The sequence below is a fragment of the Pleurodeles waltl genome, chromosome 9, assembly GCF_031143425.1.
Source record: "Pleurodeles waltl isolate 20211129_DDA chromosome 9, aPleWal1.hap1.20221129, whole genome shotgun sequence".
Lineage (NCBI taxonomy): Eukaryota > Metazoa > Chordata > Amphibia > Caudata > Salamandridae > Pleurodeles > Pleurodeles waltl.
In genome coordinates, this window is record NC_090448.1 from 1,171,694,531 (window position 1) to 1,172,250,304 (window position 555,774).

The window sequence follows — 555,774 nt, forward strand, 5'->3', positions numbered from 1 at the left end:
CTGAGTCACTCTAATGTCAGTTAACCGTCGAACGGATTAGGCTGAAATCATGGCCCGCGAATAAGGCATGGTAATACCATGTATGCTATTACCAACATAGGGTGGTATTACCCCACCTTGTAGGAAAGGACTCTTTCTTGGCATGGTTTTTCTGCCTGATGGCAGTGAGTTTGACTGTGTTCACTGGGATCTGCTAACCAAGACCCCAGTGATTATGCTCTCTCTCCCAAAAATCTCTATTTTATCCCACACTTGGCATACGGGTCCCCCATGTAAGTCCCTAGTATATGCACCCAAGTACTCACGGCATTGGGGTTCCAGGGCATCCCTATGGACTAAAGCAGTTATTCTGCCGCCCATAGAGAACCCATGCAAAGGGTTCTGCAGGCCTGCCATTGCAGCCTGCATGAACTGGGTGCATGCACCCGGTTTCACTAACAGGTCACTGCACCAGGTCACTATAAGTCAACTCTATGGAAGGCCCTCTCAGCCCAGAGGGCAGGGTGCAGGCACCTGTGTGTGAGAACACCCCTGCACAATCAGAGGTACCCCCACAAACTCCAGATCAATTTTCCAGGACTTTGTGAGTGTGGAAATACAATTTTACGCATGTACTAGACATAGGTCAATACCTATGTCCAGCTACATAATGGTAGCTCCGAACCTATGCATGTTTGGTATCAAACATGTTGGAATAATACCCCCATACTTTTTCAAGCATTGGTTGTATGATCCCATGCACTCTGGGGGCTCCTCATAGGACCCCCAGCATTGCTCCTATAGCCTTCTGAGTGTTTCCAGGCAGCCCAAGCTGCTGCCACCCCTCAGACAGGTTTCTGCCCTCCAGTTGCTTGAGCAGTGAAGGAGTGACTCCACTGCATCTGCAGGCACCAACAGCAATGACGACCGGTGGTGTGGATCCCCTCTCCTGCTGAGCTGCATGGATCATGGCCGGAAGTGGTCCCGCCGGTCCTCTATACCAGCTGTCCCACTTGGGTGGAGGTAAAGGCCTTGCCTTCCCACGCAGGATAGTACCACAATGCACTGTGTCTTTTGCAGCTGCCAAGGCTTGTTGGCACTTCTTCCAAGGGCTCTTCAGGCATCATGTAGCTCCAGCCCCCAGCACTCTTTCCTGTGACGTGCAGCTCCCTGAGTTGTCTCCTGCAGCGTAGAACTCCTTTCCGTAGTGCTGCGTGGGCTCCATTTGCAACTTCTATGTCCCCTTCCTGTTGGCCTCCTATGAGTGCTGCCTGTGCTTCTGTGGGCTCTCTGCGACGCTGAGGGTCCCCTCTGACTCACCCTCCTGGTTTGAGTCCTCTTTGGCCTAGCTGGTCCTCAGCAGCACCACTTTCTGCCAACCACAAGTTTTGCCTCTGCCAATGCTTGTTGGTGGAATCCAAACACGCAAACCTGACTGCAATCTTCCTTCCGGCATGGGATATCACTTGCGACCTCAAGGGATTCGACTCCGACTCCAGGGCTGCAGTGCTGGCTCTTCTTCCTCACAGTCGACCAACTCCTGCTATCCTCAGCTTGGTGGGTGGCGGCTCCTGCCCCCACTGGACTCTGCTGTGTCTTCTGGACTTGGTCCCCTCTTTCCACAGGTCTTCCTCTCCAGGAATCCACCATGGGTTTCTTGCAGTCCCTCCTGGGGTTTGCTATTCTCTTCTTTTCTTCTAAGAGGGTGTTCTGGGGAAATTCTGGTGATTTACTCCTGCTTTCCTGGTCGCTGGGGGGTGTTGTGGTACTTACCTTTGTGCTTTCCTGGTACCCACAGTGCCCACCTACACACTCCACTTACCTGGGTGGGGGTGACACGCTCTCATTCTATTTTTGTAGTGTATGGTTTGTGCTCCCCCTATGGCCACTATTCTCTATTGTGTTTTTCATTATTTGCACTGTTTTCCAACTATTCTTATGCCTATATCTGACAACTAGTGTATATTCTTGACTATTACTGAACTCCTAAAGGAGTATTGCCTCTATAGTATTTTTGATGCTGTGTTACCCTAATAAAGTACCTTTATTTTTGTACAACTGAGTGTCTTCTTTCTTGTGTGTAAGCACTGTGTGACTGTAGTGGTATTGCATGAGCTTTGCATGTCTCCTAGATGATCCTTGGCTTCTCATCCACAGCTATCTCTAGAGAGCCTGGCTTCTAGACACTGCCCACAACTCACTAAGAGGGGATACCTGCACCTGGTATAAGGTGTTAGTACCTTAGGTGCCCACCACACACCAGGCCAGCTTCCTACAGAGACACTCCTTCAAGATCCACCAGGGGTACGATGAAACACCCCGTTCCCCGCTGAGACTAGCAACTCCAAGATTCACCCGGGGTAAGAAGGAAACACCCCGTTCCCCGCTGAGACACCCTATTCAAGGATTCACCGGGGGTAACAAGGAAACGCTGGTTCCCTGCTGAGAGACACTACTCTAGGATTCACCAGGGATACAGGGAAACACCCTGTTCCCCCCTGAGACTCACTACTTCACGTTTCACCAGGGGTAAGAAGGAAACACCCCATTCCCTGCTGAGAGACACTACTCCAAGATTCACCAGAGGGTAACAAAGAAACATCCCGTTCCCCGATGAGACTCACTATTCAGAGATTCACCAGGGGTAACAGAGAAACCACCCATTCCCTGTCGAGACTCACTATTCAAAGATTCACCAGGGGTAACAAGGAAACACCCCGTTCCCCGCTGAGACTCACTATTTAAAGATTCATGAGGGGTAACAAGGAAACACCAGTTTCCTGCTGAGAGACACTACTTCAAGATTCACCAGGGGTAACAAGGAAACACCCTGTTCCCTGCTGAGACTCTCTACTCCAAGATTCACCAGGGGTAACAAGGAAACACCCTGTTCCCTGCTGAGACTCTCTACTCCAAGATTCATCAGGGGTAACAAAGAAACACCCCGCTCCCCGCTGAGACTCACTATTCAAAGATTCACCCAGGGGTAATAAGGAAGCACCCCATTCCCTGCTGAGAGACACTACTCCAAGATTCACCCAGGGTACAAGGAAGCTAGTTAATGCACGAGTTATCCAAACCTCACACATTTAGATAACATGGATTTGAACTTCAAAACAATGCACCAAAATACAAAACTAAGGGGTATAAATATGCGTCCCCTTTGCCCCATCTAACGACACCATGATTGCTCCATATTTATATGGTGCACCATGGCGGTCGATACCACAAAAGCGTCACAATTTTTGACATTATTGTAGTGCTTTGCCGCACTAGTGTAACAAATGTTGACACTTGTGCGGCAAAGCACAGGGAGGCCCATTGATTAACATGGGTGCGTCATTTTAATGCCTGCTCTGAGCAGGCATTAAAAATGACGGAAGGAATGGCGCTTTGAAATGTTGTAAATTTTCCTGTGCCATTTTTTTAGGCCTCCCTAATTTGGAACCCCCCCCTTGCATACATTCTGCCTGGCGCTGGCATAATGTTGCATAAGGGGTTACAAAGTGGCGCAATGCAAGCAATGTTCCACTTTGTAAATCTGGCGAGGGGGGAAAGGCCAAATTTGCGCCGCCTTAGCGTAAAAAAATGACACTGTGGCGGCAAATATGCCCCTAAATATGCATCAAACTAATACAAAAAATAGGTAATATTTTCTTTAATTTGTGTTAGACCTTTCAGCTCTTGGCATGGTTTCCACTGTCTTTTTGTCTTCCGACCTCCTGTTTTTTTAATCCTGTGCTGAATTACGTTTTTGCTGGCTTTAGGACTCTGGGCACTTTACAACTGCTGACCAGTGCTAAAGTGCAAGTGTTCTCTGTCTAAATTGGATTGATGATTGGTTATTCCATGATTGGCATATTTTATGTATTAGTAAATCCCCAGTAAAGACCACTGTCTGTGCCCAGGACCTGTAAATCAAACGCTACTAGTGGGCCTGCAGCACTGATTGTGCCACCCACGTGAGTCGTCCTGTAAACATGCCTCATGCCTGCCACTGCAGTGTCTGTTTGTGCAGTTGTAAACCGCCAGTTCAACCTGGAAAGTGGACCCACTTGCCAGGCCCAAACCTTCCCTTTTACTATATGTAAGTCACCCCTAAAGTAGGACCAAGGCAACCCCATGGGCAAGGTGCACTGTTTTTAAAAGGTAGGACATGTACTAGTGTGTTTTACATGTTCTGATAGTGAAATACTGCAAAATTCGGTTTTCACTATTACAAGGCCTAGCTATCCTATGGGGTTACATAGGGATTACTTTGAAATATCTAAGTGCAATTTCCTGTAGGGCGCAGATAGAGATTTGGAGTTTGGGGTCTCTGAACTCACAATTTAAAAATACATCTTTAGGTGAAGTTGTTTTTTAGATTGTAAGGGGCATATTTATACCTCAATTACGCCAAACTTGCATAAATCTTTTACGCAAATTTGGCGCAATCCTAACTCCAAATTTATACTTTGGTGCTAGACCCTTCTAGCACCAAACTTTTGGAGTTAAAGTCAATTTCTGCTTGCGGGAAACTACCTTGCGTCAATGAGATGCAAGGTAGGTGTTCCCAGGCAAAAAATGACCATATGGCCTTAGCGTCAAATCTCTTCCCCCATGCTAAAATCAAGCACAGGGGAAGGGTGCCTTCCATAAAGGCGCTAAGCCAAGCTTAGCGCCATTATTTAACGCCTGGGTCAGGTGTTAGGGGACGTGTGGGCCTATTTCAATGGTCAGAGACCATGGAATGGGCCTACAGGTGCCCTTCCTTAGCCCAAGGGACACCCCCACCCACACCAGAGGGACGACAGAGGATGGGGAAATCTCATCCTCTGGCGAGTAAGGTAAGTACAGGTGAGTATATATTTCTTTTTAAGAAGTACCATAGTGGGGCCTAACTTGGGCCCCCCTACATGGCACTGGTCCCAATGGCCCCTGGGCATGGCCATTGGGGTGTTGGGCGTCGCTCCTGTCTTTACCAAGACAGGAGTCATGTCCTTGGCGGTTGTGCGTCAAAGGATGACGCTAGTCTGGTTAGAAGCATTATTTATGCCTCTGCCCATTCTTCATCCTTTGACGCACAACCTCCTGTTCCCCCTACGCCTCCCCAACCCGCCTAGCGTCCTTTTTTATGACACCACGCGGGCCTTACCGTCGGCTACTGTCATGCCATAAATATGATGCCCGGCCAGCGTCTTGGGATGGCGCTAGCCGACTGTATACTTTTTCACGCAAAACTGCGTTACAGCAGTTTTGAATGAAAAAGTATAAATCAGGGCCTGTTTTGCTTTACTGCTGACTGAGCCAAAATACACACACTGAAAAGAGTCAAAAAGAATCTCTGGAATGCGCTTCTTAGTCTAAAGAAGACACTTATTAACTCACTCTGCAAGGCTCGCGAAGGAAGGTCAGTACAACTGAAAGTGCACCTTTAAAATGTGCGCAACAATAAAGTGAGAACATATACAAAGAATCTTCAATCCATAAACAGCAAATATATACATGCAAAGATACAAATACCTATACATAAATATATACATATATATATATTCATACACAATGAAAAGCAAATAACTAGTACAAATTAATCACCATGGGGCCTATCTGCTGCTTCATCTTTCTCTCAGTAACTTCAAGCCATAGATTCCAAAGATCGGCTGGAAGAGAGAGAGACAGATCTCTACCCTCATGGGGTGTCAGGCATTCAACGTAAAAATCCTGACCGAAGCCTCTGAATCTCCCACTGTCAATTCTGGGTCTCTTATATACCTTAAACAAGACAGAGGAGAGAGTTCCAGAAAACCTCCCCCGCTCCCGGTTATTCAAAGCTACTTCAGGTCAGCTTGGAAAGAAACACGTTGGAATGGCCAAGTTCCCAAGATGTCCCTCCCAAAACTGAACCGTTCCCTGCCGTACCATAAGCATCATCCTAGCACATCCTTATCTTGCTGACTGACTCCTCCACGTATGTCCTAGCCCTTAGTGAGAAAGAACACGCAGACACGTAGAATAAAGACATGAACGAGAAAACACGTTGTATAGCATGCTTGGGCGGAAAAATACTTTCACCTTTAACGTGGCGGTGAAGCTAAGGCTGAGCTGAATAGAAAATGAAGTCTGTAACTTGTGACCGCTAATGTGACAGTGGACAGCTAAGCCAAGTGCAAAGTGGTGCGACACAGAGTCAGTTGTCGAAACATAAATATCACTACACTCCACCCTTTGACCAATGGCTCGCAAACCCTATAGGTTTAAAATCAACTTTTTTTGGTCTAAACATTGCAAACAAATTAGGAATACATTGTACAGAGCAACAAAATAATATAACAAAAACTTTGCGCAATTGTCCAAAATCAGGTAACCACTGAAACAACCAGTCCCACCATCCCTGATCCACATCCTGTTTTACCCCTTTTACTAATGTATGTAGTGTATCAATGTGGGCCTGGATAGATTTAGAGTGGTCTGAAAGGTTAAAACAACACACGCCTTCAAAGTCCCTACGCCCCTGATTGTGTTTTAACAACAGATAGTCTATGGCAGCCCTATTTTGTAATGTAGCTTTTCTAGTACCATAAACATCTAATACAAATTCAGATAAAGCAATAGAAGTATGGTCAATGTTTTTAACCATTAGACATGCTAACTTATTGATCAGCCTGGTATTATATTCAGCTAAGCCAGGCACGCCTACAATAGAAAGACTTATGCTAATATATTCGGATTTGGATAATAATTGAATATTTGAACCACAGTTTTCACTTAATTGCATAGTGTCTCTAGGATAATGAGTATGTATAAAGTAAGATGGAAACATCATGAGTCCAAGGCGTATAAAAGTACACGGTCCGCCTGTTATGTTAGCTGGAATATAGGTAAAAGTGAGGTTCCCCTATGAGAACAGCCGGCCAACTGGCAACTTGACATGTTTTATGTGACTGGCAGCAGTCACTAGATGATGACAAGCCATGTGATTTGACATATTCTTGCAAAGTTGATCCGTTCGCTAAAAGCACAAAACTTTGGTGGTCATTATGAACCTGGCGGGAAAGACCACCCCGCCGGCAGTTGCTGTAACTACCGCGAACAGGCTGGCGGTCCAGACCCCCATATAATGAAGCACATGAGAAACAGCCAGCGGCCCATCCACTCTCGGTAGCGCCGCCGATGACGGCAGAGGCCATCTTCAGCCCGGCGGAAAGGCCCTACCCGCCCACCATATAATGAAACACCACACCGCCATTAGTTGCAGGAACGACCCATATAAAGGGAAACACTCACTAGAGGCACACAAAACACACCGACGCTGACATGGAGTGAGGGTTGGAAATAATGCGAGTGCTTCTCCTTGCCATATTTCTCCAGGACCGTGACCGCCGACGAAGACGACGACGTTAAGTACCGAAGCCTAGCACACATTGGAGGAAAGGGCACAATTACACACCTACCCATCCCGCAACGTACACCCAACCCCTCCCACCACCCCAAGCCATATATACCCTAACAAGATGTACTTACCAGACACAAGCCAAGAAATACCTGCACCAATGCACATACCTGTGCACACCACACCCCCACAGTGAAACGCTGCACAACGGGTCAATATAGCCCCAACAGGTCTGCTGGGCACTACATTTTTTTAAAAAGAAGTAATAATAAATGTCCAAACAAGGCCATAGGCCAGTCCATCTTCAAGTCCCGGAAGCGCAAATATAGCCCACACTTGACTCCCACAATGAAAACAATCCTCCACTGAGAAGGGGCATCAATGGGACAGGCAGGCACCTCAGGGATCAGGGGCAGGGGTGGCGGGAGTGGGGACTCATGTTTGGAACGGGGGGTCATGCGTGTAGGTTCTGGAGGTGGAGAGGGTTTGGGCTTGCCCTTGGAAGAAGGAGGAGTGGGCCTGGACCGGGGGTGGCAGAGTGACCAGGGGCAACACGGGCCTTCTCCCAACCTGGGGAAGGGGCACGGGAATGGGGAGGGCAGACTGGGGAGGACTTTGAAGAGGAAGGAGTGGGATTATGGAGGCCAAGGGAACGTTTAGGGACAAGACGGGGTGGGCCAGTGGGTTTAAACAGGTCAACGCAGGAGAGGAAAAGCTTTCTAGGTGCAGCTGGAGGGATATTGGAGACAGGTTTGGGAGTGGAGGTTGAGTAAGTGGTGGTACAAGGTGTATGTGTAGGTGTGCTGGACTTGGATGCAGGTGCCTGTTTAGTATGCACATGTTTTGTGGATGTGTGCGGAGTGGATGAGTGTGAGCATTTCTGTGTTTTGGGAGGAGGGGGGCTGGACACAGTGGGTGAGGTGGATGTTGGTGTGTCTGCTTTGGTATGTTAGGTGTGTGCCTCCATGTGGTGGAACGTGTGGTGCTTGTGTATCTCTGTATCTCTGTGTACTTCTTGTGTGTTGATTTGGGTGCTTGGCTGTCTGTATGTGTGCTTGGGATGGGTGAAGGGAGTGGGGTGGTGGAAGGGTTAGAGGTGGTGGGAGGGAGTACAGAAATACCAGGGAAACTGGCTGCCATCAAAGAAGAGGCCAGAGCCTGAAAAGATCTCTGTAGGCCAGACATGGCACAGTGAATGCCTTCCAGGAACGCATTGCATTGCTGCATCTCAGATGCCAGCCCCTGGATGGTATTCACAATGGTTATCTGACCTACAAAAATGTTTCTCAAGAGGTCAGTAGCCTCCTCAGTGAGGGCAGCAGGGCTGACTGGGGCAGGAGATGAGGTGCCTGGGGCGAAGGAGACACCCACCCTCCTGGGTGAGCGGGCATGGGCATCTCAATGGGGACCTACTGGGAGGACGGTGATGGTATAGGAGGTGGCGGAAGATGGCAAAGAATGGGTGGGCCCACTAGGGTCTGCCATCACCAGGGAGCGGCCATCGGAGGAGGTGCCTGAGTCACTACCTCCAGTGGTAGTTGCCTCCCCGTCGTACTGCCCTTGCCCTTCAACCCACTGGTCCCCTTGGCATCGGTGGACTCTGCCTCCTGGGTCCCGTGGGCTGCAGCATCCCCACTCGCCGGTGCCTCACCTCCCTTGCCGGATGATGCTAAAGTACACAAGGACACAAGAGCACATGGGGGGGACAAAACAAGAAAGAAGTATGCCAATTCCAGGAAAAATATACATGTTGGGACACATACACTCCCACCCATCTCAGGCACTAACCCTCAGCAGACACAATATATGAAATGAATGTGCCCCTGACTGGTAGGCATGATCCCACAGTAGACTACATTACCATCCTGGCCCTCGACTCTGCAACACTTTGCAATGGGAAACAATGAGAGACGATGCCAAAACAATAAATCTACAAATCCATGAGGCCACATTAAACCAATAGCCCAAACAGGGGACCCCTCACAGGCCTTCATTCCCAGCCATATCTACCTAATGACACTATCCCACAGACATAGAGGGGGGCAGGACTGCAGGAACACACATGTCTATGGGCCTGGCACTACAATGCATGCCCCCCCATAGCACCTAACTACATTCATCATAGTAGCATCACAATAGTGTTGGTACTCACCCCCTTGTGCTGCTGTGCTGCCTTCAAGCGCCCATCCAAATCCGGATAGGCCACCGCCAGAATGCAGGCCATTAGGAGGTCAGGGTCCAACGGGCCCCCCTCCCTCGTTGGGAGGTGTTCCCCAGCTGGGCCTCTCCGGTCTTCCGGGCCCTGCACTTCAGGTCCTCCCACCACTTCCTGCAGTGGGTGCTCTGCCGGTTGTAGACCCCCCAGGGTCCGCACTTCCCTGGCGATAGCTTGCCACAACCCTTTCTTCTGATGGGCGCTGACCTTCTTGGGACACACAGAGTAAAGAAACAGATGTCAGTGTGGGTGCCCCATACACAAATGCCATGCCAGTTCAACCTGACATAGCCCATGGAGACATACATATAGACAATAGCCAAGCCAAAAACTGCCAGACACACTACGGGTGAACATTCACACAGCCAACAAAAACGCCTACAAGCAACTGCCACATTCATACACATTTAAGGAGGACAAATAGCAACTCACCTGGGCCTCTGGTCGCCCATACAGTTATGCATACAGGGGTAGGCCCCCATCCACCAGCTTCTCCAGCTCCTCCGTGATGAAGGCCGGGGCCCGTTCCCCTGTAGCACGTGCCATCTCAAGGACCAGAGTCAGGACACCACAGCACACGCAGTGGAGTTCTTCACTACTCGAGGTGCAGGAGTCAAGTGGCAAGGGCATGGCAAAATGGCGGTATATACCACAGCTGTGTGCACCATCACCGCCGGCGGTGATCATGATTGAACCTGCTTCCCCATTGACAACAATGTTATCCAATCATCAGGTGCATGGCGGTGAACACCGCCTACTGCCATGTTGACTAACGCCAGCGGAATGAGGTCACTTCCTGCACTACACTACCTGTAGGGCAGGGGGCTGCCATTTTGCATCCACCACGCCTTCATAGTCTGGCTGAGGTCCTAGTCTATGGCTCCATTGCCTCTCCCCTTCGTCGAGTACTGCCATGATTACTGGTCCTCCTCATAGAATCATGGTGGGAAGTGTGCCTACAATGTGATGCAATAAAACATACAAACTTCACCACACATTACCCTGACAGGATTACCACATTCTTTGTGTCTGTGCGAGGGACAATTGTGTCACAAGTACAACATGAATAGTCGAACCCTGTTATGGAAGTGTATGTCCCAACGCAATGTGTCTCTCTTCCTCCCCCATAGGTACAGACCCATGTGGCGAGGGAGGGCCCCATCTGTTTACAGACTCTTTGTAGATCTGGCCACCATGGAGGAACGTCATATCATTATCCATTACAGCCTGAATCAAGCCACAAGCCTGGAACTCTGTGCAGAAATGGAGCCTGTGCTAATGCCAGCTAATAGGAATCCCCATGCCATACCTACAACTGTGCCGGTACTATCTGTGCTACATTTCTTCGCCGCAGGCTCATTCCAAGTGACAGTGGGCATAGCAGCCGGTGTATCTCAGCCAGTGTTCAGCCACATCCTGCCTAATTTTTTTAATTCATTTGTGGAACACCTGCAAAGTTATGTCCAGTTTCCCCAAAGGGCTGATCTCACCACCATCAAATCAGGATTCTATGCTTTTGCAAATATCCCCTATGTGATAGGTGCCATTGATGGTACCCACATAGCCCTCCCAAGAATAAATGAAAACGTGTTCAGAAATCGTAAAAATGTTCACTCCATTAATGTCCAATTGATGTGTCCTGCTGATCAGCACATTTCTCATGTCAATGCAAGGATCGTCCATGATTCCTTTGTACTGAGAAACAGCAGTGTGCCACACATGATGGGACAACTACAGGGGGACAGAGCTTAGCTCTAGGTGAGTGTGTTTGACACTCTATTAGTTACATACCTGACAGGCAGGCTGTAGGCAACTATAAAGTGTGTGTTTTAACCCACTTTCACCCACTTTTCCAGGGGATTCTGGCTACCCAAACATGCAATGGCTCATGTCACCTGTGGGAATTCCCAGGACAGATGCAGAAATCCATTATAATGAGGCACATGGTCGCACTAGGAGGGTGATTGAGCGGACCATAGGTCTGAAGGCAAGATTTAGTTGCCTGCACCTCTCTGGATGATCCCTGTGCTATGTACCTGACAAGGTGTGTCAGATAGTGGTGGCCTGCTGCAGGCTGCACAACTTGGCTGTGAGGAAAGCTATCCCACTTCTGGAAGAGAAGGATGCTGTCCAACCACCCCTGCCACCTCAGAGGATAGATGAGAGTGATGGAGAAGAAGAGGGGGAAGACATCAACTCCAGAACCCAGCTAATCCGGCTACACTTCCAGTGACTCTCTGGTTCTATTATGCAAATGAGTTTACTGTGTTGTTTCAGTGTGACTTATGTACTAAGTGTTGTGGTGTCCCTTACCAGTGATGTGGCAACTTTATGAATGAAGAAACAGATGTGTGTTACAGCAATGGAATGTACAGTGTGACATACTTCAAACACTACACTCTGTTAGACCCCCTCCTGCAATAAAAGTGGCATTATGATGGAAACAGGCTAATACATACACATTAACATTTGATTGCTGATATATTAAATAAGGACAGATATTGTGTGTGTTCAAGTGTATTTATTTGAAGATAAAACATACATCAGTGAAGGGACAGTGGAAGGGAGTGGGCACCTGGTGAACAATATACTCAGGTACATTTCCACAGCTGTTGTTTGCACAGGGGCAAAGTCCATGGGGCCATTAGAAAATGGTGAAATGCGTGGCATGTCAACAAGGTAGCTCAGTGGCACACAAGGGTGACAGATCAGGGCAGAGTCACTTCCTGGCGGTGGGCTTGGTCTTGGCTGGTGTTTCACTGGGATGTCTGGGTCTGAGGCCATGTTTGCGAGGGGGAACCTAGGCTGCAGTGGAAGGGGTGCTGGTGTTCTGTGAGTCCTCTAGCAGTGCCACAATCCACTAGCAGCTGCAGATGTGGGTGGCAGGGCATTGTCCTGGATAGTGGAAGGGGCATGCAGGTGGGTGGAGAACTCAGGATGTTGGTCTGGTGCTGCAGCACCCCTGCAATGGAGGCCATGGTGGCATTGAGCTGTTTCCATTGCTCCATGGCTTCCTGGTGGTGTTCTACCTGCAGCCTCTGATTCTGCTCCACCGTGGCCAGGATCTGGCCCATCCTGAAGTGGGAATGGTGGTATGCTCCCAGGACCTCAGCAATGACCTCCTGGGCAACAGCATCCCTCCTTGGGCCACCCCCCTGGGCCACTGATACCCTCCCACTGGCCCTAGCCCCCTGTGCCTGTGTCCCCTGTACAGGTCTGGCAGTCCCACTTGCACTGGGCCCTTCATCATCCTGCCTGGTTGTGGTTGGAGACTCAGGCCTCTGTACATGTGGACAGCCAGTCCGTGGGCTGGAGACACTGGTGTGGGGTCATTGGGCCAGAGCTGTTGGTGATGGCTGAGTGGTAGGGGTGTCAGTGGTGTCCTGGGTGGGGCTTCTGGACGGTGACTGTGGGATGGGCCAGGGATTTCCTCTGTGTCCAGACATCCCTGTGCACTCTCCTGAGTGGGGCCTTCGTCTTCAGGTGGAGGACTGGAACTCCTTGACATCTCCGTCTGGGGGGCATGGGTGGTGGTACCTGTGTGTGGGAGAATGGAGATGTGGGTGTACTGCACTTTCTTGTCCCTTGCAGCACTGCTCAGCAGTGATTGGTGGTTACATTCCCATGTAGTAGCATGCAGGTTCCCTTTGTGTTCTTTTTGAAGCATTTAGTGAGGGGATGGTGGTGCATTCTGGGTGTTGTAGTGCTCCTGACATTACATGCATGGGTTGGTGACTGTGCACAGGGGGCTGGACAGTGATTTGTTTGGGGGGTTGTGGGCATACTGGAAACATGGATAGAAGTGTCTGGGTGTTGTGGTCTGGGTAGGGGATGGGGGCATGGTGGTAGTGGGAGGGATGGGGTAATACAGGTGTGGTGACTGTCAGGGTATTGTCGTTGACTCATCCGAGTCCAGTCCTCCAGAAAGTCCAATGAGGCCCTTCGGGTGCAGGATAGCCAAGACCTTCTCCTCCCAGTCAGTGTATTTGGGGGGAGGAGGTGGGGGACCACCACCAGTCTTCTGTACTGCGATGTCGTGTCATGATGCCATGGAACGCACCTTCCCCCGCAGGTCGTTCCATCTCTTCCTGATGCCCTCCCTTGTGCGTGGATGGGTTCCCACTGCGTTGACCTTGTTGACGATCCTCTGCCATAGCTCCATCTCCCTGGCCAAGGGTGTCTGCTGCATCTGTGCCCCGAATAGCTATGGCTCAACCCTGAGTATCTCGTCCACCATGGTGCTTAGTTCCCTGTCGGTGAAACGGGGATGTTTGGAGGGTGCCATGGTGTGTGTTGTAGGTGAGTTGGTGACAGTGCTGTTGTGTGGTTGGGAGTGTGGTTTGTGATGGTGGGTGTGCAGTGTTTGTGTTTTAGTGGTGATTTTGTGTGTGTGACTTGTGTGATGGTTTGTTCAGTGTATGCATGTTGGGATGTCAATATGTGTTGTGCTATTGACGTTGAAGAGGATTGTGGGGTGTGTATGTGCGTGTTTTATAGTGATGTGGATGTGTATCAGGTCTGTGCTTTTCAAATTGGCCAATGTGTGCATTTGTTGTTAGCAGTTCCCATTGCTGACCGCGGCGGTCAGTACCGCCATTGGTCGTTCTACTTTCATTGTCCGCCAAGCAGATTTGTGCCTCATTCTTTGGTGGGGGGGTTGTATGCGTGGCGGTGGCAGGGTGAGGTGTCCTGTGTTTCTGCCGTCGTTGGCCCTGGCGGTGGGTGGCGGTTGTCAATTTTTTTGCGGTATGTCTTTTTGGCATCATTGTACGGCGGTGTACAATCCACTGCCACTGGCGGTCTTTTGTTGCCCCTCAGCATGGCAGTCGGCGGTGTTTGCCGCCAAGTTCATAATGAGGGCCCTTGAGTTCCCACGGTATGTTTTGAGAAGTTGATGTTTTCTTCTCTAAATGCAATTGAATGCATTTTCCAACATCACACAAATTGAAAGACATGTAGTAACACACGTCACCGGTAGTAATGTTGTATGCAATTATCTGAGTGAGATTGTCCCACTTCTCATTGGTTGCCTCCTGACAGTACCTACAATACTCATAGGAACTGAAGTAGGTTTCCACGTCATGTTCTTGCACATCTTTATCCTGGTTGGCGGCATTGAAAATTTCTAGCAAAATGATTGTTGGTGTTGGTATGACAATTAAACAGGTTGACAAAACATCCACAGTGCTTCTCGTGGCGCCCATGCAGAAGTCAGATCTGTCTGCGCCAAATGAATCCATATATTAATCTTTCAGATGTACTAGAGGTGTTCCGCAACGTGATTGATCAATCAGGTTGAAGTTGGGGGTATTGGGTCCCTCCCGACCCCACACGTAAACGCCCAAAAGGAGACCACACAGCACACTCATGGCAAAGGCAAGCTGTAGTATGATCTGTAAAAGAAACAAGTTTGATCTTTTTCGCAAATAACATTTGTCAGCTGGGATATGTTCCCATTTTTCTTTTCCTGGTTTCATGATCAGCAGGACATTATTGGGGCCCTTTGCTATAATTTCTGCAGGTTCTGGAGTGCCATTTGGGGATTACACCCATACTTTAGCTCCTGGGTTTTTGTCAGTTGAACCAAACCTCCCTCCCCACGGACAGTAAGAAGGGCTGGGGCAGTCCCCTTCCTCACCAATCCTCCATACACTGGAATTATGACAAGTTGGGCAATTCTGTCTCTGATCTTTATGAATAAATCAGCTTCTCCACTATTCAACAGAATAGCTTTGATTTCTCCTTGGTAATCTGCATCAATCACTCCCCCTTAAACTTGATCTGGGAGTAATCAATCCGAAATGCTCCGGGGGAATCTGTATTCCAACACCTGTCTCACACAGTGCAATGTTCCGTGCTTTTGGTCTGTAACCTTGTAAAGAATGTAAATCAAGGCTTGCAGATTCAGGTATGGCTCTGTAAGGAGTTAAAGCTCCAGGTTTTATTTTCCAGTATGTGATGGTATTGGTGACCACATGTGGTTGTGTCTGCAAAGCTGGAGTTAACATTCTCATTAGAGGGGTTTCAGCATTTGTTAACGGTCTGTTATTCAGAATCTGGAGGGCTTCAATTAAATGCTCTCTCCAGTTTTTCAAAGTTCCATCAGATCATTTTCGCAACCGGGCTTTCAGTAAGCCATTAATTCTCTCAATCAGCCCTGAGGCTTGTGGATAAAAAGGGATATAATAAATCCACTCCATATTGTGCTGAGAACAGTAGTCCTGCACCAATTTTCCTCTGAAGTGTGACCCATTGTCACTCTGGACCTGGAGTGGTGCTCCATAGTCCATTAACATTGGACATTAACAAGTCCAAAGTTCTGATTGTGTTGTACTGAGTGGCACGTTTGCAAGGGACAGCAATCAGGTACCCAGAGTAAGGTCCTCATTACAACCCTGGCGGTCGGTGTTAAAGGGACGGTAACACCGCCAACAGGCCAGCGGTAAAAAAATTAGATCACGACCACGGCGGAAACCGCCAACATAGACAGCCACTTTAAGACTCCGACCGCCACGGCAGTAGCAACAAACACCGCGGCGGTCACCGCCAACAGACAGGCGGAAGACAATGCACAGCCCACACTATATTGAGAGGCCAATCCGCCAGCTTTTCCGGGGCGGTACCAGCGACATCAAAAGCACGGCGGAAACAGTACATCGAAGGGGAATCACTCACCTTTCGACGCTCCACAAAGAACCAGGACACCATGGAGCCTGAATTGCAGATCCTCCCCATTTTGGTGTATCTTCTCATACACCAGAAAGTAGAAAGAAGGCGGCGGCGGCGGTGACGACGACGATGAGTACTGCACCTAGCACACAGGGGAGGGCAGGAGGGAAAAGAGAGTGACACACACACGCGGCACGCAACACCTCCCCCCCCACCCTCACCCACAACAACATACACACAAACACATCACCCGTCACCCCCTGGAAGAACACAAGGACAAAAGGAAATTAGTCTAATCAGTGTTATATTGGAACATTCAGATATAGCAAGAGAAAATCAAATAATCAGTATATACAAAAGTTCACATTATATACACAAGGCCGTACACTGTCCCTTGTAAATGTCCGTGGACCAGTGGTCCCAAAAAGCATGGGCGAAGCCCACACATGACACCTGCCTCAAAACAGAGAGAACACTGCAGGGGCATCAGGTCGAAAAAAACACAGGCATCTCAGGGGGAAGAAAAGGGGGGCACCTCAGCCGGAAGATGGTACGACGCCACTGCCCCTCAAGGGGCCTCCATGCCCACTGCTTGCTCCTGGGGAGTGCAAAGCCACAGTCTCTCAAGTGGGTGGTTTGTACACTGCTTGCTCCTAGGGAGTGCAAAGCCACAGTCTCTCAAGTCGGTGACATGTTCCACTGGTCAAGCACTCTGGACATTGTGCCCAGAGTGCTTGATCCTGCCAAGGATAGGGGGAGTGGATGCATCTCTCCACTGGTTCTGGAGGGGGCATTGTGCCCTGAGTGCTTCATCTTGCCAAGGATAGGGGGAGTGGATGCATCTCTCCACTGGTTCTGGAGGGGACTTTGTGCCCAGAGTGCTTTATCCTGCCAAGGACAGGGGGAGTGGATGCATCTCTTCTCTGGTTCTGGAGGGGGCATTGTGCCCAGTGATGCTGCACCTGGGGTGTGGCAGTTAACATCCTCTCACATGGGTGTCTGAGTCACGAGATGTACATGGAACATGTAGCATGATACTCCATGGAAGCAGAGACACACTCCATCCTGCGGCGACTTAGGCTGCCAACTGCTGGTCGTGCCAGTGCTGGTGGTGGTGCCTCAAGTGGCGTGTCCAGGGTCCAGGACGCCACCTGCAGCCTCCAACGGCTGCCCACTGGTGATGCTGCTGATGTCTGATCTAGTGGTACCGGCTGGGCACGTGGCGGTACAGATGGTGGTGCAGGTGGCGGTGGCGGTGACTGCAGCGGAGATGCTGCCGGTGCTGGCCGTGGTGCAGGTGTCTGTTGTGGTGGAGGGAGACACCATACCGTCTCCGGCAGCCTCGGATGGCTGATCCTTGGGGAGGATGCTGCAGACTGATGTTGTGGCAGCAGCAGTGCAGGTGGCGGTGCAGGTGGCAGTCGTTGCGGCAGTGGTGACTGTGGTACAGGTCGCTGGCATCCCTGAGGAAATGGTGGTCACCAGCCCCTCACCAGGAGGCATCGTGCCCTGAGGTGACTTGCCCTTTGTCTTGTGTCCCTTCCCCACCTTGGCAGTCACTGCTGGGACCTTGGCACTGTCCTCTCTGTGTTTGGGTGAGGCCTTGCTGGGTGGGTGGTGCGACCTTCCCCTGCTGGAAGCCGGCACCTTTCTTGACCTTGGCAGGTGGCAGAATCGGGTGGTCCTTCACATCTGTAGGTGGCACACTGGCAGCTCTGACGCGTGCCCCCTTCGATCCACCCGGACTTGCACGGATCACAGAAGACACAGATGTGGTGGCTGAGGAGCTGGGCTGGGATCTAGACATCCTGGCCCTAGGAGATGTACGGGGGTGGAGGTGTAGGGAAGAGGTTAAAGTTAGCTAGGAAAAGTTTTTTAGACACAATGGGACGGGAAGTTGGAGGGGGTGTGGGAGTGGAGGAAGAGGTAGTGGTTGCAGGAGGTGTACATCTGCTGAGTTTGGGTGAAGGTGCATGGGCTGAAGGCTCTTGTGAGGTGGATGGCTGTTGAGTGGGTGTGGGCCTGCGTTTGTGTACTTTGGGAGGTGGGCTCACAGACACACTGGGAGAGGACACAGGGGACGTGTGAATGGAAGTGGGGGTTGTGATTGCACGTGAGCGGTGTGTTGTGATGGGCATGCTGGTGATGGAGGCAGTGGCTGATGATGTAGTGTATGCAGGTGTGAGTGGAGACGAGATTGGGAGGGAGGTGGAGGACGTGGAGAAGGGGGACACAGTGGAGGAAGTGGATGTTGGAATGTGTGCATGGGTATGGTGCTTGTGTGAGTGCTTGTGTGATGTGTGGTACTTATGTTTTCCTGAGCCACTTTTGTCTGTTGATGTGTGTGCATGCTGGTCTGAAGGTGTGCTTGGGATAGGCTGAGGTAGAGGGGATTGGGTCTGGGTAGCGGAAGTTGGAGGGGGGAGGCTGGACACAGGGACAACGGCTGCCATCAGTGCTGAGGCCAGAGCCTGTAATGCTCTCTGTTGGGCCGCCACGCCAGAATGAATGCCCTCCAGATATGCATTTGTTTGCTGTAAATGCCTCTGACACCCTGGATGGCATTCAGAATGGTTGACTGCCCAACAGTGAGGGATCTCAGGAGGTCAATAGCCTCCTCACTGAGGGCAGCAGGGCTGACTGGGGCAGGGCCTGAGGTACCTGGGGCGAAGGAGATGCCCACCCTCCTACGGGAAACATGCTGAGGGGCTGCTGGGAGGGTGGTGCTGGTAGGTGGTTGCGGCTGTACCTGTAGTTGGGGTGGGCACAGAGGTGTCTGCCACCGCCAGGGAGCTTCCATCAAAGGAGGAGTCGCTGTCGCTGGTATCCCCTCCTGTCCCTGTCGTGGAGCTCCCCTCGCCCTCCGTCCCACTGGTGCCTTCACCCTCCGTGGATTCACCCTCATGGGCCATGTGGAACGCAGCTCCCTCCGTCGCCGGCGCCTCTGCTCCTCCGCCATATGATGCTAATGCACACAAGGACAGGGTGACAAAACAAGAAGGGGGGGTAAGACAGAGGACACACATGGTCAATGCCAACAACACCACTACCGTTGGTGGACATGACACACACACTGAGCTGCCCTATGCACTAGGCCTTGCCCAACCTGTCACTATGGTAGTCACCAGCCCATGAGGTACAATGCCTAATGCCAGCACATGCACACCTGACACCCACAGGACCCTGCACACTAATAGCTGCCCAATTGTACCATTGGGGTAGGGTTGCTTCTGAGGGACATACCCTGGCATGACCGCCCTGGCCTAGGGGCACCCACAGCCCACACCCCCCACCCAGCTAGTTCCTAAACTGTGCAGAGTCAGCTTTATGACATTGTACTCACCCCCTTGTGGCTGCTGTGATACCCTCAAGCACCCATCCAACTCCGGATAGGCTACCGCCAGGATGCGGAACATCAGGGGGGTCATGGTGCGACAGGCAACCCTTCCGCGTTGGGTGGCCAGCCCCAGCTGGGCCTCCGCCGTCTTCTTGCTCCAGCGGTGCAGGTCCTCCCATCTCTTGCGGCAGTGGGTGCTCCGTCTGTGATAGACCCTCAGGGTCCGCACTTCCTTGGCGATGGCACGCCATATACCCTTCTTATGGTGGGCACTGACCTAGAGGGAAAGTACAGGAGGAAAGGAAATTACTCACCCGTCCGGACCGTCATACTCATTGCCCACCAGTTCCCACCCATACCCGACGCACATACACTGACCATCCTCACATGCAGCACTCAGCCCACCCCCCAACATGTGCCTTACATCCACACCACTCCAAACAGGCCTTGCCCATGCATCATGCTCACAGTGTACTCACCTATTTGTCTGGAGGACTGTAGAGTAGCGTGTACTGGGGGAGGACCCCATCCACCAGTTTGTCCAACTCCTCCGCAGTGAAGGCAGGGGCCCATTCCCCAGACACTGTGGCCATTGTCGCTTCCAGACTCAGGTCACAACAGCACTTGCAGTGTAGGTCCTCTCCTGTTGATGGTCAGGTATCAAGTGAGTGAACAGACAGAAAATGGCGGTAACGTCCACGGCGGTGCGTACCGTCACCGCCGGCGTACATCGCCATTGGCTCCTGGAACCCATAGGGCCCAATGATAACCAATGCGGAGTTGCGCGGTGGTCTTTGACTGCCTACCCCGACGCTGCACAACGCCAGCACAGTTACCTCATTTCCCCTTGTCCCTCCTCACATGTCAGGCAGCCGCCATTTCGGGGTGCACATGGCATGGCACCTAACTGTGTCACAGCACATATTGGCATATATACGGACTCACGATTTCACACACGGATTCTCTAACATTACTTCAGACACAGTTGTGCTACCTATGTGGTAACTGACCCTCTGCTCACCGTTCTCCTCCATAGGCTGCAACCACTGGGGCAGATGATGAGATGGCGACATCCTCCGGTGTACAGACCCTTGGTGGACCTGTCGACAATGGAAGACAGACACATCATAATCACATACAGACTTCATCGTGCCACAATCCAAGAACTGTGTGCCCAATTGGAGCCAGACCTGATGTCTGCTATCCGCCAGCCCACAGGTATACCCCCTCTAGTGCAGGTCCTGTCAGTGCTCCATTTCCTGGCAAGTGGCTCCTTCCAAACTACAGTGGCCATGGCATCTGGGATGTCTCAGCCAATGTTTTCTAATGTGTTGAGCAGGGTGTTGCCTGCCCTGCTGAAACACATGCGCAGCTATATCATGTTCCCCCAGGTGGATGATTTGGCCACAGTGAAAGCTGACTTTTATGCCCTGGGACATATCCACAACATCATTGCTGCCATTGATGGTACCCATGTGGCATTTGTCCGCCCCCGTAGAAATGAACAAGTGTACAGAAATATAAAAAGCTACCATTCGATGAATGTGCAAATGGTGTGTTTGGCGGACCAGTACATCTCCCAAGTGAATGCCAAGTATCCTGGCTCTGTGCATGACGCCTATATCTTGAGGAATAGCAGTATCCCTTATGTGATGGACCAACTCCAGAGGCACGGGTGTGGCTAATAGGTGAGCCCAAGGTCCCCACACAGTATGAGTAGGAGTCTGGGTATGGGGTAGTCCCTAAGGGTTAGTGTGTGTCTAACAGGTATCCCTCGAAATTTGCAGGTGACTCTGGTTAACCCAACCTGTCATGGCTACTGACCCTAGTGAGGAATGCCAGGACAAGGGCAGAGGAACACTACAATGAGGCACGTGGGCGAACTCTGCGTATTATTGAGAGGACGTTCGGCCTCTTGAAGGCCAGATTCCGGTGCCTCCATCTAACAGGTGGCTCCCTGTACTACTCACCGAAGAAGGTGTGCCAGATAACCGTGGCATGCTGTATGTTGCACAACCTGGCATTGAGACGCCAGGTGCCTTTTCTGCTAGAGGATGAGGCCGGTGATGGTCTTGTGGCAGCGGTGGAGCCTGTGGACAGTGAGAAAGAGGAGGCAGAGGAAGAAGATATTGACAACAGAACGAACATCATCATGCAGTACTTCCAGTGACACCCAGGTAAGAGACTGTAACTCCTCGTCACATTTCTGAATACTGTAGGACATTGTATAAGTCAGCCTCTTAACCTCTGTCTATGGACACTGACTGTTCCCTTTGGATTTCAGTTTTTCAGATCTGGGTGCCCCATTCTGCATTCTGCAGTGTGTACTGCTGCCCAACAACTGTCACACATTGGTATGAGTAACTGAACATTTACATTGCAATTTGTTGCTAATGTTAAGATAATACATTTGTGAAAGATCAGACTGACTCCAGATTGGTTTTTGATTAAAGGGTGTTCATTTAGGTGCTAATGGGTATAGGGGTATGTGCAAGGGGCTGGGGTGATGGTGGAGGAAGGTCCATGGTAGAGTCCAGTCTCTTGGTATCACAGGCGCATTGTCCAATGGGGCATAGGAAGGGGAGCAATGGCAGTTCAAGGTGGACAGGGTGACATAGTGGGACACAAGGGTGACAATCAGGAGGGTCCTAATTCCTGGCGGGGGTCTTGGCAATGTTCTCTGTCTTCTGCCTGGATCGCAGGGACCGTTTGCGGGGTGGTTCGCCTTCTGCAGGGGGTGGGGTGCTGGTGGCTTGTTGGTCCTGTGGTGGGGCCTCCTGTCCACTAGCACCGAAATAAGGCCGTTCCTCGGTTTGGCTAGTGTCAGGGGCCCTTTGTTGAGCCATTGCCTCCCTCATTGTCTTGCCCATATCAGCCAGCACCCCTGCAATGTTGACCAGGATGGTGTAGATTTTTGTGAGGTCATCCCTGATCCCCATGTACTGTCCCTCCTGCAGCCACTGGGTCTCCTGAAACTTGGCCAGTACCATGCCCATGGTCTCTTGGGAATGGTGGTATGCTCCCATGATGTTGGAGAGTGCCTCGTGGAGGGTAGGGTTCCCTGGGCCTGTCCTCCCCCTGTCGCACAGCAGTCCTCCCAGCTTCCCTGTTGTCCTGTGCCTCTGTCCCCTGAACTGTGTGCCCACTGCCACTGACCCACAGGTCCCTGATCGTCCTGGGTTAGTGGGGTTGCCTGGGGTCCCTGTAGTGGTGGACACACTGCTGATTGACATGTCCTGGGGACAGTGGCATGGGCCCGCTGGGTGGGTGCTGTGCTGGTGTTTCCTGAGGTGGAAGGTTCTGTGGTGGTTTGGGACTGTGGCAGGGGAACCGACTGTCCAGAGGTCCCAGATGGGACAGGCTGGTTATCCTGATCCAGGCGTGCAGAGCTGCTGTCATCACTGTGGGCCTCTTCTGTGAGGGGACTGGATGTATGTGGCACCTCCTGTCCAGTGACGTTGGGTAGGGGTTCTGTTGGGATGCAAATGCATTGTTATTGTATCTGTGTGTGCCATCTTGTGCAATGGGTGTGTTTCCCTGTATAAATGTGCTTGCACTGTCGCCTTGGCATGCTGTGGTGATGGATGTCCATGCAGGTCTGTGATGGGTGTCCATGCATTGGTGTTGCATGCAGGGCTTGGTATTGGGATGGGTGGGTTGTGATAATGGGGTATATGTGGGGTGGTGGAGTGATGGGGGTGAGGGTAGGGGCAGGAGTTTGTGATGGAATGCAGGTAGGGTGAGGGATATAGTAGTAAAGATTTGACTTACCAGAGTCCAGTCCTCCTGCTACTCCTGCGAGGTCCTCAGGATGCATGATCGCCAAGACTTGCTCCTCCCATGTTGTTAGTTGTGGGGGAGGAGGTGGGGGTCCACCGCCAGTCCTCTGTACAGCAATCTGGTGTCTTGAAACCACGGAATGTACCTTCCCCCGTAGGTCATTCCACCTCTTCCTGATGTCATCCCGGGTTCTTGGATGCTGTCCCATGGCGTTGACCCTGTCGACGATTCTCCGCCATAGCTCCATCTTCCTTGCAATGGACGTCTGCTGCACCTGTGATCCGAATAGCTGCGGCTCTACCCGGATGATTTCCTCCACCATGACCCTTAGCTCCTCCTCAGAAAACCTGGGGTGTCTTTGAGGTGCCATGATGTGGTGTGAGTGATGTGTGAGGTGATGTGTGGGGTGCTGTGTTGTGATGTATTATGTGATGTGCGTGGATGGTGTATGTGTGATGGTGTTCTGTGCCTCTGGGTGAAGGTGTGGTCTTTGCTTTTCTCTCTCTGCTTGTTCTAATTTGTTCATTGAAAGGGTTGTGGGTAATGTGGGTGGGTGTTTTATAGTGGTGAGGGTGTGGTGTGTGTATGTGTGTCAGGTGTGTGTAGTTTGAATTATCCAATGTGGTTGTGTCTTGTAAGTGTGTGTGTATTTTGAGCGTGGCGGTGTGTACCGCCAATGGTTTACCGCGGTTGTAAGACCGCCACAGTGATTCGTGGGTCATGATACTGTGGGCATATTCCTGTTGCCGTGACGGTGTGGGTTTTGATATCGCCAGTTTATCACTGACCTTTGGTTTTGCGGACTTGTGTGTGTGTCTGTATAGTGGCGGATTTCTCTGTGTGGGTCATAATACCCGTAGCAGAATACCACCGTGGTCACGGTATGTTGGTGGCCGTCGGCACGGCGGTAAGCGGGATTTACCACCAGGCTTGTAATGAGGACCTAAGTGTCCATTATGGTGCAGGCGTGTTGACACCCGCAACTAATCGGTAGATGTCCAGTGTAATCAATTTGCCATGTCTTTAATGGTAACTTTCCTCTCCTCATTTGACCTTTGACTGTTTGCGGGACAGATCTCTGTTGTGTGTGCTGACAAATGGGACATTGCAAAATCACAGTTTTTATCAAATCTAGGGGAATGTGCATCCCTCTAATCTCTCCCCACCTGTAAGTGTTTTTTTCTCCCAGGTCTCCACAATTTTGGTGCACCCATTTAGCCATCCCCACCAAGTCAGAATCCTGTGTTGCCACTTCTGCCTCTGATATTTTGGCTTTGTCATCTGCAAGGGAATTGAACCATCGTTCTAGTGAGTCAATGGGACAATGATCATCTACGTGATAGACAGTAACTGTGCTGTGTTCTAGCATTTCCCAAATTTCTCGCCACAACTCTTTGCCCCACACCTCTTTTGAGTGGATAAATCAGTTATGTGAATGCCCTGTGGGAAGCCAAGTGGCTAACCCATTAGCAGTGGACCAAGAATCAGTGTAAATATGACAAGTCCCAGGCAGCTCTTTCTTTAGGGCCCGATGCACAGCGTGCAACTCTGCATATTGGCTACTTTTCTCTTCTCCTGTAGAGGTCAACAACTTTTTGGTAACTGGATTGTACGACACTGCTTTCCAATGTCTTTTGGTACCCACGTATTTGGATGAACCATCAGTAAACCATACATGCTTCCTATCCTCAGGAGACAAGGATTCAAATGGCGCACCCCATCACACTGGTGACTCTTTTACCTGTGGTACCTCCTACACCCTTTCCTCATCCTGTACAGGGGCTTGTGACACCTGTTCCTGTAGGGCTGCAATGCCTGCCGGTCCTACCCGAGCCCTGTCTTGTATGTACCATTTCAAGCGTATGAGACTAGCCTCTTGTGCATGTCCTATACGGTGAGATTTAGGTGAACTCATCACCCGCTACACGATTGGTATTTCAGGTCTCAGTATTACATTATGACCTAGTGTTATTTGCTTAGTATCCACTAGAGCCCAATAACGGACCAAGGGCTGTTTTTCAAAAGGAGTATGGTGCTCCCCAGGGTCAGATAGTTTCCTAGTCCAAAACCCCAGGGGCATCCTCGTCCTTCCTTGTTTTTGCCACATACTCCAATTTGCATATTGTCCCTGAACAATTACATGTAACTCAATGTCTCCCTACTGCTCTGGCCACAAGTCTAAAGCCTGTTGAATTGCTTCTTTTGCCAAATCAAAAGCACACTGCTGCTCTTCAGCCCATTTAAACTCATGTTTCTTCCTTGTCACTTTGTACAGAGGGGCCAAAATCTGACTCAAATGAGGGATGTGCTGTCTCCAAAAACCAAACATTTCAATAAAACTCTGTATCTCCTGCTTAGTGCGGGGAGTGGCAAACTCGAGAATCATTTGCTTTGCTTGCAGTAACACCTCTCGTGTCCCTGATTGCACTGAATGCCTGGAAACTTAACATTTTGAGATGGTCCTTGTGTCTTATCTGTGTTAATCATCCACCCCTTACTCTGCAGGAGTTCCACCACTCTCTCCAACTGAATCTGCACCTGTTCTTCTGTCTCTCTCTGAATCATCACATCATCAATGTAATGGGTCAATTGCACACCTGGAATGATAGATACTTAATCCAGGTGCTCTGCCACCATCCGGTGACAGATAGTGGGACTGTGTATGTACCCCATTGGCAAAGATAGCATGCGGAACTGTCTACCACTGTGCGAAAATGAGAATCGTTTTTGACATTCTGGCACCAAGGGTATAGAGATGAACGCATTGGCAATGTCAATGGTGGCATATCATGTCCCTGTATGTTTTTGTATACGTTCAATCAAAGTGATGGTGTCTGGTACCGCGGCTGTCAAAGGTGGTGTATGTTTATTCAGTTCGCGGTAATCAACTGTCATTCTGTACCGCCCGTCAGGTTTATGCATGGGCCATAGGGGATTGCTCCATTCAGTTGTAGTTGGAGCTATTATGCCAGCCTCAACCATGTCTTTTATGGTTTCACCTATTTCACCATACCCTCCAGGAATGAGGTACTATTTCAAACGAATTACTTTGGTGGCTGGGGGCACCTTCACTGGGGGAATTTTTAAACGATCCACTCTCATGGCTGCCACTGAAATGTATCTTGTTGTTCCAAATTGATAACTACCATCAACCAGATACAAAGTCATTCCTTTCAAAATGTCAATTCCTAGTATATACTCTAAAAGAGGCACAATCAACACAGTATATTCTTTTTTTGGTGTTCTCCCTATTTTCATTTGTACTGTAGTTTGCACAGCAGGGGTCTGCCTTCCCCCAACCCTGTGATGGTGTAATGCGGTCCGTTAAACTTCTTAGGGCTTTCATAAATCAAAGAGGCCTCTGTCTACTAATGCTCAAACCTTTTGCTCATTTTTGTGTTCCCAATGTATTTCTAAATCAACATGAGGTCTGTTATCTTGACGAGCCCAACTTTGTACCAGAGCTTGGCCAGTTTCCTAGTCTGATTTAAACCTGTCCACTTTTGCCCAAGTGAGGTCTGGATATATACTTTCATATTTGCGAGCAGGTTCGCCTCCATCCCTGTTCTCAAAAGTTAACCACTCACTGTCCAGATTTTCCTCCCTCTCTCGTGAGGAAACATTTCTCTCCCTTTATTTTCCTTCCTCTGGTAACAGTGGCTGGCTCTGTGTTCCACGTTTATTATCTTGCTTGATTACCTTTCTGCTATCTTCCTTATGACCCAAACCCCTTTTATGGTACAGCTCCCACAAGCTTTTGGTATCTATCCCATCAATCTGCTCTTTGTTGACATCATCTTTTAGTAATGCCATAAACATGTCTCTCCTGGACACTCTGTTGTTATCAGTGCGACCCTCAGATCTTGAAGATCTCTCGGGTTTATCCCATTGTCCTAAATCCCCTAACTGTATGACAGCCTCTAGCACATCTTTCAAAACCTGCCCCGTCTGATTAATTAGGAGAGTCATGATTACTTGGTGGTAGGCTGGCGGAGCAAGGTGAATAATTCTGTTGTGCACTGAGACAGCGAGTGGTGCATCTAGCAGATGGTGTTCATTGTTCAGGAAAATGGCAGGTTTCATACTTTCCTCTTTAAGTCTCTGCATTTCATCTCTTAAGGTGTATCAGGGCTTATCATTAGGCAGCCAATCTAATTCTGTAGGGTACTTATGATTGCACCCCTCGGAGGCTAACTGCAGCAGAGTAATTAGGTGTGGACCCTGAAAACTTCTAAACTGTTCCTGTATGAGGGGGTCTGTGCTTAGAGTGCAGAATTTAGACGAGTCCCCTATATCAAGCATCACGCCCGCAGCACCACAATCGAACAATTGCACCATCCAGGTAAGTACTGACTCTCCCACCCTTTGCCTAAATCTATCTATGATATCATTGACTTTGTGCTGAGTGATCTTCCAAGGAATTAATTTCAATCCCTGCCGGATTTTGTGGTGAGTGCTGCAATTTTCATCTAAATATTGGCTTTGCACGCACTACATTCTGCTTCTCTAGGTTCTCGTGGCCCCCGCCTCTTTTACTCTTCTCAGAGTTTAAAAGGTCACTGCCAGTCCAAATGTCAGTATCCCAAGACGAATCTGGGCACCAGTCCAAGCCAGCATTAGCAATGACTAAATGAACCTTTTTCTGATTTATCCTTCCTCTACGTTTACAATATTTATTTTGAGCCACTTTGACTGCGCATGGTCTGCAATGGTTTGATACGTGTCTGCCTTATCTTGCAATCATTTATTCTAACAAGACAACATTGTTGTAGTATTTTTTGAGTCAATAAGTTGCTTTTCTAACTGTTGGTGTTCTCTCTCTAACTGTTAACATTTTTCATGCATTTTCCCGTAGGCAGACAAAAGCATCCACCCCCATCTGCCAAGAACTGAAAGATCATTACCTTCTACAGGTACTTTTCTTAAATAAGACAATATCTGATGGTTTTGCTTCATTTAACCATTCATCCCAATTCTCCGAAAAACCAGCCAAATGTGAAAATCCATTAGCTAATACATCAAAGGGTCCCCGGCACCATCCAGGAATTTGAGAAACACTCTGTTTACCCACATTTTTTGAAGCAGACGCTTTAGGTTTCTTTCCAAACATATTTTCACTTTTAAACGTACACTTTCAACTTATAATTCCTTCCATCCTGCCGACTACGCCAACATGTTTTGCTTTACTGCTGACCGAGCTAAAATACACACACTGAAAAGAGTCAAAAACAATCACTGGAATGCACTTCTTAGTCTAAAGAAGACATTTATTAAATCACTCTGCACAGCTCATGAAGGAAGGTCAGTACAGCTGAAACTGCACCTTTAAAATGTGTGCAACAATAAAGTGAGAACATGTACAAAGAATCTTGAATCCATAAACAGCAAAATATACATGCAAAGATACAAATACCTATATTGAAATATATTTATTCATACACAATGCAAAGCAAATAATTAGTGAACATTCATCATCATGGGGCCTATCTGGTGCTTCATCTTTCTCTCAGTAACTTCAAGCCGTAGACTTCAAAGATCGGCTGAGAGAGAGAGACAGATCTCTACCCTCATGGGGTGTCAGGCATTCAATGTCAAAATCCTGAGCGAAGTCTCTGAATCTCCCACTGTCAATCCTGGGTCTCTCATATACCTTAAACAAGCCAGAGGAGAGAGTTCTAGAAAACCTCCCCGCTCCCTGTTATTCAAAATCTACTTCAGGTCAGCTTTGAAAGAAACATGTTGGAAATGGCAAAGTTCCCAAGGTGTCCGTCCCAAAACTAAACCGTTCCCTGCCGTACCATAAGCATCATCCTAGCACATCCTTATCTTGCTGACTGATTCCTCCACGTATGTCCTAGCCCTTGGTGAGAAAGAACACGCACACATGCAGAATAAAGACATGAACGAGAAAACACGTTGCATAACATATTTTGCACAGAACAATACTTGCACCTTTAACGTGGGAGTGAAGCAAAGGCTAAGCTGAATAGAAAATGGAGTCTGTAACTTGTGACCGCTAATGTGACAGTGGACAACTAAGCCAAGTGCAAAGTGGTGCGACACAGAGTCAGTGGTCAAAACACAAATATAACTAAGGGGCCTAAGTTTGAAAATGCCACTTTTAGAAAGTGGGCATTTTCTTGCCTAACCAATCTGAACTGAAATACCTCTGGGTCAGACTGACAGTTTGTCTGTTTGTGAATTCACTCTTGACAGTCACACAAAGGGAACTGAGGTGCGTCCTGCATATCCTGATGGGTCGTCCTGGGTTAGAGTGGAGGGAGGAGCTGATACTTGCACCTGAATAGGGCTGTGCCTGTCTTACACAAATCAGTCTCCAACCCCTAGAGTGTGTCTGGCGCCAAGACAGGGAGAGGCAGGGTCTTGTGCACTACAAAGACTTTCCTTTGAAGTTTGCCTACTTCAAAGGCACAAATGAGTATAAGTATTGGACTGGTGACCCCCCACAACTTCAGAACACTTCTGGACTGAGAACTTTCTGCCAGGAAGAAGAGCTGGATGCTGTAGGAAGAACTGCCACTCTGCTGGTTGCTTTGCTGTGCTGGCCTGCTGATTGTTGCATCTGTCCTGGGAGTGAAAGGACTGGACTTTGGTTTCCACATCCTGCTTTCCAAGGTTCTCCAAGGGTTTGAACTGAGCTTGCCTCCTGTTTGAAGTCTCAGGGACATCAGAAACTTCATCTGCCAGTGCCTGGGCTCTTCTGCTGAGAGTCCTGACTTGCTAAGTGGAGCCAAATCTAGTACCTGGGCCCTTCGTTGTGGAAGCTGGTAACCTGAGTGAAACTCCACACACCAAGGCCGTTGCAACAGAAAAATTGATGCAGCGCCTGTACCCCAGCTGAAAAATCATTGTAGCGCCTGTCTTGCGGCTGCGAAGTCGACACATCGCCTGTTTCAACGCGGATTTTGTTAGTTTTGGTCTTGTTTTACTCAGATACATATTGGCTATTTCTCTAAATTGTTGTTGAGTACTTTTGTGGTGTTTTCACTGTGTTACTGTGTGTGTGTGTGTGTGTGTGTGTGTGTGTGTGTATAAATTCTTTACACATTGCCTGTGAGATAAGCCTGACTGCTTGTGCCAAGCTACCAACAGGGTGAGCAGGGGTTATCTTAGGTGTGTGACTCCCTTACCCTGACTAGAGTGAGGGTCCCTAAAAGGACAGGGTGTAAACTGACTGCCAATTAGAGACCCAGGCCCATATTTATACTTTTTTGCGCACATATGCATACGTTTTTGACGCAAAAGTGGCGCAAACTTACAAATTATAATTGTATTTTTTACGTTTGCGACGCTTTTGCGTAAAAAAATGATGCAAATGCAGCACAAAAAAGTATAAATATGGGCCCCAATTTCCAACAATTTGCTAACAAAAATATTTGTAAACCAAAATTTTAATTTTAATGGAAAGGTTGGAGCTTTCAAAAATGCATTTTTATTTCTAAAAGACTATGGCCCTCATTTCGACCTCGGCGGTCTTTTTTAAAGACCGCCGAGGTACCACTGTGCTGAAGACCGCCAGTGCAGGCGGTTTTCCACGCAGCGTATTATGACTGCTGGCAGCCCTCTGTCCTTTTTCGGACGGAGAGCTGCCAGCAGCCATACTGGCAGTCGGCGGGGAAGTGGAGACTGCTCCACCTCCCCGTCATCAGAACACCGCCCACCAAATCACGTCCCATGATTTGGTGTGGCAGTGTTCTGGTGACGGGGAGCTGGCGGCAGAGCAGCCCCCATGGATCCCGTCCCCTCCTAGAGGATCAACGGACAAGGTAAGTTGATCGTCCGTTACAGGAGTGGGGTGGGGGGGTGTTGTGTGCATGCATGGGGGTGTGCGTGTGAGTATGTAGCGGAGGTGTGTCAGTGTGTGTATGCATGCGGGGGGTGTTGTGTGTATGGGAAATGTGTGCGGGTCGGTCTGTGTGCTTGTCTGTTTGTGTGTGTGCGGGTATGTGTTGTTGTAGTGTATGTGTGCGTGTAGGGGTGTGTGTATGTGCATGTTGGGGGTGGGGAGGGGGTGTGTGTATGTGCATGTTGGGGGTGGGGAGGGGGTGTGTGCATGTGCATTTTGGGGATTATGGTGGGGAGGAGGGTCCTGCTACCTTTGGGCGTGGCAGGGTGGTGGGGGGGGGTGGGGAGAGGACTCGGGGTGGGGGAGAGGGGTGGGGCAGACCCCTATCAGTGCCAGGGAAGGAATTCCCTGACACTGATAGTGCCTACCCACCATGGATTTCATGGCGGTTCCAAACCACCCGAAATCCATGGTGGTCTGCAGGGTCCTGATACCGCCAGCGGTCTGGTGACGGCCACCGGGCTGGAGACCGAAGTCTCCAGCCCAGCGGTTGTCACCGCTCTGGCGGTCGGAGTGGAGAAGTGGCGGATGACCATGGCGGTAACTATCGCTGTCTTACTTTCTCCTAATACAGGTTTTCCTTTTTGACCGAACACATCAGTGCTGCTTTAATGGAGGCCACAATCGGCCAGACTAGATTCTGTTTGCTTTACCACCGTTGCTATCACAAATCAAGGTACGGATACCAAAATATTTTAAAGCTCCCAATTTCAGATTCCTACACATTTATTGAGTATTTTAAAACTTTCAATTTTTCTTTTTATGTATATGTCCTTTATTAATCTACTATACTAATATTAGTTCATGCAACCCCTGCGTAGGTGTTGTGGATCCCCATGTGTCAATAGACCACAGGTTAAGAACTAGACAACGCAACAGTACTCAAATGCAGGTCTCAATGCAGCCACCGCAGCCCAAGAAAATGCCCAATGCTTATGTCTTTCACCACCATCACCACATACCTTGATGCTGCCTTGTTCACCACCGATGAGGATCCGCGACAGCAGTCAAAGCCAAAATAATTGTCTGAGGCACGAAATGACCAATACTAGGATTCCTCACCAAAGACCATAAGAAAGGTTCTCATCTCCCTGCTTCTCTTTTTGTTGTTAGTACTGAGTTTCTTACTAAATAATTATTTATTTGTGCAGTTTTTCATAGTACGAACATCACCCTATAGCAGTGTTTCTCAACCTTTTGACTCTTGTGGACTTCCACTTAATCTTTACTAGAACCCAGGAATCACTATTGGAATCTGGGGACCCCCAACTGAGTCATTAGTTACCGCAGGAGGCCCCAGGCTGAGCATTTTTGATGACTAAACTGCAAAACAGTGCACACAAAATACAGAAACAAGCATTTATCAAACAAATACACAAAATGTTTAGTCAATTATTTAATTCACAAACAAATATTAAACAATAAAAATCCAAATTTTAATGGAAAGGTCAGACCTAGTCATCCATACTGTTGCATTGCTCCCACAAATCAAAATGAGGACACCAACTTGATTTTTAGCCTCCAGTTTTAAATCCCTTCGCATTTACAGATCTTTTTAAAATGTTCACATTTACATTTTTTAATTTGTATACCCTTTATTAACCTGTTAATATTATTTAATTTTCTAAACAGTTGACAACCCGCTAAATAGGCTTCGCGGACCGCCAGGTATCCCTGGACCACAGGCTGGGAACTACAAGACACAACAGTGACAATTAAAAGAAAATACAAGGTGATCAATTCAATATTGATAGCAATCAATAGGATCATTGCACATTTCAGAAAAGACATGTATCACTTTGGTCAATGAAAGTGGGATAATGTGGTTTAAATAGCAAAAGAAGTAAGAAGACTGAGGAAAGATAATAAGTGAGAGTTGAGAAGGTGAAAGCATAATCATTGAGTAGAAAAAGAAGGGCAAAGTGGTAATGGGGGAAGAAGCATGAGAGGTTTCATCTCAGGAACACATGTGGAGAAGGGTGGTGAGGGGACTAAAGACCAGGGAAGAATTGGCAGTGAAATTGAGAAACAAGATCTAAGAGGCATCAAACATCTGAGTAAAGAATCTAGCCACAGCAAGATAGGAAGGGTCTTCGAAAGAGAATCTTCAACTTCTTCTTGAAGGCAGCCAATGAGGTGATGGACACAAGGCTGCCTGGAGACTGTGGGGAAAGGGATATTCCAACATAAGCTCCTTTTTGAAAGCCAGAGATGCTAGGATACATTTTCCTGGACCACTTAGAGATATCTAATCACCTGGCACGTTTGGCTTTCTAGGTCAGTCCTGAGCGGTAGAGGTGCGTAAAACCTTGTAATACGTACCTTCTAGTAGGGTGCCCTGACTTCCCGGGGGAGCTGTTGCAGCGTTAGTAGAAGTATGATCACATTTTTTAAAATCCTGTAACAAAGGACTCTGCTGCAGGTAACACGGCCATGTAGGGAGCAAGATGCACTTTAGGAGGCTGAGAAAAAGTGATTTACCTTAGTCAATTCTTGACACCACCATGAAGCATACAAGGGTCCTGAGGGCTTGTTTCATTATAATATTCGGAGTAGAACATTTGACATGGATTGGTTCAAGGACATTACCTGTAAGGAACATTGCGACAGATTTGTGCAGTCATTAGAATCTCCCCAAAGGAGGATGCAATTCCCTAAGCAGATGTTGTCTTCAGAAAGAACAAGTTTGTTAGTAACAGGTTCCTTGCAATGCTCTGCTACTGATCACCACAAGGATGATACATGGCATTTAGCTTAGTTGGAGAAGTGTTTACCCTTTTCATCTCCATGATCAGGCATTGGAAGGAGGGGTAGGAGTCATTGACTATCTTCAGATATTGAACTGAGCTCTTGTAAATTTCTGCACCATCTTAGCAAGGCCTGCCATCTCACTCACATCACAAGCTAGAGTAACCGGTGGGATGGCGGAGATTGTGGTGAGATGCAGCACTGAGCCCTGTTGTGGCAATTACGAGTAAGTCAAGGCTGTGCATTGGAACAATTGAGTCAATTTCCAGCCTGTGCTTCACTGCTGATCCACAACTTTGTGAAAGATAAGTGAATGTGGAGTTAACAGTTTCAGCGAAAGGTGTTGCCATGGGTTCTACCTGGATCTGAACAGGGTTACCATGCACTGCTTTTCTTAGCGAACACGACGCCTGAGGCGGTCTGTGTTCAGAAACAATTGGCATGGCCATATTACATTTCAGATCATCGGTTGGAGATGCTGTGTCAGCATCGGGCAATGGCTGACACTGAGAAAGGTTGAAGGTCATAGCCATTAGGTAGGGTGTCTATATCCTCCTTAGTGAGGCAGGAGAGCAGTCCGTTGCGGCAAGAACCACAGCTGGTCCTCAGGATAGTTTCCGGAGTGTTGCAGTTGAGTATATGTGGGGGTGACAGGAGAAAATAAGCACTACAACAAAAAAGAGAGGAACGGGAGAGGTACTACCCCACACTTGCTCCCGAAAGGACTAAGGACGTCAATATACCACTAAAGGTGTGGGGCAGTAGGTTAGGAGGAACTGGGTTAAAGAACCCTGTTCAAGAAGCGATGGATACGCGCATAATTTCTGGGTGCAGGGCTAAGTGTGGGGTGGATGTGAATATGGCTGTGTCCACAGGAGGGAGTTCCCTTTACGGACTAGGTGGTCTCACACACATTATAGTGTCATGCTTCATCATTTGACCACCTAGCCCCACCCAGGTAAGATGATACTACCTGGGCGGACTCGACCTCGTTGTTAAAGGAACTACAGAGGGAGTGCTGAAATGTCTATCTGACTGGATATTTTGCTGGGATCCAGATGAGGTGTGGATAAAATTACCTTACAAGTCACCTGTCACAGTTAGAAAGATACTTTAATCAAGGTGTATGTAGGTAAGGTTAAAACTTATATTCGGGACTTAGTTGAGCTTGATGACTCATAAAGTCTAAAAAACAGCAAGGACCTACATGTTTCTGCCCTCTCTACGTGCTGGAAGGTCAGGGGCATTCATCAGTGTCATGGATCCCCTAGGGGTAAAAGCATGGCTACATGCTCAACAGATGGTGAAGAAAAGAGTAAGTAGCCTACCTGAACAGTGCGTTCATATTAGGATAGGCCTGGTAAAAGAATGAAAACAAAGGTGAGTAAGGTGTCACTCCACACAGCAGACAACACAGCACACAGGGTGATAAAAATGGGTGTAAAAACGCATGTACAGTGGGGTAGGGAGACTTACCCCGGGGCATAAGTCGAGTTGCCTCTGGTCTGGGAGTTGCCGGAGGGAGGGTTTCCCTTGTAGTTACACTCCGTTAGGAGAGTGAACAGTAGTAGTGAGGAAGCAAAAACTAAAAGGATATCAGGGGAAGGATAAATAGCAGGCAGGTAGGAATTAGCATGTATGAGCATAAAAAAGTATAAACGCACTTTGCATAAATAAGAGATCGCTAGCTCAACTGGTAATACAGGGATAGGATCCACAGGTAAAGAAGATCGAGGTGGGCTCTGATGGAGGAGTGAACTGCCTCCACTGACGGGAAATAGAATTAATAATGAACCAGGACTTACCACATCAAAGGGAATACCAGTAAGTGTACCTATCGTCCCGCTCCCAGCAGCTCGAATGGTGGAAAGGACGAGCGCTGGGAATATAAAGGTTATTGAAGTGCCAACTAGGCGATGCAGGCTAATTTAATCAGATGCAGCTGAAGCCGGTGAAGGACGACGTGGTTAAGCCGTCATGAGGAGCCTCGAACCATGCCGGAGACAAGCGCACGGCCCGGCGATCCCAAGTGGCGCGGCGCGCTAGAGAGTGACGCAATGCTACTGTACAAAACCCAAGGATTGATGGGAAATGAAGTCCTCTCCGGCCCGGCGATCCCAAGTGGCGCGGCGCGCTAGAGAGTGACGCAATGCTACTGTACAAAACCCAAGGATTGATGGGAAATGAAGTCCTCTCCGGCCCGGCGATCCCAAGTGGCGCGGCGCGCTAGAGAGTGACGCAATGCTACTGTACAAAACCCAAGGATTGATGGGAAATGAAGTCCTCTCCGGCCCGGCGATCCCAAGTGGCGCGGCGCGCTAGAGAGTGACGCAATGCTACTGTACAAAACCCAAGGATTGATGGGAAATGAAGTCCTGAGCAGAGAGAGGTCGCTAGACAACGGCCAGCGAACTAATATCGAAGCTATTGGCTTAATGATAGAGCCAGAATGGTGCAAAAAAATAAAGAGAGGCAAGCGGAGTAAAGTCCTACTGCAAGGGGGAAGGTATGGGTGTGGGGGGAGCAGGGTCCCACAACAGTATAAGGTATTCACAATGTTTCAGACCTTGCCCCCTCCCCACTAGACGCCACTTCTGATGACCCAAGCCTTGTGCCATCATTCAGAATAAAGCTAGTACAACTCCTGTCGTCTTAAAGCCTCATTATTGAATTCCATTCATACAAGCACAGGTGGCTTGCCATCATCACTGAAGGTGGTTTGCAGTAAAATTTCATAAAGGCCAGGTACAGTAAGTATAACGCCCACACCTGGGCATAGGGATTCAAGGTGCACCGCGTGGATAAGACCCAACAAGGGCGAAACCAATTGAAAGGGACTTAGCCCGGCCGTGCGAGCTGGACTGTTCCTATTGAATGTGCTCTGTTCTTTCATGTACTGGGACAGCAAAGCCAAGGTTATTTCAATGACGCATAGGAGGGCTCCAATAAAGAGGGCGGTGAGAGAGAGAGAGGGGGGAAGTGATTAGAGAGTGAGAGGGAGAAGAAGGAGAGAGAGGGTGCATGGAAGGAGAGAGGTAAAGCGAGGATTGGAAGGAAGAGGGACTGGCTTGATTCTTTGTGCCAGGGTTGCTTTTGATTACCGAGTCTGGCCTTGGTTCCATCCAGTCACGGCTCACGCGTGGTGAAGGGGCGGGGAGGCGTGCGGCATGGGGATGGAAGGGATGCAACAAAATAAACAAATAAAATAAATAAACTTAACTGACTCCCGAATCCCCGCTGCATTGCCAGTCTTCAGGCTGCACTACAGGCATAGGCTCCCAGCCTGCCATGCGGCAATCCTAACGCTGCTCTCATGCTACTGGCAGCATGAGAGCAGCGTTGGGATTGGGCAGAGAGCCCTGACTTGGTGCTCTCAGGCAGACTGAGAGCCTGTGCCTGCTCTCTCAAACCCGGCAGCACAGTTGCGGGTTGGAGAGAGCTCGGTGCACATGTGTTTGGCCCTCCTGAGACAGCTGGCAAACACACATGCGCACTGAGGAGAGTGCACACCACTCCCCCTCCATGCTCGTTATCCCCATGGCCTACCCCTTTAAAACTATAACGATAAAAAACATTGTTTATTATCGTTTTATTTTCAAAGTATTGCTGCTGCTGCTGGCGGGGTAGGCGCAACGCTCCTCCGCCATGGTGGAGAAGCCGCCGCTGGTTCGATCTATGCCACTTGGTGTTTCTCAGTGAGATGCCCTGAGTATGAAAGTTGGGTGCCTGTTGGGGCAGCAAAAAAAGGTTATTGCATAATGTTAGCCTCCTTTGTCGTCAATGAAATCAAGAGTCCCTTTGCATGTTAATTGAAGTATCGCCTTTCTCTTCTTTAAATGCAGGCAAGCTAAAAACCGTGTAGGATGTTCAGAATATTAGCCAGTGGCTCAGATTATTCAAAAGTTTCACCCGCCCCATTTTTTTTGCTGTGATGAAGAGGTTGGAGTTTGCACTCTCCCTAGTTCTCTGGCGACCCCCACTACGCCCATCGCTGTCAAGGGGCGTCAAGGGGCGCTAATTACAGCTCCTCGCATGGGCCACACGTCTGATGGATCTGCTAGAAATTGTAAATACATCTTTATGGCCAAAGTGTCTGCAGAGATCATTTCAAGAGAGGTGCCAATTGTGTAACCAGATAGCATCTTAATGAGCTGCAGATTAACCTACCGCAGGGGCACGAGAGAAAGAGCGCAGCAGGAAGGAAGTGCAGGGCCGAGTGCAGATACTGAATACAGGGGAGCTCAGCACGAGAGCACAGCATCAAAGAAAAGCACAACACCTGAGAGCACAAGAGAGCACAGGAGCAGCGAGGAAGAGCACGGCCGAGAACAGATACTGAATACAGGAGAGCACAGCGAGAGAGCACAGCATCAAAGAAAAGCAGCAAGGAAGGGCACAGCAACTGAGAGCACAGCAGCAGCAAGGGAGGGCACAGCGACTGAGGGCACAGCAGCAGCAAGGAAGGGCACAGCAACCGAGAGCAGAACAGCAGCAAGGGAGGGTACAGCAACCGAGAGGACAGCAGCAGCAAGGGTGTACACAGCAACTGACAGTGCAGCAGCAGCAAAGAAGGGCACAGCAACTGAAATTACAAGAGCAGCAAGGGAGGGCACAGCAACCGAGAGGACAGCAGCAGCTAGGAAGGGCACAGCAACTGAGAGCATAGCAGCAGCAAGGAAGGGCACAGCAACTGAGAGCACAGCAGAAGCAAGGGAGGGCACAGCAACCGAGAGAACAGGAGCAGCAAGGGAGGGCACAGCAAGCGAGAGCACAGCAGCATCAAGGGAGGGCACAGCATCTGAGAGCACAGCAGCATCAAGGGAGGGCACAGCATCTGAGAGCACAGCAGCAGCAAAGAAGGGCACAGCAACTGAGAGCACAGCAGCAGCAAGGGAGAACACAGCAGCATCAAGGAGCACAGCAGCATGAAGGAAGAGCACAGCATCGGAGAGCACAGCAGCTGCACGTGAGGGCACAGCAACTGAGAGCAAAGTAGCAGCACGGGAGGGCACAGCAACTGAGAGCACAGCAGCATGAAGGAAGAGCACAGCATCGGAGAGCACAGCAGCAGCAAGGAAGGGCACAGCAACCGAGAGCACAGCAGCAGCCAAGGAGGGCACAGCAACCGAGAGCACAGCAGAAGCAAGGGAGGGCACAGCAACCGAGAGCACAGCAGAAGCAAGGAAGGGCACAGCAACCGAGAGCACAGCAGCAGCAAGGGAGGGTATAGCAACCGAGAGGACAGCAGCAGCAAGGGAGTGCACAGCAACTGAGAGCACATCAGCAGCAAAGAAGGGCACAGCAACTGAGAGCACAGCAGCAGCAAGGGAGGGCACAGCAACCGAGAGGACAGCAGCAGCTGGGAAGGGCACAGCAACTGAGAGCATAGCAGCAGCAAGGGAGGGCACAGCAACTGAGAGCACAGCAGCTGCATGGGAGGGCACAGCAACTGAGAGCAAAGAAGCAGCACAGGAGGGCACAGCAACTGAGAGCACAGCAGCAGCCAGGGAGGGCACAGCAACCGAGAGCACAGCAGAAGCAAGGGAGGGCACAGCAACGAGAGCACAGCAGAAGCAAGGGAGGGCACAGCAACGAGAGCACAGCAGCAGCAAGGGAGGGCACAGCAACCGAGAGCAGAACAGCAGCAAGGAAGGGCACAGCAACTGATAGCACAGGACAGCAAGGAAGGGCACAGCAACTGAGAGCACAGCAGCTTCAAGGGAGGGCACAGAATCTGAGAGCACAGCAGCAGCACAGGAGGGCAGAGTAACTGAGAGCACAGCAGCATCAAGGAAGAGCACAGCCGCATCAAGGAGCACAGCAGCATGAAGGAAGAGCACAGCATCGGAGAGCACAGCAGCAGCATCTAAGGGCACAGCAAACGAAAGCACAGCAGCAGCCAGGGAGGGCACAGCAGCAGCAAGGGAGGGCACAGCAACCGAGAGCACAGCAGCAGCAAGGAAAGGCACAGCAACTGAGAGCACAGCAGCAGCAAGGTGGGGCACAGCAACCGAGAGCACAGCAGCAGTAAGGAAGGGCACAGCAACCGAGAGCACAGCAGCAGCAAGGGAGGGTACAGCAACCGAGAGGACAGCAGCAGCAAGGGTGTGCACAGCAACTGAGAGCACAGCAGCAGCAAAGAAGGGCACAGCAACTGAGAGTACAAGAGCAGCAAGGGAGGGCACAGCAACCGAGAGGACAGCAGCAGCTAGGAAGGGCACAGCAACTGAGAGCATAGCAGCAGCAAGGGAGGGCACAGCAACCGAGAGCACAGCAGCAGCAAGGGAGGGTACAGCAGCATCAAAGAAAAGCACAGCAACTGAGAGCACAGGAGCAGCGAGGAAGAGCACGGCCGAGAACAGATACTGAATACAGGAGAGCACAGCGAGAGAACACAGCATCAAAGAAAAGCACAGCAACTGAGAGCACAGGAGCAGCGAGGAAGAGCACGGCCGAGAACAGATACTGAATACAGGAGAGCACAGCGAGAGAGCACAGCATCAAAGAAAAGCACAGCAACTGAGAGCACAGGAGCAGCGAGGAAGAGCAAGGCCGAGAACAGATACTGAATACAGGACAGCACAGCGAGAGAGCACAGCATCAAAGAAAAGCAGCAAGGAAGGGCACAGCAACTGAGAGCGCAGCAAGGGAGGGCACAGCGACTGAGGGCACAGCAGCAGCAAGGAAGGGCACAGCAACCGAGAGCAGAACAGCAGCAAGGGAGGGTATAGCAACCGAGAGGACAGCAGCAGCAAGGGAGTGCACAGCAACTGACAGCGCAGCAGCAGCAAAGAAGGGCACAGCAACTGAAATTACAAGAGCAGCAAGGGAGGGCACAGCAACCGAGAGGACAGCAGCAGCTAGGAAGGGCACAGCAACTGAGAGCATAGCAGCAGCAAGGAAGGGCACAGCAACTGAGAGCACAGCAGAAGCAAGGGAGGGCACAGCAACCGAGAGCACAGGAGCAGCAAGGGAGGGCACAGCAAGCGAGAGCACAGCAGCATCAAGGGAGGGCACAGCATCTGAGAGCACAGCAGCAGCACAGGAAGAACACAGCAGCATCAAGGAGCACAGCAGCATGAAGGAAGAGCACAGCATCGGAGAGCACAGCAGCTGCACGTGAGGGCACAGCAACTGAGAGCAAAGTAGCAGCACGGGAGGGCACAGCAACTGAGAGCACAGCTGCATGAAGGAAGAGCACAGCATCGGAGAGCACAGCAGCAGCAAGGAAGGGCACAGCAACCGAGAGCACAGCAGCAGCCAAGGAGGGCCCAGCAACCGAGAGCACAGCAGAAGCAAGGGAGGGCACAGCAACCGAGAGCACAGCAGAAGCAAGGAAGGGCACAGCAACCGAGAGCACAGCAGCAGCAAGGGAGGGTAGAGCAACCGAGAGGACAGCAGCAGCAAGGGAGTGCACAGCAACTGAGAGCACAGCAGCAGCAAAGAAGGGCACAGCAACTGAGAGCACAGCAGCAGCAAGGGAGGGCACAGTAACCGAGAGGACAGCAGCAGCTAGGAAGGGCACAGCAACTGAGAGCATAGCAGCAGCAAGGGAGGGCACAGCAACTGAGAGCACAGCAGCTGCATGGGAGGGCACAGCAACTGAGAGCAAAGTAGCAGCACGGGAGGGCACAGCAACTGAGAGCACAGCAGCAGCCAGGGAGGGCACAGCAACCGAGAGCACAGCAGAAGCAAGGGAGGGCACAGCAACGAGAGCACAGCAGAAGCAAGGGAGGGCACAGCAACGAGAGCACAGCAGCAGCAAGGGAGGGCACAGCAACCGAGAGCAGAACAGCAGCAAGGAAGGGCACAGCAACTGATAGCACAGGACAGCAAGGAAGGGCACAGCAACTGAGAGCACAGCAGCAGCACAGGAGGGCAGAGTAACTGAGAGCACAGAAGCATCAAGGAAGAGCACAGCAGCATCAAGGAGCACAGCAGCATGAAGGAAGATCACAGCAGCGGAGAGTACAGCAGCAGCATCTAAGGGCACAGCAAACGAGAGCACAGCAGCAGCCAGGGAGGGCACAGCAGCAGCAAGGGAGGGCACAGCAACCGAGAGCACAGCAGCAGCAAGGAAAGGCACAGCAATTGAGAGCACAGCAGCAGCAAGGGGGGGGCACAGCAACCGAGAGCACAGCAGCAGTAAGGAAGGGCACAGCAACCGAGAGCACAGTAGCAGCAAGGGAGGGTACAGCAACCGAGAGGACAGCAGCAGCAAGGGTGTGCACAGCAACTGAGAGCACAGCAGCAGCAAAGAAGGGCACAGCAACTGAGAGCATAGCAGCAGCAAGGGAGGGCACAGCAACCGAGAGCACAGCAGCAGCAAGGGAGGGTACAGCAGCATCAAAGAAAAGCACAGCAACTGAGAGCACAGGAGCAGCGAGGAAGAGCACGGCCGAGAACAGATACTGAATACAGGAGAGCACAGCGAGAGAACACAGCATCAAACAAAAGCACAGCAACTGAGAGCACAGGAGCAGCGAGGAAGAGCACGGCCGAGAACAGATACTGAATACAGGAGAGCACAGCGAGAGAGCACAGCATCAAAGAAAAGCACAGCAACTGAGAGCACAGGAGCAGCGAGGAAGAGCGCGGCCGAGAACAGATACTGAATACAGGAGAGCACAGCGAGAGAGCACAGCATCAAAGAAAAGCAGCAAGGAAGGGCACAGCAACTGAGAGCACAGCAGCAGCAAGGGAGGGCACAGCGACTGAGGGCACAGCAGCAGCAAGGAAGGGCACAGCAACCGAGAGCAGAACAGCAGCAAGGGAGGGTATAGCAACCGAGAGGACAGCAGCAGCAAGGGAGTGCACAGCAACTGACAGCGCAGCAGCAGCAAAGAAGGGCACAGCAACTGAAATTACAAGAGCAGCAAGGGAGGGCACAGCAACCGAGAGGACAGCAGCAGCTAGGAAGGGCACAGCAACTGAGAGCATAGCAGCAGCAAGGAAGGGCACAGCAACTGAGAGCACAGCAGAAGCAAGGGAGGGCACAGCAACCAAGAGCACAGGAGCAGCAAGGGAGGGCACAGCAAGCGAGAGCACAGCAGCATCAAGGGAGGGCACAGCATCTGAGAGCACAGCAGCAGCACAGGAGGGCACCGTAACTGAGAACACAGCAGCATCAAGGAGCACAGCAGCATGAAGGAAGAGCACAGCATCGGAGAGCACAGCAGCTGCACTTGAGGGCACAGCAACTGAGAGCAAAGTAGCAGCACGGGAGGGCACAGCAACTGAGAGCACAGCAGCATGAAGGAAGAGCACAGCATCGGAGAGCACAGCAGCAGCAAGGAAGGGCACAGCAACTGATAGCACAGCAGCAGCCAAGGAGGGCACAGCAACCGAGAGCACAGCAGAAGCAAGGGAGGGCACAGCAACCGAGAGCACAGCAGAAGCAAGGAAGGGCACAGCAACCGAGAGCACAGCAGCAGCAAGGGAGGGTATAGCAACTGAGAGGACAGCAGCAGCAAGGGAGTGCACAGCAACTGAGAGCACAGCAGCAGCAAAGAAGGGCACAGCAACTGAGAGCACAGCAGCAGCAAGGGAGGGCACAGTAACCGATAGGACAGCAGCAGCTAGGAAGGGCACAGCAACTGAGAGCATAGCAGCAGCAAGGGAGGGCACAGCAACTGAGAGCAAAGTGGCAGCACGGGAGGGCACAGCAACTGAGAGCACAGCAGCATGAAGGAAGAGCACAGCATCGGAGAGCACAGCAGCAGCAAGGAAGGGCACAGCAACCGAGAGCACAGCAGCAGCCAAGGAGGGCACAGCAACCGAGAGCACAGCAGAAGCAAGGGAGGGCACAGCAACCAAGAGCACAGCAGAAGCAAGGAAGTGCACAGCAACCGAGAGCACAGCAGCAGCAAGGGAGGGCACAGCAACCGAGAGCACAGCAGCAGCAAGGGAGGGTACAGCAACCGAGAGGACAGCAGCAGCAAGGGTGTGCACAGCAACTGAGAGCACAGCAGCAGCAAAGAAGGGCACAGCAACTGAGAGTACAAGAGCAGCAAGGGAGGGCACAGCAACCGAGAGGACAGCAGCAGCTAAGAAGGGCACAGCAACTGAGAGCATAGCAGCAGCAAGGGAGGGCACAGCAACTGAGAGCACAGCATCTGCACGGGAGGGCACAGCAACTGAGAGCAAAGTAGCAGCACGGGAGGGCACAGCAACTGAGAGCAGAGCAGCAGCCAGGAAGAGCACAGCATCAGAGAGCACAGCAGCAGCAGCAAGGAAGGGCACAGCAACCGAGAGCACAGCAACAGCCAGGGAGGGCACAGCAACCGAGAGCACAGCAGCAGCAAGGGAGGGCACAGCAACTGAGAGCATAGCAGCAGCAAGGAAGGGCACAGCAACCGAGAGCACAGCAGAAGCAAGGGAGGGCACAGCATCTGAGAGCACAGCAGCAGCACAGGAGGGCACCGTAACTGAGAGCACAGCAGCATCAAGGAAGAACACAGCAGCATCAGGGAGCACAGCAGCATGAAGGAAGAGCACAGCATCGGAGAGCACAGCAGCTGCACGTGAGGGCACAGCAACTGAGTGCAAAGTGGCAGCACGGGAGGGCACAGCAACTGAGAGCACAGCAGCATGAAGGAAGAGCACAGCATCGGAGAGCACAGCAGCAGCAAGGAAGGGCACAGCAACCGAGAGCACAGCAGCAGCCAAGGAGGGCACAGCAACCGAGAGCACAGCAGAAGCAAGGGAGGGCACAGCAACCAAGAGCACAGCAGAAGCAAGGAAGGGCACAGCAACCGAGAGCACAGCAGCAGCAAGGGAGGGTACAGCAACCGAGAGGACAGCAGCAGCAAGGGTGTGCACAGCAACTGAGAGCACAGCAGCAGCAAAGAAGGGCACAGCAACTGAGAGTACAAGAGCAGCAAGGGAGGGCACAGCAACCGAGAGGACAGCAGCAGCTAAGAAGGGCACAGCAACTGAGAGCATAGCAGCAGCAAGGGAGGGCACAGCAACTGAGAGCACAGCATCTGCACGGGAGGGCACAGCAACTGAGAGCAGAGCAGCAGCCAGGAAGAGCACCGCATCAGAGAGCACAGCAGCAGCAGCAAGGAAGGGCACAGCAACCGAGAGCACAGCAACAGCCAGGGAGGGCACAGCAACCAAGAGCACAGCAGCAGCAAGGGAGGGCACAGCAACTGAGAGCATAGCAGCAGCAAGGAAGGGCACAGCAACCGAGAGCACAGCAGAAGCAAGGGAGGGCACAGCATCTGAGAGCACAGCAGCAGCACAGGAGGGCACCGTAACTGAGAGCACAGCAGCATCAAGGAAGAACACAGCAGCATCAAGGAGCACAGCAGCATGAAGGAAGAGCACAGCATCGGAGAGCACAGCAGCTGCAAGTGAGGGCACAGCAACTGAGAGCAAAGTGGCAGCACGGGAGGGCACAGCAACTGAGAGCACAGCAGCATGAAGGAAGAGCACAGCATCGGAGAGCACAGCAGCAGCAAGGAAGGGCACAGCAACCGAGAGCACAGCAGCAGCCAAGGAGGGCACAGCAACCGAGAGCACAGCAGAAGCAAGGGAGGGCACAGCAACCAAGAGCACAGCAGAAGCAAGGAAGGGCACAGCAACCGAGAGCACAGCAGCAGCAAGGGAGGGTATAGCAACCGAGAGGACAGCAGCAGCAAGGGAGTGCACAGCAACTGAGAGCACAGCAGCAGCAAAGAAGGGCACAGCAACTGAGAGCACAGCAACAGCAAGGGAGGGCACAGCAACCGAGAGGACAGCAGCAGCTATGAAGGCCACAGCAACTAAGAGCATAGCAGCAGCAAGGAAGGGCACAGCAACTGAGAGCACAGCAGCTGCACGGGAGGGCACAGCAACTGAGAGCAAAGTAGCAGCACGGGAGGGCACAGCAACTGAGAGCACAGCAGCATGAAGGAAGAGCACAGCATCGGAGAGCACGGCAGCAGCAAGGAAGGGCACAGCAACTGAGAGCACAGCAACAGCCAGGGAGGGCACAGCAACCGAGAGCACAGCAGAAGCAAGGGAGGGCACAGCAATGAGAGCACAGCAGCAGCAAGGGAGGGCACAGCAACCGAGAGCAGAACAGCAGCAAGGAAGGGCACAGCAACTGATAGCACAGGACAGCAAGGAAGGGCACAGCAACTGAGAGCACAGCAGCATCAAGGGAGGGCACAGCATCTGAGAGCACAGCAGCAGCACAGGAGGGCAGAGTAACTGAGAGCACAGCAGCATCAAGGAGCACAGCAGCATGAAGGAAGAGCACAGCATCGGAGAGCACAGCAGCAGCATCTAAGGGCACAGCAACCGAGAGCACAGCAGCAGCCAGGGAGGGCACAGCAGCAGCAAGGGAGGGCACAGCAACCGAGAGCACAGCAGCAGCAAGGAAAGGCACAGCAACTGAGAGCACAGCAGCAGCAAGGGGGGGCACAGCAACCGAGAGCACAGCAGCAGTAAGGAAGGGCACAGCAACCGAGAGCACAGCAGCAGCAAGGGAGGGTACAGCAACCGAGAGGACAGCAGCAGCAAGGGTGTGCACAGCAACTGAGAGCACAGCAGCAGCAAAGAAGGGCACAGCAACTGAGAGTACAAGAGCAGCAAGGGAGGGCACAGCAACTGAGAGGACAGCAGCAGCTAGGAAGGGCACAGCAACTGAGAGCATAGCAGCAGCAAGGGAGGGCACAGCAACTGAGAGCACAGCATCTGCACGGGAGGGCACAGCAACTGAGAGCAAAGTAGCAGTACGGGAGGGCACAGCAACTGAGAGCAGAGCAGCAGCCAGGAAGAGCACAGCATCAGAGAGCACAGCAGCAGCAGCAAGGAAGGGCACAGCAACCGAGAGCACAGCAACAGCCAGGGAGGGCACAGCAACCGAGAGCACAGCAGCAGCAAGGGAGGGCACAGCAGCAGCAAAGGTGGGCACAGCAACCGAGAGCAGAACAGCAGCAAGGAAGGGCACAGCAACAGATAGCACAGGAGCAGCAAGGAAGGGCACAGCAACTGAGAGCACAGCAGCATCAAGGGAGGGCACAGCATCTGAGAGCACAGCAGCAGCACAGGAGGGCAGAGTAACTGAGAGCACAGCAGCATCAAGGAAGAGCACAGCAGCATCAAGGAGCACAGCAGCATCAAGGAAGAGCACAGCAGCTGGGTGCATTCTAAGCACCTGAACAGGAAAACCACGAGGGGGACTGGCCCTGGAGGGGCCACTGTAAACAGGACAGCCCCTCTTATTTCAATCAAGGTAGCTGTAGGAGGCTGGACTGGCTTGTAGTGGGTACCAAGGGGTACTTACACCTTGCACCAGGCCCAGGTATCCCTTATTAGTGTAGAGGGGTGTCTAGCAGCTTAGGCTGATAGAAAAGGTAGCTTAGCAGAGCAGCTTAGGCTGAACTAGGAGACGAGTGAAGCTCCTACAGTACCACTAGTGTCACTTGCACAATATCATAAGAAAACACAATACACAGATATACTAAAAATAAAGGTACTTTATTTTCATGACAATATGCCAAAGTATCTCAGTGAGTACCCTCAGTATGAGGATAGCAAATATACACAAGATATATGTACACAATACCAAAATATGCAGTAATAGCAATAGAAAACAGTGCAAACAATGTATAGTCACACTAGAATGCAATGGGAGCACATAGGGATAGGGGCAACACAAACCATATACTCTAGAAGTGGAATGCGAACCACAAATGGACCCCAAACCTATGTGAGCTCGTAGAGGGTCGCTGGGACTGTAAGAAAACAGTGAGGGTTAGAAAAATAGCCCGCCCCAAGACCCTGAAAAGTGGGTGCAAAGTGCACCTAAGTTCCCCAAAGAGCACAGAAGTTGTGATAGGGGAATTCTGCAGGAAAGACCAACACCAGCAATGCAACAACGCTGGATTTCCAGACAAGAGTACCTGTGGAACAAGGGGACCAAGTCCAAAAGTCACGATCAAGTTGGGACTGGGCAGATGCCCAGGAAATGCCAGCTGTGGGTGCAAAGAAGCTGCCACTGGATGGTAGAAGCTGAGGATTCTGCACGAACGACAAGGGCTAGAAACTTCCCCTTTGGAGGATGGATGTCCCACGTTGTGAAGAGTCGTGCAGAAGTGTTTTCCTGCAGAAAGACCACAAACAAGCCTTGCTAGCTGCAAAGCTCGCGGTTAGGGTTTTTGGATGCTGCTGTGGCCCAGGAGGGACCAGGATGTCACCAATTGCGTGAGGGGACAGAGGGGGCGTCCAGCAAGAGAAGGAGCCCACTCAGAAGCAAGCAGCACCCGCAGAAGTGCCGGAACAGGCACTACGAAGTGGAGTGAATTGGTGCTCACCCGAAGTTGCACAAGAGAGTCCCACGCCGCCGGAGGACAACTCAGGAGGTTGTGCAATGCAGGTTAGAGTGCCGTGGACCCAGGCTTGGTTGTGCACAAAGGAAATCTTCGGAAAGTGCACAGGAGCCGGAGTAGCTGCAAAACACGCGGTTCCCAGCAATGCAGTCTGGCGTGGGGAGGCAAGGACTTACCTCCACCAAACTTGGACTGAAGAGTCACTGGACTGTGGGAGTCACTTGGACAGAGTTGCTGACTTCAAGGGACCTCGCTCGTCGTGCTGAGAGGAGACCCAGAGGACTGGTGATGCAGTTCTTTGGTGCCTGCGGTTGCAGGGGGAAGATTCCGTCGACCCACGGGAGATTTCTTCGGAGCTTCTAGTGCAGAGAGGAGGCAGACTACCCCCACAGCATGCACCACCAGGAAAACAGTCGAGAAGGCGGCAGGATCAGCGTTACAATGTCGCAGTAGTCGTCTTTGCTACTTTGTTGCAGTTTTGCAGGCTTCCAGCGCGGTCAGCAGTCGATTCCTTGGCAGAAGGTGAAGAGAGAGATGGTACTTTCCTACAGTAGCTCAGGACCAAACAGTGTTTTTACCAACCTTGGAGCTGTCCCTGGCTCAGGCATCGACAGGTGGGCGAATGGCACATCAGACAATGATTAGAGGACGTCCACTTCTACACAAGGGTCAGAGGACAGCACAGCAAGGCCATAACCCGCCCGCCCTACTCTCCATAACTGCAGCATTTCCAAGATCCATGCGTGACTAGTAAGCCAGGCAGGTTTTTTCTTTGAATTGTTGGACTGGAAGTCCTGGTTTTACAGTGGGTTAAATAAGACCAGGGGCAGCTCCTCCGTAAAAGCGGAGGAGCGCCATCCCCGTGCTCAGTCAGGCACTGACAAATAATTTTAATAGCATTGTCTCACTGCCTGACTGAGCCATCATGCGGGCCATGGCAGGGAGGAGGAGTGGTGGGCACTGTAAAGTACGCACGTCAGTTTGGCTGGTCTTCTTAGGCTGGCCAAACCGACATGCGCACTTAAATTTCTCCAACCCAGCTGTGTTACACAGCCAGGTTGGAGAAACGGCACAAGCTCCCTTTGCCTGAACGAGCGTCAAGCCAGCCTGCTCAGGCCAATCCCGGCGCTGCTCTTGTGCCTGGTAATAGCATGAGAGCAGCATCTGGATTGGGAGCCTGTGCCCCAGTGACTGGTGGGAAGAGAGGAGCGACAGAGGCAGCCGGGATCAGGAGCAGCAGGCAGTTAAGGTTTTTTTAAAAAATTATTTTTAAACCCACCCTCACTGACAAAACCTCACACCCACCCCACCACCCTTGATTGGCGGCAGCCACCACTGAATAAAGCTACAAATCCTAGAATTCTAAGAAAAGAACTGGGACTTGCCAAGCTACTCAGATATGGACATGAATAACTTGGCAGGTAGGACCTTCTCTAGCTCCAAGCCGACAAGCGCTCCTCTGCATCTGTCCTCCACTTATACCTGAATTGTAGGTTGCAGAACACATATGTACCTCTCAAAAGCAGCCTGTAACAGAAGCCCTGAAGTTCATGCATGTGTGCTAACATTTATTCTACTACTCTTCATACACCTGGGTTTGTTGTTTCATCTGTAGCGCAGGTCATCGCAACTGCAGCAGGGCTACACAAAGAGCAGGTGTTGCAATACTGTTAGAAATGGGGTTTTTGGTTGGCAGTCAGGTTGCCCTCTGTTCAAGCAAGAACCCTCACTCTAGTCCGGGTAAGTCACACACAATCCAAAATTATCCTGTGCCCACCCTCTGGTAGCTTGGCACGAGCAGTCTGGCTTTACTTAGAAGGCAATGTGTAAAGTATTTGTGCAATAAATATTATAACATAATATAGCACCACAAATATACACCACACAGTGTTTAGAAAAATATATAATATTTATCTGGGTATTTGCAGGTCAAAACGATCAAAGATGCAATATGAATTTGTAAAGATATCACTAAAAAGTGACATAAAGGGCCTGATTCTGACCTTGGCAGTCTTTTCGCAAGACCGCCGAGTTACCGCCGCGGTAAAGACCGCCGACCGCGGCGGTATGCCGCTGCGCGTATTCCGACCGCTGGGAGCGTTCCGCCGGAATACCACCAGCAGCCACACTGGCGGTCGGCGGGAAAGTGGAGACTGGTCAACCTCCACCGCCACGCCAGCAGAACACCGCCCCCAGAATTACGACCCACATTTCTGTGTGGCGGTCTTCTGTTGGCGGTCTTCTGTTGGCGGTCACGTCCCTATGGCTCCCGTCGCCTCCCGGAGGACCAACGCACAAGGTAAGTTGATCGTCCGTGAGGGGAGGGGGCGGGGGGGTGTTGTGTGTTGTGTGCGTGCATGGGGGTGTGTAGAGGGGGTGTGTGAGTGCGTGCATGCGGGCGGGGGGTGCTGCTGTGCCTTTGGGCAATGTGTGTAGTTCGGCGGGTGCGCATGTCGGCATGTATGTGTGCGGGTATGTGCCCCCGTTGTGTATGTGTGTGTGTAGGGGGTGTGCATATGTGCATGTTGGGGGTGCGTGCATGTCGGGGTGCGTGTATGTGCATGTCGGGGTGGGGGGGGCAGGGGGTTCGTACCACCTCTGGGGGGTGGCAGGGGGGTGGAGGGTGTGGGGGGAGGACTCGTGGGGGGCAGTGGGGGGTGGGGGAGACCCCAATCAGTGCCAGGGAAGGAATTCCCTGGCCCCGATAGTGCCTACCGCCATGGTTCGCATGGCGGTTCCCGACCGCCAAAAACCGCGGCGGTAAGCAGGGTCATGATACGGTTGGCGGTCTTGGGTCGACCGCCGGGCTGGAGTGTGCGAACTCCAGCCCGTCGGTCATGACCGCCGTGGCGGTCGGAGTGGGGAAGTGGCGGTCGATCGCGGCGGTGACCGCCGCAGTCAGAATGCCATTTTTTGGACCGCCGGTCTGTTCGCGGTCCGACCGCCGCCTCTCCGCCGACCGCCAAGGTAAGAATCAGGCCCAAAGTGTCTTGAGTCTTTAAAAAGCAAACAAAGTCTCTTTCAAGCACAAAGTACCTGGTTTGGAGTGGAAAATCTCCGCAAAGGGCCGCAGAAGAAGAGATACATGGAAAAATGGTGTGTGCGTCAATTTCTCCCCTGCACACAAGGACTTGCGTCGTTATTTTTCACGCGGGGAAGTCGTGCGTCGTTTTCCGGCACGCGCACAGTCTCTTTCTGTGGGTCACGGGATTACCAGATGTCCCGGGGTCTGTGCGTGGATTCTTTGGCTTGTTTTCCGGCTGCGTGTCGTTCCGCGAGGCTGTGCGGCGAAGTTTCATTCTCACGGCAGGCGTCACGTCGATTTACCCTCTGGAAGTCGGGCGGCGTTGTCCTTGCGAGGCCGTGCATCGAAGTTCCGGTCGCCCCGAAGGCGTCGCGTCGATCAGCGTCAGTGTGCGGCGATTTTCTTGTCGCGGAGCAAGCTGTGCGTCGAAATTTTCGTCCACGAAGAGTCCAAATGAAAAAGAGAAGTCTTTTTGGTCCTGAGACTTCAGGGAACAGGAGCAAGCTCTATCCAAGCCCTTGGAGAGCACTTTGACAGCCAGACAAGAGTTCAGCAAGGCAGCAGTCCTTTGTAGAAAAGCAGACAGGTGAGTCCTTTGAGCAGCCAGGCAGTTCTTCTTGGCAGGATGTAGTTTCTGGTTCAGGTTTCTTCTCCAGCAAGTGTCTGATGAGGTAGGGCAGAGGCCCTGTTTTATACTAAATTGTGCCTTTGAAGTGGGGGTGACTTCAAAGAGTTGATAAGAAATGCACCAGGTCCCCTTTCAGTTCAATCCTGTCTGCCAGGGTCCCAGTAGGGGTATGGCAGTCCTTTGTGGGAGGGCAGGCCCTCCACCCTCCCAGCCCAGGAAGACCCATTCAAAATGCAGATGTATGCAAGTGAGGCTGAGTACCCTGTGTTTGGGGTGTGTCTGAGTGAATGCACAAGGAGCTGTCAACTAAACCTAGCCAGACGTGGATTGAAAGGCACAGAAAGATTTAAGTGCAAAGAAATGCTCACTTTCTAAAAGTGGCATTTCTAGAATAGTAATATTAAATCCAACTTCACCAGTCAGCAGGATTTTGTATTACCATTCTGGCCATACTAAATATGACTTTCCTGCTCCTTTCAGATCAGCAGCTGCCACTTCAACAATGTATGAGGGCAGCCCCAATGTTAGCCTATGAAGGGAGCAGGCCTCACAGTAGTGTAAAAACGAATTTAGGAGTTTTCCACTACCAACACATATAAACTACACAGGTACATGTCCTGCCTTTTACCCACACAGCCCCCTGCTCTAGGGGTTACCTAGGGCACACATTAGGGGTGACTTATATGTAGAAAAAGGGGAGTTCTAGGCATGGCAAGTACTTTTAAATGCCAAGTCGAAGTGGCAGTGAAACTGCACACACAGGCCTTGCAATGGCAGGCCTGAGACAAGGTTAAGGGGCTACTGAGGTGGGTGGCACAACCAGTGCTGCAGGCCCACTAGTAGCATTTAATCTACAGGCCCTAGGCACATATAGTGCACTCTACTAGGGACTTACAAGTAAATTAAATAGCCAATCATGGATAAACCAATTAATAGTAAAATTTACACAGAGAGCATATGCACTTTAGCACTGGTGAGCAGTGGTAAATTGCCCAGAGTTCAAAAGCCAACAACAACAGGTCACAAAAAATAGGAGGAAGGAGGCAAAAAGTTTGGGGATGACCCCGTCAAAAAGCCAGGTCCAACAAATACCAACCATCTACATCATGGGTACTCACAAACTTTTTCTCGGGGGCCAAAATTGCAGTATGGTTTGCGGCCGAGGGCCGCACTGAAGTGACAGCGGGGGGCGGGGCTTAGAGGGGGCGGGGCTTAGAGGGGGAACAACCACCCCACCCCCTTTTTCAAAACAATGCCCCTACCCCAGTAACACACACAGCGCGCACACATACAGCGCCATCTGCTCTCACCCCTACCCCAGTAACACACACAGCGCCATCTGCATACAGCGCCATCTGCTCTCACCCCTACCCCAGTAACACACACTGCGCCATCTGCACACAGCGCCATCTGCTCTCACCCCTACCCCAGTAACACACACAGCGCGCACACACACAGCGCCATCTGCTCTCACCCCTACCCCAGTAACACACACACACAGCGCACACATACAGCGCCATCTGCTCTCACCCCTTCCCCAGTAACACACACAGCGCCATCTGCTCTCACCCCTACCCCAGTAACACACACTGCGCCATCTGCACACAGCGCCATCTGCTCCCACCCCTACCCCAGTAACACACACAGCGCCATCTGCTCTCACCCCTACCCCAGTAACACACACTGCGCCATCTGCACACACCGCCATCTGCTCTCACCCCACCCCAGTAACACACACACACAGCGCACACACACAGCGCCATCTGCTCTCACCCCTACCCCAGTAACACACACAGCGCGCACACACACAGCGCAATCTGCTCTCACCCCTACCCCAGTAACACACACTACATTAAAAACAAATAAATAAATAACCAAAGAGCCTTACCTGACTGAAAGCACTGTAAAGATGCCACAAATGTGGAACAGCAGGCAGGCAGGCGGGCAGCAGACGTGGAGCCGGTGACAGGAAGCAGATGACCAAAGCCCCATAAAAGTTAGCTGCAAGCGCTGACGTTTATGGGGCTTTGGCTTCCAGGATCGTCAGGGCAACGCCATAAACAATGGCCGCAGTATGTAAACATAGAGGAGGGCCGCGGGAGCATGCTCCCGCGGCCCTCTTCTATGTTTACATACGGCTGCCATTATGATGTGGCGTTTGGTGTGCGTCTCGCGGGCCGCCAAGCTAGGTCCGTGGGGCCGCTGGCGGCCCGCGGGCCGTACTTTGAGTACCGTTGATCTACATAGATAGGTGGCCCCGAAGCTGACAGGCTGACCAACACACTACAGAGAATTGTTCTCCTTTGTGCTTTTGAATCCAAACAGAAATATCAATATTGTTTTTCCTGTGTCTTTTATTGCATTAAAATCTAACTTTGTCATGTGCACTGTTAGATTATTAGAGCCTATTATTTTTATTTTTACCTTTTAAGGCGCTGTGTTGTTGTGCCACCCACCACTTTCCACAACACTGATTTCTGTTCCAAGTGGTGCTACAACACTGGCACTGGCACCACACGGCAGTCGGATGGTACACACTGGTAAGGTCAATCTCTGCTCTTCTGTCTAAGGATCCAACATCTTTATTTCTTACTGACATGATAGCTGTGTGCCTTTTCTCACATTTCTTTGCTGGCACCATGCTCAATACGTCAGCCTATTCTTTTACTGATTATAATTGACATAAAAAGTTGCCTTAAGATTTTGCAATGTACGGCTAGCACTATAAGATACTTGTTTTAACTTGCAGACTATCAATGTTTGTGCCTCTCAAAATGAGAAGTTAAATCATGTGCCTAGCATCATCCTTGATTTACTGTAACTTACTGCCGGGTGACTTACTCTCTACTGTCAGCCTCTGCCATACAACAGCCCTTGGTGTCAACCATGGAACCATCCTCATCCAGGACATCAGGCGACAACCTGGAAGTGGTCTGGGCAGAACTGTTTGTAGGAGGCTGGCCTGGTGTGTGGGGGATATCTATGGTACTTACACCTTATACCAGGTCCAGTGATCCCCTATTAGTGTTGTGTAGGCAGTGTCTAGAAGCCAGGCTCTCTAGAGGTAGCTGTGGATGAGCAGCCAAGGCTTATCTAAGAGACATGCAAAGCTCATGCAATACCACTGTAGTCACACAGCACTTACACACATGAAAGAATACACTCAGTGTTACAAAAATAAAGGTACTTTATTTTGGTGACACAAATACCAAAAATACCATAGAGACTATTCTCCCTTAGGAGTTAAGTAATACACAAATTATAAACACTAGTATGCAGAAATAGAAATAAAAACAGTTTGAAAACAGTGCAATTAGTGAAAATCACAATAGCTAGATATGGGCCTAGGGGGAGCTCAAACTATATACTAAGAAAGTGGAATGCGAAAGTCGGTCCCCCACCTAGGCAAGTGTAGTGTGTAAAGGGGAGCAGGGAGTACCAGGAAAGCCCAAAGGTAAGTACCACAACCCACCACAGTGACCAGGAAATCAGGAGTAAATCACAGTAAGGTTCCCATAACACACACAGAGAAGTAAAGAAGAATATTGCAAAACCCAGAAGAGACTGCAAGACACCAAAAGTGGATTCCTGGACAAGAAGCACGGAAGAGTCCAGGAAGGGCAGGAGCTCCTACCCACCAGGATCAAGGTTCATAAGGTGAACCACCGGTGAAGAAGAGGATGAGTCAGCACTAGACCCAAGAAGAGGAAGTCAGGTTCCTGGAGGATGCAGGTGATGTCCCACGCCGGATGGAGGATTGCAGTCAGGTTTGGGTTATCAGATTCTGCCAACAAGTCTTGGCACACACAAAGCTCGCAATTAGTGCATAATGGCGCTGCCTGGGACCAGGAAGGACCAGATGGACTATACCTAGGAGGATGAGTCAGAGGGGGGCTTCAGCAACACAGAGAGCCCACAGAAGAACAGGCAGCACCCACAGGAGTCCCATGGGATGGGGAAAGGAAAGTTGCAGAAGAGGCTCATGCAGCACTACAAAAAAGGCTCCCAAACCGCCTAAGAATCACCCAGGGAGCTGCGCGTCGCAGGAAGGAGTGCTGGGGGCTGGAGCTCCAAGCTGCATGAAGATCTTTGAGGAAGGATGCCAATAAGCCTTGGTAGCTGCAAAAGATGCAGTGCACGTGGGTACTGTTTTTCGTGGGCAGGCAAGGTCTTACCTCCACCCAAATTGGACAGTTGAAAGAGAGGACTATCAGGATCACTTCAGTCTGCCACCCGTGATGCAGGATCCACGCATCTCAGCAGGAGAGGGGATCCACACAGCCTGTCGTCGCAGTTGGTGCCTGCAGAAACAGGGGAGTGACTCCTTCACCCCAAAGGAGATTCCTTCTTCCTTCTGATGCAGGCTGAAGACGGGCTGTCCTCAGAGGATGCACGACTGGGAAAATGTTGCAGTTGCTAGAAGGAGCTGGAGATACAATATTGCAGGAGGCGTCTTGCTTCTTTGTTGCAGCTTGTATGGACATGAAGAGTCCAGATGCAGTTTCTTTGGTCAGAAGTTGAAGTGGAGGATGCAGAGAATTCCTGCTAGAGTTTTGCAATCTGAATCTGAGGAACCTCCCAAATGAGAGACCCTAAATACCCCTGAAAGGGGGTTGGTCACCTAGCTGGGTGACCGCCTATCAGGAGAGGGCTCTGACGTCACCTGCTGTCACTGGCAACTCAGATGCTCCCAGAGTTTCCTGCCAACCTTGAATCCAAGATGGCAAAACCCAGGGACCCTCTAGAGGAGGAGCTCTGAGCACCACCCCTGGGGGGGGGTGATGGACAGGGGAGTGGTCACTCCCCTTTCCTTTGTCCAGTTTCGCACCAGAGCAGCTACTGGGGGTCCCTGAACCGGTGTAGACTAGTTTTGGGAGAGAGAGCATAATCACTGGGGTCCAGGTTTGCAGGATCCCAGTGAACACAGTCAAACATACTGACATCAGGCAAAAAAAGGGTAACCATGTCACCAGAGAGGGTACTTTCCTACACTGTCCCCAATGCGGAACAGGCTCAAGACTGATTTGCATATGGCTGTGTCCAAACTGGGGTGGCGTGATGAGCAAAATAACAATGCATTAAACCCATATCTGTGCCTGGTGGTGAGTGTTTGAAAAGTTTCAACACTCAGTCCATCATTTCATTTTGTTTTGTGATGTTGCCTTGTGCACCCTAAGTGGCTAGGGTGTGCCAGACGTGGGTCCCTTGCTCGCTGCGCCACTGGATTCAAGCTAGCCTGGCTGATGAAGGGTAATATCCTGAAACCGGTCCTAGGATGTTTGCCTCAATCAGGAAAAGGCCTTTGAACGTGTCTCCCATGAGTTCATGGAGAGGGTACTGCAGGGCTTTGGGCTGGGTGAGTGTTTCTGCAATTATCTTAAAATAATGTATACAGACATCTTCAGTTCAGTCATTGTAAATGGTTGGAAAACAGACCACTTTCCTATCAGGTCTGGGGTAAGACAAGGCCGCCCGCTCATGCCCTCTCTGTTTGTTTTGGTTATAGAGCTACTCGCGGAGTACATCAGGAAGAACCTGAACATCAGAGGGATCCTGACACCAGGAGACGCAAAGAAAAAAGCCTGGTGCGTGCTGTACATGGATGACATCACCCTCTTCTGCATGGATAGGAAATCAGTCCAGTCCCTGCTGGAAGCATGCAAGGACTTTGGCAAAGCATCAGGAGCAAAGATCAACGTGGACAAATCACAGGCAAAGCTCTTCGGTCGCTGGGACCTATGTAACGAGCCTCCCCCTTTCCCCATTGAGACAGGACTGGTAAAGATCCTCGGCATCTGGTTTGGGGGACCAGGAGCGGCAGCAAAAAGCTGGTACGAACGCCTGACCAAAGTCAAGCAGAAACTGGGCTTCTGGAGCTTGAGACACCTGAGCATTGAAGGAAAGGCTCTGGTGCCCAGGAACGACGCACTGCCTGTGCTGCAGTGTGTGACACAGGCCTGGCCACTTCTGGCCAACGTAGCACGGGCTGTGAACAGCATGGTTTTCCACTTTGTTTGGCACTCAAAGATGGACAGGGTGAAAAGGACAGTCATGCACAAGGAGCATCGCAAGGGAGGAAGGCAGTCCCTGACATCACAACAATCCTCAGAGCCTTCTTTGTATGCGGCTGCGTCCGAATAACCCTGACGAACGAGAACAAGGACCACTCAGCCTACGGGTCTTCCGCTTCTTCCTGCTCCCGGTATGGAGAAGACTGGGGTGGGATAAGTGGGAGAATGCAACAATGTTCAAGTGGGACCTCCCCTGGTACTATAAGGAGATTGAGAAGTTTGTGGTGGAATTTGGGCTGAACTGTGTCACACCAAGCCTATGGAAGCCCAGGACAATCCACAGACTAATCAGGTCCAGGGACACCACAGACCCAGTGAGCGACTTGCCACCCACTACAGCAACAAGGGTGTGGGAAAATGTATCCTCCCCATCCCTGACCAACAGACACAAAGACATTGCATGGATGGCCGTGAAAGGGGGACTGCCAGTTCGGTCATTCATGCACAGCAGGGGCCTGTGCCCACACAGACAATGTCCAAGGGGATGCCCTGCAGAGGAAACTATATACCATCTGTTCTGGGCCTGCCCTTTTGCCCAGAGACTGCGGGCAGCCTTAAGACAAGAAATGGAAGCCCACATCCCGTACCCAAACATCACTCACCACTCCGTGCTGTATGGGCTGTTTCCAAAGACACATTCAGTGGAGGCTATCCAAGGATGCTGGAGAATCCTCTGCTGCATTGAGGACATCCTCCTGTATGCCGGGACCCGACTGATGACCAACGGGGAGGTGGTGAGCAGGGAAGCGTGCCGCAGAATGGTACACAACTTGCTGAGAGATTACACAGACAAGGACAACAAGGAGAGTGAGAAGGAGGAACTATAAACCCTAACCCCTCTCTTCCACTGAACTCCTCACACTGCCCCAAGAAACAACCCCCCCTTTACTACTTCTTTCACATGTAAACCAACTGTATTGTTAAATTATGTTTGAAACAAAGTTGCAGTGGACTGCCCTTCCTGAGGGAAGAGGTACCACTCTTTAAAAACCTATGTATTGTCTACTTTAAGCACTTAATAATGGTTTTTGAAACTAAAAAAAAAAAACGGTCCTAGGATGCTTGTTTCATGTCCAAGGAGGATCTGGCCTGGCAGTTCGGGCTGGACTGTTCCCATGGGGAACAGGGTCAAGATTATTTGCATAATGTTGGGTCCAAACTGGGGTGAAGTGGCGAGCAAAATAATGATGGATTAAACCCAGACCTATGACTGGGGGTGAGTGTTTGAAAAGTTTCAAAACTCCGCCCATCATTTCATTTTGTTTTGTGATGTTGCTTTGTGCGCCCTAAGTGGCAGGGGTATGCCCAGATGTGGGTCCCTTGCTCGCTGCACCACTGGATTCAAGCTAGCCTGACTGATGAAGGGTGATACCCTGAAACCGGTCCCAGGATGCTTGTTTCCTGTCCAGGGAGGACCTTGCCTGGTGGTTCAGAATGGACTGTTCCCATGGGGAACAGGTACAAGACTGATCTGCATATTGTGAGTCTAATCTGGGGTGACGTGGCAAGCAAAATAATGATGGATTAAACCCAGATCTGTGACTGAGGGTGAGTGTTTGGAAAGTTTCAACAATGTGTCCATCATTTCATTTTATTTTGTAATGTTGACAACATGGAAGCAGCAATTAGGTCCTCTACCAGTCGTCCTTCAGATAAGTCAGGAAACCTATGATCTTAACTTTCACATCTCATTAATACTCCTTGCGGTATCATTTTCTCTTTTTTTAAAGCATATTAAGGTGGTCATTCCAACCCTGGCGGTCGGCGGTGAAGCGGCGGTAAGACCGCCAACAGGCTGGCGGTCTTTTTCCATGTATTCTGACCATGGCGGTTACCGCCATGGCCAGCCGCCGCTTCACCGTTCCGACCGCCACAGCGGTAACGACCGCCGGGTTGGAGACTTGGGTCTCCAGCCCGGCGGTCGACACATACCGCCGGCGGTATTCCAACCCGCCTGACCGCGGCTTACCGCCATGGATTTCATGCGGTTTGGGACCGCCATGAAATCCATGGCGGTAAGCACTATCAGTGCCAGGGAATCCCTTCCCTGGCACTGATAGGGGTCTTCCCCAACCCCCACCCCAACTCCCTCCCCTACCCCCCCACCACCCCTGCCACCCCCAAAAGGTTGCAGGACCCCCCTCCCCCACCCCGATCCCCAACATATACACACACATACACATTTACACGCACGCATTCATGCACGCACTCATGCACATACACACACTGCACATACACACACCCCCCACATTCATGCACGCACTCACACGCCCCCTCAACATACACACACGCACACCCCCATGCACGCACACAACTCACAACACCTCCCCACCCCTCTTCCCTAGCGGACGATCAGCTTACCTGTTCCGGTGATCCTCCGGGAGGGGACAGGACCCATGGGGGCAGCTCCGCCGACACCGCCACGCCAACAGAACACCGCCACAGCGAATCACAGGTCGTGATTTGCTGGGCGGTGTTCTGTTGGCGTGGCGGTGGAGGTGGAGCTACCTCCACTTCCCCGCCTGCCGCCAGTATGGCTGTTGGCGCCTCTCCGTCCGGAAACGGGCAGAGCGCTGCCAGCAGTCAGAATGGCCTGTGCAGAAGACCGCCAGCACTGGCGGTCTTCCGTACGGCGGCCCCTCAGCGGTCTGTTGAAAAGACCGCCGAGGTTGGAATGACCCCCTAAATGTTTAAATAGTTATTTCATGGTGGTGTATTAGCTCTTGTGTGTCTCTCTCATGTAGTTGCACTTGTGGTCATAATGGCTTATTAAGATTGACAATATCAATTGAACCTACATTTTAGCTCTATAGCTGCTGCATCCGGACATACTTTGGAAACACCATCTACAGGGACCCAGGTTCTGCAGCTGACCTCACAGGGAATCTCTAAAAAGTAATCTCTATATCTGGAGCTGGTGAGATCACATTGTTGAGATATAATGATCTCATCCATGGATCAACCCTTATTAGTATACGTTGACTTGGGCTCTGATATTACTAACTTGCAGCCATATTATTAAATCATTTCGCTTTCACAAATGGTGCGAATCGCTAAATTTGACCGTTGCAAATGCAAAATAGCCTTTCCAAATGTATGTAAAGCATTGGCATCCCCTTTTTAGGGAATCACAATTTTTAGCGATTTCCTAATATTGCAACTCCAAATAGGGAATCGCAATTTGTGATTCCCTGAAAAGAAAATCCCAATTAGGGATTTCCTATATGCGATTCCCTAAGCACATGTGCCAAGCATTTCCTAGTTACGAAATGGGCATTTAGGAAATGCTATTACCATCGACTCTAAGTCGATGCAATTTTTAAAAAAGCATCAAAAACACATTTTTTTAAATGCGAAGTAGCGCACTAGCGCATGTGTGCGCTTTACATGTGCACTATTTATTTAAGGGGTGCATCAAAGGGGGCTTAAGGCCCCTAGGCACCCTTCATTTTGCATTTCCTAATTTGCAATTTCCTAATAGGAAATCACAAATTAGGAAAATGCAAAACCATTCGCCACTATAGGAATGAATGGAATCGCTTTTCCTAATAGCAATTACCTAATAGCGATTGCAGCTCTGTAGGTATCGCTATTAGGAAATCGCTATTCTGTTGCATACTATTTTGCATTTCCTAAATAGCGATTACCTAAAATGCGCTATTTAGTAAATGCAAGATGGAACTTTGATACATATGGCCCTTTATTCTTTATTTGCATAAAAATGTTTATTAAAGTAATATGTTGACGATTTGACAAAAATGCATGTCATGTACTCCCTCCATTGAACTCTTCTTCTTCCAGGCAGTTGGGACACTGAGCTGGACAATGATGCTGAACCATCTGAATGAGGAGGACAGTGGGCAATCCGAGGAGAGAATCCAAGCTACAATATCTGCGGGCATCGATGCTCACCAAGATGGGCAGGAGCTGGAGCTGGCCAAGAAGGAGGATGACCTGGACAAGGAGCAGAGCAATGTTGCCCTCACAGTTAAAATCTTCAAGAAGACCACATCACGGCTGGGCAGCAGTGTTCCTCCTTAATCCCTCCTGAGGGCTGCAGCCATGAGCCAAGCAGCCATGACTGCTGCTTCTGCGTATGCAGCAGTCACTTTCACACGGTCCTTAAATCATGGGTCTGTCTGTAAATCTCCTACGCACTCCTCCAACGAAGAAGCATCTCTGGCCTTCTTTCAGTAATCTGAGGGAGAGAACACCCCTGCATGAGCAGGAGGTAGCCCTCATTCATGAATCTCCCCGACAACCTTGCAGGTGCCTCCCCTTATGTCAGACTGCCAAGCATGGGTGGTGGGGGGTGGCGTAGGCTAATGCCGGCCTCTGGGGGGATCGGTTTAACCAACAACTGAGTCACTTAAGGCAGGATATGTGTGTCTTGGGGGCTGCTCTCTGTGAGATTTCTGACTCTTTTAAGGGCTCCTTCAGATGATTGACAGGCAAACCCATGCCTTCAATAATGCTGCAAAATGTTACCAAGACATGGCAAAGATACACCAAGAACATCTAAAAACGTTTAGGGAAGAGAGTGTAAGACGCCACGCCTTGGCCGTGAAGTTGATAGAGGCAATAGGCAAAAAACGCCAGTGACGGTCCTCCCGACCAACACATGATGAAGAACATACAGACCTCAGCAGCACCAGCACCACCACCCTGAGGACGAGCACGCTTTCAAACATTCTCACCACCAGCACTGCATAGGTGGAGTAGAAGGAGAAAAACCCATAATAACTGAGATCACTCTGGGGGTCATTCCTACCCGGACGGAGGAAGCACCGCCAACAGGCTGGCGGTGCTTCCGGGGGCATTCTGACCGCGCGGTAAAGCCGCGGTCAGAAACGGGAAACCGGCGGTTTCCCGCCGGTTTCCCGCTGCCCCAGGGAATCCTCCACGGCGGCGCTGCTTGCAGCGCCGCCATGGGGATTCCGACCCCCTTACCGCCATCCTGTTCCTGGCGGTTTTCACCGCCAGGAACAGGATGGCGGTAACGGGTGTCGTGGGGCCCCTGGGGGCCCCTGCACTGCCCATGCCACTGGCATGGGCAGTGCAGGGGCCCCCTAACAGGGCCCGATAAAGATTTTCAGTGTCTGCAAAGCAGACACTGAAAATCGCAACGGGTGCCACTGCACCCGTCGCACCCCTTCGACTCCGCCGGCTCCATTCGGAGCCGGCATCTTCGTAGAAGGGGGTTTCCCGCTGGGCCGGCGGGTGGCCTACTGGCGGTCGCCCGCCGGCCCAGTGGGAAAGCCAGAATGGTCGCCGCGGTCTTTTGACCGCGGTGCGGTCATTCGGCGGTTCCCGCTTGGTGGGCAGCGACCGCCGCCCGCCAATGTAGGAATCACCCCCTCTGTGTCTTGAATTCATTCACTCTCTCCATTCTTGCTGAATAAAATATGTGCATTTTTAAAACCCAAACCTCTTTCTACCTTTCATCTGTGTTGAATCTTTGATGTTGCCTTTGACACATAGAATGGTGTTAGGTATGTTATATGCTTCATGTTCAATGTGTAAGGCATCTAAAATCCGCAGCTTGATATAGAAAGCATCTTCTAACTAACCAAACATTTCCTTTGACTGACCTACAATGTGTCATACTTGAAGATTTGTAAATACAAGAAAGAGATTTTTGTTTCGGTAAGAAATCTTTAAATATAAATATCAGAAAATAAATAGTGAGATAGAAAAACATGTATATTGGGGAAATAAAAATCTGCCCTTAGGTAGGGGACAAGAGGGATGCAATTGTAGCCTTGACAAAGGAGAAATGCTAACTTGGTGGGGGTTGGGTAAAAATTTTAAAAAACGCCAAGAAGTGTCAGAGAAATCAGTCTGTATAAAAGGGAAACCAAAAAGTCCATAGTACATAATGTGTCCAAACACAAGAGTCCACTGTCCCAAATTATAAATAAATCAGACCCACAAACCAAAGGGTGTGTCCAACTCAGGTTCCTGGTTTGGGGGAAAAAGTCACTGCCCATCCTCTCCATTTCAGCCACTATATGGACATCCTTCTGCACTGTGGATGTAAATTTGTTGGCTGTTGCAGGACCAGACATCTCACGGGAAGAATGGAATAGAGGGGGTGACATGGAAGCATGGATCACAGACAAACTGGGAGACAAGACTGCTGAAGGTGTGGTAGATTTGGGAGTCAGATGAGAAATAAGAGCTGTTGTTATTGAGGTCATGATGCCATATAAAGTTTGTAGCTGCCCAGAGACCATTTCTCAGAGCATCTGGAGCTTTCAAACTAAGTCACGGATTTCCTGAGAGAGGGCTCCCTGAACCACTGTTACCGGCATCAGGACCTCCTTTGACAGCAGCCACAGGCTCATATTCCAAGGAAAGGTTTTGGGCAGCACACGGAGAGGGTGGGTGTCAGGGGCAGATGTTGCTCTTGACTCGAGTTCTTCTGTGTGGGCACTAGGAGGAGAAGGTAATGCATGGGTAGGGGCTGCAGCTTTAGATAACGATGGGGTGGAGACCTCAGGAGAGTAAGAGGGTGCTGGGGGACAGGCCCATATGGTTTTGGGGCCTGCTTTTGGGACACTACAGGTTGGTCTTGCTCAAGGCCAGGAGGAGACCCAAGAACTTCACCCCTCTGGCTGACAAAGACTCTGGACGTAGGTGTGCATAGGGTGCTGGAGCCCCCCAAAATAACCATGCTGAAGTTCAGAAGGTGAATGAGCAATTAGGATGGCTTTAAATTGTGTTTTTATCTTGTCATACGTGTTGAACGTTCAAAGACAGAGGTCAAATATAAGGCTGTGTCTCTTGACAAATTGCTTTTTCTTTGAACATGGAGTTTGGTATTTACTTTTCTTTTCTTTATCTGACTGCAAGGTGAGGGGATTTTGTAAAGTAAACTATCTGACAATCTTGCTGGGGCACAGGGAATGTGAAAGGAAATCTTGAGGGGGAAAGTTTATTTATCTAATACTGTTCAACATGTAAATACCTATAAATTAACTGTACAACTGTTTAAAAATATACCAGCAGTTGAGAAAGCACAAATGAGGAACATTTGTTGTCATTTTAATTGTAATTCTGAAGTGTGATTCAAACAGACTTTTATAGGATCAAAACAAAGCAGGATACTTTACTGGGTGATGTGCAAATTATCAATATTTGCCGAAACCTGATTTCCAAATAATATTATATGTGCACTACATAGTTTTATTAGTAAAACTTCGTTTCAGTGCAAATGTTGTGGCGATTTCAATGGAAAATGTGAGGTCTATAAATTATCTCTGATGAGTGACTCTGTCAAGTCTCCAAATTCACTTGTCCTCAATATATTCCGTAGTCTGCCACATAATTTTCAATTCTTTCCATCTTCCCTTATTGCGAGCAAACAACATTTATATGTGTGCCAAGGTGTGGCTCTAACATTTTTAGATATATTTTGTATATATCTCTTTATTGACACTGCAACATCCAGTGAAATTTCTAGTAGGGTGTCATAAATGATCCTGTCTTCAATAGCAGGGTTGTGAAAAAGAACAACTTCTTTCTTTGTTGCCAAATATTTTTCCCCACAAATGGCAACCAGACATGGGTAAAAAAATAGTCCCACCTTTTCCGGTGCAGGAATGTTTCTCCTGCATCTGACAGGAATCAGGGAGTTTGGGAGATGCTGACAGTTGCTATTGATATGATTAAAAATGGTAAGTCTGATGAAGAGTGTTTAATCCCGAACAGTAAAAATAAGAAACAGACAGAACAAACTCAAATAATAACTTAAAACACCAAACTAAATAAGAACATTGGAATGTTGAGGGCTCTGTTGAAGACAATGGAGTAGAACATTGGGATGTTGAGGACTCCATTGATAACCATGGAGTAGAACATTGGGATGTTGAGGGCTCCAATGAAGACAATGGAGTAGAACATTGGGATGTTGGGAGCTCCTTTGAAGACAATGGAGTGCTCCGGGCTGCTAATGGCCCGTAGAAGCCTGGAGCTCCAACATTACAATGTTGTTTACAGCTGATGCAGTGAACAAAGGCTTCAAGGAGCTTGAGTGGATTTTAAACCCCTCAAGTTATGTGAGGCCATCATTTTAGTAATTAGAACATTCTGCCTTCTAGTGGCAGAATGTTCTAAAAGCCTTATAGCCTGCCATAGCAGGCGATACCAGCAATTAAAGGCCTGCTCACTTGTTAAAGGCCCTCGCCTTTGGCTCTGGCCTGTAACGCTGAAATGGGCTTTTAATGGCCAGTATAGCCAACTATGGCGGGCTCTAAGGCTATATTAATAATCTAACATAGCAAGCTGAAATAAAAACTCTTAGCTGATCCCTAATCAATTTATTCTAATGAGAAATGAATCAGCTTCTTCATGCTGTCCACAATAATGGCTCGATTACTTACTGGTAATTGCATTATTCCATGTCTATCTCTCACTTTGATTAATCACAATATGAGGCCCCTTTCCTCTCTCCGACACACCGCATAATATTTTTTTTAAAGTAGCTCGTACCTCCACACCTCTTGTTTATTTCAACAAGCCCGCACCAATACAGTTGTACTGGTGTAGCAGGGTGGGAGGGAGGGAGTACATTTTCAAAGTGAGAGATGAACTCGGAGTAATGCAATTACCCGTAAGTCTCCAAGACATTATCCCCATGTCCCTTCCGCTTTGATAAATTACAATATGAGATTATAAAGGTAAGAATCCACTCAGGACTGCACAGGAAAAGGTCACAGCATACTTTATTATCAATGCCAAGAAGCGACCACCAACAGCTCGCTGCGGCATGGCTTAACTGACATATCTAGAAGATCCACATGCGAGTGTCCCAGGTTCTGTCATTAACATAAAGGAAATGCCAGAACACAATCCCACAGAGATCTACCAAAGCGAAAAAAGACCAGGACAACTGCACATTTCTGCTCAAATAAATATATATTTTATTCTGGAATTATACTTCTACTGTTTACTTCACAGTACAGAGGACCTTAGCACCAAAGAGATTCTCCGTCTATGGTCCCTGCTTCACCCTGTAGTGCTCAATGAATGTAGAAGGAACTGTCCATGTGGCTGCTCTGCAAATCTCATTTAATAAAGGCCCCTGAAATTCTGCTAGCGAGGTAGACACCTCTTATTCACCTCCCCTGGACACCCAAGGGAGAGGGGACTCCATATTCCTCCTCAGTGGGGTAATGAAGGCCTCTGCAGCCCGAGCTCCGCGGGCCCCCTCCGCAGAGTACCCTTGCTCGAGAGCTCCTGAGTGAGTATGGGGGACCCTTCATGTACTTTACAGGGTGGGGTACCTCAAGTTTCTTTATGCCACTGCTCCTTGTATGCTATGGACGCTAAAGTCCTGACCCATCTGCTCAACGTCTGAGTAGACAGATTCAAACCCTTCTTGGAAGGACTGAAGTTGCCCAATAAAGAGGTGCATATTTCGAATTCAGTCACCGTCGTGGGATAGACTAATACTGCTCTCAGAGAATGCAGCCCTACTTCCTCAGGAGACTGGGGATCAGGAAAGAAGACAGGGAAGATCACCTCTTGTTGAACATGAAGAGAAGCTTTAACTATTACTCTTCCCCCCTCTAAGTGAGGTGAGCTGCGGAGATATGCGGCAGACCACCTACAATCTTTACCCTTCGTGGGGGTACGTAAGGAGAACATGGAAACTGGAGGGTCTAAGCAGACTATGATACGAACTAGAAGGATTCAGGTCCAAATCATGTGCAAACAGTATGCGGAAGCGTGTGGAGAATTAAAACAAAATCGGTCCAGGGCATTCAGGAAGACAGAAACAGCTGCTTCCCTGAAGAAGGCACCGCAAAAGAAAACTAAAAAAAACAAGAATAAAACCCCACTAGAAAATTATTTACAATCCTGAAATGGAGTGAAGCTTTGAAACAATAAATTAAATTGAGTGAATCTTTGAATCACTGAATGGAAGAAGCTTTGAATCAATTAATTGAATGGAGTAAATCTTTGAATCACTGAATGGAGGAAGCTTTGAACCAAGGAATTGAATTGAGTGAATATTTGAATCACTAAATGGAGGATGCTTTGAATCAATGAACTGCATGGAGTGAATCTGTGAATCACTGGGAAGAATTTCAGGGGAGGGGTCTTAAAGACACTCAAGAGACAATGTGATACCAGATTAGTCACATGGAGGATAGCATCCCAGCTTGCTTCCCCACCACATGCGCCCAGCATTTCTTTTTGTCCAAATTACTGTCAAGGCCTAGGACGACAGTGAGGAGGATCTCCTAGGTACCCTGAGGTCCCCCATTCCAGCCGACAGTCAGGCATACCAGTGGTAGCGCCTGTTACCAGCTCAGCATCAGCCGGCCAGCAGGGTATGAACAGAGGCTGTTAAAACATTTCATCGGTGTGATATAAAAACGAGAGCAGGGATTCATAAGTATCTAATATAACAACTTATCTAGGAGCTATGCAATGACCTAAGAACATATTAAGCATAGAATAACATACACACATATATGTAAATACACACACAGACATACACACATGCACACATACCAATACACATATATACATATATATACATATACACATACACACACATATACACACATATGTGCACATATATATATACACACACACACATCCACATACATATTTAATCGTGAGTAAATATATAATTGTTAAACAGGTTTAAAGAGAATGTGTGTAATTTATTGTATGTGTATTTTATTCATTCTCTCTTCAGCTCCTCTCTGATCGTAGGTCTGAATCCATTCCCACATTTATTTAACCAGGGCACGCACTACTAGCTAAGATGTCCGTCAAAGACCCCATCGAGGGGCCCGTCAGATATTGCAGCGCCAGTCTGACGAGGAGCACGCCCTACGGTGAAGCATGACATCCACTGGATGTGTGAGGGCTCTTGCTTCTATCTTGCGTTGTGCCTGGTGGAGTTCTGTCTACTTCTGTGGAGCAGTGTACCTCTTCGATTTACAAAGCCTGCTATGACCTGCACTTAGGTGACAGAATTCATGCCAAGGAACAGCAGTGAAAGTTGTCACGTTAACACAGGCAGTGAGGCCCATTCCAGATGCTGCTCATCACCGCATCACCGTTCATGCACTGCATTGCAGGTAGACCACGGAGGCTGAGAGAGGAGCACCCAGCGGTGCAGGTACACTACAAAGGCCAATGAAGATGCAGTCCCTCTTGCTCACGGCTGCAACTTAAAACCCTCATAGTGTTGAGTCTCCTGACTACCAGGTCCCTTGTTGGATCTTGACAGTTCTCTTTGCATCAAAGTCAACTGCAAGGAGTCCACTGCCCACTCCAAAAGCAATTGATAATCAACAAAGACTATGCATTCCTGAAAGTTCTAGATAAGTATAAGTGGATCTGAACTTTTCTTCAATGCGTTCCCTTGTGCCTACTGACTCAAAAGCGTGTGTGCTCAAGATCTCAGTCCCTTTCGAATGGAATAACAATGTACTGTCTAACACTTCCATGGGCACTTGATTCCTGAATGCAACACCTCAGACCACCCATGGCACTCTTGATGACCTGACTGTGCCCTTGGGGGTCAGAGATTTTGCACCCAACCGCTCACTTATCCTCGTCCACCCAAGGATTGGTTTGTGAGGAAGGAAACAGCAGCATTTTCGTGGGACACGGTAAATGGATCATGAACATACCTGAAACCGCAGATCCAGTTCTTTTTCCAATCTTCGCCAAAGCTGACATCTCAAGAACTATTTTTCTTTGTGGTGTAATGTTTACTGACAGCCCCTGAAAACCATGCAGAAAAGTACCCGCAAGCAAACATTTTTCAGCGCTAACCCACAAGTATGACATTCCCTTCCTATATCTCAGGCCCGATTGCGAATTTACTCTTAATCAGGGATCCCGGTTTCATGGTATTTATTTTTCTTAACATTTCCACCTGTATTTATTCATATTTATTTTGTGGTCTGTGAATAAGTGGAAACAAAAATGGTATATTTCCACATTTATTTAACTGATAAGCATGCACTCATTCTTTGATGCCTGTCGTGTTTTAGCACATTCTGCAGCCAAATATAAATTAAAAAACACCACACCCACAGGTAAATATTAGCAATTTACTACAAATATATTTGAACATATGCCTGTATTTAAATATGTCTTAACCTGGTTTTTAATTCCGCAAGTTGCCTATCTGCTCATCCCTTGTCTTGGAATTCACAACAAACAGCAAGGAAAGTCACTCATTAAAAGCACAATTTTCAGTTTTTCCGCTTTTAAAAATAAAGACAGACAGGAAACACATTGTTTTCTGTCTGTATTTATCTGTAAAAAGCAGTAAAAACAGAAAACTGGGAGCCTTACTCTCAAGTAGCCACATCGAATGGCCTACTCGTCCATTTTGAAAGATGCATCAGGTCCTTCCTGGCTGCCTAAACCTGTAGAAACTCACATCCTGCATGATGGAACAACTATTTTGTCTTATCTGCTTGGTTTGCATATGCCCTGTTTTAAGGTGAGAAACAGGTTCTTTCTTGCTATCCAAGTGAATGTCCTATATGTGTGTATGAATCAGCACCCTATATGGTGTCAAGCCTATTGTGGTGATGCCAAATTTGTCAATGTAATGTACTCGCCAACCTACTGAACAGCGGCCCAATGGCCATGAGGCCTGGTATGTGCTGCAAAAACTCTGTAAAAAATAGGTGTGTGGTTATTTCAGTACTCCTGATATTCATACTTAGAATGTTAATTGTTCTGTGTGTGAATCAAGAACCTACTTCCCAAAATTTGACACTTTGGGATGGAGAGAAGCATATCTCCACGGCTACACTTGTCAGAGCCTCCAATATCACTGCTACTGACAGAGGATGGGATCAGAACATGAATGAACATATTCATACACTGTTGTTTAATATATTGGTTGATATAACGTGAGTAAAAATGAAGGTTTTATATCTTTTTGTGTGCATCACCCATTGCCCCTGCCTGCACTGCGAACGACTGTCCCTACACGACTACTAGCTATCACAGTCCTCCTGGTGAGCCAGTTCAGGCTATTTTAGGTCCCCAATGCTATAAGAAGGCTTCAGCAGTAGGTATGTTTTAATGTTTATTGTGTTAATAAACAACTGTTCTTCTTCCAACCTCTAAATTACACAAACAGCGCCACCAAGTGGCAAAATGTCATAACTGCTGGTGTTAACAATTAGGTGCGCTACCAAGCACCGGAAACCACCGGCTCAAATAAAGCCCTGCTCACATCACACCCTTGGTTTTGGGCAGGCCAACTGTGCCTGAATTCCTTTCAGGAGTCACAGCATGGGTGACCAGGCCAGAGAAGCCTATTACCTAGACTGAAGAAGGGTCTGATCTGGTCCTAAACTGCAGAGACCAAGCAATACCCATCTGCAGAAGAGCTCATTAGCTAGGCTTAGAGAGGAGCACTGGACTGGAATCTTTTTCTAATGAATTAGTTGCAGTCATAGGTAGGTAACTAAACTTCAGAGTCCACAGGGCCGGCTAGAAAGACGCGACTACAGACATACTGAATACCATGTACCCACCAGAGAGAGAACAGTATTATGAGAGGCCGAATCAGGCTTTTCCGTCTCATTAGCTCAGGTCGCTATGCAGCAAACCTGAATACCAGGAGGAAATTCCTGAGTGCCAAAAAAAGATCAACTAAACCAGAACTGCGAAGGTTAGTAAACAATCAAAGGTACGTTAACAAAACACAGAAAAAGAGAGGTTAGAAGGAGAGAGCCCTAACCAGAAGTGAACCGAAAAGGGTGAATACAACAAAAGTGGGGGTACCTAACAGAGGGTTGCAGCCTGGGTGAAGCAGAGAGCAATAATGTCAGGCGTGCATTCAGGGGAGCCATGGTCAAGCAGGGCGTAGTGGTACTCAACGATGGGGGTCATTTGCCTCTGAGGTCCTGGGCCCAGTCCTACTGTAGCCTGCAAACTGGACCAAGTACAACCTCTTCCGCACTTGACTCTCACTGGTAGTGATGGCGAGCAGACACAGGCTTTTCACTGACATAATGTGTGGGTGCTCAGAGCTCAAGAATCATACAGCAGCTCGATAAACGAATGTCCAACCTAGTGCTTATGTTTCAAGAAAGAAAGTACTTTAATGCAAACTACAGTGCATTACTATGCACTAACACAACCAAGTACAACTTGGTGCCCCTGGGCGCTATCATCCAGTGCTGCGCCTCTATTCAATATCTCCCCAGGTCACCGGTCACCCCTCACTTTGACAGTGAGAGGCGTTAGTTTGATTAGACCTCAGGTGCAGTTATCAGTTCTGGAGCAGTTTGAGCTCAGTCTCTTACAGCCCGGTTAGTTTTCAGTGTCCTACTACACACAGTGAATAAGTTCTCAGCACACCCCGTACCCTCTTCGGAGAGCTCTGCAACAGATGCAGGACCACCCGCCTGGCGGACGCAGAGTTGGCTATTCTGATTCTTAGCTGAAGGCCTAAGAGAGGATGGTTCTTCTGTGGAAGATATGATCGAGCACAAGCCAAACCTTTAGTGACGATGAAGCCACCTATAGGCCAATACTCTATAATAAATATACATGAATTTAACTTGCATAACCTATATGATTACATAAAATAGTGAGGAAATAATGCAGTAAGCTGTGCATGAATACTTTCTTAAACCTTGCATATTTTAAGCAAGCAACTGTTAAAGTTACGATATATGAAAGGTATTATAAAAGACATGCTGCAGCCGTGGACTGGCAGATAGACTTCTGACGATGCAGCCACACACGAGCCGATACCCTGGTGACAATGTGGCCTCAGGCAGGCTGATATTCTGGTGATGACGTGGCCATGCACAGGGCAACGATCTGCTGATGATATGGCCACACACAGGCTGCTACTCAGGTGATGATGCAGCCATGCATGGGCCTCTCCTTCTGACTCCCAATCACAGCTCCGACTGGGCCTCGGCAATCACTGTTTCATTCTCTGCTGTTTGCAGCAGCCAGGTAGGCTTCTAGGTGCTCGAGGACAGGTGTACAGCATTTCCAGCAAGAGGTCAGTCCGGCAAGCACCATTTCTGGTTGCATAGCAGTCCCCTGAGTACTCTGCAGACCCCTCCCTTCCTTGGCCATGGAGGACTTGGTACTGAAATAACAAGTAGGGTAGTGACGTTCCCAATTTACTTACAGCAAAATCAGACAGCAGATGTGTATCCACTGTCTGAATCTTCAGGAATGGTTTGGGGTGTTTTTAGGTGTCCTTTCCAGACTTCTGTCCAGACACAGCCTTTATGTAGAGTGATGCTTCTGATATCAGCATAGGCCCAGTCTGGAGCACCCACAACACAGGCACAAAGGGGCGTGAGCTTTCCGCACCTGGCTCTCAGCAAACTGAACGTGCAATGAAGGAAAGACACAAAGCTGAGCCTCAGCTATAGGTTCCCCTCATCTTACACAATAAAATCTGCAGTCACACCTGTCCCCCTCAAATGGCAGTGTTCAGTTATACTAATCAGCAGTCACTTGCAATCAAAAGCCCTGATCAATATTCTGAAACAAGCTGCCTACACTCCCCCTCACCTCAGTGTGTAGGTCTCTTCCCTCCAGCTTCAGGAAAGCCACCACAACACTTCCATCGTTGGGGAAAACAACCCATCCTTCTAGTGCCAAAGCCAGGCCTAGGGTGTTTAAAATGGATCCCAAAAGCTTCTACCACTATGGCTCACTCAAACACACTATGAACGAACCATGTAAGCTACACACACAACACACACAACAAACACTTGAGATTTTACTGCTAAGAGTTGAGTAAGTGCAGAGAAGCAGAACATTACATGAGTGGACAAGAAGGCCTCCACTCCTGGGACACAGATTAAAGGCTCTGGTGACAACTCTGAGTTTAGAAAAGATGCTACTTTGCCATCAGCACTCTATGTACTTCACCTACAGCAGGGACAGTAATCTACTGTCTGTCAATGAGGGGACACTTGGTGTGCCCATCCAAGTCACTGGACAAGTCCTGGAGCTTACTCATGCCAAGGGACAGGCCTAGGCTTCTGTACACACACTAGACTAATGTGACACTATGGCCACAAACCAAACGTCTGGATACCAGGTACATGCAGTCAGGAACTCTGGGCAAGGGAACAATTTACCACCTTGCAGAAAGCATTCCTCTCCCAACAGATATGCCCCCCGGATCACACTTCCTGGATCCTTACTCCACTGTTGGAAAAGGTTGTGGGATCGGCAAAACTAGTGGAAAAGCCCATCTGCATTCCCATGATTCATTCTTGTTCTGTGCTCCCCCTGAAGTCCAGACCCTGGGGCATAGCTTGGTCAGTAAGGTTGGGGCGGAGCGCTGGGGGGTAAGCTTCAGATTTCCCACACTGGCATATCTTGTTAAACTACATTATGCGAAGCCAGACACAACGGGGGCTCAAGAGGCACTAGAAAGAGAGATGAGAGCAGATTGTTACATAAAACACAATTGTTTTCAAACTAATCAAGTTTTAGGCAGAGACGAGAGAGAACGTTTGTATGTGTGTTTGGTCTGCATGTGTATCTAAAAACCCAGGGTGAAGTTCGACAGACACCTCACCATACCCAAATGAAAGCACCTGCACCCAACTATTCACCCCTGTAGGGGGTGGAACACCCCAAACATCCCCCCTGAAGTTACACACCTGTCTAGACCTTGTAATGAGATGGACCACTTTTGCAATCTAGGATTCTCACCCCTCATTGTCATCAACCCTGTGTGCTTTGTGATCTGTCCCTAATACAGCCTTAGAAGCAAGCAGATAAGTCCAGATCCTGCTTACAGCCCACTGTGTAGCAAAGCAATCCTTCTCAATGGCGGCCCACTTCTGTTACTTGGGCAGTAACCTATGACCAAAAAGGCCACTGGACACTCTCAACCCGTGTCTTTGAGTAGAGCCAGCTCTACTCCAACTTCCTTATCTGAGGCATCTTCCGTCTGTACAACGAAGAGTTGTCTGTAGTGACGGGCCTTCAGTACAGGCGCATTGCATAGTGTTCTCTTCAGATCCTCAAAGGCTTTCTAACACTCCTCAGTCCATAGCACCTTCTTGGGCTACTTCTTGTACATAAAAGCTATCAAGGGGCAACTATTTTATCATAGTTGGCCATAAATTTCTTGTAATAAGCAATGCATCCCAAAAAAGCTCTCACTTGTGTTTTGGTGGTGGGAACCTCCCAATCCGACACAGACTAAATTTTGTCTTTGAACAGGTGTATCTTCCCCATTACCCAGCTGATGCCCGGGTAGACTAAAGTGGCCTGCCCCCTCAGGTATTTGGTTGCATTAATGGTCAGTTTCACCTCCTGGATCCTGAGCAACACCTGTTCTAAGTGTTCAGGTGGTCCTCCTGTGAATTGCTGAACATCACAATGTTGCACAGGCTACACACACAAATGCACTCAACATAAACTTGGGATGTTAACAGTAGGAGTTGGGTAAGCAGGGAAGCTGACCTTAATCTGACTGATTCAATAGGCTTCCACTCCGAGTACACAGACAAAAAGGTCTGGCCACAACTACGAATACACAAAGTACAGTATGCTGCCCTCTATGCACTAAACCCACGACAAAGACAAGAGCACTCTGTCAATGAGGGCACACGTAGTGCGCCCCTCCAGGCCACAGGACAAGTCTATGAACTTACTACTGTCAAGGGACAAGCCTAGGTCTCTGCACACATGCTAGATTAGTGTGATGCTAGTGCTAATATTCAAAAGTGAGGACCTCAGATAAGCGCACTCATGGCAGGGGAGCAAGACTATAAACCATACATGGGACAATCGGGTCCTAATACATAACAAACAAAACATTGCCAGGTGTCACCTCCATGTTGCTTTTCCCTTAAATATTAGCTCTGTCTAATTTCTCCTGGAAGCGCACTCTTAAAGAGGAAGTGAGTCTGTAAAGACAAAATTATTCTGCAGTCTAGTGTGTGTGCCTTCAGCTTCCATAACCCTGTCTTCCAAGCTTTCTAAGCCCTTTAAGGCCAATGCATACCCATGTGCCACTGGTGTGCATAACTCCTGACAGGTTCTCTCTGTTTCTTCTGCTGGTGCACATACATCTTGTATATCTAATACCCGAAGAGATAGAGAGTGTTTCTGTGTCTGCAGGACCAAGGCTGGCCCTATTGCGTGTAGCAGCCCAGGTCCCCTTGGAGAATGAAACTCTCAGGGTTGTGCATTCGTCCACACTTCCATGCCCCACCAGTGCTCAGGTCTTGTTGAGCCCTTCACACTTGCTTTGCTGACTTTGCACCATCTCAGCAGAGGCACCCTCTGTAATGTACGGCTCAGGTGAGACTGTTCTGCTTTCCCTTGCCACGAGGGAGGAGTCAGAAAGGATTCAGGATGGACCCTACACTGAAAACTCCTGGGGACTGGCAATCTCAAATCGAATCAGGTTTATAGAGCAAAACTACTTACCCGTAAGGGTCTCAAGGCGCTGATGGGTTTGTCCTCTGAGCTTCAGTTGAAGAGCCACTTTTTAAGGTCCTTCCTGAATTGTAGCGATGATGACTGCCTGAGGTGCAGGGGCAGGGTGTTCCAGCTCTTTGCCGTGAGGTAGACAAAGAATCTTCGACCAGCTGAGGTTTTCCGTATGTGGGGTACGGTGGCTAGTGCTTGTTGAGCGGAGCATAGAAGTCTGGTGGGGAGTAGAAGGTGATGAGTGGTTGAGGTAGGCCGGTCCTAGGTTGTGGAGGGCCTTGAATGCGTGGATGAGGAGTTTGAACTCAATTCTTTTCTCGATAGGAAGCCAGTGGAGGTCTCTTAGGTGATTGGAGATGTGTTCACGGCGGGGAATGTCCAGGATGAGTCTGGCAGAGGCGTTTTGGATGCGCTGTAGTTTCTTCAGGTTCTTCTGAGTGGCGCTGGCATAGGGGGTGTTGCCATGGTTGAGTCTGCTGGTAACCAGGGCATGGGTTACGGTTCTACAGCAGTCCTTTGGGATCCATTTTGAGATCTTCCGGAGAAGTCAGAGTGCGTGAAAACAGAAGGATGCAACTGAGTTGGCTTGGCGAGTCATGGTGAGCGATGAATCCAGGATGAAGCCGAGGTTGCGTGCGTGGTTTGTTGGGGCTTGGGGGGTGTGCCAAGGGTGGATGGCCACCAGGAGTCAGTCGTTCCAGACTGATATGGAGGGTCCCAGGATGACGATCTTGGTCTTGTCCGAGTAGAGCTTGAGGCAGCTGTCCTTCATCCAGGCAGTGACGGCTTCCATCCCGTTGTGGAGTTTTCGGTCAGTGAGATGATCAGCTGGATGCCGTTGGCGTAGGAGAAGATGTTCAGCCCCTGGTTCCTGATGTATGGATGCGAGCGGGCCATGTAGATGTTGAAGAGTGTTGGCTCAGGGAGGAGCTCTCGGGAACAGTGCAGCTGGTCTACTTGGGTGAAGATCCCCAGAGACTGTCAGACTCTAGCAGGGATTGTCCAATGTGTTCCCAGTCTCTTAAACTTAGGGCCTGATTTAGATATTGGCAGACGAGTTACTCCATCACAATGGTGACGGATATCCTTACAGCCAAAATTAAAATCCTATTATATTCTATGGGATTTAGATTTCGGCAGATGGGATGTCTGTCACTATTGTGACGGAGTAACTTGTCCGTCAATATTTAAATCAGGCCCTCAGACTCCAGAACAGCTGGTGACAATTCCTAGAGTGTCGTGGCTCCAGTACACAGAATCAGAATGTGTACAGCTCTCGGACCCATGTGGAATGGTCCGTCCTTCTCCCTAACATCCTGTTTTCTGGACCCCTCATCAGCTGCTGAGACTGGCACTTGAGCCACCTGGTATTAGTTCTTGCTTGGCCTGATATTGCCACATCTGCAACTCCTCTGGTTCTGCTGCGGTGCCCCCTGGTGGGGCCTTCTGTGCTGGACTAGGGAACAGGCTGGCCCTCTCACCCCTCAAGTTCCTCCTTGGGCTCAGCCACTGCTGGTGGCCTCAAACTTCACAACCTACCTTAGATTCAATCAATACCTGTCAGACACTTGTAGCTTTCTACAAGGGACCAACCTCTGGTCAGACTTTTGGGAAGAAACAAAGTAAATAGGGTCCAGTTTGGGGAGTACATATGTAGTTCGCCCTACTGTTGCACTAACCTTTGCAGCACAGCAGCGGAAGAAAATATATCCTGTTTGTTGCATCATTGTTTCTCCATTTGGACTGTAATATAGCCCTTGATCTGTGGGTTTGCTCCACAGGCGTGTGGGTTGCCACCTTTCCAAGGGAGTTATACCAGCCGTCTTGTTGTTTTAAGAGTCTGCAAAGGCCCCGACGCGATACTAAATAGGACTTTAAAAAATCGGATGTATTCATTTATAACATGACTTTTGTGTCTTTGTTTACTTTAATTATTAGTCAGGGAGCATTAACACATCTCTAGAGCTCATTTAAAAGTGTTTTCTCTTTCTATTTGCAGTTTAAAGGTATGTACAGATAAGGGCTAAAAATACCGGGGCTTAATTACAAGCCCTGTCTGCTGCAGGTACGTCACCTTTAATGACGGTCCGGCGGCGCACACTGCAGGGCCTTAGCTACAAGGCCACGTAAAGCCACTCTGCGTGGCTTTTCATGGCCTTGTAGATATGGAGTGAGGCAACAGAGCGCAAGTCGCTGTGTTGCCTCACACTGCGATAGGGAGGCGTACCACAGGCAGTACAGTGGGTGTTCCCACATAACACCCATGGCATTTGACACATTTCCAGATTTACAACATCCTGCAAACTTAGGAATGCATCAAAAGTCTACGCCTCACCAGGGGAGGCGTAAGGGAGGCTCGAGGAGAAATAAAAAAAATTCTCTGCATTTTTCCTCTATTTGGTGTGCATTCTGCAGCACACATAGTAAGAGGTAATCACCTCCGTTGATTGTTTTTGTGCTGGAAGGCAGCTGTGCACCAGTGCTGTGGAAGAGGACAGGAATGAACCGTATAGATACAGCGCAGTCCTGCCCTTTTGACGCAGGGCAGCGCAGCGCAGCAAGAAGGCTTGCGGTATTGCCGTGCACCAAAAAATTGCAAATAAGCCCCACCGTCTTTAGGTCATTTCGCTTATTTTTGTAGCAGATGGGGCATTAAATTACCAGGGATGCTGGTAGAAAACTAGCCACGCAGCAACCCTAGTGAGAACCCCGTGCCAGTAGCCCGCGGACTCCTCTGGACACACGCTAGCCCATCATTTTACCAAATTATTATCTTTGGCAGCGGAGCGCGCTCATGAAATATCGTACACGGAGGAGGGGAGCTTTGCGCCCACTCTCACGAGGCGCTATCCTCCACCGTTCTCCACCGCTCGGGACCCCGACTCTTCTCCAGCCCAGAGCCACCCCTAGGAGGGCACCCTGACGCATGACAGACCCTCCTGGTCGCCCCGGAGCACAGTGAAGCTTGCAAACACCTGCTGCAGCGTCTTACAGTACCAGGAGGAGCAAAAGAGAGACAAGCAGGAGACACAACAACCTAATGATGGATCCTTTAAAGGGGGGAGGCCAGAGGCCCCTCCACGTGTAACCGGCAGGTAGGCCGCCTGCCTCGGCTGATTACAGGGAAAATAACAGAAAGGCTTCCCAAGGGCAGGCCGGGCCCCTGCCGCCATTTTCCAATTAGCAGCAGAAGAGGCCCATCTCTGCGCAGGCCGCGTGGGCCTAATTACTGAGCCGATTCACCCGGTCTCCTCCGCCACTTCAGCCGACCCCTCCGCGCTTCATCTCGGCGCCCGGGCCGCCCCTCCAGCCAGCACTAATTGACAAGCCGAGTTTAATTATTATTTTTGTCCTGCCTCTGGAGTGGGCTGGTATTACCTGTCCGCGGGGGGGCGCATGACTCTGTCTGCCGGGCCCAGGTGATGGGCAGATATCTCTCATCGCATTTCCTGCCAGAAAAAGAGGGGGCCCGGGGGTTGTTGAGTGCTGCAGGCGTTCAGAGGTGGACTGAGATCTAGGGACGAGGCCGTGCCTGTTTTGTTTCGTTTGTTTTGTTTTTTTAAAGGCTAAAGATCTGGTACAGGGCCAGTCACTTTTGAAACTAGTCTGAAAACTTTTTTTTAGCTTGATATAGCGCTAACGTGTCCCAAGGGCACTAGAGGCATTAAAGCACTTTTCAACAGAACCAAACTACCAGTGGTGTGGCGAAACTTGAAGTACATGGCAAGACCAAAGCTCTCAGGTCTGGCTACTGTGCCGAGGAGGCCTCTGGAACTACCCCGAGCCCCGCACCGCAAGGCTGCGGGGACCTTTGTTACACCCCTGCAAACTACCTTACACTTTTATTTTATGTATGTTTTTAGTACTGGGGGGGCAAGTGACTTGCCCTAATCACCTACCCCAGTCCCATGTGCTACGTCAGTAAGTAGTCAGCTGTATTGCTATGCTTTTTATAAAGGATGTGCCAACCCAGCTCTCGGAGACCCCGGATCCCAAGTATGACGTCAGTGGGGTCCAGCGCAATAGGGGTACCGATGGTGGCCCCCAAAGGATGTCCAACCCCGCTGTTCTTAAGGTAGGTGGTGCGACCCAGGCCACCAGGGAGAAGGCCATTGGTCAATGGGGGCTCGGGGGTGGGGTTTATTGACAGTGTCGCTGTCCCTTGGGGAAAGTCCCCTTTTAGCACATGTGGTCCTGGAGGTAGGCTGCTGAGGCTTCTTGTCCAGGGTTTAGGCCATTGGCCGTGGTAGATGGTTTCATTATGTGACGTAGGCAGTGCTTAATTTGTAAATAAAAACATGCCGGTGCTCAGAACCTTCCTTTTAAACATGCAGCCGCTGCAATTAAATGTGGGAACACGGAATACTGAGGCGGCGTAAACCTGAAGCCATCTCGGGCCTCTTCAATCCATATAAAGCCACTCCCTGCCCCTTCAGCTCACTCTTGCAACTTTCTGTTTTCTCCCTTTGTGACACTTTTTCGTTTTTCTCTTCCTCCGTCTTTCCCATATGTGTCTTTTACTCGCAGCAAATGCTTGAGGCTGAAGAAAAAGCCCCGGCCCTCAAAAATAAGTGCCGGCGCTCAGCACCGGATACAACAAGCACAAATTAAGCACTGGACGTAGGTGTTATGGCAGGTGAAGCCCAAGAAGTTAGTGGAGCATTGAAGGTACTCTGTGAGGTCGGTCGCGAGGACCTTTTACAGCCAGGCGACCTTTCCCAAGCATGGATGGGCTTGACCAGACCGAAGCGGTCCACGGCAAGCCGCGTGGCAGCGGCCATCTTAGCCTTTCCCCCCCCTCCCCGAAAGCTCATTTAAAAGTGTGGGCTATTGAGGCAGCTAGTTTGGGGGTGGAAAGAGGTCAGAGCATTGCCCGAGGTGCAGCGGTGGGCCTGCTTACTGTGAATGAAGAAGGTGCTCCCAGGTTCGGGCGAGGAGCTCATGAGAGAGGCCCGCATGGTACCCAAGAGCACCATGCGCTTGAAGAGGCATTGCTGCCAAGCGTTCAGTTTGCTTATGTGTGACATTCCCACATGTGTAGTGAGTTTATGTGTGACATTTCAACCCTTATGAGTGACACTTTTTTTATCTGTCAATGTCAAGAAATTGTTTTAAGAAATGACGCCCTTTTCTCACGGTCCCTAATGCGTGAATTGGCCCGGGGCGCTTTACATGAGAATCAGATATGCCTTTATTTAGCAGGAGTAAGTGAGGTGGTTTGCTCAGAATCACAGAGTGTTGAGCCGGGGCCGGGATTCAAGACCTCTTTTAGGGTTCCGAAGTAGACAGTTCTGGTCCCGAGGCCACATCTCGTCTGCCTCTTCCTTCATCTCCCTTTGCAGTTCTCCAACCAGGCCCCTTTTTTACTGCAGTGCAGACTGACCCAGTTTTTGGCATATATTTAGAAGCTTTGTTTTGGGGCTGGACATCCACATCTGTTTGATGCCATGGTCTGAGTAAGGGGTGTTTTTTTTACATTAAATAGCCGGGTGTGTGGTTTTGTGTTTCATTCTTCAAATCTCTGTAGTTCGCTTGATGTGGATATGAGTTTCCGTGATAGTAGGATAGTTCAGAGCCGGAATATATCGAGAATCCTACACCTCCCATTGTACATTAGTGCCATCTTGTAGCCTTTGATAGACAGTACTCGGAGCTCGGTTTTTATGTGTCCTGGCAAAGTGAGAAACTAATAGTACACGTTTTTTTCGCACTTCAGGACATGATTCTTTTGCGTGACAATCTCAGGCATTGAAGTAATGCAGGAAAATTACAGAAAATGTGTTATTGTAACGCGAGATGCTTGGCACTTGGCAGGGCTGAAGCGGGAGTAGGCCGCGTCAAGTGGGCTGCACACGAAGCGGCAGCTCTGGCTTTGTACTGTGCGTAACAGGAGGCGTACGGCAGGGGCAGTAGATTGCTCGTGCACATCAGGCAGCATGAGTGCTCGTCAGCAGAGGAGCAGTGAAACCGTAGAAGGACTTCTACAGTCAGAGGAGCAGGCGGTGCCATCAGGTCCTGCACAGCGGCATGACAAATGCATCAGGCAGGCAGGCATATAGGAGTGAGAATGAGCAGTGTGGCACAAAAAAAGGTCATTTTGCCTAATTTATATAAAAAATAAAAAATGTTGGGACACATTATGGTTAGTCAGTCGGATCAGTGGCAGGTTCAGCAAGATAATCAGCCTTTTAATACGGAGGGCAAACGTCCAGGTAGATGGGTGTGGGTGAAGCAGCAGGATGACAGTGACCAGCTAGAGGTTATTATAAAAGGGCCGCAGATCTCTCAAAAAGTGAAGGTACCAACAAGGAGAATGTACAGGAAAATAAGAAGGATGATGTCAAAAGCTCAGGGGAGAAAGCAGATAAAAGGGCGATGGAAGGTTTTAAAAGGTTACCTTACCTGGGGGTTTCCATGTCACTGGGGGCGCATTTGTCTAAATTGTCAAAAGAAAAAAAATTGAAAAGTTGAATTTGTGGATGTCTAAAAGTTGCTACACAGAGAACTGCAGTCAAAGAAAGGATCTAGGGAGGAAGCTTGGGAACTAGCAAGGAGACCTCGGGTACCTATGACAATTAACATGCGGACCTCTGCCTTTTTTATTTACGCAAGCGTCTATTGTGAAAATGTTTCTGAAAGATCAGTGTCCATTTTTAAATATATGGATACTATTCAGAAAGCCCATATGGGATTTGGGTGTTTTGCACGGCTATTTTACAACAAGGAGTTTAAGGTGAGAATAGTTTTAAAGCCAGCTAAACCTTGGGGAGATGTTGGCAATTAATTGTGGGTGCAATCGAGGTATCCCCAGAAGCCCCCTACAACGACCATACAGCCATTGGCTTGGTGGTACAGTATTCAGGGATGGCCAACCCTGAGGAAGGGTAGCTGGAGCAGAGACCAGAACACCAACCAGGGAGCAAGCTGGAGCTCTGTCAGAGGTTTTTGCCCCAGGAACCTTTGTAAGCACAACCACAAATGTGCCAAATGTGGGGGACGACATACTGTGTTGCAATGTTTTGGAAAGCAAGCACAGTTCAGTGGCAGTACACAAGACAGAGGCTGAGGGACGTACATGTCTGGAAACAAGAACTTTTACTCCAGTTAAGCTGGAGGTCTCAAAGGAGTGACTCACATTTTATCCCAATAGAGAAGAAGTGTTGATTTTGAAGCAGAGTTCTGAGACAGGTTTTCGTCTAGGGTACCAAGGTCCCAGAGTTAGAATGTTTGCAGACAATCTCCAATCTGCTAGGCAACATCCCTCAGTGGTCCGAGAAAAACTAGACAAGGAGGTCAGAGAGCGATGGATGGCTGGTCCTTTTGAATATTGGCCATTGCCGGATCTGATGGTATCTTCACTGGGGGTGGTCCCACAGAAGAATGCAGGAGAATTTAGATTGATGCAACATCATTCATGGCCAGAGGGGTCTTCTGTCAATGATTTAATTGCTCAGGAGGACTCAGAAGTTCAGTTTGCTTCCCTGAACGTTGTGATAGCCTTAGTCAGGAAGGTAGGAGTTAGTCCTGAGTTGGCTAAATGTGAAATAAAGTTAGTCTTTCGACTTCTTTTTTTTCACCCCAGCATTTTTTCTCTATTGGGCATTTAATTTTAGAGTAGGTTATATGTGGACATGGTGCTTCCTATGGGCTTTGCCATATCCTGCAGACTGTTTGAGACTTTCAGCTCCTTTTTGCAGTCATGTTTTACATTTCGAACTGGACATGAACTAGTAGCCCACCATTTGGCTGACTGCCTTTTTATTGGTGAAAGGGGCGGTGTGGCGTGCAAAAATGCATTACAAGCTTCTCAGAATTAGACAGGGGAGATGGGCCCCGGAAAAACTGGAAGGGCCAAGAGCTAGCTTGGTCTCTTTAGGTGTTGAATTGGACACATGAAGGATGGAGGCACGGTTGCCATCTACAAAGGCACAGAAATTGGTAAGGTTGCTGGAGCAGGCTGTAGCAGCAGTAGCGACAATTACAGCAATTGTTGTGCCATCTTAATTTTGCATGCAGGGTGGTGCGAGCTGGCAGAGTTTTCTGCCGAAGACTGGGTTTCGCAATGGCTGGTGCTGCATTGCCCCATCACAGGGTGAGGATTTCAGCGGGTCTTGGAGCAGAATTGGATGTATGGTTGATCTTTTTGAAAGGCTTCAGTGGTGTTTCAGTGTGGTCCATGGATAAGATTTTTCACTGGATGGTGCAGATCAACTCCAATGCAGCAGATCCCAAAGGTTTTGGCGTATTTTTATTTAGATGGTGGCCATCACAATGGAAAGAAGGAGGGAGGAGTATAGCATTTCTTGAGTTTTTTCCTCTGCCGGCGGCCCTTGCAGTTTGGGGCAAGGATTTGGAGAGTAAGACAGCCACTTGTAATGTGGATAACAGAACAATTGTGGATCTAGTGAATGGCCAAAAAGTGAAGGATAAACAGCTGTTGCGGCTATTGCAGAGATTCGTGTTGGTCTGTCTGGTGCATAACATTATTTTTAGAGCCAAACATGTGCCAGGTGCAGACAATAACATTGCAGACGCTTTGCCTCATTGGCAGTGGCGGAGATTCCTGGCTTGGCACCCGGAACAGACTCGCAGAAGACCCAGGTACCGCAGGAGGTTTGGGAGTTGGCACAATGAGGATCATGGGTTGGTAGAGAAATCCATTGCTGTGAGCTCCAGAAATGCCTCAGACGTGAATGGCCTGAGTTTTACAAAGGGGGCACGTGTTTCAGGGATTGGGTTCAAGGAAGTAGCCTAGCTAGGCAGGAAGATAAGGTGCAGTTTATTATGAATAACATTGGCAGGAAGGTATCAGCTGCTACTCTCACAAGAAGGTTGGCAGGAATATGTTTTCATGGCAGATTCTTTTGGGGGTATGAACCTTCAGCGGGTGAGTTGGCATGACAGGTACTAGTGGGTTGGGCAAGAGAGTTTAAGGGGAGGCAGTTCATGAAAGAACCGGTTACCAAGGAGAGGGTGCTGGTTAAAGGTTTGGTTAATTGTTGCTTTTCACATTTTGAAGTGGTATTGTTCAAACCATGTATGCTTTGGTTGTTCTTTGGGCGTTTGGGATTTCTGAGCTCTAGGGAAGTAACAAGGAAGCGGGGTTGAGAGTGAAGCATGCGGTAACTTCAGGGAAACCAGTAAGGATTTTCTTAGCGCATTTTAAAACTGATCAGGTGGGGAAAGGGATGAAAATTATTTTCTCAGGGTTGGGGGTACTGTATGCCCGCTGCAGGCATGGCGTGATTTTAGACTTGAGGGTGGGGCTCGAGAAGTTCTTGTTTTTAGACATGGGGACAGATCTAGGTTGGCAGCTGTACATGTTAGCAGTAATGAGGAAAATATTGCAAGCTTCATGGGAAGCACCATCCAAGTTTGGCACATATCCTTGTTGCATTTGCGCAGCATTGGAAGCCGCACAGTTGGGGTGTTCAATGCGGGAGGTCAGGAGACTGGGCAGATGACCCTCAGACTGTTGTCTAAGATACATTAGGGATCTGGATGCATTATAATTAATTTGGGATAATTTTTTTCCTCTCTTTCAGCTTGTGTGGCGGGACCGGCTCTGGTGACCTTATCCATTTGGATTGTGGAGTATTCCTTCATAAAAGGGCGGCCAAGCACATAGAGAAGAGGCCTTGGGAAAAAAACCTGTGATTTCCCTTTGATTTCCCTTTGATGATGATGTTTGTCTAGAATAGTGGGTTTGGGTGGATATTGGGTGGAGTTAGTTACTGCCTTGCTCATCAAATTTTATTACATCATGACCGTGTCCCAATATTTTGATTGTACATTTGGGGAGAACGACTTGGTGAAGGAATCATGACTGGGTATCATGAAGGAAATAATAAGGGGTCTGGATTTGATAGGCAGGACTTGAGCAGGTACACACGTCTTCTGAACAGCATTTGTCCCTAGGAGAAAGCTAGGAGGAAGGTGAATAGGAATACGCAATGTTTTGGTAAGGGTAGGGGGTAGGGTGGATGGAACATACAGATATCACCAAGGAAGAATTTGTTTTTTTATAAGCAGAATGGGGCACATATCTATTTTATGGGGAATGAGTTATATTTACTGGTGATAAAAGAAACTTTGACCAAGATGTTGGCCAGGAAGGGTGGGTACTAAAGGCTGTTATGGCGACAGCCTTATAAATGTGTGTTTTTTTCCAAAGTTACTCTTGTGGGCTGTTGTAGCAACAGCCTATGCACTTTGTATCCCTGCAACATAAGTGAGCGGGGGGTGCCTTGTCAGGATTTCTTCCAGGTGGCAGAAAGGGAGGAGCTCAAGACAGGCCAGAAGGGTTGGGGGCCTTGCAGGGTAGGCATAGCAGGGGGAATACAGGGGAGCAATGGTTGTGTTGAGTTGGAAGGACAGCAAATGAAAGAAGGGGATGGTGAAGAATGAATGTTTGGATCATGGATGGGGACTGTTTATTGTTGGGGCGAGGTTTAAGGTGGGGGGTCAGGAATTTTTATTGTATTAGTGAGGCAGGGCTTTTATAAGTGTTTGTAAATAAAGATTTCAAAGTTTGCATACGTGTCCTAATAAAGCAACCTTTTGATCTCAAATTGTTCTGGTTATTTGACACCTTTCCACTCGAATAAAGAAGCACTAGGGAGGGAGGAAAATTGGTCGAAAATGGTGAAGAACTTAAACAAATGTTCTGCCTTTCAGGCAGCTCATGTAGTGCCTTTTGCGGTTTTGTTTTTTCTCCCCTCTCGCACTTAGGTCTCCTGTGAAAGCTTGTTAAACTGCATATAAAATCTCTGCTCCTAAACACCACCAGTTGAGCCGGGGCTGTGAAACCTCCTTCCCGGGGTTATGTGCACTTGATTTCATGTGCTCCTGAAACCTAAGGATGTTTAGATTTGCTGATGTCCTGTGTGGCACTCCTTGGGATTATGACATACATATGATATTATCTGCTGCTGAGACGGAAGGATGTGTGGTTTAGCTGATGGTCTCTGTGGCGCTCCTTGGGGATTATGACGTACACATGATGTTATCTGCTGCTAAAGCTAAAGGGTGTGTGGATTGCCTGATAGTCTGAAACTGAAGGATGTGTAGATTGGCTGATGGTCTGTACAGCACTCTTTGGGGTTATGATGTACATTTTATGTCATCTACTGCTTAAGGTGATGGGTGTGTGGATTGGCTGATGTTCTGTGTGACACTCCTTGGGGCTATGACATACATATGACATTATCTGCTGCTGAGACTGAAGGATGTGTGGATTGGCTGATGGTCTGTGTGGCGCACCTTGGGGTTATGACATACATGGCAATGTAATCTGCTGCTAAAGCTGAAGGGTGTGTGGATTGGCTGATGGTCTGTGTGACACTCCTTGGGTTTATGACATGCATGTGATGTCATCTACTGCTGAAACTGAAGTATGTGTGGATTGGCTAATGGTCTGTGCCGCACTCCTTGGGGTCATGACATGCAGATGATGTCATCTGCTGCTGTAACTGAAGGATGTGTGGACTGGTTGGTGGTCTGTGTGGCACTTCCTGCAGTTATGTGCATGTGATGTCATTTGCTGCTGGGGTGAAGGTTTTGTGAATCGGATGATGGTCTGGGTGCCACTCCCTGGGGTTATGACGTACACTGAATGCCATCTGCTGTTGTAGCTAAAGGATGTGTGGATTGGCTGATGGTCTGGATAGCGCTTTCCCTTCCCATAATGACCGACATAAATACTGCTCCCTAAGGAAATTTGACGCATGATTGGCTGAAGAAATTTTCAATCCAACCTGTCATTATTTGGTGTATATTTTTGAATGAAAAGGTGTTATTTTGAAGTGGTTGCATTGTAGTTTGGTTAGTCAGCAGCATTAAGCCTTCTGATCTGTGTTTTGTGAAAAGTGGCTTCTATTGCTCTCTTCAGGAGCAGTTTTGCCACTGTGAAGGTTAGTTTGGGTTCTCTTTAGTTTAGTCAGGCTGCAACCCTTATAGGTCCATGCTGTGTATTGTCACTGATAGCCTGAAGCTGAAGTTGCGAAGAAATGTTTGTATCTACTCACTAATCCATTCATTCATTTGACATGAGTGTGTGACATTTATATCAGGGATGTTAGAGCTTGATAGGTAGGCCCTACCGCAAAGTCCACCCCTTGCTATGCTGCATGTCCGAAAGCCGTGAACAGCAGGGGGAGTTGGACACCTGTGGAGAGCCTCTCTGGCCAGGTCCTCCAGCCCACCAACCAGTGTGCATGACCGAAGGTTGTGTCCAGCAGGGGATCGGACGTCGACAGAGGGTTGGGTGCCAGAGCTGGTCAGAGGTCAGGCCCTGGGGCCAACCCCCTGCTGTGCATGGCCAAAGGCTCAGCACAGCTTGGAAATTGACTGAATATCATCAAAAATGAAAAAAACAAAAGTTAAAGTGATGTTATGGTTAGGTGTGATAAGCACATCTGCCCTTGCATTAAACAAACACAGAAATTATCTGCAGAAAATAAAGATTAAAGTGATGTTGTATTTAGGTATGGTAATAAGATCTTAGCTTACGTTAATAAAAACATAAATTCACTGAAAACAACTAAGGTTAAAGTGACATAATAGTGGTGTGTTGAAAAAATTAAAAACTAATGTTTAAAAAACGAAACACTGGAATTCACCAGTTATACTTACTGAGCTAACTATAACTTGTGCCCTCGCCATGCACTGCTTATGACCTCAGATATCACATCATTCATGATATGTTAAATGACATAATTTGTGACATCACAGATGAAAGTTTATATGACATCATTGATGACAAAGAAGTCTATACTTTTGAGTAACTTTACACTCGGATTTTATGAAAAGCCAAACGTATTAAAGGTACTAAACGTGTAAGATTAAATTACTCGTGAAAATTACTCACAAGTGTAAGTTACCTGTATGAATAGCCCTGTGAGTACAGGTAGCACTGCTGATGGTGACAGAGAAATGGCACTAGGCAGACTGAGTGGGAGAGAAGAGATTGGCAGTAATCTGGAAGAGTGTCTGGGAACTGGGAGGACAGTGCCCTATCCCCATCGGGTACCACATATGAAACAATCTACGGCACAATGATGGCCAACATTTATGCTGAAACATCTCTTAGTCACTGCACCTCCTAATCTCACTAGCTATGATATGCCCAGGCAGCAGATGTCCTTTAAAAATGTGATACATCTTGATGGAGGTTTGGTGTGAGTGCCATAGCTAGCCAGGGCACTGCCAGTGGATAAAGTGGTGGGTGTGGATTATTCGAGAATACTTCAAGTCAGTGTTCACTGACTCCCACGTCTGACTCCCACTGCATAACTCATCCGGAAGCAGCAATTCCAAACTCTACTACATCATTTCAGAACAGTGAGGGCACTAGTTGATGGGTTTGCTGGGGCCCAGGATCCCTTGCCATGCCCATTTCAGAGACAAACGTAACATCCAACTGACTCTACCCCAGCCCAGAAGTGAACCTGGAATGAGCTTGACTTGTCTGGCCCTGTGTATTCATACGGTGACCAGCTGAGGCCCAGCCAGCAGTCATTGTGAGCCTGCCAAAGCCCTGACTAGTCTCGGCCACAGTTGGATAAGCCGTTCATGACTGCACTTGTCATGTCTGGCAATGCCCTATCCGGTGGCCTTTTCCATGCTTGTCACATGGTTGACTCTGCCTTAGCCCTGCCAGCAATTCCAAGACTATTGTGGCATATGATCAGCTCTTCCCAGAGCACCACCACCCTTTCAGTGAAAAAATGGCACATGAATGACTCCTGCCTGGCCCTTCCAGTCTTTTGGGGAAAGTAGGCAGGTGATGGGCTCTTCCCCAGCTTTTCCAGTGTCTTCAAGGAAAACTATTGTGTGTCTGGCCGTTTGCCAGCTTTCACTTATCCACAAAAACTATGGTAGTGGAAAAAAGCACTTATCTTACTTGGAAAATGTCACTGTCCCAGGGTAACAAATACAAAGATTTTGGACAGAAAAGCCTCACCCACATATCCGTGGCATGCTTCATCATTGCCTAGTTTGTCTCAGTATGGCACTGTGGTGCTCTCGACCTCAGGGAGAGGGAGATCAGAATAAATGGTACTGGATATATGTGGGATTAGGCTCAGAAAAGCAGAACACAAAACAACAGGACAACAGCACTTCGATGTAGCAAAATTATCAGACAACAAGACCAAGAAGGCATTTTTCTTACAAATCAAAAACAGGTTCCAATTCCTGGCAGACACAGAAGACCCGTCAGAGCCAGCGGCAGACGCAGTCAGCAAGAAATGAGAACAGCAAGTGAAGAGCAGTGAAGAATACCTGCGGACCAAGACACGGAAAGGAAAGAATGGATAAAACCAGACACATTTCAAGCTACTGAAGACTGAAGGGCAGCAAAAAAACAGTCACGGAGGCCAGATCTGAGAGGCTGCAGAAGAAGTACAAGCAACAGTATCTAGAATCAACAAGAGCAGTCAAAAGTATGACACGCGGGTGTACACGGAGAACCTTGCCAGCCAAGCGGAGTAAGCAGCCGGTAGAGGAGAACTGGGGAATGTCTTCAAGATCATAGAGATAATCAGTGGTAAATCTTGTGCAACGTACAGCACCTTACCACGGCCAAGCAAGGCAGACTATTTATAACGGAAAAATAGCAGAAGGGCATGCTGGGCCGTGCCCTTCAAAGAAATCTTGAACAGGCCAGTACCAACAAGCGTAGCAAACATCCAAGAAGCAGAGAGAAACTTAGATATACACTGCCCGCCACAGAAGGAAGAAATCAACACTGTCCTCTGATCTCTCAAGAACGGAAAAGCCACTGGCCAAGACACCTGAATGCAGAAAAGTTCAAGGCAGATCGTAAAACACCAGAGATAGGCCCTCATTATAACATTGGCGGTAAAAACCGCCTACCGCCGCGGCGACGGCTGCCAAAAGACCGTCACCGCGGTTATCAGCCATCTGCCATATTATGACCGGATTTCTACCACAAGAATGGCAGAAATCCAGCTGTGGCCATACCGGCGGATGGCAGTAAGGTGGCGCTGCTACCACCAGAAGCGCCACGCCAGTAGACTGACACCAGCCGTATTATGAAACATAATACAGCCAGGCGGTGTTCTGCTGGCAGGGGCTGCTGGCGGTAGCAGCGCCCCGTCCTTGGCGGGTTGGTTTCAGCCAACCCACCAATGTCATAATGTGGCGGTAAGGACTGGCAGCCTTTTGGCAGGACTTACCGCCACATTATCGCCAACCGCCGGGGTCCTAATGACCCCCATAGTCTTCCAACCACCGTTTACATTGATTTGGGAGGGAGTTAAAACACCAGATGACTGGAACCAAGGTATCATTGTCAAGTTTCCAAAGAAGGGAGCATTAACTAACTATATTACCGATGTGGAATCAGCCTTCTATTGAGTAAAATCCTGGGAAAAATCATTACACAGCACATTTCCGATGCCGTGGACAAGCAGTTGAGTAAAGAAGAGGTTGGGTTCTGCAAGGCAAAGGATGTGTTGATGAGCCTTACTCGATGCAACATCATAGAGCAGGGCATTGAGTGGCAGAGACAACTATACATTAACTTCATAGATTTTGAGAAAGCCTTTGACCGTATCCCCTGTGACAGCCTCTGGCATGTACTGAGAGCCTACGGCATACTACAGCTGAGAGTTCTCCTCATCAAAAGCTTCTATGATAATTTTACCTGCAGGTGGGATAGAGTGAGTATAGCTCCAAAGTCAAGGCTGGTGTGAGACAGGGATGTGTGATGTCAGGGTTGCTCTTCAACCTAGTCATCGACTGGGTGATGCAGCACAATGAAGCCAGAGGAATCAGATGGACATTATTCTTCACAGCGAAGGATCTTGACTATGCAGATGACCTAGCCTTGCTCTCTCACACAACCCAGCGGTGGTTCCTCCTCGAGGCCAGAGAAGCATCGCCCCACCTGCTGGGAGCGTAGCAGCTGCAGCAAACATAATTGAATGAAATGGTCAATGCACATGACCATTTTACTGAAGTGCTCACGGCGTCTCGGCTGGTGGCAGGGTCATTCCTGCTGCTGATTGGCAGCAGGGATGACTTGCCTAGAGCCTCTGGCATTGTTTGGTGAGAGGGCGTAGTGTCACAGAAATAAAACAAGACACTAAATCCAGAGCAAATTTGCAGCCCCACCGGTAAATACTCAATGATCCCACCTGGTAACTGAATGAACAGCTGGCGCTAACTTTTAATTCACCTGCGCTTGTAATTGACAGCCTGTCAGCATCTGGTAATCAGAAAGCTCTCGAGCAACTATTCATTTGAGCCTAGTAAATTATTGTTTTAACAATATCAGTGCTGCCTTTTGTAGAGCCTGGTTACCTACCTACCTTGTATCCATCTAGAACATTCCACATGGTACATATGTGTGTGTGTTTGTGTGTGTGTGTGTGTGTATGTTTGGCTCCTTTATGCTCTGGAAGAGAGATTATTCGCTCGAGTGACCTCTGTAAGTGTCCTAAACACACCTTTCCCTCTGTCTGAGATTTCCTCCTGATCGGGTGAGGGGTGTTTTCCCAGGGTCCACTATGGTGTGCTTGTTTTACTGTCAGGGTCTCCTGGCTGTCGAGTGACACCTGAAACGTGGGATTGAATTAGAGAAACACCAGGCATTAGCACATGGTGGGGCCTGCATTCATAGACGTTAGACGAACCTCAATGACAGACAAGCCATGCTCTTGCACAAACAGTTAACAAGTTGTATACAGGCAGACTTGGCCTTCCCCCTTCTGCTGGCGATAAAACGAGCACGTTTAGTAACAATGAAGATGTGATATAGGGTGGTACGAAACCCCTCTGAATGAATGTGCGCCTTGCAAAAGACCCATCTTTTATGTTAAATGAGCCCCCATACTTATCCTATGTGCAGTCATGTCTGCACAATGGAGACAATGGGGGTCATTACGACCCCAGCGGTCGGCGTTAATGTGGCGGCAAGTAGCGCCAACAGACTGGCGGTACTTACCGCCTATTATGACATTGGCGGGTTGGCTTCAGCCAACCCACCAATGTACCACTCCGACGGCCTGTTATCGCCGGGCTGGAGATATCCATCTCCAAACCGGCGGCCGCCATTGTTCCACCTGTGGGATTTTGACCCCGCCTACCGCCATGGTTTTCGTGGCGTTCGTAATGCCATGAAAAACATGGCGGTAGGCCATATCAGTGACAGGGAACTCCTTCCCTGTCACTGATAGAGATCTCCCCCCCTTCCCCTTCAGTTACACCCACTACCTCTCCAAACTCCCCCCACCCCCCTACATTCACGCCCCCCTTCACACACGTATACACACACCCACTCCCACATGCTTACACGCATGCATACATCCATTCACATACACATCCGCACACACTTGCAAACATTCACGCAGGCACACATTCACATAACACAACATACACGCACTCACACATCCATACATGCACACGCATTCAACACGCATCACACACCTGCATCCACAAACATTCACACCCCACCTACACACACACCCAACACCTCCCTCCCCTGTTGGGAGACCAACGTGCCTGGATCCAGTGGGTCCTCCGGCAGGAGACGGGACGGGATGCTGCTACCGCCAGCAGCGCCCACCAGCAGAACACCACCAGGTCGTATTATTGGTCATATTACAGCTGGTGGCGGTCTACTGGTGTGGCCCTGCTGGTGGCAGCAGCGCCACCTTACTGCCATCCGCCGGCATGGCCACAGCCGGATTTCCGCCAATCTTGTGGTGGAAATCCGGCTGTGGTCATAATATGGCAGATAGCTAGTAGCCACGGCGACGGACTTTTGGCAGTCGTCACCGCGGCGGTAGGCGGGTTTTACCACCAATGTTAAAATGAGGGCCAGACTGCCTTAAGTACAGCAACAAAGGGATGAGTGGCGCTGACGGGTGTGACTGTGTGAGGCTGTGTGTGAGTGAAAGAGTGGGCATCTGGCTACATCTTTGCAAGTGTAGGAGTGCTGTTTTTATGCCAGGAAAGTGCCTACGACAAAAAGAATCTGAAAGCATATTTCCAAAATAACAGTAGAAACAGTACACCAGCCCACTGCACGGTCGCAGGCATTTTCTTCCCCTACTTTGTCAGTGTACACAAACTCGTTTTCTCCTTTCTAGAATTCCTTTTTTACCTTTAGTATCTTTTCCATACATTCTTTATTGAATGTTCAGTAAATTGCACTTCTTTGCCTCCATTTTCTATTTTCTTTGGGGAGTGAGAAAGCTGAATACCCTGGCCCTGTAAGGGATGCTTACTTATGTCACTCGCATCATTAAATTACTTTTCTGCCCTACCATTTCTAAAAGTCACCAGCTTCTGCAGCAAAGGACATCTCGCCCCAACATCTGTGCACAGCCAGGCGGCCTGAAGATCTACACAAAGAAATCAGAAGTCACGACACTCGACATCCCAAATCCCTCACCAATCAAGGTGGATGGAGGCCACTGAGCTGTGACTGAAGAGTGCACCTACCTAGGGAGTACTATCAGACATGATGGAGGGGCAGGCAGTGGCAGCCGGAGCAGACTGAACATGGCCAGGAATCCCTTCAGGATGCTGACCAATGTGTGGAGGTCAGCTCAGTACAGCATCAACATCAAGGGGATGTTTCACCAGAGCTGCGTTCTGTCCAAACTCTTGTATGGTTCAGAATGCCGGCAGATACTGAAAATAATATCACCAAATATCAGCCTTCCACACCGGTAATCTGAGAAGAATTGTGTGCCTTTTTTGGCTGCGAACTATGTCCAACTAGGAACTGCTCATCAATTGCAAGCATGAGAGCGTGAACACCATCATTATGAGGAAAAGATGAAGATAGATAGGACACACCATCAGAAGAAAACAAGACTCCATCACAAGAACAGCTCTCCACTGGACCCTGAAAGGCAAACAAGAGAGGACAAAGAACACCTGGAGGTGAACTGTGGAAACAGAAGGGAAGAGCCTGAACCACAGCTCAGGTAACGTACAGAAACTTGCCCAAGACAGACTGAGGTGGATGTCTTTCATTGCTGGCCTACGTGACAATCAGCACAACAGGAAGTAAGTAAGGCTGGGGTCCCTCACACATAACATGCCACTCGTCCACCAATGCATGCCCTTGCACAAGAGTACACTTTCCACACACCAGAACATGTCCCTCACACATAACATGCCACTCGTCCACCAATGCATGCCCTTGCACAAGAGTACACTTTCCACACACCAGAACATGTCCCTCACACATAACATGCCACTCGTACACCAATGCATGCCCTTGCACAAGAGTACTCCTTTCACACACCAGAACATGTCCCTCACACATAACATGCCACTCGTACACCAATGCATGCCCTTACACAAGAGTACTCCTTTCACACACCAGAACATGTCTCTCACACATAACATGCCACTCGTACGCAAATGCATGCCCTTGCACAAGAGTACTCCTTTCACACACCAGAACATGTCCCTCACACATAACATGCCACTCGTACACCAATGCATGCCCTTACACAAGAGTACTCCTTTCACACACCAGAACATGTCCCTCACACATAACATGCCACTCGTACACCAATGCATGCCCTTACACAAGAGTACTCCTTTCACACACCAGAACATGTCCCTCACACATAACATGCCACTCGTACACCAATGCATGCCCTTACACAAGAGTACTCCTTTCACACACCAGAACATGTCCCTCACACATAACATGCCACTCGTACACCAATGCATGCCCTTACACAAGAGTACACTTTTCACTCACCAGAACATGCCCCTCACACATAACATGCCACTCGTACACCAATGAATGTTCTTAAACAAGAGTACACCTTTCACACACCAGAACATGTCCCTCACACATAACATGGCACTTGCACACCAAGGCACGCTTTTCAAGTATACCCTATTTACACATCAGAACATGTCCCTCACACACCACAATATGTACGTCACACACCAGTGCATGCTGCTCACACACAAGTAATATTCATTCCACAGATCTGCATACGTCCCTCACTCACAATAGCGTGTCCCTCACTCATTTTGCATGCCCCTCTCAGGCTACAGCATGCCCCTCACAAACCCGCACATGATCTTCAAGCCTCTCACACACCAACGCATGCCCTCCGTGCTCCAGAGACCCCCCTCCTCTTCCCGAAGCCTGGGGTCTCTTCTCTGACTGCTGAGGGCGTCACACACCAAGGACAGGTCAAACAGTGGTAGATGAGAAGATGACGTGTACTTATCTCACCGAACACGATGCAACGTGTAACTTAAAGTGAAATATCTAAACAGCCAGGGAGTGGAAGGCATAAAAACAACATAATCTAAAACACATTGTATAATAAAACATACAACATAAAACATTTAACATAACATAGGATGACGTGTAACATAAAAAGCATGATAACATGTAACATAACATGTAGTACATAATAACATTGGGTGATTAAAAAAACATCATCTAAAATACACTGCATAGTAAATCATGCAACATAAAACATTTAACATAACGAAGAATGACGTGTAACAAAAAAATTATGCAACATGTAACATAATTAATATGTAGTACATAATAACAGGGAGATTAAAAAAAACATCATCTAAAATACACTGCATAGTAAATCATATGACAAAACATGGCATAACATTTAACATATTACAATGTGTAACATAAAATAACATGATGTAACGTGTAACATGATATGTAAAACCTAGAAACATAGGCAGAAGAAAGCATAAAATCAATATAAACTAAAACGCACTGCATAATGAAACATACAACATAAAACATTTAACATAACATAGAACAACGTGTAACATAAAAAACATGATGCAACGTGTAAGATAATATGTAGTACATAATAACAAATGGAGATTAAAAAAGCAACATCATCTAAAACACACTGTATAATAAAACATACAACATAAAACATGGCATAACATTTAACGTATTACAACATGTAACATAAACTAGCGGGTTGCAACGTGAAGAGAATTTGAGATACCTCATAACAGAGGGTGCATAAAAAAACAGATAATCTCAAATACACTGCAAAATAAAACATGCAACATAAAACATGGCATAACATTTGACATAACATATTACAATGTGTAACTTATAATAACATGATGTAACGTGTTACATGATATGTAAAACCTAGAAACATAGGCAGAAGAAACCATAAAATCAATATCAACTAAAACACACTGCATAGTAAAACATACAACATATAACAAGACATAACATTTAACATAGCGTATTACAATGTGTAATATGAAATACCATGATGCAACATGTAACACAATGTGTAATAAATAAAAACCTAGGGAGCGGAAAGCATAAAAATAACAGAAATTAAATTACACAGCGCAATAAAAAATCCACAGAACATGACATACCACAGACGAACCTGTAACATAGAATAGCAAAACGTCATACGAAAACTTACACCACAACACGTAACTTTCTAAATTAGACTCAATGACGCCTGTAAAATATAATATCACAGGTCACATCACAAGGCAAAAAGACGTAGAACAAATAACATTCTGGAACATATAACATGCCTAATATAGCTTAACAGGGTAGATATAGCAACACGTATGTAACATATCATCTGCCACAGACGCAGAATAAAAAATAAGACAAAAATACTACAAGATAACATGTCTAAGTACATGACATAAACAGCACTGTGACGGATAATAATATACAGCATAAGCTATATGTTATACGTGTGATGATGTTATAGTAGATTACATGACTTATGACATAAGAAACCATATTGCATAAAATATAATCAAACCGTAATAGAACAAATAACAATGATATATCATAAAACATGCCATATAACAAAACAGAAAAAATGAACCATTAACAAATCAAAATATAGTATTACATGTGACATATGCCTTATTATGACACAAAACAACGTCACATAAAACATATGATAAAACATGCGATCTCACATGATAATGTTTGGAAACAAAGGACATACCACAGCCTACCTTACATTACAAAGATCATAACATATAGCACAGCCTCTTTCCCAATATATAAAATTATGTATGTTATTCCCACGCCTCTCCACACGTGTATAAGTTTCCGAGGTGGAGAAAGGCAGCGCTGCGAAGCTGAGGACCAGCGGTTAAGGCAGTGCGACCAGTTTATGTGATGGCTGACATATGTGATGAGACGGCGCGCCCTCTTGACACCCGGATCCTGGGCAGATTTCAACCCCCCGCCCCACCCCCGTACCCCCACCCCACGGCCGTCATTTGAGCTACTTCCATGTAGCGCACTGAGGCTGCCCGCGAGGCGCTGCCGCCCCAGCCTCTCCCGCTTCGCCGCGCCTGCGTTTTTTTCCCTGCCTGTATTACTCTGTTTTGTTTTGGTTTTTTTCTTGTGTCTAAGAGTTTGCGTGCCGTCTTTCCAATGTTTTCATTGATGTCGAGACCTTGGAACAAAAACAGGAGCAGCGCTGTCCATCCCCTCCCCCGGCCCCCGGGGTCCCTGGCTGGCCCCGCGCGCCACCGCCGCCTGGCATGGCTGCGGGACTGTTTACTCCACGCCTTATTTCCCCTTTATCTTTCATGTCCCTGGATGTCAAAGGCTGTGAATTTAATATTGATTTTATAAAGTAGTTTTACTGTAACATGTCGGCTCGCGTTAGCCGGCAGCGCCCAGACGCGCGGGCACTCAGGCGCACTGGCACGCAATGTGCGCCGCCGCCCGGGCTCCCTCCCCTCATCCATGGCTTATTCATGAGCGAGTCTGGCTGTGAATGGCGAGCCGGGCAGGGGTCGGGTGAGCTCTGCGCGCCCACCTTCTTGGAGGGGCTACAAAACCCCGATATATATATATGTATTTATACCAGTCAACTGGTCCATGAGGAGGGGTCCGGCACGTCCTGCGCGCCCAACTTCTTGGAGGGGCTACAAAACCCCCATATATATATGTATTTATACCAGTCAACTGGTCCATGAGGAGGGGTCCGGCACGTCCTGCGCGCCCACCTTCTTGGAGGGGCTACAAAACCCCCATATATATATGTATTTATACCAGTCAACTGGTCCATGAGGAGGGGTCCGGCACGTCCTGCGCGCCCAGCTTCTTGGAGGGGCTACAAAACCCCCATATGTATGTATTTATACCAGTCAACTGGTCCATGAGGAGGGGTCCGGCACGTCCTGCGCGCCCAGCTTCTTGGAGGGGCTACAAAACCCCCATATATATATGTATTTATACCAGTCAACTGGTCCATGAGGAGGGGTCCGGCACGTCCTGCGCGCCCAGCTTCTTGGAGGGGCTACAAAACCCCCATATATACGTGTGTTTATACTACTGACTGGTCCATGAGGAGGGGTCCTGCGCGTCCTGCTTCTTGGAGGGGTTACAAACCCCTATATATAGATATGTATTTATACCAGCCAACTGCTCCGTGAGGAGGGGTCTGGTGCGCCCTGCGCGCCCAGCTTCTTGGAGGGGCTACAAAACCTATATATATGTCTTTATCCTAGCCAACAGGTCCATGAGGAGGGGTCCGGTGAGCTTTGCATGCCCAGATTCTTGGAGGGGCTACAAAACTTATGTATATATATATCAGGCAACTGGTCCGTGAGGAGGGGTCCTGCGAGCCCTGCGTGCCCAGCTTCCTGGAGGGGCTACTAAACCCCGATATATATATGTATTTATACCAGTCAACTGGTCCATGAGGAGGGGTCCGGCACGCCCTGCGCGCCCAGCTTCTTGGAGGGGCTACTACACCCATATATATATATATATGTGTTTATACTACTGACTGGTCCATGAGGAGGGGTCCGGCACGTCCTGCGCGCCCTGCTTCTTAGAGGGGCTACAAACCCCTATATATATATGTATTTATACCAGCCAACTGGTCCGTGAGGAGGGGTCCGGCGCGCCCTGCGCACCCAGCTTCTTGGAGGGGCTATAAAACCTATATATATGTATTTATACTACTGACTGGTCCATGAGGAGGGGTCCGGCGCGTCCTGCACGCCCTGCTTCTTAGAGGGGCTACAAACCCCTATATATAGATATGTATTTATACCAGCCAACTGGTCCGTGAGGAGGGGTCCGGCGAGCTGTGCGTGCCCAGCTTCTTAGAGGGGCTACAAAACCTATATATATGTCTTTATCCTAGCCAACAGGTCCATGAGGAGGGGTCCGGTGAGCTTTGCATGCCCAGATTCTTGGAGGGGCTACAAAACTTATATATATATATATCAGGCAACTGGTCCGTGAGGAGGGGTCCTGCGAGCCCTGCGTGCCCAGCTTCCTGGAGGGGCTACTAAACCCCGATATATATATGTATTTATACCAGTCAACTGGTCCATGAGGAGGGGTCCGGCACGCCCTGCGCGCCCAGCTTCTTGGAGGGGCTACTAAACCCCTATATATATATATATATGTGTTTATACTACTGACTGGTCCATGAGGAGGGGTCCGGCACGTCCTGCGCGCCCTGCTTCTTGGAGGGGCTACAAAACCTTGACATCCACAGCTATGTGGTCAGATGTATTAAAATGTTAAAAACAGATAAAGCTATATACCCGTGAGGCCTACTGGCCTGTCTAAATGTCTGATGGGCTCCAGGCACATTGGGCAAAGTCACATCCCCCAACTTGACTCCTCACTGCAAATTGGCCGTCACTTGGCAAGGGCATCAATGTGGCAAGCAGGCACCTCAGGGGGGAGGGGTTGGGGGGCGGTGGTGGGGGCTTGTAAGGGGGGTCCTTGGGTTTAGGTCTGGGAGGGTGGATTTAGGTTTCGATTTTGATTGTGGGGGAGGGGGTACACGGCACACAGGGGCGGTCAGGGGTAAAAGGTTTAGGAATGGAGGTAGAGGGAGTGGTTGTAGGAGGTGTAGGTGTGCTGGACGTGGATGCAGGTGTGTGCAATGTGTGCTTGTGTGTGGTGGGTGCATGTTGGGTGGGAGATAGAGGGCGTTTACTTTTTGGGAGGAGGTGGGGAAAAAATGCAGGGAAAAGTAATGCAAGATGTGTGAGTGTATCTTGGAGTGGTGGCTGCAAGTAAGGTGGATGGGCTGCATGTGGTTGTGATGGTTGTCGTAGTGAGTGCGGATGTGGTTTGTGGGGTGGATGTCTGCTCTTGTGGTGTCTGTGGGTATGACAGGACTGGTGGCAGGATCAGGGAGTGTTGGTGTGGTGATGGCAGGTGTGAGTGGTGATGTGACTGTGAAGGAGGAGGTGGAGACAGTGCAGGGTGTGTGTGAATGCTTGTGGTGTGTCCTGTGGAGCCTGTGTTTGTCTTTGCGCACCTTGTTTGTTGTAGTGGGTGAATGCTGGCCTGTATGTGTGCTCTGGATAGGTGGGGGGTGGTGGATTGGGCACAGGTAGGTGGAGGGTGGAAGAGGAGACAATAGCTTGAAATGATCTTTGCAGGCCAGCCAAGGCACCGTGAATGCCTTCCAGGTAGGCATTACTTTGTTGCATCTGGGATGCCAGTCCCTGGATGGCATTCACAATGGTTGACTGCCCCACAGAGATGGACCTCAGGAGGTCACTAGCCTCCTCATTGGGTGAAACAGGTATGGCAGGGGCAGAGGTGCTTGGGGCGAAAGAGATGCCCACCCTCCTCGGTGAGCGGGTCCGGGCATCTGGGTGGGGAGCTACAGGGAGGACTGTGCTGGTAAGGGCGGACAAGGATGTTGCTGGGATGGTCCCAGATGGGTCCGCCACCACCAGCTTTCATCAGAGGAGGAATCCGAAGATGGTGTTGCTGTGCTGGTCTCCGCCATGGTGCTGCCCTCGCCCTCCATTCCACTGGTCTCTTTGGCGTTGGTGGACTCTGCCTCCTGGGTCCCGTGGGCTGCAGCTTCCCCACTCACCGGTGCCCCTTCTCCTTCACCTGATGATGCTGATTCACACAAGGATAGAAGAGACAGGGAGAGAGGGTGGGAGAGAAAGAAAGGCAGGAAGTGGTTAATACCTACCCATCTAGTACACATACCAACAAGTAATCTACTCCTTCTGTACATGATTCTTACATCTTGAGGAACAGCAGAGACCCACAAATGATGTCACAACTACAGAGGTAGAAGGCCTGGCTCATTGGTAGGTGTACCACTGTCTATGTCTAACATCTATACTACTTCACAGTCAGCTCTGTGCCTTTCATGGTTCCCTAATGATTCGTACCTTTGTGCACACAGGTGACTCTGGCTACCCCAAACTGCCCTGGCTCTGACACCAGTGAGGCAGCCTACAACTGATGGGGAGGACAGTTACAATGAGGCTCCCAGCCGAACGAGGTGAGTAATCGAGAGGACATTTGGGCTACTGAAAGCAAGATTTAGATGCCTACATGTGTTTGGCGGTGCCCTACAGTACAGACCACAGAAAGTCTACCAAATCACGCAAGCTACACAATCTTGCCCTGAGAAGACACATTCCACTGTTGGATTAGGACGAGGTGGCAGCTGGACCAGTGGCTCAGCTGATGGCTCTGGAAGTGATGAGGAGACAGATGAGGAGGATGCAGCTGACTCTAGGACTGAGTTGATTCAGCAATTCTTCCAATGAATACCATGTATGTGTGGTCTAAAGTTCATGGGACCTCTAACCCTGTCTGCCTGGTGACATTGTCCTTCCTTGTGTTTTGCATCAGGGGATGTGAGTGTACTACATCCACCCGTCTGTGTTATGCCTTTTGATGGGATGCTGACTTACCATCAGGGAGGTGTAACTGCTAAACTGCCAAAGGCATGTGGTACTTGTTGTTGGCATGGCATGACTTCAGCATAGGGTTCCCAACGTTGCATGGTTTCAATACTGCAGCTAGGATGTGTATGGTCTGCCCCAACCCTATCACAGGACAGTCCAGCTACCCATCCACATCCACACTGTTCCCAAACCTGATGTCAGGTAACTACCTGTTTTCGACATTGCAAGATAGATTTTCTGTTGGTGATGTAAGCCATGAGAAATGGTTCTTTTACTCTGCATGTGTGTGACATACAGTCCTACCTTGCTGATATGTGGTGACTGCATCATGATTCCTGAGGACTGCATTGTGTCCTGTATGTGTATTGGATGGGCAACCTGGGAGACATCATTGAATCTTTACCCTGTCTTGTTCTATCTTCAGGTCAGATGCATGTTTACACTCTGCTTACTGACACGACTGTTGCCACCTGTGGCATAGGATTACAGTATATGAAGGGTGTCATGACACACCTGTTGGACATTCCTGCCACATCTGCCCATTGGTCAGACTTATTCACACCTATATGTGCATTTCAATTTATCTCTTTCACATCAAATGGTGCTGGTGACAATGATGACATATAAGCCATTACTGTGCAGAAATCTGTTTATTGTGATTGTGATGCATTTGCTGAGGAGTGGTGTCATGGGGTTTGAAAGCATCACAGTAGGTTGCCCAGCTGTTGGTTTCACAGGTCCCGTCTCCAAGGGGCAAGGGGTAATGGAGTTTTGGCAGTGGGCAGTCAAATGGGTGTCTCAGTGGCACACAAGGGAGAATGTTCAGGAGAGAGATCACTTCCTGGCGGTGTTTTTGGTCTTGGCCTCAGGTCCTGCAGGATGCCTGGATGGATGACCTCGTCTGCACGGGGGTTCCTCAGCTGCAGGGGTGCTCATAGCCTGTGGGTCCTCTGTCTGTTCCTCCATTGCAGTAGCTGTGGCAGATGTAGATGGCACATGAGTTGCTTGGCTACTGGTTGGGGCCTGCTGGTGGGTGGAGGACGCACGCAGGATGCTGGTGTGTTCAGTGAGCACCCCACAAATGGAGGCCATGGTGGCATTGTGTGTCTGTAACTTCTGCCTGGCCTCCTGGTGGTATTCCCCCTGCAACCTCTGGTTCTCCTGCAAGGTTGTCAATATTTGACCCATCCTGTCCTGGGATTGCTGGTATGCTTCCAGGACTCTGCAGATGGCCTCCAGGCCAGTCGTGTCCTGTTGGTACCTCATCCCTTGACCCACAGTTGCCCTCTCACTGCCCCTTGTCCCCTGTGCCTGTGACCCTGGCAAAGTGTTCTGACTCCCACTGACCTATGACCTTTATCGTCTTGGATGTTAGGGGTCAACTCAGGTCCCTGTACTGTGGGGCACACTATAGATTGATCTGTCCTTGGGGCACAGGTTTGGGGAGGGGGGTTTCCTGTGCTGTGGTAGCCACAGAGGTGGGGGGAACTCAGATGTAGGCAGGGTGTGGCTTGCGGTGGTGGACTGACCAGTCATCTCATATGGGCCAGGTGAGGTGACTCCTTCCAGACATCCAGAGTTGTAGTCCTCAATTGGGCATACTTCTAGAGGCTGACTGTCTGTCTCTGGTATCCTTACATGGGGGGCAGTATTAGGGATACCTGTGGATAGAGAGCAGGTGTGTTACATTGTTGATATGTACTTGTTGTTCACATGGCTGTTTGCAACCATAGCCTTGACTTGCATTCCAGTGATGGCAATGACAGCTGCTTGACCACTGGCAATGTTTAGGGGTAGATGGATTGTGCTGTTGTGTGCTTATAGTATAGAAGGTTGTGGCTATCAATGCTGTCATTGCCATGTACTAGGGAGCAGTCCAAGTATCCTGTAGGTGAAGGGGTTGGTGACATGGTTATACATGAAGGTGTCCTAATGTTGAATGGAATTAGCAGTTATGCAAGGGTGGGGAGAGTTGCCTTTTGGTAGTTGTAGTACTTGCTACCGTCGGACATATCCCTGCACTTGGTGGGCCTGTGTGGGATTAGTGGTAGTGGGGAGGTGTGGCATACAAGGGAGGGTATTGGGTTCAGGGTGGATTGGTTCAGGTAAGGGTGCTGTGAGGGGGTGTAAAGGTGGTGGGGGGACATGCTGTGCAGGGGTACATGGTGCCCGGGGAGTGATGTTGACTTACCAGAGTCCAGTCCTCCTGGTATTCCAGTCAGGCCCTCTGAGTGCAGGATGGCCAAGACCTTCTCCAACTCTGGGGGAGGAGGTGAGGGTCCACCACCAGTCTTGTTGATGGCTATATGGTGTCTTGCTGCCATGGACCGGACCTTCTCCCATAGGTCTTTCAACCTCTTGCTGAGGTCCTCCCTTGTGCGTGGAGGGTTTCCCACTGAGTTCACCCTGATGACGATCCTCTGCCATAACTCAGTTTTCCTGGCTATGGATCTATGCTGGACCTGTGCTCCAAACACTTGTGGCTCCACTCTGACGATTTCGTCTACCATGACCCTCAACTCCTTGTCTGTGAATAGTGGATGTTTCTGTCATGACATGGTGGATATGTTGTGGGTGTTGGGGTGTGCTGTTTGGTGCAGTGGGGTTGTGTGGTTTGGTGTGCTTGTGGTATGTGGTGGTTGTGTGCAGTGGCGACGTGTTTGTTGTGTACAGAGGTGCTGTTGTGTAGTGTGTGCTGCATGTTAGGTGTGGTGGTGCCTATGGTACCAGGGGCAGAGTATTCTATTTGTGTGTTCTTCCTTTTCTCTGTAAAAAATTCAGGATGGAAGGAGTTGTGGGCATGTGTGGGGGGGGGGTGTTGAACAGGTGTCGGTGGTGTGTGTATGTGTGTCAGGTGTGAGGTATTCGTACAGACCAATGTGGTGTTGTGTTCTGGTGGAGTTGATTTTTTGACAGCGGCGGTTCAGACCGCCAAGGGATTACCGCCGTGCAAAGACCGATTTGCTGATTTGTGGATCGTAATTTGGAAGGCAGGATGTTGTCGGATTTTTGGCTACTTTTGGCCAGTCTTCAGTTTGTGACTCGTAATACGACCGCCGACACTGGCGATCTTTTGGCCCACACACAGACTGTGGTCTTTTGGTTAGTCCGCCAAAGTCATAATGAGCAACCTAGTTTCTATAGAAAAAGCTGTTTTTTGTTTTCCTATATCTTTTGAGCCACTTTACAAATCTTCACAAGATTTCCCCAAAAAAAGATTTGACAGTCACGTGAGCTGCTGTCTGGAAAGTTTCGGGGTGATCTGTCAAGTAAGGGCTGAGATAAAGGGAGGGTGAAATTTAGAGCGTTTTCAATGTTGATTCTCTTAGGCAAAATTGAACATCAATCGAGCAAGAGCCACTGGATGGAATTACACCAAATTTGGCAGAAAGGTAGCTCTTGGGCCAGAAAGAGCCCTTTTTGTTATTTGCTAAATCCGTTCAGTAGTTTTTGAGAAATTTAAGTAAATCCAAATTTGTATTTCTAGGTACACAAAGAATTTGCAACCCCTCCCGATCTTGTGCTGAGATCTGATTGGGTCCCAACACTTCAACAAGGAACTGTTGGCAGCCATCTTGGGATTCTCAGTCCCAGAAAAAAAGAATAAAAACTACAAAAGGGGTCGGGGTAAGAACATCCTTAGCTCTGGTGATGGGGTCCCAAAAGGAGTCCCAGAATTGCGATGATGTAGCAAATCCTGGGTAAACAATTTTAAAAAATCCTGTGCTTGTTTTTAAATAAGCCTCCAGGTGGGCCTGGTCATAGGGGCACTCTTTTCTTTTTAATAGGGGGCCTCCTGCCCCCCCCCAGGCCCCTCACCACACAGCCCCGGGGACCTCCTCCTCTCCAGGGCGCATAATGTAATATGAGTGGGAGCTGCATGAAACCATAACGCTCCAGGGACCACCACCCCCCGGGGCAAAAATGCTTTTGTAATGTGGGGAGGCCCGATGGCCTCCCCTGCAGCCCCAGGGACCACCACCTCTCCAGAGCTATATAGGAAATAATGATAGGGGGTCCGTTTCAGAACCCCTTAGCCCCGGAGACCACCAACTCCCTGGGCCATTCCTGGTTGGAAGGGAGCCACACAGTCCCCTCGAGGAGCCACTGATAGCCCTGGGGACTGCCACGCCCCAGGGCCGGCTCCTGCTGTGTCCCTATGTGTCCACCCCCAGGACATAGCTGTTTGCTGTGGCTTGGCTGCAGCGTTGAAGCTGCAGCTAAGTCACAGCAAACACTCCACTTTTTGACAGTGGGATCTGTAAAGCAGGTCCCACTGTCAAAAAGCAGAGTTTTCATCTCTGTTCCCTGCACGCAGATATGCATGCAGGGAGCAGAGATGAAAGGCTTGCTTCAGCAACCACGGAGCTGTTACTTAAAGCAGCTCCTTGGTTGCTGAAGCAATGGGACAGCTGGGGAGACCTTGAGCCCCCCGCGGTCCCAGATAGCCCGTAAAGGACTTGTTATAAAATATAAAAAAATAAAGATTTAAAAAAACATGTAGTGACCACTGTGGAGACCTTGAGAGCTTGCCCGCAGTCCCAGATAGTCCATAAAGGGCTAGAAAAACAAGTTTTAAAAAATGGAATAGCTCAGCGTGAAGGTAACAGACCTTCACATTGAGGGTTCGAGTCCAGCCTGACTCGTTTCCTTCCTTTTATTTTTTAACTACAAACGTTAAAGCCTCATACTGAAAGGTGATCTTACTCTTTATAAATAACAAATTCATTTTTGATTTTCAATTTGTTGAGAAATATCTCATTCTATGAATATCATATTTCAAAGCCTAAAAAACCCTATATCTCTCTCCCTCTAATTCTCTTTCTCTCTCTCTATCACTTTCAATCTTTCTCCCGCTCACACACCCAATCAGGCGCTTAAGGCACCCACTCACAGACCCACTCAGACACTCATGCACCCACTCACAGACAAACTCAGACCATCGTGCACCCACTCACAGTCCAAGTCAGACCCTTATGCAACCGCACACCCTCTCAGACTCTCACAAAACTCCCACTCACAGACCTACTGGCACCGTCATGCACCCACTCACAAACCTGTGCACACACTAATGCACACACTAAAACACTGATGTACCCACTCTCACACCCAGATACACCCTTTCACACCTATTCTCACACCCATAGATGCACCCGCCGTGCACAGCATAGGGATGGGTGGTTAATGGGGTTGGCCACAGGGTCTTGCTGCGGGCCAGGTCTTGCGGGCAATCTCCGCTGTGTATGGGTGAAGGCCGTGCATGGTGCAAGGTTGGGTGCTTATAGGGGTGGCTTCACCCTGTGGCCAACCTCCGCCATGCAAGGCCGAAGGCTGTGCACTGCAGTGGTTGGATTAATATACAGTAATGAAAATTAATTTATGCTAACAAAGACATAGAAGTTCACTGAAAAAAACAAAGGTTAAAGGGACGTTATAGTTAGGAAACAGAATAGAATATAAAAAAATATAGAAATTCAGTTAAAAAAAACAAAGGTTACATCAATGTTATAAGTAGGCTCACAATTTAAACGTAGAAAACCATCGAAATTCACCAGTTAAGAGTTACCACAAGTACCTATAACTTGTGCCCTAAGGTAAGTATAATTTGTGGCCTCGTCATGCACTGCTAATTACCCCATAAATTACAGCACTAATGACATCTTTGATAACATCACTGATAGTATCAATGTAATATTTGCAGTAAGAGTTTTGACGAGAAAACTGTGCATGGCGGGGGCGTGAGTTATAGTTACCTTAGGGCACGAGTTCTGCTTACTTGAGGTAACTCTAACTATGACTGGTGAATTTCTATGGTTTTGTACATTAAAAATGTGAGCCTAACTATAACATCCCTGTAACCTTTTGTTTTTAAGTGAATTTCATTTGTTTTAAATTCTATTTCCTAACTATAACGTCTCTGTTACCTTTGTTTCTTTCAGTGAATATAAATATATATATATATAAAGGGGTCCTGGCACTCTCTGCATGTCAAGCTTCTCTCAGAGGGGTTACCAAAGCTATATATATATATATAGCTTTGGTAACCCCTCTGATATATATTTATTTATTTATACCAGCCAACTGGTCCAGGCGAGCTCTGCCGCATCAAGCTTGCTAGAAGGGCTAGAATTTTTTTTTTTTTTTTTTAAATATATATATATATATATATATATATATATATATATATATATATATATATTATCCAGTCAAGGTAGCCCCACTGGCTACTTATAATTAGGACCAGTTTCCACAGGAAATTGATTTGCTAAGAACTTTAGCACAGTTTGACGAATCTTCGCAACACTGCTTTGCAGTCAGTGCGCATTCCGAGGGTGCTGGACAGTCCCCTCTGTGCTATGAGATAGCACTCGGCTCCTTTAAGGGAGCTGAGTGCTATCTCGTAGCACTGTTCACTCCGGTCAGACTGGGGGAATGCTCTATTTCAAGGTTTCCATTGGTCAGGCAGGTCAGGCCAGCGGAAACCTCGTAGTAGGTCGGGGGATGGCATGGCAGTGGCGTCCTCCCCGCGAGTTTGGCGGTCCTGCGTTGGGACCGCCAAACTCGTGATGAGCCGCTAAGATTCTCACAGAGTTCCGCCCTACCCAGATTTTGCACGGAATCACATCTGCAACTGCTAACCGTGACCATTGTTCTGTGAGCTTTCAGAGAGGCCAATGGTGGAATGGTCACATATTCTGAACACCTGTTTGCCCCTGATGGGCACAGAGAGAAACCCACTGCTTTCAGAGAGAACTCAATCGTGCCCCGTTATAAACACCCGGATGCGATTCAATTCAAGTTATGCATTAGACAAAAAAACTTGTAACACAACGTCTTGGAAAAAACACTCACTCATAGGGAATGCAAGATTAAGCAGTGAAACAAAAGCAGGGATGACAAGTATTGCCTTAACCTTTTTTACACTCATTTTTCTGAAATTGATCAGTGTTTTTGTATGAAATGTTGAGATACGAATACGGGGCCCGAAAGGCACCCGTTTTATCTATTTTAAATTACTACGGGGTCTGAGATCCGGAAGGACCCGGCCCACTTAAAGCCCTGGTTTGCGCCCTACACGGAATGCTGAGACTGGCCCAGCCAATCAGATGCTTAGAATGTGGGCATTGGCCAGCGCTCCTTGCCTGCATTCGAAGCTCCGCGGGGGTGTCAGGCTGGGACAGGGGCAGACGGGGGCAGAGAGCTGGTCCTGCTGCCTCTCTGGGGTGGGAGTAGGGGGTGCTAATCGCATTACTGCCTTCCTTTGGTAGCCGCTGAAACGTGTGGGCCCCAGCAGGACCCCCAACCGCAGAAGGCGACCATGTGATGTCAATTATATTTTCTCTCTCTCTTCCAGTCCCGAGGTCCCCTTCTCAGACCTGCAAAATACGACTTTTCATCCATATAATGAAGGCTCTGTTCTGCTTGGAATAGTGACTGAACGTTTTGCAAGTCCTTAGTATGATTAGGGCTCCTGGTTTCTATGGTATTTTTTTATTTTATACATTTCCGTCCGTACTTATCCACATTTATTTTTTTGTCCATTTTATCTGTATTTATCCAGATGTATTTTTAGCTTTTGTGAACTATGAAGCTGAAATTAGTATATTTCCACATTTATTAACCAATAAAAGCACACTCCTACTTCAGTGCTTGGCAGGTTTCAATGATATGAACACCCATAGATAATAAATCAATACTCTTGTACAAATATATAAACATTTTGGTGTGCACAGCTGCAGCTCTTCAAGCCTCATCCCTAAAATACCCCTGTTTTTTAGATCCTTTACCCATCAATCCAGACAGCTGTTGGCATGGTGGTCATAACTAACAACATTAATAATCCCTCAAACAATGACATAGTTTCCATTTGTATTCACATTTTAAAATTAATACAGGAAAATACATTGTTTTTTTGTCTGTATTTATCTGTAAAAATCAGTAAAAACAGAAAACAGAGAGCCTTAATAATTCTTCGCTCAAAGTTTCAAAGTGGCTAAACAGTTATTTCTGCTGCAAGTTCACCACCGGCTGGTGTCCTGAAGGAGTTTATGTCACTTCCACTCCTGGCTTGCCTCAATAAAACCCCTGCCCCTGGCACTGAGTGTGCCCCCTTCACTGTGACATGAAGGGGCTCATTCACTAAGGTGCTTTCGGCTATAAACGTAAGTTCTGTAAAAAATACCTTTATTTACACTGCTATTAATTCACAGATTCCTGGTGGGTGTAAAATGATATACACCTGCAGATTTCTACGCCAGGAGTGCAAAGAAATCCACACTCATAAATCTCACTTAAGGAGTGGCAAGTGGGTGTTCCAAGGTGTGGTTTGCTGTGGAAGTTTAGGAAAGCCCATGCACTGAGTGTTGTGGGTACTACCTACCCCCCTGGTCTTCCTAGTCCCAGTCCTCATATAATGAGCACCATGCCTCTCCTGCACAGTATTCACCCATGCAAGATAAATTATAAACTTGTGCCCAACTCAATATGGCCGCCACAGGAAGCTCCTACCCAGTGACCCATGTTTTAGGGCAGCTGAGCTGGATATACTTTCTGTTTTATTTTTCTGTTTCCCAGAGAGCATTCACCCATGAAACAAGATGTGTGTTGTCTTCTTCAGATGCATTGGCCTGCTCTCGCGGCTTACATTGTTAGGGTCTTCTCAAAACAAGAAATAATGGTGCATATGTCGTACCTATGAACAAGTCAGTTTGCAAAATGGCGCACTAACGAATACAGACACAACTGTTGCATTGAATATTTTTATTTCTTATTCATTCATTTCTAAATCAAAGTCCAGCGTGAATGTGGAGTGGGAAGTTGTTTTTCCCTTTGTCTTGAAACAATCAAACATTCAATACAGCTGGTCCAGTAATGACAAATTAAAGATGATTCAGCCGACACGTGTTTCATCCAACCTTGGACTTTTTCAAGGCTATATCAAGATAAAGTGTTTGTCGGAAGTTTGATGTTAGGTCATGATGAGCAAATCATTCCAAAGAATGAGCCAAGCATAGTTGAGAAAGATCGACCTGTTGTCAGTGTGGTTTCCCAAAATTATCGAACAATTCATTGACAACAGACTGTACTTTATACATGCTCCAACACAGTGGTTCGTAAATGTAGGAAGGGGCCTCTTTTTGTATGGTGACCACCCATATTTTTGAACTGAAGATTCTGGGTTTTCAGCTCTGAAGTGCACTGGGCCCTGCCGACAAGGCCCCAGTGCATGGGCTCTGACCCTTCAAAGCGTAGGTGCATTTGGCTAATCCCCTATTGGCATACTCAACTTACCAACACGTCCTTAGTATATGGTACATGGTACAAAGTGTACCCAGGGCTGGTAAGTTAAACGTCACCAGTGGACTCCAGCAACTATTGTGCCAGCTCTACTGTGGTGATGTGGAAACACGGCTCTCATCTGAAATTTTAGCTTAGTCGGGCAGCTTTTAAACTGCCAGCCCAACTTGTCAAAATAACTGTTTTTGCCAAGCCCAACCCTTCCCTTTTATTATCTGTAAGCCACCCTTAAGGCAGGCCTTAGTAGCACACAAGACGTAGCAGCTTGTGGGCCGCGTAAGGGGGCGGGCGGGGAGGAGGTGCGGGGGCCGCTAAAATGTAATTTAATTAAATTTTATAAAATTAAAAAACACACTTACCTGTTCCACGTGGTCCAGCGCCGCCCTCCTCTTTCTTGCTGGCCCCCACCCTGCCCTGCGGCCAATCCTGACGCTGCCCAAAGCAGCGTCAGGACTGGGTGGGAGCGCCCAGCGAGTGCGCTCCCAGGGAGACTTGGAGCCTGTGCAGGCTCTCTGAAGCCCTGCAGCACAGTTGCAGGCCTGGAAACAGCCTACAGCGCATGTGTGTTTGGCCGGCCCGAGACGGCCAGCTAGACACACATGCGCTCTGAGGGGGAGTGCTGAGCACTTCCCCCAATACACGTCACCCTGTGGCCCCACCCCCTTTTAAACAAAACAATAACAAACATAGTTTAATATCGTTTTGTTTAAAAGCTTTTGCAGGTGCCATAACTAGCGGGGGCAACGCTCCTCCGCCCATACGGAGGAGCTGCCACTGCACATAAGGCAGGGTGCCAGATAATAAAAGGAAGGACATGTTGAATTGAAAGTTTACATGTCCTGACAGCGAAAACTCGAACTTGTCGTTTTCACTGTAGCAAGGCTGATAGTCGCATTGGCTTACCTGGGGTTCCACTAGGCCACGCACTGATTGCTAACTTCCTTTTGAGATCACTAAATATAGTACTTCAAGGTATAAAATGAATTGTTATATTTAATTTGACTTATTGCTGAAGTTGGACGCCGGGAACCCCGGCCTAAGCAATTTCGAAGATCTGTATCTCAAAACAATACACAACAATACAAAAACAAGATTGCACTAAAGAAATGCTCAAATATTTAAATATTTTGTTCAATTCACATTCAAATAAAGTTTTCACATTTACTATTTTACTTATTTTTTGCATATATATTATTAATATTCGTGTGTTCAAGTTAATATTATTTAATTGAGTAAGCTTTGTGGACCCCGAGGGGACCTTGCACCACAAGTTAAGAACCACCGTTCTTAGGGGCTTTGGATCTGCCACCTCGTGCCACTTGCTGTTTTGGCTCAAGATCCTTTAGCCATTGGCTTGAGATATTGCCAATCACACCTTGGCTCAGCCCACAGGATCCTTTTACTCTCACCTTACTTCACTTTTGGAAGGCATGAGGGACTATTTCACATCAGAAATATACACTCTGTCAGCAGGCTTTTTATTTCTTTATTGCATCCACACACAAAGCAATCCTTTCTCAATTTCGTTGCGCTCCAGCAGACATTTTTAATTGCTTTTGTCAGTAACCAGGTGCCTGCATCAAACCTGTTGGTTTTGCCTGTGCTTGTTGAATTTACGGATTGCCATTGAGAGAAGAAACTGAGGCCAAAGACAACCAGAGGGGAGGGAGAGTCTGTGATTTTGCATCAAAACGACGGGTCTCTTTAAAGAAAAACTCCACAGAGCAACGCAAAAGCATGTGTTACCAAGCTGGTACCTGGTATGTGGAAGGCACAACGTAAACGCAGTTCAATTGCTGGATTATTTTTCTTTATGGAGGGGGTTGGTCAGTGTTCGATTTCCGGCGCATCTTCCTTGCCAGAGGCCGTGGCACATCCTTCATGTCTGATGGAGCTCCAGCCAACTCAGTATAGCGCCAAGAGCCTCTCCTGAGCGGCCACTCTCAGGTCGAGAGATGCGCTACAGTATTTATAGAGCGCCTAGAGGATGCTGCGTCTGGAGGGCACATACGATACAGTGCGCTTGGCCTGGAGGTTAGGAGACCGCAACCTCCACCCCGCGCTCGCCGATTCCAAGGTTCAAGTAGCTCCTTTCGAATAGGAGTGTGATCTTCGCAGCGCTTTAACAAGCAGCCGCTGAACTTCAGCTGCAGGTTCACCATCCTTGAAACTAAAAGGCAGCCTTAACTATGAAAAACATGTTTTATTTCACATATGGAAGATTTGACATTAATAGGGCACATTATAGGACTACACAGAGAAGTACTTATTAACAGTGATAGTTTTACACAACTGGAATTCTGTACTCACATATCTGAAAGTGCTTTCGCGATCATGAAGGGAAACAAGTTTTTGTCCAAGATCACCGAATTTATGCGGGGTAGCCGTGATATATCCAGATTTCCTGGTTCACTCCCTACAACTCATCCAGTAAACGGGTATCTCTTTGTTTTTTCTCATGTTAAGGCTTTGTTTTTACCTCAGTACAGTGGTTCCCAACCTTTTGACTTCTGCGGACCCCCACTTTATCATTACTGGAACCCAGGGACCCCAACATCCCCCTCACCCACATCATTATTGGAATCCGAGGATCCCCCACTGAGTCACTGCTGGAAGCGGGGGACCCCGGCCAAAACATTGTCCATGATTTGAAGTGCAAAACAATACACCACAAATACAGAAACAAGCATTCATCAAACAAACAAATAATACCACATTTTATTTAATTTGCAAACAAATATTAATATAAAAATAAAAAAATAATTTTAACGGGAAGTTTGGAGCTTTTCTAAATTCTTATGAAGACACGCATCGTCCATACTATATTCTGTTTGATGTACCTGCACTGTTCCCAAGTAACAATTTAATTTAAGGACACTTATTTAATTTGTAAGCCTCCGATTTCAAATTCCTTCACATTTCTAGTACGTTTTCTAATGCTTAGCCACTTTATTTATATACACTTAATTAATCTGTCAATGTTAGTTCATTTTCCTAGCAGTCACAGACCACCTGACGAGGCTTCGTGGACCCCTGGGATCTCACCACAGGTTGGGAACTATGGTGTTAGTGCATTCTTGTGCACTTCCTAAGTTGCCCGTGAACTCAACCCGAAGGTATTGGAGAGCTTTACAAACGAGCACCAGCTGCATTGCACAAGGTCACACGCATGGTTTGTGGGCACAGGGAGATTAAGGGATTTGCCCAGAGTCACAGGATGTTGATCCGAAACTGGAACCTGAATCTTGAGTTCCACTGGCAGCACCTCAGGCTCCCGCGCCACATGCCGGGTAGAGGGAGGCAGAAGCCACATGAAAGCTCGGCTCGTTATGGGCTCGAGGTTCCAGCAGGACTTCGAGCGGAGCCAGAGCCGGGCTTCAGGTCCGCGCGTGGCTCAAGGATTCAGTGGCTCGCCACAGGTGGCCTGTCCCAGAATACCCTGCAAAGGTCCAGAGGCAAACGAAGGCCTTTTCATGCCATGGTCTCCAGCTTTACTACCCGCCATCTGTCTTGTGAAGGAGGAGTTAGGGCACTCCAGGTCCAGCCCCTGAGAGTTTCTTCCTGTGAAAGGAGGTTGCCTGGAGCCTGGGCCCAAGATGGCGCTCTTTAATATTTCAGCGCAGCTTGCACTGGGAATACCAATCAGGCTTCCGGCCAGGCTGCAGCACTAAAACTGCCACTCTCCAGGCAGTGGGTACAGACCAAACAACTCACATGGTCCCACTGTGTGACATATTTTATTGGCTTTTATCACACGGTCGCCCAGTGAGGAGCCAATATCACAAGGTGGCAGAGACAATACGTTGTAAACAGTGATTTTCAGCTTGTTTTCAGAGGCTTTTAACTGTTGGTGTCCATTAACAGGTGCGCAACAGCCTCAGCAAGCTTTTTTTGTTGTTGTTTTTTTAGAGGAGGATGTTTGTGTGCGGGCTGAGGCCAGAAGTACCTCTTAGGTGCTCCTCGGCATGAGGCCATGTCCCCTCCAAGGCCCAACCCCCTCCTCACACCGTGAGATTTTTCTTGAAGTTGACAGGTCTGTGGGTAATGCACCTCACATCCTTGACAATGTCAGCTCTTCCTCGTGAGATCCTCTGCGGTGGTGTTTGATGCACGGGGTCACCAGACACTGGTACCCATCACACAATCACACATTGCTACTCATGGAACTGTACTTAGATGCTTCACCCCGTTCTTCCAGGACTGGGCACCACTGGTGAAGATTGAACGCTACAGGGCCCTTCCAGTTCTTACATCTTGAAGAGGTTCTCTAAAGGGCCCATGTAGAAATGTTTATATCGCATGTGACTGCAGAAGAACGAGCACCAATTTCTAAAGATATTTTAAAATCATTTCCACGCAAGACCCATGGATTTTGAGGCCGCCCCAGATGTGCTTATTGACGGAAACCTGGGGCAGCGCCAAGACGTTCCCCTTCCCCAGAGCAGTGTGTCTTCCTCTGTGTGTGCTGTATCTTGCAGCCGCATAGAAAGAATAAACGCCTCTTGGGCTTGTCTTCCTGCACAAAAACAATCCTGCATGCAACAGAGAAACTCTTGCACCGTGCGGCGAGGGTGCCTGTGTTGGCGCTAGGCAGCAAACTGTGCCCTGGCACGGGGGAAAGGACAGGAATGCACCCTATTTCATAAATGCGATGCATTCCTGCCCTTTCACTTTGGCGTAGGGCAGTGCAGGAGACGTGCGGTGCTGCCCTGCGCCGGTTGCACATAAATATGGGCCCATGTGCGGAGTAAATGGTGTGTTTTTGAGGACATGTGGCTTCCAGTTCCAAGCTGTGGCTCCCTCGCCAGGCCGTTGGCCGTTCCCTCTTCTCTTTACTCAGATCCCCCCTTGGGGTGGCTTCTCGGAGAGGCCTTGGTGGGCTGACCCTCGTCTGCTTCCGGTCTGAGCCACTTCCAGGAAAGAGCTTCGCACAAAAGACCAGCATGAACCATTAGGTGGACTAAGTTTACATTACTGAGAGCACCCACACAATGCAACCTTGCAGCATCCAGGCAGAAAGGCAGCAGAACAGGACTTACAACAAACACTGAGCAGCAGCAACTAAAGGGACCCATTGAAATGCAGGAGCATTGGAGATACCACGTTCTGTAAAGAAATACCTACCTGTATTACATGGAAAGGGCACTCCGCACTGGCTCCCTGGGAAGACCTGCTTCCAGATCTGCCTGGGGACAGCTAACCTCCACTCTGGCTGCCTGGGAAGACCTGCTTCCAGATCTGCCTGGGGACACCTAACCTCCACTCTGGCTGCCTGGGAAGACCTGCTTCCAGATGTGCCTGGAGACAGCTAACCTCCACTCTGGCTGCCTGGGAAGACCTGCTTCCAGATCTGCCTGGGAACACCTAACCACCACTCTGGCTGCCTGGGAAGACCTGCTTCCAGATGTGCCTGGAGACAGCTAACCTCCACTCTGGCTGCCTGGGAAGACCTGCTTCCAGATCTGCCTGGGGACACCTAACCTCCACTCTGGCTGCCTGGGAAGACCTGCTTCCAGATCTGCCTGGAGACAGGTAACCTCCACTCTTGGTGCCTAGGAAGACCTGCTTCCAGATCTGCCTGGAGACAGCTAACCTCCACTCTTGGTGCCTGGGAAGACCTGCTTCCAGATCTGCCTGGAGACAGCGAACCTCCACTCTTGGTGCCTGTGATATTGGGGTCCAGTCCCCACAGTATAGGCCACTTGTATTCGTCCAATTTGTGCAGAGCCAAGACCTGTCTGGAAGCAGGCCAATCTGCTGGTGCAGGCGCTCTCTTTCAGTATAAATCTATTTTTTGTCTATTTGGTGCCCGGCCCCCACTTCTACGTAGAATACAGATGCAGACATGCCCCGTACTGAGTCTGCAGGAGTTCTGAATTTTGAAGGTGACACACCTTTTTATTGGCCCTGGCTGCCTGCCAATGTCACTCAGAACTGGACAAGAACTGCCCTCCAGAACCAGTTCCATGGCCTGGTAAGGACCATCTAGGGGCTATTTATTTATTTATTTCATAAAGCGCTCTGCTACTATCCTGGCGCTAGCCACTGAATGGAGAAACAAGAGAACTGAAAACGAATGAAGCCACTAAGCATGGAATTAAAAAATAATATGCCAAACAGACAGTACCAAGAACAAACTCAGATTACTTAGGAAAAAGCCAGGTCTTAAGGGCCTTCCTAACAATTAATTTATGCAGTGCTCGCTACGCAAGACAACAAATAACACATAGAATAAAGGAGCTTAGCTCAGAGAAGGCTTCAGATCAGAACAGCCATGTTACTGTCTCACTCAGGGCTGAGATCAGGCCATGGTGACTGCAGCAACCTTGTTGATGTTCCCAGCCTTGGAAGATGCTCTGCTAGGATGCCAGGTGAGGATAAAAACAACTCCAGAGGATAAAGAGCAAGGCCCAGTTGACCGTAGACCTACATGGAGCCATGAGGAACACAAAGCCAAGCTGAGGACCTGATCCATTCAGGACTCATGAGCAACACACAGTTGAGCTGAGGATGCTATCCACCCAGAGGCCATGAGGAGTCTGCGGCTGAACCGAGGACGTGATCCATCCAGGACCACGAGGAATACACGACCAAGACAAGGACATGATCTTTTAAGGAGCAAAAAAGAATGTGTGGCTGAGCCGAGGGCGTGAGGATGCGACCCAGAAGCCATAAGGAACATGTGGGAGAGCCAAGGACATGATTCACCCAGCAGCCAGGAGGAATGGGCAGATAAGCCAAGCCAAGGACATGATCCATTCAGGAGCCATGAGGAAGGTGCAGCTGAGTTGAGGGTGTGATACCTTCAGGAGCCACAAGGAATGTGCAGCTAAGCCAAGGACATGATCCATCCAGGAGCTGTGAAGAACATGCAGCTGAGCCAAGGACGTGATACGTTCAGGACTCACAAAGAATGCACGGCAATGCAGAAGACATGATCCACCCAGGATCCATTATGAATATGCAGTCAGAATATCCCTGGCAGACTGAAGTTCTGAACATTCAGAGTCCCGAAGAGCTGCAGAGCGCATTGAAGGGCTGAGCTCGCAGTGAGCCTTAGTGGGCATGGCCTTGTAGGAGACTGTCATACTCAATTTCCTGCCCAAGATAAATCACAAGGGTTTTAGTCTCTCACCCTAGATCTTGAGTGGCAATTGGTTGGCTAAAGCCGGTCATCTGTATAAAGGAATCATTTACACCTTCTCAGCACATCATAGTTCCAGAGATCCAAAAAACATGAGATTCTAGTTACTGAGATCCAGGGAAGCAGAGGACATGTGGGTGGTTCTCATCTGCGTCCTCCCAAACCACGATCTAGGACAACAAAAACGGCAGACGGGACTAGTGCATTAAGACAACCAATGGTATCAACCAAAGAAAGCCATATCCAGATTTGGGGAACCCAATGTCTTGTGTGTCTCCCTATATGTAGGGACCAATAGGGTTTACAGAAATGTAAGGTTGGCCACACATACCACCCTGGGTGTCATGCTTCATCACTGGCTCACCACGGTCATCACAGAAGCATCTAGAGGTGAGTGAGATCCCTGTGGTGGCAAGGAGGACTTATAGGTGGTGGATTTTGGGATCCTATTAAAGAGTTAAAAACCTCTGACCCTTCTAAAGATATCCCCTTTATTGTTGGGCGGGTCTAGGAGATGCTTCAAACCAGATAAATTGTAATGGCTAATGGTGTCATTACCTCTGCATCCACTTGGTCGACACGTTTCAGTCTTGCATAGTTTCCTAACTGGGTCCCTGGCATTCTTCAGGACGAGATCCCCAGTATTCCACCTCACTGTGTAATCGCATTCACTCAGGGTCAGCATGCATCCATACAATACCCAATGTGGGAGGTCAGATGGAAATAGTTTGCCTGCTCTGGGGATTTTTTGAATGTCCTGTAGTATACAGACAGATGTTCTTCAAAACAAAAGTACATATAGCAGGCGCGACCTGACACATAAGTCACAGGAGGGGAGTTCCTCTTGTTACATGGATCTTTTTGTGGATGTACCACCGCACCCTTCACACATGAAGGAAAAAACAATGCATACCACTGCAAACAAGTGTGGATGCTGTTCAAAAACATGTTGAATATATGCTGCGTTCATTCACACCTTCATAAATTAAAGTGATTTATGTTTTCATATGTTGTAGAAAAGTGTTTACACTGAATTATTCAGAAATTGTTAGGAAACATTTTTTTATACATTTTTTTGTTATATATGATTGGGCTCAACAAAATATGATGTTGGCCATTTTTTGAGCAGCTATACCAAACTTAATTAGTTGAGTTGGCAGGGTTGTGGACTTCTGCAGCCATTCACGCCATCTCACCCGCTCAGGGGTTCAGTGGGTCCCAAGGATGAGCTCATGGAGGGGAGCCTTATTGTCACACTTTGATAGATAAAAGAGTAAGTTTATAATGGCGACTCATATACCCGTGTTACCTTAAATCCCCATGTACCCTTCTTAGTTACTTCGTCAAAGGTTCTCGCCCTGCCGCTGTACCTATACTCAGGTACCTATCCTCATACTCTGGAGAGGAGGCTTGTGTTTATGAAGTTGCTCATCTATGTGGCACGCGTCCTCAGATGCGTGTCATTAGCTTCATACGGGCCCCATTCCATGCCGGGAAAATGTAGTTCTCGGTCCTGGCGTATTAACAGTAAACTATTTTTAACCGTTGCATTCCCCTGTACGGGTCAAATATTTCTATCTAGTGCATGTGTTTTTATTTTTAAAACTCAGACTGTACATATAAGTAGTTCCATGAGCCCCTTTGCTCTCTGGGGGGTATTTTTATGGGTGGTTGCATTTGAGCGCTATATGGTGTATGTTTTGCTGATTACAGGATCCCAATTATGAACCTACAAGACGTAATCAAAGGGTATGGTGTGAAAGGGTCAATTCTCAGGGTATTGATCAAACACCAGGCAGGAAATGCTCTTTTGAAAAACCTTGCGTGGGGGGGATGAACAGTGATATTTGATGTTCTTATCGGGGTAGCCAGAGAACCCAACACAATGTATGAATGTATGTGTGTACTAGTAGTCTCAGTCTGTCACAGAGTGTACATTTGCATCATAACTGGTTTACCTGTAATCGAGGAGGATCATCATTTAGGCCCATTGAATGGGTTCTTAGTCGATATATCCACCTCTGTTCATTATTAAAGAGTCATTGTAATATATTTGTGTGTGTGTTAGAACATGATTTCTCAAGTACCGCCCACTTAAGACTGTTCTCTGAGTGGTTCATCTCTAGTAATGGGGGTAGGTATTGTGGTCAAACTCTTCTTGCATTGTATTGTGCTCCGGTGCTCATTGATTCCTAAGCGCACCTTTCTAGAGTCTTCCCTATGTAGCTCAGCCTACATGGACAGGTAACCATGTAAATCACGTTTTCACTATTACAGTTCGTGTGACTTGTTATCACCCGTGGGTGCCATGCTCCCTATTTCATTGGTAGCTGTTGTAAATTAGCACACAGAGCATCTGCCACATGGCTAATGCCCTATAAAGGACTAGAGGTAGCTGGTGTAGATAGACTGATTTTCTATGCACCAATCAATTTCTAATACTCCTACCTCATAGAGAAGAGAAGGGGGCACAGCCAAGTAATTGCCTGTTTAGCAGAAAAAGCCAGTCTTGATATGGTTCTTAAGCAGATTTGTGGAGTGCACTATCACCCAAGATGGTATACTGGCACCGAGCAGGTGAGAGTATACCCACTCCTAGGGCCTAGTGGGACTATTCGAAAAGCCAGGTCTTCAGCTTCTTAAGGAATTCAAAAAGTAAGGAGGAGGCACTTATGTGGGGGGGGGGGCAGGTAGTTCCATGCTTTAGGAGAAAGATCTGTATTTCCTTATGTGTGCGATGTGTGCAAATAGAAGTCGAACGAGCGGAGGTGTCTCAAAAGTTTGTGAAAATGGATGCGATTGTTGAAGTATGCTGGGCCATTGCTATGTAGTGCCTTGAAAGTGTGGGTGAGGAGTTTGAATTGTGCTTGTCTGTGTATGGGGAGTCAGTGGTGCTCCTTAAGGTGTGGTGTGATGTGAGTGCTGCTTGGGAGGTTGCGAATGGTCCTGGCTGCAGAATTCTGAAGGTCTGCAGCCTTCCTGTAAGTTTTTTGTTGATCCCGGCATAGAGGGTGTTCAGTAGTCCAGTTTGCTTGTGACCAGGGCGCGTGTAACGATTTTCCAGGTGCTGATTCGGAAACTTTTGAACATCTTCCTTAGCGTCTTCATGGTATAGAAGCATGAAGCGAGGATGGAGTTGACTTGGGCAGTCATACGAGTTTGCTGTTGATAAAGATCCTGAGGTTCTCGCCGTGGATGGTGGGGGTGGGTGTCGCCTCTAGTTCTGTTGCCCACCAGGTGGAGTCCCACAGTGAAGTGCTCTTCCCAAAAATGATTATGTCAATCTTGTCAGTGTTCAGCCTCAGGCAGTTAGTCTTCATGCAGCGGATGACATCAGTCTTGCAGATACTGAACTTGATCCGAGTACTAGGTGTCTTAGGATATAATGAGTTGCATGTTGCGGGCTTAGGAGAGGATACAGTGATGAAACAATAGCCCCCGCAGACCTCTGGTGCAGGGGGAGGCTGAACTCCAAGGCCCCCCCCAGACACTGTGCACAGGCAGGGCCAGCTTTAGGGCAGTGCCACGAGATGCACTGACTTTGGTGCGGGCGCTGTGTCTAAAAATAACTCATGGGTTAAGATGCATGTAAACTTGCTTGTGCATTCAGCAGTTTTCAGGCAACAATAAAAATGTCAATATAACTGGTGATTGACGTTACTGCTGGTGAGAGATCTGAATTTTGTCTAGTGGCAATTTTTACTCATCATAAAGTAGCGCGGAGGGATAATGTGCCTGCTGCAAAGAACGTGTACCATGCAGATCACAAAACTGTGAGTGAACAATGAGTAGTGCTTCAAAAAAGAAAAAAGAAAGGCGCTATGGAGAGGTCAGGGGCACTTTTTGAGAGTGGTAGGGAGGGAATTCATGGAGAAGGAGGGCCGGTCGTGGGGCACCAAAAAGGACTGCTGCACAAGGCACCTCCAGCACTAAAGCTGGCCCTGTGTGGGGGCCCCCTCACGTTTTGTTACGCCACTGCGAGGATGTTGATGTTGTAAGAGTGGATGATGCTGGCTAGAGGGATCATGTATGCGTTGAAGAGGGTCAGGAATAGGGAGTAACCTTGAGGAGCTACGTGATGAGGTCATGGCGTCCAAGGTGTGTGGTGCCAGGCTCACTGGCTGGGTCCTTCTTGTCAGGGAGGAGCCGATCCATCAGAGTGATGGGTAAGCGTTGGATGAGGATAAGGTGAGATACCATGTTGAAGGCCACGGAGAGGTTCAGGAAGGTGAGGGCCGCCATGTCTCCTTTGTCCCGAGTCATGCAGATGTCAACCGTGGCGATGATGAGGGTAGTTTCCATGCTGAGGTTGGGTCTAAAAACAGACTGAGTGGTGTTGAGAAGTTGGTGGTAGTTCAGGTATTCGGTGAGACGTCTTTTGATGATTTTTCTCTAAGATCTTGGCCTGGAATGGTAGCAAGGAGATCGGCCTGTACTTGGTGAACAGTGAAAGGTCCACAGAGGGTTTCTTCAGCAATGGCAGGACAGTTGTGTGTTGCCAAGCATCTGAGAAGGCCGCAGAAGATGTGGAGGCATTCAGAATGGGCGTGAACGTGCACTGAAAGCTCAAGGCAGGCTTGAGCCTGAGGCCTGGCTCTAGCTCAGCTCAAGGTCCGTTTGCAACGCAGAGCTAATAGTAAGCCACACTTTCATGTGGATTCTGCCTGCCGCCCTTTCTCTGCCCAGAATGTGGCATTATGTCCAAAGCTGCTGAATGTGGAACTTGTAAACCAGGTTTTAGTCTCAGCATTGGCTCAACATCCTGTGATTCTAGGCAAAATACTTAATGTGACCTTGCAACCTTGTGTACTGCAACTGGTGTTTATGTCAAATGCTGCAATAGATTCAGGTTGAGTTTGTCCTATATAAAAACTACATAAAAGTACACAAAGGGGTTAAAGCAGAGCATGAACATAACATAAATAGGAGAGACAAATAGATACCCATTTAGTGTCTGAATTGTACAAAGTGAAAACAGAAAACCTTGATAAATCATGGCTTCCTCACATAAATTATGTGATCTCGGTCAAATATTTTATTTTATCACAACTAATAATTCTTCATATTTTGTATGAAAACACTTTCAAATGAGTGACTTCAGAATATCAGCTGTACAACAACCTCTTGTGTTATTAGACTATGATGCTTTGTAATAACCTGGGCCACATACAGGGTTCACATGGAAACTGTCATCCTCTAAGTTTACTAATGGCACTGTCGCCAGTGTGCGCGTGGGGGCAAGAATGGTTCTAAGTTCATGTACTTCTCAGTGCTGTGCTATAATGTCACGTATCAACGTCAAAGCTTCCCCGTGTTAAAAAAATACACTTTAAGTTTTGAAGAGAGTTTATCATATTTTATGTGTTGTTTGTTGCATGGTTTTCCTAGCAAACATTTTCAAGCCTTGGCTCGTGCACAAGCTATACGAGCCAAACCCGACCCTTGGTTCGGCACTGGCTCAGCTCTCCCTCTTAATCTGTTGACTCACCCACCTCTACTGATGGGTTGCAGTCTTCTGAAGTAGGTGTGGTGGGGCTGGGGTCCGATGGGGCCCTTGAAGGATGGTCTTTATGGTGGCAGCGGTTTCTTCTGGGGTGATGACGGGCCACGTACCTAGCACTAGATCTTTGGATAAGTGTTTAGTGAGGTCTGTTGGTTGTTAATTGAAGTTGCTGTAAATGGTGGTGATTTTGTTGCTGAATAATTAAGAGAGATTGTTGCAGAGGTCCTGCGAGGGAGTGAACAAGTTGGAGGCGGCTGTTAGTGATGGGAATTCCTTCTCAATGGCAAAACTTTCTTTGCTTTTATTGGTGCTGGCATCAATGCGGTCTACCAGAGTGGTGCTTTTGATGGTTTGGATAATTTGGTGATTGCCTTTCAGGGTAGATTTGAATATACTCCTGTCTGTATTGTCCTGGCTCATTCTCCATTTACCCTCCAGTTGTTTGCAGTGGTGTTTCATCAGTCTGAGTTCCTCCGTATGCCAACCGGCCTGGGGTCTAGATATTGGTGTATTGGTGTATTTGATGGGGGTGAAAGAGTAGCCACAGCAGGTGATCTAATTGTTGATATTCTAGATGGCTTTAGGGAAGCTGTTGCTCTGTTCATGTTTGTGGGTGTTGAGAGACTTGTTCCAGTCCTTTTCAGTATGCTGTTCCAGTTTCGGCAGGCTGGTCTGGTGGTGGTGCGTGTGCACTGGAATATGACGGACATGTTGAACTTGATGAAGGCTTGGTTTGTCCAGGAGACTGGGGCAGGCTTGTGACTTTGATGTTGTTGAAGGTTGTAAACATGGGGTCTAGGAGGTGTCCACTGACATGGATAGGCCCCTTTACTCGTTGGGTGAGGCCCAGGCTTCTAAGGTCTGCGATGAGTGATTTTGAGTTGGGTTTGGCATATCTTCTAGATGGAGGTTCAAGGCTCTGAGTAGGAAGTAATTGCTAGTGTCAAGGGTGAGTGGTATGACGTAATACATGATGGTATCAGTGGAATTGGTGTGTGAGCCCGGTGGTCTTTAGATGGGAGTGTCGCTTAGGGTAAGGTTGGAGGTGATGTAGAGTTTGAACTACAGGTGTCCAATCTGGAGGATGAGGTGTCCATGGAGGTGGTGCAGGTAATGGTATTCTTGTCGATGATGGTGACTCCGCCTCCAGGCTTGTGACATCTGTCATTCATGGTGATCGTGTAGGCAAGGGGGATGGCTGTGGCGACGTCGATGCAGGGTTTGGCCAGATTACCGTGAGGAAAAGTAGTTCCATGGAGTTGTCATTCAGTAGGTCCTACATCTCTGTGGCATGTTTGGTGAGTGAGTGGGGGTTGAGGAGCATACATGAGAGTGAGGAGTGTTGTGTGGGTGGTTGCAGGACTGTGTGAGTGTTGGGCGCTGTAGGTGCGTGTGCGGTGAGTGTAAGACAGTAGAATAAGTGGTGACAGAGGTTGGCTTGGTTTGTTTGGGTTGGCATTCCTGGAGGGAATCTCTACTGTAATTACGTGCCCACTTCCCAACTTTTCTCATTATTTTTTAGGCATGTAGACGAGATGTATGTTTGTTCATTATCGCACAAGCTTGATCATTAAATGTATGAATGTCTGAGCAGTTTCATGCGTGTCCACAGTCATTGATCGAAAGGGAGGTTTTCCCAAAGTGATCTTGGGTGAAAGCTGTTAAAACAGAGGAGGCTGTTTCTGTTTGTAGGTTTCTAAAATACTTTGATCGTGAAAACCTTGACTGAACTAGACAAACACTCTGTGTGAGGACCGGTGCGTTATGAGAACCCGTCCGCCCCTGTAGTGCGTTTAGGTACTTTCAAGCAAGTGCATCAAAAAACTAAAAGTGCATTTATGTTTGCCTCGGTCTGCTCTATAACCTTCCCTACTATAAAAGCGCACATGGAGTTAAAATAGTAAAGACACACTTCATTATGGTCAATGGCTGGGGTGGTTCGGAGGGGTCTTTTTGTATGTCTGTGTGTGTGAGAGGGAGAGAGAGAAAGAGAGACATTCTAATATCTATATTATTTAATAAACAAGCACTGGACAAGCCAATATGTCTGACTTACATTTCCAGTTATAAACCAGACCTAATGTACTGGCATTGGCATCCTGGCTTCTAAATAATATATGTGTACAGAGGTGGGGAGGGAAAGATGAAGGTGATAGAGCGTTCCCTCCTAATAAATTACCTGTATTTGGACGCTCTTAGGTCGATGAATCTTTTGACCAAGTGGGGCTCTCTTCACCCGAGAGTAATCAATTCAATCAAATCAATAATCAATAACGTACATAGGCAATACCCTGATCAACATAACATTTCACGATTAATCCAGAATACATTTCGGCGAACCATGACCTTTCGGTCATGAATAACCACACCAGTTTATTCAAAGTTAATGAATTTATTTCCCTATATTAACAAAGCTAGCACAATATAAATGTGGCTCAACACCAAATGATATATGTAAATGAACATTAATAGCTGTCCATAACGGCGAAAGAGATGCAATCTATGCAGCATTTGAATAACAATGCATTCGATAATAGCAACGCAAACCACTAAAACTATAATCTGTAATGAGCTAATTGCATACATTGGTCAGCACAACAAGGTCTCAAATTGCATCGTGCAACAAATGAATCCACATCTAACCTCAAATTAGCATCGGCATGTGGGATTTCATGCAAAAACAATTTAGCAACATTAATTTAGAAAACTCCTAACTAGGGCTCTTATAAAAAATCAGCAGTTGGTTACCTAAAAAGAACACAATGCAATTGTACAATTTCCTTTCATATTTACCAAATTCAATCAGCATTCAAGGAAGACTTCGTCTCACAGGTACCGGTTTCGATCAGCATGGGACGGGGCAAAGGGGCAGGGTGGATGGGGCAATTGCCTCTCAGCGGCAAGATAAAGGACAAAACTATTACTTCATGCAAAGGGACGAATCAAAGTTAAAGTCTCTAGGGCGAGAATTTCTTAAAGTCTCTTTCTCTCGATTAGAGAAAGCATCAAAGTCTCTTTCAAAATGGCGTCGCAGCAAGGTGGGCCATAATAGCTGCAATGTCCTGCAAATGGCGGGCAATGGCGGGTAAAGTTCGTAATGGGCTAATAATGGCAGGTAACGGCAATAATGGCTGGTAAAGGCACATGTCCAATAATGGCTGGTAATGGCTGGTAATGGCTGCTTTCTCCTTGTGCACCTGGTTTAAATAGACAACAGTTCAAATCCAGTAGGGTCTTCCATTGGAGGGTTCATAGGTTGGCTTCAAATTGTCCAATCAAAAACTACAGTTCACAAGCTTCTACCTAGGCATACATTATCCTTGGAGTCGGGAACGTAAGTTGCAACATATTTTACCAATTAACTCACTTTCAGAGCGTCCATTGTCTGCACCTGCAGATTGACCTTGGAGCAAAGAAGAAGATGCCAGGCTGGCACGAAACCTTAAAGATAAGCATGTGAACGATCTCACTGGAAAAGTACAGCTTCAAGCAAGAATACACTTTTATTAGCACGTTGGAAAAAAACACGAGCATCTAAATCGTGAGACAGGTAACTAGGCCAAAGCCTCCACTAAAGTTATGCTAATCTAAAACATTTCAAACAAGCAAATCATAGCACACGTTTATGATTATGTCAGATTCGTACAATTCTAATACATCACGTTATATAAAGCACGCTTATAAATGTTGGCAAACTACTCTGAGGGCACATTTGTCCCCGTACAATCTTTATTAGTTCGGTTAAAGTCACACTTGATTATTGCAGTACTACGTTTATGCGCTAATAAATGTAAAACCTTCATTTCTGCGTCATCAAAGGCAAGCAAAGCAAAGGTCTGAGAAGAGAGAGGCGCGGCTAGGAAGAGGTACGGTACATGCTGGCTCCAGAGAGGTACGAGCAAGAAGAGGTGCAGCCCTGGAGAGGTGGGACAGGGAGAGATAGGGGCAGGGAAAAGGGCAGACAGGAAGTGGCCAGTGGAGGAGGAGGAGCACGCAGGGAGAGGTGTGTCCTGGGAGGAGTGCAGGGGGCTGAGGAAGGGGTATGAAAGATGCTGCCTGGGAGAGGGGAGCAGGTACAGATGCAGGCAGTGGTACAGGCAGGAAGTGGCCAGTGGAGGAGGAGGAACATGCAGGGGGAGGTGTGTCCTGGGAGGAGTGCAGGGGGGTGAGGAAGGGGTATGAAAGATGCTGCCTGGGAGAGGGGAGCAGGTACAGATGCAGGCAGTGGTACAGGCAGGAAGTGGCCAGTGGAGGAGGAGGAACATGCAGGGGGAGGTGTGTCCTGGGAGGAGTGCAGGGGGGTGAGGAAGGGGTATGAAAGATGCAGTCTGGGAGGGGGGAGCAGGCACAGATGCAGGCAGTGGGAGCTGCAGCAGGCAGTGGTACAGGCAGGAAGTGGCCAGTGGAGGAGGAGGAGCATGCAGGGGGAGGTGTGACCTGGGAGGAGTGCAGGGGGCTGAGGAATGGGTATGAAAGATGCTGCTGGGCGGGGTGAGCAGGTACAGATGCAGGCAGTGGGAGCTGTAGCAGGCACTGGTACAGGCAGGAAGTGGCCAGTGGAGGAGGAGGAGCATGCAGGGGGAGGTGTGACCTGGGAGGAGTGCAGGGGGCTGAGGAAAGGGTATGAAAGATGCTGCCTGGGAGAGGGGAGCAGGTACAGATGCAGGCAGTGGTACAGGCCAGTGGAGGAGGAGGAACATGCAGGGGGAGGTGTGTCCTGGGAGGAGTGCAGGGGGGTGAGGAAGGGGTATGAAAGATGCAGTCTGGGAGGGGGGAGCAGGCACAGATGCAGGCAGTGGGAGCTGCAGCAGGCAGTGGTACAGGCAGGAAGTGGCCAGTGGAGGAGGAGGAGCATGCAGGGGGAGGTGTGACCTGGGAGGAGTGCAGGGGGCTGAGGAAGGGGTATGAAAGATGCTGTCTGGGAGGGGGGAGCAGGCACAGATGCAGGCAGTGGAAGCTGCAGCAGGCAGTGGGGTGGCTTTGGTGCAGAGTTAGAGGGATGCAGCCCCAAAGGGAGGGGGCAGGAAGAACTAAAGGCCAGGAAAGGAATGAACAAGAAGAGGGGCAGGCTGGGAGAGGTGTGATCAGAGAGAGGTGAAGGCTGAGAGAGGGCCAGGAGGGCTCACAAATAGGGAGAGACTGTCAGGGAAAGATACAGGCAGAGAGAGACAGACAGAGGTGGAAGAGACAGGCAGGGAGAGATACAGGCAGGGAGATATACAGGTGGGAGAGAGACAGGGAGAGAGAGATACAGGCTGGGAGAGACAGGCGGGGAGAGAGACAGGCAGGGAGAGATACAGGCTGGGAGAGACAGGCGGGGAGAGAGACAGGCAGGGAGAGATACAGGCTGGGAGAGACAGGTAGGGAGAGCAAGAGACAGGCTTGGGACAGGGAGAGACAGGGAGGAATAGAGACAGGCAAGGAGAGATACAGGTGGGAGAGATACAGGCAGGGAGAGACAGGCAGGGAGAGTTAGAGACAGGCAGGGGGAGATGCAGGCAGGGAGAGTTGCAGGGAGAGAGACAGGCAGAGAGAGGGACAGGCGGTGAACAAGACTGGCAGGGAGAAACAGGCAGGGAGAGAGATAGGCAGGGGAGTGGCAGGCATGGAGAGATGCAGGCTGGGAGAGATGTAGGGAGAGAGACAGGCAGAGGCAGAGAGAGGGACAGGAAGGGAGAGAGACTGTCACGGAGAGACAGACAGGGAGAGACAGACAGGGAGAGAGACAGAGATGAGAACAAGAAGAGGGGCAGGCTGGGAGAGGTGTGATAAGAGAGAGGTGAGGGCTGAGAGAGGGGCAGGAGAACTTACAAATAGGGAGAGACAGGCATGACAGAGGAACCAAATACAATGAAATCCACCTCCAGTCAGAACTGGTAGTTTTAAAGGAAACCAGGATAACAAAGGACCCCAAAAAGGCATTAATCAGCTTCTGAAGCCGAGATATGTGCCCAGAAAGGTTTCTAGCACTTAGAAGGCCTAACCCTAAGAACTAGAAATTAATCAAAAAAGAATACTACAATGCCCACTGCTTGCTATTAGTTGTGCCACCTGTCATCCAGTATCCTTGGCATTGGGTGACCTAGCTGACTGCACCAGGCGTTTGAGTAAAAACTGTTCATTCAATGAGTTACTCTACTGTGTCTCCTTTCATTTGAAAAAGGAGAATTGTCCAAGATGTTCTGCTATTCTGTGGCAGGTCCGGAGGCGAGGATTATGCTTTCTCCATCTTTACTACACCAAAACAGCAGCCAATTAAAGAACACATAACAGTAAAACACACATAAACAAACCACATTTCCCATGAGGCTTTGAACCACGCCTCCTTCGTAGTCCACCAATAGCATCGAGGCATAGCCTAAAAAACAGTAAAACACCATCTTGACTGCCTCTTTCTTTGCTGCTCCGCAGTTAAGTGCTTCCACGTTTTATACTTTATGCAATACGTTATAATATGATAATTGGTTCCTACATGCCGCCATACTGTTTTTCCTTCCTCTTTTTCACATTTAACCCTTGCTTTCCTCTGAGGACCATAGAATGAGAGTTTTTTTCTCCCTTTTTGTGACCATGTCTGATTACAAGCCCTTTGGCCATGGCCTTGAAGCTTAAGCGCCTAATGAAGATGAAGATTAATATTTTGACGACGGCTTCATAGAAGTCATTCACCAATCAGTCCAACCCTCACAGGACAAAGCCCTTACTTCAGCCCTTCAACCCCTTTTAAAGTGGCTGGATGAACTCTCTGGACGTTCTGCTGTTCCCTTTCCTACCCCTCCTGCAAGCTCCTCCCAAACCCCAGATCTAACCACTGAGTCCCCCTGGCCACATTCAGATGGATTTAACAAGTTACCCCAAGGGGTTTTAAGCAAACACACTTACAGTGCCAAGAAACACTCAAAATCTCCTCTGACATCCCCTGACACCGATACAGATACTGATACCTCTTCTTCCTCTCACCAGTCCAAGACCACTAAACGTTCCAAAAAACGTAAACATACATTCCTGCCCTGTCTCCCTTCCCTCCAACCCCTTCACCTTCGAACCCTCTGACGTTATTTATCCTAGGTCCTCTGAATGGGGCTCAGTCCCAGCAGTTGCGGACTATATGCAACAACACCTCTGCAAACGTTTAGAACAGGAAGTCCGAGCCAGGCTCAGAACAGAGTGCCCCAGATCTGACCTTCCCCATAAGACAGCGCAAACTTCGGACATTGATTCCAACATGCTTACCTTCCTAAAGAAACTCGCCAATGACCCCACAAAGGGGATAGACAGAGCCTCAGCGCTTGTCAGAATAAGGAACTGGACATTTTAGGCCCCTTAGCAAAAATTCTTGAATTGGCCCTCCCTACTCATGATCAATCCTGAAGTAATAGCATGGTGGACCCATTGTGCGATATGTCTGCTGGGCAACACCAATTGTGCCCTAGCTTCTGAAGAGAGAAAATCAGTGCTTCTAAGGATCGACCCCCAACTGGTGGAATTGGCCTGGTCTCTTAGCTGAAGGACAACTTTTTGGAGACCGATTTGTCTCGGCAAATTTGTAAATAACTTCACTTCCCTTGACAAGGCCCAGTCTTCACTGAAGAAGGTATTCAACTCCCTTTTTGGCAGGGCCGTAACAGGGGATCTCCGACCGACCACTTCAACCAACAAGGTCCTCAACGAGGTTTCATTTACAGAAGCATAGGTTACTGGCAAGACCCAGCCCAGGTGGGTTTCTCCTCCAGGTCCAGAGGATTCCGAGGACGACACAACAGAGGTGTCTATGGGGGGTAACCGAGCCTCCAACAATCAATCAACAGGTAATGACTCTTCCTCCCTTGAAACTTCCATTGGAGAGCAGACTACGTCACTTTGCACACAACTGAGCAAACATTTCGACAGGTTGTTGGGTGTTAGACACAGTTCAGGGTTATTGTACAGAATTCTCTCAGGTGTCTGTTCAAATCTCATCTCCCCTCCACTCCTTTTTACACAACTAGACGTGAATTTCAAAGAATCCGAAATTCAAGAACTTTTGAGGAAACAAGCGTCACCTTTGCCAGTGAAGTCCCGGCACTGGGCCACAGACCAGTGAAGTCCTGGCAGTGGATCCAGAGACCACTGACTTCAATAGTCTGAAGGTCCAGTGCCAGGACTTCACTGGTCTGTGGTCCAGTGTCAGGATTTCACTGGTCTGTGGGCACAGTGTTGAATACAGACTGGTCGTGTCGAGTAGTATCCTTTAGACACATAAGCTGCTAAAAACTCTACAGGAGAAATGTGCTCCATTGCAAAAACTTCTTTACATCCTACACTTGACACAATGTGACACCAGCTTCTCGAGAGCTCTGCAATATTCTCCCTGCTTTCTTATTCAACAAAAATCCCAAAAGTTCAAGTACATTTTGAGGATCAATCTTCCATTGAATCCCCTGAAATTTTTGATCTTCAATCTTGGTCAAAATCTGGTTCTTCATTGCCTGGATTGTCCCCATGTCCACTGAAACCACTAGTGCCTCACTGACTTCGTTAAATCAGGTCCACCCCTTGATCTGGGACCACCACATATTCTTGCAGTAGCTTTAGATTCGATTTTCCAGTCATTTTGAAACTTTGCAATCACTTTCTCCTTTTCTGAAGTTCAATCCACCTGGAAACATGCTATGGTGATTCCTCTGTTGAAGACAACAGCGCCCGGCCCAGGCTACTAAGCAGCTATCGGCCAGCCTTGCTCTTCCTTCCCTCCAAAATCTTGGAGAAAGAAATTAATAGTCATCCTTCCCCATCTCTCAAAACCAATAATCTATTGGACATCTTACACTTGGATTCCCTCCTCATTTCAGCAGCAAAACCACTTTGTTCGAATTTCAGAGAATATCAGAATCTTTCCTGACTATGGAGGTTTCATGGCTCTGATCTTTTTGAATCACTCTGTGGCCTTAAATACGGTCTCTCATCCCATTTCTACCAGACGGCTGGTTTCTTTCATCACTGACCTGTATCGATCCATTCTATCGATACCGGTTCTATCCACTGGTCACCATATATATTGCCCGATTAGCAAGTGTAATTTGGACATTAGAGTTCAAAATCGTGTTGTATGCTGATGACACCCAAATTATTATTTCAATTTTGCACAATTTAACAGACACTCAGGAAAGATTCTCAGCTTGTATGGCAGTCATGGCCACCTGCGAGCAAAACAACAAGGGGAGAGGGTGTGGCCTAATGGCAGAGTTCCGACTTTGAAACTGGGGAACTAGGTTTGTGTCTCAACGTTGGCTCAATATCCTGTGATTCTGGGCAAATCACTTAGAATCCCTAAGAAAAAAAAGTAATTTTTTCTTTGTATATCATAACTGGTGTTTATGTAAAGTGCTCCAATACCTTTGGGTCAAGCTCATACTATATAAAACTGCAAAAACATTTTAAGAAACAGCTAAAGTTGAATAGTGATAAAACTGAGGTCTTCCTTTTCGGCTGCCAAGCTTGTGTTTGGTCGTCCTCAAGGTGGCACACTGCCCTGGGCACCTATCTACATCTGCTAATATTGCTAAAAACCTAGGGGCACATTTATGGGGGTTTGGTGAAGGGCAACGCAGCAAGTCACCTTGATGCGCTGCCCTGCGCCAAAGTGAAAGGGCGTCAATGTGCTGTATCTATTGCATACAGTACATTCCTGTCCTCTCCCCTGCTCTGGGGCACAATGGGCTGCCTAGCACCGACGCAGACATCCTTGCACCATGGTGCAAGGGCGTCTGTGTTGCATGCAGGATTGTTTTTGTGCAGGAAGGTGTCCCTTCCCGCACAGACACAATCCTGAGAGGCGTTTTCCTCTTTCTATGAGTGCTGCAGGATGCAGCACACAAAGAAAGAGGAACAAAGAGGAGAAATAAAGAAATTTCTCCTCGTTGTGCCTCCCCTGGGAGGCGTAAGGTTTTGGCACATTCTCAGGTTTACAAGCTCTTGTAAATCTGGGATGCGTCAAAGTCCCTGGGCGTTGTTGGAAACACCCACCGCAACACCCATGGAACGCCTCCCTTGTGCAGAGTAAGGCAACGCAGCAAATTTGCGCTGCTTTGCCTTACTCCATATCTATGAGGCCATTCAAAGCCACACAAAGTACAACTAGAAACCAAAATCACCCCTAGCCAGAGGTGCAGAGCAGCCCCACACTGCAGGAGCAGTGACTAGAACAGGGTCACCAGGGCATGGTTGGGTCATGGCAGCCCACCCTGCTCTGAAAGCAGCACCCTCTCTTGATCCAACCAGCGAATGCCAGAGTTTCAGAATTGTCTGTCCAGCTCTGCTATTGGAATCTGTGGGGTTTGCATTAGCCCCCCGAGCTATCTATTCATGCTTTGCTGTGGACCTTTGACCATCTTTGTTACTGGGAATCACATGCTTATTAACAATACTGGAGCTGGAAATGCAATACAGGGAAACACCATTGCAAAATGCACCGAGTGCCTTAAACCTCACCATCTCGAACAATGTGCACATCGTAGAACTGTCTCTCCCACAGGTATCTATCATCTTCTTCTTGTTACTCAGTGACCATGACTGCGCAAAGGAAATACTTCTGGCCTGGATCAGTCCCCAGGTGTGACTGTGGAGGGGGCTCTGTGCTCCGTTGAGGCTTCCAGAGGTGTCTGCTGTGGGGGACGGAACTTGCCTGAGCCCCTCACACCCCACAAAGGTTTGTGTGAAGGCACTGCTTGGTACAGTAACAGTTACATGGCGCTTCCTACCTATGTGTGGAGTGCTGAAGCACTTGCATACATGGGCAGCAAACTAGGCCATGTAGGGTGTGTGGATGGACTTGTGTTGGCTTTATTTTTTTATTCTAAGTGGGAAGTGTTTCCATGTTGTGCATGATGACCAGTGAAGTACGTTTACCATGTTATGGGACGCAGTGCTTGGCAGAGTGATGGATGAAGACGTGCACGAGACAGGCACGCAGCACATGGCAGCTTTGAGCAGCTCTGCAGTTCCCTTTATGGTATTTATTATGATCAAGGCTCCCAGTTTTCAGTTTTTACTGACTTTTACAGAAAAACACAGACAGAAAACAAAGGGCCTGATTTAGATTTCAGTGTATGGGTTACTGTGAGAAGGTAGCCTCTTTCTAGCCTTGTTACCCCCACTTTTGGCCTGTTTGTGAGTGTATGTCAGGGTGTTTGTCACTGTTTTCACTGTCTCACTGGGATCCTGATAGCCAGGCCTCAGTGCTCATAGTGAAAACACTATGTTTTCAGTATGGTTGTTATGTGTCCCTGGGATCCTGCTGGTCAAGACCCCAGTGCTCATAGGTTTGTGGCCTATATGTATGTGTCACTGGGACCCTGTCACACAGGGCCCCAGTGCTCATAGGTGTGCATGTATATGTTCCCTGTGTGGTGCCTAACTGTCTCACTGAGGCTCTGCTAACCAGAACCTCAGTGGTTATGCTCTCTCATTACTTCCAAATTGTCACTGACAGGCTAGTGACCATTTTTACCAATTTACATTGGCTTACTGGAACACCCTTATAATTCCCTAGTATATGGTACTGAGGTACCCAGGGTATTGGGGTTCCAGGAGATCCCTATGGGCTGCAGCATTTCTTTTGCCACCCATAGGGAGCTCTGACAATTCTTACACAGGCCTGCCACTGCAGCCTGAGTGAAATAACGTCCACGTTATTTCACAGCCATTTTACACTGCACTTAAGTAACTTATAAGTCACCTATATGTCTAACCTTTACCTGGTAAAGGTTAGGTGCAAAGTTACTTAGTGTGAGGGCACCCTGGCACTAGCCAAGGTGCCCCCACATTGTTCAGAGCCAATTCACTGAACTTTGTGAGTGCGGGGACACCATTACACGCGTGCACTACATATAGGTCACTACCTATATGTAGCTTCACCATGGTAACTCCGAATATGGCCATGTAACATGTCTATGATCATGGAATTGCCCCCTCTATGCCATCCTGGCATTGTTGGTACAATTCCATGATCCCAGTGGTCTGTAGCACAGACCCTGGTACTGCCAGACTGCCCTTCCTGGGGTTTCTCTGCAGCTGCTGCTGCTGCCAACCCCTCAGACAGGCAGCTGCCCTCCTGGGGTCCAGCCAGGCCTGGCCCAGGATGGCAGAACAAAGAACTTCCTCTGAGAGAGGGTGTGACACCCTCTCCCTTTGGAAAATGGTGTGAAGGCAGGGGAGGAGTAGCCTCCCCCAGCCTCTGGAAATGCTTTGTTGGGCACAGATGTGCCTAATTCTTCATAAGCCAGTCTACACCGGTTCAGGGACCCCTTAGCCCCTGCTCTGGCGCGAAACTGGACAAAGGAAAGGGGAGTGACCACTCCCCTGACCTGCACCTCCCCTGGGAGGTGTCCAGAGCTCCTCCAGTGTGCTCCAGACCTCTGCCATCTTGGAAACAGAGGTGCTGCTGGCACACTGGACTGCTCTGAGTGGCCAGTGCCACCAGGTGACGTCAGAGACTCCTTGTGATAGGCTCCTTCAGGTGTTAGTAGCCTTTCCTCTCTCCTAGGTAGCCAAACCCTCTTTTCTGGCTATTTAGGGTCTCTGTCTCTGGGGAAACTTTAGATAACGAATGCATGAGCTCAGCCGAGTTCCTCTGCATCTCCCTCTTCACCTTCTGATAAGGAATCGACCGCTGACCGCGCTGGAAGCCTGCAAACCTGCAACATAGTAGCAAAGACGACTACTGCAACTCTGTAACGCTGATCCTGCCGCCTTCTCGACTGTTTTCCTGCTTGTGCATGCTGTGGGGGTAGTCTGCCTCCTCTCTGCACCAGAAGCTCCGAAGAAATCTCCCGTGGGTCGACGGAATCTTCCCCCTGCAACCGCAGGCACCAAAAAGCTGCATTACCGGTCCCTTGGGTCTCCTCTCAGCACGACGAGCGAGGTCCCTCGAATCCAGCGACACCGTCCAAGTGACCCCCACAGTCCAGTGACTCTTCAGCCCAAGTTTGGTGGAGGTAAGTCCTTGCCTCACCTCGCTGGGCTGCATTGCTGGGAACAGCGACTTTGCAAGCTACTCCGGCCCCTGTGCACTTCCGGCGGAAATCCTTCGTGCACAGCCAAGCCTGGGTCCACGGCACTCTAACCTGCATTGCACGACTTTCTAAGTTGGTCTCCGGCGACGTGGGACTCCTTTGTGCAACTTCGGCGAGCACCGTTTCACGCATCCTCGTAGTGCCTGTTTCTGGCACTTCTCCGGGTGCTACCTGCTTCAGTGAGGGCTCTTTGTCTTGCTCGACGTCCCCTCTCTCTGCAGGTCCAATTTGCGACCTTCTGGTCCCTCCTGGGCCCCAGCAGCGTCCAAAAACGCCAAACGCACGATTTGCGTGTAGCAAGGCTTGTTGGCGTCCATCCGGCGGGAAAACACTTCTGCACGACTCTCCAAGGCGTGGGGGATCCATCCTCCAAAGGGGAAGTCTCTAGCCCTTGTCGTTCCTGCAGTATTCACAGTTCTTCAGCCTAGTAAGAGCTTCTTTGCACCAACCGCTGGCAATTCTTGGGCATCTGCCCATCTCCGAGCTGCTTGTGACTTTTGGACTTGGTCCCCTTGTTCCACAGGTACCCTCAGTCAGGAATCCATCGTTGTTGCACTGCTGATTTGTGTTTTCCTTGCATTCTCCCTCTAACACGACTATTTTGTCCTTAGGGGAACTTGAGTGCACTTTGCACTCACTTTTCAGGGTCTTGGGGAGGGTTATTTTGCTAACTCTCACTATTTTCTAATAGTCCCAGCGACCCTCTACAAGGTCACATAGGTTTGGGGTCCATTTGTGGTTCGCATTCCACTTCTAGAGTATATGGTTTGTGTTGCCCCTATCCCTATGTTTCCCCATTGCATCCTATTGTAACTATTCATTGTTTGCACTGTTTTCTAAGACTATACTGCATATTTTTGCTATTGTGTATATATATCTTGTGTATATTTCCTATCCTCTCACTGAGGGTACACTCTAAGATACTTTGGCATATTGTCATAAAAATAAAGTACCTTTATTTTTAGTATAACTGTGTATTGTGTTTTCTTATGATATTGTGCATATGACACTAAGTGGTACTGTAGTAGCTTCACACGTCTCCTAGTTCAGCCTAAGCTGCTCTGCTAAGCTACCATTATCTATCAGCCTAAGCTGCTAGACACCCTATACACTAATAAGGGATAACTGGGCCTGGTGCAAGGTGCAAGTACCCCTTGGTACTCACTACAAGCCAGTCCAGCCTCCTACATTGGTTGTGCAGCGGTGGGATAAGTGCTTTGAGACTACTTACCACTCTTGTCATTGTACTTTTCATAAGAGAAAAATATACAAAACAAGGTCAGTGTATATACACATAGCCAAAACGTTTTGCATTTCCTCTTTTCACTCTTTTCTAAGTGCTGAAAAGTACTTCTAAACTTTCAAAAAGTTCTTAAAAGTTTAAAAAGTTTTTTCTGTCTTTCCAAAAAGTTCTGAAAACTTTTTTCTCTTTGTCTATCACTTTAACTCTCTCTAAAAAATGTCTGGCACAGGCCAAAAAGTTGAACTGTCCAAACTTGCATATGATCACCTTAGCTGGAAAGGAGCAAGGAGTCTCTGCATAGAGAGAGGTTTGAGTGTAGGGAAGAATCCTTCTTTAGAACTGTTAATTAATATGCTTAGAGTACAGGATAAGGCCATAAGTGCCCAATCTGTAGAAAAAGTAGCTAATGGTTCTCAATCTGATCCAGGGACTCCCCCAGGAAAAGGTTCAGGAAAGAAACTTCTCAGCCTGCCCATTACTAGACAGTCTAGCATAGTTGGTACAGAGGTTGAATCACACCATACTGATGGTGTGCTCTCACATTATACTGATAGCCAAGCTGTTAGGGTGCCCTCTGTAAGGGACAGGTCTCCTTCTGTTCATTCCCATCATACCTCTGTATCTAGAAATGTCCCTCCCACCCACCCTGATGACAGATTGTTAGAAAGGGAGCTCAATAGATTGAGAGTGGAGCAAACCAGACTGAAGCTCAAGAAGCAACAGCTGGATTTGGATAGACAGTCTTTAGAATTAGAGAAGGAAAGACAGAAGTTGGGTTTAGATACCCATGGTGGCAGCAGCAGTATTCCCCATAGTCATCCTGCAAAAGAGCATGATTCCAGGAATCTGCAAAAGATAGTTCCCCCTTATAAGGAGGGGGATGACATTAACAAGTGGTTTGCTGCACTTGAGAGGGCCTGTGCTGTACAGGATGTCCCTCAAAGGCAGTGGGCTGCTATCCTATGGCTATCATTTACTGGAAAAGGTAGGGATAGGCTCCTTACTGTAAAAGAAAATGATGCTAACAATTTCCAAGTTCTTAAGAATGCACTCCTGGATGGTTATGGCTTAACCACTGAACAGTACAGGATAAAGTTCAGAGAGACCAAAAAGGAGTCTTCACAAGACTGGGTTGATTTCATTGACCAGGCAGTGAAGGCCTTGGAGGGGTGGTTACATGGCAGTAAAGTTACTGATTATGAAAGCCTGTATAACACAATCCTGAGAGAGCATATACTTAATAATTGTGTGTCTGATTTGTTGCACCAGTACCTGGTAGACTCTGATCTGACCTCTCCCCAAGAATTGGGAAAGAAGGCAGACAAATGGGTCAGAACAAGGGTGAACAGAAAAGTTCATACAGGGGGTGACAAAGATGGCAATAAGAAGAAAGATGGTGAAAAATCTCAAGATAAGCATGGGGATAAGGGTAAAACCAAAGATCCCACTTCAAATCTTAAACACTCTTCAGAGGGTGGGGATAAAACAAATTCTTCCTCTTCTTCCCAACCTGCACACATTAAAAAGCCTTGGTGCTTTGTGTGTAAAAACAGAGGCCATAGGCCAGGGGATAAGTCCTGTCCAGGTAAACCCCCTGAGCCTACCACCACTAATACATCAAGCTCTAGTGCCCCTAGCAGTAGTGGTACTAGTGGTGGGACTGCTGGCAACAGTCAAGCAAAGGGTGTAGTTGGGTTCACTTATGGGTCCATAGTGGAAACTGATGTAATCAGTCCCAAGACAGTTTCTGTCACACCTAGTGGCATTGGCCTTGCCACACTGGCTGCTTGTCCCCTTACAATGGATAAGTACAGGCAGACAGTTTCAATAAATGGTGTTGAGGCCTTGGCCTACAGGGACACAGGTGCCAGTTTCACTTTGGTGACTGAAAACCTAGTGCCTCCTGAACAACACATCATTGGACAACAATATAAGATTATTGATGTCCATAACTCCACTAAGTTTCTTCCCTTAGCTATAATTCAGTTTAGTTGGGGTGGAGTTACTGGCCCTAAGCAGGTGGTGGTATCACCTAGCTTACCTGTAGACTGTCTCTTAGGTAATGACCTAGAGGCCTCAGGTTGGGCTGATGTAGAGTTTTATGCCCATGCAGCCATGCTGGGCATCCCTGAGGAATTGTTCCCTCTCATTTCAAGTGAAATGAAAAAGCAAAGGAGAGAAGGCCTGAAAACTCAGGATCCCTCTCCATCAACAGGTAAAAAGGGTATCACAGTATCCCCTAACCACCCTACCATTCAGGATACTATTCCTGTGGTGGGAGAAACCTCTCCTGGGGTGGCACCTGTTCCAAGGGAATCATCAGCTGGCAAAGCTGGACTCCCTGAGGTGGAAGTACCTCTCTATGGGATAACTAACATTGGTGAGAAAAACAGCACCATTTTAGTTAACATGGAGCATCCCTCCAACCCTCCCAGAGAAACTTTAGTGCAGAAACCCTGCACTACCTCACAACACTTAGGACAGCATCCCTGCCCTAGTGTTGAGCTCATAGGACAGCATCCCTGCCCTGCTCCAACTCAAGAGAAACAGCATCCCTGTTCTCTCTTCCAGCCAGATGGACAAAGTTTTTGCCCAGCAATGGCTTTTCTGAGACAGCATCCCTGTCTGGCATTTCCATCACTACAAATAGGTTCAGTGGACAATTCCCACTGCTCTAAACTAAAACTTACTGATAGAAACTCTGAAAATACATCTTCACATTGTTGCTTAGCTAAAAAACTTCAAACAGGGTGGTTTACATCCCCACAGGGAAGTAACCATATAGTGGATGATAAAGGGAGTAACCAGTCTATTGCAGAGCTACTCTCTACTTATCACCACTTAGACAATAAAGTCTCAACTGGCCAAGGTTAGCCTTATTGTCCTTCGTTTGGGGGGGGGTTGTGTGAGAAGGTAGCCTCTTTCTAGCCTTGTTACCCCCACTTTTGGCCTGTTTGTGAGTGTATGTCAGGGTGTTTGTCACTGTTTTCACTGTCTCACTGGGATCCTGATAGCCAGGCCTCAGTGCTCATAGTGAAAACACTATGTTTTCAGTATGGTTGTTATGTGTCCCTGGGATCCTGCTGGTCAAGACCCCAGTGCTCATAGGTTTGTGGCCTATATGTATGTGTCACTGGGACCCTGTCACACAGGGCCCCAGTGCTCATAGGTGTGCATGTATATGTTCCCTGTGTGGTGCCTAACTGTCTCACTGAGGCTCTGCTAACCAGAACCTCAGTGGTTATGCTCTCTCATTACTTCCAAATTGTCACTGACAGGCTAGTGACCATTTTTACCAATTTACATTGGCTTACTGGAACACCCTTATAATTCCCTAGTATATGGTACTGAGGTACCCAGGGTATTGGGGTTCCAGGAGATCCCTATGGGCTGCAGCATTTCTTTTGCCACCCATAGGGAGCTCTGACAATTCTTACACAGGCCTGCCACTGCAGCCTGAGTGAAATAACGTCCACGTTATTTCACAGCCATTTTACACTGCACTTAAGTAACTTATAAGTCACCTATATGTCTAACCTTTACCTGGTAAAGGTTAGGTGCAAAGTTACTTAGTGTGAGGGCACCCTGGCACTAGCCAAGGTGCCCCCACATTGTTCAGAGCCAATTCACTGAACTTTGTGAGTGCGGGGACACCATTACACGCGTGCACTACATATAGGTCACTACCTATATGTAGCTTCACCATGGTAACTCCGAATATGGCCATGTAACATGTCTATGATCATGGAATTGCCCCCTCTATGCCATCCTGGCATTGTTGGTACAATTCCATGATCCCAGTGGTCTGTAGCACAGACCCTGGTACTGCCAGACTGCCCTTCCTGGGGTTTCTCTGCAGCTGCTGCTGCTGCCAACCCCTCAGACAGGCAGCTGCCCTCCTGGGGTCCAGCCAGGCCTGGCCCAGGATGGCAGAACAAAGAACTTCCTCTGAGAGAGGGTGTGACACCCTCTCCCTTTGGAAAATGGTGTGAAGGCAGGGGAGGAGTAGCCTCCCCCAGCCTCTGGAAATGCTTTGTTGGGCACAGATGTGCCCAATTCTGCATAAGCCAGTCTACACCGGTTCAGGGACCCCTTAGCCCCTGCTCTGGCGCGAAACTGGACAAAGGAAAGGGGAGTGACCACTCCCCTGACCTGCACCTCCCCTGGGAGGTGTCCAGAGCTCCTCCAGTGTGCTCCAGACCTCTGCCATCTTGGAAACAGAGGTGCTGCTGGCACACTGGACTGCTCTGAGTGGCCAGTGCCACCAGGTGACGTCAGAGACTCCTTGTGATAGGCTCCTTCAGGTGTTAGTAGCCTTTCCTCTCTCCTAGGTAGCCAAACCCTCTTTTCTGGCTATTTAGGGTCTCTGTCTCTGGGGAAACTTTAGATAACGAATGCATGAGCTCAGCCGAGTTCCTCTGCATCTCCCTCTTCACCTTCTGATAAGGAATCGACCGCTGACCGCGCTGGAAGCCTGCAAACCTGCAACATAGTAGCAAAGACGACTACTGCAACTCTGTAACGCTGATCCTGCCGCCTTCTCGACTGTTTTCCTGCTTGTGCATGCTGTGGGGGTAGTCTGCCTCCTCTCTGCACCAGAAGCTCCGAAGAAATCTCCCGTGGGTCGACGGAATCTTCCCCCTGCAACCGCAGGCACCAAAAAGCTGCATTACCGGTCCCTTGGGTCTCCTCTCAGCACGACGAGCGAGGTCCCTCGAATCCAGCGACACCGTCCAAGTGACCCCCACAGTCCAGTGACTCTTCAGCCCAAGTTTGGTGGAGGTAAGTCCTTGCCTCACCTCGCTGGGCTGCATTGCTGGGAACAGCGACTTTGCAAGCTACTCCGGCCCCTGTGCACTTCCGGCGGAAATCCTTCGTGCACAGCCAAGCCTGGGTCCACGGCACTCTAACCTGCATTGCACGACTTTCTAAGTTGGTCTCCGGCGACGTGGGACTCCTTTGTGCAACTTCGGCGAGCACCGTTTCACGCATCCTCGTAGTGCCTGTTTCTGGCACTTCTCCGGGTGCTACCTGCTTCAGTGAGGGCTCTTTGTCTTGCTCGACGTCCCCTCTCTCTGCAGGTCCAATTTGCGACCTTCTGGTCCCTCCTGGGCCCCAGCAGCGTCCAAAAACGCCAAATGCACGATTTGCGTGTAGCAAGGCTTGTTGGCGTCCATCCGGCGGGAAAACACTTCTGCACGACTCTCCAAGGCGTGGGGGATCCATCCTCCAAAGGGGAAGTCTCTAGCCCTTGTCGTTCCTGCAGTATTCACAGTTCTTCAGCCTAGTAAGAGCTTCTTTGCACCAACCGCTGGCAATTCTTGGGCATCTGCCCATCTCCGAGCTGCTTGTGACTTTTGGACTTGGTCCCCTTGTTCCACAGGTACCCTCAGTCAGGAATCCATCGTTGTTGCACTGCTGATTTGTGTTTTCCTTGCATTCTCCCTCTAACACGACTATTTTGTCCTTAGGGGAACTTGAGTGCACTTTGCACTCACTTTTCAGGGTCTTGGGGAGGGTTATTTTGCTAACTCTCACTATTTTCTAATAGTCCCAGCGACCCTCTACAAGGTCACATAGGTTTGGGGTCCATTCGTGGTTCGCATTCCACTTCTAGAGTATATGGTTTGTGTTGCCCCTATCCCTATGTTTCCCCATTGCATCCTATTGTAACTATACATTGTTTGCACTGATTTCTAAGACTATACTGCATATTTTTGCTATTGTGTATATATATCTTGTGTATATTTCCTATCCTCTCACTGAGGGTACACTCTAAGATACTTTGGCATATTGTCATAAAAATAAAGTACCTTTATTTTTAGTATAACTGTGTATTGTGTTTTCTTATGATATTGTGCATATGACACTAAGTGGTACTGTAGTAGCTTCACACGTCTCCTAGTTCAGCCTAAGCTGCTCTGCTAAGCTACCATTATCTATCAGCCTAAGCTGCTAGACACCCTATACACTAATAAGGGATAACTGGGCCTGGTGCAAGGTGCAAGTACCCCTTGGTACTCACTACAAGCCAGTCCAGCCTCCTACAGTTACTCTGTCACAACGGTGACGGATATACAGTCAATATAGGAAATAATGGGATTTTTATTTTGGCGGATGGGATATTTATTTTTAGATGTTGAAAATACAGAAAATTGTCCTGCCTTTGTGTGACTCCCCGTACTGCCTTTCACAATTTGCAGGACAACAGCTGAGCAGATAGACGGCATGGGAATTTAAACAACAGGATGAGATTTCCAAAACACAGGCATATGTTAACATTTGTTTGTATTTTAATGCTGATTTTACCTGTGGGTGTAGTATTTTGCTACATTTGGCTGCTGAGTATGCCAAAACGTGAAAGGCAGCAAAGTATGAGTGCATGTTTATCAGTTAAATAAATGTGGAAATATTCCATTTAACAACTCCATTTATTCTCAAAATACAAAAAAAATATGGATCGATACGAACAAGATGGCCAAATAATACATATGGATAAGTACAGATAGAAATGGAAATAAAATAAATACCATAAAACCGTGAGGCCTAATTAGGATTATAGGGCCAGATGTAGCAAGATACGGTTTTGCGAATCGGAAATTGTGAGTCGGTGCGACTCACAATTTCTGATTCACAAAAACGTATGCAGAATGGTGTCTCAGACACCTTCTGCAAATCGCAAGGGGGTCGCAAAGACCCACCTCATTAATATTAATGAGGTGGGTCGCAGTTTGCCACCCCCTTGCAATTCCCTGCACTCACAGGGATGGTGGCCTGCTGGAGACAGCAGGCCTCCATGTCTGTGACTGCTTTTTCAATAAAGCAGTTATTTTTTTTTGTAATGCAGCCCGTTTTCCTTAAAGGAAAACGAGTTGCATTACAAAAGAAAAAATGAAACCATTTGGTTTCGTTTTTTCAGAGCAGGCAGTGGTCCATTGGACCACTGCCTGCTCTGAAAAAACATTTTGTGCGACATTCACAAAGGGGAAGGGGTCCCATGGGGAACCCTTCCCTTTTGCGAATGAGTTAGCACCCACTTCAAGTGGGTGCTAACTGCGAATTGCGGTGCGAATCGCAAATAGGAAGGGTACACCCCTTCCTATATGCGAGTCGCATTCTCATTTTGCGAGTCGGTACCGACTCGCAAAATGGGAATGTGCATCGAGATGGCCGTTTTGCACGGCGCAAACTGCGAATTTTGCAGTTTGCGTCATGCAAACCGGTTCGTACATCTGGCCCATAGTTCTCTTCGCTGGTTACTGCACTGGGATGCCCACTCTCAGATTTTTAGTTTAATGTTTATGGTCCGGAGCTGCCATAGATTGAAGGGAGAAATGAGGAGGAGAGCTGCTAGGATGGACTTTGTTACAATCATCCCTAACATAGCCATCATTATGAGATGTCAAGAAGGGTCATGTTATGCGTAGTATGCGTCTAGTTGAGACCTGCGGAGACTAGATTAGGGTCCTCCACTGGCCAGCGGCATGTGCTACGTCTCTTGAGTTATTCCCTGGCTCTTTAGTTGCTGATGGTTTGTTTTTTGCTGTGGACTGGTACAATACTCAGTGATGGACATGCCCTACAAGAGTTCTGTCTTATGTGAATATAAGACGGTCAAGCTGTGCTGCAGTCAAAGCCTAGCTGAGCTCCCAGGATTTGCTGGAGTAGGGATCTGCTCTGCAGTCCAAGCCCACCTGAGCTCCCGGGATTGGCTGGAACAGGGATCTGCTCTGCAGTCAAAGCCCAGCTGAGCTCCCAGGATTGGCTGGAACAGGGATCTGCTCTGCAGTCAAAGCCCAGCTGAGATCCTGGGATTGGCTGGTTTAGTGGGAGAGCTGTGTCTATGCTGTGACAAGGTTCTGTGCCTCTTTCAGGGCTCAGCTGATGCTCTCCAGGGGTAGCTGTGGCAGGGCTCGATGTCCCTGGTGGAGCCAAAGGTGGCTATGAGAGAGGCTCTGTGTCTCTTTCATGGCTCAGATGATCCCCTCCAGGGGTAGCTGCCTCAGGGCTCTGTATCTCTGTCGGATGCCGGAGTGGCTGTGGTAGAGGCTCTCTGTCTCTCTCCGCGCTCGGATGAGCCCTACCCAGGGTAGCTGTGGGCTGGCTCTGTGTCTCTTTCAGGGCTCGGATGATCTGCTCCAGGGGTAGCTGTGACAGGGCTCTGTGTCTCTTTCAGAGCTCAGATGCACGCACGGGGGTATAAGGCAGATACAGTGGATAGCCGAGGTAGAGTCTAGGTTTCTCTTTTAGAGTTTGAATGATACCCTCCAGGGATAGCTGTGGTAGGGCTCTGTGTCTCTCTGAGAGCCTGGGGTGACTGTGCAGAGACTGTGTCTCCTTCAGGGCTCAGATGATCCCCTAAAAGGATAGCTGTCTCAGGGCTCTGTTAGAACCCCAAGTGGCTTTGGCAGGGCACTACGGGGGTCATTCTGACCCTGACGGTCACCGACCGCCAGTGCCAACGACCGCGGAAGCACCGCCAACAGGTTGGCGGTGCTTCCTGGGCCATTCTGACCGCGGCGGTAAAGCCGCGGTCAGAAAAGGGGAACCGGCGGTTTCCCGCCGGTTTTCCCCTGGCCCAGGGAATCCTCCATGGCGGCGCTGCTTGCAGCACCGCCATGGGGATTCCGACCCCCTTCCCGCCACCCTGTTCCTGGCGGTTGTTACCGCCAGGAACAGGATGGCGGGAACGGGTGTCCTGGGGCCCCTGGGGGGCCCTGCACTGCCCATGCCACTGGCATGGGCAGTGCAGGGGCCCCCTAACAGGGCCCCATAATGATTTTCAGTGTCTGCACTGCCCATGCCACTGGCATGGGCAGTGCAGGGGCCCCCTAACAGGGCCCCATAATGATTTTCAGTGTCTGCTTTGCAGACACTGAAAATCGCAACGGGTGCCACTGCACCCGTCGCACACCAGCAACTCCGCCGGCTCCATTCGGAGCCGGCTTCATCGTTGCTGGGTCTTTCCCGCTGGGCCGGCGGGCGGCCTTTTGGCGGTCGTCCGCCGGCCCAGCGGGAAAGCCAGAATGGCCGCCGCGGTCTTTTGACCGCGGTGCGGTCATTCGGCGGTTCCCACCAGGCGGGCGGCTACCGCCGCCCGCCGCGGTTGGAATGACCGCCTATGTCTTTGTCAGAGGCCGGAGAGGCTCTGTCTCTTTTAGGGCTCGGATTATCCTGTCCAGGGGGTGGCTGTCTCATGGCTCTGTGTCTCTGTCAGACCCCATCTCTGTGTCTCTTTCAGGGCTCAGATGGTTCCGTCAAGCAATAACAGTCTCAGGGCTCTGTGTCTCTGTCAGACCACGGAGTGGCAGTAGCAGGGTTCTGTGTCTCTTTCAGAGCCTAGACTGGCAGAGGCTAGGTGTCTCTTTCAGGGCTTGGAAGATCCCCTCCAAGGGTAGCTGCCTCGGAGCTCTGTGTCTCCTTAAGAGCCTGGAGTGGCTGTGGCAGGGCTCTGTGTCTCTTTCAGGGCTCGGATCATCGCCTCCAGGGGTAGCTGTATCAGAGCTCTGTGTATCTGTCAGACCCTGGGGTAGCTGTGGCAGGGCTCTGTGTCTCTTTCAGGGCTTGGCTCATCGCCTCCAGGTGTAGCTGTCTCAGGGCTCTGTGTCTCTGTCAGGCCCTGGGGTAGCTGTGGCAAGGCTCTGTGTCTCTTTCAGGGCTCGGATGATCGCCTCCAGGGGTAGCTGTCTCAGGGCTCTGTATCTCTGTCAGACCCTGGGGTAGCTGTGGCAGGGCTCTGTGACTCTATGAGAGCCAGGAGTGGCTGTGGCAGGGCTCTGTGTCTTTTTCAGGACTCGGATGATCACCTCCCAGGGTAACTGTCTCAGGGCTCTGTCTCTTTCAGAGCTCAGACGATCCCCTGCAGGGGTAGCTGTCGCCTCGTGGTTCTGTGTCTCTGTCAGAGCCTGGAGTGACTGTCACAGGGCTCTGTGTCTCCTTCAGGGCTCAGATGATCTCCTCCAATGGTAGCTGTCTCAGGGCTCTGTGTCTATGTCAGGCACCCGTGTTGCTGTCTCAGGGCTCTGTGTCTATGTCAAGCACCCGTGTTGCTGTCTCAGGGCTCTGTGTCTCTGCCAGAGCCCAGAGTAGATGACTCAGGGCTCTGGGTCTCTGTCTCTCTCAGACCCCCGGAGTGGCTGTCTCAGGGCTCTGTGTCTCTGTCAGAGCCCAGGGTGGCTGTGCTCTGTGTCTCAGGGCTCAGATGATTCCCTCCTGGGGTAGCTGTCTCAGACCTCTGTGTCTCTGTCAGACCCAGGATGGCTCTGGGTCAGATTTACAAGAAAGTAGCACATCGGTCCCGATGCACCACTTTTCTTCCGTGCCCTGCCACTACCTAACAACGCCATAGTTGTGCGGTATTTACAATATGGTGCACCGTGGCGCACGTTAGGACAATAGCATCAAAATATATGACGCTATTGTGGCGCTTTGCTGCACTAGCATCAAAAATGTTGACTCTAGTGCAGCAAAGTGCAAGGAGGGCCATTGATTATATGGGAGCCTCACATTAAGGCCTGCATTGACAGCCATTAAAAATGACTCCAAAATTTCCGCAGTGAAGTCTTGTAGATTTCACTGCACCAGTTTTGTGGGCCTCGTAATGCCGGAACGCCCCCCTTGCATACCTTATGCCTGACACAGACACAATGTGGCTCAAGGGGTCACAAAGTGGGGCAATGCATGCATTGTGCTACATTAATCTGGTGCAGCGAAAACTGCCTCCTTGAGCCACATTAGCGTAAAAAGAATGACGCTAATGTGGCACAAGGAGGAACTACGGCCTTGTAAACCTGGCCATGTCTCTTTTTCAGGGCTCGGATGATCCCCTCCAGAGGTAGCTGTCTCAGGGCTCTGTGTCTCTTGCAGAACCCTGAGTGGCCACCTCTGGACTCTGGCCCTCATTCCAACCCTGGCGGTCTCTGACCGCCAGGGCGGAGGGCAGCGGAAGCACCGCCAACAGGCTGGCGGTGCTTCCAGGGCTATTCTGACCACGGCGGTAAAGCCGCGGTCAGAAAAGGGGAACCGGCGGTTTCCCGCCGGTTTTCCCCTGGCCCAGGGAATCCTCCATCAGCGCCGCCATGGGGATTCCGACCCCCTTCCCGCCAGCCTGTTTCTGGTGGTTTTCACCGCCAGAACCAGGATGGCGGGAACGGGTGTCGTGGGGCCCCTGGGGGCCCCTGCACTGCCCATGCCACTGGCATGGGCAGTGCAGGGGGCCCCTAACAGGGCCCCATGAAGATTTTCACTGTCTGCTTTGCAGACAGTGAAAAGCGTGACGGGTGCCACTGCACCCGTCGCACCCCTGCAACTCCGCCGGCTCCATTCGGAGCCGGCTTCCTTGTTGCAGGGTCTTTCCCGCTGGGCCGGCGGGCGGCCTTTTGGCGGTCGCCCGCCGGCCCAGCGGGAAAGCCAGAATGGCATCCGCGGTCTCCTGACCACGGAGCGGCTATTTGGCGGTGACTGCATGGCGGGCGGGGTCAGAATGACCGCCTCTGTGTCTCTGTCAGAGCCCGAGGAGGCTGTCTCAGGGCTTTGTGTCTCTGTCAGAGCCCAGAGTGGCTGTTTCAGGGCTCAGTCTCTCTGTCAGAGCCCAGGGAGGCTGTTTCACAGCGTTGTGTCTCTGTCAGAGCTCGGGGTGGCTGTCTGAGGGCTCTGTCTCTGTCACACCTCGAGGTGGCTGTCTCAGGGCACTTTGCTTCTGTGACACATTGGGGTGGCTGTCTCAAGGCTCTGTGTCTCTGTCAGAGCCAGGGGTAGCTGTCTCAGGGCTTCTGTCAGAGTCCGGGGTGGCTGCCTCAGGGCTCTGTCTCTCTGGCACACCTTGGGGTGACTGTCTCAGGGCTCTGTGGCTCTCTCAGACCCCTGGAGTGGCTGTCTCAGGGCTCAGTGTCTCTGTCACACATCAGGGTGGTTGTGGCAGGGCTCTGTCTCTCTCTCAGAGCCCGGAGTGGCTGCCTCAGGGCTTTGTGTCTCTGTCACACCTCAGTGGCTGTCTCAGGGCTCTGTGGCTATTTCATTCCCCTCGAGTGGCTGTCTCAGGGCTCTGTCTCTGTGTCAGACACCGTGGTGGCTGTCTCCGGGCTCTGCCTCTCCTGGGGTGGCTGTCTCGGGCTCTGTGTTAGACACCGGGGTGGTTGTCTCAGGGCTCTGTGTCTCTCTCAGACCCCTGGAGTGGCTGTCTCAGGGCTCTGTCTCTGTGTCAGACACCGGGGTGGCTGTCTCACGGCTCTGTCTCTGTGTCGGACTCCGGGGTGGCTGTCTCAGCGCTCTCTCTCTAGCTTTGCACCTAACCTTCACTAAGTGAGGGTTAGACATATAGGTGACTTATAAGTTACTTAAGTGCAGTGTAAAATGGCTGTGAAATAATGTGGACATTATTTCACTCAGTCTGCAGTGGCAGTCCTGTGTAAGAATTGTCTGAGCTCCCTATGGGTGGCAAAAGAAATGCTGCAGTCCATAGGGATCTCCTGGAACCCCAATACCCTGGGTACCTCAGTACCATATACTAGGGAATTATAAGGGTGTTCCAGTGTGCCAATCAGAATTGGTGAAAATTGTCACTAGCCTGCAGTGACAATTTTAAAAGCAGAGAGAGCATAAGCACTGAGATTCTGGTTAGCAGAGCGTCAGTGAGACAGGCACCACACAGGGAACACATACAGGGCACATACTATGAGCACTGGGGTCCTGGCTATCAGGATCCCAGTAACACAGACACAAAAACAAACTATCACACAAGTAAAACTAGGGGTAACATGCCAGGCAAGATGGTACTTTCCTACAACCCGGGGTGGTTGTCTCAGGACTGTCTCTGTGTCAGACCCTGGGGTGGCTGTCTCAGGGGTCTGTCTACCCCAGGGTGGCTGTCTCAGGGCTCTGTCTCTGTGTCAGACACTGGGGTAGCTGTCTCAGGGCTCTGTCTCTGTATCAGACCCCGGGGTGGCTGTCTCAGGGCTCTGTCTGTGTGTCAGACACCGGGGTGGCTGTCTCAGGACTGTCTCTGTGTCAGACCCCGGGGTGGCTGTGGCACAGACTCCCGGCCCTTCCCAGGCCCCGGCTCAGATGCAGCACATCCATGAGGCATCCTCTCCTGGGCGCAGGCACATGGCAGTCAGTGTGTTGTGCCCACACTGCCAGAGGATGAGAGACTTGTGATGGAAGCCGACGTAGTACTGATGCAGCTCCGAGAGCTCGGAGGCTGGCTCCTGTCTCCTCCTCCTCCTGCAGTCTTCCCTCACACCTCTGTTCCATCCTCCTTTCATTTCTCCTCCCTCCCCCCTCCTCCTATCTTCCCTTCACCCCTCTGTTCCATACTCCTTTCAATTCTCCTCCCTCCTCCTCCAGTCTTCCCTCACCCCTCACTTCCATCCTCCTTTCATTTCTCCTCCCTCCTCCTCCTCCAGTCTTCCATCGCCCCTCTGTTTCATCCTCCTTTCATTTCTCCTGCCTCCCCTCCTCCAGTCTTCCCTTCACCCCTCTCTTCCATCCTCCATTCATTTCTCCTGCCTCCCCTCCTCCAGTCTTCCCTTCACCCCTCTCTTCCATCCTCCTTTCATTCCTCCTGCCTCTCCCCCCTCTTCTCTGTTTTTTATAGTTTTCCCTCTCCCTTAACATTCCTTTTCTCCTTCACATCCCTCCCTTCTTTCCCCCACAAGTATTTACCCTCGTCTGCCCCTTCCTGCCCAGTCTGGTCTCTGCATCACAGCATCAAGCGCCTTGAGGCATCACAAGCGCTCTGCTGAAGCGCCTAGCGCCACAATGGTGACGTCACAATGCTCCTGCCAGCTAAAGGCTCACCCTGAGAACAGGAGCGCGTCATGAAAGAAGTCCCGGCTCCTGTCACGTGACCCTCCTCCGCGGGCAGCCATTGGCTGAAGAAGGGGGCGGTCCTCGAGAGGAGGGCGGGAGGCGGGGCCTGCGCCTTCCCACACATTTCACAATGGAGCGGCCCCTTCGGAAGTGACCTACATTGCACCGCTTCAGATACTCCCTGACACACATTCCGCGTGGCATGTTGGCTTGTTTAATTTCACCACTACAGATTCCGCATTTATTCTGCATAATTGCGCACAGCAGATACCTTGCACCAGAGAGCAGGAGCTTGCATTATACGGGGTAAAATACACACTTCTCTAGCGTTGTCGAGCATCAAGGATCCTTGCGATTAACAAAGAGCCAGGGTGGCTGCATTCACCAAAAAGTCTTTGTTAGGTCACTGGGCTCTGATTGAACTTGTCTGAAAATTATGTTGCATACATGCCAACGTTTTAGAAGAGGAAAGTGGGAGATTTAAAACCTGAATCGGGAGACGTCTATTAAACAGCGGCAACTTCATGCGAGTGACGGTCAAAATGAAGCCATTTTTACTTCAAAAATCATGAATCTCTCGCCTGAATCATTGGCATGTACGATAGTGCTATAGTTATCAAGTTTCCCTGGTCCATGCGTGATACCATGCTCTAGGCCAGAGTTTTCTCCTGTGAATTCTGGGACTTCTAGTCCTCTTTTATAATGAAATAAATGAGACTGCAAGTCCCAGAGTTCAAAGGAGATACCTGGACTGGACCAGCACATCATGCATTGACCTGGAAAGTTTGGCAGGGCAGGGGTTTTACAGAGTCAGCAATAGAGGATACAGCCGGGGCACAAGTCAGGGTACACAGCGTCCACCCACTATTTTCACAGGGTGGACGCTGTCCACTCTGCAAGAAGTGGGCCCCACTGAAGGATGCTGAACATGTCCCAGTGTCATTTTCAGACACTGGGACACATTCATCAAGGCCTGCACCTTGTCTGCTCTCATTTCCAGTAGCAACATTCAGGCGGGGAGGGGGCTTTCATGTTTCAGACTCCTGCTAGGCCCATAACAAAGGCAGAATTTAAGGGGCAATCAGGCCTCCTTTTGTTCCACTGTCCTGACTGAGATCTATCTGATCCTCACACCTAGATGCAAATACCAGGGAGGGGAAACAAAGGCTCACACCTTCTTGTTCTCACTTCTCAAATATTTGCGAGGCACACTTTTTACTTTTTACGGTGTTCAGCCCCCACATGTAAGAGGTTTGCATGCACTCTGAATGTCAGATGCGTTGGTCTGTCCCATTATTCACACAAATTACAATGTAAATCCCACTATTTTGTTTTATTTCTCTTACAGCGCTGCTCACCCCAATGCCACAGTCAGTGCTTTACATCAGACGTACACATTATACATTGACAATATAGTTTATAAATGTGTAAATCAATGTACAAGATGGAGGGTTACAAGGTGTAGGAGTCATATTTCCTTCATAGCCTGCTGTCCTATAGTAGGAGGATTACAATTTACAAACTGCAAGTAACAAAAGGATGTCTGTGTTAAAAGCAGTAGCTCACCTACCTAGTGACCTAAAATAAAAATCTGTCATTTGCAGATGCTTTGCAGGAGACACATTAACCCTCTACGCTACTCTGTTCCAAAACTGGGACTAGAGGGTTGAAAAGTAGTTTCCCTAGCACAGGTCTCTCCAGCAAATGTGTTACCCTCCAAAGTTATCTTAACATTATTACTGTTTCCTGGGATTTACTGGGCACGCAAAGATGTCTGCAGCAGGTGGCCTAACCCCATAAGATATTTTAAAATGCACACTTTGCAACCAATTATGCAGAATAGATTTTCTGCTACATTTCTCCTTGCTGTGATCTTCTTTGTGGGAGAGTTTTAAAGAAATAAATGTATAAATTGAACACCACATATTGTGTAACATTTTGTCATGATTTTGGCACAAATCAGACACAAAATCTAATTTGCTAAATCTCATAATGCGGTCAAATGTACTCGTGACAGACCTGCAAAACATGTGTGAAGAGTTAAGATCTGATGTCACTTTTTGTGATGTCACTTCCATGTGAGGTCATGGGTTGTGATATCACTTCCTGTGATGTCACACATCGTGATGTCACCTGCATACTGCCTAACTTGGTTATTCCCCCTACTTCTTTTTTCAGGACTTGTGCCCTAGATACAGCATTATCGTTCACTCACAGATTTCACCAAAAGAGCATAATTATGATTTTGTCATAACTTTGCCCCCTGTTTGATAAATCTGCATAAAACATTACACAAAAATTTGCCAGCCACTGTTTGATCTTGCTGGGTTGGCAAAAGGTTTAAAAGGATGTAAGTGGCCCAGACGGGGGTAGCCACAAGTTATATTTGCCACACAGGCTTTCCTTCACAGGAATAAAAAAATGTCTAGCTATTGCGTCAAGAATTTTCAATTCTATTAGGAACACGGGGACGAAGATTACGCTTCTTTCTCTTTACTGCATTTAGCACAGCAGCCAATGAAAACAGTTAACATGGAAAACTACTTTTAGAAGCCCTATAGCCAATCACGTACCACATCATGCTGTAAGAGTGAAAGACACCAAGATCCCTCCACTTTCTTTGCCCAGGAAGACAAACAGTGATTGAAAACTTTACTGATAAAGGAAACAGAGTTAATGTCCTTATAGTATGACTATGAACCAACGCGTCCGAACATGCATTCTCTTTCAAGATCATCTAAACAGTCAATGAACCTATCGTTAAAAAAGTTCAATGACTACAGCAACTTCCAGTCAATTCCGGGTACCATCTTCGACAGTCTATTCCGGCACCATATCCACTTGCCGATCTTGGCCTCGATCCTGTCATCGATCTTGACACTTATGCCATGGAAGTCTGATGACCCAAGCGACTTCAATCTCGCTTTTGATCATGCCTTGCATCAAAAGACATCAGTCATATACACTGGCTCTATTTCTGAAAAGTTCTCATCACAGTATCAAAACGGGGAGGTAATGACCATTGTTAAACATATTATTCTTATTAGTAGACAATAACGGCATAAAAAATATAGTAATAATAACAGTAATAACTAAAGTAATAAAAATGGGAGTGATAGTCCTTGACTCCATTCAGTCTGGATGCAAACAAGTCTATCGTGCGTGGACCTCATATCCCGTTCAGGCATAGAAAAACCTTTGGCAACAGCTTCCAACTGCAGTCGCCTCTGAAATACCTGGAATTCCAGTTCACAACTGCATTGGTGTGTCCAATAGAGATGTGATGATGAAGGAAAAATGGCAAAGTTCTTTGGCAGTTTCCATTAGCATCTTAGAATTGATGGCTCCCAGCTTGTTTATGTGCCGAACGGCTGAGAAATTGTCCATCCACTAAAGGATGCCACAACTCGCTGTCCGTGGTGAGAGAGTTTTTATGGCGAATGACCCTGTCAAAAGTTACAGGCAGTTGATATGTAGCTCCAACTTCTATCATGACTATCTGCCCCGTTGAAACCGGGATGTATCTCGCACCCCAGCTACATCTGATGGTGTCCGATTCTATCATAACTTCAGAGAGGGATCTGAAGATGGCCCTCCCGTTCCAAGCCGTCATATGTTCTAGCCACCAGGTTAGTCCCTTACAGGCTTCCTGCAATAGCTTTACTTGATCCGTATATGCAAGGCTCTTGGGTAGATCATGAATCTTGAGCCTACGTAATGCTCTGCAGTGCAGAGACCCCGGAAATATCACTCCGATTGAGAAGACCAGTAGACCTAATATTTTCATTAACAATCTCAACGAAAGAGAGTGTTTGGATAATGCAATCTTCAATTCTTTCAGTGTGCTCTTAACTTTCCGAGACAGCAGACTCCCTTTATACAAAATGCTTCCCTTACTGGCATCATCAACTTGGCGAAACACCAAGGGGCCGATGGAAGGCCTGTAGGAGGGTGGCCTGGCTTATAGTGGGTACCTAGTGGTACTTACACCTTGTGCCAGGTCCAGTTATCCCTTATTAGTAGATTAGTAGTGTTCCAGCAGCTTAGGCTGATAAAGGTAGCTATAGCAGAGCAGCTTAGGCTGAACTAGGAGACATGCAAAGCTCCTACTATACCACTTATATCATATAGCACTATATCAAAAGAATCACAATGCTCAGAGTTACTAAAAATAAAAGTACTTTATTTTAGTGACAATGTGCCAAAAATATCACAGAGGATATACTCTCTTAGGAGGTAAGTAACATACACAAAATATACACACAAACCAAAATCAGGTAAGTAAATAGAAAAGTAGTGCAAACACTGTAGAATACAATGGGATGCAATAGGCCTAGGGGCAACACAAACCATATACTCTGAAAGTGGAATGCGAACCACGAAGAGACCCCAGGCCTAGTGTAGTGTGTAGAGGGTCGCTGGGAGTGTAAGAAAACACTAAGGGTGTCCGAGATACCCCACCCCAAGACCCTGAAAAGTAGGAGTACAGTTGCCCTACTTCCCCAGAAACACACTAAAGTCGCGATAGAGGATTCTGCAAAGACCACAACTGACTGCAAAGCACTGAAGACGGATCCCTGGACCTGAGGACCTGTAAAGGAAGAGGACCAAGTCCAAGAGTCACGAAAGTGTCCAGGGGGGGCAGGAGCCCACTAAACCCCGGATGAAGGTGCAAAATGGCTGCCTCCGGGTGGAAGAAGCCGAAGATTCAGCAACAACGGAAGGTGCCAGGAACTTCTCCTTTGCACAGAAGATGTCCCACGGCGTGCTGGAGGATGCAGAGTTGTTTCCACGCAGAAAGACCGCAATCATGCCTTGCTAGCTGCAAAGGTCGTGGTTCAAAAAAAAGGGTGCTGCCAGGGCCCAGGAAGGACCAGGATGTCGCCACTTGGATGAGGAGACAGAGGGAGCGATCAGCAGCACAGAGAGCCCACGCAGAAGCAGGCAGCACCCGCAACAGCTCGGGAACACGGGTTCAAGAAATCTGAGCATGGCGGTCATCTCAACACTACAAAGGAGGGTCCCACGAAGCCGGAGATCAACTCAGCGAGTTGAGCAATGCAGGGCGGAGTGCTGGGGACCTGGGCTATGCTGTGCACGATGGAATCCTTGCAAGAGTGCACAGAAGCCCTAGCAGCTTTAGTTCACGCAGTACACAGGATTACTGTCTGGCGTGGGGAGGCAAGGACTTACCTCCACCAAATTTAGACAGAAGGGCCACTGGACTGTCGGAGACACTTGGATCCAGCTCCTGTGTTCCAGAGACCACGCTCGCCATGATGAGAGGGGACCCAGAGGACCGGTGAAGCAGACGTTTGGTGCCTGCGTTAGCAGGGAAAGATTCCGTCGACCCACAGGAGATTTCTTATTGGTTTCCAGTGCAGGATGAAGGCAGACAGCCCCAGATAATGCACCACCAGGAAACAGTTGAGAAAGCCGGCAGGATTAGGCGCTACAATGTCGCTGATAGTCTTCTTGCTACTTTGTTGCAGTTTTGCAGGCATCCTGGAGCAGTCAGCGGTCAATCCTTGGCAGAAGTCAAAGAGGGAGATGCAGAGGAACTCTGGTGAGCGCTTGCATTCATTATCTGACGAGAAGCCCACAGGAGAGACCCTAAATAGCCCTAAGAGGAGGATTGGCCACCTAACCAGGTAAGCACCTATCAGGAGGGGTCTCTGACGTCACCTGCTGGCACTGGCTACTCAGAGGCCTCCATTTTGCCCTCACACCTCTGTATTCAAGATGGCAGAGGTCTGGGGCACACTGGAGGAGCTCTGGGCACCACCCCTGAGGTAGTGATGGACAGGGGAGTGGTCACTTCCCTTTCCTTTGTCCACTTTCACGCCAGAGCAGGGGCTGGGGGATCCCTGAACCGGTGTAGACTGGCTTATGCAACGAGGGCACCACCTGTGCCCATGAAAGCATTTCCAGAGGCTGAGGGAGGCTACTCCTCCCCAGCCCTTCACACCTATTTCCAAAGGGAGAGGGTGTAACACCCTCTCTCAGAGGAAATTATTTGTTTTGCCTTCCTGAGACTGGGCTGCCCAAACCCCAGGAGGGCAGAAGCCTGTCTGTGGGTTGGCAGCAGCGGTAGCTGCAGTGAAAACTCCAGAGAGCTGGTTTGGCAGTACCCGGGGTCCATGCTGCAGCCCCGGGGATGCATGGGATTGGCACCCCAATACCAGATTTGGCATGGGGGGACAATTCCATGATCTTAGACATGTTACAAGGCCATATTCAGAGTTACCATTGTGAAGCTACATATAGGTATTGACCTATATATAGTGCACGTGTGTAATGGTGTCCCCGCAATCACAAAGTCCGGGGAAATTGCCCTGAACTATGTGGGGGCACCTTGGCTAGCGCCAGGGTGCCTCACACTTAGTAACATTGCACCTAACCTTCACTAAGCGAAGGTTAGACATATAGGTGACTTATAAGTTACTTAAGTGCAGTGTAAAATGGCTGTGAAATAACGTGGACATTATTTCACTCAGGTTTCAGTGGCAGTCCTGTGTAAGAATTGTCTGAGCTCCCTATGGGTGGCAAAAGAAATGCTGCAGCCCATAGGGATCTCCTGGAACCCCAATACCCTGGGTACCTAGGTACCATATACTAGGGAATTATAAGGGTGTTCCAGTGTGCCAATTAGAATTGGTGAACATGGTCACTAGCCTGCAGTGACAATTTTAAAGGCAGAGAGAGAGCATAAGCAGTGAGTTTCTGATTAGCAGAGCCTCAGTGACACAGTTAGGCACCACAAAGGGAACACACATCCAGGCCACAACTATGAGCACTGGGGTCCTGACTAGCAGGGTCCCAGTGAGACAGTAAAAACACGCTGACATATACTCACAAACAGGCCAAAAGTGGGGGTAACAATGCTAGATGTAGGCTACCGTCCTACAAGGCCGAATTGGAGAACGAAGAATTCGTTCACAGCCGCTTTCCATTGAAACCCGAGGAAACATATGTGAGGTGGGAATATTGGGATTGAAAGGTAGGCCTCATCTTTGTGGTACAGCCTTACCATCTAATCTTGATGCTGAAGTATATCTTGTAACAGATGAATATCCTTCATCTTGAAATACCTGTATATAATCCCCTTGTTAAAATCTCTCAGATCCAAAACCAATTGCTGACCGATACCCTTTTTCTGAGTCAGGAAGATGGCGCTGCAGTAGCCCCGGGATGAGGATTGGTTGGTTACTTCACATGTTTGTCTAGCAAGGCCCGAATATCTGTGTTTATTTAAGTCTGTTTTAGAAGGGAAAAATAGTTTTGGGGTGAGTGTACTGAATCAGGGTAACACAGAACTCTACTTTGAACCCTTGCACTGTGTCCAGCACCGAAGCATCCTGCAACTACAGTTTCCAGTTGAGAAGAAACAAAGGTTTATATCCCTCTAAGATTACATTGTAACAAGGAATTATTGTTACCTGCAAATCCAGATTTGCCTCTGCTAGCAGGTGTACCTCGGTAGCCTCCTCTGGCATCCCGAACTCTACCACCTCGTATTGTGTTGGATAAAAATGTATTAAATTAGGAGGTAGCATATCCTCCGCAACATCTTCTGTTTGTGAAACCTCATTGAGGGCCCTGGCAAAAGGAGTGGGCAGGAGAGCGCCCTCCATATGTCCCAGTCCTCCTATAAAGGGAGGGTTGAAAAACTGTGTTAAGGGAAAATTGTGCCGTGTCTAAGGCAGTGAAGGTTGTGACAAATTTGCCAAGGTCCATGACAAAAGGGTCCTCGAACATTAGACCCTCAACTATTGGCCCCACTTCTGCTTATGCAAGTACCGCCGGTTTAGGGTCTATGCACATGAAGACAGATTTGCACCTCTCGGCCGAAATCGCACAGTTGACATTTCCAAGTTGGTCTGCTCCCTTTGCTTCCAGCTTTACAACATGTCAGGATCAACTGGTGAACCAGATTCCTAGGTTTGTTATGCCATTTCTGGATTTTTTGTTAGTGAGCCAGAAAGGCCCTGGGCTTCTCCTGGCATACCCAACAGGCTTTATTGATGAGTTTTTAGGGGTCTATGACAGATTTCCGTACGAATGTCACCATGTTAGGATCGATGCCTGGTGCTTCCGTCATCTTGCTCTGAAGTGCAATCTGGAACATTCAGCATTTACGCAGTTTCATGCACCTTTGACGAAGCTCTTGCGTAATTTAGATTGTACATAATCACCTGCTTCTGGGGCAGGACCCACTCCTCTGATCGGGGCTGTAGAGTGTTGTCCAGGTTGCATGTCAGTATCCCGGGTGGTTCCTGGGATGCCCTCTAGGAGCCTTTCCTTTGCTCTTCCCTTTCTTGGTAAGGATCTCCTTCTGCGAAGCATCGGAATAGGACGAGTCACCCCCTGTATCCCATGATTTGCTCAGGTTTTGTAGCTCTAAATCATCCCTAGCTGGAACCGTTGAGCTATAACTTTGTTCATGAAAGAATGATTGCTATAGTTTCTGTAGTGCCTCACAGTGGGGCATTAGTCAGTCTTAGGGCCTGATTTAGATTTTGGCGGACAGGTTACTCAGTCATAATGGTGATGGATATCCTAGCCGCCAGGGAAATGGCCTTAACTATGCGGGCTGAGCCACGCGTGCCGTTTCCCCACATACTAAAACACGCTTACCTGAACCACGCATTGGTGTGGTGTCGGCCTTAACCACGCATGTGCCTTAACCACGCATGTGCGTAGTTAAGGTGGAGAGCACGGTCCGGCTGTCTGGAGTCACGAGCAGGAACAGAAAGCATCAGGAGAGTTAAGTGGGGCAGTGGCCAGGTTGGGGTGGGGGGTAGCTTTTAGAGGTGGGGACAGTTTTAGGGCCCAGGGCAAGGGGGGAGATCGGGTTAGTTTTTTTGATGGGGGGTCAGGCTAGGACCAAATTTGGGTGGGGGGTAGATTTTAGGGGTGGGGTGGGGTGGTTTTAGGGGTCAGGGCAGGTGGGAGTAGTCAGGGAAGTTTTTTTTTTACAGGGGAGGCCGGGCTGGGGCCAAGTTTGGGAGGGGTTGTTTTTAGGGGTGGGGCAGTTTTAGAGGTCTGTGCGCATGGTGGGATCGGGTAGTATTTTATTTACAGGGGGCAAGATTTTAGGGCTCAGGGCAGTGAGGGGAAGCGCTTTTATGCAGTAGTTGCACATGTGGCAACGAAAGTGGGGCTGAGGCCGGGTTTGGAGGGGGATTTTAGGGATGGGGCATTTTTAGGGCTCAGGGTGGGTGGGGGGGGTCGCTGTAGGTTTTTTATAGTGGGCAGGGTTTTAGGGCTCAGGGCGGAGAGGTGGGTGCTGTTGTGCAGTAGTTGCACAAATGGCGAGGTAAGTGGGGCTGGAGTCGGGTTTAGGGGGGAGTTTTTTGTGGTGGGCAAGTTTAGGACTCAGAGTGGGTTGGGGGTAAGTGTAGTTTTTATTTTTACAGATGGGAGGGTTTTAGGGCTCAAGGCAGGGGGTAGTATGACACAACCACGCATGCCTTCAACACACATTCCTTTACTAAGCATGCTTTTACAAGGGAATTTGTTTTAAAGACATGCGTGGTAAAGACGCAATGATAGTTTTGACTGCGATGTTAAGGCATGCGTGGTTGTGTCATACAACCCGTCTGTCAAAATATAAATCCCATAGGAAATAATGGGATCCATATTTCGGCGGACAGGATATCCCTCACCGTTGTGACAGAGTAACCCATCCACTGAAATCTAAATCATGCCCTTAGTATTGCCATTAGTTGGCCCTCGCTGTGAGACAACCCCTGATTGTGTCTGTGCCTAACCCTCTCCTGCGCTCTGATTCTGCTCATGTTGATGCACCAAAGAGGGATCCCTATGCCTTCGGCTGTGTTACCATCCCGCGCCCGCTCTGACAGACATGTTACCTATTCTTTAACCCCTTCCCCGCCACGGACGTAATGGTTACGTCCATGGCAGCGCCCGTGTGGCGCCATGGACGTAACCATTACGTCCAGGGACTGGCAGTCGGGGGAAGCGCTAGCGCTTCCCCCGAGGGCCGCCCCCCAACACCCCCAGGCCAGGGCTGAAAGGGGAATCCCTTCCCCTTTCACGCCCACCCCCCCCGCCCCCCCCCATGACGTCAGCGCGCGATCGCGCGCTGATTTCATGGAAACGGGGAATGACGCGCTGGAAGCCATTTGCTTCCAGCGCGTCAAGGGAGAAGGTGAGTATTTCACCTTCGTGCGGGGTGGGGGTGCTCTCAGAGAGGCATCGAGGGAAAGGAAAGGGTTTTCCTTTCCCTCGATGTCTCTTTGAGCATTCCTGCTGCCCGATCGCGATGCGATCGGGCAGCAGGAATGCCCACTAGACACCAGGGATTTCTGTATGTGTGTGTGTGTGAGTGAATATTAGTGTAGGGGAGCGACCCCTTGGGCAAGGGTCGCTCCCCTTTGGGGGCACATGCTTTTTACGTCGTTTCTGCCCCCCCTGGGGGCAGATTGGCCCTATTTTTAGGCCGATCTGCCCCCAAGGGGGGCAGAAAGCCACTAGACACCAGGGATTTTATTGTTGCTGTGTATTTTTTGTGTTGGGGGGCGGCCCCTTGGGCAAGGGTCGCTCCCCTTTGGGGGCACATGTAATTTACGTCGTTTCTGCCCCCCCTGGGGGCAGATTGGCCCTATTTTTAGGCCGATCTGCCCCCAAGGGGGGCAGAAAGCCACTAGACACCAGGGATTTTATTGTTGATTTGTATTTTTTGTGTTGGGGGGCGGCCCCTTTGGCAAGGGTCGCTCCCCTTTGGGGGCAAATGTATTTTACGTCGTTTCTGCCCCCCCTGGGGGCAGATTGGCCCTATTTTTAGGCCGATCTGCCCCCAAGGGGGGCAGAAAGCCACTAGACACCAGGGATTTTATTGTTGATGTGTATTTTTTGTGTTGGGGGGCGGCCCCTTGGGCAAGGGTCGCCCCCAGGGGCCCTCATGTATTTTTGGGCAGTTCTGCCCCCCTTGGGGGCAGAGAGGCCTATTTTTTTTAGGCCTTTCTGCCCCCAAGGGGGGCAGAATCCCAATAGCGCCAGAAATAGTATGTATGTATGTGTGCTTTGTGTTGGGGGGTGGCCCCTTGGGCAAGGGTCGCTCCCCCCAGGGGCGCAATGTATTTATTGTCGTTTCTGCCCCCCTTGGGGGCAGATTAGCCCTATTTTTAGGCCGATCTGCCCCCAAGGGGGGCAGAAAGCCACTAGACACCAGGGATTTTATTGTTGATGTGTATTTTTTGTGTTGGGGGGCGGCCCCTTGGGCAAGGGTCGCCCCCAGGGGCCCTCATGTATTTTTGGGCAGTTCTGCCCCCCTTGGGGGCAGAGAGGCCTATTTTTTTTAGGCCTTTCTGCCCCCAAGGGGGGCAGAATCCCAATAGCGCCAGAAATAGTATGTATGTATGTGTGCTTTGTGTTGGGGGGTGGCCCCTTGGGCAAGGGTCGCTCCCCCCAGGGGCGCAATGTATTTATTGTCGTTTCTGCCCCCCTTGGGGGCAGATTGGCCCTATTTTTAGGCCGATCTGCCCCCAAGGGGGGCAGAAAGCCACTAGACACCAGGGATTTTATTGTTGATGTGTATTTTTTGTGTTGGGGGGCGGCCCCTTGGGCAAGGGTCGCCCCCAGGGGCCCTCATGTATTTTTGGGCAGTTCTGCCCCCCTTGGGGGCAGAGAGGCCTATTTTTTTTAGGCCTTTCTGCCCCCAAGGGGGGCAGAATCCCAATAGCGCCAGAAATAGTATGTATGTATGTGTGCTTTGTGTTGGGGGGTGGCCCCTTGGGCAAGGGTCGCTCCCCCCAGGGGCGCAATGTATTTATTGTCGTTTCTGCCCCCCTTGGGGGCAGATTGGCCCTATTTTTAGGCCGATCTGCCCCCAAGGGGGGCAGAAAGCCACTAGACACCAGGGATTTTATTGTTGATTTTTATTTTTTGTGTTGGGGGGTGGCCCCTTGGGCAAGGGTCGCCCCCAGGGTCCCACATGTATTTTTGGGCAGTTCTGCCCCCCTAGGGGGCAGATATGCCTATTTTTTAGGCCTTTCTGTCCCCAAGGGGGGCAGAATCCCCATAGCGCCAGGGATACTATGTATGTGTGTGTGTGCTTTGTATGGGGGTGTGGCACCTTGGGCAAGGGTCGCCCCCCCCCAAAGGGTGCAATGTAATCTGGGTGATTTCTGCCCCCTCCCCTTGGGGGTAGATTGGCCTATTTTTTTTTTAGGCCCATCTTCCCCCAAGCAGAGAAGACTAGACTCGGGAAAATGAAAAAATGGTTAGTGGCGGAGTGTTTGTCAACTGGCGAAGTATTTACTTTTATGATAATAACAGTTTTTCTCCTTTTTGTTTTAGTTCTAAGCTTTTGCTGACTTTGCTGTGGCTTGTTGCAGTTTTGGCAGTAGTTGTCCTGCGGTTTGCGTAGTTGCATGTTTTAGGTAAGTAAATAAATTTACTCCAAGTGAGTATTGTTGCAATGCATGAATGACATGTTTGTAGGTGGTGTACTGAATGCAGGATTGTGTGTGAAATTGTCCTTAGAGTTATGCACAATGATTATTGTGTTGTCTTATGTCTAATTTGCTTTTTTTTTTCTCTTTTTAGTGGGATATCGTTGGTGATTGCTGTGGCTGTGCAGAGTAGTTGCTGGTGAGTCAAGCTTTTTCAGGCAAGTGAGCAGTATAGTTTTTGAGTTTATAATTCTTAGTGATAAACCTATACTTTGTTACTTATCTTACACAGTGCTGGTTGTTGGTGGTGTATTTGTCCAGTTAATTTTAGTAGGAAGGATCATGGCCAGCCGTAGGATGACCGCTCAGCAGGTTGTTAGTGTGCTTTTTGAGTCATCTTCTGACCATGAATATGAGACTGACTCTGCATCTGAGGCAGAGGAGGAAGTGCAGGATTCTGGAAGTGAATTTTCTGTCAGAGATGAATCATCTGATGATGAAGCCACTCTCAGTGCTGATGAAGGGCCTGTTTTAGAGGAGGACAGTGATGTGCCAATGGTGCAGGAGCCAGCGGCTGAAAGGCTTCCCATTGGAAGACCTGACGCATGGGTTGCACCAAACATGGAGCAGCCACAGTTGCCTGCGTTTACTGGTTTTCCAGGGTGTCGAGTTAATACGGAAAACTTTTTGCCCGTCAACTTTTTTGAGTTGTTTATGGACGATATATTTTTGGAAGAGATTGTTGAGCAGACTAATTTGTATGCAGAGCAGTTTTTGAGGGACAACGCTGCCAGACTTAGGCCACACTCTAGAGCTAGCCGGTGGATTCCCACAAATCTGGAAGAGTTGAAAAAGTTCTTGGGTTTAACTTTTTTGATGGGGCTGATAAGGAAGCCGTCGCTGTCTTCATATTGGTCTACTAGTCCCTTGATGGCAACTGCTATATTTCCTGCCATCATGAGTCGTAACCGGTATGAGCTTCTTCTTCGGATGTTGCATTTTGTAGATAATGCTTTAGCCTTGCCACGAGATCATCCTGATTCTGACCGTCTTTTTAAGATTAGACCTGTCCTTGATCATTTGGTAGATCGGTTTTCAGAGATCTATGTTCCAGGGAAAGAAATATCTGTAGATGAGTCTTTGGTCCTGTTCAAGGGTCGTTTGGTTTTTAGGCAGTACATTCCTAGCAAGAGGGCACGGTATGGAATTAAATTGTATACGCTGTCAGAAAGTAGTACAGGATATGTTTATAATTTCCGGGTCTACACTGGTAGGGATTCCAATATTGACCCCCCTGGTTGTCCTCCCACTTTTGGAGTTAGTGAGAAAATTGTGTGGGAACTTGGTAGACGACTGTTTAACAAAGGTCACCATTTATATGTAGATAACTTCTACACTGGAGTTCGGTTGTTCAAGGAGTTGTTCAGAGTGGACACTGTTGCTTGTGGCACAATCCGCTCTAATCGGAAAGGCTATCCAAAAGAGCTTGTCTGTAAAAAACTTGAGAAGGGACAGTGCAGTGCCTTGCGGAATGATGAGCTGCTAGCTCTGAAATTTGTAGACAAGAGGGATGTATACATGCTAAGCACCATCCATGATGAGAGTACTTCACCTGTGGCTGTTTGGGGTCAGGTTGCCGAAGTGCGCAAACCTGTGTGCATCTTAGACTATAATAAGCACATGGGTGGTGTTGATAGAGTAGATCAGAGGTTAGAACCTTACACTGCTGCTCGTAAGTCTTATGTGTGGTATAAGAAATTAGCGCTTCACTTGTTCCACTTGGCAACTTTTAATGCTTTTGTTGTGTTTAAGGATAGTTCTCCAGAGTCAAGGATGACATTTGTGAAATTTCAGGAGTCTATCATAGCTAGCCTTGTTGTGCTGGAACAGGCAAGAGTTCCTAGAGAAGCAGTGGTGGAGGATGTGGCTAGATTGAAAGATCGTCACTTTGCTGAGCACATTCCTCCCACGGCCAAAAAAAACTTTCCTGCTAAGAGATGTAGAGTCTGTGCTCGAAGAGGTATCAGGAAGGAGACTAGGATGTACTGCCCTGATTGTCCTTCAAAGCCTGGGCTGTGTGTGGGTGGCTGTTTCAGGAGCTACCACACACAGAAGAATTATTGGGAAATTCCGTGAGCGTAAACTGGTGTTTTATATTTTTATATGTTCGGTTTCACGGTTGGCATTAGTCATGTATTCAGTTAGAGCTTTTGTGTTTGTAGTTTTGTACTAATTTATGATTAGTGGTTTCTTTGTTGTTTAAAAACAAAAAAAAGGGGATGGCATGTGTAAAGTGGCGCTTGGCTGGCGGCGTGGGTGTGGTGGCGCTTGGCTGGCGGTGTGTGTGGGGTGGCGCTTGGCTGGCGGTGTGTGTGGGGTGGCGCTTGGCTGGCGGTGTGTGTGGGGTGGCGCTGGGCTGGCGGTGTGTGTGGGGTGGCGCTGGGCTGGCGGTGTGTGTGGGGTGGCGCTTGGCTGGTGGTGTGGGTGGGGTGGCGCTTGGCTGGCAGTGCCGGCCAAACGCCAGTCCACACACTCATCAGCTGGTGTGATTGCTGTATCAGGCATGTGGGCGTATGAAAGTGATGGGCCCTTGACTGGCGCTGTCTGTGGATGCGAGTCTTGTAATGTGCTGGGCCCGTGGCTGGCGGCGTGAATGGTCTAGTGCATGTCATGTATGAAAGGTGTGTGAATGGACTGTAAAGCGGTTGGTGCCTTGTCGTGGCTTTACAGCTCACGAGCTGTGAGTCATTGGTTCAGTTTTTTGGCCTTTCAGTTATTACCAGTGCATTTCACTTTTGTGAAATCTCTTGTTAATAAAATTTGATCTACTGAACCATCACTCACCCTCGTGCCAAATCCAACCAGTATGTGTGGTACAAATGACAAAACCTGCTCCGCTGTAATCAGGCGTCGCAGCACACTTGAGACACGCTAGGTGCCTCAGGTGGGACCCCGATGATGAAGCATGCCACCAACTTGGTTGGTGGGTGAGGGGTCTTCTTCACATAACCTAAGTGTGTTTCTTTTCACAATTTTAGTGTTTGGCACATCACGGACGTATGTGCACACATCAAAGTGATATATTCCAAAAATACCTGTGTTTGGGGGGGAGGGCCCACCTATGTTTTTGGTCCTGGGTGCGGCCGTCATGTAGGGAAACCTACAAAACCCAGAAACTTTTTAAAACTAGGCACCCCAAGGAGTCTAGGGAGGTGTGGCTTGTGTGGCTCCCCCAACATTTTCTTACCCAGACTCCTCTGTAAACCTCACAATTTGCTTAAAAAAGCATATTTTCCTGATTTTTCTTAGTAGGATCACCGCTCCAGCACAAAATTCCTACTCCCCAGTTTTCCCCTCAGTCTCCCAAGTAAAATGACACCTCACTTATGTGGGTCCCCAAAGCAGAGTCCGTCTAAAGATGTATAAAAGAATATGCCCTTATAAACTTGCTGTGCTATCCCTTCTATCCCTTCAGGTTTTGGGCCTTATTATTTTGCAGGCATCTGGGCCACCCACACAAGTGAGGTATCATTTTTATCGGGAGACTTGGGGGAATGCTGGGTGGAAGGAAATTTGTGGCTCCTATCAGATTCCAGAACTTTCTGCCACAGAAATGTGAGGAACATGTGTTTTTTTAGCCAAATTTTGAGGTTTGCAAAGGATTCTGGGTAACAGAACCTGGTCCGAGCCCCGCAAGTCACCCCTCCTTGGATTCCCCTAGGTCTCTAGTTTTCAGAAATGCACTGGTTTGGTAGGTTTCCCTAGGCGCCGGGTGAGCTACAGGCCAAAATCCGCAGGTAGGCACTGTTTTCTCCCAAAATTGTGGATGTGTCCACGTTGCGCTTTGGGGTGTTTCCTGTCGCAGGCGCTAGGCCTACCCACGCAAGTGAGGTATCATTTTTATCGGGAGACTTGGGGGAACGCTGGGTGGAAGGAAATTTGTAGCTCCTCTCAGATTCCAGAACTTTCTGCCACAGAAATGTGAGGGACATGTGTTATTTTAGCCAAATTTTGAGGTTTGCAAAGGATTCTGGGTAACAGAACCTGGTCCGAGCCCCGCAAGTCACCCCTCCTTGGATTCCCCTAGGTCTCTAGTTTTCAGAAATGCACAGGTTTGGTAGGTTTCCCTAGGTGGCGGCTGAGCTAGAGGCCAAAATCTACAGGTAGGCACTTCGCAAAAAACACCTCTGTTTTTTTCCAAAATTTAGGATGTGTCCACGTTGCGCTTTGGGGTGTTTCCTGTCGCCGGCGCTAGGCCTACCCACGCAAGTGAGGTATCATTTTTATCGGGAGACTTGGGGGAACGCTGGGTGGAAGGAAATTTGTAGCTCCTCTCAGATTCCAGAACTTTCTGCCACAGAAATGTGAGGGACATGTGTTTTTTTAGCCAAATTTTGAGGTTTGCAAAGGATTCTGGGTAACAGAACCTGGTCCGAGCCCCGCAAGTCACCCCTCCTTGGATCCCCCTAGGTCTCTAGTTTTCAGAAATGCACAGGTTTGGTAGGTTTCCCTAGGTGGCGGCTGAGCTAGAGGCCAAAATCTACAGGTAGTCACTTTGCTAAAAACAGCTCTGTTTTCTGTGATATGTCCACGTTGTGTTTTGGGGCATATCCTGTCGCGGGCGGTAGGCCTACCCACACAAGTGAGGTATCATTTTTATCGGGAGACGTGGGGGAACGCTGGGTGGAAGGAAATTTGTAGCTCCTCTCAGATTCCAGAACTTTCTGCCACAGAAATGTGAGGAACATGTGTTATTTTAGCCAAATTTTGAGGTTTGCAAAGGATTCTGGGTAACAGAACCTGGTCCGAGCCCCGCAAGTCACCCCTCCTTGGATTCCCCTAGGTCTCTAGTTTTCAGAAATGCACAGGTTTGGTAGGTTTCCCTAGGTGGCGGCTGAGCTAGAGGCCAAAATCTACAGGTAGGCACTTCGCAAAAAACACCTCTGTTTTTTTCCAAAATTTAGGATGTGTCCACGTTGCGCTTTGGGGTGTTTCCTGTCACCGGCGCTAGGCCTACCCATGCAAGTGAGGTATCATTTTTATCGGGAGACTTGGGGGAACGCTGGGTGGAAGGAAATTTGTAGCTCCTCTCAGATTCCAGAACTTTCTGCCACAGAAATGTGAGGGACATGTGTTTTTTTAGCCAAATTTTGAGGTTTGCAAAGGATTCTGGGTAACAGAACCTGGTCCGAGCCCCGCAAGTCACCCCTCCTTGGATCCCCCTAGGTCTCTAGTTTTCAGAAATGCACAGGTTTGGTAGGTTTCCCTAGGTGGCGGCTGAGCTAGAGGCCAAAATCTACAGGTAGTCACTTTGCTAAAAACAGCTCTGTTTTCTGTGATATGTCCACGTTGTGTTTTGGGGCATATCCTGTCGCGGGCGCTAGGCCTACCCACACAAGTGAGGTATCATTTTTATCGGGAGACGTGGGGGAACGCTGGGTGGAAGGAAATTTGTGGCTCCTCTCAGATTCCAGAACTTTCTGCCACAGAAATGTGAGGAACATGTGTTTTTTTAGCCAAATTTTGAGGTTTGCAAAGGATTCTGGGTAACAGAACCTGGTCCGAGCCCCGCAAGTCACCCCTCCTTGGATCCCCCTAGGTCTCTAGTTTTCAGAAATGCACAGGTTTGGTAGGTTTCCCTAGGTGGCGGCTGAGCTAGAGGCCAAAATCTACAGGTAGTCACTTTGCTAAAAACAGCTCTGTTTTCTGTGATATGTCCACGTTGTGTTTTGGGGCATATCCTGTCGCGGGCGCTAGGCCTACCCACACAAGTGAGGTATCATTTTTATCGGGAGACGTGGGGGAACGCTGGGTGGAAGGAAATTTGTGGCTCCTCTCAGATTCCAGAACTTTCTGCCACAGAAATGTGAGGAACATGTGTTTTTTTAGCCAAATTTTGAGGTTTGCAAAGGATTCTGGGTAACAGAACCTGGTCCGAGCCCCGCAAGTCACCCCTCCTTGGATCCCCCTAGGTCTCTAGTTTTCAGAAATGCACAGGTTTGGTAGGTTTCCTTAGGTGGCGGCTGAGCTAGAGGCCAAAATCTACAGGTAGTCACTTTGCTAAAAACAGCTCTGTTTTCTGTGATATGTCCACGTTGTGTTTTGGGGCATATCCTGTCGCGGACGGTAGGCCTACCCACACAAGTGAGGTATCATTTTTATCGGGAGACGTGGGGGAACGCTGGGTGGAAGGAAATTTGTAGCTCCTCTCAGATTCCAGAACTTTCTGCCACAGAAATGTGAGGAACATGTGTTATTTTAGCCAAATTTTGAGGTTTGCAAAGGATTCTGGGTAACAGAACCTGGTTCGAGCCCCGCAAGTCACCCCTCCTTGGATTCCCCTAGGTCTCTAGTTTTCAGAAATGCACAGGTTTGGTAGGTTTCCCTAGGTGGCGGCTGAGCTAGAGGCCAAAATCCGCAGGTAGGCACTTCGCAAAAAACACCTCTGTTTTTTTCCAAAATTTAGGATGTGTCCACGTTGCGCTTTGGGGTGTTTCCTGTCACCGGCGCTAGGCCTACCCATGCAAGTGAGGTATCATTTTTATCGGGAGACTTGGGGGAACACTGGGTGGAAGGAAATTTGTAGCTCCTCTCAGATTCCAGAACTTTCTGCCACAGAAATGTGAGGGACATGTGTTTTTTTAGCCAAATTTTGAGGTTTGCAAAGGATTCTGGGTAACAGAACCTGGTCCGAGCCCCGCAAGTCACCCCTCCTTGGATCCCCCTAGGTCTCTAGTTTTCAGAAATGCACAGGTTTGGTAGGTTTCCCTAGGTGGCGGCTGAGCTAGAGGCCAAAATCTACAGGTAGTCACTTTGCTAAAAACAGCTCTGTTTTCTGTGATATGTCCACGTTGTGTTTTGGGGCATATCCTGTCGCGGGCGCTAGGCCTACCCACACAAGTGAGGTATCATTTTTATCGGGAGACATGGGGGAACGCTGGGTGGAAGGAAATTTGTGGCTCCTCTCAGATTCCAGAACTTTCTGCCACAGAAATGTGAGGAACATGTGTTTTTTTAGCCAAATTTTGAGGTTTGCAAAGGATTCTGGGTAACAGAACCTGGTCCGAGCCCCGCAAGTCACCCCTCCTTGGATCCCCCTTGGTCTCTAGTTTTCAGAAATGCACAGGTTTGGTAGGTTTCCCTAGGTGGCGGCTGAGCTAGAGGCCAAAATCTACAGGTAGTCACTTTGCTAAAAACAGCTCTGTTTTCTATGATATGTCCACGTTGTGTTTTGGGGCATATCCTGTCGCGGGCGCTAGGCCTACTCACACAAGTGAGGTATCATTTTTATCGGGAGACGTGGGGGAACGCTGGGTGGAAGGAAATTTGTAGCTCCTCTCAGATTCCAGAACTTTCTGCCACAGAAATGTGAGGAACATGTGTTTTTTTAGCCAAATTTTGAGGTTTGCAAAGGATTCTGGGTAACAGAACCTGGTCCGAGCCCCGCAAGTCACCCCTCCTTGGATTCCCCTAGGTCTCTAGTTTTCAGAAATGCACAGGTTTGGTAGGTTTCCCTAGGTGCCGGCTGAGCTAGAGGCCAAAATCTACAGGTAGGCACTTCGCAAAAAACACCTTTGTTTTTTTCCAAAATTTAGGATGTGTCCACGTTGCGCTTTGGGGTGTTTCCTGTCGCCGGCGCTAGGCCTACCCACGCAAGTGAGGTATTATTTTTATCGGGAGACTTGGGGGAACACTGGGTGGTATGAAATTTGTAGCTCCCCTCAGATTCCAGAACTTTCTGCCACAGAAATGTGAGGAACATGTGTTTTTTTAGCCAAATTTTGAGGTTTGCAAAGGATTCTGGGTAACAGAACCTCGTCCGAGCCACACAAGTCACCCCTCCTTGGATTCCCCTAGGTCTCTAGTTTTCAGAAATGCATAGGTTTGGTAGGTTTCCCTAGGTGGCGGCTGAGCTAGAGGCCAAAATCTACAGGTAGTCACTTTGCTAAAAACAGCTCTGTTTTCTGTGATATGTCCACGTTGTGTTTTGGGGCATATCCTGTCGCGGGCGCTAGGCCTACCCACACAAGTGAGGTATCATTTTTATCGGGAGACGTGGGGGAACGCTGGGTGGAAGGAAATTTGTGGCTCCTCTCAGATTCCAGAACTTTCTGCCACAGAAATGTGAGGAACATGTGTTTTTTTAGCCAAATTTTGAGGTTTGCAAAGGATTCTGGGTAACAGAACCTGGTCCGAGCCCCGCAAGTCACCCCTCCTTGGATCCCCCTAGGTCTCTAATTTTCAGAAATGCACAGGTTTGGTAGGTTTCCCTAGGTGGCGGCTGAGCTAGAGGCCAAAATCTACAGGTAGGCACTTTGCTAAAAACAGCTCTGTTTTCTGTGATTTGTCCACGTTGTGTTTTGGGGCATATCCTGTCGCGGGCGCTAGGCCTACCCACACAAGTGAGGTATCATTTTTATCGGGATACGTGGGGGAACGCTAGGTGGAAGGAAATTTGTGGCTCCTCTCAGATTCCAGAACTTTCTGCCACAGAAATGTGAGGAACATGTGTTTTTTTAGCCAAATTTTGAGGTTTGCAAAGGATTCTGGGTAACCGAACCTGGTCCGAGCCACACAAGTCACCCCTCCTTGGATTCCCCTAGGTCTCTAGTTTTCAGAAATGCACAGGTTTGGTAGGTTTCCCTAGGTGGCGGCTGAGCTAGAGGCCAAAATCTACAGGTAGTCACTATGCTAAAAACAGCTCTGTTTTCTGTGATGTGTCCAGGTTGTGTTTTGGGGCATATCCTGTCGCGGGCGCTAGGCCTACCCACACAAGTGAGGTATCATTTTTATCGGGAGACGTGGGGGAATGCTGGGTGGAAGGAAATTTGTCGCTCCTCTCAGATTCCAGAACTTTCTGCCACAGAAATGTGAGGAACATGTGTTTTTTTAGCCAAATTTTGAGGTTTGCAAAGGATTCTGGGTAACAGAACCTGGTCCGAGCCACACAAGTCACCCCTCCTTGGATTCCCCTAGGTCTCTAGTTTTCAGAAATGCACAGGTTTGGTAGGTTTCCCTAGGTGCCGGCTGAGCTAGAGGCCAAAATCTACAGGTAGTCACTTTGCTAAAAACAGCTCTGTTTTCTGTGATGTGTCCACGTTGTGTTTTGGGGCATATCCTGTCGCGGGCGCTAGGCCTACCCAAACAAGGGAGGTATCATTTTTATCGGGAGACTTGGGGGAACATAGAATAGCAAAACAAGTGTTATTGCCCCTTGTCTTTCTCTACATTTATTCCTTCCAAATATAGGGGTGTGTGTAAAAAAGACATCTATTTGAGAAATTCCATGTAATTCACGTGCTACTATGGTCACCCCGGAATTCAGAGATGTGCAAATAACCACTGCTCCTCAACACCTTATCTTGTGCCCTTTTTGGAAATGCAAAGGTTTTCTTGATAGCTATTTTTTACTCCTTATATTTCAGCAAATGAATTACTGTATACCCGGTATAGAATGAAAACGCACTGCAGGGTGCAGCTCATTTATTGGCTCTGGGTTCCTCGGGTTCTTGATGAACCTACAAACCCTATATATCCCCGCAACCAGAGGAGTCCAGCAGACGTAACGGTATATTGCTTTTGATAATCTGACATTGCAGGGAAAAGTTACAGAGTAAAAAGTAGAGAAAAATTGATGTTTTTTTCACCTCAATTTCAATATTTTTCTTTTTCAGCTGTTATTTTCTGTAGGAAACCCTTGTAGGATCTACACAAATGACCCCTTGCTGAATTCAGAATTTTGTCTACTTTTCAGAAATGTTTAGGTTTCTGGGATCCAGCATTGGTTTCATGACCATTCCGGTCACTGACTGGAAGGAGGCTGAAAGCACAAAAAATTGCACAAATGGGGTATGCCCCAGTAAAATGCCAAAATTGTGTTGAAAAATTGGGTTTTCGGATTCAAGTCTGCCTGTTCCTGAAAGCTGGGAAGCTGCTGAGTTTAGCACCGCAAACCCTTTGTTGATGCCATTTTCAGGGGAAAAAGCACAAGCCTTCTTCTGCAGCCCCTTTTTCCAATTTTTTTGAAAAAAACGAAATTTTCACTGTATTTTGGCCAATTTCTTGGCCTCCTTCAGGGGAACCCACAAAGTCTGGGTACCTTTAGAATCGCTAGGATGTTGGAAAAAAAGGACGCAAATTTGGCTTGGTTAGCTTATGTGGACAAAAAGTTATGAGGGCCTAAGCGCGAACTGCCCCAAATAGGCAAAAAAAGGCCTGGCACAGGAGGGGGAAAAGGCCTGGCAGCGAAGTGGTTAAATGGTTATTTAGATGTCCTCACACATCTGTGTACCTGCACCTAGCCATATCATGCATAACAGCCTAAACATAATCAAACCACAAACGTTGTAGACAAGAGACATACTTTCTTGTGAGCATATAGTCTGCGCACAAATAACATATTTAATTGTATAGTGGTTTTGGTGTATTTACATAAATATACAACACAAAAGGACAAAAAACTTCACAACCAAACATATGATGCAACAAAGCAAACACATGCCTTGCATATTAACATAGTTCACCTATGACCATCTCAACAATTAAAAACAAAAACAAGTGTCCAATAGAAATTGTATCAGCAGAGGGGGTACGTCAGTGTCCTCCTTCTGTGTCGTCACAAGTACGACAGGGTGCCCGCTGTGGTTGGGGCACAATATTTCATCCTCTGTTGTATGAGGGGGTTGGACACTCTTGGTTACCGTCCTCTGGCTTTTACTGTCCTTTTGTTGGGGGGGGTTGGAGGGGTTGCCCTCAGTTTCTGCTCCTAGCACTGGAGATGTGATGGGAAGGGCTTTAGGGCTACTGCCAGGCTTTATCCAATGACTGTTGGACTGATTGGGCCAGAGCTGCTATAAACTCATTTTCAATTTAATCATCAGCCTGGTCCTCATAACCCTCCAAATACTCCTCATGGTAAAAAAGGGTGTGAATCTGCCATATTGATTATTGTAAAGTATGATTGTCTCCTAATTGGTAAGTGGGGGAGTCAACCCCAATGGAGGCCCATATAGAGCTTATTACAAGTGGACGGAGCAGCCTTCATCTCCTAGGACAGCATCACAAACCTAATTACTGCAACCCTGCAAACCTGTTTCACGGGGCGTCAGATGGGGACACTGAATCTCTGTGCATTACAATAAGCACTGTCCCCTCCTGTGGACACGAGGGGGAGAACCTCCATTCTGTGCTCGTGTTATCCACTGAGAGCTCCAGCAACTCGGAATCTATACTTTGAAGTACGCGGGCACCTCTCGCGCATGCGCGACTCCTGCATAAGCAGCGTTGTAGGACTGCACTCATTAGCGGGAAGCTGCCCAATCACAGTCCAGCCCCTTCTCCCACTCCTGAGAATGGTCGACCCGTGGCTATAAACATGCTACAAGTTTGCAAGTGAGAGGGCTAAAAATTAATTATTATGAAGAATGGCATTACCCATTTTTGTGACATGTTTGCAGCAGCAGACACAGAATTTTGTGCCAAGTGCAGAGCCACGGTCATACCGCCAACACCGCCAGGCTGGCGCCAGTCTGCAGCCTGGCGGTTCCGGCGGTTGTAATCCGCCAGGGCAGCGCTGCAAGCAGCGCCGCCCTGGGGATTACGAGTCCCCATTCGCCAGCCTGTCCATGGCGGTAAACACCGCCATGGAAAGGCTGGCAGTAAGGGTGACTCTGGGGGCCCCTGCAGTGCCCATGCACTTGGCATGGGCCCCCTTGCACAGCCCCATCGCCCAATCCACTGCCCGAATTACGGGCAGTGGAATGCGTGACGGGTGCTGCTGGAACCGCCACACCGCCACATTGCTGCCGGCTTCATTAGGAGCCGGCTGCAATGTTAGTGCCCTGCTACCCACTGGGCCGGCGGGCGGAAACTCTGTTTCTGCCTGCCAGCCCAGCGGGGATGTCATAATAGGGCTGACGGGATTCAGGTCGCATAGGCGGCCTGACGGAAGATTAACATTGACGGGCGGCCTCCGCCACCCACCAATGTTGTAGTGAGGGCCTTAGTCCCCTTGCACCATGAGTAATGCAGCAACAGGATCCACAAATATTCACCCACCCAAATAACTTTTTCTGTGAGTATGACTTACTCCAGATGTAGGGGTTATTTACTCCTGTTTACAATGGAGGCTTTCTGAAGTCACCAAAGAAGTGCAATTTAGTGTCCACCCAGGCGTGGCGGTGAGACCCATTCAATGCGGGCCATGTTACACTACCTAGGGAATGCTAAATTAACTCCACCCAGGAGTGGCAGTGTCGTAGGACTCTTACCGCACAAGTCTCATATGAGCAAAGGTAAACAAAGAGATGCAGGAAGGTTTTCAAAGTATTTATTGAAACCACTGCATTCTACGATTAAAAAAACATGAGCTGCAATTCTTAGGAAGATGAAACATATCACAGTCCTGACTGTAGCCAACAGTGAGAAACAAATAAATAAACTTACCTAAGGATTCCTCCCTACACTTCTTGGCATCTACGTGAGACCATAGCAGTGATAGCCCTTTCTCTGCCCATACTCATTCTCTGGAAGGAACTCCCGGCCCCATACTTGAAAAGAGGGTTCTGCTCGTCGTCTCCTCAGATGGCTTTAGAGACAGGGCTGAGGTCAGCAAAGTTGCAATGAAGTGGCACACACCAAAGGATGGCTCCTCGGCTGGAATGACCTCTCTAATCTCTTTTGGGCTGTGTGGTGTTTATATAATAAAACATTGTGTGTTCTGAGAACAGGCATGATGTGGGTCAGAGGCTGGTTTTGCACTCTTGTGGCATCAGTACTAGATACACTATCAGATGTAGCATTGAGCAGAGGCACAGCATGAAATGTTGTGTAAAGAAACTGAAGCAACACTTTCTCAGAATAGCAGCTGATTAGAAAAACAAAACATCCCTGCTAAAAGCAAATTATGTTGAAATGAATTAAAATGAATAAATGAAATAAAAACGTGCAACTAGGTAAAAGGGCACAGGTCTAAGCTAAAATAAGTGTGCCCAAGCAAGGCGCTAAAATGACCCCATGACAGCAGCAGTCCACCAATCAGAGGTGTTGTTATACCACCAAGGGGGTGTTATGTTGAACCAACCACAAGCATCAGGGAGGCCCACTCACTGGAAGCGCAGGTATACCACCCAGGGAGTGCTTCACTGAGTCCATGCAGTGTGACAGCTGGCCCACTCATTGGAGGCGCAGGTATACCACCCAGGGAGTGCTTCACTGAGTCCTACAGCGTGACAGCTGGCCCACTCACTGGAAGCGCAGGTATACCACCCAGGGAGTGCTTCACTGAGTCCATCCAGTGTGACAGCTGGCCCACTCATTGGAGGCGCAGGTATACCACCCAGGGAGTGCTTCACTGAGTCCTACAGCGTGACAGCTGGCCCACTCACTGGAAGCGCAGGTATACCACCCAGGGAGTGCTTCACTGAGTCCATCCAGCGTGACAGCTGGCCCACTCACTGGAAGCGCAGGTATACCACCCAGGGAGTGCTTCACTGAGTCCATCCAGCGTGACAGCTTGCCCACTCACTGGAGGCGCAGGTATACCACCCAGGGAGTGCTTCACTGAGTCCATCCAGCGTGACAGCTGGCCCACTCACTGGAGGCGCAGGTATACCACCCAGGGAGTGCTTCACTGAGTCCATGCAGCGTGACAGCTGGCCCACTCACTGGAGGCGCAGGTATACCACCCAGGGAGTGCTTCACTGAGTCCATGCAGCGTGACAGCTGGCCCACTCACTGGAGGCGCAGGTATACCACCCAGGGAGTGCTTCACTGAGTCCATGCAGCGTGACAGCTGGCCCACTCACTGGAGGCGCAGGTATACCACCCAGGGAGTGCTTCACTGAGTCCATCCAGCGTGACAGCTGGCCCACTCACTGGAGGCGCAGGTATACCACCCAGGGAGTGCTTCACTGAGTCCATGCAGCGTGACAGCTGGCCCACTCACTGGAGGCGCAGGTATACCACCCAGGGAGTGCTTCACTGAGTCCATCCAGCGTGACAGCTGGCCCACTCACTGGAGGCGCAGGTATACCACCCAGGGAGTGCTTCACTGAGTCCTACAGCGCGACAGCTGGCCCACTCACTGGAAGCGCAGGTATACCACCCAGGGAGTGCTTCACTGAGTCCATGCAGCGCGACAGCTGGCCCACTCACTGGAGGCGCAGGTATACCACCCAGGGAGTGCTTCACTGAGTCCATCCAGCGCGACAGCTGGCCCACTCACTGGAGGCGCTGTTAAACCACCAACTGGGCGCTATAAGGTATTTGTGAGGTAACTGAAGGTGCCCTGGGAAGCTAGTGAGTTGAGGTGATGTGATGTGCTGTGGATAGAGTGCTTGGGTGATGTGCTTTGCAGTGAATAGTTAGTTAGGGTGATGCTATCTGTAGTGGGTAGTGGTTGGGGTGATGTGCTGTGCAGTGGATAGTAAGTTGAGGGGATGCAGGGCCGGGTTTTGGGCAGTGCGACCAGTGCGGTGTCCACACCGGGTGCTGACCTGAATGGGGAGCGCTGACCTCAGGGGGAAGCTGTGTTTAGCAATAAACTTACAAAACTTACGATTTAAAAGCACCTGCTGAAAAGTTCCTTGTGTGTCCAGCCTTCAAGAACCAAGTAAAATGTCACAATAACTCTTGTGATTAATGTTTTTGCTAGAGAGAGAGAGATCGCAGTTTTGTCTAGGGGCAGTTTTGACTCGATATAAAGTAGCGCAGAGGGTTAATACACCTTCTGCAAAGAACAGAACTATATTTTATGTGGATAGCTGAGTGGATTAATAAGGCTAGCCTTTACAAGTGCTTTAAAACAAATGAATGTATGTGCGAGGGGGGCTGTGGAGAGATGAAGGGCACTTTTGCTGGGTAGTAGTGAAGGAATCCAAGGAGGTGGTCATGGGGTGGAGGGGGGCGGCAAAAAAGATTGTTGCACAGGGCGCCACCAGTGCTAAAGCCGGTGCTGAGGTGATGTGATTAGCAGTGGATAGTTAGAGTGATGTGATGCGCTGCGCAGTGGATAGTGAGTTAGGGTGATCTGGTGCGCAGTGGATAGTGAGTTAGGGTGATCTGGTGTGCAGTGGATAGTGAGTTTGGTGATGTTTTGTGCAGTGGCTAGTGAGTTGGGGTGATGTGCTGTGCAGTGGATGGTGAGTTGGGGTGATCTGGTGTGCAGTGGATAGTAAGTTGGGTGATGTGCTGTGCGGTGGATAGTGAGTTGGGGTTATGTACTCTGGAGTGGATAGTGAGATAGGGTGATGTGTGTGTTGTTTGGGATATTGAGTTGGGATGATGTGCTGTGTAGTAGATATTGAGTTTGGGTGATGTGCTGTGCAGTGGATAGTGGGATAGGGTGATGCGTGTGTTGTATGGGATATTGAGTTGGGGTGATATGCTGTGTAGTGGATTTTGAGTTTGGGTGATGTGCTGTGCAGTGGATGGTGAGTTGGGGTGATGCAGTCTGCAGTGGATATTGAGTTGGGGTGATGTGCTGTGTAGTGGATATTGAGTTTGGGTGTGTGTTCTGCAGTGGATAGTGAGTTGGGGTGATGCAGTCTGCAGTGGATAGTGGGATGCAGTGATGTGCTCTGCAGTGTAAAGTGAGTTGGGATGAACTGGTGTGCAGTGGACAGTGAGTTGAGGTGATGTGCTCTGCAGTAGATAGTTAGGGTGATGTGCTCAGTAGTGGAAAGCGTGTTGGAGTGATGTTATTTGCAGCTGTATAATGAATAGGGTGATGTGCTCTCCGGTGGATAGTGAGTTACAGTGATGTGCTGTGCATGGGATAGTGAATTGAAGTGATGTGCTCTGTAGTGGATAGTGAGTTACAGTTATGTGCTGTGCATGGGATAGTGAATTGAAGTGATGTGCTCTGCAGTGGATAGTGAGTTGGGGTGATCTGCTCTGTAGTGTATGGTGAGTTGGGGTGATCTGGTGTGCAGTGGATAGTGAGTTGGAGTGATGTGTTCTGCAGTGGATAATGAGTTAGGATAATGTGCTCTGTAATGGATAGTGAGCTGGGGTGATGTGCTCTATAGTGGGTGGATAGTGAGTTGGGGTGATATGCTGTGCAGTGCATAGTTAGTTGGGATGATGTGTGTGTTGTAGTGGATAGTGAGTTGGAATAATGTGTTGTGCAGTGGATAGTAAGATAGGTGATGAGCTGTGCAGTGGATAGTAAGTTAGGGTGATGTGCTTTTTAGTGGATGGATAGTGATTTGGGCTGATGTGCCATGCAATGGATATTGAGTAGGGGTGATATGGTCTGCACTGGATAGTGAGTTAGGGTGATGTGCTCTGTAGTTGACAGATAGTGATTTTGGTGATGTGCTCTGCAGTGGATAGTGAGTTGGGGTTGATGTGCTCTGCAGTAGATAGTGAGCTGGAGTGATGTGCTCTGCGGTGGATAGTGAGTTGAGGTGATGTGCTCTGCAGTTGATAGATAGTGATATGGGTGATGTGCTCTGCAGAGGCTAGTGAGTTGGGGTTGATGTGCTCTGCGGTGGATAGTGAGTTGGGGGGATGTGCTGTGCAGTGGATAGTGAGTTGAGGTGATGTGCTGTGCAGTTGATATATAGTTATTTTTGTGATGTGCTCTGCGGTGGATAGTGAGTTGAGGTGATGTGCTCTGCAGTTGATAGATAGTGATATGGGTGATGTGCTCTGCATAGGGTAGGGAGTTGGAGTTGATGTGCTTTGCGGTGGATAGTGAGGTGGGGTTATGTGCTCTGCGGTGGATAGAGTGAGTTGGAGTGATGTGCTCTTCTTGCCATATGTTTTTATGGTCTGGTTGGACAGTGCAGCTGTCACCAGACAATTATGTGAACATCACTGAGATGGGCTTTGTCTCCACTCACATGTTGGGGAATCAGGAAGGAGTGCATGTTTTGATTGGGCAGAAGTTGTGTGCTTCCCCATAAAAAGTGCTTCCCCTCCACACTGCTGTGAACATTGTGTTTATTTATCCAGCTGCCTGGGGTTAAACTTTTAGGGGCCCACCGTCTCACCTGAGGTTGTCATATTATTAAATTGTCTTAGATAACTGGATAGTTTATTATGTTTTCTCTGGCAGCTGCACAGGTGGGAGGTGGGCAGCCATTAACCTACAAGGATGTTTAGGTCTGGCTTGACTGTGCAACAGTCACCTGACCTTTTAACCTAGACCAGTATTATTCTACAGTTCTTTGCTTCCACACAAATACATATTAATTGCCCTGATATTTACCATCCCTTTTAAGCCAGACCTATTGGCATTGCCAACGTGCAGGGTTCAAGCTACATCTCAGTAAGACAGCTCAGTGGGTTCACGTGCCTGCTGCAGAGATATGTGTGTGTGCTGATCACAGAAAGCTGACTCGGCCTTTCATGCTTCTGAGGCTCATAACATCTAAGGTGCTTGAAAGGCGCGGGCGACAGTTCGCAATGTCTGATCATCCAGTCGTCAATGATGTCCCCAGGGCTGCAAGGCCTATATTTTTTCTGCAGTTAATAATGTGTTTATTATAAGACAGATTCTCTCAGAGTGTTTGGTACTAACTGCTCTCTCACTTTATAAGCACGTGAAATAAAACAAATACATCACGTCTCCAGGGGAGCGCTTAGAGGCTCGCCCCGGGGCAGACTCAGCATCCGTACTGACCCACAGTCGGCTTTTGGGTATTTGTATTACTATTTATGGGCCTACAAACGTACACGTTCTACAATTCAAAGACATTTGGTATATAGGCGCCTTGCGTCGTCGCTTCTCGGCGCTCCGTGGTTCTCAAAGATTTCCGCGCTGTAGATGTTGACGCTTCATGTGGCTTGATCTTGGGCGACGGGGTGTGGTGCGCCCCGCACCATCCACCTACTGCCCGGCAGTGCACCCTCGCAGGTTCCCGCCCACCAACGCCCCTCTGGAATCCTCCACCCAAACCGTCTCCGCCCCGAGCGGCCAGCGCCTAGAGGCGGCCGACAGAAAACGAATGAAATAAATAACTGAGGCGCTATCTCACAGCGCACCTCCGAGCAGGGAGTGCCCATGGGCTGATACCTGGTATTATCTGAAGGGGGTCTGAAATGTACGGGGTGGGGGCGCCCCCTCAGCTAGGGGGTGGGGGGCGTTCGTCAAGGACACCAAGGTCTGCTCTCCCCACACCGATGGTCGAGTCCATGTCAAAAAGGGCAGATTTCTGAAGATAATGAGAATCCCCTTCTTCACATGCCAAGATCACACAGTGAGGGAGGGAGAAGTGTGGGGGGGGGGGCAGAGGCACAAGAGAGGGGCAGCAGGAGAGGGGAGCTGCAGGCAGTGGGCAGCAGGGAAGAGGTGCCATGAGGGTGTCCACAAAGATGATGGCACCGGGAGAGGGCAGCAGGGAAGAGGCGCCAGCAGAGGGGCAGGACGGAAGAGGGGCAGCAGAGGGGCAGGAGGGAAGAGGTGCCAGCAGAGGGGCAGCAGAGGGGCAGGAGGGAAGAGGTGCCAGCAGAGGGGCAGCAGAGGGGCAGGAGGGAAGAGGTGCCAGCAGAGGGGCAGAAGGTGCCAGCAGAGGGGCCGGAGGGAAGAGGCGCCAGCAGAGGGGCAGTAGGGAAGAGGTGCCAGCAGAGGGGCAGGAGGGAAGAGGGGCAGCAGAGGGGCAGGAGGGAAGAGGTGCCAGCAGAGGGGCAGGAGGGAAGAGGTGCCAGCAGAGGGGCAGAAGGTGCCAGCAGAGGGGCCGGAGGGAAGAGGCGCCAGCAGAGGGGCAGTAGGGAAGAGGTGCCAGCAGAGGGGCAGAAGGGAAGAGGTGCCAGCAGAGGGGCCGGAGGGAAGAGGTGCCAGCAGAGGGGCCGGAGGGAAGAGGTGCCAGCAGAGGGGCAGAAGGTGCCAGCAGAGGGGCAGGAGGGAAGAGGTGCCAGCAGAGGGGTAGAAGGGAAGAGGTGCCAGCAGAGGGGCAGGAGGGAAGAAGGTGCCAGCAGAGGGGCAGGAGGGAAGAGGTGCCAGCAGAGGGGCAGGAGGGAAGAGGTGCCAGCAGAGGGGCCGGAGGGAAGAGGTGCCAGCAGAGGGGCAGAAGGTGCCAGCAGAGGGGCAGGAGGGAAGAGGTGCCAGCAGAGGGGTAGAAGGGAAGAGGTGCCAGCAGAGGGGCAGGAGGGAAGAAGGTGCCAGCAGAGGGGCAGGAGGGAAGAGGCGCCAGCAGAGGGGCAGGAGGGAAGAGGTGCCAGCAGAGGGGCAGAAGGTGCCAGCAGAGGGGCCGGAGGGAAGAGGTGCCAGCAGAGGGGCCGGAGGGAAGAGGTGCCAGCAGAGGGGCAGGAGGGAAGAGGTGCCAGCAGAGGGGCCGGAGGGAAGAGGTGCCAGCAGAGGGGCAGAAGGTGCCAGCAGAGGGGCAGGAGGGAAGAGGTGCCAGCAGAGGGGCAGGAGGGAAGAGGTGCCAGCAGAGGTGCCGGAGGGAAGAGGTGCCAGCAGAGGGGCCGGAGGGAAGAGGTGCCAGCAGAGGGGCAGGAGGTGCCAGCAGAGGGGCCGGAGGGAAGAGGTGCCAGCAGAGGGGCCGGAGGAAAGAGGTGCCAGCAGAGGGGCAGGAGGGAAGAGGTGCCAGCAGAGGGGCAGGAGGGGGGGTGCCAGCAGAGGGGCCGGAGGGAAGAGGTGCCAGCAGAGGGGCCGGAGGGAAGAGGTGCCAGCAGAGGGGCAGAAGGTGCCAGCAGAGGGGCAGGACGGAAGAGGTGCCAGCAGAGGGGCAGGAGGGAAGAAGGTGCCAGCAGAGGGGCAGGAGGGAAGAGGTGCCAGCAGAGGGGTAGAAGGGAAGAGGTGCCAGCAGAGGGGCAGGAGGGAAGAAGGTGCCAGCAGAGGGGCAGGAGGGAAGAGGTGCCAGCAGAGGGGCCGGAGGGAAGAGGTGCCAGCAGAGGGGCAGAAGGTGCCAGCAGAGGGGCAGGAGGGAAGAGGTGCCAGCAGAGGGGCAGGAGGGAAGAGGTGCCAGCAGAGGTGCCGGAGGGAAGAGGTGCCAGCAGAGGGGCCGGAGGGAAGAGGTGCCAGCAGAGGGGCCGGAGGGAAGAGGTGCCAGCAGAGGGGCAGGAGGTGCCAGCAGAGGGGCCGGAGGGAAGAGGTGCCAGCAGAGGGGCCGGAGGGAAGAGGTGCCAGCAGAGGGGCAGGAGGGAAGAGGTGCCAGCAGAGGGGCAGGAGGGGGGGTGCCAGCAGAGGGGCCGGAGGGAAGAGGTGCCAGCAGAGGGGCCGGAGGGAAGAGGTGCCAGCAGAGGGGCAGAAGGTGCCAGCAGAGGGGCAGGACGGAAGAGGTGCCAGCAGAGGGGCAGGAGGGAAGAAGGTGCCAGCAGAGGGGCAGGAGGGAAGAGGTGCCAGCAGAGGGGTAGAAGGGAAGAGGTGCCAGCAGAGGGGCAGGAGGGAAGAAGGTGCCAGCAGAGGGGCAGGAGGGAAGAGGTGCCAGCAGAGGGGCAGGAGGGAAGAAGGTGCCAGCAGAGGGGCAGGAGGGAAGAGGTGCCAGCAGAGGGGTAGAAGGGAAGAGGTGCCAGCAGAGGGGCAGGAGGGAAGAAGGTGCCAGCAGAGGGGCAGGAGGGAAGAGGTGCCAGCAGAGGGGCAGGAGGGAAGAAGGTGCCAGCAGAGGGGCAGGAGGGAAGAGGTGCCAGCAGAGGGGCAGGAGGGAAGAGGTGCCAGCAGAGGGGCAGGAGGGAAGAGGTGCCAGCAGAGGGGCAGAAGGTGCCAGCAGAGGGGCAGGAGGGAAGAGGTGCCAGCAGAGGGGCAGGAGGGAAGAGGCGCCAGCAGAGGGGCAGGAGGGAAGAGGTGCCAGCAGAGGGGCAGGAGGGAAGAGGTGCCCGCAGAGGGGCAGGAGGGAAGAGGTGCCAGCAGAGGGGCAGAAGGTGCCAGCAGAGGGGCAGGAGGGAAGAGGTGCCAGCAGAGGGGCAGGAGGGAAGAGGTGCCAGCAGAGGGGTAGAAGGGAAGAGGTGCCAGCAGAGGGGCAGGAGGGAAGAAGGTGCCAGTAGAGGGGCAGGAGGGAAGAGGTGCCAGCAGAGGGGCAGGAGGGAAGAAGGTGCCAGCAGAGGGGCAGGAGGGAAGAGGTGCCAGCAGAGGGGTAGAAGGGAAGAGGTGCCAGCAGAGGGGCAGGAGGGAAGAAGGTGCCAGCAGAGGGGCAGGAGGGAAGAGGTGCCAGCAGAGGGGCAGGAGGGAAGAAGGTGCCAGCAGAGGGGCAGGAGGGAAGAGGTGCCAGCAGAGGGGCAGGAGGGAAGAGGCGCCAGCAGAGGGGCCAGAGAGAAGAGGTGCCAGCAGAGGGGCAGGAGGGAAGAGGTGCCAGCAGAGGGGCAGGAGGGAAGAGGTGCCAGCAGAGGGGCAGGAGGGAAGAGGTGCCAGCAGAGGGGCAGAAGGAAAGAGGCGCCAGCAGAGGGGCAGGAGGGAAGAGGTGCCAGCAGAGGGGCAGAAGGTGCCAGCAGAGGGGCAGTAGGGAAGAGGTGCCAGCAGAGGGCAGGAGGGAAGAGGTGCCAGCAGAGGGCAGGAGGGAAGAGGTGCCAGCAGAGGGGCAGAAGGGAAGAGGCGCCAGCAGAGGGGCAGGAGGGAAGAGGTGCCAGCAGAGGGGCCGGAGGGAAGAGGTGCCAGCAGAGGGGCAGGAGGGAAGAGGTGCCAGCAGAGGGGCAGGAGGGATGGTTGGCTCACGGGGGAGGGTGCCAGCAGGGGGGGTGGAGAGGGGGTGCCAGCAGAGGGGCAGCAGGGGGGGTGCCAGCAGAGGGGCAGCAGAGGGGGTGCCAGCAGAGGGGTAGCAGAGGGGGTGCCAGTGGAGGGGCAGCAGAGGGGGTGCCAGCAGAGGGGCAGCAGAGGGGGTGCCAGTGGAGGGACAGCAGAGGGGTGCCAGCAGAGGGGGTGCCAGCAGAGGGGGTGCAGAGGGGGTGCCAGCGGAGGGGCAGCAGAGGGGTGCCAGCAGAGGGGCAGCAGAGGGGGTGCCAGCGGAGGGACAGCAGAGGGGTGCCAGCAGAGGGGGTGCCAGCAGAGGAGGTGCAGAGGGGGTGCCAGCGGAGGGGCAGCAGAGGGGTGCCAGCAGAGGGGGTGCCAGCGGAGGGACAGCAGAGGGGTGCCAGCAGTGGGGCAGCAGAGGGGTGCCAGCAGAGGGGGTGCCAGCAGAGGGGCAGCAGAGGGGGTGCCAGCAGAGAGGCAGCAGAGGGGGTGCCAGCGGAGGGGCAGCAGAGGGGTGCCAGCAGAGGGGCAGCAGAGGGGGTGCCAGCGGAGGGACAGCAGAGGGGGTGCCAGCGGAGGGACAGCAGAGGGGTGCCAGCAGTGGGGCAGCAGAGGGGTGCCAGCAGAGGGGGTGCAGAGGGGGTGCCAGCGGAGGGGCAGCAGAGGGGTGCCAGCAGAGGGGCAGCAGAGGGGGTGCCAGCGGAGGGACAGCAGAGGGGTGCCAGCAGTGGGGCAGCAGAGGGGTGCCAGCAGAGGGGGTGCCAGCAGAGAGGCAGCAGAGGGGGTGCCAGCGGAGGGGCAGCAGAGGGGTGCCAGCAGAGGGGCAGCAGAGGGGGTGCCAGCGGAGGGACAGCAGAGGGGGTGCCAGCGGAGGGACAGCAGAGGGGTGCCAGCAGTGGGGCAGCAGAGGGGTGCCAGCAGAGGGGGTGCCAGCAGAGAGGCAGCAGAGGGGGTGCCAGCGGAGGGGCAGCAGAGGGGTGCCAGCAGAGGGGGTGCCAGCAGAGAGGCAGCAGAGGGGTGCCAGCAGTGGGGCAGCAGAGGGGTGCCAGCAGAGGGGGTGCCAGCAGAGAGGCAGCAGCGGTGGTTGCCACACGGAGGAGAGTTCCAGCAAAGAGGGTGCCAGCAGAGGGGTGGTTGCCTCACTGGGGAGGGTGCCCGCAAAGGGGCAGCAGGGGTGGTTGCCTCACGGAGGAGGGTGCCAGCAGAGGGGGGGCAGCAAAGGGGCAGCAGGGGTGGTTGCCTCACGGAGGAGGGTGCCAGCAGAGGGGCAGCAGGGGTGGTTGCCACACGGGGGAGGGTGCCAGCAGAGGGGGGGCAGCAAAGGGGCAGCAGGGGTGGTTGCCACACGGGGAGGGTGCCAGCAGAGGGGGGGCAGCAAAGGGGCAGCAGGGGTGGTTGCCTCACAGGGGAGGGTGCCAGCAGAGGGGGTGCAGAGGGGGTGCAGCAGAGCGGCAGCAGAGGGGGGTGCCAGCAGAGGGGGTGCAGAGGGGCAGCAGAGGGGGTGCAGAGGGGCAGCAGAGGGGGTGCAGCAGAGCGGCAGCAGAGGGGGTGCCAGTAGAGGGGCAGCAGGGGTGGTTGCCTCACGGAGGAGGGTGCCAGCAGGGGGGGTGGAGAGGGTGCCAGCAGAGGGGGTGCCAGCAGTGGCGCAGCAGGGGTGGTTGCCTCACGGGGGAGGTGCCAGCAGAGGGGCAGCAGAGGGGGTGCCAGCAGAGGGGCAGCAAGGGGGGTGCCAGCAGAGGGGCAGCAGATGGGGAGCCAGCAGAGGGGCAGCAGGGGGGGTGCCAGCAGAGGGGCAGCAGGGGGGGTGCCAGCAGAGGGGCAGCAGGGGGGGTGCCAGCAGAGGGGCAGCAGAGGGGGTGCCAGCAGAGGGGCAGAAGAGTGGCAGCAGAGGGGCAGCAGGGATGATTGCCTCACGGAGGAGGGTGCCAGCAGGGGGGGGTGGAGAGGGGGGTGCCAGCAGAGGGGCAGCAGAGGGGGTGCCAGCAGAGGAGCAGCAGAGGGGGTGCCAGCAGAGGGGCAGCAGAGGGGCAGCAGGGATGATTGCTTCACGGAGGAGGGTGCCAGCAGAGGGGCAGCAGGGGGGGTGCCAGCAGAGGGGCAGCAGAGGGGGTGCCAGCAGAGGGCCAGCAGAGGGGCAGAAGAGGGGCAGCAGAGGGGCAGCAGGGATGATTGCCTCACGGAGGAGGGGTGACAGCAGAGGGGCAGCAGAGGGGCAGCGGGGGCAGAAGAGGGGCAGCAGGGGTGATTGCCACACGGAGGAGGGTGCCAGCAGAGGGGCAGCAGAGGGGCAGCGGGGGGGCAGAAGAGGGGCAGCAGGGGTGATTGCCACACGGAGGAGGGTGCCAGCAGAGGGGCAGCAGAGGGGCAGCGGGGGGGCAGAAGAGGGGCAGCAGGGGTGGTTGCCACACGGAGGAGGGTGCCAGCAGAGGGGCAGCGGGGGGGCAGAAGAGGGGCAGCAGGGGTGGTTGCCTCACGGAGGAGGGTGCCAGCAGAGGGGCAGCAGAGGGGCAGAAGAGGGGCAGCAGGGATGATTGCCACACGGAGGAGGGTGCCAGCAGAGGGGCAGCGGGGGGGTGCCAGCAGAGGGGGTGCCAGCAGAGGGGCAGCAGAGGGGCAGAAGAGGGGCAGCAGGGGTGGTTGCTCACTGGGAGGTGCCAGCAGAAGAGGTGCCAGCAGAGGGGCAGCAGGGGCGGTTGCCTCACGGAGGAGGGTGCCAGCAGGGCGGGGCCGGGGGCAGGCTTGGCAGAGGTGCCAGGGCGGCCGCAGCTCCGCCGGGCTCTTTACCGTGGAGTCTGGCGCCATCTCGTGGACACTCACCGCCAGTGCCGCCGAGTGAGTCCGAGGAGAGTCTTATTTACCGAAAAATTCAGGACTAAAAAGTAAAATTTGGTTTTCCAAACGTTTAATTCCAATAAAAATAATGATTTATTAAATGCAGTCCCGAGGGTAGGACCATTGCTTGCGGAGGACAGGCTGGGGCTGGAGACGAGAGTTCGAGGGGGACACTCCACGGGCTGCAAAGTCAGGAACCGGTCGTTTTTAAATAATGCTGCAAATGTCAGCAGCGCCGAACAGCGACCTCACTCCCCACGGGGGGGTCACGGGGAGTGAGCGCCAGTGTCCCCGTGGGGGAGGGCTCAGGCGCTGCCAGTAACCAGTGCGTTCAGGATCCGTGGGAATGGGTTTTTGTTTGGGGGGGGGGGGGGGGGGGGGGGGGGGGGATGAGTATCTCCCCCAAAGCTCCCCCCCCCCCCCCCCGCAGCCCCATGAAATGTGCATTCCTCGACAGACCCCGGTCAGTACCTGGACCTGGGTACTCAGTGCCGGAGCTGTGTCTTTAGAGAATAAAGGTAGCGCTTTACAGATTTACGAGAGGCTTCGTGGCACGCTGTCGCCAAAGAAGCCACTTTCCGTGATGCGTAAACGATCCCCACATGGTGTGACGTGGTTCGGTGCAAGGGATGTGGGGTTGCCGGTCTCTCAGTATAGATTCTTTACTGTGGGGTTAATGGAAACCGTTGCACAATATTTCACCCACGCTTTTAATTGCAAGTGTGAGACATTTAGGGGCATATTTGCAAGTGCCAGTTTGCGCTACCATAGCGTAATATTTGTTTTTATGCTAAGGAGGCTTTTCCCGCGCCGTATTTACAAAGTGGCGCAATACACGCATTGCGCCACTTTTCCACTTTTCAACCCCTTGCGCCACATTATGCCTTCATCGACCATAACGTACGGGGGGGGGGGGGGGGGGGGAACGTTCTGACGCAGAGAGACCCGAAAAACCGCTGCAGTGAAATTTACAAGATTTCACTATACCATTTTTTCCATAATTTTTAACACCTGCTTAAGGCAGGCATTAAAATGACGCACCCATTTTAAGCAATGGGCCTCCCTGTGCTTTGCTGAACTAGCTTCAACGTTTTTGACCCTAGTACAGCAAAGCGCCTCAACCTCCTAACATCCGCAGTGGTGCACCATGTTCTAAATATGGAGCAACCATGGTGTCATTAGGTGGGGGCAGGGGCGTAGCAAGAAAAGAGGCCCATCGAGATCGATGCACCACTTTCTTGTAAATATGCCCATTAGGCTCTGAATCATGGCTCGTCTGTACCGTCTTATTTGTAGAAAGTTTAAATGTTTTCTAAGATACCGTCTGCAGGCATCTGTCACGGTTGGGCGTGCACACCAAATGTGTAAAGCTGTTTCCTCTTCAGAGGTTGGAGTACTGAACAGACATGACTCCATTGAAATGTTAGCTCCTTTGTTGAGAAACAGACCAGTCTCATGAAAGGAGCTTTAATTTGGTGTGAAGTGAATAGCTGGTGTTGGAATATGATTGTGACATTAGTTGCTTGTGTTTATCACAATCTTGCAGGAAGGAAAGGCTTTTTAGGACGAAGCCTATCAGGCAGTCTGGTTTGCTAAAGACTTCTGGGGGATCTTCAGAAAGCTTCATTGGGAATGCATTGAGCCTGTTGCTTACCTTTGGCTTTGTGATTTGTAGATCACATTTTCTGGCATTCTGTTTGCTGGCTTTATTTATTTTAAGCTGTCCAGGTTCAATTTGTCCCTCCCAAGGAGCAAAGTTCTTCACACTATCTCTCCTTGTATTCTTCCTTGAGTGCTTCTTTCTGTAAACAGGCCTGTAAATCTTGTTCTTATCTTGTCACATTTGATGTGCATTCAAAGACAGAGGTCAAACGTCAGGCTCTGTCTTTCAAGGGAGTTTGGTGTTTACTTTCATTCCTCTGACTTCAAAGTGAGAGGATGTACTTGAGAATCTTGCTAGATAGGGGGGGTAGGAAAGTTTTTTTTTTTAATAACACACAACAACATTTCAATGAACTATGGTAGTATTTCAGAATATGGCAGAATTAGCAAAGCACAACCAAAACATATTTTTGTTGATTCTGAAGTGTGTTGGAAAAAAATACTTTAATATGATCAAAACAAATCAATACACTAATTGTTCTAATTTCCATACGTTATCGTCTGTGCATTGTAAAGTTATATCAGTAAAATTGTATGTTAGTGCAAATGTAATGGTCATTTCAATAAAAAAGGTGTTGTCTGTCATAGCAGTGCACTACCATACCATGCATACTCCACTTAGCACCACTCCAATTTACATCACTCTCCACCACTCCACTCTACGCCACTCTCCACCACTCTACACTGCACCACTGCACTCTACTCCACTCTCCACCACTGCACTCTACTCTGCACTGCTCCACTTTACACCACTCTCCACCACTTCACCCTACGTCACTCTCCTCCACTCTACACTGCACCAATGCACTCTACTCCACTCTCCACCACTGCACTCTACTCTGCACTGCTCCACTTTACACCTCTCCACCACTCCACCCTACATCACTCTCCACCACTCTACACTGCACTCTACTCCACTCTCCACCACTGCACTCTACTCTGCACTGCTCCACTTTACACCTCTCCACCACTCCACCCTACATCACTCTCCACCACTCTACACTGCACTCTACTCCACTCTCCACCACTGCACTCTACTCTGCACTGCTCCACTTTACACCACTCTCTACCACTGCACTCTACTCTGCACAACTCCACTTTACACCATTCTCCACCACTCCACTCTTGCTACTGCACTCTACGCCACTCTCCACCACTCTACACTGCACCACTGCACTCTACTCCACTCTCCCCCACTCCACTATGTGCCACTGCACTCTACGTCACTTTACTCTTCTCTGCACCACTCCACACCACCGCACCCTACTCTGCACTACGGCACTTTACACCACGCCACTCTTTTCCACTGCACTCTACACCACTTCAATCTTCACCTCTCTACTCTACTCTGCACCACTCTACTCTATGCCAGTGCACTCTCTGCAACTCTATTCTGCAACACTCCAGTTTGCGCTCCACTGCACTCTATGCCAATCCACTGTACGATACTCTAATCTATTCTGCACCACTGCACTTGATGCCACTACACTGTACACCACTTCAAGCCCTTACTCTACGTCACTCTACTCTACACCACTTCACTCTGTGACACTTCACTCTACTCTGAAACAATCTATGCTACCCCACTGCACTCTACACCACTCCACTCTCTGCCACTCTACTCTAAACCACTGCACTCTGTGCCATGGCATTATACACCACTGAACTCCACTCTGCACCACTGCAGTTTACGCCACTGCTCTCTATGCCAGTCTACTCTATGCCACTGCACTCCATGCCAATGCTCTCTATGCCACTCTACACCACTGCCCACTATGACACTGTACTCTGCAACACTGCGCTGTATGCCACTGAACTCTACGTCACTCTACTAGGCACTAAAGCACTCTACAGCACTGCACTCTACGCCACTATACTCTACTCAGCACCACTGTACACCACTGCACTCTGCACCACTCCACTCTGCACTACTGAACTCTACACCACTGCGCTCTCCAACACTCTATGCCAATGCACTTTACACCAGTCCACTATAATCTACTCCACTCTACAGCACTCTACACAACTCCAGTCTATGCCACTCTAATACACAACACTCTGTGCCACTCTTTGTCACTTCACTTCATGACACTTCACACCACTCTCCTCTACACCACTAACTTTTACCCATTGTGAACTGCAGCCACGCTGGTGTACAACATTCCTAAAACACATTGACAAAGCCAATAGTTCCTGCATAAGTGAGACCTATTGGCTTTGCCAATGCTTGTTTAAATACCACTGGCAAAGCTGGTATGTCCCATGCATCGTTCAACATTAAGAAAGCCAATGATGTTCACAAATGTGATAGCAACAAGTTAGAGGTTTTTTAGTCTCATTACTTTGGCCAATAACTGGCTACATGGTGTGTTTGGTTGCTTCTTTACAAGGCCAAATTCAAGAAGATCTGTGCCTGTGTCCTATTTGTTTGAAGCGTAAACACTGCCTAAAGGTGAAAACTATTAAACTACATTTCTTGAGAATCCAGCTGAAGCATTGTAAAATGCAGGGATGAGGAATTCCTTTCGCCCCATGCCTGGGACATACTGTTTGGGGTCAAGACAACAAATTGTAATGTTTATTTTGTCCTTGGGACAAATAGGCCCAACACCCTCCTACCAGTTTACAGAGAAAGAAACTGTCTGCAGTTGAGCTAATATGCCTAATGTAGGTTAATGCTGTTGGAACTTGTATTCATGCTTTATTAATAAAAATACTTCATTATTAGGGTGAGCTCTGTTAATAAACATTTTAAGGTCACACTGCACTACTGACAGTGGTTCCAGTAAAAACAACATACATACACGTTTGAAAAGTTGAACAATATGAGGCTAAGTATAATGCTCCCAGAATGCTCTCTGATTAGATGCAAATATTTGCTGAAGCTTGTAAGCAAAAGTGATGATTCTTTACCTTAAAAATAAAATGTTCAGAAAAAAATGCAAGTAGGAAAAACAAGTTTTGCTACTACGAAATTTTAGGTGCTATTTCATTGAAGCGACATTTAGTAAAATGTTTTGATGCATGCTAGTATTTCCAAAAAATATTCCTAATGGAAACGAGTGTAATCATTTTCAACAAAATTATGGGAAACATGAAAATAAACAAGCACTGGCAGAGCGAACCGATCCGCCATTTTTTGTGAGTCTTTTGGTTTCAATGTGTGTCTTGTTTTGACGTGGCTTTTGTAACACTTAATTGTTGTGGGAGCTGCCAGGCCCTCACCATTGTAACAAACACTGGTAACAAGGAAAAAAAGTTTTTGATCTCAAAAAGCACACATTGCCATCAGTGGCGTAACAAAGGCCCCACAGCCTCCCTCCAGACAGCCCCCTCACCACAGCACCTGCCCTGAGTGAGTCTGGAGGGGGGTTGGGGCCTCCATGTTCTTTGCAGGGGGGCTCCGTCCAGTTTTTTTATGCCACTAATTGCCACAGTTGTTCCTGGCACTGAACAAAACTACTTCATGTGCCAATATGCACCTTGTTGAAGAGCAGAATGCGATCACTCCCAATAAAGCCAGCCGATGGATAGAGATAGAAATAGAAGTTTAATAAAAACAAAATGTCTTTGTTAATGCCAGACCTAATTAGGGACCCAATTCTTAAAGAAAGTCACAAACGTGCACCCATGGGTATATGTCTTTGAATTAGTGGCTTTCATGAATTCACAAGAACTTACAGAAGTAGACCAGAAAATTGTACTCCTAGAAAATATTTGTGAACTGTATTTTAGCACGAGCAAATATGTATGTGCTCATGTGAAAATCTATTGTGCGTTTACAAGTTCACTTTCCTCCAACTACATTTTTCCCAACCCTGGACGAACGTCTACTTCTGCCATTGTCAGGAGTAAACTTCCAACCTTTCTTATTATTGAAATTGCTAGTATTCCAGCCCTACTATAGTATTAGCCCTGGCATAATCAGAGAGGCCATTATCAGAGCTCCTACATAATGAGATTGCTGCCATAATTTGTCGCCGCACTACATGGCACCAAAGGGACAAGTATATTTTTTACAGGACAAGTAGATTTAGGAAGCAACATGTCCCATGGACAAGTAGATATTTTATTAAATTCCACACCCCTGAAAGTGAAGCTGTGAATGTGGATATTGTGGACTGTGTTGGCAAAGAGTAGAATAGCTTGATGGGGAAAAAGACATGGTTGAGTGAGCCTTAGCAGATGAGCAATTGAAAACATACAGGTACAATGTTCCATAGTAACTTCTCAATACCAAATAGGAGAGGACAAGCACTCACCTGCCAATTAGGAGCAAGTGCCTCTCATTTACAGATTGCTTAGCAGATGCACAACATACGAACAGATCAAGATGAGATGAAAAGTTAACAGAGCATTTAGTGGTATAGATGGAAACGTTGGCCAGACTCACTGACTTACCTAATAACAGACCCCCTTGAAGGGAGTGGACTTTACAGCTGAGGCTTTTAGCCTGAAAGAAATCCTTTTCTTTCTATCTGATTGTACGAAAAAGTTTCACAATGTTTATATACTGATGTACTTATGTAATTGTCTGATCCGTATATGATCTGTGCAGACATGCTGCTACTGCACCTACACATGTTGTAGCAATGTACAACCAATACAAATATTTAGAATGTTTGCTTGTAAAATGTCCAGTCTTTGCCTCACTCCCCCATGGACCTTAGGAAAGTGTGGGAACCAGTTTGCTGTTAGTAACCTTAAGCAGGGAGCTCAAGGATGGGCAGCACAGACTGTTGTGCAAAGATTTAAAGACAAGCAGTAGAGATCTTGCTTTCACTCTGATTGATTGTAGGTGGACATGTAAGTTATTCCTGTTATCAAAAGTTTCTCCTAAATATGGACATGGGTAGTGTGGGCAGCCGCCCAGGCCCCCGCACTTAGCCCCCGACATAGGATCTCATACCAAATGGACACAGCGAGGCCACTGCACACTGGTTCTTGCTTGACCCAAGCCCATCTAATTAGGAAAGAAGTGTCTCATTGTAATTGTGCCCACGGGAGAGGCCTCCCTGCACTGGGCCTCACAGCCATGGTGTAGGCATTGCCAACTAGGGGAAGGACCCAGGGCCAGCTGTGGCACAGGTGGCATCTGGTGCAACAGTCTTTTTTGGTTCCCTTGCCCCAATGACCTCCTTTATGAATTCCATCACTAACACTCTCCAACAGTGCCCCTCATCTTGCCATATTCCATCTGACATACATTTAAATTTTTTTAAAGTGCCAGGTGCAGCTGCACTGGTCGCACCGACCTAAAGCCGGCCCTGGATGACCCCCTCCTATTGCACCAGTTGCAAAGAGACACATTCTGCAGGCTTGCCCTGCAATCAATCCTCCTGCCCTGCTGCCTATATTGAGGCACCAGGTGTAAGGAAATGCCTCCTTGGCATGGTTACCCCCTGACTTTTTGCCTTTGCTGATGCCAAGTTATGATTTTAAAGTGTGCTGGGACCCTGCTAACCAGGCCCCAGCACCAGTGTTCTTTCCCTAAACTGTACCTTTGTCTCCACAATTGGCACTACCGTGGCACCCAGGTAAGTCCCTTGTAGCTGGTACCCCTGGTACCAAGGGCCCTGATGCCAGGGAAGGTCTCTAAGGGCTGCAGCATGCCTTATGCCACCCTGGGGACCCCTCACTCAGCACATGCACACTGCTTGCCAGCTTGTGTGCTGGTGGGGAGACAATGACTAAGTCGACATGGCACTCCCCTCAGGGTGCCATGCCAACCTCACACTGCCTATGGCATAGATAAGTCACCCCTCTAGCAGGCCTTACAGCCTAAGGTAGGGTGCACTATACCACAGGTGAGGGCATAGGTGCATGAGCACTATGCCCCTACAGTGTCTAAGCAAAACCTTAGACATTGTAGGTGCAGGGTAGCCATAAGAGTATATAGTCTGGGAGTCTGTCAAACACGAACTCCACAGCACCATCATGGCTACACTGAAAACTGTGAAGTTTGGTATCAAACTTCTCGGCACAGTAAATGCACACTGATGCCAGTGTACATTTTATTGTGAAATACACCCAGAGGGCATCTTAGAGATGCCCCCTGAAAACATACCTGACTTCCAGTGTGGGCTGACTAGTTTTACCAGCCTGCCACACACCAGACATGTTGCTGGCCACATGGGGAGAGTGCCTTTGTCACTCTGTGGCCAGGAACAAAGCCTGTACTGGGTGGAGGTGCTTCTCACCTCCCCCTGCAGGAACTGTAACACCTGGCGGTGAGCTTCAAAGGCTCACCCCCTGTGTTACAGCGCCACAGGGAATCCCAGCTAGTGGAGATGCCCGCCCCTCCTGCCACTGCCCCCACTTTTGGCGGCAAGGCCGGAGGAGATAATGAGAAAAACAAGGAGGAGCCATGGCCAGTCAGGACAACCCATAAGGCAGAGGTTTTCAAACTGGGGGGTGGGCCCCCCTAGGGGGGGGGGCCCTCAAGTGATCCAAGGGGGGGCGCAAAACTCTGGCCAAAAGAAATATTATTCAGATAACATGCCTTTGTTTTAAGCAGAAGCATGTTATTGCAGTTTTAAAAGGGTAACAGTACTTAACTGTAATGTTTAAATAGGTTTAGACAAATTTAAACATTGGCATCTTTCTAAAATAATTGTGAACATTTCTGAGGGGGGCCCAATGATTTTTATTTTTCAACTGGGGGGGCTCGGCATTAAAAAGTTTGAAGACCACTGCCCTAAGGTGTCCTGAGCTGAGGTGACTCTGACTTTTAGAAATCCTCCATCTTGTAGATGGAGGATTCCCCCAATAGGATTAGGGATGTGACCCCCTCCCCACCGGGAGGAGGCACAAAGAGGGTGTAGCCACCCTCAGGGCTAGTAGCCATTGGCTACTATCCTCCCAGACCTAAACACACCCCTAAATTGAGTATTTAGGGGCTCCCAGAACCTAGGAAACTAGATTCCTGCAACCTGAAGATGAAGAAGGACTGCTGACCTGAAGCCCTGCAGAGAAGACGGAGACACCAACTGCTTTGGCCCCAGCCCTACCGGCCTGTCTCCCCACTTCGAGAAAAACTGCAACAGCGACATGTCCCCCAGGGTCCAGCGACCTCTGAAGCCTCAGAGGACTACCCTGCATCTAAAAGGATCAAGAAGCTCCCGAGGACAACAGCCCTGTTCAGCAAGACTGCAACTTTGCAACAAAGAAGCAACTTTTAAAGACCACACGTTTCTCGCCGGAAGCGTGAGACTTTCCACACTGCACCCGACGCCCCCGGCTCGACCTGCGGAAAACTAACTCTACAGAGAGGACTCCCCGGCGACTGCGAGCCCGTGAGTAGCCAGAGTTGACCCCCCTGAGCCCCCACAGCGACGCCTGCAGAGGGAATCCAGAGGCTCCCTCTGACCGCGACTGCCTGCTTCAAAGAATCCGACGCCTGGGAAACACACTGCACCCGCAGCCCCCAGGACCTGAAGGATCCGAACTCCAATGCAGGAGCGACCCCCAGGCGGCCCTCTTCCTAGCCCAGGTGGTGGTTACCCTGAGGAGCTCCCCCTTGCCTGCCTGCATCGCTGAAGAGACCCCCGGGTCTCCCCATTGAATCCTATTACAAACCCGATGCCTGTTTGCTCTCTGCTCCCGGCCGCCCCTGTGCCGCTGAGGGTGTACTTTCTGTGCCTACTTGTGTGTCCCCCGGTGCCCTACAAAACCCCCCTGGTCTGCCCTCCGAAGTCGCAGGTACTTACCTGCTGGCAGACTGGAACCGGGGCACCCCTATTTGCATTGAAGCCTATGTGTTTTGGGCACCACTTTGACCTCTGCACCTGACCGACCCCGAACTGCTGGTGTGGTAACTTTGGGGTTGCCGTGAACCCCCAACGGTGGGCTACCTTGGACCCAACTTTGAACCCTGTAAGTGCTTTACTTACCTGTGAATCTAACAAATACTTACCTCCCCCCAGGAACTGTTGATTTTTGCAGTGTCCATTTTAAAAATAGCTTATTGCCATTTTTGCAAAAACTGTACATGCTATTGTGATGATTCAAAGTTCCTAAGATACCTGAGTGAAATACCTTTCATTTAAAGTATTGTTTGTAAATCTTGAACCTGTGGTTCTTAAAATAAACTAAGAAAATATATTTTTCTATATAAAAACCTATTGGCCTGGAATTGTCTTTGAGTGTGTGTTCCTCATTTATTGCCTGTGTGTGTACAATAAATGCTTAACACTATCCTCTGATAAGCCTACTGCTCGACCACACTACCACAAAATAGAGCATCAGAATTATCTCTTTATGCCACTATCTTACCTCTAAGGGGAACCCTTGGACTCTGTGCATGCTATTTCTTACTTTGAAATAGTACATACAGAGCCAACTTCCTACACCAGGGGGTGCCCATTGTCCTACAGTTTTAGCCCTCTCAGCCTTAGAGCAAACCTCATAGCTTCAGCCCTTCATGAGCTGTTAGGAGGTGCTTGTAGGTGGCTGAGAGGGAGTGGCTGCAGCCCAGGAGGGTTCTGCATAAAGCAGCTTCACGAGCAGGGTCATCTACTGAGATGCTAACAGCCCTGAATATGTCACATTGTATGCAAATTAGAGGGGCCTTGCAAATATGCTTGGGCCAGGGCTCCCAAAATCCTTAGGATGCCCCTGCATGGTAAGGAGTGGGACGAGAAGAGGATGATGAGGAGTTCTCAGTAGGGAAAGGGAGATGGACTCAGAGGAGTGTGGCAAAGGAGGACAAAGCTTGCATTATGTTGCAGGGCACACAGTGGGGTTGTGATGGACGTTTTGACTGGGTTGATTTTGACTGTGGTAGGATTAGTAACACTGACTCCATGAACAGTTGTGTGGCTCTGGGTTCATGAGGTCCAGACTGGCTCAGACTGTGGAAGTCAAGGGATAACTGGCAGGACAATGAGAGCCTGGAATCCGCAAGTGAGGTCTGTGTGTCTGACAAGCATGTTGTTCGTGACAGGTCGGCTGGAAGGGTTATGGATCCAAACTGGGTTCTTTCTGTGATTTATACCATGTTTACCTTTACTTTGTATTACTGTGCTGTTGTGGAATACTTGCCTGTCACTGGAATGTGGTTTCTCCCTGCTTTGTGATATACTTTTGCTTTATAGCCTGATGTAGCAGGCTTTCCTGGCTATTAAAAGCCTGCTCCAGCGATAAAGGCCTAAGCCAAAGGCAAGGCCATTAAAGGCCCGCTCCAGCGATAAAGGCCCGAGCTGAAGGCAAGGCCATTAAAGGCCCTCTCCAGCAATAGAGGCCCGAGCTGAAGGCAAGGCCATTAAAGTTCCTCTCCAGCGATAGAGGCCTGAGCCAAAGACGAAGGCCTTTAACAAGGGAGCAGAAATGTTATGGCCGGTATAGCCCAGCCATGGCGGGCTATAAGGGTATTAGCACATTCCGCCTCATCAGGGCAGAATGTTCTAATTACCAAAACAAACGCCTCACTGAGCCTCAGATGGCTGAAATCTCCTCGGGCTCTGCGACGGCTTTGTTGACAGCAACAGCTGTAAAAGACAAAGGGCCTGATTTAGCGTTCTGCGAAGGGGGTTACTTCACCACGAAAGTGACGGATATCCCATTCGTTGTATTATGATACCATAATATCCTACGGAGATCGTAATACGGCAGACGGGTTATCCGCCACGTTTATGATGGAGTAACCCATCCGCCAAACTCTAAATCAGGCCCAAACATTGGAATGTTGGCGCTCCGGGCTTTTATAGACCATTAGAGGTCTGGAACACCCCATTGGAGCTCCCAACATTCCAATGTTCTAATGACTGCTCCAAGTCAGCTGGTGTCTGTGTTTGGTGGCGGAGGACCTGCTCCTCCTCATGGGCTCTTTACGCCAATAAATAAGGCGACTTCTCTACATCTTCTGCCTCCAGAGGTCTACTTACCTTTCACAGTTACCAGCAATTAGCTCCTAGTTGACCCTCAACCAGGTTTCCGTTCCAGCTGCACCAATGAATCTGACACCCTAAAAATGTGTATTTTATTATTTATTTATCATATTCCTGTAGCACAAACCAACCCATAAGGCAATCCAGCGCTTTGAAAACAACGGATGCCATCAGCACCATTACATAAGGAGAGGTTGCATAGATAAGAAACATTCATGGGCTCAGCCAGGGGGATGAAGTCTGAAAAGGTATACCTTTAAGTCTTTCTGCAAAGCAATTGTTCAGATTCTGCCCATGTAGCTTGGAAGAAAGTTCCTTAATCTTTGAGCTAGGCATGAAAATACCTGTTTTAATTTTCCTGGTTACAGGAATTTCAAGAACGAGATGATTTCTGCCTCCAGTTGAACATTGTCCTCCCTGTGTATTGGAATTTGTTCTTCAAATAGGCAGGTTTGGCATTGTAAACTACTTTCACCTTAAATGCAAGCAACATTCAACTTGAAAGTTGCTTCAGATGGCAGCCACTTAAGATGTTTTAGGATGGAGGTTACTTGAGCAAATGTCTTTACTCCTGTCACTATGCCAGCAGTGTGGCATGCAGAGATGCAGTAATAGATTTTGGGATATCTGTAAGGATACCATTCCCACCGTCCATATGAATGAGAGCCAGTGCCTGCCTGCAGATTTAAAGTCTGTGCAGGTGATGGTTGATATTAACTTCCTGAGCAGACGCAGTTGGTAGGATGCAGATTTCTTCAGTTTGGCAACAAGGTATTTTAAAGTGATGCTTTGGTCTGTAATGAAACAGAGCAACTTCAATCATAGTGCCATTATTGAGCAGGGCCATTATAATTATGCAATTGTGAGGTTGCGGCGATTTTCACATAATTATAGATTTGCCAAATGCATTTGCCATAAAATCCATCATCTGACACATAGGTGCTCATTATGACATTGGCAGTAAATACCGCCTACCACCACGGTGAAGGTCGCCAAGATACCACCACTGCGGCTACCATCCGTCCGCCATATTATGAGCACTGCCTGACTTGTGCCACAATAAGGGCAGAAATCCGGCAGTGTTCATAGTGGCGGACAGTGGTAAGCTGGCGCTGCTAACACCAGCACCGCCCCGCCAGTAGAACACCACCAGACGTATTTTGACCAGAAATACGGCCTTGCGGTGTTTTGCTGGCGGTGCGCTACTGGCAGTAGCAGCGGCCCTTCCCGTTCCACGCCCGACGACTTCCTCGCCGGACAAGGTAAGTCGGGCTTAAGGAATTCCCTGTCACCGGTAGGGCCTACCACCATGGTTTTTGTGGCGTTGCTAACAAACCAGGTTAAGGAGGCGTTAGGTCACGGGAAATGGAAACACTTCCTAGAGAAGACGAATGTATCTAGCCCAGAACATAAAGTGACTATGCAAGGTATGTGGAAGGTGCGCAATGAGCTGTCCACCGATAATACAGGACTGATCCTGAGGGGAAGAAGGATCGTACTTCCTCAGTGCTTGTGGACTCGAGTGATAGAGCTAGCGCATCAGGGGCATCAAGGTGCTGCAAAAACAAAGGCTAGGCTGCGTGCCAAAGTGTGGTTCCCTGGCATGGATAGTCAAGTTGAGGAAATGGTAGTAAAGTGTCACTCCTGTATCATCATGCTGCGGAACCGCCCAGTTGTCTGATAGTCACAGAACCTGCCACTCTGAAGCCATGGGCGAAGGTGAGCATGGACTTTGGGAGCTTTCCGGATGGGTGGCTGACGGTCGTTCTGATAGACTCCTATACCAAGTTTCCTGTGGTTGAGGTCATATCATCTACGGCATTTGAAAATGTGCGGCCAGCTCTCCAAAAGACATTTGCGTTATTTGGGCTCCCTGATGAGATCAGGACAGACAATGGGCCCTCGTTTCAGGGGCAAGAATTTCGCTCTTACCTTGATGGGTTAGCTATTCGTCATCGCAAAATCATGCCGTATTGGCCTCAGGCGAATGGCAATGTTGAAAGGTTTATGAGAACTCTAAATAGAGCCCTCAGGATAGGGGTGGAGCAAAGAGAAGAAGGTGAGCAGTGTCTACAACAGTTCTTGAGTGCTTACCGCCAGACACCCCATAGCACCACTGGGTTTGCACCAGCAGCTTTGATGTTCAAAGTCTCTCCACGTGACTGTATCCCAGCTGGTCCACGCTGGAAACCACCTGCGTTGGATGTGAAAGCCACGCAGAGGCATCGGGAGGTTACTAATCAAAAGGCCAGCGAAAAACGGCAAACAAAACATAGAGAGTTTCGAGAAGGTGATCGAGTAGTAGTGAAAAATCGGAAGGGAGGAGGGAAGTTCCGAACACCTTTCGAACCTGAAGTCTGGGAAGTCATTGGCATTCAAGGGGCAATGATAACAGTGGCCCGAGGAAGACAAAGGGCTACGAGAAATGTGTCACATTTTCATAAAGCCGGAGTCTTCGTCCCTGTGGAGGAGGAAGGAGAAATGGAGGAAATGACGGGCGTATCGCCGAGCAGACATGAAGAGACTGTGAGTGGCCCTGTGGCATTCCCTGCTGCGCGAGTCCTGCCGTGTGATGATCCTGGACATGGGGGTGTGCTCGCTAGAAGTGCAAGGTATAATTTACACCCCAATTCTGCCCCCAACAGTCAGCAGAAGGATTTTTGACTGTAAAGCAGACTAGTTGTGAACTGTAATTCAGTGTCATCATCTACAGACTGAGCACCGGTGATGTCGTGTATCGGTGATATGAGGACATGTCCTGTGGTCAAGTGAACATTTTGGGTTTATTTGTAGTTTGTCGTCCTGGGTTGTCTTTTGTTTCTTTCTTTTCTTTATCCTCTTTTTCACACTCCACCTTTGGGGTCTGTTGTTTGGCTTTGGTTATGTTATATTTATAAATACGTCTCTTCTGTGTGGAGTAAAACATGGGAGGGATGTAGAGAGCTAGCCGGAGAGCCATCCGGGCTCTTCTATATTTTGTAAGCGTGCTCCGCGCGTCCGTGCGATTGATTCACTTATAGGAAAGGTAACTTATAGAAGGCGTCATGTGCATCTCTACCTAGCAGGTGACTTTAACAATAGGTTAACCCAGCATTCCAAACTACAAAAACGTAAGCGCCCTATAGCGGATGTTCGTCTTAGAGGCATCTCTCTCACCACTTGATCTGAATAATATCGTGGCCGGGGGTGGGGGTTAGCGACCTTGGGCTGCTCGCGCACAGGGGCAGAGGAAGCTCATCAGTAATTGATTACATTTGTATTTCTAGCAGCCTAACCAGTATATTACAACATGGAGCAAGCATCCCCTCAACTTGTAGTGATCACAATCCCATTGAAGCCCCTTCGCCTGTATCACAAGGACTAAACCCAATGTCGATGAGGGGATTAGCAAACGCAGTCTTTCTCTGATAACCTTATATCGGTGTGGGGATTTAAAAACCCGGAGCAACTCCTGGGAACTATAATACGGAATAACCAGGAGCTGGTTATGAGTTGCTTGACCGACATGGTAGCCCAAGAGTCGATAGTTTGCTCTATTGTTGTTCTCTGCTCCAATATTAAAAAAACCCTTGTAAAACTTATTAGATCTACAGATACTGTACCAAGATGGTTTAAGCCAGACTACTCAGCAGCCAATCAACTTTTACGCAGGGCACTCACTGCTAACCCTGCCTCTGTAGCTGCTCTTCAAGCAGAATAAAGCGGTGACTGCAAAGAAACGGAAGGAGGTCATCACACAGCATCAGGACATATTGGTCCAAGCTGCTTCCTAGAAGGACAGTAAGTCCTTGTGGGCTGCTGTAACCGCCATGAGAACTATTAACCATACTGGGACCCCAATTTGCTGCCGCATTTCCAGTGAGGCGTAGGAGGCGCACTTCTCCAACATAAATTCTGCCACAGTAATGATTGCGCAGCCCAGTATGACTGCTAGCAGTCATCACAGCATTCGGGTCACTTTATGTGAAGTTGTTGACTTCATCCAACAGACCGGATGGGGTGAAGGAGCTCTACGGATGCAAATAGCCATTGAGATGGAGGCACACACAACACTCATACTTGCAGAAAATCTAGTTCCAGGAGACTTAGGCCCTCATTCCAAGTTTGGCGGGCGGCGGTTGCCGCACGCCAAGCGGGAACCGCCAATTGGCCGCTCCGCGGTCAAAAGACCGCGGGGGCCATTCTGACTTTCCCGCTGGGCCGGCGGGCGCCCGCCAAGGGAGCACCCGCCGGCCCAGCGGGAAAGGGCCTGCAACACAGAAGCCGGCTCCGAATGGAGCTGGCGGTGTTGTAGGTGTGCGACGGGTGCAGTTGCACCCGTCGCGCTTTTCACTGTCTGCTAAACAGACAGTGAAAAGCGTACTGGGGCCCTGTTAGGGGGCCCCTGCACTGCCCATGCCAGTGGCATGGGCAGTGCAGGGGCCCCCAGGGGCCCCAGGACACCCGTTCCCGCCAGAAACAGGCTGGCGGGAAGGGGGTCGGAATCCCCATGGCGGCGCTGCTTGCATCGCCGCCATGGAGGATTCGCCCAGCTGGGGCTAATCCGGCGGGAAACCGCCGGACCCGGTTTTCCGACCGCGGCTGTCGGAATGGGCGCTGAAGCACCGCCAGCCTGTTGGCGGTGCTTCCGTTGCCCGCGGCCCTGGCGGTCTTTGACCGCCAGGGTCGGAATGAGGGCCTTAATGTTCCAGGAGCAGGAGTTCACACTGGTAATGGGCTGCTATTCAAGTCACATGTCGGTCTCAGGGGTGCTGTTTTGTAACCACATGACAGCTTCACCCTGGTAGGCTGCATCTCTTTAGTGGGCCAATCAAGTCGATCGGTTTCTTCGGTGTAGGACGGGCAGTGCAGCATCAACACCAGTGTCGGTCTAACTTGACCGCGCTAAGTTCCTCGTGGATCGATGGAGTTACTGGATCTCAGGGTTTGGTGATACAAGACAGGTTCTAAGAAGAGGACAGGCTACCTCCTTTCTATTTTCTATGGAAAAAGTCCCACCTAGCTTCTGCAGCAACATCAACAAATTATTTTTTTAAACTATCCAGGAGGCAATTAATAGCATAAAGAAAGTCCCATCCACATGAAGTGTTCACTCCAAAATACATCCTAATTCACAACCATTAGATTCTTTGTCACACTTTCTCATAGGAGCTTCTCAACATCATGACTATGATACAACCGCAGCCAACCCATGTTTCGTGGACAACCTCCTTTCTTAAGTCCAATCAAATATCAAAACCTCATAAGGTTTCTCTGAATTTCTGTTTCCTTAAAATACTTGTGTTTTTTAAAACTCGCCCAGTATATTGAATCGGGAGGCAAGATGAATGTTCATCAATGCACACACATGTACATGGTGTAAATAATTAACCAACACACATTGGGGTAGTGGTGACGATGGAAACTGGTGTCGGGCTGTGATTCTTTTATTACCCTATGTTCACTCCGATCAAACAGATGAGTGTCTTACATTTGAGGACTTACCCTCTTTTAACAATTCTCCTTAAACAAAATATTTTTAATGTGACAACGTTCAATAATTATTCTCATTTAGAACACCAGGCACACAGTACTTTTATGGCAAATAATCATCTCCCATTATACTCCAGCTGTAGAAATGTGGTTCTAGGTTTCAAATTCATCAGTCATGCTACGACTATTCAAGGTGGCACAACCAGTGCTGAAAGCTCTTGGGTACGCCTGTAATTTACATGCGCTGGGTACCTTGGTACCATGTACTTGAGACTTACAGATAAGTTAGCCATTTCCAATTGGGTACAGCCAATCCAACTTTAGAGCCCAGGCACTCAGGCCTGGTTAGCAGGACTCAATTTAACTGACCGCCAGCCCCCCTGGCACCCTGCCGGCCGCATAAAGAACATTCTGCTGGGCCGGCGGGCGAAACATTGTGCGGTTCCACATGGGGCACTGCATAGGGGCCTCTGCACTGCCCATGCCAAGTGCTTGGACAGTGGAGCACCTCTTCCACCAGCCTTTCCCTGGCAGGGGAACCCACCAGGGAAAGGCTGGTGCCAGTAGGGCTGCTGCCCCTCGGATAATGATTCCCTCCACCATCAGGCTGCCTGTCGGAGGCAGCCTGGCGGTGGAGGAGGGCCGCCTATGGCGGCCCTCTATGTGTTCATTATATGGCGGCTCAGCTCACCATGCCGGTGGCGGTCTTTTCACACGCTGCCATCATGGCAGGCTGAACCGTTGGGGTTCATAATGACCCCCTAAGTCCCATTAAGAGAGATTTAAGGTTTAGACCTCATTACTATTCAGTTGATATATAATTCAGACATTAAGCTACTAGAGCAATGGTAGAAATCAACAAACGTATCTTTACAGGAAGCTGCACAGTTTGCACCTACCAATGATCCTACTGGAACCATTGGAAATGTGCAATTATCAATCACATAACAGTAATAACATAACTCCAAATAGGAATCAGCATTAGCAAAAGACACACAAGCCTTTAAGTCAGCGAACACTTGTGTAACAGCATTGATGTCCCACAGACTGGCCTAGGGCCACTGGGAGACAATATGAAGTTACTCATGAAAGTAGGAGGTACTTGCATTCTTTCACTAGGTTGCAGAAATTAGTATTTGGTTTTTGTACCATTAGTTGCCATCCCTCATAGGAGATTCCCTGGTGTTCTCTGGCAATACATTTCCCCAAACGCAGTGAGATGACGTATGTGGCTGGATTTCCGAGGTGAGTGGGACAGCAGTTAGATCATCCGGCAAGTAATACTGATGTGATTATATATACAATTGTAATCCTCACAATGAAGGCAAATTTCAATAATGCTAACTGTGCACCTTCCAGACACAGATGTTTGTTTAGATGTTCTATGTTTGGAAGTATTGTGCAGCGCTGCAGTGGTGTTAGCAAAGTGCTTTGAAGTGAAGAAGTGTGAGGCGATGTTGAAACTGCTAGAACTGTATCTATCTACTGTAGAATGGAGGCTACTAAAGTTTCAACAGGGGGTTCCTTTCTTTGTTTCTGTTCGCACAGAGGAGCTGTGGATTTGGTGTACTTCCCTCCAACATCCACTACAATCAAAGGTGCAACGTCACAGAGAGAACAGTTCTGTTGAGGAGTGAACTGGAGAAACACAAGGCATGATAGCGGGTTGAAGAGAAATGGCCATGTGATGGGATTTATATTTCGGCGGATGAGATATCCATCACGGTTGAGAGGGAGCAACCCATTTGTCCAGATGCAAATCAGGCCCTTACTCTCTAAGGTAGCAATGGACGCATTTCATGTCTTTTCAGTCATATAATGGGCCAATTTTTGGTGCAAAATCTTTAGCCAAGACTGTGCTGTCAGATCGCAACTATGACTATCACACCCCCACCATCCCCAAATAAACAGAATGTTTGAGAGAGCGAACAGGACCCTAATCCTAATGCAAACGTTGACCTTGTGGGTGGCAAGCTTGGGTGTGTCCTTATAAACCTCATTGCAGGGACCCTTCATAAACGTCTGCAGCACACTTTCGAACTGAAGTAGATGTCACGTAAATTGGATGCAAAATCACCTTTAAGGATGGTTGCCTTGCGTAAAGCTGAATTTTTCTGTGTGGAGTGCCTACTCCAACTTCCAATTTCCTCACCCTGATATAGGCTGTCCTTAACCAACATAAAGCTAGAAAAGTGCAGAAATCAACTAGGGTAGCTGGTTACGGCATACAATTATGGAAGTGGTGCTCAAGAAGCAAGTTGCATGCACGTGTGGAAGTAGGTGGAGTCTTCTACTGAAAATAACCCCATCAATGTACTTTTCCTGTACTGCCACTGCTAACCTCCCTTCACTTATGGTGCTTTGTTTCTCTGCCACACAGATCCCAGCTTGGAGAAAGTAGGGTTCCGCTGCTTCTCAGTTTACTTCCACGTTAGAGCTTGCTGTCAACTTCTAATGATGCTGTGAAACCAAACCAAGCTATCAGTAAGCCTTTCTTGACTCGCAGGATCAGTGTGAGGCATGACTCTGGAAAATTCTTCTATATAAAATGGCAACCTAGGATCATCCTTTCAATACAGTCAACAACCAGGGTCAATGAGAAAACAGAAAACAAAACATGAATCAGAGTTGGGATCAGACACCAGAAGGCCGAAAACACATTTATAAAAATAACAATGTTTATAGTTGTCTACAACTTAAGTTTACCATGAGTAAATGTTCATCAGCAGATTCAATACCAGAGGAAACAAAGGTGGGAGAGTGGATTAAAATTAAACATCATCACCTTCTACTCCTTTTTTAGTGGAAACCTCATCAAAAACCTCAGAGGTGAAAGAAGTATAAAACCTATGAAATACGCATGAGAAATAATGAAATAGACAAATTATTAGTATATTTATCTTATGCATCTTAACATCAATTGAAAAACAAAAAAGAGACTATACTGTGTTCCAAAATATAATTTAAATAAAGTTCAGATAGAAGTACAATTGTTTAAATTTGTGACGGAATTAGAAATCCAAGCATTTTTTGGAATAGGAATAAGACAAATTATCAATGCAGTGCAAAATCTACCATCTTTTCACCTAGAAGTACATTTTAAACTCCGGTGAGAAATATTACTATGTTGGTATTTGACAGGGCTAATGCTAAGACGCTTAAACAAGTCACATATAGATTTAAAAAAAAACACATTTCTGAATTCAAAGCTATCACAAACTAAGTCAGATTATGAGTGGGACAGAGACTCCAGCAGACAATGAGGAGAAAGGAGGTAATCATGAATTTGAAGCGGTACAAAGACACAGCTATATAATTGTTGACAGAAAGGGTGATAACAGAAATACTGAATGAATACCAGTTTAATGAATACCCACACATTCAAGTGTTATATTTATTGACTAAAATACATAAGGACATTAGCAGACCATCACTAAGCCTGGTAGTTTGGGGAATTACTTCAATGTTTGAACTAGTGACTATATATAGCAGAATGTTCAGAAATTCAGAATTTGTTAAAAGCCGCAACACATCTTTTAAAATGATTGGAACATCTTACAGTGATTTTGTGCCACATAATAGTCACATGTGATGTACAATACATACGCAAAAATGTTCCAAATAAAGAAGATTTAGAGGTGGTTTACTCTATGTGATTGTCATTGTGGTTTCTGATTAATAAGAATATTTATTGTTGAAACTGGCTCAACTCTTCCTCTATCATAATCATAAAAGCCATAAACAATATCCATGGAATATGGTCACAGTTATGGGAAATAATATGGCGCCAACATGCACATTATATGCATTACATTGTACAGAAGAGCATTTTACAGAACTAACTTTATGACAAATGGCCACTTGATTTTGCTATTTGATGTTAATTGTGCTATATGCATTGGAATTATATATGAAGGAAATGTTTTTTAATATCTTGTAGAGGAAGGCCATTCTATTCACAATAAACTGTAAATGAGCGGAACAGAGGTAAAATCTTTGTAAAGAATCTTAGTTTTTACAATAGGATGGGGTCTACTCCCAGACTCAGAGGAAGTAGTTAACTCTTGTCTTGTTTCGAAGGGTCACAGACTTTGGCAGGTCTCTTACTGTCTAGGACGGTATTCTGTTCTATTGCTTGGGCTAGGATCAGACAAGCTTTTCGGCTGGGTGGCGTTGGACAGGATAGGCTAGCTGCCTTGCGCATTTTAGTCTGGCCGTGGTCTGCTGAGCTGCTTTTCTGTGAGTCGTCTTGGCATTGCTTCTGATCTCCAACCAGACGGCTAATCCTGAACTCTGGGATGTGTTTAAGCAGACACAGGGCCGCATTACGAGTTTGGCGGTCTTTTGGCTGCCAGGCACCAGCTGATGTCCTCAAGACTGGCGGTGGACCTCCACATCCTCCCCTACTTCCACATCATGGGAGGAGAAAGCCTTGGACATTCTGCATCCACAGGGCCTGACAGGAATATCTGGGGCAGTGGAGTCAGGTAAGTCACGACACCAATAATGTCACCAAAACATCTTGTCCTGCATGCTCACTGATCACCTTTCCCCACCACAGTGACCAAACCACACAGCAGCCCTGTGTTAAATGTCTAAATACCCTTCTCTGGCATAATGCATGTCAACTGAACACACCTGGGGTCTCCGGCATGTGAAGTACAGGGACTGACAGCACTACAACTCCCAGCAGACACTGTGCCATCTGTGAGAAAACCAGAACAATGCACTACAAGTTAAATAGCCTTCCATGTGAAACTAACAATCAAAGTTACACATCCTGAAGGCTCCACTACTTAACAGTCTATGGCAATGACAGCAATGCTATGGCCCACTACCAGTGCTATTGCAATCAAATCACAGCTACAGACGTGCCCCATACTAAACTGGCCTTTGAATAAACCTTGGAAACAATGTCACATACTCAATCGGAGGGAAGTATATGGGAAACAGGATGTACTGCAGTACACCCTTACAGAGGCCCAGGTGAAATGGTAACTCCCATACTGTTTGCCATCTATGCCACCCTTGTGCATTGTCCAGCTATTACTTTACTCAATGATGCCGTACATCTTACTAGGAGATAAATGTACATTGTCATTTCTTTACTCAGACACCATATGAGGGCATTAGCCGTCATCTAACCAACAAGAGACTCCAAGAGCGTGGAGCTTGGTGTTTGCAATTGCAAATCTCTGTTTCCCACATTGCTCTAACCCAGATCTGGAAGCAGCTGTCATTGTCATATCAAGGGATCATGTAAAGGCTTTGTATGCATGTCACATAGTAGGTCTAGGGGTCAAACTTAAACATCACTTGTCGCATGACTTACAGCAACTGTGTGTTCCACTTCTCCCACAGGTAACGTTGCCATTCTCACCACAAGAGACTTCCACTACCCCTCTGGATGAAGGCCCCAGTGCGGACAACACCCCTGGATATGTGGACACTGAGGACGAAGCTGGCCCATCAGAGACACCTGGTCAGCCAACAACTGTGAGCCTCACCTTGCCCACATCAACTCCTCCAAGCCCTGTTGCATCCACATCACAGGCAACCATTCGCCCCCCCAAACTTGTGTCCCAAGGACAGTGTCTTCCATCATTTGCCCCCCGTACAGGTACCTGAGTTGCCTGTTGTCACCCCTGACAATGATGGGCCTGACACCAGTGGGAGTGGGCACACTGGGCCAGGGGTACAGGCACGTGGGGGTAGGGTGCATGTGAGGGATGGGATGGGACAGAGGTTGGGGTCTCCAAGGGACACAACTGACCAGGACACTATCTCCCAAGTCTTGGGAGCCTACCAACATTCCCAAGGCATGATGGGCCACGTACTGACCATGATGGGGGAGATCCAACGGCTGCAGAGGGACAACCACCAGGAAGTCATGCATCAGTGGCAGGCCCAAAATGCCATCCTGGCTTCTACTGCTGGTGTGCTGAGGGACATGAGTAACACACTGAGTAGGTCTGGCACCCAACATCAGGCCTCTTCCACTAGTAATGACTCTTCAGGCCCTTTAGCATCTGTGGCGGCTAGTGGAATGGAGGCCCTGCTTGGGAAAGGACATGCCTCAGACACCTCACCCGCTGTAGCTGAAGAACCTCTCCCCCAGCAAACACGGATGTTCACCCAGACATCCTGGAGGAGCAGATGCCAAGACCACACCACTGCCAGGAAGTGAACCTCTCCTGACTGGCTCCCCTTGTGTGCCACAGATACACCCTGTTGACTGTTCTGAAACCTAACTCCATTTTCCTATGGTGCAAGGACACTGGACTTGTGATTCCACATGGTGTAGCAGCTACCCTGATGACTTCATCCACCATGACTGAATCCTTCACTGTTTATTTTTTGTTATTTGTGTTTCAATTCACTCATTTTGCTGTGCACTCCCCAATATATACCACTTCACCACAGATCACGTCTTAGTGTGAATTATCAAGCATATACAACTGTCACGTATAACAAATCTTGCTCTAAAATGTTTCTCTCTAATGTTAAACCTTTGTCGTGATCATCACACATGTACTGTATAACCAGGATACATGTTGCATTGACAATGTATAATATACATGACACAAATCACTTGTATTGTACTTTCCCACACATTTATTTGGAGAATGCCAATGACCACATAGTGAAGTAATTCTGCTAACGTCTGAGTTTCCAAACACAAATGATCGACTGAGTTTCAGCTTAGGTGTCATACACTACAACCCACACACCTCAGACGTTACGGGCATGCCAGTGTTTCAGTATGCAATGAGGCAAACCTATTGGTTCAATGCATCATCAGCGAAAGCCTGATCACATACCCGTACCATAGCTCCCAAATAATCATACCCCATGTAACAGACAGAGGTCAGTACTAAGGTCCTCAGTCATGGAACCTTCCACTTACCATGGTCAGGTCTCTGTAGGCTTGCCATCCACCTATGCCAGTCTTCAGACACATGCACATTGGGCTGCAAAGTGGAAACACACTGACAGCTATGTACAAGTTAGTTCTCATCCAACACAAACCATTATGAGGTTTGAGGGTCTGGATACCACATTATGACATGTGCCAGAGACAAATGAGCACACACATGGCACCATTTGCTCCACCTCCAATACCAAACAGGTCTTTAGTGTGGAAAAGGAGACTATCATCCCACTGTCCTGACAGTCTGGGCATAGAATTCACACACCACAAATCTCATGCCAGACAGTACCTGTTTTAATCCATGTTCACGTCACATGTCAGTCTGCAAATCGCATCTGCCTGTGACACTGTCTGCTATTGCCAAATGAGGATGAGACAAACAGTCAATCTGCAGTCTGTAATTGACAAACATAAAATAAAGGCCACATTGATACATGTACGTGACACAGCCAAATCATATGTACAAATGTAACTCAGTGCATTGTGAAAACATTTCACTATGTACATAACATGTCTGTACATAACTCCAAGTAACAATCTGCATGCATATCCGAGTCATTGGCCTTGGAGCCACTTATGACCTCTCTGAGAGTCATAATAAGAACCTTATCTGGAATTCCTAAGCTCACCAATACCCCACTGAATCACTTGAATTACATCACATCGCATACCTTAAGTCAGGTGAAGTACTGATTGATGAGATCAGCCCTGATGTCTCCAGCTTCATCTTCATCAGGCTCATCCTCACTTGACAAATCTGCATTTCCACCCACAGGATCTGCTGGCTCCCCCTCATCTGGTATGAATGGTACCTCTCAGGATGAGGTTGTGGAGCATGCAGCAGGCAACCATAATTTGACATACTTTGTTTGGTGAGCACAGGAAGGATCCTCCAGATTTATCGATTCTGCGAAATCTTGCCTTCAGGAGCCCAAAAGTCCTCTTCATGGCACTCCTTGTCCTTCCGTGGGCCTCATTGAAGCGGACTTCCCCTGGCATGCTTGGGTACCTCACTGGTGTTAACAACCAAGGATGGTTTGGGTAGCCAGAGTCCTCTTTAAGGAATAGTTACAACAATCCAAACATTAATCTTTGACATCCACATATATGGTAGCAGATAAAAGGTACAGACACACATTACCTATATGACTTACCAACCAGCCAGGCCCTCTCTGTGTACTCTTGTGTTGTCAGCAGAGGGATATTGCTGTTCCGCATGATGAAAGAATCATGGACTGACCTTGGATACTTTGCGTAACCTTGTGGTATGTAGAGGTCTGCCAAACAGACCACTTGGACGTTGATAGAGTGGAAGCTTTTCCTGTTCCTATACACCTGTTCATTGGCATTTGGGGGAACCAAGGCTACATGGGTGCCATCTATGGCTCCAACCACATGTGGAATGTGTCCTAAAGCATAAATATCAGCCTTTACATGGGCCAAATCTTCACATTGTGGAAATCTGACGTAGCTGTCCAGGTGTTTCAACAATGCAGACAGTACAGCCTTCAAGACCAGACTGAACATGGGCTAAGACATCCCTGCAGTTAGGGTCACTGTATTTTGAAAGGACCTAGTGGCCAGGAAGTGTAGCACTGACATGACATGAAAGATGAGAAGTATGCTACTGGGAAGACGAATGGCTGGCATCATATCTGGCTCCAACTAATGACAGAGATCCATGATTGTCTGCCTATCTAGGCGGTATATCTGTATCACATGTTGCTCCTCCATGGTCTGCAGGTCTGCTAGTGGATGGTACACCGGTACACTGGAGGCTGTCTTACTTTTCTCATGCCAGGGTAACTATGCGGGACAACACCAGAATGTACAAGTATCACTCAATCTATGCATCATAAGTATTTTCACGCCACCTTCACATATAAAGCTACATTTTGTCACATTAAACTGTGAAAACATTGTACTAAGCACATACGTAGGCAACATTTGGCTAATAACTGCATTCTGATACCCTAACCCCTAGCATGTATTTTAAATGTAGAAACATGTCACTGACAGTAAATGTGACAGCAACTAACTTAACATGTTGAACATATTTAAAAATGTTATACTATTTTCTGATTAGCATTACTCTGCTGACAATACTATTTCATGTACCTAACTAAGGATACAGCAATTTCACATCCTCTACATAATACATGCACATACATACATGTTTGCATAACACCAGCAGTTTACACAATGCCATAAATACATTTCATAGTCAATGATGCACCTTTCTTAACCTTAACGTACATATATGAGCCTTAAAATGGCATCTGCCAGACCTACTGTACTGGACATCAGGAAGTGATCTATCTCCGCCGGCGGATGCCGTCATGGTGGTAGGCGGTCACAACCACGGTGGACATTGCCATTGGAGCGCATTGCTGCCTTTGGTGGACTTGGGCCAATGGCGACATCTGCCAGTGGTGATGGTCCTGTATGTGGCGGATGTGACAGCCAGCTCATACTTCATGCCTCACTTGAATCCTGACACTGCTGCCAGCAATACCTCCATGGCCTAAGCTGCTGAGTACTGCCTCTGGGAGCAAGCTTGCCACATCCTACAGGTGATAGGGCCCAGCCTTCTCAGCTGACAAGCTGGACAAGCTTGTGGAGGAGGTCCTACCCCTGCATGAACAGCTCTGTGGTGCACCAGAGAAGCAGGTAAGTACAATACAATATGAATGTTTGAATTGTTGAGTGTATGATGTCCAAGTAGGGACTCTCACTCTAGGCAGGATAAGGGAGATAGCCAGCTCAGATAACCCCTGCTTACCCCCTTGGTAGCTTGGCACGAGCAGTCAGGCTTATCTCAGAAGCAATGTGTAAAGTATTTGCACATAACACACAGTAATACAGTGAAAACACCACAAAAAGACACACTAGTTTTAGAAAAATAGCCAATATTTATCTTTGTAAAACAAGACCTAAACAAGAAAAATCCAACATCCAGTAATAAAGATATGAATTTTGTAAGAATTCACCTAAAGATACAGTTCCTTGAAGTCAATAGCTCCATCTGGGGCTATTACAGTGTTGTGAACAACAAATCCAACAGTTCAGGCTGGCCAAAGTGTCACAGGCCAGCTAGGGTGTCGGGAAGACCCGTAAACAGTACTTTGGAAATGTAGGGCATTGTGATCTTCGCGATGAGATCTGGAGTGTGGCTTCGCTGGCATCGCAGGTGTCAGTTTCGGAGGTCAGTGCGGGGGTCGTCGGGCCCTTGAAGTCACACGCATTGCAGATCGAACTCCGGGCTGTTGACAAAGTCATCAGCCCTGAGGCGGGCTGCGGTGCAAAGCAGGGTGATGTGGCGTGCGGTGCCCACAGGTCACGTGCAGGCAGTGGCTCAGTGATGGCATCCTGCGGTGTCGGTGAGACCACGGCTGCGATGTGAAGCAGGGCGGCGTGACGTGCGGTGTCTCCAGGTCACGTTGCCGGCAGCGGCGTAGTTGTTGCTGCAGCGCTGTCGTCGATAGGCCCAAGGCGGCGGTGCGGCATGGGGCTGGCTCCGGGCGGTGTCCATGGGTCACGGTGCAGACAGGGGCGTCTGTTGAGGACATTGGAGTCAATGGCGCTGACGTCGGTGGACCAGGGCTGTGGTGCAGAACGGGACGGTGCTTTGTGTACCTCACGAGTGGTGTCCTCAAGCCATGTTGCAGGCAGCGGCGTCAGTGTCAGTGTGGAGCGTCGTCGTCGGGGATGCCAAGGCGGCGGTGCGAGCAAGGCGATGCGGAGTGTGGGGTCCACAGGTCACGGTGCAAGCAGCGGCTCGTTGGTGGCATCAGGTAGTTTTTCTTCAGTTGCCGCACAAAACACACAGTTCCCTTTGCTGTAGGCAGATGAAGCTGAAGTCTTTGATATCCTTGAGACTTCCAACAGGAGGCCAGCTCTACTCCAACCCGTAGGAGAAACTTCACAAGCAGGATACACAGCAAAGTCCAGTCTTTGCCCTCTTTAAGGAAGAAGCACAACCATAGGCCAACCCAGCAAAGCACACATAACAAAGGGGCAGTACTCCTCCTCCAGCTCTTCAGCTCTTCTCCTTGGCAAAGGTTCCTCTTGATCCAGAAGTGTTCTAAAAGTCTGGGGGTTTGGGTCCACTAATTATATTTTCTGCCTTTGAAGTAGGCAAACTTCAAAGAAAAGTCTCTGTTGTTGGCGAGATCCTGCCTTGGCCATGCCTGGCCCCCAGACACACTCCAGGGGGTCGGAGACTGCATTGTGTGAGGACAAGCACAGCCCTTTCAGGTGTAAGTGTCAACTCCTCCCTCCCTACTCTAGCCCAGGAGACTGATCAGGATATGCAGGCTACACCCCAGCTCCCTTTGTGTCACTGTCTAGAGAGAATTCACAACAGCCCAACTGTCAGTCTGATCCAGACGTGGAATACACAAGCAGGCAGAGGCACAGAATGGTTTAAGCAAGAGAATGCCCACTTTCTAAAAGTGGCATTTTCAAACAGACAATTTATAAAATATTTATAAAAGTTATTTAAAGGCAGCCCCCATGTTAACCTATGAGAGAGATAGGCCTTGCAACAGTGAAAAACGAATTTGGCAGCATTTCACTGTTAGGATATGTAAAACACATAAGTACATGTCCCACCTTTAACATACACTGCACTCTGCCCATGCGGTTACCTTAGGCCTACCTTAGGGGTGCCTTACATGTATAAAAAGGGAAGGTGTAGGCCTGGCAAGTGGGTATACTTGCCAGGTCGAATTGGCAGTTTAAAACTGCACACACAGACACTGCAGTGGCAGGTCGGAGCCATGTTCACTGGGCAACTCATGTGGGTGGAACAACCAGGGCTGCAGGCCCACTATTAGCATTTGATTTACAGGCCCTGGATACCTCAATGTGCACTAAACTAGGGACTTATGAATAAATCACAAATGACAATCATGGATAAACCAATCACCAATACAATTTACATAGGGAGCACATGCACTTTAGCACTGATCAGCAGTAGTAAATTGCGCAGAGACAACAAACCAGCAAAAACAGGTCAGAAAAAATAGGAGGAAGAAGGCAAAAAGTTTTGGGATAACCCTGCAAAACGGGCCATTTCCAACAAAGATGATGTTCAGGAAATGTGGCTGAATGAAGGTTTGGGATAATATGTGTGGGTAGATGGACATGTGCACATGTGCTTAGATAGATTTTGAGCCCCAATAGAATAGTAGGGATTGTGTAATGTATGTACCCTGACCCACCTACAAACTGTATAACTTGAAATTGAAGGTGGTGTTATAAATACTTATACCATGTCTTAAACTATGCTTGTGGTGTGGTCATATGTTTCTAGCCAACACCTGGTGCTTGATATGTATGTTGTATGCCTGACTCTACTTCACTCATGGCCTGACTGCAGATTGCCATTCCACATAGAGGGGGATGTTGGAGGAAGTGTGTGTATGGCTACTTGCACTAACTTTTGTTTCACCCTTCTTGTATTGGTAGGGTCATATGGACATGACTTTCCTCTCTTGTCTGTGTCATCCATGCAGGTCAACGCCCACCAGAAAAAGGGAATTTGGTGTGCCATCGCCAAGAAAGTGTGGACCGTGGGGGTCCACAGCCTGCAGAGCACTCACTGTAGGAAGCAGTGGGAGGACCTGAGACACTGGGCCCGGAAGACCTCGGAGGCCCAGCTGGAGATGTCCTCACAAGGAGAAAGGGGTGCCCTTCGGACCTTGACCCCCCTCACAGCCCCCATATTAACGGTGGCCTACCCTGAGTTGGATAGGCATTTGAGGGCAGCACAGCAGCCACAAGTAGGAAAGTACTGACTTAACACATTTTCACCCCTCTGCCAGGTCAGGGTATGAAGTGATAGAATCTACGCTGTGACAATGTGGTAAGTGCAAAGGGTCAAATGTGTCCAAGGAAAACATATAGATGTACTGGCCTCAACATTGGTACACAGTTGTGAACACTCTATTGTGTAAAGGGACATATTACTCTCCTATGTTATCCTCTCTGTACAAAAGCATATGATGATGCACATGTGACTGTGTCATATGTGTACCACTATACTGCTTTATATACCCTGCTGGTTGTTCCTTGCCACCTACAGATCCATACTCTCAATATCATGATGATAAGTTTTCCAGGTCTTTGCCCTCCGTCCATACCAACGCCCCTTCATTCATGCCTATGTCAATCCTACTTTTCATGTGGTTTGTGGTGAGAGACAGGTTCATGTGAGGCTTTGATGTTCATCTGACATTTCACATGCCATACTTGCAAAACTTACTCTGAGCTGTTAGGAGGTGAATCCCTTTGTTAAGTGAGGGATGTACATCAGCCCCTATAATGTGTCATCTGAGTGGACATCCTACATGTAGGTAACCATGGAGGTATTGCTAAACTCCTATTGGATCACATACATCGATATCAGAGCTCTGAATGTTAGTACCATGCACATGTTCTTTGGGTGGTAAGTGGATATGCAGCTATTTCCTTAGCCACTGTGCTGTGGGCATGCTAAATAGGCCAAGACATATTTTTCACAGTTACATTCTTCACTGATTTTTGCCAACATCCTGTGTACATTGTAAGGTTCTGACATATATGAACATTGTAATGTATCTTAAACATACTTTTTATGACATTTTGGATTTGTTTTTAATGCTTTTTGTATGGAAACCTATTGTTTGCACTGACTACATCGTGGTGCAGGTGTGGTAGTTCACATTCACATGTGGGTGGAACGGTATGTGTAGTCGGTCATTTGGCTTGTAGCTAGGTGCATGTCTCTATCATGGTAGCTTCATATGTGGTTTGTGTCATTGATATTTTCCTACACAGATGTAAGACTACTCATGTCTGATGTGTGGATGGTGACAATGCCACTCAATCATTGGGCTATTGAGGTTGCCACTCATCATGGTACGTTGAACTGTATGTGGCCTTCGTGCACATGACAGGTGTCCATTGTATTTAAAGAGTAGTTATCCTACCTGTGGTTATCTGTGGGTAAATGCTGTGGGCTAAATAAACCCCTATATGTGTACAAGACTTTGTTTATAGGTGGAGGATGACTAAGATGAGTAGATCCACAAAGTATGTATCATCTTTCATACATCACTATTGGTACGTGTGTTGGTGATGTGTTTAGACTCTATCATACTCCTAATTTGGATATGCCAAATAGAGTAGTTACATGTTTGCAAATTTCAATTGTGAAGGTTGTGAACTCTGTGACATGGAATGGTTTTGGCTTGTATGCAACATGCAGTCTTAGCATATGATGAGGTTCCTTTCCTGGTACATGACATGAGATCATATTGTACGTATATGTAGAAATGTTACCACTATTTCCCATAGGTTGGTTGTTGGTTGACTGTGTTGCTGTGTATAGGGACCCTGAATCATGTTGCCAAGTCAGCTTGTCATGGAATGGTAGTGTGATAGCTCTACTGATATCATGGCATTGTGGGTGTGAGATAGGTGGCTTATCTAGTGTGTAACATTGTTGTAATGAAGGGGTGTAGATAGTATCTTGTGACATGATGTTGGCGCTAACCTAGTTCTACCTGGGGGTGTAGTACAACTAGATGTAATGTTAATGATGTGTACAGTATGATGTTAGTGTATGAAAAGAATGTGATGACCCTATCTCTCTTCCTGTTTTCCAGTATCAGCACTGGTAGGCAAAGGAGATGGGCACAGCCGAGTGGGGAAGCTGCTGGCCATGGGACCTCAAGTCATGAGACCACCGACACTGAGGGACCCAGTGGCCCGGAGGGCGAGGGGAGTGCCACAGGGGAGACGAGATCCACCTCAACTTCAGAATCCTCTTCCAGGGGACACTCCCTAGCGATGGTGGATCCATCTGGGACCACCCCAGCACCATCTCTGTCTGCCACCCTTCTTTCTATCACCACCCTCCCTCTAGCTCCCCACACAGTTGGCTGTGCCTGCTCACCCAAGAGGGTAGGTGTCTCCTTTGCCGCAGAAACCTCTGCCCCAACCCCTGTTAGCCCTGCTGCCCTCAGTGAGGAGGCTATTGACCTCCTAAGGTCCATCTCTGTGGGTCAGTCGACCATCATGAATGCCATCCAGGGACTGGCAACTCAGATCCAACAGAGTAATGTGTTCCTGGAGGGCATTCATGGTGCATTGGTTGGCCTACAGAGATCCTTTCAGACTCTGGCCTCCACACTGATGGCAGCCAGTCACCCTTTGTCTACCGTCCCCCCGCCACCTTCCTCTTACCAATCCCAATTCTCCATTCCCCACCCAGCCTAAGCAGACAAACAGACAGGCATGCATCAACCTCAACACCCAAGGGTAGTGCAGATAAACATAACCACCACAAGACACACCACCAGCATACACACAAGCAACATTCAGATGCACACACAGCAACAGTCACAACCTGCCCTGACACCCCGACCACCCCCAGCATGACAGAGAGCACACATGACACAGTTGCAGACACCATGCCAACATTCACAGATCCAGCCACTACACCTATCCTACACACAGACAGCACCACAGCAGACTGTCAGACATCCACCCCAGTCACCACACCTGCAGACACCACAACCACTGACACGTCGACATGTAGCACATCCACCATACCTGCAGCCATCACCCCAACAGGCAGCCACCCACCCACCATTACATCCCCCAGCACCTCCAACTCCCCCAAAACACATAAACGCCCTCACTCACCCACCCAACAGACACCCCCAAGCATACCTTCCACAAGCACGCATCTAAGACGTCCACACCAACATCTCATACAACCACTCTCTCTCCCTCCACACCCTAACCCTTTTGCTATGACCATCCCGTGTGTGTAAAAAATCTTTCCTTTCTGAGTTTGCCCTTTTCACTAGCCCTCTCTCTCCGTGAAACCCCTAACCGTGCTTTTTCCCTCCCCAAATCCATCTCTTCCACCTCTAAGGCCTCCCCACCCCCCTGCCCATGCCTCTCAGCCTGCCAAGAAGTCGACCCCTCCCAAGAAGAGCCAAACCTCTCCCAAGTCTAAAACTAAATACCCCCAAGCCAAATCCCAAAGCCCCCCCTCCCAAGCCTGAGCCCAACCCCCCCCACCTCCACCACCACCCCATCCAGATAATCCATCTGGTCCCTGCCTGCCCCCTCGATGCCCCTCCCTGTGGATGTTACATGGCAGTCAGGAGTCAAGTTCGGGGCACCAATATGTACCTTTGGTGCACATTCATTGAATAATGGACTGGCCTATGGCCTTTGACTTTACTCTTATTTCTTCAGGAAATATATTGAGACCAACTAATTGTTGTTTTCATGGTTACATCTTTGACCTGCATTTAATTTCCTAGGTTAGAGTTGTTCCTGGCTGACATTGGTTGTGTGTCAATATGTGTGTGTGTGTGTGGTGATTGTGCTTCCTGTATTGTTTGGGCAGTGTGTGAGGGTGAGTGCAGTGCTCTCGTTCCCCAGGGATTGGGTGTGTGTTGCGTGATGGGCATGTGTATGTAGCAGACATGCTGTTGTCATGGTATTGTGTGGTGTTTGTGTTGACGTGTTTGTTGCTGGCTGTGCTGGGTGACTTTGAGTGCTTTGACTGTGTGAGTGTATTGTGCATGATATGTTAGATACGACTTGCTGTGTTTGTCGATTGCTAATTTGTATCATTGTGTGATTATGTGTGTTCGTTCCCTGTTGGTTGTACGTTATGTTGAATGCGTGATGTGTCCCTAGGTAGTGTGCTTGCCAATGTGTTAAGGATGGAGTGGTTGTGGTGTTGTTGTGTTGCATGGTAATGTGTGAGACTGGGCCTGTGCTGTGTGTCCGTTAGTAAGGGTGCTTTTTTGACTTGTGGTGTGTGTGTGCACGTGCTGGCTGTAGTGTGTGTGCTGTGTATGTGCGGTTATCTGTGTGGCTGTATGTGAGTGTGCATGTCAGTGTACAGTTACGTGTGAGTGTAGCTCTTGCACCCCCTTCCTGATGGGATGTTGTATGAGTGTACAAAAAGTAACAATATACAACAGTAACATGTGAGTGTGTGTACTTGCGGTTGCTGTTGGCGGCGGTAAAGATTCCTTTGTCTTTCGGTGAGCAGGAGCCGCAGGATCACATCTAGTTCTGGTTCCATGGTGGTTCCGGACGAGTATGGCTTCCTGAAAGTGAGTGTCTCCTTTTATAGAGTTTGTTTCTGCCTGGGTTTCTGTGGTGGTGCGACCGCAGTGGAAATCTTGGCAGTGTGTATCCTCGTAATATGCCCACTGGAAACATGGTCTCCGCCAGCCTGCAGGTGCCTTCCTTCCTCCGTGGCGGTCTGACCACAGTGGCAGAGCAGGCGGTGCTTTGGCTGTATTCCATAGGGAATACCGCCTAAGTCATAATTTAGCGGTCCTCTCCACCAGCCTGTTGGCAGTATGACTGCCACTGCCAACATGGCAATCGTGGGACCAACAAACTCGTAAAGACCCCCATAGTCTCTGTATTGAGCAGACTACACTGTTTAGTTCAGTTTAGTTCAGACTCTGTACGTTGAACATCCAGATATTTACTCTTAAATTAGTTTAGTCATGTTCCAGGCCAAATAGTTCCTTGAGAAGTTTACTTATTTTATAATCTGTTTCTACTGTGATCTTCCCAGTTCATTAAGGCAAGATATTACATCTTGTTACTTCTCTGATTTCTGTTCCAGGTCAGTTCTACCTGAAAGTATAAAAGCGAACCGGTCAGTCGGCTGGTGCAGTGCAACTGCACTCTCAACTCATTGCTTGCTCGAGAAAGCTTCACATTTTCTTCTGGCTTCTGCTACAAAGATTCTAGCTGCTGCTTTTAATCTGCCTATCTTCTTCAAAGGGTTTTGCTATTGTTTTTTTTCTAAGAGCTGATGTTTTCTTCATCATTTCCACTCCTCATCCAGTTACCACTCTGAAACCCAAAAGTGAAGATAGGAGACAACTTTTCTTATCTTTCAACTAAAAGACGTCAAGATGGATGTTCAGGATAAAATTACATGCATTATTCAGCTAAGATTAAACCAAATTAAAAAAGCATTAGGATATTTTGTCTAAGGTTGAAAGAACTCTGAGTTTTTTTAATACATTTGCAAAGGAGTTTTAAAAAATATGTTAGTTAAAGCAGACAGGTTTACTACTAGAGATATTCAGCCCATAAAAGCAGGTCAATAAAAATGGAGCATACCCGTGGTTGGGTTGCAATATTTCTAATAATGTTATCCAAGGATATTATATTCTACATCTCATGAGAGGTCAGACAATTGAGTTAAAAACCTTTGTCACACACAACACTCTGAATGTCTTACCTTAATAAAATGCAAAGCTGGAAAGCTATATGTTGGTCAGATATGGATGAAAGTAAAACTGAGAATGAATGAGCATAAGTCACCTACATATAACCAAACTTAACTAAGCATTTCATTGAATGCAACAATTCAGCATCACACAATTTTCAGATTATTTAAAGTGTACAAAAATTACCAAGAGATGAAAGATGAAAATATGGTTAAAAATTATTTTAAGAATGTTGATGGGTGTTTTTTAACTGTTCCAATTGAGTGACAATTAGGACCACAGCTTGTTTGAACTGAATATTAAGGTATAGCCGGACAACATTCTGCACTCAACATGGAGACTGTACTGCAGACAGGATGAAGTAACTAAGGTTAGAGTTCCAACAACTGTCAGAGACACTTGACTACAATTTAGCCAATGTGCAGCAGGTGAGCATAGAAAAAGGCACTTTTATGAGCAGAAGGTTTAAAGGAGGAAGAACGCTGGCATCTCTTGAAAAGGGACTGAGATTGATCTGAGTAAGAACTAAAGATTTTACATTTTAAGACATTTTATATATACATACATTTGGTATTATGCATTGTGCCTATTTTGCTTTGTAGAAGTAACTCAGATTTAATATCATACATAAAATGCAAAATATTATTCTCTTTTTGAATGGTATATTTTGTGCAACTACAAAACTTATTGAAAAAAGGTGATGTATATCATACAATTTCACCAATCCTCCCTTTCAAAGCTACCAACACCCCCTCCCCCCCGTCGCAAGACCTCTGCGACAAATTGGCCACTTTCTTCCACCGCAAAATTAAAGACATCTATGACAGCTTTCTCCCTCAGAACTCGCCCAGCATCAGAACCTACGACCGATCCTGCCTCCCAGAACCCACCCAAACCGTCCACAGCTGGTCCATTCTCACCACAGAAGAGACTGAAATCATCAAGAACAGCATTCATTCTGGAGCTCCCTGTCCTCACCACATCTACAACAGAGCCAGTGCATCCATCACCCCCGTACTCCACAAGATGCTGAACTGCTCTATCAAAACAGCCACCTTCCCCAAAGATTGAAAACATGCGGAAGTCCACCCCCTCCTGAAGAAACCCACAGCCGACCCATTATAACTCAAGAGTTTCCAGCCCATCTCACTGCTACCTCCCCCATCCAAGGTGCTGGAAAAAGCCATAAACTCACAGCTGCAACAATTCCTCGAGGACAACAACTCTCTGGACACCTCTCAGTCTGGCTTCAGCAGCAACCACAGCACAGAGACAGCTCTTCTTGCAGCCTCCGCACACTCCTCGACCGCAGCCTCACTGCAGCACTCATACTCCTCGACCTCTCAGCAGCCTTCAACACGGTCTCCCACAGCACCTTATGCACCATACTCCACGACGCGGGAATCCACAGAAAAGGCTTGCAATGGATTCACTCCTTCCTCACCACAAGAACACAGAGACTCAGGCTCCCACCCTTCAGATCCAAACCAACAGAAGTCAGCTGCGGAGTCCCTCATGGATCCTCCCTGAGCCCAGCGCTCTTCAACATCTACATAGCCCCACTTGCAGCCATCGTCAGAGACCACGGAATGAACATCGTGTCACCAGTATACACTCGCACACACATCCACATACCTGCACGTATGCACTCACACACTTCTACACACTTCTACACACAAACACACCCCCACTCACCCACGCAAACGCAGCATACACACCCATTCACAATGACATACATACACAAACACTGCTGACACGCACACAGTCACTCCCCTCTCTCCCTTCCCCCTCCAGCACATTCCCGCATTCAGACCACAGTTCCTTCTTCCACATGGCATAGACCCATTCACTCCCCCCTTCCGCACCCCACACACGCACTCACCCAAACCATCTGCATTCACCAACATATACGCACCTACCTCCTCCCGCATTCCTGGCACTCACACAGGCACTCACCCCATCCCTGTTGAATGATCACTTACCTCATCTGTCGAGGAGGTTGTCCGGGAGGGGACGGGTCCTAGCGCTTCCACCCCCAGCAGCACTCTGCCATCCGGACACTGCCACGCCATATTACGGGTCGTAATACGGTGTGCGGTTTCCTTTTGGTGTGGTGGTACCGGCAGTGGAACACTCTTCACTGCTGACTGCCAGTATGACTGGTATCGGATTTCCACCTGATTTCGGGTGAAAACCTGTCGTAATACGGTGGTCTTCAGACCGCCAGCACTGGCGTTCTTTTGACGCCAGCGGCTTTGGCGGTCTTGTCAAAAGACAGCCAAAGTCGTAATGAGGGCCATAGTCTATTAATGAGTGCCTTTATACAGGTGAAGAATTAAACTGTTTTTTGTATTCATGTATTACCTAATAAGTTAAAGAATATTAAGGAACACCCACAGTGACATAGGTTGTCTTTGAAATTAATCATGCAGAGATAACCTCTTAGTTGGTGGTAAATGAAAATATCTGTCTATGGAGACAAGCCACAAGGACCTGTGGAACTGGAGTAATCACTCATCAGTGTGCACTTGCAAATGTCCAGCTGTCAATCTACTGAAATGTCTACTGCCTCTTCTACCCCTCGCTGAGGTAGGGTTTTCATCATTGTCAGAGTGAATTACCAATCATTTGTTTATGTTCAAGATCCTGAAAGGCCAGGGAATATTACTTAAAAAAAGAATTAATGCAAAATTCTGTGCACTCTCTTTTAATATGGCTATCCTGTCTCCTGTACTAATCATTTTGGAATAGTTTAGACAGCTCTAAAATAAGTAATATCTTAATCTATCTAATTTCTTACAATTATATTTCAAAGGTAGAAATGCTATCTTTATATAATCCTGACAATTTATATACTGGTTTTAAAATATAAAAAAATACTGATCAAGGGCCTGATTTAGATATTGGTGGATGGGTTACTCCATCACAACGGTGACAGATATCCTGTTCGCCTAATCTAAATCCCATTATGTCCCCTGGGATTTAGATTTCAGTGTTCTGACGGAGTAACATGTTCGCCAATATCTAAATCAGCCCGCAAGTCAGTTAACTATTGCCCATATGACAAATGTATCCTGACTCCATTTACCACCACAGCTACTAACATTTCCCTCGTGGAAGTACTCTCCAGAACTTCCAATAAACTGGTGTGTGAATCCTATAAAATTCTGAGCAATATTATTGTTTTATTATGCATTAAACCAGTGTATTTGTCACCAATTATACAAAATTTGGCTTTGGGTGAGACCCAAACTCCTTCTGCAATTTGGGCATTAAACCTTTCTATCTCATACCATTGTTAGCTGTCTGTATGTTTTAAAGTTCATTATTTACTACTGGATTTTTTTATAAATGCTCTTCCAGACAGAATATCAAATCCTCCTGCCCCTAAAGTGTTTTTTTCATTCTGTCACCACAAGTATGGCCAATGTGCTTTAAAATGTAATATTTGGCACATCATTTGCTCAACCCTTACTTCTGTTTTCCTCTTCTCTTGGAGCTTTGAGGTAAGCTTAAGGCTCCACGTTGGCTTTGTAACCAACTAACATCACTTGCATTTTTCGAAGTTTTAAGTAACTCATCAAATGTACTTTAAAAATACCATTTGGGTTGGCTGTGCTTGTGTCGTTCATACTCCCTTTTTCAGACTCCTGCCAGAACTACTCTCACTACTTTTCTAAAATATATGTATTGGGCCTGATTCACAAAGATAAACTTACACTTTTGTGTAAGTTTGCGATTGTTTGATACTCACAAAGGTATTTTACGAATAGTATATTTGTGACTGTGAAATCTCCACACATGAAAAGTTTAGGCATTCTTGTCTTTTTATATGCGGAGACTCCTCAGTGCCCTATCGGTGCCAGGGAAGGAATTCCCTGGCTTGAGCCAAACAGCTAATGTCATAATTTGGGGAAAGGTACCGCCAGCCTGTTGGCAGAACCTTTCCCCAAAATACCGCCATCCGTCAGGGTCGTAATGGCCCCCTAAGTGTGCCTACCTCAGATCCCGGCCTATAGTTGTTGCTAACTTGCTTTTCTGAGCTGCTTGCTGTGTGCCTTTATATTTCCCTCGTCTTCATTGCTTGATTTTGCTCGCGAGAAAATGTCTCTCATAGTTGTTGAAATGTCCCTAATAATTACACTAAATTATGAAAATGTCACACGTAAGCAATCTCAAACCTTGGCAGCTATGACACTATCATTCCATGATGCCTCCCAGCCTTTCCTTTACTGAAAGGTACTCAGTGTACACAGTTTTTTAAAGTGCAGCTTTCCAGCACAGACCTCACCAAGTGGTCAGAAGCACCTCAGGCCCTGCTCCCAGACACCTACTTCAAGTAAGTATATCTTTGAAATCTGGCTGCAAAACAAGTTGGGAGGCTGTCCTTCAGAAGGTGCAATGCTTTCTCTCAATATGATTGTTACATGAAAATAAGGCACGAAACAACAGGTAATACGTGTGGCTTCAGGTTGGTATTTAGCTTTCCACTTCCTGCCTTGGCTTGTGGTTGTAGTAGATGCTCCATTAAGCAGAGACTATCCTATCTAGTTATGTTTGGCTTACAACCCAAAAAAGCAATAAAAATACAAATAAATAAAAAAAATCAGGCCCTATGTTGCTTTATATGTGCTATTAAAACTGGCTGCTACATATTTTCAAGCTCAGGATCATCCAAAGTCTCAAAGCCTCAGTTCAAGATAACCATCAGATGAAATCGAAGCATGAAATGTAGGGCAATGCTGTACCTCAATGTCTGTACATACAACATTGGCATACACTGATATTACTTGTGAGAAAATTGGAGTATTCATGAGACAGGATATAAATGAATTAAGAAACTCTTTCACCTATTGTTTAAAATAGTTCTAACGAATATTTCAAAAAGTAATTAAAACCAAGGTGCACAGTGCTCAAATGATCACACAGTGATAAGTTGTGAAGTGAAAAAACGTATAAACACAAGTGAGTAACTGAATACAACATAAAATAAGCAATGAAAAGGTAATTTCTTAATATATAATCGAAGTGCCAGAGGACGTAGAGCCAAGGTTGGTATGCATCCAGTCATCCATTCTACCCGGAGAGTTGGATATCGATCCAATACTCAGCTCTTCAGGTACGTCCACTACAAGTTGGATCCATTAGCACCGGCCCAAGACCCCTGGCTTCTGAATGGTTCATCAGGCAGCTCCTGTTTTTGATACATGCATACCTGATGTTGGCATTCAACTCAAAGCAGCAGTATGTGTTGTAGTAAACATCACCAGCATCGTTCTTATACACCTAACTCAGACCCACACTCAGGAACCAGGGAATAATCATCGACAGCAAACAGGACATGACAGCAGAAGTCAACAGCATCACTGCATCCCGCTGCCACTCCCTGAAGATGCTGACGAAGATCTTCAAATGGCTCCCAAGCAACACTAGAAAAAACAGTCAGTCACTGGCAAGTTGGACTGTGGGAACACCTTCTACACCTGGATCACCAAGCAACTCACTAGGAGACTACAAACCATCCAGAACCTGGCAAACAGACTTGTCCTCAACCTCCCACACACATCTCACATAACACCACCCCTTAGGGAACTACACAGACTTCCTATACACAAATGCACTCAATTTAAACTTCTCAGACATGTATTTAAGGCACTCAACAATTCAGGCCTCACCTACGTTAACAGTCACATCTCATTCCACCAGCCATCTTAACAGCCCCGCTCTACACATATCCCAAGTATACATAAACCCAGATTATAAGGGCAGGTGTTCTCTTACATCGCTCCTAAAGCATGGAACAACCTCCCTCTCCTTGTCAGAGCTTAATACTCTTTTCTTGCAATCCGCAAGAAGCTGAAGACCTGGCTTTTTAATTAACCACCCTACCATAGGTGGGACTTGGCACACTCATCTGCTCAGCACCAGGATACCCTTGAGGTAATAGTGTGCATTACAAATACAGATAACATAACACATTCTATTCCCACTGTCAAAAGAGTCCATCATATTAGACATTAAAACATATTATGTTGCAGCCACTTTTATGTATTCCTTAATAGAGTTGAAGGAGGAAAAGGTTTTGAAAAAGAAAATGTGCACTTGCAATATGGCTTGCAGCACGGTAAAGGACGCTGAGAAACTGAATCTTAACAAAAGACCCCCCTCCCTGATTTGTAAATATCATCTTGCAATACTGCATTAAGGCAGCCATATTGGATCAGAGTGTATTTCAGTGGAGACTGTGAAAGTGAATGTTGCTCCTCAATGCTCGTGAAAAAACATGGATTCCCAGCTGATAAAGATGTTTTCTGCTCAGGGTTTGCTAGTTCGAGCCTCCTGTGAGCACTGTAGATGGAGTTTATCTTTTCAAAACAAGTGTGGGATAGCTAGCAGCCTTTCATCTAACTGTTTGTCTCTCATAAACTTTCTGTTTTTTGGACGAAAACTCTAATCATTTTACACAGATGTACCATATGGAAACTGAAGCTTTTCTAAGAATTTTTTTATGTTGTTTTCTTTGAACTAAAAGTAATATGAACTATTTAGACACCGCCAAAAAAATAACTGGTTATGAATGAATGTAGGAAAGTACCATCTTGCCTGGCATGTTACCCCCATATTTCACTGTATATATGTTGTTTTAGTTGTATGTGTCACTGGGACCCTGCCAGCCAGGGCCCCAGTGCTCATAAGTGTGCCCTGTATGTGTTACCTGTGTTATGACTAACTGTCTCACTGAGGCTCTGCTATCCAGAACCTCAGTGGTTATGCTCTCTCATTTCTTTCCAAATTGTCACTAACAGGCTAGTGACCAATTTCACCAATTTACATTGGCATACTGGAACACCCTTATAATTCCCTAGTATATGGTACTGAGGTACCCAGGGTATTGGGGTTCCAGGAGATCCCTATGGGCTGCAGCATTTCTTTTGCCACCCATAGGGAGCTCTGACAATTCTTACACAGGCCTGCCACTGCAGCATGAGTGAAATAACGTCCACGTTATTTCACAGCCATTTACCACTGTACTTAAGTAACTTATAAGTCACCTATATGTCTAACCTTTACCTGGTAAAGGTTGGGTGCTAAGTTACTTAGTGTGTGGGCACCCTGGCACTAGCCAAGGTACCCCCACATCGTTCAGGGCAAATTCCCCGGACTTTGTGAGTGCGGTGACACCATTACACGCGTGCACTATACAAATACTATACTATGTATAGCGTCACAATGGTAACTCTGAACATGGCCATGTAACATGTCTAAGATCATGGAATTGTCACCCCAATGCCATTCTGGCATTGGGGAGACAATTCCATGATAATGGCATTGGGGAGACAATTCCATGATCCCCCGAGTCTCTAGCACAGACCCGGGTACTGCCAAACTACCTTTCCCGGGGTTTCACTGCAGCTGCTGCTGCTGCCAACCCCTCAGACAGGTTTCTGCCCTCCTGTGGTCCAGCCACGCTTGGCCCAGGAAGGCAGAACAAAGGACTTCCTCAGAGAGAGGGTGTTACACCCTCTCCCTTTGGAAAAAGGTGTCAGGGCTGGGGAGGAGTAGCCTCCCCCAGCCTCTGGAAATGCTTTGATGGGCACAGGTGGTGCCCATCTCTGCATAAGCCAGTCTTCACTGGTTCAGGGATCCCCCAGCCCTGCTCTGGCGCGAAACTGGACAAAGGAAAGGGGAGTGACCACTCCCCTGACCTGCACCTCCCCTGGGAGGTGCCCAGAGCTCCTCCAGTGTGCTCCAGACCTCTGCCATCTTGGAAACAGAGGTGCTGCTGGCACACTGGACTGCTCTGAGTGGCCAGGGCCAGCAGGTGACGTCAGAGACTCCTTCTGATAGGCTCCTCCAGGTGTTGCTAGCCTATCCTCTCTCCTAAGTAGCCAAACCTCCTTTTCTGGCTATTTAGGGTCTCTGCTTTGGGGAATTCTTTAGATAACGAATGCAAGAGCTCATCAGAGTTCCTCTGCATCTCTCTCTTCACCTTCTGCCAAGGAATCGACTGCTGACCGCGCTGGAAGCCTGCAAAACTGCAACAAAGTAGCAAAGACGACTACTGCGACCTTGTAACGCTGATCCTGCCGCCTTCTCGACTGTTTTCCTGGTGGTGCATGCTGTGGGGGTGGTCTGCCTCCTCTCTGCACCAGAAGCTCCGAAGAAATCTCCCGTGGGTCGACAGAATCTTCCTCCTGCAACCGCAGGCACCAAAGAACTGCCTCACCGGTCCTCTGGGTCTCCTCTCAGCACGACGAGCGAGGTCCCTTGAACTCAGCAACTCTGTCCAAGTGACTCCCACAGTCCAGTGACTCTTCAGTCCAAGTTTGGTTAAGGTAAGTCCTTGCCTCCCCACGCTAGACTGCATTGCTAGGAACCGCGTGTTTTGCAGCTACTCCGACTCCTGTGCACTCTTCCAGGATTTCCTATGTGCACAGCCAAGCCTGGGTTCCCGGCACTCTAACCTGCAGTGCACGACCTCCTGAGTTGTCCTCCGGCGTCGTGGGACCCTCTTTCGTGACTTCGGGTGAGCTCCGGTTCACTCCACTTCGTAGTGCCTGTTCTGGCACTTCTGCGGGTGCTGCTTGCTTCTGAGTGGGCTCTTTGTCTTGCTGGATGCCCCCTCTGTCCCCTCACACAATTGGTGACATCCTGGTCCCTCCTGGGCCACAGCAGCATCCAAAAACCCTAACCGCGACCCTTGCAGCTAGCAAGGCTTGTTTGCGGTCTTTCTGCACGACTCTTCACGACGTGGGACATCCATCCTCCAAAGGGGAAGTTTCTAGCCCTTGTCGTTCTGGCAGAATCCACAGCTTCTACCATCCGGTGGCAGCTTCTTTGCACCCACAGCTGGCATTTCCTGAGCATCTGCCCACTCCCGACTTGATCGTGACTCTTGGACTTGGTCCCCTTGTTCCACAGGTACTCTCGTCAGGAAATCCATTGTTGTTGCATTGCTGGTGTTGGTCTTCCTTGCAGAATTCCCCTATCACGACTTCTGTGTTCTTTGGGGAACTTAGGTGCACTTTGCACCCACTTTTCAGGGTCTTGGGGTGGGCTATTTTTCTAACCCTCACTGTTTTCTTACAGTCCCAGCGACCCTCTACAAGGTCACATAGGTTTGGGGTCCATTTGTGGTTCGCATTCCACTTCTAGAGTATATGGTTTGTGTTGCCCCTATCCCTATGTGCCCCCATTGCATTCTATTGTGACTATACATTGTTTGCACTGTTTTCTATTGCTATTACTGCATATTTTGGTATTGTGTACATATATCTTGTGTATATTTGCTATCCTCATACTGAGGTTACTCACTGAGATACTTTGGCATATTGTCATAAAAATAAAGTACCTTTATTTTTAGTATATCTGTGTATTGTGTTTTCTTATGATATTGTTGTGAGAAGGTAGCCTCTTTCTAGCCTTGTTACCCCCACTTTTGGCCTGTTTGTGAGTGTATTTCAGGGTGTTTGTCACTGTTTTCACTGTCTCACTGGGATCCTGATAGCCAGGCCTCAGTGCTCATAGTGAAAACACTATGTTTTCAGTATGTTTGTTATGTGTCACTGGGATCCTGCTCGTCAGGACCCCAGTGCTCATAGGTTTGAGGCCTATATGTATGTGTCACTGGGACCCTGTCACACAGGGCCCCAGTGCTCATAGGTGTGCATGTATATGTTCCCTGTGTGGTGCCTAACTGTCTCACTGAGGCTCTGCTAACCAGAACCTCAGTGGTTATGCTCTCTCATTACTTTCAAATTGTCACTAACAGGCTAGTGACCAATTTTACCAATTTACATTGGCTTACTGGAACACCCTTATAATTCCCTAGTATATGGTACTGAGGTACCCAGGGTATTGGGGTTCCAGGAGATCCCTATGGGCTGCAGCATTTCTTTTGCCACCCATAGGGAACTCTGACAAATCTTACACAGGCCTGCCACTGCAGCCTGAGTGAAATAACGTCCACGTTATTTCACAGCCATTTTACACTGCACTTAAGTAACCTATAAGTCACCATATGTCTAACCTTTACCTGGTAAAGGTTAGGTGCAAAGTTACTTAGTGTGAGGGCACCCTGGCACTAGCCAAGGTGCCCCCACATTGTTCAGAGCCAATTCCCTGAACTTTGTGAGTGCGGGGACACCATTACACGCGTGCACTACATATAGGTCACTACCTATATGTAGCTTCACAATGGTAACTCCGAATATGGCCATGTAACATGTCTATGATCATGGAATTGCCCCCTCTATGCCATCCTGGCATAGTTGGCACAATCCCATGATCCCAGTGGTCTGTAGCACAGACCCTGGTACTGCCAAACTGCCCTTCCTGGGGTTTCACTGCAGCTGCTGCTGCTGCCAACCCCTCAGACAGGCAGCTGCCCTCCTGGGGTCCAGCCAGGCCTGGCCCAGGATGGCAGAACAAAGAACTTCCTCTGAGAGAGGGTGTGACACCCTCTCCCTTTGGAAAATGGTGTGAAGGCAGGGGAGGAGTAGCCTCCCCCAGCCTCTGGAAATGCTTTGTTGGGCACAGATGTGCCCAATTCTGCATAAGCCAGTCTACACCGGTTCAGGGACCCCTTAGCCCCTGCTCTGGCGCGAAACTGGACAAAGGAAAGGGGAGTGACCACTCCCCTGACCTGCACCTCCCCTGGGAGGTGTCCAGAGCTCCTCCAGTGTGCTCCAGACCTCTGCCATCTTGGAAACAGAGGTGCTGCTGGCACACTGGACTGCTCTGAGTGGCCAGTGCCACCAGGTGACGTCAGAGACTCCTGCTGATAGGCTCCTTCAGGTGTTAGTAGCCTATCCTCTCTCCTAGGTAGCCAAACCCTCTTTTCTGGCTATTTAGGGTCTCTGTCTCTGGGGAAACTTTAGATAACGAATGCATGAGCTCAGCCGAGTTCCTCTGCATCTCTCTCTTCACCTTCTGATAAGGAAACGACCGCTGACCGCGCTGGAAGCCTGCAAACCTGCAACATAGTAGCAAAGACGACTACTGCAACTCTGTAACGCTGATCCTGCCGCCTTCTCGACTGTTTTCCTGCTTGTGCATGCTGTGGGGGTAGCCTGCCTCCTCTCTGCACCAGAAGCTCCGAAGAAATCTCCCGTGGGTCGACGGAATCTTCCCCCTGCAACCGCAGGCACCAAAAAGCTGCATTACCGGTCCCTTGGGTCTCCTCTCAGCACGACGAGCGAGGTCCCTCGAATCCAGCGACTCTGTCCAAGTGACCCCCACAGTCCAGTGACTCTTCAGCCCAAGTTTGGTGGAGGTAAGTCCTTGCCTCACCTCGCTGGGCTGCATTGCTGGGAACCGCGACTTTGCAGCTACTCCGGCCCCTGTGCACTTCCGGCGGAAATCCTTTGTGCACAGCCAAGCCTGGGTCCACGGCACTCTAACCTGCATTGCACGACTTTCTAAGTTGGTCTCCGGCGACGTGGGACTCCTTTGTGCAACTTCGGCAAGCACCGTTTCACGCATCATTGTAGTGCCTGTTTCTGGCACTTCTCCGGGTGCTACCTGCTTCAATGAGGGCTCTTTGTCTTGCTCGACATCCCCTCTCTCTTCAGGTCCAATTTGCGACCTCCTGGTCCCTTCTGGGCCCCAGCAGCGTCCAAAAACGCCAAACGCACGATTTGCGCCTAGCAAGGCTTGTTGGCGTCCTTTTGGCGGGAAAACACTTCTGCACGACTCTCCAAGGCGAGAGGGATCCGTCCACCAAAGGGGAAGTCTCTAGCCCTTTTCGTTCCTGCAGAAACCTCAGCTTCTTCTGTCCAGTCGAAGCTTCTTTGCACCCGCAGCTGGCATTTCCTGGGCATCTGCCCATCTCCGACTTGCTTGTGACTTTTGGACTTGGTCCCCTTGTTCCACAGGTACCCTAGATTGGAAATCCACAGTTGTTGCATTGCTGGTTTGTGTCTTTCCTGCATTATTCCTCTAACACGACTATTTTGTCCTTAGGGGAACTTTAGTGCACTTTGCACTCACTTTTCAGGGTCTTGGGGAGGGTTATTTTTCTAACTCTCACTATTTTCTAATAGTCCCAGCGACCCTCTACAAGGTCACATAGGTTTGGGGTCCATTCGTGGTTCGCATTCCACTTTTGGAGTATATGGTTTGTGTTGCCCCTATCCCTATGTTTCCCCATTGCATCCTATTGTAACTATACATTGTTTGCACTGTTTTCTAAGACTATACTGCATATTTTTGCTATTGTGTATATATATCTTGTGTATATTTCCTATCCTCTCACTGAGGGTACACTCTAAGATACTTTGGCATATTGTCATAAAAATAAAGTACCTTTATTTTTAGTATAACTGTGTATTGTGTTTTCTTATGATATTGTGCATATGACACTAAGTGGTACTGTGGTAGCTTCACACGTCTCCTAGTTCAGCCTAAGCTGCTCTGCTAAGCTACCATTATCTATCAGCCTAAGCTGCTAGACACCCTATACACTAATAAGGGATAACTGGGCCTGGTGCAAGGTGCAAGTACCCCTTGGTACTCACTACAAGCCAGTCCAGCCTCCTACAATTGTGCATATGACACTAGTGGTACCGTAGGAGCTTCACTCGTCTCCTAGTTCAGCCTAAGCTGCTCTGCTAAGCTACCATTATCTATCAGCCTAAGCTCCTAGACACCCCTCTACACTAATAAGGGATACCTGGGCCTGGTGCAAGGTGTAAGTACCCCTTGGTACTCACTGCAAGCCAGTCCAGCCTCCTACAATGAAGTAATTCCTAAGTATAACTATGAGTGTAATAAGGATAAAATTGATGTATAAAGTATGTGGTGAATAAAGAATGGTTCTATTTCTTTTGATATACAGGATCAATCTAACATTTCTTAGAGGAAAGACAGATGAGAATAGTCACTTTCAGCAAGAGTTTATCTTTGATTTTAGATTATTTTGTAGGAAAATAGCACTGTATTAGTCAGAGCAACTAACAAGATTTTTTTTTAATTCAGAGAATATAGAAAATCCTAAAGCGAAAAAGGCCAATAGACAATGAAAAAAAGGAGAAACTTTGTACCCGTTGTTTTTCTCTCAGGTAAGAAAGCTGGGAAAGACTGCAAGAGCAGAAATTGTGACATTTCTGCAGAAGGAGGTTAGGGGGTAAACAGCATCTTGACACCCACCCTTTCTACTGAACAGCAGCCTCTGGGCAGGGAGAACCTGACAACCAGCAGTAAAACCAGATATACAAGAAGTGCAAAGAACTAGTCTCCCTCAAAGTAGTTCCATGTTCAATTCCCAAACTTAGAACTCCTTATCCTTATGTTAACTCCAGACCCGCTTTGAGTCACCAAAGACACATTCAGTATGTGATAAAGTATCACCGAGTCCAGCTGCAGATGCAGTAAATATTCAGTATCATCAGGAATGTGCCTTTGCACTGGGGAAGTTGTGACTAAAGCAGTTGTACTGCTGCATTGATGAAACTGTACTGAAGGAGGATTGGGCTACACCAGTGACTGTGCCCGAGGCGTAGAGTACTTCCAGCTGATGCGTTGCCTCCTGGAAGATGCAGCGAGGAAAACGTGTGCTGTAGGCTTCCACCAGCTGCCCACAAAGGAATTGCTGCTGTGTCAAGAACTGTGATAATCCAAAGACTGCTAAAATAACTGAGCGCTACACACTAATCAAACAGGGCAACCTGCACCTGAGCTTTGACACCAGTGAAGGAAAGCTTGAACCCAAAAGGAGGGTGGAGGGGGCCTGGCTAGATTTACTGAAAGGAGTAACAACCTAGAGAGGGAGGAGGTTGAGCCAGGAACCAAGATGCAGCACCTCAAGTGTCAATGTAGCAATTGTCCCTGAAATATGTTCTGTTCTGTGGAGCATTACATTTTGAGTGTGTATTACAGTACTATACCTTTAGATAAAGCACCAAGTAGGACAATCTGTCATTACTCTGCTGGGTGATTGTTGAGTTCTGGGCATGTGCACTTCCCGTACTACCTCCCTGAGAAGCATCTGACTGCCCACCATCGCTACCACTGAGAGTCACTTGCTGAAGGGTTGTACTTGAACCCGAGGAAAAAAAACCTGCACGCTCCATTTCGGAGGACCAATGGCCACTGTTTGTCCCATGCTTCCTTAACAGGGTGTGGCGCACATGCAAAGTGCATTAGTCATAGCTCTCAACCGAGAGACTCCCTAGAGTATCTTACAAGAGGTCACCTGCTAGTCTCCGTTCTTCACCTCACTGTGGTTCTCAGCTGAGACATGCCCTGGAGAGGTATCACAAGAGGTCCTCTGCAAGCCCCCTTCTTCATCTCCCTGGAGCTCTCAACTGAGACACACCCTAGAGGGGTCTCACAAGAGGTCACCCACCAGCCCCCCTTCTTCACCTTCCTGTGGTTCTCAACTGAGAGATGCCCTTGAGGGATCTCACAAGAGGTCCCCCACCAGCTTCCCTTCTTCACCTCCCCGGGGCTCTCAACTATGAGATGCCCTGGAGAAGTATCACGAAGAGGTCACCCTCCAGCCTCCCTGGGGCTCTCAACTGTGAGATGCCCTGGAGGGGTCTCACAACAGGTCACATGATAGCCCCCCTTCTTCATCTCCCTGGGGCTCTCAACTAAGAGATGCCCGGGAGAGGTCTCACAAGACCTCACCTGCCAGACTCCCTTCTTCACCTCCCTGGGGGCATGAAATGCCACAGATTACCTTTGTACAGTAGGATTTTGATGTTGGTCACCACCTCTGACAAACACTAGGGGGAGAAGATTTGCACAATAATAATTCTTACTAGAACCTCTTCTTACCTCGCTGACGTGCTCCTGTAATTAATACATACACCCATGTGTATAAACATATTTACATATAGATACACAGAACCCTTTTAGTTAATTTTGTTTTGTCATTGGTCTATCTTCGTGATTTTTACACTTTGCTTCTATCCATGACAGCATACTGAATGGGGTAATGATTCAGTCCACATCAGTCATTGGCCCTCTTGCTCTAGGAATGACAACATTTTCTGATCACATGTGAACATGTACCTGAAAATGACTGTTCTTCAACTCCCCGGCTGGTTGGCCAGTCCTTTAGTTTTCTCTCTTTATAGTCAGTCCCCTTTTCATTTCTTTAATAATTTGCTATTTATTTTAAGGTTTCTTAAGGTAATACTACAACTCTCCAGGCAGAGCTAACAAGTCATTTGCTTCCTGCTGATTTAATATGAAGTGTGCTGCATCCAAGAGGGCCACGTCCTCTAACATATCTAAATAGATGCCAAAAGACCTGATTCAAGTTAGAGACTCTGAATTTTTTAAGCAAATATGACTTTCAGTAAGATTTCCTCTGTATCAAATCGTCCCCATTTCAATACATCAAGTGGGAAAATAAATTCACCCAATTATGTTTTTTAAGCCATCCGCTTTCTGCTTACCAAATGTTGGTATATAAGCTCTAAACCAAGAGAACTTTCTGGAATGCTTTGTCCATATTTCATCATTGTTTTAAGATTCCAGGATGGCCAACACATAAGATATGCCATAAGTTCTCTTGAAAGAGAAGGTGTTACTGTTGATGTATGTACAAGTAATTTGCATTAATGCACGTTTTGGAATCACAGCAATTAAATCCTGTGTTTGTTACAGCTTGCTTCAGGTCAGCTCACACAATAAGAACTTGTAAATTGTGAGCTATGCAACAAGCAATGACTGGCAGTTTTGGAAAAAACGTTTCTAATTTTTCACAGGTGGATAATTTTTTTGAATGTATATCAATACATTGCCAACATTTACTCCTGTTTTTATGTTAATGGGCACCCTGAGTTTTTGATCTGAAGATCTGGACAGGCTATGCATGAGTGCAAAGCTGAGGGATCAACTTCCTGCAAACATGTCAACAGACCCAATTCAAGTAGACGCTCTCAAATATTGAAGACAAAAGTGGCTATATTTTACTAGTCTGCTAACTGAAATTCCATCTTCTTCAATATATGGAAATATATTTCCCTATTTATTTTTTCAAACTCTCCTACTTTTTAAATGCAAACATTGGCATGGATGTTCATGTTAGATGACTACTGAGTCCATTCATGCCAACAGACTTGATTCAGGTGGGCGACTCGATTTTTGAAGCAGAAAATGACTTTATTTCTAGCTGCCTCCTGCCTAAAATTGCCTCTGGAACAATAAAAATGGGGGAAATACATCCCTAACCCCCTTTTTTATTTCCTCACAGTGTCCAGTTGCATGTATGTGAGTGGTTAAGCCCATCAATGACACTAAAAGAACTTTTTTATGAGCCTAAGCCTTTGGTATTGTCAGTGCTTGTTTTCGTCACGTAATGTTGACAAGCATGCTCTGCGCGTGGTGAGGCAATCTCGCCTCGGAGTGGCGCCAAAAACTGTCAATCTGCCGAGGCAGCGTCTCGCCGTAGCTCCGCCTCTCTTGCGGTTCAGACCTCTGTCTGGAAGCGGGGCTCATTTCTTGTGGTCCAATCGACACCTCCCCGCTTTGTTGACATTGGCTGCGCGGCGCCTCAGAACGAGGCTTGACCCGCATCCCCCCTTTCTCCTAGCTGGCTTCAGAACGAGGCTTGACACGCATCCCTTTCTCCGTACGCTGGCTTCCCTCCACGGCGCCGTCACGTCCGCGATGCACCGGAAGTTGGCGTTTGAATCTTCGGCGGTGCAGAAACTTTAATAGTGGCCCCGGGGCTGGAGTTCCCGGTGACCGTATCCCTGGGACCGAGGCGGAGGCAGAGCCGGGGGCTGCAGCACACTCTTAAGGAGGACTACACTGAAGCCAGGAGCTGTGAGTGACGGGGAGGGAGAAGTGTGCACATTAAATACTGCGCTGCTTGACCCCCGTGAGTGGGAGTGACAGGCGCCTTCGTGTCAGGGGCACCTATTCAAGTCATGCCACCACTTGCACAAAGCTTTCATTAAAAGGTTCTGTAACTCATTTCTCGGGACTACACCTCCCAGAATGCACCTGGAAGTTAAATGGAATCCTAGTGTTTGTCAAGGATGTCCCAGTGACATGGGCAAAATGGCAATCTTACTTAATGGGGGGCAATAAAGATGGAGGGTAAATAATAACCATGAGGAGTTGGGGCTATTGCTCGTGGAGTGGGAACTATACACCTGGGAGATGAGGGCTGTGATTAGACGTGTTTATGCAATCTGGGGAAGGGGATTCAGCGCACCTACGGGATTTACTTAGTTTTTAAGTTTGTTTATGTGTCCCAAGTGCGTTGTGCTCGATGGAAGGAGTAGCTTTTGCACTATGGGACCTCTGCACCCTGAGGGAATTAATCGTCCTGACGGGGTTATACAAGGTCGGGGAGGCTGTGCATCCTGGATTTCGCATGTGTAATTGTTTATATTTCAACTTTACATTTAAAACGTGGACACTTTTACTATAATATAGTTTATTTTGTTTACGTTAAATTCACGGTATTTTTTACATTAAAACCACAGGGCGTATTCGGGAATACATTTATCTCGAATACTAATAAAAAGTATTGAACCATATGTTAAAAGTAAAGCACCGCACCCAAGCCGGATCTCGCAGAAAGCCAAACCAGTGGCACGTAGTCCGCTGCTATGTGAAATAATGTACGTGTCACAAGAGGAAAAACAATTGATTATTGTATATTTGCGGGAACACTTACCTGTTCATTATTCACAGCAAATAATTTCTCAAAATGACTTTAAATCACCGGTGCACGCCAAACAACCCCTTTACTCGCAGATTCGTGTTCATCTTGCAAACGGGTACGCATTGGTGTGCTGGCCAGTGTATGTAAAATGATTCCCTGTCCTACTTTTTTGTTCCGCCCCTTTCCTCCATTCAGTTTAACTGCCTTTCAAGATCCCTGTGTGACTATTGGAAAATGTGCTCCAGCTGATTATGCCGAAACGGACAGCAATGCATGAAATATTTCGGTAATAGGTTTCTTTGTGTTTCGCCCAAAATCAAGTGTTGCATGTCAGGCTTTCCATAAATCTTACATTCCCACAGCCAGGTCAGTAGGGGCTATCAGAGATTCCTTTTGTAGTCAGGCATAAACAAACTGTACACTAGCAGCTGTTTTGCTTCAGATTAATCCAACCCCAAACACGCCTCTTCAGAGTGGATCATTCGGGCGAAGATGGCACGTGCTCTTCGGTGCTGCAACTGATGCTTCCCAGCCAGGACAGGTTGAGTTTCGTTAATCACTTCAGGGCTTTCTTTTACATGAATTGTAACAGGCTTTCCTCTGATCCAGTAGTTGCTTTATCTGATCTTGCTGTCACTAGGCTCTTTACACACTTTGCACTCTACCAGTGAACTAAGTTGTAATTTCCTTCTGTAAAGATAAGCCTTTTTAGGTCTTGCATAAGTCTGTGCATTCGCTGTCTGCTGCGGAATATTTTGTTAGCTTACAGTGGGCTTAGAGCCAACCAACTCCTTACCAGTGGTTGGCTTCGTTGTCACTCATTTGCTTGCTTGATTTTATTCGTAAACGTACATAGGCTTTGCTTCCTCTTCTTGAGTTTGCCCCTCCCTGTGAGTATCAGTGCATTGTATGTCCTTCCATTGTTTATTTTTCAGATGCTGCTTTATTTACTTTTTATTGAAGCACTCGGAGTGCATGTGGTTTTCTTTAAAAGGCTCCCTCAGTTGTCATTCTTGATTTCTCCCGCCCCTTCCTTGCTGTTTTTACTTCCCCACCACCACCCTCCTGTATCGGTTTGCTGCCCCTAAACGAATAGCTGACCTCTGTTGTCACGTTGCTACCCTAATACCCTCTGTTAGCTGGCTGCTCCAGCCCCCTCCTGTTGTCAGCTGGTTTCCTTGGCCCCTCCTACCGGTTTGCCATTGTCCGGTGGCTTCCCTGTTGTCTATTGCATGTCATCTCCCACATCAACTTCCTCTTCTCACACTCTCCCTCTGTGTGCCTCGTCCCCAACCCACTCTACCCCCCCATCCACGCCTCCATTTGTTTTTATATAAAGTGTATTAGGCCTGACTGCATCGGCGCTTTATTGTGTGTATGTATGTGTATATATCTATATATTTGTGTGTATGTATATACATAATAATATCCCTGATGCACAGCAGACACATACTGCTATACAGCATGGCTAAAAACAATTGTGAAAGTCAATAGCTCTCATAGGTGAGACTTATTGGTGCTGCCAATGCTTGCTTCTCTCTATTGCCCTTGGAACAAAGGCAGAATTTTGCTTCAAGCAGTTGACAAGTTTCGTGCTTCACATGAGAGCCCTTTTTGGTACAAAATCCTTACTTTACAATGATGTGATTAATGGTAGTAGTGTTAACCTTGGCTTCAGAGGAGGTCTAAAGTGATAGCATTTTGCCCCTCGCTTGGATTTGGAGTAAAGAAGCAGTTCTCATTCCTGATAAATGTGTTTTTAGGGGGAGAAGTAAACTTGTAATTTCAATCCTGGGACTTAATTTTACACAAGATATGCTTTATTTGTAGGTATGAATACATATGTTTGGAAATATCTACTTTTCTCCTCAAGGTGCTTCTTCATATCGGGCAGCAAGAATACTAATTCCTAGCTGCTGGTGGGCAGGTTTGGACATATTTCGAGAGACATACGGGTGGAACAGTTGGTACGGTTCTGAGTCCATTAATTCAACTACTTTTGTTAATGTTGGGTGTGATCAGTCAATGGTGGTGCTTGAATGCTATTTTCTTGTTAGGTTGGTGTTAATGTTTGAATTATATTTTCCCTAGTCACTCACTTCCTGCAGCCTTTGGTTTGTTTTGCTACCTGATATCACGCTGGCCCTTCACTCAACGTCTATAATCGTTATTAAGATACCAACCATGGGTCTCTGAAAGAAAGAAGAGGCTGTAGCTATGTAGTGCTTTCTGGGTGAAGGAGTGAGCACACAGACGTGATAAATGTTGGTTTTTCTGTGTTTCTGAAGTAGAGTTGGCTGAACTCTGTGTTAATATTCTAAGTGTTTTCCATAACCTGGCTTCTTCCACTGGCCCTTTGACATGCTGCATGTAGTACGGAGTAGAATTTTGTTTGTGTGTGAAGATAATTCATATGCTCGGCTTTTAAAAGGAAGGGATAAAGTAACTTCTGGGTAGAGAAGTATTTTTATTAATGACTGCAGCTTTTTGGTTTGGTTCTAGAGAAGATCTGAGAAGCATGCAGGTGGTGTGTACAACCACCTTAGGGAGTGAACGCCTTTACTGCAGCTTCCTAGTTCAATGTACCAAAGGGGAAGGAAATGCCCATTGATCATACAGTAATCACACAGAAAAGGAACCAAGTCATTAAGTTGAATGGCAAATGGAAGAAAGCTAAGACGATACTGTAGAGCAGAAATACAGGATTGTTGCTGAAGTGTTCATATTGTTGCGAGTCCATGGGTGATGGTCCCAGGAAGTGGCAGGATCAGTTGAGGTATTAAATCTGTAGATTTCATTGAACTACACCAGGAGGACCTCTTTTCCCAAGCTCTTATCTTCCATGGGCTTTCATATAATTTTGCAATATCCTTTTGCAGTTCTCTGCCACACACAACACACCCATCAGCTTGAATACTTATGTTTCTAACAGACTACACCAGGTTTGGGTGAAATTACTGGGCCTTACAAACTGTCTGGGCAAAAATGAGACAAGCTGCTGAATTGCACAAACTAATTGGTGGAATCAGTACTCTAGGTTGTTCCAACTAGTTGAGAAAATTGCTTTCTGATATTTCCGTTCATTGAGTTTTTCTCATTACTTTAATAAGAGTTGCACAATAGGAATTCGCAGACCAATCACCATGCATGGTGAGAAAATCAACAAAGTAAAATGCTAATCCAACTGTAGACCATATCTTCTTTAAAGCAATTACTAATTGATAATTCAAACAAGGGGGGAAAAAGAACACAACCAACAAGGAGGAAAAGGAAACGCCTGCAGTGGGGAGGAAAGATGGTAGTGTTTAACACCCACATGAGAGGAGATAAGATGGCCCTCTATCCATAACTTTTTAATAAAAGCCAACTTAACCAACATTAGGGGTTGAAGCCTCGGGGGGGGGGGGGGGGGGGGGGGGAAGGGGCCAGGGAATGGAGTATAGGGGACTATATGACATATAAAGCAGGACATTTTCACCGTAGACACCTTAAATGAATAGTTGAGCTTGACACTTCAGTCATTAAGAAAATAGCCCCAGACCTCAATAGATATCTGCAATTGGTTATTTAGCTTACAAATAGGGTGCTCAATGCATGCCATGTCATACATGTTATCCAACCAGGTCCTTAGAGAGGGTATTAGTCGACTTCCAAAGACAGAATCACCAATTGAGCAACCCCTAGAGCGGTGGAGAGCCATCTACAAACATGCTGGTTCACTGTAGGAAGTTCATAAGTATCATGTGGAAGCACCAGCTGAGCTGTCAAAGGTCACCCTTCCCTGAGGGCCCTCATGATCCCAAACCTGTGACCAGGAGGACTTCAATCGGTCACATTCCCATAATATATGGACTATATTGTAGTCCAATAAGCCACATCTCCAAGAATTGTGTATTAAGTAGAGTTTCTTACCAGACATGCAGCGCTACATTTGTGGGAACAGACCCCTGTTTCTCTATCAATGTGGCATACTATCCTGAGTTAGTAGCCCCCCCTTAAGTTTTTCCAGGTCTTAATGTATTGAGTAATGGGCAAGGTAGGGAGGTCAACATGCGTGTTCCCCAGGACATGGGAAAGGGCATGGGACAATTGAATGCATCTCCAATGTTGAGAGGAGGGAATCGCAGATTCCCATCTCGGGTCTGGAAACAACTTGATAAAACCATTAGAGACAAGGTCCTCAATGTAATGGATACCATGAATAATCCAGACAGACCATTACATTTCCTCCCCACTGACTGTAATGGCCGCTTTGCGCCACAATGGAGCTTTCGCGTGAATATGGCTCGAGACTTGCACCAACCTGTGAGCTCGTTGCCAAGCGTGCTGAGAAGTGTGAATGATCAGCTTACTGAGGGGAGAAATTAAAGGTCTTGAAGTATAATAGACTGCTAGGTCTCTGGAAGACTGCAATATGATGTGCCATCACAACCAATAAGGGTGTGGCCCTAGAAATGGGCAACCAGTAGAGAGCATGGGACAGCTGCTGCACCAACCAATAACCCTACAAATGTGGAAGATGTAAGCCACGCTTCTCTGATGTGGAGTGGAGCTTAGCACCCTGTAGTCTTGGTTTTTCCGATCCCCAAATTAAGTGAGAGCTGGAGCACAGTATGTTCAGCAAACAGGAGATCTGAATAGCTAGAGATAGCATTCCAAAGATGTAGTTAAATCTGGGGAGGACGTTCATCTTGATAAACTGGACCTTACCCCACAGACATAGGTTCAAGGCAGAAAACCTTTTAAAATCTCGATCCATATGATCCATAATGGGTTGCACATTGATTTGCACCATATTTTCTAGGCCCGATTGATATATGCCTCAAGATATTTCAAACAGGACTGAAACAATTTGAATGGCAGGTTACCCAAAGAGACCCTTGAAGTGGAGGGAGAAAAAGGCAGTGCTTCACATTTCAGACAATTTATTTTATAGCCTGAAAACTGGGAAAAAGAATTCAGTTGATAAAGCAAAGTGGCAGCAAGAGGATTTAATAGTGTCAAGAGAATGTAATCCGCGTAGTAGAAGGCCTTAACCTCACCCACTGTTGTGAGAGTACCCATATTGTCGTCATTAGATGGAATTGCAATTAGTAGAGGCTCCAGAGCCAACAAAAAGTGGGGTCAAAGGGCAACCCTGTCTAGTACCTTGTTAGATTTCAAAATACGGTGAGGAGAAACCTCCACAAGTAACTGATGCAGCGGGCGGACAGTACATCCCCCGGGTAAATGTGAGAAAGTTGACCTATTCCCATAACCTCCATGGTTCCAAAAGAGGTAACCCCAATCAACATGATCGAAAGCCTTTTCAGCATCCAAAGAGAGAAACTCTCTCTTCCAGCTCGTCCCTCTCCTGCCAAATAATATGTGAGAGGGTGTGTAAGTGATTGGTTGAAGAGCGACCAGGAACAAAACCCACCTGAGAGTAATGAATAAGCGGTGTGATAACTTTATTCAAGCATGTCGCCAAAATCGTAATGTCCACATTTATCAAAGAAACTGGGCGATAGCTAGAACATGTCAGGAGATCTTTCTCTGGTTTCTGAAGAGCCGAAATTCAAGCTCTGAGGAAATCTGCATATAGGTGACCATCATTTAGGGCCTCTTGATAAACTGAGACTAAGATGGAGGCCATATGGGCTTTGTTAAACTTTAAAATTTCAGCCAGGAGGCCATCCTCGCCAGGAGCTTTCCCAGAGGGCATGGCGTTGATCGCTGAGACGACGTCCTCTGCTGTGATTGTGCCTTCCAGTTGCACAGGTTGTGTGGGGGTTAGCTTTGGTATTTTTAGGCAGTTAAAGAAAGGAAGATTCAGCATCCGGGACCGAGGGCTTACTGGCTGTGTAGAGGCAATCATAGTATTTCTGAAACTACTTCACTATTGCTGACAGGAGGGTGACAAGGCGAGCCTCCCAGACTGTAATTGCAGGAGTTGTTCTAGAAGCTTCAGATCGTTCTCTATAATTTATAGAGATTATGTGGTGGTAAATGTTTGTGATTTCCCCATTTTCAGTGTTTTTTATTAAGAGGTTCTAAGGGGATTGAGATGGTGGTGTTGTGACAGTGCTTTTCTAACTTCTGTGAAATTATGGGGTCAGCAAATGAGTACAGTTTTTTTTAACTTAAGTGGGCGAGAATTGCTTTCTGAACGTTGGGCATAGTAGACTTCACATGGACACTCTTAAAAACTATAACTCTGCGCTTACTTCTGTAAGCATACAACTCTGAAATCTGGTTATATCTTGAAGTCTTAATATGTTTTATTTTTTCTGCAATTGTAAGTCCAGACAAAATGTTTGTTTACAGTGGTTGCTGGATGCCAGTCACAAATTTGCTAGCTGTCCCTAATTTAAGAGTTATGTTATCGCACTGTTGCCAAATACATGTCTGTAGTTACACTGCCAGTCTAGCTCTTAGCAAGAAACTACTGTTGTAGCAGTAACCCCTATGTAGTTCCTAGCAGGGCAGGGTTAACATGACTACAACGGTGTAGCTCAGCGGTGGGGAAAAATGTCACATTGCAGTGTGACAGAATGATACACCTTTTTTTGTAGCCCATGTCTTTTAATTCTTCAGCGATCTGCATTTAAAGGCCAGAGTGTTTTAAACTTGTCAGTCCTTGAAAAGTGTTACTAGACCTGCATGTCTGGTAGTGTGAATAATCTACACTACCTAACTATATTAGCTTGACCCATAAACTACTCCCAAATTGCGTGATCCTAACCAAATATTTTATTTCAGTCGCTTTTTTCTTCATTATCACATATACTCGCACCTTCAAATATTTGAGCCATTTACAGACACTTTCCATTGAAATGACCACAAACATTCCCTACTCACATGCAGTTTGTGATTAAACTATATAGCGTATAAACTATAATGTGTGGAAATTGGGTTTCTGCAAATAATTATCATATATCATTCGCTTATCACCAAGTAAAGTATTCTAATTTGTTTTGATTTTATTAACATTTTCCATCTCACTTCAGATTTACAAAAAGTGCTTTCCAAACTACTGGAATATTTTTAACTACTTGTATAGTTAATATACAAGCTATTTAAATGTTGTGTGCTCAGCATGATTATTCACAGTCCACTTTACAAAATCCTCTAACTCTGCAGTCAGAGACTGAAAAGTAAATGCCAGACTCCGGGATAAAATGAGCTGACGTTTGATTTTACCCTTTAACACACAGCAAATGCGACAAGATGAAAACAAGCATCTTTATTGCTCAGTCACTTTCTAAATGAACAGACCACCCTTTCTTTGCCAGCTTGCCCACTCTTGCCAGGATGGCCAGTAGGCCCTGAAAATAGCTCAGCCTCATAAAATCTGATTCGCCATAGCAAGCTGGTGAGTAGATTTCCTGAGGCCTGCATGTGAGTGTCACTGAGCATCCCCTGAGTTACTTTATTTTGAACCAGAGCAATCTTCATATTTCCAAACCACAGTTCGTAATTCGTTTTTTTTTTTAGTGCTGTTGTACCAGTAGAGCTGCAAACATCTAAATGTCCCCATTCTTCCCCGAAACCTTATTGCTGACCTTGTGATGGTAAGTTAACTTAAAAACATGATTTATTATAATTCAGATTGACCACCTAATGTTTTTTTGCTTGACATGCTTTTCAAAGCTTGAATGTATGTAATGTATATGTTTGCTCAAGAAAAGCATAAATTGGTACTGAAGGTGGTCATTACTGACCTGACTTAAATAGCTGCCAGTTCCGCTGCTAATGTATTCTAAAGTTTGAACCCAAAATTGAGTCTCAATAAAAGTGGATTTAAATGCAGTGCTGACTTACAAAGATGACATGGATATGTGGGAATTATATGTCTTGGGTACATAATAAGTTATCCAAAGTTATCTGTGGAGGTTGTTTTAAAATGTTACTGTCTTTCAGTCATTAGTCTTTCCTGTTCGGAAGAAGCCTGAAAATCCCCTTTTTCTTCACAAACCTGATAAAGATGGGGATCACAGCACTATATTTAAATAACATGAGTTGTCATACCTGTATAGTTGACTAAAATGCATTTAGAGATTGACTAAATTCTCGGGCAATATTGATCAAGAAGTTAGTTATAGTGAAATTTTGTTTTTTCACCTGTGAAATTCTCATTTTGGTTGTGAAATCGTGGATCCTTAATCCCTCAAAGGATTTATTCTCTGGGCTGCTGCTGCCTGTGATATAACCCACCTTCCTTCTTTCATGCTAAGCTTCAGATTTGTTCCCCTCTTGTTTATTTACAGGATATCACTCTATATCCACTAATATCCCTATGTTCAACTGATTTAGAATATGTAGGGAGCCGAAATAATCGGTAATTAGGATTGTTCGGTTTTAGATTCTTCTGATAATGAAATTGTAGCTCATTGGATGTGTTGTAAGAGGCTAGCACAAATTATAATTAACCAATTTGTTTCTCTGACCCATTCAATTTAAAATGTTGCTTAGCCTTTTGTATATTGACACATTCTGCATCAACCGTATTGGTACAATTCTCAAGGGAAAAGGGGAGAGAGGTAAGCTAAGTGATGGTAATGATGCCTTAGCTGTTGGCTTGGAACCAATTTTAGGCATTAAAGTGAGAAGTAATTTTTGAACTTTCTATTTGGGCATCTTAAGGGTACTAGGCGAATAACTATTTTTGTTGAATCTGCGTTCAACTCATCAATTTCTGAAGGGGAATTTGATATGCCGGCTGCACTTTATTTTGGCTGTCAATATTTCCTGATTTATATTTTTGATAGTTCTGTAAGGAACCTTGACTGTGCATGCAAAACGGTTATATAAATACAAGCGCTCTGGACATTACTGCCCTCACTATAAAAAAATAAATAAAAAAAAAATCCTTATCTAGTTGCACAATATTGGGCTGTTTTGCAGTGTAAGCTGCTTGTTGTAGCTGTTAAGATGTTTATTTGTTGACGATGGATCTCTTCCTCTTAATGATTTCCTTAATGTAGAACTTTTCCTGTGCTTTTTGTATCAAAGAATTGCTGCCACAACTGTCTTTGTAACCTCATTTGGAGTACATAAATTTTCTCTGACGACTTGCCAGGTGGCAGCTATGTCTTATTCCTAACTCCACTGCTCGTCTCCTAATCGGTGTGCATACATTTTATTGCATTAACCCCAATCTGCAAAAATTCCACTTGTTTATAGTGGAGCAAATGACCATGTTGGAGGTCAACGTAGAGTATAAAGGAAGAAATGCAGGAAAGTATATAATCTAGGGCAACATCAGGGATTGTAGTGTAGAACAGTGGTTCTTAACTTTTTGACTTCTGTGGACCCCCACTTAATCATTACTAGAACTTAGGGACCGCCTCACTGAATCATTTTTGCGATCTGGGGAACACCCCTCCTGCCCCCCCGTCATAACTGGAAGCAGGAAGCCCCAGTCCAAGCTTTTCAGTGACTTTAATTCCAAAACAATACACAGAAAATAAAACCAGCATTTATCATAAAAATACACAAATGATTACATATTATTTTTGATTAACAAACAGATACAAAAATGACTAATTTGTAATTTTCATGAGAATATTGGAGCTTGTCTAAATTCAATTACTGACACCCATTGTCTGAATTATGTAGCAGTGCTTCTTAATCATTACTGGAAACCGAGGGCCCTCACTGAATTATTATTGGAATCGGGGACCCACACTGAGGTGTTACTGGAAGCTGGGGAACCACTTAACAAGCATTCATCAAACAAATATGCAAATGATAAACAATTATTTAATTCACAATCAAATATAACAAATTAAAATTGTAAATTTTAATAGGGTTGGAGCATTTCTGAATTCAATTGAGATACTTGTCGCCCATTCTATTCGATGCACCTGCTCTGCTCTCAAGTCAGTCTGAGGGTACTAACTTGATTTTTAGTTTTCAGTTTTTTTTTGTGTTTTTTTCATTTACAGAACATTTTAAACTTTGAAATTGTACATTTAGGGTCTTTATTTTTATACTCTTTTTATTAATCGGTTAATATTAAAATTTCTAAGTAAACACGGACTACTTGAGTAGGCTTTGCAGACCTCCATGGACCACAGGTTGGGATTCACTGCTGTATTCTGTTTGATACCCTTGCACTGCTCCCATGAATGAACGCGAGGATCCTAACTTAATTTTTAGCCTTCAATTTCCTTCACATTTTGAGAATGTTTTAAAATTCTCAATTGTGCTTCTTTATATACACTTTATTAATCTGCTAATAAGCAGCCAGGGACCACATGTGTAGGCTTCACAGAACCCCTGGAGTCCCCAGACCACAGATTAAGAACCACCAGTCCAGAAGGCAAGCAGTAGTGGATGATAGACTACAATTCTTCTTGTCATACCACTATGATGAGGTTTTCTACAAACTTTGGGAATGAGCCTATGAATCCAGAAGTAATTTCAGTTACTGAATTATGGGGCACAGGTTTGGGTTTCATATATATGTGCACCAGTTGATGCACTCAAGGGGCCATCTGGATAAAGCCGCTTGAGTTGATGTGTCTCCGCCTAGTGGAACCAATAAGATTGTAATTCTGATATATATATATTTTTTTTAATATTTGTTGGGTGACTCTACTTTCTGGTTTGTGTTTCCTGGTATTTCACAGCTAATCTCCTTTTTGGGGTTTCATTGCTACAATATTCTGCTTGGAAATGTGCCACCAATTTAAAACGAAAAACGACCAGCTTTCATCTTTTTGTGTTAGATGGCTGAAGTATTTACAATTACTCTGCTTTAGTTTCGGCTGTCATACGTGATACTGTTTAGAAGGCGGTTGAACAATTGCATAAACCAAATGTTGCAGAGAGCAGCACTGGCTTGCCTTTAAAACAAATCATTGTATCACCCTCGTTGTGATACGTTAGTCTGCTTATGTATTAAGATGTGCTTAAAGATTGCAAGGTGAGGAAAGGGGTGTGTGTTTTTTTTTTTCTTGGGTCTCAAAATTCACACACTGCCGTAGTATTCCCTGGAACTGAAGGAAGACTTTGTGCCAGTTTGCTCCTTGTGAAAGAGCTGAATGCTGTCGCTCACTGTGAAGATATCTATCAGCATAATTAAGGGCCATATTGTTAACAAACATCACAAAAGTTGTTATGTTGTTGAATTATTGCAGATGTACAACGTTCATGAACTCATACGTATTTTACAGAAGTAAGCCTGGAAACCCCCCCTTCTTCGTGAATTGCATCTTTACATGAGCAGATAAATATTCATGCTAGTTTATTCATCACTTTTTTTTTTTTTTTTTACAATCCCTTTTTTCCCCACCCTGGAAAAAGTGTTACTTCTGCCCATGTTAGGAGTAAATTTCCAACGTCTCCTTATTTGAAGAGATTAAAGAAGTGGTAAACATTAAAACAGGCAATTTTGTAGATGTGCAGATTCTAAAGGATTTTCCTATCCTGGAGTTTCATCTTCTCACTGTTTCCAGCTCTTGCTCATGGATTCGCGGAATGATGGAAAAATCAGGGCATTGCTAGAACACAAACCCTGCTATGAGTCCTAGTGCTAACGCGTCCACTAGTAAGTTTCTTAATCTCAAAACCAAGAAACACATTAGCATAGTAACAATATGGCAACTCTGATAAGATTTCATCAAAGCAAGAATCACGAATATTAGAACATAACACGGCGTAAACATAGGTTATCATTAGCAGAGTATTATCATTACGTTTATTCAACAAAGCATAGATTCAGTCATTTGTCTATTTGCGTACGTTTAGTGAATCCCTCTCCTAACCTCGAATTAGCATTGGCATGTTGGGCTTCATGCAAAACAATTTAGTAACACTGATTTGGAAAACATCTAACTAAGGTCTCTGTCAAAAGAAGCAGTTGGTACCTAGAAAGGAAAAGCAAACAGACAATTACAATATCATTGTCATATAGTTACGCTTCGTATTGGGTCAGCACTCGGGTTCAGTCTTCGTCTTCAGGACATCGGTTGGTTCGCCATCAGAAATTTAGCAATCTGGTAAAAAGGGGGCACTTCCCTCATAAGGAGGTAAAGTATAATCGGGCAATATAAGGCAAGAATGGTTTTAAGAACCAAACAGCAAAGTCTCTATGCAGAGTGACAAAGTGTCTGGATCATAGCAAATCTCATCAGCATCTCCCTAACTAACTCATTTCCTTGTGTCAAGGGTTTTTATCCCTTTTTTGTTGTGCAGTCCCCTAAAATTTGGTTGGACAAGGGGTTGCACCCCACTATCTCCCTCCAATAGAGTTCCGATTACTTCATCAAATTTGTCACCCCATAACAGTTCTCACGTAGTTTATTGGTCCTTATGATTGACGTCTTCAGCGGGTAGAATGTCCGGTATGATTGCATACTCTTGTGGTCCTTTGCACATCTTCAGTCAGTGGCTCCATTGTCTGTACCGGTTCAGGCGACCTTGTACCTGCCTGTGATCTACACTGTTGCATTCAGCTAAAATGTTTCTACAGGCAAGTCTAATTTCATGAGAACGGATCTACTACAGTTGTATTCATCTCCTTGTTGGAAGAAAACAAGAGTTCATGTCCTTCAGCAAGTCAGCACACTGCACGTTAGAAAAGCACATATAATATGAAACCGGGCAGCTAGTCCTCGACTCATGCTAACTAAGGCCTAATGATTTATTAGCAAAACCTATTATTATTAGTTCAAAATCATCTCTTAATATAACATTTTATAATTATTAGTCAGTTTCATTAGTCCCCGTATATATTGGCGGCCACTCCCCGTGGGCACATTCCAAGTGCACGTTTTAGCAAAACATATTAATACATTTTCTATGCAATATTATTACACATTAGTTCATAAACATTTCATGTTAAAATTGATTTATATAAGTTACCCTCTTACACTAGTATAATCAGAAAGGCTTTTTTCAGTGAGATGTGCTATAATTTGCCACCTCAATGCTTGGCAATAAAGGGACGTGTTTTTTTTTTTTTTTTTTTTTTAAAACAGGACAAGTCTGTAAAGAATCCTGCCCTGCGCGCACATAGATAATTGATAAAAGTCCACACCTCTGCCTTCTCTGGTAGTTCGGCTGAACTGTTCTATTGGGACAGTGCAGAGGCTAAGTTGCACATGGCAGGGTCCAAACACAAGGTGGCTTGGTGCATAAAATGACAGTGAACTAGGATGCCGCATGATTAATTACTAGTGTCCAAGATTAATTCAAGGATTCCATACATTACTTTTTCATATACTTTGGTCCATGGAATATAGTCCCCGCGGTTGAAGTGCAGGTCTGAGGCTCTAGAGGAGGTTGGAGCCCACTGTGGTCACTGTCATTAAGTTGAACTTGTTAGTATTGGTCTGTGTGGAGCGTGTGTCTGTGTTTAATGTTAATAGCAGATTTATTTTGTTCTGTATTTTTCAATAAAGGCAGGCAGTTTTGCAGAATTCTTGAGTTTGGGATATGGATGAGGCTTAGAATAAAGAGCAAATAATTTTTGCACTACTTCAAAAGGCTTATGTGCACTGTCCTGTCTCTAAGTGCTTTGGGCCTCAAATTGTAACTGTTGCAAGCCCTCAGATTTGATAAATCTAAGTTTGCAACTGATAAAACACTTTTTGGGATGTACTCAACCCAATTAACAATTCAGAAAAAGGTTTTCGAAGTGTTAAATATGTTGTGCAAACAATAAGGAATCTGTATTTGGTAGGGACGTGTTTACGGAGTCCTTTCCAAATACCAACTCCTTATGGTATGTATTAATGTTCTGCTAGTGAAATGCAATATGTTTTGAAATTCAAGGCCTTTTAGAAAAAATCCTTGCACCTTTACACCGCCCACCCATTTTTGATCCTGGATAATATTGCAGGTGGGCTATTTCCTGACCACCCTCCCACTCCAACCTCTATACAGCCAACCTTTGCGTTGTGCCTGTTTGCGCCGTACCAGTCCATATTCCTGCACGCAGATGTTTCCATTTAAGCCATTACTTCTAGCTTGCCTTGTTTTAATGTTAACAATTAAGCTTGTGTCGGGTGGATCAAAAAAGTGCTAAAAATGGCTTGGAAAAGCAATATAACTATTGGATTTATAGGCTGTTCTTCAGCACCCAGGGATATTACCGTTCTGGGGCCTTCTACACCCCACAGATATCCCAACTGTAAGGCAACATATGTGAATGAATGCTGAAACGTAACTTGCCGTGGACCTGCAAAGGTTCACGTTTCTGGTGTTGGGGCCGGCTTGGTTTCAGGAATCTTGTGATCACAAATCAATCAGTGGCAAACAGACATGGTTCTGGGCCTGGCATTGGCTAACAAATTAACAGTAATTATGGCACATCTTTGAAGTGGGGAAATAACAATATCTGGGCAAATGTATGAGGATTTTTGCTTACAGTCATCTCCCCCCTTCAGTTATACAACTATTTACATGATAGGCATCCAATATCTTGGTGAGAGGATAAACAAACATTTTCCATACAGTGGGTCTTGCATTTGCTCGAGTTAGAGCTATTAGCATTGTAAATTCCTAACTGGGTTTTTCTTGCCAGGTAAATTGAAAATGGAAAAGTAAAACAGTTGACATAGGCGAGCAGATTCAAAGCACCACGGCTGCCATGAGAGTGAAGGAGGGACACAAAAGGAAAAAAGTTAGCTTGCAGTCAAACGTATTGGCAAAAATGCAATTATCCATGTAAAAGGGTCGGTGTCCAAGGCGGTAACAAAACCGCCCCAAAGAGGGACAAACGAAAAGCAATTACCTTTGTGATCATTGGATTTTTTAAAGGCAAGCCTATGAATGAGTGATAGTGATGGGCGTGCTGTGGGTGTGGTTAAAAGCCCACAGATTGATTACAACAGGCTAGAGCACTTGCACGCTCGACCTAAAAATGGTGACTGCACAGAATTTACTATTTTTGGAGGCAAGAGTAACAGGATCGATGGAATTTGTTTGTATGGCAGGTCTAGTTTACTGAAACTAATAGCTTGTTGCTGTGTTTTTGAGGCGAGGTGTTTATAGAGATTGTGTGGTGTTTGATATTTTTGTTGTTGTTGTTCCCCATTTTCAATGTTGTGTGTTTTTTTTTTTTTTGTTTTTTTTTTTCCTTCTTTCCTTCTGTCTTTCTCCGGTTCGAGGGGGTTGGGATGGTGTATTGTGACAGTGCTTTTCTAACTTTTGTGAAATTATGGGGTCAGCAAATGAGTGCAGTTTTCGAACTTCAGTGCACGATTATGGATGTTCCGTCCAGATACAGTTTACCATTTTTTATTTATTTATTTTTCTTCTTTTTCCTATTCTATCCTCTCAGATTTTGGGGGGGAAAGTCAATTGAGTCAAAAGTAACAGTCTTCTTTGATTGTAGGAGGTTGCTTGGGGCTGTCTGGTGGTGTATGGCCTTGTTAGGTAGTAATGTAGACGTGTGCTGTGTTTCTAGTGTTTACTGTTTATGAAAGTGATGCGACTATGTAGCTCAGCAGTGGTGGTGTGTTTATGCATGCAGGGAGAACAGGCTAATCATGTATGCCCCGAATCGCAGGGACTTGGAGTTCCACTAAGCTGTTTTCAAAGCAAAAGACGGATCACAAATGCTCCTTGGGTGATTTGGGCCTACTTTGTGCCCTGAGGACTATTCCTTACAGTGTGTTTAATGTAACCCTAAGGGGGTAGAACTCTAGCTGTAGACTGCGTGGCCTGGAATTTCTGTGGATTGCTGGTTTTCTTCAGATGTGTAACCTTCATCCATCTACTGCAGTAAAAACTACTGTTTGAATATCTGATGAGTAGGATATCTTGCATGGAGGGAAATGGCTTTACATAAAAATATTTATATTGGTGCGTTTTTAAGAAATGGTAAACACCACAGTCCATCTCACCGAAACACTGGCTCAGGTTTATCTATGCTGCACAATACAGTGGTCCAGACCGTGACAGCAAAAAAAACGTAGTCAGTGGGTGGTGCTGCCTGAATATGCGTTCTTGGAGGTTTGCGCCTAATTTGATAATTGGTTGCCCTTGCCAAGCTGGAAACCTTATCTTCCTTAGATGACTATAAAGGACTTGTGCAGTGGTCCAGTTGGATAGAAGTGGTAATTTTTCTGTTTGGGTAGCGCACCTTGGGGAAAACCCTTCTGCCTAATCTGGGAGAGAATCAGCTCTGTTCTGTTTTAGGCTGATGGTTTAATACTACTCAGTCGCACTGCAGTGGGCATTTAAAGTTATTTGAGTCAGATAGTTATTATGGAAATAGTTTGCTGCCAGTGACCGCTGTATGACGAATATGACCCTTTGCCTCTTAAATCAGTGTAGAAGAGGACATCGGAGCAGCAAGTCATGTAGTTTTTTTGCTGTTTCTTTGGAGTAGTTGAGTGTAATTAATCATAATTTATCCTTATTTTGGTTATAAAAACCTTAAAAGTACACATAAGAACATGGGTATAAAAACATAGCAAAGTATAAATATTTCATTTCGGGAGACTGCAGTAGGAGAAAGATCTGGTTCCAAAGAACAAGAAACTTAATAGGGCCTTTTGACAAGCCCCTGCTATCTAGCAGCTCTTCATGTACAATGTATCAGAGTAACTTAAAAATCACTTAAAGGGATCTATAAACCTAGTTAAAGTGCATGGTGCATTAGGGTATTGTTACCTCTTTTTCTGGGATGCCATAAAGAATCTAGCTGGCAAACGAATAAACACAGCTCCTAGTGTCTCCCCAGCATATCCTATGGTCAAGCCCAAGGAGGTGGCACGGAGGATAAAGCAGTGGGCATGCTGTCTGGTTTATGCCCACAGAACTATAGGTGCTTGTCATTCTCCACTGGCTGACATCCCATCAGGCAAAGATTGGAGGAGTTAACATTACTCCTCCAAGAGGAGGTAAAAGAACCAGTTGATAAAATCCCCAGTCTAAATTTAATAGAGACGTAGTCAATGGCATATTCACAAGGTCCATATAATCTTCAAAATAATGACCAAATTTAAAAGACAAGTACTGGTCTGTTAGACTGCCTGAGGGAGCAGCAGAAATTTTAGAGAATTCCATTAATGGTCTTTAATGAGACCGCAGGAGCTGCTGGTCTTTGATGTTTGTTAAAGCCAACATTTGCGCAATCCTAGCTTAACAAGCTATGTTTTTAACATGGGCTATCCACGGGATCCTAAGGGCCTGGTGGCGAGTATGGCGCAAGTTGCTCGGATGTCCATTTCCTTGCCCAAAAATAAAATAGGTTAAGATGGGCTGTGTCTGAGATTTGCCTAACATTTAGGTCCAGCCTTAAGTTAAGTAGTGGCATACCTTTGTGTAACGTAACATAAGTAGAGATCTTAAGAAGGAATTTTCCTTCATCTAACACATCAAGATTGCAGTATCCCCACATCTGAACCATAAAGAGCAACACTACATGCTTGGTGCCTATACATTTCCAGTGGCGGTGAGATAGATTTGCAAATAAAGCCTCTTCCATCCTAACAATTGACCCGGCTTTGTGCTTAAGAGACGGGGAGCTTTTTATTTTTTCTATCTGCACTGACCAATCAGAGCTTGACGACCTCACCCCTAGACAGTCAAATTTTGTCACCCTATCCAATTTGGCTCAGTCTAGAGCCACATTCCCTTTATCTTTCTTATATGTGAATATCATGTATTTTGTTTTAGACTTGTTTATTTCAAGGCCCTGGTCTTTTCAAAATTTGTTGAACTTCCCCAAAAGGACATTAATACCCACAGCAGTTTCAGATAAAAGAAGTGTCATCTGCAAACAGCAGACATGGTATTTTGGAGCCGGCAATTTTGGGAGCATCATTCAGACAATTCATTAAAAAGGGTATACTTTTGTTTATGAATATTAAAAAAAACAGGGTTAGAGCAAGGACGCACCCTTACTGAACGCCACGCCCTATTGGAAAGTTTTCTGTGGTTTCCATCCTTGGGCCACATCTAACTCTGGCAAAATTATCAATGTACAAATTCCAGATCAACATCAGTAGCCCTGAGAACCCGATTTTCGTGAGGGCTTCCCAAAGCGGTGCCCATGGTACAAGGTCAAATGCTGTGTGAAGATCATCAAAGGCGACTAAGCACCTCCAGATCAACAACTTTTCATTTTAAGGTCATAAACCAAAAGACCTGTGTAGGAAAGTACCCTCTTTTTGACATGGTTACCCCCACGTTTTGCCTGCTGTCAGTGTGTTTTGACTGTTTGGTGGGACCCCAGTGACTGTGCTCTCCCCCTCTAAATTTGGTTGTTACTGACTTTGCACACCCCAGAATTGTCATACTGGTGCCCCCATATAAGTCTCTAGTATATGGTACCTAGGCACCCAGTGCATTGGGGCACCAGGGGATCCCCATGGGCTGCAGCATGTATAATGCTACCCATGAAGGGCCCATGTAAAATGTCTCTGCATGCCTGCATGAAAAGGTGGATGCACCCTTTCACTTCAGGTCCCTATAAGTCACCCCTATGGCAGGCACTCCTACCCCAGAGGGCATGGTGCAGGTATCTGTGTGTGAGGGCACCCCTGCATGAGCAGAGGTGCCCCTATGAACTCCAGCTCCTGGACTTCGTAAGTGTGAGGATGCAATTTAATGCGTGTACTGGACACAGGTCACTCACTACCTCTGTCCAGCTACATAATGGTAAATCCAAACCTGGGCTGGTTTGGTATCAAACATGTTGAAATCATACCCCAATACTGTTGCCAGTATTGGTTGTATGATTCCATGCACTATGGGGGCTCCTTAGAGGAAGCCTAGCTTTGCTCCTACCAGTCTGCAGGGTTTTCCTGCGCAGCCGCGTTGCTGCCATGCTACAGACAGGTTTCTGCTCTCCTGCTGCTTGACCAGCTCCAGCCCAGGATGGCAGAACAAAGGATTTCCTTTGGGAGAGGTAGGCAACACCCTCTCCCTTTGGAAATAGGTGTTATATGGCTGGGGAGGGGGTGTGGACTGACCAAGCCACTGGTATGCTTTGAAGGGCACATTTGGTGCCCTCCTTGCATAAACCGGTTTGCACCAATCCAAGGACACCCAGTCGGTCCCTGCTCTGGTGTGAAACTGGACAATGGAAAGGGGAGTAACTCCCCTGTCCATCACCACCCCGGGGGTGGTGTCCAGAGCTCCTCCAGGTGGCCACTTGGTTCTGCCATTTTGAATCCAAGGTGGGCAGAGGCCTCTGGGAGCATCCAAGTGGCCAGGTCAGGTAGTTGACGTCACAACCCCTTCCTGATAGATGGTCACCCTGCTAAGTGCCCAATCACCCTTTTAGGGCTATTTAGGGTCTGCCTCTTGGGTGGGTCCTCAGATTTGACGTGCAAGATTCCATCAGGACTCCTCTGCAATGTTTACTTTGACTTCTGGCCACTGGAACCGCAACTGGACTTCAAAGGAACCCACAGTCTGCAGCTCCAGCAGCGACTTTGCCCCGCAACATTGTTTCTGTGGTTCCTTTCAGCAACTTCAACATTTCCCCAGCTGCACATCCTCTGAGGGCAGCACGTCTTCAGCCTGCACTAGAAGAAAGAAGGAATCTCCCTTGGAGTGAAGGAGTCACTCCCTTGCAACTGCAGGCACCAACTGCATTGACGACTGGCCATGTGGATACTCAATCCTGCAACACAGGTGGTGGTCTGGAGTGGTCCCCTCTACCAGCTGTCCAACTTGGGAAGTGGTGAGTATTTGCCTCTCCTTGCAGGACAGTACCCCTGTGCACTGCGACTATTGCAGCTATCAGGGCTTGTTGGCTCTTCTACAGGATCTTCAGGATTCGTGTAGTCCTGGTCTTCAGCACTCTCCCCTGCCAAGGACACACCTACCTGCTGCTCTAGCGACTTGGGACTCCTGTCCAGTTGTGCTTAGTGGCCCTTACTGCGACTCCAGTGCCTGCTGCCTGTGAAAGGGCTGCATCCTTGACTTCTGGCTTTCCTCACTGCCGAGGGTTGCCTGGGACACCCCTCCTTGGGTTGAGCCCCCTGGACCTTCCTGGCCCCCAGCAGCTCTGCGACTCTTGCCTTTGCCCAGGCTTGTTGGTGGTTTTTCCACACCACTGACTGACTGCAACTCTTCTTCCAACATGGGACATTGACTGAATTGCTTCTGGAACCCTTCTCCTGCTCCTGTGCTGCATAGCAGACTCCTGGTCTTCACCATAGATCTGGTCCTGCATCTACAGAAGGGTGGGTAGTGGCTCCTGCCCCACCCAGACATTCCAATGGGAACTGGACTTGGTCCCCTTCATTTGCAGGTCCTCTGTCAGGGTCCATCTTCTGTTTTCTTCCTGTCTTACTTGTGTCTTGCACTGTCCTTTTTACAAAGTTTACCTATGGTTTTGGAGAAAAACCAGGTACTTACCTCTTCTCTCCTGGTCACTGGTGAGGGCACTCTGGTACTTACCTTTTGGGGTTCCTAATTCCTCCAGCTCCCCTCTACAAATTCCACTTCCCTCGGTGGTGGGGGGGGGGGGGGCGGTGTCTACCATTTGCATTCCATTTACTCAATATATGGTTTGGTCTCCCCCCGGGACTCTATTTTCTGTTATTTCACTGTTTTCTATTGCCCATTCCGGATTATTAATGTGTATGTGTTTACTCACCTGCTAGTAGAGTTTTGCCTTTACAATATTTTAATATGTTACCACAATAAAGTACCTTTTATCTTCCATGTGTGTAAGTGCTGTGTGACTATAAAATGCTTAAAATTTGCATGTCTCCTGGACAAGTCTTGGCTGTTCATCCACAGCTACCTCTAGAGAGCCCTGGCTTCCTAGACGCTGGCTACACCTCACTAATAGGGGATACCTGGACTTGGTATAAGGTGATAACACCATATGTGCTCACCACACACAGTGCCAGCTTCCTACAACCTGGTCCACAGTGCTTGTTTTGGGAATGAAGCCAGCTTGAAGGTGAGATGGGGCCTTATTGTATCCAATCCCGAAGTCTTACTAGAAGTTGTTTACTGTACATTTTTAATATGGTGCGACAATTACGAGGTTCTTGCCCTGAACCCTTTGTGTAAATTGATATTACTTCAGCCCTTCTCTGTGAGTTAGGGATAGGTGCCACCGCCGTGATTACATTAGTCATGATAAAAATATAGGGAGCCTATATCAGTGGTTCAGCACAGAACAAGTTTGAAGGGATCCCGTCAATGCCAGGAGTATTTTCCCCACTTTCTGCTCATTCATTGCATTGTAGGATTCTTCGTTGGTAAAGGACACTGCCTCCTCCATTTCGGCCCTTCTAGAGGGCTGGGTATCAAGGCTGGTTTGTGGTGTTTTGGAGGGTAGCTCTGCATAGAGGCTCGTGAAGTGGTCCACCCAGACTGCCTCAGAATGTGGCATTCAGGGAAAACATAATCTTAGCGGCCATTGTATGGGGCCAAGTGCCAGAACAACCTAGGGTATCTCCCCTTTGCTGCTTCCAACAGCTCCTCTCAAACCTTAACTTTAATCTGGGACTTGCTGTTGAGTGTAGTTAGTTTGCATTAGATCTCGATATTTTAGGGGAGACTGAAATCTCACCAATCATAATTCCTTAGTTCAATTTAGAAAACATTGATGCAGACTAACTGCTGCAATTGGTGTACATTTATCAAGTAACAGCAGCACATGAATATCGTTGTCAGGAGTTGGTGGAAGCCAGTGATAATGTTTAGGCTGAAGTGTAAAGGGCACTGATCAAGTTTGGGGACACTTATCAAGGCCTTTAAATTGAAATCGGGTCTTAGGCTGAGGAAAGAAAGGGCAGTTTGTCCCTTGTAAGTCTGGTTTAAGGAAATTATTAATTCAAGCAGTGCTACTAAAGTTGGTTGTGAGATTTTTGCTCTTTAAAGGTGCAGTTTGAAGTTTGGTGGTCAAAGAGCATCTTCGATCTGTGATATGAAAACTGAAGCTAGGCAATCCTGTGAAGGACCCAGTTGAAAATAGCGGAGAGGGATTTGTGGGGGGGGTAAAAAAATAAACCCTGTAGTGGAAACAATGTTTTGGTAGCATAAAGAAATATCGGAGCCACGTAGGCTACCTTGACATTATTTGCTTTAGTCCTAATTAAATGCCGCTCTTTTATGTAATTGAAACCTGGATAAAGCTCCTATAAATTATAGACTCAAGAGTTTGTCTTGAAGAAAGGGATACTATACCTCAGGCATGGCTTTCCTAGAATGATTTGTAGTTAAACTAAGCAATTCTGTAATGCCTTGTCCATATTCATTTGATTCTAGGTGTTTTCACCTTTTCCCTCTTGAGTTGAATTCACCTGATCACAGTTGAGCTTTGAGCTTCTTCTAAAAGTAAGACCGCCAAAGATGATATAGCTGTATTGTCAAAGAACACCAGAAATGTGGTCCTTATACTGACAAACAAAGGCCTGTAGATATCAGTCTTTAAGGGGGGGGGGGGGGGGGAGTGGGAGTGGAGTAGTGAGGGGGAGGGGTGGAGGAATGCCACTTGATGATTTCCAAAGGTCATTTGTCTTTTTGCTGGTGGTCTAGCGCAGTTGGTGAGGACACTTGCAGGTTGAAGAAGAAACGTTAAAATGCTCACTGGTAACCAGTGAAGAGCTGCTGAGGCCACAGAGAAGTGATCATGTTGTGTTACCCCCTCAAATAAGGGATATTACATCATTCTAAGCCGAACATGGGGAGAAGTATAATTATGTAAATACATGATCCTGCCACCAGTGGCTCCCTGACAATCCAAGAAACTGAGGATTGTGATTTGCCTTTGTATATTGATGACGAGAAGGTGAAAGGCTTTCCAACTTGACTTAATGTACTCTTCTGGAGCAGAGACCTATCTGCCTTGGCATCATGTATTAAAGGCTGTTTTGAACTGGGACCGGCTGTGCCTCATACATCATGTGGTCACCTAGGCACTCCACTAGATTGGGCATAAAGTCACACTCTGAACAGAGCTTGGATGTTTGTGTAGAAATGGTGCTCAGCCTAATTTTTTTTTTTTTTTGAACGTGGGATCATTAGCCATTGAAGGGTGATCCTAATTTGGTGGTGCCATAAGTTGAAGGGGGTTCTGATAACCTATGTTGTTTAAACGGTCTTCTGGTGTTGCAAGGATGACTGCTATGTCTAAGGAATAATATGGAACTGTGAAAAACCCTGTACAGGAATCTTGGAGGGCTTGGATAATTGAATCTATAAATCACAGCTCCTAGTGGGCTCTGTCTGACATGGTCTGGTATAAATCCTAACTGAAATGGAGCAAGCTTGTCTTGGTTTACCAAATAACCCAAATGTATCTCCACAAACCATTTTCACGACCTCACAAATGATACCAAAGTTAGTTATCAAACTTTTTAATTTGCACGGTAATTAAAGTATATTGAGCTATAATTGATAAGAACTAGAATCTACTCGGATCCTTGTTTGTTGCAGCTGGTGTAATTGGCTATTTCTTCTAGACATAATCCGTAGTAGGGTCAGAGTAATCCGTGCCCTTATTCGGAGAGTACTAACTGCAGCAGGGAACCATGCTAAAACTGGTATTTTTTCCCTTGCGTTGGCAGGATGTGGACTATTGCTCTGCATCTGGAATGTTGATTATTCCCCCATTTGCATGCATCCTCTTATGGAGGTGGGATAGCTATGTGCCCTCACTGAAAACTAGGTGTGATGTGCACGCTGGAGAAAATACTGAATTGTAGTCACAGGTGGGTAACTAGTTGGTTGTAGTGAATTTCTCTCATGTTCACAGAAGGACGAAATTACCTAGTTAAAGAGGGTTAAGTATGCCTTCTACATAGACTGGGCCTAATTTTCTTTGGTATTGTACTCTTGGGGCATTTATGCATCCCTGCACCATAAATACATCCCTGGCGATTGGGAAGGGGGCTACCTCTATATGAGGGTCTAATAATGGATGTAAACGCCTATAATTGTGAATCCTCCTGAGGTGTAAGTCTACATCCCTTTGAATGTTGTAACTACAACAGTGATAGCCACCAGATCTACATGAGCGGAAGTGCGAGTCTGCGCTATGAAAAGGAAACTAATACACCAACTCTTAAGCGTTGGTCTGTAAATGTATCCACCCACTTGTCTTGTGCTGAACTTTCTAATGGGTTTGATGTTAATAAGCATGTTTACATAGTCTGTTTTGTATTGAATAACTTTGTGTGCTCTTAGCATAAGTGCCGTAGACCCAGATTCCAATTATGATTGTGTGGATACCCGGGTTCCAGTAATGATAAAGTGGGGGTCCACAAAAGTCAAAAGGTTGGGAACCACTGCTCTACAACCTATGGAGTCCTTGTGCGGCAAACATCCCCACTTATCTGGCAAGGGAGCAGCACTAACTTGTTGCGGCCCCCTCTGCGGGCAAAGTGGCAAGCTACAATTCGTGGGATACAGTCCCGCTCTTGCAGGCTGGCGGTACTGAGCGGTGCAGCCCCCGCAGTGTGGGCTGGCGGTACTGAGCGGTGCAGCCCCCGCAGTGTGGGCTGGCGGTACTGAGCGGTGCAGCCCCCGCAGTGTGGGCTGGCGGTACCGAGCGGTGCAGCCCCCGCAGTGTGGGCTGGCGGTACCGAGCGGTGCAGCCCCCTGCAGTGTGGGCTTGGGGGTGCTTGGCGGTGCAGCCCCCTGCAGTGTGGGCTTGGGGGTGCTTGGCGGTGCAGCCCCCTGCAGTGTGGGCTGGGGGTATTTGGCGGTGCAGCCCCCCGCAGTGTATTCAGGTCATAACTTGATTGTGTCTGGCTGGTTTCTCGGTTGAGGTGTAGCTGGTGATGTAGTGGGTGTCTGGGGAAGTTGATTTGGAGTCTAGAAGCCCTGCGATATAAACTAGCGCTCTTTCGAGGGAGGTGTGGTGTAAGCCAGCGATGGCCTGGTGTGGGGGTGGTGGGAGGTGTGTTCTGCCGTCTTGTACTATCCTCGGTGGCAGGCCTGCCACATCCCCATGCCAGTGAAGACTTGTGTTTACTTTGCGTGTATTGTTTGTACTTGGCCTGCCTTTGGCTGGGATGAACAGGACCCCGTCTCTGGCTGAATTTGAGGCCCCTCTTGGTATACAAAGGGGCCTGGCAGGCGGGGGTGGGCTTCCTGTGTACAGAGGGCTGTAGCTGCGGCCTGTTACTCTTTCCAGGGTGGTCACATGATTCCTGCTCTGGGCAACACATCTTGAGGTAGTTTGGGCTTCTCGGCGCGCTCTGGGGGTAGAAACTGCTTTTGGATGAGGTGCAGCCGGCGCTGTGCCTCCCACCCCCACCATAAATGCAGGAGCTTGGTAGTGCAGAGGGAGGAGGGGGCAAGGCCAGGCCTGTTCCGGAAACACCGGGGTGGGAGGGCAGGCGTCCTGCATGGCGAGAAGAGCAATGAGGGCCTTTTAAACACCGCAAGTAGAGTGAGCCACTCTGCCATCGCCGCTGCGGTAAAAACGAGCTGCCCTGGGGAGGAGGGACCGATTGGAAACTGGTTTGGACCAGGGATGGAGGGATGCTGGTCTGAGGGAGATGTCAGTTGACATTTTAAGTGCGTTTAAAATACCTGCACCTTGGTCAGATAAAATAATGTATTTCGAGGTCCCTCCCAACGAGCCAGCGTCAATTACTATTTTTCTTCTGTTTCAACTCTGCAGTGCTATAGGTGATGTCTACCCGTTTATTAAGCTCCTAAATAATCTAGCAGGCCTGCAGCCCTGCTTCAATAGCGCTTTCTGCTTTCCTCCCGTTACCTTGCGGACTCTGTCGTTCTATAACTCGGTTTTTCTGTTACACGATAGTTGTAGGTTTAAAGAGCTCAAATTAACATGCCTCAGTGTAATCTTGTCATTGGTGGGGTAAACTAGCCACTCTTCTGCGGCAGCAGTTGATGTCTGTCGGACTCTGTTCGTCTGACTGACCCCAGCCGGATGGACAGGGGGCGGGGGTTGTTGACCGTCCCAGGATCCATCTTGCTATGGAGCTGCAAACTCTGCCAAGTACAGCCACTTCACTGTGGTGGCGATGGCGAGCAGCCACGGGCTTCTCAGGGAAGTTAGCGTGGGTACACAACAGGCCCACCACTCAGCCATCCAACAGTGTAATGACGTGATTGTCCAGCCCAGTGCTTGTCTTTGCATTAAAACACTTCTTCTTACACAGTGAAGCTTAGTATCACACAAAGTGTCTGGCACTCGAGTTTTTCTGGGGCAGGACTGTTCCCTCCTAGCTAGAATGTCCCCTTCGCTGTCATTTACTCTAACATAACCCAGTGTAGGTATCGGTGCAGGGCTTTCTACTGCCCCACCCCTCCGGTCTGTTAGGCACTAGCAGAGTCCGTGGTGGGCCTTGCACCTCAGGCCTGATCTCCTGTGGTCAGAGAGACGCCCAGCAACATGTGCGGCTGGTTCACTCCTTTCAAGCAGGCTGCACAGCGGTCTCCAGTTGGTGGCCTTTGTCTGGGCAGGGATTGGCTTAGCTGTTGGTACAGCACTTAGGCCTCCCTGGTCGAGCCATGTATGCAGTTCACTTATGTTCCATTCCGTGATGACAGCTGAGTTGCTTTTAGGCGCTTTAGTGCAGTGACTGTTAGGTCCAGTCTGCAAGCTTCTGATCACTGGCTCGACAATCGCTGTTACTCGGGCACAGTCTCGAGGCAGGGGCTCACTTCCAGCAGGGTAGTCTGCAAGAACATACTTTTGGGAAAGGAGATAGCCACAAAACAGATCCATTGAGCACACTTGGGGCAAAGGCTGCACCAGCAAAGTCATTTCAGCCACGTTGGACCTGGCCCTTTTTACAGGATCATTCTCAAACTTTTTGCCTTCCTTCTCTTGTTGTTCTGACTCTTTTATTGGCTTTAGGACTCCGGACACTTCATCACTGCTGATCAGTGCTAAAGTGCATACACTCTCTCCTTTAAACTTGGTTTGATTGGCTTACACATATTTGGCACATTTAATTTACCTGTAAGCCCCTTGTACAGTGGTATCCCATATACCCAGGGCCTCTAAATTAAATGCTACTAGTGGGCTTGCAGCACAGCTTGCGCCCACCACAGACGTAGCCTTTCAAGCTTGTCTCAGGCCTGCCACTACAAGGCATATGTGCACAGTTTACTGCCCAATGCCTTGGCATCAAAAGTTACTTGCCAAACCTGGCACTCCACTTTTACTACCTATAGGTCCTCCCTAAAGTAGGCCCTGGGTAGCCCTATGGGTAGGGTGCTTTGTTAGGTAAAAGGTAGGACATGTGCCTTCATTGTGTGGCATGTCCTGGTAGTGACAACAGCATATTTGGTTTCTCACTGCTGTGAGTGTGGCTCCTCTCATAGGTTTGCATTGCAGATTCCCTTAAAGGTACTTAAGTGTAATTTCTGATCTATGAGGAGCAGTGTGGAATAGTAATGAGAAATCCTGCTCATTGGTGTAGATGGGTTTTTATTATTACTAATGTGGAAATGCCTCCTTTAGAAAGTGGGCATTTCTCTGTGCTTATAACTCTTGTGCTTTGCAGCTGGACTCCAATCCACGTCTGGGGTAGAGTGACAGCTGGGCTTTGTGCATACTTCCAGACAACCATTACACAGAGAGGGTGGAGGTGTAAAAGGTTCACATCTGCATACTGAGTGGTCTTCCTGGGCTGGAAGAGTGGGAGGCGGTGCACACTTACATTTGTGTAGGCTGTTTTTCTGCTCTCACACAAAGGGCTTGATTGGCTCCAGGCATCACTTGGAGGTATTTTGGGGTTGGAAGGGGGTGTTGTGCACTTCTGATCTTTTGAAGTGCCCCCTAGATCCGACATTTTGAGTATAAGTACAGGGGATGTAGCCCCATGTTTTTAGACACTATGTGGACTTGAAACCAGATTCTGGAAGGAGCTGTTATGCTAGGAGGAAAGGCCAATCGGACTGACCAGTTGTGCCGACCTGCGGCCTGCTGGTCACAAGGACTGACACTTCACCCCAGGGACCCTGATGTGCTGCATAGGATTTCCTCCTGATACACATGCTGCCCCTGCCGTCATAGTGCTTGGAGACCACTATACTCTTCTGTCACTGGAGCGCATGGTGAGCACTGCTGTCAGCCTGCAAGGAACGTGTGCCTAGCACCCCTGCCCTCCCTGTGGCTGCAGGTCCCTGTTTTCAGCTGCACTTACACGTATCGCACTGTCCTCAGTCCAGGAGGGCCGGTAGCAGGAGGGCGGCTGTGTGCCCCTGTTCTGAGCTGCATTCATGCGTGCCGTGCTGTACACCCCCTCCCCCCCCCCCCCCCCCCCCCTCCCAAGGAGGGCTGGGGAGGAGTGCAGCAGTGACTGCCGGCAGTGTTTCGGGAAGTGTGGCACTCCCTGGTGGCTGCGGTGCACAAGCAGGCAGGCACTCCTGTTGCGAGAGCCTGGAGTGAGGTTGCGCTCTGCTCATCTGTGTTTCGGCTCTCACTGCAGCGACCAAAGTAGACTGATCAGGGCCTGGGAGGCCGTCTTTGCCCGTACTGGGACGGAGGTAGTCTAATGGCAGACAGCAAGCTGTTGTGAGCTGTCCCTCACGTTCGCGGACAGCCAGTCTCCTTGAGCGGAGATGTCTGATAGCAGGAGCTGTGTGCGTGCTCCTCCCCTTCCCCTTTAACCCTCCAGTCTGTGTGGAGAGAGGCTGCAGGGTGGCGTTGCCACACGGCAGGGAGGACCGAGGAAGCCTGTAGTGGCCCCAGCAGCCTTTTCAATATTTCCCCCCCCTGGGGAGAGTTCTCTCCGCCGACGTAGTTGTGGGGACCTCCCCATGTTTGGGCGTCTCTTTAGGGGGCACACATGAACCAGTTGGCAGATCAGGAAGGGATCCGCGATGGAGGTCCCGGTCTTGCCGGTGTTGAATTTGCCACCGTATTTACCATAGGTGTGCAGTGGTGGCAGCTCCCTACATTGTGGATTTCTGTTGTCTTATTTATTTTCTTAACTCATATGACATAGGTGCGCAGTAGCTCTGAGTCTCATGGTGAGACTGTTGATTGCAATATGTGTTGGATGAGGGGATGGTGAAACATTGTTCTGCATTTCTCTATGGTGTTTCTGCCCTTACTGTTTCTGCTGTATTTTATGACCTGGGGTGATTTGCGATGTCATTGTTGCCTTGTTTGGATAACTGGTATATTTCAGGATCTGCATTTCACATAGGAGACAGTGTGTTCTTATGACATAGGCAATATAGAAATGTTTGTTAATCGGCACTATGATGGTTTGACAAGTTCCAAGTTGATAAAGTAATTATTAGTCTAAGTTTTATATGCAATACAATTTATTTTCATATACGTTTGCAGGGGTGTGGAATTAAATAAAATATCTACGTCTCCATAGTGGTTGGAGGGAAAGTGAGCTTGTAAGCACAACATTTTCAAATTGGCAAATCTACACATGCATCTTTGCTGGTGCTAAAATACAGTTCACAATTAATATCGAAGTATGATTTTTCTGGTCTACTTCTGTAAGTTCTTGTGAATTCATGAAATATGTAAAGCTGCACTAATGCAAAGGCGTATACTATGGGTGCACATTTGACTTCATCAATTGGTCTCCTAATTAGGTCTGGCTTTAATCAAGACCTTTATGTTTTTTATTACAATTCTATCTTTAGCCATCTATTGGCTGCCTTCACTGTGAGTGATAGCAATTTGCTCTTTCTCAAGCAGCATATCAGCACACAAAGTAGTTTTGTTCAGTGCTAATGGATGATTTTTGAGACCAAAAAATATTTTTGCGTTTTGACAAGGTTTGTTACAATGATGAAGGCCCTCAGATCCCACAACAATAAAGTTTCAAGAAAGTTATGTCAAAATAAGACCTGCATTGCCAAAACCAAAAGACTGACCGCCTATGTCAGACCTATTGACTTTGCCAATGCTTGTTTATTTTCATGTTTGCCATAATCTTGTTGAAACTAATTTACCCTTATGATTTTTTTAAATACTAGCCTGCATCAAGTCATTTTACTGAATGATGCTTCAAAGAAAGTACCTAAAATTTCACAGTAGTTTAGCCAAACATTGTTTTGTTAGCTGCATTTTTTTTTTTTTTACGAACATTTTATTTTTAAAGCAAAGAATCCTCACTCTTGCTTTCAAGCTTCTGCAAATATTTGCATCTAATCAGAAAGCATTCTGGAAGCATTACATGACCCCTCCTAGTTAGTTTGCAAACATGTAGACCTTTTTTTTAAAAAAAAAATATTTATTTTTCTGGAACCAATGGCAGTAGTGCAGTCTGAGCTTACAATATGTATCTAGAGCGCTCACGCTAATATTAAAGGCTTTGCATTAATGAACTATAAATAGATGCTTGAACAACATAAGCATACGGACACATTACCTCGACTGCTGACAATTACCATCTCTGTAATGTGGTACTGTAAACTGGCAGCCACAGGATTTGTGCTTCAGGGCTTTGGGCATACTTGTCCTAAGGACAAAATAAAAATCAAAACTTGTTGTCCTTGACCGCAAACAATATGTCCTGGGCGTTAGGCTATTTGAATTCCACACCCCTGACAGGGGCGTGGAATTGTATAAAATAGGTACTTGGCCTTGGGACAAGTTGTTTCATAAATCTACTTGTCCTGTACCAACAAAATAATAATAATCCACTTGTCCCTTTAGTGCCATGTAGTGCAGCAACAAATTGTCAGCAATCTCATAAGGTCTGATAATAGACTTATTGCATGGCTTATTTGGGCACTTTTCAGCAGATCTACATACAGCAGCTGGAGATATGGGGGTAAGGAAATGTTACTACTATAAAATATTTGAACTACGTTTTAGCAAGAGCAAATATGTATGTGTAGATTTGCTCAAGCAGAATTATCTGTACGAATGTTTACAAGTTCACTTTCCCTCAAACCACTTTTTTTCCCCAACTCTCGAAGAAATTTTACTTATTCCCATGTCAAATTTTCAGGCTTTCTCGGTATGGCAAAAGATTAGAGAGGAGCTGGTGGACACCCCTAAAACATGCAAGTTAGTAGGTGTGCACAAACCTAAAAAGGCATTCCAGCACTGGAACTATTGCTTACTGCTACCTCTAGCCTTTGTACGCACATCTGTGGAAAGGTGGAAAAATAAGTGAATTTCTACATATTCAAACCCTACTATAGTATGTGACCCCCGGCATAATCAGAGGTTATTAGCAGAGATGTGATAAGATTGCTGCTAAAATTTGTTGCCACACTACATGCCACCAAAGTGAATTTTGTTACAGAACAAGTAGATTTATGAAGCAACATGTTCCATGGAGAAGTAGATAGTTTATTAAATTCCATACCCCTGGCTGTATTATCTGTTGTCCACTTTATGCTGACTGTGCGATTTCCATCACCTTCTATGGTGAATTTTGTTATAAAAGGATGTGATTTTGGGGGTAGGCCAGAAGATCTTCCTGCTCTCTCTCAATAGATAGATATAGATAGATATATAATTTTCAGTATGCATTCCTTATCATATATTTTTGGTTTCTTTAATGTATTTTAAAATTTGAATAAACCCCCAAGGTTTCTAAGTGACCCAACAAGGCTTGAGGTTATTAACAGTCCGTTCTCATTGATTGCCATTTTAAATGCTGTTTTGAATGTAACCTTTAGGGAAATGTTTCTTTATGTGCTGTTAAGGTCAAATGTGTGAAACAGTAAGCAGCATTCCTGTAAAACACTTCCTACCAAAACCCATGTGTATGGGGGTCTGAATTCTGTAATCAAATGAGAGGAAAGATGTGATTTAGTGAAAGGCATGCATGTGCATTGCACCATACAGGGAGTGCAGAATTATTAGTCAAGTTGTATTTTTGAGGATTAATTTTATTATTGAACAACAACCATGTTCTCAATGAACCCAAAAAACTCATTAATATCAAAGCTGAATATTTTTGGAAGTAGTTTTTAGTTTGTTTTTAGTTTTAGCTATGCTAGGGGGATATCTGTGTGTGCAGGTGACTATTACTGTGCATAATTAGGCAACTTAACAAAAAAATATATATACCCATTTCAATTATTTATTATTACCAGTGAAACCAATATAACATCTCAACATTCACAAATATACATTTCTGACATTCAAAAACAAAACAAAAACAAATCAGTGACCAATATAGCCACCTTTCTTTGCAAGGACACTCAAAAGCCTGCCATCCATGGATTCTGTCAGTGTTTTGATCTGTTCACCATCAACATTGCGTGCAGCAGCAACCACAGCCTCCCAGACACTGTTCAGAGAGGTGTACTGTTTTCCCTCCTTGTAAATCTCACATTTGATGATGGACCACAGGTTCTCAATGGGGTTCAGATCAGGTGAACAAGGAGGCCATGTCATTAGATTTCCTTCTTTTATACCCTTTCTTGCCAGCCACGCTGTGGAGTACTTGGACGCGTGTGATGCAGCATTGTCCTGCATGAAAATCATGTTTTTCTTGAAGGATGCACACTTCTTCCTGTACCACTGCTTGAAGAAGGTGTCTTCCAGGAACTGGCAGTAGGACTGGGAGTTGAGCTTGACTCCATCCTCAACCCGAAAAGGCCCCACAAGCTCATCTTTGATACCAGCCCAAACCAGTACTCCACCTCCACCTTGCTGGCGTCTGAGTCGGACTGGAGCTCTCTGCCCTTTACCAATCCAGCCACGGGCCCATCCATCTGGCCCATCAAGACTCACTCTCATTTCATCAGTCCATAAAACCTTAGAAAAATCAGTCTTGAGATATTTCTTGGCCCAGTCTTGACGTTTCAGCTTGTGTGTCTTGTTCAGTGGTGGTCGTCTTTCAGCCTTTCTTACGTTGGCCATGTCTCTGAGTATTGCACACCTTGTGCTTTTGGGCACTCCAGTGATGTTGCAGCTCTGAAATATGGCCAAACTGGTGGCAAGTGGCATTGTGGCAGCTGCACGCTTGACTTTTCTCAGTTCATGGGCAGTTATTTTGCGCCTTGGTTTTTCCACACGCTTCTTGCGACCCTGTTGACTATTTTGAATGAAACGCTTGATTGTTCGATGATCACGCTTCAGAAGCTTTGCAATTTTAGGAGTGCTGCATCCCTCTGCAAGATATCTCACTATTTTTGACTTTTCTGAGCCTGTCAAGTCCTTCTTTTGACCCATTTTGCCAAAGGAAAGGAAGTTGCCTAATAATTATGCACACCTGATATAGGGTGTTGATGTCATTAGACCACACCCCTTCTCATTACAGAGATGCACATCACCTAATATGCTTAATTGGTAGTAGGCTTTCGAGCCTATACAGCTTGGAGTAAGACAACATGCATAAAGAGGATGATGTGGTCAAAATACTCATTTGCCTAATAATTCTGCACTCCCTGTATAGTTCAGTGGTTGAAGTGCCTGTCGCTTTGAGCTGTGGGGTGGAGAGAAAGAAAGCAATAGCTCAAGAGCAACATTAAAGCTCATTGTTAATGTTCTACAGGTAGCTAGCCACCTGTAGTTGTAAATATAATTTAGGAGGCTTGTAAATTTTAAGTCATCCTCTGAGGAAAGTAACTATTGACCATATAAAGCGCTCTAAAGGCCTCGTTCTTGAAGGAAAGCTTTGCTTTCTAAAAAGATAAACCTACACCTACAGTGCGCCACCACTGAGTAGGATAGCTGAATGGTTGTGCGTCTGCCTCTGTGAACAGGTGATAGCCATGTTTAAAGGGGGGCCTAAACTCTTTAATTGAACAGCCGCATAATGCCCACAATCTTAAAGGAAAGGTGTGCTTTAGAAAAAGATAAACATACATACACATCACTCCAACCTTGAGCGAGGTAGCTAAGTGTGTAGAGTTCCTGCTGCTGAGAGTGCAATGAATGAGAATTTCCTAAGCGCAATGCTAAGGCGCACCATAAGTGTTGTACAGATAAATATTCATTTAGAGGTTTGTAAGTTATGAAGTCGTACAGCATTCACCACAACTGAGTGAGATAACTGGTTGTGCGTCTGCTGCTGTGATCAGGCCATTGCCATGTGCAAAGGGGGCCTAAAGTCTTTAATAAAACTAGAGCATAACGCTCACAATCTTAAAGGAAAGGTGTGCTCTATGGCTTTCATGGAATACTTACTTATGTGCCCTAATGTAGAATTGCCAAGTTTGTGGTACATAACTCTATGAAAAAAGAAGCCTTCATGGATCTGTAGTTTGTCTAGCTGTAGCACGTCATGCGTTAATTTCCACAATATTAGTTTTAACACCATTCTCTCAAAGTAAAGCACAAAGGCCATATTGTATTGCCAAGCAGCAGCAGACTAAAGATTCCTTTGCAGGCTGCAGCACACACCCAGGTCATATTAACCACAGTTTTGTATTAATAAAAAAACAAGGAAAGTAATACAAGGTGGGTGAGGGAGGGAGGTTTGGGCAAACACAGGGCTTTTAATAATGAAGTTGTAAAAGCAATTATAGCGTGCTTGAGCATATGGACTGCAGACGTGTGTTCCTAGAGAGCATTTGTGAAAATAAAAAATAAAATAAAAAAGTACTTTGGGAAACGTGGTCAGTAAAAGTACACTGGCCAGTGACCGGAAGATGTACTTGGTCTAGGCACCACACAACGGCATAGACAGCAAATCGGAGAGCAGGAAGGAAACGTACAACTTGCTGCCCAGTCAAGCATGTAATTTAGAACCACGCTGGAATAAACCAATGGTAATTAAGTAAGGGGCGGGTTCTAAGCCCTTTTAAGATAGAACACTCAAAGATTTTACAAGTGTGCACATGCAAGAGACTCCTAAAAAAGTAATCGGGTGGGTCAACCGATAAAATCTATATTGTGGGCTGTGCCAGCACCTGTGGTCACTTGTTAAATGACCCCAAAAGAAAGATTGTTGAGGGAAGTCCCATCTTGTTTTGCTTTTCACTAATGACTGAGCTGACAAAAATATCTGGAATGCACTTAGTCCAAAGAAGACATTTATTATTTCACTATGCGAGATTCCTAAAAGGTTAGCATGTTGACATCACATGTTTAAAAAATATTCACAGCAATGAAATGAAAACATACCAAAATGATTCTCCACTACAATAGACACAGCAAATATATGTATCTACATTATAATGCAAAGCAAATTAAAAATGCATCACCGTTGGGCCTGTCTGGTGCTAAATCTTTCTCACGACAGCAAGCCAATGACCTGTTCGACTGAGAGAGAGATCTCCGCCCTCACGGGAGCTCTATATCAGGCATCAGATGTCTGAATCCTGACTGAAGCCACTCCAACCCTCACTGTCGCACTGGGTCTTTTTATATCTTAAAAAACCAAAGGAGCTTTCAGGAAAAACCCCTCACAAGAAGTATTCAAACATGCTGGCTAGTTTAGGTATGCTTTGAAAATAACATGTTTGGGTTTGGCCACAATCCCAAGATGTCAAGTCCGAACAAGGCAGTTCCCTGCCATCGGAGTACATCCTTATCAATCAAAGCCCTTGGTGAGAAAAAGCATGAAAACAAGACAGAATGCACAGTTTACAATGTGGAAAATTAAGGGCAGCCTTTAATATGGCAGTGTCTAATGCTACGATAAAGTCAATAGGCAAAATGAATCTAGGGCTAAATTGAATACAAAATGTAGTCTGTAATTGATGAACGCTGGACAGCTAATCCAGGTGCAAAGTGGTGCAACTCAGTCAGTGGTCAAAACACACATTTCACTACTCATCCAAAGGTCGCCATGAAAGGCTGGCGTACTGGTGGACTCTGTCATGTTAACTCCTGAGAACAGTGAACCCTATATAGAATTGCTTCATAAAGGCTGGTCAGACTAGTTTTCAGTAAACCGTATATCTGAGGTGATTCAAAAGGATTAGCAGGGCTTGACCATGTCAGCAACTCGCAAGGTGAGGATTAACGGCAGGACATATACCTCTTGCGCTGAGAAAGGACTCCAGTGCCGAAGGATCCGAGAGGTAGACAATTAGGAATTTGTAAACTGCACTACTCACCTGTGAGGGTCTCAAGGCGCTGAGAGGGGTGGGGGTCAGGGGGGGGGGGGTGCTGCTACTGCTCGAACAGCCAGGTCTTGAGAAGTTTCCTGGAGATAAGGAGGTGGTCTGGTGCAGGTGGGTGGGAAGAGTGTTCCACATTTTGGTGGCGAGGTAAGAGAATGATCTACCGCCGGTTGTAGTTCTGCAGACACGTGGGACAGTTGTGAGGTCGGCAGGGCGGAGATGTCAGGTCAGGGTGTAGGAGGGCCATCTGAGGTATTCTGGTCTGGTGTTGTGCAGTGCTTTGTGAGCGTGGGTGAGGAGTTTGAAGTTGATGCTCTTGTTGACTGGGAGCCAGTGCAGGTTTCTCAGGTGGTCTGTGATGTGGCGGGGATGCCCAGGATGAGGCGTGCGGAGGCGTTCTGGATGCATTGCAGCCTCTTCTGGAGTTTTGCTGTGGTTCCTGCATAGAGGGCATTGCTGTAGTCCAGTTTGCTGCTTACGAGGGCTTGGGTGACTGTTCTTCTGGTTTTGGTGGGTATCCATTTGTAGATCTTTCGGAGCAACATTGGGCCTTGCCACAAGGAGAGAACCTTCCTTGCTCAGACAGTTCATTGTGAGTGTCCTATTGTGAGGAAGTGTGAAGCCAACCCTGCCAAGACTGGAAACTGTGAACCGGTCTTCACATGACCTTTTGTTCTTTGAATGCAGCCAAAAGCCGGTGTTTCATCTGTCTTGGGTTGAGGTCTGTCTCTCTGAACCATGCACCACCGCATCATTTCTCCAAGCTACAGTTGAGCATGAGGTTTCCTTATCCCTCCCCCTTGCATTAGCCACTCATCTCTGTCCGTGGACACCTGACTCCATGAGCGCGCTCATATTCCCACCTCACTGCTGCCTTTCCCCTGTGTGTCCCAGAATGTAACTGTTGCCTCCTGTGGTACTCAGTACCTCTGCAACCTCCTGCAGGCACTGCAGTTCACTGTGTGATGCCCACCAAAGAAGGACCTGGGCCGTCAGACTGAACCGCAATAAACTCGGAAAACTTAAAAGCCATTGCTGTGCTCAGTTACCATCATAATGATCCCTGTGGATGTAAACACTTTGTAATTCGAATGAGCTACGGACTTACACTTGTACCCAGAGATATACAGTCAGATAATACCAACTCTCTATCTTATTGGGCTTATCTGCTTAATAGTAAATCTTATTTTGTCCTCTTGTAGACTAACAGTGCCTGTTGTATTTGTAGAATACACATGCAACCTGAACTAATTCTACCTCCCTGCCATCTGCCAAAAGTAAGCCTGGACTGTCGACGTTCGCTACCCCTGACAGTGAAAGCCTATGAAGGAGGCCCTGGGAGCTTGCAGCATGCATTCCCTCGTTTCTCCATTTACAGCGACTGTGGTAGTGCTTTCCTACAAACATTTATCTGCCAGAGTTGCTTAGGCTCAGGAGACCAGATCTGACATAAGTCATTGAGCGAAGAGTTGGTTGTCATGCATTGCAGCTAGTCCTTATATACTGTCTGTGTTTGATACTGTAGCCTTTAGGGTTCTAAGGTGAACTCTTTGGTTGTGGGTACATATGGAAGTCAGCCAGGTTTCGGTTGTGAATTTCCTCAAGTTCCTGAAAGGTGTTGTCATGCCGTCTCCATGCGTACCACTGACCCGGTGCCAGTGTATGAGGTGTTTTTTCTGTGGGTGAGCATTATGTTGTGAGGAAGGGGATATGAATGCTGTTGGTGTGGGTAGGTACCAGGGGTTGATCTATGCACACTTTTATTTCAGTTTTACGTAGTAAAGTTGCACTTGCCAACTGGTTAAGTGTTATGAACAGCTACAGAAAACCCCGATTAATGTCTCTTTAATGGTATGCACACAGTGGTCAATTCCACTTTCATCATACCTTGTGCGATATAGTTTTCTTGCGTATACATACTGCATTATTTGCACCTACAAGTAGAATTGTCAATTATTGGTGGACTTTGTTTGCACTGTAGCATATTTGGCTTATGGTGTGCAGAAGTTCATTTTGTAGCTTGCATTCCTTTTCATATTTATTTTTACATTTACTTTTGTATCTCTCCCTTTGTTTTGTTTTTTCATTCATGTGCTGACAAACTCAATGACAAGTAGGGCATTCTGTATTCATGGAAGGTGTGTGTGTGTGTAAATATGTATTTTCTTTAATTACCTGCTGCTGGTGAGTAGGTAGGTATTGTTAGAACAAACCTTTCCCATAGACACATCGTTTTTTGTTTTGTTAAGAACTTTGGAGCTGTTTGAATCTTCTCAAGTTTTTCAAAACTAGTGTACCAGTTACTTCAGCTGCTGTCTGGACAATTTCATGGTGATTCGTCACCTGGGGCCAAAGAGGAGGTGGGGTGGGGTTAGGGGAGGGGAGGGGGATAGGGGGGGGGGGGGGTAGGAGAGTCGCAAAACGCTTTTTCCCCAGTGTATGTCAATGAGGATTTCACAATCTTTAGACACTGCTACAGCCCGAACCACTGAGTGGAATTACCCCAAATCTGGCAAGAAGCTACATCTTGGTCTGCAGGTTGTGCCTTTTTGTGTTTTGGTGTAAATCTAGTAGTTTCAAAGTTAAGAGAAACAAAATATAAATCTCTCGGGACGTCGCTCCAAAGCCTAATTGGGGTGGGGGGGTGATGGGGAGGAGGCAAACTCACACCATACCCCGGTTGCACACTGCCTTTGGCCATATTAACGTACGGTATTTATATATATTTTTACATAAAAATAAATCCATAGAAACTCACTGAAAACATCCAATGGCTACATGGACGTTAATAACATTTTACCCATGCAAAACCATTGAAATTCAGCAGTTATAGTTGTATGTCTAGTTATACTTAACTGAAGAAACTAGAACTCATACCGGAAAGTAACTTTAGGCTGCGAGTTATAGTTTAACATAACGAAGTATAATTAGCTGCTGAATTCGTGTTTTTGTGGGTCTCACTTTAACGCCCCTGTAGCCTTCAGTATTTTCAGTGTGTGTCTGTGTATATATTTCCCTTATGCCTGTCAGTAAGGCATAAGTCTCACTAAATTGCTCATTTATGTCCTTTAGCACAGATTGAACTTGCCCCATCCTTTCCAAGGTCTATCAGTATAATGATTATGTAATGTCTGGTGGGATGCCCCCAAATCCATAGTTTGGTCTGGCTGTTTCGTTCAATTGTCGTTAGACCTTGTCTGATCATCAGAAATAAGCCCCAAGTGGGACTATTGACAGCAGGGCTTAGGCTGTGCCCACAGGCTGACCTGCTGTATATGTTTTTCATTGGACAGAAGGTGTACGCTTGCTCTGAAAGTGCTTGTATTGCATTTTTTGTGTGTAAACCTTATGTTCAATACTGTAGGCCTGAGTTAGTTATAATGACCAGCTAATGCTAAACACTATAGGGCTGATTGGTTCTTTGGGGAAAGTTATGTTGGCTGTTGCTCTGTTTTGCTTTTCACTAATGACCGAGCTGACGAATCTCTGGAATGCACTTAGTCCAAAGAAGACATTTATTTCACTACGCAAGTTTCCTAAAAAGGGATTAGCATGTTGAAAGCACACGTTTTAAAAATGGTCACAACAATGAAATGAACACATACTAAAATGATTCTCCACTGCAATATACACAGCAATTATATGTATCTATATTATAAAATGCAAAGCAAATTAATAAAAATGCATCACCGTAGGGCCTGTCAGGTGCTTCATCTTGCTCATGCCAGCAAGCCGATGACCCCGTTCGACTGTGTGAAAGAGAGATCGCCACCCTCAGGGGAAATTTATATCAGGCGATTGACGTCTGAATCGTGATTGAGGCCTCTGACTCTCCCACTGTCGCACTGGGTCTGTTTTATATCTTAAAACCCAAAGGACCTTTCTGGAAAAAACCCTCCTGTTGCGATTCAAACATGCTGGCTAGTTTAGGTATGCTTGGAAATAATACTTTGGGGTTTGGCCACAATCCCAAGATGTCAAAGCAAGGCCGTTCCCTGCCATCTGGGTACATCCTTATCAACCAAAGCCCTTGGTGAGAAAAAGCACATAAACAGACAGACAACGTGGAAAATCACTGGCAGGCTTTAACATGGCAGTGTCTAATGCTACAATAAAAACAATAGGCAGAATGAATCTAAGGCTAAACGGAGTCTAACTGGTAAAAACGAATGGGACAGTGGGCAGCTAAGCCAAGTGCAGAGTGGTGCAACACGAAGTCAGTGGTCAAAACACACATTTAACTACATGCTCTAATCTTAGGAAAAGTTAAAACAAAGACAGTAGGTCTGACCTGAATTATTGTAAAAGGGCCTTTATTCAAGCTAATGCATCTTTAATGGTGAACTTGATTTTAGTCTGTTAAAGTCAGTAGGTGGGTGTTTTGCAGATTACTGTGGTAGGCAGCAGTTCTAGTAAACTTGCACTGAAAATCCTTGTTTGGCCATCCAAGGTTGGGGCAATATATTGTTTTACTAGTTGTAATTTTGTACATATATTTTTTCCTGCCCAGTATATAGCAGCATGCATATTAAATTATTTTTTCGTTCTACCCACGTTGATTTAGCTTTAGGCCAGGATCACAAACACTGAAAAAATGTATACATAGAAGGGCTTTGGGTCATCCTCCTTCAACCACTCGCTCTGTTCCTCTGTGCATGGCAGCATTTCACTTGATGGCGTGTGGCTAGCCGCCTGAAATTGAGTGCGCTTCAGTGCCAGGGCTGGCTCGATAGTCTTCTAGATGTACTTTTTTAAATAGGTCCTTTTTTAGTTTTTCTTTCTAGTTTTTTGTTGTTGTTTTTATTGCCAATCCCCCGACAGTGCTATTAAGTGCCCATTTAATCTGCAGTGTGCTATGTCCTGCAGCTACTGCTTCTAATCGCCCTGCCATCTTGGAATAGTATTGTGCATAGTATCATTGGTTTACCTTTCCAAGGTTGCCTTTAAACATGGTGGCCATGTTGGACAAAACAATGATTGTCTTTATACAGTACCCTTCACACGTGGCAGCCCACTGCGTTTTCTTCACTCTGTTTATTCTTTTAATTTATCTTCCATATGCGTGATTGTTTTTTTTTTTTTTCCTTTTGTCCATTATTTTACTTGGAAGGGGCGGATGCAAGAGTGAGATTGTGGGTGGATTAATGGATGCATGAGTGCAAAGATGAGGAAAATCCTCTACTTGGACCCAATTAGAGTATACCAGTAAAAGAAAGCATATTCACTGCCTCCTGCTTACCTGCATCCGGTATTAGTGTAGCCAACTCCATGCTCTCTAAATAGTCGAGTGGCCCAGTCAGCACACAAAAAAAAACAATTTCTTGTGCATGGGCTGCAATTATTGTTGATAGGGCTGGTCCCTGCTGTGGTAATATTTGCATACAGATGGTGCAATGTTTCACAACTTGCAGGGTCTTAATCTTCTTACTAGGCTCAGGGCAAGTTCAAGTGTGTGTGTCTAGTAGAACAGGGCCACAGGCCTTTTCTGATTGTAAAGTTTCCACTATTTAACTTCTTGTGGGCTTACTGTGTGTCGGGTAGTTCCATGACTTCCTCTAACATGGACCAGTGTGGGACAGACACTGTAGTTCGGCAGCACTGCTTCAAAAGGGTTTATTTCAGTATATATATATTTTTTTTTTTTAGAGTCTTAACATAATACTACACTTTTGTGAAAGCAACAACTTCAGCATCTATATTATTCCCGTGTAACCAAGATACCATTAGAGAAATGCATGTTTGTACGGCGTCTGTTTAAGTAATCTTTGCCCATTTCAAGGCCAGGATAGCTTTAAGGGGAGTGTACTAGGTGGTTATTGGGCAGTGCTCAACTAACTATAAAGTGATTCTGTCCCAAGGCATTGCTCAGAACCGCCCACAGCGTCTATTGCTGTCTAAGGTTTGAGGTTGGGAAGTGGATGCTTCCTGTAAGGAGTAGTTGTGGGTTACAAGCTCCTAGTGGGATATACGAGTACAACTCTGTTAAAGTTGGTCCACAGGCTGAAATCTTTTAGAAAGATTATTTTTTTCAAGATAGATGAATAGTAAGAGTGTGAATAAGAAAAAAAAGTCTGCAGTTGCTTGCATCTCCTAGACCTGTGATACAACCTCATATGTTTTCTTGTTTGTACATCTTGACTGTACTAAGGTAAACATTAAGCTTGTGGCCTGTGATGCATCCAAGTTGCTGCTCTTTACTTTTCGTGCACGGAGAAGTGCTAGGCTTTGGGGAGACTTGATCTAAATCACATTACTTCATTTGACAAGCGTACACTTCTGTGATTTGTTCCAGGTATGCCTTTGTTCAGGACTCACAAGCGTGATGTTCCCTAGCATTCATTCTATCTTCGTTTATTGCTAAGAGGGTACTGCAGCAGGGATAGTTTCATAATTCCAGGACTTGTCCTGGCCTTCAATCACAGCAGCGCAGGATCTGGCAACTGTTTCTCTTTCTTCTGTACAGTTATACATCCATCTAATAATGCTGAACGTAAGTTATAATAGGTTTTTACCCTGTTTTGATTTTAAACTTGTTTCGGTGTCTGTATATCTGAATCCTCACGCTTCTACAATTTCTTTGATGCGACTGTTGGTCATGTTTTAATCTTTCTAGTGCTATGGTTCCTGTTGGACAGGGGATTAGTAACAATCAAGCTCTAGACCAGTGGTTCTTAACCTATGGTCTGGGAACCCCTCTTGATTAGGGGTCTGCAAAATCTTCTCATGGGTGTCTGACCACACATTCAAAAATTGTTTAATGGGTGTCCCCAGTTCCTGTAATGATTAAGTGGCGGGTCCGCAGACGTCAGAAGGTTAAGAACCACTGCTCAAAACATATACGTTTTTGGGGCATGGTTCAGGAAGGTTTAAATGCAGGTATATTGGGGAGGGATTGCACTGAACCACAGACCATTAACCATATGTAGACCTCTCATAGTTTTTATTTAAGCCTTTTTCTAGCCAAAGGATGGCACTGAATAGGTTTTCTACAGGTGTGTCCTGTTTACATGCAGAACAAACTTGGTTTGGGACAAACCAGACTCCCCAACAAAGACAAAGGTGCCTAAGAACGTCAAAGGTGATGGTGCTTCCCCGGGCCTCTCCATGGAGCAGATTGATTGAGTTAAACTGTGGCATTAAGCAGTTGTGAGGCTGTCTGATTTTGTGTTCCAAGGTTGGCACAGTCCATCGGCAGCTTCCCGGTTTTACCAGTTTCAGCTGGGCTCTGGTCCTCTGACAAGCAAGGACTTCTTACCCGGTGCAGCTTATCCTGCTTACTGGCAGAATTTTTAGTGCAGTGGATCTCAGTAGCCCTGCTTGAGTAGGATCCATGCTTTGCTTCAGCATGGTGAAGGAAAGGACATTTGCTAACTAAGCACAGCCCAGGAAGATTCAGACCATCTGCCACACTGGTGTGCAGCTCTTCCTTGGCTAGAAAAGGAATTGTGGAGCAACTTTACTCTTATGCTTTCTCTGGTTTCTGCTTAAGTCTGCCTGGAGAAGGCCAGTGCTGGTACCTAGCTTGGCTCACTCATTCTTTGGTTCTGTCTCTGTTTAGACAAAGCTATCAGAAAACCTAGGGGAAAAAAAACTTGTTTTCGGACTACAGTCCGCAACACAGGATACTAAATGTTATACTGTGAGGGGCTACGGCTGAATGCTTCCAAGTATTCTGGTTAAATGTCAGCTATATTTCAACCAAGTTGAAGTCCACTAGTACTTGATTAGCAGAGTTAGCTACTCCGCAGTATCAGCTGAACATCAAGGTGTATTGACTCACATGTATGTGGAAATGGAGAGTGATAACTAAGACTAACCTACCTTTGTGCATTCACGTGCAACCAGATGAGTATCCTAGTCTGGATCCACGCTAGTAGCTTAGGTTGCCTCCTTTGTGAGGATGTCCTCTTCCATAGTGTTAGTTGTAGCTACTGATGTGGTGGAGATGGAGCTTTGCCAAGTTCAGAGGAAACAGGCACAGGACTGTGGCAGATTTTATGTGAGCATGGCCTGGGCTAACTAATGTGGTTGAATCTCGTCTTCCCCTACTGCATGGCCCTTATGCTCTACCCACAGCCCCTCAGGTTGGCTCGATTCTCCAAGCAGCTTCTTTCTTGCCCAATTGATGCACTAATGACCAGCCTTCATTTAAAAGGGGCTAAATACTTGACATACCAGTTTGCTCCTCTTGCATGAATTAACATAATTTAGAGTCTAGTATTAAGTCTATATTGTATCCCACTGCATGTTGTTTTTCTTTTAGTATTTTGGCGTCAAGTCTGATTTGTAGTATTCCAGGCAATCTCTAAATAAAACATTGCTCTTACAGGTCCCAAGTTGTCCTTTCCGTTCAGATGAGCCTTATGTCCTCCTCTTTGTTGCAGGTAGATGCTTCTAGATGGCTGGCTAGCTACCATCCGTGCTCAGTGTTTCCGGTGTGCCCGATCTCCGCTGGCTACTCCACTGCAAGTGCTTAACATGAAATAGCACCAAAGTCCCCTCAAGGTATGCATTAACTTTTAGTCTGTGGGTTTGTTTTATTTGGGCAATTATATTGGGAATGTTTGTTAAAAAAGTAAGGAACTTGGCGGAGCCTTTTGGACCTCGCAGCCCCTCTGAATGGTGGCAGCAGAGTTGACGCATTAGTGATAGGAACTGCTCCTGCTGCACTTTGAATTTTTTTTAATGTGCTGAATGTTTTGGGCATTTTTGTTTTATAGAAATACCTGCAGTTTGTCCCTCCTAATCAGTATACACGTCAGTTGGTAACTGACATGTTTAGGGGAGGTGGGGAGTGGGAAGGGGGAGTGAGATCAGTCGCAGTCAAGGGGTGCGGTCACGTCACCAGCATGCCCAAGGGAAGCCTGTCTGCGTCCAAGCAGGGCTAGCTGCTGGTTACTATAACCAAAACCTCACCTATACCTCCAATGAACTTTAACACACTTGGACGGATATCAACTTGTGCCCACCACTCGAGTCGATATCACATCTGTCTAACTTAGACCTACTAAATAAAAATAGCTCAGCAATTGAACTAAGCAACAGCCATTCCCCCCCCTCCCTCCCCCCCCCCACCCCCCCTTACCAGCACCCCAACTGGGATTGATAGCTCGGTTAACCAACTTAGGTTTATCTATCTGAACACTAGATCAGTGGTATGAACACCAAATATGAATATTTCAGTTGCTGAACTCTGAAATTGCTACCTACGTCACAGTAAGCGACCTACATGTAAATTAGGTGGATAAGTAGAAGCTATAATTAAATAAAGCAATAAAAAAAATGAAGTTTACCTGTAAGATTCTTGGTGTGGTTTCCCCTATCTTTTCGGCATCTGACCTCCTGTTTTGATCCTGTACTGAATTTAGTTTTTGTTTGCTTCAGGACTCTGGGCACTTTACCACTGCTGACCAGTGCTAAAGTCAAGTGCTCGCTGTCTAAAGTGTATTTTTAATTGGCTTATCCATGGTTGCCAGATTTGATTTACTAGTAAGTCCCTAGTACAGTGTGTGCCCAGGGCCTGTAAATCAAATGGTACCAGTGGGCCTGCAGCATTGACTGTCACCCACATGATTAGCCCTGTAAGTATGACTCAGACCTGCCACTGCAGTGTATGTATGGGCAGTTTTAACTGCCAATTGATCTGGCAAGTGCACCCACTTGCTAGGCCCAAACCTTCCCTTTTACTACATGCAAGTCCCCCTTAAGGTAGGCCCAAGGCAGCCCCTTGGGCAGGGTGCAGTGCATTTAAAAGGTAGGGCATGTACTGGTATTTTACATGTCCTGACAGTGAAATAGTGCTAAATTCGATTGTCATTATTGCAAGGCATACCTCTCCCAGAGGTTAACATGGGTATTGCCTTGAAATATCTTTCAAATGTAATTTCCCGTTGGGAGCAGATGGAGGTATGGAACTTGGGGGTCTCTGAACTTACAATTTAAAAATACATTTTATGGTGAAGTTTTTTTCTTAAATTATAAGTTTGAAAATGCCATTATTGGAAAGTAGGCGTTCTTACTTAACCGTTCCGTGCCTCTGCCTGGTTGTGGAATGCACATCTGGGTCAGGATGATCGTTGGGCTGTTTGTAAATTCACTGTAGACCCGAGGCCAAAAGAAGCAGCATACAGATAAGGGGGCTTTGTTTCAAGCAGAAGGATGTTATTGCATTTTTAAAACGGTAACAGTACTTAACAGCAAATATTAAATACATATTTAAACATTGCCATCTTTATAAAATAATTGGGAAAACTGAGGTGGGGCCCAGTGATTCTTATTTTTCAGCTGAGGGGTTGGGGGGGGGGGTGGGTGCAGCATTAAACTTTTTGGAGGCCACTGCTGTAGAAGTCGCACAAAGGGAGCTGAGGTAGGCCCTGCATATCCTGGTGGTTCTTTCTGGGGTAGAGTGGAGGGAGGAGCTGACACTTGCACCTGAATAGGGCTGCGCCTGTCCTTACACAAAGTAGTCTCCAACACCCTGGATTGCGTCTGGGGGCCAGGCACTACAAAGACTTTCCTTTGAAGTTTTCTTGTGTCAAAAGCAGAAATGAGTATAAGTATTGGGCCTCCGAGACCACACCTTTAGAACACTTCCATACTGAGGACATTCTCCCAGGAAGAAGAGCTGGATGCTGTGAATAGAACTGCCACTCAGTCTGTTGCTTTGTTGTACTGGCCTGCTGCTTCTGTCCTGGGAGTGAAAGGATTGGGCTTTGCTTTCTGCATCCTGCTTTCCATGATTCTCCAAGGGCTTGAACTGCACTTTCCTCCTGCTAAGAATTCTCTGGGACATCAAAGACTTTATCTGCCAGTGCCTGGACTCTTCTGCTGAGAGTCCTGACTTGTCCAGTGGTGCCAAATCAGTCCCTGGGCCTTTGGAAGTGGCAACTGGTGTCCTGAGGAAGAAAATCCACGTATCAGATCACCGTGGCCGAAAATCAACGCATCGTTTGGCTTGCAGCTGAAGAATTGCCTCAGCATCTTTGTCCCTCCTTGGGGCGGTTTTGTTACTTCCTTGCAGATTGCTCCTGTTACATTGATAAAGCGAACTTTTTCCATTTGTGTCTCTCCTTCGCTGTCATGCCACTTTGAATCAACACGCTTATGTCAACTGTTTTACTTTTCATTTCAATTTATGTGGCAAGAAAAGTCCTGTTAGGAATTTACAACGTTAATGGCTCTAACTCAGGCAAATACAAGATCCATTGCATTACAAATGCTTGTTTTTTAAGTAATGCTGCAGTGTAGGTAATGTAAAAGTCAGTTGAACAGCAGTGTTTTTAAATCATCTGAAGATGCTTGATTAAAGTAGCAGTTGCAGCTACAGCTACATAGATTAAATTAATTTAGCCCAGTTATAATAGAAGGAAGTAACAGATTGAACTAAAGCATGAATGATCAGGACATAAAGTCTCTTGTTGAGAAAGGAAATGTTGCGACATACTTGAATTTGACACTAGTCACTTTGACAGCATGCGGAATAAGCAACAGTTTAGCATCCAAATAAATGTCTAGATTAAGGACTACTGGGGAAAGAGTAAGGCAGGTATCCCTAACTAAAGACCAAGAGGCATGACTGGGTCTATAAGACGTGATTATTAGCAATTTCTTTTTCAACAGAATTAAAAATCATTACATTTTGAATTGTCTACTAGCAAATTAGATGAACGCAGTAGGACAGTATGGATGACTAAAGCAGTGCTGATCAAAGACAAACTGTATAGTTTGCATACATACAAAAACTTGCACAGACTGAGGTTAACAGATTGGTTGAGAAGGACCCTAGAAATAAAATGACATGAAAGGATAGAACCCTTAGGAACAGCACTGGTAAGAGGCGAGGCTTAAGAATTTGACCTAAAGTGGTTGTGAAGGCCTGGTAGAGTTCTGTCAGGTATGAAATTGGCTTTCTTTATAGAATATCAGACATTTTGACCGACTTTAGTCTAGATAAAAGTAGTGAATAGGCAATATTATGGAGTCCAGCAGATACTTACAGGTTTATGTAGAACTTCTAGGATTACCACCACTACAAGTTCAGTACTACATCTGGGTCTGAAAACTGTTTGAAACAAATGTAAATTGTCATTGTGCACTACAAATATTGGAGCTGTAATTTTAAAGGAATTTAGACTTGGCAATGAAGCAAAGAATTTGATCTGAAATTGCTAAGGTCTGAGGGATCCAATAAAGGTTTTATCAGCAGAGATCTAATCGTTGTTGTTTTTCCGTTTATCTGGAAAAATACCCGATAGAAAAACCGATTGGAAAATGTTTAGCAGCTTGTCTGTCATCAGTACATTGAGAGGGCAAAGTCACTCTGCTAGTGCTGGGTTATAGGGGAGCCAGCAGAACTGTTCTCAATAAGTTTCTAAAAGAGCTTCTCTCTAAATGATGGCAAAATCGTCCAGCTCCCTCAGGCAGCTTTGTTGCATTGGAGAAATTTCAAGGATAGCCTACATAGGAATGACTTTAGATGTAAAACAAGCCCTGATCTTAACACATGTTTTGCAGCATGAATACTTTTCTGGACTTGCATGCTGTGTGTCTGCTCTGCAATCTAGTGGTTGGGTCCTGAACTTTCATCCTATCTTTCTTGTTTTTTAGTTTTTTGTTGGGTTTTTTGGGTGTGTGAACTTCGTTGACTGCCATTTGGTGATAAGGCCATCCTTTCTGTGATGTCAGATGGTGCCCCGAAGTTCCTGGGGGTCGCTGTCATCTTAAGATTCCTTTTTCCACCGTTAGGTCTAGAAGTACACGGGAGGAGCGCTAAAGAATGTTTCAGGAAAGAAAAGCAAAAAAGGCACTGAAAAGCACCAAAAACCACTGGAGGCCATGAGGAAGATTGAAGCCCGGGAAGAGAGCTTCCCTCAGGGAGGGGGACGCTGTTGCTGGAGGACACATGGACGGAGAGTACAGACTAGAGGGCCAGATAAGGAATATGGAGGTCACCCCCTTTAAATTCTCTCCACTCCAACCACAAGTTTGAGCAGAGGAATCCACACAAGGTCTGTAAGTTGTCAGATGAATCACAATGCTGAAGAATGCAAGGCCTCTGCCAAATTCCTGCCAAAGGCTTTCAAGGCCAGACTGATGCAGCAACTCGCATTAAGTCATGACTGTCACCCTGAAAACACAAGAGTCTCCGAAGGACCTTTGATCTCTCCAGCAACGACCAAGGTTGAAGTTGAGAAGGAAGAAGTCCGGTGCCAAAGGGAGCGTTGTCGATGGAGCAGAAGCTGTGAGTAAAATGCTGAGTGAAGCAGAATAGAGGAAGGTAACGAAAGCCCCAAAGATCCCAAAGGCTAACTCTATGTCGAAATAGTGGATGACCGAAGGTCGGCAAAAAGAGCCACACAGGTCCTGACCAAAGTACACCGATGGGTACAAGCCTCGACACCGGCAGACACAAAGGAGTTGCCGATAGAAAGGGCCAGGGAGGTAAAGTGCACTCTTTGCATTCATTCATTTATTGATTTTATTTTTTTAATTGCAGCATTGAGTAAGTATTAGGGAGCAGACTAAGATGTGCACATGATCGCTGTTTCACCACATTGACCCTATGCCACTTCTGTAAATAATGTGATGAATACAGTAAGCCTACTGAGTGTGTCTGTCTTCACAGGTGAACTTCAGCAAATATAAAGTTCCTCCTTGTTTGAGGAGACAAAGCCTGGGGAGACTTTAGCCACTTCACACTCCCTTGTTCAGTCCCAAAGACTGACAATCCAAATAGGTTGGCAGAAACATGTTGACTACATATTAAGAGAAGTCAACGCTGACAGTTGAAAAAGTTAAATTAACTTAAGGACTGCCTGCCTAATTTCATTGGATGTTCTGCACATAAGCTTAGTCGGCGGCTACTGATAAAGTGGACTATCTCTTGACTGACCCTGCTTAAACTCGCATTGGTCCTTCAAATGCGACAGCTATTCATATGTATAAAAGGATAGTGTGATTATCTTAAACTTTGTAATTGTGTTTGTAACAAGTATCTACATAACAATGTTGCTGTATAGTAACACTAAGCAAGGCATCTAGATAGTAAAAAAAAAAAACATTGTTTAAATGATGGTGTTGTCCAATAATAGTGTTTTGTTGACTAAGGAAACTAAATGTATCCTGCTAGAGTTATTAAGGTTCCTTTTCTACACAAATGCCCAAAACTTTATAGGGTTGCTGGGGACCACCCCCCTTTCTCTCTGCTGCCCATGTAGATTGGGGAACTGTCACGTGGACCCAGCCACGCTCAATCTAGCAGTGTCTCCTGAACACCTGGAGTTCGGACACCTTCATCTGTCCCCAGGACAATGGAAATCCTGAGGAATGCAAGACAACTGAGCACCAGAAAGTGCCACCAAACCAAGTGGACCAAATACATCCATTGGTGCAGAGACCAAGAAAGATTAGAGGCAAGGGCAGAACATGGGGTGGTGCTAGCATACCTAACCCCCCTCCTAGACTGTGGCCTAAATTATGTATCACTAAAGGTCCTCCTGGCCTCCATAGTCACATCAGAGGAACTGAGAAGAGCATTTGTTTACTACCAGTAATGAAAAGATTCTTGTAAGGATCAGAGAGTGGTGCCACCAAAAGCAGTGCCAGTGCCCATGTGGAACTTTAATACAGTGCTCATGCAACCTGTGACGGAACCTTTGGAACCAATGCCCAAGACTGAATTGAAGTTCCTCACCCTAAAGATGTGCCTAGTAGCACTCACGCCGCAGTGTCCGCAAACTGCTAGCACTGACAATCCTAGAAAGCATACCTTCAGGTCCACAAGGTTGATCTGAGAACGAACCCCACAGTTCCTACCAAAAGTGGTTATCACCTTTCCACATCAACCACATCATCCAACTGCCAGCCTTCTTTCAGAACCCAAAGACTTAAGCAGAAAGTGCACTACATACCTTGAACGTACGAAGAGCACTTTTGTGCTAACTACAGGAGATAAAAGCAATCCGGAAGGGTTACCAACTCTTCGTCCCCTTTGTAAAGGCAAGCAGCGGAGACTAGTAAGCAAAGGGACAATTGCATGATTGATAGTGGAAGCTATCAAAACTTCCCTGCCCTCGCATAGAATGACCTTACCCACATGTCCCAGGTCACACAACAGGGAGAAGGGTGCAACCCTAGCATTCATCGCAAACATACCACTTGCCTACTTTGGCATGGCTGCATCTTGGGCATTCCCACACATTTACAAAAAGCTACTCTGTGGACATCTATTTGAATTGGGAAGCACTGTTGGGACAAAAAGTACTAGGATAACAGTTTGCCAATTTACCCACATTGCCACCCATCCTTCCCAGAGAACCAACCTCTGCTACAAAATCCAATGCACATCATGTGAATCCAGAAAAGGATTCCTGTTCCAAAACGACATGGTTACTTACCAATGAGAGTAGTTTTGCAGCCTGAAGAGTTTTCTGATACACATGCAACCCTCCCACCTCTCCAGAAATGGGAGCAAAGCAAACAGGTGAGTAGAACAAGACTGAGAAAGGAAATTAAAAAAGAGAGAAAAGAAAAGGGAAACAGAAAAAAAATCTGAAGATGTCGGCAATGCACAGGAACTTCCAGGGTGTTTGACGTTGCACCAGGGATGGACTTACCACGAAATGGTGGTAGACGCCCACCACCCCAAAAAAAAGAGGAGAAAGCAAAAATAGTACAAAACGTGATTCTGTGCCCAATCACTAGATGGCAAAATAGATGCACAGCACATGAATCTGGACAACTCTTCAGGCTGCAAAACTACTCCTACTGGTAAGTAACGATTTGGTTATAAAAAAAAAAAAAAAAAAGTCAATGCACTTTGCTATCACAGGAGTCCGAAGTTCATTTGCAGTTTTAATTTGCTTCTTTGCTAGATTATGGAGGATGATATTAAATCATAAAGCTTTTTTTGTTTTGCTTGTCCTATTTATACGTTTTTGATATCTAAAGATACAGAGACCCAAGATCAGGGAAAAGGTTTTCTTCCAGAGACTTTTGACTCGTCTAGTTTGTATGCTGCATACTGGAGAAAACCATGGATTTCTTGGTGGAAAATGTTCATCCCCTTATAGGAATGAACTTGTCCAAAGTAGCAACTGTGGACTAAAACAACCTAGACCAGTATTGACCCTATACTCACTACAACTACCTAGTCAATTATTTAGAAACTGTTTAAAATGAACCACAATGGATTAAAAATTTTTTCTCCATTGCCCCCCCTTTGATAGTTATGCTTGGATGTAGGGGCAATAAACAAGTACCATCAAAGGAAACCGCAAACTGATAAGACCTACTTATGGTGATAGGACTCCCCATCTTGCGATTACGAAAATTGGAAAGGATTGGATTTAGGAAAATGGCCTTTATTGTGAGTGTTGAAAAGTAATTTTTAAATGAACCATTTCTAGCACTTCATTAACGTGTAGCAGGATATCTTGAGGATTATTAATTCATAGGTTAAACTCACCAAGAACGGTTTTGCGCTTGTTCAAACAGTGTGTGTCATTGTCCTCCAAAAGGGCAAAGATATTATTGGTTGTTAAATTGGGGCTAGCCTCAATTTATTAATCAATTTGGGTTAGCCCAAATGTTTCCCAAGGTACCCACGGCCACTTCCTCTTATATTTCCCTGGCAGTCCTTCTTTATCTAATCCTGGCTTGAGGACTACTCACTCTTCTCACCTTCCCCCTTGCTACTTCTCCATCTCACCTTTTATCGTCTTATTTCCCATGTCTGCAACAGACCGCATCTTTCTCCCCATTCCACTTAGTCTCTTTTCTACTCCCCTGACCTCAGACTTCCTGTCCATTTCATCTATTTCCCGCCGCGCTCAACTTCACATCCACCTTCCTGTCCTAGAATTTTCCTTCCTGTTGATCGTGCTAGTCACATAAGATGTAGACCTTTCTTATGCTTCAATACTCATTCATTTTAAGCATTACCTCTTCTTAGTCCCTCACCAAATCTATATCCCTAATCAAAGAAGTCACATATTCCTCCTTGTCTGCTAATCAAAGGACTAGTCTCTGTGTAACTCACAACTATACTCTTCTTTCCTCCCCTTTTATCCATCATAACTAGGGCTTGCAGTTTGATATTCCATTTTTTTTTTTTTACATTTCCTTCCATTTATCAGCATTTATGTGCTCATTTTACCTGTATTTGTCCTTCCTAATTTGCGTAGTGTATAAATAAGACTGCGATGGCTCTATTTCCACATTTAATTGAGAAATTAATGCTCACATTTGAGTGTCCAACTGGCTTTAGAGAGATACAGTATAATGCAGTTATGTAAAATCATTTGCATTGTAGTACAGCACAAACTGCCTTATATTAGCACTTGAGCTCCATTAGCAAATGTTTTAACTCCACCAGCTGTCAATCTAGAGGCCTACTGACCTAGCTCTTGTGAATGACAGCAGTGAAAATCATCCAAAACAAACGACTTGCCTTATTTTTCCATTTTTAAAAAAAGCCATAAAAACTGTTTTCTGTCTGTATTCATCTGTAAAAACAGAACTTTGTGCCCTAATCATAACCCTGCTAAATCTTTGATCTATTTTTGTGATCAGCACAACAAATCGGATGCCTCACCTTGCCCCCTGGACTCTGTTACCCACCAGCTTAAACACTGTAACCAGAGCGTTCACCCAACAGACAACCCATGGAAACACCCCACCCTCCCAAAAACCTTAACACTACAACACCCTTCCTACTCGCACCGGAGGGGCACCAATGACTTGAGGATTTCCAAACCTAGCCAGATTATGATCCATAAAACCCATCTCTGTTTGAAGGTCAGACTATTCCCTCATCTTATTCAACATTTTTGAAAGGTCCCTTCAAAGACCAGAGTAAATAGCCAAAGTCAGACCTTATAGAAATCAGCCGTGCAAGACTGAACTTTTCTTGCTTTACTAATTTGTCTTTATTATAATAAAGCATCCAGTCAGTTTATGGACCTTGCCGTAGACACATGCAAATAACAAAACAACAAAAATAATAATCCCCAAAAGGCCCTTCTACAGGAGATGGGGGGAATTTCCAATCCCCTGTTTCCAAACACTTTACCAACAAAAGAAATGAAAATCCTATAATTTCTATTCGTCAAAGTGAGTGTTTTTCAGCTTCACAATGCCATGCACCGGCCCACAAGACCTTTTTAAAATCATTCGTGGGAAATCAGATGAAACCATGGTTTCTACACCCACACCATTTAACTCCAATAAACTGAGCAAACCTTTAATTCACAAAGTCCAGCTGAGGAGGGAAGTTAACTGATCCATACCACACTCCGTCCAGAACTGGAACTTCTTTCTCTTAGCCAGGAAAGTAGCCTTAGTACCATCTCTAAAACAGACTTGCGAATTGTCCATTCTAGCACTAAGTATTCACCCTTCTCTTCTGACTTGATGACATTATACCTTGCCAGAAATATATTTTGAGTTTCACATGCCTGTATGGGTAACATTTCTAAATTGTCCTCTTGTGCATCAAACCTTTTTTAATTTACTAGCAATACGCAAAGTTTGTTCCTTACAAAAAAAAATTAAGTTGTATTCATGAAAAATAGCTAATGTTACTGCACCTGTGTGGATTTAGACTGGGCAGTAGCGCAGAATTTTCCCCTTTTCATTTTTTTCTCCAAGGTTGTTTTTTAATCAGTTCCACCACAGTAAGGAACAGTACACTGAAGATAACCAAGTGATAAGAGACACATATACAAAATGGTAAACATAAGTCATCCAGCTCAAACACATGGCTAATTATAATCTTCAACCATACAACTCAAAAAAGAAAAAAAAGTAAATTTATAAAAACCACAACACTTCCATTGCTGAATTTTCCCATTCTTCAAAACATGGAGGACTTTCTAAGAATGTTTTAGGGCAACCATTGCATGTTGAAGGCATGCTATGCAACTCTGTCTTAAACTAGCTTTCCAATTATGTCCAGAATAGCTAAAGAGGCAGCGATCTGTACATGGACGAAGATACCTCAACCAGCATACCTGTCTGAATTACCTCGTCCGAGGAACAGCCGTAATCCAGGAGTACGATGCCTGTCACCTTTCTTCTGGACTCCCTACAGAAAGAGGTGCCCGATCTGCCTGGAGATGCCTGACAGAGGCTCATGATTAGGGAAGGAAAGTTCATTGGACACTAAACTGTGAGGTAGTTTGAGTCATCCTGTGATCTACCAGCTACATCGGAGGAAGCCATGTATCCTTACCAGCTTGCCCTTGGTGTGGCCAGATCTGCTCCCACTTACTCATTTCAGTGACTCAGATCTTTCCTCAAATCACCGATGCTGTCAACATCAGCAGGATTCCACGTCCTTGCATACTATACTGAGGTTTTAGGTGGTCTCTTGAAGTCAAAGTACTTAACAACTAGATTGAGTTGAGGGCGTAGTCACCCTTTACACCTTGATGTCACCTAAAACGATGGCTTAACCTGTTGCCTCGTCAAAAGATGGATGCATTTTCAAACGTTAGTATGATTGTTTGCTATACGCATGCTTTCTTATATTCTTTTCATTTAAAAATATGCTGTGAGACCTGCATTTACAGGGATTTCCTGTTGAAAGATTCAGAGACTATCTTGGACCAAGAAGTAGAATTACAGGTAACTTTTTATTTCCATGGTCATTGTCTTGCTGGCTTCAGAAGAGGCCGGTCTGATACATTTTATAAATCGTCAAAGTATGTTTGCAAAGTTGCATTTAGGAAGTGATAGCCCTTTAGGAATGCCATTCACCCTTGTGTGATACTTTGTTCATGGGATAACTGTCTTGTTTTAGACACGATAAATACTCAACAGCATGCAGTGTCAGCCACTTATGGATTCCAGACTATGGTTATCTTTCTCTCTGCCCAAGTTTTCTGATAGTAAACTGTGCCAGACTGCACTTATGTCTTTTTTTTTTGTTTTTTGTTGTTGTTTTAAAGTGGTGCATGTTCTTCACACCCAATTAGTAAACAGCCTAATATTTAAAGCATGATTGAGTTCAGTATTTTAGCCTCTGCAATCAATTTATAACTTGTCCCTCTTTAGCCTGTCTTCACTAGAAGAAAAGTCCAGTGACCATGGGTGATGGTGTCCCATCTCTGACGCAGAACTTACGTAAGTCACCTTTGACCCTGAGCTGCCTGCAATGTCTTTATGCCCGTCTTGTGGTGATCTTTTCCTCTAACATTGGTACTCTCATCCATTATGCTGTTATGTTTAAATAGATGGTTTTGGACAGGAGAACGGAGACAGTTCTTGCTTCAGTTTTTTTTTTAAGAGGGGTCATCTGTGTTCTTGGATTCACATTGGAGCTTGTAACAATGAGTTAAAGTCCAAATAGGTGTGTGTGTTCAGAAAATTGCAGGAAACGCTATTCCCAATGAGCAGATTTTGAAAATTTATATCGGAATGGTGCTAAGGTTGGGCCTGATGGACTTAGAAATATTACTGTTAGAAGAACCAAAGCCAGAATGGCAAATACCAGATCACTCCTGGTTATGCTAATATTCATGCTTTCATTATCAGGACGGAAGCAATCGCCAGTTTACTTTTTTCACATAAAAGCAGTTGTAGGCTGAAATCTCTCAGCTGTTAGACATCCAATACCTCAAACATGAGAACATTATACAAATAAACCCAAAATAAGAGTGTTCACTTTATAAAATTGTCTGCAAATGCCAACAGTCCTAATTATTACATTTAAAATAGCTGCTGGATTGTGCTGCACTGCCATGATTGCTATAATTGGCAATATTATCCAGCATCATTGTTGCTTTTAAACGCCTAACTCTTCCCCACTGCATCAGTTACTCGTAATATCAGATGAAGGCTATGGTATTTTCATGAGATGCTTTTGAAGAGTTTGCTTTCTTGCAGCTGTACAGGTTTTGAATATAGTACACTAAAATGAAATACTGTACCAAGTGATTTTCTAATCTGAATGTGGTTTCTGGGAGTCCTTTTGGAGCGCATGGTTAGAAAGGGTATTTGTAGGTTTACCTATATGGATATGTTTGTAAAGAGAAGAGAAACCACGGCACATCACACGTATGTAGAGTATTAGATTTATTCCTCTATGGTGTCTCGGGAAGCACATCACTTGACCCGGTGAGGCAAAATAGGCACGTCGTCAGAAGGCCAATACAATTCTCATATTCGGGAAAACAACAGCAGACACGTGTTTCGTCATAATTGACTTTTTCAAGGCTGTGAACATATACAGATGGAATACGTCAGTCACACATATTGCTGGTATCATCAAATATTATAATGCCAAGTGTGCGCTAAATTAGAGAAAAGTATTGTGAATAACAAGAGAGGTCCGATGCCACAGGTGTTTACATATATATATAAAAAGATAATATAGCCCTTCTATAGCCTACTGGGGCTATAGAAGGGCTATATTTTTTTATATATATGTCTGGTGGGTATAACAAGATACACCCTCAACCTGCGGCATCGGACCTCTCTTGTTGTTCACAATACTTTTCTCTAACCTGGCTCCTGCTGGCAGCGAGGGAGACACTGCCCATGCAGGGAACCGGCTGGAGCAACCTGGGTTGGGCTCTCTGGGCTGCTTCCAACAACGAAATGCATTGGGGGTTCCCAGGTGGGTCTGGGCACCCCCAAGAAAAATACCACGTCTTGTTGTGGCCTTAAGATGATAGAGCCACCACCAGCAAAAGAAAAGGAGTGTGATGGAGCTGCAGAAGCACCCAGCTCCCCTTTATACCTTTCCCCCTTCCAAACTAGCTCAAAGAACTTCCCTAGAGAGATGTTAAGCGGGGTCAGAGGTGATGACCACCCTGGACCCTGCCTATGATTTCCATGCACTCCCCAGGCTGGAGCTTCAGCTCCACAGCTGTGAGTGCACCTCAGCACCCTCTAGGGGCTCAGTCGTAGGTTATGTGGACTAAAGGATGTTAGAGAAGACACAAATATGGTGTATATTGAAAAAATGCTTTATTTAAAATTGTTTTTCATAATGGTCTGAAAATGTTTTACTTAAAAATGGTTGTCATAAGGATTTGAATGATACTTTGATAATTCTTATTCATGATGGTTTGACAGTGTTTTATTTAAAAAGTATTGACCATGGTTTTAAACAATACTTCATCCAAAGATGATTACAGTGACTACATAGAGGGGTGTTAACGCTGATAGTAATGCATATGCCTGAAAGGCAGTGGAAAGCACAGTTGCTGGGGTCTTTATCAGACCCAGTGAAGAGTACAATTTCATCTTCACACATGTTGGGAGTCAAGGTCCTGGAAGGCCCAATGGAGTTAAGCAACTGTGTTAGGTGAAATACAAAAAGCGATAGGCATATTTTAAAGAATTTGACAGGGATGCTGTCTGGTCCTGATCACTCACAGGCATTGTTTGAAGTGCCTTCTGAATTTCTTTGGGGGGAGGTTGGGTCGTCTGGGAGTTCCTTATGGGTGCGGGATATGGCGTTGAATCAGTCACATAAGTATTTGTGTATGTCAGAGTTGCTCATACACTGCTTGGTAGAAGTCTTGGAATGCTTTGTCAGGTTCCATGACCACCCAGTTGATATCCTGTAGTTTGAGCCTGGCTATGAGCTTTTTGCCCCATTGGAGGTGCAATTTGTGTGCCAGAATTGTTCTCACCTTGACTCCTTTGTCATAAAAGCTCTGCTTCAAGTAGAGTAGGGAGCAATCAGCCCATTCGTTCTGTGGTGATGCGTTGGGGGGCACAGGATAGCTAGTTTCCTGTGTTGGGTCTTAGTAGAATCTTGTTTTCCTTGTCATTCCAGCACCCTTATTTCAAAGAGCCTTGACTCCGGTGCCCTATCCGTCTTAAGCATGATGAGGAAACACCCGATTGTGGTTTGGAAAGCATCTGATAGGGTTTTTGGGGAGCAATCAGCACGAGAATAAATTTGAAAATATTCCTTGATGGCATTAACCACTGTATCCTTATGCACTGGGCCATGCAGGATATGGGGCTGAGGCTGCCACCTCATGGAATAGCCTGGTAGGCCTCTGTCCTTAATCTATTGGCTCTCCCAATGAGTTGTCTCTGATACTGATATCGGAGATATCCACCAGTTGCATTCACTGGAGGACTACATGGGTAACAGGGATATAGTCTGTTCTTGAGCAAGTGGTGTGCACATGGGAGTAAAAGGAGTAACCTCATGTTTCAGAATACATGTATCGCCAAGCATCGACTAGTCCAAGCTCGGTAATTTTCTTTTAGGAGCGACCGCATCACTTTTTTTCCCTGATGCAAGTCACAAGTTCAGTCCAGGGAAGGGTCTCAAACCAGGTTGAAGACCCCTTCTCCCCCTACTGTGTCTCCTACCGCATCTTTTATGTGGTTCTGTAAAAGGGAGTGTAAGAAGGAATCTTGTGTGGTGTTTGGTTTGTAAATGTTCAGTGGTAAAGTTTTTTTTTTTTTTTAAATAAATAAATGTTAAGGAAAAGGTACTTTTAGAAAGTTAACTTTTCCCTGTTTAAAACCTCTAGAGGCCCATTTGCTTTCCCACTTCTACCAGCCAGTAATTGTCTTTCGTTTAGGCCTGAATGGGCATGAAATACCTGCCACAATGAAACTAGTTCACTGAAGACTTATCTTAACCTGACAGAATACACAGACTGATGGCTGTAAGCATCCGTTTTGACATAATGTCAAATCCTACTTGGCCCGTCTGCTGGAGTTTTAAATATAACCCTTTGGGCACACTTCAAAGGGTGGAAACAGGGATGCCAAAAGAGTTCTTCTGTATCCACTGTCTAGTTGCTAAAAAATAAAAAAACCCTTCTTTTTTTCTATTAGACATTTGTCTCTGGGTCTGTTGTGTGTACAGTTGCTGCCCTAAATTGGATTTTAGTGTTGGATGTGGGAGGACAGAAGGAATACTGTTCCCCCACACACCCTCAGCCCTTAGTTTGGCTGAACAGTTGAGCCATCTTTAAAATGCCAAATACCCCATTGGTTAGGGCATGGCTAGGAGTAATTTTAATCTACTAACTCAAGCCTTGCATAAATGCGACACCTTCATGCACCCATTTCAACACAATCCTGGACCTGTGAAAGAACAGAAGAGGACTAAACCTGCTGTCCGTACCCTGAAAAGAGCCCTGAAAGGACTGGATCTGCACTCTTGTATCCAGGACAAAGACGTGGACTCAAAGGGTCATAAGGCTGACCTATTAAAGTTACAGGGACAGAACAATCTCCAAGAGGCCTTTACCCTTAACTGCCCAGCTGACAGTGGTGACTGGACCCTGCTATTAAGCCCCCTTGTTGTGTCCAACGGTCTCCCCTGAGTTCCTGTGGTGCTTGAAGTATACATCTCTGGTGAACTGGGATATGAAGGGCTGGCTGAAGCTGGAAGGGAACTTCTTTTTTTTTTTTTTTTTTTCTTTTTTTTTTTTAACAGGACAAACCTGGTTGGTGAATCCAACCTGCTCTCCATAGCAGTCAACGTCAAATTACACATAGGTGACAGTCTACCACTACCATTGACTGTCACTGGCACCTTTTGCTTCTTTGCGCTAGTCACTGTCGCTGTTACCCCTTCTGTCTTCAGGCACCAACGTTCCATCATCTTTTATGGCTCTGATTCTAAACAGAATTTGCCACAGTCGGATAATGGGGATGATTTACCCTGTTACGATGATTGCTGTGTATAGATGGTTTTTCAGAGGCCAGTGGTTTTGATACTTCCCCTGATACATGGTTGAGTTCTTACCTTGGACTCAATGGAGAAGAGTGCTTTATTTTTGTGGTAGAGATGAGATGTGCAGGGAGGTCCTGGACCTACAGCTTCCTACGGTTGAAGTCAGGACTAATGTTCTTACTGTGGTTTTGCATGCTGAGCCAGCCTCATCTGAGCCCCTACTTTATTTCATTAGTCCCTGACTGACGCTCTTGTGGGTACTTATTCTAAGCGTTGCTCTTGCCCATCAGTGAATAGGTGTCAGGCGCAAACAGACCAGGACCCTAAAACACAGGTTTTATTATGCTGCCTCCTGTTCCTGAGAGCTAGATGATCCAGACTTCCACCAGCAAAGTAAGTCTGCGCTCATTCCTCATGACCTCTCCGGACAAGAAAGTTTTAAGGCATTGAGGAAGTGAGTTTTTTTTCTTCTTCAGCCTGATTGACATTGAGATCGGTGAGTGCAGCCTTCCTGTTAGGTAATTATAAGCATGCTCTGTGGGACCTGGTCGGTGAGATCTTTCCGGCACTCCCAGAGTTTTGGGCCTGTTAGGCTCACACTATTCAGGATGGCTGGGATGCAGCTTATGTAATTAGGGGGTAGCCTTAATACTACTGATTGCTTGGAGTGATCAGTAGTATCAACTAGTGCTTGGGGCACTAGTTTGATGCTTCGCTACCAATGTGGATGTAATCCACTTGCTTTTCAGAAGATGTGCAGGCATCCCTAATGAAAATGCTTTTTGCTGGGTGCTGCCTAATTTTAAAAAAAAAAACTTTATTTTTTTTTAATTTTCTTTTTTTTAATTATGGACTCTTTCCATTGGCTTTATAACCACTGCTCATCAATTTCCTTATGAGTTTCGATCCTTTTGAGGCTACTCAAGAGGTCTGACCTATAGACAATACCAAGCCTCACCACTGCTGCAACAGCCAACCTAGCCCTTTTGTGGCTGGGGAGGGGATCTGATATTGCACAGGTCCCCAGGCACAACATTCTTCTCTGCCCAGCACTGCTCCCCTTCCCCCTGCATCCCCCCTCACACCACAGGGAGTCCTCAACTTCCAAACTGTATTTGTTGATCCTTAGCAGCACACAACCACACTGTGGCACGCAGAATCATACATTTTCTTCCAAGGCAGCATTCCATCGCAGCCCACAAATGGATCCTCCAGAATGTGGAATTGGCTCAAGTATCAGGACATCTTCCTGATCATGAATCACCTAACAGGCAGTTGCATCCTGAGCTGGTGCAGGACATTTTCCAACTTAGGGGAGAAACCTCCATGGACCTTTTTGCCATGTCAAACATGCAGTGTCAAATCGTCTATAATGAGGGAGCTGTTCTTGGCGATGCATTGAACCTAGAGTTGAGCACGAGATCCCCTGTATGTCTTCCCACCTCTGCCTCTCCTGCCAAGAGGTCTAAAGATCCTGGACAAGTCATTCTAGTAGCTCTGGACTGGGCCAGGAGAGTGTTGTACCCACAACTCCTGGGCATGAGCATTTGTCCCCAGATCAGGCTACTGCTTCGGAAGGATCTTCTGTAACAGCAGCAGGGCATGGTTCTGCACCTGAACCTGGCTAATTTGCACCTCCATGCTTTGAAATTGAACAGCAGCAGTTGACTGCGTTTGATCTACCACCTAAGCTTTTGGGATGTCATCTTTGCAGCCGAGCTAGCCTTTAAAAAGTATATCTACACTGGGATAGATTTCTGTGTGGCATCCACAACCTAGATCCCTTTACAAGCTGAACTATCAGATACACAGCTGCTTGTTGCTTCTACTGGCTCTCAAAACCACCTTCACGATCATTTCAGCTTGTTGCATGAGTAATCTCTATAGATGTATGTGTAAGATGAGGGCTGTGGCTGTGTGAGGAGAGTTGCATGAGTGAAACAATCTTCTGTGGTTGCTCAGGTAGTGACTGGGGCCTGGCAGTCATCAGAAGTGATTGGTCCCAAAGAAAGTGTCAGTGACATCAGTTTTTCCCTTCTTTCCATAACATTTTCTGTTTTTCTTCGCAGAAAAATAAAACCCTTATTTTATATCCAAATTAGATTCTCCTAAATAACTGTTCCAGTTTTACTAACTACAGCACAGGTGGCAAAACACACCATGTCCTTTGGGTTCAGTCTCCAAAGAATATTCTTAGGTTTACTGTTCAATATGATCTCGGTAGAGCAGTGAAAGCTTTTCTGGCCACTGTGACCTGTCCAAAAAATATGCCAATGCCGGGTAGCTGACTCATGAACAATCTTGCCACAGGCCAAAGTGGGCAAAGACACTAAGTGGAAAGGTTGCCTGATGGAGATGGAGAGCTGACTTGTTCCTTTTGTCCTCTCCTTTACTTTGGTGGGCTCATACTCCTGCTGGCAGCTCCCCACAAAACATTTAAAATCCTTTTGATGGACGGGCAGGTTCGTGAAGGAAGTAGGGCTTTGTAATTTTACTTGTGAACGTTACTTCCTCTTGTATGGTGTTGCCTCCTTACAGTTTGGCTGTACTCAAGTTTAGGGGAAGCACCATGTCCTCACAAAGCTCTGCATGTGATTCTGCATCTCTAGGCTACTTGGGGGTCTCCATATCTTTTCTCTTTTAGCTCTCCTGTGGGTACAAGGAGCCCTAACATAACTAGCCAGGTTGGACACCACATTGGTCACTGGTCATGCACTGCTCTTCCCATAGCAAGTGGGCAGGGTTGTAGTTATCTTTCCACCTTCCAGCCTCATTTATGCATTTCTGCTTCTGCAGCTGATCTCACTGGTCCTGACAAATGCAAGATGTAATTACGCACAGTCAATCCTAGTATGCTTGATGGGCCAAGATGGTCTGCTGACCCTCAGCATCTGCCCACCGTTGACCTCCTCTCTGGGAAGCTATAGTGTCCCAGCAAGATAGGGTGCTATAGCGGAGCCTCCCCAGTCTACATCTTCATGCTTGTGGATTGAGCGTAAGTGGCTGATAGGTTTTAATCTACTGAAGGTGGTGATTGATCTTATTTTATCTGCTTGCTGGCCTTCCACAAAATTGATTTACTCAAGTTGACCTGAGTTAATCTCCTTTGTTAAACTGATCCTCACAATCTGGAGGCTAAGTAGTCTGTGACCTTTTGTTCATGCTGTTGTTGGCCAGGTAAGGCTTTTTTTTGGGCACAGTTAAGCTACCTGCACCTGTTTCAGCCTTTGTTCTTTAACCAATCAAATCTCTATTTCAATCTCTTGTTGTGGTTTGCTGCCTAAAAGGCATTTTTCCCATGTTTTTATTTCCCTGCCCCCTTTTTTAATTTGCCCCATGAGGACCTCAGTTTAGGGATGATATTTTTTAAATGTTCTAGAAATTCTAGTTTTACTCTGAAACTTCTGAGGACTGTTTCTCATTGTAGTCACTTCTGCATTTCACACTTGCGAGCTGAATGTATTGTCAGTCCAACCTCTGTAAACTACCTTGTTTCGTGTCAAACACGGTACTTGTGCATTCTTTCTTCTGAAAGTGGTGTAAACCTTTTGGATGCAGAAGTCCATCCTGCTGTCTGCAGTCTGCTCTCTGCCACCGCCATCTAAGCAGGAGGAAGTAGCAATACCAGTTGGTTCCAGGTTTAGACATCTGCCAGTTAGCCCAATGTGCATCTGTCCATACTGTCGTAGTTTGGACTCTTGCTCTAGGCAAGACTGCTGGTTTAAGGATAACAGTACTTGTTTGTAGGCGACTATGCCTATCCTACAACAAGTCGCAGCTTATTGTCCCAACCCTTCCGGCTCACTAGCAGCACCTCACCAAAAACCCAAATAGTAAATAGTAAAAGGTGATTTTTGGCAGCCTTTACGCATGGACTCTGAGTAAGACATCTCAGGGAGTGCCGTGGTTAAACGGAGATTACCCCTTTCTCACAGATACATCATGTCTCTTTCAAACACAGGCAATAATGAAGATGCAGTAAAGTTTCAATAGTTTTTATTTAACACAACTGCACTCTGCGATAAGTTGCATGGGCTGCAATGATTAGGATAATGAACAGTGCAAGAAACAGAATTGTAAAGACGAGTCATTATCACAAAGACCCCCACCATCTTGCAATAGCATGTAAAGACATAAGGTGTGTAATATGTCCTGATACCCTAATGATAGGCCTAACCTCCTACCTAAAGGAGAGCTGGGTTTGATTAACCTAATCTGCCAATGCCATGTCCATGAGAGGAGCCCCCAACCCTCGTTACCTTGGAATGAGGTCTCTAGCTCAGACTCCGCAGGGAGACGAAGACTGGGTCAGCGTCAAGACATGCAGCATCGGTATCAGCGATGGTGGCGATGCCCGCTGGTTGGAATCCCTCGGATTATCTGTCTAAAATGTAATGTAATTATAGAGATCTACTTGGACCCCTGACGTAGGTGTGTTCCCAAACAATAGATAACAGACATGCTTGGGGCGGCAATTACTATAAACAATTCCCTCAAAAGTATAGAGAGGGAAAGTCCCCAAGTGTAAACACCTACTGTTTGTTTGTCTTTGTCACTTGATCTTGACGCCTTAGCACGGTGACACTGATAATGCAAAGCATAACAAGTGGCCTAACTATAAACAATGCAGCCATCTTAGAAGAATTAAATCGTCTGCAGTTCCAGTAAGAGAGAATATTACCAAAGGTAAGTAACTCATTTGTTTAGTTGTTTATCTCCCATATACTGAGTCTGAAAGTCTTTTGTGGAGTAAATTCATAATGTGCTTTCTGTTTCAGCTTGTGTTTTATGTGGGCGGACAGACAACTGTCCTGAAAAGTATGGAGAAAAGAAAACCTATGCAGATGAAAACATCACCCTTCATTATTACTGCCTGGTAAGGCTTATCTGCTTTTAAAGGTTTTGCAAAATATTTTAATGTCTAGAAGACACATTTAGGCATTTTACGTGGCTTTCACAAGTTCGGTTGGTACCGGATGTTCATTCCACAAGCTTACTTCCACTAACATCCCCCTTTATTCTTTACGGGAGCTAAACTGGCCCTTCTTGGTGCTGGGTGGAATGTTGATCTTGTGCTTATTACTGAGGATAGGCTAGTGTGTTGGGCTCTGTATAGTTCACCTGTCCTAGTTCTTTCCACTCTAGGTTGTAGATTAAAAATGAGAGAAGGGGGTGTGGTCTAGCAAGATGTCCGAGCAGACGTAGAGCACAAGAGCTCCTCTGGCCCTGATCAAAATCTTGCTGAATCCTGCTAGGAAAGTGGCTCTTCCAGATCAAGAACGCTCCATCCTGCCTGTATTGTAAGGAACCAGGCGATCGGGGGCCCAGAGGAGACACTGCAGCTGAAAATCCAGGGCTGGAAGGTGCGGCTTGCAGATGAGGAGCGCCACCAGCCATTTTTTACCTTTTGACTATTGCACCACTTCCTTGGCTTCCAGACAGAATGGGCCAGTGCAGAGTTTCATGGAGGATTTGATTCGCCGGGAGCTGGAACCCTCAGAACGGTCTTCTGTGTTTGACATAGAGAGGGCACACCTGGGCCTTGGTGGTGCAGTCCCTTTCCGGAGTGCACCTGCAAGCCCTGATAGCAAGTACCCTGAACTAAAGAGATGAGGACTGTATCGTTTGAGTTGTTTGCCTGTCCACGCAGAGTGTTCGAAAACCACACCATCATTGAGTACCAGGTTATATTCAAAAGGTTTACACAGAGCATATCCTACATAGAGGAGAAACACAAACTCGGAGCAATGAAGTAGCAGTATTCTGGCTTACCTGCTGCCTGAAGGTCCTGGTGCGCAAGGCAAGAGCCACTATTTCGGCCAACGCAAATGAAGTATGAACTTAGTTAGAAATGAATTGAAACTGTATGAAATGGGCACTTATAACCTGGAATGGTGGGGGGGATAAATATTGTATCAAGTGAGAGTGTACTCCCCCAATTCAGCGGTATAAAGTACAGATTTTATTGTTGCTGGAAACCCATCTTCTAGCTATGGTGCGTGGGGAAAATGGAGGAGTTTCGTGAACACTTAAACTAACTGCTTGGGGTGTAATGATGTAGGTTGCTGCTAAGGTCCTCTTTGCAGAGACTGCATTGTTCTCCAAACCGGGATGTGAGCATCATTGGAGTCTTGGATGACTTTGACACTTGCTTGGATAACAGTTATGGCTTTAATGTAGATGACAACACCTTTTACCCAGACGTAATCAGGGTTATAGCCCCATATATGCTCACAAGGCTCTTGTGGGTGGGAGACCTTCAGTGTGTTGGACTGGTGACTTGATAAGCACCCCTGAACCTTTATACAAATATGGAATTTGGTGCCATCACCACTCAGCAGACCACACATACTTGTACTACTAACATGTACACAGGTGTATAGTATGCTGGATTATGTTTGAGGGCATAGGGAGGTGTTGCTCCTTTGTGTACCTTAATTTACCATCTTTCAGACCACTAAGCATTGCTTTTCACAGTGATCCAGAGGGGATTTAGGCTCAAAAGTTTGTTATGGAAGCTACCGTCCGAGGTGCTGACGGACAGGATATTCTGTAACCACATAAAGGACTTCATGTCACATTTTATTTCTTTCAGGGAACCTCAACCAGTAGGAAAGCTGAATGGGAGGCTTACAAGATGACATTGAGGAGAGACAATAGCCTGTTTGTTTGGGATGCAGAAATGGTTAGGTCAAGTTTCAGGTCAAGAGTGCTTGTCCTGAAACTTGCGCAACCACAGTTGTATCCCGCACTGACCTGGGGCCTGACTGTTTCCACCAGTTGTCTATAGTTAAGCCACTGGTGGGATAGATCTATAGTAGAGATCTGGAGTAGATTGGGAAAAAAATATACCTGTAAGCGATACAAAGGCTGTTTGGCAACTGGGTTAAGTTCGGAGGATGTTGGCATGGCTGCTTAATAGGGACTGTCTGCAGACTGCAATCTTGCCCGAGAGTGAAGGATGGGGTGAATATCGTAGACCGAGGTCAGATTAATCTAGCCTGCACAGAATACTCTCAAAGGTTGTGCCCATGTTCACACATCCTTAGGGAAGGAGCTTGGCCGAGAGCTTTTTTAGATGGAATGCTGAGGTTGACTGCAGAACCATGCCAAATGCTCGAGGCACTGCTTCAGATGAGTGAATTGAAGGAGACTCTTGAGGGCTTGATCTGGGAGCAGGACCCTGGGAGCTGATGGCTTCTCAGTGGAAATATAGCAAATGATGCCGTTCACATTTTAGAGCGGTTATTACCTATCGGTAGCAAAGGCCAATTTTAGGAGAAGTTCCTTTATTATGCACTCTCTGGATGCTTCTACTGCCCACTTTCCACTGGCTGCTTTAGACTTAGAGCAGGTGTTTGATAAGGTGGGATGGCAATATATGTGGGTGGTTTTGCAGAATATGGGATTTGGCCTTAACTATATTAAATGGATTCAATTATACATGGACTGCAATGCCGTGGTGTTTGCTGGGGCATCGTGTCCGTGTCAGCCACGTGTAGTCTGAACAGGGGAACCAGGCAGGGATGTCTGCTGCTCCCTGTGCAGTTTGCAATGGTGGTGGAACTGTTGGCATGCAGATTACAGCTGAGGTTATTGTACTCAGTGGCAAGTTTATTTTAAGGACCTGGATTGGTCTGTGCCCCTCCTTGGAAAGGAATGGAAGAGTTTTCAACAATGTCTGGCCTCCTACAAATGAGTAAGACTAAGTGATTTATTCCCTCTGAGAGGACTAGGCTGGCCAGCAGTAGCTGTCCTGCTGCAGTCCTATCCCCAATGGGAAGAGGAAAGGTGACATGCCGCCCTGGGGGACATTATGATCTCAATGTGGTTGTATTGCTGAGAGGATTGGAACGCTCTGAGTTTTGGAACAAATTACAGCTATCTCTCATGGGGCCGCATATCCTGCCCAAAATAGTTTTTCTCCCCTGAAGTGTATGTCATGCAAAATGTTATGTGCCCAATTTAGACTGGCACATTTCTCTGAATCAAATGTTGACTTCATTGGTGTAAAGAAAAACCAGTCAGATGAAATTAGATGCCCTCAACCCCCTCCCCCACCATACTCACCCCCCCCTTGTTGAAGGGCTAGGACTTCGATTTGTTTGTGTGTGGCAACACAGAGCATGCTACTAAGTGGCCTAAATGGGAGTAATCTCTGCTTGTGGATGAGCGTGGGCCTTGCTCCAGCGGAGCTTTTTCTGATGGGCAGGGTAGTCCCTTGCTTTATTAAGCTGGTGTTGGGTGTATGGCATAGATTGGTATGAAAAGGGACCATCACTTTATTTGCTGAGAGCCTATCCCTCTGATATTTTGATATTTAATATTAATTGAGCGCATTAATACCCAAAGGTGTGTTGGCACTGGCCTCTGAGAGCACAACAGTTTTGCTGCCCCATTAAAGAAAGTGACCTGTGGCTGACATCAGGGCAGTTGCGAGTATGTGGGGGAACTGGTACCACAATGGTAGTTTCATAACATTTGAGCAGGCACAGGAGTGTTTTGTAGTGGGAAATGGCCACTTCCTGCATGTGCAAGACTTTCAGTCTATCTGGTTTGAAGGTGTTCCCTACAAAGCTGCAGAAATATGCCCAGTGTGGCAGCTAGTGAAGCTTGCAGGGTGTGGAAAACAGATAATGCACTTCCACATTGCCTTAATGGGGAGGTGGAAGTGGGGAGCAAGCCCGAAAAGGGCCAGGACACGCTGGGAGGACAATTACCTGGGTGAACGGACAACACGCGACTAATTGAACTGGGCTTACCATGTGTATGGTAGGATTCTAGGTGGCATTGGTAAAGGAATTGTTGCCTATTTTAGCACTACAGTTAGAGGGGTCTGTGAAACTATACCTGCTTTACAAAGTGAAGGAACAGAATGTCATGGAATGCAAACCTGCTTGGGTTGGTGTTGGCCAGGCACTGGATAGCTGTACACTGGGCAGCTTTGTAGGCTCTCTAACTCCTGGTATGGCAAAGAAACCTACTGGAATGGGTGATTGTTGGTGACTAGCATATGGAACTAGTATGAAGGGATGATAGAGTGGGAAGGGCCTAGCTGTTTGGGGAGAAATTATTGCAAAAATGAATGAACCATCTTGGGAATAAATCTCCTAATTGACAGTCAATGGCAGCCTGTGGCATGAATAAATGGATGGGGGTGGCTGACACCGGAGGGTGTTTCCTAAACATCTGCTGTATTGGCTCACATTGTACTGTGTAGATGAGAAATTGCATTTCTACTGAATACTAGAAGCTGGTTGCAATTAATGTTGAGGTTTGTGTACTGTGGTGAAAATGTCAACAGTATTTCAAAATAAATGAGAAACATGTTCGAATTTCTTTTGTGTCCTTGGTCCTTACTCATCACAGCTCATCCCTCGGTTCACATGGTGAACAATAAGACATACTCTGATATAAAATAGATTTTTTGTTACTGATCAAATGCATAGTTTCAGAATAGTCCCTCTTTGGTAAAGCTATAGTCCCTCTTTGGTAAAGCTATAATCCCTCTTTGGTAAAGCTTTGCATGGGTTGCTGTCTGGAATCACGTTTTCTCTCTTGGTGGTTAAAGCTACACTAAAGCTTGCATTTCTCACATGTTTGCTAGTCCTTTTGTCCCAAGACTTTTATTTTTTATTATTCCTTCCCTCATAACTCCATCCCTGTACTACCTAATCGCTGGTTTCCAAGCAGAACTGATGTAGTTGCAGGGGTGTGGAATTTAATAAAATATCTACTTGTCCATGGACAGGTTGCTTCTTAAATCTACTTGTCCTCTAAAAAAAATCTACTTGTCTCTTTGCTGCCATTTAGTGTTTTGACATATTATAGCCGCTATCTCATGTAAGAGCTCTGATAATGGCTTATCTGATTATACCGTACTAGTTCAGTAGGGCTTTAATACATACAATTGCAATCCCTATTATAGCAATTTCCTTATTTTGCCACCATTCTGCAGATCTACATACTCTGGGTGGAGGAAGCAGTAAGCATAGTTCCAGGGCCTGGATGCCTTTGAGTCTGCAAACCTAACATGCATGTTTTAAGGATTTTCACCAGCTTTCCTCTAATCTTTTCCCACAATGAGAAAAGTTGGAAATTTACTCCTGACAATGGCAAAAGTAGAAGTTCTTACTGGGCTGGGAAAAAAGTGGTTGGAGGGAAAGTGAACTTGCAAACTCAATAGATTTTCACATGAGAAAACCTACACTTACATATTTGCTTGTGCCAAAATACAGTTCACAAATATTCTCTAGGAGTATGTTTTCCTGGTCTACTTCTGTAAGTTCTTGCGCACTTTTGCGACTAAAAATTGTGCCCCTAATTAGGTTTGGTGTTAACAAAGAAGTTTTGTTTGTATTAAATTTCTATTTCTCCATCAGCTGGCTTTATGAAACTGGAGGTTGTTTTTTTTTTAAATACTAGCATGCATCAACACATTTTACTAAATGAAGCGCCGAAGAAATAGCACCGAAAATTTCATAGTGGCGAAACGTTTGTTCCCTACTTGCTTTTTTTTTTTTTTTTTTTTTTTTTTTCTCAACCTTTCATTTTTAAAGCAAATAATTCTCACTCTTGCTCACAAGCTTCTGCAAACATTTGCATCTAACCAGAGCATTCTGGAAGCATTATACGTAGCCTCATATGAAACTTTTCAAACGTGTACAATTTTTTTTATTTATTCTTGGTAGTGCGGTGTGACCTTAAAACGTTTATTTACGGCACTTACAGTAATAATGAAGCCTTCTCATTAATGAACAATGAATAAAAGTTTGTGCAGCATTAACATGTGGACAGACATTACAGAGAAGGAAACTTTCTGCAGTTGTGGTAAACTGGCAGCCAAAGGGTTTGTGCTGCAGGGGGTTGGGCCTACTTGTTCCAAGGACAACAAACATGAACCTGTTTCTCTTGACCCCCAAACAATATGACCTGGTTGATAGGAATTCCTCATCCCTCAGTTTTATTTTGCTTATTTTTAATTGCATTAGAAGAACAGCACCAGCCTTCCTTCCGTTTATGAAAAAATTTAAAACTCACCTATCCGTGTAACACACTATCCCAGATAGGCTAACTTCTCACATCTTTAATACGTAGCTCTGTATCCTCTCTGTCCTCTGCACCCATTTATTGCCACTGGGGCTTGCACCCTGTACAGCTTTTTGTTGCTAGGCTCATTCTTTAGTAATACCAAAACATGCATACAATCCTATGCGGACACAATCTATTGTAGTGTAGCCCAAGGCTTTTCATCCCTACGACTAATGCAAACTACTTCTAGTTCTATGCACTCAGCACTGCTTAGTGTAGACCTAATTTTCTATGATGGGGCATCCATTCATAATTTGATTAGATTTGAAGGGCAGGTCTCGAGTTGCCTGAATACTACTCGACAGATCCACTCCAGTAGACCACATTGGAAGTAAATGGCACAATTTAATTTCACTGAGGCACCTGGATCCTTAAAGCTTCTTTTTTCTAGAAGTAAAGTGACAACTGAGCCACCACACTGCCAGCTGCATGACGAATTAGAAAACCTAGCAGCTGCTTTGCACTTTTACTACAGAACCCAGTGGCTTCTTTATCAGACAGATCTGCTAGAAGATGCTTCACACATGAGGTGAAACAGTTGTACTCACATTCAAGGACGCTGAAAGATGCTTGAAACCTAACAACGTGACAAACCAGATTTCTTTAAGTCAGCACATGTATTATAAAACCTGCCTCCATGCTGCTAAAACATCCTTTGTAGGCTCATCGGGATAGTTTTACACTTTTTAAGATTGTCAAGTCATTTGAGTCCAGACTTCTGGGGACGCATGTACTTCCATTTCTCTAGCACTCTGTGATGACATTCTTTCCTTTTTCTGTCCTCCGATTAAAACCATCTGTGAAGAAATTAGCAAGACTCATTTCAGTAGTTCCTTGTCTGCTACCGAGGAGGATATTGCAAAATCTCCCACTACTACCCAGCTTCTCTTGTCACAAAATGAAGTACTTGCAGCACTATCAATCTGGTTCTGGCACTTTGCAAAGTGATCAACGCCTTTTACCTCCGGAATAGGTGCGGTTCGATGCAGACTACTTCCAGGTCCACCTTAATTTGATAACTTGGCCGCTGGTTCTGTGCTACCCCTCAAGAACCGCTTGAGGTCCGCGTGGAGCTACATGTCTCCTGACTTCCTCAAGCTTAATGGCGACAAGACAGGAGTCTGGGGACAGCACCGTGATTTGAACGGAGTCTTTAGGGAACAATTCACTAGGTAATCTCTCTAGCCCAGCCAAATTCTGGCTTGATTAAGATCGGTTGTTGGGCATCGACGCACTAGCAGTACATGGTGTTGCTGTTTGGGCAAATGCATAACATTTTCACGACTGGTGGTAAATGTTCAGTTTCAAAGTGAGGAGTTCATATAACACCAACAACTGACTAATGAAGCCATGATGTTGAGCACTGGCAAAGGAATACCTTCGATGCATCAGGACCCTTATCAAAGGCTTAGCTTTATGGTCAACGCCCAGAAGTATCATGTGACGCCTCTTCAATTGGACAATGCTTTTTGCATCCATCATTAAGGCTTTTATTCCGTCTCAGAGGGTTGCAGACATTCGCAAGGTGATTCCAATTTTGCAATCCCTATGCCTAATGGGTCTGGCTTCATGCATTCTGTTGGTGCCATGTGGCAGATGGCTGATGAGAGCAAATCAATGGTTTCTGAGCAAGATCTTCACATCATGTTCAATGATCTCGATTAGTAGATGTGTCCCTTCAGGCTGTTGGTTCGTCAGGAAGAGTAATTCTGGTATAAGATGACAATTTTACGTGAATGTGTTCAAAATCAATGGCTACATCCTGATGTATCATCCCATCCACCAGATTTTTCTCGACCAAATCATAATTTTTTTAAAATATTGGTTGTAGGAAGCAGTCCTTTTGTGTAGTGTACCAGTGTAGGGGTACATCATGCAAAAAGTCCAGCCGACCCTTATTTTACAGGAGCTTACTTTAATATTTCCAAGTGCTCTATTTGTGGTAGTTTGGTCGAGCAGTTCAGGTGAAGCAGAGGCGAGTGAGCATTTGCTGTACACAGTCAATAAATCCAAGACCAGATTAGAAAAATAACATACACATATATATATATATATATATATATATATATATATATGTGTATATGTATATACGTGTGTGTATATATATGTGTGTGTGTGTGTGTGTGTGTGTGTGTGTGTGTGTGTATGTATATATATATATATATATATATATATATATATGTGTGTGGTTTTTTTTTTTTTTTTTTAATAGGACCTGAGCCTCAAAAGCAGTAATGTCATCCTATAGGAGAAACATGCCCTGGATATGGGTATACTTACAAACCGTTGTAGAGGGTATCCTTTAGGAATTAGGGTGGGGGAAAGGATCCCAAGTACACCAGTAGTTCAGGTTTACCTGCCCTGGTATGTCCAAGTGCAGAGGTGCTGGTCGCATTGGTAGCTTGAGCACTTCAGCAGTAAATGTTTACAGGGACGTGTCAAGTGTCTGCAAGGGGTTGGATTGGGGACCAGTCCGGCAGAACCCAATGTGGGGTTCGGCTTGTAGGGGCTTAAAGTTAAAGGGGCCACAGGCATAAGTTGTGTACCCAGCCTGAGTGGGGGACGCGGTGGCTCAGGTTCAGAGGTGCTGGCAGGCAACTTAGAGTTGGAGGCTCCCACAGTTCTCGCTCAGCCTGCAGAGGAGAGAAAAACAAAACAGCAGGGCCACTCTGGATGTGGAGCTAGTCTGTCCTGAAGTCCCTCGATGTGCAGGTAAGTTTTGGCAGTGGTGGTTTCTGGACTGGACACAAACAAGCCTTGGTGGGTGCAAGTGCTCCGGCTAAATACTGAATTTATGAGCACTTAAGGGAGTGTAGGTTAGTAGGCAATGGACTACCTACCCCTGGGGTGACTACACCCGCTACATAACCACTTCCCGTGGGAAGAGGGAATATTCCTGACCCAGGGTGCCTAGTTTCACCAAAAAACAAGATGACAAAACCCCTTCTCAAGTGTTCCCTACAGGTAGTGGGGGTGACCATGTCAAAAAGGGCACGTTCCTACATTGATCACAGGATTTTCTTCCTTTACTCCAGGGAAAGAAAAACACAACCTCCAAATAAATGTCTCCCCTAATACCCTGAACCCAGCTGGCATGGACACTGACCATTGTTCCTAGCTATCTGCTCTTTCAGTCCTGGCATCTGCCACACTGGGTCAATTCCCACCCTCGGTCTCAAAATCTCGTTTCGCAGGAACATGTCTGGTATTCTGTATAAATATGGGAAGGGTTTGGAGTCCTCCAGGAGTAGTGAAAAATAAATAAAAATCGCAACATATCTCTTATTTAAGTACTGTTGGTTGTCACTGCAGCTAGTTTCCTTGGCACAACGTCTGAGTGCTTTCTATTTGACTAATTTATTTCCAATTTGCCCCCTTCAAGGAACATTTAAGCCACCTGGGCGTTCCAGCACAACTTTTACATGGTTCCTCTCATCAGGCAAGATTGCCAATACCTCTGGGGGGATTTGTTCAGATAGTTTGTAACAGGGGGATACATTTGTGATAGAATAGAAGCATCGCAGGGCCCTCGCATCCACCAGAGCGCTCAAGGCTACAGATTTCAAATCACGCCTTATGGCTTGTAACATTGTGATTTTTGGTAGATAAGCACTGATTTCAGGATACTACCTTTTAATATCTCCCATATAACCAGTCTGTCCACAGCCCTCACCTGCACTTCAAATAAAGCCTGGGGGATTATCTTATTCAGTATAACTTTACTTAGGGGCTCAGAAGAATAACTACTGTATTTGTGGCAAAACTGCTTCAAACCATTCATTTCTGCCATCAATGCAAGCCTCCAACCAATGAGGTGCTTTTCCCATCTTAAACCTGAAAAAATCAACGTAAGTATTTATATTCCTGGACCTCCATATATGTATTGTCTAGGAACCAAGAGAATCTCCTTTCCACTTTGCAAATAGACAAAGGTTTTTGTTTTCTCAGTATTCATTGTCCATTTCTCTTGACAGTGAATGCTTAGTGCATTTAGTTTACATTGAAGGCCAGTGGCATAAGGTCGATCACCACCAAATTGTTTGCATACATAAACCAACTCGTATGCCTCCCTCCAATCTAGGGAGAAAAACAGTGTGCCACTTGGTACCTGAGGTAGGTCCGCAATGAATACGCTAAACAATAGAGGAGCGAAGACCTATACCTGTCCTAGGCAATTCTCTACCAGAGTTTTCCACAAAAGGCTACCTTGAGTGCAAGATCATCCTGTACCCGTTATTGCTATGGAGTTTAATCATGAGATCTAACAGCGCCTCAGGTGTATTCCACTGTCGGAGCTTAAGCCTTAACGTGACTGTCCACCCTGTCGAAGGCAGCCTAAAGTGATATCTGAAAGAGATACCAGGCAGTTTTTAGCTGGTAGGTTTTACCTTTTTTGTGACTAGGCTTCTCTATTGCTCCCGTCCATGAACCCACTCAGGATTTGGCCCCAGAACCTGGGGTCGTTTCTAAAGATAACTGATGGAAGATCATCTGGGCCCACCTGCCCTGGAAGATTTCATATTGCAAATAACTTCTGATATTGCTACTGCTGTTTGGAAGTGTGTGATAGCCTCTGTCAGCTAGCAGAACATTCAGGGTCACCAGCTGGTTTCCCGAATATTCTCCACTATAGAAGGAATCCTCTATCTGTGCCCCCAGGGAGGAAAGAGAACGAGGTAACTTAAGTTAACCAATCTTCAAAAATACTTGCTGTTCTTCCCTACAATTGCAGCTAACATTAGCTCCCAGCTTGATTTTTAAAATTTCCTTTTTCATAGTCTGATAAGTTGTGATGCTTTTTTCGCAGCCTCCATTACTTCCCTTAAACTTGCTTTTTTTTGTATTTAAGTTAAAGCATCCGCGGCGCTTATTCAGAGTTCATCTTCTCTCCTGACAATCTGTCAAACCAGTTGTTTGTATTTGAATATTTGTCCAGTGGTGCCTGTCGGATGGTCTCAACCACTTTGTTTATTTCTGATGTTCTGCACATCACACTGTCTCCGAACAGGGAGTTGCACTTCCTACACTGAAAGGTTGTTTGGCTTTCCTTCCTCATTCATGTGTCTTCCTACTGCTAGATTTTTTTCTGAACGGTTTTCTTTGGTTCCTCCCACTATGTTCATTTTTCGTAGGTGGGATGGGAATCTTGTGCTGGCTTTCCTCATGCCACCCCCATGTGAACTAATGCACAGTTACCAGTTTCAATTTTTCACATGAAAAAAATGATAATCACTGACTTTAGCCTGGAGACTTGGTAAACGTCAGGCCTTCTTTGCCCACCACTTGGATGTAACCTATATAGATAATTAGTTCTTAGCACTTGCCAGTCTTTTTCAAAGTGTGGTATCTGCTTTTGACATAAGTCTATCGCCTTTCCTTCTTTTTTCCCCCTCTTTCTCATTCCACTAAGAAGTGACTCTATAGAATAAAACCACAAGTATGAGTACTGTACAGCATCAACAGAGTATGAATGGGCTTTGCGACTATAGTTATGAAGAAGTGCCTGCTATATTTTGATGTTTTTGTTTAATTGGTTGGGTCTAGAGCTACCAGTATTACATATACAGTGCACTTTCCCGGTTTGCACCATGGCCCGCCTTTCAGAAGAGGTGTCAGGCGCAAACCAGAATAGTTCACCCGGCTGCCCCGGTGGCAGCACATTCTAGTGAAATAAGAAGCAGCTGCTTCAAAGTTGCTTCCTTTCGCATGCCACCTGCATTTAAGAGGGAGAGAGAGAGATGCCTGCAGAGGGATGTCAGGAGGAGAGTGGGGGGGGGTCATGGTATTACATTCCAGAGGGCTGTCTTTAGGAGGCACTGAAAGTGGGCCACCTTTGTGTGCTGCACTTTGTGTGCCCACCAAAGGCATGTTTGCCTCTGCGCCCATGTCGGTAATACGATGCAGGAGCAGCATCAAAGTGATTACCTCATTTGCATGAGGAGCACCCTCTCATGATCTGGGCAAGGACTATCGGTATTACAGAAGGGAATACACACAAGTGTCTGATGCCCTTTCTGTAGTACTGAGGGGGGCACTTCGTGTGTTTGAGTCAACCTTTTGACTTCTATTTGCTAGTTTCAGTGTTTCTGCATCTATTTGAAGTCTTGTGGTCTGTTCCACAAGTAGGTCTTGTATGCAGATTTGACAGAAATCTCCTGAAGAACCCGGACTTCATCTTAATTTTTAGGTCTTGCCTACAAGACAGGGCAAGATGTCTGATTTCCAAGACCTATTGTAGACCTGCAGTGGACTTGCATCCCACCCATTGCTTGCCATTGGTTGACTTTACTGTCTCTTTTGCATGCTGCTTCTTTTGATGGCATGCCTTGTTTTTCTCTGCCTTGGAGCACAGCCTCTCTGCAATAGTTTAGGCTGGATGACTGTTATCCTTCCACTGCTCACATCCAGGGAACTACTTTTTTTTTTTAATGTATTTTTTTTAATCATTCACGAGTGTGTGTCTTCTAGTTCTGTCTCTGGTCTGCTGCTTCCCCCTTCAGTTCTACCCCCTTCCCATCCAGCACTGTTGATCCCAACCCTCCCAGTTTGTAAAAGATCAGCAACGCCGATTCTATGTCCATGTGGCTCAAGAGCCGGCTTAAAGGTTGTTTTTGTTTTATCTCCTGTAGTTCCTATTTTGCATGAAAGCACATGCTTTGTTGCACAAGTTGTTACGGAGCTGGGAGAAGGGCCATTTGCTCCTTCTACCCATCTGGTGCCTGAGGCAGGAGTTGTAATTAGCACAGAGAACCAAATGTTGGAAACCTGTGAAAAGTAAATTGGGCTTACACAAGCATATCTCTTCACATACATTCTTACGCTTCAATTTGTAAAATTTTGTTTAGTTTCTTGAGTGAAAAATAAAACCATTTAAAAAGATTGAAAACGTTGAATTTAGTGTACAGTTTGAGATACTATAAGATTTATTCGATTTTCCTCCAGTATTTTGAAATCATTTTGTACTTTTTTAAAAATATACTTAAACATTGGCAAAGCCAAACGTTCAGCACACATTATAAAGACAACCTATTGGCTTTGCCAGTGCTTCAGCTGAATTATGGTGAGCCTATTAGGAACACCCATAACAACTGAGCCATCTGTCTCCTGTTAAATATGTAGCTTCATTGGTAGCACTACCTGATATGTTTAAATTAATAGAGTGATGGGGATTTTGAAAATATTTGTGCATTCCGGGCTACCCAGTATACACCAAGTGGGAGGTCGTGGTTTAAAACCTGTTTATTTCAGTATAAAACTCCCAGCATAGGGGTGAAGACAAACATTTGTGAGCAGTGGTTGCACCTAATCTAGATAAGAGGCCTCAAGTGGACTGCAGTTTCAAGAAAAGGCATATAAGTACCAGACTGGATGAGGGTTGGTCATCCCTTACAGAGACTTATTTGGTCTCTGTCCGGCAGAGGGACACCTTGAATCGTGCTCATTCCTCAGTGTAGCTTGACCAGCATCCCACAATCGGTGTCTGTTGGGCCTCCGATGTCAGATCTGTTTCTACACCTTTACTGTTCACTAAGTATCCACTGATTGTAGTTTTCTGTTTCCCTATAGTTGTTGTCTAGTGGAATTTGGCAGCGGGGAGAGGAAGATGAAGGCATTTATGGGTTCTTGGTTGAAGATATTCGCAAAGAAGTGTCTCGATCTAAGAGGCTGGTAAGTGAGGACTGCAGTCGTGCAGAAAATACTGAGAAACAATCCTATCCTTGTTCCACATCTAGTCTCCAAGTTTCATCAGTGCTCCATTTTGTGTTTAGTCTGAGATGTTATGATGATTCGGGTTAAACACAAGGTTTTTATTTTCCACCCATTGTGCCCCTGCTGAAAGTTCTAAAAGCTACTCTTATGCATTGTCACATTCACCTCTGCCCACTCTCCTTTGGCAAGTCTGCGCATCTTCGAATGGTGTTGCTGCGATTCAGGAAAAGTTCTGTTAAAGTCTCTGCACCATTGTCAGTCCCACTGTCTGTCGACACTAGTGCGTTCAACATTCATGAATAGTTTAATGCTGAGATTTCACTTTGAAGTGTCCTTGAAATATGTTCTTACCTTTTGCCTGGACTACACAGTTGAGTATTGTTGCTGTATCATTATGAAACTAATATTATCAAAGTAAGCCTCTGCTTCAGAAATCTATTCGAGAGATTATCTGAGAATCTATAAAAGAAAGCTTGTACTAGTATCAACATGTTTGATCTCCAGAATAAAACCTGTGTATGTGACCCATGCCGCAGAAAGAGGATAAATAGCTTTCATAAGACATACAACAATGGAGTTACTTGTGCACTCTGTTGTGGTACAGTACAACCACCATTGGTAGCAAAGCTGTTAACCATTCCTACACAATTACAAAAATACAACAGCCAAGTGTAAGACCTAGTTACCTCCAGATCTACACAACATAACTCATCACTATCACTTTACACACATTGCCTATTCTGATGAGAACATTACTGATTACATACCAGAGGTACATTGAGGATACTGGAGGCTGTAATCTTCCTTTTTGTAAGGTCACTAATAGAGGCACCTAAATAATTGTCAAAACTGTTATCCTGTGTCTCAGGTCTCAATCTGATTAGAAACATGACCAGCAGCACTTTGAGTCCATCTAGTACGTGATACCATGTGGCCCAGAATCAAATCTTGTGCTGACGGACAATTGTCAAAGCAACAACGAGAGCAAGGTGGAAAATGTATTGTACTAGTGCAATATGCACGCAGCATAGATGGTAGCTCTGCCCTCTGTGTTTGAAGCACTGAGCGTATGATTCTTCACTGAAAGATGCGGGCCAGTACCGAAAAGGGCTGAGGGCTATGAGGATGCTAAGCAGCTTCAGTGATGTCATCGGTGTCCATGGTGATGTGATGCGGTTCGTAATGTGTGAGCTCAAACTTCGTTATTTGATGGTGCGTAACTAATGCATAGCTATGATGAGTGAAATTTTCTTTGCGTTTTACATCCCACCCATGCCTTCATCTGAAGGTTTTTAGGCTAAAATATGGTATTTGTTAATATTGTTGAGTGAGAAGAGAAGCAATCGTTTGACAAGCAATCCGCCAACAGTAATGCCAAATAAAGTGTTCTCTTTGTCCATGTATGCCAGTATGTTTTGATGGGTACTTCTAACTCTAGAGTCCTCACTTCTTAAACTCCACGTGCTGGTCTGGATCCAGACATTTTAATTGTATCCCCTGTGCCATAGAGCCATCACCCTCAATTTGACATCCTGGAATCCTGTAAGGTTCTAACCGGTGCGCTGATGTCCATTTCCACTCTTCAGACCTTTCATCTGTTCTGAATTTTTTTAAATGTAGATCTTCTGTCAGTCCACTGTCATATCTTTCCACAATTTCAACGTGGTGCACCCTCCCCATTAGATAACCAGTTTAATTCTATTCAGTGTTTCGCCAGAAACAGGCAGAGTGTTGTAAATTTGCATTGCAATTTATTCTATTTGGAATGGGGTTCATATCTCAGTAGCTAGTGCTTTATCAATAGCTCGAGCCAGATATTAGTCACCTGCCTAAGCCACGCCACCACCCAATACACCAAATGTATTCTACACATCCAGGTCACATGTAGCAATGCTGCTTTAATTCACCACATTTTGGGCAATCCATGGTGCTGCTAGTATATATTCTGTGTAGTTTAGTGTGTGGCAGGTGTGTACATTGGAGGTAATTAAAATGCATCCTCTTAATTGTTGCATTACCTGGAAAGTCCTGCGACTGTGCACAAGTCCCAATACACTTTGCAATACTCTGCAGGTTCAGTTCTAAGTTCCCTTACAGGCCTTTGCCTTTTGGTGAGTACTATGTCATGCTTTAAGTACTGTGAGGGTTTTGTTTTGGATTCAGACCCCAGTTGCACGCTAAATACAATTTATGACCGCAATGATAGCAGCAAGACAGAAAATCTTCCCTCCTGAAGCATGGACAATCAGGACTATTTGGCCGTGCAGAGTGCCAGTGGCTTTTCTGCCTCCCCAGAGGTGGATTTAGTGTCTCCTCCGTGGTCTCCCACAGGAAGAGGTTGCCTTGTTCATGCAAGGCTGCAGATGTCATTGAATTCTCTTACTCTGTGAAAGAGAATGAGGCTAACCCCACCACTGAAATTCTGCAGCAGGCATCCTCCTCAATTGAGATGTTGCTCCCCTTCAACAAGCCATTGATGTATCTGATGTTGGTCATCTAAAGCAAGCCAGCTTCTTCCCGTGTAGTGAATTGTCGGATCTCCTGTAGCCATTGTCTGGCTTCTGGGGACCCAAAGTTCTTGAACACTCAACCTGGAGAGCCTTCTAATTGAGGGCTCCTCTTTCTCTGACAAAACCTTGAGTATTTCCTCAGCTCCCACTGAATGACATTCAAAACGGATGGAGGCAATAGGGAAGATGGTCATTGCTTCCGGTGGTAAAGATGGCGCATGAATTTCATGCTCTGCAGGGATTGGCAGAAATGGCCATTCTGAACCTCAACCATCTTCACGATCATCTCTTCCCTTATTTGGGGCTGTCATCTTGATGCATTGGAAACCAGGGTCTTGTGGGCTACCAAGGAGCAGAAATCTCATCAATCTGCTCAATCTTCAAGTTGGCCATGTGGTCTGCAAGCGTTTTCTCCCTTCCATCCACAGTCTGTAATTTTGGGTCCTGACAGACTGTACAACTGCGATGTAGTATGCCAACAACCAGGGTGGCATGGACTTGCAATAGAGATCCTCCAGATGCACAGAATCTGTAGTCTGCAACTCAGGCTTACGATGTCTGGTTGGTCATGAGCCTTTTGGTGGGCTACTTGAACATGTGGGAAGATTATCTCATAATACAACATCTTGCAGAAAACAAGTGGCATCACACCCGGAGGTGGTTTTGCCCATTTCACTCGGAGGTACTCCTCCCAGGGACATCTTTGGCACTTGCATGAACACACACACACACACACACTCAACAGTTCTGTGCCCTTCCATTGTGCTGTACAGAGCCCTGGGAGATGCTTGAGTGGGGACTTCAATCTTTATTACACCTTTTATTCCTGATTCCTCTAATTCTGAGGAAGCTGCATAAGGGGCTGCGTATGGATGACCTGCATCACTCCAGACTTTCCTCGGAGGCTGTGGTACTTTGATCTGCTTGTTCCTGTGAGGACTTCCGCTCAGGACAGCCTCATCTGGGCGTCGCTCTTTTAGACACAGCTCCCATTGCCAGAAAGCAGAGTTCCATAGATCCTTTTTCCACTCCTGTATTTAATCTCTACCACTTGCTGATCATTCTACCCCTTATGTTTCGTAACGTTGCAGTAGTAATCCACTGTTACGCCTTTGTTGGATAATCCATGTTGGATTATCCTTGAAGACACAGGGCTGGTGGTGGAAAGCCAGGTGCTCACCTTGAACCCTGAACAGACTAGGAGATAATGAGGAACCCTGATGAACACCGAAGTCAATGCCTTTTTTTCTTAGAGTGTATTCAAAGTAGGCAGTTTTTTTAAATTCCATAGTACCACCTGCAAAGTAAGACTTCCAGTGGAAGTAAGCACAACAGATGTGTTGACAAAGTGAAAGTTATGCCTAAATTAAAGTCTGTGATGGGGGTTGGAGGCCTAAAAGAGCACGGTCTATCCTCCTGGACCTAGTCCCAAAAGCTATTAGGACGACCAGCAGGTCCTTGCAAGAATGGAGAGGAGCTCTTGGTGGACTTATCTATTGGTTCCTTTCTTCTCCTTCCAAGAACTAAGACTTCGCATCAGCATGCTAGATCTCGGTCTGTCTTTATTTGACCCTTCAAGACTTCCTTCTCTCCTTCCAGCCATCATATTTACTAACCAAAATGGATTGCACAAGGTCCCTGTTTTACATAAACATGGAAGGAGAGCAAGATCTGAAACAACTTCCTACCGAAAGTGCAAACCCTCTGAAACAGGACTCTTTAGTAAGAAATGTAAATCTCCATAAAGCATCTGCCAACTATAAAAAAAAAAAAAAAAAAGATTGTGTGGGGTTCCTCGGTACACCCTCGTCACACGTGGTAGTTGAACAATCAGCAGGTCACAATATCTAAAACTTGCATTCCCCGCCTTACAAGGGGAGTAACTCAAGTATGTGTACTTTATTATTTACATATAAGCTGAATGTGTACGTTTTGGCTGACTTTTTTTTTTTTTTTCTTGTAGACTTGTACATTCTGCAGGAAGAAAGGTGCATCCATCGGCTGCGTAGGGAATCGTTGCAAGAAGAGCTACCACTATCCGTGTGGCCTAGAGAAGGAATGCATCTTTCAGTTCATGGATTCTTTTGCGTACGTCTTCCTCTAATTTATTTATGGGGTGGTAAACCCAAATGTACACCTATGCCCTTCCTTGAGCACGAAGGACTAAAGCTTTTTTGTACAGCACAGGGTTTTGTAATAGTGCTCAAATGTGCGTGCATGGCCTCAACAATTTTTCCCCTGCTGTTTACTGGCTAACTCTGCTTTTCTTCACACCCATTGGGCATATGAGGTTTTCCCTCTGTAGGAAAGTTCCCCTTTTTCACATGGCCACCCCCACATTTTGCCTGGTATTTTGATGCAATTTTGACTGAAGTGCACTGGGTTCCTGCTAACCAGGTCCCCAGTGCCAGATCTTTCCCTAAAACTGTCCGTTGCTCCCCAGTTGGTAGTACCTTCCACACCCCTAAAAGTCCCTTGTAAATGGTACCCCTGGGACCTTGGACATGAGTATTAAAGAGTGTCCTTAAGTGCTGCAGCATGGCACCAGGACAGGCTGGAAATTAGCTAAGCTAGGAGGTGTGGAGTACACCCAGGTCAGACACCCCTAGGGTGAGTTCTCTCATGTGCCCCACTCTATGGAAATGATGCCGTCTTGATGGCAGAATTGGGAACTCTGGGTCTGGGTTATGGCCACTCCCCTGCAGGAAGTGATCATATAGGGGTTGACCCAAGGGTCAGTAGCACATTGGTGCTAGCCTTCACTCCCCGTAACTCCCCTAAATCTAGTGTTTAGTGGACCCTGGCACCAGAGAAACATTCTACTAACTCAAGGAGGACACCAGTGAGCTGTGAGAAGCAGGAACAGAGGAGCAGCGACTGACTTGGTGCCAAACCTGCCAGCCAGCCTGCTGTCCCAGACAATTGCTCAAATGACAACTTTTGCAGCAGATTACCCTCCAAAAGTCTGGGAGGGCTGCAAGAAACAGCTAGCATCTTCCATGGAGTAGCAGAGCTACTCCTGTGCACTCTGCAGGCATCAAAATACAGACAAGGCCTCTGCCAGCCTGATCCCACCAGACAAAACAGTGTTTAAAGTCCCAAATCCTGAGGACAAGTGAAACAATGGTGCTGCTGAAGAGCAGAGACTCAAGAGTTGGGACCCTCTTTTGGTTTGGTCAGACTGGACTCTAGTCCCTGCCTGCAGCCTCTTTCTGCAAGAACCACAAGAGCCCCGCACCATTGCAAACCTCACACCAGAAAGCACCACTGCACCCGAGCCCTCACCTCAAGTAGCAATGGGCCAACTGTGCCAATGGAGTTTTGAGAACCTCTTAAGTGGAGCCCCCCATTTGGCTCCCCACTCCGCGCCCTCTTTTGCAGGGAACGCAGAAACCGCAAGTGCCTCCCACAGCGGGACCCCGCCTGACAACACCACTGCACATGAGCCTTCCAGTCTGACTTTCGGTGAACCAACAGTATCCCTGTGCGCAGTGCTTAATTTGTGCTTGTTTCCAGTGCTGAGCACCAGCACTTATTTTTGAGGGCCGGCACTTATTTTTCTGCTGCAAGCATTGCTGCAAGCAAAAGACACAGATGGGAAAGACGTAGGAAGAGAAAAACGAAAAAGCGTTACAATGGGAGAAAGCAGAATGCTGCAGGAGGGAGCTGAAGGGGCAGCGTGGCTTTAAATGGATTGAAGAGGCCCGAGATGGCTTCAGGATTACGCTACCTTAGTATCCTGGGCTCGCACATTTAATTGCAGTATCTGCATGTTTAAGAAGAGTGCTTTGGGCATTACAAAGTGTATATCATTTATTGACTGTGTATGCAACAAATGTCTAACACTCCTCTTTGATAAGCCTAAGGCTGCTTGACCACACTACCCTAGATAGAGCACCTTGGGATTGCTAGAGCGAGCCCCTGTCTACTCATAAGGGACACCTAGATTCTTAAAACAGCATACATCTTTTTGGTATAGTATATAAAGAGCCAGCTTCATACACCCTCTAATTGTATGGATTTTATTAGATTACTGTAAGGAAATGCCTCCTTGGCATGGTTGCCCCCTGACTTTTTGCCTTTGCTGATGCTATGTTTACAATTGAAAGTGTGCTGAGGCCTGCTAACCAGGCCCCAGCACCAGTGTTCTTTCCCTAACCTGTACTTTTGTATCCACAATTGGCAGACCCTGGCATCCAGATAAGTCCCTTGTAACTGGTACTCCTAGTACCAAGGGCCCTGATGCCAAGGAAGGTCTCTAAGGGCTGCAGCATGTCTTATGCCACCCTGGAGACCCCTCACTCAGCACAGACACACTGCTTGCCAGCTTGTGTGTGCTAGTGAGGACAAAACGAGTAAGTCGACATGGCACCCCCCTCAGGGTGCCTTGCCAGCCTCTCACTGCCTATGCAGTATAGGTAAGACACCCCTCTAGCAGGCCTTACAGCCCTAAGGCAGGGTGCACTATACCATAGGTGAGGGTACCAGTGCATGAGCATGGTACCCCTACAGTGTCTAAACAAAACCTTAGACATTGTAAGTGCAGGGTAGCCATAAGAGTATATGGTCTGGGAGTCTGTCAAACACGAACTCCACAGCACCATAATGGCTACACTGAAAACTGGGAAGTTTGGTATCAAACTTCTCAGCACAATAAATGCACACTGATGCCAGTGTACATTTTATTGCAAAATACACCCCAGAGGGCACCTTAGAGGTGCCCCCTGAAACTTAACCGACTGTCTGTGTAGGCTGACTAGTTCCAGCAGCCTGCCACACTAGAGACATGTTGCTGGCCCCATGGGGAGAGTGCCTTTGTCACTCTGAGGCCAGTAACAAAGCCTGCACTGGGTGGAGATGCTAACACCTCCCCCAGGCAGGAGCTGTAACACCTGGCGGTGAGCCTCAAAGGCTCACCCCTTTGTCACAGCCCAGCAGGGCACTCCAGCTTAGTGGAGTTGCCCGCCCACTCCGGCCACGGCCCCCACTTTTGGCGGCAAGGCTGGAGGGAACAAAGAAAGCAACAAGGAGGAGTCACTGGCCAGTCAGGACAGCCCCTAAGGTGTCCTGAGCTGAGGTGACTCTAACTTTTAGAAATCCTCCATCTTGCAGATGGAAGATTCCCCCAATAGGGTTAGGATTGTGACCCCCTCCCTTTGGGAGGAGGCACAAAGAGTGTGTACCCACTCTCAGGGCTAGTAGCCATTGGCTACTAACCCCCCAGACCTAAACACGCCCTTAAATTTAGTATTTAAAGGCTACCCTGAACCCTAGAAAATTAGATTCCTGCGACAACAAGAAGGACTGCCCAGCTGAAAACCCCTGCAGAGGAAGACCAGAAGACAACAACTGCCTTGGCTCCAGAAACTCACCGGCCTGTCTCCTGCCTTCCAAAGAACTCTGCTCCAGCGACGCCTTCCAAAGGGACCAGCGACCTCTGAATCCTCTGAGGACTGCCCTGCTTCGACGACGACAAGAAACTCCCGAGGACAGCGGACCTGCTCCAAAAAGACTGCAACTTTGTTTCAAGAAGCAGCTTTAAAGAACCCTGCAACTCCCCGCAAGAAGCGTGAGACTTGCAACACTGCACCCGGCGACCCCGACTCGGCTGGTGGAGAACCAACACCTCAGGGAGGACCCCCGGACTACTCTCCGACTGTGAGTACCAAAACCTGTCCCCCTGAGCCCCCACAGCGCCGCCTGCAGAGGGAATCCCGAGGCTTCCCCTGACCGCGACTCTCTGAAACCTAAGTCCCGACGCCTGGAAAAGACCCTGCACCCGCAGCCCCCAGGACCTGAAGGACCGGACTTTCACTGGAGAAGTGACCCCCAGGAGTCCCTCTCCCTTGCCCAAGTGGAGGTTGCCCCGAGGAAGCCCCCCCTTGCCTGCCTGCAGCGCTGAAGAGATCCGTTGATCTCTCATAGACTAACATTGCAAACCCGACGCTTGTTTCTACACTGCACCCGGCCGCCCCCGCGCTGCTGAGGGTGACATTTCTGTGTGGGCTTGTGTCCCCCCCGGTGCCCTACAAAACCCCCCTGGTCTGCCCTCCGAAGACGCGGGTACTTACCTGCAAGCAGACCGGAACCGGGGCACCCCCTTCTCTCCATTCTAGCCTATGCGTTTTGGGCACCACTTTGAACTCTGCACCTGACCGGCCCTGAGCTGCTGGTGTGGTGACTTTGGGGTTGCTCTGAACCCCCAACGGTGGGCTACCTTGGACCAAGAACTGAACCCTGTAAGTGTCTTACTTACCTGGTAAAACTAACAAAAACTTACCTCCCCCAGGAACTGTGAAAATTGCACTAAGTGTCCACTTTTGAAATAGCTATTTGTCAATAACTTGAAAAGTATACATGCAATTGAAATGATTCAAAGTTCCTAATGTACTTACCTGCAATACCTTTCAAACAAGATATTACATGTTAAATTTGAACCTGTGGTTCTTAAAATAAACTAAGAAAAGATATTTTTCTATACAAAACCTATTGGCTGGATTTGTCTGAGTGTGTGTACCTCATTTATTGTCTATGTGTATGTACAACAAATGCTTAACACTACTCCTTGGATAAGCCTACTGCTCGACCACACTACCACAAAATAGAGCATTAGTATTATCTATTTTTACCACTATTTTACCTCTAAGGGGAACCCTTGGACTCTGTGCATGCTATTCCTTACTTTGAAATAGCACATACAGAGCCAACTTCCTACATTGGTGGATCAGCGGTGGGGTACAAGACTTTGCATTTGCTGGACTACTCAGCCAATACCTGATCACACGACAAATTCCAAAATTGTCATTAGAAATTGATTTTTGCAATTTGAAAAGTTTTCTAAATTCTTAAAAGACCTGCTAGGGCCTTGTGTTAGATCCTGTTTAGCATTTCTTTTAGGGTTTAAAAGTTTGTAAAAGTTTGAATTAGATTCTAGAACCAGTTGTAGATTCTTAAAAAGTATTCCAACTTTTAGAAGCAAAATGTCTAGCACAGATGTGACTGTGGTGGAACTCGACACCACACCTTACCTCCATCTTAAGATGAGGGAGCTAAGGTCACTCTGTAAAATAAAGAAAATAACAATGGGCCCCAAACCTACCAAAATACAGCTCCAGGAGCTTTTGGCAGAGTTTGAAAAGGCCAACCCCTCTGAGGGTGGCAACTCAGAGGAAGAGGATAGTGACTTGGAGGAAAATTCCCCCCTACCAGTCCTATCTAGGGAGAACAGGGTCTCTCAAACCCTGACTCCAAAAATAATAGTCAGAGATGCTGGTTCCCTCACAGGAGAGACCAACACCTCTGAAATCACTGAGGATAACTCCAGTGAAGAGGACATCCAGTTAGCCAGGATGGCCAAAAGATTGGCTTTGGAAAGACAGATCCTAGCCATAGAGAGGGAAAGACAAGAGATGGGCCTAGGACCCATCAATGGTGGCAGCAACATAAATAGGGTCAGAGATTCTCCTGACATGTTGAAAATCCCTAAAGGGATTGTAACTAAATATGAAGATGGTGATGACATCACCAAATGGTTCACAGCTTTTGAGAGGGCTTGTGTAACCAGAAAAGTGAACAGATCTCACTGGGGTGCTCTCCTTTGGGAAATGTTCACAGGAAAGTGTAGGGATAGACTCCTCACACTCTCTGGACAAGATGCAGAATCTTATGACCTCATGAAGGGCACCCTGATTGAGGGCTTTGGATTCTCCACTGAGGAGTATAGGATTAGATTCAGGGGGGCTCAAAAATCCTCGAGCCAGACCTGGGTTGACTTTGTAGACTACTCAGTAAAAACACTAGATGGTTGGATTCAAGGCAGTGGTGTAAGTAATTATGATGGGCTGTACAATTTATTTGTGAAAGAACACCTGTTAAGTAATTGTTTCAATGATAAACTGCATCAGCATCTGGTAGACCTAGGACCAATTTCTCCCCAAGAATTGGGAAAGAAGGCGGACCATTGGGTCAAGACTAGGGTGTCCAAAACTTCCACAGGGGGTAACCAAAAGAAAGGGGTCACAAAACCTCCCCAGGGGAAAGGTGGTGAGACAGCCAAAAATAAAAATAGTCAAGAGTCTTCTAAAGGCCCCCAAAAACCTGCACAGGAGGGTGGGCCCAGAGCCTCTTCACAAAACAATCCTGGGTACAAGGGTAAAAACTTTGATCCCAAAAAGGCCTGGTGTCGAAACTGTAGTCAGTCTGGACACCAAACTGGAGACAAGGCCTGTCCCAAGAAAAGTTCCACTCCAAACTCCAATCCAGGTAACACTGGAATGGCTAGTCTCCAAGTGGGATCAACAGTGTGCCCAGAGCAAATCAGGGTCCACACTGAAGCTACTCTAGTCTCTGAGGGTGGGGTGGATTTAGCCACACTAGCTGCCTGGCCCCCTAACATGCAAAAATACAGGCAGCAGCTCTTTATTAATGGGACAAGTGTAGAGGGCCTGAGGGATACAGGTGCCAGTGTCACCATGGTGACAGAAAAACTGGTTTCCCCTGGCCAATACCTGACTGGAAAAACTTATACAGTCACCAATGCTGACAATCAAACTAAAGCACATCCCATGGCAATGGTAACTTTAGAATGGGGAGGGGTCAATGGCCTGAAACAGGTGGTGGTCTCCTCAAACATCCCAGTAGACTGTCTGCTTGGAAATGACCTGGAGTCCTCAGCATGGGCTGAGGTAGAGCTAAAAACCCATGCAGCCATGCTGGGTATCCCTGAACTGGTGTGTGTAAAAACAAGAGCACAGTGCAAGGCACAGGGTGAAAAAGTAGAGCTGGAGTCTGGAAAAATGGCCCAGCCTACCAAGAGAAAAGGAAAGTCAGTTGGGAAACCAACTGCAACACAGTCAGAAAAAGGGAACCTCTCTTCTCAGGAAGAAGTTCTGCCCTCTGAGGGAACTGAGCCTTTGGAGCTTGAACCTTATCAGGTTGAGCTCTTAGGCCCAGGGGGACCCTCAAGGGAGGAGCTGTGTAAGGGACAAGAAACCTGTCCCTCTCTTGAAGGCCTTAGGCAGCAAGCTGCTGAAGTGTCCAAGGGCAAGAAAAATGGAACACATAGGGTCTATTGGGAAGATGGACTCCTGTACACTGAGGCCAGAGACCCCAAACCTGGTGCCACTAGGAGAGTGGTAGTGCCTCAGTCGTTCAGAGAGTTTATTCTGACCTTAGCCCATGATATTCCCCTTGCTGGGCATTTGGGACAAACCAAGACGTGGGAGAGGTTAGTCAACCACTTCTACTGGCCCAATATGTCCCAGAAGGTTAAGGAGTTTTGCCTCTCCTGCCCCACCTGTCAATCCAGTGGTAAGACAGGTGGGCACCCAAAGGCCCCCCTCATTCCACTTCCAGTGGTGGGGGTCCCCTTTGAAAGAGTGGGTGTGGACATAGTTGGTCCACTGGAACCTCCCACAGCCTCAGGAAATATGTACATCCTAGTAGTAGTGGATCATGCTACTAGGTATCCTGAAGCTATTCCCCTTAGGTCGACTACTGCCCCTGCAGTAGCCAAGGCCCTCATTGGTATCTTTACCAGAGTGGGTTTCCCTAAGGAGGTGGTGTCTGACAGAGGTACCAACTTCATGTCAGCATACCTAAAACACATGTGGAATGAGTGTGGAGTGACTTACAAATTCACTACACCATACCATCCACAAACTAATGGCTTAGTTGAGAGATTCAACAAGACATTAAAAGGCATGATCATGGGGCTCCCAGAAAAACTCAAAAGGAGATGGGATGTCCTCTTGCCATGCCTGCTTTTTGCTTACAGAGAGGTGCCACAGAAGGGAGTAGGATTCTCACCCTTTGAACTTCTGTTTGGTCACCCTGTAAGGGGACCACTTGCTCTTGTTAAAGAAGGCTGGGAGAGACCTCTTCATGAGCCTAAACAAGACATAGTGGACTATGTACTTGGCCTTCGCTCTAGAATGGCAGAGTACATGGAAAAGGCAACCAAAAACCTTGAGGCCAGCCAACAGCTCCAGAAGTTTTGGTATGACCAAAAGGCTGCACTGGTTGAGTTCCAACCAGGGCAGAAAGTCTGGGTCCTGGAGCCTGTGTCTCCCAGGGCACTCCAGGACAAATGGAGTGGCCCTTACCCAGTGCTAGAAAGGAAGAGTCAGGTCACCTACCTGGTGGACCTGGGCACAAGCAGGAGCCCCAAGAGGGTGATCCATGTGAACCGCCTTAAGCTCTTCCATGACAGGGCTGATGTAAATCTGTTGATGGTAACCGATGAGGATCAGGAGGCAGAGAGTGAACCTCTCCCTGATCTTCTGTCATCAGACCCAAAAGATGGCTCAGTAGATGGAGTGATCTACTCAGACACCCTCTCTGGCCAACAGCAAGCTGATTGTAGGAGAGTCCTAAAACAGTTTCCTGAACTCTTCTCCCTAACCCCTGGTCAGACACACCTGTGTACCCATGATGTGGACACAGGAGACAGCATGCCTGTCAAGAACAAAATCTTTAGACAGTCTGACCATGTTAAGGAAAGCATTAAGGTGGAAGTCCACAAGATGCTGGAATTGGGAGTAATTGAGCGCTCTGACAGCCCCTGGGCTAGCCCAGTGGTCTTAGTCCCCAAACCTCACACCAAAGATGGAAAGAAAGAGATGAGGTTTTGTGTGGACTACAGAGGGCTCAATTCTGTCACCAAGACAGATGCTCATCCAATTCCTAGAGCTGATGAGCTCATAGATAAATTAGGTGCTGCCAAATTCTTAAGTACCTTTGACTTGACAGCAGGGTACTGGCAAATAAAAATGGCACCTGGAGCAAAAGAGAAAACCGCATTCTCCACACCTGATGGGCATTATCAGTTTACTGTTATGCCCTTTGGTTTAAAGAATGCCCCTGCCACCTTCCAAAGGTTGGTGAATCAAGTCCTTGCTGGCTTGGAGTCCTTTAGCACAGCTTATCTTGATGATATTGCTGTCTTTAGCTCCACCTGGCAGGATCACCTGGTCCACCTGAAGAAGGTTTTGAAGGCTCTGCAATCTGCAGGCCTCTCTATCAAGGCATCCAAATGCCAGATAGGGCAGGGAACTGTGGTTTACTTGGGCCACCTTGTAGGTGGAGGCCAAGTTCAGCCACTCCAACCCAAGATCCAGACTATTCTGGACTGGGTAGCTCCAAAAACCCAGACTCAAGTCAGGGCATTCCTTGGCTTGACTGGGTATTACAGGAGGTTTGTGAAGGGATATGGATCCATTGTGACAGCCCTCACTGAACTCACCTCCAAGAAAATGCCCAAGAAAGTGAACTGGACTGTGGAATGCCAACAGGCCTTTGACACCCTGAAACAAGCAATGTGCTCAGCACCAGTTCTAAAAGCTCCAGATTATTCTAAGCAGTTCATTGTGCAGACAGATGCCTCTGAACATGGGATAGGGGCAGTTTTGTCCCAAACAAATGATGATGGCCTTGACCAGCCTGTTGCTTTCATTAGCAGGAGGTTACTCCCCAGGGAGCAGCGTTGGAGTGCCATTGAGAGGGAGGCCTTTGCTGTGGTTTGGTCCCTGAAGAAGCTGAGACCATACCTCTTTGGGACTCACTTCCTAGTTCAAACTGACCACAGACCTCTCAAATGGCTGATGCAAATGAAAGGTGAAAATCCTAAACTGTTGAGGTGGTCCATCTCCCTACAGGGAATGGACTTTATAGTGGAACACAGACCTGGGACTGCCCATGCCAATGCAGATGGCCTTTCCAGGTTCTTCCACTTAGAAAATGAAGACTCTCTTGGGAAAGGTTAGTCTCATCCTCTTTCGTTTGGGGGGGGGGGGGGGGTTGTGTAAGGAAATGCCTCCTTGGCATGGTTGCCCCCTGACTTTTTGCCTTTGCTGATGCTATGTTTACAATTGAAAGTGTGCTGAGGCCTGCTAACCAGGCCCCAGCACCAGTGTTCTTTCCCTAACCTGTACTTTTGTATCCACAATTGGCAGACCCTGGCATCCAGATACGTCCCTTGTAACTGGTACTCCTAGTACCAAGGGCCCTGATGCCAAGGAAGGTATCTAAGGGCTGCAGCATGTCTTATGCCACCCTGGAGACCCCTCACTCAGCACAGACACACTGCTTGCCAGCTTGTGTGTGCTAGTGAGGACAAAACGAGTAAGTCGACATGGCACCCCCCTCAGGGTGCCATGCCAGCCTCTCACTGCCTATGCAGTATAGGTAAGACACCCCTCTAGCAGGCCTTACAGCCCTAAGGCAGGGTGCACTATACCATAGGTGAGGGTACCAGTGCATGAGCATGGTACCCCTACAGTGTCTAAACAAAACCTTAGACATTGTAAGTGCAGGGTAGCCATAAGAGTATATGGTCTGGGAGTCTGTCAAACACGAACTCCACAGCACCATAATGGCTACACTGAAAACTGGGAAGTTTGGTATCAAACTTCTCAGCACAATAAATGCACACTGATGCCAGTGTACATTTTATTGCAAAATACACCCCAGAGGGCACCTTAGAGGTGCCCCCTGAAACTTAACTGACTGTCTGTGTAGGCTGACTAGTTCCAGCAGCCTGCCACACTAGAGACATGTTGCTGGCCCCATGGGGAGAGTGCCTTTGTCACTCTGAGGCCAGTAACAAAGCCTGCACTGGGTGGAGATGCTAACACCTCCCCCAGGCAGGAGCTGTAACACCTGGCGGTGAGCCTCAAAGGCTCACCCCTTTGTCACAGCCCAGCAGGGCACTCCAGCTTAGTGGAGTTGCCCGCCCCCTCCGGCCACGGCCCCCACTTTTGGCGGCAAGGCTGGAGGGAACAAAGAAAGCAACAAGGAGGAGTCACTGGCCAGTCAGGACAGCCCCTAAGGTGTCCTGAGCTGAGGTGACTCTAACTTTTAGAAATCCTCCATCTTGCAGATGGAAGATTCCCCCAATAGGGTTAGGATTGTGACCCCCTCCCTTTGGGAGGAGGCCCAAAGAGGGTGTACCCACTCTCAGGGCTAGTAGCCATTGGCTACTAACCCCCCAGACCTAAACACGCCCTTAAATTTAGTATTTAAAGGCTACCCTGAACCCTAGAAAATTAGATTCCTGCGACCACAAGAAGGACTGCCCAGCTGAAAACCCCTGCAGAGGAAGACCAGAAGACAACAACTGCCTTGGCTCCAGAAACTCACCGGCCTGTCTCCTGCCTTCCAAAGAACTCTGCTCCAGCGACGCCTTCCAAAGGGACCAGCGACCTCTGAATCCTCTGAGGACTGCCCTGCTTCGACGACGACAAGAAACTCCCGAGGACAGCGGACCTGCTCCAAAAAGACTGCAACTTTGTTTCAAGAAGCAGCTTTAAAGAACCCTGCAACTCCCCGCAAGAAGCGTGAGACTTGCAACACTGCACCCGGCGACCCCGACTCGGCTGGTGGAGAACCAACACCTCAGGGAGGACCCCCGGACTACTCTCCGACTGGGAGTACCAAAACCTGTCCCCCCTGAGCCCCCACAGCGCGGCCTGCAGAGGGAATCCCGAGGCTTCCCCTGACCGCGACTCTCTGAAACCTAAGTCCCGACGCCTGGAAAAGACCCTGCACCCGCAGCCCCCAGGACCTGAAGGACCGGACTTTCACTGGAGAAGTGACCCCCAGGAGTCCCTCTCCCTTGCCCAAGTGGAGGTTGCCCCGAGGAAGCCCCCCCTTGCCTGCCTGCAGCGCTGAAGAGATCCGTTGATCTCTCATAGACTAACATTGCAAACCCGACGCTTGTTTCTACACTGCACCCGGCCGCCCCCGCGCTGCTGAGGGTGACATTTCTGTGTGGGCTTGTGTCCCCCCCGGTGCCCTACAAAACCCCCCTGGTCTGCCCTCCGAAGACGCGGGTACTTACCTGCAAGCAGACCGGAACCGGGGCACCCCCTTCTCTCCATTCTAGCCTATGCGTTTTGGGCACCACTTTGAACTCTGCACCTGACCGGCCCTGAGCTGCTGGTGTGGTGACTTTGGGGTTGCTCTGAACCTCCAACGGTGGGCTACCTTGGACCAAGAACTGAACCCTGTAAGTGTCTTACTTACCTGGTAAAACTAACAAAAACTTACCTCCCCCAGGAACTGTGAAAATTGCACTAAGTGTCCACTTTTGAAATAGCTATTTGTCAATAACTTGAAAAGTATACATGCAATTGAAATGATTCAAAGTTCCTAATGTACTTACCTGCAATACCTTTCAAACAAGATATTACATGTTAAATTTGAACCTGTGGTCCTTAAAATAAACTAAGAAAAGATATTTTTCTATACAAAACCTATTGGCTGGATTTGTCTGAGTGTGTGTACCTCATTTATTGTCTATGTGTATGTACAACAAATGCTTAACACTACTCCTTGGATAAGCCTACTGCTCGACCACACTACCACAAAATAGAGCATTAGTATTATCTATTTTTACCACTATTTTACCTCTAAGGGGAACCCTTGGACTCTGTGCATGCTATTCCTTACTTTGAAATAGCACATACAGAGCCAACTTCCTACAATTACCTACTTAAATTCAATCTCCAGTCTCCTCCTTGTGCTGCAAATGGTCAACTTCAAGTTATGCTTTTGTTGCCCATGCGGCTTCCAGGCGACAACCCTCACATCTTTGTCTTGGAAAAGAGTTTCCTTGCCCTGAAAGCCCACTTTGCAATTGGCCTTCTTTCACACTGCTGGCTCTTCATCAAATCTACCTGCACATAAAAAAAAATGATTGCCTGTGTGCTATGGACCTTTATTTTTCTTTATCGCAACATCTCGGGACATTTCTGAGATTTCTAGTAGGCAATGAAAATGCTGTGCTTGTGGCCTAAAAATATCCCCATGAACCTTTTCAAAGTACATTGCCATAATTGCAGTTCGTCTATAGAAGAAGGGGATTTTTGTTTATTCTAACCTTGACGAATGGCAAATAAAAGCGTACTGTCGGTCTAAAGCAGCGCAGGACTTCAAAACTCACAGGCTGCTTTCCAAGCTGGGTCTTTGATACAAAATGAACAAATCAAGTCCATCAGTGCAGGGTCTAGCATATCTTATGGAAAAAATACACACATTCAATGAAAGTGTGCATGCTTGTGAAGAGAATGTGTTATCCATTTTGAAGAAAATGTCTTGAGCGGAGTCATACCAATGATCAATAACCCGCCAGTTTACCTCACTCTTAGATTCATAGCATCCTGCTTACTCTTTAGCACCCCTGCAACAGGCCTTACGTCTCTAAGGCCAGGTGCATTATGTTACATGTAAGGGCAAATCTGATTATGCAGATATGTCCTTGTTCTGTCTAGTTTAATTGTTAGAGGGTACAAGAGAAGAGGGAAGCCATCTTAAGTTTACATACTGGGCACTGGTCACTACAAGTTACCTCGCTACATAATGACTTCACTGAAACCTATGGTTTTTGTTAGCTCGTCTTAATAAACCCATAGTGATGCCAGTATCGGATTTGTTATGACATGCACTCAGAAGGCACTTGAGGTGCCCCCTGCTACCTACTAGTCTTAAAGTGTGCTGGATGACTGGTCTTGCCCGGTCTGCCACCACAGACATGTTTCTGAATTCCCCCCAAAAAATAGGGGAGAGCTTTCTTAGGTCACAAAATAATGCCTCCCCTGTAGAGAAGATGTTATCACCTCCTCCAGCAGGATAGCTAGCAAATCTGCATGCAAAGGCTAGAAGCTCCAAAACCCCTACCCCCTTTGATATGCAACTGCATCTTCAAAGCCCCTACTGCCTTAGATATGCGGCCCGGCTTTCTCCAGACCTGGAGAATGCCACTCACTGCCCAGAGAACCATTTGGCAATAGGACAGGCAGTAAATTAGTAGGGGTGGGTGGAGCGCATGGAGTTGTAATCTGCGTAGTTATGTAAAAACTCCAGGAGATTCTGCTGAGTGCCACCCACTTATGTTTATGTGACCACTCTATCAAAAATGGTCTCAAAGGCAAACATGAAAATCGTAATTTCACCACTAGATGGCAGGGTCGAGCTATAAACCAGGAAAAAGCTATATTCTTTCTTTAAGGTTATTCAGACTAGAGCGATGCCCATAGTGTGAAAACAAAATCCAATTCACTGGACAGGTCACAAGCTCCCAGCAAAGTTAGATAATTGTATAAATGTGCTTTCTGCGGAAAACGGTGTGCAACCTGCAGGCCATGATACTGAAGGTCAGTGCCAATATTATATGCTGGAGTAGTTTGCTGCACAATTTATACCAGAGAATAGCAAATAAACAGACTTTATCCTTGCCTAAAGGAGCGCAGTGCTTAAGGCTCAACTTGAGTCTGATAGTTCCTGGTTAACTGTTGCATTATGTATTCCATTTCCTGATGAGTCCGAACTTGTTTCTGACTGCTTGTGCACATGGTGACTCATTTCATTACAGCGACTACTTCCCAGCTGCTCTACGTGTAACCAGCAGGTGTGGGTGACATGACATATCCTCTTCCAGCCGCATAGGGCGAGGTACATCCATAACGCACATGTGAGAGGGGAGTGTCTCATGGGCTCTCATTATCCTAATGAGGCTGTTGGATTTGGGAGGGCAGCATCACCTTAATTGTGGGAAACTGAGTCCAGTCCCACACCATGTGACAACTGTTGAATCCGTTTCCAGCCAACTAGCAGCGCCTCATCTCTTCCCATGAGCAGGGGCGATTTATGGCAACCAGGTGCATGGCGATTGTGGTGGATCAGATCTCATACTTTTCTCTCAGTTACATTAGTCTCACACATGCAGAGGCAGGAAATGGTTCAATAAGATTGAATCAGCTGTGTCGTAGATAAAATTGCAATAATGAGAATGATGAAACATGCTAGAAGCAAAATTGTGACAAGGAAGGGAAAATACAGAAAATGTCCCACCATACTGTCACTATGCACAATGTGCTTCCTACCTAAGCTGTGTTAGAGCACAGCATAAGCCCTAATCCCCCCCTTCAGGATTCCCCCAGGAGGACATAATCCCCCCCACACCTGAGTATGCCTGTTGCCTATAGAAGACCATCCCCCAAGTAGGACAGGGAACTGGTGGTCTTGGCAAGCAACTGTAACAGTCAGTCAGCATGCGGATGTGGAACCTCCCTCTGACGTGCGTGGGGTATGGAAATGTTTTTATAATAAATCAGCTGATGTTTTGCGAAAATATCCCTACGTAAAACTACATGCGTTTCTGTGAATGTTCGAGATGTTGTATACCACTTGTGCCGACAAGCCTATCTTGCTGCAGCCTTGAGGAAAGCACGAAGTGAGTGTCATGCTTAAAACACAGTGCTTTCCTAGGCAAAAAGATAACTAGATAAAGAAAAGAAAACATCACCACGAATGTGTCTGATTCTAAAATAATAAAAAAGCAGAATAAAATGTTACTAGGCTAAGGGGCACAGGCACCAGGCCTAGTTGTTAACATAACATACACTGAGACATTAATAAAATGGCTATGCAACACCTTCCCTTTGTCAGTTCAGAAGTGGTAAAGCAAGCTAGAATCTAAAATAAAGCCACCTAAATGCAAGACTTTAAAACATATATAGATACATTTCAATAGTGACAAGTTAAAACGTACTGAAGCAGGTAAAAAGATATCAAAGGATCAATATAGAGGGTTAGAAGTGGCACCTATAAAAACTGAATTTAAAAACCAGTGTCACTTTGAAAATCTCCAATTACATCAGGACAATTGAAACAAGGAAATGTTCCACTCCAGCAGGTGGTAATGTGACCAAATCGGTCCAAAGGATAACCAACAAGCACTCATGTTCGAAAGCCTGAGCTCCAGATGAGGCAGCAGCATTCAGTGTTGTGCTCGATGTTAAGAGCTTCATGATCCACAAAGGGCAGCTCATATAATTGTTTCCCATAGCAAATGCACCCTCAACGTGCATGACTGGTAATGAGCCCTCAGCGAGAACCTCAACAGATCAGCGTCTAATGAAAGTACGTGCTGCGTAGAAATACAAACTTTCAGTGCACATTCGAAAAGGCACCGGAGGCATCGAAACACAAGGTGCCCACAATCTTAAACCGGTCTGATTGACAGACCAGTTGCACTCCAGTTCCTCCAGGAGTGGTGCTCCGAAATACTGCATCATTCGTTCACGACCGTTGCGCTGGTGGAAGCACCATCAGTCCTTGTTGCGATGGGGCAGCTATTGCAAACAAAAAAAACAGCACGATCCAACCTATTAAGGCCAAAGTAATTGGAAAGCCCTTTCAAATATAGTGTATGGCTGAAGGTATTAAGCCAAATATAGCAGAGAAGGTGTTAACGAAACCAGAACCAACGGCCTTAAAGAAATGTACAATCCCAGTGGTACTGGATGTGTTAAATGTGTCCCACGAGCTCACGAAAGTGCCTCGTAAAGTTCGTATTGAAGAGGGACTGTATTTCTGCCGATTACCTCGCCATTTGGAGTGCATATGTCTTGTGTGCTGATGTCAGCGCCACATGTTTTTGAAACAAAGCTTTTAGTCTGCTCAACTTGTCAAATTTCACATCTGAATTAGCAATATGAGGCCAAAGATCTGCTACTTTAGTCTGTTGCGTAGCATGGGGGGGAAATAACATTCCCGCAACAGGTTACAATTTGGGAGACAAATGATGTAAGTTATTCTGGCTTGCATTTCACAACAGCTCTCACTGTTACGCACATAGTTTACACTGGAGAGCGACTGGAACTCCCTTCAGATGGCAAGCTAAATTCACTCGGTGTAAGGACAGCCGCTTGCAAACCATCGAATGGCTTACAGAAGTCTTGCAGCTAAGAAAGACCTCTTTCATGCCATTGAGACATCAGTGCGAGAAGGGAAGCTCCCACACTTCATGAATGTGACTTTCTCCCAGCCTTTCATATCTGCCTACTGGAATGTTTCAAGCAGGACATGAATTGCAGTGTTGAAATGGACAGATTAATAATCCTTTGTATTAACCATTCAGCAGATGATATTCCAGCCACAGTAGAAGGTAACTTTTCTAATTAATGTTTAATAAAAGCTGCTTCCTTCTTAGCCATTATTTGTTGTTGCCTCAAACTAAATGCTGAAAATATATCTCTTGTGCCAACATGTTGCCAGGGAACGTGACCAGATTTCAGTGTCTGTAGTGCCCGACCCAGCTGCATAATGGACTTTAGCTGACTCTGTCCATGATGTAAAAATGACATGTCACTTTCCACAATGACTATTGCAGATGAAACAATGTTTAAAGTGTATGTGCGGTTGGAGATGGTATTAATACCATTATCTACAGTTGCTAATGCTTTTGGTAAATGTTCATGATCTATTTTCTTTAACTCTGTACTGGCTTCTTCTTGAGAGAGTTTCCAATTTTCATTAAAGACTACATATAAGAAGTGCTTTTTACGTTGTTTTCTGGGTCCTAACAGGAAATCCTGCAAATCTGTGTTAGAGAGGAGACTGAGTTGTTTAACAGCATCTAGTGAGGAAGGGTTTAACCATTGCTGGCATAATTTCCGTATACTGTATGTTCTTACTATACAGATTGTTCTGATGACATAGAGCAAGGGTCTGGCCTATTGTTTTTTTTTTTTTTTTTTTTTTTTTTAAACCCTGTGGAGTTTACAAAATGTGCATGACAACCGTTTGTGTCTACTGCCACCTGCTGCGACGTGAAATTGAGGTGTGAAATGTAACATTTTGGACCCACTGATCGAGCTGATTTTCAGTTGCAATAATGTAATTTTGCCACTTGTAGAATTTAGCAGGGGGCAAGAATCCTGGGCACATTCAAACCCTTTATTTTTGCAAAGCCTAAACATGTTTGTACAGTTTCATTTAAAAAATATAATTTGAACAGGTATCAGGTGTGCTCTTTAAAAAAAAAAAAAAAAAAAAAAAAAAGCTTTGTTTCCCTAACACTTCAAGTAAGTCTACTTAAGCCAATATTCATAATCTTAGATAGCCAACATGGAAACAAAGGAATCACAGTAAATCAATTTTGTATCCGTTAATAAAACAGAGTGCATTTCCATCATTGGCAATTTAAAACAATACAACGCAGCATTTTTAACATCCAGCCCATAAAAATGTTAACTTTTCAGAATGTTTTTGAGCTCCCAATTGGCGGAGTTGGACAATGTTCTCATTGTGTGTAATTAAAAATAGTCTTTGGGGTACTTGCTCTGTGGATGTAATGATGTCCATAATAATTATAGCAGAACATATCTCCATAAATTTCTTTTGATGAACATCTTCACTTTCAAATACAGTAAAATCTTCTAATTCAGATAACATAGAATCAACTGTTTTTACATCCCAATCAGAAAACTCCAGGTGTTTTTTACATCATTCCATGAAAGTTTAAATACATATGAAATTTGAATAACCTCCGTCGGGCATTATATATCAAAAGGTACTTTATCCCAAACAATCATTAGGAATTGGTATAGCTAAAATGTTCACTAGGGACAAGTCTCTACAAACCTTACAGAAGGTAAAATATGACTTTAGGACCCCATCCACCAGTTCAACTGTAGAGCGTTCAGGAAGGTAATGACCATGTCATTAGTAAGAGAGACAATGGCAAACACAATCCAAAGAAGGAAGGCAAGTGCAGTTAATAAGAACCACATATAGTTCAGTGAAAGAATGAATTATTTTGAAGATAATTTATCAGCTCACGTGCTCTTGTCAGTCTTGTTGCAGAAGAGGCAGATGAGTTGGTGAGTCATTGATGCCTGCAAACTATCCAGAAGCAGTTCGGGAAATACTGGAGCAGTGTTTCGAAGGGGAGAACTGGCAGAAGTCTCCCCTGGTGGTTCATAGTAGATTAGTCCATCTGTTTGGGTTGAATGTAAGTAGAATTACTCAATATTGTTGACATTACTTGTCGCACAAGAAGTTAATAGAAATAATGAAAGATCATTTTTCACCCTCCCCAAGCTCAGAGGTATCGGCGTTGCTGCTCAAACCTGTAGAGGAGCATCCTGCTCTGTAGTGAGTCCACTAGGTCTGCTGTGCAGGATTCACCAATAGGGTGTAGCTTGAAATTGTCGATGGAGACAAAGGGATTTTCTTTTGACCGAGGCAGCGGTGGTAGATCTAGTACCGTATATTCCCAGGACTGGAAGGGGTGCACGATAAGGACCAAACTCCTTTTCAAAAGCAATCTTTTTCACACACTAGATCCCCAACTTTTGGAATCTAGCCGGTTGGTGTTATTGGTACATTCCCTATTCCCAAGGAGGGGGCACTGAAACTCTTGTAAGTCCTGCAAGACAGTGCCATGTTCATTTATGTCAATAGGTGCATCTGCCGCCTCTGCTCGAGGACCATCAAGATCTAGAACATACACTTGTGTTCCAAAAAGGGATTCATACCCTCCCGGGGACCTTCTGGTCAGATTAAGTGCTCTCTAGATGCCGTACAGGTGATTAAGACAACTTTGAACCACGCCTAATACTCGGACTGTTAAGGATTGCTTTAAATACCGGTTTCTTTGCTCCACTAGATAATACGGAGACGAATAATACAGTTGCACCCCTAACAAAGCCATGGTGTCCTTGAATTCCCTTGAGGCAAAAGTAGGGCCCTAGTCTGAGTGGAAAGTCAAAACTGCATATGTGCCAATAAAGACTTGCAAATCTTTAATAACAGTTTGATCGTCAGCAGATCGTTTTGGCCATATCCATAGAAATCTGAAGCATTGATTTATTTGTATGCATCATTAGGTGTCAAGGGACCACAGTGGTCCAGGTACACACATTGTAGAGGTTTGTTGGAAATTAGGAGGGGTGTCTGCAGTGGGTGTTTGATGGTGGACCCTTTTATTTGCTGACAGATGTCACCACAAAGGACGTACTGCTTGGTCTGTTTGTATAGACCTGCACACCACAAGCGTGCTTGTAACAGAAATAGTAGCCCCACACAAGTATGGGCAGAAGTAACTCCCTTGTGCGCCGCTTTAATCAATTCATGTCTTTGATCTTGGTTGGGATCACACGATCACCCACCCCTGGTATTGCTGCTACAGCAGTATTGAGGCTAGGTATGCGGTAGGAATATTTAGCAGGATATGCCTTTGGCATGGACTTGCCTTCAGCTGAAGCTTTCACAGCAGCCAGTGTTTCATCATCCAGCCTCGTCCGTTTAGTTATTGTAGCAACAGAAGCGTAGCTACTGCTGATTTGGCTGCTTCATCAGCCAAGGTATTGTCAGTAACGTGTCCCAGTGTATGAACTACATGGAAATTGGGTAGTGTTTCTTTCAGATCTGCTACTTTCCTCCGCAGTAATTTGTTTTCAATGCCTTCTGAATCTCTGAACCCTTTCTGGCCCCAGTAATGCAGATATTCATTGAAGGACTGGAGACAGTAATATAAATAATTTGATTAATGTTAACTGTCCTGGATCCATGTGTTCCAGTGCCAACCACAGAGCCTTGAGCTCTGCTAATGGTGCAGTCCAGTCCTTTAAGGTCTGTGTGTAAGTGTGTTGTGGATGGAATTCACCACCCTTCATGTAGCCACTCGCGACCGCACAAGCAGCGTAGTATTGATGTTTAGTGCCTACTGCAGGTTGGGCTGAGCCATCAGTGTGGATAATTGTTTGATATGGTTCATTAGGCGATGTGTTTGCTGGAACTGGTTATTCAAGTTCAGATTGTAAGAATTCTTTAGTTTGTAATTTTGGGTCAAAAACAGTCAACATCAGTGGCCGTCAGACATTATTGCCCATTGAATCCAACGTGGATGAGGTGCCTTAGCATTAGGAACACTGGATTTGGTACAGCCTCAAGGGCTGGGATTGGAGATACAACAATGATGCATTTCCCCTAGGCCAGATGTCTCTTTAATGACAGTCAACTGAACAGCATTCAGAATGTTTTCTGTAGGAGCAAAGCGTGGTTCAGCTGTGGAGTACTGTGATTTGTATGCAGTAGGGACAGTATCACCCTCATTGAACGTTACATAGGTGAAACCAATGGCACCAGCAATTACTCTGACTTGGACACTCATTATGAGTCTGGCGGTTTGAAGAGTTCAGCGGTTTGGCCCAAGTCAAACTGTCAATATTCTGCCCGTCCTGCTGCTTTTCTGCGGCATGCCGGTGAGCTCCTCTGACCCAGTGGACGCTGTAATACCGCTAGCGGTATTACGACGTGGAAGACTGCCAGCATTTTTTCTGGCGGTCTTGCATCCCAGTGACAGGAATCTGCATTTCTCTCTCCAGGATAGACCCCCCCCCGTGCTCCCCCACACTCACATCGTTCACCCCATTCACACTAACAGTTACCCAAACACTGTAGGCACGCATTTACTCCCCCAGCGCATGTATACATTCACACCCCACTCCGCCTCCAGCGCATGCATACATTCACTTCCCTTCCACCTGCACAACATACTCACTCACCCGCTCTCCCCATCCACTGACACATGCACCTGCTCTCCCTGTTCGCTCACACACACCCCTGTCCACACTCTCACCCTCCTCCCTGTCCACTTAACATACACATATACACACACACACTCACCCCTTCCATCCGCTCAATCGCACTCACACATCCCTCCCATCCACACACTCACCCCCCTTCATCCCGTCCACAATCACTGACACGCAGACATACACACACAACCCCCCCCTCGCCGTCCCACCTGTTCTCTAGCTGTGTGAGGATTTACTTCACAGGTGCTCTAGCTTCATACTTTATTGGATATTGGGGTTGAGGATGGGGTTTGGAATCTAACTGGTATTGTATGGTAAGGAGAATCTTTATCCCACTGTACATGGTTGCTATATAACACGGGTGCCTGCGCCTTTGCCCAATCAATTGCAAAAAGAACAGGGTCAAGACTGATTTGCATATGGTTGGGTCCAAACTGGGGTTGCATAATGAGCAAAAGATTTGATGGATTAAACCCAGGTCTGTGACTGGGGTGAATGTTTGATTTGTTCCGCATTCCGTCCATCATTTGTGTTTGTTTGCTTTTGTCACCATTGGGGTGCGAGAAAGAGGCTTCAAATACCTCTTCCTCATATGGGAGATTACAGACAAATTCTGGTGGCCAGTCTTTTTTTGGACAGCAAAATTTAAATGGTGGTAACGCGATCCCAAAAGATAGCGTCTTTTGTGCACTCAATGTCTCCTGACTGTATTTTCACCTATCGGTGTGGAGACGCGCACGTCCTCAGTCTCGACTTGTAAAAAGTCATCAGTTGCTTTCGTTTCCAGATGCTTCTGAAGATTGCGGCAAACTATTGTGACCTCCATCGTACTACCTAGCAGGGCCAGTGCCCACATTCTGCTCTTCAGCAAAGCTCTCATCCTGAGGTCTCATGGGGAAAGACTGCTTCCAGTGCATTTATTTTTTGAGCTAATCAAAACGTAATTTCTTGTTTGACGGGTACCTTAACTGTCATCAAATGTACAGTTGCAGGGTTAATGACTGCATGATGTTGCGCTGGGGCAGCTTGTGCAGAGTTTTGTATTTAATGTTTGCATTACAAACTGTACTAAGCATCTATATATCGCTGTAAGTTCAACATATAGGCGGCAAACCTCAGCTACAGCCAAGGTGGCTGCATCAGGATCTGGTGTGTATGTGGCCAATAAAGGCCGTCATGGCTCAGGCGAGTTAACAGAACGTGTAGTGTTGTGTGTGGTAAGGTGCCATCAAGCCAGTTATTATGGTCTTGAAAGGAAAGAGGAATCTCTAGATATGCATAAGCTCGGTATTGTGCAGGTATGTTAGCAGGAGTATAATGATGAAAGGTATGTGTTTCCATCGACTGCTGGAAAAGTGACCCAAAAAAAAAAAAAAAAATCGGTTCTGTAGGCTGGATGGCCTCAACAAATGTTAGTGGACCCCCTTGGACTATGAGGCCATCAGCTAGCAAATGAGTGTGAGAAAGTAGCCTCTTTCTAGCCTTGTTACCCCCACTTTTGGCCTGTTTGTGAGTGTATGTCAGGGTGTTTTCACTGTCTCACTGGGATCCTGCTAGCCAGGGCCCAGTGCTCATAGTGAAAACCCTATGTTTTCAGTATGTTTATGTGTCACTGGGACCCTGCTAGTCAGGGCCCCAGTGCTCATAAGTTTGTGGCCTATATGTATGTGTTCCCTGTGTGGTGCCTAACTGTCTCACTGAGGCTCTGCTAATCAGAACCTCAGTGGTTATGCTCTCTCATTTCTTTCAAATTGTCACTAACAGGCTAGTGACCAATTTTACCAATTTACATTGGTTTACTGGAACACCCTTATAATTCCCTAGTATATGGTACTGAGGTAACCAGGGTATTGGGGTTCCAGGAGATCCATATGGGCTGCAGCATTTCTTTTGCCACCCATAGGGAGCTCTGACAATTCTTACACAGGCCTGCCACTGCAGCCTGAGTGAAATAGCATCCACGTTATTTCACAGCCATTTTACACTGCACTTAAGTAACTTATAAGTCACCTATATGTTTAACCTTTACCTGGTAAAGGTTGGGTGCTAAGTTACTTAGTGTGAGGGCACCGGGGACACCATTACACGCGTGCACTACCTATAGGTCACTACCTATATGTAGCTTCACAATGGTAACTCCGAATATGGCCATGTAACATGTCTATGATCATGGAATTGCCCCCTCTATGCCATCCTGGCATAGTTGGCACAATCCCATGATCCCACAGGTCTGTAGCTCAGACCTGGGTACTGCCAAACTGCCTTTCCCGGGGTTTCACTGCAGCTGCTGCTGCCAACCCCTCAGACAGGTTTCTGCCCTCCTGCGGTCCAGCCAGGCTTGGCCCAGGATGGCAGAACAAAGGACTTCCTCTGAGAGAGGGTGTTACACCCTCTCCCTTTGGAAAATGGTGTGAAGGCAGGGGAGGAGTAGCCTCCCCCAGCCTCTGGAAATGCTTTCATGGGCACACATGGTGCCCATTTCTGCATAAGCCAGTCTACACCGGTTCAGGGTCCCCTCAGCCCTGCTGACCGCGCTGAAAGCCCGCAAAACTGCAACAAAGTAGCAAAGACGACTACTGCAACTATGTAACGCTGATCCAGCCGCTTTCTCGACTGCTTTCCTGTTGGTGCATGCTGTGGGGGTAGTCTGCCTCCTCTCTGCACTAGAAGCTCCGAAGAAATCTCCCGTGGGTCGACGGAATCGTCCCCCTGCAACCGCAGGCACCAAAGAACTGCATCGCCGGTACCCTGGGTCTCCTCTCAGCACGACGAGCGAGGTCCCTTGAATCCAGCAACTCTGTCCAAGTGACTCCCACAGTCCAGTGACTCTTCAGTCCAAGTTTGGTGGAGGTAAGTCCTTGCCTCCCCACGCCAGACTGCATTGCTGGGAACCGCGACTTTTGCAGCTACTCCGGCCACTTTCGGCGGAAATCCTTTGTGCACAGCCAAGCCTGGGTCCACGGCACTCCAACCTGCATTGCACGACTTCCTAAGTTGTCCTCCGGCGACGTGGAACTCCTTTGTGCGACTTATGGTGAGCACCGTTTCACTCCACTTCGTAGTGCCTGTTCCGGCACTTCTGCGGGTGCTGCCTGATTCTGAGAGGGCTCCGTGTCTTGCTTGACGCCCCCTCTGTCCCCAGACGCAATTGGCGACATCCTGGTCCCTCCTGGGCCACAGCAGCATCCAAAAACCCTAACTGCACGATTTGCAGCTAGCAAGGCTTGTTGGCGGTCTTTCTTCAGGAAAACACTTCTGCACGACTCTCCACAGCGTGAGGGATCCGTCCTCCAAAGGGGAAGTTCCTAGCCCTTGTCGTTCCTGCAGAATCTTCAGCTTCTACTGTCCAGTAGCAGCTTCTTTGCACCCACAGCTGGCATTTCCTGGGCATCTGCCCATCTCCGACTTGCTTGTGACTTCTGGACTTGGTCCCTTTGTTCCACAGGTACCCTCGTTTGGAAATCCATCGTTGTTGCATTGCTGATTTGTGACTTTCCTGCAGAATTCCCCATCACGACTTCTATGTCCTTTGGGGATCTTTAGTGCACTTTGCACTCACTTTTCAGGGTCTTGGGGTGGGCTATTTTTCTAACCCTAACTGTTTTGTTACAGTCCCAGCAACCCTCTACAAGGTCACATAGGTTTGGGGTCCATTCGTGGTTCGCATTCCACTTTTGGAGTATATGGTTTGTTTTGGTATTGTGTACATATATCTTGTGTATATTTGCTATCCTCATACTGAGGGTACTCACTGAGATACTTTTGGCATATTGTCATAAAAATAAAGTACCTTTATTTTTAGTATATCTGTGTATTGTTTTTTCTTATGATATTGTGCATATGACACTAGTGGTACTGTAGGAGCTTCACTCGTCTCCTAGTTCAGCCTAAGCTGCTCTGCTAAGTTACCATTATCTATCAGCCTAAGCTGCTAGACATCCTATACACTAATAAGGGATAACTGGGCCTGGTGCAAGGTGTAAGCACCCCTTGGTACTCACTACAAGCCAGTCCAGCCTCCTACAATGAGCCATAAGGAAAAGGTTGCATGTTTACTGCAATTGCTACCCATTGTGGGTTCGCCATGGTGGGTATACCGGTTCAGAGAAAATGACACCAAAATGGGGATTGATCCTTTTAAGGTTCAAGATTGAACAACCTACAACATTGGATAGATACTACCTACTTAGCTGAGGATGAAAATCTGCAATACCACAGTTGTCTCCAAATGTAGTATTAAGGTGCCTTAAGCACGTAGTGAGACGGATACTCAGGAGGATCTGAAAATTAGTGCCTAACCAAACACTGGCAGCGCCACGGCGCGTGGGCTTTTATTATCCTAATGAGGCTGCTGGATTTGGGCAGCAGTGTAGAAAAGTACTCTTTTATGCATGATTTCCCCCACTTTTTGCCTGCTTTCAGTGTGTTTTTGACTGTGTTCACTGGGATCCTGCCAACCAGCCCCCCAGTGACTGAGCTCTTCCTCTAAATTTAGTTGTTCGTGACTTTGTACACCCCACCACACTGTAGGTCACCCCTATTGCAGGCCCTCCTACCCCAAAGGGCATGGTGCATGTGCCTATGTGTGAGGGCACCCCTGTATGAGCAGAGGTGCCCCAACAAACTCCTGCCCTATTTTCCTGGACTTCGTGAGTACGGGGAAGCAATTATATAGGTCACTACCTATGTCCAGCAACATAATGGTAACTCCAAACGTAGGCATGTTTGGTATCAAACGTGTTGGAATCATACCCCAATACTGTTGCCAGTATTGTTTGTATGAGTCCATGCACTCTCGGGGGGGGGGGGGGGTGAATCGTGGTAGATCAGCTCTCATCCAGTTCTCTGTTACATTAGTCTCACACATGCAAAGACAGAGGCAGGAAATGTTCAATAAGGTTTATTAAATCAGCTACGTCTTGGATAAAATGGCATGAATTGCAGTAATGAGTGAAATATTCTAGAAGCAAAATGGTGACAAGAAAAGTGAAACACAGTCCCACCATACTCACTGTTCACAGTATGTGATTCCTAACTAAGCTATGTTAGAGCCCAGCATAAGCCCTAATCTGCCCTTCAGGATTCCGCCCTGGGAGGACATTATCCCCCATACCGGAGTGTGCCTGTTGTCTATAGAGACACCATCACCAAGTAGGCCTGGGAACCGGTGGTCTCGGTAAGCAGCTGTAACGAAGTCAATTAGCATGCAGTTGTGGTTATCTCACTGGAACCTCCCTCTAGTGTGCCTCAGACAGGAATGAGGTTTTTATAATAAAACAGCTGATGTTCTGAGAATATCTCTACACAAAACTACGTGTTTCTGTGAATGATAGACGCTGTGTATTGGGCCAACAGTCCTATCTTGTTGCAGCCTTGAGGAAAGCACAGAGTGAGAGAAAGTCATGCTAAAAAACGGCGATGCTTTCCTAGGCAAAAGGACAAATAGATAAAGAAAATAAAACATCACCACAAATGTGGCCGATTCTAAACTAATAAAATTTAAGCAGAATAAAATGTTACTAGGCTAAAGGGTGCAGGTAGCAGGCCTAGTTGGAAACAAAACATGCCAGAGACATTAATAAAATGGGTATACAACAGATGAGCTCTAGTTTCGTGGGAATTGTAGTTCGCAAATTCTCCTGGAAGCCCAGCCCACCACCACAGCTCTTGGTCTTCTCATGCCGTCTGAGTACAGTAATGCTCTATTGGTTCCAAGAGCATCATGCAGCTACCAGGGGGTGAGCAGATTGATCTACCCAGCAGTATGCAATGAACGGCAGCACATTTTTAGCGCCTGGTAGTGTTCTAGCTCTTTAATAGAACTTGGTGTTCATTGCATGGAACATTGGCAAACTGCAGCCGGTCACTTGGTGATTGTGGAAATTAAAATGCTGATTAATCCGCCAGCAGAATATTTTAGTAATGTCTCCAATTTTGCCAGCAGAATTAAAAAATTCCACGCATGCCTTGAAATTAGCAATGCAGGTAGATGTTGCACCTCCAGACTAGTCACACCCCTAAGATGGGCTACCTGATGTGCTCCACTAAGGAAGGATTCCACCTTCCTGGTTTTGGTGGACCTAGAAACTCTGGGTCACGAAAATGCCCACTCCCCACAAGACGTGATATTCTAGGGGGTGTAGACACCCCATGGGTAAGTACCCATTTGCTTCTACCCTACACTGTCCTTAATGTCCCTAAATCCATTATTTAGGTATCCCCGACAACAGGAACTTAGATTTGTCTGACTACAAGAAGGACAAAGAAGAGTTGACCAGCACAAGAAATGTGTACTAGCTGTGAACTTTGGTGCCAAACTCTTCCTCCCTTTTCCTGTCCAGATGATTGTAAAGACGTGGCTCCTCCTGCAGCTGTGAAACCTCCCAAAGCCTTGGAACACTGCCAGAACTATGTCAACCAGCCAGCATCTCCCTCGGAGTGGAGTCACTTCCCTGCACTGGTAGGCATCAACTGCAACGTTCCAGCCCTTGTTTTGCTGAGCATTGAGTCCACTCAGTGAGCATCTCACCAGGAGGAGTATTTTGAGCGTCCAGGAGGTCAGCCTCATCAACCCATCCAGTCTTTGATGCTCAACCTGTGTGGAGCCATCTTGCAGCAATATCTGGGGTACCAGAGCCCTTACAGCTGCCAAGACCTGATAAGTGTCAAGCCTGGACACCAGCACAGACCTAGCGACATGGGATGTCAGCATCACGAAGGCCATCATTGAGAGTAGCCTTGTTCTGTTTTGTCCCCATCTCTAGGTCGATCTAAAGTGAGAGCCTCCAATGCATGTGACCTGACAAAAAACCTCTGCATCCGAGTCCCATGACCTGAGTTTGAGCCTTCCGACAGTGCACCCTTGCTCCACAGACCCTCAAGAGCTGAGCCCCCCCACCCCCAATTTGGGTTCTGCTTGACTGGTTCCCCAGTCCACAGTTGCAGCCTTTTTCTTACAGGTACTTCCCCCATTAACTTCAGCAAGTAGCGTTTGAGTGTACCACAGCTGGAAGCACCTCTGTACCCAGACACACTAGGACAGGTAAACTTGAACTGTTGATGCTTTCTAGGACCTTTGCCCCTACATACCTTAAGTCCAGAAGAACAGGCCTGTACATTGTTTGCAAGTGACCGTATGCAGTGTATGATTCACCCATCAGATAACTTTACGTTGTTCAAGGCTCATGCCTCAAATCGGACATCTCTATTTTATGTAGTTTCTTATAGAGTGCCTCTCGTTTAATGACTGTTCAACAAATGCTTAACACTAATCTCTGAGCCTAAATTCCTCGCCCACACAGCTACAAAATGAGCATATGGGATTATTTAAGTCCTGTAAGCCAACAAGGGTCGTCTGGAGTATCTGCATGGTGTACTCCTACATTGGTACAATACATAGCCAGCTTCCTACAGGGAGCCCACATGAAAACTGTGCTGATTCACGAGTCTGAACAGAGACAGGTAACTTATCAGTCTCCTACAACTGAAAGCTGTTCTCATGGCACTCGACCTTTCTCCCTTCTCTGTAAAAGGACATGACTGAGAAGGACCATACCACCATCATGGCTTATACCAACAAACTGGGAGAGACAAAACCAGTCTCTGCAGAAGCAAACCACGTGGCACTAGACCCGGACCAGAAGAATATCCTTGACAGCTGGATATCCCAGGGGTTCAGAACCAAAAAGCTTATTTCCTCAACAGACGTCACAAGGAAAACCACAAATGGGTGCTGAACTATGAAGTTGTAGACTGAACCAGAAATGGAGATTTGACATACAGGGCACCGGATCAGCACACATTGGGCAGTGCTCCGTTTGATCAAATGGTCAAACATTTGTCTGTGCCTTTCCTCCGAACCCACATAACAGTAATTAAAAATTGGAAGGTCAAGGACAAAGATGATCCTGTTGGCACCAGATAAGCTCAGAAAAAGGTGGCGGCTGGAGCTGCTACATCTGTCCCTGCTACAACATACAGATCAAATCTTTTGGCAAGACTTTCGACCCAGATTTGGCACCCGAGCCTTCAATCGTTGAATTTGGCTCTGCTCAGACAGTGATGCCATTTGAATTTACCACCTGGCTCATGGAGATACTAAGAGGCAAACTGCCCATCCACAGTATCCTGTTGTACATTAAAATGGGAACTGTTCTGCATTTGGTGCCCAAGCAAAGATCATAACCCCATTTCGTGCCAGATATATAACCTTTTCTTACCGACTACATCGGAATTACACGTCATCAATACAAGTTTTTTTGTTAACTGCCAAACAGCAGATATAACATCTCCACAGCGGTTGACTTTCTTTAATATTCCAATGATGAAAGTCTTTCCAAAAGCTCTTATGAGGGTTTTTCCAGAAGTGGAAAGACAGTCTCCTCTAACTGCTCAAGTTAGTGCCATCAAAACAGTTCACCATTTGAAGCCATGCATAGTTACTTTGCAGTATCTTTCATTGAAACCGCTTTTGTAATCGCAGTTAGATCTGTACATAGGGTTAGTAAATTGCAAGCCCATTAGCAGCAGAACCGTTTAGCATTTTTCATCCTGACAGGGTTGTCTTGAGGACTCACCCTTCTTTCTTACCTAAAGTGATATCAGATTTTCACATTGGACTGTTAAACTTTCTGCTTTCTTTCCAAATCCATTTAGGCAATCGGCGGACTCTTTCACTTTACATTAGAACAGTCTTGATGTTTTAACTAGATGAAACCATGGACATTAGCTCACAAATTATTTTGTTTTTCTATGGTCACATTAGAAAAAGGTCTGGTTACATTCAAACAAACCACTGCCAGATGGCTCGAAGCATGAGTGTTTTTGTTGTCTAATAGACCACTTCTAGGTAGACCCAAGGCCCATTCAACAAGAGCGAAAACTGCAAGCGCAGCGTTAGACATGTCCTTATTGCTGCCATCTGTAATGCTGCAACATGCAAATCAGTACATACCTTAACTAGACATTGTTGTCTAGAGCCAGATACTCAAGCAGAAGTAACTACATCTGTATTACAGATTTCTCTAGCATTTATCTTCTCTTGTATTGGATAGCTTGCTACTTTATTCAAGAGATCAATCTGTTCTGCCATGTTGTGCGGCAGCAGTCTGCAAAATATAAAGCCTAGAAATATGTTCTTTCTTGCAGATGTATTTCTACCAGTTGTTGGTGCTTTACTTTCAATGTCACTGACTTGTTTTCAAACAATGTATATTGAAGTAATTTGTTTTCCTTCTTTACTGTCTACGAAGTATTAATAAACTTTCCTTGTTGAGTTAATTGCATTCAACTGACTCCAAAATGACTTCCTAATTTATTTATATGGCATTTGCCCTAATCTGTTAGCTGCCAGTTTGTGTTCTTCCTTGTGTTGAAGTGTATTTTCTAATGCTGATTGGGCCATTTCGTCACCAACCACACACAGGTTTGAATCCCTTCTTCGCCAGTTTGTGAAACCAAAGGGTCTGCAAATAAATGATTATTGCAGCAGACTTAGGCAGCATACATCTGATCTGTATCATAAATGCTGGAACTAGTTGACCCACCATTAGACCCCAGTTAACTTTATAGACTTCTCACTCTCATTGGAGCATATATCCCCAAACATCCCATCCTGGAGGCTGCTTCTTTTAAGAGATGCTTGTCAGCAACTGTGCTGTTTGGGGTGGGTAATGAAAGGATTGTTGACCTATTTTATTTGGCATCCAACACTTGCAGTAGTCAAGAGCCATCAGTTGAGTATTTGTCTTGTGCCTTATAGGTCTTTCTGCCCTGAACATCGCCCATTTCAGAAGTGTGTACAAGACCGAGGTTCTTCCACCTGCACCATATGCCTGGAAATTGTACAGCATCACCCGTCTTACCACATCCTGCACAGCCCATGCTGCAAGACTGCCTGGTTCCACAGGGACTGCTTACAGGTGAGAGGTGCTGACCAGACTTGGCTGCAGTGGAATTAGAGCAAATAAAGTTACTGTAATCTTGCATGCTTCCTGTGGGGAAAGTTCTTTGAGTGAATATGGACAAAGGTCATGTCTTCTCCATATGTACTACTGGCCCTCTATAGTGTTGACACTTTCAGATTATCTGCAGGAGTTTCTCTGACCGGCTATGAAAGCAAGAGACATGGCATGTCTTTACTTCCCTCCAGGCTTTTTTTTTTTTTGGCAGAAAACACTGGGCCCATGTCACCCATGCACATTTGTCCAACAAGAGACCTAAGGTTGCAGGATGTGAAGCCTTGTGTAGGGTTTCTCGGTATTCTCTACAAACTTGCATAGATATTGTGGTCACCAACAGACGGTTTTTTTTTTGGTAAATGACCTTTTTCTAAAGGTGGGGTTTTGTCTGTTGGATAGTGAAGTGAGACACCCATGTCCAAATGCAGGATGTTCTGCTGGTGAGTTCAGAGTGCCATGTGCCTCCCACAAGACTAGGACTTGAAATTCATGGGGCTAGAAAGACTATGCCTAGATTTGAGCAAGAATGATCAAATAAATGCAAACATTTTAACTTTGCCAGGCTTTATTTAGGGACCCTATGGGAAACCACCTCTGAGTAGATTGATGGTGAATTTGTCACAGCCTGAATAAGGAATTGGTGTTGAAGCTTTAAAAAAAAGAAAAAAAAAGAAAGAGAACCTTGTCTACAGTGAGCTTCTACCTTACCTGTATATGCTGGCTACATACATCCGCACAGACGTAGCATATCTGAAGGTACACAGGTGTCAAAGCTGTAATGGAATAGTCTGTTTCTATTGATTCATTTTCAGTTGACAGATTTCAGCCCTCCCCCCCAGCCTGTGTTCCTTCCCATGTATTTTTACTTTTGAAAGGTGAGCAGGCTTTCCCAGGCACAGTGTGTTGTGCAAGTTTTCAGGAAGGATTAACATATTCTTGCTTTTTTTTTAGTATAGCCAGTTACTCCTTAAAGAGTGCAGTCTCATAGTCAAAAACAGGCCAGTTTACCAAAATACAGGACGTGGTGTTGGGGTCCTCACAACACATACATGTATCCCAATACTAGCAATACATCTGACTGCCAGGTATAATACATTAGTGACTCTGCTAGTTGGTGGGCTTCACTTTATATGGCACTTTGTAAGGGCAGTGTAAGGAAATGCCTCCTTGGCATGGTTGCCCCCTGACTTTTTGCCTTTGCTGATGCTATGTTTACAATTGAAAGTGTGCTGAGGCCTGCTAACCAGGCCCCAGCACCAGTGTTCTTTCCCTAACCTGTACTTTTGTATCCACAATTGGCAGACCCTGGCATCCAGATAAGTCCCTTGTAACTGGTACTTCTAGTACCAAGGGCCCTGATGCCAAGGAAGGTCTCTAAGGGCTGCAGCATGTCTTATGCCACCCTGGAGACCTCTCACTCAGCACAGACACACTGCTTGCCAGCTTGTGTGTGCTAGTGAGGACAAAACGAGTAAGTCGACATGGCACTCCCCTCAGGGTGCCATGCCAGCCTCTCACTGCCTATGCAGTATAGGTAAGACACCCCTCTAGCAGGCCTTACAGCCCTAAGGCAGGGTGCACTATACCATAGGTGAGGGTACCAGTGCATGAGCATGGTACCCCTACAGTGTCTAAATAAAACCTTAGACATTGTAAGTGCAGGGTAGCCATAAGAGTATATGGTCTGGGAGTCTGTCAAACACGAACTCCACAGCACCATAATGGCTACACTGAAAACTGGGAAGTTTGGTATCAAACTTCTCAGCACAATAAATGCACACTGATGCCAGTGTACATTTTATTGTAAAATACACCACAGAGGGCACCTTAGAGGTGCCCCCTGAAACTTAACCGACTGTCTGTGTAGGCTGACTAGTTCCAGCAGCCTGCCACACCAGAGACATGTTGCTGGCCCCATGGGGAGAGTGCCTTTGTCACTCTGAGGCCAGTAACAAAGCCTGCACTGGGTGGAGATGCTAACACCTCCCCCAGGCAGGAGCTGTGACACCTGGCGGTGAGCCTCAAAGGCTCACCCCTTTGTCACAGCCCAGCAGGGCACTCCAGCTTAGTGGAGTTGCCCGCCCCCTCCGGCCACGGCCCCCACTTTTGGCGGCAAGGCTGGAGGGAACAAAGAAAGCAACAAGGAGGAGTCACTGGCCAGTCAGGACAGCCCCTAAGGTGTCCTGAGCTGAAGTGACTCTGACTTTTAGAAATCCTCCATCTTGCAGATGGAGGATTCCCCCAATAGGGTTAGGATTGTGACCCCCTCCCCTTGGGAGGGGGCACAAAGAGGGTGTACCCACCCTCAGGGCTAGTAGCCATTGGCTACTAACCCCCCAGACCTAAACACGCCCTTAAATTTAGTATTTAAGGGCTACCCTGAACCCTAGAAAATCAGATTCCTGCAACTACAAGAAGAAGGACTGCCTAGCTGAAAAACCCCTGCAGAGGAAGACCAGAAGACGATAACTGCCTTGGCTCCAGAAACTCACCGGCCTGTCTCCTGCCTTCCAAAGATCCTGCTCCAGCGACGCCTTCCAAAGGGACCAGCGACCTCGACATCCTCTGAGGACTGCCCCTGCTTCGAAAAGACAAGAAACTCCCGAGGACAGCGGACCTGCTCCAAAGAAAAGCTGCAACTTTGTTTCCAGCAGCTTTAAAGAACCCTGCAAGCTCCCCGCAAAAGGCGTGAGACTTGCAACACTGCACCCGGCGACCCCGACTCGGTTGGTGGCGATCCAACACCTCAGGAGGGACCCCAGGACTACTCTAAGACTGTGAGTACAAAAACCTGTCCCCCCTGAGCCCCCACAGCGCCGCCTGCAGAGGGAATCCCGAGGCTTCCCCTGACCGCGACTCTTTGAAACCAAAGTCCCGACACCTGGGAGAGACCCTGCACCCGCAGCCCCCAGGACCTGAAGGACCGGACTTTCACTGGAGGAGTGACCCCCAGGAGTCCCTCTCCCTTGCCCAAGTGGAGGTTTCCCCGAGGAACCCCCCCCTTGCCTACCTGCAGCGCTGAAGAGATCCCTAGATCTCCCATTGACTTCCATTACAAACCCGACGCTTGTTTCTACACTGCACCCGGCCGCCCCCGCGCTGCTGAGGGTGAAATTTCTGTGTGGGCTTGTGTCCCCCCCGGTGCCCTACAAAACCCCCCTGGTCTGCCCTCCGAAGACGCGGGTACTTACCTGCAAGCAGACCGGAACCGGGGCACCCCCTTCTCTCCATTCTAGCCTATGTGTTTTGGGCACCACTTTGGACTCTGCACCTGACCGGCCCTGAGCTGCTGGTGTGGTGACTTTGGGGTTGCTCTAAACCCCCAACGGTGGGCTACCTTGGACCAAGAACTGAGCCCTGTAAGTGTCTTACTTACCTGGTTAATCTAACAAATACTTACCTCCCCTAGGAACTGTGAAAATTGCACTAAGTGTCCACTTTTAAAACAGCTATTTGTCAATAACTTGAAAAGTATACATGCAATTTTGATGATTTGAAGTTCCTAAAGTACTTACCTGCAATACCTTTCGAATGAGATATTACATGTAGAATTTGAACCTGTGGTTCTTAAAATAAACTAAGAAAAGATATTTTTCTATATAAAAACCTATTGGCTGGATTTGTCTCTGAGTGTGTGTACCTCATTTATTGTCTATGTGTATGTACAACAAATGCTTAACACTACTCCTTGGATAAGCCTACTGCTCGACCACACTACCACAAAATAGAGCATTAGTATTATCTATTTTTACCACTATTTTACCTCTAAGGGGAACCCTTGGACTCTGTGCATGCTATTCCTTACTTTGAAATAGCACATACAGAGCCAACTTCCTACATTGGTGGATCAGCGGTGGGGTACAAGACTTTGCATTTGCTGGACTACTCAGCCAATACCTGATCACACGACAAATTCCAAAATTGTCATTAGAAATTGATTTTTGCAATTTGAAAAGTTTTCTAAATTCTTAAAAGACCTGCTAGGGCCTTGTGTTAGATCCTGTTTAGCATTTCTTTTAGAGTTTAAAAGTTTGTTAAAAGTTTGAATTAGATTCTAGAACCAGTTTTAGTTTCTTAAAAAGTATTCCAACTTTTAGAAGCATAATGTCTAGCACAGATGTGAATGTGGTGGAACTCGACACCACACCTTACCTCCATCTACAGATGAGAGAGCTAAGGTCACTCTGTAAACTAAAGAAAATAGCAATGGGCCCCAAACCTACCAAAGTACAGCTCCAGGAGCTTTTGGCAGAGTTTGAAAAGGCCAACCCCTCTGAGGATGGCAACTCAGAGGATGAAGATAGTGACTTGGAGGGAAATTCCCCCCCTCCAGTCCTACTTAGGGAGAGCAGGGCTTCTCAAGCCCTGACTCCACAAATAATAGTCAGAGATGCTGGTTCCCTCACAGGAGGGACCAACAACTCTGAAATCACTGAGGATAACTCCAGTGAAGAGGACATCCAGTTAGCCAGGATGGCCAAAAGATTGGCTTTGGAAAGACAGATCCTAGCCATAGAGAGGGAAAGACAAGAGATGGGCCTAGGACCCATCAATGGTGGCAGCAACATAAATAGGGTCAGAGATTCTCCTGACATGTTGAAAATCCCCAAAGGGATTGTAACTAAATATGAAGATGGTGATGACATCACCAAATGGTTCACAGCTTTTGAGAGGGCTTGTGTAACCAGAAAAGTGAACAGATCTCACTGGGGTGCTCTCCTTTGGGAAATGTTCACAGGAAAGTGTAGGGATAGACTCCTCACACTCTCTGGACAAGATGCAGAATCTTATGACCTCATGAAGGGTACCCTGATTGAGGGCTTTGGATTCTCCACTGAGGAGTACAGGATTAGGTTCAGGGGGGCTCAAAAATCCTCGAGCCAGACCTGGGTTGACTTTGTTGACTACTCAGTGAAAACACTAGATGGTTGGATTCAAGGCAGTGGTGTAAGTAATTATGATGGGCTGTACAATTTATTTGTGAAAGAACACCTGTTAAGTAATTGTTTCAATGATAAACTGCATCAGCATCTGGTAGACCTAGGACCAATTTCTCCCCAAGAATTGGGAAAGAAGGCGGACCATTGGGTCAAGACAAGGGTGTCCAAGACTTCAACAGGGGGTGACCAAAAGAAAGGGGTCACAAAGACTCCCCAGCAGAAGGGTGATGAGACAACCAAAACTAAAAATAGTAAAGAGTCTTCTACAGGCCCCCAAAAACCTGCACAGGAGGGTGGGCCCAGAGCCTCTTCACAAAACAATGGGTACAAGGGTAAAAACTTTGATCCCAAAAAGGCCTGGTGTCATAGCTGTAAACAGCATGGACACCAAACTGGAGACAAGGCCTGTCCCAAGAAAGGTTCCACTCCAAACTCCCATCCAGGTAACACTGGTATGGCTAGTCTCCAAGTGGGATCAACAGTGTGCCCAGAGCAAATCAGGGTCCACACTGAAGCTACTCTAGTTTCTGAGGGTGGGGTGGATTTAGCCACACTAGCTGTCTGGCCGCCTAACATGCAAAAATACAGACAGCAACTCTTAATTAATGGGACTAGAATAGAGGGCCTGAGGGATACAGGTGCCAGTGTCACCATGGTGACAGAGAAACTGGTTTCCCCTGGCCAATACCTGACTGGAAAAACTTACACAGTCACCAACGCTGACAATCAGAGAAAAGTACATCCCATGGCAATGGTTACTTTAGAATGGGGAGGGGTCAATGGCCTGAAACAGGTGGTGGTCTCCTCAAATATCCCAGTGGACTGTCTGCTTGGAAATGACCTGGAGTCCTCAGCATGGGCTGAGGTAGAGCTAAAAACCCATGCAGCAATGCTGGGTATCCCTGAACTGGTGTGTGTGAAAACAAGAGCACAATGCAAGGCACAGGGTGAAAAAGTAGAGCTGGAGTCTGGAAAAATGGCCCAGCCTACCAAGAGAACAGGAAAGTCAGTTGGGAAACCAACTGCAACACAGCCAAAGAAAGGGAACCTCTCTTCTCAGGAAGAAGTTCTGCCCTCTGAGGGAACTGAGCCTTTGGAGCTTGAACCTTATCAGGTTGAGCTCTTAGGCCCAGGGGGACCCTCAAGGGAAGAGCTGTGTAAGGGACAAGAAACCTGTCCCTCTCTTGAAGGCCTTAGGCAGCAAGCTGCTGAAGAGTCCAAAGGCAAGAAAAATGGAACACATAGGGTCTATTGGGAAGATGGGCTCCTGTACACTGAGGCCAGAGACCCCAAACCTGGTGCCACTAGGAGAGTGGTAGTGCCTCAGCTGTTCAGAGGGTTCATCCTAACATTGGCCCATGACATTCCCCTTGCTGGACATTTGGGACAAACCAAGACGTGGGAGAGGTTAGTCAACCACTTCTACTGGCCCAATATGTCCAACATGGTTAAGGAGTTTTGCCTCTCCTGCCCCACCTGTCAAGCCAGTGGTAAGACAGGTGGGCATCCAAAGGCCCCCCTCATTCCACTTCCAGTGGTGGGGGTGCCCTTTGAAAGAGTGGGTGTGGACATAGTTGGTCCACTGGAACCTCCCACAGCCTCAGGAAATATGTATATCCTGGTAGTAGTGGATCATGCTACCAGGTACCCTGAAGCTATTCCCCTTAGGTCGACTACTGCCCCTGCAGTAGCCAAGGCCCTCATTGGTATCTTTACCAGAGTGGGTTTCCCTAAGGAGGTGGTGTCTGACAGAGGTACCAACTTCATGTCAGCATACCTAAAGCACATGTGGAATGAGTGTGGAGTGACTTATAAATTCACTACACCTTACCATCCACAAACTAATGGCTTAGTTGAGAGATTCAACAAGACATTAAAGGGCATGATCATGGGGCTCCCAGAAAAACTCAAAAGGAGATGGGATGTCCTCCTGCCATGTCTGCTTTTCGCTTACAGGGAGGTACCACAGAAGGGAGTAGGGTTCTCACCCTTTGAACTTCTGTTTGGTCATCCTGTAAGGGGACCACTTGCCCTTGTTAAAGAAGGCTGGGAGAGACCTCTCCATGAGCCTAAACAGGACATAGTGGACTATGTACTTGGCCTTCGCTCTAGAATGGCAGAGTACATGGAAAAGGCAACCAAAAACCTTGAGGCCAGCCAACAACTCCAGAAGTTTTGGTATGACCAAAAGGCTGCACTGGTTGAGTTCCAACCAGGGCAGAAAGTCTGGGTTCTGGAGCCTGTGGCTCCCAGGGCACTCCAGGACAAATGGAGTGGCCCTTACCCAGTGCTAGAGAGGAAGAGTCAGGTCACCTACCTGGTGGACCTGGGCACAAGCAGGAGCCCCAAGAGGGTGATCCATGTGAACCGCCTTAAGCTCTTCCATGACAGGGCTGATGTGAATCTGTTAATGGTAACAGATGAGGATCAGGAGGCAGAGAGTGAACCTCTCCCTGATCTTCTGTCATCAGACCCAAAAGATGGCACAGTAGATGGAGTGATCTACTCAGACACCCTCTCTGGCCAACAGCAGGCTGATTGTAGGAGAGTCCTACAACAGTTTCCTGAGCTTTTCTCCCTAACCCCTGGTCAGACACACCTGTGTACCCATGATGTGGACACAGGAGACAGCATGCCTGTCAAGAACAAAATCTTTAGACAGTCTGACCATGTTAAGGAAAGCATCAAGGTGGAAGTCCACAAGATGCTGGAATTGGGAGTCATTGAGCGCTCTGACAGCCCCTGGGCTAGCCCAGTGGTCTTAGTCCCCAAACCTCACACCACAGATGGAAAGAAAGAGATGAGGTTTTGTGTGGACTACAGAGGGCTCAATTCTGTCACCAAGACAGATGCTCATCCAATTCCAAGAGCTGATGAGCTCATTGATAAATTAGGTGCTGCCAAATTTCTAAGTACCTTTGACTTGACAGCAGGGTACTGGCAAATAAAAATGGCACCTGGAGCAAAAGAAAAGACAGCATTCTCCACACCTGATGGGCATTATCAGTTTACTGTTATGCCCTTTGGTTTAAAGAATGCCCCTGCCACCTTCCAAAGGTTGGTGAATCAAGTCCTTGCTGGCTTGGAGTCCTTTAGCACAGCTTATCTTGATGATATTGCTGTCTTTAGCTCCACCTGGCAGGATCACCTGGTCCACCTGAGGAAGGTTTTGAAGGCTCTGCAATCTGCAGGCCTCTCTATCAAGGCATCCAAATGCCAGATAGGGCAGGGAACTGTGGTTTACTTGGGACACCTTGTAGGTGGAGGCCAAGTTCAGCCACTCCAACCCAAGATCCAGACTATTCTGGACTGGGTAGCTCCAAAAACCCAGACTCAAGTCAGGGCATTCCTTGGCTTGACTGGGTACTACAGGAGGTTTGTGAAGGGATATGGATCCATTGTGACAGCCCTCACTGAACTCACCTCCAAGAAAATGCCCAAGAAAGTAAACTGGACTGTGGACTGCCAACAGGCCTTTGACACCCTGAAACAGGCAATGTGCTCAGCACCAGTTCTCAAAGCTCCAGATTATTCTAAGCAGTTCATTGTGCAGACTGATGCCTCTGAACATGGGATAGGGGCAGTTTTGTCCCAAACAAATGATGATGGCCTTGACCAGCCTGTTGCTTTCATTAGCAGGAGGTTACTCCCCAGGGAGCAGCGTTGGAGTGCCATTGAGAGGGAGGCCTTTGCTGTGGTTTGGTCCCTGAAGAAGCTGAGACCATACCTCTTTGGGACTCACTTCCTAGTTCAAACTGACCACAGACCTCTCAAATGGCTGATGCAAATGAAAGGTGAAAATCCTAAACTGTTGAGGTGGTCCATCTCCCTACAGGGAATGGACTTTATAGTGGAACACAGACCTGGGACTGCCCATGCCAATGCAGATGGCCTTTCCAGGTTCTTCCACTTAGAAAATGAAGACTCTCTTGGGAAAGGTTAGTCTCATCCTCTTTCGTTTGGGGGGGGGTTGTGTAAGGAAATGCCTCCTTGGCATGGTTGCCCCCTGACTTTTTGCCTTTGCTGATGCTATGTTTACAATTGAAAGTGTGCTGAGGCCTGCTAACCAGGCCCCAGCACCAGTGTTCTTTCCCTAACCTGTACTTTTGTATCCACAATTGGCAGACCCTGGCATCCAGATAAGTCCCTTGTAACTGGTACTTCTAGTACCAAGGGCCCTGATGCCAAGGAAGGTCTCTAAGGGCTGCAGCATGTCTTATGCCACCCTGGAGACCTCTCACTCAGCACAGACACACTGCTTGCCAGCTTGTGTGTGCTAGTGAGGACAAAACGAGTAAGTCGACATGGCACTCCCCTCAGGGTGCCATGCCAGCCTCTCACTGCCTATGCAGTATAGGTAAGACACCCCTCTAGCAGGCCTTACAGCCCTAAGGCAGGGTGCACTATACCATAGGTGAGGGTACCAGTGCATGAGCATGGTACCCCTACAGTGTCTAAATAAAACCTTAGACATTGTAAGTGCAGGGTAGCCATAAGAGTATATGGTCTGGGAGTCTGTCAAACACGAACTCCACAGCACCATAATGGCTACACTGAAAACTGGGAAGTTTGGTATCAAACTTCTCAGCACAATAAATGCACACTGATGCCAGTGTACATTTTATTGTAAAATACACCACAGAGGGCACCTTAGAGGTGCCCCCTGAAACTTAACCGACTGTCTGTGTAGGCTGACTAGTTCCAGCAGCCTGCCACACCAGAGACATGTTGCTGGCCCCATGGGGAGAGTGCCTTTGTCACTCTGAGGCCAGTAACAAAGCCTGCACTGGGTGGAGATGCTAACACCTCCCCCAGGCAGGAGCTGTGACACCTGGCGGTGAGCCTCAAAGGCTCACCCCTTTGTCACAGCCCAGCAGGGCACTCCAGCTTAGTGGAGTTGCCCGCCCCCTCCGGCCACGGCCCCCACTTTTGGCGGCAAGGCTGGAGGGAACAAAGAAAGCAACAAGGAGGAGTCACTGGCCAGTCAGGACAGCCCCTAAGGTGTCCTGAGCTGAAGTGACTCTGACTTTTAGAAATCCTCCATCTTGCAGATGGAGGATTCCCCCAATAGGGTTAGGATTGTGACCCCCTCCCCTTGGGAGGGGGCACAAAGAGGGTGTACCCACCCTCAGGGCTAGTAGCCATTGGCTACTAACCCCCCAGACCTAAACACGCCCTTAAATTTAGTATTTAAGGGCTACCCTGAACCCTAGAAAATCAGATTCCTGCAACTACAAGAAGAAGGACTGCCTAGCTGAAAAACCCCTGCAGAGGAAGACCAGAAGACGATAACTGCCTTGGCTCCAGAAACTCACCGGCCTGTCTCCTGCCTTCCAAAGATCCTGCTCCAGCGACGCCTTCCAAAGGGACCAGCGACCTCGACATCCTCTGAGGACTGCCCCTGCTTCGAAAAGACAAGAAACTCCCGAGGACAGCGGACCTGCTCCAAAGAAAAGCTGCAACTTTGTTTCCAGCAGCTTTAAAGAACCCTGCAAGCTCCCCGCAAAAGGCGTGAGACTTGCAACACTGCACCCGGCGACCCCGACTCGGTTGGTGGCGATCCAACACCTCAGGAGGGACCCCAGGACTACTCTAAGACTGTGAGTACAAAAACCTGTCCCCCCTGAGCCCCCACAGCGCCGCCTGCAGAGGGAATCCCGAGGCTTCCCCTGACCGCGACTCTTTGAAACCAAAGTCCCGACACCTGGGAGAGACCCTGCACCCGCAGCCCCCAGGACCTGAAGGACCGGACTTTCACTGGAGGAGTGACCCCCAGGAGTCCCTCTCCCTTGCCCAAGTGGAGGTTTCCCCGAGGAACCCCCCCCTTGCCTACCTGCAGCGCTGAAGAGATCCCTAGATCTCCCATTGACTTCCATTACAAACCCGACGCTTGTTTCTACACTGCACCCGGCCGCCCCCGCGCTGCTGAGGGTGAAATTTCTGTGTGGGCTTGTGTCCCCCCCGGTGCCCTACAAAACCCCCCTGGTCTGCCCTCCGAAGACGCGGGTACTTACCTGCAAGCAGACCGGAACCGGGGCACCCCCTTCTCTCCATTCTAGCCTATGTGTTTTGGGCACCACTTTGGACTCTGCACCTGACCGGCCCTGAGCTGCTGGTGTGGTGACTTTGGGGTTGCTCTAAACCCCCAACGGTGGGCTACCTTGGACCAAGAACTGAGCCCTGTAAGTGTCTTACTTACCTGGTTAATCTAACAAATACTTACCTCCCCTAGGAACTGTGAAAATTGCACTAAGTGTCCACTTTTAAAACAGCTATTTGTCAATAACTTGAAAAGTATACATGCAATTTTGATGATTTGAAGTTCCTAAAGTACTTACCTGCAATACCTTTCGAATGAGATATTACATGTAGAATTTGAACCTGTGGTTCTTAAAATAAACTAAGAAAAGATATTTTTCTATATAAAAACCTATTGGCTGGATTTGTCTCTGAGTGTGTGTACCTCATTTATTGTCTATGTGTATGTACAACAAATGCTTAACACTACTCCTTGGATAAGCCTACTGCTCGACCACACTACCACAAAATAGAGCATTAGTATTATCTATTTTTACCACTATTTTACCTCTAAGGGGAACCCTTGGACTCTGTGCATGCTATTCCTTACTTTGAAATAGCACATACAGAGCCAACTTCCTACAGGCAGCTTATAGGAAGTAGTTGAAATTGGTTCAAAAGCTCACTGCAGGTGAGCTTTTGAACCAAATCAATGATGCCTTTGTAATATTCTGGCACGGCAGACCAGTTTTTTTGTATTCTTGCCAGTGGCTCTGCTGGGTTAGTTGCTGCCTGTGCCAAATAGTTAGATGGTTTAATTTTTCAAGCCAGTGTACGACTCTTTATTCATGTTTAGTGTGTTTAGTCTAGTTTTATCTGTAACTTGAAGCAGAACGTGTTGCTCTTTGCATTTAATAGTGGATCTGTTTGCCAATGCCTTGATGTTGCTCTATCATCTCTCCACAGTACCAAGCCCTTAGCGCTGGAGTGTTTTTCTTCAGGTGTACAGTATGCAACAATAAAGATGTATTTCAAAAAGAAATGTTGCGATTAGGTATCCACATCCCAGAAAAGTAAGTCTTTCTCCAAGAATTTTCTTTACTTTTTTTAGCATAATAGCGTGCGTGGGCAGTGTATCGTAGGGACATTGTGTGAATGGAAATGTTATATGATAGTGACTTGTTGGAAAGTGATCTATTTTCTACTGCCCTATTAAGTGTGTATGTGCTCAGGGTGAGTTTATGTAATGTTTCCAGTGATCTCAGCACATTCTGCATTTCCTCATGCCTGGTTACTTATAAATTTGTTGCTAGTGTCTAAGTGCTCAGTGAGCACAAGTGGAGGGTCACGGGGAAGAACTAATGTTGACAGAAATCCTCTCCCCAATCCAATATGGCTTTAGGCCTGGATTAGGCACAGTGGACCAGGCCCTAAATTTGCATCTTATTCTTAGCAAATATGTCACTGCCAGGAGAAAATCTATTCATTTAGCTTTTATTGATTTATCTAGCGCGTTTGATCTGGTGAATAGAGAGAAATTGTGGTCACTTATGGATGCAATGGGGGTTGATCAGGATCTGCTCAAGCTGATTAAACGACTGTACACTGATCTTACTATTTCAGTACAATATGGCCAGTATGGTGAAAGGTGCCATCCCCTCCCATTTATGCGGGGGATTAGACAGGGTTGTACTTTAGCACCTTTTTAATTTTTCTTATATAAAATGGCCTTTATAGTTTTTTAGTAAAAAATGGCAAGGATTTTCCTAGGATTGGCTCGAGACAACTTCCGATTTTGCTGTACGCTGATGATGCTGTTCTAATTGTTCGTACAGCAAACGGTTTACAGAATCTATTGGATCTTTTCTTCACTTTTACATATGAGCTTGATTTGAAAGTTAATTTTACAAAGTCACATGTTATGATTTGTGGACCTAGAAATACGCGAACTAAACGTTTTAATATGGGGGAAATATTTTAACTAAGGTGAAAGAGTTTTGTTATCTAGGACTGCATTTAAGTTCTTCTTTGTCGTGGAACTCCCATCTTCTTTTAAAGGCCCAACAAATGGAAAGAAATATGGAAGCGATTTTTCGCTTTGCCCGTAAATTAGGACATAGACCTGTCCACCAGATTATTATGCTCTATAAATCTAAATGTGTTTCTGCAGCTACTTATTGGGGGGCCTTTGGGGATACACTAACTCAACCCTCCTACAACGTATAGAGAATACATTTCTGCACCAGCTCCTTCTGGTACCCAAGAATGTAGCTAATATTTGTCATGAGGAGCTGGGAATACGGTACATTAAGGACTCGATTGATATCGCCCCACTTCTGTTATGGATAAAAGTATGGTTAAATCCTGCGGCTAGCCTAGTGCAAGACTGTTTAATTGATTGCATTCAACCAGCCAATCATAACAAGATTCCATGGCTTACTTTTGTACATAATTCTTTTCGGAATTTGGACCTGGAGATTATGTATCTCAAACCAGAGCTTATGCCTGCTAATGCAAAGGAAATGGTCAAAACTCGATTTATAGAGTACATTGCGAACTATAGATATCAGTAGCAGAGAAATTGAAAACATTTGACTTATATGTGCAGATTTCAACTTCAATTTTGATAGAACCATACTTCATCTGGTTCCCAATTCCTTCTCTGTATTCTCTACCTGTTCTCTTTAGACTAAATATGATCCATTTTAGAGTGGCTTTTCCAAAGAAATGTATGTGGCAAAAGATGCTACCGCTTTGTCCTTGTAACAATTTTTCTTTTCTAATCTTCATTTAAAGAGTTAAAATCTCATTAACATTCTCTACCCATCACACTACTACGAAGTCTCATCACTTTTAGGGTCTTACGTAGAGGAATAGCCTGGCTTGGGAAAGCAATTCCCTTCCTTTTTGTGTTTCTGAAACATTGCATTTTGTCCCTGAAAACAGCTATGGGAAATTCAGGCACACAACCTTTGAAGCTCTACTAGTATCATCTGATCTGTAACTAAGATCTTCTAATCTTTGTGGAGACCATAGGGTCAGACTTCTGCTGAATCTAGCCATCCCGCCATCACTGTGTGACTCCCTTAGGATGAGGGCTGACCCAGGCCGGGATACTGCTGTAATTGGTTCTTCTCCTCATGTTAGTCTCCTCACTGCTCGCTACAGTCTCTGGCTACCAGCCCTCAGTTCAGCTGCATGTGAACCTTATAAACCGGTGACCAATGTAATTTATAGCAGCTTCTGTCTAATGCCTTACTCCTGTAGTATCTTGCCACACTTTAGTGCCAGAAACCAATCTCGCAGCTGGCTTGGTAACAGCCAATATTGTTGATTACTAAGAAAATGCTAACAGCCTACAGGAAATCATATACTTCACAAATTAATCCTTCGAGTAATGCTGGTCCCAGAGACACACAAGTTCTCATTTGTGATATATATGCTAAGAAACTCACAGCGATTTGAGAGGATCTGGCCCATTATCAAATGCTTCATGTCACAACAATGTTTTGGAAGAAGCCCTACTCTTGAGCTGCAAAACACTCTTCGTCCAATGCTCACAACTGTTTATTGCTGGTAGCCCATGTGGGTGACCTTGGGAAACATTTAGGCAAGGGTTAGAGTAGCCTTTTTTTTTTTTTCTCTTCTGTTTTTGTTATGGTAGGGCCTCCTACTGTCCTTCATGTTTGTTGGTATCTGAGAGGTATGCACTTTATTTGCCACACTGAAGAAAACATTTTTAAAAATGCAACATTTGGTATATGATGCATTTACCTTGACTTTTCCAGTTTCACTGCTAAAGAAAGTGCCATGATGCGTTTTGTAAAGAATTGCTTTAAGTAGCTACAGAAATAACCTTTAGTCTGCCTATGTGGCTGACAAGCTCAACAACTCTATTGGTAATTGACTCTCCGGCAGCCAGAATAGAAACAAAAAGTTTAAAAAAAGGAAGAAGTAAGGCAACAGGCCCTCTCAATCTATGCAACAAGGATAAGGAACAAAATCTGTATATTCACGAGGGCTACTCCAACTATGCTGTCTGAATTTCAAATGAAAGCAAATCTCCAGATCAAAGCGCAAACAAATTAAGAAAAATGTAGAGTTTATTGTGCAAGTTCCTGGTGTGCTAATTGTCTATTGGATGACACACCTTCCCTTTGCCCCACCCATAACCGAGGCTGTAAGAAAGCCCCAGTCTGCTGCTGGCAGGAGTCTGCTCTCATACTCTGCTACTGGTGGTGTTACAATTTCAGCATTAACCTGTGATGAAACTTTTTCAGAGATGCTGCATGGGAGCTGGAGGAAAATGCATATCAAGAGCTTCTTCAGCGTTACCAGCATTGTGATGAGCAAAGGTGCCTCTGTAAAGAAGGGCGGGAGTTTGATGACCCAGAGAGGTAAGGCAAAGTGAAAGGTTTCAGAAAGTGTGTTGTGACCTAGCTCTATTTTAGTTTAGTGCTGTTTACAGTGGTTTTATTTATCTAGCACAGTAGTTCTTAACTAGTTTAACTTCTGGGGACTCCCTCGGAGTCATTACTGGAAGCCGGCGTGCCTGGCTTTAGTAATCTCAGTGATATAAACCTTACAACAATACACAGAGACAAGCATCAAAACAAATAGCACAAATGATGGCATTTTATTAAATATGCAAACAAATATAAAAAACAATTTTAACTTTAATGAAAAGGTTGGGGCTTTGCTAAATTCAGCTGAGGCCACCCATCTTCTATAATATATTGTTTGCATTTCACTGCGCCCACGAATCAATGAGAGCACCAACTTCATTTTTAGCCTCCAATTTCAAATTTGTTAACATTGAAGATTTTGAAGCATTCTATAAATCTTACATTTTGGTTCTTTACCTGCATACACTTAATCTTTTTTTTTTTCTTTTTTTTTTTCTGAGCTTGAGTAGGTGTCACTGAACCCCAGGGGTCCCAAGACCACAGGTTAAGAACCACATGTTTAGCACCTATAAGTGTATTGGCCAGATGGGTCGGGAGGTAGAAAGGGGAAGATGAGGGATGGGGGTGGTGCAAGGAACTAAACCAGAAAACAAGACGAGGTAGAAGCAGAGGTGGGCCTGTTTTATACGAGGTTCCAGTATGGTGCAACATAAGCATGCCTTATTTAAGACTTTGGTTTTAAAGAAGGGGGCTGCAGAAACTTTGGTAGCCCCTTACGTGATAGTGATCCTGCTGATGCTCAGTGTGTGCCACCACGCTCTCAAGGTGCCCTCTTCAAATGAGGGAGTCATTTGACTTTGCACCTGTTCAGACACTGGCCCTGAGGCACTGCAACCTCCGATTCAAGGCCAAGTCTTGAAAGGGGGCAAAAGGATTCCAAGGACTCACAGGCACATTCCCCCCCCCCCCCCCAAACTGGCAGTCTCTCACTGCACCCTCTTGCAAAAGGATCTCTGTCACAGTTTAACATGTAAGCTGGGTTACCACCTCCAAAGTGAAACAGCCACCGGTGACGGACACCCAGTGGTCTAAACCCTCTGCGCTCGACCTAGGGGAAGAGGACCACTGGTGTCCCTATGTCCCCGAGCATCGCAAGACCTGAGCCCACTCAGTGGCTTGCCCAAACGGGGCCCCCAGTCGAAGCCTGCAGGCTCTTTTCACAGTGAAACATCTCCGTAGCCTCTCAGCCAGCCCAGACAGCTCTTTGGACGTAGTCTCCTCCTTTGGTAGCAGAAGTGAATCCACAGGTTGCTGACAAATCTAGCCCCTCCCCCACTTAATCTGTTGCTTCAGAACTATCACAAGGGACCACTGTCTCCCATTTCATTCGCATTTGCTACACGCTATAAATGAGGGCGAGTCTGCCTTCAGGTTTGTTGGTTTTGTCATTTTGTACCCGGGGGAAGGTATTGGCCACTGCTGTGTCTGGAGAGGATGATGGGTTAAGCCAGATATCAATGGCCCAGAGTTATGTTGTGTAGTAGGTCGCAGACAGCTGTGGCGTGCTTGGTGAGTGCGGGTGTTGAATAGGTGGGGCGTGTTTTTTGTGTGTGTTGTCGTCAGAGGCTTGGTACAGTTGTGTATGCAGTGTGCTCTGTTTAGGAGAGACAGGTGTAGGAAAGTGCCTATTTTTTTTTTTACATGTTTTCTTCTCCCTCCCCCCCACCCCTTTTTGCCTGGGATCTGATGTGATTTCAACAAAGTGCACTGGATTCCTGCTAACCAGGTCCCCTGTGCCAGATCTTTCCCAACACTGCACAATTGGCAAACCCTTTAGCACCCTCTAAGTCCCTAGTAAATGGTATCTAGAGCATGGGGTACGAAAGAGGGTCCCTTAGGGCTGCAGCACGAATTGTGCCACCCTAAGCGACCCCTCACAAGCATGTGACAGGCTGCCATTGCAGACTGTGTCTCTTGGTGCAGACAAAAGTGAAAACCCGACATGGCACACAGCCCGTGTACCATGTCCTATAACACTGCATGTGATATATGTAAGTCACCCCTCTAGCAGGCCTTACAACCCTAAGGCAGGGTGCATTGTATTACATGTGAGGCCATATCTGCACGAACAGATATGTCCCTGATATAACTTTGTCGATTCTCAAATCTAGTAAATGACCAGGGAAGCAATTTTAAATACCTGTGCTGCACACTGACCAATACGAGTTTCTTAGCTACATGTTTGCTTTACTGAAATAGGGATGTTTGGTATTCAACATCTTGTATTGGTGAACCCACTCTGATGCCAGTGTTTGATTTACAATACTTGCACCCAGAGGGCACCTTAGAGGTGCCCCTGAAACCCTACCAGCCTCTAGTGTACTCACTGACCAGTTTCTACCAGCCTGCCACCCAAGACACTGTTCTGAACCCCTAGGGCGAAAACCTTCTATCGCAAGAAGCCCAGAACAAGGAGAAAAGGACCACTGGTGTCTGTGTCCCCCAGGCTTGTGAGCCTTGGGCCCATTTGTTGGTACACCGAGACTGGTTCCCCAGTCCACACCTGCAGCCTGTTTTATGGGTCCCCCTCCACCTCACCTGTACCATATTACAGACACTGGCCCTGAGACACTGCAACCTCCCACCCAGCCTAGAAGAGGACCACTGGTGTCCCTACGTCCCCAAGCATCGGAAGACCTGAGCCCACTCAGTGACTTGCCCAAGCAGGACAGATCTCCATAGGAATGCATAGCACTCTGCACACACCCCCTGCTGCTGAGGGTGTACTGTGGGTGCTGCCTTGGATCTTGCCCATTACTCACCTTAACCCGAGAGATTGGTCTTATAAGTCGCTGTAATGTACCTGATTGCAGAACATTTATTTCCTCCCATAGGGTAACATTGCAGAACTCAGAAATAGCACTGTCCACTTTTTAAAGTGAGAAGAATTCCTATTTAAAAACGTACTCACCTGAATTATTTTTCCCTGCCTAATCCTACATAAAGATACTTGTTGTTTTTATAAATTGGTGTGGCTCTCCTTTTTGAGTTGTCTCATTTCGTGACTATTGTTTATTTGTAGATGTCATGAACTCCTCTATTAAACTTAAGGCTGCTGGACCACACTACCCCAAAATAGAGCACTTTGGGATTGCATAGCAAGCCTGTGCACTCACTGGGGAACCTCGGGACCCTTAACACGGTATTCACATACCACATAAGGGGCCAGCCTCCTACAGTGGCGATTGAGAGCAAGGGGAGGCTCAGGTGAAGCAGCGGATGTAGGACAGGTCTGGGGAGTCCTGGACAAAGTTCCTGGATAGGAATCCAGGGTTGAGTGTGCAGGGATTTGACTGTGTAACCTTTGTTGTGGGTTAATTATACACTCTGCTTGGGCACACATTTTAGCTTAGGCCTGCGGCCTGTGCCTTTTCACCTACATATGTGCTCTGATATAATTCAGTTTCATTTTTATTCATTTTTAGTTATCCTGCTTTCAGCGGGGATGTTTTTATTCTCCAATTGGCTGCAATTTTGTGGTTCTGCGAAAGCATTATGTGCACGACATTACACCATGTACCTCTGTCCAAGGCTGACAAAAACAGTAGATGATCCACCTGGCAATTGTCTCCACAAGAGTATGTAAACAGTGACACTTGAGCACATGCCCACGCCAGGCCTTTTTCACAGAACAAAAACATTTCTTGTAAAAACACTACAGGCCAGAGGACAACATGGAGATAATTCTAGCCAGTATTCTGTCCACACTGCATGTCATTTCATTGCTGACCTCAGCCCTGTCTTCTCAACGGATCCAGGAAAAGGTGGCCAGACCCCTGTTATCAGTTCATGAGAGGAGCACCCACCCCCATTACTTAAGTACGTACAGATTGGGCTATCACTGCTGTGCTCTCCCTTAGGAGTTATGGGTTAGGTAGAATTCATCTATGTATGTTATTCCAATATGTTGGGACAATTTTTCTTCTCGCTGGTCACCACCACTCTAATCCTGTTATGTGTCCTTGCCCTAATAATTGAAGCTTATATTTGTATCATAGATTGCAGTCTTTTCAATAAATGTATTGAAACTTATCCTGCATCTTTCTTTGGTCTAAATGTATGCAGGATCTTTAGCTAAGGAGCGAAAAAGAGTGAGACCTGTCGACCATGTCTTACCCTGAGAAGCCAGTGTCATGTTTCACACTGCCACAAATCACCTTTTCTTTCAGGTTTGGGTGAGGTGCTGCTAGCTAGCCGAAAGGGTTGGGCCTCCAGCTTCCAAGACAGTGTGGGATTGACTCAGTCACCCACAAACTGTAGCGCTGCCGCCCCTAATCCACCAGTCTCGTTCTGATAACGGGAGTCCTACAACATGGTGCCACCGGCATTGGTGTGGCACTAATTATGCAGATCCCCTGAGCATCTCACTCTTACTCTCTAAGGGTACCCTAAGTACCACTATACAGCGATATCTGACGTCTTAGGAAAATTCCTCAGCTGAATAGGGAGCACCTATCTAGCGTGTAGGTTGTTAAAGCTTGAACCTTAAAAGGATGACCTCATTGGTGTTCCCAAGATGGATTCCTATTTTTTTAATATTTCACAACCAATATTTGAGAGAATTGTAGACAGCCTGTCACACAGTTCATTTTAGCTAATGGATTAACAAAAGAACAGCAAGATGGGTTTTATGGTGCCCGTCCACATATAATAAAACCCATTACGTTCGGTCCTTCAAACAATGACGGGCCAACATTGTCCACATATACACCACATCCCGATGAGCAGTCTCTGCCAGTAGCTGAAGTATGGACATTCTACAATGAGCTAGCAGCAATGTATAGACGATTAATATAATTCATAATGCAGACTTTAAACACCGCCACAGCGGGGGCTGCTCTAGCTATAAATCAGTTGGCCCCTACAGGGATAAATCCATAAACTGTCCATTCAAAAATGAGAGAAGTGCCCACTGAGCGGGAGAAGATTCCGTTCTTACAATGCTCTTGCCATTAGTGAGGATTGTGCCACTTGGGGCACAGTGTTTGCCGCAGTATGTACCATTACATATGGTATGCCAACACTTGCAAATTTACCAGAAGTGTTTAAACAAATTCAGAATGAACATGGGGCAGGTCTGGCCCTGAACCTGGGGATGAAACGGATGCTCAATTTTGGCAGTGTCCTTAATTTTAAGGAATATTAAAGGGGAAGCAGCAGCATTGGCAATTCGCTAGTGGCTCTGAGAAGTCCCTCAGTGGGACAAGGAGCGCGAGCCGACAATGAATTTCTGAAATTTATAATAGTATAGATCGGGATTACTTGGCAGCCAGACCAACTAAACCTCAAATTCAAAGTACTTCCACCAAGAAGGGCACCAAGCAAGCGCAAGAGGGAAAAAAGAAGAAAAAAAACCACACTGGGAAAAACAAAAATAAAATAGATAGAACACAGAGGAGAATGTCTGCCAGAAGAGACCTCAGTAAAGACATGCAACCTTAGAAATAGGGAAACCTTAAAAACAAATTAAATATCAATATACTGATAGTCGCTAATCTTGTTCCTGCCAGGACACACCGGATAAACGGAGTGACAGAGGAGCACGGTCAGAACATCAAAACTACTATGTGAAGCCGTCAAAGGACTCTCGGTGCTCCTGACTGTCACAAAAAAGGAAGAGAAACTTCCACAGCAAAAGCCCCAGTTTAAAAAGAAAAAGGAATTTCAATCAAGAATTCTTCTCATACTGAGAACAGGTCGTGGGCAGTGACTCTGCTAGACAGTGTGGCAGAGGTCACGGTCACCAGAGTCTTATAAATGTTCTGGATGGGACAGTGGTCAGGTGTCTCCCCACCCAACAGGGTACACGGATTAAGCATACGGATTAAGCATACAGATTACTGAGGGAGACATAGAACTCACTATTAAAATCTCCTGGGAAAGGTTAACAAGAAATTGATAATTCATTGGCAGAAACATATTTGCCACCTAAATTTGTCTGCACGCTCCCACAAGTGGAAGGTGTCAATTTGCCTCTCTCAGTCCTAGTTCTGAACATAGTAAAGGAAGCTTACCCTCCCGATTAGGCTTTGGCTCAGGCTCCGGCGCAGTAGTGCAACCAAGTAGGGTAGGATAGAGATTCTCCCTACCATGTAATACCAGTATGATCTGCTCCACAGATCCACCCACAATATCCTATTAAACAGAAAGCTAAAGCACCCGTGAGAGGTTCTCGCACATCTTTGTACCAGAGAGTCCGAGAACTCTGTGTGTTTCTGTAATGAACAACCTGTTGTTCCCTGTAGCAAAACATGACCATTCATATAGAATAGTCTTAGATTAGACATTTAAACAGTCATACATGCACCTTTGCAATCCAAAATGCACACCAAACACTTATCAACAATATAGTGTGGGAAAAAATACAAAACAATCTTGGACATTTCCAATGTTTTTTGTTTTTGTTTTTTTCAGCCAAAATCTATCGTCGGAAAGCAGAGATCTGAGCTCATTCAGTGCGTCAGGCTCTCAGCAGCATGTTTGTAGTGTATGCCAGGGGTTTAAGAACAGCCCAGGGGTATTTTTTGCCCATGTAACATCAATATTATAGGATAATGATCCAGAGGCTCTTATGTCGATGACATTTACGTAACAGATGACCACATTGCACATTTGCCCGGGGTGGATCGCACTGTTTTAAGATTCGCTGCGGAAGGCTACAAGTTTCACTTTGAAAAAAAACAAAATTGCTTTTCTTAGTTTCCTGTTAGGATATGAATCATCTGATGAAGGCAAAAGCCTAGCCCTACACTTCCTAAAAAAGTGCACTCAACGTCAACCTCCAAACACCATCAAGAAACTATAGTCAGTACTTGGTTTTTAATTTTGGCAGAACATACATTCCTGATTATGCACAACGCATAAAACCACTTTAATTTAATTTGTCCAAGAAAAAGAAGCAAGAGACACAAAGCGGAACACAAGGCAAAGAGATGCTCAGTAGCAAAAGCTTCACTGAATCAAGGACTCTCACCAGGCTGTTCACTGATCCCTACAATTTTCAAAATATATTTGCTACTTTTTGCCACATTAATGCGCTCCTGTAGTTTCACAATCTTATCCTGTGCTTCTCAAGCTGAGTTTTGTCATTACCAAAGCCAGCTTCCAGGCATGCATGAGGTGTAACCTAGATGTTCTTAATCTGCTTTAAACTTAACTTGTACAGGAGAAAAGTACTCCTTGGCAGGCCCACTATTTTCTCCCTGTGAATGGTCTATGACCGCTACTAGAGCTCCTCACATTCCTGTCCATCTGGCAAGAAATGTAGGTATTATGCTAAACAATGAGCTTTCCATGGCACAAGTATGTCTGGTTACAGTAATCTGCTTCACTGTTCTGAAAATGATAATGATTTCAGTTTAACATTGAAATCTCATAAGCCTGTTCATGGTCTAATCTTTAACAAGATGGATTACTGCAAGTCACTTTGCCTTGGCTTACCTTTAAGAGAAATTGCAGAAGTTCAAAGAACTCAGAACATGTTGGCCAGATTAATACTTGATCTGGTCAGTCATATTCATATATCCACTTTCCTTTGTGAACTGCATTGGCTCATAATGGAAAGGACCACTGGCAAATCTTTGCTTAGTCCACAGATCATAAATGAAAACAGCCCCAAATGTTTTTTGAAAAATATCCGTCCATATCGACCCAATAGGCTGCATCACTCAAATTCTGCTACTTAACTGTGCTGTGTCCTCACCGCACCAGCTGAGTCGGTCATGTCTTCGCATACCTTGCTCCCAAAAAAAAAATGGGACCAACTCCCAACGCTCATCCTTTTGGAAACCAGCCATCTTCTCTTCAGGACTGGTTTTTCCTCCTTTTGAGACTTCTTTAGTTTAATAAATCAACTTAGTACACCGGAACCCCTTTTATGGGCTACAGTGCCCTTTGCAAATTGCTTAGCTAGACATCAGGCACCATACGGTCTTTGAAAGATTGGTTAAAATAACTGAGGTTGCTAAGAGTACTGACAAACATCTAACTCTAGATAGGAGACTGAACTTGTAAACTGGGTTCAAGGAAAGAACTAGGCCAGGGCATAACAGAAAAAAAAATGGACAGACTACTGTAGAGTGCAAGATTCACAAATAAACCCCATCCCAAGAATCAAGGATTAAAATCATGACCTGTCAGAATTTTACACCTAACATATTAACTAAAATATACAAAGGGGCATTTAACATATGCCAACACATTTGGGGGGTCATGCCAAAGCTCGCAGCTGACTGGAAGAAAATTCTATCTGCAATAAAAGATGGCAGAATTTCCAATCCCAGCTTAACCAAAAACAATGGTTGCAGGTATGAAGCCAATGAAGTGAGAGAAAATTGCAACCAGAGACTGGGCATGAATACCTCAGTTGCTCTTAACTGCAATGATGATTGCACATTGGTAGAAACAAGCAGCCCCTGATTGAACGCATGGTTCCTCAAATTTTGGGGCATTATGGAAAGATTAGGTAGACACTTGATCAAATATAGAGATGAGTTCCTGTCAGGGTGGCCACCAGTACTAGGTAACATAGTCCTGCACTACTGCGAAAGAAAATGCCCCCCTGATTGACAGCTTTTCGTTTGTTTGACTGGTGGGTTAGTTGCTAAAGTGTATTTAGTGTTAATAAATGGACCAAACTAGGGGGAGGGAAGTAGAAGTTCCTGTGAAAGTTTGAGAAATATATGGAGGAGCATTCTAATGTGATCACATTATTTGAAGCCTTCAATAAAAAGTAATTGGAAAACAAAGGAACATATTACACCAAACCTGTGCTTTTGAACTGGTGCTGCAGCTTTTTGGAGATTTACAGTATTTTGTCCTTTTTCTGTTTCTTTTGTAGTAGTAAGTGGGAGATTGTGCGCTGTCAGTGCTGTGGCTCGCGTGGGACTCATCTGGCCTGCTCCTCCATGCAGATCTGGGAAGAGCAGACTTGGGAATGTGCGGAGTGCAAGAATATCATAAACCGATCAGGTAAAATGTGTCTAATTTTCCTTGTTTCTGGTATCTGCTATTAGTGGAATAGTTACATGTATCACCTTCCATTGACCTCTTGGGAAACCTGGACCTAAATGTTTAACACCCGATTTATTATAAAATGTTGAATCCTTCTCTGTCCCAGCCTGTAATTACCACTCAAACATTGTGTTGCTCAACTCTAAGTAGTTAGTAAAACTATACTATTGTAGTTTAAAAAAGGAGCTATCCAGCCCTGCATGGCATTCCCCAACTTGAAGGTCAAAGTGGGATCAACTTTCTGTAGGTTTCAATATTTATGTAAAAAAATACATATATATTTAGCCCTATAATTCAGTCTGCAGATTTATAACTAAACAGTTTTAGCTTTCCTATTTTTCAGGGCCTTTTCACCCTCGTCGTTGTCCAAGGTGCCTAGTCTGACAATATTAGAAACCCTGTTTGACTGCTTTATAATCGCCTTTTCATTAACCGCAGCAAGAATGATGTTTGTTTTCCTTCATTTTCTGTTACTGGTACAACCAGTCCTTGCATCAGATTCCTGGAGTGTCCACGTTGGCAGTTTGCAGCATGGATGTTGTTCCCACCCCCTCAATATAAATCAGCATGGAGAAAACTCTGGCATGTCCTGATAGAAGCCCAGGGGATTGTTTAGGGAAAATGTCCCCTGCGGTAATTGATACCCGGTTTTCATCTTATCTAGTTGTTGTGGCCAAGGGAAGGAGCACCACACAACTGGAATGCCTGCTAGGGATGGAAACCCACGCCGAAGAACCTGTTGCATTGTCTGGTCGAGTTCTGGGCTTGGTGGAACATAGGATTGTTTCAGTTTTTTTGTTAGTGTGGTGGGGCAGGCTTACAGATCAGAGTTCAAGCCCATATCTTTACCAGGCGGTTAACAAGTGCAGTTTACTCAGTAATTTGGGAGGGACTGTGGTTTAATAGTTGTAGCAGCCGCACTGGGGACTAATGCTGAGCTCCACTGGATGCCCCATTTTTACTGACAAAGCCCATCCTTCTTCCTGCTCTGCGATAGATCCTAGCTCAAGGTTGACACAGAAGATTGAGAGGCAAAACGTCAGCATGTCTTAAAGCTCTTACTTAAAGCACATTAGTTTGATTGCCTGGATCTATATTTTTTAGGGGAAGAGAGCAGTGCTGCATGGTAAAGTATCAGTCCTGCCCCAGGTCCTTCATGGGTGAGAGCTTGCACTAGAGTTTCTGATGAAATCTTACAGTTCCTTTGGGGCATAGCCATTACTGGCTGGTCATATTTACAGGCCTATTTGCAGTGAGCGTTTCCTTTTTAGAGTCTCCACATGCTCACCTCAATCATTTGGTGGTGAAACTGCCACCTTGATACTTGTGTTCTAAGCAAACAGTTTATTTTCTCAGGGCAGAGCACCAAATGTGAGGTTGAGGCATCAGACCAGGTCTTTCCTTAAACTGTGTGTTGAAAGCCAGGTAGGGCACTTCATTTTGTAGTGAATTCCAGAGATGGAATTATAGGAAGGAGCAGCAACAAGCAAGAAATGAGTAGACTTCAGTCCGACTGTCGCTACCCTTACAGAGCACCATGTACGGAGTTGACTGTTGCATGTATCCCACCTTGTGTGTACCCAAGCACTCACGTGTGTGCACACCTACTCGCAGGTGGAGAAAGGGGTTTCAGGTACGACCTACTACCAGAATGCAATCCACACATTGGGGTTCAGGTAAAAAGGCCTGCACCTCACTACTAGAATCCCTGGTCACCGACTGTCAGCGTCTTAGCCTCTGCATTCGGATTGTAGTCATAGATGTTAAAATTGGGTGGTTCTCAAAACCCTTAAGAGCCACATACATGTACCATGTGGATCACTCATGTGACTTGTGCTAAATCTCTTGCACAAGAAAACATATAAAGTCTGTCAGAGCTGTAACCTAGCAGACACTCCATTTTATTTAGGCTGTCCTGTTCTCCGTGCTTGTTTTTTGCATTTCAGGGGTGTTTTCAGTTTTTCAAAGTTTTTGAAATCTGTGCTACCAATGTTTTTTCAGCTACCTAACTCCAAAACATGATAAAAGTGTTTTCCATTTATTACAACGCATGCTGTTTTTACAGTGATTGTTATAAAGCACATTTAGTTTAAAGGGGAAGTAATGCAGGGTATGTAGAACCTTCTCTTTGGCAGTGTGTTCAGTGGACTTCTAGTAGACTGTTTTAAAAATAAAAATCTGGTGTATTGCACTGACTGAAATCTCATTAGCCTCTTCTGCATCTCTTTATCTCATACTCTCAGGACTGTCTGGTTTACAGGGCTATCTATAGAAGTGCTATATTCATGTTTCATTACAGTTTCCTGGATACATTTAGGGGTCATTCACCTAACCCTAACTTACTGCAACGGCACAATACATTGTGAAACCTTTAAAGTTTAGCATTACACTAGATTCATTTGTAGCCCTACATTCTAAGGCACATGAAACTTGATGCTTTAAGCATGCACACAATTGCTTTACTGCAATTTGTGCCCGGACTACATTAAGGTTATGTTCCCACTGTGTGGACACTAATTCGGCTTGACCTACTAACAGATCACATTGTATTCTGAGAATTCTGGTTCAAAAACCCCAGCAGTAAAGTGTATTTGGGTAAAAAGCCAATATTAGCTGAAGATATAACACACATCGGCAACCCTTGTAACTATGCGTTTTGGTGGTACGTGGAAAGCCTTTTCACCAGTCTTTCATGTGCTTGCAGACAGCACTCTTGTAGGAAGTCGGCTCTGTATGTACTATTTCAAAGTAAGAAATAGTGTGCACAGAGTCCAAGGGTTCCCCTTAGAGGAAAGATAGTGGCAAAAAGAGATAATTCTAATGCTCTATTTTGTGGTAGTGTGGTCGAGCAGTAGGCTTAGCAGAGGGTAGTGTTAAGCATTTTTTGTACACACAGGCAATAAATGAGGAACACACACTCAAAGGCTTACTCCAGGCCAATAGGTTTTTATATAGAAAAATATATTTTCTTTATTTTAAGAACCCCAGGTTCAAGATTCACAAGTAATACTTCAAATGAAAGGTATTTCACTCAGGTATTCTAGGAACTTTGAATAATCACAATAGCATGTACAGTTTTGACAAAAATGGCAAGCTATTTTAAAGTGGACACAGTGCACAAATCAACAGTTCCTGGGGGAGGTAAGTAAATGTTAAGTTCACAGGTAAGTAAAACACTTACAGGGTTCAAAGTTGGGTCCAAGGTAGCCCACAGTTGGGGGTTCAAGACACCCCAAAGTTACCACACCAGCAGCTCAGGGCCAGTCAGGTGCAGAGGTCAAAGTGGTGCCCAAAACACATAGGCTTCAATGGAATCAGGGGTGCCCCGGTTCCAGTCTGCCAGCAGGTAAGTACCTGCGTCCTCGGAGGGCAGACCAGGGTTTTTTTGTAGGGCACCGGGGGGGACACAAGCAGGCACAGAGTACACCCTCAGCGGCACAGGGGTGGGCGGGTGCAGAATGCAAACAGGTGATGGGTTTCGTTTTGAAAACAATGGGGAGACCCGGGGGTCTCTTCAACGATGCAGGCAGGCACAGGGGGGGGGGGGCTCCTCGGGGTAGCCACCACCTGGCCCAGGGGGTTCGGTTCCTTCAGGTCCTGGGGGCTGTCCTGACTGGTGGGTGGCGACTCCTTGTTTTTCTCATCTCCCCTGGACTTGCCGCCGAAAGTGGGGGCTGTGTCCAGGGGGCGGGCATCTCCACTAGCTGGAGTGCCCTGGGGCATTGTAACACAAAGCCTGAGCCTTTGAGGCTCACTGCTAGGTGTTACAGTTCCTGCAGGGGGGAGGTGTGAAGCATCTCCACCCAGAGCAGGCTTTGTTTCTGGCCTCAGAGGGCACAAAGGCCCTCATCCAAAGGGGGTCAGAAACTCATCTCTCAGCAGCAGGCTGGCACAGACCGGTCAGTCCTGCACTGAACAATTGGGTAAAATACAGGGGGCGTCTCTAAGATGCCCTCTGTGTGCATTTTGTAATAAATCCAACACTGGCATCAGCGTGGGTTTATTATTGATACCAAACTTCCCAGTATTCAGTGTAGCCATTAAGGAGCTGTGGAGTTCATTTTTGACACACTCCCAGACCATATACTTAATATGGCCACACTGTACTTACAATGTCTAAGAATGGACTTAGACACTGTAGGGCAGAGGTCTTCAAACTGGGGGGTGGCCCCCCCTAGGGGGGCCTCAAGTGATCCCAGGGGGGGCGCCAAACTCTGGCCAACAGAAATATTATACAGATAACAGCCCTTTGTTTTAAGCAGAATCATGTAATTGCAGTTTTAAAAAGGTAACAGTACTTAACTGCAATGTTTAAAAAGGTTTAGGCATATTTAAACATTGCCATCTTCCTAAAATAATTGTGAAAAATTGATGGGGGCCCAAAGATTTTTATTTTTAAACTGGGGGGGGGGGACGGCATTAAAACGTTTGAAGACCACTGCTGTAGGGGCATATTGCTCATGCAGCTATGCCCTCACCTGTGGTATAGTGCACCCTGCCTTAGGGCTGTAAGGCCTGTTAGAGGGGTGACTTACCTACGCCACAGGCAGTATTTTGTGTGCATGGCACCCTGAGGGGGATGCCATGTCGACTTTGCCTTTTTCTCCCCACCAACACACACAATCTGCAATGGCAGTGTGCATGTGTTAGGTGAGGGGTACCTTAGGGTGGCACAACATATGCTGCAGCCCTTAGGGACCTTCCCTGGTCCCAGGGCCCTTGGTACCACTGGTACCTTTTACAAGGGACTTATCTGTGTGCCAATTGTGGAAACAATGGTACATTTTAGGTGAAAAAACTCTGGTGCTGGGGCCTGGTTAGCAGGGTCCCAGCACACTTCAGTCAAGTCAGCATCAGGCAAAAAGTGGGCGGTAACTGCAACAAGGAGCCATTTCCTTACAACTCTTTTCCGAGATACCTTTCACTACAGCTTGCTTTGAATTTTTAATTTGTTTTGCCAGGTTACCTGCTGTCAATACTGACTTGTTAAAAATGTGGGCTGATGTGTCAAAGTATTTTTCCATTCTGTATCTGTGGGTAAATGAGAAAGTACATATTGGCAAGATTCTTATGAGCCGACCATTTCACCAATCCGTGCAAGAAATACAAAAAAAGCCACAAGATCAAATATGATTTTTAAAATTCCCTGATTCGCTATAGTGTATAGAATAGTTGTATCAGGTCCAGAACATGCCTCTAAAACCTGCACCATTAATCTAAGCACACAAGTGGATGAAACAAAAAGAAGAAACAACAATATTTTAGTGACATCCCTAAATAACGAAACTCAAGCACAATCTCAGAATAATCTTTTATGCTGCTTCCTTATATAACAAAATTACATTGTTTGCCCCTTCGGAAAGAGAAAAAACTAATTCCCTCTCTCTTTCCTTTCTTTGAATGGCATTTTAGTCCAGCCTTTCCTGACGCCATACACCCTCCCTGGAAGCTTCCAAGCGTGGTCGCCATCTTCAGAGTCTGTTTTTCCACCGTTGGGTCTAAAGGCATCGCTGAAGGCTATTCAAGCATCGAAAACAAGAAAATGTTGTCAAAAGTTCATCAATAAATCAGAGGAGAAAACCTCAGACTCTGAGACAATAAGGGTCCACACACCAGGGAACACTGGAGAAAGTCCAGACAGGGGACCTACTGTTGCCTGTGACATGGAAAATGCACTGTTTCGCTTGTGCCCCAGGTGCCACCACAAGTTTGCACAGAAGGATAGCCACCAGGTGTGTAACCTCTGCCTCCCATTAGATCACCGAAGTGACAACTGCAATGCCTGTGAAGTGTTTAAACCAAAGACTCTGAAGGTGAAAGAGAAACGGAGGCAGGCACATCATACCGTAAAGGGCTGGAAAAAAACACGGTTACAGAGAGACCTGGTGTTGTCAAGTGATACGGAGGATAGTATCGCAGAGTCACCAAGGGTCCACACACCAGGGAACACCAGGGAATGTCCGAACAGAGAAACCCCTGCTCCCCGTGACATGGAAAATGCACTGTTTCGCTTGTGCCCCAGGTGCCACCACAGGTTTGCACAGAAGGATAGTCACCAGGTGTGTAACCTCTGCCTCCCATTAGATCACCAAAGTGACGACTGCAACGCCTGTGCAGTCTTTAAACCAAAGACTCTGAAGGTGAGAGAGAAACAGAGGCAGGCACATCATGCCATACAGGTCCGGAAAAAAACTCTGTTGCCGAGAGACCTGGTGTTGAACGAGGAGGATAATATTGCAGTCTCACCAAGGGTCCACACACCAGGGAACACCCGGGAATGTACTAACAGTGAACCCTCTGCTCCCCATGTCATGGAAAATGCACTGTTTCGCTTGTGCCCCAGGTGCCACCACAGGTTTGCACAGAAGGATAGTCACCAGGTGTGTAACCTCTGCCTCCCATTAGATCACCAAAGTGACGACTGCAACGCCTGTGCAGTGTTTAAACCAAAGACTCTGAAGGTGAGAGAGAAACAGAGGCAGGCACATCATGCCGTAAAGGTCCGGAAAAAAACTCTCTTGCCGAGAGACCTGGTGTTGTTGAACGACGAGGAGGAGGATAATATTGCAGAGTCACCAAGGATCCACACACCAGGGAACACCAAGAAATGTCCGAACAGAGAACCCCCTGCTCCCCGTGGCATGAAAAAAACACTGTTTCGCTTGTGCCCCAGGTGCCACCACAAGTTTGCACAGAAGGATACACACCAGGTGTGTAACCTCTGCCTCCCAGTTGAGCACCGAAGCGATGACTGCAACGCATGTGCAGTGTTTAAACCAAAGACTCTGAAGGTGAGAGAGATACAGAGGCAGGCACATCATGCCATGCAGGACCAAAAAGAAACTCCAATGCAGAAAGACTTTGGGTTCTCATGCGAAGAGGAGGAAAATATCGCCGAGGAGGCCAAAGGAGAGGGCTCAAATGTTGAGACGAGGGTCATCGACGTTCAAAAGGAACAGCGAAAACGGAAGGAGAATATACCTCAGGTAACGCTGAAAAAGCATGTGGGAAGTGAGTATCATTCATCAGACTCTGAATCAGTTAAAGCTGCCTCTGTGTTTAAGATTTCGTCGACCAAGTGTAAGCAGAAGCCAAAAGAACCCCTGTGGTCCCATTCGAAGGACACTGCAGGCAGCACAACTTTGGCGACGGCTATGGTGTCGAAAGACGACCAGAGCTGGGAAAAGACTAATCAGACAAGCGACACCTCAACAACGGAAGGCTTAATGTTGAAAAGAAAGTCATCGCCATTGCTCGAAGCCGAAGATTGTTGGGCCAAAATCAAACGCAAGAAGAAGCACCTTGGCGTAGAGATGTCTGCAATTCTTCAGAAGAAGAAAGAGTTTGACACCTCTTTTAAGATGTACAGAATCCCACCGAAAGCCTTGACTGAACAGACAGGAGGAACAAAGGACATAAAAGAACTCGAACCTCCAGCAACACCAGAATCTCTGGAGGAGAAGGTACAATACATCTTCCTTGCAGAGGAAGACCTAGAGTCACAAGGCATGTTCCAGGACTCAGAAGGGTTTGAGTACTTCGAGACACAGTGGCAAGACCTCAAAACAGACTACTCAGAAGACACTTATCTATCAAGGCCTTCACCCCCAGATGACATCGGCATATACAATCAGCTAATCAAAAGGGCTGCTGATAAGTACAATGTACAGCTGGAGGAAGAAAAGGCACAGTCATGCTTTTTACTTGAGACCTTATTACCATCTCAAAGCAAAACCCAATATCTCCCTATGTTGCCAAGCATACTGGACCAAGGTAGAGAGGCTTTCAAAGAACCGGCGGCATGCAGGTATGTAGCACTAAGGGCTGAAAAGAAATATAAGCATTCCTCGAAGGACCCGGCTTACATCAGAGGCACAGTACTAGCAGACTCTATCATTGCAGCAACAGCAAGCAAGTCAGCAAATATTCCCACATCAGGCCCTCCTCCAGACAAGGAGAGCAAGAAAATGGACTTAGTGGGAAGAAAGTTTGAAAGGGGAGCTGCTATGCAGTGGCGTATTGCCAACTCTAATGCACTGCTAAACAGGTATGCCTATCAACATTGGGAAGAGATGGCAGAGCTCATAAGACATCTCCCTGAGCAATATCAGAAGAGAGCAGCATCCCTCACAGAGGAGGGAAAAAATATTGCAAATACCTGTCTGCAGTCAGCTTTAGATGCTGCGGATACAGCAAGCAGACAAATGATGATGGGAACCACCCTAAGAAGACACTCTTGGTTAAGGGTGTCTGGTTTCAAGAGCGAGGTCCAGGCTAATATAATAAACACTCCGTTTAATGGGGAACAACTCTTTGGAAGTGAGGTGGATGAAACACTACAGCAACTAAAAAAGGATAATGAAACCTCCCAATCCATGGGGGCATTGCAGTTCAGGGGAAACCTAGGAAAAGAATCCATGCCTACCAGACCTGTAGGGAGAGAGAGTTTCCAAAGCACAACCTTGCATCAACGGATGCAGAATTCCAGCACAAACAGAGGTGCAACAGTGGCAGTATCAAGCTACACCACTGCAACCCTTTGAAGGGCAAGCAAGAGGGAGACCACAGTTCCAGAGAGGAGTGGCAATTCCAGAAAAGTGACTCTACATGAGGGCCTCCTCTCACACCCCTGTGGGAGGGAGGATAAGAGACTTCCAAGAGTGGGAGAAAATAACAGACAAATGGATACTACACATGAAAAAATGTGGCTTTTACATAGAACTTATCAAGGACCTTAAGTAAGGGAGCCTAAAGAAAGAGGTTCACACAAAGGAAGTAAATCAGATTGTTACATAAACTACAAGAATTACTTCAAAAGGGATCAATAGAGTGCTTGAAGAGATCAACCAGGGAAGCTACTCAACATACTTCCTAATACCAAAAAAGATCTTTGTCCAATTCTACATCTCAGATTCCTAAACAAATTCCTAATGATATAGAAATTTAAAATGACAACTCTGTAGATCATATCACAATTGCAACATTTTTTATGGCGACAATAGATTTAAGCAATACTTACCTTCATATCCCAATGAACCGCAAGCACAAATACTTGCATTTTATGGTAAATTGGCAGCATGATCCATTCAAAGTGCTAGCAGTGGCTGCACATTTAAGATGACAGTCTACTTCATGTTTACCCTTGTTTGGATGATTGGCAGGTAAAGAGTATAGCAACAAAAACGCAAAGAACAAACACCGTTATGTCAACGTTATGAAATCTGGAATTTCCTCTAAATTAAGTGAAAGTCACACACCGAAAAACAAGAAAAGCAGTTTCTTGGAGCAAGAATCAGTTTGATAGAGGGGAAGTATACCCTTGCGAGGAAAGAATATTTTTGCTGCAAAATACTCACCAGTACGGGAAGGATCATTCTCAGACAGTGACAACTGTGCAGTAAAGGGTGGGTGAACTGCATTCTGCTTACCGCTCCGACCACACGCGACGCTACATATGCGACCGATCCAGAAACGGATCCTAAATTAATGGTCACAGGGAGCTGGGAAAGATCTAGTGGTTGTCACGCAGAAGGTACAGGAAGAAATGAAGTGGCGTAACAAGACAAATCTAACAATTGGTAGACCAGTCTAAAAACTCCCAAGGTAACCACTATTACCAGTGCCTCGCATATGGGTTGGGGAGCTCACATGGGGAGACTAGAGTACAGAGGAATTTGGGGAGAACTGGAAGCGGTACACAATCAATATACTGAAGCTAAAAACAGTGTTCCTAGCCTAAACACCTTCCAGAAAGAGCTGTGGGGAAAATAATTAATTCAAACAGACAACACAACCGTTGCGTTCTCTCAACTAACTGGGAAGAACGAGATCCTTTGCACTTTTTGAGGCTAGCACACGAGATCTGGATGTTGGTCATCCAGAGATACACAACAAATACATCTACCATGGAAGGACCATGTGCAAGCAGACAGGCTGAGCAGGCAAGCGTTTACCTCGCACGAATGGCAACTCAACCTAACAGTACTCAGATTTTCAGACAATGGAGAACACCAAAATTAAGTCTGTTTGCAACATCAGAGAACCGAAAATGCCAATTATTTGCATCCAGGCACCCACACCCCCAATCTCTGGGGAATTCTCGGTTATTAGACTGGTCAGGGAGATTTGCTCACGGTTTTCCCCCGATCCCACTGTTTCACACGTGATCAACAAATGCAAGCAATCACCAGTGACACTGATTCTCATTGCTCCACATTGGGTGAGACAGACCTGGTTTGCAGACTTAATAGAAATAGCACAAAATAGCATACAGAGACTACCAGTTCTACACTATCTAATCTCCATACCAGGGGTTTAAGTCTGCCATCCAGAATCAAAGATACTAAGTCTAGCAGTGTAGGTTGGACACTTCTCAGGGATGCTAGAATACCAACAACAAGAAAATGTAACTTAGCCAAGTTGCAAAGACACTTGAAATGGTGCCAAAGATGGGCATTACTAACAGAATGTGAGAGACACAACAGTCTTACGATATCCTACTCGTACTCATCTGCTGGATAGCAAACTGAATTATGCTTCATTAAAAGTACATTTGGCAACAATAGTGGCCTACACAAGAGATCCTATCGGAAGGAGTTTCTTCACAACTCCAGTAATTACAAGATTCCGTGAGGGAGCAAAAAGATTAGCACCGTCAAGAAAAGTACCAGCCCTGACATGGAGCTTAAATTTAGTGCTAACACAACTGATGAATAAACTTTCAAACCTCTTCACAAAGCATCCTTGAAACTGTTCACTTGAAAAAATCTTTCATTAACGCAATTACATTGTTGCGTAGAGTAAGTGAATTACAGGCACTCACAATCCAAGAATTATACATGCAGATAGTCAGTTATGAGGACGAGACCCGCATTTCTTGTCAAAGGTCATCCTTTTTTCCACATCACTTAATCAGTTTAAAAAAAAAAAAAAAAAAAAACTTTCAAGATCCAAAACGTTCAGTGGAAAGAGTGGTGCACACACTAGAAGCCAGAAGAGCGATAATGCTTTATATGGAGTAAGCTAGACTAATCAGAAAAGGAAATCAACTTTGTCATTTGCACACAAGAAAGGAAAAGCAGTTACAAAGAGGACCATTTATAGATGGATCTCACACACTATACAAATGTCATGAAACAGCAGGAGTACAGCTCCAGAGCAAACCAAGGGCACGTTCTGCTTGCAAAAAAAGAGCGACCATAGCCTTTCACACAAAAGTCATTCCAGAATTTTTGCAGAGCTGCTACTTGGTCATCAGTGCACACTTTTTCAAGACTCTATTGCATAGACATTCAGAAAATTCTTCAAGCTGCAAAACTATTCCTACAGGTAAGAAGCCATTTCATTATTAGTGTTTGTTTTATACTGATAAGGGTTGTTTCCAGTTCGGTGGGTTTTTATCAGTTATTATAGGTTTAAACCTAAAACATGGTATCCTGCAGTTTCTGTGGTTTTAATTTGACTAATTCAGAGAGAAATTCAGTAAAAGCTGTCTTGTTCACCACTATAAATATTTTAAAATCTTTAAAATTGAGTCTGCCTGAGGAACTGTGAAACCGCCGTCTGGAACAACCTCTGCACCCAACGTCCCCAGCTTGAGTCCAAGTTGAATAACATTGGGTGCCTGATGCTGTGTTGGCACTCTTCACCTGGCTGCCGCTGTGCTGCTGAGGGTGTAAGTTTGGTGCTACCTTGTGGTTGGCACATCTCCCTAGGAGGGCAGAAAGGTGTCTGTTTCAAGGGGTGCGGGGGGCAAAGAGTGCTGCAGTAGAGTTTGGGGTGCTAAAACGATCTTCCTAACTTTCAGGAACAGAAACCCCAATTTTTCAACAGTTTTGCCATTTTACTAGGAGATAGCCAATTTCTCCTAATTTTTGTGCTTTCAACCGCCTTCCAGTTAGTGGTAGAAATGGGTATGAAATGAAAGGTGAATCCTGGAAAGCTATACATGTCTGAAAAGTACACACATTTCTGAATTCAGCAAGAGGTCATTTTATATATATTGAAATTGGGTTGATAAACTGCCATTTGTCTGTTTTAATCTAACTTTTTCTAACTATGGCAGATTTTTCAAAAGCTATATGCTGTTCTGTCCTCGGGTCCCTTCTGATTACAGGGATATATAGGGCTTTGTATGTTCACCAAGAGCCCGAGGTACCCAGAGCCAATAACTGAGATGGGCCTTGCAATGCTTTTTCATTGTGTACTGGATATACAGCAATTAATTTGGTAAAATAGTGTGTGAAAAATCAGTGCCAAGGAAACCTGTGTATTTCTGAAATGGGCACAAAATATGGAGTTTAGAAGCAGTGGTTATTTGCACATCTCTGAATTTGGAGGTACCCATAATAGCATGAGACTTAGATGGCTTTTCTCAAAATTACTTTTTTCTTACACATCTTACATTTAGAAGGTGCAAATGCTAAGAAAGACAATTGGTTATAACTCTTGTTCTACTATTCTGTGTTCCCCCAAGTCTCCTGATGAAAATGGTACCTCACTTGTATGAGTAGGCCTAGTGCCTGTGACAGGAAACTGCCGAAACGCAACATGGACACAACATTTTTCCACTAAAAACGTAAACGTGTTTTTGCAATGTCTAGCTTTGGAGTTTGGGCCCTAGCACAGCCGACACCTAGGGAAATCTAGCAAACGTCTACATTTTTTTGAAAACTAGACACCGAGGGGAATCCACATCGGGGTGACTTGTGGCTCTTCCCAGGTTCTGTTACCCAGAATTCCTTGCAAACATCACATTTTGACCAAAACACATTTTCCTCACATTTGTGGGATTAAAAGTTCTGGAACCTACGGGGAACCACAAACTTCCTTCCACCCAGCATTCCCCCAAGTCTCCTGATTGAAAATACATTTAAAAAAATGGTACCTCACTTTTGTAGGGAGACTTAGTGGCAAAACACTGCATGGACATCACCTTTTTTCACTAAAAGCTGACCCCTTTAGTTTTTTTCCCCTGTATGCCTAGCTGTGAATTTTAGCCTCTAGCTCAGCCAACACCTAGGGTAGCCTAGCAAACCTGTAAATTTTTTAAAACTAAACACCTAGGGAAATTCGTGATGTGTGGCCCTCACTGCAATGTGTTACCCAGAATCCCTTGCTAACCTCAATTTGTCTTAAAAAAAAAAAAAAAAAAAAAAAAAAAAATCCTCACATTTCTGTGACGGAAAGTTCTTGAATGTTAGGGGAGAACAAACTTCATTTCAGCACCATTTCTCCATGCCTCCCGATAAAAATGGTACCTCACTTGAGTGGGTAGGCCTAGTGCCCGTGACCGGAAACAGCCCAAAACGCAGCATTGACACATCACATTTCTCCACTGAAAACTGACCCTTTCATTGCAAAGTGCCTATTTGAGATTCTTTTGGCATTGCCTCACCTGGCACCTGGTGAAACCTAGCAATCCTGCACATTTCTGAACTATTTACCTAGGGGAGTCCGAAATGGGGTGATTTGCATGGCTCTTACCAGGTTGTTGGCCAGAATGCTTTGCAAACCTCACATTTTGAATAAACACATTTTCTCCACATTTCTGTGATGGAAAGTTCTGGAATCTGCAGTGTCACAAACTTTCTTCCACTCAGCATTCTAAGTCTTCTGATGAAATTGGTACCTCAACAGAAAGACTGTTTCCCTGTTTTGGGGTGGTGGGGAGCATTCCAATATCCATGCTGGTCAGCCCCCACATATACAAATAAAATAAAAGTAATCCCTGGTGTCCAGTGGGATGGATCCCTGCTTGGGCATTGTCCTCCCTGGGCGATCCCTAAGCAGGGATCCACTTGGGACAGGTGCCATTGGAGAGGGGAGATCATCCCCTTTCCCACGATCTCCCCTCCTGTGTGTTGCGGTGCTCAGGGGGGTGAGATAGCCCTGTGAGCACCAAAGCAGTGAAAGTGAAATGAGCCGATCAGCTCTTTTCACTTTTAATGTAATGTCAGCGGGCCGTGCGCACAATTATCATTACATTGAAGCAAACAAAAAAAGCCTCGTCGGCTGAGGAAGCTCTTCTGCAGCTTCAGGGGCAAAAAATCTCCCTGCTGTTTACAGCGGAGAGATTTGGTGGTTCTGTGTTGAGGATGGAACGGCTCCATCCTCAGCACATGAGCACCGGGGCGGAGTATGGAACCATTCCGTCCTCAACAGTGAACCAATTAAGAGAATCCATAAATGGTGTTAAACTGTGGTTTCAAAGTAATGTTAATAACAATCTGTATGTCTTATCTCATCTTCCCAACTCTTCCAATATTGAGAGAATTGTATACTCTTTTAGAGTTCAGTTAAACCTGTCAATCACACTTTTAGGCTCTGGATGATAGTGAGTATGCTTTGTGTAAAATTCCCATTTCTTTTACTAGAAATTCTCCATCTCCTTGGAAGAGAGCAGGACCCTATTATACTTAAGAATGGTCCTTGGATGTCCCTTGAAACGCTTGATCTAGAAATGTAACCACTGACCTGTTATTAAACAAGCACACACTGAGGCGAACAGCCTTGATAAGATCAAGAACTTCGGGGTATGGTTCAGAAGGAGGTTCACAGCAAACTATATGTGGCGTCCTTATTTTACATGTGTTGTCAGTGCAGAGTCAAGTCTATATTGAATCATTAAACTTGTAGCTCCATCCCTGGCTCCCAGTTGTCTCGACATAACTTTTCTTTGGTCTTAGACACCCAGACGACTGGGTGCATTAGCTCAATGTTTGTTACTTCTACTGGAGTTCCAAGAAAACAGTCCTGCAGTTCATCACTGCTTTTTAAATTCTCAATGCACCTATAAAGCATGACTGTATCTTGATCTTTTTTTTTTTCCTCACTACTTCAGACCATTCTTTTACAGATAAGCATCCTTCTGTTCCAAAACACATTAACTTGCTCACTGGGGGAGGAGGAGGAGAGAGAGAATCTCACTTTTTTCTTTTTTTCAGCCAACCTCTATAAATAGTCCGCCCTTTTGCTGCCAGTGGCAGGATTATATTATTCAGAAATACACAGTCCTGTTGAACCCTGGTAACACATTTATAGATTTGTGCCATGAATGCATCCAGGTCTTCAGTGTTGTGTTTTTTTTTTTTTTTTGTGTTTTAGTTTTTGTTTTAATAGAAAAAATCCCCTCAAAGGTTTGTGAAACAGTTGCCTCTGAAGTAGTTCTTGATGATTATTTTTTGTAGCCCAAAACACTGCCACAGCTTCTTCCTCCATGAAGGAGTTTTTTGTTCCGATCCCTTTACAGTGTGTGAAGAAGCTATAGTACAGTCTCCTGTGTCTGTCTTACAACTCCTAGCCCCTTTTCACTGACATCCGCTATCACGCTGCGTCTTGCACCAGGAAAAACAATTCTGACAGTCGGGAGCTTTACTGGGACTCTAAAGTTCAAAAACATCTTTTCACAAAGCTTAGCCCAGACCGGTCTCTCTCAGGTGACTCTGCATGGCTTTATTAGTTCTGGAATAGAACTTACCCATACCAAGGAAGGTTGAAACTTTCTCTTCTCTCCAGACTTGGTCTTATGCCATTGGTCTGCACTAAATCCTCATTTGGGGTCTCGCTTCTTTTGGATAAAAAACATAACTCATAGTTAACCCCATCCTCTTTGCCAACTGTGGACAGGTCATTCCTTTAAAGCAGATAATGCTTCCACCAAGATGTAAATTGTATTTTTTTTCAAACGCTTACTCTTTTTCAGCACCCACTAGTTGCTACCTTTGTGAAATCGTAGACACAGCGGTTCACCACATCGCACAGTTGTGTGCTGCCGTATGCAGTAGCACTAGACTGGTAGCCATGACACTCCACACTACTTCACACTGTGGGTGAATCCGTTCATGGTTCCTCTCACTAGACCAATATTAGACCACTAGAAGGGTGAGTTTGTGCTAGGCGTTTACAGCTGTTCCTTCTTATTGGGTCAGTATTCTCAGTTGGTGGTAGTGATCAATTTTTCTAAAGTGTAGTTTTTTCCTTCAGTGAAAAGGCGGCGATCGGGTTCCCTTGCTACCTCCGAAAGAATAGAGCTGGTGGATCGGAGTCTGGATCATTCGACTCCAAAAAGCATGCGACTCTCGACGGGGGCTCACCGCAAGATTCTGCACAGGTTGGTAGAGATCTTGGAAATGTGTGCCTTTCTGACATGCGGCTGCTTCGCTTTATTTTCAAAGCTAGTCTGATGTTACTGTTTTGTATTGCTTGATAAAACTAGGCAACCCAGTTTTCTCACATGGAGCTGGGTAATACAATATGGAAAACACGTTCTGATGGATTATTTGTATTCCAACTAACAACATTGTATAGTGGTCAATAAAATGAACCACCAGCAATCAATCCATCAGTAGATTTGATGAATAATCAGTTGACAGCGTATTGTTGTATGTAGGAAATAATTTTTATATATAAAAAAACAAATTACTACATCAATACTTAATCAGTCAGCGAGCATATACACCACTAGATCCATACAATCGCACTGTCACCCCCTGTGATTCCCATATAAACACAATCCAGGGACGTCCACCCAGTGCTTTTTCTTATTAAAATAAAATATATTATTTTATGTATACAACACAATACTTTATACGCAACATTATAGAGCACTTATGTTACACCAGTATACTATTCATGAATTATGGTGCTTTATAGGGAAACTACCCCAAATGTTTAGTCAGTAAATGCTCCAAATAGACTTTAAAACCTTTTGGTATGGGGTTGCTATTCTGTGTGCGGATGAAGGGGGTGTTCATGCTCTACCTCCTCCTGTAATCTGGGTAATGCCTTCGCTCTGGAGGTCAGTTGAAGTTTGATGCTGCAAGTTTTCCTCCTCTTTCTGGAGTCAGTTTTCACAGAACCTTCTGTCCACGTTGCACTTCGTGTGACACTGGCCAAGCCAATGCACGTCTGTAATCTGCGCGGCAGCACTGCTCTAGGAACTGTGCCCAGTGCACGGAGTGGGAATCATCTGATCTGTGCCCTGTGCCAGCAAACATTCTTGTGGTCTGCACAGTGCATGCATTCGCACAGCCACTCCTGTTAGCTGCTGTGCCAGGACAGTGATGGAATGGCTGTGCGGCTAGCAGTCCTCTGGGTTTGCTTTGATTTTTCTTTGGCCCAGACTTAAGCACCCTACTCAAATAAGCAAAGCGCAGACCCTAGGTCACAGTAGTGATATTTGAGTGTCTATTGATGTCTCTGACAGGGGATGCTTTCCTTTTTCACATAGGCCGGTTAGATGTGGCCACACTTTAATTGACCCCACAACCTAATCCACCACCAGAGTGCACTGCTCTTGCAAGGGCCCCTCCTAAGTAGTTTTACTTCCTTCAAGGTCACTCCACGTCTCCCCCAAGCGGCTTCTCATTGCATGCTATAGAAATCTTCAGCTTCTTGTCCCTCCCCTGCCGAAGGAAGTTGGATATTCCAATCCAGAGGCACATGAGTTTCTTAGTAACTACTGGTGTGACATCTTGGTTCTGCTAGGAGAAGTTAATCGTCTCCGGTTGGACATTTCTGCTCCATCTTTGTACAAAAGCTTCAGGCAGCATTTGTACATCTCAGCTGTCATCTCAGAGGCTGGTTTTGGGCTTTGGTTTCCTGCTATTTCTATGAATGTTTCAGCTGTAGTCTTCATATACAGAAGATGTTATATAGGCAGGATACCTGAAACAGTGGTAAATGAGAGTGGGAGGCTGGCCCGCTTAACTTCCTGTTAACATGTGGGAGGTGGTTGTTCTACTAAATGATGGGGCAGGAAAAGGCAGGGGAGTTTCCTCAAGCTTTAGAGAGACAATGTCTTCTCTCCTCCACACCCTAAAGTCTGACCCAGTACAAAGGATCTCTGAAATATCCTGGATGAGCCCTGTCATTCACCATTGCTGTAAAAGTAAAAACCAAATGTATTCCTGTTTGGCCACTGCCACATGTAACAGACTGTCAGAACCCTGTTCAGGGGCCCACAGGGCAGACCGTAGTTACTGGGCCCAACAAAGGTGGTTGAGGCCTTTTAAACCTGATGTTCTGGGGCCCACGCTACTATGCATCCTGCTCAACTGGTTTGAGCACCCCCTTCTTCACCAGAGTCTCAGGTAGCATAGCACAAGCAGTCAAGGCACCTTCAGAGGAAAGTGTAGATACAGATCTGTGAACACGACTCATAACTCAATGTGCAAGCAACACTCGCAGTAAATCAATGTCCCGTTGAATACTTATATTGGACAGAAGAAGCATTTTAATTTTAATGCTACACATGCAAAGGCAAGCAACGCTCAAATCAATAACGGTTCCCCCTTGAGATAGGTGCTCTACCAATTGTAAGGCCACTCCCTGTCTGTCCCCCTACCCCCCAACAAAAAGGGTGTGCTGTTAGTCCCCATTCACATACAGCAGCATCCAGGGAATGTGAACTGTTAGGCCCTGTTAATGGGGTACACCCTCTCACGCTCAGTCAGGTGTAGTCACTTAGTCAAGTAGGGCTGCAAAAACCAAAGGTGTTATATCCCTGGCCGTGTAGGTCCATTTCTTTGCTTATCTGCTATGCTGGTACAAAACCTGGCAACAATGTAATGCGGTCCTGGCCTGGATCGGCAAACTTGGCCTGCATGCATTCACATGTACAGCCCCTGGCAGCCGCCGGGGTCTCTCTCCTGGGGAGAGCTTACCAGTGTCCTGATTATCAGAGTTGCTCTGGCCACACACAGTAATTTTTTTTCTTCCTTGCTCAGGGATTGTAGCAGTCTGCTTGCTCCAGCAGGGCTCAGACAGCATCTTCTCTGATCTCCTAAGATACAAAGCCTCTCATCATAGTTTTAGCAATAGTTGGGTCACTGGCAAAGACCTGGATCTCTGCGTCGCCCCCACCCAACCCCCAGGATACGGGGCTGCTTGAGCGAACCGCACGGTCAGGTCATGCTTTCCTCTGGGTTCCTCTCCCATGGCACAGTGAGCACCGGGGACCCATGTTTGGACATACTCTTCCCAATTAGGCCCACTATATCAACACAAAGATGGATAGAATGCTGAACATCAAACATTCATCCACAGTTGCAGATCTGGGTTAAATCTATGATTTGTTTGCTCACAATCAATGCTCTCAGTGGGAAGTGGATGCCCAGACGTGGGTCCCATGCCTACTATGCCACTGGGATTCAAGCTAGCCTGGCTGAGGTGCAATACCCCGAAACCGGTCCCAGGATGCTGGTTACCAGTCCAGGGAGGACCTGGCCTTGCAGGTCGGTCTGTTCTGTTCTGTTCCCATGGGGAGCAGGGTCGTGACTGATTTGTCTATGGCTGGGTCCAAACCGGGGGCGAGGCATGGTGAGCGATGGTTTCACCTCTGACCTGTTTCTGTGGGTGAATGTTTGACAGAGTTCAGCATTCCATCCCATCTTTTTGTGGTGCTGTTCTCAAACCCTTTTAGACTCAGTGGCTCAAGTCCTCCCAGGTATCCTCATCTACTCGCCCAGGCTATACAGAACAGTTGTGATGCAGCCGAGTTCACAATTCATTGTGGCTTGAACACCAGATAGCATTTGGCAGGCCATTGGCCATGCTTGGCTGTGGTCCACCATTTTTTCGGGTGATGTCCAGTCAGATCTCATGGACTTGCTGCTCGACAGGACTCAGCTGTTTAGGGAGAAGGCTGACTCTGCTCTCATGCAGTTCAAGGAGAGTAGGGCTACTGTTCCTTTAGTGGCTTCAGCAGAGGTATCCCATGCCGTCAGCCAAACCAACCATAACATTGTACTCAGTCCCGTACCCCCTCTGCAGCCTGGCCTGCTAAACCCCTTTAGTGTGCTCTTAGTGAAGCACAGTCATCCGGTAGGAGGCAGGATCCAATGATTCTTAGCGGGTTGCCAGACTATAATATCCCACAGGTTGGTCCTGCCAATTATTAGGAAGGTCTATACCCTCCCCTTCCTTTCAGCTATGTTGCAATCTCCACTTTCTCACCAGTGGCTGACGGAGGTCCATCTTTCTATTTTGCGCCTGGAAATCCAACCCGTTTTGGCACAAGGGGGCTATGAAGACCTTGCCCGCGCCAGGAGGAGAATGTGGCTGCTATTCCCACTACTGTTACCCAAGATGGATGGAGACCTTTGGGCTATTTTAGACCTGTGCCCTCAACGTTTTCTTCTGGAAGGAAAATTTTTAAATGCTCACAATGACCCAAGTCTTCTCTGCCCTTGACTCTGGAGACTAGATGTTGGTGTTGGACCTGAGGGACTCCTATTTCCATGTACCTGTCCTGCAGGCTCATCTGCGCTACTTGTGGTTCGTGGTCGGACCAGAACATTTTCAATTTGCTGTACTCCCCTTGATCTCCAGTGCCCCCTTGAGTGTTCATGAAAGTGATGGCAGTGGGGCAACACATCTTCAAAGGTGCTAGTCTTCCCCCTACCTCGATTGCCTGAGGTGAGCATTCCTTCAACAGCCAGTCATCAACCACCTCCGAACTGCAGCAAACCTGTCATCTTTGAGTTATCAATGTGCCAAAGTCACACCTTACTCCCTTTTAGATGCTCTTTCATCTGAGACATTTTGGGCATCATTCAGTTTTGTGCCTTTCCCCAGGAAAGATTAAAGGACCATTCATGCTATGATCCAGATCTTTCAGAAGAGACTACAAAAGATTTGCAGTGGTGGTTACTGGATCCTATTTAGGTCAGTGGCAAACTCCTCTGCCTTCTGTATATTGTAGGTATATTTGTAAATTCATGCATAGTACTAAGCTGTGTGTTAAAGATGTACTTCTCCTTTTCTTGGGTGGACAGCGGTGACTGATACATCTCTTCTGGATTGAGGTGTCCTTCTGGGAGAGATGGAGATCAGAGATTCCGGTACTTCTGGAACGGAGGGCCACCCGCTTGGTGTTAATTCTTTCAGTCCATCGGGGTGATGGTACAAGTGCTCCTCGCAACACCACTGCAATGTGGTACTAAGATCCAGGAAAGGTTGGGGGTCAGACATTGTGCCAGGAGGCTGTACGCCTCTCGAGATGGCTGGACCGAAAGAAATTTCCTGGTGATGAACCATCTGAAAGGGTCTTTGACTGCTACAGTGGACAAGCTCACTAGTCAAATCTTAGTGAATCACTAGTAAATAGCTACAACCGAGGTGATGCAATCTCTCTCCTGGGGAGAACGATAACTCGATCTGTTCGCACTGCTGAGAGCGCGCTATTAACGCACTTCTGTGCGTTGGAGTTTCCTCTTTGTCTCACTCGGAGAATTGTTTTGCCTCAAGTTGAACTCAAATATTGAGGGTTTATAAAGCGAGGCTAATCATCCGTATCAGGTGCTTGCAGGTCCCGGAGGCTCAGTCGAATAGCCAGGTCTTGGAATTCTGGCAGTGAGGTGATGGTCTGGAGTACTGTGGGGAGGCAGCACAAAAATTAGGGGAAAGCGAGAAGAAAGCAGTGAAAACAAGGGAAAAGCAAGGAGAAGGCATGCAAAACGGGGGGATAAAAGCAACAAAAATCAGGAAGAACGAGGAAAGAGCTCAGAAGGCACTCAAAAGGTGGGAAAAAGCAAGGACAAGAATATAAGCAAGAGCGAGGCACCAGTACTTGTGGGGCAGAGCTGGGACTCGTGACTCCGGTATGCTTTTCTGCCAGTGATACTCCCACCCAGTATTCTCAAAAAGATCAGGACCAACTGGGCCCAAGTCATCCTAGTGGACACAGACTGGGCACAGTGAATATGGTATCCAGAACTCAAGGGCTTGAGCATCTGTCCTGTCCTGGGAAGAGGCTACCCTTGGTGACGTATCGATCTCCTTTGCGAAGTTTAGAAACGGCCCCAGGGTGGGCCTAGACCTGGAGGCCGACGCAAGGGATCATTAGCAATTATATCAACCTTGGGATGTGGCATGTGTGGGCTACCCCTCTCCTGAGCACCCTCAAGGAAGACGTAAACTGGCCTGGGAACCCATCTCCTGGCCTGATGTCAGAGTAATTTGGAAGGGGCACTGTAACCCCCCGCCCCCCCAAAAAGGCTCCCAAAAATGTTTTACCCCACCCTTAGTTGTATTTGTAAATTATTACAAAGTAATAAGCTGTGTGTTAAAGGTCTACTTCTCCTTTTCTTTAAAAAAAAAAAAAAAAAAAATGACTGAGCAATCATTTAAGTGTTATTATTGTCAGTGAATAGTGACTAGAAGCCTAAACCACCTCCCCTGAGTAGGCTTTGCTGCCCTAAGTTAAGCACTACAATTGATATAGATATATATTTTGTGTGTGTTCCTACTGAAGGTGGGATTATGGACACATTTCTTGTATAGGCCCCGAAACTAATGGTCTGTTTTCTTTCAAATACCTACAATGTAGCTAGGGCTTTTAAGTTAAATGTCAGTTGGTAGCAGCACCCATTGTGTCACCCACTGCAGTGACAGTGCAAACATGACTGCAGCCTGCTATCAGTATCCTGGATGTGCAGGTTTAAACTGCAAATTTGACCTGTCAAAATAGCCCCTTTTGACGAGCATAAACCCTTCTTTTAAATATGTCACCCCTAAGTAGGCTTTATTGCCCAGAAAAGCAGGGTGCGTGGTATTTAAAAGTAGGACACTTAAAGGTCAATGTTACATGTCCTAGCACTTCAAAGCTATTTCCACTGTGGAAGGGTTGGTTTAACCATTGGGGTGCAATATTAGGTTTAATTAATGTTACCTTCTTGCCTGCTTAAAGCCTCTGAAGGTCTTTTTTTTTAAAAATAAGTATTGATCTGTCAACTGGTAGCTTGATGGCTCTACTATGGTGAGTAAGAACTGCACCCAGGACGGGGACGATATGTCTTGGGGGAAGTTCTCTTCCCCAGGGCAGGATGGCCTGGGGGATGAGCCAGACTATTGATGCTCCTCAGAGGCATCCCCTGTTAGACAGATGTAACTCACACCTGGGCTTGCCTCATCTTTTGTCCTTTTAGCCAGCCATGCACCATCTTAGTCTGAGGCAGGGCTGAGGTAGGGCTGTGAGCATGCTCTTTAATTTTAGTGTCAAATCCTGCTTGAATTAACCATTCTGCTTGACAGGTCTGCTGGGAATTTACATATAACCTTTGGGCACACTTCAAAGGATGGACATAGAATGCCAAAACACTGTGTATCCACTGCCTGGATCCTGAAAGCACAGCTTTGATCTTTACCAGACTTCTGTCTGCAACGCACCCACTTAAGAACAATCCCTGACCCCTGGAGATCAGACAAGGGCTGAACCTGCTGTCAAACCTGAAGAGCCTAGACTGTCAAGGGTACAAGAGGGAAAGCAGGTCCAGCAAAGAAATAGATTCAAAATGTAATAAGGCTGACCTTGAGGAAAAGCTACAGGGACACGACAAGGTACAAGAGGCCTTTTCCTACAGCTGTACAGCTGACCAGTGGCAACTGGACCTGGACTAAACACTGCCTTTGGTCTCTGCCTGCCACCCCGTGAAGTGGAACCCGTGAGAGATCCTACCACACAGTGTCATTCGATGTCTTAAGGAAGTCTTTATTCGTGAAGGTTTTCCAGAGCAGATATTGACTGACAATGGAGTTCAATTTGTTTCAGCAGAAATGCTTCAGTTTCTTGTCAGATGTGGCATTAAACACGCAAGGACTCCTCTTTATCATCCACAAAGTAATGGAATGGTAGAACGCTTTAATCGTGTTCATTGTGATTGTATTCAGGCCACGTACAGGAATAATATGTCCGTAGAGCAAGCTATTAATGAACTTATTTGGTCTTATCGAACCTAACCGCACGTTGCTACTTGCAAAAGTCCTTTTGAACTTGAGAGGGAGGGTAGCATCCACTGAGTTGTCTCCCTTTTGGGTAGTCAAATCATTTCATGAAGGGAGTAATTTGAAAGAAATTTGGCAAGAGGCGAAAAACAATTCTGATAATATGAGCAGAGGAAAGTTGAGTGGTGGTCACTATAAAAGTGATAGGTTAAAGGTGGGTGATTGGGTGAGAGTGAAGAACCCTGTTTTGGTTAGAAAAGGTATAGCCAAGTTTAAGGACTCGCAACAAATTTGTGATATACGTAAGAATGCTGTGAAATTGTCTGATAGTAGTTGGTGGAGCACTTCACGCATTGCGCTAGACCCTGGAGTGCATGCTCAACTCAGTAATAATCAATCTGCTAAGAAAATGATGGAAGAGTTAGATGAAAATGAAAGAAAGAAATGTAGAAGTCACAAGAGCATATTTTAAACCTAAAAGATTCCAAGAGTTTGTTGTGTATTAAGTGTAATACTGTTTTAGATATATTTGCATTAGAATGTAACTTTCTTCTAATGGTCCTATTTCTTATATGTAAATTTTCCTAGTTTTTATAGTAGTAGTTATTGTAGTTTTATCATTTTAAGTAAATTGAGTTTTGAATTTGTGTAATTCAACTTCTTGTTTTGAGAGGGGAGAATTGTGGTGATGTTAGTGGCTTCTGCCTCTGAGGTAGCGTGGAACTTCTTGACATCGTATGCTTATGATGTCAGGGAATTCCATGTTCCTCGATCAGCAGTTATTCACTCTGTACCCCTTTGAATGGAAGAAGACGTTTCTATGCTTAATGTAAAGAAATGGCTCCCTGTTGCAGTTACCCCCCACTTTTTGCCTGATACTGATGCTGACTTGACTGAGAAGTGTGCTGGGACCCTGCTAACCAGGCCCCAGCACCAGTGTTCTTTCACCTAAAATGTACCATTGTTTCCACAATTGGCACAACCCTGGCACCTAGGTAAGTCCCTTGTAACTGGTACCCCTGGTACCAAGGGCCCTGATGCCAGGGAAGGTCTCTAAGGGCTGCAGCATGTCTTATGCCACCCTAGGGACCCCTCACTCAGCACAGACACACTGCTTGCCAGCTTGTGTGTGCTGATGGGGAGAAAATGACTAAGTCGACATGGCACTCCCCTCAGGGTGCCATGCCAACCTCCCACTGCCTGTGGCATAGGTAAGTCACCCCTCTAGTAGGCCTTACAGCCCGAAGGCAGGGTGCACTATACCACAGGTGAGGGCATATGGGCATGAGCACTATGCCCCTACAGTGTCTAAGCAAAACCTTAGACATTGTAAGTGCAGGGTAGCCATAAGAGTATATGGGCTGGGAGTCTGTCAAAAACGAACTCCACAGCTCCATAATGGCTACACTGAATACTGGGAAGTTTAGTATCAAACTTCTCAGAATAATAAACCCACACTGATGCCAGTGTTGGATTTATTAAAAAAATGCACACAGAGGGCATCTTAGAGATACCCCCTGTATTTTACCCAATTGTTCAGTGCAGGACTGACTGGTCTGTGCCAGCCTGCTGCTGAGAGACGAGTGTCTGACCTCATGCGGTGAGAGCCTTTGTGCTCTGAGGACAGAAACAAAGCCTGCTCTGGGTGGAGGTGCTTCACACCTCCCCCCTGCAGGAACTGTAACACCTAGCAGTGAGCTTCAAAGGCTCAAGCTTCGTGTTACAATGCCCCAGGGCACTCCAGCTAGTGGAGATGCCCGCCTCCTGGACCCAGCCCCCACTTTTGGCGGCAAGTCCAGGAGAGATAATGAGAAAAACAAGGAGGAGTCACTGGCCAGTCAGGACAGCCCCTAAGGTGTCCTGAGCTGAGGTGCCTCTGACTTTTAGAAATCCTCCATCTTGAAGAAGGAGGATTCCCCCAATAGGGATAGGAATGTGACCCCCTCCCCTTGGGAGGAGGCACAAAGAGGGTGTACCCACCCTCAGGGCTAGTAGCCATTGGCTACTAACCCCCCAGACCTAAACACGCCCTTAAATTTAGTATTTAAGGGCTCCCCTGAACCTAGAAAAATAGATTCCTGCAACAACAAGAAGGACTGCCTAGCTGAAAACCCCTGCAGAGGAAGACCAGAAGACAACAACTGCCTTGGCTCCAGAAACTCACCGGCCTGTCTCCTGCCTTCCAAAGAACTCTGCTCCAGCGACGCCTTCCAAAGGGACCAGCGACCTCTGCATCCTCTGAGGACTGCCCTGCTTCGACGACGACAAGAAACTCCAGAGGACAGCGGACCTGCTCCAAAAAGACTGCAACTTTATCCCAAGGAGTAGCTTTAAAGACCCCTGCAATCTCCCCGCAAGAAGCGTGAGACTTGCAACACTGCACCCGGCGACCCCGACTCGGCTGGTGGAGAACCAACACCTCAGGGAGGACCCCCGGACTACTCTACGACTGTGAGTACCAAAACCTGTCCCCCCTGAGCCCCCACAGCGCCGCCTGCAGAGGGAATCCCGAGGCTTCCCCTGACCGCGACTCTCTGAAACCTAAGTCCCGACGCCTGGAAAAGACCCTGCACCCGCAGCCCCCAGGACTTGAAGGACCAGACTTTCACTGCAGAAGTGACCCCCAGGAGTCCCTCTCCCTTGCCCAAGTGGAGGTTTCCCCGAGGAAGCCCCCCCTTGTCTGCCTGCAGCGCTGAAGAGATCCCTTGATCTCTCATTGACTTCCATTGCGAACCCGACGCTTGTTCTAACACTGCACCCGGCCGCCCCCGCGCCGCTGAGGGTGAAATTTCTGTGTGGGCTTGTGTCCCCCCCCGGTGCCCTACAAAACCCCCCTGGTCTGCCCTCCGAAGACGCGGGTACGTACCTGCTGGCAGCCTGGAACCGGGGCACCCCCTTCTCTCCATTGAAGCCTATGCGTTTTGGGCACCACTTTGAACTCTGCACCTGACCGGCCCTGAGCTGCTGGTGTGGTAACTTTGGGGTTGCTCTGAACCCCCAACGGTGGGCTACCTTGGACCAAGAACTGAACCCTGTAAGTGTCTTACTTACCTGGTAAAACTAACAAAAACTTACCTCCCCCAGGAACTGTGAAAATTGCACTGTGTCCACTTTTAAAATAGCTATTTGTGAATAACTTGAAAAGTATACATGCAATTGAAATGATTCAAAGTTCCTAATGTACTTACCTGCAATACCTTTCAAACAAGATATTACATGTTAAATTTGAACCTGTGGTTCTTAAAATAAACTAAGAAAATATATTTTTCTATACAAAACCTATTGGCTGGATTTGTCTCCGAGTGTGTGTACCTCATTTATTGTCTATGTGTATGTGGAACAAATGCTTAACACTACTCCGTGGATAAGCCTACTGCTCGACCACACTACCACAAAATAGAGCATTAGTATTATCTATTTTTTACCACTATTTTACCTCTAAGGGGAACCCTTGGACTCTGTGCATGCTATTCCTTACTTTGAAATAGCACATACAGAGCCAACTTCCTACACTTAAGGACATTTGAAGAACATTTCTGGACTCCGCCTCTACAGTACCAAATGCACTTTGTTTGTAAAACATGTATAGTTCAGGTAAGCAATACTTTTCAATAGCAAAAGTATACAGTGCAAAAATCATTGAAGGCAATACAGTCCTAGGGGAGGAAAAGCACAAGTACAGTTTACAGGTAAGTACTCGACTTATAATCCCAGTCTTTGAGGGTTAAGGTGTCCACAGGGCAAGGTTTAAGAGGACACCATGGTTGCAGCACCAGCAACAGTGTCGGCTGGGGCCAGAGGTCAAAGTTGATATTGGGCGGTCAATGGAAACTAATGGAGACAGGGGACACTTACAAGAAAACATATTGCAGGTAAGTACCTGCGGCTTCAGGGCACAGGCCTGGGGGAATCTAGATAAGCACTGAGGAGGGCCTATCTGCATCCCTCATTGAAATCTGCACCAAAGTTGACATCTTGCAGAAGTGACCACAAACTCATGGGAGAACCACCTGCCTTCGATAGACTCAAGACCTCCTGTGAACAGTGGACCTGTTCTCCAGTGAACTCCCAAAGAAGGGGCTCCAAAGCCTCTGGAACCACTAAAACACAACGCCTGAAGTTGTCACTGCATGCTATCTCCGACCAGAGTTGAAGTAGACACCGATGCCAACAAGGCTCCCCAGCCATGCAGAGCACGAATCCATTGTGGCTTCACTCCTTCTGGACTCCCCAATGACGCTTGCAGCCTCTGCACATAGCCCCCCTCTACAGCGACCACTCCAGCAAGAAGAAAACACCTAAGGATACCTCTGCACCTGTTGAGCCGTGGAGAGGAGGACTAAAGGAGCCTGCCGCAGGATCGTGATCCTGAGCCCTGTTGGGTCAGCCAGACTAGGCCCCTGGCCAGAGCCTGCAGCTTCTTTTTACAGTGACCAGTTGTAGGAAGCTGGCTCTTTAAAGTGCACTAAAATGAAGTGCACTGTGCAGAGTCCAGTAGATCCCTCAAAGGTTTGCAGAGGCAGAAATAGATAGGTCTAGTAATCATTTTGTGGTAGTGTGGGTGAGCTTATCAAGGAGTTGTTAAGCATTTGTTATATTCACAAAGGCAGTAAATGAGACATACTTAAAGAATACATCCAAGATCAATTTAGAAAAAGAACAGTTGCTTTTATATATGCTTTGAACCAAAGAACTTCCTTATGAGGTTAGCAGTTTTTATATTAAAAATACTTTGCGGTTTCAAAAATCGATACTGCAATTTTCAGTCTTCAATGTTAAACCCTTCGCTGCCAGGCCTTTTCCCCCTCAGGTGCCAGTCCTTTTTAGCTCTTTGGAGCAGTTCGCGCTTAAGCACTCATAACTTTTTGTCCACGTAAGCTACCCACGCCAAATTTGCATCCTTTTTCCCCAACATCCTAGGGATTCTAGCAGTACCCAGAGGTTGTGGGTTCCCCTGTAGGAGACCAAGAAATTAGCCAAAATACAGCGAAAAATCATTTTTTCTATTTGTTTTTTTTTTCTCTGAAAATGGCATCAACAAAGCGTTTGCGGTGCTAAACTCTATCTCCCCAGCTTTCAGGAACAGGCAGACTTGAATAAGAACCGCGATTTTCAACACATTTTTGGCATTTTACTGGGACATACCCCTTTTTACTATTTTTTTTTGTGCTTTCAGCCTCCTTCCAGTTAGTGACAGAAATAGGTGTGAAACCAATGCTGGATCCCGGAACGCTAAACATTTCTGAAAAGTAGACAAAATTCTGAATTCAGCAAGGGATATTTTGTGTAGATCCTACAAGGTTTTCCTATAGAAAATAACAGCTGAAATAAAAAGAAAATTGAAACTGAGGTGAAAAAAACCAGCCATTTCTCTCCACGTTTTACTTTTTCCTGCAATGTCAATTTTTTTAAAGCAATATACCGTTACGTCTGCTGGACTCTTATGGCTGTGGGGATATATAGGGCTTGTAGGTTAATCAAGAACCCTATGTAACCAGAGCCAATAAATGAGCTGCACCTTGCAATGGGTTTCAATTGTATACTGGGTATACAGCAATTCATTTTCTGAAATATAAAGAGTGAAAAATAGGTATCAAGGAAACCTTTGTAATTCCAAAATGGGCACAGGATACGGTGTTGAGAAGCAGTGGTTCTTTGAACATCTCCGAATTCTGGGGTGACCATACTAGCATGTGAATTACAGGGCATTTCTCAAATAAATCTTTTTTTACACAGTCTTACATTTGGAACAAACAAATGTAGAAAAAGACAAGGGGCAATAACACTTGTTTTGTTGTGTTCCCCCAAGTCTACTTGCGTGGGTAGGCCTAATGCCCGCGACAGGAAACTCAACATGGACATCACATTTTTACTTTGAAAACTGACATGCTTTTTCCAAAGTGCTTAGCTGTGAATTTTGGCCTCTAGCTCAGCCGGCACCTAGGGAAACCTACCAAACCTGTGCATTTTTTAAAACTAGACACCTAGGGGAATCCAAGATGGGGGTGACTTGTGGGGCTCTCACAAGGTTCTTTTACCCAGAATCCTTTGCAAACCTCAGTTTGGCACAAAAACTTTTTCCTCATTTCGATGACAACGTTCTGGAATCTGAGGAGCCACAAATTTCCTTCCACCCAGCGTTCCCCCAAGTCTCCCGATTAAAAAAAAAAAAAAAAAAAAAAAAAAAAAAAATGGTACCTCACTTGTGTGGGTAGGCCTAGTGCCTGGGACAGGAAATGCCCCTTAACACTATCTGGACACATCAAAATGAACAAATACAAAACTACCTGTTTTTGTGCGGGGGGGGGAGGTTGGGGTGTTGGGCACCTGCGTTTTGGTCCTGGGCGCAGCAGCCATATAGGGAAAACTACCAAACCCAAACATTTCTGAAAACTACGCACCTGAGGGAGGTGTGACTTGCGTGGATTCCCCCAGTGTTTTCTTACCCAGAATCCTCAGCAAAGCTCAAATATAGCAAAAAAAAAACATTTTTCCCACGTGTGGGATTACCGCACAAGGACAAATTTCCTACCACCCAACATTCCCTTCAGGCTCCTGGTAAAAATGATATCTCACTTGTGTAGGTGGGCCAAGTGCCTGTGACAGGGAAGAGCCAAAAACATGTCAAAACTGAAGGGTAAACCAAGCGGATCCAAAAGGGCAGTTTGAATAAAAATATTTTTAGGCTGACAAATGGGGCACAATTTTTATCGGTATAGATGCAACAGAGCTGGGTTGTAGGAATTTTGTGGATTCCTGCAGATTTCAGAAGGTTCTATCAGAACAATGTGGGGAAAATGTGATTTCCAGCAAAATTGGCAGTTTGCAGGGCATTGTGGGTAATAAAATGGTGAAGCACACCGCCCAGACTCGCTCAGATGTTTAGTTTTCAGATGTGTCTAGGTCTTGTGGATTTTTCTACATGGCAGCGTCCCAAAGTCCAAAAAACGCAGCCCTCACCAATCCAAGTGGAATGATTTTGAGAGTTAAACAAGCTCTCATGGCCCAAATGTAAAACCAAAATCCAAAATAATCAAATGTCCTCTTGCTTGCCACGGGATAACATGGGATAACCTGTTTTACCCCATTCAGTTCGGGTGGGGGCATAACCATGCCCATACTGGTTGGTAGCCACCACCACACTATTTTTTTTTGTTTTTTTTAATTCCCTGGCTTCTAGTAGGGTTTCTGCCCCCATCTGTCCCCCAGTACGTGCTATCTGCCCCCCCCACCCTTGAGTGGATCGTGGGGTGATTTGTCCCAGGGTATGGCCCCACCCTCTTTATTTAAAAAAAATAAATAAATAAATCTTCCTTGGTGTGTAGTGGGGTTGGGGGGCCTAAAATAAATTTGCGGGCGCAAGGGGAGATCTACGAAGATGTTTCTTCGATAATTTGGTAATCAACAAGTTTCTGGGAAGGGCAAAAAGGCTAGTGCCACCAAGGTCCGTGCCCACAGCGATATGCAACTTGAACCTAGTACGATAAAGCCCCCATTCGTGCCTATGTGTAAAGCAGACCTCAAAACCAGGTCTTGATTGCCTTTATATGCCTGGAGAGTCGGTGAGTTGCAAGCACTTATAATGTAAACGCCTAACTTACAAATAAACAAGGACAGTGGTAATGAGGACAACCCCACAATTTGTCCTCTCGTATATCCATGGCGATCAAGCGGTACAACTTCCAAACTTTTTCCAAGATAAAAAAAATACACAGGCAGAGACTTTCACATTCTTTATGTAAGAAGGGTGGTCATGACCTACTTAAGAGACTAATCTGAAAAACAAACTAATTATTAATTTCCTTCCCGCCAAGAAACACTGATCGATCAACAAAGGGACCATTGCAAGATGGATAGCGCAAAAAGTCCTGACGAGCTGTAAAACAGTTGGTGTAGCACTAGAGCAGGGATTGAGCACACTCGAGGAAAAAGGTCCACACTAGAATTCATAGCAAATGTCTCCATACATCACATCTGTATTGCAACCACAGGAACACATTTTATTTATTTATTTCAGTCAAGCCAAGTTCTAAAACCTGTTTAATGGATACTTACTGCATATTCCTCACCTTGTGAATATGCCTTGGCGTCAGATTGGATCTAGAAATGTTTCTTAGCGTTCCTCCCATGCACCAGCAGGTGTTGTGCAGCTCTACCTCCAGTTTATCCTGCCCCAGAAGTGATGCCAGATATAAATACATATATATTTATATATATATCTCAGCCTTGCATGCTGATGTCTGTTATCTTTCAGCGCCTCCAGATGCAGATCCTGAGCTCAATCCCTAAATTTTTTCACATCATTTTAAGAAGTTTTCTCAAATATTTTCTTAGTGTGCAAGGGTATGTCTCCTCCAAGTAATACAGCTTGCAGGGGCGGTCACAAGCAGATTTCTTTGACAGTACCCCACAAGGTAGGTTTTTAGTGCCTAGGTTTTTCATATGACTCAGTCGCATGCAACTACACCCAGATGGAAACCCAAGGTGTTCCAGGATGGCAAAGCCAAGCTCTGCTGGTTGAACACAGAAGGTGTGTAAGACGCAGCCCAGGTCAAGGATGCAGACCTGTTCTGATTCACGGACAGTTCCTACGCTAGGTCCTCTTCATCCTCCAGGTCTTCTGGTAAATCCAAGTTTAAAAAAAAAAAAGAAAAGACGTCAAGCATGGCTGCTCATTGTTCTGCCCCTTTTATCTAGAGAGTTCTCAAGAACGGCAAGGTGCCTCTTGGTCTCTGTCTACTGTTGAGTAACTATTTCCACAGCTCATGCTGATGTAACCTGAATTTGTGGTTCCATCAGCAGCTCCACAACAGTTTGAGGCTTTTTAGGAAGCGATGTTGCACATTTTGGGCACCCTCCTCGCTCCCTTCAGTGCACCTCAGGCTCCTAGGATCTGAGGAGACCCCCAGGCAGGCTACTGTCAATGGATTAGTTCTTGACTCTACCTCTTGACTCTACCTCTTGATGCTACTGTAGGATCTGCCCTGACTGTGGGGTCTACTCCCAAACCAGCTTCGAATCCAGCCCCACAAGCCTTGGTGGTTCCTGCCACATCAATCCCAGAGGGGGAACTCATTGTCTTATCAGACTCTGAAGCAAACCCACCATGATTCCATCTGCCTCCTGAAACGATACTCGGTGTGTTGTGTGATATGGTCAGCAAGATCTTGTCAACAGCCCTTTAGGAATACTACACCAACCTTGTCAAAGTTATTTAAGGTGATCAGGATGCAGCGAATTAAGTCATTCGCTCTGTGCTGTACACCACTGACCTGTTTGGGCAGGGCGATTCAGGCTTCAGCACCACACATGGTAGAGATGCACAGGCTTCTTGGGTGGCGTTCAGGTGTCCTTTATCGAGTTGCTATGTAATTACACCCATCTCTTTGGCAATACTTGACTGTGGAGCAATTCAAGGAAAGCAGGGCCACAGCACACTCACTTTGTTCAGATACTGCCACATGGTTGCAGAAAGGCAGTTTTGCCTATTTTCAGGCTTTTAAAGGGGCTTGGCACAACGACCATACTAATGTTCACTGCCACAGTAATGGGCAAACCTGTCCTTTTGAGACCGGAGTCTGGTGGGATCTGGTTGAAAATGTCCACCACACCAAGGGCAGTGCATTCTTCTGTCCCCCACCCCCCCTGCTACTGCCACCAAACCACTTTAGCTTTCCCTGGCTAACACATGACCACCCTCATTAAATGCAGGATCAGGTTTTACCACCACGATGGCAGACCACCACATCTGACGTATGGTACTTCATATAGTTTGCCATGCTTATGCCCTACCATTTCTTGCAGTTCCACTGCATATTCCACTTGTATCACAGCGTCTGTGAGAGGACCGTTGGTCAATTTTGCTGTAGGAGAGCAAAGCTCTTTTGGGTAGATGAGCCATACAGTGGGTCATAGCTTCAGAAATGAGGACTGGATTCTATTCCCATTATGGGGGCCTTTGTTCGCTTTTAGGTCTTCACCCACTCAATTTCTTTCAGAAAAAGAACAAATTCAATATGCTCATATCTGCCTGGATCCAGAGCTATTGAATGGTAACGCTGGACATGCAGGTCTCCTATTTTTACATACTCGTTCTGCAGTCCCCCAGGTGTTGCGTGTGGTTCAGTGTGGGTCACAAGCATTATCAGTTCTCTGTGATGCCCAATAGCCTCCCTGGTGTCCCTTGCATGTTCAGGAAAGTGATGGTTATGGTTTCAATACACCTTTGGAGGATGGGGATGCCAACCCCTACCTCAATGCCTGGCTGTTGTAGGTGGGCTTGCCACAGTCATGGACCACCTCCAGATGATACTGAACCTACTTATATTATTTGGATGCTCTATGAACCGCCAAAAGTCACACTTCAATATTTTGTGGAGGCTCCTTCCATCAGAGCATTACTGGGTCTTTATTCCAGTTCAGAGAGTGCAGGATATTCTGAATTGGTCCTAGGTCTCTTGGTGGGTGGATGTGAGGAGTCTTGGACTATTGACCACCATCCTGCTCGTTGACCTTGCCAGGTGGCATATACTGTCTCTGCAGGGGTATCAGGAGTTTCTGATCCTAGCTCCAAGGAATCCAGTCAGATTGCATCCAGATTTCAGATGGGACTACAAATTATCTGCAGTAGTGGCTGCTCAATTGCAATTGGACCAGCTGCAGATCTGTGTCCCAACTCCATCCATGTCTGATATTAGACTCGCATCACCGCTAGGTTGGGGAGCACATTTGGGAGAGATGGCTTTCAGAGGATTCTGGTCTGTCTGAGACCTGTCTCTGCATGAACTTGTTGGTGTTACTGGACATTCAGTTGGCATGGAAAGTTTTCCTGCTATTCATCAAGGAGTCTCATTAAAGGCCTCCTGGACAACACCACCGCCCTATGGTATTGCAACAAGCGGGGCAGAGTAGGGTCCTGGGCCTTATCTAGAGCTCCTGCGTCTCTGGAAATGTATAACTCCTCGCCATTTGCCTGATTGAACACCAGGTGGACGCATTCAGCCAGTGAGGCCTGGATCACAGATAGCAGTGTTTTCCAGCAGCGGGGAGAACCCTAGCTAAATCTGTTTACCACAGCTCAGAACTAGCAATGTCAACACTTTTGTGCTGTGTTGCTCTTACCCCCCTATTACTGTCCCCCACCCCCTGCCAACTCTGTTAAATAGGTTTGGTGCCAAGACACATCCTTGACTAACCCCCGCTGATTGCCAATATGATCTGTTAATGCTCCCTGATGACCCCATCTCACCTGGGCATATATATTCTCGTGTAGCCTCCGTAGTAGATGGATTATGTTGGCAGGAGAACCCATTCTATGTAGAATGCCCCATAATTTTTCTCTGGGGACCATGTCAAACGCAGACCGACGATCCACAAAGGCAACATATAAATTTTGTTTAGCAAGGAATACATGCTTCCAGTGTAGAAGCATCAGCCTGAAAACCTGGTCCACCGTACTGGTTTTTGGGCAGAAGGCTGGTGGGCTTGAGCCCTATCCAAGAGCCTATCCAGAAGCTGTTTAGCAAAAATAAATTGAAGGTTCTCAATAAGACTAATGGGTTTATAAATGGCAGGGGAGCTCACATCCCCTTTTTTATAAATGGGAATTCTTTCAGCCCCTTTCCAGGTACTAGGTATTGGGCCCCCAGCTTCTATAACATTTGAGATCCTAGTTATATACCAGGACCAAATTACTGGTTCAGATTTGTATAGGTCCCCCGGTAACTTATCAGGGTCTGGTGCTTTAGCAGATTTTTAAAGAGTTAATTACAGCAGTAGTTCCTCCCCCCCTCCCAATGTAAAAACAATGAGGTCATCGTAGTTAGAAGCATCCATTCCTTGATCATCAGGCAAAAAGCACATTTTAACCAACTGCTGGGGGTAGGATTCATAAGTGAAAGAATTGCAGGCCTACATCAAATGCTTACTTTTTGTAGTGGGTTCCACCAATTAATATTTTTTTGTACTTTCTTTTGGGTTAACTTTGGTAGCTCAAGTTTTCATGAAGGTGATGGCAGTGGCATGTCTCAGATGACAGGTGATGGCAATATACCCGTATCTTGACGACTGGCTCATCAACACCAGTTTGCCAGAGTCTGTGCCATCTCCTTTTTGAAGGCTTCACTGTTGTATGACCTAGATTTTTTTATTAATCTTCCCAAATGTCACCTGGAGCTCTCCCAACACCTATAGTTCATTGAAGTAGTAAAAAGGGTACCCTCAGTCTGCAAGTCTTCCTTCCTCCACGGAGAATCTGAAACATTCTGGCTATACTTCCAGTGTTTTGGGTGGGAGCTCAAGTTCCAGTAATGAAGGTCCTACGTTTGTACTGTTTGTTCACTTCCTGCATCCTAGCGGTCAATCATTCATGCATGCTGACACATGAGGGCTCTTCACTCGTGCTTTTGCAGATATTGGTTCCAACATCAGGGAGACGTGATGTCTCCAGGGACACAAATTGGAGAAAAGATGATCTGGAAAAGACGAAAATGTCCAGTCCAAACTACCGGGCCAGGTCTTCCCTGACCCAGAACACAAGCAACCCAGGACTGGTTCAGTTCTTATTAGATAGAGCTCATCATTTGGGTATAACTAGGTTCCAGTTGTACTGTGAGCACGCTCCCGCAACATCAGTAAGGTAACGGATCGAATGCTTAATAAGGGTGAGAATGATCCTGGGTCTCTTGTGTTCCAGTTCAAGGGGGACATAGCCTGGCAGTTTGGGCTGGACTGTTGCCACTGGAGTAGGGTCAAGATTGATTTGCATCTGCCTGAATAAAAACTAAAGTGGCATGTCGGGTTGTAAAACCATGGGTTTGCGTGCAGGCTCAAGCATCAGCTAACATTAATTCAAGCATTCCATGCATGACTTTGGTGCCCTTTTCATCTAGGGCAGTCACAGTGCTGACCCTTTATCCTCCTGCATCTTTCTGAACAGGAAGAAAAGCTACAAGAGTAATTTGTAAAAGGGATTTAAATTATTGCACCACCAGTAGTTAGGACCTTGAATCAGATTGCCAAATGTTTATTGGTTGTACAGGACCCAAAAAAGGTAAAGCAATGCAAAATGCAAAATGTCCTGATGGGTAATTCTCTGATTAAAGATCTGTTGCTCCTTGGTGCGGGGGGGGAGGCAGCTGACGGCAGAAGAGCTCATTCTACCAGAATGGAATCTTCGACTGCTGCTTTAGCGCATGGGGTACGTGTATCTGACACATGCAGAGCTGCTACATGAGCTTTTCTACATATTTTTGCCAAACATTACTAGTTAACTTGTGAATAACTAAGACTGACCACTTGCCTGCCCCTTACTAGAAGATTTTATATATAAAAGTAGTTTTCCCCACCCCGTCCTCCAACAATTATTGCTTGGAAATCTATTCAGAGGTGAGGAATCTGTGGGTAGAAGTATCCATCAGAAGAAAAAATTGCTTTTGGGGCACCCTCTGCGGTTCCTCACTACCCATCCCTAACCTCCCCTCTAGTGGAGATAAAACAATTACTACTAAAAATGTTTTTTATATTTAACCAAATTAGTTATGCAGTCTGCCAATATACAAGTTGAGTTCCCTAAAATGTTTTGCAAGTCGCGTTGAAAATAGTAGAACTTCGGCTATGACGCCAGTCTTAAGGCAATAGGAGGAGAATGGCGTCATGACTCTGCATTTGATTTCACAACGGCTTCAGATCGATCTGCTGGTGTCTGAGAGCCATTACAAAAGTTTCTGGATCCAGTCTGTTCTGGGGAATAGTGACAGGTGAGAAATTTGTAGCTAGACCGAGTATCTACCACAAAGATCAGTAAGTAATAGTTTTCTTTAAGCATCTTGATCAGGTGGTTTACTGGACAACTAAAGCCTTGGAACAATCACCAATTGAACCCACTCCTTTTTTTTTTTTGTTACAAATTCATATTTGTAGAAATAAGAACAGTTCGGGTGTGACATTTTACAAAAGGGTCATGTGCCTCAATATATTTACTCTTGCTTTCGACTTTTTTTTTAATGTATTTATTTATACAGATTTTACAATAAAAAACAGCAACAGCCCCAGGAGCTGGTGAATACAGCATAAGGAGTCCATCAGTGTACACACAGTATCACTAGGGACAACCAAAAGTATAGTACAATGAGAACAAGGTTCCCAGCATGTCCAGATCAGCAAATTCAAGCGGCATCCCATACGCCTGACAAGAGCAACAACATGAAGCACACCCCTAGGGGAAAATCTGAATTCTAGAGCCCTGTAGGGTATAAAACTCAACAGCCACAACAATATAAGAATGGAGGCCGCAGAGCAGACTCATGTAGCAGAATCGTCCACCAAACAGCACACACGCTTGCGGGGAACAACGTCAAATCTAGTCAACCATGTTCATGACCACTCATATGTAGCTGAGGCCCTCTCAATCCGCTATGAGACTCCAAAAAGGAGCGGAAGGGTGCCCAGATGTGTCTAGGGAGAGAGCATGCAGGGGCCAGCTCCCAAAAGATTGACAGCTGCTCCTGGCAGAACGCAACATCATGTAACCAATCAGACCTCCGCAGAGCCCTGCCCCGCCCCCAGCACTCTTCTGTTTGCCAGCAAAAGCAGCATACCGACCAGACGCCTCCACTCCGGCACCCCATCCACCAGCCCAAGCAAGGCCAGCACAGGGGAGAAAGGTAGATCCAAGCCAGTCATTCCAGCTATCGCATGCATCTCCTCTCCCCAAAAGGCACGCACCTCTCCACAATTCCACACCAGATGCAAAAAAATCAGCGTCTAGCGCATGGCATCGTTCGCAGCGTGCATCATCACGCAGCCCCATAGCACACAAACCGTGAGGGGTATAATATAAGCGATGTAAGAATTTAAAGTGTATGAGCCGCAGTCTGTAGTTAGGCAACAGTGTTCTCATATGTGCGCAACAGCTTCTCCATATGGCCTCAGTAATATCCTCCCCAACATCATCTCTCGTTTAGCCTTAGCAGCCTCCACCACAGCCTTCCGCTGAACCTGCAAGCACCCATACAATCTCGTGATAAGCCTACACGGCGACTGCGCACGCCACAGCAACTCAATCGCCTGACAGGTCTTAGGCATTGTCGGGAGGCCAGTAAATCGTGCGCAGAGCATCGCATATACACGCAGCAAATATAGCCTGTGTAGCACATTATCAGCTCCAGCACTCGGCGCCTCCTCCGGCGAAAGCAAGCGCTCGTTCACACACCAGTCCCCCAGCAGTGACAACTCTGAAGCAGCAAGAAACTCTCGCAATCGTGCACGCAGGACATCCTCTCATCTGCAACGTCCAGCACTGGTATCGCTGGGCCAAAGGGTTCACCCGACCAGTGAGCAGCCCAAGCCCCAGAAGGGTACGCAACAGTATCCACTCCCTTGGATTGAGTCCGAGACATGCATCCAAGCACCGTTGTCAGCCGGTCCGGCCACACCGCGTCGCTCTCAGGCGCAAGATGAGGTGGATACCTGGTGGGGTGAATCCAAAAATACGCAAAATGCGCCTGCGCACAATAATAATAATGCTCCAGGTCAAGGGCGGCAAGGCCCCCCATCTCGAACGGTAGCGTCAGCTTCTCCCAGGCAATCCTGGGCTGCCCGCCCGCCCACACCAGCCGCACCAAAGCTGATCTAAGCCTCCGTAGGAAACTCACGGTTAGCACCAACGGGAGGTTAACAAAGTGATACAGAAACTTTGGCAGCACAACCATATTGGCAATTCCGATGCGCCCAATAAGCGAAAGCGGCAGCGAGCGCCACACCTCAAGCCTGTCCTCCAACCAGGCTACTAACTTGCCATAATTGGCAAGCCAAGGGTCTCTGCATTGCAACTCCGACAAACTCCCAGATAGCAAACCGGGCCATCCGCCCATTCAATAGGATAACTCGACGAGAAGCGCGCAGTGCCACCAGTGAGGGGAAGCACGACAGACTTAGACCAGTTCATAATTATGCCAGAGAAGCCACCGAAGCGGACAACCTCAGTGAACAAAACATCAAGGTTCCTACCCGGCTCCCGCATATACAGCGCGATATCATCCGCATACATCCGAATTAAAATCGGACGTTGCCTGAACTGCAGCCCCCTGTAATTATGATTTTGCCGCAGATAGGCCGCCAGCGGTTCCATCGCGATAGCAAAAAGCAGTGGGGATAGAGGGCACCCCTGACGAGTCCACCGGGAAGGGGCCCGAGATGCAACCATTCAGCCGCACCCTCGCAACCGGATCCGTATACAGCAGGCGAATCAGCCTTCTCAATCGGGCACTCATGCCCACCCTGCCCAGCAGCGCAAATACGTATGGCCAGGCCAAAGAATCAAACGCCTTTGTTGCGTCTAAAAACACTGCAGCAGCCTCATCTTCCGCCGTAAGGCCACCCAGCACCGCAAAGAACATGTGCAAATTATGCGTCATCGACCACTCCGGCACAAAACCAGACTGGTCTGGGAGCACCAGTCGCGACATCAATGGCTGCAGATGTAGCGCTATCAACTTAGCCAAAATGTTATTGTCTACATTGATCATGGAGAGCGGGCGGTACGAATCACAGCTACAGGGATCCTTTCCGGGCTTAAGTATCGCAACGATCAACGCCTCCCGCAGGGAAGCAGGAAGAGACCCAGCTTCCAGCCCCTCGGCATAAACCTCCAGCAGATAGGGGGCCAAAATATCAAAGTACTCTTTGTAAAAAGCAGGAATTAAGCCGTCCAAACCCGGGGACTTGTCACCGGGCAGTCTGCTGATTACTGCCTTGATCTCTTCCACCAAGAAGGGCTCATCAAAGTAAGCTCTATGTGCATCATCAAACCAAAGCAGGCTAATCTCTGAAAAATAGGCTTGCGCTGCATCAAGATTCTGCTCGGCAGAGTGTAAGGAAATGCCTCCTTGGCATGGTTACCCCCTGACTTTTTGCCTTTGCTGATGCCAAGTTATGATTTGAAAGTGTGCTGAGGCCTGCTAACCAGGCCCAGCACCAGTGTTCTTTCCCTAAAACTGTACCTTTGTTTCCACAATTGGCACACCCTGGCATCCAGGTAAGTCCCTTGTAATTGGTACCAAGGGCCCTGATGCCAGGGAAGGTCTCTAAGGGCTGCAGCATGTCTTATGCCACCCTGGGGATCCCTCACTCAGCACAGACACACTGCTTGCCAGCTTGTGTGTGCTGGTGGGGAGAAAATGACTAAGTCGACATGGTACTCCCCTCAGGGTGCCATGCCAACCTCACACTGCCTGTGGCATAGATAAGTCACCCCTCTAGCAGGCCTTACAGCCCTAAGGCAGGGTGCACTATACCATAGGTGAGGGCATAAGTGCATGAGCACTTTGCCCCTACAGTGTCTAAATAAAACCTTAGACATTGTAAGTGCAGGGTAGCCATAAGAGTATATGGTCTGGGAGTCTGTCATACATGAACTCCGCAGCACCATAATGGTTACACTGAAAACTGTGAAGCTTGGTATCAAACTTCTCAGCACAATAAATGCACACTGATGCTAGTGTACATTTCATTGTGAAATACACCCCAGAGGGCATCTTAGAGATGCCCCCTGAAAACATACCCGACTTCCAGTGTGGACTGACTACTTTTGTCAGCCTGCCACACACCAGACATGTTGCTGGCCACATGGGGAGAGTGCCTTTGTCACTCTGTGGCTAGTAACAAAGCCTGTACTGGGTGGAGGTGCTTCTCACCTCCCCCTGCAGGAACTGTAACACCTGGCAGTGTCCCTCAAAGGCTCACCCCCTTTGTTACAGCACCACAGGGCATCGCAGCTAGTGGAGATGCCCGCCCCCTCCAGCCACGGCCCCACTTTTGGCGGCAAGGCCGGAGGAGATAATGAGAAAAACAAGGAGTCGTCACTGGCCAGTCAGGACAACCCCTAAGGTGTCCTGATCTGAAGTGACTGACTTTTAGAAATCCTCCATCTTGCAGATGGAGGATTCCCCCAATAGGATTAGGGATGTGCCCCCCTCCCCTCAGGGAGGAGGCACAAAGAGGGTGTAGCCACCCTCAGGGCTAGTAGCCATTGGCTACTAACCCCCAGACCTAAACACACCCCTAAATGGAGTATTTAGGGCCCCCCAGAACCTAGGAAAACAGATTCCTGCAACCTAAGACAAATAAGGACTGCTGACCTGAAGCCCTGCAGAGAAGACTGAGACACCAACTGCTTTGGCCCCAGCCCTACCGGCCTGTCTCCCCACTTTGAGAAAAACTGCAACAGCGACGCGTTCCCCAGGGTCCAGCGACCTCTGAAGCCTCGGGACTACCCTGCATCTAAAAGGACCAAGAACTCCCGAGGACAGCAGCCCTGTTCCAAAGAAACCAAAACTTGCAACAAAGAAACAACTTTTAAAGGACTGCACGTTTCCCGCCGGAAGCGTGAGACTTTCCACTCTGCACCGACGCTCCCGGCTCGACTTGCGGAGAAACAACACTACAGGGAGGACTCCCCGGCGACTGTGAGTAGCCAGAGTTGACGCCCCCCCCCCCCTAGCCACGCCTGCAGAGGGAATCCAGAGGCTCCTGCGACTGCCTGCTTCCAAGAACCCGACGCCTGGTAGACACTGTGCAGTGGGCCCTCTCCCTTGCCCAGGTGGTGGCTACCCCGAGAAGCCCCCCCCCCCCCCCCCCCCCTTTGCCTGCCTGCATCGCTGAAGAGACCCCTGGGTCTCCCATTGAAAGCTATTGCAAACCAGACCATTGATGCCAAAACTGTACATGCTATTTTGCTGATTCAAAGTTCCTATGATACCTGAGTGAAGTACCTTTCATTTAAAGTATTGATTGTAAATCTTGAACCTGTGGTTCTTAAAATAAACTAAGAAAATATATTTTTCTATATAAAAACCTATTGGCCTGGAATTGTCTGAGTGTGTGTTCCTCTTTTATTGTCTGTGTGTGTACAACAAATGCTTAACACTGCCCTCTGATAAGCCTACTGCTTGACCACACTACCACAAAATAAAGCATTAGAATGATCTCTTTTTGCCACTCTTACCTCTAAGGGGAACCCTTGGACTCTGTGCATGCTATTTCTTACTTTGAAATAGTACATACAGAGCCAACTTCCTACACAGAGTATAGATCCTCAAAATATCTCGTAAAGACCTTCATGCCACCCTTCGTTCCCGCCACCCGCTCACCCCCTGCTTGTCTATTTTGGTGACATATCCACTTGCCCAAGGTTTGCGCAACATGTTTGCCAGTGTTTGACCTGCCCTGTTTCCCTCCCTGTATCGCCGGGCCCAGGCATATTTCCCCAAAAAACAGACCTCCCGCTGGGAGGCCTCTTCATATCGAGAGACCGCATCCCGTAAAGCCGCCATCGTCTCACCAGCCCAGTCCGCCACCAATTTCGCTTCCAGCTCCACTATCTGCGATTTCCAGCTCGGTTAACACTTGACGCAAAGCGCACCATGCTACTTAGAGAGGCACACTCCTCGAAAAACCACCTTGAGGTCCCCCAGAGCATTCCTGCCGAGCCAACCAACCTGCAATTCTCAGCAAAGAAATGTAAGATGGCCTCACGAATCTCCTAGCCGCATCCCGAAGAGCTCCCTGCGGCAAGTGCCAAGCAAACGCAGCACCCGGGATCCCAGGTCTCGACAGCTGCAGCTTAACCAGGGGTGGTCCGAGAGGGTCCGGGCCAGATGCTCCACTGATTGCGTCCACATCGCCACATCCCTAGTTACCAGCCATCTGTCTATTTGAGACCAGCTATTATGCACATAGTGGACACACGTGCCCTCTCTTATCTCCATGCTCTGTCCTCCATAGGTCACTAAGGCGCCATCACACATTAGTCATTAAGGCAGTAGAATGTCGAGGCGTACTCGTACTCTCCAGATCCCTCTCCGGATCTAAAACCATGTTGAAGTACCCCCCCAACCAAATCACAGCCCCACTCCCCATTGAGTCAACCAGGCGCCACACCTCACTTGCTTTCTACTTTTTATTGTTTGTCTTGTTTTTTTTTTTTTTACTCTGTTGGAAGAACAATTTTATGGAATGCAGTAGTAAAATGTAGTGGATTTCATTTGGTATTAATGCAACAAGAAAAATTTATTATTGGATGTGTAAAAGGGACTTTTTCCATGTGATTGAGTTTGCACTAATTTCTCTTTAAGGTCATTCAGCAAGCAGTGGAGGATCGTCGCAGATATATTGCGAGAACTTGTTCTTCAGGTAGACACACAGTCTAGCTCCAAGCTAGTCATTAATCGGACTGATATCTGGGGTAGTGCTTTGATGGGTCTCCGACAACGTAACTTCAGTGCAATAAAAAGTCTCAATGTTACCTTCACTGGACACCAGGATCAGTCAGAAATGAAGGAAATCGAGGTATCGAATCATGAGTTCTTCCGCCTTCTCATGCAATGTCTACAGAACTCCTCTGTGTTTGAGAGATCATCTCCGAAAAACTTGTCCTACGATGTCCGAGGTAATTTAATGTAAATACTTCATGACATGTATTAATCTCTATAGCCTTGCAGCAAACATTTGCTTATTGAACATTTGTCTATTTATATGGTTTAATAAGGTCTTGTAAAACATATTTGCTACCTCCAGTGAATGAATGGGAATAACTAAACAGTGTGTCTGGTGGGAAACCCATCTTTGGCAGCGGTTCTAAAAATACACAAGATGGGAGTTGATGTTGAAATCTGTTACGTTTGTTAATGAGAAGGTCATTGAAGCAAATAATTTACTCGAAAGAACTTGAGTATGTTGAAAAATTGTGGAAATGAGCTTAGTGGACAGTTTGGTTCTCATGCCTAGTCATGTCTACAAAGAGCCTGGTTTGTCACAAGTGTAAAAGTGATCATCACAGGTGCTTATGCAAAGGAGCGTTAAGGAGCAGCGTTTGGAATATGGCTAAAGAATATGCAGAAAATGTAGTGAGTGCGATGTTTGAATTTTATAAATCTCAAGTGCATCTATCCTGATACTGGGGTGTTTCTGTACCCTAATTCACTAACCCATTGATTCTGGGGAAGATTTTAAAATGCAAGGAATGGGGTGTATTTTGCATCCGGTTCAAAATGCATTCCTAAAGATGGAACTGTTTTCTGGGGCTAAAGAGAAGCTTCTGTTTGTGGTTCGGGTCTTAAGAATGTAGAGTCAAGCATATCCAGGGGGTTTTACATGCAGATTGAGAAAATCCTGGGGATTTTGTCACAAAATAGTGTAGACAAGGGTGCTTTGCCCAAAATGTTTAACATTGGGAGCTTTTCTGAAACATGTCAGTCAGTACATAAGCCAGAATATTTTGTGACCCAGGGATCCTAAAGGAGATTTCTAGCTACAAATCCCTCACTTCTTGAATATTCCCTAGGCATTAGCCTGTACGCATAAACTTTTCAGCAGTACCGCTGCGCTCCGGAGAGTGGTGCTTTAAATAACCTGCAGGTACTGCACAGGCTCGCCATTCCTGAGTGATCATGTCAGATTCTTTCTTTCTGCACCACCAGATGACTATCCATAGCAGCTTCTAGTCTTTCAGAGACAGCCTCATGTAACGCCTCTCAGAGGAATACGGAGTGCCAAGGTTGTCGTGCAAGAGAAGGTAAGGGTGTTGAGAGCCCATGTCTAAAGTCAGCACTAAATGCGGCAGATACAGCCAGCAGGAAAATGTGCCCTGGAGCCATCCTAAGAAGACATGCCTGTTCTTAGGATCTCCAATTTCAAACTAGAGGTTCAGGCATGCATAATAAACATGCCCTTCACAGGAGATACTCTTTTTGGAATGTCAGTGGATGGCTACCCTGCAACAGATAAAGGGCAGTGAAATAGTAAGAGCAATGGGACACTGCAATTCAGGGGCACACACTAGACTCATCCCCAGCAGAAGACTCACTGGTAGGGCGCCATTTAATACAGGGCAGCAACACCAACAGGGTTCCTCTCACAAAGCTGCACAATCTGACCCACCAGCTGTGGCAACACCCAGCGAGGCAGCCATTTCAAGGAAGGGGACATGCCCCCAAGGGCACTGGAACATCAAACAAATGATTCTCACAACAAAAGCACCCAACACCAGTGGGGGGGGGGAGAATCAGAGGGTTTCTCCAGGAGTGGAGAAACATAACCGACAAGTGGATCCTGAATATAATCTGTCACGGATACTACATGGAAATAATCAAATAACCTTCACAAAAACCTCCAAGGGCGAAGTTCTTCTGAGGAGAAGAAACTGAGAACTCTGAAAGCAGATCCAGGAATGACTCTTACAGAGCCGTAGAGCACTTGCCAAAGCAGGAACTACTCACCATATTTTCTAGTTTCAAAACAAGATCTACCTGAAGACCAGTCCAGTAGCTCAGGTTTATAAACCAATTCATTCAAACACAGCACTTCAAATTTGTAGGCAGCTGGCTCTGTTTGTACTATACCAAAGTGAGGTATAGTGTGCACAGTCCAGGGGTCCCCCAGAGGCTAGAGTAGACAATACTAATGCTCTCTTCTGGTAGAGTGGTTGAGCAGTAGGCTTATCAGAGGGTAGTGCTAAGCATTTGTTGTACATGCACAGTAAAGAAATTAACACACTCCATGACTAACTCCAGGCCAATGTTTTTATGTTTCAGAAATATAGCCAAAAGGATGTTTGTTGCAGGTAAGTACAGTTTCAAGAATGTATCACTTTCATGTATTAAACGTGCTTTGTTTAGAATTCAGATTAAACAGTTTACCAATAAGTATTACCTCTCAGTTTCAAAAGTGCAATTTCTCATAGAAAGCAATGCAATCCTTGGGGAGGAAAATTAACAATTTGCGTACAAGTACTTTACTTACAGTCCCAGTCTTCGTGGGTTAATGTGTGCACAGGTCAAAGTTTAGGACGACACCAAGGGTGCACCAGAAAGAAACTGCTTGCAAGTAAGTGCTTGTAACATCAGTGCACAGCCCTGGGGGGTTTAGATTAGCATGGGTCTTGGAGGGAGGGGCACAGGTCATCACCAAACACCCTCCGCGACACAGGGGCCGCAAACACAGCGTTGGGCACCCAATGCTTTTCAATGGGGAAATCCCGGGGGTCACAAAGATGCAGCAGAGCACAAAGGCTCTCACCCCATAGGGTCAAACATGTGTCTGTTAGTGGCAGGCTGGCGTAGATCGGTCTGCCCTACACTAGAGGATTGGGTTAAATACAAGGGGCATCTCTAAGATGTCCTCTGTGTGCATTTTTCAATAAATTCAAAACTGGCTTCAGTGTGGGTTTATAATGCTGTGGCGTTTGATACCAAACTTCTCCGTGTTCAGTGAAGCCATCATGGAGCTGTGGAGTTTGTAATCGCAATTCCCAGCCCATGTACTCAATATGACCGCACTGTACTTACGTCTAAGAACAGACTGACATTGTAGGGGGATATTGCTCCTGCAGCTATCCCTTACCTGTGGTATAGTGCACCCTGCCTTGGGCTGTAAGGTCTGCTAGAGGGTGACACCACTATGCCACAGTCAGTGGTTTGTGGGCATGGCACCAGAGAGGGGTTCCATGGAGACTAACTTTTTCTCCCCACCAACACTTACAAGCTGCAATGGCAGTGGCCATGTTTGGTGAGGGGTCCCTTAGGGTTGCATAATACAGGCTGCAGCTCTTAGGAACGCTCCCTGGCCCCAGGGCTCTTGTTACCACTGGTACCTTTTACAAGGGACTTATCTGTGTGCCAGGGGTATGCCAATAGTGGAAGTAATGGTTCAGTTTAGGGAAAGAACACTGTTACTCGGGCCTGGTCAGCAGGATCCCAGCACTCACTCAAGTTGTTAGTATTTGATATTAGGCAAAAAGTTTGGGGGAGTGGGGAGACCATGCCAAAAGGGACACTTTCCTACACAAACCTCTCCCAAATGAGAGTATAAGACTAAACTTTCCCAAGAGAGTCTTCATTGTCTAAGTGGAGGAACCTGGAAAGTCCATCTGCATTGGATGGGCAGTCTCAGGTCTGTTCCATTGTACGGTCCATTCCCTGTAGGTAGATGGACCTTCTCAAGTTTAGGGTTCTTAGCGTTCATCTGCATAAGCCATCTGAGAGGTCTGTGGTTAGTCTGAACAATGAAGTGTGTACCAAACAAGTATGGTCTCAACTTCAGGAACCAAACCACAGCAAAGGCCTCTGTTTCCTGGGGAGTAATCTCCTGCTAATGAAAGCAACAGGCTGGTCATGGCCTTCATTGTTGGTTTGGGACAGAACTGCTCCTATCCCATGTTTAGAGGCATCTGTCTGCACAATTAACAGCATAGAGTAGTCTGGAGCTTTGAGAACTGGTGCTGAGCATATTGCCTCTTTCAGGCTGTCAAAGGCCTCTTGACAAATAACTGTCCCGTTTACTTTCTTTGGCATCTTTTTAGAGGTAAGTTCTGTTTGGGGGGGGGGGGGGGGGTCACTGTGGATCCATACCCCTTCACAAATCTCCTGTAATAACTAGTCAAGCCAAGGAATGCCCGGACTTGAGTCTAGGTTTTTGGAGAATTGTCTGGTTCTTGGGTAGCACGTGGCCTCCACCTCAAGGTGGCCCAAGTATGCAACAATGCCCTGCCATATTTGGCATTTAGATGCCTTAATAGTTAGACCTGCAGATTGCAAGGCTTACAAAACTTGCCCCAGAAGGACCAGGTGATCCTACCAGGAGGAGCTAGAGACAGCAATTTAATCTAGATATGCTGCTCTAAAGGACTCCAAGACAGCAATAACGTGATTCACCAAACTTTGGAAGGTGACAGGGGCATTATTTAAACCAAAGGGCATTACAGTGAACTGATAGTGCCCATCAGGTGTGGGGAATGCTGTCTTTTCTTTTGCTCCTGGTGCCATGCAAATTTGCCAATACCCTGCAGTCAAGTCAAAGTTAATAAGGAACTTTGGTGCACCTAATTTATCAGCTCATCAGCCCTAGGTATGGGGGTGAACATCTGTCTCAGTGACAAGGTTGAGACCTCTGTAGTCCACAAATAACCTCATTTCTTTATTTCTTTCCAACCTGGGGATGAGGCTTGGGGGACTAAGACTACTGGGCTGTCAGAGGGTTCAATAACCCCTAAAACTGTAATGCTCTCCTTAACTTGGTCAGACTGCCAATATATCTTTGGTTAGATAGACCAGCTGACTCTAGTGTCTGCATCATGGGTACACCAGTGTGTCTGTCCAGGGGTTAAGGAGAAGAGCTCTGCATACTGCTGCAAGACTTGCCTGCAGTCAGTCTGCTGTTGGGCAGTGAGGGTGTCCACTTAATCAACTGATCTCTTTCGGGTTGAGAGGTAGGGAGAGGTTCACTCTGATTCCTGATCCTCATCAGTAACCATCAGCATGGTTACATCAGCCCGGTCACAGAAAAGCTTGAGGCGCTTCACATGGATCACCCTCTGTGGAGTCCTGCTAGTGCCCAGGTCTACCAAATAGGTGACTTCACTTTTCTTTTGTAGGATAAGGTAAGGGCCACGACACTTGTCCTGAGGTGCACTGGGCAATACAACAGCAAATAACTCCACAAAATTCACCTACCAGAACTCAACACAGAATCAGTCAAACTAAGCAGGCAAGAAACCATCACACAGGAGTGGGAGATAAAACCAGGTCATCCAGAGGATCTTCAATATTTGGAGCGCACCAAACATGAACATCTTCGCCACCGCAACAAATGTGAAATGCCAACACTTTTCCTTGAGCCTTCCTCATCCCCAGTCCAAAGGGAAGGCCCTGTAAATAAATTGATCAGGGAAATATGCACACACCTTCCAATTCCCATGATCCCCAGGGTGCTGGAGATGGCCAGACAATCTAGGACTGAAATCAACCTCATAAGGCCTCTCAGTGGGAAAGGCAAGCCTGGTACTCAGCTATACAGGAATTATCCAGGGGACAAGTTGACATTGAAGCCAGTAAAGAACCTACTGACAATACACCACGTGGAGGTGTAGCACCCAGAGCCAGCCACACTGTCTAGCAGCTTGGCTCCTGACTACTTAGAATTTGGTCACCTACAACTCTCTCCAAGGACAATTAAAATCCTGGGGGAAGCAAGGAAACCATGCACACGAAAATACCACACAGAAAATTGGAAAAAGATCATTGGTGCACAAGCGACAATAGAATGGACTCGATAACCGTGTTAATATACTTTACCCACCTGCTGGACAGTGGTCTCACTTATGCATCACTGAAGGAACATTTACCAGTAGTAGTGGCTTACACTAGAGGCACGTCTGGAATAAGCCTCTGTACAGCTGCAGTAGTTAAGAGATTCTTAAAGAAATTGAAAAGGGTGGTAACACCAAGATCTGCACCCAACAGTTATGAAACCTGAACACTGTGTTAACACAGCTTATGATAGAACCATTTGAACCCATGCACAAATATGATCTAAAGCCGCTCACTCTCAAAACAGCCTTTCTAATAGCAATCACCTCACTACGCAGAGTCAGCAAGTTACAAGCATGGACAGTCCAAGAGCCACACTTGCAAATCCACAAGGACACAGTTAGAACTAATCCACACTTCCTACCAAAGATAGACACACAATTCCATGTAAATCTAAGCATACTATTTCCAGCTTTCTTTCAGGAACCAAAAACTCAAACTAAAAAGGTCTTACAAACTAGGCTTTGAAAGGGCTTTAATGTACTATCTGCAATAAACAAAAAAAAAAGCCTCAAGGGAAAACGAACTTTACATATTATGGTCATGGTCCGGGCCAATGAGGTCGCAGAACCGCTCCCGGAGCCCAAAGTTCTCTTCATCCCACTCAAGGTCCTCCGGGCACTAGGTGGAATAGGCACAAGAAGTGCAAGTGGACTTCGACTTCACCTTGCCTGTCGGCCACAAGATGAATTGGGAACGTCTACATTCCATGCCATGTTCTGCAGAACCATTGCCAGGGCCGACTTCGAGCCTCTACACCCCTTCCCCCTCCCCCCTTTCCAGGAGCTGGAGTGACCCCCGCTCAACTCAGTTTTATGGGGCCGCGCTTCTCATATTTGAGCAGGCTAACCCAACTGGCGTGCCTTCAGGCCCTGTGGTGTTGGCAGGGGTCCCATCTGGTCCCACACCGGTGGCTTCGACATAAGCACCAATGGGGTCTCTTGGAACAGATATCAGATCCGGGACGATGCTGAGGAGCACAGTCTGTCTACTGGCGTCCCTCCTGATGTAGACTCTTCCCCCAAGCCAACAATGCCTACAGCTATTGCAAGCCCCATTCTGATACCCAATGAGCTGGAACGGCATCGTACAATTCTGTTTCTAGCACAACAGGTGCCAGATCATTGCCTGAGTCTCTCTTTGATCAGACAGGCATTGGTGAAGAATGGAGGGTCTCAGGGCCCTCTGGAGTCTCAGTTGGCACAAATGGAGTGGTATGAAGGGTTGAGACACCAGTGGACTGGACAGCTCTCCATATACTGGCATGCTTTCACCTCCAACGGTGGCTGAGGTGGGAGCATCGTGTGCTATGGTGGTGCATAAGACAGCTGAGGTCCTGGACCTAGATCTGCCTACGGTGCCGGTCAGGAGTAACCTGACTGAGGTGCTTCAGCCAGGAGTCTCCGCATCAGAACCTTTAATGAAGCCCTCACAGATGTCCTGCTGGGGACGTGGTCCAAAACCAGCACAAGGGCACCTGTAAATAGGACAGTTGGCTGCCACCATTGCCCAGCTTCAAGTGGTCCTAGCTTCCTCCCAACACCCCTCCCCGGAGAGGTTGGTGGTCCAAGCCTCCACTTCCCATGGTACCTTCCCTTCTGCTCCCACGGATAAGGAATCCAAGAGGCTGGACCAGCTTAGGAAGATGTTTTCTTCCTCCAGCCTGGCATTGAGGTCAGTAAACACCTCATGCCTATTGGGTTGTTTTTCTCATCCTTTATGGGATATGGTGGCGCAGGTGCTGCCTCAGGTCCCGGAGGACACTTTCACAAGCAGTCAAAGATGGGAGAGATGCAGCCATGTTTACTATCTGATGTGGTTTAGACATGTCTGACTCGCTGGGTAGAGCAATTTCATCGACGGTGGCCCTTCGTTGCCACGCCTGGCTTTGTACATCTGGTTTTTCGGAGAATGTCCAAACCTTGTGTACCTGTCCTTCCATGGGTCCCCGCCTATTTGGTGAAAAGGCAGTCTCTGCGCTGGAGCGCTTCAAAGACTCCCGGGCTACAGCCAAGTCCTTGGGCCTCTCTGCGACCCCTCGCCAACAAGTCTGTCTTTCGCCCCTTTTGAGGCTTCAGAAGGGGATTGGTACCACACCAGTCACTGTCCTCCATTAGGTCAGCATCCTGTGCAGGGATGAGGTCGTGGTACTTTCCGGCCCAGAGTGTCTGGCCAGAAGTAGTCCACCACCCAGCCCCCCTTCTCCACAGCGCCCAAATCCTCCCAGTGTGATTCTGCAATACCATACGTGTCCAGTTGGAAGGAGGATTCAATTGCATCTCATTCAGTTGTGGTCCGTAACATTGGACAAATGGGTCTTGCACATCATACAGAAGGCCTATTCCCCTTCCCTTCCAGTCTTTCCCTCCCTCTATGCCTCCATTGAAAGAACGGCTGATGGAGGCTCACTCAGTCTTGATTCATGAGGAAGTTACGTCTCTCTCGGTTAAGGGAGCCATAGATAGGGACCCGATGTCAGAAGTAGGCAGTGGTTGTTATTCCCACTTCTTTCTGATACCCAAAAAGAACAAGGGTCTTTGACTGATTCTAGATTTGTGGGACGTCAAACTCTTCCTCAAAGGAGAAATTCAAAATGCTCACTCCTGCTCAGGTCTTGTCTGCCCTAGACCAAGGAGCCTGGATGGTAGCACGGGACTTGCAGGATGTGTATTTTCACATCCCCATCCTGCCTGCCCACAGGTGTTACTTGCAGTTCAAGGTGGGCCACGAGCACTTTGTTTACCGTGCTCCCCTTCGCTCTCACTAGTGCACCTCCGTTGTTCACCAAAGTAATGGCGGTGGTAGCAGCAGCTCCTGCACAGGTTAGGGGTTTCAGTCTTCCCTTACCTGGACGACTAGCTGTTGAAGGCTCCATCACCCCAGGCTGTCGTCGCCCACCTTTAGACTACGGCGAACCTCCTGCATTTGCTGAGGTTCACTATAAACATGTCGAAGTCATACCTTACTCCCTCTGACGCTCCCTTTCATCTGAGCTGTTCTGGACACAGTGCAGTTTTGGGCCCATACCCCCCCCCCCCCTCGCCCAAACAGCGAGTCCATGTGTGCTCCCTTTGAGCCATTACATAACTGTCCCCTCCGGCTGCTCACCATCAAGGCAGCCTTCTTAGTGGCAATAATATCTGCCAGGAGGCTGAGTGAGATGCAGGCTCTCATCTAAGCCGATGTATCTCACCATGTTTCTGGACAAAGTGGTACTTGAACATGTGCCTTTTTCCTCCATGAGGTGGTGACCCCCATTTCACATGGGTCAAAACATCACCCTGCCCACTTTCTTTGCTCCACCACATCCCTCTAAAGAAGAGGTGCAACTCTACCGGCTGGACCCAAAGTTGTTGTTCTACCTTGACTGCACAGAAGAGTTATGGGTGGATGACCAACTCTTTGTGGGGTATATGGGAGCAAAGAAGGGTCGGGCAGTGTAGAAACTAATCATTTCGCACTGGGTCGTTCTCTGCACTAGTCGGCAACGCACTGGCCAAGAAGCAGCCTCCTGAGTGCTTGAGGGCTCATTCCACCATGGGCAAGGCTGCTAACACTGCGCTAGCACAAGGTGTTCTAGTCCTGGATATCTGTCGGGCAGCAACGTGGGCATCATTCTACACGTTTGCAAGACACTACTGCCTGGACAATCAGGTCTGTAGAAACAGACGCGTTGCCCGTTCGGTCCTGCAGCACTTTAGTGTGAAGATCCGTCTGCAGCCCACAGCCAGAATGTTATGGCTTGGGTATGTATTCTAAGTTAAGGAATCTGCAGCTAAAAGTCTCTAACAGATGAAGTTACTTACCTTTGGTAACACATTATCTAGTAGAGACTTTCTAGCTCTAGATTCTTTACACCCACCCATGCCTGCCCGCTCTGCGGACATGTCTAATAGGGTCAGGGATTGTCCCTTTCAGGGCCCTGTTTTTTTGTTTTGTTTTTACACAGACAAGCTGTTATTTCCATGGCTCAGTGCTTCTGGCGTGGATGTTAGTGGAAAAGAAACTAACGTACTTGCGTCTGGGTGGTGCCTTTATAGATGACCAGGATGTCACAGATGGCTCTAACGATGCCAGGCGGATCCAAATGATGCTACTCGACAGTGCACGCAAGGGTATTGCTCAGCAAAACTTACAATTTCCAGGTGCCACCTTGGAGTCTGGAAGGTAAAGGAATCTGCAGATAATAACCTATTTGCCAACTCATCCACATTTCATCCCAAGGAAGGGGATACCGCTGTATAATCTAACGCACAGCATGTGAATCCCGTAAATGATTCATGTTACAAAACAAAATGGTTTCTTACTAGTAATAGTTTTGCACCTTGAAGAGTTTTCTGTACTCTTGTGCGACCCATCCACCCACCTCCCCAGAAATGGGGCAAGAAGCAAACCGGTGGAGCAAAAAAGGAAAGAAAAAAGACAATCTGAAGATGGTGCCCATACATAGGAACTTCCGGTGCGCATTCTGATGTCACATAGAGGACGGACTTAGCACCAAATGGTGGTCAACGACGCTCAAAAGAAAAGTAAAAAGACTATCACTACATTTCCGGACCCAACCACTAGATGGCAGAATAAAGCACAGCATGTGAATCCAGAAATCTCTTCAAGCTGCAAGACTACCCCTACAAGTAAGAAACCATTTCCACTCCATCTTGTGAGTGGTGAAATTAGGCACTCTGGGACAGGGTTATGCCCACTTTCCTCAGGAGTTGGTCATATAGGAAGGGGGGGGGGGGTGTAGTGACGACAAGGGTAAATAACCTATTGGCTACTACCCTTAATGCCCCTAAATTCAGTGTTTAGCTTGCCCCTCAACATCAGGAACTCAGATTCTTTGGATTCTGAATAGCTGTGAAAAGCTAGAACTGAGTAGCAGCTACTGACTTGGCTCATCATGCTGCTGCTCTGCCTCCAGACTGGAAAGACTGCCAGCACTTCAAGGAACCACCAGCATCTCTAGTGGAGGAGCGGAGGGTCTCCCCTGCTCCCTTAGGGCACCCAAGAACAACCGTGAGACCCCCAGACAATGGAAAATCAGACACCAAACCGCACCACAGTACCTGAGTCCCCAATCCCCATTCCGAGTCAGTGTGAGCCAGCAGTGCTAGCGGGGTCGTGAGACACTCCAGTGTTGAACACTACCTTGGGTTTGGCCAGATTGGTCTTCACGACACAACCCTCCCCCACCCACCCCAAAAAGACAAAGCACCACTGCATTTGCACCCAAACCAAGATGACATGGACTGATTGTCTCTATTTGCCGAAGACTCTCAAAAGTTGAGCCCCCCTGCGCCTCCCCCCCCCCTTCAGCCAGACTGGTCACCGGACCAGAAAGTATCGGTCTTTGGTTGGAGTGTGGTGTTGAAGTCTCAGCCAGTCAGTGTGTGGCCTTTACGCTAGTGTGCATCTTTGGCATTGTGCCTGTATAGCACTGCTCCATCTTTGGGGGCGTACTGAGAGTAGATAGTGAGGTGGAGGCCACCCAGTCTTAACTGGATTGCAGCAGGTCACCCCCCTTATCCAAAAATGTAATATCTAGCTCAAATGGTAAGCCCTGCCTAAGCAATATGGCCACCCTTTTAGTTTTTGCAGCAGTAACCGCATGTGATTGTGATGGGAACCAGTAGGAGTGGAGTCCTATCTTTTAAATGTAGGTGGGTCTCCTGAAAGAGGACTAGATCACCAGCTTTGGATATGAGCTGTTTCAACAAGGCTCTCCATTTGACTGGAGAATTTAGACCTTGCACGTTCAGGGTGACAACAGTTGTGACTGTGGTGACAGAGTATCCATCTTTGATTGCAAATTTACAGAAGAGTGGGACCCCATCAGCTGCAATCCTCCACATCCCTCCCATACGAGGCTATAGTTTGAGGTTGATGTATAGCAAAAATACCCCATGTGTTGCATATGATGGAACATTGTCTGATCAGAAACTTGTACAGTGGTTGTGTAACAATCTGACTGCAAAATCACCATGGACAATAGAACCAGAAACTATTTTGGGTAAAAGTCTTAGTAACTTGTCTGCGGCCCATCAGCCCGATTATGGCACGTAGGAGTTGTGGGGTTAGCTCTGGACCTTGTGAGCAGCCCTCGCTTTACAAGGCAGCAGAGATGAAGCATCAGTGATGAGTCTGAAAGCTGATGCCCCTTTCCCTGAGCCAGGCCACCATGTGGAGGAAGCCTCCAGGAGTCCTGGTGCTGATGTAAGTAAGGGCATAGTGTGCACATTGCTGTTTTTTCAAGGCATACAAGGCAGTGCAACTTCCTGGTAGAACCAGTCCGCCTCAGATAGCTAATCTGTCCTCTCTAGCTCAGTTGCAGCAGTCTTTTTATACCTTACAGACTTTGTTGGTGTTACTGGTGTGCCACGCCCTTTGAACGTCCACGACAGGAAGCTCAGAAGGCTCATTGGAGGCCTCTTTCATACTTGCCAGGCCTACGATGTTCCTTGCTTTAGCCACTTTATGGAAACTGCGTTCCCCTGAAGGTAAAGAACAACCTAAAAGGGAGCACCTATTTGTTCTCTGTTCATAACCTGATAGTCTCTAAGCGCTGTGCCAACGTGAGTGGGTAAACGCCCTGGTAGAGGTTCTATGTGGCATCTTCAAAGAGGGTAGGCTCCAGTTATGAGGAGTGGGTAAGATGGGTTTTTTCATTGAAGAAAAGTACTTTTGTGATCACATCTGATGCCAGGTTACTTTTCTGTTAGACTGAGAGCATCCTGTGATTGTGATCAAGACGAGATGGGTCTGATGGGTTTTGCAATAATTGTTGGAATAAGGAAGATATATACTCTTTGAGGTTTTTTTTAGGGATCTCTTTGGGTACACATACAGATATTATTTCCGGAAAATATTTTCAGCACTGTCCATCTTATGAATGAGCTACTTTTGGTGCACTTCCATGGTGGCCACCCTTTGTGCAAGGTCATCCTGCTCATGCATGGTGGTGGCAACATCGTTACCAACTTAATCAAGACATGAGTCTGTCCTCTGGGTGCTATGATCCCCTTCTTTAATAGCTATAATAATATCCTAGTGCCGCGCCAAGATATCCTTGTGAGACTCAGCTAGGAGCGTTCAGATGTCCCCTGGTGGCTCGGGACTACAGATCGGAGTTGGCGTGTCTATAAAGTCCCTTAAGCCTGCTGTTTACGCGGACTTCTGACCATTTCCAGCCTGCTGAAAGTGCAACATATCACAAGTGTACAAGGCTTTGTAGATCTTAATTTTCGCCACTGCCATGGTGTGCAGAGGTAGCTCAGTGCTGGCAGTGACTTAAGGGTGCTGGAGGATGCAGAGACTGGTCCAGCCACTATCCATCAGATCCTGGCCGTCCACACAGCTTCATCCCAAATAATCACAATATTACAGTGAGCAGACGGTGGCAGCCGCCTTTGGATCATTACCTCACCAGTTGACCCTAAGAATTGAAGCACCACTTCCCATTCTGCTGAAGACCCCCTCCTTCCATCACCAGCCTTCTGTCCACTGTGCTGGAAGTGAAAGCAGTTCCTAGGTCCCAAAGAGGCTTCCACCCCGTTGCAAAGTTTTTTTGATGCGTCAGAGATAAAGTTTGGGATGATGGCTCTGCTGCACTTTTGTTCTTGGTATTGCTGAATCAAGCATGTGTAATGTCCTTAAATCTCCAGCGCGTAAAGTTCAGAGGAAGGTAAACAATTGCCACTGTAAATACAAGTTTATTCATTTGAAAAATGTGTGCAGTAGTGGTAGTCTGATACTGTGTACACCCATTCCATTGCCTTCACCATGTTTGCTTCCCCATGGCCTGGTGGGACCCTCCTCGTTGGAGGTTTAAGCCCTTAACTTTGTTTTGCTTATTCCAGTATTTTGGCTCATTCTGTGGGGCCTTCTGGTTGCAAGTAGTTGAGCAACTCATGATCCACAGTTCTTCCCTTTAATACATTAATTGTTCCACAGATGGACTAATGGGGAAACCCGTGCACAGACGAAGACGTTAATGTATTATAGGGCGGCAAAGGGTGTGACGTGGTCCACCATAATAAGCAGTAGCTTCCTATAGTATTAGTCTAGAAGTTCCTCTAGCTAAAGAACAAAACGGGATGTCTGTTTTATTGATACTGACATTAGGAGTATAATGACATTTTGGATTGTGACTCTAGTTTAATTTGGCATGCCATGCATCAAAGAGGTGCCGTCCAGCTCCCTTGGCTGATTTTCTGTGTTTATGGCAGCAGCGCCCTCTACGGCTGATACCGATGAAGTGCACCTGAGACTGGTCCAGGACTGGCCATGATGTGCTGCTGCCATTTCAGCAACTGTAAACTTAGATGGCTTTGCTGTGTTCTTCTGCATCAGTTAGCAGCCTGGGAAGAAGTTTCATAATCTCGAATCTGTGGGAAGAAGAAAATGTATTAATGTATAAGTAGCCAAGTCACCCAAGCTGTCGCTTTAGCACCATAAATGAGGTCTGCTATCCCCCTGTTCATTTCCCCCCACCCCGTCCACCCCCTCTGTTCCCAGTATGTGAGCAGTCTTAACAGACTTGCTAATATGTCCCTTGTTACCACTCCCATAACCTTTATCCTCTGAGAGGATAGGAGGATTTTTGCCATAAATAAGCAGGGAATGTGGGCTAGAGCAGAGGAACCTTCCTGTGACATCTCACCGAATGGGGTATGAGTGTAGTTAATAGCCGTCGAGGTATGGAAAGCTCTTAAGGTACATCAGTATGGAGTCTTCAATACATTTCTTGGGTTTTGTAATGACCCGTGTTGTCCAGGCAATACACATTAATATTGAGCCCATCCCTGTGCCCTTATCTGTTGGGCACAGGCCGTGAGCCTCTGCGATGCCTTTTACTTGCTCCCCGTGCATACAAGGCCATCGATATGACCTGTGATTGCAGTAAGTCGGTTTCCTTTAAAATGTGATAGAACGTTTCCTGAAACTGTGTGCTGATGGTCACTGACTACTGCAGCCTCTCTTGTGAATGCTGTGCAGAGTAGAATGAGGTTTGACTCGGTGGTGCTGATGTCTACGATCACTTCATTATGTTCAGATTATGCTTCAGCGAGTTACCGCCTCTGTTTCCCTTGTTCCCAGCCCTTCAAGAGAATCTGTACTACGAAGCTGGGAAGATGATCGCAGTCTCTCTTATTCATGGAGGCCCCGCTCCTTCGTTCTTCTCAAAGACGCTCTTTCATTGCCTCGTCCATGGGCCTGGCAACGTGGAGCCCTCCGTTGAGGATGTAGCTGATGAGGACATGATGCATCTGATAATGAAGGTGAGTGCAAGGTCCAGGACTAGCCTGCAGGCAGGGGCACTGGCTGAGCTTGAAGGTCCAGGACTCGCCTGCAGGCAGGGGCACTGGCTGGGCTTGAAGGTCCAGGACTCGCCTGCAGGCAGGGGCACTGGCTGAGCTTGAAGGTCCAGGACTCCCCTGCAGGCGGGGGCACTGGCTGAGCTTGAAGGTCCAGGACTCGCCTGCAGGCAGGGGCACTGGCTGAGCTTGAAGGTCCAGGACTCGCCTGCAGGCGGGGGCACTGGCTGAGCTTGAAGGTCCAGGACTCGACTGCTGGCAGGGGCACTGGCTGAGCTTGAAGGTCCAGGACTAGCCTGCAGGCAGGGGCACTGGCTGAGCTTGGTGAAAGGCAAGGTCCAAGACTAGCCTGCAGGCAGGGGCACTGGCTGAGCTTGTTGAGTGCAAGGTCCAGGACTCGCCTGCAGGCAGGGGCACTGGCTGAGCTTGTTGAGTGCAAGGTCCAGGACTCGCCTGCAGGCAGGGGCACTGGCTGAGCTTGTTGAGTGCAAGGTCCAGGACTCGCCTGCAGGCAGGGGCACTGGCTGAGCTTGTTGAGTGCAAGGTCCAGGACTCGCCTGCAGGCAGGGGCACTGGCTGAGCTTGTTGAGTGCAAGGTCCAGGACTCGCCTGCAGGCAGGGGCACTGGCTGAGCTTGTTGAGTGCAAGGTCCAGGACTCGCCTGCAGGCAGGGGTACTGGCTGAGCTTGTTGAGTGCAAGGTCCAGAACTCGCCTGCAGGCAGGGGCACTGGCTGAGCTTGAAGGTCCAGGACTAGCCTGCAGGCAGGGGCACTGGCTGAGCTTGGTGAAAGGCAAGGTCCAAGACTAGCCTGCAGGCAGGGGCACTGGCTGAGCTTGTTGAGTGCAAGGTCCAGGACTCGCCTGCAGGCAGGGGCACTGGCTGAGCTTGTTGAGTGCAAGGTCCAGGACTCGCCTGCAGGCAGGGGCACTGGCTGAGCTTGTTGAGTGCAAGGTCCAGGACTCGCCTGCAGGCAGGGGCACTGGCTGAGCTTGTTGAGTGCAAGGTCCAGGACTCGCCTGCAGGCAGGGGCACTGGCTGAGCTTGTTGAGTGCAAGGTCCAGGACTCGCCTGCAGGCAGGGGCACTGGCTGAGCTTGTTGAATGCAAGGTCCAGGACTCGCCTGCAGGCAGGGGTACTGGCTGAGCTTGTTGAGTGCAAGGTCCAGAACTCGCCTGCAGGCAGGGGCACTGGCTGAGCTTGAAGGTCCAGGACTCGCCTGCAGGCAGGGGCACTGGCTGGGCTTGAAGGTCCAGGACTCGCCTGCAGGCAGGGGCACTGGCTGGGCTTGAAGGTCCAGGACTCGCCTGCAGGCAGGGGCTCTGGCTGAGCTTGAAGGTCCAGGACTCCCCTGCAGGCAGGGGCACTGGCTGAGCTTGAAGGTCCAGGACTCCCCTGCAGGCAGGGGCACTGGCTGAGCTTGAAGGTCCAGGACTCCCCTGCAGGCAGGGGCACTGGCTGAGCTTGAAGGTCCAGGACTCGCCTGCAGGCAGGGGCACTGGCTGAGCTTGAAGGTCCAGGACTCGCCTGCAGGCAGGGGCACTGGCTGGGCTTGAAGGTCCAGGACTCGCCTGCAGGCAGGGGCACTGGCTGAGCTTGTTGAGTGCAAGGTCCAGGACTCGCCTGCAGGCAGGGGCACTGGCTGAGCTTGAAGGTCCAGGACTCGCCTGCAGGCAGGGGCACTGGCTGAGCTTGTTTTGATAGTTTTAAATCTGGTGGGCATCTCCAAAGCCATTAACCAATACAGGCTATGTGGATTTGGTAGGACAAGGGAATTGTAGAGCACATTGCTATAGGTACCATTCACTTTTTGAAAATTGGGCTTTAGAGGGCGCCACCTTCTAATTTGTTAGATGCGTTTAGTTAATCACTATACTGTGCATTGTGTTAAAAAGGCCACTATCAATGCCCCTAAAAGGGAAACAAAAAGCATGTTGACATAGAATCATTCTGGTCCTTGAAGGAACACATTTTTTAACAAAGGGTTTTATATGGTTTTGAGGAGTGGACAGAGGTCATAGACCAGTGTGCTATACGTCAAACACCCTATAAGTCGTCCCTGCCGAAACCCTCCCCTCCCCTACTTTAGACAAAACGTTTGAGCACCTCACATCACAGAAAAAAATGAATGTCGCTTTCTAGACCAACTTGTTTTGGTCTGCCTAGACTATTGACACTTCTGCATATACAAAGTGCTTCTGCAGGTGTCTAGACTAGATGGAGGAAAAATAAACATGCTGGATCACACTGAGGTAAGAAACTCTGAAGTATAGGACCGCTATTCTAGAGGAAAATCCTGATTACGAGAATCGAAGGAGGCACGGAGCAACCTAGCGAGCTGGCTGAACTCATTCTGGAGTTTATAAACCCGCACGGTCTACCTCGCATTGCAGCCCATGCTTGTAATCCGCTTTTTCTCATCAGAAATAAGGGACATTCAAGACCATAGGCACCAGTAGCAAGTATTCTTATAAACATTAAGCGGCTGCATCACAATGTATAAGATTGTTTTTTTTAAAAATAAGCAATCTGGTAGCCCCAAAATTTCAGTTTTCTGAAATGTCAATTGTTGAAATTGAAGGACTGTAAAAATAAATAAAATCCTCCCACGGCTGGTTTTGTGGCTACAATTAGTACAACGTTATTGCTTCATGCACGGCAGCACTGTCATTTGTTCCACATGACGTGTCCTTAGATCAGTAGCAGGATTTCCTTGGCTCTGTAAAACCGTGGGTTGTATCAGCTCAGCTGTAGGTTCATCTTGATCATTATCTACAGCCGGACACCCCTCTAACTCCTGAGCCCTCAGCATGGCGCAGCGACTGATCCCGCTGTGCTGCTGGAGGACCTTCGGGTGGAGGCCACCGTTTCAGATACACCTCTAAGCTGGTTTAGAGCTGGCAAGTGACGTGCATGAGATTTATCCCTTTTGCGTCTTCTTGGGTTTCATTACAGGGTTACCCACAGGTAACCTGGCGCCACTATTTTTCAGTGTACATAACGCCACTGTATTGCATCATAAGGGCCACACCAGAAGTATCATTCATAGGTCATGTGCAGGTCTGTCTGTCCATAAAGGTCGGAGAGTAATTTACTGGCTTTAGGAAAATGTTCAGAAGTGATCTCAGGCTCCAAATTAATGGTACTAAAAATTTGATGCTACTTAAGCCAAAAGTAGCAGAACAGGCCAGCTTCCTGACCCTTCCAAGCTATTTGGGATCCCAATATTATTTACCCAAAAGAATCAGAATATAGGAGTCGTATTGTTAAACTCAGTTTCAAAATCCATCTCCAGTCATTAGTTTGGTCCGCATTTTTCAGCCTTTCACAACTAACATACTGGCATACATCAACAGGAATTACTGTTGCATTAATTTTAAACTGGATTTTGCAAACTCTGAGTTGCTTGAGCTGCCAAAGAACAAAATAGTGTGGGTTTGATATGTGCAAAACATTACTGCAAGACTGGTACTCGTAAAAAATAAAAACACATGATCCCATTTCAGGAAAGCTAAAATCCCTATACTGGTGACAAGCGAATAAGCATGCCCTCTTTAGATTTCCATGCCTGCCTTTTAAGTGTTTAAAGGGCGAACATCTTCCTGCAGGACAAAATTGCTGCAGTCTTATCTTGTAATATGCGGTCAGCCAGTTAAAGCCATCTACGTGTCCCTGGAACCAAGCTCTAACTGAAGGGAAACCGGAGTCATTTGCCCAATGATATGCAACTCTGTCAAAATACCTTTGAGAAAAATACTATGCAACCATTCAGTAAAGATGCAAAAACATCTCTGTCCAGGGTTAAAATGTTATTCCCAGCATGTGTTCTCTGGTGTCGTCTTTGACGATACTAGCTTATGCGTTCTTCTGTTCTGCAAGTTCTCGGGAGAGCCGCCAAATAGTTACGTATAGATCTGCATAATTGTGCATTGTGCCACTGGTACCATCTGATATCGGGGGGGCCCCTCCTGTAGCTGGTGAAGACACTTGGGCTTTGTATTGGTCATATTTATTCTACTTGTGTTTCTCCTTAAGATCAAGACTTGTACGTCTGTGCTGAAGCTGAGGTCCATCATCCAAGAGTACTACGACTTCCTGTGTGGTATCGGCTGCCTGAGCATCGTGCACACTCTGGGGGACAAGAATAAAGTGGTCAAGGACTTGCTGCTGTATCAGGTCATAAGAAGAGTTCAGACACCATTTGAGAGGTAATAACTGTTCATGCAGCAGGTGTCTTTTCTTTTGTGTGAGTAGAATGATGAGTTTGAGGAAATGTTGGGTCCAGGAGTGAACAGGATCCTGTCGCTGCTCCGAAGAGAACTACTTGTAAGGAGACTTAACTTCTGTCCATGTAGTCCATACGTTTATTTAAATTTTTATATAGTGTAGCACATTCTTTACTTCCTACCCTGCTACACAGATAGTTGCACAGAAGTATAATCTAGCTAGGACAATGTTTGAAAATATTTGTTTAATATTATTGGTTTAGGTACACTTTCCATATGGTCCGTTGTTTGGCACTGAAACATGTAAGTTCTAATGATTAATTGTGCTACCTCGTGCCTGGTAATGGTGCCTGTGGTGGCATCCCCTGCATTCGTAGCCCAGTGCTGATGAACACATATCCTGATGGATACGCTGCACGCCTGCGCTATTGCCTTTTCTTTCCGCGGTTTGTCATTTTCTTTTTGTTTAGTTTTAGACATGGTCTTAAGACACTTGGTGTGCTGGAAAGAATACAGATCTTCCCTGAGGTGTTTTGGAATGTTTTGTGTCAGAAGCCTGAAAAGCTTACAGCAATGACCCTGGGAAGCCTTTTCACCATCCACTTCTCTGAAGAGGACAGCAACGTGCTGCTTCAAGAGACGCGCGTTACTGAGTTCTGGATGGATTACCTGGAGGAAGTAGAAGGTAGATTTATTCTCCATTCTCTCTTCACCTGTGCTTTCTTTTCCAGCTTCATATCTAGACTTGATTGTTTATAAATGCCCTGCAAGAGCTAGCCATTCAAGCAGGTCCTTATTAAGCTTTTCTAGTCCTACCGTTCTGAGTAACTAGAAATAATCTTGCTACGACTTGTCGAGCCCCTGGTGTTTAACTGCATCAGTTTACACAACTGAATCTAGGATAACTCACCTTGTCCTTGCCCCCATGCACTCTCACCTACCTGTGTGTGGGAGAGTTTTTTTTTTTGTAGCACATAAAGTACTGAACTGAGGATACATTTCAGGATAGTTTCAGAGAAGTGAATTTAGAAATTCATTCTCAACTAATTTCTACAACAAGTGTGTGCTATTAGTTATTGCAACCAAAACCTCTTTATGAATCCCAATGAACAGAAGCCTTTGTCTCAATCCACTCATGTCGCTTCCTCCTTTAGGTGCTGTAAGACTCTCCCATGTTCCTTTTATGTTAAGTACTTGTGGTAGGCGAGGGTCCCCTACTTACTCCATGCCTTGTGCCTCTGCCTAGTCTGATTATCCAGTGCTGCTACCACACTACTACCTGATATGACTACTTTAGTTGATAAACATTCTATAAACTAAACATGGATGCTACACGCAGATGGCTATTTGCCCGAGTCTTACTCCTGCAAACATCTGCCTCCCCATGCTTCTGTTATGGATCATCTAATAACCACATTACCCGAAAAGTTACTCAGTTGTCAAATATTGTAACCCCCTATGATGAGATCTTGGATCGACAACTATAATTTAAATTCAGACCACGGACCCCTTTCAACGTGACCTGTCCATGCCTGGTCTCTTGTGCGATCAGCCCAACAAATTACGAATTAACTTGTCTGTTTATTGCACAAAGTGCTCCCCCATCATGCCCCACCTCCTGTTCAATCTATAAAAAGTCCTTTTTGCAGTCTGATACCATGTTGGATCCATTCCTTGAATACATAGAGCAAAATTAAACATGTCTGAGTGACAAACCACAAATTCCAGTTACATCTTTGCCTGCTTACTTTTACACTAAACAGTTGCTTTTTACCAATGCTGGTGACAACTATGATGACTTCCAATTACATTTAGTAACACTAATGTAGCCACGGAAGTGGAGCAAAGCTTTGCTTCCAATTTATTGCTACTCTCTACAGACATAGAGATAAGAATGTCTTTTTTTATCTTCTCCTAACAAGCTCTAGTTGACCTACAGACAATTGTACTAAGTAGACTAATTTGTCATAGAAAGTTAGTACGAGTCCAGAATATCTTTCGGAATGCCCATAGGTCATCGCCAGCCAATTTGCCAAATACTATGACCCAGTCTATGTAGCTCATGTGGGATTTTTCCTTAAGGAAAAATTGACAACTCTACAGAATAGGGCCACAAAGCTCTAAGTCTTGGTGCACAAATATTACTTCCAAGTATTTGGTTCTGTAACTAAATTACTCAGAGGAGACAAAACCATTGGACCAGATGATGTGCTGAAATTAATTTTACAAGACAGGAACATGCTTGTTCGACTTGGCATCCTTGGAGTGGTCTCCCCTAACTTTTTGCCTCTGTTCCCCAAGTTGTTGATGTGTGCCGGACTCAGTTTTTGCTGTTTTTGATACTTGGCACTTTGCCACTGCTGTCCAGTGCTAGAATGCAAGTGCTCCCATGTACAATGTGTGTGTAATCGGCTTTCCATGATTGGCGTATTTGATTTGCTAGCAAGTACCTAATACAGTGCACTAGAGGTGCCCAGAGCCTGTAAATCAAATGCTACTAGTGGGCCTGCAGCACTGGTTGTGCCACCCACATGAGTAGCCCTGTAAACATGGCTTAGACCTGCCACTGCAGTGTCTGTGTGCAGTTTTAAACTGCCAGCTCGACTTGGCAAGTGTACCCAGTTGCCAGGCCTAATCCTGCCCTTTTCTTGTATGTAAGGCATCCTTAAGGTAGGCCCTAGGTAGCCCCATGGGCAGGGTGCAGTGTATGTTTAAGGTAGGACATATACTGATGTGTTTTATATGTCCTGACAGTGAAATACTGCCAAATTCGGTTTGCACTGTGCAAGGCCTAGCTCTCTCATAGGTTAACATGGGGGCTGCCTTTTAATAAATAACTTATGTGCAGATTCCCTTTGGGAGCAGATAGAAATGTGAGTTCAGAGACCCTAAACCCCACAATTTAAAAATGCATCTTTTAGTAAAGTTTGTGTGTTTGAAAATGCCACTTTCAGAAAGTAGGCATTTTCTTGCTTAAAGCATTCTGTGACTGCCTGTTTGAGGATTCTCTGTCTGTGTTAGTTTGACAGTTAGGCTGTTTGCACCTCTCCTCCAGACAGTGACACAAAAGGAGCTGGGTGTAGCCTGCTTATCCTGATAAGCCATCTTTGCTGGGAAGGAGGGGAGGAGGGAGTCCACTCACACCTGAAAGGGCTGTGCCTGCCCTCACACAATGCAGTCTCCAACCCCCTGGTGTGTGGCTGGGGCCTGGCCAAGTCAGGATCTTACAAACAAGAGTTTTCTTTGAAGTTTGCCTACTTCGAAGACAGAAAGGAGTATAAGTAGTGGACCCAAAACCCCTGAAAATTAGATTACTTTTGGATTCAAGAGGAACCTCTGCCAAGGAGAAGAGCTGAGAAGGGCTTCCCCTGCCTGTGACTGTGCTTTGTTGGGCTATCATGTAGTTGCTGCTTCTGTCTGTGAAAGGGGACCAAGACTAGACTTTTTTGTGCATTCCTGCCTGAGAAGAATCTCCAAGGGCTTGAACTGAGCTTGCCTCCTGTTGTTGAAGTCTCAGGGCCATCAAACACTTCCTCTGCCAGCACCTGGACTCTCTGCTGAGACTCCTGCCCTGCCAAGTGGTGCCCAACCCAGTCCCTGGGCCCTTGAAAGGTGAAGTTGGCAGATAAGAACTGAAATTCCATGCAGAGAATGCCGTGCGGGGAAATTTACGATACACCTTTGTAAGGAAATGCCTCATTGGCATGGTTACCCCCTGACTTTTTGCCTTTGCTGATGCCAAGTTATGATTTGAAAGTGTGCTGAGGCCTGCTAACCAGGCCCCAGCACCAGTGTTCTTTCCCTAAACTGTACCTTTGTCTCCACAATTGGCACAACCCTGGCATCCAGGTAAGTCCCTTGTAACTGGTACCCCTGGTACCAAGGGCCCTGATGCCAGGGAAGGTCTCAAAGTGGTGCAGCATGCCTTATGCCACCCTGGGGACCCCTCACTCAGCACACACACACTGCTTGCCAGCTTGTGTGTGCTAGTGGGGAGAAAATGACTAAGTCGACATGGCACTCCCCTAAGAGTGCCATGCCAACCTCACACTGCCTATGGCATAGATAAGTCACCCCTCTAGCAGGCCTTATAGCCCTAAGGCAGGGTGACCTATACCACAGGTGAGGGCATAGGTGATTGAGCACTATGCCCCTACAGTGTCTAAGCAAAACCTTAGACATTGCAAGTGCAGGGTAGCCATAAGAGTATATGGTCTGGGAGTCTGTCATGCACGAACTCCACAGCACCATAATAGCTGCACTGAAAACTGTGAAGTTTGGTATCCAACTTCTCAGCAAAATAAATGCACAGTGATGCCAGTGTGCACTTTATTGTAAAAATACACCCAGAGGGCATCTTAGAGATGCCCCCTGAAAACATACACAACTCCAGTGTGGGCTGACTAGGTCCTGCCAGCCTGCCACACACCAGACATGTTGCTGGCCACATGGGGAGAGTGCCTTTGTCACTCTGTGGCCAGGAACAAAGCCTGTACTGGGTGGAGGTGCTTCTCACCTCCCCCTGCAGGAACTGTAACACCTGGCGGTGAGCCTCAAAGGCTCACCCCCTTTGTTACAGCGCCACAGGGCATCCCAGCTAGTGGAGATGCCCACCCCTCCGGCCATTGCCCCCACTTTTGGCAGCAAGGCTGGAGGAGATAATGAGAAAAACAAGGAGGAGTCACTCCTCAGTCAGGGCAGCCCCTAAGGTTCCTGAGCTGAGGGGGCTCTTACATTTAGAAATCCTCCATCTTGCAGATGGAGGATTCCCCCAATAGGATTAGGGATGTGCCCCCGTCCACACAGGGAGGAGGCACAAGGAGGGTGTAGCCACCCTCCGGGCCAGTAGCCATTGGCTACTGCCCTCCCAGACCTAAACACCCCTAAATTGAGTATTTAGGGGCTCCCAGAGCCGAGGAAGGTAGATTCCTGCAACCTAAAGGACTGCTGACCTGAAGCCCTGCAGTGAAGACGGAGTCTACAACTGATTTGGCCCCAGCCCCACCGGCCTGTCTCCCTATTTCGAAGAAAACCGCAACTCATCCAACAGGGTCCAGCGACCTCTGAAGCCTCAGAGGACTACCCTGCATCTAAAGGACCAAGAAGCTCCCGAGAACAGCAGCCCTGTTCAAGAAACTGCAACTTTTTGAAACAAAGAAGCAACTTTTAAAGACCGCACGTTTCCCGCCAGAAGCGTGACACTTGCCACTCTGCACCCGACGCCCCCGGCTTGACCTGCGGAGCCCTGAGTTGACCCCCCCCGAGCCCCCACAGCAACACCTGCAGAGGAAATCCAGATGCTCCCCCTGACCGCGACTACCTGTTTTAAGGAACCCGAGGCCTGGAAACCACACTGCACCCGCAGCCCCCAGGACCTGAAGGTACCGAACTCCAGTGCAGGAGCGACCCCCAGGCGACCCTCTGCCTAGCCCAGGTGGTGGCTACCCTGAGGCCCCCCCGTGCCTGCCTGCATCGTTGAAGAGACCCCAGGGTCTCCCCATTGATTTTTCTATTGAAAACCCGATGCCGGTTTGCTCTCTGCACCCGGCCGCCCCTGTGCCACTGAGGGTGTACTTTCAGTGCCTGCTAGTCTTCCCCCCCCAAAGTGCCCTACAAAACCCCCCTAGTCTGCCCTGAGAAGTCACGCAGACTGGAAGCGGGGCACCCCTATTTCCATTGAAGCCTGTGTGTTTTGGGCACCACTTTGACCTCTGCACCTGACCGGCCCTGAGCTGCTGGTGTGGTAACTTTAGGGTTGCCTTGAACCCCCAACGGTGGGCTACCTTGGACCCAACTTTGAACCCTGTAAGGGTTTTACTTAGCTGTGACCTTAACCTTTACTTACCTCCCCCAGGAACTGTTGATTTTTGCACTGTGTCCACTTTTAAAATAGCTTTTTGCCAAAACTGTACATGCTATTGTGATAATTCAAAATTCCTAAAGTACCTAAGTGAAATACCTTTCATTTAAAATATTGTTTGTAAATCTTGAACCTGTGCTTCTTAAAATAAACTAAGACAAGATTGTTCTATATAAAAACATATTGGCCTGAAATTGTCTGAGTGTGTGTTCCTCATTTATTGCTTGTGTGTGTACAACAAATGCTTAACACTACCCTCTGACAAGCCTACTGCTCGACCACACTACCACAAAATAGAGCATTAGAATTATCTCTTTGCCACTATCTTACCTCTAAGGGGAACCCTTGGACTCTGTGCATGACATTTCTTACTTTGAAATAGTACATACAGAGCCAACTTCCTACAACCTTCCACAACACGGCTGATAAATGACGCAACACTGGATTCTAGGCTGAAATCGGTGCTCCACCTGCATTGTGGCTTGGAGATAGATGCTCGCGGCTGGAGAAACGACACACAACACCCTCTTACGGAGGCTGATAATGACGCAAACCCCACGCAGCGTGGTTTTCTAACACTGTGCAACCAGACTTTCCTCGCATCGTCCCTGGGTGTCCAAGTGAAACCTGACTCTGAGCGGATCCATGGTGCCTGTCCGCAAGTCGACGCATCACATGGCCTCACTTGCGAGTAAGGAATCAACGCATCGCTGACTTTTCAGACGCACGCTCGCCCATGCGGTTACATTTTTTACGCTAACCAGGTACTTTGTGTAGCAGCATTCTGACTGTTTTCTAAGGATTAAGACTCTTATCCTTTTGAAAATTCATTTGTTGACTTGTGTATGTTGGATTTTGTCGTTTTGGTCTTGTTTTGTTTAGACAAATTTTACCTATTTTTCTAAACCTGTGTTGTCATTTTGTAGTGGTTCACTTGTATTACTGTGTGTTGGTACAAATACTTTACACAGTGCTTTTGAAGTTAAGCCTGCCTGCTGGTGCCAAGCTACCAAGGGTATGAGCGGGGTTAACTGAGTGTGATTCTCCTTTATCCTGACTAGAGTGAGAGTCCTGGCTTGGATGGGGGGTGGGATGTAACCTGACTGCCGACCAAAGACCCCATTTCTAACAATGCATTTCTACAAAAAAATGCTATTCTCTTAAAAAAAAAGAGAAAAAAAAAAAGGCACCTTTGCAGTAAAAAAATATTGAGCCTTCCGAAAGAGACTAACTGCCTTCTAGTCCTATAATTTCAGGATTACAGAATGTATTTAAATCTTATCTGGGGAACGGGGAGGATATCTGGGAAGAATAACATTCATAACTCATCTGGCAATCTGACATCCCAAAATGTTTTTTTTTATTACACCTGGGTGTGTGGAATTTAATAAAATATTTACTTGTCCATGGGACAGATTCTTCTTAAATCTAATTGTCCCTTTGGTGTCATGTAGTGCAGCAGATGGACTGCAGTCTCATTATGTAAGAGCTCTGATAATAGCCTCCCAGATTATGCCAGGGCTGATACTATAGAAGAGCTTTGATACTAGCAATTTCAAGCCCTACTATAGCAACTTCTTTATTTTGACACATTTACACAGATCTACATACTGGGGCAGTAAGCAATAGTTCCAGGGCTGGAATGCCTTTGGAACTGTGCAGGTCTACTAATTTGCATGTTTTATGGATTTTCACCAGCTCTTTTCTAATATTTTCCCATACCGAGAGGTTGGAAATGTATTCCTTACAGGGGCAGTAGTAGAAGTTTTTCAAGGGTTGAGGGGAAAAAAAGTTCACAAATATTTTCTAGGAGTACAATTTCCTGGTCTATTTCTTTAAATTCTTGTGAATTCATAAGTCACTAATTCAAAGACATATACCATAAGTGCAGTTTTGTGACTTTCTTTAACAATTGTGCCCCTAATTAGGTCTGAGATTAACCAAGACCTTCCTTTTAAAAAAAAAAAAAAAAAAAATCTATTTCTTTCAATCTGTCAGCTGGTTTTACTGTGAGTGATAACATTCTGCTCTTCCACAATAAGCATATTGGCACACAGGGTAGTTTTGTTCAGTGCCACAAACTACTCTCAATATGTGCTTTTTAAGACCAAAAAATGTTTTGTTTTTTGCCAATGTTCGTTACAGTGGGGAGGGCCAGGTAGCTTCAATAACAATGAAGTATTAAAAAGCTATGTCGAAACAAGACAGGCATTGACAAAAACCAAAAAGACTGATCACCAATATCGGATAGGTTGGATTTGCATTGTTTATTTTCATGTTTCCCCTAATCTTAATGAAAATGGTTACACTGACTTTCTATTATGAATATTTTTGGGGAAATACTGGCATGTATCAACACATTTTACTAATTGATGCTTAAAAGAAATAGCACCTACAATTTCACAGTAATTTAGCAAAACGTTTTTTGTTTGTTGCTACTTGTATTTTTTCTGACCATCCTTTTTATTTTTAAAGCAAAGACTAATCAATCTTGCTTACAAGCTTTTGCAAATGCGCATCTAATCAGAGCATTCTGGGATCATTGTACATAGCCTCATTTTGGTAAACTTTTCAAACCGGTTCACATTTTTAAAATTATTTTTACTGGAACCACCATCAGAAGTTCAGCATGTCCTTACAGGATTATTTAGAGCGCTTACCCTAATAATAAAGGCTTTGCATTAATGAACCATATATACAAGTTCAAACTGCATTAACATATGAACACAAATTACCTCAACTGCAGACAGTTCTCTTCCCTATAAATTGGCAGCCCAACAGTTTGTGTTACAGGGGGTTGGGGCCTAGTTGTCTCAAGGACAAAGTATACATGTATTCCTTGACCCCCAATCAATATGTTCTGGGCATCAGTGAACCCAATCAGTGCCCAACAAACATTGATTTATCCAGTTCATTATAGGCACCAGACAGGGATTGCCATGTCCATAACGTGACTCTTTTGGGGCCTGTGTCTCAATTTAGATCATGCCCATCCCATCACTCCTCAGAAACTGTATTAGCAATGTCAGATGACTTGAAAATAACCGTGGTATCAGTGGTGTCTGATAAATTAGACGCCTTTAGCACCTCCCACAGAATGGCCTTGTTTGTGAATGCAGTTAATAGATTAATCAGCTGGGCTAGAATTTTTCCCACATGTTTGGATGTATTCAAAAACTGCATTTGGATATACATAACACTTAAGGCATTCTCTGTGAGAAAACTAAAGACCAGCTTCAATATAAATGACTTGCTTAGTGCAGCAGCATTGCGCCGTGGTGAGGGATCCAAACTTTATACCACTTGGACTACCTTTTCCAAGCCATTTTGCCTATGTATTTAAAAAGAAAGCCTTTGCTAACAAAACAATGGTTGTCCACACTATTCGAAGGTGCAGGAGCCACCTGCCTTCAAAGATCCGGAGTTCCCAACCCACGTATACTATGACCTCTGCACCTACGTCTCACAGCAGAAATGAAACGCACATCTGACAACAATTAGGCTTCCCCCTCCCAGTGGAGAAGGCTAGTGTGTCTTACACAGCATTCTGCCCATGAGCTGTCTGCTATTCAGAGACATCATGCCCACAGCCTCCATTGAACAGGAGGTGGAAACCTTCCCTTCACTTTTAGCCTTTGTAGGAGGCTGGCCTGTTGTGAAATGGACACCTATGGTATTAATATCTTATACCAGGTCCAGGCAACCCTTATTAGTTAGTGTTAAGTGTCTAGGAAGCCAGGGCTCTGTAGTGGTAGCTGTGGTGAACAGCCAAGACCTATCTAGGAGTGTGAAGCACTTGCAAAACAGTAGTCACGCAGTAACTGATCACACATGAAAGGAACCACACAGTGTTGTAAAAATAAAGGTACTTTATTATAGTAACACTGAACTAGAATACTATAGGCAATCTCCTCTTCCCCCCCGCCCCCCATCCCCTCCAAACCCTCTTTTTCTGGAGGTAAGTACTAGGAATTAGCATAAAAAGATTAGAAATAGCAAGAACTAGTAAGGGCCCTAGGAGAGGCCAAACCATGTACTTAAATAGTGGAATGCAAGAATGGAGGCCCCCACCAGAGGATATGGAGTAGTTAGCCAAGGGCTGGGGGGGGGGGGGGGGAGGGGTATGTAACATGGGGGCTTGGAATTGGAGTAATGCAAGAAGAGGACCAGGCTGGTGGAACCCAATGTTGGATTCCGGATGAAGAGGACCTGTAGAAGAGGACAGTCCAGTCCACGCAGTAGTAGGGGCAGGAGGCAATGCACACCCTTCTGTGGATGGTGATCTGGGTCGACAATGGTGGATGAAGCCATCTGTGGAGTCCAGGAGCTGCAGAGGAGTCCTTGAAGTCACCTAGGAGACTGGTCAGTGGTCAGGAGGCCCACCAACAAGCAAATGCACATTGGAGTTGAAGATTTGCAGGACTGACAAAGACCAGCAAGATCCTTTGGACTCGACCCTTTGAAAGGTGTCTGGGCTGACCATAAGAAGACAGCCAGCAAAAGCAGTCTGACACACCCCCCCACACACCCCCCCCCCCCCCACACACCCCCCCCCACACACCCCCCCCCACACCCCCACACACACACCCCCACACACACACCCCCACCCCCACACACACACCCCCACACACACACCCCCACCCCCACACACACACACCCACACACACACCCCCACACACCCCCACCCACACACACACACCCACACACACCCACACCCCCCCACACACACACCCCCCCACACACCCCCCCACACACACACCCCCCCACACACACCCCCCCACACACACCCCCACACACACACCCCCACCCCACACACACACACCCCACACACACACCCCACACACACACCCCACACACACACCCCACACACACACACCCCACACACCCCCACACACACACCCCCCACACACACACACCCCCCCCACACACACACCCCCCACACACACACCCCCCACACACACACACACCCCACACACACACACCCCCCACACACACACACCCCCCACACACACACACCCCCCACACACACACACCCCCCACACACACACACCCCCCACACACACCCCACACACACACACACCCCACACGGCAGCAGGCACAGTAGGTTGCAGTGAGGCCCAGGCAGCAGAGAGGTGACTGTCCTTGCCAACCCCAGAGGATGCACAGCTGTGGCAATGTTGCAAGTTACTGACAGGAGCTGTGGAAACAATGTTGCAAGGAGAGGTCACTTCAATGATGCAGTCTTGTTTGGTTCCTGTGGAGTCCAGCAGCGCTTCCGGTGACCAGGAGCAGAAAAAGTTGTTGCAGGGGAGTCATGGTGGAGTCTTGCACGCTGAATCTTGGGACCCACCCGCAAATCTATAAATAGCACAAAAGGCAGCTTGGTTACTTTGCTAGGTGACCACCTATCTGGAGGAGGAGGACGACAGGCGAGGGGAAATGTCACGGACATCCCTTGCCTGACCAGTCAGATGCTCTCAGGGTCCTCTGTCCATCTTGATTTCAAGATGGCAGAATCCAGTGGCCGCCTAGAGAAGCTCTGGGGCTCTTAACACAGCTTTATTTCTTCGAACAACTGTTTTATATTCAGATAAAATGTGACTCCACTTCAGGATATGGTGTTTACCCAGCCGTTGTGGGCCAGGAGTCCCAGTCATCACTTGAGACCCATTCTAATGTTATGCCCTGCATAGGGTTATTAACCACTAAACCATGCTTTGTGTTCTTCATATTCCAATAGAACTTCTAAGTCACATAGGGTTCATAAGCAGGTGGTAGTGTGGCAGGTCTGTATGTATGAAAGTTTTCAGTATTGGGACCTACAGCATCAAACTCCGTCCATGAGTAAAATATTCCAAATGGCTATGCAGCACGTGCTTTTATAGTAAGTTATACTAACCCCTGGGTAAGGGGCAGTCCTAGCAAGGAGATTGTGAGACTGGTGCCCTGAAGTTTACTGCATTCAACAAACTGATTCAATGAACATGAGATAAAAAAAGTTCAAATCGAAATGGAGATTAGCCCTTTATAGCTCAGAGGTACCCAGTATTACTATAGACTTCTCTGGTGATTATATTACTTGGTTTGTTGAATTCCCCATTCAAAATTACTCAAGGATCTAGAAAATGTGGGTGCCTTGCTAGGTTTTCAAGACTGCTCTGGAACAGACAACGTTTTTTAGACCCCCTTGCTCTAAGAACTCAGTGTGCCAACCAATACAGAAAAACAGTTGAACTGCAACCCCGCAACCCACTGAGCAGTAATTGAATGAGAGATTTCAGGTAATGATCATCCCCACAAGACATTACAGGAATAGTTAGTGAAGCTGAAACTCTCTGATTAACGAAGAACACATTAAAAAATAATAGGAAATGAGGCACATTTTAAAGATTTATTTTCCAAATCAAAACCGTATCTAAAACTGATATAAAGAGAAACAGAATGACATCTCTAACATTTGCTAAAAGTGTACATAACAATGCCAACATATTTGCTTTTCAGTTTTATAACAAACATACCCTCATTCTGTTACTTCTATTCACTAAACTAAACTAATTTTAGCAAAGAAAAAAATAGAAAATTTTGAGTTACAAAGATGATTCACATATGTTTGACTAATAAGGCTTGTGTTCAGTATAATGCCAGAGCCTACTATTTTCGAACTGTGAAGGCAGATGGACTGATAAGTACAGGACATGATGGCAGATTGTCCTCCCCAATAGCCCTCAGATGAAATGGGTGATGCAGTTCTGCGTAGCCTGCGTCGTCGCATGGCACAAGGGATTCCATCTATCCCTTCACTGCCAGTGCTCACCTTTTTATAACATTTAGTCTTTGTTGAAGCTTTTCAGAAAAAACAATTTCAAAATAACATGGTCTTGCTGAATGAAAATAACAGTAAACAAGGCAGGTCTGGATCAACTTAAAAAAAAATATATTCATTATTAAATAACTGATTTAAGGCAGTCAACTCCAGATTCAGTACTGCAAATATATTTAAGCAAACTTGATTATCATCTTACGAAAAATAATCTAACTGTGCATTCTATAGTAATCACACATTCACTTCTGAATGAGTCGCATGTCAGTTATAGTCAGTTTATTTCATGCTTTGGAACTCTTAAGAGGTCCACGTTGTGTGTGTGTATATGTGTGTGTGTATATATGTGTATATATATTAGTGCGTGTGTGTATATATGTGTATGTTCGATGGCATGTGTAGCTGCAGATACACATGCTGTGCACAGTCCGCCGTCTGGTGTTGGGCTCGGAGTGTTACAAGTTGTTTTTCTTCGAAGAAGTCTTTTCGAGTCACGAGACCGAGGGACTCCTCCTACTTCGGTTCCATTGCGCATGGGCGTCAACTCCATCTTAGATTGGTTTTTTTTCCGCCATCGGGTTCGGACGTGTTCCTTTTCGCTCCGTGTTTCGGGTCGGAAAGTTAGTTAGAATCTCGGAAAAAAACATCGGTATTGTTTGCGTTCGGTATCGGGTTAGTTAGAACAAATCGACACCGAATTTTGAAGAGCTCCGGTGGCCCTTCAGGGTTTTTTCGATCCCCCGTCGGGGCCTGGTCGGCCCGGCCACGTGCGATTTCAAGGCTCATGGAACGGACCCTATTCCGTTTCTGCCCAAAATGCCATCACAAGTATCCATCTGGTCTGTAACTTGTGCTTGTCCCCCGAGCACAAGGAGGATACTTGTGAAGCCTGTCGAGCGTTTCGGTCGAGGAAGACGCTGAGAGACCGAAGAGCCAGGAGACTACAAATGGCGTCCACGCCGACAGGTCAAGATCGTTTCAAGGAGGAAGAAGAAGCTTTCTCCGTCCGCGAGTCGGATTCGGAAGAACTCGACGCCGAAGAAACAACAAAAACCGTGAGTAAGACGTCGAAAATCAAGACTCACGAGAAGTCTACAAAAGCCCAGGGGACGCCACCGCCAACAGGCCATGGCTTAACCCGAAAAATAGGTGACCCATCCAAGGCACTGAAAAAGGGCATGCTGGTGTCGAAGTCATCCGACTCCGGTCGAGATAACGCCACACAGCAACCTCGGAGCCGAGAAGGCGGCTCCGAGAAACTTCGGCACAGAGACAGTGGCAACGAAGAATTTCGGCACAGAGACACGCCGAAAACAAAGAAGGTTTCTCCGGAGCCTAAAAAGACTTCCGAAAAGGTTTCGGTTCCGAAACAGCCAGCCTTGGAGCCGAAAACTAGTTCCTATACAGAGGAACAAGGACTAACCTCCCAATTACATCGATTTAGAGAGGAGCTTCAATCTGCAGAGCCTGACTACACACAAAGAAGGCTTCATATTCATGAGGACACAGGGAAGATAACCACTCTTCCCCCCCAATCAAAATAAAAAGGAAACTTGCCTTTCAACAAAAGGACAAGCAACCACAAGCAAAGGTGGCAAGGAAAACAACCCCACCACCGTCTCCACCACCATCAATACATGCATCACCAGCAACAACTCCACCACTGATGCACTCACCAGCTCATACCACAATGAGTCAGGATGATCCCGATGCATGGGACCTCTACGATGCTCCAGTGTCTGACAATAGCCCAGACTCTTATCCTACAAAACCGTCACCACCTGAGGACAGTACATCCTATACACAGGTGGTTGCAAGGGCAGCCGAGTTTCACAATGTGTCCTTACATTCGGAACCAATTGAGGATGACTTTCTCTTTAACACCCTATCCTCCACCCATAGCCAATATCAAAGCCTTCCCATGCTCCCAGGAATGCTAAGACATTCTAAACAAATATTTCAGGATCCAGTTAAAGGCAGAGCAGTAACTCCAAGGGTGGAGAAAAAATATAAGCCACCGCCCACTGATCCAATATATATTACAACTCAACTAACTCCAGACTCAGTAGTTGTGGGGGCAGCTCGTAAGAGAGCCAACTCTCATACCTCAGGCGACGCACCACCTCCAGACAAGGAGAGCCGCAAATGTGATGCTGCGGGAAAAAGGGTTGCAGCACAAGCAGCAAATCAGTGGCGTATCGCCAATTCACAAGCACTTTTGGCAAGATACGACAGGGCTCATTGGGATGAAATGCAACATTTCATCGAACACTTACCCAAGGAGTTCCAAAAAAGAGCGCAACAGGTGGTGGAAGAGGGACAAAGTATCTCAAATATTCAGATACGGTCTTCCATGGATGCAGCAGATACAGCTGCAAGGACAATAAACACTGCAGTCACAATACGAAGGCACGCATGGCTGCGCACTTCTGGGTTCAAGCCGGAAATCCAGCAGGCTGTGCTCAATATGCCGTTTAATGAACAGCAATTGTTTGGGCCGGAGGTAGACACTGCCATCGAAAAACTCAAGAAGGACACCGATACAGCCAAAGCCATGGGCGCACTCTACTCCCCGCAGAGCAGAAGCACATTTCGGAAAACACCTTTTAGGGGAGGGTTTCGTGGTCAACCCACAGAAACCACAACCTCACAAACCAGGCCTACCTACCAGGGTCAATATCAGAGGGGAGGTTTTCGGGGGCAATTTAGAGGGGGGCAATTCCCAAAAATTCGAGAAATTCCAAGGCCCCAAAACCACTCCAAATAAGCAGTGACTCACAAGTCACACACCCCCATCACATAACACCTGTGGGGGGAAGACTAAACCAATTTTACAAACTTTGGGAGGAAATAACAACAGACACTTGGGTCTTAGCAATTATCCAGCATGGTTATTGCATAGAATTTCACCAATTCCCTCCAAACGTCCCACCGAAAACACACTATGTCGAAACAACATATAGATCTTCTAGGACTAGAAGTTCAAGCATTGCTACAAAAGGACGCAATAGAATTAGTACCAACTCAACAAAAAAAACACAGGAGTTTACTCACTGTACTTTCTAATACCCAAAAAGGACAAAACTCTGAGACCAATACTAGATCTCAGAACGCTAAATACCTACATAAAATCAGACCACTTTCACATGGTCACGTTACAAGACGTAATACCACTGCTCAAACAGCAAGACTACATGACAACATTAGATCTAAAAGATGCGTATTTCCATATACCAATACATCCTTCACACAGGAAATACCTAAGGTTCGTATTCCAAGGAATACATTACCAATTCAAAGTGTTGCCATTCGGAATAACTACTGCGCCAAGAGTTTTTTTTACAAAATGCCTGGCAGTAGTAGCTGCACATATCAGAAGGCAGCAAATACATGTGTTCCCGTACTTAGACGACTGGCTAATCAAAACCAACACGCTAAAACAGTGTTCACAGCACACAAAATATGTCCTACAAACCCTTCACAGGCTAGGTTTCTCCATCAACTTCGCGAAGTCACACCTTCTGCCGTGTCAAACGCAGCAATACTTAGGAGCAACAATCAACAATCCACAACAGGTTCAAACATTTTACAAAGTAATACAGGCCATGTATCCAACACAAAAGATACAAGTCAGAATGGTAATGAAACTACTAGGCATGATGTCTTCATGCATAGCCATTGTCCCAAACGCAAGATTGCACATGCGGCCCTTACAACAGTGCCTAGCATCACAATGGTCACAAGCACAGGGTCAACTTCTAGATCTGGTGTTGATAGACCGCCAAACATACATCTCGCTTCTATGGTGGAACAGTACAAATTTAAACCGAGGGCGGCCTTTCCAAGACCCAGTGCCACAATACGTCATAACAGATGCTTCCATGACAGGGTGGGGAGCACACCTCAATCAACACAGCATCCAAGGACAATGGGACATACATCCGAGACAGTTTCACATAAATCACTTGGAAATGTTAGCAGTATTTCTAGCGCTGAAAGCATTTCAACCCATAATAACCCAAAAATACATTCTTGTCAAAACAGACAACATGACAACAATGTATTATCTAAACAAACAAGGAGGGACACACTCGACACAGTTGTGCCTCCTAACACAGAAAATATGGCATTGGGCGATTCACAACCACATTCGCCTAATAGCACAATTTATTCCAGGGATTCAGAACCAGTTGGCAGACAATCTCTCTCGATCACCAACAAATCGCAAATTCACCCCCAAATACTAAACAATTACTTTCAAATTTGGGGAACACCTCAAATAGATCTCTTTGCAACAAAGGAAAACTCAAAATGCCAAAACTTCGCATCCAGATACCCACAAGATCAATCCCAAGGCAATGCTCTATGGATGAACTGGTCAGGGATCTTTGCATATGCTTTTCCCCCTCCCCCTCTCCCTCTCCTTCCATATGTAGTAAACAGGTTGAGTCAAAACAAACTCAAACTCATACTAATAGCACCAACATGGGCAAGGCAACCTTGGTACACGACACTGCTAGACCTGTCAGTAGTACCTCATGTCAAACTACCCAACAAACCAGATCTGTTAACACAACACAAACAACAGATCAGACATCCAAATCCAGCATCTTTGAATCTAGCAATTTGGCTCCTGAAATCCTAGAATTCGGACACTTGCACCTCACACAAGAAACCTACCACTAGACACTGCTACGCAAACAAGTGGAAAAGATTTGTGTATTACTGCCAGAATAATCAAATTCAGCCATTAACCGCATCTCCAAAAGATATAGTTGGATATTTACTACATTTGCAAAAATCAAATCTAGCTTTCTCTTCCATAAAAATACATCTCACCGCAATATCAGCTTACCTACAAATTACTCATTCAACTTCACTGTTTAGAATACCAGTCATTAAAGCATTTATGGAAGGCTTAAAGAGAATCATACCACCAAGGACACCACCTGTTCCTTCATGGAACCTCAACATTGTCTTAACAAGACTCATGGGTCCACCTTTCGAGCCCATGCATTCTTGTGAAATGCAATACTTAACGTGGAAAGTTGCATTTTTGATTGCCATCACATCTCTAAGAAGAGTGAGCGAGATTCAAGCATTTACCATACAAGAACCATTTATTCAGATACATAAAAATAAAGTAGTTCTAAGAACAAATCCAAATATTTTACCAAAGGTTATCTCACCGTTCCACTTAAATCAAACAGTAGAATTACCAGTGTTCTTCCCACAACCAGATTCTGTAGCTGAAAGAGCACTACATACATTAGACATCAAAAGAGCACTAATGTACTACATTGACCGAACAAAACTAATTAGAAAAACAAAACAACTATTTATTGCCTTTCAAAAACCTCATACAGGAAATCCAATTTCAAAACAAGGCATTGCTAGGTGGATAGTTAAATGTATTCAAACCTGCTATCTTAAAGCAAAAAGAGAGCTGCCTATTACACCAAAGGCACACTCAACCAGAAAGAAAGGGGCTACCATGGCCTTTCTAGGAAATATTCCAATGAACGAAATATGTAAGGCAGCAACATGGTCTACGCCTCATACATTTACCAAGCACTACTGTGTAGATGTGTTAACTGCACAACAAGCCACAGTAGGTCAAGCTGTACTAAGAACATTATTTCAGACAACTTCCACTCCTACAGGCTGAACCACCGCTTTTGGGGAGATAACTGCTTACTAGTCTATGCACAGCATGTGTATCTGCAGCTACACATGCCATCGAACGGAAAATGTCACTTACCCAGTGTACATCTGTTCGTGGCATTAGTCGCTGCAGATTCACATGCGCCCACCCGCCTCCCCGGGAGCCTGTAGCTGTTTAGAAGTAGATCTTGAACATTTGTACATTTGTAAATATATTACTTTAACCTTTATTATGTACATACGCATTCATTCCATTGCATGGGCACTATTACTAATATACACAACTCCTACCTCACCCTCTGCGGGGAAAACAATCTAAGATGGAGTCGACGCCCATGCGCAATGGAACCGAAGTAGGAGTCCCTCGGTCTCGTGACTCAAAGACTTCTTCGAAGAAAAACAACTTGTAACACTCCGAGCCCAACACCAGACGGCGGACTGTGCACAGCATGTGAATCTGCAGCGACTCATGCCACGAACAGATGTACACTGGGTAAGTGACATTTTCCATATATTAGTGTGTGTATATATATATATGTGTGTGTGTGTGTGTGTGTATATATTAGTGTGTGTATATATGTGTATATATATTAGTGTGTGTATATATATATGTGTATATATTAGTGTGTGTGTATATATGTGTATATATATTAGTGTGTGTGTATATATATTAGTGTGTGTGTGTGTGTGTGTATATATATGTGTATATATAGAGAGAGATGAACTACCCACAAAGTATAGCAATAGAAAAGTCAAAAGATCATATAAAAGAATTAAACTTTTTTAAAGCTTTTTTAAATTTGTACTAACATGAAGGTGCAGCATTTCATCTGATAGTCTTCTAGGTGCAGATTCCTTAGTTTTTTTTGTTGTTTTTTTTCCCCCTCAGGCTCAATCTGTAAACTTTTGCTGAGCAATACCCATTGCGCTTGCCATCGGGCAGCTCCATTCGGCTCCGCGTGGTGTCGTTGGCGCCGGACGTGATGTTGCACTCGCCTATATAGGCACCACCCAGGCATGCGGACCTCAGTTTTTATTTGCCTTCCACGCCAGTTAGCGCAGATCCGGAGAGAGCTTACGCCTCTGGTTTTTGACAGGTCTTTTTTTTAGACTTTGAGATTTTTGGTGTAGTGTTGGACGCCTTAGAAGAAGAAGAAGGCCGGGTTCCAACAGTGTGGTGCCACACCATGTCAGTCACTGACCCAATCTCATTTTCCTATGGTGCCTCGAGCGCGACCATGAATGTCGTGCTCGGAATGCCGGCCCACGGCGCTGATGGCTTTGGGGGAGTGGTCCCTAAAGCTGCTTGCGGCCCAGCAGTCCGCAACACCGGGGCATGCAACTCCAAAAGGTCTTGGTTGAGAAGGAGGTTGGAAGACCGATCTCAGACCTCCAAGTCCTCTTCCTGTCATTCGAGGTCCTCTGGGCACTCGAGAGAGGCACACAAAGTAGTCCAAGTGTACAAGTTTTTTTGCCTCGTCTGTCGGCTGATGAGCTGGGAGCCAGGTGAACACCTGCTCAGATTAGGGGATTTCTACGAGGCCATGTACCACGTATTTCAGTGGGTCAACCCCCTTTGGCGCACCTTTGGGCCCCAAAGGGTCAGGTGAGTCTTCAACTGGATCCACGCCGGCAGCTTCAGCCTCAGGCCGGTCGATACTCTGGTATCAGTCTGGAGCTGGGCTGCCGACATTCGTACCCACGCAACCGTCCATCACTGGTCCCGATGCAGATGCTGCTGGTGCCGCCAGCCCCATTCTCATTTCAGATGATCCTCAGCCAGAATGGCTTAGCTCGAGGCTGTTTCCAACAACGCCTACAGGTGCCAGGTTATTGCATGAACAGTATTTTTCACAGCCAGGCATAAGTGATGGGTAGAAAGGGTCTCTGGACCCTTTCAAAGCCACTTAGGAACACCTATGGACTGGTATGCGGAGCTAGTAGAGGCCAGTGATCTGGATACCTCACCAGATACTGGTTTGCTCTCTTCCCCCAACTGCGGCTACAGAGGAGGGAGCATCATATGCAATGGTGGTGCGCAGGGCAGTGGAAGTCCTTGAACTGTCCTCCGTGACAGTCAATACAATTATCTTGACAGAAGTGCTTCAGCCTGGGGCTTCCTTATCTGAACCCCTGTTGACCTTCACAGACACAGGGGCTCTTGTGAATAGGGTGATTGCCCGCTGCCATCGCCCAGCTCTGGGTGACCTTAGCTTTCTCACCCAACACCCCACCCCTGAGAGCTTGGTTGTCCAAGCCTCTACTTCCCATGGCGCATCACCTTCTGCTCCCCCGGATAGGGAATCCAAAAGGCTGGATCATCTTGGGGAGAAGTTTTCTTATGCCAGTCTGGCACTGAGGTCAGGCAACACCTTGTGCTTCTTGGGCCGTTTCTCGCACACCATTTGGGATGCGGTTGCGCAGATGCTGCCTCAGGGACCCGAGGAGGCCAGGGCCACACCAAGCAGTGAAAGCCTGGAGAGATGCAGCTAAGTTCACCATCAGGTGGGGTTTAAACACAACTGACTCACTGGGTAGAGCTGTTGCATCAACGGTGGCCTTAAGGCGTGACACCTAGCTGTGGACAACTGGTTTCTCGGAGGATGTCCTAGCAAATCTGATGGACATGCCCTTTGATGGTACTTGTTTGTTTGGCGAAAAGGCAGGTGCTGTGCAGGAGCGCTTTAAGGGCTCTCAGGCTACGGCCAAGTTCTTGGGCAACCCCTTGTCCACTGTGGCTACTGAAGGGGTGTGGCACAGCCACCAGTGCCCTACACAGCCAGCACAGGATTTTGGAAGATGCTGACGCAATGTGTTCAGACTTGGAGGGCCTGCAGACCAGAAGTGGACTAAGGGACAACCTCCTGCAGCCTCAAAGCCCTCCTAGTTTTTCTGCAGGACCATGCTTGCCCAGTTGGAGGGAGAATACTCCTCTCCTGTACTTGGAAGTCCATAACATCCGATGCATGGGTACTGCATATCATCGGGAAGGGCTGTTCCCTGCCTTTTCAGTCCTTTCCTCCTATTTCCCCGAAGTCTTCAACCGACTGGCAGAGGATCATTTAGCTCTGCTTCAAAAGGAAGTTTTGAGACTCTTGGCCAAGACAACCATAGAATGCGTCTCGATGTCGGAAGTAGGCAGTTGTTCTCACCTTTTTGATACCCAAGAACAAGGATATCTGTCCTATTCTAGACTTACTTACAGACTGTAAATCTCTTCCTCAAAGAAGTTCAATATGCTCACTTTGGCTCAGGTCTTGTCTGCCCTAGACCAGAAGACTGGTTGGTAGCGCTGGACTTGCAGGATACGTATTTTCCATATCCTGCTGGCCCACAGGTATTACCTGAGGTTAAAGGTTGGCCATGAATACTCAGTTCACTGCACTGCCATTTGGCCTCACCAGTGCTCCTCAGGTGTTCACCAAAGTGATGGCGACAGTCATCTGCGCAGGTTAGGGGTTTCAGTCTTTCCCTACCTAGACAAGCATCTGAAGGTGGACTTGCCACAGGCTGTCGTCGCCCACCTTCAGAACCTCCTGCATTTGCTGGGGTTCACTATAAACACGCCGAAGTCACACCTGACTCCCTCTCAGATACTTTCATAGGACACAGTACAGTTTCAGGCTTATCCTCCCGAGCAGCTAGTCCAGGATATTCAGGCTATGATACTGATGTTTCGGCGAGACAACTCTTAGGCTGCTGGGCCTCATGGCCTCTTGTATCCTGCTCGTACAACATGCCTGATGGCATATACAGGCTTTGCAGTGGGACCTGAACTTCCAGGGGGCTTGGCATTGGGGAAATCTTTGACATGGTCCGGATCTTGGAGGGCACTGCGAAGGACCTGCAGTGGTGGTTTACAGATTGAGCAAATTACAGAGGTAGACTCCTCTCCCTTCCCCTACCAGACCTCACAATTGTGACAGATGCGTCACTTCTGTAATGGGGAGGTCCATCTGGGAGAGGTGGAGATCAGAGGACTCTGGTCTGTAGTGGCATCCAAACTTCACGTTATGTTGGAGCTCAGGGCGATCTGACTAGCTTTGAAGGCATTTCTTTCTTCTCTCAAAGGGAAGTGAGTGCAGGTGTTCATGAACAGCACCACTGCCATGTGGTACTGCAACAAGGAGGGCAGGGTGGAATCGTGGACCCTCTCAAGAGGACATGACTGGAACAGCAGGGCATAACCCTGGTGGTTCAACACAGCAGGTTCTCTGAACACTTGGACAGACCAACTCGGCTATCTATGCCTACCGGATCATGAATGCTGTCTCCACCCAGAGGTAGCGCAAGGCGTATTTCTGCAATGGGGAGATCCTTGGTTAGATCTCTGTCTCCATAGAAGACGCACAGTTCCAGCAGTATTGTGCTTTTGTGTTTTCAAGGCAGCACTTGTTCTGCAACATTTTTCATCATGAGAGGAACTCAGGCCTCCTGTACGCCTTTCTGCTCGTACCGCTCCAGCCCAGAGTTCTCAAGATCAAGAGCACCGTATCCAAGTCATCCTTGTTGCTCCGGATTGGGCACAGAGAGTCTGGTATCCCAAGCTTCTGAAAATGAGCATCAATCCAATCAGGCTGCCCCTTTGGGAGAATCTTCTGTCACAGCAGCAGAGGAGGGTTTTTTACCTTAACCTGTCAATTTGCGCATTCATGCGAGGAGTTTGAGCAGCGCAGTTGACTGCTTTTTACCTTCCTCCTGAAGTCTGTAATGTTGTCTTGGCATACAGTCGTTCTGCAACAAAATCTGTACACGCCTGCCGTTGCCTTTGTTTTGTAAGGTATTGTAGAGTGTCTTTAGTTCTTCTGTCTTTCTCTCTATATGATATTCTCCATGCTTTCTCTTGCCCAACAGGCTTCTCCTTTGAGGACACTGAAGGGCTATCTCTCTGCTCCATCAGCCTTTCTGTGGCTGACTGATCAACCATCTTTTTAAATCCCCTATTGTAAATTGATTTCTTATAGGGCTTGTAAAGGTTTCCTCTTAGGCACTTTGTCATGCCTCAGTGGGACCTGAATTTTGTCCTCCATACCTCGTGTGCTCTGTAGGAAAATGCCACTGACCTGGTTACCCCCTAACATTTTGCCTTCTGTGGATGCTGGTTATGATTGAAAGTGTGCTGGGACCCTGCTAACCAGACCCCAGCACCAGTGTTCTTTCCCTAAACTGTACCTTTGGCTCCACAATTGGCACAGCCCTGGCACACAGATAAGTCCCTTGTAAATGGTACCCCTGGTACCAAGGGCCCTGTGACCAGGGAAGGTCTCTAAGGGCTGCAGCATGTATTATGCCCCGCTGGGGCCCCCTCATTCATTACATGCACACTGCCTCACAGCTTGTGTGTGCTGGTGGGGAGAAAATGACTAAGTCGACATGGCACTCCACTCACAGTGCCATGCCCACAACCCCCACTGCCTGTGGCATAGCTAGGTCACCCCTCTAGCAGGCCTTACAGCCCTATGGCAGGGTGAACCATACCACAGGTGAGGGCATAGCTGCATGAGCACTATGCCCCTACAGTGTCTAAGCCAATTCTTAGACATTGTAAGTGCAGGGTAGCCATAAAGAATATATGGTCTGGGAGTTTGTCAAACACAAACTCCACAATTCCATAATATCTACACTGAATACTGGGAAGTTTGGTATCCAACTTCTCAGCACAATAAATCCACACTGATGCCAGTGTGGGATTTATTGAGAGATGCCAACAGAGGGCTTCTTAGAGATGCCCTCTGTATACAAGCCCAACTACTAGCGCTAGGCTGACCAGTTTCTGCCAGCCTGCCGCATACAGACAGGTTTCTGGCCACATGGGGTGAATGACTTTGTGCACTCTTTGACCAGGAACAAAGCCTGTCCTGGGTGGAGGTGCTTCACACCTCCCCCTGCAGGAACTGTAACACCTCAAAGGCTCAAGCTTGATGGTGCCCCAGGGTACTCCAGCTAGTGGAGATGCCCGCCCCCAGACACAGACCCCACTTTTGGTGGTAAGTCCAGAGGAGATAATGAGAAAAACAAGGAGGAGTCACCCTCCAGCCAGGACAGTCCCTAAGGTGTCCTGAGCTGAGGTGACCCCTGCCTTAGGAAATCCTCCATCTTGCTTTGGAGGATTCCCCCCCATAGGGTAGGGGATGTGCCCCTCTCTCCACAGGGAGGAGGCACAAGGAGGGTGTAGCCACCCTCAGGAACAATAGCCATTGGCTACTGCCCACCAGCCCTAAACACACCCCTAAATTGAGTATTTAGGGGCAACCCTGAACCCAGGAAAACAGATTTCCTGACGACCTTCACAAGGACTGCTGACCTGAAAGCCCCACAGAGAAGACTCAGACAACTGACTTGGCCCCATCCCTACCGACCTATCTCCAGACTCAAAGAACCTGCAACAGCGATGCATCCTGTGGGACCAGTGACCTCTGCCGACTCAGAGCCCTTTCCTGCAACCCAAAGGACCAAGAAACTCCTGTGGACAGCGGCTCTGTCCAAACAGCAAAGAAGAAACCATCCTTAAAGGGACTTCAGCCTCACTCCGTTAGCGTCCGCAACACTCTGCATCCGATGCCCCCGGCTTGTGTCCAGAGAAATTATCACTCCAGCGAGGACCCCCAGGCAACTCCCACAACGTAGACACCCTGAGACGACCTCCCTGCATCCCCACGGCGACACCTGCAGAGAATCCAGAGGCTCCCCCTGACCCTGACTGCCCAGTAACAAAGAACTCGACGCCTGGAAGAAGCACTGCACCCCCCAGGCCTGGGAGAAACCAACTACTGGTGCAGGAGAGGCCAGCAGGCAGCCCTCATCGTTGCCCAGTCAGTTGCTGACCAGAGAACTCTGACCGCCCCCCCCCCCCCCATACCACCACCCCCACATACCCCCCCCCCCACCTGCATCGCAAGAGTGACCCCCGGGTGCCTCCATTGATTTCAGTACTAAACCAGACACCTACTTTGCACACTGCACCCGGCCACCCCTGTGCCGCTGCGGGTGTATTTTGTGTCCCTGTTTGTGACCCCCCTCAGTGCTCTACAAAACCACCCTGGTCTGCTCCATGAGGACGCAGGTACTTAGCTGCTAGCAAACTGGAACCGGAGCACCACTGGTCTCCATAGGTACCTATGTTATTTGAACCCTACTTTTATCTCTGCACCTGACTGGCCCTGTGTTACTGGTGCTGGGTGTTTGGGGTTGCCTTGAACCCCCAACGGTGGGCTGCCTATGCCCCAGAGACTGAACTTGTAAGTGCTTTACTTACCTGCTAAACTAACTTGTACTTACCTCCCCCCAGGAACTGTTGTGTTTTTTTTTTTTTTTTTGCGGTGCCCACTTTTAAAATAGCTTATTGCCATTTTTGCCAAAACTGTGTACCTTTCAGTTTTAAATCAAAGTTCCATACTTAACTGTGCCAAGTACCTTACAATTTATGTATTTACTTGAATTCTGAGTCTTGTGGTTCTAAAATAAATTAAGAAAATATTTTTATATATTAACCTATTGGCTTGGAGTTAAGTCTTTGAGTGTGTTCTCATTTATTGCCTGTGTGTGTACAACAAATGCCTAACATTGCCCTCTGATAAGCCTACTGCTCGACCACACTACCACAAAATAGAGCATTATTATCTAATTTTGCCACTATCAACCTCTAAGGGGAACCCTTGGACTCTGCACACTATCTCTCACTTTGAGATAGCATATACAGAGCCATCTTCCTACATGCTCCATTCAAGCCTTTGCACACTTGTTCCCTCTGGCTGCTTACCATCAAAACAGCATCCTTAGTGGCGATAACATCTGCCCGTAAGGTGAGTGAGATACATGCATTATCATCTAAACTACCATAGCTCATAATATTTCAGGATAAGGCAGCGTTATGCACCTGTCCATCAAACCTTCCTAAGGTGGTGACGCCATCTATTACCTTGACCACCTTCTCTGCTTCCCCACATCCCTCTAAAGAAGAGGAGCGACTGGACCAGAAAAGAGCATTGTTCTACCTTGATGCACAAGAGTTCAAAGTGGATGACCAACTCCATGCGGGGTATGTGGGAGCAAAGACTGGACGGGCAGTCCAGAAGCAGACCATTTTGTGCTGGGGCGTTCTCTGTATGAAGATTTCCTATGCCCTGGCTAAGAAGCAGCATCCTTAGAGTTTGAGGGCCCTTTCCACCAGGGGAAAAGCTACGACCCTGGTGTTAGCACTTAGAGTCCCAGTCCTGGGCATCTGCCAGGCAGCATCGTGGGCATCAATGCATACATTTGCCAAACACTACTGCCTTGACAGTCTGGTCCACAGGGATGGGCATTTCGCCCATTCGGTCCTGCAGGACATTTTAGTATAAGAACATTTGTCCACAGCCCACTGCCAGGAGGATATGGCTTGGGTATCTAATAAAAAGTAAGGAATCTGCAGCCAGAATCAGATGAACAAGTTACTTGCCTTTAGTAACTCATTGTTTGGTAGAGACTGTCTAGCTCCAGATTCCTTACACCCACCCATGTCTCCCCGCTCTGCAAACTTGTTTGCTAGGGTTATGGTGTTTACCTTTTTCAGGGCCCTAGTTTTGAGACCCATTGCACCAGTTCTTGTCATGGCTTTGTGCTCCTGGTGTGGAAACTTATGATAAAGTAACTGACACCGGAGTGGCACCAATTTAGGCGACCGTCACGTCCAGTGCCAGCGATTCCACAGAGGTACCACCTGACGGCAAGCGCAAGGGTATTGCTCGGCAAACATTTCCGGATCCAGCCTAACACCTGGGGAAAATCAAAGGTAAGGAATCTGCAGATAGACAGTGTCTAGCAGGTAATGTGTTACCAAAGGTAAATAACTTGTTCATTAGGAGGATTATAAAGAAATTGGAATAGCAGCACAGCTAGACAGACAAATAGGACATGCTTTTAATACGGACGTCAGTTTTGACATCACAAACATTTGGTGTACCATGCCATTTTGAAGTTAAAACCTTTCACAGATGCATGGCCATTCTTAATAAAATGCACCTAACACATGGTAAATTCCACGCTAGATATGGCTGTTCTTTTTTATTTTTATAGTAGCAGAATTGACCAAAACATAACTTATCTGTAGTTATTTTTTTTTTTTTTTTTTTTTTTTTTTAGTCCAAACACTAGCTTACATTTGTAGAAACTTGCTCCAGGTAAGTTTTCAGCTGGGGTGGAGATGAGGAAAATATCATGCTTTGAGCTAACTCCAGTTCTAAAGTTTACTTAATGCCTTTAAAAAGAAAAAAAAAAAAATCTCTTTATATATAAGGTGCTTCGTGTCAGACAAGAAACCCATCAAATCACTCCTACCAGGCCTTGTACAAAGGCGCTTTAGATCTCCAGGTCCAATATAAAGCCGCAGTTGATGCTAATGTGTTACAGGAGGTAAATCGTCTTAAAATCTGACCTTCGCTTTTATCGAAGGAACTCCAATCTGCTGCATCTATTAACTCCACTGCAGATAGCATTGTGGAAGGGATATGGGCCTGTTAAACAGGAGAAGGAGGGAAAAGTGCCTTTTACCTACTGCATGGTAGAAAGCACTTAGACCACTAGCTTGGGACAAAGCTGTACTCCCATTGTTTGATATGTGATCAGAATCAATGAGGAAACTAGACATGATTTTCCCTAAAGGAACAATAAGATTTAACTTGCTCTAACTTCTGAGAGTCCAAATTCTTCGGAAAGTGAATCTTTACCTACTTTTTGCCCATAAAAAGATATTTGTGATTTGGAGGAGTTGATCTTAAACTAATGGTCTGCATAATATTGAAGAGCCACCAGATGGTTATTTAAGCCTTTCGGGGTCAGATCGAAAATTACAATATCGTCTGCATAAAGCAGGAATGTCAAAGCAAAGGGTGACCTCCAGTAATTTGTGATAAACTTGAACACTTTAATATAAAAAAAAATAAAAAAAAAGTACGATCATCAATACATGAGAATAGAGGCGTGAGAAAATAGCCCTGCTTCAAACCCTTTTTTGTGGGAGTCTCCACAGATAGGCCCCAGTCAGTGCCCATCAGAACTTTACACAAGTTGAGGAGGGCGGAGCTATATTTAAATGCATCAAAGTAGCTGGAATGGCAAGCTTGGGTAGCTTCTTCCACAGAGCTGGACGATCAACCTTACCAAAGGCCGTGGAGAAATCTGTAAAAGTGGCATAAACTGAAGAACCCCTGATCGTTCCATAATTTTTATATTATTTATCGTACCAATACCGTGCTCTCTACCCAAGTCTTAAGGTGATCTAAAAGGTTTTTAGTGAAAACCTTTCTGCCTGCATCCATCAGGGCAATTTGCTGGTAATTAGAAGGTGAATTTCTGTTACTTTATTATGTAAAGGAATGATGACACTTCCAAACCACGAGGCTGGGACTGTACCTTTTGAGATAACAATATTGTAGGAAGTTGGCTCTGTATGCACTACTTCAAAGTAAGGAATAGTATGCACAGAGTCCAAGGATTCCCCTTCGAGGTAAGATAGTGGCAAAAAGATAATACTAATGCTCTATTTTGTGGTAGTGTGGTCGAGCAGTAGGCGTATCAAAGGAGTAGTGTTAAGCATTTGTTGTACATACACACAGGCAATAAATGACGAACACACACTCAGACAATTCCAGGCCAATAGGTTTTTGTATAGAAAAATATATTTTCTTAGTTTATTTTTAGAACCACAGGTTCAAATTTTACATGTAATATCTCAAATGAAAGGTATTGCAGGTAAGTACTTTAGGAACTTTGAATAATCACAATAGCATATATACTTTTCAAATAAAACACATATAGCTATTTTAAAACTAGACAGTGCAATTTTCACAGTTCCTAGGGGAGGTAAGTAATTGTTAGTTCTTGCAGGTTAGTAAACCACCTACGGGGTTCAAGTTTGAGTCCAAGGTAGCCCACCGTTGGGGGTTCAGAGCAACCCCAAAGTTACCACACCAGCAGCTCAGGGCCGGTCAGGTGCAGAGTTCAAAGTGGTACCCAAAACACATAGGCTTCAATGGAGAAGGGGGTACCCCGGTTTCAGTTTGCCAGCAGGTAAGTACCCGTGTCTTCGGAGGGCAGACTAGGGGGGTTTTGTAGGGCACCGGGGGGTCACAAGTTAGCACAGGAAGTACACCCTCAGCAGCACGGGGGCGGCCGGGTGCAGTGTGCAAACACACGTCGGGTTTTCAATAGGAATCAATGGGAGACCAAGGGGTCTCTTCAGCGATGCAGGCAAGGGGGGGGGGCTCCTCAGGGTAGCCACCACCTGGGCAAGGGAGAGGGCCTCCTGGGGGTCACTCCTGCACTGGAGTTCCGATCCTTCAGGTCCTGGGGGCTGCGGGTGCAGGGTCTTTTCCAGGCGTCGGGATCTGAGAGTCAGGCAGTCGCGGTCAGGGGGAGCCTCTGGATTCCCTCTGCAGGCGTCGCTGTGGGTGCCCAGGGGGGACAACTTTGGTTACTCACAGTCTCGGAGTCGCCGGGGAGTCCTCCCTGAAGTGTTGTTTCTCCACAAGTCGAGCCAGGGGCGTCGGGTGCAGAGTTGCAAGTCTCACGCTTCTGGCGGGAAATGCTGTTGTCTTTAAGTTGCTTCTTTGGAAACAAAGTTGCAGTCTTGGGTGAACAGGGCCGCTGTTCTCGGTAGTTTCTTGGTCCTTTTAGAGCAGGGCAGTCCTTTGAGGATTCAGAGGTCGCTGGTCCTGGGGAAAGCGTCGCTGGAGCAGTTTTCTTCCGAAGGGGGGAGACAGGCCGGTAGAGCTGGGGCCAAGGCAGTTGGTGTCTCCGTCTTCTCTGCAGGGTTTTTCAGCTCAGCAGTCCTCTTCTTGGGTTGCAGGCATCTAGTTTCCTAGGTTCTGGGGAGCCCTTAAATACTAAATTTAAGGGAGTGTTTAGGTCTGGGGGGTTAGTAGCCAGTGGCTACTAGCCCTGAGGGTGGGTACACCCTCTTTGTGCCTCCTCCCTGAGGGGAGGGGGGCACATCCCTAATCCTATTGGGGGAATCCTCCATCTACAAGATGGAGGATTTCTAAAAGTCAGTCACCTCGGCTCAGGACGCCTTAGGGGCTGTCCTGACTGGCCAGTGACTCCTCCTTGTTTTTCTCATTATCTCTCCTGGACTTGCCGCCAAAAGTGGGGGCTGTGTCCAGGGGCGGGCATCTCCACTAGCTGGAGTGCCCTGGGGCATTGTAACACGAAGCCTGAGCCTTTGAGGCTCACTGCTAGGTGTTACAGTTCCTGCAGGGGGGAGGTGTGAAGCACCTCCACCCAGAGCAGGCTTTTGTTTCTGTCCTCAGAGAGCACAAAGGCCCTCACCACATGGGGTCAGAAACTCGTCTCTCAGCAGCAGGCTGGCACAGACCGGTCAGTCCTGCACTGAACAATTGGGTAAAATACAGGGGGCATCTATAAGATGCACTCTGTGTGCATGTTTTAATAAATCCAACACTGGCATCAGTGTGGGTTTATTATTCTGAGAAGTTTGATACCAAACTTCCCAGTATTCAGTGTAGCCATTATGGAGCTGTGGAGTTCGTTTTTGACAGACTCCCAGACCATATACTCTTATGCTACCCTGCACTTACAATGTCTAAGGTTTTGTTTAGACACTGTAGGGGCATAGTGCTCATGCACGTATGCCCTCACCTGTGGTATAGTGCACCCTGCCTTAGGGATGTAAGGCCTGCTAGATGGGTGACTTACCTATGCCACAGGCAGTGTGAGGTTGGCATGGCACCCTGAGGGGAGTGCCATGTCGACTTAGTCATTTTCTCCCCATCAGCACACACAAGCTGACAAGCAGTGTGTCTGTGCTGAGTGAGGGGTCCCTAGGGTGGCATAAGTCATGCTGCAGCCCTTAGAGACCTTCCCTGGCATCAGGGCCCTTGGTACAAGGGGTACCACTTACTAGGGACTTAACTGGATGCCAGGGTTGTGCCAATTGTGGAGACAATGGTACATTTTAGGTGAAAGAACACTGGTGCTGGGGCCTGGTTAGCAGGGTCCCAGCACACTTCTCAGTCAAGTCAGCATCAGTATCAGGCAAAATGTGGGGGGTAACTGCAACAGGGAGCCATTTATTTACAAATATTCAAACACAGGCTGTAGAATCATTGCTGAGAGAGGCGCCTCTTGTTTCATTACTGAAATTGGGACCTCATCAGGACCTACTGCACCAGAGGATCGCAACGCTCGGATACGGCCCGCCCACCCCCCAATTCCCCGGTAGATGAGATTGAGCGATCAGTTACCCTTTTACAGTCTGTTGCTATATCTTCAGGAGAAAGTGGTTCTGGATTTTCTTCATGTGACAGAATGAAATCTGTCCAAGTATCATTAGCAATAGATGGGTGGGTCCTCATTCCAGAAGTGAGTCCTGAGCACTCTGCAGCCATGGCCCGAGTCCAGGTGGCCCAACTGACTGGAGAGGACCCCGAGGTGACGGCGACCAACAGCCCACCCTGGGTTGACCTCTCACCCTTCCACGACAACGCCTGCCGAGGGAATCCTGAGGACCCACCTGACAGCGACTGCCCTGGACGAAGATAACCAACGCCAAAGGTCCCACTGCACCGGCAGCCCCCAGGCCTTGGAGAAATCGACACCCAGTGCAGCGACGATCAACAGGTGGCTCTCTTACCTGTTTGACCAGTGGTGTGCCAGAGACATCGCCCGCCCCCCCTTCACCACGCCATCACCCCATTCCCCACCACCCCAGACCTCGCCTGCAGCACCAAAGTGACCCCCAGGGTCACCCCGTTTCATTGGAAACCCACGCCCTGTTTGCACCCTGCACCCGGCCTTTCCATTGCAGCTGTGTGTGGGATTGGTGCCTACTTGGGGCCCCTCCAGTGCTCCTCCAATTTCCACCCCCAGTTGCCCTCCAAGCCGGGGGTACTTACCTGCTGGCAGACCGAAATCAGAGTACCCCCTGTCTCAATAGGAGCCCACGTCAAAATTGCTCAACTTTGACCTCTGCACCCGGCGTCGGCCCGTGTTGCTGGTGGTGTGTTTGGGGTTGACTTGAACCCCCAATGGTGGACTACCTATAACCCGGAGACTGGAACTGTAAGTCGTGTACTTCCCTCTAAAAATGTACTTTATTTTTCCCCCCAGGAACTGTTCTGAAAATGCACTGTCCACTTTTAAAATAGATATTCTGTTCTCTTAAACTGTTTACTTGACTAAAAAGAAACAGTTACATTGATGTCTATGCTAAGTACTTACCTGCAACAGTATTTTCTTCTGAACTGAGTTGTAGTTCTAGTAATAAAGTAACAAAAAGATACTTTTCTATATAAAAACCTATTGGCCTGGAGTTAAGGCATTGAGTGTGTTTCTTCTATTGCTTGTGTGTACAACAAATGCTTAACCCTATACTCTGATAAGCCTAACTGCTTGACCACACTACCACAAATAGAGCATTAGTATTATCGCCTCAGTGCAGGTTCCCCAAGAAGCTTGACAATCTCACTTTGATATAGTACATACAGAGCCTGCTTCCTACAAAGTGGTAGTGGCAAAAGCTGTGGACACCGCATCGACCACATACTTTGTCCCCCACTGCCCCTCCTGCAGTCTGGCCACTTTGATTTCCCCTTCCAGGCCATGCACAACTGGTAGTGAACAGTGTTCCTCTCCTCCCCCCCCCCCCCCCCCCCCCCCCCCCCCCCAGTGTTCTGCAACCACAGGTCAGTGAGTGCTGCAGATTGGTCAACAAGGTTATGTTCTCCCCTTCACATCCAACCTTTGTCACATCCTGCCTGTTTTTGTGCAGACTTCAGCAGATCATGCCTTCATGCTTGCACAGGAAGTACAATCTGTCTCTGCCATAAGGGCCTTACAAAGAGTCCCAGAAAGAGAGATGGGCAAGAGGATGTTACTCCTGAACTTCCCAGTAGTCACAGAAGATGGAAGAATTTGAGGCCAACAGCAATGGAAACTTAGTCAGATTGTTCTGGTGAAAGACTGGAAGTTTAAGTTCAAAAAAACTTTCTCAACTCAGAAAGGGACTTTGCCAGTTTTTAAGAAGAAAAATCATCCTTGAGTGGGCCACTGCTGAAACTGAGCAGGTTAGTCCCTCTGGAGCTTTGGACATTGCTTGCAGCAAATTTTCTAAAGTCCAGAGACTGATTTTTTTTTTTTTTTTTAATTCTCATTCTGAGGGACCGGGGCAAACCTGAAATTCAGACCAACATGTTGAACTAGCAGTTAAATAATTATTCCTGCAGATCCCCGGAAGCTCTTAAGGAAAAGTTTCTAAGTTTCCAAACGTTCTTCTGGTGCTCAAACAACCACATGAATGCACTTCAAAGACTCCTTGGAACTCTGTGTAGGGCACTTATAAACTCTGTAAAGCAGAGGCCAACAGCAAAGTCTGGTCCAGTTGCCACTGGTCAGCTGGGTACTTCCAGGAAAAGGCCCATTGCAGAATTGTCGCAATAGCTACATACGAGGTCAACCACCTGATCCTTGCAGTCCAAATCTTTTTTCTGTTGTACAAGAGGCAGCAGGTCCAGTCCTACAGGGCCTCTCAGGTCAACAGCAAGCCCAGTTCCCTTCTCATTCACCGCAGTACCGGACAGTGCTCTGAGGAGGTGTTTGAGCTGCCATGTTTACGCCTGTAACGTGCTAGATGGTGGGTGTGACTCCTGGGCACTTCATAGCCAGTGTGGCAAATGTTCCCAGGGGCCAAAGTCCTCAGGGCACCCCTACCAACTTTTGCAACAGCTCCTCTTTGCCCTACCGTAAGCAGTACCACAGCACCCGTCACTCTCAAAATCCAAGATGGGGAAACCCTTGACCTTTCCTCTGTGGTCACTCAATTGGTTCTTGGGGTGGCATTCCACCCAGTGGGTTTGGTGCCAGCCTGACTATGAGGTTTAAAGTTGTGGCTCTCCAGGTGGCCCCTAACATTTGCTAAAGACAGTTAAGTTATCGGGCCCACCCAACTGATCTTCCTGTGAGTGGAAGAAATAGCCTCCCCACTCTCACTGCTTTGGGATCAGTTTTCACAACTAATTCCAGTTGAGTAGCCACTAAGAGCTCCCCTGGGAGGCCCATACTACCTGCAGTGGGACACTGGCATTCTGTACACTATCCTCCCCCGCCTCACCTCTGTCTCTCCTTCTTTGATTTTAGAAGATCAGGTCAGCCCTGTCTCGGATCATCCTGATAGCTCTGAATTGTGCCGATCGGTGGAGTATGGCACCAGTCTGTTGGGCCTGAGCACTGTACTGACCACCTCTTCGGGAGGACCTATTGGCTCACCAACATTGGAGGGTCCTGCATTTGAATCTCTACAACCTACACCTCCATGTGTGCATATTCGAGTTACCTGTTGATGTCGTGGATATTATCCTTGCAGCTAGGCACCCATTTATCAAATGTTTTTTTATTTTGGTCATTGGGTGAAGTTTGTGGCCTGCTGTGTAGACTATCGCGTTGACCCCCCCCCCCCCCCCCCAGCAGGCCAGTGTCAGATGTTTTATTTGTTCTGTCTGACATTGGAAGGCTTTGTGATGAGTGTGTTAAAGTAGGTCTCCTTTCAGCCATTGTACTTTTACCTGATCAACCTTCGTTGTTCAATTCACCAGTTGTGATGTTTTTTTGTTTTTTGTTTTCTTTTTTAATTGTACCACATACACATTGCCCCCCGTACCTTATGTCTCTATGGGGCATCAATTTGATCATTACATTCTTAATGTGCATGTCCTTTGAGCCCATGCACATTTGTTTAAATATTATTGCCAATTAAAGCCATTTCTCATTCCAGTTACTTTTATATGCCATGTTGGGTAGCAGCAGGTGCTATCCTAGCAGCCTCCAAATTCTGCCTTTTTTCTGGGTAAGTTGATGCCACGAATTCTGTTCCTTTCACTAAAAGTGGCATCGTCCTTCCACATGGCATAGTCCATCACACTCCCTTCCTTTTTCACTCCATCTAAGGTGGACAAGAGGCTTAATCACCTGGATTCAAAAAGAGCTCGTCATTCTGTGGATTACCTGCTTTTTATCAGCATTGCTTGTGCTAAGAAGGGAAAGGCGATTCAGAAGTCAATCTTGTCCGGGGGGGGAATCTTTCTGTGCATAAAGACATGCTATGCACTGGCCAAAATGGACCCTCCTGAGGATCTTTCGGCCAATTACCCCAGAGCAAATGCAGCCACTCTGCATTGGTGAGAGGTGTTCCATTGTTTGGCATGTGCCAGGCTACTACATAGGTATTCGTACACACCTTCACATGGCATTACTCTCTCAATCATCAAATCCCCAGTGAGGGACCTTTTGTCCAGTGATTGATTTCCTGATTTAAGTCTATTTCTCAGGCACGCCACCTTTGAATGTAACTTGTTTAGTATATATTCAAAAGTTGAGAAAATTCTATTTGAAGCATCCATTGGAAGAAAAAGTTACTCATGCTCTCTCTGGTGAATGCTCTTATGCTATATTCTATGTAAATACATGTGTGCAGGTACTTTGAGATTAATATGCTTTTATTACAGTTGAGTGTGGCAAGTGTATGACCAGTGTCTTTCATATGTTTGGGTCATCACTCTCCCTTTCTTGGTAATGGTACTAAATAAACAGTTGACAAGCTTATCCCCACTTTTTGCCTGGTACCTGATGTGATTTCGACAAACTGCACAGGATCCCTGCCAACCAGGTCCCGTTGCCAGATCTTTCACAAAATTATACCATTGTTTCCCCAATTGGCAACCCCTTTAGAAGCATCGAAGTCCCTAGTAAATGATACCCCTGGTACCTAGGGCCAGAGGTACTAAAAAGGGTCCCCTGGTACTGCAGCACGAATTGTGCCACCCTAAAGGACCCCTTACCAACCACCTGACAGGCTGCTGTTGCAGGCTGTCTTGGTTCAGACAAAAGTGAAAACACGACACTGTACACAGCCTGTGCCATGTCCCTAACACTGCTTTCAATATATGTAAGTCACCCCTACACCAGGCCTTACAGCCCTAAGACACGGTGCATTATATTTCATGTGAGGGCATATCTGCCTGTCGGTTTTCTAGACATAGTAAGTGGGCAGGGAAGCCATTTTAAAAGCATGTCTTGGACACTGGTCAATACGAGTTCCCCAGCTACATGATAGCTTCAGTGAAGATAGGGATGTTTGGTATCCAACATCTTGTATTGATAAACCCACACTAATGCTGGTGATAGATTAATCAATACATACACCCAGAGGGCACCCTAAAGGTGCCCTCTGAAAACCTACCAGTCTCAGGTGTGCTTACAGACTAGTTTGAGGCAGCCTGCCACCAACAGACAGAAGTCCACCCCCTAAGGTGAGAGCCTTTATTCTCAGGCGGTCAGCTACAAAGCCTGCTCTGGGAGGGGTGTTACAGTCCCCCACCAAACAAGATGACCTGCTAATCTACATTCCCAGGTGGGGAGTTTCAAAGAAGCCCACGGCCCTTGGTATGCAGATCTGGCTTCCCACACAAGAGAGATGTCCGAGTTCTGCTGTTGGTTCAGCCCGACTGGCTTCATGTACTGCTGGTACTGCCTTGGACCTAGCCCACCACTCACCCTAATTCCTGGAGATTGGTCTTGTAAGTTGTTGTACTCTACCTGTTTGCAGAACTTGTTCTTCCTTCCGCAGGATACCATTGAAGAACCCAGAAATTGCACTGTGTCCATTTTTTAAAGTGAAAATAATTTATATTTAAAGACTTACTTACCTGAAGGCTTTTTCACTAATGCCTAAACATATAAAGATACTTGCTATTTTTATAAATTGATGTGGATCTCCTTTTTGAGTCCTCATTTATTGGCCATTGTGTGTATTTGGGGAGGTCTCGCACTCCTCTGTTACGCCTAAGGCTGCTCGACCATCCTACCTCCAAATAGAGCACTTTGGGATTGCATAGCAGGCCCTGGCCACTCATTGGGGAACCCCTGGACTATTTACACAGTTCTTGATACACACAAAGAGCCAGCTCTCTACACAGTTAATCTCCATATAGCAGAATGGATTGTTTCTCATGCTGTTGTGTATAAATAAAATTGCTTAATTTCAGGAAAAGGGTTTAAATGTGTAGTTGAGGGTCTTATTAAATAGGTCTTGAGCTCCATCCAGATTTCTTTTGTAAAGTCATCAACATGAAATTTATTTCAGCAGTGATAGCAGTTAGGCCATTCTGTAGTAACATGCTTCTGCTGGATATTTCTAATGGTAGGTTTCTCACCTTGCACACACCCAAGTCTGGAAACTTTTGCCAGCAATGTTCCTGTGTGCAGCAAAGTGGTGCAGTGTGGCTCTGCTAGTTCCGTACCACCCCTAAAATGGGAGCCACGTATAAGCAGGACCCCTGTGTCCTACAGTAAATTTCTTTACAAATCTTACGTCACAGATCCGAAGCTCCACTCCACTTAAAATTTAGTCGGCCTATCAGTGACTCCTAATAATGAAATAAGTGTGCTAATGAATATCTAATCCTCAAACTACAGAATGCAAACCATTTTGTGACTGTACAAAACCTATCCGTCACGAACACACACAAGGGGTCTCTGCTGCTTGGGCTGGAGAAACAGTTGGAAGTTGTGCAATGTGTGTCCTCATGCAACTGAAAGCTACACAGGACTGAAGTGAAGCTGTACTTCACTGAACATAAGAAATCTGGGCCCTAGTTCTGCTTCATCTTAAGGCTGCAGGAGAATGCAACAGCTCAGAACCTTCAAAGAGGCCATGCTGTAGATTGTTGGCACGCCTCACCTTCTTCTGGTGTGCCTTTAAACTCCAAAGGGAACTGCATGGCCATCCAGTCTACTTAAGCCAGCTGAACTTTTCCCAGCATTGTCTGTCTGATCCTGTAGGAACCCTTCTGGGTCCTGTACGGAATCTAGTACATATATGTCTGCTCCTGGACCTCCTCTGCTGTTTCCGGTTGATGCTGGTGCCACAATCGCCATAGTGGGATCCAGTGCAGATTGTGATGTCCAACCTGAAGCCTTTTTCAGCCTGATCTTGACCGATGTTGCACTATGAAATTACTGAAGGGCTACCGGTCATCATACAGCCTGACTTGATACCAAGGCACCAGCAGAGCCTCCATTTTATTGTTGGCTGTGAGTATGAACAAGGTATACCCTCAGAGAGTGGTGTTGGGGAGGAGGATGGGCCTGATTCCTCCCCCTGATACATAGCTGGACATGCCACCTGGGCCACCAATGGGAGGGGGCATTATTTGTAGTAGTGATTCAGTGAGCAATTGTGGGATTGAAATTGAAGCAGCCTTCAGTCGGGACCAAGTGTAACATTCTTATGGACATTTTGCAACATGGGCCAGTGGCATCTGAGCCCTTGCTTCCTTTTCACATGGCCCTCACTGATACCTTGATGGCTTCTTTGTCAAATTCTTGGTCTTGCCCACTGTCACAGGTGACCAGGCTGAACGCCTGGCAGCCCTGATTTTCTCACGAAGCACCCCACCCTAGAGTGTTTCAGGCTTCAATTTCTCATGACTTATGGATAGGGAGTCTGAGAAGATTGTGGGCTTTGGAAAATGAATGTTCTCCTTAGCTGGCTTGGCATTAAGATCAGTCAGTTGGGTCCCTAAATGCATACCCTCTGAGACCTGGCCAGCGAGATCTCACCTGCCATCCTGAAGACTTTGGGCCTCTCTGGCTCAGTTGATGATGGTCATGGTATTAAAAAGTCTGAAAACCACTGATCTAACAATAGCTTTCTCACTGCCCTCCCACCTCTCACTTCTGTGGAGTGCCCTTTTTTTAACATCTAACAAGGTTCGTATTGGGAAACTGCATATTGGTACTAAATTGTTGACGGTTTGTATCGGAGGGCACGGAAAGGGATAGGCAAACTGACAGTGCGTATATGTGGAGCTTATATGCTGGTCCATTACGTCCTGTCTGGGGCAGTAGGGAGGCAAGTCACAGCTGCATGATGCCACCCAACAGGTCACATAAAAATTGCAAGAAAGTTTCCAGATCCAGTCTGTCGCCCGGAGAGAGTTCCAAGGTGAGGAATCTGAGGTTAGCGTATCTACCAAAAATTATTGAAGGTAAAGTAATTTGTTTGTTTCGACCTTCCACTGTGATGAATATGCAATTGAAGGGTTATTAGTATAATTGATTCCAGTAGCCTGTTTTCTTCAACCTTTATTTTCACTGGCATGTGGCATGGCACAAGTGTGTGTGTGTTCGCATTATCTTGTACCATGTTTTTCTAGTGTTAAACCGTTTTTCTTTATTTGCAGATGGTGAGGCGTGTGTGTCGTTGGAAGATATACTTACGTTTGCAACTGGTGCAGAGGCCATCCCTCCCATCGGTTTTAACCCAGAGCCGTCTATTGTATTTCAGCCAGGCACTGCGCCTGTTGGGTTCCCTGGCAGAAACTGCTTGGAACTGCCAACAACAAGCACCTATGAGGAATTCAAACATTGTATGGACCACGCAATCAGGAGATTGTTGAGCTCCGGACAAGAGGGGCTCTGCTCTTCGACAGTTCCAGAGACTGCGTGTTTGAGCTCCGGACAAGAAGAGCTCTGCTCTTCGACAGTTCCAGAGACTGCGCGTCTGAGCCTCGTTTAGGAGTTACTTGGTTTTACTAACGTGGAAGCAACTCTTTGGACTCATGGCCATCCCAGATGTTGGGAAACCAGGCAGCGCATCAATCACACAATTTAGGAACCCACAAAGGATCCTGTCCAGAAGCTCCTCAGCTGGTGCTCTCCGTGCATCTATACAGCCTTTTTAATCAACAGATAAATGTAATCACGATGGTCTGGGACCCAGATTAAGAAAGTTAAGCCTTTGTCTTCACTGTAGCTTTTTTTTCTCCACCAATTGTATTTAAGGAAAACTAAATTCACGTCTGTTTATATCCTACACCATACTAACCTCTGAAGCGCAAGTGCCGGATCAGATTTGCCGTACTACCTACCCAAAAATGGTAAACCCTCCCTCTAGGCAAATGTATTCAAGTAAACCACTAGCCAGGGTGCTTATTGGTTGGTTGTGTGGTGGAAACTGTTACAGGTTGGATGCCATGCACCATTTAAAACTATTTTCTTACTGTAGTTTAGATTCAAATTGGGCTCTCCATTCATCCCTCCAGTAACCCATGCAGCACTACACACCTCCTATGCTGCAAGAGGGCGCGGGTCCCAGCAGGGATGCAGTAAGTTGCTGGAAGAGGGTAGGTGTACAGCGACAAACTAAAACTGCAAGTCACCAGACCAACCACAAACAAGATGAAAGTATTTTTCCATGGCGACAGACCATTTTTGAAGTTGGTATTATGGCAAATTTTAAGAACAGCACACTTGGCTTAACACATTTAATGCCACATGCTGGATATGGCCCTGCCTTTCTGATTACTATCATTGATTTTGCACACAATTTGGGAGGGAGTTGGAATGGATCCTGCGCCCTCTTGAAGGCAGTGTATTGTAATTTTCTTTGGACTTTAGATTCACCTTTTTGCACAGGTTTCTTGTTTTTCGCCGTGCTACTGCCACACGCATCCTCATGCCTTTTCCAAACACACCACTCCCTGCATGTCTTGCGGCTCCCCTTCTTTCAAGTTCACAGTTCCTCCTTGGGTATTGCAGGACATTGGTGTTTTTTAAGGGTTCCAGTTGGGAGTTGCCTTTTGCCTGAGTCAATGGTGATCCTAGCTTCCTGCACTACTGGTGGTTCTCTCCTGCTGGCACTCTGCAGTCTTGAAAGTGCTTTTCATCCAGAACAGAGGCCTGCCATGAACTCTGCCGGTCACAGTTGCTACTAAATTACGTCAGCCAAACTAAGTTGATGACTTGTGGCACACAACGTGAAACTAGGTCAAGCACAAACAAGCATGGCTTTTTTATTTTATTTTAATGTATTTTATTGAGGTGGGTTAAAAATAATGAGCTTTGCAGTACTGCTGCTAAAGTGCTGCGTGGGACTTACCTGCTAGCCATGTTTCAGGAGTACATTCAGGGGCAGCTAGCTTTGTGCAGAGTTGGTGCTATCAGTATTTCTGGATTATATACTGCAGTGCTGCAAATAAAACTGTTTGTCCTGACACGGTTCTTCAGCAGTTGATTTATATTGCCTACACTGTATCAAATTCCTTCCTGGTGTTGAAACAATACGAGCGGACAAGTAGAGTAAGAATTTGTGGTTTCTTCTGACCACTAGAGCCAATCATCCCTCATAAGATCTTGCTTGTCTTCAGATGCAGTTGGCCTTCAGTGGTGTCTCTGTTGGCCTTCAGTGGTCTCTCTGTTGGCCTTCAGTGGTCTCTCTGTTGGCCTTCATTGGTCTCTCTGTTGGCCTTCAGTGGTGTCTCTGTTGGCCTTCAGTGGTGTCTCAGTAGATGTCTGCGGCTCCTGTAGAACTAGTCTCTGGACCCCCTCAGAACATAAGCAGGAAGAAGACACTCTGCTGCTTGTCAAGACTCTGAGGCCACACTCTCCTGGGTGACCAAATAAAATCTCACCACCTATTTGCTGACTTTGGATGAACCGTGAACTGCTAAAAGGGTCATTGGCCTTAAAGGGGATCTGCAGTCCGGAAACAGGAAATATTTTGAAACTGAAAGGGGAGAAAATTTATCATGGCTTTTGGGCACAGCAAACGTCTATCTACAACCATCCTAGGCCCTTCCAGGTCCTCCTGGCTGTTTCCAGTAATGTGTAGGTGGCAGCACAGGGGCTGGTACCCGCATCATGTGGGCCCTACACCACCTTGTGTGCATCACTGTAAACTCCTAGATGAAAGATGAGAAAAGAACCAACCAAATGGCAGCTTGCCCCATTTCCTGCTAAACGCTATGCTAAATATCCAAAATTGGTGGTAAGGATTCCTGGCAAACAAAAGGGCAGGAAGCTTTTCAAATCAGGTTTTATTTTTTTTCCGTGTTGGTTTCTTGTTTAGGAAGTTGTTGCTGGCCTGGAGTGGGTCTTGTGACCCTGCTTCGGGGGGTGGGATACATCTCTGGACCCCTAAACACCTTCAGAATCTGCCTAATCCAGAAGCAGCTAGAGTGTCCGCTCCGCTGTGAGATCACTTTAAGACCCTGTTTGTCGTCTGTTTAGGCTTCTGAAGCCATATCTGAAGAATGGGTTTGCCCAGACTACGCACCTTTTGAACCTAGAGTGTTTTGTTTAGCTGTTTGGTTAGATTCTGTTTTTGTTTATTTAAAATGTTTTTATGCATTCCATTATAATTTGAATGTAGTTGAAGACATCTGGGCTCTGTAGAGGATCCCTGCATCCCAGAACATATATTGTTGTGAAACTGCGTCTTGACTTCTAACGCAGACGTGTCACTCTGGCCAGATGACCCTAATGCTTCTGCAAAAAAGCTAGGGAGATCCTTCTGTGAAAGTCCATACAATATAGTTCGCTTTATTTAGGAAACAAATCTAAAACACAACATGCATGTCAGTCAAACGTTGAAAACAAAAGGATTAGCCTACTGTGCATTGAAAATAGGACACAATATAACCACATAGGAACTGCAGTTTCTTCTGCTAAAGTTTTCGTGTTCGCTCATATATTGCACAAGTGTTTGTTTTGGATAATCTTTGGAAACTCACTTGTACAAGAGTCTGTGAATGCTGTGCCTGGTCGGTGGAGTCCTGCGGATAAGTGGGTCCATCCTGCCAACAGATGCTGTGTTTGGCTAAATGAGGGCACCATGTCCTCCTTCACCATGGGGTTCTTTTCGATACCAGTAAAAGGATAGAATATTTGTGCACATGTTGCGGTAGCCTAGTACCCTTTTTTTGTTTTGTTTCTGTTTTCCTATCAAATCAACCGGCCAAGAAAAATGCAACATTTACTTCTATCTTGTCAGCCAGATAAACCACAAAGATGTTGTGGTTGTTATAACCTTGACAGGCCCTCTCCACAACTTGGGCATTTATCAGAGAGCTTGCATGGTGACAAGGCAACAGAGGTAAAACCCGGGCGAGGACAGTCAGGGAAAAGGTGCTACCTTCAGGAAAAAGGTTCGAGTTGTAGGTAGAGAGAGCCAAAAATTAGTGTTGATAGCCAACATTGCTTAAGATAAAGCAGGAGTGTGTTCACAATCTTCTTACAGAACAGAAAAAACAGACCCCTGTCGGGCATAATGGGATAGTGCAGTCTTCCAAGATCCTTAAAGGGGCAGGGTCAATTTACACCAGTGTTTTTTACTTTAGGTCACTATTTCCTGCTTTTCACTTTTTGTTTTTTAAACCAAGTACAATGGTTTTAAGTGTTGGTTTTGGCCAAGTGTACTGTTTACCTAGTATTTTTTTTGTGTAATTCGAAAACGCAGCAAATGCCTCTTTTCCTTGGACATCTTTTTTTATGTACTTGATTAGTTGGGAAACATTTTTGATAAATTGTGCTGGCATCTCACACACATACAGAGATAGTCTACCTTTTAGGAATTCTGAGAATCTTCATTGTAAAGGCTAGGATTACAAGTAACTTTCTCCATCTAAAAACCATAATTTACTTCCAAGTTTTTCCAACACGAGGCGGTTGCATGTGTACCTTTGTAACCGTCAGGTCTTATATTAAAACACAGCTCTCCAGGAGGAGACTTACTTCAAGATCAGGAGTACCGTTGGCTTGATAAAATCTTACCCTTTTTTAGGCGCGAGATGACAGTTTGTGATAGGTGCTACCTGTAAAATTAGTCCATTATTTAATTGCATATTAGAATGCAATCCCTTGTTGCTTTTTTTTTTTTTTTAAACCTTTAAATTTACTTGTTCCTAAGAATTTGCCATGTGCCCTGTGATGGAGTCCTTTGTACTATTTAATTTATCTTTTTATCTAGTCAAGAGAATTGACTAAAGACAAACATCCCCATCTGACTGTCATGGAAGAGAGGGCTCGAATGTCTTTTGTGGATGTCACTTTGTGAAGTAGAGTTCAACAACTAGGTGGCAGGACCATCGAGTAGCTGTTTTTGAGAATTTTCCACAATTATTTTGTTAGTAATTGCACAATTCTTAGATATTGTACTAGTATTTCTGCCGCATCAGACAATGATTGTACCAATAATGCTTCCCATTTCAGATAATTCTACTAATCTACCTTTAGATGTAGTTTTTCTACTACTGATTATAACTTGGCTGTTATTTGACTGGTAATCTGACCCCATTATTTACGCCAATATTGGTTTCTTTTGCATAAATAGAAACTTCACAACTTATTTTCTTAATGTATTTGTGGGTTCACAGATTTACCTTTTGAACTACCTTAAAATAATTTTTTTTTAAAGATATCAAAAGTTATAAATGAAACCTGACCATTTTTGAGTGCTTTAGGTAACTTTCATTAAGCCTATCTTCCACAGCTGAACTTTAACATGAAGACTGGAGGTGGGACCGAGACGCTTCATTGATGACTAAAACTCAGTGACTCATATCCACTTCTCCATATGAGCTAACTTTTAGCTTGTTAGGCAAATAACATTCACCACTTCTGTATTTATTTTTTGCATTTACAGATGTGCTAGGTTCATATTCGGTGCACTTTGTATATTGCCTCAAACGCTGGAGGTGCTTTTATGCGCTTTGCGGCACGGCAGAAATCTCTTCCGCAACTCCACGCTAAACAAGCTTCACGCATTGCCACAACTTTTACTTTTGATACTTATGATTAAGCATCAGTGTTTTTAAAACACTTGCCCTGGATTAGTCTTAAACTCTGAGGGAATAAGCATTTGTGAAGATAGACTGGATTCTGGTGGCTTTTTCATATTCTGCCAAATGTGATAGCCTCACATCTGCATGCTTGCAGAACAAGTAGAGGTTACACCGAGTTCAATAAAATATTGCCTTAAACCCAGTGGTTGCTAGAACTACCAGCATTTTAATGAGGTTAATACCTCAATGCTTAATTTTAGAGTAGGTCAATACCTTCATCCGGGTTTGTTATAAAAACTTTCTAGTAGGAAATTAACGTACTGTAGTTCAGTGCAGATCTGGGAAGTGTTTTTAAATTGGTTGGGCATCTGCTCCATATACATTGTTTGGTATATCTGGCAAGTTATGGACTAGGTTGAGAATTAGTATTTATTGGATGGAATTTGTAAAATGTCCATGATTTCCTGTGGCCCTGTAGGTTCAGAATTGCAGGCATTCCATTGACATATTGTGAGATTTTGTTGAAAACTACAGTATTGTGTACGAGCCAGTCCTGGATAATGGCTCCCACCTTTAGTAAGTGTGCTTGGTGAAGTCTGCATTGTGGTTTCTGGTCTAATTTCTTTTAGCTCTGTTTGCAGTCGCGTCTGGAGCCTGCGCCGTTGGCGAGGCTCCCTGCTATTAGCCAGGAAGTCACTGTCACAATTAAAGAGCTGTTCTTCATCCAATGATTAAAGTGGTGAGAGCAGCTGAAGGGCTGCCACAAACCAAGTAGAGCAGCATCCTGGCATAGGGAAACACAAGAGAAATGCCAGCATACACACCGACTGACCAATTAGGAAATGTCATGAACTCTTTAAAAAAACAAATTAGATCTGCATTTCAACAAATTACAAGCTCAAGAAGTCTCACTGCATCAAAACAAGCATACAATTTGGAGTGGGAGTTATGTTCAAAAGGGGTTTGAGGCTTCCCAAAGGATGTTCAGTTGCTACCTTAAGCTAGTGAAGTATTGGGGTTCAAAAGTGTAAGATGTTGAATTGCTGTGCCTCCAAGAGTGCTTTGTTACAGTATTTGAGGTTCAAACCACAACTGCTCTTGCCTGTTTGTGGAAAGGTGTACAGTATATACCTATAAAAGTGAAGTATTGTAACATTGAAATTGCCAGTTTTCTTTTCAGAGACGTTCATCAGATGGTATGAACTTTTGAGTTATTGAGGTATGGTTTATTAAATATAACTATCAGGGTTAACGAATTACATAGTGTATGCAGTTAGGCTGTAGATGTATTTTCTGTACAAATAATTGTATAACATGTACAATAATATATATTTTGTTTCCAACTTCAGCAATTCAGTTTTTCACTGTCAGTTTACCCAAACTTTTTTCCAGGTTTCCAAGGTGATCCTTTGTCATGTTGTGATTGGTGACTGCTAATGCAGTGTTATTGCTAGAAAGGTGCATTTTGCCTGTGTGCCTGTTTTGCTTTGCGGGAGATGCTGTCATTTGTTCTTTGCGACGTGCAATAAAGTGTCTTGAGGGTTTCCCCCCACATTTCTCTCAGCTGGAACAGTAGGGCTGGTTCTTTTTACTTGTTTTGTGGTCTTTGTTTTGTTATTTTTTTCGCTGAGAATCTCGTCAATGTATCCCACCAGATTTTTTTTTCATTGTGTATCTTTTGTGTTGTATTGTTTTATTTACATGTTGATCTTTTGTGATGTAATGATTCTGTTGAATTAAAAAAAAGTAAACTGATAAACATGCTGTTTTTCTATCTTGATCCATTCATCCACTGTACACGTCCGTGATGCAGACAGTGCAACATTGGTAAAACTCCCAATTCGTTGAAATGCTAAGCAAAGTGTGTTTTAGAACTGTAATGAGGTACTTGCAGAGGGGCAAAACAGTTACTCTTCACATTGTGGGCAGAGGAAAGATCTGTCTAAGTTTATTTTGTGTACCTAACAAAATGTTATTCCTTCGTCCAAAGGTCATTTAAAGGGCAGGTGGTGGCAAGTGCCTGCAGCCTCCAGCAGGATTTTTGCACTTTTCTACATTGTCTGCTATGAACCATCTGCGTTGAGCTCAGATTTTACTGATATCTAGTTAAATCGGGGTTAATTTAGCATTTTCTTTTGAAGTGTCAATTTAATGTTGATTAAAAAAAAAAAAAAACATAGAAACATGCAGTCAAACTAGCATATCAGTTCGTTAGCGAATATAAAAACATATTAAATGCACAAACTAAAATGCATCCATCAGACCGTAGCAGCAAATGATAAGCAAAAGGCATGGGTCCCCTTGTATCTTTTTTCCAAAAAAGATGAACACCCCCGGCGTTTAAAATGATTCCCTTCCCCTAATATGACCACAGATATCCACAAAGTGCCGCTCACCACAAAGATGGCAGCATCACCCAAAATATTGCCACTTACGGGTTAGGCATCAAAGCGTTGATAGAGCAGTATTGATAGACCTCAAACATGCAGGGTGCTACCAGACCTCAGTCTAGACAAGACCTGTATCATTTCGGATGCTGTAATCAAAGCTTAGGAGCATGTAAACTAATATAATCAGGCTAGATGGCAAACTGAAGTGCATCAAAACCGGTCATGGCAACAGCGAAAGTGCATTAAAACAGGGGATCGCAACGGAAATAGTTGTATAAATCTCATGCCGCATACCACAGAAGCATAACCACATAACACCTCTCCCCTACCATATCAGCAGATACTGGGTACTTAAAATATAAATACAAATGTGTTATGCTGTAAAGTGCATTTCAGATGCAACGAATTCCTCACCTAGACCTCAGCGGGCCCAGATTTTAGACTCAATGGGCTGAAAGGAAGACCATAAAAATACCAATGACAGTTATCAAAGTCCTTCGGCCTGTGAGGTCTAGCATATGTTTGGTGCTTTCCTGGAGCCCTTTTGGCCTCATCAGCCAGGATAGAAGGTGCAGAATTTCTTCCGCTCATGCATAATGCGCCCTGTAGCAGCCCGACTTGCAAGCGCCCTTCATACACACAGCACCATTCCGTTCGCACCATTCTTGTCTTGAACATTTTCTTTTGAACTTAATAAATAGCTATGATCCTTTTAAATTGCATTTCTGGTTGGCTTAATAAACCTTTTCCATGAAAACCAATAAACCTGGGAGCTGAGTAAATGTTTTGCTTGAAAATGTATATGGGTTTACCTCGGACATTTTGCAAGAAACTGAGGAAATAATTTGTTCCTTGTACGTTTGTGGTTTGGCTTTGCAGATGTTTTCCTGCAGGCTTAATAACTGGCCACTGAGTTGAATCTGTTCCCTTATGAAGTGCCTCTCGTTGACCTCGTACACAATCTCCTGCTAGTACAGCTGCCACCACTCACCTTTAACTTGGATAACCCTTGGTGTGAGTGCTTTGCCTCTAGTTCTGCTTTTGGAATTCAGTAAAGCAACTCTGTAAATAGCTTCTAAGCTCACAAAAAACTCCATGCCAGTAACTCTGCAACTACTGAGCTGGGTTCTGAGGAATCTCTTATCTTCAAAGTACCTCCTTCATGATGGCATATGTGCCAACCTGCAGAGATTTAGTATGCACTGGTGTAACAGCTGGGTTCCTGGAACCAGGGTAATTCTCTGGGCATTTATACATCACACTTTTCTTACTCTTGTACATTTCTGATAGAGACTTCTAACTGCAGATTCCTCACCTTGTAAATTTTCCCAGGCACCAGACTGGATCCAGAAACTTTTCTGCGTTTACTTTGCTCGTCGACGGGTGACCTGCAGCTCCGTGTTGGATCAGTCTGCTCTGTTTGATGTTGGTGCCTCCATATAATCACCAGGTGCATGACCTGACGTCCATTTCTTTACGCGCTTTCCTGTGTGGATCTGGAGCTGCCAGTGCTCTTGACCAACTTTCTCTCCTAAAATCTTTTTCCAGCTGAAAAAACTGTTTGCAGATATGGTCCCTAAAGCAACGGGGTGTAAGCTCTGCTGCGACAGTCACGGACATGTCAGTGACAGACTTTCAATGCCGTCTGTCTCTGTGCCTCTGCACCTCACATGGGTCTGAATCGTGCCCTTGCTGTGCAAAGATGAATAGCAAAGCCATCCACCACCACAAAGCCAATTGCGCAGTCTTGGATCTCTGAAGCAAGTGGTTGAGGTCACCTACGCGCTGTTATTCCCCAGGCTCCTTGCACAAGTGTTACAAGTCGAAGTTGCGGAGTTTGGATACGTCTAGGAAATACCACAAAAAGCACAAGAAGTAAAAGCATGGATCCCAGTCGTCCTGCCACTCATTGTTTCTAAGAGTTGCACAGTGACCTGGGCGCAACCTGCGGAGCCACTCGGCTGAACAGACTCCAGCAGTATTCCCACTCCCAACTTCTCCTAGAACAGACTGCTCCAACGGATGACTTAGGTCAGTTGAATGAGGATGGGGAGAAAGGGTTATTTGGTACCCCACCAGATCCCGCTGGAGCACCTTCATGCCCCAAGGATCTAAGGTGGTTTCCAGTCAGGACACTGTTTACGGATCCGACACCTATGCAGAGCATGCCACTCGACCTCTGAGCTTCACCAAGCAGGGCACTGCCGGCCCCATCCTTTCCACAACATCAGACTCCCTCCACAGCACCATGCCGGACGCCACCAGCCTGAGCCTCTTCACTGGACGTGGATCATATAATTTTATCAGACTCTGGTGCAGGCGTCCTCCATCTGCTTAACCCTAATTCATTACCTATTATCCCACGCCATATCAAGTCCAAACAAATGGACACGTTTACAAAACAGGCGTTTTCCAGTACCAGTCTCACCCCAAGGTCTGCTAATATCGCATGACTCTTGAACAGATACACATTGTGGGACAGGGTGGCAGGTGCTCTTTCCGGTTGTCCATGAAGAGATTAGACCAGCCGTGCAATGGCTAATCTTGAACAGTCAATAGGCAGTTAAATACACAATCCACTCTGGTCTGGACACAATACTGTCTGAAGCACTACGCTGGGGCCGTCCAGAGGCACGTCTGGATTTTCTCCAAGGGCATTTCTTATGTGAAGCAGTCCTTTATGGGCATGCCCTTTGATGGTTCTGTACTATTTGGTGTAAAGGCTCATTTGGCCTTGGAGAGATTTAGACAGTGAGGCCACCACCTGCTCTCTGGGCCCAGCTCAGTCCGCTCAACAGTTCTCTCAACAGCGCCCTTTTCAAGGCTTCCGTAGGAGATAGCAGAGGTAGTGCCAATACCTGTTTCAGCAGCAAAAGGCCTTCAAGACCGTTTGAGGGTGAAGCCGTGAGACCAGCAGCAGCCAGGCCCCCACAGCAAAGCAGCTTTAACTTTCTTGGTGGCACACGATCGCCCATTAGGAGACCGAGTCACCTTTTTCCTCTCCAGATGCAAAAGCATCACGTCGGACCAATGAGTGCTCCAGATCGTGGAACATGGATAAATCTCCTGTCCTACTCCTTGGACATGCCGCCCACACCAACACCACCAGAAGTCCATACAAATCCATACTCTGCGGCAAAGTTCAGACTTTCTTCACCAAAGAAGCAGTAGGGAGGGTGCCAGTATTAGAGATCCGAGCTGGTTACTACACCAGTTACTTTCTGGTGCTGAAAAAAAATGAAGTTTTCTGCCCATTCTAGACCTTTGCCCCCTCACTACCTTTCCCCAGAAGGTACATTTCAGAATGCTTTCCCTGGCCCAAGTTCTGTCTGCTCTGGGTGGTGTTGCTGGACTTGAAGGATGCATTTTTTCCCCATTGCCATCCTACAGTCCCACAGACGTTACCTGCAGTTTCAGGTAGGTAAAGAGGAACCTCAGTTTTCTGTGCTCTCATTTGGGCTTACCAGTACAGCTTGGGTGTTCACAAATTTCTGGTTGAGGTTGCTGCCTATCGGCGAAGGCTCTTTTGAAAGTGGGCTCGCCTCAAGCAGCAAATTTATTCGACTTGGATGGGTTTTTTCTTGGTGACATTGTTCTTCACTGTGATCTGGGGAAACCTATTTTCATATAAAGGTAACTAGTACTAAGTCACAGAATTCCCCCTCAAATGAGTTGCCAGATGTATTACCCTTTAATTCAGTTGTTCAGAGCTCCTCTGGGCCTAGAAGGTTTCCACTGCGTCTAGCGGTTTGCTAATTGACACCAAGGAGCCTGTGAGCAGGGGGTCCCCCTGGGGAACTACCTTTAAGAAGAGTGCGAGGCACTCACGTCACTTTTTATCCTTGGGAAAGGCCAGTGCCCTGGTATGACCAGTGCTCTTATAGTGCTGTTGTGCCACTTCACAGATTTCCCCTGGAGGTGGGGGGTGCTAGGCACCAAGGGCCCTACCCCGATCCCCCACCCGGGGAGCGGCTCGGCACTTCGACGTAGGACAGGCTCCCCAGACACCAGAGTGCTTATTTGTGCCCCTTGCAGCTTTTCTCCTGGTCTTTCAACTCAAGAGTGTGTTGATCCAGGCAGGAGGTGGGGGCCTCCCCTGCCAACTGATGCTAAAGCCCCATGCAAGCTGGGTGCCTGCTGGAACCACAGGGGATTTTGGCTTCTTGCCGACTGCGGGCCTTACATTGGTGGGGGGGGGGGTCCCTGAGGTGGTCAGTGGCACCGGGTGGAACCAAAGAACGTTTGGCTGTTCTATAACTGCAAAAGTAACCAAAGAAAACGGGAGAGAAGGCGGTCTCCCTGCTGGGGGTTGTGGATGAAGAACCGCTGCTGGCTGAAGCTGTGCCCCATAAGGCACTGGGTGTCTCCTCCACAAATTTGAATATTGGCCAAAGCAGTACGAAAGGAAGGGCAGGGGCACTTCTAACGATTTATGATGGCTTTGGGGGCTGCCGGGAGATCGGTAGACCCTTGCAGGAGACTTCCCTAAAATTCTGAGTGGGCATCCCAAGTCTCCTCGGTCATTGAAAGAATGACACGAGGAGAGCTATTTTTTTTTTTTTTTTTTTTTTTTTTTTTTTTTTTTTCTTCTTTCGCCTTTCAACCATTCCTGGAGTTGAGGCTTTTGTATAGAGGCTTTGGGGTGTGTTGACCTTTGTTAGCAGGTCCTGAGGTGGCTTTCTAGCCAGGTTAAACATACAGAAGTTCTATGACTGCTTTATGTTAAACACTGAAGACGTTGTGGATACTCATTAACAGTGAGTCACTGCCTATATTGTTAAATGTCATGTAAAGGTGGTATTTGCCTGAAGTTTCAATATAGTTTTTTTTTTTTTTTTAAATTGTTGACTTCATATTTAGGTTTTTGATCGGGTTTACATCCTGAAAGCGCCAGTAGGCTTGGCTTCTGTGAAATGTGCCCTCAAGTTGTGTTGTGGTCATAGGAAGTGTGTACTGTGTGGAAAGGGTTGAGATCCTGGCTGGTGTACAGACCATTAAAGCTGACTCGAGGGCTGGAGTTCCAGTTTAAAGGGTTCTCAAACCTGTGGGAGCTGTCCTTAGCGAGTACCTGCTACTTGTCAGGCAATAAAGTGAGTATCACCAAAGGCGTTTACCCCTGCCATCTGTACATACTTGTCAATTTGTGTAGCATTGTGTGTGTAATAAAGTACTTGACCTCTTTACCTTTTTAAAATAAAAACACTGACTGGACAGCAATTTCTTGAGTTGTTTGTTGCATCGCTGAGTTCTCAGTCTGTAGTTTATACACCTCCCCTGACTAAAGCCTTGGAGTGCGGTGCTCCTCCACCGAACGTCAAGTAGAGTCTCTCTATGGTAGGAAAAAGTAAAGAAATGCTTTATAGGAGACACCTTAGCGATGTTCAGACTCCAGTCGGTACCTGCAACCAAGTCTGGACCAAAGAGCTGGCAGTTTGTGGGTCACAAGATATACTGTCTGTAGACCCCAGCTATACATTGGTTACTCACTGAATCTATATGTGGCTGAAGTGCTAAGAGCATCCTACCTTACGTGACCAGGTTTAGATTTGGTGGATGGGGTTACTCGGTCACAAACTTGACAGATATCCCGTTCGCATGTTTTGATTCCATTATACCCTATGGACATCCTAAAATGGTGGATATCCACGTTTGTGACAGACTAACCTGCTGGTCAGACTCTAAATCAGACCCTTAGATGAAAACAGTAGAAACCCTTGTTGCAACTGGACAGACATCCAGTTGTGTCCACCTTATGGTAAAAGTAAACCGCTCAACCTTCTGCTGCAGCCTGGAGGATGACTCACTCAAGCATGACGTTATTTTATCCTTCAGCCCTGTACTTAAAGCTCCAGGGGCGAAGAATGATTCAAGCGGTTGGCATATTTAACTAAATAGTGTTGTGCATAAATGAGCGTTGTCATGCTGCATCCTGCTCTGAAACCCTCAGCCTGCTGAAGGCATCGTGCAAAGAGCTGCATGTCATTGACTCAACAAAACTGATCAGCAGCTGGCAAACTTAATCCTGGTTAAGCTGACGACTCAGCCTTCCAAAGTTGTTACAATTTATTTGTTGTGCAAGAAAAAGTGCCGTATAATAAATATATTATGAACAAAGTCTTTGCTGTTGGCAGATTGCTCAGGGCTGCTGCTGAGGGTGGCGGCTACTGCACAGTGGGCGTCAGCCCCAAAAGGGGGTGAATCGAGAGGCGGGAAACAGGCTACACATTCTCACTGGACATCACCAAACAGTAAATGGCCATTCATTCGCCGTCCATGCAGTTTCTGATCTCTGCTATTTAGCCAGCTGGCCAAATGGCAATATTTATCCGGCCACTGGCTAAATAGCAGAGATTATGTACTATTTGACCAGCAGCTCAATAACTAGTGTGAAGGAGGTAATTTAACTGGACATGAGCAAAAAAAAAGGGACTCTTAGAAAGAGCAGGATGGTGGCCATCTTGTAATTGCGGTACAAGAAAGTGTGTGAAGCATTTCAAAGTAAAAGTGCATGAAATAAGCCAAGTTGTTTACAAAAAATGGCATAAATACTCATGCTGGTATAAATTTAACGTAAGATATAGAAATCCAAATTCTGATTTGGAAGCGTCAGCGGATGGTGCACAGATTTGTGCTTCGGCATGGGAGTATTTGTCTGTTTGCATGTGACTGTAAAGTTATATGCACAGTATGTTTCACGTTTGTTATGTAAATGTTTTCTTCAGTTATGACAATTGCTTTTTTAATATGTTTGATTTTAGGGATGGACTCATTTTGAGCTTCTCATGCCGTCTTGTTTTTGTGCTTCTGTTTTGTCGTTTTTGAGGGAACTTGTGCTTGTTTAGTGTAGGAAAGTACCATCTTGCCTGGCATGTTACCCCCATATTTCACTGTATATATGTTGTTTTAGTTGTATGTGTCACTGGGACCCTGCCAGCCAGGGCCCCAGTCCTCATAAGTGTGCCCTGTATGTGTTACCTGTGTTATGACTGTCTCACTGAGGCTCTGCTAATCAGAACCTCAGTGGTTATGCTCTCTCATTTTCTTTCCAAATTGTCACTAACAGGCTAGTGACCAATTTCACCAATTTACATTGACCTACTGGAACACCCTTATAATTCCCTAGTATATGGTACTGAGGTACCCAGGGTATTGGGGTTCCAGGAGATCCCTATGGGCTGCAGCATTTCTTGTGCCACCCATAGGGAGATCTGACAATTCTTACACAGGCCTGCCAGTGCAGCCTGAGTGAAATAACGTCCACGTTATTTCACAGCCATTTACCACTGCACTTAAGAAACTTATAAGTCCCCTATATGTCTAACCTTTACCTGGTAAAGGTTGGGTGCTAAGTTACTTAGTGTGTGGGCACCCTGGCACTAGCCAAGGTGCTCCCACATTGTTCAGGGCAAATTCCCCGGACTTTGTGAGTGCGGGGACACCATTACACGCATGCACTATACATATGTCACGACATATGTATAGCGTCACAATGGTAACTCCGAACATGGCCATGTAACATGTCTAAGATCATGGAATTGTCACCCCAATGCCATTCTGGCATTGGGGAGACAATTCCATGATCACCCGAGTCTCTAGCACAGACCCTGGCACTGCCAAACTGCCTTTCCCGGGGTTTCACTGCAGCTGCTGCTGCTGCCGCCAACCCCTCAGACAGGTTTCTGCCCTCCTGGGCTTCCAGCCAGGCTTGGCCCAGGAAGGCAGAACAAAGGACTTCCTCAGAGAGAGGGTGTTACACCCTCTCCCTTTGGAAAAAGGTGTTAGGGCTTGGGAGGAGTAGCCTCCCCCAGCCTCTGGAAATGCTTTGGGCACAGATGGTGCCCATCTCTGCATAAGCCAGTCTGCACCGGTTCAGGGATCCCTCAGCCCTGCTCTGGCGCGAAACTGGACAAAGGAAAGGGGAGTGACCACTCCCCTGACCTGCACCTCCCCTGGGAGGTGCCCAGAGCTCCTCCAGTGTGCTCCAGACCTCTGCCATCTTGGAAACAGAGGTGCTGCTGGCACACTGGACTGCTCTGAGTGGCCAGTGCCAGCAGGTGACGTCAGAGACTCCTGATAGGCTCCTTCAGGTGTTGCTAGCCTATCCTCTCTCCTAGGTAGCCAAACCTCCTTTTCTGGCTATTTAGGGACTCTGCTTTGGGGAATTCTTTAGATAACGAATGCAAGAGCTCATCAGAGTTCCTCTGCATCTCTCTCTCCACCTTCTGCCAAGGAATCGACTGCTGACCGCGCTGGAAGCCTGCAAAACTGCAACAAAGTAGCAAAGACGACTACTGCGACCTTGTAACGCTGATCCTGCCGCCTTCTCGACTGTTTTCATGGTGGTGCATGCTGTGGGGGTAGTCTGCCTCCTCTCTGCACTAGAAGCTCAGAAGAAATCTCCCGTGGGTTGACGGAATCTTCCCCCTGCAACCGCAGGCACCAAAGAACTGCATCACCGGTCCTCTGGGTCTCCTCTCAGCACGACGAGCGAGGTCCCTTGAACTCAGCAACTCTGTCCAAGTGACTCCCACAGTCCAGTGACTCTTCAGTCCAAGTTTGGTAGAGGTAAGTCCTTGCCTCCCCACGCTAGACTGCATTGCTGGGAACCGCGTGTTTTGCAGCTACTCAGGCTCCTGTGCACTCTTCTAGGATTTCCTTTGTGCACAGCCAAGCCTGGGTCCCCGGCACTCTAACCTGCATTGCACAACCTCCTGAGTTGTCCTCCGGCTTCGTGGGACCCTCTTGTGCAACTTCGGGTGAGCTCCGGTTCACTCCACTTCGTGGTGCCTGTTCCGGCACTTCTCGGGGTGCTGCTTGCTTCTGAGTGGGCTCTTTGTCTTGCTGGACGCCCCCTCTGTCTCCTCACGCAATTGGCGACATCCTGGTCCCTCCTGGGCCACAGCAGCATCCAAAAACCCTAACCGCGACCCTTGCAGCTAGCAAGGCTTGTTTGCGGTCTTTCTGCACGGAAACACCTCTGCACGACTTCACGACATCCATCCTCCAAAGGGGAAGTTTCTAGCCCTTGTCGTTCTTGCAGAATCCACAGCTTCTACCATCCGGTGGCAGCTTCTTTGCACCCACAGCTGGCATTTCCTGGGCATCTGCCCACTCCCGACTTGCTCGTGACTTTTGGACTTGATACCCTTGTTCCACAGGTACTCTTGTCAGGAAATCCATCGTTGTTGCATTGCTGGTGTTGGTCTTCCTTGCAGAATTCCCCTATCACGACTTCTGTGCCCTTTGGGGAACTTAGGTGCACTTTGCACCTACTTTTCAGGGTCTTGGGGTGGGCTATTTTTCTAACCCTTTTCTTACAGTCCCAGCGACCCTCTACAAGGTCACATAGGTTTGGGGTCCATTTGTGGTTCGCATTCCACTTCTAGAATATATGGTTTGTGTTGCCCCTATCCCTATGTGCCCCCATTGCATTCTATTGTGACTATACATTGTTTGCACTGTTTGCTATTGCTATTACTGCATATTTTGGTATTGTGTACATATATCTTGTGTATATTTGCTATCCTCATACTGAGGGTACTCACTGAGATACTTTGGCATATTGTCATAAAAATAAAGTACCTTTATTTTTAGTATATCTGTGTATTGTGTTTTCTTATGATATTGTGCATGTGACACTAGTGGTACTGTAGGAGCTTCACTCCTCTCCTAGTTCAGCCTAAGCTGCTCTGCTAAGTTACCTTTTCTATCAGCCTAAACTGCTAGACACCCCTCTACACTGATAAGGGATACCTGGGCCTGGTGCAAGGTGTAAGTACCCCTTGGTACTCACTACAAGCCAGTCCAGCCTCCTACATTTAGTAGTTCAGATCTGGCAACACAAGAGCAGCCGACAAGCAGCAGCAATCAGGGAGTGCGAAAGGACCGCCTGTATCTGGGCCACAGATGGAGGGCTCTGAAATAAGACAACTGGCGTTGTGTGACACTTCTTTGGGGGCACTTGTAGAGGTAAATTAGGGGAAACCCCTAATAAGGATTCAGTGGAAAAGTGAAAGCTGGGGATAGATGAGTAAACCACTAGGATAGTTAATAAGGTAAGTCTTTTTACTCTGCCCTGCAGCTTAATAAGTACACTTTTTCCACACTATTACACAGAACAGTGCTTAATTTGAGATGGTGCTTGCAGGTGGGGCCCACCAGCACTTACATTCCCTCATTAGACTTTCACCCAGCGCAAGAGAGAAAATCACAAAAGAGGGAAAGAAAGAGTAAAAGAGACTGGAAAACAATGACAAACCCAGAAAGCAGAAACCAAAAAGCACCCACAAGAGTGAAATAAGGGGGTAGGGAGTGTGGTTGTGGAAGAAAGGTAGAATTAAGACTACTCGCCTTGTATTTTTGGCATCCTTGATATCCATAGGTCCTGCAGCTGACATCTGACCAAAAGATTGGGCCCCAGTACTAAACGTTTTACACATTATGCAGTGACTCGGTAGGTTTCAGGCATTGATGCATAGTGATCCCATGTCATGAGTATCCCCTTCAGGCACAGCCGCATTTTAGTAAACTGCTGATTGTGTCTTGAATTGTACGTTCTATTTTAAATAGCTAAGTGGTGTTTTAAATGCCTTTAGTCTGTACTGGGCCCTCATTTCTGTCATTGATAGCATTATTATCAAAGACAATCTGGAAACCCAAAAATATTTTAAAATAAATCTGAGTGGCAGGCCTGGAAAGTGTCTGAGTAAAGTGATTGTGGAGTAGACCTTGGGGTAGAAAGAAGATGACCGGTAAAAGGATGATTAAGAAGAATTATAAGAATCAGGGGGTGGACCACAAGGAATGCTAGACACACCAGAGCTGTGAGGAACAATACAAGCAGGATAAGGGAGACCTAATCCACGAAGACTTGGATGACCAATGGCAGGAGAGACCAGGAACAAATTGACAAGGAGTAGGCCCAGGAGAAATTAATCAAGGGGTACTAGAGCAAGGGATATGGAAAGAGGGAATCAGGACTCTGATGACCAGGGCCAGAAGAAACAGATGGAGCAGGGGTAGGATGACAAGAATGCCCTGGACCAGGAGAATATGGAAGGCTAAGGGGGACCTAGAACTCCAACCAGGATCCTTGAGGTTGGGGGTGTAGGAGGATCATCAGAGCCGCAGAACACTAGGCGGACTGTCCTGCAAGCACTCCCCACCAGCAGGCTGAACTACAGCAACACACTCTACTCCGGAATCTCCAACTAATTCCTACAGACTCCAGACCATCCAGAACAACGCTACAAGACTTGTACTCGACCTCACATGGTCCACCAATATCACACTTCAGGAAGCTTCACTGGGTCCCTTTTCACAAGCTCGGCCAATTCAAACTTCTCATGCACACATTCAGAGCCCTACACAACACCAGACTTTGTACTTGAACAGCTGTATACACTTTCACCACCCCAACAGACACCTACGCTCTTCTTCACTTATGCACATTCCCCACAGCTGCAAAATTAAAATTGGAGGTCGCTCATTCTCCTACATCGCACCCTAGACATGGAACGACCTCTCTCTAAACATCAGACCCTCCCCCTCACTTCTTGAGCTCTGCAAGAAGCTGAAGCCTTGGCTTTTTGTTTAAGCACCTTGGGAACCACAAAACTACACACACGCCCAAACGCCTAGATACCCTCTCAGGTGATTAATGTGCTATACAAATCAATATATCTGATAGACTTCTAGTTGCAGATTCCTTACCTTAGAATTTCCCCCAGGCGTCAGACTGGATCTGGAGATTTTTCTTCAAGCAATACCCTTGCGCATCAGTAGGTGGCGTCTGTTGACTCAGCAGGCGTCTTAGTCGCAGTGATGACGTCAGGAGTAGTACATAGACACCACCTCAGCGCAGTGACGTCTGTTCTTTTATTTCCGTTCCACACGCTGATACGAAGAGAGCTACCCTGGTCTCTTTTTGACCGAATTTAAGTTTTTTTTTTTTGTTGAGTTTTCTAGTGGGCTTTTGGTGCGTTGAGGATGTCCCTGAAAACTGGTTTCAAGACGTGCGAGGACTGTCACTGCATGATGTCGGTGATAGACCCACATCAGGTTTGTTTGTGGTGTCGCGAGCACAACTACGACCCAAAGTCGTGTTAAGAGTGCCGGGCCATGTACCTTTGGGTGCAGGTAACAAGTCGTCAAAGAGGTCTCATCGCTCTGACATTGCCCAGTCACTCGGCTGATGTGATGCGGGAGGAGCGTTGACGCTCAAGGCCTCTGTCCTCTGGGCCGGCGTCTGGGTTTGCTCCGCGCTTCCCCTAATTTCCAGGAGCTGGAGCCACCCCAGCTCAACTTAAGGAATTCTATGAGGCCATGCGCCTCATATTTTGGGCGGACCAACCCCGATATGGCGCCTTTGGGCCTAAGGGGTTCGGTTGAGGGGCCTTCGGGTTCCGCGCCGGCAGCTTCAGCTCCAGCCTCTGAGGTCCCATCCAGATCCGCTTGCGGATCTGCACCAGCGCTGGTCGCAACATTGAGACCTTCCCCCATGCAGGGTCGATTGTCGACGTTCCCGACGTCAGTAGTGCCCACTATCGACCCGATCCTTATCCACAATGAGTCGAGCGGCATCAGCCGACACTGCCTTTGTCTTTGATTCGGCCTATTCACCCCAGGTCAGATTCAGACCCTTTTTCCTATGGGTCCGAATTCGGAGAAGGATTGGAGGTGTCCCTGGACCCTTATGAATACCAGGATGACCCATCTTTGGACAGGGCACAGGAATTGGGCGATGCCAGTGGACTGGACACTGCTCCAGATGCTGGCGCCTCCTACCGTGGCCACGGTGGAGGGAGTGATTATGGTATGGTGGTCAGTAGGGCAGCCGAGGTCCTTGGCCTTGAGCTTCCTACTGTAGGGGTCAGGTCCAACCTCCTTACCGAGGTGCTTCAGCCAGGAGCTTCCACATCTGAGCCCCTTTTACCTTTAAATGAAGCCCTCACTGATGTCCTTTTGGGTACATGGTCCAAACCCAACACAGGGCCTCCTGTAAATAGGACTATCACACGCCGCCATCGGCCCACTCCGAACGACCCTAAATTCCTGTCCCAACACCCCACACCTGAGAGTCTTGTCATCCAGGGTTTCTCTTCTTCAGGCGCATTCCCTTCCGCACCCCCGGGTAGGGGATCAAAAAGGCTGGAACAATTTGAGAAGTTGTTTTCTTCCTCCAGTCTTGCGCTGCGGTCTGCGAACACTGCATGCCTTTTGGGCCGCTATACCCAATCTCTGTGGGATACGGTTGCACAAGTCCTGCCGCAGATACCGAAGGAAGCCCGTGCTATCGCCTCCCAAGCTTTCAACGATGGGACGGATGGAGCCAAGTTCGCAATCCGATGTGGGCTGGACACGACTGACTCTCTGGGCAGTTTGGTTGCTACGACAGTGGCCTTGTGACTCCACACCTGGTTGCGTACTTCTGTTTTTTCTGGGGATGTCCAACAGTCCCTCATGGACATGCCCTTTTGATGGCTCTTATCTCTTTGGAGACAAAGCGGACTCTGCCTTGGAAAGATTCAAGGATTCCCAGGCTACGGCTTGGTCCCTTGGTCTTTCCTCTGCCCCTTGCCTCCCCCCCCCCCCCCTCCCCGCAGTCCATTTTTCACCCCTTTTGTGGCCACGGAAGGGGCTCCCTGTTGCGTCCCCCGCCCAGCCACTGTGCCACCCATTCTGTCCAGCCTCTGCGTGGCTGGGGACACAGAATCCCACGTGGGCAGGGGACCAGAGGTCTGACCAGTCCACCTCTGCCCCCGCTGCCGCCTCCAAACCCTCCTAGTCCGTCCCTTCACTCTCTTCCAGCTGGTGGCAGGATTCGCCATCACCTGCCCCACTGTCAATCCATCACTATGGACAGGTGGGTTTTGCAGATTGTTCGAAAGGGCTAATCCCTCCCTTTCAAATCTGCCCCACCAGCCATGCCTCCATCACTCAACTAACTCCCGGAGGATCATTTGGCACTTCTCCTCCAGGAAGTCGTGGCTCTCTAGGCCAAAAGCTATAGAGAAGGTCCCTGTGCCAGAAGTAGGTCGTGGTTGTTATTCCTGCTACTTTCTGGTGCCGAAAAAGGACAAGGGCTTACTTCCTATCCTACACCTTCGGAACCTAAACTACTTCCTCAAGAAGAAGAAATTCAAAATGCTCACCCTGGCTCAGGTTCTGTCTGCCTTAGACCCAGGAGACTGGGTGGTAGTGTGGGACTTGCAGGACGCTTATTTTCACATCCCCATTCTACCTGCCCACAGACGTTCCCTATGATTCGTGGTAGGTCACGAGCACTTTCAGTTTACCACGCACCCCTTTGGCCTTACCAGTGCCCCTCGGGTGTTCACGAAAGTGATGGCAGTGGTTGCAGCTCACCTGCGCAGGTTAGGGGTATCATTCTTCCCCCCTACCTCGACAACTGGCTGTTGAAGGCGGACTTGCCCCAGAAAGTAGTCTCCCACCTTTAGACTACGGCGAACCTCCTGCATACTCTGGGGTTCACTATAAACGTGCCAAAGTCATACATGACTCCCTCTGACGCTCCCTTTCTTCGGAGCTGTTCTGGACACAGTGCAGTTTCGGGTTTATTCTTCCAAAAAGCGAGTCCAAGATATTCAGGCTATGATTCTGATATTTCAGCCTCTGTCTTGGGTTTCAATGAGACGGACTGAGGCTGCTGGGCCTCATGGCCTCCCGCATCCTGCTAGTGACACATGCCAGATGGCATATGCGATCTCTGCAGTGGGACTTGAAGTTCCAGTGGGAGCAGCATCAGGGGAATCTCTGACATGGTCCAGACCTCTGAGGGGACTGCGAAAGACCTGCATTGGGTCCACGGCAGATCCCTTTCCCTTCCCCAACCAGATCTATCTATAGTGACAGATGTGTCACTTCTGAGTTGGGGCAGCCACATGAGAGAGGTGGAGATCAGAGGCCTCTGGTCTACGGCGGAGTCTGGGCTCCATATCAATCTTCTGGAGCTTCGGGCGATCAGGCTTGCGTTGAAAGCATTTCTTCCCTCTCTCAAAGGGAAAGTAGTGCAGGTGTTCACAGACAATATTACCGCCATGTGGTACTGCAACAACCAAGGCGGAGTAGGATCCTGGACCCTTTGTCAAGAAGCTCTACATCTCTGGACATGGCTGGAACATCAGGGCAGGTCCTCATCACCAGAGCGGACGAACTGAGCCGTCAATGCACAGCCGATCACGAATGGCGTCTCCATCCGGAGGTGGCGCAAGGTCTCTTCAGCAGTGGGGAGAGCCTTGGTTAGATCTGTTCACCTCCGCAGAGAACGCACAGTGTCAGCTGTTTTGCGTGTTGGAGTTTCCAAGGCTGCACTCGTTCAGACACTTTTCGTCTTGAGTGGAATTCTGGCCTCCTTTATGCCTTTCCACCTATACCACTTCTGCCCAGAGTTCTCAGGAAGATCAGGAACGACCGGGTCCAAGTCATCTTGGTGGCGCCGTACTGGGCACGGAGAGTCTGGTAGCCAGAGCTATTGAGCATGGCCATCAATCCTCCCCTCAGACCGACTCTATGGGCAGATCTTCTGTCGCAGCAACAGGGGGCTGTTCTCCACCCGAACCTGTCCAATCTCTGCCTTCATGCGTGGAGATTGAGCAGCAGCAGTTGACGACTTTTGATCTTCCACCTGAAGTCTGTGAAGTTATCTTGGCCGCCAGGCGTCCCTCCACCAAAACTGTATACGCCTGTCGGCATAAATTTGTGGCATGGTGCACCAACAAATCTGTTGATTCCCCTCTCTGCCCCTCTATGTGAGGTTTTATTCATTCGTTGTTTAGCCCAACAGGGCTCTGCTTTGGGCACACTTAAGGGTATTTATCTGCTATTTTGGCCTTTCTTAGGTTACCTGATCAGCCCTCATTCTTTAAATCCCCTATGGTGAGTAGGTTCCTAAAAGGTCTCGCCCATTTATTCCCTCCCACTCCATTTATCATGCCTCAGTGGGACTTCACTCTGTCCTTACTTATTTAATGTGTACTCCCTTTGAGCCGATCCACAATTGTTCCTTACGGCTCCTCACCTTCAAAACTGTCTTTGTTGTTGCCATCACGTCTGCTCGCAGGGTGAGTGAGGTTCAGGCCCTTTCGTCCAAGCCTCCATACTTGTCTGTGCACTGTGACAAAGTGGTGTTGCGCACCAAGGCTTCCTTCCTTCCAAAGGTGGTTACGCCTTTCTATGTAGGCCAGTCCATCACCCTGCCTACTTTCTATGCACCCCCACATCCTTCCCATGAGGAGGAGACTCCACGGGCTGGACCCAAAAAGAGCGTTGGCGTTCTATTCTAATCGCACTAATGATTTCCAGGTGGACGATCAACTCTGTCGGGTATGTGGGTGCGAAAAAAGGGAAGGTGGTGCAAAAATGTACCATCTCTCGATGGGTACTTCTTTGCATCAAGTTGTGCTGTGCTTTGTCCAAGAAGCAACCCCCTGAGGGCTTGCGTGCTCATTCCACCAGAGCAACTGCTGCTTCCACTGCGTTAGCACGTGGAGTTCCTGTCCTGGATATCTGCCAGGCAGCTACATGGGCGTCCTTGCACACATTTGCTAAACACTACTTCCTGGGCAGTGAGGTCCGTCGGGAAGGCTACTTTGGTGGTTCGTCCTGCAGGACTTTTTAGTATGATCTTGGTTCGGAGCCCACCACCGAGGATGACATTGCTTAGGTATCTATTCTAAGGTAAGAAATCTGCATCTAGAAGTCTTTATCAGATGTACAAGTTACTTACCTTCGGTAACTAAATATCTGGTAGACATATTCTAGTTGCCGATTACTTATTGACCCACCCATCCTCCACGCTTGCGAACTGATTTCTAGGGACAGGGATTCCCCCTTCTGGTCCTTAGCTCTGGCGCACCAATCTCAGTGTTCTTAGCGGCTCTGCGTTTTGGTGTGGAAAGGCATTAAAAGAAACTGATGTCACTATGCTGAGGCGGCGCATATGTACTACTCCTGACGTCATCACGGCGCTGCCGCCGATGGAGTAGACAGATGCCACCGACTGACGTGCAAGGGTATTGCTCGAAGAAAAATCACCGGGTCCAGTCTGATGCCTGAGGAAAATTCTAAGGTAAGGAATGTGCAACTAGAATGTCTCTACCAGATATTTTGTTACCGAAGGTAAGTAACTTCTACAACAGGTGAACAGACCCAAGAGGACCAGTACCAGGAGAGCAGTGGAAAAGAGTACAAGGGGGCCAGAGCTACAGAGAGCATATCGAGGGGCACCAATGTACCCGAAGGACCAGGACAGAATGTCACAATAGTAAAAGACCAGAACTAACAGGCACAGGAAGCCATAAAGCAGTGGGACCAGGAGGAATAGAAAGGACTAGGCCAAGTGGGACCAGTATCAGCAGGCTCATGAGGGCCAGGTTTAGGAGGACCCTAAACTAGGAAGACATGGGTGACCTACACCACAGGAAATAGGAAGACCATACTCAAGAAAACCACTATTACCAGGGTGACCCACACCATGGGAACTAGGAGGGTCAGGGGAACAAGGACCGGTAACACCATTAGGAGGTTCAGGGTCAAATGGACGAGAACAAAGTAGAACAGGCACAATCTGAAACTAGTAGGACTAGTATGGGGCTTGAGGACCCAGGGCCTATGAGAGCTAATTAAACGAAGGCCAGTGGTACCTGTACCCAAACACTAGATTGAGTAAAACCAGCCAAAGGAGTACCATAACTAGGAAGACCAGGAGCAAAAAGGATTAGGAACAGCCAAACTAGGGGGAAGGGAATTGGCTAAGAAAGGTGAGCAGAACCAGAGGGACCAGAATTAGGTTGAGTAGGATGTAAAGGACCATGGTGGGAACCTGTGAAATGGGAAGAACAGGTTCTCGGGGACCAGGAAGGTCAGGACCAGGCACCTCTAAGGCTAGCATGCACAGTAGGTTCAGGATCATCAGAACTAGGAAAGCTTAAGATAATCAGCGGTGGAATAAGAAAAGTTATTTTAGAACCTTAAGGACAATGAGCAGGAGCATTAGGAGCACTATGGCCAGGAGGATCATAATCATATTTTTTCCTGGGACAGTGGCCGCCGGGTAGGTCTTCGGCGAAGGAGCGTGTGGAATATAGCGATGCAAGTCCCAAGGTCTGTTTTGTCGCAAGGAACTCGTTCCCTAGGATGGGAGGGTTTGCCTATTTAGGCTATAAGCAGTGTAGTGTTCTATGTAAGTAGTTTCTTATCTTTAAAACCCATTCAGGGTATATATTGCAGCTGAGGGGATTTTATTTTTGGTCCTTATGAAGCGCCAAGCGATCTGTAAGGACATTGAGGGCGTGAAGCATGTTGACCGTAGAGATTAGCTAAAGGGAAAGTGTCCCCATTAGCTTTTTGTTTGGAGAGTGGGGGAACCTTATTCCCACTTCACTCCCTGTGTGTTTTTAATATTGACCAAGGTCCTCCACATCAATTAAAATTTACGGTTCGGAGGTTCTTGAGCCAATTCCATTCTTTTTCTCTCCTGCTTTTCTTCTGAGGGGAGGTTTGAATTTATTCTTACCCTTACTATGGCACACACTTTCATTTAAGATCTCTGGCAAAGTGATCCTGTGTGGGGCCCATCAGACAGTGCAGCGCCAGTCTGACGAGGAGCTGGCCCTATGATGAAGCATGACATCCATTGGATGTTTGAGGGCTTTTGCTTCTAATTCATAGAATTGCCTGTGTTGAACCTGTGCCGACCTTTCTGATCTCTTCTGTTTAGGAACTGTGTACTCTTTTTTTGACTTAGACTGGATCCTAATCATAATCAGCATTGGAATGAGGAGGACTAGGAATGTCTGCACCAGGGGAGCATTGGTCAGTAGAAACAGGACATGAGGGTAAGTAGAACAGGAAATAGGAAAACCAGGAGGACAAAGTTGACTAAAGGGATCATGACTAGGAAGGCTGGAAAAGGGGATAAGAGGGCCATGAAGATCAGAAAGTAGGCAACCAGGGCCTGGAGTTCCAAATGGAGAATCTGGAGCAAGGCCAAACCGGGCACAAAAGAGCAAAGGGTTGGACAATGGTGGCCAGGATGGCTAGGACCAAAATAACCAATCTAAGGCAGACCCAAACAAAGAAAAACAAGATCAAAAGGTGGAGTACAAGGAGGACAAAGAACAGTTTGAGGAAGATCAGGACAACCCAAACCAGGTTAAGGACTAGAAAGGCCAGATGGACCAGGGGAAACAGGACCTGCAGTACCAGGACTAGGAGGTACAGGGTGAGAAGATCCAGGACAAGGTGAACCAAGCTCAAGAAGGAACAGGGCCAGGTGGGATCAACACTAGGGGAACCAGGAAAGTACAGGATGGCCAGAAGATGAGGACTATGGTGACGAGAAGGCAAGAACAAGAAGGATCAGGACTAGGAAGACCAGGTCCAAGAGAACTATCCCCAGGATAACCTAAACCATGAGAACTTATAGAAAGAGCAGACAATCTCTGAGGACCAGCAGAAGGTTGTAAAATCTAGTAGAGAGATGTACAGGTCAGATTAACTTTTTTTTAGATCTGGAATAAGGGAGGGTCTGAGGGCCGGCCGGAGGCAGGGGTAATCCTAGCATGACAGGTCCAGGAGATACTGGCAAACCAGTAGGCAGTGTTAAGGAATTTGAAAGGCTTGTCAGGGGGACTTTGATGCTCTTTTGAATAGGAGAGTTTGGATCAAATTTTGTAGAAAGAGGCATAGTCCATATAAGTTGTGATCAACTGTGAAAGTGGGATGCATGTGCACGAGAATAGTTTGAATGGATGCTATTGCTCTGGACCGAACTTAACAGATGCACAGAATTGGACTGTTCAATACAGACCTTTAGACAATCTTGGGAGTGGAATGTCTCCTGCGTGGTATGGAGATGTATAACCCTGCACTGAATGCTGACTGCTTGTGAAACTGATTTCCTGACTTTTTTTTTTTAATAGGCCCTTCAACCACCCTCCTCTAGCATGTGTGGTAAGGCATAGGCCTGTCCATGGAAATGCAAGGTCCACAACCTGTTATGTGATCTGGAGGGACACACACCAACCCTGCACTCCTAACCAACTACTATTTATGCCCTAGGTTCAACAGATGAAGAGGTAGTGGCAGCGTAGAGTGTTTTGTGGATCATTAGTCTTGAACAGACCTTTTCTTGTGTGTCAAGGAAGAGTGCAGTCTACTAACATCACTTGCATATGGTTTGGCTTTAGTGTGATTCTCAGACCATTGTGGTGGTGATCCATGTGAGCAGCCAGGGCTTGTATATTTGGTTCATGTGTACCAAGTGTGCAGTAGTAAAACTGCTTGTGTGGTGGAATTCTGAGTATTGTGACTAGTGCAATGCATTAGGATGACCTACAGCTTTCCCAGACCGTGGAAGTGTATTTACTACTCCCGGTGGCTGGAGGGAGGAGATGAGGATACCCATAGAAATTCAATGAGGTCCTTGTTAGCAAAGGGCAGTTGAGTCAGCATATTATATTGTTAAAGCTAAAGTTTCTAAGCAGGGCCTGCCCTTAAGTGTGTGTCCGATGACTTTTTCAGGAAGGCTGATAATAGCCAGATTAAGAGATTTCACACTTTATTGTGCCCTTGTTTTGGATAATCCGCCTTGAAGCCAGGCCTACCGGTACTTGCTGTGATGGCTATGACCTTGCACAAAGGCTGTTTGACCTATAGCTAGAAACATATTTGAAAGAGAATCAACACAAACCAATTATGAAACATTAGACAGTGGATCAATACCACCTAACTAGAAAAGAGGACTGTAAAATGACTGATTCATAGGTCAGAAGAATTGAAGTAACAAAGTCTCCCTCGATTCTATTCATAGTGTCTTATTTCCAATAATATGAGTAATAAAGTCAATTAATAAAATGTCTGTTTCTTTTGTTCTCTCTTTGGTGCCTATCTCAATATCTGGTGGAAATATGTCTTCATATTCCATTGGCATTCAGTTATAGTTCCATTTCTTCGCAAGTAAAGAAGCTGTTAACCAGGAGTTTGACCATATGATGGGAATTAGGTGAAACCTCCAGATCCTAAGCTCCTTAAATTTCCTGAGCAATTTCTTGCATGTCCTGAGAGAAAGAATAGGCAGTGGGTCACCTCTGAACATTCCCCAATCTGACATTCATTTCACTTTCCTTTGTATGTGAAGGAGTTCAATGAGGATCGGGGAGGCCCAAAGCATCTGATGCCTTCTGGAGCGAATGGCCCTTACGTACATACCCAAGATTGTGACTGGGCTGCTCTTGACCCTGCTCCCTTAAACGGTCTCTCCACAACCTTCTCTTCTAAGCTACCGCTGCTGGTGGGGGCTTCCGCACAGGCAGTTTACTTCTGGAGTACTGCAGTCCGTTGTGTCATACCTTGAGTATCCTGGCTTGGAATCAGGATCAACTCCCTTCCCAACCTTGAGACACTTATCCTGCCCGTGGTAGTTGGCTGCTACAGCTCAATTCTGGGTTTTTTGATCAGAGGCTTTGCCGCCTCCTGGGTTCCACCTCAACATTGCAGTCCACCGGCTAAACCTCGTCCTAGTGTTGGCTTTATTATGTAAGATTATTGTTGTACAGAACCCTGTTTAAGACTTGTTGGAGCAGTGGTCTAAACATTTTTTAATGCCCCCACCCCCGTTGAAAATTTAAAATCATTGGGGCCCCCCCCCTCAGAATTTTTTACAAATATTTTATAAAGATGGCAATGTTTAAATATGTCTAGATGTATTTAAACGTTGCAGTTAAGTATTGTTACCTTTTGAAAAATGCAAGAACATGTTTTTGCTTAAAACAAAACAGCGTTATCTGTGGATAGCTTCTTTTGGCCAGAGCCTGGCACCCACCTCCCCCTGCGATCACTTGAGGCCCCCCAGTGTGAAGACACCTGTGTTAGAGGGACCTAAGCCACGTCCTCCCCTCTTTGGTCAGGTTCAAAGATCTTTGTGACTGAGGAAAGGAGTGCTCTGGAAAGTACTCACAGCTGCTCTGTGACCATGGTGTTGTCTGAATGATAGTTGGGCTCCAAGAGGTGAGGGGACATCAACTGAAGTCTACACTTCTGGCTGGGGGAGCTGATTTTCAGCCCAGGACCTTGAAGGCGCCTGATGCCTCATAGAGGGAAGAGGCGCTGCATGTTCCCAGAGTGAGGAAGACCAGGAAGAAGCTGAAAGCCAGAGGGAACAAAGCCAGAGCAGCCTGTGTTGTGAGTTCTCCCAGCTTCCTCGAGCGGTTTGCGTAGTGAACTGTGCCACATCGTGGCTTCTGGCATCATGCTGCCCGACGCTACGTCTGCTACGCCAGAGGAGTGTTGTTGCCACAGATGTGGAAGCTCTGATCCGCCCTGGGTGGCTGAAACTCCTGAAGAACAACACCTGCTAGAGAACTGACTATGGGTCTGCAAATGTTGACACCAAGCACTTGTGTGGGTTCAGTCTGGAAAACCTCATCTGCCAAAGAAGAGTGCCTGCAATGCAGGCCTGCCACACAGCCCTTGTGCCAAGAAAAGTTGCCTCCTCAGTCCAGCATCATCAGTATTGCTGATGCAGGAGCCAGTATGTAGAATGCACCTAACAATGCCACAGGAGCTGTGCTCCTCAAGCTGGTGAGATGGGGCCTTTCTGAGGAAAGATTGGACATTTGAAGAACGGTAGATCTTGTGTTAACTTGTAGTAGCCACTTAATGTCAGTGCCCAGGTGAGGAACTGGAAACATTAGGAAATCTGCTAGAACTGGGAGAGAGCTCTATAAGGTAAGCAGCGCTTTACTGAGATTCACAGATGAGATTACAACCCTGGATCTGTATCCCTGTTTGAAATGTTCAGTACTTTATTTTACTGTGATTTTTTTTTTTTTTATTTTTTTTTTTATTTAATATACAAAGATAAGCTGAACAATACATGTGGTTGTTTGCAATTACAGCAGTAATAATCAAAATAAAATATAAATACTTTAAAAAGTGTTGGTTTCTACTTTGGTCTCTCTGCTTGAGAACTGGTTGTGATCTAAGACATAGAAATGCCATGTCAACTAATTTGATAGTTCTTAAGCCCTACCCTAAGAATACAATTTGAATATGCTGCAGAAATATGCCAATTCTTGGAGAGCCGTAGCTATAGAACTAACCTGTCTAAACAGCTGGCATTATGTGTTAATATGTCTAGTGCACAGTTCCAATAGGTATACAGATGTAGGGTAAACAGTGAAGTATTTCAGGTGTCAGGTAAATAATTACGTCTATTTGCTGCTTTCTAAATAGTACATAATGTATGCTATTTGGCCAGTAGCCGGGTAAATAGTTACGTTTCTTAGTCATTTGCAAGTTCACTGGCCAAAGAGTACATGAATTCTACTAGGCAGCAGCCAGGTAAATAATGCAGTATATTTGTGTGCCAGCTGGACAACTTTTACATAATGTCTGGTAATTTGCTAGCAGCCAGGTGAAGTGAAGTTTCTTGACAACTTGCATGGCCACTAGACAAATGGGGCATAATGTTTGCTATTTAGCCATTGGACAGGTAAAGTTGCTGTTTGCGTGGTTGCCGGTACAGTACATAATCTCTGCTATTTAGTCAGCAGCTGCATAAATAGTGAAGCGTCCTTGCTATTTGCAAAGTGCTGACCCAGCAGGGCATAATCTCTGTTATTTAGCCAGTGGCTGGGTAAGTAGTGAAGCTTGGCTCCAAAATCAAATCAACAGTATTGCAACTGCCTTTGAATGGAGATTTTATTTCAGATTGAATCTTTAATTGTTCCAATATTTTGGTTATAGCGATAATCCATAACCTCAGTCCTGCACAAGGAATCTTCTGGTAGGTATAAGGCTGGGTGTGGGGCCTGCAGCAGGTGCCGTGGAGGGAAGCACCAGGCAGGCCAAATTTTTGGAGGCCCCGGAGGAAGCAGCCGATGCATAAACTTCAGGAAGAAAGGATGATGGAAGAGACGGAGAAGTAACAAGATCTTGGATGACTGCAGCTTTTGTCTGACCTAGAATGAATAACCCTATATTAGTGGAACTAACTTCCCAGCAAGTTTTGGTTCAGTTCATCTTTGGGTCGTGAGCTGGTCCCTGCACACAGGCGCAGCCCTTGCCCTGGCTTGTCCGGCATGGGCAGCTATGGCTTGTCTTCTGTCAAGGGGGATTAACCCTCATGTTCTAGGGCCCCTAGTCTGACAGCAAGTAGCTAGAAACTAGGCTGTGGCAATCCAGGGAGATTGCTTGAGGTTCTCCTTACAAGGCACCCTGTTTTCAAAAGGCATGGAGGTGCAGAAGACAGATGGGTTGCTGGACCCCCAGTTCCTTGGCGGGTAGTAAGGGTGCTCAGTAAGTCAATTTTGGCTACCAACCATTTGGTGGGTGGGGAGGGGAAATGGGGGTTATTACTGAGCCCTGGGGGAGTATGCACTGCGAGGGGTCGTTCCTTCCTATAGAACTTGGTCTTTTTTTTCTTTGCATTTCTGATTTAATTTCTCAGGACAAATGTTCTCTGCATGAACTTGGACAAGGTCTGTAGGCGTTTGCCCCGGTACAATCCCAACACAGCTCTGTGCATTTTTCCCCTCCATGAGATCAGTCATCATGCAGCCCCACTGGATGGGCTTCTGTCGGAGTTGAGGGACACTCATTCAGTGTGCTGCACAAGATGGGGTCCTTTGTGCTGAGCTGCCATTGTCCATCTTGGGTCTGAGAGGGACCAAGTCCATTCCCTCTTCCTTAAACCCAGATTTTACTCTTCTGGGTGTGACCATCTCTCCATTCCCTCTTCCTTAAACCCAGATTTTACTCTTCTGGGTGTGACCATCTCTCCATTCCCTCTTCCTTAAACCCAGATTTTACTCTTCTGGGTGTCACCATCTCTCCATTCCCTCTTCCTTAAACCCAGATTTTACTCTTCTGGGTGTCACCATCTCAATTGACAGCAAAAGATACAGGAGAAGAAAATACGTGTGAGACCTCAGCCGGATGAAACTGGTATAACTGAGAACCAGACTGCAGGACACCCAGAAATGGGCAGCAACAGCAGGAAAAAGGCTTCCTCAGGATTGAAGCAGCCTTAGGACTTTTGAAAACTGCAGCCCTTCTGATTAGCCGTGGCACTTCACCTTGGCCATTGTGATGCTGCTCTTTCCCCCTCCACCCCCAATTTACTAATAATCACTTTCACGTAATAGGAACACGCTGAAAGCAGCGCTTCGAAGTAGCTGGCAGTTCAGCCACACTATTATTCAGAGACAAGGAAACTGGGGAATGAGTGAAAACCAGAGATAGGCAAATGGAGAAAAGTGAGGATTGTCACAAAAAGAGAGTGACTGGTGTGGAAGGGTTGGGAGATTCAGAGATGAAACCTCAGAGGGGAGGGAGTCAACCAGGCGGAAAAGAAAATACATCTAAAGCAGAGAACTGATGTAAGGCAATAGGGGAGAGAGCGAGTGAGTTTGATAGTGAGAGTGATTGTCAGCAAGGGTTAAGTGTGTGCAGTTGTAACATTGGAGGAAGGGAGAGATGTAGTGAGATGATAGTGATGAGAAAAAGACAGAGGAAGAGATAAGACTAATATGTTGTAACCCGTCCAGCAGGAACAATGCACAGAGAATATCCTACCCTCCGCCCCCCATGGTCAACTGATGACGCAATAACTTTTCTACAGAGGAACACCGAAGGGAATGGGGGATTGTGACAAAACGACAAAGAACAGACAACCGATTGTAGTGAATAAGCCGATCCAAGCAGTTGCCTTACAAATAACTTATTCCAACGAGCCAGTCGGAAACCATCCGTACATCTTCCCAGCTAACGGACTTCTGTCCACATTCTCTCTTCCTACCCATGTTCTACCTCCCACCATTCTATATCTAGTCGTGTGCAAGTGTCATGCATGCGACTATATACAACACATCCTTTCCCTTTGATAACAACAATTAAATGTACAAGCATGAATTAAACCCTACAATTAAAGATAATAAAAATGCAAAATTGCCCATAAAGAGTCTAACACAACATCCTGAAACTTCCTTGGCAATTCTACAACTCTTCCACTACACGTAGCCACCTGAGGCAATTCTTTGTGATTATTAGTACAAGACTGGTTTGGCATTTGTTCCTGTGTTCCTCAAGCAAGTGACAACTCATTTTGGGTAATTGAAGATGTGGAACTTGAAATGAGTCCATGTTGATCATCTCTTCCAGATTTTTCTCGTGTTGTTTGCAGAAGCCCATAATTCTTCTCATAATTACTCTCCACCTCTGGCCCAGACAATCTAAATCTGCACAAGGTTTTTCCTGTGCACTCACACCAGAACACTTCCCCACGTCACTACACTTGGCCAACCTACCACAAGGCCATATCTTTCCATCACTCAACAACACTGAACACTTGAACATTTTCCTTACTTGGAGTGGATTAGAGAATTTGCTGTCTCCCTTCCTTGTTTTACACATCAACTTCACTTTGACCCAATCACCTGGCTTAAGTTTGACTTCCTCAGCCAAGTGATTATGATCATAATACCTCCCATATGCTTCATGTGCTTTTGAAATATTGCTTTTGACCATGGCAGGAGACCACTTACTCTGAATCTTAAGTTTCAGCCAAGCTCTGTTATCTTTAGTAAATGGTTCTCTACCTCTTATCGTTGGTGTGATTCTAAAAGCCCACATCATGCATGTAAGTTCCCTCTCCCAATCCTTCCCAGCACTGATGGCTGCTTGAATAGAACCCATAATCACACGGTTGAAGCGTTCCACAGCACCATTCCCTGCTGGATGATAGACAGGAGTATGTTTTTCCTTGACACCATTTCTGGGTAGAAACTCCTTCCACTTCTCTGACACAAATTGAGGAACATTGTCACTCAAAACTGATCTGGGTATGCCCTCCCTCAAAAACACATTTGAAACAAAGGAAATCACAGCGGATGAGTCGCACTTCTCACACACTTTGTACTTGGGCCATTTAGAATAAAGAATAAAGTTTCGTCATAAAGGCTATCTAAGGATTTAGATATAGGACCTAAGATGTCAATTGCGACCTCCTCCCACGGATTCTCCAGACATGAATTCATGCCTAAATCTGGTCTGAATGTTTGCAGTGACTTGTCAGCACTAGCACACACATTACAATTCCGTACCACCCTTTCCACTTCTGCATCCATACCTGGCCACCAATATAACAATTTTACATTTTTTTTTTTTTTACTTGACAATTCCTCGATGACCTTCGTGTGTTATTGTTAGAATCTTTTCACGATGCACTTCAGGTGGTACCATTTTCTCCCTCCTCATGAGAAAATTGTCCCCATTAATGGTCAACTCATTCGTGACCTCCCACCATTTGACAAAGTTTTGAATCAGTTTATTCTTGCAAGGTCAACCATTACGAACATACCCCAATGTTTTTTTTTTTGCAGAACCTCATCACTGTTGTAAGAAGAAGTCCATTCAGTCTCATTAATGACATCACCCTCCAAATTGACTTGATCGCCATCAACCACATTACCAAATGCAACATTCGCAATCTTCTGTCACCTGGGATGGTAGCGAATGACTTAAGTAATCTGCTAATTTATTTCTCATACCATGAAGATATTCCACTTCATAAACATAATCCAATAATCCTAAAGATAACCTAGCTATGCAAGGCATAGCCTTAGTAATGCCTTGGGAAATCAAAACCTTCACCAAAGGTTTGTGATCCGACCTCAATACAAAATCCTTTCCCCACAAGTAGTGTTTAAATTTCTCCATACCCCAGACTGTAGCCAGTACTAGTTAACGCTGCTCCCAGACCCTTTCCGCTAGCATCAACCGTGAGAATACTGTTTTTTGGGTTTTTGTAGCAGTCAAATCCTTGCAGGGGAAGAGCTGAACAAATTTCTTTTATTTGCTCAAAATCTTTATTCAGCTCAGAATTCCACACAAATTCCTGTCTCTCCTTTTATCAGTTGTCTTAAAAGAGAAGTCTTAGTGGAAAAATGTTCCATGAATCTCGCATAGAATTCCACTAAACCCAAAAAGGATCTAACATCATCTTTGGAATTTGGACCTGGTGCATCTCTAATTGCTGATAGGATACTATTCTTTGGAAGTATGTTTTGTTTGCTCACTGCATGTCCTAAATACGTAACGGATTCCTTAGCAATCCTGCACTTACTCAATTCTGCCGTAAGCCCATTCTCTGCCAGCCTTTCCATAACCAACATCAGTCTGGTATCCTGTTCACACCTATCTTTTCCTACGATGAGTATATCATCCTGGACATATGTGACCAAATATGTGACCCCCCACCATATCTCCTAACAACCTGTGCATAAGTCGTTGGAACACTGCCACAGCAAAAGCCAAACCAAAGGGCATGCAAATGAATCCAAAAGGTGTTATAAACAATGTCAATTTCTTACTTGACTGATGTAAACAGATTTGATGGTAAGCTGACTTGAGATCAATGGTAGAAAACCATTGACAACACTGCTATTTAGATAAAAGTTCTTCAATCTTGGGCAATGGAAGTTTATCAACAACAATACACTTGTTTAGCTCCCTCTAATCCACACAAAGCCTATTTTGCCCATTGACCTTGCATGCTACAACTAAGGGTGCTTACCACTCCGCACTTTCAATCGGCTGTATTATACCATCTTTCTCCAACCTATCTAATTCCTTCATGACAGCTTCCCTCACACTTAAAGGTATGTTCCTTACTTTGTGATAGACAGAAGTAACCCCATCTTTAAGTACAATTTTGTGCCTAAACTTCAATAATTCACCTACTTTGCCAGAAAGCACTTGTGGGAATTTTTCCAATAACTGTACCTCTAAGAGTTTGCCTGGTTCCTCTAAAGATAGTACTTGTGTGACACTACTAGGGTTTAAGACGACTCCCAGAGCTCCCTGATCCTTCCATCCTAACACAGAAGGTCCTTTCTCTGCCACCAATAAGGTACCTGGTGCCTTCCTGCCATTAAAATCAAACATCAAATCTACAGAACCCACCATAGGAATTTTTTCTCCCATAAAGGTTGTACACACGATTATGATAGAACACTTCCATACCAATTAGCACATTTTTCATTCCATTCATCATTACAGATAATTGTGAAAGGTGACCCGCTCTTACTTGTGTCTGTATTCCACCAATTTTGATATCACAAACAGGCTTGCTTCGCAGCTCATAGGTACCTAAAATGAAATTGTCTATACTTAGAATGCACTCATCACCATCTGATTCACACCCTTCAGTAAGATTACCTTGTTCAAAATCCACACACTTTACAGTAGACTCATTCGTCTTTCTTTTGCACACCTTAGCAAAAGGCCCTACCACTCCACAAATGGCACATTTGACTTATTTGAACGCTGGGCAGCACTTGTCTCTTGCATAATGTCCTTTGTTACCGCATCTATAAGAGGTGACTTTCCCTTGCTGACTTTTCTTGGTGCCTAACTTATACGTAGAGTTATTGTTACTAATATTTTTCCTTTTTTCTTCTTGCATTACTTTGCACACCCCATCACTATCCTTCCCATTACCTAATGCTGCTTTAGCACACTGCTTAGACAACTCTGCTTTCTTGACAATAGTGATAATCTCATTCAAAGGAGCATCTCCACAAACCCACAGTTTTTCTTGAACTCCGGTATTATTGGAATGCATAATGATTTGATCCCGGATCAGTTCATCATGTAGCTGCCCAAATCTACAAGTTATTGCCAATTTCTTTAGAGCAGATACATAATCCTCCACAGACTCATCCTTGCTCTGCTTTTGTTGAAAAGAATTGTATCTGTCTACAGCTTCACATACAACAGGTTGGTAATGTGTGTCTAGGTGCTCCAAGGCATGCCTGAAGACATCCGTGTCCAAGGGTAGGTCGCTCCCCCTGCCGCTGCAGCTCCTCCAAGTTCCCGAGTTCCTGTGTTCCTGAGACCCACCTAACTGTAAGTACCCCCCTCCTCCCAGCCCCTCGCCCTGCCCCGCGCCACTCACCTTCTCTCCTGCTCCTGCTTCTTTTCCTCCTCTCTGTCTCTTCCTCCTCGCTCCCCCTCTGCAATCTTCTTCTGTGTTCTTCTGTTCTTCTGTTCTTCCCTTCTGTTCTTCTGTGTTCTTCCGGTCTTCTGTGTTCTTCTTCTCTGTTCTTCTCGGTGCTTCTGTGTTCTTCTTCTCGGTTCTTCTGTGTTCTTCTCTGTTCTTCTCTGTTCTTCTCTGTTCTTCTCTGTTCTTCTCTGTTCTTCCGATCTTCTGTTCTTCTGTTCTTCTGTCTTCTGCTCTTCTGTTCTTCTGTTCTTCCGTCTTCTGCTCTTCCGGTCTTCTGTTCTTCTGTCTTCTGGTCTTCTGTCTTCTGTTCTCCTGTCTTCGGCTCTTCTACCTCCTCCGTCTTCTTCCCCCGAGCCTGCCCTCCTGCTCCTTCCTCATCCCCCTCCCTCACTCGCCTCCCCCTCTCTCACCCCTAGCTAACCCGTTCGCTATCTACCTCCCTCACTCCTCCTATCTTCCTATCTCTCTAGCTCCCTATCTCACTATCTAACTCCCCCACTCTCCACCTCCTCCTACCTACCTATCTGTCTATCTATCTATTTCCCTATCTATCGACTTCTCTATCTATTTTCTCTATCTATTTCTCTCTCTCCCCCCCTCCCGCCACCCCCTCTACTACCTATCTCCCTATCCTCTCACTCTACCTCTCTCCCTCACCCACCTCTACAACCCCCCCTCCCCTATCTTCACAACCCTACTCCTATCTCTCTCCCTAATCTCCAAACCTCCTAACACTCACCCTCCTCCACCCTAAACCCCCTCCCCCAGCTCCTCTCACTCTACCTGTCCCCCCCCCTCCCTCGCGCTTTCCCGCCGCGACCTCCTGCACGCCCCCGCCCCCCAGCTCCCATTCGCCCCCAGCTGACCCTTCCCCCCCCTCCTACCTCTTATGGCGGCCGCTGCGCGACAGTGGTAGCGACCCTTGACCCAAGGGTAGGTCGCTCCCCCTGCCGCTGCAGCTCCTCCAAGTTCCCGAGTTCCTGTGTTCCTGAGACCCACCTAACTGTAAGTACCCCCCTCCTCCCAGCCCCTCGCCCTGCCCCGCGCCACTCACCTTCTCTCCTGCTCCTGCTTCTTTTCCTCCTCTCTGTCTCTTCCTCCTCGCTCCCCCTCTGCAATCTTCTTCTGTGTTCTTCTGTTCTTCCCTTCTGTTCTTCTGTTCTTCTGTGTTCTTCCGGTCTTCTGTGTTCTTCTTCTCTGTTCTTCTCGGTGCTTCTGTGTTCTTCTTCTCGGTTCTTCTGTGTTCTTCTCTGTTCTTCTCTGTTCTTCTGCTCTTCCGATCTTCTGTTCTTCTGTTCTTCTGTCTTCTGCTCTTCTGTTCTTCCGTCTTCTGCTCTTCCGGTCTTCTGTTCTTCTGTCTTCTGGTCTTCTGTCTTCTGTTCTCCTGTCTTCGGCTCTTCTACCTCCTCCGTCTTCTTCCCCCGAGCCTGCCCTCCTGCTCCTTCCTCATCCCCCTCCCTCACTCGCCTCCCCCTCTCTCACCCCTAGCTAACCCGTTCGCTATCTACCTCCCTCACTCCTCCTATCTTCCTATCTCTCTAGCTCCCTATCTCACTATCTAACTCCCCCACTCTCCACCTCCTCCTACCTACCTATCTGTCTATCTATCTATTTCCCTATCTATCGACTTCTCTATCTATTTTCTCTATCTATTTCTCTATCTCTCCCCCCCTCCCGCCACCCCCTCTACTACCTATCTCCCTATCCTCTCACTCTACCTCTCTCCCTCACCCACCTCTACAACCCCCCCTCCCCTATCTTCACAACCCTACTCCTATCTCTCTCCCTAATCTCCAAACCTCCTAACACTCACCCTCCTCCACCCTAAACCCCCTCCCCCAGCTCCTCTCACTCTACCTGTCCCCCCCCCTCCCTCGCGCTTTCCCGCCGCGACCTCCTGCACGCCCCCGCCCCCCAGCTCCCATTCGCCCCCAGCTGACCCCTCCCCCCCCTCCTACCTCTTATGGCGGCCGCTGCGCGACAGTGGTAGCGACCCTTGACCCAAGGGTAGGTCGCTCCCCCTGCCGCTGCAGCTCCTCCAAGTTCCCGAGTTCCTGTGTTCCTGAGACCCACCTAACTGTAAGTACCCCCCTCCTCCCAGCCCCTCGCCCTGCCCCGCGCCACTCACCTTCTCTCCTGCTCCTGCTTCTTTTCCTCCTCTCTGTCTCTTCCTCCTCGCTCCCCCTCTGCAATCTTCTTCTGTGTTCTTCTGTTCTTCTGTTCTTCCCTTCTGTTCTTCTGTGTTCTTCCGGTCTTCTGTGTTCTTCTTCTCTGTTCTTCTCGGTGCTTCTGTGTTCTTCTTCTCGGTTCTTCTGTGTTCTTCTCTGTTCTTCTCTGTTCTTCTCTGTTCTTCTGCTCTTCCGATCTTCTGCTCTTCTGTTCTTCTGTTCTTCCGTCTTCTGCTCTTCCGGTCTTCTGCTCTTCCGGTCTTCTGCTCTTCCGGTCTTCTGCTCTTCCGGTCTTCTGTTCTTCTGTCTTCTGGTCTTCTGTCTTCTGTTCTCCTGTCTTCGGCTCTTCTACCTCCTCCGTCTTCTTCCCCCGAGCCTGCCCTCCTGCTCCTTCCTCATCCCCCTCCCTCACTCGCCTCCCCCTCTCTCACCCCTAGCTAACCCGTTCGCTATCTACCTCCCTCACTCCTCCTATCTTCCTATCTCTCTAGCTCCCTATCTCACTATCTAACTCCCCCACTCTCCACCTCCTCCTACCTACCTATCTGTCTATCTATCTATTTCCCTATCTATCGACTTCTCTATCTATTTTCTCTATCTATTTCTCTATCTCTCCCCCCCTCCCGCCACCCCCTCTACTACCTATCTCCCTATCCTCTCACTCTACCTCTCTCCCTCACCCACCTCTACAACCCCCCCTCCCCTATCTTCACAACCCTACTCCTATCTCTCTCCCTAATCTCCAAACCTCCTAACACTCACCCTCCTCCACCCTAAACCCCCTCCCCCAGCTCCTCTCACTCTACCTGTCCCCCCCCCTCCCTCGCGCTTTCCCGCCGCGACCTCCTGCACGACCCCTGGTCCCCAGCTCCCCCAAGCCCCGCTGATCCGCTACGACCCCACCACCCTCCACTCCCTCAACCCAGGGCGCTCCAAAACCTGCTTCCTAGCTCACCCCAAACACACCCATGGACCCTTCGCCTGCAACTCCTGCAAACGCATCTTCCACCACGCAACTACCACGACCACAAGCCCACGCGCCATCAACCACCTCAAGTGCATCCTGATCAACGCTCGTTCCGTCCACAAGCACGCCGTTGAACTTTGGGACCTCCTGGACTCCACAGCCCCGGACGTCGCCTTCATCACGGAGACATGGATGAACGCCTCCTCTGCTCCAGACATCGCTACCCGCCATCCCCGAAGGCTACAAGATCTCCAGAAAAGACCGCACCAACCAAGTAGGAGGAGGTGTCGCCATCATCTTCAAAGACTCCATCAGCGTCACCACCTCCACCGAAGACCCCCCCCTCGCCGCTGAACACCTGCATTTTCAGATTCGCACCGACCCAAGGACCACCCTCAGAGGATCCCTCGTCTACCGTCCTCCCGGACCTCGCGCCTCTTTCAGCGACGCCATCGCCGACTTCATCTCCCCGCACGCCCTCGCCTCACCGGACTACATCCTCCTAGGCGACCTCAACTTCCATCTGGAACAAAACAACGACCCCAACACCACCACCCTGCTCGACAACCTCGCCAACCTCGGCCTCAAACAACTGGTGAACACCGCCACCCACATCGCCGGACACACGCTCGACCCTATCTTCTCCGCCAGCAAACACGTCTTCTTCAGCCACACCTCTGCCCTACACTGGACCGACCACAGCTGCGTCCACTTCACATTCCGACGCGAGACCTCCCACCTCCGCACTCAACCCATCCCTCATCGACAGTGGAACAAGATCCCTGAAGAGCAACTCTTCTCCGCTCTCGCCGCCAACCAACCCACCCTCACCACCGACCCCAACGACGCAGCTCTCAACCTCACAAACTGGATCTCCAACTGCGCTGACAACCTTGCTCCCCTCAAACGCACGCATCGACAGACCAACACCAAAAAACCTCTCTGGTTCTCTGACACCCTCAAAGAATCAAAGAAAACTTGTCGTGCCCTTGAGAAGGCCTGGCGCAAGGACCACACCGCTGACAACATGACCGCCCTCAAGAACGCTACACGCGAACACCACCACCTGATCCGCACTGCCAAAAGGAACTTTTTCACCGACAGACTAGACAAAAACAGCCACAACAGCAGAGAACTCTTCAGCATCGTCAAAGAGTTCTCCAACCCCAGCGCCAGCGCCAACGCCGTCACGCCCTCACAGGATTTGTGCGAATCCCTCGCCACTTTCTTCCATCGCAAGATCAGCGACCTCCACGACAGCTTCGGACACCAGACCCAACCATACACCACTGAACCCGCTTCCCCGGACATCACCCTCAACAACTGGACCCACATCAACACGGAAGAAACCAAATCCATCATGAACTCTATCCACTCCGGCGCCCCTTCGGACCCCTGCCCGCACTTCATCTTTAACAAAGCCGACAACATCATCGCCCCGCACCTCCAGACCGTCATCAACTCTTCTTTTTCTTCTGCTACCTTCCCCGAATGCTGGAAGCACGCTGAAGTCAACGCCCTACTAAAGAAACCTACGGCTGACCCAAGCGACCTGAAAAACTTCCGCCCCATCTCTCTTCTACCTTTCCCAGCCAAGGTAATAGAAAAGACCGTCAACAAACAGCTGACCACCTTCCTGGAAGACAACAACCTGCTCGACCCTTCACAAACCGGATTCCGAACCAACCACAGCACGGAAACCGCCCTCATCTCAGTCACAGACGACATCAGAACCCTGATGGACAACGGTGAAACAGTCGCCCTCATTCTCCTCGACCTCTCGGCTGCCTTTGACACCGTCTGTCACCGCACCCTAATCACCCGCCTACGCTCCACCGGGATCCAAGGCCAGGCCCTGGACTGGATCGCCTCCTTCCTCGCTAACCGCTCCCAAAGAGTTTACCTCCCTCCGTTTCGCTCAGAACCCACCAAGATCATCTGCGGCGTACCTCAAGGCTCATCGCTCAGCCCGACACTCTTCAATGTCTACATGAGCCCCCTCGCCGACATCGTACGCAAGCACGACATCATCATCACCTCCTACGCCGACGACACCCAACTTGTACTCTCCCTCACCAAGGACCCCGCCAGCGCCAAGACCAACCTACAAGAGGGTATGAAGGACGTCGCAGATTGGATGAGGCTCAGCCGCCTAAAGCTGAACTCTGAAAAAACGGAAGTCCTCATCCTCGGCAACACCCCGTCCGCCTGGGACGACTCCTGGTGGCCCACGGCCCTCGGCACCGCACCGACCCCCGCAGACCACGCCCGCAACCTCGGCTTCATCTTGGACCCTCTTCTCACCATGACCAAGCAAGTCAACGCCGTGTCCTCCGCCTGCTTCCTCACTCTCCGCATGCTCCGCAAGATCTTCCGCTGGATCCCCGCCGACACCAGAAAAACCGTGACCCACGCCCTTGTCACGAGTCGCCTGGACTACGGCAACACCCTCTACGCCGGGACCACCGCCAAACTCCAAAACCGCCTGCAACGCATCCAAAACGCCTCGGCCCGCCTCATCCTCGACGTACCCCGCAACAGCCACATCTCCGCACACCTGAGACACCTGCATTGGCTCCCAGTCAGCAAAAGGATCACCTTCCGTCTTCTCACCCACGCACACAAAGCCCTCCACAACAAGGGACCGGAATACCTCAACAGACGCCTCAGCTTCTACGTCCCCACCCGCCCCCTCCGCTCCGCTGGCCTCGCACTTGCTGCCGTCCCTCGCACCCGCCGCTCCACGGCGGGTGGGAGATCTTTCTCCTTCCTGGCGGCCAAGACCTGGAACTCCCTCCCCACCAGCCTCAGGACCACCCAGGACCACTCCGCTTTCCGGAGACTCCTAAAGACTTGGCTGTTCGAGCAGCGATAACCCCCCCTTTCCCCCCTAGCGCCTTGAGACCCGCACGGGTGAGTAGCGCGCTTTATAAATGTTAATGATTTGATTTGATTTGATCTCACTCACCCTCTGTTTTTTCTCCATTTGGGTAACTACTCTGTCCTTCAGGTCCAAGACAATGTAAAAGAATGCATTTTTTCCTAACAATAGAGAACGCATCTTCACTCATCTTCTATTCCAGCTATGTAATTCAAAAAATAGTCTTTCCAATCATTCCATTTTATAGTAGAAGCTTCCACAGCCATAGGAAGAAAAGGAACAGGAGGAGTGAGTGAAAATGATTATGCACACATTCTTTCAAATATCCTTCCAATCAGCAGTGAATAATCCAAAAAAAAAATACTTTGGAAAATAATTGTTCTTTTACACTCCTTTTTTATAGTTATATGTACTCCCAATAGTGTCAATCAGAAGAAGAAAAAAAATAGTCATCGCGTTTATTGCCTGACTCCAACATGTCCGCTGCGTGTAGAGTCCTTCCTTTATTTCTGTTGAAGTGACGCGTTGTTAAGGAAACATCACCACGTTCAGAGCCGGTGCCTGATTACAGCCACTGCAGCCGCATGTAAGTTCCTGCTTGAGACACACACAACGATGTCCCAAGAAGGCACAAAATAAGCGTCCTGTTTTTAAATAAATTAGAAGTTAAACAAGGAACAATTACGTGTTAGAATCCACTTGTTCCAAATATTCCTCATGTGCGTTCTCACCAGTTAGTCAGGCTCCTTCCCGATGTGCTCCACCAACCTCATAAATGCGGTGAAACTCTATCACGGTAGATTGTCCGCATCTGCTTGTCGCCAAATGTATGTAGTGAATATGCCAATCCAAGCAGTTGCCTTACAAATAACTTTTATTCCAACGAGCCAGTCGGAAACCATCCTTACATCTTCCCAGCTAACGGACTTGTGTCCACATTCTCTCTTCCTACCCAAGTTCTACCTCCCACCAGTCTATATCTAGTCACGTGCAAGTGTCATGCATGCGACTATATACAACACCGATGTTTTCAAGGTAGTTGAGTTGCGACTCAACCTGACTGTGCCCTCTCTTTATTGCAGAAAGTGTGTAGTCCTCTGAATCTGCATAAAAAGGGACAACATTAAACATGTACAAAGGACTGCAGAAGGTTATTCAATAATACAGTGCTCGCTTAGTTACGTCTTCTCATACTTTCCATTTATTCCTGGTAAATGGACGCTTTGTCCAAGAGCTCAATGCTCGCCAAGCACCCAGCAGTCTTTACGGTTACACCTAGGGACAAATTTATCAAGTGCTTGCATCGCCCTTAGGTCACACACTGTGACACAAGGGCGACGCAAGCAGTAAGTTAAATTTATCAAGTGACACAAGTTACAGGCAATTGCATGATGGAACTGCTGTGCTGAATCAGGCTGCATCACACAGGACATTATTTGTGCAATGAGGCATTCCTGTGTAAATTTCAAAGCAAATGTAACACAGTGGTATTTATCATATCACTGTCACGCAACAATAGAAATGTATCAGAAGGGTGTGCATCTCCAACACAGGCGTAGGAAGTGACAAAGTGGCTGAGGTGTAAAAATCTCACTATCACTGTATGCTTTGGCAAGCTCGACTACATTATGGAGGTTCTTATAATGCAATTGGGAGTAGGTAGGAGACAACCAGGTAGGCAGCGAAGGAGGAAGGAGCGTGTATTTTATCAGTGTATGCCCTCAGGGAGGAGGAGGTCATCTAGGTATGCAGACCGAAAAGAGAGAGAATCATGGAATTGTTGGAGAAGACATCGCCAACTCTTCAGCTAGCAACTACAAGGACAAACGCCACTCCAGCACATGTGAAAGTGATGTATGGGCTACACATGTTGGCCACAGGATCTTTTCAAACCACATTTGCCAGATTGGCTGGCATTTCTCACAGCATTTTCCACATTTCTACGCTCTGTGTTGCATGTCATCATAAAACTTACACCCCAGTATCTTCTCTTCCCAAAAACCAGCCAACAACAATTAGCTAACAAGCCAGGGTTCTACAACATTGCTGGATTCCCTCATGTGCTTGGTGTCACTGATTGCACACGTGCAGTTTGTGCTCCCTGCAGCCACTCTGCCTGTTCAGAAACTGCAAATACAATTACTCGATCAGTGTCCAGGCAATAGTGGATCAGAATGGACTGGTCATCAATGTCCTTGCCAAGTATTGTGGAAGTACTTATGATGCATACATTGTAAGTGCACATCATAAACCAACATCTGTCATGCACTGAAAGTGTAGTATCAAATCAGGAAATAAATATGGACTTTAAGTACATATGTGATACAAAGAGAACAAAGGGCATAGAACTACCAGGTATGACACAACATTCAAAGTTGAAATGTACACATAGATAACAAGCCACAATGACATTGTTCATTAATAGGATAGATGACTAAAATGCTTGCTCAAGTTGCCTACATTGGCTGCTTTTCAGTGTAATAAAGTAATAGTGATATATTGAATATACTGGCTTACAAAGATGAGATACCAGGAAATAATCTAGGTAAAAAATTAACCAAGGTAAGGTATCAAAGTGTATTTACAATTAAAATAATCTTATGCTAAAGAAATGATCTAAGAAGCAGGGCATAAAAGTACATATTCACAAACAAGTAAAATACACATACATACATGTATATAGAAATTGTTTAGGACATGTCTGCACATCAGTGTTACTTACTTCAACATCATTTGGCCTCAAAAGGAAAAAGGCCACACGTACCTATGTATCATTCTCAGTTCTTAAAGACAACTTACCATGGAAAAAGCTCTAGCTCATGTATGAAGAATCCCCAATAAAATTTCCAAGTAACATGTTGAATAATGAGTATTTTTTCTAAACAACTACCTATGCAAACTTATGTTAACAAATTTAAGGCTATATAAGAGTTATGTATACAAGCAAGAACATTGTATGTGGACAAAAGACCAACTGTAAGTGTGAGTATTAAAGTTGGAATCACTGACCCTACCTAAATAGTTCATAATTTAAGCAAGATAATACGGCCAAAGTAGTAAGCAACATTGCACACATAAGTGCAATTCACATATAGCTGATACAAATATTCTAACTTACTTACAATACTAATCTTCTGTATAAACATCTGCATAAAATTTGAAATGAACCATTTATTTTGAAAATTCATGTGTAAGGCAATGGCCACCAATATTTAAAAACGTATCTTCTTTAATTCCAAACTAAATGTGTAAACATCTGCTTTGATAAATATTAAATATAGCTAATTATGTAGAAGTAAAAAGAAATCATTTTTTGGCATTGATTTTTTTAAAACTCATTTAAGGTAACCAAAGATGTGGATTGCAGGCATGAATTAGGACCCCTAGTTCAAAATGCACAGATAGATGGACAGAAAAAATATATTTCTGCTCTGACCAAAACAAGAAATGTAGTTGAGGTCCATGTTTGGTGTCCTAAAGTCCCATTTCAGACACCTGCATCAATCTGGTGGTAGACTACTGTACTCACCACCAATGGTTTGCAAAATAATATTAGTCTGTGCAATATTGCACAACATATATCTGAAGCCCAATGTACCATGGGAGTATGATTATGCCCTCCCACTTGAAGATGATGACAACGAATTAGTAGAAGAAATTGAGCATTCAATGTCGGATCATGTCAGATGTGACCAAATTGTAGCTATTGTTTACTTAATAGTTCTTAAATCAATTTCACTTATTTTGGATTTGTGAGCTGTAACATTAAATACGTTTTTACACACCTAAATACCTTAAAGTTTGTAGTCTTAAAATGTTTTAAACAATATGAACATAATCACTGTGGCAGTCAAAAAGATGTAAAGATATTTCACACAGAAATGTGACATACCAAATTATTTTGTACAGACAAAAGTGTGAACTTCTGAATTAGGTATGTGTAAAATCAGATTCACTATCAACAAAATCTGTTTGAAATGGTCATATATATGAGCCCACATAAACACATGAGCCTCAAACTTGAAAATTGTAAACCTACATATTGGACATCATATATAATCCTAACACTTCACCATGACTGATAAGCTGCCAAGGCTTCACCATGCAAGTAGCATTTCCATCATTAAACATCACAATCCAAAATGATTGTGCAATGAGTACTTTGTCAAGGGGGTGACAAGTACACATGTGGACTATCAAACATATGTCACTCATAGAAATTCATGTCTCACTCCGATTGGTATATGCAGCAACCAGCTGTGTACTGTATGATTGTCAGAAAAATGCTAGCTGGGAAGGTTTAGCACTCACTGCGTAATTTAGCGGTACATGTAGCCATACACATGCATACATGTTGAAGGCGGTTGTTATGGAGCCCACAGTAATGTATGAGGGCAACGTGTGGTGCAATGTTAACACTATTGGTGCAGCACTCATCACCTTTACAGACAAAATAAAAAATGCCACTACAGCTGTAACATTCTAATCAAATACTAATCAGTGCCTTTGTAAAAGGACAAACATATGTATACAAAGTCATACATACTTCATTTTTGTGCATAAAAATTAAATCACAATGCCATTCATATCTTGGAAATCATACTGAAATTAAAATGTTTTGTAACAAGCACTGGCATGACCTATAATTTGAGTGACAAGAAAGGTTAGGACCAAACCAAAAGCGTCATCTCATTTAGTCTGCCAACAAGACAATTTTGTGGAACTTAGATATACCACCATACAGGTACATCATCACCAATATGACTGCAAATCACCAGAAAAGGTCCAGATTGATGTGTGATCGAAAAGGAGTTTGATGTCTAATAGATTAAGCTATCTAAGTCAAACATATCAATCTTCGCACATTCAAATAAATTATATGGCTCATGAACATTCACATAAATCTCTATTGTGTCATTCCATAGGCCTGGGTTTAACAATCCATTGAGGCATGTCAATATCACCCATTTTCGTATGCTCATTTACAACTAACACTAGGATGCTGAACAAAAACCAGGGGACTTGCCTGCGAGTCCCTAACATAGAAAGCCTGGTCTTTGTGAATGTTGTGAGGTCCTCTTGTGCCACATGAGGTGATATAAGCTGATGCTAACTTTACACTGAGAAAGAAGTAGACACCAAATACTACCATGTGTGAGTGTGCAAGGGTAGTGAAAGGTGGATACACACACACACTTGCCAATACCTTTAGCACCTGTGTGACAAGCCTCTTGCAAAGTGATAACAGTGTGGGGAGTGTAAAATATAACACATCAATAAATTGTTAGAATAGCATTTGCATCACCAGAATCACTTGTAAATCAGGTAATAGTTGTAGGAGGCTGGCCTTGTGTGTGGTGGGTACCTATGGTACTTACACCTTATACCAGGTCCATGTATCCCGTATTAGTGTAGTCAGTGTCTAGGAGCCAGGCGGTCTAGAGGTAGCTGTAGATGAACAGCCAAAGGCTTATCTAGGAGTCATGCAATACCACTGTAGTCACACAGTACTTACACACATGAAAGAAAACACTCAGTGTTACAAAAATAAAGGTACTTTATTTTGGTGACAAAAATACCATAGAGGCTATACTCCCTCAGGAGGTAAGTAATACACAAATTATATACACTAGTATGCAGACATAGTCATAAAAACTGTTAAAAACAGTGCAATTAGAGAAAATCACAATAGAGAGAAATGGTCCTAGGGGGAGCACAAACCATGTACTAAAAATGGAATGCGAAAGTCGGTCCCCCACCTAGGTAAGTGTAGTGTGTAGATGGGAGCTTGGGAGTACTAGAAAAGCCCAAAGGTAAGTACCACAACCCACCGAACGACCAGGAAAATAGGAGTAAATCACAGTAAGTTTCCCAGAACACACAGAGAAGTAAAGAAGAATAATGCAAAACCCAGAAGAGACTGCAAGACACCAACAGTGGATTCCTGGACAAGAGGAACTGTGGAAGAAGGGGACCAAGTACAAGAGGCACAGCAGAGTCCAGGAAGGGCAGGAACCCCTACCCACCAGGATGAATGTGCAAGAAGTGAACTACCGGTGAAGAAGTCAGCACTGCACCCAAGAGGATGAAGTCGGGTTCCTGGAGGATGCAGGTGATGTCCCACGCCAGAAGGATTGCAGTCTGGTTTGTGTCTTCGTGTTCCACCAACAAGTCTTGGCACACGCAAAACTCGTGGTTAGCCGAAAGTGGAGCTGCCGGGGACCAGGAAGGACCAGGTAGACTCTACCCAGGAGGGAGCATCAGAGGGGGCCCTCAGCAACGCAGAGAGCCCACAGAAGCCCAGGCAGCACCCACAGGAATCCCACAGGACGGGGACAGGAGAGTCGCTGAAGAGCCCCACGCAGCACTACAAAAGGGTTCCCACGCTGCCAGAGAACCGGTCAGGGAGCTGTGCATCGCAGGAAGGAGTGCTGGGGGCTGGAGCTTCAAGATACCTGATGATCTTGTGGAAATGATGCCAACAAGCCTTTGCAGCTGCAAAGGACTCTGTGCAAAGGGGTACTGTCCTGCGTGTGGAGGCAAGGGCCTACCTTCACCCAAGTTGGACAGCTGGAAGAGGAGACCGTCTGGACCACTTCAGTCCACCACCTGTGATGCAGGATCCACTCAGCTTGGCAGGAAAGGGGATCCACGCAGTTGGTTGTCGATGCAGTTGGTGCCTGCAGAAGCAGGGGAGTGACTCCTTCACCCAAGGAAGGTTGCTTCTTCCTTCTGTTGCAGGCTGAAGACGGGCTGCCCTCAGAGGATGGACAACCGGGAAAATGTTGCAGTTGCTGGAAGGAGCCGTGGATACAATGTTGCAGAAGGTGTCTTGCTTCTTGGTTGCAGCTTGCAGGATTCTGGAGCGTCCAGATGCAGTTTCTTCAGTCAGAAGTCGAAGTGGAGGGTGCAGATGATTCCTGCTGGAGTCTTGCAATCCAAATCTGAGGAACTACCCAAAGGTGAGACCCTAAATAGCCCTGAAAGGGGGATTTGTCACCTAGCTGGGTGACCACCTATCAGGAGGGGGCTCTGACGTCACCTGCTGGCACTGGCCACTCAGATGCTCCCAGAGTTCCCTGCCAACCTTGAATCCAAGATGGCAAAACCCAGGGACCCTCTGGAGGAGCTCTGAGCACCACCCTCTGGAGGAGTGGTCACTCCCTATTCCTTTGTCCAGTTTCGCGCCAAAGCAGGGACTGGGGGTCCCTGAACCGGTGTAGACTGGCTTATGCAAGGAGGGCAGCAATTGTGCCCTTCAAATTATTGCCAGTGGCTTGGGGAGGCAACTCCTCCCAAGCCTCTAACACCTATTTCCAAAGGGAGAGGGTGTAACACCCCTCTCCCAAAGGAAATCCTTTGTTCTGCCTTCCTGGGCTCGAGCTGCTCTAGCAACAGGAGGGCACAAACCTGTGTGTGAGGTGGCAGCAGCTAGGGCTGCCTGGAAACCTCAGAAGGCTGTGGTAGCAATGCTGGGGGTCCTCTAAGGAGCCCCCAGAGTGTATGGAATCATACAACCAATACTTGCAAAAGTATTGGGGTATGATTCCGACATGTTTGATGCCAAACATGCCTAGGTTCGGAGTTACCATTGTGTAGCTGGACATAGGTAGTGACCTATGTCCAGTACACGTGTAAAATGGCATCCCGCACTCACAAAATCCAGGAAAATGGGTCTGGAGTTTGTGGGGTTACCCCTGCTAGTGCAGGGGTGCCCTCACACAGGTACCTGCACCCTGCCCTCTGGGCTGAGAGGGCCTACCATAGGGGTGACTTATAGTGACCTGGCACGCGTTCACGCAAACTGCAATGGCAGGCCTGCAGAACCCTTTGCATGGGCTCCCTACGGGTGGCGGAATAACTGCTGCAGCCAATAGGGATCCCCTGGAACCCCAATAACCTGGGTTCCATATACTAGGGACCTATATGGGGGCACCAGTATGCCAATTGTGGGATGAAGACAGGGAGAGAGAGCATAATCACTGGTGCCCTGGTTAGCAGGATCCCAGTGAACACAGTCAAACACACTGACAGGCAAAATAATGGGGGTAACCATACCAAGAAAGAGGGTACTTTCCTACAATAGTTAGCTACAGGCATACCTGTGCATGATCGATTCACTTGTGTATAAAGTTTTGCAACACTTTGGGGCATATTCATTAAGTGTTGAGGTTGCACTTGCTCCACGCACTGGGACACAAGGGCATTGCCAAAACTGAATGAGACTTGTCAAGTCATTGAAGGCTGCACAAAAGCTGACTTGTGCCACTCTGCTGCAGGGAGGTGCACCATGGGTGGAGTGGGACTGTTCCACGCATCCATCAATGGATTCTGACATTACCAGATTTACATATATTGGTAAAACATGGAATGTGTAATGGTTGTATGACTCCTCACCAGAGGTGCATGGCAGAAAAATATTGGATTGTCTTCTTGTTTCTTCTTTCAAAGTGTGCCGCTTTCAGCAGCACCCTTACAAACGGGGACATTTCTCAGAGGGTTGTGTATGTGCTGGAAGGTGTACCTTTCTGCATAAAAACAAGCTTCCTGCAAGGCAGGCACCCTTGCAATATGATGGAAGGGTGTCTGTGTTGGTTCAAGGAAGCCAAAAGTGAGCCAGTGCTAGGAAAGGACAGGCATGCTACATATAAGCATGAATATGGAGCATGCCTGGCCTTTCCCTTTCACACACACCGATGGCCAGCAAGGTGGTTTGCTATGTTGTGTTGCATGATTTTGATATTCCTGAAACGGGGGTCCATTTTCCGTTTTGATGCTTTCTGGTAGGCCATATGCTGCCAGTATCTTTTCCAGCAACCGTCGCACATGTGAGAATGCTGTGGTGACTACTAGTTCAACTACTGGTTACTCTGATTGTTCAACTACCATGGCCAGTGTGAGCTCCAAAGGTCTAGATTGACTTTCATCCAGGGGGTGGTGGGCATATTTTCCAGTGCCACAGGAACCGGTTCTATTAGGCTTCCCATGATCTGGCATGTCAAACAGTGTTTTACTGCCTCATCCACTCAGGCATCCACGCAAGGAAAACAGTCTTTCTCTGCTATCCAGTCTTTGGTCTTTTCCATTCCTTGGTATCCCTCATGTGCCGGCTCGACCACTCTGTTTTCTAATGATTTGGGTATTGCAATTCGTCAGCCTCTCAAGATAATGCTTCCTCCTTCATGGAGCATAGCTCTTCCCTCATCTTCCATGTTTGCGACTGCCTGCCTGTGGGGTGGTGGGATTAAAAAGTCTGCTGGGTTGCTAGCTCTGGGTCTGTATACCACACAGAATCTGTATAGCAATAGTTGAACTGCCCAGCGCCCAATCCTTGGGGGTGGATGAGGTGCGGTGCTCCAGAATAGGCTCACTAGAGGTTTGTGGTCTGTGACCATTTTGAATTCTCTGCCGTACACATACAGGTAGCAGTCGTGGCATGCCCACACGCCAGCCTCCCTTACGTACGCCCCCAGCCCTACAGGGCTGGTGTCAAACACCAATTCTGTTTCTCTGTCCGGGTTGAAGAACGTCATTGTGCCCTCATCCAGGATTTCCTCCTTGATCTTATCGAAAGCTTTTTGTTCCTCAGGCCCCCATATCCACTTGGTTTCTGTTTTTGTCAGGGCTCTGAGTGGGTCTGATAGTATTGCTAGTCGTGGTAGGAGCCTGCCACAATATGTTGCCATTTCGAAGAAGCTTTGCACCTCTGTGGCGCTGCGGGGTGCTAAGGCCGTCCTGATGGCTTCGGACTTCCGGGAGTCCACCTGCAGGCCATCCGTAGAAAAGACTAAGCTGAAGAATTTTATTTTTGGCTCGAAGAACAAACATCTGTCTTAGTGCACAGTTAGCCTGGTGTCACTCAGCCTCTGAAGTGTTGCTTTGAGCCGTTTGTGGTGTTCTGACAGGCTGGACAAGTGCATTAGAATATTGTTGCTAGTGTTAAGTACCTCTTCAAGCCCCAACAGTGTTTCTTTGATGACATTTTGTAACACCACGGTAGCCGAAGAACTACCAAAGTTCAGTCTCTTATAACATCTCAAGCCCTGGGGCTTGGAGAACGTTGTGATATACCTGCTATCCGGGTGTAATTCCAGCTGGTGGTATCTGGCAATTAAATCCAGTTTTGAGAACCACCTGGCTCCGTTGAGGTCCGCAATGATGTCATCAACTGTCGGGGTGATGTGTTGCTCCCGACATATGGTGCGGTTAGGTAGCCTCATTTCGACACAGAGTTGTACAGCCCCTGTCAGTTTGGCTTTTCAATGATCACATCACAAGGGGGACACCCCCGAGTGGATCCCTTCATTCTCCCAATGACATCCATTGCTTTCAAGTTTGTCAAGCTCAGCCTCCACTTGAGCTATCAGATAGAATAGAATTTGTCCATGTCGCAGTGTGTTGGCCTCCACTGTTTTATAAATGTGGAGCTTAAGACGAGCTCATCAACGGCACCCTAGCCCTTTGAACAAGTTCGGGAACAGATCCAGAATGCGGTCTACTTGCAAGTCATGGATCTCCTTGGTGAAGAACACCAGTCCTATATCTCTACTGTACTGCACCCCAGAGGTTGCCCTCGCCCTCCTTGGCCACATGGAACATGGACATGACCACCCGATCACCATGCTGTACTGCCACGTACATGGCACTGGCTAGGGGAATGGGTTCTATGCCTCTATATGCATAGATCCTTGTACGGGTTACTCTCAGAGGTGGGCAGGGACAGAGCTGCAGGTATTGCTGCTGGTTCATGACACTGTCGATCAGAGCGCATACTACTGTGACCATGATTATGACATCACATACCGGTTGGGGACACCTCCCTTGTGGCCGTGGTGCCACAAATGAGATGTGGAGTCCTTCTCCCTGTCGTGATCTTCATCGTCATATTTGTCGTTCCTCCTCCATTCTTGGTCCTGGGCGATGGCCTGTGGGGGTCTCTTCCAGGGACAGTTGCCTCACCTCCCTCAGTGGAGGCTGTCTGCCCGATGCTTAGCACCCCCTGTCACTGCTCCTGCACACCCTGGAAAAATGATTCGGCCTGCAGCATGCCGAGCATGTGCGCCTTGTTGCCGGACATCTGTTTGCAGGGTGAGCGTCCAGCCCACAGTTTCCATACGATGCCCCTGTGTCTGATCTGCCCTGGCCCCTCTGTGGTGTGGTGCAGGTCCAGAGGGCGTCCATAGTCTCCACCTTAATGTGTGTCCCACCACTACCTGAGGGTGACTTCCATTTCATCCGCTCTTGAGCTGGATAGGCTGTAGGTGCGTGCAATCACCAGCATGTCCTCCAACTTGATCCTTGTCTGTCCAAAGATCAGTCTCCTTAGTTGCTGACCGGCACCCTTGTATTATCTGTGCCCTGACTTTTTTCGGCTGATCGTCATCGGTGCATGTACTTGCTAGCACCCTGCCGCAGCCTAAATCGTTGAGAATAGGGGTCTGTTTGGAGATCAAAGTGTTAATTAAATGCCATAATTGTAGAGTCATAGTCCCCAATACTCCCAGTGTTCGAGAGGTGCTCAAATTGTTTATAAATTTTAGCCCCAACGAAATGTAGGAGTAAGGATCTTGCTTCCCCGTCGCGGAGGTGTGGTGCGGTGCACAGGGGGTGCTGCTGGGTGTCTGTCCACCGTCAGTGGCCACACTTGGGCGGAGACGCTGGTCTTGTCCTCGCCAGGCATGCTCTGCCTTTGCCTTCAGACCCTGGTGGCAGGGGCCCCTATAATTACTCAGCAGGGGGGGGAGTGCAGGGCAGGGCCTCTGGACAAGCATTTTTTTTTTTGTCTGCTGCGCTGTGTGCTGTGACAATGTCCCTGGCACCTCGACCAGTGCCCCCTACCCCTCTCACCCAGTGGTGCTGTACCAATTTTGGCCTATTGACCTTCCTAGGCCACTCCTCTGCCAGCAGTTCCTTAATGCAGCACCTCCTGTGCCTCGCAGGCCACACACACATTGTTCGGTACACCGCCCTGTCGTATCTTGTGAGTATGTGATGGAACCTTTTTGGATCCTGAAGGACTCCGTAGCCTGATGACGTAAATGTTAGAACATGATACTGTGAAGGCAAGTTTAGAATATTGAGTTTGCAGTTACACGCTGATGAATAAAGACATATAATTACATCGCTCTGTGTGTGCCGTGTTCATTAGTGGTACCTGGGCTGGGAAGAATGCTACAATTGGTGACGAGATAGAGGATTAGTAACCTGAAGTTCGTCTGTGCTCCCCCGAAAAGTTTGCTGTGGTCCAAGCAAACTGCTTGTGCATGCCATGTGTGCCTTCGTCAATGTGCCAAACCGACTGTTGGCGTATGTGGAGTCAAAGCTCAACTCCAGCGGAAGTGAAGCATTTGATAAAGAAAACTTAGGCGGTCATTCTGACCCAGGCGGTTGAAAACCGCCAGGGCAGAGTGCTGCGGAAGCACCGCCAACAGGCTGGCGGTGCTTCATGGGCAATTCTGACCGCGGCGGTAAAGCCGCGGTCAGAAAAGGGCAACCAGCGGTTTCCCGCCGGTTTACCCCTGCCCCAAAGAATCCTCCATGGCGGCGCTGCTCGCAGCACCGCCATGGGGATTCCGACCCCCTTCCCGCCATCCTGGTCCTGGCGGTAAAAACCGCCAGGAACAGGATGGTGGGAACGGGTGTCGTGGGGCCCCTGGGGGCCCCTGCACTGCCCATGCCACAGGCATGGGCAGTGCAGGGGCCCCCTAACAGGGCCCCATAATGATTTTCAGTGTCTGCCTAGCAGACACTGAAAATCGCGACGGGTGCCACTGCACCCGTCGCACACCAGCAACTCCGCCGGCTCCATCGTTGCTGGGGCTTTCCCGCTGGGCGGGCGGGCGGGCGGCCTTTTGGCGGTCGCCCGCCCGCCCGCCCAGGGGGAAAGTCAGAATGACCGCTGCGGTCATTTGACCGCGGTGCGGTCTTCTGGCGGTCTCCGCCTGGCGCCCGCCGGGGTCGGAATGACCCCCTTAGTCTTGACATCATTGGTCTAGAAACTATGAACAAGACCATCTAGAGCGGTACCGCCCTATTACGTGACAAAGCTATACAGTGCTTGGAATGATAATGCTAAAAGAAGCCACAAGCAGATACCGAAAAGAGCACCAGCTGACGGAATTGATTAATAGCAAATCCTATTGTAGTTACACTTACCTGAGCCTCGAAAAGAAGAGCTTTACGACCATGACAGGCTGCGTGTCGTGGAGCAGATAAAAGTGAAAACATGACATGGCACACAGCGTGTGTGCCATGTCCCCTAATGCTGCATGCAATAGATGTAAATCACCCCTCTAGCAGGCCTTAGAGCCCTAAGGCAGGGTGCATTATATTACATGTGAGGGCATTTCTGCATGAGAAGATATGCACAGATATGCCCCTGCTAGGTCTTTGTCGATTCTCAGACATAGTAAGTGACCCGGGAAGCCATTTTAAATGCATGTGCTGGACACTGGTTCCCCAGCTACATGATGGCTTCTCTGAAGATAGAGATATTTGGTATCAAACATCTCATATCGGTGAGCACACACTGATGCCAGTGTTGGATTCACCAATACCTTCACCCAGAGGGCACCTTAGGGGTGCCCCAGAAAACCTACCAGCTGCTGGTGTGTTCATTGACTGGTCTTGACCAGTTCAACCACCCTAGCCACGTGTCTGACCTCCGCAAGGTGAGAGCTAGTGCTCTTGAGGGCCAGAGACAAAAGCCTGCGCTGGGCAGGGGTGTTAGCACCTCACCTAGGCAGGATGGACATACCAGGGCAGGAAGCTTCAATGGCCAAGCCGCCTTTGTAATGCGACCCAGGTCTCTCCAGATGGTGCAGATGACCAACCCCCTGCCCTGACCCTACTTTTGGTCGCAGAGCAGGTGGGAAAATTACGCAGATTAGTAGGTGTGCTCACTTCATGCCAGTACCACCCCTAAGGTGGACGGGCTCAAATGGAAACTAATTTTTAAATTGCTCCATCTTTGTTTGGAAGGAATTAGGCCACTAGGATTAGGGTTATGCCCACTTCCCAGCAGAATTGGTCATAGAAAGGGTGTAGTCACCCTAAAGGTGGGTAATCCCCAGTACCCACACACAGCACCTCTGCCCCTGCCCTCTACAGGCAACCCCAATCACTGCCTCAGGTGGGCACTGCCTCCTCCATACACTCTCCCAGTACCCACACAGACTCGCTGCCCTCTACAGGTGTGCCCTATCACTGCCTCCTCAATGCACTACCCCAGTACCGACACACAACCTCCCTGCTCTGTGCAGGTGAGCACCAACCAATGGGAAACATCCTTTTTTCCGACTTTTTTTTCCGAAGGTCGTGTTTAACGAAAGCGCAACAACGCTTTTTTTAACCACGACTTCGTTTTTTTGTGCCTTAACTACGTTTGTTCTGAACAACGAACATGCGTGGTTAGGGTACAAAGAAGGGACTTGGTGAAGGTAAGTGTGGGTTTAGGTTTTGGGGAGGGGGTGGGGGGTCAGGGGGTTTTAGGTTTTGGGGTGGGGTTGGGGGGGTGGGGCGTTTTTGGTTTTGGGGAGTGGATGGAGGGTCAGGGGGTTTTAGGTTTTGGGGTGGGGTTGGGGGGGTGGGACGTTTTTGGTTTTGGGGAGTGGGTGGGGGGTCAGGGGGTTTTAGGGTGGGGTTGGGGGGTGGGGCGTTTTTGGTTTTGGGGAGTGGGTGGGGGGTCAGGGGGTTTTAGGTTTTGGGGTGGGTTTGGGGGGGTGGGGCGTTTTTGGTTTTGGGGAGTGGGTGGGGGGTCAGGGGGTTTTAGGTTTTGGGGTGGGGTTGGGGGGGTGGGGTGAGGGATGTAGGGTGAATGGTGCCTATTGCTAATGATTTTATCAGGAATGTCTTTACAACAAAATATCGTTGTTAAGGCATTCGTGGTAAAATCATTAGTAGTAGCAACGAGGTTGGTGTTCCGACCGCGTTGTTAAGGCAGTAGTTTTTTTTGCAGTCGTTTCGTCGTACAGTCCCAACCAATGCTTCAGGTGGGCAGCATCCTCACCCTGCACTTCCCCAGTACCCACAGACAACCGTTCTAACCTCGCCCTCTACAGGAGTGCCCCAATCACTGCCTCAGGTGGGCACTGCCTCATCCCCGCACTTCCCCAGAACCCACATATAGCCTCCCTGCTCTGTGCAGGTGTGCCCCAATCACTGCCTCAGGTGGGCAGCGTCTCCTCCCTGCACCCCCACCCCAGTACCCACACACAGCATCCCCCCATGGTGTGCCCCACCACAGCCTCCTCTCAGCACTTCCTCAGTACCCACACACAGCCTCCCTGCCCGCTACAGGTGTACCCCAATCTCTACCTCCTCTCAGCACATCCTCAGTAGAAACACACACAGGCTTCCCTGCAGGTGTGCCCCAATCACTGCCTCAGGCGGGCAGTGTCTGCTCCCTGCACTCCCACCCCAGTACCCACACACATCATCCCCTCCCAGTGTGCCCCACCACAGCCTCCTCTCAGCACTTCCTCAGTACCCACACACATAGGGTGACAACCCGTCCGTAAATTTCATGGACTGTCCGTAATTTCGCCCTGCTGTCCGTTGTCCGTGATGAAAGCCTTAACGGACGGCATTTGTCCGTTATTTTAGCCTTTCACCTAAAGGGCAACGGAGGCAGGGCGAAATTAGGGGCAGATCAGTTTCCCCAGCTGGACTGAAAGGCAGGGAGTCTCCTGTGCTCTGAGGGAGGAGCAGACAGATAAGAATCAGACCTTCTTGCCAGGGGGTCTCCTTCCCTAAAGACAAGCAAAAGTGCCCAACTGGTAAATCTGCAAATACAAAGGGGCTTGAAAACCTTCATTGACTTTACTAAAAGGAGTCACTTGAAGTTTTCTGGTGGCAAAGATATTTCTTTTAGAGAGGGATTGTAATGGTGTTCCAAGGTGAGCTGTGGAGTGTGTGGTTATAATGGAGTGTTAAAATTTTTTTTAGTACTAAGTATAAACTGTATATTATTCAAATCTATATTTGAGAAGCACTTTTTTTTTATCTAACCGAAATGTATTTGCGCATTTTGTAGCAGCCTTTATTATGATGTAATTGTATTTTTCACAGTTCTTTCAGGTACCTCAGTACCTCATAGTACTAACAAACATTGGCAAAGCCAATAGGTCTCATCTACGAAAGAGTTATTGGCTTTGCTAATGTGTTTTAGCCATTAGCCATGTTATACACCAGAGTAGCTGCTGTTCAGCATGGCTTAAAGTTAGTGGCATAATTGTGTGGAGTGGAGTAAAGTGGCATAGGAGCAGTGGCGTAGAGCCCAGTGGTGCAAAGTACAGTGGGGTACAGTGCAGTTGTTTAGAGTGCGTTAGCGTAGAGTGCAGTGGTTTAGAGTGGAGTGGCATGGAGTGGCGTGGGACAGAGTAGAGTGGCATAGAGTGCAGTAGAGTAGAGTGGCATACAATGGAGTAGCAGAGAGAGCAGTAGTGTAGAGTGGTGCAGTGGCATAGATTGCAGAGTAGACTCATGTTGCAGGGAGTGCAATGGCGTAGTGTAGAGTGGTGCAGAGTAGAGCAAAGTGCTGTAGAGTGGAGTGATGCAGAGTAGAGTGGCATAGAGTGCAGTGGCATAGAATGCAGTAGTACATAGTACATTGGTGTATAGTACAGTGGTGGAGAGTGCAACGCTGCAGAGTAGAGTGTCAGTGCAGTGATGTAGAGTGGAGTAGAGCGTCACAGAGAGCAGTGGCGTAGAGAACAGTGGTACAGAGTAGAGGGCAGCGGCGTACAGTGCAGTTGTTTAGAGTGCATTGGTGCAGAGTGCAGTGGCATAGTGTGGCACAGGGTAGAGTTACATAGAGTGCAGTGGAGTAGTGTGGCATACAATAGAGTAGCAGAGTGCAGTAATGCAGAGTGGTGCAGTGTCATAGAGTGCAGAGTAGACTCATGTGGCATAGAGGGCAGTGGTGTAGAGTGGTGCAGAGTGGAGTATTGTAGAGTGGTGTAGAGTAGAGTATAGTGCCTAGACTGCAGTGGCATAGAGTAGAGTGGTGTAGAGTGCAGAGTTGCAGAGTAGAGTGTCAGTGTAGTGGTGTATAGTGGTACAGAGAACAGTGGCATAGAGTACAGTGGTGCAGAGTAAAGGGCAGTGGCATACAGTGCAGTTGTTTAGAGTGCACTGGTGTAGAGTGCAGTTGCATATAGTGGCATTGGGCAGAGTAGAGTGGCATAAAATGCAGTGGAATAGAGTATATAGGTGCAGAATGCAGTAGTACAGAGCAGAGTGGTGTAGAGGAGAGTGGCGGCCAGTGCAGTGTTGCAGAGTGTCAGCTTGCAGTGGTGTAGAGTGCATTGAACTAGAGTGCAGTGGTCAGAGTGGTATATAGTACAGTGGCGTAGAATAGATTGTTTCAGAGTAGAGTGCAGTTGCATAGAGTGGAGAGGTGCAGGGAGAGTGCAGTGGAATAGAATGCAGTGGCACAGAGTGCAGTGGCATAAAGTAGATTATTTCACAGTAGAGTGAGGTGGCTTAGAGTGGAGAGGTGCAGGTTATAGCAGAGTTGCATAAAGTGGCATAGAGTGTGATGGCATAGACTAAAGTAGTGTAGAGTGCCGTGGCATAGAGTGCAGGGGTGCAGAGTAGATTAGAGTGATGTATAGTGTATTGATGTAGAGTGCAGGGGCATAGAGTTGAGTGTTACAGAGTAAAGAGCACTAGCATGTAGTGTATTAGCTTAGAGTGCAGTGGCGTACAGTACAGTGTTGCAGAGTGGCAGAGAGTGGAGTTGTGCGGATTAGATTGGTGTTGCCTAGACTGGAGTGGTATGGCGTGAAGACGAGCAGAGCGCAGTGGTGTAGAGAGGCATAAAGTGCAGTGGCATAGAGTAGAGTGGTAGAGAGGAGAGTAGAGAGGCATAGTGTGAAGTAGCATAGAGTGCAGTGGCATAATGTGCAGTGGTTCCGACTGGAGAAGAGTGCAGTGGCATGGAGTGGAGTAAAGTAGAGTGATACAGAGTAGGGTGCAGTGGTGTGTAGTGGTGCAGAGCAGAGTGGAGTGCAGTATGGATGATATGCTAACACACTGCCATTACAGACAACACATTGTTGATTGAAATTACCGTTACATTTGCACAGATATACAGTTTTTCAAATCAAACTATACTGTGCACAGACGATGATGTGTGGAAATTGCATCACCTAATGCAATTATTTGTTTTAATCATGTAAAGGTATTTGTTTCCAGCACAGTTCAGAATTAACAAAAATGTGCTTGATTTGTACTTCTAATTCTGATATATTCTGAAGTTTATTTAAATGTTGTCATGTGATAGAAAAAACTCTTTCCTAACCCCAGTATCCAGCAAGATTGTCGCATAAATCCTCTTACTTTGAAGTCAGAGAAAGGAAAGTAAACACTAAGTTCCCACTGAAGACAGAGCCTGACATTTGACTTTGTTCTTTGAATACACAGCAAATATGATAAGATAAGAACAAGATTTACAGGCCTGTTTACAGAAAGGGAGCACTCGGCAGGATACTGTAAATAAGTTTTTGGCAAGGGAAGGGACGAATTCAAGCTGCATAGCCTAAAACAAATAAAGCCAGCAAATTGAAAGCAACAAATTGTGAGTTACAAACCACAAGGTCAATGGCAAGCAACGGGCAGAATGCATTCACAAGGAAGCACTATGAATTTACTTACAGTGACAGCTGTGGGGTACTTTGTGGGGGAAAATCCAGTATTTTAGTCCATATCTTGCAGAGATTTGGCTACATCAATCACCCAGGTAGTATGACGAGAAGACCTGGAGTGGTTCCATGTTGCAGGATAGGTCTGTACACCCATTCTATCAGTTTGCCACCATTTCCTATGGTTCAGAGCTTCTGGCACACCTCTTGTAGGGTTAGTGCTAGGTGGAAGACATGAAATAGGGCATTTAATGATTATTTAAGGTGGTTGTAAGTAAGGAGTTGACCGGGGTGAAGATGGTAGTCTGGCACAAGGGTTTGGAAATTTAGTAGCTTACTGTTCAGAAACAAAGTTTCCAATTTTAAGACACCTGCAACATGCCACTGATGGAGTTGCTCTGAGCACAGCCATCCTGTGCGAGTGGGAAGGCTTAGCAAAGGTAGTGCAGGAGCATAGGGTTTCTTCGTGTCAGTTTACAGGTTCTGGCAAGGCAAGAGAAAGCCGTGCATGATAACCCCGGATGGTGATCCGTAGAGTGGTCAGTAGGAAACAATGAGCAGTGCATTAAGCCTACCTTAAAAGTCCTTACTGGTAAACCCCATCTCATGCAGGGAGGTGGGCAGAAAGCCAGTGAGCCACCCATTGGATCTGTGCAGCTGAATAATAGCGTTCTAAGTCCAGAAGACCTAATCCACCCGCAGTCACAGTTAGCTTTAGAGTGGAAAGAGCTCCTGATGGCGCTGCAGTGACCAAATCAGATGTGTGGCCTATCTGAAGAAGGAATGAAGGACAATCAGGGGAAGGTTTGCAAAATAATACTATCATTGGGGTAGCACACCATCTTCACTAGTGCCACGTGGCCTTTACAGAAAGCAGAAGAGAAGACCAAAAAGCAAACTGGGCTTGGAGGGACCGTTCGCTCTGCCGAGATTTTCATCCTGGAAATCAGTGTAAGAATGGTAGATATTAATCACTAGGTATCAAAAGGTAACTGGTTCCCAGTTCAAGCTGAGATCTAATTGTATATGAAGGTGAAAACAGTGCCATATGTTAAAGAAACACTAATTAAATTTAAACATTTCTAAATTTTGTTTGTGTAATTTACATCCCAAATATTTTGAAGATTCTATGTGTACTTGACACTTAGGGATAACCCAGATCTCTAGTTTGGCTTTTGCTCAATTTCAAAACCAAAGACATGGACAAAGCGGGCAATTGCCTTGCACAACCTTGCAACGGGTCTGGCCCCTGCTCACTCTTCAAAAGCATTAACAGCGGACCATTGCACCAGAAGAGTTTGCTAAGGTGGATGGGTGTTGCTTGTTCAACCACTTGACAGTGCCCCTTCTGTTTCGCTCCTGTGTGCAGAGACAACTCCCTAGGTACCCAATACCTTCGAATAGTCTTGGTGGACCCATCTTGTCTGATTTTAGGAATTGTCCCACCTTATTCTTCTCTTCTTTATTTATCCAGTTTTTAGCAACAACCCTTTGAATTACTTGCCGTGGATCTCCCATTTGATCTCAATTTCATCCTCCTCTTTTATTATCTTTGATTGGTAGTCCGGGCTCCCATTTCTGAGATAAATGTAGAGTCCCAAACATACACTCTAGTGCAGTGAGACTACAGACAAGTTATGGTTACATCACATCCTGACATTAGGTGTGAGACTGTCGCCCACACCATTTGCCCTGCCTCTTTAAAAAACAAATTAGGTTGAAGTCCGTGGGCGGTTGGGGTAAGCCAGATGTTTTTGTTCAATTTGTTTAAACTAGCATAAGGTTAATTACCTTAATGTGTCCCAAACTGTTTGCCAGGGGTTTTAAAATGTTCAGAAACATAATCAAAATTTTGCTGTTACTTTCTCTTCAGGAAAGATCGGGTAGATTTGGGTAGGGGTGATGGCCTTGCCGCAGTACTGAAGGGCATTAATTTACTACTGAACAAGGACGTAATGTGACACCTGAATGTAGCACACCAGGAGGCAATCACAAAAGGTCCATAGTGAATAAATAGTGCTATGTTAAAAAAGAGTAAATAAATGCACTGACAACATAGTGAGGCATGGCCTCTCTTGCGTGTGTCTGTAAAACTGACGTTTGTTCTTGAATTTTTGTCCAGAATTTTGACCCTTTGTCCTGAATTTTTGTCCTGAATTTTGACCCTTTGTCCTGAATTTTTAACAGTCCTGTCCAGAATTTGCCTCAATGCCAGGTGGTCACCCTAGCTATAAAAATACAGATAACGTGACACGGCCGTAGCCTCCTGAGAAACACAGAGGGCCCTGGCTCTTTATTTTTTTTCACAGAAGAAATCAAGGCTGTACTCCTGATGAAGCAGAAAATGAAGGTTTTCATTTATTAGCGCATAAACGTAGTGTGAAATAATCATGTGTGACTTTAACCGAACTAATAAAGATTGTACGGGGACAAAATGTGCCCTCAGAATAGTTTGCCAACATTTATAAGCGTGCTTTATATAACGTGATGTATTAGAATTGCACTAATCCGACATAATTATAAACGTGTGCTACGATTTGCTTGTTCGAAATGTTTAGCTTAGCATAACTTTAGTGGAGGCTTTGGCCTAGTTGCCTGGTCTCACGGTTTAGATGCTCGTATTTTTCCAATGTACTATTAAACGTGTATTTTTGCTTGAAGCTGTACTTTTCCACTGAGATCGTTCACATGCTTATCTTAAGGTTTCGTGCCAGCCTGGCATATTTTCTCTTTACTCCAAGGTCGATCTGCAGGTGCGGACAATGGAAGCTCTGAAAGTGAGTTAATTGGTATAAAATGTTGCAACTTGCGTACCCGTCTCCAAGGATAATGTATGCTTAAGTAAAAGCTTGAGAACTGTTGCTTTTGATTGGACAATTTGAAGCTAACCTATGAACCCTCCAATGGAAGACCCTACTGGATTTGAACTGTTGTCTATTTAAACCAGGTGCACGAGAAGAAAGTAGCCATTATTGCCATTTGCAGCCATTATTGCTATTACCAGCCATTGCAGCCATTATTGCCGTTACCCGCCATTTTGCAGCTATTATGGCCCACTTTGCTGCGACGCCATTTTGAGAGACTTTGATGCTTTCTCTAATCGAGAGAAAGAGACTTTAAATGATTCTTACCCTAGAGACTTTAACTTTGATCCCTTTGCATGAAGTAGTAGTTTATCTTGCCGCTGTGAGGCAAGTGCCCCGTCCACCTTGCCCCTTTGCCCCGTCCCATGCTGATCGAGAAACGGTACCTGCGAGACGAAGACTTCCTTGAATGCTGATCGTAATTGGTAAATATGAAAGGAAATTGTACAATTGCATTGTGTCTCTTTTAGGTAACCAACTGCTGATTTGATAAGAGCCCTAGTTAGGAGTTTTCTAAATTAATGTTGCTAAATTGTTTTTTGCATGAAGTCCCACATGCCGATGCTAATTTGAGGTTAGATAAGGATTCCTTTTGTTGCACGATGCAATTTGAGACCTTGTTATGCTGACTAAATGTATGCAATTAGTTCATTACAGATTATCGTATTAGTGATTTGCATTGCTATTATCGAATGCCTTGTTATTCAAATGCTGCATAGATTGCACTTGTTTCGCCGCTATGGACAGCTATTAATGTTCATTTATGTTTATCATTTGGTGTTGAGACACATCTATATTGTGCTAGCTTTGTTAATATAGGGAAATAAATTCACTAACTTTGAATAAACTGGTGTGGTTATTCCTGACTGAAAGGTCAGGGTTCGCCGAAAATGTATTCTGGATTAATTGTTAAGTGTTATGTTGATCAGGGTGTTGCTTATGTTCGTTATTGATTATTGATTTAATGAAATTGACTGATTAAGGGTGCCAAGGGTCCCACTTAGCCAAAAGATTCATCGGCCTAAAGAGCGTCCAATACAGGTAAAATTACTAGTACGGACCGCTCTATCAGTAGATGGTAGCAGAGGACGGTTACGTCTTTTGGGACCCCGTACTCTTAAAGTACATGGTGTTGAATTAACGGTTATGCCCTTTGAGACCCCATTCGAGAAGTTGAATTAGATTTTTCTTGGGTAAAATAGATTGACAGAATGATGATGGGCTAGGTCCACCGCGACTTTTTCCCGGGATCTCGGAGCTTGCGAATGGAGAGAACGGAGGTGTGGAATCAGCGTTGGCGGTACTAGTGATGGTATGAGAGAAATTAGGGTTTTGCGCTTGCACAGCTTATTGCCGCAGATTGTGTGAGAAGGTTGCGAGGAATTTTTTTTTCTTTTTTAGAGGATAGCGGAGGTGCGACTCCGAGTGTAGAAGTAGAGAAGTCGTCGAAATTCATAGAAATAGCGGAGGTGCGACTCCGAGTGTGAGAGTAGGGAAGTCGTCGAACTTCATGTGCGTGTGGCGCTTTGTGCAGAAAAAGGTCCACGTGGTTGTTGTTGTTGAGACGGGCCCTGCGAGGTCAAGAGACTCCGGAGTATGTTGTTTTATGTTGTGGTCTGGGCGGTTTAGTAGGTTGATCGGGCGTGGTCAACGGGTCGGTACGTGTGTTAAGGGAGTGAAAGGAACTTCGACTTCGGGCTTTGACAAAATTCTAAGTGCACTAGAATAGATCACTGACAAGTTGAGAGCAGTCTGCGGGTCAGATTTGCTTGCGAACGTGGGGACCGAGAAAGATGGAATAACTGCCGAGGCTAGTGAAAAATCCCTAAGGTCCTGAAGCGATTGTGTTACCCTTCCTGTAGTAAACCGACAGATCTGTTTTATATTTTTGGTAGCTCGCGATACATGCAAGAAGTTGTTACGAGAGGAGCTGAGTGAAGGAGGACAAGCCGCGAGGCTTTGTCAGCCGCAGTGTGTGTGAGTGTGACGTCACTAGGAGCCGCGCTGGGATAGGTTGGTTGCAGAGAAGGGTCGCGCACGGATTGGACGCAGTCCGTGGGGCTCGATTGGAAGGGGAAAGGCAAGCGAAGAGTATTCCGGGAATTAAAGTCACCTATTGATTACAAATTTTGTGAAACAAAAGACGAGAAAAATGAATTTTTTTAAAGCATTAAGGAGTGCGATGAAGGGGGAGTCTTACATTAAAGCGAGCGTAGGAGAGGAGACGCCGCCCGAAGGTACACCAGCTTACATTGTAATGGAGGAAAAGGGGGTAGCTCCGTGCCTTTGGCTAAAGCAATGGCACAAGCTGACAGAGAAACATGGGAGCGTAGCGTTCCCGATCCACGGGACATTCAATATAAGGATCCTAGAGAATTTGAGATTCGCGATGTATGACATGAAGGTACCTCCAAGGCCAGCTCAGTTTGAGGCTCTAGCGATTTGGGAACTAATGGCTAGACAAAAGCAGCAAAATAAGTTCGAGACCAGGATAAGGAAGGTAGAAAAGACACTAGCGGACGCTAGGTGGGATAATGTACAGAAGGTGTGGAGGTCAGATGTATTACAGGGGATAAAATTGTTTCCCGCAATTACTAAGGAAGAAGAGGAGACAGGTAAGAAAGCTACCTGTAAGACAAACAGGAAGTGTTACAAGGATAGGGAGGACGAGGAAAAGTTGAGAAGAGAAGAGGAGTTAGAGGATGAGGAGTTAATCATGCAATTGCTGAACGACCGTCCACCACCTTATGCAGAGAGTGGACAAGGTCCAAGTACCAGTTCTGCCCCTCCGGCATCGGTACAGAACAGTGAAAGTGAGAGTTCAGGAGCATCATCGGGGTCTAAGGACCCGAGTTTACTGTTCACCCCGCAGATACCGCAGGTTAGGAGAATATATCCAGATGTGCCCGTGTTGAAACCAGCAGAAAATTATCAGCCGCAGATCCCAAGGTACTACAGCAGTGACAATAATACGGGAATGATTCTAGATCCAGCCACAATGGGAGGACAGAATGGTCACAACCCAACAATGGCACAAGCTGAATCAACCCAGTTTTTGATGCCTCAAAAGCAGATGCAGGGGGGAAACGCACATGCTCAGATGACGGGGAGTCAGATGTGCATGCTGGCAATGATGACCCATAGTGTGGGAATGAACATGTCTCAGAACATGGGAAATGGACAGAACCCAGATGCGATATCGCTACCCATTACTGTAGGTCCACCGGTACCTTTGTACAGTCAGCCTAACTTAGGTATGAGCGGTTAGGGATCAATGCTGCAGAGGGGGACAGAAAGGAGGTGCATAGAAAACACTCCAGGGATAACTCCGATAGCGGCTCAGCCAAATGGATCTGGGTCCTTGATGGAGTTTAGTCCCATATGTGCTCAGTCGACAGTGGTGAGGTCGAGCCCCCCACTGATAATACCTCTAACATCGAATACTGAAAAGTTGCCGCAACCATCAATGGCAGTCGATGTGAACGCTACACTGATGGGGTTGAATGCGCAACAGCTGACACAGTGGTTCAACAGTCTGAATTCCACACAAAGCTCAGACAGTGGGAAGGGAGAAGATTATATGAATAGGATGAGGTTGAACATGGAAGCACAAGAATTGGTGGAAGGGACTATGGGTGTGAATAGGTTAGAGTCCTACTCGGAAGAAGAGCTGAGGTATCTATGTCCCAGGATTACAAGAGAAGTGAACAAGGTACATAGAAGCTTGCAAGAAATAGCTGACAAAAACGGGGTTGACATAGACAAGACAAAACACTTGAGCAGGAGCTACAGGTTGGATTTTGGGACCACAGACTTTGAACACATGAGGTCAGCAGGCATGAAAGCGCACCTTAGAGAATTGTTGCAGAGTGCACAAGTGTGGAGGTGCTTAGACAAATGGGAAAGCAGATGGGTAAAGAGAAAGGAAAAGAGGAGGGACAGTGCTACAGAGCTCAACGAGAAAAGACCACAGAGTAGTGATACAGTAACCATGTTACCAATGAGGGAGACAGCAGGGGGAAAATTAATACATGTACCATGGCACAGAAGCGACATTCAGTCTTTTACGGATGATTTTCCCAAACTGAGAGAGAAACCGATTGAATGGTATCAACAGACTGACAGGTTTGTGAAGCTTGCAAAATGTCTCTGGGAAGACCTGAACACTCTCTTTGAGATTGTGGTTCCGGCAGATTTGTGGGAGGATTGCAAAAGAGCTGTAGGTTGGCCGACAAGTGAACCGGAGAGAGACAGGGATACGGGTGCACCATCACCTATGGTGATGAGCTTGTACTATAAGGTGATTGAGCATTTGAAGACGAAGGTTGCCGCGAAAAATGTGGATTGGCAGAAGATCGATCGAACTGCCCAAGAGGCTAAAGAGTCGATTCATAGTTACTATGAGAGGTTGTTGAAGGCGTTTAAGAACTACAGCGGCACGGAAACAATAGAGGCGAAGGACATGCTTCATTTTGTGTTTAGATTTGTGGAAGGGCTGAGACCAGAGATAAGTCAGATGATAAAGTCGCATTTAATTTGCTGGCAGTCGAAACCGATTGACGAGGTGTTGAATTATGCGAAATACTGTAGTGACGAAATTGAAGGGAAACAGAAAAAGTTGAAGGAGAAAGTGATGATGATGCAACTTAAAGCAGCTCAGACAGGTCTGCAAGGTTTGCAAGGGTTGCAAGGGTTCCAACAGCAGGTACCGCAACCGCAGCCGCAGTTGCAGGGAAACATGGCATTTCAGCCAGAGGCAGAGGCAGAGGAGGTTTTGTGAATAATGGTCCGGATTTGAACACTGTTGTGAATGGTGTGCAGGCAATGAAGAAGGTGATGCCGTGTCACGTGTGCGGAATTGTCGGTCATTGGAAACGCGAGTGCCCGATGGTGGTGCAGGAAGGTGCAGGTGCAGGTGTTGGTCAGCAAAACAATGATGTCAATGCATTTCA

At 47.1% G+C, this 555,774-nt stretch overlaps 2 protein-coding genes across 3 annotated transcripts; one reads left to right on the forward strand and one right to left on the reverse strand.

Annotated features, from left to right (window-relative positions):
- Positions 1–38,337: 38,337 nt before the first annotated feature.
- LOC138259817 (ice-structuring glycoprotein-like) lies at positions 38,338–40,368 on the reverse strand. The gene has a single exon (XM_069207711.1). The coding sequence runs from the start codon at positions 40,366–40,368 to the stop codon at positions 38,338–38,340; it is 2,031 nt and encodes a 676-aa protein (XP_069063812.1).
- Positions 40,369–241,912: 201,544 nt separating this feature from the next.
- G2E3 (G2/M-phase specific E3 ubiquitin protein ligase) lies at positions 241,913–487,318 on the forward strand. Of its 2 annotated transcripts, XM_069209055.1 has the most exons (17): positions 241,971–242,072; positions 250,399–250,475; positions 287,157–287,277; positions 298,828–298,896; positions 308,212–308,309; positions 322,091–322,192; positions 326,708–326,832; positions 357,889–358,048; positions 370,012–370,118; positions 373,326–373,442; positions 382,351–382,481; positions 398,508–398,634; positions 426,380–426,693; positions 441,485–441,666; positions 445,737–445,909; positions 446,398–446,612; positions 485,502–487,318. In XM_069209055.1, the coding sequence occupies exons 4-17, from the start codon at positions 298,860–298,862 to the stop codon at positions 485,834–485,836; spliced, it is 2,223 nt and encodes a 740-aa protein (XP_069065156.1). In that variant the 5' UTR covers positions 241,971–242,072; positions 250,399–250,475; positions 287,157–287,277; positions 298,828–298,859; the 3' UTR covers positions 485,837–487,318. The 2 variants fall into 2 exon arrangements, with proteins under 2 accessions (XP_069065155.1, XP_069065156.1); XM_069209054.1 differs by lacking the exon at positions 250,399–250,475 and having other exon boundaries at positions 241,913–242,072.
- The last annotated feature ends 68,456 nt before the right edge of the window (positions 487,319–555,774 follow it).

Bases quoted from the DNA above. Each gene is read 5' to 3' on its own strand.
- LOC138259817 (XM_069207711.1), bottom strand. From the start codon at position 40,368: ATGCTGTGTTCTCTCGCTGTGCTCTCCTGTATTCAGTATCTGTTCTCG.
- G2E3 (XM_069209054.1), top strand. From the start codon at position 298,860: ATGGGTGATGGTGTCCCATCTCTGACGCAGAACTTAC. The intron at 298,897-308,211 runs GTAAGTCACCTT...TTTCTGTTTCAG, and splicing joins ATCTCTGACGCAGAACTTAC to CTTGTGTTTTATGTGGGCGG. The intron at 398,635-426,379 runs GTTGGTAGAGAT...TTTCTCTTTAAG, and splicing joins CACCGCAAGATTCTGCACAG to GTCATTCAGCAAGCAGTGGA.